At 37.2% G+C, this 576,716-nt stretch overlaps 1 protein-coding gene and 1 non-coding gene across 3 annotated transcripts; one reads left to right on the top strand and one right to left on the bottom strand.

Moving 5' to 3' along the window:
- Positions 1–146,251: 146,251 nt before the first annotated feature.
- On the bottom strand, positions 146,252–571,504 carry PLXDC2 (plexin domain containing 2). 2 transcript variants are annotated; one of them, XM_058532526.1, is made up of 15 exons: positions 571,381–571,504; positions 570,262–571,036; positions 404,474–404,685; positions 368,968–369,114; positions 352,284–352,353; positions 289,641–289,763; positions 279,662–279,780; positions 265,514–265,613; positions 251,615–251,710; positions 251,320–251,401; positions 223,803–223,863; positions 216,254–216,404; positions 214,551–214,589; positions 184,633–184,793; positions 146,252–156,324 (listed from the first exon to the last, which is right to left on the bottom strand). In XM_058532526.1, the coding sequence occupies exons 2-15, from the start codon at positions 570,371–570,373 to the stop codon at positions 156,208–156,210; spliced, it is 1,590 nt and encodes a 529-aa protein (XP_058388509.1). In that variant the 5' UTR covers positions 570,374–571,036; positions 571,381–571,504; the 3' UTR covers positions 146,252–156,207. The 2 variants fall into 2 exon arrangements, with proteins under 2 accessions (XP_058388509.1, XP_058388507.1); XM_058532524.1 differs by lacking the exon at positions 571,381–571,504 and having other exon boundaries at positions 570,262–571,178.
- Positions 440,604–440,710, top strand: LOC131398965 (U6 spliceosomal RNA). The gene has a single exon (XR_009217041.1). It is a non-coding gene; the product is annotated as a U6 spliceosomal RNA (small nuclear RNA).
- Positions 571,505–576,716: the final 5,212 nt, after the last annotated feature.

The following is a 576,716-nucleotide window of genomic DNA, read 5'->3' as shown; positions in this document are numbered from 1 at the left end:
GGTGGGCACCCAGAACTGTTGAGGTCAGTTGTAGTCTTCTGGCTAGTAATTTAGGGTATCCATCAAGAAGCACTGCAGCTCGAAGATAGAAAGACAGTATAATGTATTATCAGTGGGCAGGGAGTAAACTATGTCTCTGGAGATTTTAAAGTAAAGAGCGAATAGCTATTTTCAGCCATCTTTTGAACCATCTGTCTGGGAGAGATAATATAGGAAGATTCTTTGAAGTTTTCTTTCAACTTTATAATTATATGCCACACACCTTCAATGTGAATGAATGTTGAAAAACTCTCTCTGACAGTGACTGATGGTTTTTTCCTCAGAGACTTCCTGGAAGGAAAATCTGGAACCTTTCTCAGAACTCCTTGTGCTTTAGCACCCCTCCAGAAGATCTTCGTTTGTTTCATCAGCAATCTTTCTGTCTTTAGGTCAGTTTTATCCTTTACACCTTACAGTAGTAATCAGCAGTCTTTCATTGTCTTTCTCTTTGAAATCCTTTATATTTTGTAGTCAATTATTATTTATTCCTTAGCCTTCTCTTTTCTAGGCTAAACTATAAAATTCCTTTATTTTCTCCTATCATTTTCCTTGGTAAGGTGAGGAGTCCCTTGGTCAGGCCTTTGGACTCCATTTTCTCTTAAGGAGTCATGGCTTAGGCTGGGCACAATATTAGATTTACTAATTGAAGATATTTCTCATGTATTTAGTTCATTGAAGGTACTCAATACCTGCAATTCACTCTTGAACGAATGAATGCTAAGACCTTATCTGTCTCAAGGAAAACATTGTATGATTACATCCTGCAATTTACATCTTAACAGAATTTTGACTTCCTTTTCCAATGGCTGCAGTGCTGGCTCATAGTTAACTCATGGTTAAATCAGGCCACAGAAAGCTTTCCTTATTAATTTTGCACCTTGCAACCAGCAAGTCTTCTTCCTTCCTGAATTGAAAGCTTGCCACTTTCGAGAAGAACATATACTTACTCTGACATCATCACCATAATTAGTAAATTATGTTTCAATACACTGGGTGTAATAAAACCTATGTTGTAAGTTGAATAGACTCAATTTACATCCTAGCTTTTATTTGTTCCTTCTACAAATGACTCATTTGTTGAATGAATAAGTGGATGAAAGAAATATCTAACAACATTTGAAGTAGCTCCATGGAGAGATATGATAAATGGGATGCAGAACCAAATAAAAACACCTTTCTCCAGATTCCACATCCTTTTGGAGGAAGGGTGGCCATACTCTGTAGCTTTCTCACTTCAGAAGGGTAGAGAAGAGGAGAAGGCGAAGGGAGAATGAATTAGAGCTACCATATTTTTTCATGCTTGTTGTTTACGTAAGTCTCTGAATTCTCATAGTGCCTCCATGAGCTAAGTATTATTACCCTCATTTTACAGGTGAGAAAACAGAGGCTCCAGAGTTAATTAGTCCCTCAAGTAGGCAGTACTCTGTATGAAGTTTATGTTCTCTAACTGTGCTTTCCAGGCCCCATAAATTGGGAAAGTCCAAAGTTGTTATAAAACAGAAGCACTTTGCTTTACGACTTGGACGGCAATTTGAACTACGGACAAAAGCTCCTGGGACCTGTAATGGACTGACGCAACAAAGACTTAAAGGATGCATTGGACGTGGTTAAGGAAGGAAGGGCATGAATCAAAGCAGAAATATAGTTTTTTGTTTTGACACATAGACATTTCCCAAGTTGAAACTGACGTTTCTCAACATGAAATCCAAACAATATGTCATCATGATGCATAAATAATATGGATTTAGTTTAGAATTTTTTGATATTATAATTGAATACAGATTTCTTTTCTGGTGTAACAGGAATTGTCAATACCCCAAATAGGATAATGAAGGCAGCTTATAAACGAGTAACTTAGAAAAGGTTCCCAAACAATTCCATTTACCAAAGTCTTTTTCCTAAGTCCGGTGTGTACCGGAGAATGCATCAATCTGAGTAGGTAGAGACAACCCTGAGTCTAAATTCATATATTTTCATCTACATTTGTTAATTGTATCCTCCCTGACTTGGGGTCAAGGTGGAAAAATTTTAGATGACTTCCTGCCGAATAGCAAAAAGTGTGGGGAAGTAAAATTAAACAAAACAGAAATTACTGGATAAACAGATGATGATCATTATGTCAGTAGAACTTGGAAAAGAAGCTCTGATGTGAGTAATTTATTCATTCATCAAATGCAGTGTGTTCTGAGTTAAGAAAAACAGTACAAGACAAAAATCCTTTCAGGATATGGTCATTGTCCTCCAGGAACTTAAAAGAAAAAATATTAAACGGCAGTTTAAACCAGCCCATAAATAAGTGCTACAGAGGGGAAGGAATGAAAGTGCAAGAGGATGAATCCAGAAGTGAGTGAGCTAATGTGGAGATGGAATCGCTCCTGACACTCACCACCACCACCCAGGAGGGACACTCGGGGCTGCACTTGACTGATTTGCAAAGATCAGAGCTACTTATTAGAAGCCAGAAGCTCAATCTAGCCTGCAGGTATGTTTTCTTTGGCTCATCCAATTTTAAACAGTTTTGAACAGTTGTAAATATTTAAACATTGGGGAAATTTTACACCAAATTCCAAAGTTCTGGCTTCTTTTGAAAAATTGTAAGTTTCATCTGGATCTGCATTTCCTCATGGCCTGGAGCTGTGGCATTTGAATTTGTCACCTTGGCGTGGAAACAAGGAAGCAGGCAGAATGATAGGCAGAAAGGCAATTAGCCAGGGGCCTTCACACTAATCTGACTAAGACAGAGGGTTTCCAGGGAGAAAACTTTGAAAAGACAAGTTGGAACCAAACTGAAGGTCAGGATAAGCAATTTAGATTTTATCTAAGTTCTTCACACCACACTCCCACGGAATGTTTTTATTTTGTGACTTGTACTGAAGTGTTCTGAGGTTAAAATCAAATAATGTCAGATTTTTTCAATTTGTTAAAAACCTAATTAATGAGTAGGGATGTTTTCCCCCAATTTTGTGCAATCTTGCTATCCAAAATATTTTCTTTGAACATTTGGCACGCACTGTTACTGCTCATCTGCTAGCGAATGTTTGTCGATGTCAGTTGAAAAGATAGCAAAGGATTATTTACCCCAAAATGTAGAATTAGCTAATTGGTTTCAGTGTGATAGCTTTTTCTTTCTTGAGCACTTGTTGTTGTGGTTTATATTTTGTATTACATAGTCACATAGTCTGCTACAAATATTGCTCTAGTTTGAATGATTATTTCATGGTTTTCTGTAAACAGCGTGGTATTTGACTAAAAGAGAGAAAGAGAGAGTTAAGATTTTTGAGCCCCTACCAAGTGCCAGGCACTGTGCTAAATACGTCTGTCACACGTAATCTCTCATTTTTTCCTCTCAATGAATGCTGTGGATCAGGGGACAAAGGCTCAGAGAGGACACACCTTCTGCCCAAGGATGGACAGCTACTAAGTGGAGCCTCACAATTTAACCCCAGGTCTACCTGGGGCTAAAGTCCTTATTTTTTTTCATTTATGACATTCCTAGAGCAGCGTGAATCCCAGTTACTCCCCAACTTAAATAAATTTGAGACTCATGACTGTGGGCAATTGGGAACCATTGACTGTTTGTTCTTTTTTATGATTTTTTTAATAAAACAATGTCCTCTTTTTGATAAGGGTGGATTTGGTCTTACAGTGTAGGATTGAGAACAGAGGAGAGCAATTGAAGCAAGTATGATGACACTGGAAAGACAAATGGTGCCCAAAAGCAGTGCAGTACATTTGAGCCCTCGCACCCCACCCTGTGTTATTTGCCTAGAAATGAATAAATACATAAGCAAAACTTGGGAACACTTTCATACATTCTATGCACGACAAATATAAAGTTAGCAACTCAGTACAAAAGTGAAATAAAAGCATTCTCTCTGACACCTTTGACATTTTCTCTGGCATCTTTTGACACCTCCATAAATTGGTGCCTAGCGGATATGCATACTTCTCGATACCTCCTTTGCCTCACCTCTGAGTAGATAGGCCAGTTAGAGGGTAATCACAATGTATTAGAAATAGAAGATAACTGGCTTAGGATGCTAGGTGTAATTTAAAAGAATAAATAAAAGGATGAGAGTGTGGTAGGCTGAATAATGGCCCCCCAAATATGTCCATGTCCCTAATCTTTGGACCCTGTGAATGCTCCTTTACACGGCAAAAGGGACTTTACAGATGTGGATAAATTAAGGATCTTGAGATGAGGGAGGGTATCCTGGCTTGTCCAGGTGGGCCAGATATAATCACAGTGGTTCTTGCAAGAGGGACACATGAGGAGTCAGAAGAGAAGGTGATGTGATGATGGAAGCAGAGATTGGAATGATGTGCTCTGAAGATGGAGGAAGGGACCGCAAACCAAGGAGGACAGGTGATCACCAGAAGCTAAAAAAGGCAAGGAAATGGCTTCTTCCCTCAGAGTGTCCAGAAAGAACCAGCCCTGCTGACACCTTACCTTAAGGACAGTGAAACTGATTTCAGATTTCTGAATTGCCAGAATTGTTAGAGAATAAATGTGTGTTGTTTTAGGCTCCTAAGTTAGTTACAGAGCTAACAGGAAACCAATACAGGGAGTGAGATTTCTCAGTGAAGAAAAATGAGATTTGTGAGTGATAATCTTTGAGTGGTGAGGGGAGGCTCAAGGAGAATTTCAACATGTCGGGTCTGAGAGGCATGCCCTACAACCCAGCAATTGTACTCCAGTGTAGAGGTGCAGTCAGACACGTGCATGCGGGGATGGGGGAGCCAAGTTACTGGTATTGTTCTTTGTCTTAAGCTGGGTGGCAGGTATGTGAGTATTGATTTTACTATTTTTTATTCTTTATATATTTACATATATAAACAACTAGGTAGATAGATAGATATAAACAATTTTAAAAAACCAACTGTGGGTGATTGAAAGAATGAATTGAAAGAACGATGTTATCAGTAATAGAAGCATGGAACTTTCTCTGGGGGGAAATCGGGAGACATCTAAATTGCTTAAGGCACATCTTATTTAACAGATATGTAATACTTAGTAAACTCATTTATAGTGGAGACCTGATCATTTCCAGGAGTTTTGTGTAGATGACAGTTGGAGGTAACAGTTTTAAGTACTCACTACGTGAGTGTATTGACAGCAGACCCAACATAGTCATCAGAAGCCAGGGCCCACGAGCAGCCTACTTGGGTTCAAAGCTTTGCTCTACTGCATATTAGCACTGAGACTGCAGACAAATTGCCTAATCTCTCTGGTTCTCTGTTTCCTCATCTGAGAAATCAGAAAGGTAATAATAATAGCTCTACTATTATAGTAACTACCAGTTACTATAATCACTCTACTTTGTAGAGTTGTTATAAGTCATAAATGAATTAACTCATGCCAAGCCCTTTGAAGAGTATCAAACATGTTGTAAAAATCAATTAATGGTAACTATTACTATTAACAGTTGGAAAATCTGAGACTTAGACAGTTAACTTAACGAAAGCAAGGCAGCTAGTAAATCGTAGAGCTGGAATTCCAACTCAGGCAAGCTGTGTGAGCACCAGTGTATGCAGCTAATTCAATTAATAAACCATACAATTAGCGGGAACAGATCAGCAAAACCAGAATTTTTTTTAACCTCCTTTGGACTGAAATTATTCTCCTGGTTTGTTGACATTAAAAATCTTTCTTTGGGGCTGCCCTTGTGGCTTAGTGGTTAGGTTCCTGTGCTCCGCTTCAGAGGCCCCAGTTTGGTTCTGGGAGCAGACCTATACCACGCGTCAGCTGTGCTGTGGTGGCATCCCACATACAAAATAGAGGAAGATTGGCACAGATGTTAGCTCAGGGCTAATCTTCCTCAGCAGAAAAAAAAGAAAACAAACCCCCCCACTTTTTTTTTTGTGAGGAAGATTAGCCCTGAGCTAACATCTGTTGCCAATCCTCCTCTTTTTGTTGAGGAAGATCGGCCCTGGGCTAACATCCGTGCCCATCTTCCTCTACTTTATATGGGGTGCCACCACAGCATGGCTTGAGAAGTAGTGGGTCTGTCCATGCCCGGGATCCGAACCTGTGAACCCTGGGCTGCCGACATGGAGTGCACACATTTAACTGCTATGCCACTGGGCTGGTCCCACAAAAACTTTTTTTTTCCCCCTAAATAGTTGTGTTTGATCAGCTGGACAGAGTATTATTCTCTTTATTCCTTTGGAAGAACAGAATAATGGTGATTCATAATTTGCTAAAAAAGTACAGGTAGAGCACTCTATTATTGCTAAATTATTTTCATTATATTCCTCAACTATTGAATGAAAAATTTGACGAATTCTTAAATACTTCTCTAAGGGGCAGAAAAAATGACTTGGTGCTATTTTGGCCTCTCCTTTAGCAGCCAATAACAGTTAAAATTAAGGTTGGAACCAATTTGTTAGTTTTATTAAAAATAATACCAACTCCTGAGTTCTGTCTGCTTTTTTCATATAGCATGAGGAATTAGCCAAGACCAGGATTAGCAGGCCACAAAATATAAGCAAAAAGAATTTTTCAATCTTAGTAATTCTCCAATAATTAAGACTGACATTGGAGACAGTTAATTTGTGTCATTTTTTAAAAATTTCAAATCACTATGTGAATTTTAATTGAACCAGATATGTTTGAGTAAAACTATCTTTTCTAGATGAAAAAAAGCATGACTAGAGTTTCAAATCACAGGACTCATTATTATTATCTACTTTTCAGTTTGTAAAAATTTTCAATTTTATGAAGGAATCCAGATATCATTTTAAACTTACTTCAAATAGCACAAATTAAATTACGTTTTTTTTTTTAAATGAATCAAAAGAGCTTTCTATATTTCCCTCCCTACAGATCCCAACATACACACAAACGTGCATATGAAACCAAGCGTCTAACTAGCTGTTGGCTGTTGCAGAGACTTGAAAAATAATATAAAGCCAAGTAGGTTGAAATGAAAAATCATAGCTCTAAGGGTACTTATTCCAACTGTGTCTTCAATCAACTATAATTTGACCTTTTTCTTGTTATAGTAGTTTTCAAGGCAATATAGTATCAGCTCCTTTTCATTCTTCAAAGCTCTCCAGATGATTTTTGCCAAGTTTAGTTCATGATTGACAGCTTTAAGAACATCCAAGGATTTACCACTCGAAGGAGTCAAGCTCTCACCTTCTTTCCTCTAGGACCATAATGTGAAATTGATTCAGTAGCCTCTGCTCATATGCTTGTTCACCTCATTTCCACCAAGTCTGATGCTGTTACAACTTCAGGAACACGCTGCCCCGAAGAAGGAGAAGACCAAAAGAATGGCTCTTCATTTACAGCTTGGAGGATTTTTGGATTCCTTTATATGTGAGAAACACTTAGAGGAGTCTTGTGCTGTTAAGAAGAGAATCATCAGACATCATCAAGAACTAAAATAGACCAGCAGGAGGGTGGAGGGCAGAGGGAGGACAAATGTGGTTTAACTTGGGAGTTTCATTTTGGTGCCAGTGTTGGGAACTTACTGAGGATGCTTATCTGTTTCTGCTCACCCAGTTGTCTCTCATGGGGGAGGGTACTGTAAGTACTCTTCATTAAGAGAAGCTGCAGTAAAGAGGTTTTTATTGCTAAGGGAATGCTTCTTAGACGATAAGCACTGAATATTCAACTGCTGATTACTGAGAGCTACGATAAGTTGAAGACTTTGTTTTTATTTACTACTGTAGTAATGGAACCAGTGCTGTGGAAAATATCTCCAATAACCTCTCTCTTTTCCTTGAACTTTCCCTGAAAAAAAAACTCCAAAGAACTTTGCTAACAAGTATAAAACACACTACTATTTCAGATGAAGGGAGACACATTACTAATGTGACTTATTTTGTGCTAAGCAGAATAGTTGCTAATAAAGTCACTAAGATGACAATCTAAAAAGATGTCCTATATTACACCTTATTTCCATTCTTTTCCCTACTTCATCTATATTTTCCTTTCATGTTTTTATATCCACCTGTTTTGGGGGGCAATTCACCATAGTGTTTACATATCTGTGATAGCGTTTGTTCTGGACTGTCTTTTGAAGGATGTTTGTATAGCAAACGGCCTTGGAAACTACACATAGCATCTCTCTCTGGGTCAGAGGGCAGATTTGTTTCATGACTAGTATAATAAAGATAATGTCTCCCTCTGGGCAAAGGTTGGGCAGGTTTGCTTGTAGACCCTCTTTATGAGATCGGGGGTTTCCTAATCTTGAGGATCCTTACTTGGGACATAGACCTCCTATATGCACAGCATATACCTGAGCCTGTCTCGCTGCCCCTGCAAAACTTGGGGAACAAGGGGAATCAATGTGAACACAAAGCTCATGCTGCCTCTATTCTGTGAATCGCAACAACCTTTATCTCTGACCTAGGAATCTCATGCCTCCTGAGATGCTAATCTATGCAACTGTGGAAGTGCAACTTGTGCACTTGAAAATAGGGTAAAATTTCAGACTCTTTCCTAGATTATTTTCTTTGCTATCAATATATGTTATCCCTCCTCCTCTGATTTTAGAACAGAGGTGTCTAACACTTCTCAGAATCCATCTGACCCAGGGTATGTTGACAACCCCTTGCTTGTGTTAACTAACTCAACAGGGGGAATCATTTTACAAAGTATACATATGTTAAATTATTACATTTTCACTTTAAATATCTTACACTTTTATTTGTCAATTATATCTCAATAAAGCTGAAAAAAATAAAGGAACCAAGATTCACAGGTCACTTAGAATGAAGGGTGACACCTAGAGGAGAGTTGTGGGATAAACCGAAAGCCCCAAACCTGACTATTAGAACGAAATGGAACGAGCTAGAGATCTCTCAACAAGCCAGGGAGGTGGGAGAGCCCACCTTTCCTGTTGCAAAATATATGATTATCTCTTATACAAGGACCATTGAAATGCTGTAATATACTAAATAGAATTTAATTTAAATAAAGAAATAATCTCTTGTTATAGGAGCAAAAACATAATATTTGTTCCTCACTTAGGTGGTGGGCTGGGAATGGGGAAGAAGCTAGCATTCTTTAGCCATGCTACGCACTTTATTCCTTTATCATAGGCATCACCTAGAAGATTGTTAGAAATACAGAATCTCAGCCCCAAACTATAGTTACTGAATCCCAATCTGCAGGTTAACCGGATTACCAGGTGATTTACATGAAAATTATAGTTCGAGAGGCTCTGCTCTAGAGGAGTTGGTCTGGCTGTAGTTAGGTTAATCCAACATTCATTCCCAGCCCTCTTTTGCCCTGCACATGGTGAAGCCTTGGCTTAGTAAATGGGGGTTTACTGAACCTTGAGACTCCAGGGTACAAAGACAGCAATCAGACCAAGGGAACAGAACACATGCTTCCCAGAAAACAGAGCAGAAGCAGCAGAAAAACTGTCTGATGGTAAACTTGTGACCTTGTGTGGTCTGTGACTCAGCTGTCAGCTTATCTTCTAGACTCGACTAATCTGGAAGCTCAGCTGAAGGTTGAAGCCTGGTTTGGACTCTGAGGCAATTTTTGGTTTTTAAAACCTTACACCAGCTCCTTTCTCCAAAACCCCCTTCCACAGGCCTCTCTGTTAGATCGTGTTTTTTCCTGCCTTGCCTGGCAGGAAACTCTGCCAACTCTTCACTATGTCTCAAAGTCTCAATTGTTCCTCCATCACCCACTTATGCTCTAAAGAGTAGAATAGCTAAAACACCACTTTTCCAGCCTCGTTTGTATCTTTAGGATTACCACATTACACAGTTCTGACCCATGAGACACAAGTATAGTTTGCTGGTGCAGCCCTCTTCACTTCATGTTTCTTCTGGACCAGAATGCAAACTCTATGGCTGGAGCATGAGCAACCATCTTGTGACCAGGAGGTGATGCTCATAAAATAAATATGGAGAGATTTGAAGAAGCATCTCAAAAAATAACCTACCTCTGGTCTTTTTGTTATGAGGAAAAGAAAATTCTGTGCAACCAAATCAGCTAAATGAAATCTATTAGTTGTAGCTAAATGCAATTCTAACGGATAGAGCTGGCATGTCCTGGAGTAAGAAAATAATTGCATTTCAACTCCTGATTTCAGCACTTACCAGCTGTACGATTCAGCCTCAAATTCCTCACCTATAAAATTGACATAATAGTGGTATTTGTCTCATAGGGTTGCTGTAAATTTAAATAAGATAAGATACTTAAACCTCTTATTCTTAAGACTGGCACAGAAAAAATACCCCGAAATGTAATCAGTATTGTAATTATTACACTTGCTACTAAGAACACTTGTTGTGTGCTTACTACGTATTTGCTAGGCACCATTATACCCATTTAAGACCCCTAATCCAGGTCACAGGGGGTATATGGTTATCCATTTTAAAGGAGTGAGTTAGGGCATTTCCATTCTAAGGTGTGCTAGGCTAGGCATGCACAGGCTGGTTTCCCACCACAGGACCTCATAAACTCGGGGCCTGGAATTAGGGAGCTTGCCCAAGCCTTCAACTATTGCCAGCACAGCCTGCACTCCCACAAGTTTGGTTTACGTGGGTTCCCATTTAGTGAAGTGGAACTTTTTCAGAAATCTAGGGCTGACGTGTATGACCAGCCTGGGACCAGGCTGAACTCCCCCAGATCAGACTGGCTTAACAGAGGGGTTATTTGTCTTCAGAGAGAAAAAGATAGTCCTAAATTACTTCTGAAACTTCACTGGACAGAGAGATTCTTCTAGATGAAATCTTTTATTCTCTAATTTCCTCTTGTTTTGTGAGGGAGATGAAAGCTAGATGGTCACCATCCTTTGTCTATGACTCGTATGTATAAGACTTTAATCACCACTGCGGGTTTCCCCTGGGTTGAATCCAAAGTCTCCTCTTTCTTCTCTAGCTCAGGGCCCATCATTGGGCATTTGCTCTTCCCCACGCCTGGGATTCTCTTCTCCATGCTTTGCTCGTTCTCATCCTTCATCGGTTAGCTTAAACCACACTACCCAGAAAGGCCTTCCCTGCCTCCTCTCTAACAGACCCCTAGTCGTTGAGGACCCCGCAGGCTCCACCGCAATGGCTTCCCAAGGAGGGCACCATGCCCGTCTAATTGCTCACGTCGTGTCCTTCAGAATCAAAGACATGGGTGGCAGAGCCTAGGTCCCCTGCCTGCACCCTGTCAGGAAGGGAATCTGGGAGAATCCACTAGTTTCTACTGTAAGGAGCGGAATTCATAATGTGAGCTGCTTTCAATCAGAGAAAGGGTGTCCAAAATGCTAAGGAACTACACACATGATAATTTTCCTCTCTAGATAGGTATGAGTTCTAGAAGAAAAGAAGGAGGATAGCAGTTTTAAACAGAGGAACTAGCATGAATAAAGTTTCAAATGACATACTGCCCAGTGGCTTGTGTAGAGAACTCACTAAGTACACGTAGATGAAGATAAAGTCATAAAGGTAAATCTGGACCAGATGACAACAAATCTTGAATGATAACGTTAAAAGAATGCATGACTTCAAACTTTATTTCTGAGATTTTTGGAGACCTTGCTGATAGGAGCTGGAAAAACAGTCACAAAAAACCTACATGAAGTTTTCTCCATGGATGGAGTTGAGAATTCAGTCTACCTGTGGGGCAGACAGACTCTTCCTTTAGTCTGGAGAGACAAATCGGCTACACCAGGATAATGAGTTTGAGTTTAATCCTGTAGGTGATAGTGAAATTTTGAAAGTATCTGAACAGAAAAATGGCATCACTCACAACCGCTCACCAGGATTAAGCCAGGGAGATTAAGGTTGGAATAGAGCGAGAAATAGAATCAAGGAGTGAAGCAGCATGATACTCGAAATTTATGATTTCCTCTGAACTATACATGTTTATGAGAAAAATATCAACATACAAATTCAGGGAATCATATCCTGGCTATTCCATCAGTTGGGAATGTTAATGCTAATGGAGTATTTTCATTTATGTAAAAATGAAAATCACATGATTAATTTAGTGTAAGGAAACCTCATCATGGTAGGAATTAAATATATATTGAGTCTGACCCAAGAGCTAGGGTTAGTATTTTAGGAAATACAGCACACAAGGACAGCTAGTGAAAGTTAGAAGTTAGTTTTTTCTTCTGGTCTAAACTTTTCTGGTTTAGTCCTTCAGGTCATGTTCTGTGAGGATTGATGATGTTTTCTCCAGACTGTGTCAATATCTCAGGGTTGCCTTCTGGTTTGTCTTGGCTCCCTTCCTGTCTCTATCCTTTCCATGGAGGAATGAAAAAGGCGGTGAAGGGATCAACAGAACACAGTGATTAGGTGCCTGTATCTGTCTCCAATGGTGTCTCTGAGCTCAGGACCAAACACACAGAGGCATTCAAAACTGTCACCATTATTTTGTTATGGGGCAAAGAGTGGAAGGAAAGTTCCATCCCAATTGCCTCTTTCTGTTTTCCTACCTCAACGTTTATCTGTGAAAATATGATTATCTTATATTATGGCTGTCAAGTGCCATATCATATCAATTGCCAGGAAGGACAGGGATTTTATTAATGTCTATTATATTTTTTACTTCCTCTTTGAAACTGTTTTATAAATGACATATTGTACATCTCTCCACAGGTCACCCCAAAGGAGGTGAGACTCTAATAAGACAAGGGAGCATGTCAGCTCTTAACCTCTCTTGTAGGACTCGTTCAGTCATAGTGTCTCTCTGAGCAAGGAAGGCAAGCTTTCTGGATGGGAAAGGAGAGAAACTGTGTTCTCTCTTTCATTCTATCTTAGGTTTATATAGGAAGGGCAAATGATCTCTAGCCACAAAATATACTCCTGTCTGTCTACCCTACTCTACTGGGCTTCAAATGTTTTAATAGTAAAATTCTAGGCTGCTGCCCGTGGAGAGGATGTTAAAATGCATGTGGTATCTGCTCAATATTGGAAACTTCATGGTGAATTCTAAAAAATCTTGAGGACTTGTAGATTTAGGGATGGATAATTCTCAATTGTTAGTGCAACAAGAGGTACATTCCCAAGGTACAAATGCAACTCTAGCTCATAATTCACTCCATTAAATGGAATGAAGGATACTGAATGTCACTGCTTTTGAAACGAAGCATCAAGAACAACAAAACTTCAAGAAAATGTAGTTACTGAGCAGTTGGCTAAGTTCACTCACTAGTTAGAAGAAGAAGTGGGTGCCTTCTTCAAATTCATGCCTCAGAAATATTTCAATTTTATATATGTATTGACTTTTGAGATCATATAAATGGTCTATACTGCTGATGTCAAGGAGATAATATAATGATGGCCTTTATATAAGAGTAGGACAAATTGCTAAATGCAACAGAAGAGAAGTAGCCAAACAAGCTTGGACAAACCAAAAGAGGATATGGAAAAAATAAATCTCCTCAACCATATCTAGACAAAAATTTTTCCCAATTTACTAGTGAAAAATAGTTGAATATGATTGACAAAAATCTCTCTCTCCCTCCCTCTGTGTATATACATTTGTGCACACACGCACTACATATATGTGTGTATGTATGAAGATATATCAATATATATACACACATCTAAGCTTAAATTGACTGCCAGTTAAAAGATATGTTGCCCTCATTTCACAGAATATATTTAAGTGATCTCAGGTTATTATCTCTGTAAAAACTGAAATAAAGGGACTCCACTAGGTCTTATTAGTATTATTCAAGTCCAGTCCTCAGTTGATAATTAGAGCAAAATTTCTGGTTACTAGAGGCGTTTAGCAGGTAAACAACACCTCTTCATAAGACTGTTCCTGTTTGAGACTCTGGATGCCTGGTTTCCCTGTGAGCACATGCTGTCTGTACAAGTCTGTCCACATTGGAGAGGAGCTACGGGATTATGAGGTTGGTTATGTCAAATTCACGTTTCTCTATTCACGACACCTTTCACGGGAATATAGTGGGTATAATTCATGACTTGAGCAACGATTGCTAATGGTTAGTCAAGAAGTTCCAATTTGAAATGACAAGAGGGAGCAGTTCTTTTATATAAGACACTGAAAGTTTTAAGCAGTAATAGTTTTCAGTCATTGCCAACATTATCCAATTCACAATAGTAGCCAAATCATGATTGGTTTTAGTCTCTAACAATAAATGAGTTCTCAGAGAGCAACCTTCCTAAAGAAAAGACTGCCATGTTGAACTTTGGTCTGGGTGGCCTTAGAGAGAAAGGGATACCTATTGAGGGAAAACCACGGGGAGGGGGGTAGTGGAGATATTTTCACAAAGACTGTATGACCTGTGATGAATAGGACCTCAGTAGAAGGTTTTGGTGGTGATGATTGTGCAGCATTTGGCATCAAATCTTTGGGGGAAGGTCCTGAGCTCTAGGATCCCTCCATTTTCATCCAGATTCAACTGGCATTTTGATTTTCTGCCCAGGTGGTTGTGAAGGATCTGGTGGAACCCTTATGTATCAGGGGACCAGGGAACTAGGCTTTTTTTCTTTTTTTTAATTGCTCATTTGTGATGATAACTTCTGTCTAATTAGAGCTGGAAAGAGATAACCAATCCTGGTTAACACAAATTAACACACAAAAACGCAGTTTTTAGTCATTGCCAGACAATCAGATTAAGACGGGTGGCTACATCAAAATGACATTTCATCCTCCCCAGGGCAATATATCCCAAAATGTGTTTTGTGGAACACTAGTCCAGAAAAATAGTGTATGAAAGTAAATGTAGGAATTCTGCATGCTAACCAACAGCTTCCCCAACCCCAGTGTTAGAGGTCTAAGACTCACATGAGCACATTAAGAATCTCAGGTGTCCTCTGGTAATGAAACCTGCTTAACTTTGTTTAAATAAGCATTTCCCACAATTATTTGACAATAGAATCCTTTTGTAAGTAAAGCCTATTAATATCCTTCAGTGCTAGAGTTCTAGGGTCTGTATTTTGGGAAAGATTGCTCTAGTCAAAAACAGCCAGCAGCAACATAATTAGAAAAAAAAAAAAAAAAACTCTACTAACCAAAAGCCTAACCGTATTTCCCTCAGATTTTCCTAAGTTGCATATTTTATGATGTTGCATATTCTGAGTTCTTTTAATTTTGTTCTAATAATGGTTTTTTAGATTGAGTTTCCAAAAGAGTGAAGTTTGTCCTATTTGAATACCTGTTATTTTTTATTTTTATTTTTTGGCACATTTAGCTTTTAGAAGAATTCAGGATAGTAGAGTTATAGGAAGATATTTAAAAGTCATATTATTCAACTCTCAAATGAGTTATTGAACAAAGTGGCCTTGTAGGCTACTTTCTTTTTTCTTTTTTTTTTTTGCTGAGGAAGATTTGCCCTGAGCTAACGTGTATGCCAATCTTCCTCTATTTTATATGTGGGTCACTGCCACAGTATGGCTGCTGACGAGTGGCGAAGGTCCTTGCCTGGGAACCAAACTTGGGCCGCTGAAGTAGAGTGCACCAAACTTAACCACTAGGCCATGGGAATGGCCCCTATTATACTTTATTATAAGAGGCTAGTACATTTTTCTATCTGATACATGCTGGTTCTTCTTTTTGTAAAAATTGTCTTTACTAAATATTGAATAGATATAAATGCATATTTCTAAAATATGTGAAATGTCTAAAGATTAAGAATAAAACACATACCCACATGTTTCTCCTCCAGCTTAAGAGATAGAACAATAGGAATCACCCAGAAGCCCCCCTGTGCTCCTCTGTAGCACCCCTGCCATCCCATCCCATCCCCTACCACCCCCAAATGTAACACTCTTCTGAAATTTGCAGCTACCATTCCTTTCTTTTCTTTATAGTTTTCTGGTACATGCATCCCTCAATCCATGGACATTGTGGATTTTCCAAAAGAAATAGAAACATCTGTTGTAAATTAACCATCATTTTTTAACTTCACTATCAAAAAGCAAAGCTGATGGATTTTGCAAGCATCTTATAGAAGCCTCATGAAAAATTTATTATTAATCTGCATCTAAAATGAAACCTGATTAGAGAAGTTAGCATGAAACTATCAAGAATTAAAATTAAAAGAATATTATAATTACAAGAGAAAAGTTAAAGAAGTTTCAAGGAAAAAAACTAAATAGACATACACACATATATATTTGCCATATGTAGAATTTGTAATGAAAATGTGACAAGCTTAATAATTTTTTCTTCTTCCACGGTACTGGAACTATGTGAAAACTTTTGAAAATAAAAGAGCCTAACTATGAAGCAATTATGAAGGTTTTTGCATAAATGTTCTTAAGTTATTAAGGCAGCTAAATGAAGCACAAATAATGAAATAAAACATCAGCAATTAATGTTCTAAAAGAAGTGTGATCTGCTGTAAATGAGGGGCAAGAAAAGCATTAAAATTCTTTTAATAAGAAAGCATGTTTCTTAGAAATGAAATTTAAAAAGCAGTTCTCTCTCAAAATAATTTAAAGTATTTGCCCAGAATTGAAACCACCTTGGCTCTGGTCTGCAAAAATCGCTAAGTGAACAGAACTACTCTTCTTAACTTGAAATCTGATTCTCAACAAGAGACATTGTGATTATTATGGAAATGAAATGCTGTCAATTTTTCTAAAAGTGAGTGTATATTTATATCATATTCATTTCCCTTTGATAACATTGCTGTTTTTTGACAACATGAAATTTTAAGCATTCGAATGTAATAATTTGAATGCAATTGGAAGTTTCATTATGCAGCTGGCGAATGCTAGGCGTTTATGCCAGTGATCAGAAAGGGAGGAATGTAATCATTTTACGAGCCTCTTGTCGATTATGTGTTCATATAAGCAGCTGATCAGAAGGCATAGACCTGTATTTGGAATAGCTAATACAAGATAGTGACTCAGGAATTATCGATTTATTTCATAGTTTACATCAATTGATATTAATTGTTTAACCTGTTTGATATTAATACCCTTATTCAACATTTGACCTGTCAGAGTAAAGTAGATATAATTTTAATTACTACTTTAGCATTTGCCCATTAATTTCAAGTCAAAAAGCATTTTATTTATTATCTAAATTTAGTTAGAATATGTTGATGGGTCTAAGGAAAACAAGGTTGAGAGTTTTAAGCAGATGTGGGAGTAAATTCTCAGCTCAAATGATGACCCACCCACGGGCTTTGCATGTTTCTCTCCAGCAGAACTACCCGTGAAGCCATTGGTCCTTGTCCAGGACTCCCAGCAACCATTGCTGCTCATGCCATCAGCGTCTCTTCACTCGAGTCCACCTTTCTTTTATTTCTAAAGGCACAAATCCCCAAAGGAGTCAGATCATGTCACTTCTTTGCTGAAAATTCTCTGATTCCCTGTTACCTACAGGGGAAAGCCAAGATTCTTCCCAGTCTACAACCAACACCACACAAGCCTCTTCTCCACCCGGCCAGAGTACTGCTGAACCTCCCAACTAAACAGAATGGCTCGCCTCCCCTGACTGTCTCATGCACTTTAAGGCTCCATGCTATTTTCCCTTTATGGCATATGCCCTCTGAATTGTGGCCCCCCCAAAATATTTCTACCCAGAATCTCAGAATGCCACCTTCTTTGGAATAAGGGTCTTTGGAGATGGAATTAAACTAAAGATCTTGGGCTCTTCCTGGGTTAGGGTGGGACCTAAATCCACAGGTGGGTGTCCTACAAGAGACAGAAAACACAGAGATCAAACAGAAGGAGAAGGCCATCTGGAGATGGAGGCAGAGATTGACATAATCCACCTACAAGCCAAGGATGGCTGAGGGTTGCCCATAGCCATCAGAAGCCAGAAGAGAGACAAGTCTTTCAGAGCCTCCAGAAGGAACCAACTCTGCCAACACCTTGATTTTAGATTTCTAGGCTCCAGAACTGTGAAAGAATGAATTTCCACTGTTTTAAGCCACCAAGTTTGTGGTAATGTGTTATGTACAGCAGTGCTAGGAAACTAGTACATCCTCCCTCTCCTCGGGGTGCCTTCTCTTTTTTCATGAGGCAAATGCCTTCCTCAAGACCCAGCTCAAATGTCTTAATTCATGGCTGAGCAGTAAGAGGTAATGGTTAAAAGCCATGTCTATCTGGACTCCAATCTTACCTCTTCCACTGAAAGATTAAAACTTCTTTGGTCTTCAGCTTTCTATGTGTAATAATGAGGATAATGATAGACTTTTTAGTAAATATGCTGGAACATGTAAAGCACTTGGAATAGTTCTTGACATATAAAAATCCCTCAAAATTATTATTTTTATGTGGCAAAGTCCCATATTTCTTCAGGAAAATGTTTATCACCCACTCTTTAATGGGAATAATAATATAACAATAAGATAATAAATGAGCTAGTGCACAGGAAGGGCTTAAAGGAGGGTCTGGTGTGTGTAAGAGGGCAGTAAATGTTCACTACTACACTTATGTGTAACCGTCTCTGAATTCTTCCAGATGAAATCATTGTAATTGGTGTGTGTCTCTGTCCCCACCGGAATGAGAGCTCTGGGCCCATAGGATCTAGCACAGAGCATGAAGCTGAGTAAGTAGGCAATCAATCTTGAATCAATGACTGCATGAAAGAGCATGCCCATGGATAGGTTGGTACTGCTGTCTCATAGCCCGTTGAATATGATTCTAGTAATACTAAATCCATTTATTTTAATGTGCAATGATTGATTACTTGCCTGTCTCACTACAGTCCAGGAAGATCCTGGAGGATGGAGACTCTTGAAATTTCCCAGGTTCCCAGCATCATGCTTTCCATGTAGCAGACTCTCCGTGAGGGCTTCTTGCTGTGCTGGTGGACGTCTGTGTGACAGGCAAACACCTATTTGGTTCTGGTTACTTTTCACACTTGGACTGATTGCTTCTCTCACGTCTTTGATTTCTCCTGTAGTGACTGACTCAGAGAGGCCTAATTGCATACAGAGATTTATAGTTTAATTGACAGTTTATAGGTTTTCATCAACTGAACAAATGATTTGAGAAGGTTGGTATGTTTCCTTGATAAAAGCAGTGTTTCTTCCCAAATGCCAGTGTAGGGATGGCATTTCCCAACCACCTCCTAGTCCCAACTCTTGTGCCAGGGGAATATAGATTTTCTAGTGGCTGGGACAGACCTTCAGTGATCCTTTTCAGTTCAAATAGAATGTCCAACTAATCTTTATTGAGCACCTACTGTGTACCTGGCACTATCTGATATATTTCCCAGTCTCCCACAGGCTATCCCTGAGGTTAGCTAGAGAACAATAGGAAAAGAAAGAGATGGGGAATTTACACAAATCGTGTGCTACTTATGTGCCAGAAATAACTTTGAGATGCTTTTATAAGATCAATGTTCAAAGTACTTCTGCATTTGAACTCTGTCAGTTGGGGTTCTTTAACTGTAAGCATCAGAAACTTAAGTTCTTTATCTTCAAAAGAACAAAACAAAAAGAAAGAGAAAAGAAATGTATTGAAAAAGTAAAAGGAAAAGCTCAACAACCAGTTGGACTTAGGAAAGGAAACCAGGGCAATTCCAGGGATTTAGGGATCATTTATTTATTGATTCGTTGAATAAATATATTTTTTATTATCTACTATGTGCATAGCAAACACTCTCCTCAATAAATAAGACAGAAGGTACCTGCCCTCTCCCATATGAGAGAGAGAGAAAGAGAACAAGTAAACCGATAAACATACACAGAAATGCCATGTATTGAAAATAGCAATGAATAAAAATACAGAAAAGGGATAGAGAATGACAGACAGGGACATGGAGCTATTTTAAATGGCATTGTCAGGAAGTTTCTCTCTGAGGAGGTGAATTCTGAGCAAACACTGGAATAAAATGGGAGAGGAGACCACAGAGTCTCTTGGGGGAGAACATTCTGGTTGGAGAGACAGACAATGGCAAAGGCACTGAGGCAGGGCTGAACTTGAGAAGCCTCAGAAGGCCAGTGTTGCTGGACTGCCGTGGGAATAGATAGTAAGACCAGTTGTTTTCAAATTTTGTGTCTCTTGGCTCAGATGAACATCCCTGGGAGGGGCAGTGTGATTGACCTCTCCTGGGTGATTTGCCCATGCCTTGAACTGGAGAGACAAGGGCATTTGGAATGACTGTCCTATCAAGACTGCGTGCAATGGGAGCAGGCCAGTTTGCTGTAGAAAACGTAGGCATTCTTACTAGAAAAAGAATGACTGGATGAGAAGAGGTCACAATACTAACCCCTCTGGGAGAAACAAATGCTTTTTGTTTCTCCTCTCCGATTTAATACCATATTAAGTACCTGCTTTGTACAAAGCACTGGGTCTGTGTTGTGGGAGATTTAAAGGTGAAGACTCAGAGCTTGAATGGTCAGAGAATAAAGAAGGATCTCGTAGGACTGGGACATTTTTTACAGGGATGCAAAGAATGTAGTGGGAGATGATGTTTGACAAGGAGGCTGGCCTAGCACATGGAGGCCCTTTTGGAGGTTTTCAAGTGGGAGGGTGTTGAATATTCCATATGCAGTGCCTTGCTTGTAAGTTCTTAATAAGCACTGTAGTAAAACTCCCACCCATTTTATTTTTAAAATGATGCAGGGGACTTGCCTGGTGGCGTAATTGTTGAGTGTGTGTGCTCTGCTATGGTGGCCCGGGGTTCACCGGTTCGGATCCTGGGCACAGGCCTACACACTACTCACTAAGCCATGCTCTGGCGGCATCCCACATACAAAATAGAGTAAGATTGGCACAGATGTTAGCTCAGGGCCAATCTTCCTCACCAACAAAAAAAAAAAGAAAAGATGCAGAAATTCTTGCAGTGCCAGACTATAAAATATAATAGTTAGCAAATACTCCCTAAAAGCAAATTAGAAAACATACAAATTCAGTAAAATTTCAGCATTCTGTCTTTCACTGGGGAGTAAGAGAAGTCAAATTGCAGGAAGACTCACGCTGAAGAAAATCATCAAATGATCCAGAAGTATTTGTGTTGTATTTAAATATCAATAATAATAATGCTATATGTTGGAAATAATTGAATAAGATAGTGGTTTGAATTTTCTTCACTCCAGACAGCTTGTAGGTCCTGCCTAAGAGGTATATTTACCAGCTCCCTAAACATTATATTTTGGGCTTTCAAGATAATAAACTTGTTTATGAATCTTTTTCTTTGGGACTCCTATAGGAGAATCCTAGAACTTCAACTCAAATTGTAAATACTCATTTAGAGTTTTCATAGTAACCACTGTCTTATCTGTGAGGCCAATTTCACAAGAGAATTTCTCCAAGATGAGTTTAAAATAAGGAAACACAGTAGTGAATGCATTAACAACAAAAAACTAGTATAGAGACTGGGAAGAAAGATGGTGCAGGTGGTTTAGAAATAGATTCCAACAGGATAAATGCAGGATTTAATTACAAGTGATAAAGCCCAGGAATTGAATACCATAAAAGTTTATTGGAAGTAGCTTTCTTAGAAGCACTAAGACATGTACAATAAATTAAAGTGGGGATGATAAAGACAGATGATTTATCCTAAATAAAGGCAGATGACACATTAACGCAAACATTCCAACAAATGTATCCTCTTAATTTCATTAGCTAATGAACATTATATGTTTGTCACTAAACGTTCGTCATTAATACTCCATTTTGACAATGCTTACTCCATAAAATTCAAGAGTATATTAAAGTCCACTGAATTCAATTAGCAATCATCCCGAAATGTATCTCACATTCAATGAATTGATCTAATACCAAGCATCTTTACTCAGATATAATCTTTGACAAATTTCCAAGTTGGAGTTCAGCATTTCTTTTCTAATAAGGGCAATTCCTTTAAGGAGGCCTCAATTTTCTTCAGTCTCACTGACTCTTTCTTTAGCCATGTCCAGTCTATTGATGAGCCCATTCTTCAGTTCTGCTACAGTGTTTTTTGATTTCTAGCATTTCTTCTTAATTCTTTCTTAGAATTTTCATCTCTCTGCTTACATTACCCATATGTTCTTGCATGTTTTCCACTTTTTCCATTTGAGCCCTTAGCATGTTAATCAAAGTTGTTTCAAATTCCTGGTCTGATAATTCCAATATCTCTGCCATAACTGAGTCTGGTTCTGAGGCTTGTACTCTCTTTTCAAACTGGTTTTGTTTTGAGTATATCTCGTAATTTTTTGTTGAAATCTGGACATTTTGTATTGGTAAAAGGAACTGAGGCCAATAGGTCTTTAGTGTGATATTTTATATTTATCTGGCCAGGAGTTATGCTCTGTTTCCTGTTTGCTGAAGTTGTAAGTGTCAGAGGCTAAAATTTCCTCTAGTGGCCTTGTTTTTGTCTCCCCTGTTGTCTTTGGGTTTCCCTAGAGACTTCTTCTTAAATAAAGTCTGAGCCATGCAGCCCCCTAGTACTGGTTCCAGCAGCAGTTTCTGCTCCTGGACTTCTGCTTCATTAAGTTGTGATTCTCTGTATCTGCCTGTCTGTCTCTCCAATTTTGGGAGCAGTGGTTTGCCCTCTGCCTTAAATTCCCTGAGAGATCTAAGAAGAGTTGTTGATTTTCTGTTTGTTCAGCTTTTTTCTTGCCGTGAGGACAGGACTTATGACGTCCAAGCTCCTTGCATGCTGGACTGGAAACTGAAAGTCTAGGAAGCCTCTTTTTTGATTTGGAAGAGTCTAAGGAACAAATTGAAAAGTAATTATATAATTTGTACACTGTGTGCTCAACATCATGATCAGCTCACCTGTCTGGGCCAGTCTTAAGTCTCAGATCCTGAGGAAGGGGATCTTGACATACCTTAAAATGGAATGAGACTTGAAGTCTCATTTCTATAGACTGAGGAAAGTCAAGAACAGAGATGGTCTTATGAATTCAATTTTCTTCCCTCTATTTTTTGAATATGAACATGTCAGAACCCAGGATGATTTGATTTTCTGAGTTTGTTCTGTGCTAGAGTAGCATCGATTACTCATGCTTAGCCCTGGGGAGTTGCAGATTATGCCTTTCTCGGGAAGGGAGGTTCCCTTGCAATAGCTTCACCCTTTAATGTTGAGGTGGTGAAAGTTCTTAGAAAATGACTATTTATAATTTACCAGCTTAATTTGTGCCTAGCCATTTGCTGGGATGCTTTACATGTAACATGTCATTTATTCTTCATAATTTCACCCTAGGAGGTGGGGATTATCAATCTTTGTTTATAGATGATAAAAGTGAGGGTCAGAGAGGTGAACTGGCTTTCCCAAGGTCCCATTGCAAGTCAATGACTCGGCCAGGATTCAAACTCAGGTCAGTCTCCAAAAATGGTCCTCTCAACCAGTAGGCTATAATTCTCCCTCCAAGAGGAAGCATTTGGGGGGCAGAATGTTTTTAACATTTATCCACCAATTCTTACTTTATTCAGCAACTGTTTATTAATCATCTATATGTGCTGACCTCTATTCTAGGTACTAGAAATCCTTGTCTCATGGAACTCACATTCTAGGGAGGGGGGACAGACAATTAAACAATAATGTAGTTAGTACTGTAGTAAATTAACAGATCATATGTACTATGGAGGAAAATAAAGCAGGGAAGGGAGAGAGGGACTCAAAATTTAAATAGAGGTCAGAGAAGTCCTTACTGAAAAGGTGACATTTGAACAAAGACTGGAACGAGCTAAGGAGTGAGTCCCGAGTCTGGTTAAGGGACGAGCAGCAGGACGAAGACTGACAAGGCAAAGGTCCAGGGAGGTTGCTCATTGGAGGGTTTGAGGAACAGCGAGGAGACCGCAGGCCTTGTGTGACTGGATCTGCAGAATGGTAGGGTATCTTGCATTAGGGTGTTTGTGTATTTCAATATTTGATTCACAAAGAGGATTGAGAACATTGGATGGAATGTTTCTCGGGAAGATCCTAGTGCTCTTAGAGAGGCAGACCTCAGTAGAGAGGTGCTGGAACTTTTGACTAACGTTTTTAAAAAGCATAGAGATTGCTGTTTTCCCCTTAGCTAATCTAATATCGGAAGTGGGTGAAGAGACAAGAGGGTAGGATTCGGTGGTGTGGAGGGGAGGCATAGCGGTATACTGGGAAGATTGCTAGGATAAGAGTCACAGTACCCCAGTTCTTCCCCTGGTTCGGTCACTAACTGGTTGCATGACCAAGGGTAAATAACTCTCTCAATGACAGTTACTTTACGTGTAAAATAGCCTTTTGGATCAAATTATTATTTTTTTCTCTGCAACTATCATGCTTCCTTTTCTCTCTACTGTGTCTTCTTTCTTACCCTCCATGTATCAGCTCCATAGCAATAGAGTCATAGCTAATATTTATGGAGTACTTATTATGCCTGGAGTACTGTTCTAAGAACGTTATGTGTATTAAATCACTTAATACTCAAGAACACACTAGGAAGTATATACCGTTATAATCATCTCTATTTTACAGATGAGGAGACTGACACCTGAAGATTGTGGACTCGCCCTGACCATCCAGCTGTCAAGAGAGAGCAAGATCCCAGAGAGTGAGGAGACAGAGTCTGCACACAGGACTTCCTGGTCCTGGGTCAGGATCTGCTCATGTGAGCTGCTTCCACAGCCTCCCTGCTCTGGTTCTAAAGCAGCTGTCTGGTAGAAATATCGTGTAGGCCACATATGTAAGATTAAATTTTCTAGTAGCTATGTTAAAAAAAATAACAAGTGAATTTAATTTTAGTTGTTTATTTCACATAATATATCCAAGATGTTTTCGTTGAAGCATGTAATCAACATAAAAGATTATCAATGAGATACTTCACATTCTTTGTTTGTACTAAGTTTTGGAAAGCCCATGTGTAGTTTACACTAACAGCTCATCTCAGGCCAGAGTAGCCACATTTCAGAATGCTCAATAGCCACAGGGGGCTAAGGGCTGCCATTTTGGACAGCAGAGATCTAAAGGGTGTGCAATATATGGGATAAGCAAGAGTATCTGCAACAAAATGCCTTTTGTGTTTAGATATGTTTACGTAGTAATAAGAAAAGCTAACACACACAAACAATTTACTACGTACCAGGCAGTGTTCTAAGTGCTTTATTTGTCTTAACTCATGAAGACTCATGGCAATCCCATGAGCAAGCTACTTTGACTATCCTCGTATTGATGACAAGTAAACTGAAGCATCAAGAAGTTGTATAAATCGTCATGGTCACGTGACCAGTGACTCAACACAGAGACTCAAACAGACAGTTTGGCTACAGGGGCTACGTTTCAAGCACTTTGCTGTTCTCCTTGTGTGATAATAGTTGGGCTTCACATTTTTGACTGTGTCGTTTTTAAGCTACTAGCAGAGTATGTGTACAACTGGCTGGAGTGAAGGAGGATAAATTCATTTTCATTTGAAGTTGAAATTGCCAACTGTGTTTCTATGTGGATTTCTTTGAATCTCCCATTGAGCCCTGCATTTAAATCTGGGGATAGAATTTTGGATCAGCGGGGCACACTTATGAACGCCAGAGTAAGGCCGGGCATATATTTCAGCCACACCAACAAGAAGCCAAAATGCCCTTTGGGGGTAATTAGCGCCCTCAACTCTTTGTGTGTTCTCAATAAGTCTGGTTATCCCAGGGCTCAAACTACTTCCAGGAGATAATTAGGGGCTGCTGAAAGCTGCCTTAACTCTGCCAGGCCACAGGGGCATTGTAAATTACTACTTCTCAAAGAGACTCATCAGCTTTCAGCAACTTGAAACACCTCAACCCTAATGCCCAGAGGGGTTGAACATGGATTGCTTGGATTATTACATTCTTATTTGGAGGTTTTGAATCTCTTTTTACAGAGACTGATATCATTTCCATGTCTTAAAGGTAACTTTGAGGATGTGAAGGGTTAATGCTACACATCTGGAGAAGCCTGATTGAAAAATGAGGACAGGGGCCAGCCCGGTGGCGCAAGCAGTTAAGTGCGTGCGCTCTGCTGTGGTGGCCCAGGGTTCGCAGGTTTGGATCCCAGGCGCGCACCACGCACTGCTTGTCAGACCATGCTGTGGCAGCGTCCCAAATAGAGGAAGATGGGCACAGATGTTAACTCTAGGCCAGTCTTCCTCAGAAAAAAAAGGAGGATCAGGGTCGGATGTTAGCTCAGGGCTGATCTTCCTCACACACACACACACACACACACACACACACACACACACATAAAAAGAGGACATAGTTTAAGGCCTGGGAAAGAGCACTCATCAAGACTTTTTTGATTCATGACTGTATTAATTTTACAGCCAACTTTCCTCTCTGTCTATCTTTCTCAAATTGTCAAATACTCTTTGTTGGGGCTGAATAGCTGTTGCTTATAAAATCCCTATTAAGTGCTACACATTTTTCATGTATGGTTTCTAATTCTACAATAACTGTATTATAATAATCATAGTAGCAAACACATAGTGAAGGCTAAGAATGTACTAGGCATGATTGTGAGCACATTATGTGTATTAAGTTATGGACTACTTCAACAACCTATGAGGTAGGTACTGTCATAATCCTCTTCCTATAGACTGGGGAAAGCCAAGAACAGAGATGGTGAGTGATGTCACAGTGTCACCCAGCTGGCAAGTTGTCAGCAACACTTCAAATCCAAGAGTCTGCTCAGGGGTTTGCACTCTTAACCACTACCTTTTATGGCTTTTATCTGAATTATAATGATAACTGGTCTTATATTTTAGAGCAAAAATTAAAGTGCAAAGTGATGAGGTAACTTGTCCCAGGTTATCCAGTTAGTGAGTTCTGGCGGTAGAGTTTGAAGCAACTCCTATCTTACTCCCAAACCCACACACTTTCTGCAAAACCACAAGTGAAAGAATAATCCTTCTCATTAGAGGAGGAGCTTAGAAAATACTGATCCTAGCGATATTAGGCTGTGAGAACTTTGTTTTTTCCATTTAAGGAAAATATGTATTGCTCATAAGTGGTGCTCTTAAAGGTGGTGACTTCCAGACTGTTGTGTTTCTCCTACTTATTGGATGAGTGGGGGGGAAACACCTTGATATGAAGAAAAATCCCCTATTAAACACAGTTACTACACTTCCCCTGAATCGTGCAATAGCTCATGAGAAAATAAATGTTTTACTTCATCACAGCCTTTCCTCATTTTCCACTTAATTAACAAGTGTGACATCATGGCGAAAGTTTCATGCCTTTTGAAATTTGTGTAAGACGCAAGTGCTTCTCTAACAAGGTCAGTTTTAGAGATATATGAATATAAACAATAGAATGAAAACAGAATGAAAAATCTCTGGTGCCCAGAATGTTCCTAAAGTTCTATTCTTCAGGGCACGGTTTTACAAATTTGTTTAAATCACTTGTGCTATGCTGAGAGAAAGAAAAACCTTTATGTTTGATGTCTCCTCACGACTTTCTAGACTACTCTTATCTAACGTCAATTAAAATATTCTTTTTCTCTTTCTGGGACTATCTTGATTTCGAGAAATAAAAAATACACAGAAGCTCAAAGAATAATTAATGAGTGCTTGTATAACCACTGCCCAGAATGACAAGTATTAATGTTTTATATATGTTTAAACACCTTTTTATATTACTTTTGATATACCAGATAAACTCAAATTCCCATTTGCCCCCATGGCCAGAGGTATTTCCTTTTATCTCCAGAGGCAATTCTATATAATATAGAAAAAACATATCATAAGTTTATGTCAATTTTTACATATGTTGTATTTGCATGTATTTGAAATTCACATAACTAGTTTCATGCTTTACGTATCATTCTTCACCTTTTTTCACTTACCATGGTTTTTGAGATCTATCCATATTAATACATAAAGATCAAACTCATTCTGTTTAACGTTCTTACAGGTTTTCATCATATCAATATGCCACACTTTATTTACTCTTTGTCCTACAGATAGCTGAGTTTGTTTCTAATAGTTCACTATAACTAATAATGTGACTATGTGTATCTTTGTAAGTATCTATATTAGTTTGCTAAGGCTATTAAAACAAAATACCATGGGCCTGCCCGGTGGTGCAAGCGGTTAAGTGCACGTGCTCTGCTGCAGTGGCCCGGGGTTCGCCGGTTTGGATCCCGGGTGCGCACCGACGCACCGCTCAGCAAGCCATGCTGTGGCGGCGTCCCAGATAAAGTAGAGGAAGATGGGCACGGATGTTAGACCAGGGCCAGTCTTCCTCAGCAAAAAGAGGAGGATTGGCAGATGTTAGGACAGAGCTGAGCTTCCTCACAAAAACAAAACAAAATACCATAGCTAGATGTCTTAAATAACAGAAATTTATTTTCTTACAGTTCTAGAGCCTGGAAGTCCAAGATCAGAGTGTTAGCAGATTTGGCTTCTCCTGAGGTCTCTCTCCTTGCCTTGCAAATGGCAGCCTTCTTGCTGTGTCCTCATGTGGCCTTTCCTCTGTGTACATGCATCCTTGGTGTCTCTCCTTTTTCTTATAAAGACACCAGTCATATTGGATTAGGGCCCCACCCATATGAATCATTTAACCTTAATGATCTCTTTAAAGACCTTATCTCCAAATACAGTCACATTGTGAGATGTACTGGTCAGGACTTCAACATACGAATTTCTGAGGGGGAAACAATTCAGTACCAATAACTATACCATTGGAGGTGGTCTAGGTAGGGATTCAGAGCAAGGGCTCTGGGGTAAACCTGCCTGGGTTAGATCCATACTCTCCACATGCCAGCTGTGTGATTTTAGCAAGCTACTCAACCTTGCAGCAACTCATCTACGATAAAATCCATCTGTCTTGCGGGTTGTTTGTGACTGTTAAAAGAGCTACGTGTGAAGCACCACAGCTGTGCCTCACTCCACATTGGCTGTATTGTTTGTCTACTTGTGTATATTAAGAATAGTTTATCTAGAAACATACCTGGTCTTGGAATTTCCAAGGCACAAGGGACACATTTTCAATTTTTCTTGGTGATGCCAAATTGCTCTCCGTGGTGAATACACCAATGAACACTCCCACCAGCCAAATACAAGAGTCCCTTTTTCCTCGTTTCTTGGGCAGGAATTGATTTTCCCATATTCTAACGTTTCTATCCATCTGAGGTTTGAGGAAAAGTATGTCACGTCACTGTTTAGTACATTCTTTGATATACATCTGTTTCAGGGGATCTACAGACCATAAGGGAAAAAGTCTACAGGTGGTTCCCCATGCTTCCCATAGCCGCTCTCCTAGCAGAGCCCAAAGCACAGAAATACACAATACAAACAAAACTACCTTTGTCTGGAGATGGATGAAAACAGGACGTCAGTCAGGTTCTCTGGTCATTATCCTCTGATCTCCAGTTCTCTTTCTGTGCTTTTAGAAATTTTTATTTCTACTTCAGGAAGTACAGAGAATCTTTCAACTGGATATTCTCCGAAGTTTGAGAAAGTGAAGTACCCTTTACTAGTGATGATTTTCCTTTGGCTGAAGCATTGGTTCTCAAATTTCATTTTGCCCAAGAGCCATCTGAAGAGGTTGTTAATAATGCTGATTCCTGGGCTGCAGAGTCAGAGATTTTAATTTGACCCTAGTGTGAGGACAAGGATCTGAATTTTTAACAGCAACTCTTGTGATCAATTTCAGGCAGTATGTGGCCTCCACTTTGAGGAACACAGCTTTAAAAATAAAATATTCTCTGGTTATCTTCCTAAGTCTTATGCTATTATTTAAACTCTTTAGTTGTATCTTAACCTAAATAAGCATCTAGTCTGCAAATAAACATTTTCATGGTCTTTGGAAATGTGTCTTCCTTAGCCTTGTGTTCCTGCTGTTCAAGGCAATGCGAAAGCCATTGACTAGCGAATTTCTAAGGTCTTTCCAGTTCTCATGTCCTGTGTTCTGGTTCTGTTATGTGTCTGTGCCATTTACTGCCGGGCCTTCAGTACTCCATGTAACAACACATCATTCATGTTCTATAGATCATTTAGTGACAATAGTGAATTTCTCTCAGAAACTCGAAACTCAGGGAAATAAGGCTACCAGCTGAAAGTTAAATATCTAACTTTATAATTTGATATAATAAGTAAGATCATTACATTTGTAAATGTCCTCTTAGAAGGTAGAAAATCTCCCAGATAAAAAAACTGGAAGCACAAGATCTAAATATAATTGATGTGTAGCTTATTATGACATAAAGCTATAGCTATCAGTGTAATAACATATCTGGAGGAAATAATGTGGGAACCGAGAAGGTATCAGAAAATATCAAATATCAAAGAAAGAGAGTCTAAAGACCAGCATGCCTCTAGCCCCTATCTAGAGGGGAGATTGCCCCCAAATTTCAGCTCTAGTTTATCCCCATAGCAAAGATGATGCATCCCAATGATGGGATGTCACTTTAACACTAACTTTATTTTGTTTATAATACCATTTTTAGTCCACTGATTTGACAAGAAAAGAGATGATATCCAGGCTTGAGGATTTATTCACCATCATACACTGCTAACAGGACTGTAAATTGACATAATCTTTCTGAGACGCAATGGGCCCATATTATCAAAAGCCTCAAAAATGCAAATTCCACTGGATTTATTAATTTCAAATTTAAGAATGTAATTAAAGAAATAACTAACCTGTGCAAAGATTTTTTTCTATAAGGATGTTTATTACAGTGTTTCTGTCACTGTAAATATATAATAAAAGGGAATCAATTATATATGTTTTGGTATACTCAAAATAAAATCCTATTTATCCTTGAATAATTATGAGAACTATAAATGTTATTTTCACGTAGAAAGCCAGAAAAAAATACATTTTCAGGTAAAATAATCACTTTATAGTGCAGCAACACACTATAATACATTTTTTTATTTTTAAATATATATATCCATACACATAAAAAAAGTTAATGCAATATATATATATTAAAAAAATTCATAGTGGTTATATCTGCATAATGAGATTATTGGATTTTTTTAAATCTTCTTTTCATTTATCTCTATTTCCTAATGTTCCATAATGAATATATTCTTTTTTTGTAATATGGTAAAGTAAAAGTATTATTAATTTTTAACATTAGAATTTTAGTTTCTGTAATTAGCCTCTTTTGAGTTTAGTTAAGGTCAGTCAGTCAATCAGCAAACATTATTTGAGTATGTACCATGTGCCTTGGAATACTTCAGTGAAAAGATAGACAGAGATCCCTACCCTTGTGAAGTTTACCTTCCAGCTTACATTCCAGCCAGTTCCTCTGAGCAAGAACCACAGTATACAATGACCTAGGCTGGTGTTCAGGGAGTGAGGCTTACCACCACCTCCCCAAACCTGCAGCCCACTCCAAGCACCTGAGCCACTGAGAGGGCCCTGGAGCCCCGCCTTGTTTAGGGCCCTGAAACCGTCACTGTGGTGGTTGTGCCGTCCGATGTGGGTACAGGCCACTCTCTCTCCCGCTGTGCCCAAATCCGAGCTCCAGGCTCCCTCCCCAGCTTGTGGCCCAGGCCTTGCACTTTCTGATGTAATCTGGGATATTGTGAAATAACAAATATATATTTGGTCTTTGTCCAGGGTTCTTGGCATAGAGCTCCTAAAACTCTTGAAATTTCTGAATGATAGGGGTAAAAAGAATGTCTTTTCTTATTCATAATGAGCCTCTTTCAAACGTACCTGAGTTTATGCTAATGAGGTGACTCTTGGAGGGCCTCTAGATAGCTTCAGGGTGGAGGCTGGTTACCAGGAAGACCCAAGAGGGTTGGAACTCTCAGCCTGGTCCTGGACCTACAGGGAGGAGAGAGGGACTGGAGACCGAGCTATCGTCAATGCCAATGATTTAATCAATAATGCCTATGCGATGGAACCTCCATAAAAATCCTAAATGACGGGGTTCAGAGAACAGCTGGGTTGGTGAACACATCTGGGTGCTGAGAGGGTGGTGCACCCAGAGAAGGCATGGACGCTCCACGCCCCTCCCCAGTACCTTGCGCTATGCGTCTCTTCTATTTGGCTGTTCTTGAGTTATGTCCTTTATAAGAAACCATTAATGACAGGTGAATTATTTTCCTGTGTTCTGTGAGCATTTTAGTAAGTTATCAAATCTGAGGAGAGGGTCGTGGGAATCGCCAACCTCATAGCTAGTCAGCCAGCAGCACTTGGGGTAGGCGTCTGAAGTGGGGGGCAGTCCTGGGGACTGAGCTCTTTAACCTGAGGGCTCTTATGCTAACGCTGGAGGGTAGTTAGTGCCAGAATTGAATAGAATTGTTAGCTACTCGGTTGGTGAGTGGAGAGTTGGAGAATTGATTGTTGGTGTGGAAAAAACACACACATTTGGGGTCAGAAGTGTTCTGAGAGTAGAAACAGATAACTGTAGTAGAACCATAGCTGGAGTCTGAGCTAACCCGGGTCTGAGGGCCGTGTGAGCCCACAGGAGCACATGTGCGTGCAGATCTGTGCCTGGCGCTGGGTGAACAGTGCTCCTCCGAAAAAGAAAAAAGTTTCATCCTGAACCTACCCTACAAAACCAACAGCTCTACCAAGACAATGTTACTGGGTTGTCCCTGTCCCCTCGGATGGCATGGCTACTCTCTGTTCTTTTCCTTTCTCCCTTTCTCTTCCACTCACATTCTCTCTCCTCAGTAAGCCTAACGATATGTCCCAACGAAATTTTGTGACTATTTCTACAATATAACCAAAAACTTTTTTTTATTTGCCTCTGTTAGGTACAAAGACAAAGAAGAAAGGTAAAACATTCAATTAAAACTTATTTTGATGCTTCTCCATGCTTGATTATTAGTTGGAATTGTGTTCTTCATAAAAAGTTGATATTTTATCAAATGGCAATGTATCAGGTTTAAAAGTGATAGGTCTCTAATCTTTTCACCATTATCCACACTGGTCAGATTAAATAATCACTGTAATAGTTCTGCTGACAGATGGTGTCATGTGATTTTGGTAGTGGTGGAAAGAATAAGGAAATTGGAATAAATCTTGTATCTTAGTAACAGGTAAGAGTCATCAAAAACCACAGAAACTAAAGTAGGTGGAAAAAAAATCGCACAGAACATCGCACAAATAAACAACTGAAAAAGCGAGCCCTTTCTCTGGGATCAGAAGTATATTTTTAGTCAAATATTTATATTTATGAATATTTAAGAATTAAATTTTTTTCCCACAAAAGGTAAGAGAACTTTATTTTAATAAAAATGTTCACTTTTTAACCTGGCCCCTTCCCCACCACTAGAAAGCAGCTTTATCACTAAAAAGCAATCCATTTAATTAGACACAAGTAGTCTTCTTAGGCAACTTGAACTTTTTCCACATACTGCATTTGGACGATGCAGACTGCATTAACTGGGCTTATCACTGTGTCTTGGGGTTCTAGGTCATTTTAATTTTATTCTTTGCCCATAGTTGCATTTTCCAAAATTTTCCCAAAGGATCTATATGCTTTTATAAGAAAAACAAAAAGATAAATGTTATTAAGTAAAAGGGGATATGTATTTTCAACATTCTGTAACCACAGGCCCATTTAGAACCAGTTCAAACGGACCCTATCTCTTATCAACAAAGTGATTCAGAATTGTCTTTCAGAAAGTTTACAAAGGCACATAGCCAGAGTTTGCACAGAAGAAGAAATCTTGACCTGAAATGACCACGAAACCAAAGAATCTCTTCCTCACGGAACCAAAGGACCAAGACCCAACTGGAACTTAAAAGTTGGACTTATCAGAAGTGAGGGATCTGTCATTCAGGAAGATGGGTGTTAAAATTCCTTCCCCACGTTACCATAAATGTTTAGAACTTCATCTAAATGTTTAGAACCTCATCATAAATGTTTAGAATCTTATCGTAAATATTTAGAACCTCACCATAAATGCTTGAAGCTCACCAATCAAAACCTGTCTGGCCACCATTTCCACGTGACAGTCTATTCTCCCTAACCTCTTAAATTTTGCCCCAAATCCTGAATTGGGGAGACAGATCTGAGGGCACACGCCCCCTGTCTCCCTGCAGATTGATCTTGTAGAATAAAGCTGATTTCTCTCTCAAAAGCAGATGCGATAATTAATTGGCTTGTCTATGCACATTGGGTAGGAGAACCCCATTTTTGTGCAGTAACAATTCCACATGCTTTAAGACCTGGCGAGCCTTGCTGAGTTCAAACTTCTCTAATCACAATTTTATTTATAATAGTGTCAGGACTGCTTTGCTGCTCCAAGTCGGAAAAGAAATAGACCATTAATCCCTTACATAGCATTTTGTTTACTGATGAAATTCTCAAGTGCTTCTAATTTTGTGGCTCGCTTTGCTCAGTGCTGAACAGTGATTCACAGTGATGACTCAGCTTAGGTCTCCCATGCAATCACACTGGCAAAAAATCCTTTCCTGCTTAGTGAAAATTACCCCAGGCAAACCCCTAACAGGCTGGGAAGTTGTATTCACTTCTAGACTGTGGAGTTGTAAGTGCTTTGTCAGTATTTATAAAGAAAGCCCCATTGCTTGAGAACACGTTCATTTCCACAGCTTGCTTTCAGCTTTTCTTCTCTTTGCTCCACAGTCTGGAGATTAGCTAACGCAATATTTTAATTAGCAGTTGAAACAATGGTGAATTCAGGGGAGAATGTGCCTGTGTACACTTCTAGTCTAAAAAGCCCTCATTAGGAATAAAAGTCTGGAATTCCATTTCTATTTCTTAATTCTTCCTGGGAATGTCCTCTGTCTTCACTGTCCCGTTATTTTCTAGTTATAAGTCTCACACTTGGTCTTGTCTCCAGCTCTTTCACTCGTGTTTGACATATTTCAGCAGGTTGTCAAAGTGGTCAGACCTCAGGAATAATTAAGCTACCAATATTAAATTGGATTTTAAAAATTCTGATTGATACTGACTGCTCACCTAAGACATTTGCACTCTCCTCTCATGTATAGATCCCTATTTCTCCTAGATTGGAGGAACATGAGCATCTCCCTAGACTGAGTTTATAGGAAAACAAGCCCAAATTCGAGACTCATTAGGAGGAAGTCTTACGGGCCGACTGCTTTTTTTTTTTGTGAGGAAGATCGGCCCTGAGCTAACATCTGCCAATCCTCCTCTTTTTCCTGAGGAAGACTGGCCCTGGGCTAACATCCGTGCCCATCTTTCTCTACTTTATATGGGACGCCGCCACAGCATGGCTTGACAAGCAGTGGGTCGGTGCACGCCCGGGATCCGAACTGGCGAACCCCCGGGCACTGCAGCGGAGCTCACCCACTTAACCGCTTGTGCCACCTGGCCCGCCCCGGGCTGACTCCTTTTTAGCTCGTGTTAACTTCTATCAGACTTCTCTAACCATCTGCATTTTCTAACTAATAAAATATCTGTTGTAAAATATTTAATATGTAGATTTTAAACAGCAGATTTACGAAAAAGGGGAAGTTTCTAATACTTTGAACTGCTTGGTTTTAATCCCAGAATGGGGGGATAATATGGATGGGAGGTACAGTGAGGTATTACGGGTGTGACTTTTCTAGAAAACTCCAGAATGTGCTACCCAGTCTCAGAGTTGTTAGGGTCCCCCTGAGAAGACCCTCAGTTTTCCTCCCCTTGCCCTAGAATGTGTCTCAAGCTATGGTGTGGGCAGGAAAGATTTATTGTGTCTCATGCACATGTTGAGGAGTCCCAAGGCCACTCTGATATCAAAGGGTTGACAAGGATCACAAGGACTTAAAATAATGGACAGTTCCATTAGAACAAACTGAATTGCTGAGGGTGCCTGGAGATGCTGCGAGTGCTCTGAACAATAAAACTATACATTTCAGAGATGGAAATAACAATACCTAGTGTTTTCTTTAAGAATTTAATGTTCTAAGTACTTTATGTGATTAACGACTCTGTAAGCCTGGTGGCAGCGAGTTCAGACCTTTGATTTTAAGCACGAGGATAACGAAGTAACGAAGTTATAAAACTTGGCTGAAGTCACTCAAGGACTTAGGAGCAGAGGCTAAACTATGCACCAGGTTTCCTAACTTTTACCCCGGTACTTTTTCTCTACACCATCCATGCAGTGATCACATTTTGAGTCCCCTGTAACAGGAAGACATTTTGCAATAAGTCCAGACCCATTTTTTAGGTCCTTATTTTATTTAAGTGCTTATATTGGATTATGACACTTCTCAGAGGCAAGATGTACCCAAACCTAATAAAAACAGAGGAAAAAATATAATTCAGTGGACTAGGTTGACCACTGCAGGTTAATGCTTTTGAGTCTGTTTCTCCTATCACATAAACATTCCTCAGCTTAGCTAGGCTAACTACATTTCTTTGTTTCCTAGGCATGTTGGCTTCTTAATCAGATCATCCAAAGATTTTGACTGAACTATGTATTGCCTTTTAAAAAAAATCTCAGCTGTATAGATTTTACAACACAGCGATTTTTATATCTGTTCTCATTTATCTCAAAAAACTTCTTGAAACTCTTCAGACTATAAACTGTACTTTGTAATAGATGTCTGAGAAAGTGGCACATCCCAGCATATTTATTTTAGGTACCCTGTCGTTGTTCTGCATAACGTATTGCTAGAAAGGAAGTAACAAGCTGTTTGATACTAGTAGCAAGCAGAACTCTGAGAAAGCATCATGCATTAAATGTTTTATCATGATTTGGGACTTATGCTGTGATTTTAAATCTCACAAACCGATGTCTAGCAATCATGTAACTTTTTCATTTTTGCCAAAATAATGAGGCCTTTCTGCAGAAAATATCCAGACTATACTTATCAAATATATATTTTACAACTGCCTTTCGTAGTAGAGAGAGCTGACTCAGGCTGGCTTATAACTAAAATGACTCATGTGGATTGAAATTGGTTTTATAATTACATGACTAGATGCTGGAGCTTTTATTCAGTGTATTTGGGGAAAAATGCTTGGAAAATGAGGTAGCATCAAAAATTAAAATTACGATTCATAAATCTGAAAATGACGTAAGAAATATAAGTACCCTTGATAATTTTGTCAAAAGAACTCACCTCCAGCTAGTTAATACAGAGCTACAAAGAATAAACTAATGTGATAGTAATACAAAAACAGCAGACAAAATTTAGTATTCTATAATGTAGACATCACAAATCAGTGAGAGAGTTAAGGATTATGAGGCAAAACTACCTGGGCAGTTAGTTAAATGTTTAGGTCCACTTTTCAGAGCATGCACTAAAATAAACTTTTACATCATGAAAAAGTGAAATATATTAATAAGAATCAGTATATAAAAATTAAGCCTAATTTTTCATGAGGGTCTTATGTCTCAATGGGTACTAGATAGAGACAACTTAAAGTCAATCAATAAACCCACAAAGAAAATAGTAAAAATAACTTTATTTTACCATACAAAACATATAAACCTTCCACATGACAATAATAATGAGCTAATAATTACTGAGCACTTACTAAATATCAGGTATTGTTCTGAATATATTATATAAATTAATTTTTTTAATCCTCAGAACAACCCAATGAAAGAGATATCATTATTATCTCATTTACAGATCAGCAAATTGAGGTACAGAGAAGTTAAATCACAGCTCAAAGTAACATGATTAGGTCTTGTTGAACAGAACATCTTAATCATAATGTATTTAAATTCATCATTCTTTTTTCATGAGTGTTTTATATCTAGCTGACAATTTTTGAGACTTGTTTGAAAAATCTGTGCTTTCCCCAAAGTCAGCAAGATATTTGCCAATAAAACTAAAGTTCCAAAGTTTTATATTTGTCACTTAAATCCAAATCCATTTGGAATTGATTTTTTTGTTTGGGAAGATATAGGATCCTAACTTTATTTTTTAAATATATGTAATTATTTATCTAGCTCCATTTATTTAAAAGTTCTCCTTTTCCCACTGATCTGCCCTGTATCCTTACCATGAATCAAATTTCTACATATTAATGGATCTCTTTCTAGGCTGCCTGTTACATTGGTCAATTTGTCTAGGTCTGCACTATTCCCACATTGTCTTAATTACTTGAGCTTCAAAGCAAGTGCTGATATCAAATAAAGAGGGATTCCCCTTTTTTCTCTTTTTTCTTCTAAAATATTTAGGCACTTCTTCACTCTTTACTCTTCCACACACATTTGAGAATATGTGTCTCAAGTGCCGTGAAAAACCCTGTTGGAACATCTATTGAATTGCTTTGAAGCCATAGAGCAATTTTCAGAGATGAGTTATCTTTTGGATAGATATTCTTTTCACTCATTAGATTAGCAAATCTTTTTAAAAATGAGATGACCTGATGTAGGTGATGGAAAGTGAAGTGTTTATTTTCATACCCAGCTTGAAAGAGTTTAAATTGCAGGTGTAATGTTTCTGAAAAGCAGTTTGAAAAAATGTATGAAGAGCTTTAAAAGCATAACTTTAATCCAATAGTTAAAATTTTGTGAATCTATATATCATAAAGAAATAACTGAGAATCTGTCATGGTTTTATATCTAAAGATTATTAATAATTGAGAAAATTATAAATAGTCTAAATGTCTAATACTAAGAATGTGATTAATGAATTATGATGCATCTATTTTTGGGATAACATGTAGTCTTTTTGAAGGTTTTTTTAGTGAAAAGGGAAAACACATCATACAATATTATGTGCAAGAAAGCATGATACAAAATTGTATATGCTGTATAATCTTAATCTTTTAAAAATTCATGGGAAAAAGATTGATATCTTTTGGACAATAGAATTATGAGTATATGATTTTTCTATTTCTTCTACTTTCCTATACTTACAAAAGTTACCTTTGAAAAGGTATCACAGATGATTTTTCATTCAAGAAAAGCAAGGGAAAATGTTTGTCAGTGGCCGCTTTTATTTGTGACACTAGAAAATTCTAAATGGAATGATGAAAACTTTGTGTTTCTAGCAGTACAGTTAATATCTGGTATCAGCCACTCTAAAAGAGTAATGGTTCAAAGTTAACGGTGTCCATGATAGGTGCCTGGCCTTTCCTTTTGATGTGCCTCTGGAATAGCTCAGAAGGAAACTCATTTCCATGAAGGCGCCTTTGTGTGATTCATCAGTATTCCACTGCCCCATTTCTCCCAAGATTAAATTCCTCAGGGTAAAAATGTCCAAGGCTCTGAATGGCACCAGAGTGTCAGAAAACGTTTCATTAAGAAATCAGACTAGTGGATCTCAGGCTGCAGGAGCTTAGATACATGATGAATTTTTAAGCTAGTGAAGAACCCAAGAGAGCAGGTTGCCTGTATCTTTGAAGTTTCTATGCCCAAGTGTCATTATGTGGATAATCAATAACACATGCTTAAAAAGTTCAGCTCACCTAATCTTGCTGTTGCTATGCAGACATTCATATTTGTTATCCAGTGAAGTGATTGCTACACCCTGTCTTACAATGAAGCCACCAAGTTGAGCTGAGTTGGTCACAGAGTGAAAACAGGATAGCTAAAAATCCTGATGAAACTGCTTTAAAAACAACAGAAGCAATACCATTTCCATGCATCAGGCACGTAAAACCATTGCAGGGACCTCGAAGTACAAAATGATGCATTGCGATATCCATGTGGGTGGGGTCTACTAGTGCTGGATGAGCATGCTAACTGAGAAGAAAGGCCATAGAAATTGAAAACCCTGAAAGATTCCATCTATATATTGCTGGAGGAATGGTGTGAAAGCAATGATTGCACTGATTTAACCTCATTTTAAAAATATTTCCTTATTTAATGAATAAAGAGTGGAATCACCTTTGTTTATCATCAATAATAATGTGCTCTATTGGCTTTAGCACTGCTAATGACAGTGAGGCTGGAACTCTGTGCTGAACAGTGGTGTTTGTAATGTCAGTAAGTAGATGCAAGTAATGCGGTCATGACAGAGGTTTATTGCATCTGACACACACGTAATTTACCAGCCCCTATTTTACATACCAAACAGTACAGGAGGCACAAAGTGAAACTGAAAGCAAAGGACCCTGCAATACACAACAGCCCTCCTTCCTTTGAAGGAATACTACTTAAAATAATACTTTCATTGGCAAAGGGATGTGGAGCTACCAGGTTGTCTCAATATCCCCAGGATCCCTCCTTGAGCAGGTGTGGAAGCTCAAAGCTAGGATAGTTGTTGCTCTCTTCCCTTTGGACCTCTGGTGTTTCCTTAAGAGGAACAATTATAACCCAGGTTGGAGTCACAAGCGTTTTGTTTCTGTGACTTCTGGGCTCTCTGATCAAATCTGGGCCAAATATATCTCCAGAGCGATCATGCAACCATCCATAATTTGAGCGTGCATTGGCTGTGTGACCCAGCAGGTTATGGTAGGTGAACATTTCTTGTGTTGAGCTAGTGTGGAACTTTCTTTTTATTCTTGACAGAGCCCCTCACTGGAGATGCTGTGTGTGGTTGGAAGAACAGCAAATGTAAGGGCTGAACAGCTTCCAAGCCAGAACCTTATTTCTTCTCAGAACTATATAATTAATCACACGCCCACTCTTTCTAGGACGCAAATATAAAAATCTAAGAAGAAAGTCAAAAGAAAAATAACCACAGTGAGAAACTGAGGATTATCCCAACAATGCTTCCTGGCACACAGCAGAGGATAATTTTACCGTTTATTTATGCCTTGCCTTATTCTAGAAAGAATTTATGCGGAAGAGCTTGCTTCCGCCTTTCTACTCTGCCATATCAAGTTTCATTCTGAGTTGAACAATTCCACTGTCTTCCATCTCTCTAGTCTTACTACAGCCAAAATCAGAGGTTCTGTCCATGTGAAGCAATAATTTTTGGTTGGCCCCATATATCTACTGCAGGCAGCCATCACACAAACACATATGGCAGATCCTAAGCACGACCACATATGAGGGAATGACTATGTCAGCACATTCCACTGGCAAAACCCCTCCAAGATGATTTCATCTGGTGTAGATGATAGATCACTGACGCTTTTTTCATCGGTACAAAAACAGGGAACTTGCAGAGTTTCCTTTGAGTATTTTTGGGATAGGAAATGAAGATTAATCACTTAGGCAAATCACTGAATTTCACTGTGGCAGACAATATTGCAAGACTTCTGACATAACTTATTAATAAATATGAGTGCCAAGTCCCAACATACCTGCATAGACCTTAACGCTTCTAAACATGGCAGTTCATCATTGTATTTTATTCTTTGTTATGGTTTAGATAAGGAACCCTAAGTTGACAAAAAAGAAATGAGAAATCGTGTACATAAAGTTAAACTAGTGAAGAAAACATTGTCATTATCATCATCACCATCATCATAATTACTGACATTGGTACTTACTATATGCCCGGCACTCTTTTAATAGATATGCATGTATTAACTCACTTAATCCATGCAACAACCTTATGAGATGGGTGCTATCATTATCTATATTTTATAAATGAGGAATCTGAGGTACAGAGTGGATAAGTCATTGGTCCAAGCTTGCATAGCTAGAAATGGTGGATCCAGAATTTAAGCCAATTCTCCTCACCACTTTACTATACTGCCACCAGAGAACCAAGTATGTCTGCTACAGCTAGAGGTGATTTCCAAGATCCCAGATTCCAGTCAAGCCTTAAAAAAAGAAACGCTTTCATGAGGTATAATCAACGTAAAAGAAACTGCATATCTTTGCATGTTTTGCATGTGTATAAACCATCACTAAGACGACAGCGAACATACACATCACCCCCAAAGTATCCTCTTGCCAGACTGTAATCTCTCTTTCCTTTGTCTCCCACTGCCCCCAGTCCCAAGGCTGACACTGATCAGCTTTCTGTGACTACAGATTCCCCAGAATTTTATACAAATGGAATAATATCGTATGTACTCTGTTTTTTCTTTTTCTGACTTCTTTTCTTTCCATAATTATTTAGAAATTCATCCACATTGTTGTGTATATCAATAGTTCATTCCATTCTATTGCTGAATAGTATTCTATTGTTTGGATATACTACTATTTTCTTATCCTTTCATCTGTTGATGGACATTTTGGTTTTAGACAGTTTTTGACCATTAAAAACAGAGGTGCTATAGTTATTTGTGTACAAGTCTTTGTATGGACATACGCCTCCGTTTCTCCTAAGCAAATATCTGAAAATGGAATGGCTGGATCATTAGGTAGGTTGGTGTGTATTTAACTTCTTTTTTTTTTTTTTTGTGAGGGAGATCAGCCCTGAGCTAACATCCATGCTAATCCTCCTCTTTTTGCTGAGGAAGACCCGCTCTGAGCTAACATCTATTGCCAATCCTCCTCCTTTTTTTCTCCTCAAAGCCCCAGTAGATAGTTGTGTGTCATAGCTGCACATCCTTCTAGTTGCTGTATGTGGGACGTGGCCTCAGCATGGCCGGAGAAGCAGTGCGTTGGTGCTCGCCCGGTATCCGAACCAGGGCCGCCAGTAGCGGAGCGCGGGCACTTAACCGCTCAGCCATGGGGCGGGCCCCATGTATTTAACTTCTTAAGAAATTACCAAACTGTTTTCCAAGATAGTTGTGCCATTTTACATCCTTCCCAGTAGTGTATGAGAGTTTTGGTTTCTCCATGCCCTAACCAACATCTAATATGATCAGTTTTCTTAATTTTAGCTATTCTAACAGATATGTTAGTGATATCTTGTGGTTTTAATTTACTTTTCTTTAATGACTAATGATGTTGAGCATTGTTACATGTGCTTATTTTATATAGATATATCTCCTGTGGTGAAGTACTTGTTCAAATATTTTGCCCATAGTTTATTATTGTTGAGTTTTGAGTTATTAAAATATTCTGGAAATAATTCCTTATCAGATAAATTATTATGCACAGTTGTGGAGAAAATAACTTTAATAGTGATTTTCAAAGAGTCTTTTAAAGAACATAAATTTTAAATTCAAATGAAGTCCAATTTATCATTTTTTTTCTTTTATGGATCATGTTTTTGGTGTCGTATCCAGGAAATCTTTGTCTAACTTGAGGTCATAAAGATTTTCTCTTATGTTTTCTTCCAGAAGATTGATATTTTTAGGTTTACATTTAGGTCTACAATCTATTTGAACTAATTTTTGTATGTCGTATGAGGTATGGATTAAAGTTATTATTTTGCATATGAATATCCACTGTTTTCTTCCACTAGTTGTTAAAAATGGTATTGTGTTTGCATCTTTGTAAAAAAAATCAATTGACCATGTATGTGTAGACCTATTTCTGGATTCTCTATTCTTTTCTATGGATTTGTTTATCTTGACACCAAATACTACAGTCTCGATTATTGTAGCTTTAAAATAAATCTTGATGTCCAGTAGTTTAATCCCCCAACTTTGTTCCTCTTCTTCAAAGACTTTTTGGCTACTCTAGGTCCTTTGAGTTCCATATGAATTTTAGAATTTCTACAAAAAACCCTGCTGGGATTTTGGTTGGATTGCTTTGGATCTATACATCAATTTAGGGAGGATTATATCTTAACAATAGTGAGTCTTCTAATCAATGAACACACCATATCACTGTTTTTTAAGATATTTTAAAAACTTTTTTATTAGCAATCTTTTATAATTTTAAGTGCATAGGTCTTGCGTACTTTTTGTGAGATTCATCACTAAGTATTTAACGTATTTTGATGCTATTGTAAATTATATCATTTAAAAATTTCTGATTGTTCATTGTAGTATATAAAAATACAACTAATTTTTGCATAACTGATAGTATTCCAAACCTTTCAACTCACTTATTAGCTCTAGTAGCTTTTTTATTTTTTGTAAATTCCAAAGGATTTCCTACATAGATGATAATGTCACCTGTCTGATGAAATTTGCTTCTTCTTTTCTCATCTGAATGCTTTTGATTTTTTTTATTCTTGCCTTATTACACTGGTCAGAATCCCTAGGGCAATGCTGAAAGGGAGTGGTGACAGCAGACGTCCTTGTCTTCTTTCTGATTTTGAGGAGATGCATTTCATATTTCACCATTAAGTATTGTGTTAGCTATAGTTTTTTCATAGATGCCCTTTATCAGGGTAAGGAAGTTTCCTTCTGTTCATAGTTGGCTGAGAGTTCCTCTCAGAATGCATGTTGGACTTTGTCAAATACTTATTCTACATCTATTGAAATGATCATGTGAAGAAGTGTGGGATGTAATCATACAGAAATCAGTGTGGGATATGACTTCTGAAAGAGACTTCAGCCTCTAATTGTCACCTAACTTTAAGGACATGGTTGGAGGGATATTTTTTGGGTTTATGAAAATGATTAACTATTTGTCTTATGTTAATGCTTTCAAATTCCTAGATTCTGGGATGTTGGATTTCTAGACTGATAGGACAGCTAACTGCCTTTTCATGGAACTATACAAATATGTTTAAGTCCAGAAATGCAGTAAGCCACCATTACTAAAAAGAGAAGATTCACAAAAAGTAATATCATGGATTATTTAGAAGCCATAGGATAAGGAAGTTTACGAATGCATTTTAAAATGCATGATACAAGAAGATAAGTGCATGGTGAGCTGAAAGAAAGTAACAGATAGGAAGGCATTGGTGTTCTTCAAATTCTTTCTCCTTTTCTAAAGCAATGAGATTTTACATGTCAGGGTGTATTTTGTTTTGACAAGTATCACACTTAGAACTATATCACCCTCTGAGAAATACCGCATACATGGAGTCAAGCAAAGAGAAGTATTTTTCTCCTAAGATGAGTGAAACTACTTTCTGGAGACATGTTGTTTGTGATCTGACAGTTATATTCCACAGAACACATTTCCTCTTTCAGACAGTGCAGTGGGATTCTTCTGGTGCTATGTCATTTGGGAAATCTCATCCGAATGAGACATTTCTCACATCAGTCCCCAGCCTGGTTTCGGGCTGTTTCCTGGCTGGCCTTTGTGGGGATCTCAGTGATAGGTCTTTGCTTGAATGCTGCACCACACAGAACAACAGGAGGAAGAATTTCAAGAAGTCACAGAAACATAGTAAGACGTTAGTAAGAATGCATTGCCCTAGAATGAACAATCAAAACAAAACAAACAAAAAATCTTGAACATTCTGGATCTAGAGGACGTTCCAAGACTTAAAAAAAACTATATTTGTCTGTGTAAAGAAAGATAATAGTAAATATCATCATGAAACTTCAGATGACTAGTGGGAGAATGGTTACGTTTAATAATCATTTTCTTCCTTTAGTCTAATATTTATATCGTGTTGTTCAGCGAAGAATGATAAGAATAAAGTTCATGATACTTATGTAGTAATTTTTCTTTTAATAATTCTTTAGTGTGATAAATTCCAGTGAGATAGGACTAAAATGTTGTACAAATGATGTACTCAATCACCTAATATTTACTTTACAAGATTTTTGCTTAAGTCATATTTATAGAAAGAAGTCTTCAAAAATTTGCATCACATCACTTTTTAAAACAATAGTATAGACAATTATTCTTTCAGTTTTGTATATTTGTGGGGTATTGATAAATTAGCTGCCTTTGAGGATGTTTTTTGGGTCAGTTTATTATCTTATTCTATAAATTCTTCCCCACCCATCAAGCTGGAAATGAACTGGCGTATTTCATTCAGATTTCCCTATAATGAGACCACTCTTTTTCAGGAAAAGAGGAAGGAAGTGTATAAAAATATTTGCTAAAATAGCAATGATTCTTGTGTCCTTTTTCTGCAAGTTTCTTAGTTACTACTTTTAAAGGTACAGTATTCCAGGCACAAATCTGGAGAGTCTGCCTTTTGCACAGTTATGATCCAAGTTCTAATAGGTGTATTAGTGGCACAAACAGTGTGAGGCTATAAAGGCAGTGAGATCATAATTACTGAGATACAGATTACAAATTACCCACTCTATGACGGAATTAAGTAGAAAGCAGGCTTATCTTGGATCTTAGCCATATGATTTTCTAGATGAAATTGTCAAATGGTCCTCAATATTGCAATCTCCTATAGTATAGTGCTGCATCAGTGTAACTAAACGTACTTGGACAGCTGTGTTACAATGCTCAGTTGCCCTGCTCCCACTCCGGTTTTTCAAAATGGTAACACTCTATGTCTCTGCTTCTCTCATTTGGTGTTGTCACAAGGAGGATATTAATGAAACACATTTTTGTTTTTGGTGAGGAAGATTGGCCCTGAGCTAACATCTGTGCCAATCTTCCTCTATTTTGTATGTGGGTCACCGCCACAGCATGGCTTGAGAAACAGCGTGTAGGTCTGCGTCCCAGATCCGAACCTGGGAACTCCGGGCCGCCAAAGTGGAGCACGGGAGCTTAACCACCATGCCACCAGGCTGGCCCCTGACCTCACATCTTTACATTACTCTAGTAATAATTTTCTATTTTGAAGTATTGAAATAAACTATCACATGGAAAATATTAGTGAAATGACAATTCCCCTCTATTGGATCTTGTCATCAAAATCAATGAATTAATCATATTTAATGTTTTATCATTGCCCATGAGCAGCTGTGTCCTGACATTGATCGCAATATATGGACCATTCCTTTATTAGTCTGCATTTTGTTTCGAAATTCCTGGATGTTTAGTTTCTTCTCGGTTTTACATAATGACTTTATATCCATTGGGATGACACTGCATCTTACTCCAGTGGATGAGATTGAATAAGGATGTAAATGTCTTAGCATTTTATCATCACATACTGTTGGCATTGCCAAAAACTCTATTTTCCTCTCCGGGGTAAAAGAAGGAAGTTTTATAGGCTGCTGCTCACGATATGAAGATGCAAAGATTTGTAAACCAGGATCACAAGCACAGCAGTCTTGGATAAGCGTCCATGTCTTTATAATTTCTCATCCTTAATTATTCAGCTACAATTAACAGTGGTTGCTATTAAAGGAACTAGTAGCTTCTGCTTCTGCTTCCGAGTTCTGAAACTCAGAGGAGTTTCATTTTAAGTCCTGGCTTGCTCCTGTTTAAATTCGAGTTATTCTGAGCATCCACAGTAGTCCACTGCTAGAGAGAACGTATTTGGTGTATTCCATTATTGTACTTTGATTCCGCAAGCTTTGAGAGCCATTGATTGTACTCAATCAATGTAAACGTTGCTGCATCTTGCAACAAAACAAAAAAGAAAGAACAAAAAAAGAAGTCTTTCTGTGTGAGGCCAGTACATCTTAAGCAAATTATCCCTGATATCCGTTTTTCAGAATTCTTTTCCCTGCAAGTGTTAGTCTCACTACCATGACCTTAGCAACGGGCAACTTGAATGTTCCAGACAGCAACTTGACAATGAGCTTCCATTGGCATTTTGATCCTTTTGTGCACTGGGTTTCTTTTTCTATTATTTGGTGAAATCACGGGAATGCAGAGAGAAACATGGAGCCTTGCTTCTCATTGGTGGGTTACAAATGAAGCTTACTGACCTCTCACACTTGGTCCTGAGGATCTCACAGCAGGCATTTTGGTAGCACATGTATTGAAGGGGAGGGAGAGGGAACAGATAGTGGATAATATGTGGAAAATTTCATCCAGACTTAGTGCTATTTACAGTGGCTTCCAGATATGTTCATTTGCTTTGAAGGTTTTTCCAGACTTGAGTGGGTATTTGGATGGGGAGGTGAGAGGATGGGAGGGTGGACAGGAAACAGGAAAAGTGCTTCCAACTTGATCTTTTGCTTCCAACTTGGAAGTGGCATCCAGATGGAACACATCTCACTAGATAATGCCCAAATGCCGTGATAGGGCTGATGCTTTCCATGTGGAGCTTATGCCCTTCAGCAAGATTGCAGGCTGCTAGGAATCAAAGTAGGGGCTTATTTTTTTATCAACTGTTCTGATTTTGAGTCAATTATAGCAGTTTTGTGGGTCTTGAGCATCAAAATTTGGACTTTATTTTTAGCACCTTGCAATGATTAATGAAGCGTGTTTAATGGGGAACTGTATTTTGTTTCCATTTCCATGCACCTTTGAACTGAAAAATGATAGATTTCTAAAAATTTTAGTACATTTATTATCCTATGTCAACATGTTGGAGTAAAACCTAAGAACAATGGTATAATAAAACAAGCCTGTTAGTGTGTTTATTATTAAGAATATAAACGTTTTCAACAATGACATCCAAATCCACAAAGGATTTTCAGATACAGGCCTGTGAATAAGTTACAGACATATCATAAACTCGATAAAAGATACTGTAACACGATTTTAAAATCTCTGTAAAACTACAAATAACACCATCTGGAAAAGAAGATGTTTCTCCAGAAACTCAGTGTGAGGCTTTTTATGAAAGCAGATAGTGGAATTTAGTCATTTAAGTAGTAGGTTCAGGACTGATGAACTCGGCCTGCACACTGAGTCTATGACCTTGGGTAGTGCATCTGCAGGCACTTGGTTTCATTTCTCTGACTGCACGTAACTTCCAATATGAACTGTTTTTCCTCCTGTTTCACTAAGGCTTACGTGAGCCTTATCAGTTCTCTTCCTATCAGTCACCTAGAGGCATATGTCACATATTTTTACACATTGTCCTTGCAGCCATAATTGTGCCTGTGGGTGAATGGCCAGGTGCCTTTTAAGCAAGAGGAAAGCAGTTCTGCTATAAAGGTCCCCGTATTGAGCAGGAGACAGTGCCATGCACATTTCATCATCTCCTTTCAGTTACTCCTCCTTATGATCCTTCAAGTGGATATTGCTTTTCTCATTTCACTTCCCAAGTCCAGAAAAGTTAGGAGGGAACCAAAAGTCCTTTCTTCCCAGCCTCTTAACAGTAAATCTCATGTCAGTGAACACCTGGAAAAGAACAACGTGAGACTATTCTAAAAGTTAAGTCTGTTTGAAATTGACTGAAATAACTCTATGTCTTTTGGGAAAAAATGTGTCTGATTTGGATTAAATCTAATCGATCGACTTATTTGGCTATTAATTGTATGTCTACTGTAGCATAAGCTCAGTGAATTTTCTTTCCTTGAAGGTAATCGCCCATTTACAATGATTAAATATATATTATTACAGGGACAAATTGTTCAGAAGAAATTCTTTCTGTGGTCTTCATATGTTGGATCAAATAAAAAGATTCACTCTGTGTAAACCCTATAAGGCAAAGTTCTTGGCCAGTATAAAAACTTAGTAAATATACGAGGCTGGCCTGGTGGCATAGCGGTTAAGTGGGTGAGCTCTGCTTTGGCAGCCTGTGGTTCACAGGTTTGGATCGTGGGTGCGCACCGATGCACCGCTTGTCAAGCCATGCTGTGGCGGCCTCCCATAAAAAGTAGAGGAAGATGGGCACGGATGTTAGCCCAGGGCCAGTCTTCCTCAGCAAAAAGAGGAAGATTGGCATCGGATGTTAGCTCAAAACTTAGTAAATATCAATTGACTGACTGAATAAATGAATAAAACTGTATCTGCTCAGACTATATACAGTTTAACACTGTGCTATTATCTAGATAATTTGGTCAGTGTTGGATGTTGTACAGAATAATTTAGGGCTAATCTCCCTTTCTTTGTTTTAATAATTATCTGAAGTTACCTGGAAAATTACCGTAACTTTGTAATTCTCTTGGCTACCATAGACAACCTTGAAATAAAATGATCGTGACAGTTTCCATGATGGCCCAAAGTCTTTGCCATCAAATCATTGTTATCAGTTACACATAGTTGGTGGCTGTAGGCACTGTATTTATGGCCAATTTCAACTTTTATTGTCTAGACTTGCTATTGCCATATTTGGATTGAATGCATTTTTGCTTTGTGAGGTAGGTGGGGATGAGCCTGGAAAAGTAGATATGCTTTTTTTTAACGAAGCAGGTAACCAGGGAATTTGGGAGAAACACATATTCTAGTCCACACCCAGTCAATACAGATCAAGAAAAACAGAACCTGTTTGTTTTTTCCTTATCACAGTTTCCTTTATTATCATTTTATGGGAATAATTATCATCCCGGCCAACAACTTCGCTTGATTACTTCTTTGAATCTGTTTTTCATTTTCCTTAAAGGAAGGCTTTTTTATTAGAAGCAGCCAAATGCTTCAATACTCCTCAACAGGTTACTCTTTGTTCAATTATTTTTAAGGCAGAATCCAAACATCTCAGTTTTTAAAGTGTTTTAAGAATTCATGCATCAAAGGTTTTTATTTTCAAAAGCAAACATAAATAGCACCAAAATAGCTTGCCATTATTTCTCGTGATATCTCTGAAAGAGCTATAACAGGGTCCCTCAATTTTAAGATAGAAAGTATGGAACCTATACTTAAAAGGCATAACATTTTTTGACATAGGTCGTTACAAAATTTTTTTTAAGACGTTTTGAACTCAATATATACTTACTATTAACAGATCATTACATCTTCTATAAATCCTTTCTTCAATTTCTTTCAGCCTTTCAAATTCTAAACGTTCTCTGCAGAAAAAATGGATTGTGGTGGTGGTTGCACAACTCTAAATTTACTAAAAATATTTGAATTGTAGACTTAGAGTGAATTCTATTATATGTAAATTGTACCTCAATAAAGCTGTTCAAAAATATGATAACATTATCAATGTGCGAGCGTTCTTTGTGTGCTGGCATTTTTTGCATGTTGGAATTGATAATTAATGCTATTTTGGATTTTAAGTGGTGAGTTTGATGTGAAGGTGTCTAAAGCACTATTTCCGACATTACAGGGATTAAAACAAAGGTTCAGCTCCACCCTCCCTCCCCCGCCCACATTCTGGTGTTCTGTTAATCATCCATTAATAGAACTTTTAGTAAAGGGACCAATGCAGGTGAATTGAGCACTGTGATGCATTCTGTTTCACAACGTTGACATGTGGCTTCTTAATACTGTCATTTGAGCATCTTGTGAGTCTCGAATGCCCTAATGAGATGACCTTGAACTTCTTCACTTTCTTCTCCTAGCTTTGTAAGCTTTCTCCTTGCTAATGAGGACCATTGCCCTTGGGTAGATACAAAGAAAATCAGATTTGGTTTATCTTAGTAGGCTTTCAGAGAAAGTTAAAAAGACTGAATAGGACTGAACAGGTTTTTCCTGTTATGTTTCTTGTTTGTTTGTGAATTCCACCAGGAATAAAAATCTAAAACATTTCCTGCAGTGTCTAAAAAAAAAAACAAACAACTGTGTTGCACAGTATGTCAAAGATTTTCATTTAATGATGGTTGTTTTAAAAAAGAAGAAAACAACTTGACTTGTTCTGAAGGAAAAATAAGTTTGGAAAGCAACCTCTCAAGGTGAACATTCCAACATCACTCTCACCTCAATGAATTGTTTCCAAGAAAACTCAGTGAAATATTTTCCAGCTGAAGATTACATGCTCCTCTATACACATGCCCTGTTAAAATAGAGACTTTGTATGCAAAATTTTATACGCGAGGCCCTTTGGTTACATACCTAGTCCAGACCTTTCTAGTGATCATGGTCTTGACATCTTGCTGGTGGCCTTCCCTGTTGGTAACTTCACCATACTTTTTAACAGCTTTTTGAGGCATTATTTACATCTCATAAAATTCATTCATTTTATGTGTATAATTCAATGATTTTTAGTCAATTTATAAACTTACACTACCACCACAATCTAAGTTAGAACATCTTCATCACACCAAAAAGAAACCCTGTACAAATTAGCAATCACTCCCCGTTTGTCCCCATTTCCCCCCACCCCCACTCCCTAGGAAACGACTAATCTATTTTCTGTCTCTATGCATTCACCTATTCTGGATATTTCCTATAAATGGGTTCATGCAATATGTGGTCTTTTGTGGCTGGCTTCTTGCAAGTAGTATGTTGTGTTCAAGGTTCACCCATGTTGCAGCATGTATCAATAAATACTATTCCTTTTTATTGATGAATAGTATTCCATTGTAAAGATACACAATGTTACATTTATTCATTCACCAGTTGATGGAAATTTAGTTTGTTTCCTCTTTTGAGCTATTATGAATAATGCTGCTATGAACATTCATGTACAAGTTTTTGTGTGGACATATGTTTTCACTTCTCTTGGGGACATAGCTAGGAGTGGCATTGCTGGGTCATATGGTAAATCTATGTTTAGCATTTTAAGAAACTGTCAGACTCTTTTCCAAAAATGACTGCATCATTTACAGCCCCACCTGCAATGTATGAATGTTCCAGTTCTCTACATCCTTGCCAAATTTTCTGTCTTTTGAATTACAGTCATGTGTTGCTTAATGACAGGGATACGTTCTCAGAAATGTGTCATTAGGTAATTTCGTGGTTATGTGAATATCATAGAATGCACTTACACACACCTAGATGGTATAGCTTACTAGGCTATATAGTACTAATCTTATGGGACCACTGTCTTATAGTTGGTCTGTGGTTGACCTAAACGTCGTTATGCAGCGCATGACTGTATATCCATTCCAGCAGGTGTGAAGTGATACTTTATTGTCATTTTAATTTGTGTTTCCCTATTCATGACTTCAGCATATTTTAAATATTCACATATATGAATATATATATTATGAATTTAAATATATAATGACTCCAAAAGAATCCAAAAATACTTTTAAAATCAAGAGAAAAGTATATACCCCACAGCCCTTCATGACTAAGCTAGTCCAGTTTCTCCTACAGCGTGTTCAGTCCATCAAAGCTGTAATCAAAATAAGGAGGTCTATTTAAATAATGGTATTTTTCCACTATCGGGGAGGTCAATCCAGGAATAAAACTTATATCAGCTGTCACCTAGGCAAAGTCATCTTTAAAATATATTGAGATACATTTCAACTGCTGAAATTTAGTGTAGCAAAAGCCATAAACAATTGCAGGGTAATAAACTTCAGGATTTGAGTGCAATATTTCTTCTTTCTCATTGAGAAGTCAAATAAAACGTTGGAAAATATTAATAAACTTTGCCCTTACTTTCTACAGGCAAAGCTTATCCCTAATAGATAAATAAGAGAAGCAATTGTGCTGTGTTCTCATCGGTCCAAGTCTCTTCTGCTACTCATGTACTTCCCGAGGCTTCATCCTAAGCATTTTGCTTTTTCATCTAGGCAAACTTAGGCTCTAGCTATTACTGTCTAGAATGCAATCAATTAACCAGGTATCAAAGATGATGGGGAAACTATAGGAATTGGGAATTATGACCATGACTTTCTTAATACAAGTATTGCATAACCTCTAAATATGTGACTTTCTGTATATTTTCTACATCAGGGATTCCTGAAACACTGTTGACTGTTGTTGATCTGAGCTAGACTGTGAAGTTAATTAGTATTTCCAGTCCATTTGAAAAACAGCCACTTAGAAGGCAGCAGGTCAGGACAGATTGTAGCTATAGTGGGTATCCTTTCAGATTTTTTCATACATAAATAAATACTTGTATGGGTGTGTGTGTGTGTACATAAAACGTGCATATGTGTGTGCTTGTGTGTATGTTATATATTTAATTAATGGGTCAATACAATACATTACACTGAACAACCAGCTTTGTTTCCATTTAATCTATTTTAGATAACTTTTCATGTCAACACATCCTTTTTAAAATAGCTGTATAATATCCATTATTTGAATGTTGTACGTTTTTAAAATTAGTCACCTATTGTTACACATTTAGAACATGTATGTACACACATACATACCACACTTATAGGATAAAATTATAGAAATGCAGAGTCAAAAGGTAAGTGAATTTTTAATTTTAATGCATAATGCCAAATCTTCCTCCTCAAAGCATACATTCCTACCTTCTGTGTATGGAAGAGCACATTTCTCCATACTCTTATTAATGTGAGCTTCTGCGAACTTATTCTGTGCTGATTTGGTGGCATTCCGTGTCTTTACATTTTACAGGACTCATTTTGCCAATCTATCAAGACCACTAGTGTCGACCAGAAATGAGAGGAAAAAGAAAATAATTATTAGTGTTTCATCTCTCTTAGATCAGCCACTCTTCTGCCTACGAGGGAGGTACCAGATTTCTTGTTTTATAACTCAGGGAGTATAGACTTAGGGTGGGTAAGTTACTCATCCAAAGTCCCAGAGCTCTCAAGAGTTGGTCAAGGACGGAGGTCACCTTGGCCGGGATAATGTGATTGTGATTCTGCACCATAATCCAACATCTCTTCAGTAGGGAGAAGTGCTTCCTCTTCTGCTTCGTGCCAGTCTGCAGAGCTGGGGGCAGTCGCTAAGTGGGCCATTTTTAGTCTTCCTCATGGGTACAGATTCTCTGCCTTGCTGGACTGAGGCAGGCATGGCACTTGTTTTAATCTCCTTGGAGGCAGGGCTGTCTTTTCATTGGTACTATGACTGGAAATATTGGTGGTGCGCTCAGCTTTCTTACCATCAGCTCAACTACCCACAAGGGAGTGACGGACTCTGTGAGATTAAACATGGACACAGGAAGATCAGAGCTTCTTGAACATACCACAGAGAGGAGACGAACGTGACATGATCCTCTTCTCTAAGAACGCTCAGCCTAATGACAGCCAAGCTTGTGTTTACATTGGACAGTATTCTAATCAGTCACTCCCCAAGTTTATTTTGTCAAAGTTGGCCTTGTCTTGTTTTCTTCCTTGCGCCATTCTCTGAGGAAATGTGAGCTCACACAACAAGTGGATCTCACTCCTTTGGGGATTAACCCTGAGCTCAACTCCGTGGGTTCAGATACACTCGAATCTTGGATGTGTGGCTCACTGGCTATGTGACCTTGGGCAAGTCACTCCAGCTCCCTGAGCCTCAGAATTCTATCTGATCAAGTAGACGTGACAACATCTCCTTCTCAGAGTACTGTGTGTACTAACATGTGCAGTGCACTTGGCCCAGACCGTGTGAAACACACGATAACAACTTCCCAATTCTCTGCTCTCTCCTCTTCCTGCCTATTGTGGAGGGAGCCCCAGATTCAGAGAAAGAAGACAAAAGCCACTTATGTGGCTCAAGGGCATTGGCAGAGATTTCTAGACTTTGGTTTTAAGAACTATTTGGCAGTAATGGTGGTTTGGTTGGTGAAAGTGGAAGTGGAGTGTGTGTGTGTGTGTAGGTGACAAATTGCAGATAAAAAGGCAATATAGGTTTTAATAGGATCTTTGAGAACAGAGAGAGAAATTTTATTTTTTAGTTTGTTTTAGGCAATAGAGGCTTTCAGCTTCCAGAAAACATAAACCCAGAATTGATCCTCCCTGTGAGAGAAAGCATAGCAGATATCCAATATCTTAAAGATGATAATGAAATATGATTTCCAGTTTCTGGAAATAGAGCATGGCCTTAAATTCAGGGCAGGTGTGGGTCAGCCAGCAATGGAGTAGAGTTAGAGAAGCTCTTCTAGTTCCCTCTAACCATCAACCTGAAACAGCATCCCAAGGGCAATCAGTTTGGACTAGGGGGATCAGGCTCACCAATCAAACTCAGATGTGCCATCATCCCCAGACTGTGTGCTAGCAGGCCAGGGCAGGTCAGGATGACACCAAGTGGACCAGTGGACTAATCCAATGAGCTCAGACATCAGAGGTGCAGCCAGGAAAGGCCAGGATGTCAGAAAATCCAAGAATAAGGAGCAAACATGCTTGAAACTAAGCAGAGATTTTGAGTTATAAGACAGCAGCGTCTAGGTAGACGCACTTTAATAGGCCCAGTGCACTGACAGCAAGAATGCAGTGTGATAACACACCAGAGGCTTATCCAGGGCCAGAGCTAGTCACAGCGATTCAAAGAGTGTGTGTGGAGGGTGGGGTGGTGAGTGAGGAGGGGAGATGAAACAATATAAAAACTGGGGAAGGAGAATATAAAAGAAGTAAGACAATGTGCTATTTGAGCTTCAGAAGATTAAAATCTAGTAGAGACCAGATCTATATTGCGATTCTTTCTACCTATCATCTATCTATCTATCTATCTATCTATCTATCTATCTATCTATCTATCCATCCATCCATCTATCTATCTAAGGATCTTTCTCCAAAAACAGAGAGAACAGAGTAGGAGTAATGAAAAGCATCATGGGATAAGTCAGAGAACTTTCTGGAAGGATTTGACTCTTGAAATGTGTGTCCTAAGGGAAATAGTGAATGTGAAAGTGAATGGGACAGGGAGGCATAGAAATTCGTTTTTTGGAGGAGATGAGCCACAGTCACCTGGTGCAGAAGGGAATGAGAGGTGTTGTGGGGACAAGTGTTAGGATGTGAGGCAGTGGGACTTTACTCAGAATAGATCCCACAGATTGGGGAGGCCTGGCCCATGGGCTGATGAGAGAGGTACGTCCGTAAAGCTGCACATGTTCCAATGGGACTTGTGGTTCTGACCAAACACACTCTGATCTTCTATCTGAAAGAGCTCAGCCCAGAGAGTCATTCCTGCTTGTTTAAGTCAACAATGTTCAACCTTCCAACAACGTTTTACTTACCTGGGCACTTACTCCAGGACACATTTGAGGGCCTACAGATAAGGGGTAGGTGCATGTGGAGTCCTCTGACACCCCTGAAACTTTTTCAATTCATCCTCCAGGGCTCTGCCCCTTCTACCAGTGCTAGGACCCTGGTTGCTGGGAATTTGTCATGTATAGGTCAAGAGTTGTTCAGAACAGTCACATCTTCACAGTATCCTTTCCCTGAGGAATTTTCTGTGGAAGTATTTTTGTCTGATGAGGTCTGCTGTCAATGGCACCATCAGTAGTGCCAAAGGCTGCAGTTCTGAAATGTCTAGGACTTTGCTTCTTTATCCATAAAATGATGACATGTGACCTGATGATCAAAAGGGAGCTTTCAATTCTTACATTCTTTGCTTTGAGACAGTGGAAAACACAGAGGCTGGAAAAGTGGCTCTTGGGAATGTCAAAATTGAGTGCGGTCTCACTGCTGGGGAAAGGAAGGAAGAATCAGCAGCAAGACGCTTGTCAATGGCCAGGGATGCTTGTCTAGGAGGAGGGGTAGAAGTATGTTGGAAGGGTTGCTTTTGAAACCTTCAATTCTTTAGAGAAGACATTCATTTTCTGAGGCTTTTTGAAAAAGAACCAACTAACAAGAATCTTAAGAAACCTTCAATAATAAGAGATGGACTATTTCATTAACCCACTGCTCTGTAAGTTGAATGTGTCCCCAGAACCTAGGCCGAAAGAGTCTCTGCTGGTTGAGTAAATGCATTATTTGCTTGCCATCAACGTATATTGAGTTTCTTGGCCATCAGGATGTATATATGCATGCTACGCTGAAACCACCATACATTTGCCCCTGTTTTGTTATTAAATCAACCAGCATCATCTACTTAATAGAAGCATTCTCATTAACAGCCTGTGAGCTATATGTTTTGTGCTAGCAAAACCACACTGAGTTCTTTCCTAAAAATTACGGTAGCAGATTTCTCAAAAGTTCTAAGCCCAGATATTTGAAAACAAAAAATACAGAATATAGGTGAGAGAGAGTATGTGGGGTTTGTGTGTGTGTGTGTGTGATAAAAGGTTGCAAAATTTTTCGTATACAGAGTGGTCTTATTATCTAAGTGTTTATTATCTAAGTTCTTGCCAACTTGAAGTTATGTAGAGAAACAAAAGACATCAACATATTATTAACTAATGAGCTAAACGATTATAAAATTAGCACTCACTCAAATTTCCCTCCTTGCCCAACTCTTAAACATCCAATTATTCAACGCATATAGCTTGCAAAATGAAATTGAAAATCTTATTAAAAAATAAAGGATTTATGAATTTGATGAAAAGGAAGGTTGGTGAGCTGTTTCAACTACATGCCAAATCATTGACAAATGAGAATCTGGCACAACTCACCAATTAAATTAAGGAAGAGAAAATAAAATACACAGAGATGACCACAGAATAGTTATTTCAAAAGGGAATAATTTGATTATGTAAAGATTAAGCAAAACTCCTGGGAAAATTGAAGAAGCCTTTAAATATTTTGCAAACACAACCTAGTCTATAATTATGCAGCAGAAATCAAACATGAAGTAAAGAATCTTTTCAAGTAATCATAAAAATTTTTCTGAGAAATAAAGAAAAACCAAAATTACCCCTACTTTCTTTTTCTAGAATCTATACTCACTAAGAACATAGTTCTAACAACATAGTCACATTTGAAACAAAAATTTAGTAATAAGAATATATAAGATGAAAGAAACTTATTTTATAATTCATGTCCTACTATTTAGGATAAGGACTAACACAAGCTGGATTTTTAAAAAAACTGTTTACTATGAAATTTTGGTCCCCATCCAGATATCAACAACTTTCGTATAGTAAAAACCTCCTGTAATATATAATTTTTGTAGAAAAGTTATAACGAACAAAACAGAAAGAGAATGACCAGCCAGAGAACCCACTATTAACATTTTTGCTTATAAACTCTCATTTTTTTCTTCCATGCAAATATGTACGTGTAATTATATAAGCATTATTCCATCATCAGAGCTTTTAATCTTTCTTGTTCATATAAGGTATTTTGTTTCCCTAAATATTTTCACTGTGGAATGTTTTCTTAGTTCTTCATATTTAGCAATAACTTTATTTGTGTTAATTTTCTGATCTTCTCCAGAGAAAGCAACAGATCCTGGGGCTATAAAATTTACTTATTCTAACACTGATTATGCTCCCATTTATGAAACTTGAGCAGAAAAGCTTGCTTTCCACCTTTCAGGGCAACGCTTCTCATTTTTTTTTTTCATTATTTCCCCCGTAAATGAGACTTCTTAGATATTTTTTCCTTAATTTTCCACCAATGACTTTTAATACTACAGTTACACTACGTATCTGTTTATATACTATGGCCCTGGGGAGGGTGTATTGGTTTTCCATTATTGCTGTAACAAATTACCACAAAAAATTTAGCAGCTGAAACATACAGATTTGTTACCATACAGTTCTGTAGGAATAGAAGTCTGACTCAGGTCTCACTGTGTTCAAATGATGGGGTTGGAAGGGCTGCATTCTTCTATTGAAATCTAGGGGAGAATCTGTTCTAGCTTTTAGAGGCCACCCCACTCCCTTGCCCATGGTCCCCTTCCTCCACCTGCAAAGCAAATGTTGCATTTCTTCCATAGTCACACCTTCCTCTTCCACTTTTAAGGACCCTTGTGATTGCGTTGGGCCCACCCAGATAAGCCAGGTTAATCTCTCCATTTTGAGGTCAGCTAATTTTCATTATTGCCCCCCGAAATGAGACTTTTTAGATATTTTTTCCTTAATTCCATCTACAACTTTAACTCCCCTTCGTCATGTAACATAACGTGTTCACAGGTTCCAAGGATTAGACCATGGACTTCTCCGAAGGGATGGAGCCAGGAGTGGGGACAGTATTATTCTGCATACCACAGAAAGTCACAAGTCATTGTAGTATCTAAAACTTTCTTGCCCCCAAGAACCAATTTTCACCCCCTTGGGGGCAGTATCACCCCTGCTGAGAATGCATGCTCTAGAGATCAGCTGTTCCATCATCACCTTCTCTTTTCATCTTTGGGCTTCCAGGCCAGTGTTCAATGTGCCTCCAGACAAGAAATTCTTAGTAAATTATAAAAATTTTTCCAGATACACATGCGCGTCTTAATGCACATTTTCCAAATAAAATTAACACCACCCATATTTTTTTTGATATAGAAAAACTCATCATTGACCTAATACACCATTGCCCACATTAAGAGCCTTTTATTTATCCAGTAAGACTAAGAGGCACATAAAAGTGTCAAATAAAGATTTCTCTATGTCATCATTAGAAATACTAGAAGCCAAAATTTAGATTGGGAAAAAAGTGATACATACTGAAAAATTTTTTCTAGATTGTTCAGTGTTTCTGTCTCTCAAACCCACTTTTGCTATAAATAAGCTAACTCTGGGACTTCTGAAATACGAAATATAGAAATCACAGTTAAAAATATGCGATCTCCGGGGAAATGATCAACCACATTGTTTCTTTCTTTTACTTCGGGTATTGCTGTGGAAGCAGCAAGAAGGCTGACACTTCAGGCCCGGAGGCTTTTCGCACTGAAGTCTTTTTCTTTTAAAAAAGGGCCTTGAGCCAAATCATCAGGTTTCTGTTCTCTCTGTTCCATCAATTAATGGTACCTGGAAATCCAATTCAATTTAATTTTCTTGAAATGGAAACCTAGAGAAAACCCTTTCTCTTTTTCAAAGGAAAACTACCTGAAAAACTGTCCCCACTATCAAAGATGCTTGTGCTCTGGGCTTCAGGAGAGCAGAAACAGACTCACAGTAATGTTGTCTGGAACATGAGACAATTTTAAAGCACATTTATATCTATTTAAATAATCACTTGGGAAGGAAGTCATGGATTCTGTGTATTAAAAATAAAATCACTTTCGATAGTCAGAGAATTCCGTCAATAACGAAGCTTCTCCATTTTTGTCTCTGCCATTTTAAAGTCAAAGGATTTGGTGATTCCTCCCTCTGCTATTTTTTTTTTTATCTGCAAAATTGAATTTATTGGAGGAAGTGTAATTTATATCCACGATACAGATTCAGAATTAATCTAATATAAACAAGTAATGGAAAGTTAACTCTTCCATTTTATTCTTTCTTTTTCTTTTTCTTTTTTTTTATTGAGGTAACATTTGTTTATAACATTATATAAATTTCAGGTGTACATCATTATATTTCAGTTTCTGTGCAGGCTACATCATGTTCGCCACCAAAAGACTAATTACCATCCATCACCACACACATGTTCCCTGTCACACATTTGACCCCCTCCCTCCCCCCTTCTCCTCTGGTAACAACCAATCTAATCTCTGTCTCTATGTGTTTGTTTGTTGTTGTTGTTTTTATCTTCTATTTATAAGTGAGATCATATGGTATTTGACTTTCTCTGACTGACATTTCACCTTGCATAACACCCTCAAGGTCCATCCGTGTTGTCGCAAATGGCAAGATTTCATCGTTTTTTATAGCTGAGTAGTATTCCATTGTGTATATATACCACATATTCTTTATCCATTCGTTCCTGGACTGGAACTTAGGTTGTTTCCAAGCCTTGGCTGTTGTGAGTAATGTTGCAGTGAACATAGGGGTGCATATATCTTTACACATTTGTGTTTTCGTGTTCTTTTGATAAATACCCAGCAGTAGAATAAGATAATATTATGGAAAAGCCATGACTTCATCAAGAAGCTAGTTCTAAATTAAATTGTGTAATAGATTAAGTAGGTTTTCAATAAGCTTGGTTTGTCAACCCCCTTAAGCCCAATCTCATATCCATTTAATATGGAGCCCTACCTAGGCTTTACTGATGCCAAGAGTACCAGGAAATTCCTTCTTCTAGCCTAATTATGCCCTCAGACTACCCAAAAAGTAAACAACCCTTTGCTTGTCTACTAAAGAATAATCTATCTTTTGAACAAAGTAGCCAAAATGACCCTTTAAAATTAGCTTTCACTCGTTCAAATAGGAACAGTCCCCACGTCCAAAATAACAGATCACTTACCACCTCCATTGCCAGCCCTACTCCTAATGAGCACCGCCGCTCCTCTGGACTTTTCCCAGGGAATCCCAGCTCCAATCCCAGCTTCCACCTCTCCTGTCCTTCGCCGTTTCCATGGCAACCAAAGGCATCCTTTTGAAGTAAAATAACGTTGTTCTTTCTAATGGCTTCTCATCTCATTCGGAATAAAATCCAAAATTCTCACCTTGCCTACCACGTCCCCCTAAGCTGCCAACCAGCCTCTCTCCCGACATCATCTCCCATCACTCTTGGCTCCTTCGTGGTGCTCCAGCCACACCGGTACCCTCACGTTCCCTCAAGCACACCAAACGTGTTCCTGCCTTAGGGACTTTGCACTTTCTGTTTCCTCTGCTTGGTATGCTCTTCCCCCAGATACCTGAATGGCTCATTCCTCCACTTCTCTCAGACCTCTGCTTAATGCCATCATTTTAGAGAAGCTTTCTCTGACCATCTTATTTACAATAGCACTTCTCTCTCTCTCGCTTTGCCCAGCTTCATTTTACTTCCAGTCTTTTATCACCCTCTAATACATAATTATTTGTTCATAAGCTTCACATTTACCCTCACTATAATGTAAATTCCATGAGTTTAGGGTTTGGCTTTGCTCATTGCTGTATGTCAAGAACCTAGACCTGTGCCAAGTGCATGCGGCTCAGTATATATTATTTACTGGAAAAACATTTAATAAGCATCTCCCATATGCTCAACACAAGGATGGCTCAGATACGAGGAAGCCACTATACAAGTAATAATACCACAAAAGAATGAGTGGGTAGGGTGTGCAGATAATGGGAGAATGCTGACTGAACCAGAAATCATAACCTGGGTTCAAGTCCATCTTGCAACTTAATAGCTTTGGAACTTTCTGTAATGATTTCACTCTCAGCCTCAGTAGGCTCATCTGTAAAAATGAAATGAATAATGTTTTCCACACCAAATCATTGCAAATATTAGATGAGGTAATGTATAGGAAAGTGCTTAGCATGGTGACTAGCAAATAGAGGGAGATCAAAATATGTTTGCCTAGCAAAGCAACAAATAAACTAACCAGCATGGAGATACCAGTTGGAATATTGGCTTTGCTATAGGCCACTTATAATGTCCCTTTGTTGTAGGGCCATAGTCAGACTATTCTTGTAGGGTGGGGTATGGGATACACTTGAGGCTGAATTACATTTTCTTTTCCTCAATTTGGTTTTTCATCTCAATCATTTTACAGACTCTGGCTGAATTCTTCATTTGGAATTCCACTGTAGTACATTTAGAAATGGAAAAAAAAATTCTGTAAATGAGTAACTGAATTAGTCCTTGTTAAAAGAGGGGAAATGACTTAAAAATATCTAAAATGTTCACAGCAGGCTCTACTTCTCCTTGGAAATGGTTGAATAATGCAATAAAGATTTGGTCAGGTTTAAGGGAATCTGAATTCTTCATACTTACAAGTATATAATTCTCCCTTCTAGGTGTTGAGCATGTTGATTGCCCAAAAGAGAGTGGGGGCTAGAATGAAAAGTTACCATGTGTTTGGAAGAATCAATGCTGTTGATGCAGAATGTTAACTGGGTAGAAATGTCAGTTTCCAGCATGCTGGTGAAGAGGAGATGACTAAGTGAGAAAAAAAATGACAGCTGAATCCCAGAAATAAAGGAGAAAAAAGTTAAAACACAAGTATTTCAAATTTCCAAACAGTATTAGCATGTGGGAACTTGGGTTGAATTTTGCTAAAACAAATTGAGCATTTACCAAAGGACTTTGTATAATTTTTGAGGGTGCGGGCATAGAGAGAACTGAGGATTGAGTAGGGTAGGGAGTGAGGCAGGGAAGGAGTAAAAGTGTCAAGAATGATGGAAAATAGAAGCAAGAGGATACAAATAGAACGTGTGTCACATCAAAGAATCAAGTTTAGCACCAAAATCACAAGGATTTGAGAATTGAGTAATGTATAAGTCAATTAGGGCTGCTATAAGAAGATACCACAGACGAGATGGCTTAAACAACAGACGTTTATTTCTCTCTTCTGGAGGCTGGAAATCCAAGATTAGGATGTGGACATGGTCGGGTTCTTGGTGAGGGCCCTCTTCCGAGTTTATAGATGGTAAACTTATTGCTGTGTCTTCACATGGCAGAGAGAAAGACCATCTCTCTGTGTTTCTTCCTGGAAGGGCACTAATCCCACTCAGGGGGCTCCACTCTCATGAATTATGAGGGGCCTCCACCTCTGAAGGCCATTGCACTGGAGATTAGGGCCTCAATATGTGAATTCTGGGGGGACACAAGCATTCAGTCCATAGCAAGTAACCATTAAGACGAGGAATCTTTCCTCCCTTCTCAGACTCGGTGACTTCCCGAGTCGGTAGCCACAGTATATTAAGTGTGTAGTGTGCTTGACCATTTAAAACAGACTTGGGCAGGGCCGGCCCCGTGGCTCAGCGGTTAAGAGCGTGCACTCCGCTACTGGCCGCCCGGGTTCGGATCCCGGGCGTGCACCAACGCACCGCTTCTCCAGCCATGCTGTGTCTGTGTCCCACATACAGCAACTAGAAGGATGTGCAACTATGACATACAACTATCTACTGGGGCTTTGGGGAAAAAAAAGGAGGAGGATTGGCAATAGATGTTAGCTCAGAGCCGGTCTTCCTCAGCAAAAAGAGGAGGATTAGCATGGATGTTAGCTCAGGGCTGATCTTCCTCACAAAAAAATAAAATAAAATAAAAAAATAAAACAGACTTGGGCAACAACCTTACTAGAAAAACCTCAAGCTAATGAGAAGTGACATCATCTAGACTTGAACCCATGGTCTCTGACTTTAAATCCAGTGCTGTTATGACCCCTACAGGTGCTTAGGAGAATCAGACGACTAAGTCTGTTGATAAATGGTTGAGTCCAAAGCACATTTATACTCATAGTGGTGATCTCTGTTGTGGAAGCAGCTGGTTTCTCATCCTTTGAAAGTAGTTGCTGGTTTTGAACAGCAAATCTTTTCTCATTAATAGAAAAACAGATGTAAACTACTAATAGCATTTCATTCCCAGCATTGGCCTAGCTAATGTGCCACTACCATCGCTGCCTGCCATAACATTTTATTTCAGCCATTATTATTGGTTAAGTACAAGGTACATTCCAATGTATTTCTAATCTCAACTGTTTCATGTCATCAGCATGAAGCCTACTTTCCAAATCCTTTACTATCACCTCCTTTTGCTACTTTTTGCATCTCAGAACATAATGGTTCATGCCTTTTGACTTGAACATAACAATTAACATCTTGAGGTACTGTCACATATTCTCTTTTTTATTAGTAACTTCTTTTAGAAGACACAAATTCCCATGTCATTTTAAAAGATTTAGTTGTTTGATCATGACTGAAATGGAGGGTCCAGTGTAAACTGGACATTTTTTTTTATTGGAAATAATTTGAACATAGCCTTAGATAGCCCTTTATGTAAACTGAATGAAGCGTCTTATTAGAAAGACACACGTTTATTTTCTATCTTTGTTAACACAGCTGATCTATAGTTTCCTAGCAGTAGTGTGTGTGTGTGTTAACAATTCATGCTAAGAATATATTTCTTACTTTATTATTTCCTGACATTGGCAATCAGATAAGACTTATAGAACTTGCACTGTATAAGTAATATATATTATTTATCTTGATGAAAACTTCATTTCTGATTTTATTACATTCATACGGAAGAGTTTTATGCACTTAGGGTTTTAAAGTTACTTTACTTCTTGAAATGTTCTCTGATTTTTGTGCTCGATTATAGTAACAAATAATAGCTACATCTACATTAAACATGTATCAATTAAACTATTATGCTACAAATGGATTTTTCTGAGTAGAACAATATAATATACATGGTACTAATTTTCATATGGGATGTTAAAACTATTCAAACTCGTTAATGTTAACAAATGGCTACTTTCTTTTTTTCTAAACAAAACAGTAGGAAAAATCAAGAATATCAATTACATTTAATGGTATCATAAAAGCATAAACTTTGTTTTGAGCTGTAATATCAACAAAAAAAAGAAAAATAATAACTCTCCAGACAAACAGCCCTTATTTATAATTTATTACTTTGATTAATCCTTTTCATTATATAGGCATCAAATAATGAATTGTTCCATTCAACAGTCATGAAAAGAGTGGTCGTGTAAAATTATTCTAGAAAATTTCAAAGCACAGCTCAATTTCCTTAGTTTGGAATGATACACGACTCTAAGTTAATAAATTGCACTCATTTTACATTTATGTCTTTGTGGTTACAAGAGATCATAAGGACTCAAATTTTTTCTTTCTCGCTTTTCTCTTTTATAAAAGTCCAGCCATTTAAGAATTATGGTACTTTCATAAAGCATATAAAACTCTTACCAGTTGGTAGTAAACGCATATGCTTTGAGCAGTATTCTAATCTCAATTGTCTGTGTCTGGCTTCCCACGGAGTTTTGGCTGAAAGAAATACTAAAAAAAATACTAAAGAAATACTAAGTACTAAAATACTAAATAAATACTAAAAAACCCCTTTATTGTCAGATGGTACTAACAGTCTCTGCGGTGCCTCCTCAGGTCAACATGTACGTAATATTATATCCCTATTTTCTTTGAAATGTGCTCTGAATGGCTCTGTCTGAGGACACTTGTCCTTTGGGAACTATAAAGCACATTCACAATGATAAAGGGAAAAAAAAATCTAGTGAAATGCTGAAGGTTTTGAATTTGTTCCAAGACTGTATCAACTTAAGTTTTATCATTTTTTGATGCCCTTTATTGCCCTCTAGTTCATTTTAAAACTATACTTTTACCTTGGTAATGCCCTCTAGGCAGTTCCAAAGAAGAATTAGGATAATCTGCAGTAATGCAACTGAGGGAATTCTCCTCCCAACCCATCATGTACTCTCTCATCCATTGTAATTTTTTCAATTAGATGTCACAGTGGAAAATTCTGGAATTCAGATTAGTCTGGCTGAAGCTGCAATTTTATTGGTTACAAATTGCTTTGAAACTCTAAAGAATAATATAATAGAAAGATTTCGTGTGTCAATTTACTGCCACAATTCCACACAACATTTTGGGGTCCCAGGGATCTTGATACCGGTTTCTGGAATCATTAGCCTGAATCTTTTGATCTCACTGCTCCAGCTGTGTTTGAGTTTGTGTTATTCTGGCTTTAGAAGTGCTGTTAAGAGGAAGTTAAAATCTATTACTTGAAATTATCAGTTATGATGTTTCTCCCATATAATGATGTGAAACCAATAAGTAGGCAAAAGAAAAACATATAAAGAAAAGACTAAAAGGAAATGTAGGAAAATAGTCACAGTTTTTCACTTACAGAAGGTAATGATTTTTCCGTCTTCTACTATTCTGTCTTTTCTCAGTTTTCTATAAAAAGAAGTAATCAATTTTATAATAGGAAAAAAAACAGATTTAAAAAATCATACTGTATTTATGTAAGGGAATGTCTGTACCCTTTAGAGATACAGTTGAGATATTTATGCATGACCTCTTAGAATTATTTAGAAAAAATATAAAAATTTAAAACTGGTGAATTATTCTAGATTAAAGTAGAGGAGTATACGACAGCTAAATTCAACATGTAATCCTTTATCAAAGACTTGATTAAAAAATGTTATAAAGGAAAATTTTGGAAATTTGAATATAGACTGAACGTTAGAATATAGAATTATATCAATGTTAAATTTCTGGAGTGGGATTATTGAATTATGGTTACATAGGAAAATATCTTTGTTCTTAGGTGATAAAGGCTGAAGTATTTAGAGGTGAAATGTGAAGATATCAACTGACTTTTAAATAGGTCACAAAAATAAAAAGGAGAGAGAAGTAAATCCGATGGGGCAAAATGTTAATAATTGATGAATCTGGGTGAGTGACATATGGATGGTCATTGTTTTATTCTTACAACTTTTCCATGGGGTTAGAATTTTTCAAAATACAAAATTGGGGGGGGGGAACACCAATGATGTGTTTTTATTTTAAAATATCTTTGCTACTAAGACAAAAAGAAATAGCTGGTTTTGCTTAAATTTGTAAGATTGGCTTTCCATGTTAATCTATATTAATCCAGGTGGAGTTAGTTCATTACCATTACTTATTAGCTTTATTACTTTCAATTTCATTCCATGACAGAATAGTCAAATAGAGCTATTAGTTCAAGTCACTGAATTTGAATATTTATGAAGGGTTGCTCTTTGAGCACTTTCAATTAAACAAAATACTTTTGGGAGTGCAAGATCTGATGTTTTCTAATGGACAGGTAATTTCGGGTACGTTAGATTCAAATTACATGCCCCCTATAATGTAGTTTAAATGTATATCTTCTGAAGTTGTCTTTTACTTTTTAACTACCTAGAGGAAGATTGAGAAATAAGAAATGAAAATGGGGAAATATTGTTTTCAAAGACTCCATTTAAAATAATGTGCTTGTTTTTTCTTTCAGCTCAAATTTCAGATTCTGATGCAATATCCCAGAAATACCTGAGCTATATATTACAGCTCAAAGAACAGGCACAGCAATTCCAAAGCTCAGTAGGACCATCTTCCTGCTCATAAACTAGACTGGTTGGGATTTTTCACATTATAAATCTCATAGTACACGAAATAAGAAGTGCATAAAATTGGTAAGTAGGTTTTAAAAAGTGCTGATGAGAAAGTAAGATTTCGGAACTTTGAAAACTTTTGCAATGCTCGAAACAAGTGAGAGCAGAATGACTTATAGCCTGCAGTCTCCAGGCTGCTGCAGAGGGGCGTGGGGACTCCAATGAAAGGAAAACTGCCTTTGTCTCCTTATCAATCTCTGGGCTTCCAAGTCAGTCAATAACTTCCCTTACCTTGGCAAGAATATCTGGGTGGTTCACCAAAATTTTCCTATTACTGGTGCCAAACTTCATTATACCCTTGGCATGGCTGAGGTAGCCCCGCCTTGGTTTTCATTGCAACATCCATTCTAATGCTCATACTGGGGGCTGTGGGTGGCTTGGACCCAGTGGTTACTCTCATTTTATCATCACTCACAGGCTGCTGTGTGTTCACCATCATTTGTCTCTGGTGACATTTCTTCTTCCTTAGCTGTTCATGTTGATGGAGTTGGGCCCCCACCCTCAGTGTTATAAACTATTTTTTGCGTTTCACAACATGGTAGCCTTACTATACTAGTTTTTTTTTTTTTTTAATGTTGCTGTAGTTTTTATCTTTTTATCATCTCTTCAGGCTATGACTTTCGTTTATTTTACTCTCCAGGTTGAGAAAATTCATGCCAAATCATATGACCAGGGTCATAGGATAGTTAAGTGGCAAGACTCAGCATGATCCCTCAAAGCACTTCCTCCCCACTAATTATCAATCTACAGTCTAGGAAGGGCTCTAACGTTTAGCTCTCTCTAAATGAATAACTTTCCTACCCCATACTTTCAAAAGTTTTATTCTTGGGCCTGAATAATTATTTCCCTTTTTCTCTTATTTCCCTGAGGAGACTTATCAGGAACTCCACGAACAAAGAACTCCAGGAAATCTGCTAGTTGTATTTATGAAATGGATAACCTTTCCACAAGTCTCAAGAGCAGCCTAGTAAAACTGCTGCGATAATTGTTCTTTGGAAAGGACAGAACTCTCAGGTATATATAAAATAATGGACTTAACAAGGTGAGTGTTTTTAAGAGATACGAAAATTTTCTTTGTTGGGAATGCTGTCTGCAATGAGTTAGAAGTTAAACTTGGTTGGTTAGCTTCTGTTTTGTGCCTTTAGGAAAATATATAAATGTGTATACTTCCATGATTTTTTTCTTCCTTTCACCTATTAATTTTTGGATAGATGTCATACTGATCATGAAGATTCTGTCATACGGAAGCACAATTTTCCTTAAGAGGAATGAATTGGCTATCAGAATCAAAATTACCTTGGATAACTAGAATTTTAAGAACATAGATAACCATTAAAATATAATAAAATTAAACACGAAACTTCAATGGTAATGTGACCAGTCTGTTTAACCTCTAAATAACAAATAAAATCATGACTGTGGAAAAATTAAGATGTGTAGCCATTTTTATTTCATCGTTTCCTCTTTTCTAAGCAAAATCAGTGGAGATCCCAAAACACGCAAAATTAGCTTTGCCATGCAAAATAAAATCTGCCTGGCTCCAAAGCCTATATTTTTCCACCACCCTATTTTTATTTCTTTTGGATGACAAGGACCCCCTGTCCCCCAGCAGTGTCTTAGTCTGGTCTCAGACAAAACACTTTAAATGTACTATGTCAACGAACACAAACAGAGTAAAAGAAAACTGAATGTACACACTTTTGTGTTCATGTCTTTTTTCCATTGGACTGTTTGTCTTTTTATTTTTTTTTATATAATTTTATTTATTTATTTTCCCCCCAAAGCCCCAGCAGATAGCTGTATGTCATAGCTGCACATCCTTCTAGTTGCTGTATGTGGGACGCGGCCTCAGCATGGCCGGAGAAGCGGTGTGTTGGTGTGCGCCCCGGATCCGAACCCAGGCCTCCAGCAGCAGAGCGCGCGCACTTAACCGCTAAGCCACCGGGCCGGCCCTGTCTTTTTCTTATTGATTTATAAACGTTTGTGTATTCTAGATCTGTGCTGTCCACTATAGTAGTCACATGGCTATTGAGCGCTTGAAATGTGGCTTGGCTGAACTGAGGTGTGTTGTAACTGTAACATAAAAATTGCATTTTGAAGACAGTATGAAAAAATGTAAACTATCTCATTACTGATTTTCATATTGATTACCTGTTGAAATGATAATATTTTTGATATATTGGGATATATAAAACATATCATTCAAGTTATTTTTATCTATTTCTTTTCATCTTTTATATGTGGTTTGCATTATATTTCTATTGGGCACCACTGTTAGAGCCTTATACCAGTGTTTGGTTGTAGCAAATCTGTGTGTGTGTGTGGTTTGCTTTTCACACTCCTCATGTTATGTTTTGATGAGAAGAGATGGCCCCAGTTGCAGAGTAGAGACTGTAGGGAGCCAAGGATAGAAGAGAATGAATCCCAGAAAATCTTTGGAAAAACCGCTGATGGATAGGACGTGAGCAATGACTTAGAAGTGTCAAGGATGACTTCGTGAGTTTCTAGGTGGATCATGGTGCCATTTACTGTGATGAGGAGACTGAGGGAGGACTAGGTTTAGAGGAGAAAACAAAGAGTTAATTTTTGACCTGTTAAGTTTGATGTATCCTAGTGAAGTTAGAACTGGGTAAATGAATCTGGAGCGCTCATATTCTCAATTCCCCATGAGCAAGAGAATGAGTCTTGTCTCCATTAGCTCTTGAGATGGCAATAACAACCATAAAAATCTCCATGGCCTATAACCATAAGTATTTATTTCACATGCATTTGTGGAACAGTTGGGGTTCAGTTGAACTGAACCTTCTCAGTGGTCTTCAGTGCAAGTTGGGCTCTGGTCTGTTCCACATGTGTTTGTTGTAGGGTACAGGCTGAAGATAGAAGCAAATACAAATGACCCTCTTCATAGAGCAATGGATAGATAGGGAATTTTTTTTTACAATTTATGTCCAAGAAATTCTGAATAAAGTAGATGCTCAATGATTTCCTATATGTTAGCTATTATGCTTGCCATTTTAAAGGTAATGGACCTGAAGTTTGACAAGATGAAGATATTGCCTATGACAGAAACCGGCAAAGTAAAATGTAAGCCCAGATCTTTCATCCATCAAAGACCATGTGCTGTATTAAGGTGTTCTTGCATTTAAGGCAGAATGTTAAAAGATGTGGACAGCTGCGGCCATTCCTAGATTTCAGTGGACTGTGATAAATGCATTTTTCTCAAGAAGGTCCCTACTTTGCTCAAAATTCTCACTCCGTATCATTCACTATCAGTAACCTTCTGGAATCTCAGGAAAGGTTGGTACATATGAACTGATTTGCAGTGATGTATGACAGATCCCACAAACTATGGGACACAGATCAGAGTGACATCAAAGGAGATTCTAAAATTTATATGGAAATACAAAGGACCTTGAATAGTCAAAATAATTTTGTAAAACAAAAAATAAAGTACAAGAATTACACCACCTGATTTAAAAACTTACCATAAAGCTAGAGTATCAAGACAGTGTGATATTGGTGTAAGGACAGAAATATGGATCAATGGAACCAACTAGAGAGCCCAGAAATAAACCCCTACATATATGTTCAATTGATTTTTGAATGAAGGTGACGAAGTAATTCAATAGGGAAAAGATAGTGTTTTCAACAAATGGTGCTGGGACAACTGGTTATCCATATGTAAAAAGATGAACCTTATATCACAACCTTATACCACACCATATACAAAACTTAACCTAATGTGGATCATAAATCTAAATGTACGAGTTAATGCTATAACACGTTTAGAAGAAAACATAAGAGAAGATATCTATAACCTTGAAGTAGGCAAAAATTTCAAAGATATGGCACAAAATATGATACATCAAAGAAAAAAATGGTAAATGAGACTTTATAAAAAGAATCTGCCTTTCAATAAGCATTCATAGACCGGGAGAAAAATATTTGTAAACACATTCAAAATGTGTAAAGGGCTCTTACACTCAATAATAAAAAGACATACTTTTTATCAATAAGAAAATGGGCAAAGATACAAAATAAGTACATGAAAGATGCTCAACATCATTAGTCCTTAGGGAAATGAGACACCATTACACACCCATTAGGATGGCTAAAATAAAAAGACTGACAATACCAAGTGTTGACAATGATGTGGAGAAATTGCAACTCTCATACATTGCTGTTGGGAAATGTAAAATGGTACAGTCACTTTGGAAAGCAGTTTGGCAGTTTATTTAAAAGTTAAATTATCACTTACCATATGACCCAGCAATATTCTTAGATATCTACCTGTATTAGATTTTTAGGGCTGCCATAACAAATTATCATAAACTTAATGGCTTAAAATAACAGAATTTTATTCTCTTACAGATTTGGAATCCAGAAGTCCAAAACCAAGGTGTTGGTAGGACAACACTCTGGTTGAAGGGTCTAGGGTAGAATCCTTCCTTGCCTCTGCTAGCTTCTGGTGCCTCCAAGCATTTCTTGGCTTGGAGCAGCCTAACTGCAATCTCTGCCTCTGCCTTCACATGGCCTTCTCTTTTTTGTCTGTGCCTTCTCCTCCTCTGTCTCCTATAAGGACACAGTTACCAGATTTAGGACCCACCCTGGTAATCCAGGATGATCTCACCTCAAAATCTTTAGCTTAATTATATCTGCAAAGACCCTTTTTCCCAGTAAGGTCACATTCACAGGTTCTGAGTAGATATATCTTTTGGGGATATATCTGAGTAGATATATCTTCAACCTACTACACTACCCAACAGAAATGAAAACATATGTCTCCACAAAGACTTATATGCAGCATTATTCATAATATCCAAAAATGGAAACTCATGTGTTCATTCATAGGTGAATGGATAAACAACATTGTACATCAGTACAATGAACTCGTTAAGAAGGAATAAACTACTGATACACACAAAGCTATGGATGAGTCTCAAAACTTTATGCTAAATGACAGAAGACAGATGGTAATTCTGCATATTATGTGATTCCATTTATATGAAATTTCTAGAAAACCCAAAACTCTAGAGACAGAAACATATCAATGGTTTTCCTGGGGCTAGGGGCGAAAGCAGAGATTGATTACAAAAAGGCACTAAAGTACTTTTTGGGGGGATGGAAGTATAAAATTGTATTGTGGTGATAACCACACAACTCATAAATTTACTAAAACTCATTGAACTTTTCACCTATAAAGGGTGAATTTTATCACTCGTGACTTATAAATCTGTTAAAATAAACTGAAAAGAGGTTGTGGGCTAACATACCAGTACCTAGTACCCATTCTCTTTCATAGCCGTGGCTCCTTGTCCTGCATAACATAAAACAAGACAGAGATTTGGCTGAGTCTTAGGAATGTTAGTTGTGCACATGCTGTACATGACCCCATGAGAGTCAGTAGCACATGGTTTCATGTACTGAACCATGATGTCCACCACCCATTATTAATCCTGTCAATATTTGGTTGTGTTCGCCTCCTGTCTTTGTTCCTCGTATTTATATGCAAAATCATTACACACGTAATATATTACTTACATCATTTTTCTTAAGCTATAACATATTGTAGCCAAGTAAAGCCCTTCTTGACTTCAAACCTGGTCCTGTTCCCCTACCCCATTCCTTTGTTATCGTGAGCCTAGTGTTATACTTTATATTCATATAATATATTTATATATACATATTGATTTATGTTGTTTTATTACATTAAATACAATAATAAATATAAATATATAAATTATATATTTATATATAAACAAAAATAATACATTTTATATATTATATATAAGTAATATATAATATATAATTTATGTATAGTATAAATATATGAAATCTATCTTATATTTTTGCTTTCACATTTAATAAGCTGTAAATATTGTCTTTCTTTTGTGTGTGTTTGTGTTTTTAATAAATAGTATCATAGTTGACTACCCTTTTTTGCAACATGCTATTTTTTCCTACAAAAGCTTAGGGTTTGGAGCTCTATTCAGGATAGCACATAATTATTTCAAAGTGCAATATATGTAGCTCACCTCTTTGACTATTGTCTGCTATTCCATCATGTGAAAATATTACATTTTGTTTATTCATCATATTATTTTATTTTATTTTTTTGTGAAGAAGACCAGCCCTGAGCTAACATCCTTGCCAATCCTCCACTTTTTGCTGAGGAAGATTGGCCCTGGGCTAACATCTGTGCCCATTTTCCTCTACTTTATATGGGACGCCACCACAGCATGGCACAACACAGTGTGCGTTGGTCCGCGCCCCGAATCCGAACCTGGGAATCCCAGACCGCCCAAGCGGAGCGCGCAAACTTAACCACTATACTACACCATCAGGCCGGCCCCTATTCATCCCATTACTGACCAACATTTAGGTGGTTCTAATCTTTTGCTGCTACAGACAGTGCAGCAATGGGCAACCTTGTGCACATGGTACAAATGTTTCTCCAGGTAACGTATCAAGAAGTGAAATTGCTGGATGGTAGAGTATATCTGCTTTAAATTTTTCTAGATGTGGTTAAATTATTCTTCAAAGTATCTGTTAGTTTGGTAGGCTAAGCTGATTAGACCCAAAGACAACGGTCCCTTACAATTGTTGCTGTCTGTGGTTCACTATTCTCCATGCAGTAAATCAGAAATCTAGATTCTTGACAACGTGTGGTTCTGCTACCCACTGCATCCAGCTAGTGGAAGGGGAAGGTGAGTGTGCAGGAGGCACTTGTCTTGGAAGTGGTACTCTTTGACTCCAACTGGTGAGAAGTATTTTCAAGGCCACACCCAGCTGCAAGAAAGGCTGGAAATGCAGTCACTAGTTTGCCAACCACTTCCCAGATAAAATCGTGTATTCTGGGATACAGAGAAGGAGTTTTATCAACAGCTAGCCATATTTATCACAGTTTTATACCAACTTTTAATCCCATCAACATCCTCACCAACACTGATCATTGGCAGAATATAATTTTTGCCCATCCTGCAGGTAAAATATAGTATCTCATTGTATTTCTTTTGGATTTCACTGATTTTTACTGAGTTGAGAAAGAGATATTTTTTTCTCAAAAACTAGAAGAGAACAGGTAACGATGATGTCAAGGACTGAATGTCTTAGTACCCCCAAAATTCATACATTAAAATCTAATCTCCAGTGTGATAGTATTTGGAGGTGGGGCCTTTGGGAGGTAATTCGGTTATGAGGGTGAAGTCCTCATGATGGGGTTATCGCCCTTACAAAAGAGGCCAGAGAGCTATCTGGCTCTCTTTCTGCCACATGATGAGCAGATGAAAATGTCTACATCAAATGCACTGATTGCTCAGTGAAACTATGACAGAATGTCTGTGTCCTATAGACTCAGGAACATGTTGACATTTTATTTTGTCTTTGTCATGGTAGAAAGAAAGCTTCTCAGGTATGTGAAACCCAGGAAGTAAAATGGTTGACATCACATGTTTGAGTTTGCTGCCCCTGCTGTCTTTTGAAGCATGAAGTATTCTGGTCCCAAAGATGGAGGGCAAATCTGACACTACAGTTTTACTTGAGACTCATTTTGCACCACCCACAGTTTAACTTGAAATAAAATCTGTCTTATGAGACAGAAAAGACCTCATCATAAATAATAATCAAGTAACAATCAGGCCTTTGAAAAGAGAGTTTTTAATTGCCAAAAACTAATACCACTCTAAATCATAGCATTAAATGCCCAAGGAACCCTCCAAAAACAAAACATTAACTACAGTACTTCTTGGCACTCAGGGCCAACCCAATTTTCCTCTATGGTGTTACACTCATACACAGAGTCTGTATTTAGCTGTTTAAATACCATGCCACTTGCCAATATCTTTAAATAGCTATTTATTATGGAGTCTTCAGATCATTATGTGCAATCCTACATCATTTCCCCTTTTCGTTTCCCAACATGCCATGTAGCAGGAAAATAATATTTCTTCAAATTTCACAAAGATGTCAGAAATCATTACAACATGGAATTGTGACTCTGTTATTTTACTTTTGTAGCATATAACACATTAAATATTAATTCATGATGATTTCCTGAGAAACTTTAATGAAATTAGGTTGGCCCATCTCCTGGACTGTTAATTACTATACTAGCAACTAGAGTTGAATATGAGTACTGCATACGCCAAGATAGACCAATGAATTTTTGGAATATAGAGTATAACCATGTAATTTTGAGGTCCTGATGGGATTTGGCAATGAAAGCAACGTGAGACTGAGCCGCCTGAACTTTTAATCTTAGGTTTGCTGTTTCTGTTTCTACATTTAAAAATCATAGCCCTATTGAAAAACATTTAAGTTCTATTGACAATTTTACTTCACTTTTTAAGTTTCTTGTCCTATAATTTCTTCTAAACGGTAGGCTTTTGCTTCTATTGTTCTTTTCACTTTTTTGCATTTTTATGTGATTCTTGTTTTAGGAATAGTTTTGCTCTCTCTCCTTTTTATAAAAAAGCTAATACACTTTATTTTTTAGAGCAGTTTTAGATGTACAGAAAAATTAAGTAGAAATTACAGAAAATTCCCATATACATCCCCTCCCTCCTGCCAGGTTATCTTCCAAAGTGGCTGTACCATTTTGCATTCCCACCATCAGTGAATGAGAGTTCCTGTTGCTCAATGTTCTTACCAGCATTTGATGTTTTCAGTGTTTTGGATTTTGACCGTTCTAACGGGTATGTGGTAGTATCCAATGTTGTTTTAATTTGCAATTCCCTAATGACATATGATGTGGAGCATCTTTTCATATGCTTATTTGCCATTTGTATGTCTTCTCTGGTAAGGTGTCTGTTCAGATATTTAGCCTACTTTGAATTGTTTTCTTGTTTTGTTTTGTTTTCTGATAGTTGACTTTCTTTGTATATTTTGGAGACAAGTCCTTTACTGGACCTGTGTTTTGCAAATATTTTCTCCGGCTTTCTGGCTTGTCTTCTCATTCTCTTAATAGTGTCTTTCACAGGGTAGAAATATTTAATTCTAGTGAAGTCCTACTTATTAATTTTTTCTTTCATGAATCTTGCTTTTAGTGTTGTATCTAAATAGTCATCACTAAACCCAAGGTCACCTAGATTTCCTCATATGTTTTCATGAAGGAGTTTTATAGTTTTGCATTTTACATTTATGTTTATGATCCATTTTGAGTTAATTTTTGTGATGTGCGTAAGGTCTGTGTCTAGGCCATTTTTTTGCATGTGGATGTTCGGTTGTTCTGGCACCACTTGTTGAAAGACTGTCCTTTCTCCTTGAATTGCCTTTGCTCCTTTGTCAAAGCTTAGTTGACTATATTTATGTGAGTCTATTTCTGGGCTCTCTATCTGTTTCATTGATCTAATTGTCTATTCTTTTGTCAATACCACACTGTCTTGATTGTTCTAGCTTTATAGTAGATCTTGAAACTGGGTAGTGTCAGTCCTCTGATTTTGTTCTTCTTCTTAACTATTGCGTTGGCTATTCTAGGTCGTTTGCCTTCCATATAAACTGTAGAGTCAGTTTGTTGCTATCCACAAAATAACTTTCTGGAATTTTAGTTGGGTACTCTCTTTTTATTTTCTAGTCCTTGCAATTCAAATTTCTTCTTCTTCTTTTACTCCTACTGTCACAGTTCTCAACTTTTTTCTTTCTTTTGTTGCTCCACTGAAATAAGCAATTAGTACACATACCCTTTTCTAAGATATTTACAACTCATTTTGAAGAGGCTTGAGTTTTTCCTAGTTCTACAAATGATTTTTGAAAGATCCTCCTTACCTTGTTCAAGCAGACCATGAACTCTTTTCAGGCTTACTCTTCATTATCCATCAATGATATATTTCTTCCAACAGCTAAGGAATCTGTAAACCTGACAGGAGTCAAAAGTAGCTGCTTATCAATGTGAGAAAATATCGACAAATTCCCTTTGTAATATTATCTCATCAAGACATTTCTGTTGAAAACTCTCACACACAAATTTCTCTTTGCCTATATTGTGTCTATGCCCCTAGATGGAGCATGATCATGGGCCTCTTAAACATAGCTAAATGCAAAGGTTTGGGGTCCCCCCAGGCACAGTTGACAGTGCAGGACACCTTTATTCGAAGAGTGTCCTGCTTGCCTGCATAATCAGATGCACGTAGAGTGGTAGTCAGTCAAATATTCACCAGGAAAGTATTTAAATTGGAAATACAGGGTTTATATTGGGCCTGATGTCAAACACACATTCAGGGGCTGGCCCTGTGGCTTAGCTGTTAAGTGCGTGCGCTCCGCTACTGGCGGCCGGGGTTCAGACCCCGGGCACACACTGACGCACTGCTTCTCTGGCCATGCTGAGGCTGCGTCCCACATACAGCAACTGGAGGGATGTGCATCTATGACATACAACTATCTACTGGGGCTTTGGGGAAAAAAAGGAGGAGAACTGGCAATAGATGTTAGTTCAGAACCGGTCTTCCTCAGCAAAAAGAGGAGAATTGGCAGGGATGTTAGCTTAGGGCTGATCTTCCTTACCAAAAAAAAAAAAAAACCACACACATTCACAACATGGCATGAAGCAGCATTCACAAGTCTTATCGGCTGTGTGTGTGATGGCAAAATCAAACACGTTCTTTAAAAACAAAACTCTTGTTAAGTCAGTACAACCTGTACACACTCTGTGCGTGTGTGCGTGTGTGTGTGCATGCTCATAGGCATGCAGGTACATGTGGGCAATTTTTGTTCAGCTCCCAGCTCATAAGGGCAGAGACCTTATCTCTCCTGTTCATCATTTATGAACGAATGAATGAAAATGAACAGCTCGTATATAAATGAACAATTGCATGAATGAAGAGTTCTACACTTTTCTATTGTAACACTAGTCGTCGGGTGCTCATTGGGAAAATATTGATTTTTCTCTAGTATTCTGTGAGTCTCTTGAGGGCAAGGACCTTGTCATCCCAATCTCTATGCCTGCAGCTCCTGGTACAGTGCCGGGAACATAGCAATCAATAAATCCTTTTAAAACTAATAAATAAATAAACTAGAGGGTGGCCTCAAAGGGAAATTCATTTATCTCTGACTATTTAAAACTAATTAGCAGCTAAAAGTTGAAAGCCTAAAGGAGAACAGGAACAACACTATGTTCTTAAAGAGACAGCGGCATGTCTTTGTGTCTATGCCTGTTTTGTTTCACCTACCCTCCATATAGATGAGATATTGGGAAAGCTTTTTGTTAAATTTTATATTTTAGGATCCTGAAATAAGAGAAGCAGAGGCAGAAAGATATTTGGGCCACAAGAAAGGCCAATGGAGGAATAAAGAGAGGATGTAAGATAGAAAAGAGAATGGAATCAACAAGAGGATGCCTTTCTTAAATTAAGATATGAATATTAAAATTGAGCCACAGTAAAGTCATTTTTAGGGTGTTTTCTTTAAAACAAATGTAATCCCGGAAAAGGGACCACATAATAGTGAGCCCAGAGGAGTCGAGTCATCGCCCAGTTAACGCAAACAAACCTAAGCAGGTTATGTGTGCTTCCCCTGGTCAGTGGCCAGGAAGGAGAGAGTAGCAATAGCTGATAATACCACTTGGTTCATCACAGCATTATTCACAATAGCCAAGACATGGAAGCAACCCAAGTGCCCATCAACAGATGAATGGATAAGGAAGATGTGGTTGGTACATATATACAATGAATTTCTACTCAACCATGAAAAAACGACAAAATCAGGGCTGGCCTCATGGCCTAGTGGTTAAGTTCAGTGCACTCCACTTCAGCGGCCTGGGTTCGGTTCCCAGCTGTGGACCTACACCACTTGTCGGTGGCCATGCTGTGGCAGCAACCCACATACAAAATAGAGGAAGGTTGACACAGAAGTTAGCTCAGGGCAAATCTTTCTCAAGCAAAAAGAGAAAGATTGGCAATAGCTGTTAGCTCAGGGCAAATCTTCCACAGCAAAAGAAAAAAAACACAAGACAGGGCCAGCCTGGTGGCGTAATGGTTAAGGTCGCATGCTCTGCTTAGGTGGCACAGGGTTTGTGGGTTTGGATCCCAGGCACAGACCTACACACCACTCATCAAGCCATGCTGTGGCAACGTCCCACATACAAGATAGAGGAAAATTGGCACAGATGTTAGGTCAAGGTCAATCTTCCTCACCGAAAAAAGAGAAAGAGAAAGGATAAAATCATGCCATTTGTGACAACATGAATGGACCTTGAGGATATTATACTCATATGTAGATGTGATTTCACTCATATGTGGAAAAGATTTAAAGATTCTTTCAAGGTGATTATTTAATGGAGAGTCCTCTGCAAATATTTCCAGTGTTTCATTGAATTTCATAGTAGAGCTTTGAAAACTCTTTTTAACTTCAGTAAAATCATTGTTAGTTAAACAAATCCTCTTCCTCCCAATAGCCATAGCAATAAAAGTAATCTTCAATTTGCACTAAATGGAATCTTGGCATAACAAAGGCAATCCTCTCCTGAGTTAAACCATCAGCCAAGGCCAAAACAAACAAAAATAAGGTCTGTGAACATTTGGAGAAATATATCTTCAAGTATAAAGCACAACATTGCCAATAAACTGTTATATAATATGACTACCATTTCAATTTTTACAGTGGAAGAGACTCTTTTAAAGATACGTTGTGTTAAGTGCATTTCTTTTGTATGTTCATAGCCAAATCTAATTAGAAATGAGTATTTCCTGGGGATATGAGCCACAAGGCATTGTGTGTGTGTATGTAACTAGTTAGTACTCTCTTTGGGATTATGCCTATTACCAGCTTTAATCTTTTCTTTCTAGTATTGTCCAAATTATAATTTTTCTCCTAACAGTCTTCTACCTATTATACTATTAGCAGTATCATTACGTTGAGATAGCAATTTCTCTAACTACAGAGATCTTTGATTTTAACTTTAAAACCCAGTTCTTAAGTAGTTGAAGAGAATGTTGGTATATTTTTCCATTACTTTAAAATTTCTTCTACTGAATATTATTTGTCACTGTCACTCATTGAATCCATGCACCTATATTATTCAATATGAATAGAACAAATACATAATGTTATTTCCTTCCAAATTAATAAACCAATTTAGTAAAGTAAAACTAATGATATGATAAAATCATACAGATTAATGTTTTTCTACTTATAGAAGCATTTAATCCTAAATAAAATCAGATAGTTCAGTATTCAAAATTAATACATTTGTTTCCAATTTTGAATAGATTCTGTGAAATCAGTATAATATGTATTTAACTGCTTCAACTTTTTCAGCTTTGCCTATCTGTCAATTTTTATCTTTCTGTAGTCTATTCACTAAGCATAGAATTTTGGAATTTTAAAATAAAAAGTTACATCCAGAGAATTTTGGGATTTGAATATGAGAGCAGATATGAGATTTTGATATTTAATCTACTTGAATCTTTGAGTGTTATGCCTGCTGGTGATCACCTACGTGTCTTCAATCCTCCCTTAACTATTCCCTATTTCCTACATTTTCTACTTAAAATTTGTAGCTTGATCAGAATTTCAACTAACATGTATCTTTTGAGAAATCTATAATTAACTTTAGTATAGCAACTTGTTTAATTTATTATCTATATTTTCAATTTACTTTGTTAATACATTCTCTTATGTATTATGTCCTGTAATATTTTTGCTTCTTACACTTTTGTCTGAACTCTTCTATAAACTGTGGCAACATCCCTAACCAGTTAGCCAGCATTTCACAATCTTTTCCAGCTAGAAACTTACCTGGGAAAAACTGCAATGCTTGAGATAAATCTTTGCAACAGTGGATATTTCATTTCAAAGTCCAAGCAGCTCAACTCTCCACAGAAACAGTGATGAAACCCTTCAGCTGTAGAAACTCAAGGCAAATCTCTTGACCTTTTAAAAGTGTAGTCACTGTCATTCCTTTTGATAAGAAGTTCTTGAAAGTAGAAAACAACTTTCACTCTTTATATGCAAAGCTTACTGAAAGAAAAAATGATTTTCGTTTACTCAAAGATATTTCTCTGTATTTGGGTGATCTTATTTGGTTTATATGTGGTCCTTCAAAGGTGTGGTCTGATTTTGTGAATTTAAGATAGAGACAGCATGCTGAATGATCCAGGCAGAGTTAGAAGTAGTTCTTGAGTGGAAATATGGAAATTTCCAGAACATCAAACTGTAGAATTTCAATGGCACTCTCAGAATATCTTTAGAATACATACAAGTGTTATGATCGATAAGTTAGATAATAGCTGCTTAACTCTGCTATGCAAAGTTTGGTTGTCAGACCACCAGCATCAGTATGTCCCGGGAGCTTGTCAGAAATGCAGAATCTCAAGGTCCACACCAGACCTACTAATCAGAATTTACTTCTTACCGAGATCTTCTGGTTTTTCATATGCACATAAATTTCGAGGAGCAGTGGCCTAATCAACTTCTTGACTCAAAGGATGAAAATTCAGGCAAATCATATGGTGGATCTTGTTTAGGGATAAAAATAGGCAGTTTAAAAATTGATAAAAGCCACAATTTGTTAGTGAAATCAGACCAGTTTACCTAGTTAAACTCTTTTATAGGGAAAAATAGGAAAGTTGGATCTTACATAAGCCTTCTCAGAAGCAAGTACAGTTTAAGACACATATTGGTCTGCCCAGTGCCAGGACGTTCAGATGAAAAAGGAAAGAATTTCACAAGTCATGCAGAGGAGCTCCATTCTAGACATCTGGTCTACTTCAAGAGCATCCTGGTGATTTGATTTTAAAATAATAAATTTCATCACAATTTTTGGCCTCCTATTGATGTAGCCTAAAATAGGTTATACAGAACTCTCCAGATGACATAGCATTTACATATCAACTGCTGTATGTGCATAGCGGGGAAAATGGGGCTGTTTTCCTGTGTCACTGTAGGTTTCCTGATGCTTTGGCATTTAGCCTGTGAGCAGACAGTGCTCCTGTGTGATCCAAGTGTTAAGCTATTGAATAATGGATCTGGTGCTGTCTGATACAACACTTCAACTGGAGTGTATTTAGCATTTTTCACTCATGCATTATTTCCAGAAGAAGTACTTGAAAGTTGCACCTAGAGAAGAGAGACAATGATTTTACTTTTAAATTTTCTTACTGGAAGGAAGAATGAATTCTGATCCTAGTTACATAATTGGAAGCACCTAGTGCATCTGTTCCTAAGCAGATAAAAGGGCAATAGTTTCTGAATCGAATTAAGCCAACCATTATTTTATCACTAAGTTACTGGAGTCGTCTGTTTATCATTCTAGCTCCAGCTGGAACATTTTAGAATTAGAGGTGACTGACTTTCTGATAAAGTAAAGAATTATCTTCATTTCACTGATCTAATTTGTTTATTGTCCTGATAAAATTCTGGCTTATTTCCCCTGTTTTAGATATAGTTATTGGAACTTTCATGAAACCAGGTGAATCTTGATCCAAATTATGTATGAACTGATATCTGTTTTTGCCAAGGACGAAGATCACTACAAATTAGCCTATATTTACTGAGACCATATTTCTTTAACTTGGATTTAGCTTGAATTTTGAAAAAAGCACTTAGAAATAGTGAGATCTACAGTCCAACTCATTTGACATGCAAGAAAAATTATGAAAAAAATTTATAAATTTATGATTATAACAATGATACTTTAATAATAAATAGAAATTATGAGATTCATTAATTGCTTTCTTTCCAAAGAAAAGATACCCTTGAAAGAATTACTTTCTTTTCTAACAACTGTAAGAGTGCGATGAGGTCACATACACATATTTTCAGAATCTGTATGGTTTCAAAATCTTCTCCCCATTTTTTCTCTAAAATGCATAGATTTCTTCACCTGTTTTCTTGGAATTCATGAATAAAGAAAATGTAGTTTAGCAGGATTGTGTGTAGTTAGTTACTCAAAATCTTTTGTCAGGCATGGTGCTAGACTCTGGAGAAGAAAGCAGTCTCTGCCCTTTTTTTAATTTATTTATTTTTGCTGAGGAAGATCCACCCTGTGCTAACATCTGTGGCCAATCTTCCTTTATCTTGTATGTGGGCTGCCACCGCAGCATGGCCAATAAGTGGTATAGGTCCACACCCAGGATCCAAACCTGCGAACCCGGGCTGCTGAAGCGGAGCATGCCAAACTTAACCATTATGACCCGGGCTGGACCCAATCCTGCCCTTTTAGACTATACATTCTGTTTATTTTCTCGTTAGGCTGTACCCAGGTCTCCCCTCTGGAGCTCCCTGTAAACGTAAGAGCATATAACTCACAGGAGTGGGTTGGGCTTATTGCCCATATTCAGCCCAGCATTCTAAGACATGGGCCCCAAGAGATGTTTTTCTGGAAGATGGGTGTGTTTGACTACACGGGCATCTCCTATAAAGGTAAGGAACCTCCTACAATCTATTAATTGTCCTCTTACATTACAAACTTGTGAATTTTTGAGTCTACTTCAATTGTTTTAGTTTCCTCTTCATGTTTAGACTCCATAATGCTAGTTCACATTGCACAATGAAGACTTATATCCCTAATATTAATCAACTTTCCTTACTTAAGACTGAAGAATTTCGTCCTTGTTCTACCATAGCATCAAAAATAGCCTCACTCAGAGTTGGCCCAGTAGCATAGTGGTTGGATTTGCGTGCTCTGCTTCAGCGGCCTGGGGTTCATGTGTTTGGATCCTGGGCACAGACCTATGCACCGCTTATCAAGCCGTGCTGTGGCGGTGTCCCACATGTAAAGTGGAGGAGGATGGGCATGGATGTTGGCTCAGGGCCAGTCTTCCTCAGCCAAAAAAAAAAAAAAAAGCCTCACTCAGTCTTTACTTTTCCAACTACAGTTCCAAACTTTTTCATTTGTATTCATCGACATCCACAACGTCACCACCACTCTGATCATTTTACTTGTCTTCTCTGGACCTTTTCCAGGAAAACTGTATTTTATCCATTACAAATGGATCTATTAAATTTTTGTTAGTGGACAGAAAAAAGATGGAGAGCTTGGTGTGTAATAAGGCCCATGGTTAATTTAGGTCAATGATTATTATGTACTTTATGGTAACTAAAAATTTGGCATTTTTTGAGTATTCTGATACGTTTTAAATCCTCTTTTAGTTTAATGATGTTTTCATATTATTTTTTACTGCTATTTCTGCAATTAGGTACCTCAGACTTTACTACCTGCTTATAAGTTGTAAGTTGTTGACATTGAAAATAACATTTGCTAACAGCTAAATAATTGTTTCTAATCATTTTGTTAATTTTATTGTTTTTCTGATTTTTCACATGAAATTTTTTAAACATACTTTAACCAAAATGTTTTAATAGTTTATACCACAGTATTGTTCATGTCTTGCATAAAATGGTAATCTAGGGGTTGTTTTTCTTTAAAAAAATCTGTTCTGATGCTTTTTGTAGTGAGATTTTCATTGTCTTATATAGTTGATGTTTTCAATGCAATGGACCTTGTGAGACTGCAGGATTATATATATCCTATAATTGCATAATTTTGAACATCTAATTCCAGGACTAGATATGACTGTTCCAAGATTATGATTAGGTTAGGAGATATTTTCTGGCCTATGTTCCTAAATAGTCTTCCTATTATTGTCTTATACCATTGTTTATTTTTAAAATCTTAAGTGTCCAATATAATAATTTTGGTGTGGGGAAAACATTAGTCACTTATCCTGGGTCATAGTTGATGGAGCATAATTGATAAATTAAGATCTATTCTTTAGAATGGATTTGTATTGCACTATGAGTTCATTAGTTTTCTTTGATGCTCAGTTGGCATGTATCATTCATTTTTGTAGTTGTTCATTCACAAAGCATGAATTCATCCATGGTTTTCCTTCCTGGAAGAATTTATTGGCATATAAAAACTTAGGGATTTCCTCATATACATTCTCCAACACTTTACTTGAAGTATATATAAAAATAGAAATGATCTTAGATCTGTTTCTCCAGGGAATTCCATTATTTACATTTTTTTCTCTTGTAAAAGTGTGACCCTTTATGCCCTATACATTTTATTTTATTCTTTGTGCTTCCTTTCCTGTTGGGTTGTCAATTTGGGGGAATATGTCTTACTTTGTATTTTCCATAGTTCTTAACTAAGCATGTAATAAATATGCATTGAATTAAATATCAATTTTCTGTAACGATAACACAGTTTGCTCTATTTCCAATTCTATAGTAGTTTAATTAAAACATAATAGCCTTGGTATAAAACTTTCTCCAAGACATTTTGAAACTTTAAACAACCATATTCTCAGTGTCTGTTGTTCCACATAAATATGTATCACCTCAAAGAAGTCTGTTCAATTAGTCAGGCATGATTTATGCTTGGGAGAGCCACATTACCTTTTTCCAAATAGATTATGTTAGGGAAAGTGTTCAGCGATTCTGCCCTTTATTTTATACGTATACAATTCATCCCAACCAATCTTTACTGATGCTGGACCCTGGCAGGTCCATCAGGGGATGCCTGTCCTTAGAACATTTGCAATTGCAAGGTATTCATAATGTACGTGCTGCTGATTGCAAAGTGCATCTGGACCCACATTCTCCCCTTTGAAATGTCGTTCTACTCACAAAAATCAATTGAACGCAATAGCCAAAAGGTGTAAAAAACCCAAATGTCCATCACCAGATAAATGGATTAACAAACATGAATGTGTGTGTGTATATATATATATATACACTGTGTGTGTGTATATATATGTATATATATATATATATACACACACACATATACTATTTGGCCATGAAAAGGAGCGAAGTTCTGACAAATAGATGAACCTGGAAAACATTATGCTAAGTGAAATAAGCTACACACAAAAGGGCAAATACTGTGTAATTTCACTTATATGAAATATCTAGAATAGGCAAATTCATAGACATAGAGAGTAGATTAGAGTGTATCAGGAGTTTGTGAGAGGGAGGAATGGGGAGTTTTTGCTTAATGGTTACAGTGTTCCTGTTCAGGGTGTTGAAAACATTTTGGAAATTGACAGTGGTGACGGTTGCACAACATTGTGAATGTAATTAATGGCACTGAATAGTACGTTTAAAAGTAGTCAAAATGGAAAATTATGTTATATATATCTTACCACAATTTAAAGAAATTAATAATGTAATATACCAAAAACCATGATTGTACACTTTAAATGGGTGAATTGTATGGTATACGAGTTATATCTCAATAAAACTGTTTTAAAAAAAGTGAATTAAATATTGGGAAGCAGGGTGGAAGGAGATAACCCTTTAGTGTCTGGTTATCCTTTCCTTAAAAGAAAATATGGAAATAATAATAATCATAAAATGAAAAGAAAGATTTCTAGCTTTACCATTGAAAACCCATGGAGTCTGGGCTGATTCTGGGAAATGTGTGGAAATCAATATACGGATGGCATTCTATAACGCCCAGTCATCATTTATGCATTTTAAAACATTCAAAATAAGGTTTCCGTTGGAAAGAGTTGTTAAATACCTTCTGTTTCACTCTCTATCTTCACAGAGCTGGTCATATTTCGAGAACGCCTTTAGGTGACTGAGATAGATCATTTCTCTTTTTTTTTCCTTTCATCTAGGAACTTTGCAAACTGAGAGAATTGCTTTGTAGTCTGAAGGGCCCCTGAGTCCGTGAGCCGTACGGCTTTGCCAAGATTGCCAGCCTGCCAAATCCTCAGCTGCCAAAAGACTAGCCAGGGCTTCCTCATATAATGAAAGTACAAAAAGGCCATGTGCTTGGCAGACTTGCCCAATTCCCTCTGCTTCGTAAAGAAAATAAATCTCTGAAGAAGTCCAAGAGAGAGCTACCATCTGGTCAGACTCCTGGCTTTCTCAATATGGCTCCCAACACCTATCGCCAAGTGTCAGGAGGGCTTCCTGTGTTGGACAAAGGCAGGCTGCAGAGTTTCAGGGCCAATATGCTGAAATCAGATGAGAGCCTAATGAGGTGGGACTTGGCAGATGGGTTTTGACCTGCAATCTCATCATTGCTTCTGGCACATTCACAGAGGGTCAACATTTCAGCAATAAAAATTGGAGCAATTTAATATCTGGCCCTGTAATTGCTGACTATCTGTTAATTTCTTGAAGAATCCACAATACATCCAAGTAAAAACCTACCCAACAACCACAGCCTCCGAATCCCAGACGACTCGAAGGCAACACCGTTGGAGAAGCTGCAGAACTGTTTTTACAGTGTTGACACTTTTCAGCTTTTGGCCCAATTTCTGCACACTTAAGAGATCTTCAGTTCTAAAAGCCGAAGCCAATTTTTCTTTTATACAAGGTAGTTCATGCTACAAAAGTTCACATCTTATAAGAAACCCTTCTTTTACGGTAAATGATAGTATGAAACTCACACACTCATTGTGTCATTACACTGGTCTTGGTGATCTGCTTGGTGTAAACATTAACCATATTTATGCATTGAATTTTTGCCTTTAACATCTGAAGTTAGTAGTAACTAATAAGGTAAAAAATATTAACCTATATTCATATTTCAGATTTTTTATGAAGGTTAGAAATCTCTGATGGGGTATGCAAATTTTGAACCAGAAAGATCAGTATCACTTTTTGAAACTCCATAAGAGAACTGAATATTTCTATTGTTGTCTTTTACAAGCAAAGCCAGTACATTGATATTTTTCTTCTCCAACTAAAGACTCTCTTCTGAAAGTTCGCCAGGCTAGCAAAACATCTGTATGCAATTGTCTCCTGAACCAAACACTTCAGCACAAACTGAGCCTCAAGACCACGTTGTAGGCAAGATGTTTCTCCTAACTAGGCTGTGCTGTTGTCACTGCACACTCAACATACTCGACCTGCCTCGATTCTCTTTCATTCTCTTTAACATATGCCTGCTATTCACAGCCCTTCAAAATCTGGGAGTCCTCTAAGACACTTCCCTCTCCTTCGCCTTCTCTATTTAGTCAGGCTTCACGTCCTGTTGGCCTTGTCTCTGTCCCTTCCTTCCCACTGAGGGGGTTCAGAACAAGCCAACCGAAAATATGCCACTTTGGCATATTGATTATTTTGAGCACAAGTCACTTGAGAAACCACAGATGCAGGAAGGACTCTCTCTGCCCTCCCACTTTCTACCTAAAAGCAAGTTGTAACATTTCCCATGAGAAAGATGCCATCCCTGCACCAGGAAGAGAAAAACATTCTTATCACAGGAGACTGGGAGTCAACACCAAAATGGACCTAAAACTACCCTTATCTTCCACTAATTTCCCCCATATATTTCCTAGTCATTGTCCCACAATTTACTGCCCTAGCTCAAGCCTCTTTGTCTTATCATTTCACGAATTTATTGCTTCTTTGTTTAAAAAGTATAGGGGGCTTGCTCCATGGCCTAGTGGTTAAGTTTGGCATGCTCTGCTTCGGTGGCCCAGGTTCACAAGTTCAGATCCCAGGTGCAGACCTACACCACTCATCCACAGCCATGCTGTGGCGGCAACCCGAATACAAAACAGAGGAAGATTGGCACAGATGTTAGCTCAGGGCTAATCTTCCTCAGCAAAATAAATAAATAAATAAATATATATATATATATATATATATATATATATATATATATATATATAGGCTCTTGGTTCTACCTGCTTCTTCAGATCTTCATTTTCCTTATGAAGACTCATGTGTGTGTGTAAAAATATTAAATAAAACCTGTACACTTTTCCCCTGTCAATCTGTTTTATGGCAGTTTAATTCTTAGGCCCAGCCATAGAATCTAAGATAGAAAAAAGTTTTTCCTCCTCTGCACACTGTTACTGTTACTCTCATTATGTCACATGGATGACTACAAAAACGGACTCTTTCCCTTCACATTCTTTACCTTTCCCTGTTGTCATGTTAAATATTCCCAAAGGTTGGTTTTACTTCATTTGGTTAAAAAGAAAGAGAGAGAGAGAAAATCCCCCATTGCCCTCGGTATCCTCTGAAATAAAAAAAAAATGTGCAGACGTGTCCCTAGACTCTGTTATGTGGAGACTCCTCTTTGACTCACACCATCTCTCCTGTTAAGAAGACTCCCTCTCCACTTAGCTGACACAGCTTCCCCACTCCTCTGACTGTCACTTTTTTTTGACAAAACCTTGCTTGGCCACCCCAAGCCACAGTCCTCACTCCCCTAAGTCCTTACAGACTTCACTGAAAATACAGCTTTTAAAAAATTTATTTTATGCATTTGATTCTTCTTTATTTTATTTTAATATTGTTCGTATTTATATTTATATGTCTTGCATGCCCAACTGGACAATGAGCTCTCTGAGATGGCTTCTAGAGCTTGGCATCCTCAGTGGCTAGTGCACTGCCTTGCATTCATTCATATTTACCAAAATGTTTATTGGATCTGTGCTGTGCTGGCTACTGTGCTAGGCCTGAGGATGCGGCTAGTGACTGAGGCATTCTTACTCTCCTAGAAGTTATAGTTTATTGAGGAAGAAAGAAATAGGTCATTAAAGCTGCAGGATGTGGATTAAGAGAAGTTTACAGTGCTGTGCACATGTATATTACCAGGTATATTACCAAATCTGGTCAGAGTAGTCCAAGAAAGTTTTATGGGAAAGTGATATTTAAGCTGAGACCTGAAGGGTGAGCAGTAAGGGCTTAATAACCAATAATTCTCTAATACCTAAACCGTAGAAGCTACTTTACTCTAAAAAGCAGACAAAAGGTCATAGGGGGATTTAGAAATTCAACCAATTCAGTTATGGAAACTTCAATATAGGTGAAGGACAATTAGTACAAGAAGTGGCATTTTGATTTCCATCTTGTCTAAAATCTTCCTCAAGAAGGATAATTGTATGTTAGTTTTTTGGTTTAGATTTTTTTTTTTAATTATTCTCTACATTACAACGAGCAGTTTCAATTCAGGTTAGAATTGGAAACAGGATTGGAATCCTGAGTCAAGGAGACAGAGAAACTAGAATTGAAGTAACAGGGTGAGGAAATTGAAGCAGAAGGCCAAGGCAAGACCAGGAAGGAGAAATCAGAGTCAACAGACATATGGTAGGAGGGTCCCACGGCTCAGCTCACAGCTGGGGCTGTGGGACCAGGCTGGCCTGTGATGCAGATAACCAACCAATTGATGGTTAACAGACACAACCGATGATTCTTGGAGTCATCTGCTTTAAAAACCAGTTCTTTTCACAATTTAAAGATTTCAGTTGCTTTAGTAGTATTTATTTTCATACCAAAGCTTTTGTGAATATTACATGAATTAGTCAACATAAAAGCTCTTTGAGAATTCAAAGTGTCCAAAGAGAAAATGTACTTTTACTCATCACCTTCCTTTGTGTAATACAATAGAGGGGGTTTTCTCTTTACAGAGAATATTAAAGAGCAATGATTAAACGTGTCCTCAAATATCATCAATGTATATAAATAACTACTAAATTATATGAAGGCTCATAAAGGTTTCGATAAGAGGAAGAAAAGACATTTGCAGAATCTTTCCCTATAGCTCTGTGAGACGCTCACGACCATTGGAGGCAATGTTGTTCTCGTGGTGCTTATCAAAAGTGCAAAAGGAACGAGGGAGAGCCTGTGGGCAGACACTAATTCAAGATGAAATGCTGTGATCTCTTCAATAACCAGTTTACCTCTTACAAAATTTCTGCAATTAATTATTTGACTCTAGAGAGACACAAAAGTTAGTGACTGTAGACAGATCACTGAGTACTCTCAAAGTATGTGTGTGTGTGTGTATATATATATACCTTAACAAGTACAGCTAGAGTTAAAAATGGAAGATTGTGGGTAGCTGTATACAGATAGATCTAGAAAGTGAGCCTTCCAAGTACTCAATGAAAAGCACATCTGGGAATGCTCTCATCACTTCCTATTTTCTGAGCTGGTTATAAGGCAGTGCTTTTCAAAAGGAATTTGAAAATGAGAGAACCCCATTTTCAAATGGGATAGTATATGGAACTCTCCTATAAACACAGATAAAATTAAAGGTGCTCCGATTGAAGCTGACAATTAAATCCAACGACTGGCTCTCTCCTTGGCCAATCTCTGTGATGATGTCACTACACCTAGAGTTCCCTCCCTGCAAACATGGACTGGAATGGCTAAACCCAGGTTGGTCTATATCTTCCTGGAAGCCAGAGTATGCTGCAAGATCTGGAGTTGCATGCTCATGGTCTACAGTGGATAATCAAAGAAAGTACAAAAAGAATTAGACTGGCCGGGTGGCACAGTGGTTAAGTTCGTGCGCTCCGCTTCGGTGTCCTGAGGTTCACGGGTTTGGATCCTGGACGTGGACCTACACACTGCTCATTAAGCCATGCTGTGGTGGTGTCCTGTATACAAAATAGAGGAAGATTGGCACAGATGTTACCTCAGGGACAATCTTCCTCACCAAAAAAAAAAACCCACCAAAAAGAAACATTGTCTCCAGAGGGCAAAATTGGAATGGTGATCCTACTACAACTGTGAATCCAAAGTGGTCAAAACAGACAACAGGCCTGAGTTTAGTGGCGAGCGGACAGTGCAAGGTGGGGCTTGGTATACACGTCAGCTCAGATCAGTGAGCATGGTGTGTGAACCTGGAGCAAACCCGAATTAAAATTTACTGAGGTTTTACCAGGACATTTGGATTTCCATGTTTTCTTGTTAGATGTCTGAAATAGCTTCATTTTATACTTCAGTTTTTCGTTCACGTCACAATATTCTCAGACTTAGGATATGTATTCGGAGTTTAGTAAAAAGACAAAAATGTATCAGGATTCAAAATTAGCCATTGCAGCAATGTTTAGCCAATGACTATTAAGAACTCAACATGGAAAAAGAGACGATAAAACTTTCATGTGTTCGGAATTTATTTTTAATGAACAGCATTTTCTGACTACTTAAATGAAGTAGGGTAAATCAGTCGATCATAAATTATGAACGCTGATATTGGAAACATGCAAGAGTAAACTTAGGCTGCTAGAGTAGTTGCTATCCTTTCATTATGCAAAACAAAACATAATCACAGCAGGGTATTTCAATGTGGAAAAAAATCACCAACATTCATTTTTTCTCTGTCATTCTAATCAGTTTGAAAGTAAGGTTCCAAGTTGACAATATTTTGTTCATTAATTTTTTTCTGTCTGCTATACATGGCTCAGATGCTCATGACTTCCTCCATGTAAATTAGAATTTTAGGGCATAAAAGGAGAGTGTAGTCCTTTATTCTCACTGTTTTGGCAGTTGTCGTAGGTCCGGGGTCAGCTCTGGGTTTGGTGTAACCATATGTGTAATACCTTATTCCCAAACCTATCTGTTATCTAGCCATATGCTATGTAGCCATTCAAGTCCATAGTCCAAAAGTGTGTTTCAGCCTGAGGATGGTGGGAGGAGCAATCTATTGGCCAGAGATGTTGCGTTCCCCCTCTGTCTCCCCAGTCCCACCCAACAGAAGGTTGGTATGGTGTAGGCACTGTTACAGATATTTTTATCTTGAATGGTTTATGACCTCTCAAAACCCTGCTGAAGGAACCCAAGCCTCTGGGGAATCCTTGCAGACACAGCCTGGCAACATTTGAAACATTCAAACATGGGTTAACTGCTCTCTAAAGGACCTTTCAATCTTGGGGATTAGCTGCCCCTTCAGCCCTCACTCCAGAGTAAACGTACATGGTGTAGACATGATCCTAACCCTTCGAGACTGACTTGGTACCAAAATTGGCCAAGCCACAGCCTGAAGACGGCTGCCCGGCTGAGCTCAGCCTGGATCAACAGAACCACAGCCAACCTGCAGACTTAGGAGTTTGGGAATAAAAGTGTGTTGCTATAAGCCACTTTGTTTTGGAGTGGATGATTTCCAGCGTTATTGTGGCAATCACAGATCAACATGGAACTTTAACCCATCCTGCTCCATTTCTTTCTTCAAAGCACACCTGGAAGAGAGAGTCTTCAATCAAAAAGGACTTGGGTTCAAACATGTAGAAAAATAGCTTACAGCTCCATCACTGAAGAGTGTTTCCATCATCCTAATGGTTGCTAAAAGGAGTCCATCATGGGCATCTAACAGGGCTTTTGTTGCTCATAAAATACAGGTTCAAGGTTTTCACAGAAAATCCATAGATGAAGTAACTCATGAAATCTGTGCTTAGGATAAGATGCAACTCTAACTCCTGATGGTGATCAGAGTTTGCACATTTTGCCCCTTTGTGGAGAGAGATTAATCCCATGTCCTGGCAGGATTATTAACATCCTGGCTATGTTCTGCACTGCTCATTATTCTTCCTGTTCGGTAGGTAGAAAATACGTAGCTTTCACTGCCACACAAAGACATTTCACTGATGAAATGAGAAATTGCAGACAGTGTGTTATGGATTAAAAGGAAAAAAAAAAGAAAGGCAGTCATCCTAGGTTCGTGCCTCATCTCCACTGTTTTCTAGGTCTGTGGCCTTAGGCAAGGCTCTCCACCTCTCTGATCTTTGTGCTCTTATGTATAGGATAGAAGTGATATCTTCTCCACCTACATCACAGTGCTGGTGTGAAAATCCATGTGACAATGCTATGAAGCTGCAAAGAGCTAGACATATGTTACTATGTGAAACAGATGGTAGGAAGCAATGTATCATAACACCGATAGGCACTGGCTTTGAAGTCACACAGACCTGGGTTTGGATTCTAACTCTGCCATTTCCTAGATGTGTGATCTTGAGCAAGTTACTTTATAGCCCTGGGCCTCAGGTTCCCCTGGAAAAGTTGGGTAGCAGCACCCACTGTAGAGTTGTGAGTACTAAACGAGATAAGGAATTAAAGCATTTAACACTATGCTTGGCATTGAGTAAGGGCTCAAAAACATGGCAGATGGCTTTATTAGCATGTGTTGTTTTCCCAGCACTTGTTGATGCCCTGGAAGTGGGTACAGGCATGGAACCTCTGCTGTCATTCCGTCCTTGGCATCAGGGAGAACGTCCAGAAATCTGCCAATCTCCTTGGCATTTCGTTGCAGAGTTGCTGACGACTCGTCCGCTTTTCCCTCCCTTCTGCTAATGCTGATGGATGCTGCTTTCTGGACTAGAGTTTTTACCAGCTACCCTCCTCCCATGTCTCTGCCACCAGTTCAAATCTCCAGTGGCTCACTCTACATGGTAACTTCTGGGTTAGACTGAGTCCAGGAAGATCAGCCTGGCCTCTCCTCTGACAACTGCTCCAGATCTAACCCTCCACAATTCATTACCTCCCAATTTGGTATCTTTACATGTGGCAGCCAGAATGTGTCAGGACATAGCCACAGTTGATTCATATTAAGGAAAACAGATCACTAACTCTGGACCCTGTTTTCATCTTGAAAGATAAAAAAAAAATCATAGTTGATTGGTATATGAAAATAGAGAAATCTCTTCTTCCACAAGTATTGGAGATCAGAAGGTCATTGCTTTTCCTATTCTTATCAATAAATAAACATTTCAAGGGAGACTAGAGAATTCAAAAATTCACTTAGAAATTCTAGCCACTTATTAAGCTAATATATTCATTTTATAAAGGAGCTGGCATCCTGTGAGATGTGAGGCAATATTTAATTAGAATATTTTAAAATATTTAATTTCATCTCAGCTAAACACCATTCCACTCCCGTTGTAGAAAACTTAGAAAAAGGAAGAGAAGTTAAAAGAAGAATCGTAAGTCACACCTAGCCCTCCCACCTCCAAATGACGACTGCTTACATTTTGATGTATTTTGTTCCAGTCATTTTTGTGGGGGGCAGTTTTAACCAGATCATTTCCAAGTGAAATATTTTTATACTCTTCTGAGAAAAGGCTGGATTTCAGTGCATATGCCAATGTCACAAAGTGAGGCCTCTTTCAGAGTCACACTGGGTGTGTTGCATCTTTGGCATTGGGCTTTTCCAAGCCCAAAAAAATCTGGGCTAGCCTCCCAAGGCATCTAGAAAGATTGCTTAAAGCATGATGCCGACAAACACTTGCTGTCCTAAAAATTTGTGTCCAAACCTCAACTGTTTAGCTAAAAAATTAAGAGACAAGTTTCAGCAAATTGAATTGTGTAGTGTTATTCTCAGTCTTGCGAAAAGGAAAATAATAAATTGCAATTGACAATGACAGAGGCACTTTATTTGGATTTGGTTTTCTGAGTGTCTTCCATACGGGATTTACAAAATCTACACAAGCTCTGAAAAAGCTGCAATTTCCTGTCTATTAAGCCCAAAATGGAAAAATAACAAATACAATGAAAAACAGCAACCTAGCTGACAGGCTGATATATATTAATCCTATCGCCATGGTTGAGAGATGGAAAATTATTATTGAATAAGACTCTTTCATCAAACCAAATATTTCCTAATACTCCAAAGTACATATCTGGCATTGCTTCTGCTTTACACATCTGCTCCTCTCTTTGAACTCTGATATTAATCTGAAGGTTGCCTGCAGCTGCACAGTTCTAAGATAATTAGTTCTTTCCATTATATATTACGATTGATAGGGCAGACCTCAAAAACATTCAGAACTTGGATTTGCATAAACTCTGGGCAGTTAGAAGACTTTTCCAAAATTCAAATCAATCTTCTGGAAAAACTTGTACGGCTTCCCAGTGCCTTCCTGGAATCTTTAACATTTCACCTCTCTCTGAATATTTTCCTTTTAGCCCGCTTCTCTGCATTTTCATACTTAACTGCTGGCAGGACTTTATGATCCTCCTTGGAATACTTCAGAGACAACCAACCTGAAGGAGGTGAAACCTTCCCTGATAGGTATGCCAACAAAGCATTGGGTTGGCTTTTTGTATTAAACATGGAGGGTTTTGATGGCATTTCCTCCAGAGCTTCGGGAATTTGGAAATACCTACATAAAAGTAGTTTTATAATTACTTCCCCACAACAGATGAAACCCACACCCCCAAGGATGCTGACGAAGCTGTGCATGTCCTGTATTATAATTTCCTTCCATGGGGAGGGCAATCATCCATTAGAGAAGGTTCCAGGGCCTCTCAAAGAACAAAGACTCTAGATGTTCTTGTTTTATGTCCAATGCGTTGTGCCCATTGAGGAAGAGAGGAGGCCAGGAAAGAGGTGAGGTGCAATCCTGACATCCTGAGTGGGGAGGAGCTGGACTCAGGGTAAACAGGCATAGGAGGATGGAAGAATATTTTAAGCAAATTGCAATGTTCCCTTCCAACAAATGCAAGCCAGCTTGTACTTGTCTGGGAATACCACCCAGGCGACCATCATTTACAAAACTCAGTTTCACGAACACAGTCTGAAAAGGAAATTTCTACTTGTCAACAGCATTCTTAACTTGATTTATACTCAGTGAAAAGATATATCATATCTTGGTTATAAATTTTCCCAGAAGACTGTTCTTCTCTTTAAAATCAAGTGGACGAAATGGCAACATGTCTAACTCTTGTGTACAAGGGCAGTTTGCGGGCATGCTGCTGGTTTAACGCTCCTTTTCCTCTTTCCTGCATATTGTTCCTATTAGGAATGTATTCTGCTCAGCCTGTAAGTGTCATGGTTGTCGAGTTTAGTGGATTTTTAAAATTTTTTCCCTAGAAATTCACATTATTTAAATATTTTCTTACTTTTACAGAAACAAATTTCATAGTCTGGCCAAAACCCTGCTGGTAATTTCAACCCAGTAGGAAAGTATGCTGTTTTTATTTGTTCTAGAGGGGGCTGGCAGGAAGCCTGATGGGGAAGAGCACATATGTCATATGACCACTCTTTCTTTCTTAACTTGTTCTCTTCTTTGACTTCCGTTAACACCACGCTGGCCTGGTGTTCCTCCTGCCTTTTTGAACACTCTACTTCTGTCTACGTTGCCAGCTGCTCCGCTACCTGAATTGGAATTTCTCAAGCATTAGTGTTGAATCTTCTTCTCTTCTTACTCTATACTCTCTTCGGGGGTAATAGTATCTATTTTCGTAGCTCCCAGATTTATCCCCCAAGCACAGAGCTCCCTTTGGGATCCAGAGTCATAGCCAAATGCCTACTAGAAATATTAACTTGTCTCTCTCAATCTCACTATGCTGAATTGAACTTTCATCTTCAAACCTGCTCCTTCTTCATCCTTACCCATCTGTGGTAGATTAAATATACCTCCAATTTATTTGACACTACTCCCATCAAGAAGTGGTGCCTATGTGTCCTCCTCTTGAATCTGGGCAACCTTGATCAGAGTGATGTTGTAAAGTTTCTGAGTCCAGACTTTAAGATGCTGACAGTTCTCATAATCTACCTCTTAGAGTACTTGCAATATATCTGGAACAGAATTTGTTACCTGGAAGTGGAATGTTACCATAATCAAATACCAAAACATGTAGTATCAGCTTTGGGACCAGGTGGCAGGTGGAAGCTGGAAGTGCCTCAGGAGGCAATTGTGGAGGACTTGAAGGACAGTGAGGAAAATGCTGGAGAAAAGATGACATGTATTATGTAATGGTGAAAAATATAGCAAAACTGTCACCTGCAGAATGTGGAAAATAGAGCATGTATCTAATTTCACAGTCTGACCAAAATCCTGCTGGTAATTTTAACCCAGTAGGAAAGTATGCTGTTTTTATTTGTTATTTGTGGATCTGGATAAGGAGATTTCCAGGTAGAATGTCAAAAAGGCCAACCAGTTTCAAAAGTATCATCCACATATGATAAAATATGAGAAGAGAGAAATGAGCTTAAAAAAAAATCCTGTTAAATTCCAACCTGAGTTTAGAGGAACTATAAAGGAGCCAGGACTTTCTGAATTCAAAAATAAACTGTTTCTTATCCCCATTTTCATCCAGGAAAAAATTCTCACAGTAAGAGACGGCTTTAGGGCAAAGACCAAATCCAGGTCTCTACCTGGAAAACACGGTCTCAGGGCAAATGTCTCAAGAGTGTGGCTTTAAGATCCTTTGTTAAGACTTCAGAAGGATTTAAGGGTGTGCCTAGTAGAACTTCTGAGAATCAAATGACCTGTGCTTAAGAATTATAGACACTTTAGGTTAAATAACAGGGATTTTAGATATTAAGTGTGATGTTCCACAGCAGCCTCACCAACCACCCAAGGCACTGAAGGGTCTTGGAAGGAAAGGTGAGTGTGACTTTTGTGTAATGGAATTGATTATAAATTGATAAGAAACCCACAATTTTTTTAAAGAAATGTATCAGCTAGGTATTTGGACTCCTTTCAACCTTCCATAGGAAGGAAGCAGACTGAAAAATGTACTCAACTGCACTATGGGCTATTTCTTGTGGAAGAAGAAGGAGGACTCAGAAGGTAGAACTAATTGGCTAGAGAACAGAGTCAATAGCTCTGCAAGGTGATTCCTCAGAAGTAGGAGTTGCCCTAATTCAGAAATTGGCAATGTGTGCTGGCATGAACTGTAAACCTGCAAAGGACTAGTGACTGCTATGTGACTGTGTTCTGCCTCTTTGGGATGGGACTATTGCAGTTATCCCATGCCTATCCCACTGTTGTATGTTGGTCTTGTAGGGTCACATGTCTTTAGACTGAGAGGAACCACACCCAACTAGCCTCATCCACATCTGAACCTGATTCCAATGATGACGAGATCCTGGACTTTGAGTTGACACCATAATGAGATTAGACTTTTGGGGGCCTTGGGAAGAGATGAGTGCGTTTTTCATACGGGAGGAGTGTAAATCATTTGTAGCCAGAGGAGAGATTTGATGGATAAATGATATCCACAAATTCTTTGACTATCTTCCCATTGCATCTGAGTAGGCTTGACGAATAGAATATGGCAGAAGTAATCCTTGGCCAAGTTCTAGGCCCAGATTTTAAGAGACTGAATCTTCCACTTCCTGTTCCTTGGAATACTAAGTTTTGCAACCTAGCTGCCATTTTGTAAGGAAGCCCAGGCCACATGGAGAGGCCTACATGTAAAGAAACTGAGGTCCTTGACCAACAAACCTGGCTTGCTCTGGCTAACAGCCAGACCAACTTGCCAGCCATGTAAGGGAGCCATCTTGAAGGTAGATTGAGCTGAGCCAGCTGATGCACATGGGACAGAAATGAGCCATCTCTTTTAAGCCTTCAAGCACAAATTGCAAATTTGTGAGCAAAATGAATGACTGTTGTTGTCTTAAGCCACTAAATGTGGGGGTGTTTTGCAATGGAGCAACAGATTACCAAAACAACATCACAATAATTGGCACCACAGTCAATCCTGTTACTCAAGACTGTGGATGTTTCCTTTGAGTCCCTAACAGGCACTTCCTCCAGGGTCTGCATGACTGTGGACAATAAACCAGAAAATTTAAAGGCTATGTTTTATAATAGAAGCAGTCAGATTCAACCATGTAGTAGACATGTAACTTTGGGCAAATACTTAACATCGCTAAACTTTAGTTTCCTCATCTATAAAATGGAATAAATAATATTGCACCAGCAGCAATGCGGTAGACACTAAATGAGGTAATGTATTAAAATGTTTAATATACTGACTGGAATATGGAGTCCTAATCAACTCATATCCAGGAGCTTAGTAAGAAAGATGCCAGCCCAAGCCCAGCAGGAGGAGATCAATCTGCTGTAAAAAGCAGCTGCTCCCCACATCTGCAAACTTCATCCTTGTCTGAGTCGCAAGTCATCTTCCAGAACCCAGTGCTCTTGTGTCCCATGCTAAGCTCAGCTCACACACCCTCTTGTCTCCAGCACACCACTGTTTTTCCTGGTCTGCCCTTGGCCTTCGCACTCCTGCCTTTCCATTGCTTTCCATTGCTTGGTTAACTGTCTGATGTTTGGCCTGTCTCCTGAGCTGCACTCACTAGGAGACCAAGTGCATATAGCCCAATCCTTCCAGAACCTGCCCAACTCCCTGCACTTGACTCTGATGTGTTTAGTGCTGGATCAAAGTCACGTGACTCTAAAATGGAGATGTGTTTGTGGATTTTCCAAAGAGATGGAAGAGTTCTTTTTATGATAAGTATCTTGGCTACTTGGAATAGCTCATCAGAATTCGAGATATCTCAGTGATAGTATTCTAACTTCACAACATCTTCTAACAAATTTGAGTGCCAGCTGAATCCAGGAAATCAAAAATTAATTTAATAAAGTGAAGGTAGTTGCTTCTTACCAAAATGAAGACATCTGTGAGTTATTTCATTAATAGGCCATGGTGATATACATAAATGGATCAAGATAACCTATGGGGGAATAAGAACAACCTTGCTTGAGACCCTATGTTCCTCTTCCAACCTCCCCATTTCTCTGCTCCCCTTTTCAGTGAAACTCTGGGACAGAATTGTCTATACACACTCTATCTACTGCCTCTCTTCTCACCCTTTTATGAACCCCCTCCAACAGGCTCACACGTCATAATTTTATCAAAAATCCTCTTGTCAAGGTCTCCAATGACCTCTCTGTTGCCAAATCCAAGGGCTAATTCCTGGTCTTCATCTTCTTTATCTTTCACTCCCTCCTTTCTTGAAAACACCTGCTTCACTTGGCATTGTCATGGCCATTCTCTCTTGACTCTCCACTAACTTCACTGGCCACTAGCCAACAGCTTCCTTTCCTGGTTTCAGAGTTCCCCAGAGCTCTGTCCTGCTCCTCTTCTTTTTTCTCTTTGTAATCCCTCTCTGGGTGATCTCATCCTGTCTCATGTCTTTAAGTGACATCCACAGGCTGATAATTCCCAACTTTTTATCTCCATCCCCAAACTCTTTCCTGAACTCCAGAATGATTTATCTTACTGCCTACTTGACACCTCGACCTGGATGTCTAATGGACGTCAGAAAACTGAAAAGACCTTCAACATCACTAATCAGTAGGGAAATGCAAATCAAAACTACAATGAGATATCACCTCACGCCCGTCAGAATGGCTATAATTAACAAGACAAGAAATAACAAGTGTTGGAGAGGATGTGGAGAGAAGGGAACTCGCCTACACTGCTGGTGGGAGTGCAAACTGGTGTAGCCACTATGGAAAACAGTATGGGATTTCTCAAAAAATTAAAAATAGAAATACCATATGATCCAGCTATTGCACTACTGGGTATTTATCCAAAGAACATGAAATCAACAATTCAAAAAGATATATGCACACCTATGTTCATCACAGCATTATTCGCAAAAGCCAAGATGTGGAAGCAACCCAAGTGCCCATCAACGGATGATTGGATAAAGAAGATGTGGTATATACATACAATGGAATACTACTCAGCCATAAAAAAGACAAAATCGTGCCATTTGCGACAACATGGATGGACCTTGAGTGTATTACACTGAGCGAAATAAGCCAGAGAAAGACAAATACCATATGATTTCACTCATATGTGGAAGATAAAAACCACATGGATAAGGAGAACAGATTAGTGGTTATCAGAGGGGAAGGGGGTGGGGAGAAGGTGAAAGGGGTAAAGGGGCACATATGTACGGTGATGGATAAAAACTAGACTATTGGTGGTGAACATGATGCAGTCTATACAGAAACTGAAATATAATAAGGTACGCCTGAAATTACACAATGTTATAAGCCAATATGACCTCAATAAAATAATTTAAAAAAGAAAGCTTAGCATGTCTAAAATCAAACTCCTGAATTTCCCCTACTCCATCTTTCAAACCTAGTTTTGTTAATATTCCCCATCTCAGTAAATGGCAGCTTCATTATGTCAGCTGCTCAAGTCAGCATTCTTGGAGGAATCTTTGATGGCCTTTTTTTCCTCTCTCATCTCACCTCCAATCCATCAGCTAATTCTATTGGATTTTCTTCAAAATAAATCTGGAATCTGACCACGTCTCAGCTCTGGTGTATCATCACAGTCTAAGCCACCAATAGCTCTTGCCTGGTTTAATGCGAATAGCTTCCAAACTGATCTGTCTGCTTCTGTCCTTGTCTTACCATAGTCTTATGTCCTTCCATGGTAGCCCTCGGCTTCCTCTCTGATTTCATTTGCTTCTACTTTTTCCTTCACTCTCACCACTCCACTTACACTGACCTCTTTGCTGTTCCTCAATGAAACCAAGCATATTTCTGCCTCAGGGCCTTTGCACTTACTTTTCTGTTTTCCTGGAATGTTCCTTTTTCAGATTATTAACACGTCTCCTTCCCTCAGTTTACTCAGGTTTCTGTTTAAATATCATCATGTCAATAAGACCTTCACTCACCATGCAAAATAAAATAGCAAGCCTCCTGCTCTGAACTCTCAAAGTCCCTTTTCCTGTATTATTTTACTCAATAACACTATTACCTTCCATAATATTTATTCATTTTTCACCTATTCATTGTTTAGAATGGAAACTCTAAGAGAACAAGGACTTGGGCTTTATTCCATGTTGTATCCCCACTTCCAAGAACAGTATCTGGCTTATGGTAGTTGTTTAATAGATCAAAATGAATGAAGAAATGAATGAATGAAGATAGACTCGGGGAACAGTTGGGAGATTCATTTGGTCGAGAGTTGTCAGGAGCCATTCTGAGATAGTTGATGTAGGAAGAGGAGAGAGTGTTTGTTTTAAGAGAGCATCCTAGGAGATTAACCCTAAAATGGAACATGTTATAGGAAATTGTATGCGAAACAAAAAACCTTACAACAAATAAGTAATATTGACCCATATTTCTCTTCCTGATTTGAAATGGGGAGGAAAGTAGATGAGGAGGAGGCTGTTCATATCCTGAGGAACGACAGCAGACAGCAAGGGAGGGTTCAGCAGTCTTCGCCATTTATCATCTTCAGTCACCATCATCAACAACAAATCACTTCCTGCCACCCTTTGTGTCTGACCAGGAAATGGAAAACTTACAAGATATGGCCTCTGACCTTAAGGAACTCCTTATCTAATGGTGGAACCACGGTTTAATGATAACAATGTTTCAGAAACATTACTTTAACCATTTATCCTCTTGCTGGTTTGGTATCCCGGTGCCCTGGCAATAACTTAATAAATTGCTGCACTAGTACTCAGTGCTCTCTGTAATTTTTCTTAGAACAGTTAGCTTACTTGGATGGCTTTAAAAATTTAATAGCGATCTTTGCTTTGAGCCCCATCTTCATTTTTAGCGGTGTTATCACAGGTGGCATTTTAGAGTTACCAGCTTCATAATTGGATTAACAGTTCCTTTATTGGATTAAGAGTTTTATAACTGGATTCTTGATTCCTTAAATCAAGGAGACTCCCTTGTTTCCGTAATGACCTAATATGCAACCTATGTGCCAGCCAGATTCTTCTTCTTCGTCTTTTTTATTTTTCTTTTTTACTATTCCTTAGAACCAAATTAATCCTTATTTTCATTGCTATGCTTTCCTCCTTCCTTTTTCTCTCAGGTTATTCTATGCTGACCCATCTTTAAGCTGCTTCGTGTTGACAAAGCCTCTGAGACCCTTTCAGGTCGACATAGAATTTTCTTTCTCACGGCACATTTTGATATTGCAGTCACTTTCACACAGTGTAACACTGACTTGTCCCCTGTTTCATGGGACTTAACTTTTGTAAGGTCCTTGAGGGTGGCGCCAAATCTTATGCATCTTTCTATGACCTACAGAGCTGGGTACACTGACGAGAACACATTAGATGCTGAATAACTTTGTTCAATAAAGTATGACCGAAACAGGGTGGCCAGACATGCAAACTTTTATACCTGGCAACACTGAAGAATAAATTGGAAATGAAATAGTTTCTTTAAATCTTAGAGATTCCATTTTAGGACTTGAATGCCAGTAGTGGGCATGTGTGCAAAACAGAACGTGTGCTTCATTTTGAATGGTAGGTGGTATCAATAGAAAATATTTTCAAGAATAAAGAGTGGGACTGACAGGAGCAAGAAGATGTGAGCAGAGACTGGGCAGTAATGACTGCACTTCACAGGCAGCTAAAGTTAATTCAGCCTTTATCCTCCTCAGGGCCCAGAGCAGCACTGGGAGCACACAGCTCAGGCTGCATTAAGTGCTTCCCAGATCAATCGGTATTCGGGCCATGTAGCTTTCCTTGTTAATCTCCTGGGCCACCAACTACACCCTAGACAACGAGCCTGTCATCCCTGAGGAGATTTAGGAGCAGAACCCAAAGACAACATAAATGACAACCATCAGATATTTGTGCACGAAGCCCCGTTTCTCCACTTGTCTTTGGAAATCTGGCTCCCATGTGGCTTGTCTAGCATGACAGTTAAACCTCAGCCTTGCAATCTCTATAGCTTTCAAGGGTGGTTATAGTTTTGTCACAGACTTGAGTCATTGAAGAAAAAAAAAAAGACTTAGAAGAGACAACCCTGAAAAACAAAATACTCCAGGATGACATTAATTCAATTAGCAACTTTTTGAAAATGCCTGGAAATGAATGGAATATGGCCAGCAGAACAAAAAAAGAGAGAGTGCTACTCAGTCGCTGATCTAAGTGATCACGCTTTCCCACACCATCATGTTGGCAAGAGCAGTAAGTAATAGTATTTTTAAGTATCCTTGAAGTGAATATATCTTAAGGAAAAGAATTGAAAACACATTATCTTCAGAGGATGTAAATGGGCTTGAGTGGTTTCTGCTCAAATCATCTGCAAGTTAACGACTTGCCTCAGGGACACACGTACACACACACACACACACACACACCTATATTACTTCATGTCCCTCAGGCATCAAAGATCAGACACACATTAGGTTACCTCAGATGACAAGGATTTAATGAAGGCTACAAAAGTTTAAAAAGGGAACAAGATATCAAAAATTAAACTTAGTTTAACTTAAGATCCCTCTGTACAAAAACAAGCTCCCTCAAAGACCAAGGTTAGAAGTCGTTGACTCCTATTTATCCTTAACCGTCATTTCTAATCACACATTCCCATCAAATTTCCTCATATTGTAATGATTTCTTAAGCAATTTCCCTGGCCCCAGTCTTTCTACATTCTGATCTATCATGTGTGAATCTTCTAGATTAATATTTCTAAAGTACTACCTTGATTATTAATGCAAAAAATTTCTGAATGCCTATTATGTGTGGTCCTTAAACTTGACACTGAAGAGACAATAAGAGTGGGACATACATTCTGTATTTAAGGAGCTCCCTGTGTAGTGGGTAAGAGAAATGTGCCAGCAGTAATTACGATAAAATACTATAAATAGGGGCAATGATAGGTACTATGAAATGTTTGAATCTATGCCAAGAGACTTAAGCATATTATTTTATTTAAACTTTTCAATAAGCCTATGCAGCAAATATTATTACTAGACTAAAAACATTATTTTAATAGTAAATATGTTATTACACAGACTAGAAAACTAAGTCTCAAAGGGCTTTCGTAACAGCAAGTATGTGGCAAAACTCGAATGTGAACCTGAGTCACTTTGCAGCTATAATTATGATGCTTTCCAGCTTCTCACTCATCAAGTGCTCCTCTGCCTTCATGGAAGGCTCCTGAGATAATAACCATTAGAAGGCTAAGGATGAGAGCCAGGATTCCAGGCTCCTCCTTCAGATCACATGCCCCTGGGATATTGTTTCTGTCACTGATTTTGGCATTCTGGAGCATTTCCCAGATATTCCTTAGCTTTGGTGGTGCAGGCACCATTTTCTGTCCTCGGATCCCCTGCATCTGTGCCCATGAATTGATGAGGACAGGAAATCTTTCAAGCTAATGCACTAGGACTTGAGCATCTATCTTTGTAAACCCGGATTCGAAGCCACTCATCCATTTAAATTAATTGTGGAGTTGCTAAGAAAGTAGATCTTAAAAGTTCTTATCACAAGAAAAAAAAATTGTTACTAAGTGAGTTGACGGATGTTAACTAAACTTATTGCGGTAATCATGCCACAATACATGCAGATATCGAATCATTATATTGTACACATTAAACTAATACAATGTTATATGTCAATTAGATCACAATAAAACTGGAAACAAAAAGTATAAGAGAATATCACCAAAAACAGGCCTGCTGTGGAAAATCACGACACACAGAATGTTTTGGAGGAGGGACCGCAAAGATTATGAAGGTTATATTTTACAGTCAAAGAAAATGCACCAAAGAGAAGTTGCATGACTTGCCCAAGACAACAAAGCTAATACATGATGGAACCACAATTTGAACTCATTGTATCTGGCAAATCTGGTACTAGTTGGAAATAAAGCTAAAATTGGCCAAAAAAGAAAAAAAATTATGGCATTCAGGACAGAATTTAAAAGAAAGAGGACTTGACTTTTATTTCTATTTACATCACATACACCAGAAATGTGAAAACTTCAAAACCCTACAATTCATGCATTAAAGAAAGAACCTTTAGCACTGATCCTTAGAAGGGAAGGAAAGAATTTTACAACCACCAGATTGGCAAAGTTTAAAAATCTGTAATACCAAGGGAGAATCAGATTGTGAGGGATTGGGAATTCTTAGACGGTACTGGAAAGAATGTCAACATTATTAAACCACTGTCAAGAGCAAATTAGAAAGACAGTAAAACTGAAGGTGCTGGTGGCCCTGGAACCCAGGCATTCCATTTTTGGACTATGCCACAGAGAAGCCCTCAATGGATATTTGTAATAGAGAAAAATTAGAAATAAGCTAGATCACCAAAGATAGGAATATGGATACATATATTGTTATCTATCATATAAAGAAATACTGTATCGAAGGTAAATGAATGAATTAAATCTACACATATCAGTTTAGATAAATCTCAAAAACTTAATATTTAGCCAGATCAAAGCATGTTGAAATATTATATCATTTATATGAAAAAAATTGCATATCTTGTTACTGGTTACCTGCATACGTATTAAAAGTGTAAAAATATTTACTGCAATGATAAATACAAATCCAGGAGAGCAGTTACCTCTAGGGAGGGAAGGTGGAGAATGGGATTATAGTGGGATATACAGAGGACTTTAAAATACCTCTTAATATTTTATTGCTTAAAATAATCTGAGATAAATATGATAAAATATCAAGAATTTATAAAATAAAGTGTCTTATGTAAGAGCCTTTGTTAAATTATCCTCTATGTTACTTGCCTGTGTGTCTGAAATATTTAAAAAAATTTTTTTTTAAATTACAAAAGAAATCAACTGTGATCTTATTTTGTAGCTACGAGTTACAAATATCTGGATACTGAGTTACTAGAAAATATAATTTGGAAATATTATGAAAATTAGATAGTTTATCTGATTTTCTTTTTAAATTAGTGAAAAACCTTAGTGCAAACAATTTAGCTCTCATATTTGAGCTCTTCTCTGATCAAGGTGAGGTGATCACTTATAAAAGCTTTAGGAAAAAAAGTCTGCATTAAACAATTTAAAGCTTTTAAACTAATCCGGATTACTGGGTGACAAGGTGGGTAATTATGCTTTATTAATCTTAACAGTATCCTACCCCATCCAATCCTACTTAAGATGCAGAAATTATTTTTCTTTGGATAATTCAACAGCTTCTTTTGATGAGTATTTTTTATATAGAAGACAAGGATACCATGAGCCTTTCTAAAAAAATACATGAGCAGGAAAATGGAAAATGTTAATTGTTGCGTGCGTCCCCACACAACTCCCACATCCCGAGTGAAATCCAAGAGATTTAGATAGTTTTCTCTTCACTGAAGTGAGAAAAGCTGGTCACCATTTCCTATATAATATTAGCAATTTAAAAAATCCTACATAGATAGCAAATAACAGTTCTCCCCAAAGTCTTTACTTTACCCTCCTAGTTATTATTTTTGATATTTTCATTATCCCTATGACTTCAACCAATGGACAGCGAATATATTATGCTATATATGATAGCTACAAATTATAGCCAGCATTTTTTCAAGCAACATTCAACAATCAATCTGATGTGTTTGTGTTCTTTTCCTCCAGCAATATCTCTACAGGAAATATCACATGTCTCCTTCAGGGTCTATAATAGCCTTCCCACTATCTCTTGTTGGCTAAGATATGCAAATAAATTACTCTTACATCCTTCTAGAATTAAATGTTATTTTTATTATTGCATTTGTCTGAAGATCTCATTAGAACACATCTACATAAAGCCCAATCAGGTAGGATTGTAATCTTTGTTCTTCCTGATTGGCTACAAAAACAACTACAGCCAACATTTATTGAGTATCTACAATGTTGTATTATCACATTATATATCTCTTATAACAAAAACTCTTTAAGGGATTTATTATTCCAATTTACCAAATGAACACACTGGGGCTTAGAAAGGTTAAACTTCCATTTCCAGCACTGATGGATAGCCAAATTACTTGGAAAGCTTTTAAAAGACACCAATTCCTGAAATGGAGATTTGCAAGCAGGAGAATTTTTTAGGCAATGCATCTGGGAACAACCCCATCAGCAGATGGGGGAAGCAGGATCGGATGAGGGGAGAACAAGAACAGTGACTCCATCGCAAAAGGGGTCTCTGCCGATCCCAAAGAGTCCTCCAATTGGAAGACTCTTCAAAGTTACTCCCAGTGGAGGCATGGGGCAGGAGCTTTGTCCTCTTACATGGGCCCGTCTTTGGAAGCAGGCTGCTCTGGGGAAGGCAGTCTCCTCCTGATGCACTCCCTCTCCTGAGTCCCTCTGGTAGAGGGACTCAGCTTTGAGCTGCCAGCAGCCAACACTCACAGCAGCTGGGGGAGTGTGTGCCTGGGTTCTGAAGGCGCAATCTGGGTGGCACCCCATACAGTGGTATTTCTTTTCACTTCCGTGGATGCTTGCAAAATAGTTGAACCTCTATATCCTGGCTTGCCTATCGGGCATTGCTATCCACCAGGGACCAGAGAACAGTGTCTACTTGTGCATTCATGGGTAAGAGAACTGGAGTGAAATACTGACCCCACAGCAGAATCACCTTACCTTTCTGTAGTACATCACAGTTTCCAAAAAACTGTTTCATTTTCATTATTTCATTTGAGATCAAAACAACCCTCTGATGGGCTCCAGTTTTATTGGAGAGGACATTGAGACTTAAAGACTATAAGTGCCCAGGTCACACATGTAGAAGGTTTTGGGCCTGATTCCTCAGCCCATTCTCAGTTCATCGGGACCCAGTTGCCTTGTGTGTTTCATTCTTGTGTCCAAAATGCCAGGATGTTAATAAAACCTCAACTTCCCTTCATCTCTAATTTGTGAGAAACTTTTAAAACTTCTCTGAAAAGTACAAGCCCAGCACATCTAATGACTTTAAATGTCGAAGAAAACACAGAGATGGTGCATCACTGCATAAACGTCTGATTTATAAGTCACCATTAATAAGGGAGCCTATTAAATTATGCATTTTAGCACAAAATAAACCGATTAGTCTTGACAACCACTACATCTTACTTACCCACATGCTGTATTGGAAACAGATGAAATGTCATAGATATGAATGAACATATCTAACGCAAGTTTTTATGCTCAGCATCTCAAGATAAAGTGTAATAGGCCACTTTAAAGCAATGCAATATGTCAATGCAGAAAAAATAGGAAAAAAAAAACTCTGGCCATTTGCATTTTCTTCTACCCATGCACATTTTTCTTAAAATCTGAAGAGTATGCATTGAGTTGGCACTGGGAATGTTCAGGAAATGATGTGGTTGTTGTTGGGAGAACCACAACAAGCATGATGTTTAAGAGATTGTGTAGATAGACACAGTGTGTATTGGGCCTTCATTCTGTAAAGACAAAAAAATAACTGTATCTGAATTCTTTATAACACTGTGGCTATTTCTTTACTTTAGTAGCAGGAACACTAGTCAAGCAATAATTTTATAGGGAAATACTGAAATGCAGCTCTGTTTTCTGAGTTAGGTCACCAGGTGTGGCTACTCTATGGCAGTGTTTTTACTTGGCAGAAGTCAAGAAAGGTAGATTAATTCTAGCAGTTCTGTGCTCCACAATGAAAAGTCCTTGCTTTGGAAATTGGCGGAGGGGGGATTCAGATATAAAATGTATGGTCTTTTATTGGAAGAGGCCACTTGATTCTGTGAGAAAGGCCATGATGGGTGAGACTAGTCTGTGAGGAGGGGCCACGGGAGGTACTCTCTGGATCAGGACACAGGTCCTTACACAGGGAACGTAGTCTGGAGGGTTTCCAGCTGCCAGCATCTGCAGCCCTGATTTCACTTGGAGGCTAAAAAGAGGGGTTTTCGGTCTTGACTAGGGCTGGGAGGAAGGGACTATTGTGAACCAAAGGTCAGAAAAAGAGAGGGAGAGCTGAGGGCTCATGGACACCCCATTGACCTCTTCAGAAACAATAGACCAGGAACCCCCACTGTAAGAGCCAGCAAGCTCATTGGCTGTATCTGCTTCCCAGTAAAAATTAGAAAGAAAATCTTAAAACTAGAGCCCAGAGGAAGGAAGGGAGGGTGTGCAGAGACTGGGTCTACTCCTCAGTAGGCTACAGAGCGGGAATGGAAAGTATGATGGGGAAAGGAAAGCAGTGTATATGAAAGAAAAGGTGCTTCTCTGCAGAAGCACAGGATGAATAGAGGCTGAGTCCTTGTCGATTACTCATAGAAGAAAGGAAGGCTGAGTATTAGTCTGGGTCTGAGAAGAGTTCCTGGCACTGAGCAGTAGAAAATCCCATGTGCAGATCAATAACACCCAAACCTCTCTCCACCTTGTCTGCCTCCCTCCTCATTCCCTCCCACCTCCAGGTTTGTCTCCCACGTGTCTGCTAGACCTGTTCCCCTGTATGACTCACCAGGATCTCCATCTCAGTGAACATTAGACAGACCATCCCCTCCTGCCTTAAATAGTCCTGATAATGGCGTCACCATTTTCCTTTCTCTTCCCTAGTTCACCATTCTCATTGGCGCCTCTTCATTTCCTTTCACTCGGGTTATTGAAACAACCTGTACTAGTACTTTTTCACTGCACCCTTCTGTATAATTTCCCTCCTCATAAAACTTTGAGTGACTCTCTATTGTCAACGTAACAATTCATACATGCTTGGATGGTGACCTCAAATCCTTACCAGCCGGGTCTTTACTGCCACAGACTGTTCCAGCCAAGCTAGACCATACCCCTTCCTTAAAGGACAGCCCATCTAGTCTTGCTCAGTGACTTTTCTTGTATTGTTTCCTCTTTTCTGGAAAATCATTCCATCTCTGCCTGTCCAAATGGAACCTTTCTCCAAAGCATCTCAAATATTTCATTCGCTAGAGAATCTCTCCTGAACCCCTTCCTTTTAACCCCCATGGAACTTTAAAAAGCTAAACTGACAGTTTATTAGTAGTCAAATCACAACCCCTACTTCATAGTTACGAGTATGTGCAGATCCGTAGTGAAGGCCATTGCTTTTCCAAGACTGTGGTACTGAGGAAGCTGAATTGGAAATCATGATGCTGTTTGCGCAGGCAGGTGTGTGGTGCTGATGGCTATTTCTCCCAGGCTGGAGTGAGGCCTAATTAAATATCGCTCCCTTGCATAAAAGAATTTTTCTTATGACCAGATGTCTTTTTCTCCCAACAGTGTCTTTCTGCTCTACACAGAAGCACAAATCTAGTCCAAAGAACTGCAAGGGGCAAAAATTATACTTTGACTGTCACTTTTCCATTTCACACCAACTTTTCTTTCTCCTCCCAGTTTCTTAACAAAAGCACTTTGAAGTGAAAATAAATGGAAACAGATAAAGAGTCCTGATGTGGGGAGGTGAGATGGGGAGTGTGTACTCATAGTATTTTAGTTTAAATACTATTTAAACTAAATAGTTTCGGCTATTTATTTAAATAGGCTCAGCTATTTAAAACAAGCAAATACACAACACTAAGTTATAATGTTAATAGAATCAGTTATTTCTCTCTTTTCCATTTACAGTGGCTATATTACCTTAATAAAAAGCACATAAAAACCTTAATAAAGAGTTCCCGAACTAGATCTTCGCTTTAGGTACTGCGGTCCAGCAGCGTTTAGCAAGCTGCAAAGAGCATGAATTCCGCAAAGAGCATGAATAAACGTTTCTGAAGGTATTTCCCTCTGGTGTTGTGACAGGTGGCCTGGCATCTTGATGAGATCATTGACTAGGCCCACTCTAGAAATAGAACCTACGGCTAATAGTTGTAATTAGCAGTGAATCCGCATGAAGAAACATACTGTATGCAAGACTTTATAAGAGTAGGCTTTGCTCTAGTATTTGGAAGGTTTATGCATTTTTTGGTGATTTATTGAGTATTCATATGGCTGAATGTTCTCCTATTCAGATGCATAAAAATAGCAAGAATACCTGGCAATATTTGATAAAAGAATTACCATAGGAACCTTCGATCTTAATGTCTACAACAGAATAGCAGTAATATTTCCACCAAGGGCAGAGGGAGACATTAGAAGTAGCCTGTGTGTTGTCGCTTACACTACTGACCTAAACACTAAAGCAGCATTTTTTGAACATGAGCATTTGTCAGAATAACCTGGGGAACTCTTTTAAAACGAATACTCTTAGACCACATTCCCAGTGAGCTTAATGTCGCTGATCTGTGGGGGACCATTCATTAGCATCCCAGGTTATTCTGCGGCAAGTGGCATTCAGACTTCTCTTGGAGCAAACAGCTCTCAAGAGCTATGTGAAGCAGTGGTATCAATTGTAATTTTTCAAGAAAATAATCAATTACTCCATAAAATAATTACACATAAAATAACAGCACAATTAACCCAAAGTCAGGTGGTAAGGAGAGAAACACTATTTATCTAGAACCTTTTATTATCTGGTAGTGATATTAAACGTGAATATATTCTGAATGTACCTTGTAAAGAACTGTACAACTGAATGTTATTTTTATACATAAATTGGCTTTTGCTATTTACTGGAAACTTGTAATATAAAGAACTGGATTATTTTCAAGGGTGTTGATATGAAGGAAGAATTTCATATTGTGAAATCCTATAAAATATTCAAATTTCATATTATGTATTTTAAGAAATGCCACTTTCCACAAGTTTTGTTGATACAAAATTTTATATCTTTTTGTTTTTCAAAAAGAAGATGAAAAGGACAAACATGTTTTGGGTGACTTTTACTGGCTAAGCTTTCATAGTTTACTGAATTCTTAGTGAAGCAATATGAGATGATTATTAATTAACGTTTCATTTTTTATACCCCACTTCCTTTCAAATACTATTTAAAGCAAGATAAAAGTGAATACACTTAGATAGAAGAGATAGATCAATGTGAATTCTCTCTAATATTCTAACTTCAGAGATGAGATAAAATGAAGTTCAGAAATATTTAGATATTTATTTAGTTCATACAATATAAAGTGGCAAAAACTGAACTCACGCTGAGGCTGGCTCTATAATCCATGCTCCTCCCCTGTTTTATGCAGGACTAGAACTAGTTTTGTAAGGGGAAAATATTTTGTGTGTACGTGGGTTTCTGTTAGTAATGTTTCAAATAATAGGACTATAAAATAAACAGAAGAGATTATGGGTGAGCCTTACCTTCATCACATTTCTGTGCATTTCACTTACAGAAATATTAGCATTTACATTTTCAGTTGATATTTTCCTGCTTTTTCTCAGCTTAAAGGTGATTTTTTTTCTGGAACATATGATTGAGAGCAATGCATGAATGAAAAATAGTTTTTTTCCATTTTAACCACAGTTTTTGGCTATTTTTGTGTTCGGGTAATTGGAAGGGCCAACTTTAAGAGCTGACATGTTCCATGTGTTCAGTTTAACTTAGGAAGAGACTGTTGCATGTGCACAATGGAAACGCTAAATACCATGGTTGACAAACAATTGAAAAAAAATGATCTTTGAATGTGAACAACACGCAATGTTGTGTTGCAGAATCATTGACTTGTATGTAGCTGTGGTTTCTCTCTGACATTTCTTTGTAGAATTGGATGCTTCCTTGCAGGATAATTAAATTTCCCTTATTTGGTTTCTCCTTGATTATGTTTACAGTTTTATTAAAAATATATTAAATTACTTTCAATAGTTGATTTGTGATTTTAAACATTCAGCCAAGGAGAGTTGTTATTCTCCTCTTGCCTTTGTAATTACTGTGTTCTTCTCTCTTCAAGTATCCCACTTCATACTAAGTTTTTTAAAACTATAAAATGCCTTTTGTGAAAAGATTTGGTTGAAGTGTTAATTACATACTGAAAAATTGAAAACAATCTAAATATCCACATGTAGGAGATAGGTTTAATCAACACCGGATGAAATACTAAGAAAAACTTAAGTGATGTGTTAAGATTACTTACTGTTATAGAAAAAAAGATACAATATATTATTAAATGAAAATTCCGGGAAACAAAATTATCTCAGTTTTATTCTGAAATATAGCAAGTATATTCTGTATAGAAAGCAACATATTAAATATATTGAACAATTCTATCAGATCTAAACTTAACATTCTATTTTTGTAAGATTTTTAAACACAAAAACAAGATTTCAAATATGATTGAGGCTCTCAGTACAGTGTTCTTGAATTTATGCTCTTCTCTCAATACTCAGAGTTAATCATCAATAAGAACTCTGTGTTGGGGCCTTCCCCGTGGCTTAGCAGTTAAGTGCTCGTGCTCTGCTCCTGGCGGCCCGGGTTCAGATCCCTGGCCTGCACTGAGGCACCGGTTGTCAAGCCATGCTGAGGCGGTGTCCCCCATACAGCAACTAGCAGGATGTGCAACTACAACATACAACTATCTACTGGGGCTTTGGGCAGAAAAAGGGAAAAAAAAGGAGGAAGATTAGCAATAGATGTTAGTTCAGGGCTGATCCTCCTCACAAAAAAAAAATAATAAAATAAATAAAATTAAAAAATAAAAGAACTCTGTGTTTATTATTTTCATCCATGGTTTCATAATTACAACACATTTTATATATGTAATCATTGCACAGTAATTTGGTGCAGCATTTTAAACTTTATGTAAATTTGATAAACGTGTATATTCTGCAACTTGATTTTACCCCCACCTAACTTTATATATTTTAGATTTACCCATGCCAATACTTATATATTTGATTTATTCAAAATAAAAAATGTGATTAATACAAGTATGATGAATTAAGCTGCTATACACATTTGCATACAGATCTTTTGTGGGTGCATGTTTTTATTTCTCTTGAGTAAATACCTGGGAACATGACTGGTGGGTTGTATAATAAGTGTATGTTAAACTTATAAGAAGCTGTCAAACTTTTTTCAAAATGATTGTGCCATTTTGCATTCCCACCAGCAAGGCATGGGAGTTACGTTTGTTCTTCATCATGCCAACTCTTGGAATTGCCTATTTTTTTTTTTTTAAGTTTTAGCCATTGAAAAAGTGCAGCGATATATCATTATGTTTTTAATCTGTATTTCCCTAATAACTAATGATATTAAGCATCTTTTCACATGCTTATTTCCCATTTGTATATCTTTTTCACTTAAGTGTTTGTTCAAATTTTCTTATTTTTTAATTGAGTTGTCTTCTTATTAAATTATAAATAGTTCTTGATTTATTCTGGATGCAAGTTCTCTATAAGATACACGATTTGCAAATATTTTAGTTTTTTTCAATTATTAATGAGTGCTGAATTTTATTAAATGCTTTCTCTTTATCTTTTGAGATCACCCGATGACTTTCTCCTTAATCAGTTACTATGGCAGATTATATAAAAATATTTCCTAAGTTTTGAACTATCCTTAAATTTCTAGCATAAATGTTAATTAGTCATGGTATTTTTAATATTTTGTTGAATTTATTCACTAATATGTTCTCTCAAATTTTTGCAACTCTATTCATAGACGATACTAATCTATGAGTATGTTTTTTCCTTGTCCTCATGCATTCTTTACATCAATGTTATTCTAGCCAGATATATGAGTTGGTTAATTTCTCTTCATAGTAATTTTCTGAAATAGATTGTATACGAGTAGCTACCTACCTCTCACACAAACACATCATGTTATAAGTCAATTCTCTTTATTATTATTATTATTATTACTATTTTAGTCCTGCAGGCATATCTCTGAGTGCTAATTCTTCTTTTGCGAGTCTGGATTGGGTGCACCCTTAGCCTTCTGCATGCTTTTTCTTCAGCATTATCATGAGAATTCTTTTCCTTCTTTTCTGCTTCTCTCTCTCCCCCATTCTTTACTTCCTCATTTCGGCGAACATATCTTCCAAAAACCCAAAAAAGGGTCCACAGGGAATACATTTTTTTGAGAACTGGCATGCCTGAAAATATCTAGTCTATACTTGCACTTGATTTATTATTTGACAGGAGATAGAATTCTGGGTTGTAAATCATTTCCTATTCATTTTGATGGTAATTTTCCATTCTCTTCTACGCTCTAGGGTAATTGTTGAGAAACTTGATGCCATTCTGATCCCTTTGGAATGTGACCCATCCTTGACCCTCCCCCCCCTTCTTATTTTTGCAAATCCCTGAAATGTCACAGTGATGATTTTAATATATCTGTCAACTTGTTAGACAAAACGTGGTATCTCATTATTCATTGAAATCTTGGGTAAATTTCAACTGAGAGGGCAGGAGTCACCTTCTGGATTCTTTTCTACATACCGAGGCAAGAAAACCTGCAAACACTAATGTTCTTACCAAGCGGAGACATCCACCAGATGCAGGACACTAGTTAAATTAGACCCATTTGTCAAGTATATTGAATTCTGTTCACATTTACTCCATTTATCAAATGAGACGACTCCTCTCACTTAGGTGATATTTTGCTCCCCACTTTCATTACTTCATGCCATAGAGAAACGTAGATGGCTTGGGGTGAAGGCCAGGAAAAGAAAGGGTTTAGGGCAGATTCCTATTGTGTTACACCGAAATATAAAACTTATTTAAGCCAAATAATGGAATGGAAAATTAGAAACTATTGCTGGCAAAATTGATATAACTCTAAAGAAATATATATTAGTTTTGAGTTTTCTCATAAATTAAAAACACGTTCTTCAAGTAAACTTAAAAATTATATTGAAGTGAAATTCATGATAGTGTACATGATTTGGTTCAGCAATTCATCTTAAATGGGATAAAGATGTCAAAACATGAAAAAAATTGGTCCAATAAAGATGTTAAGCAGAGATCATTACAAATCCAAATACCCAAACAAGCTAGAGAAGCAAACTACAGAATTATCAACCCAGAAATACCAATGCTTTTTCCCCCACCCACACCTCACATCCACCCTCCCCACTTCTCACCCTGGGCCGTGTGCCCAGGATGGCTGGGCTGTTTGGAGTTCAGCCTTCCTTGCTCTCCAGGTTATGGTTGGTTACTTCTAAGAAGAAGCACCCGCAGGAGATCAGATGGCAGGACATGAGAGAAGGGGTGACTTCTTTACGCCTCACCTCCTTGTCCCTCTACTGCTCGCTCCCAGCCTGGATGTGGTGACATTCCTCTACACACAGGTCCCAGCTCCTCTTACACAGCTGCCACTGCCCTGGCTCCAGTCACATCGTTCCTTTCCCTTGTTCCTTCGGCCAGCAGGGGTGTTAATGGCTTCCTGCCCTTGTTAGACCTCAGTGCAGCACCATTCATTTTGCACTTTTGTAGTCCCCTGTTAGATTCTACTCACTTAAAGTCCTTTGAGTATGCTCAACTCTTCCTCCTGGGATGCTAACTGCTACAGCCTACTCTCTCGCCTCCTCTCCCATCACGTTGTACTCGTTGTTCTACCTAAAGATACCTCAAAGCTCCCAAGCTTTAAGATGCTATTTCTTCTCATTTCTCTTTAGATCCATCTTATATTTGTCGTTTAAAACTCCCCTCCCCTTTCCTGGAGACTCATCTGACTCTTGAATGTGACTTAGAAGTCTAGAGGTGTCTGTACATTTTTTCACACTGTTAATACCTTTTAGAATTGTTTAGAAAACTTTTAATTTACTGTTATAGCCCTCTCCGCCCCCTCCCCGCATGGGGCTGAAGTCATCTTCAGAGCAGATGACATGTCTGGGTCTTCCTTGATTCTCCAGCATTTAGAAAGAGTCTATTGGCTCAGACCAATTAATGGAGAGAGACTATAAGCACTGAAGCTGTTTGGGAGATTATTGCAGTAGGTTGAACACAGAACAAAAAAAAGATCTTGGTGAACACAAATCAAGAAGAGGGAGGGCCTAGCCTGGTGGCGTAACGGTTAAGTTCATGAGCACTGCAGGAGCAGCCCAGGATTCACAGGTTTGGATCCCAGGCAAGGACTTACACCCTGTTTATTAAGCCATGCTGTAGCAGGTGTGCCACATATAAAGTAGAAGAAGATGGGCACGGATGTTAGCCCAGGGCCAATTTTCCTCAGCAAAAAGAGGAAGATTGGCAACAGATGTGAGCTCAGGGCCAATCTTCCTCACCAAAAAAAAATAAAAAATAAAAAATAAGAAGAGGGAGAAGGCAAGAATCATAAGAGGTTGACAAGAATAATATGTGAATTTGGGTGCCACTGCCAGTTAGGATGTGCAGAGAGGAAAATGGCTTAGGAGGAAGTGGAAGTTAAAGACATCTTCCAGGTATGCAGGTGCAGGGGTGGGGGGTGCGGGTGGGACTGAAGCCTGAGAGAGAGTGATCTTGGATACAAAGTTGGGCATCTTTTTCTTTTAGGGGTTGAAGCCAATACACTGGCTGAGATTTCAGAGGGAAATAATCTGGTTGTGTGAGAGCAAGGGATGTTGGAAAGGAGCCAGTGAAGCAGAACGAGTGGAGGAAAGAGAGCCGAGTGGAAAGAGAGCACCGTGGCTCAGCGCCATGAGAAACGGATGGACCGTCTCCTGGAAGAGGATTTTCTGGACAAAAGCATCAAGTCAGGGTAAAGAAAAAGCCAGCAGGGCTAGTGTTATGAACTCACTGGGTATCTTGGAGGCAGAAATCAGACTCTGTGGGTTGAGGAAGGAACGAGGGAGGATATGGCAGGGAAAGGACATGCAGAAGAATTCTGAAGGATGATCACGTGAGCAGGAAGTAACCTTTAGAAATGGGTAGGAAAGAAGATGAGGAAAGTCTACCTAGATTTCTTTGAAATTGTTTCCCAAAGCATGCAGGAAATGTCATTTTCAATCTCTGTGCTCTGCCTTACAGTATTTGTCCTTACCGTCCTTTGGTGGACACATCATGAGGTGATTGTTGGCAGCCGCATATGCGTTCCAGAGCACATATCTGTGTGACATTTTACTATTTTCATCATTAGCCCCAGCATATTTAAACTTTGCCTTATCGCGTTGTCTTCACCATTCTGCAGATGGCACCCTTAAGGTTTTGGTGCATCCATTTTTTGAGCTCTGATCTCTTCAGTGGGTGACCTGTCTACTCCCTCCAGGTATTTTTGCATCTCTGTGCAGTTCGTAGTTACCTCTTTTGTGTGTGTGTGTGTGTGTGTGTGTGTGAGGAAGATTAGCCCTGAGCTAGTACCTGTTGCCAATCCTCTTTTTGCTGAGGAAGATTGGCCCTGGGCTAACATCCATGCCCAACTTCCTCTACTTTATATGTGGGACGCCTGCCACAGCATGGCTTCATGAGCAGTGAGTAGGTCTGTGCCAGGGATCCAAACCAGTGAACCCCGGGCCACCAAAGTGGAGCGAGTGAACTGACCTGCTACGCCACCCACCACCGTCCCCGGACTTAAGTTTTTACAGAAGAAGTTTTAGCAAAACACCTAAGGCAAGTCTTAGCATTCACTGGTCCATTCAAATTTTAAGGTTTGGCCATTACTTTTTCCTCTTAGAAAACAGAAAACACCCACCAAGGAAAACATTACTAACCAGAAGAGAAACAGTCCTATTTTCTAGCTTCAAAAAAGAGAGAGGGAAATGCTTATGTCTCCTAAGACAGCTTTTTGCCAATTTAAGAACACTAGGATTTGATCACAATAGTCATAAGCTCCCAAGATTACCTTATAGGACTGAACAATCATCTCTTAATTCCCTTCAGGAAAAGTTAGAAAAAATGGACATAGATACCGATGTGGTGCTTCCTCAGAAAACAAAGTGAAGAGCAAGTTGATGAGACACAGGATAAAATAAACCCTGTGACTAGACACACGAGACAGACACAGCCCCAAAGGCTGAAAATGGGGTGCGAGTGTTATTTTGCTTAGGGAGAGGAAAGAAAACGGGATTCTAAAATACAAAAAAAAAAAAAAAAAAAAAAAGGTAGGAGATCATAATAACTGCTGAATTTGAAGAGTTTGACACCTTGCAAATGGTGTGTGGAAAGAACAGAGCCAGCAGGGAATATAAGAAAAGATCTGGAGGTGTGTGGGTTTTTTCTTTTTTCTCGTCTTCACATTTGAAGACCCATTCTTAGTTGGGAGCGCAGAATCATTGGTCTTCTTGCTGGGGAGGTAACAATCTATACTGCACCTCGGGGTGTGCCATCCAAAGGTCACAAACCACAGAAATTCTGTTATCATAGTCCCTGACTTGGTGATAGAGATGAAGTGAAGAGCACAACATGTATTGTTAACAGAGTGAGTAGACTCCTAAATCTTGGTAGACATCATATTATATTTTTGAGCTCAGAGATGCAAGTTTTAAAGTAAGATATTTTGATATTTGGATGTAGGTATATAAATGATTATGGCTACTTTCTATTCTTCAAAATCTTAAGAGGGGTGGAAAAGCTTGAAGTGGTAGATTCTCCATAGAGTTTGCAAAACAGGAAGTTGGATTTTTACTCCCTAGCAATGCTGGAACTAACAGAGAATGAGAAAGCAAACCGGAGTACTGTGAAAAAGGATTTTCCAACATATCTTTATTTGATTTCTTCTTTACTTCTAAAAAGCATTTCCACTTGGCATTCTGTACTCTAGTTTTCTGATTCTGAATATTTGAGTTTTGCATGCATTCGCTCCTAAACAGCGAAGAGATTTGACTCATAGAAGAGGAAAGATTTTTCTGCCAGAACTTACACTATATTTCTTCTCAGAGGCTGGATCTCTGAGACATCTTCTCCTCTTGAAGAGAAAAAATCATGCTCCTTGCTGCTAGGAAGTTTATAACTGTTTAACATTAAGCAGGGTTCATTGAAATGAGGATATAAGCTCGCTGATTAAATAAATTCACCAGGACTTTCAGAAATGATGGAAATTAATACTGGGCCAGATTTGTCCACCAGAAAATACACACATTGATGTATAATGCCATTTTCTTTCCACATAAAACTTAACCACAAGACTTTGGCAGAAGCCTCTAATGTAAACCTTTACAACTAAGGCAGCATCTGAGATAAAGAGTGGATTTGCTGTTGGTGGTGGGAGTGCACAGAGATGATCTGCAGAGTCAACGTGTCCAGCGTCTCCCTTGAATTACACATCTCTGGGAGGCTATGAAAAAGGAGCTCAACTATTCCATGTGCCTATCAGGACGGTAGATTGTGCCCCTTCCTTTCATTTCAGGAAATGTGGCTCAGGTATTCTTGATACCAACCAACTGTGGTAGAGATTGTTGTTTTTGTTGCTAGCATCCATTTCTACTCCCGTTTTCCTTTGGGGAACCATCCTACCATCAATCTCAGTCCGTGTGATTTGGGAATTATTGATATCAGCCTTAGCTACAGAGATGTACATGTGGCTCATGCCTGGCTAATCAGAATACTCCATTCTCCCAGCCACGGTGATTAGTTCAGGGATGGGTAAGGGTCCCCAGCAGAACCAACGTGATGGAATCTTTGGACAATTGCAGAGCCTGTTGAGAGAAAGATGTATCTTTTTCTATGTGCCTCGTACGTGTGGGAATGCAAGCCTAGAGCTATTGGTAGCCACTTTGTCACCATGAGGGGCAACTGACTGAGCATGGCGTCAACACATGGGAATCCAGTAGCCTAATAAGTGCTCATGGAGAACTGGAACAATTTTCAGAATAAAGTAGTAATGCTAGTGTGCTTCCACAGATCTGCTAATCTGGTTCTTGGGTTTTCATTGTCTCTGCATCTGCTGCCACTATTGAGAGCTTACTCTCTTTTCCCATGCCTTGTGGCTTCTCCTTACTCCTGGACTTCATTACTGCTCTCTCTCTACCTGTGTCTTGGCTTCTGTGCTACTCTGCTGTCCAGGTCCTGTTATGTGTTTATCATAGTCAACATAATCAAGTAAGAAGGTCTCATTGCGTAGTGATTCACTATCCAGTACAAAGTGCACCTGCTAGGCAAATATAAACTTGTAATATTATTTAATGTAATATATACATATATAGGTACTGTAGGGGAGGGAAAACTTCTACTCTCTGAGGTTCTGTGGCTGGGCCTGAGAATTAAACTAACATAAGATAAATTAACAGGAGAAAAGCACTTAAGTTTTATTTAATATTTTTATATGCACACAGGAGTCTTCATAAGGAAAGGCCATAAGGCCAAAAGCTTATATATCTTTTTAAACAAACAAGAATAAATTGTGGGGATGTGACAAGACAAAGGGGCTTGGGCTAGGGGCAATAAATTGTGGGACAGTGACTAGGAAATATATGAGGGAAACTAATGGAAGATAAGGATTATTTTAGTTATTTTGTTTGTACAGATCCTTTTTGGTGTCAACTCCCAGTTTCCAGTGAAAACAATATTCTCTTCCGGGTGCAGGGAGGGCACATTTCCCATGGGAAATCTCATGACCTGCTGTTAGGTAGAAAGAGGAAGGGCAGAGAGAGCTCTTGCTGCATCTATGGTTTCTCAAGTGCCTTCCACTCAAAATAATCAATATGCCAAAGTGACAATATTTTGAGGTGGCATGTTCTGAACCCCTTCAATACTTTTCTAGAAACTATTTATTTTCTGTAATACTTTTTTATAACACATACTTTTTATAATATATACTTTTAAAATTATTTATTGAGCACCTACTATGTGCTAGGCATTGTTCTATGCACGTTAATCCATATTCACTCATTTTATTCTTGTAAAAACCCACCAGGTAAGAACTATTATTATCTTCATTTTATGGATGAGGAAACTGTAAAATTTTAATAATTCGCCTGAGGTCACATAGCTAGTAAGCAGAGGAGCAGTGTTCGGATCTCTAGACTGCACACTATTAGCCTTTTCTCTATAATGATCCTGGCTTACTCAGCCACATCCTGTCATAGGCTGCTGGCTTCCTTCATGCTCCAACTATGTACAAGGCTTCCTTTGCATCAGGGCCAAACTCCAGGCAGATCCCCTCTGCCCAGTGTGGCATGGTGGTCAACAGGTAGGAAAGGACTTCTGTCCTCTTGGGGTTCTTCCCCGGCATTCATGAGAAAAATATGTAACCAAGTAATTTGTTTTCTCTTTCAACAGGAATCCTTGGTTAAACAATTACTTCCTCACATAGGACTGGGGGCACATGGCAAGCTGCAACCGTTCCCCTTTCCCCACCCCCAGGGCAGCCAGCCTACTCATATACCTCTTTCCATTTTTATCAAGTCCATTTTCTTCATAGTACTTATCACAGTGCTTACTTATATCTATTTACCTCTGTGCTTCTCTCTCTAATGTTTATCTCCTCCACTTCCATAAGCGCAGGAAATGTAATCTATTTCATCACTGCTGGATCATCAGCAAGTTTTCGTAGTGAAACCTGGGGCCAACTTGCTTTAACTATACTCAGTTAGTTATCTGTTTGCTAAAGTAGTTAAGTAATGCATTGCTAAAGCCCACCCTATAGATAACATCTCTGATGCTTGGGTCCCCATGGTAATGGGTACCATGCTTTAGTTTTTCAGGAACTGAGAGTCGACCCCTTGTCCAGTTCAGGCCTGTTGAGACCACCAACTCATCAACTGGGCCTGCATGGATGACCGATAAGTGACCCTTTGACATCAAGGAGCTGAAAACTCCACCCGCAGATCATAGTAATGCCACCATTTTGTGATCATGCGTCCTATGAAAAGCCATGAAGCTTGACAACACTTGTGAAGATCACCAATTACCTCGCTTCCCCCTACCTCCAATCATCTATTCCCATTTCAGACCACCCAGCCCCCTTATCCCATAAATATTCCTAATCTCCATTTTTCGGGGAGGCAGATTTGAGATTGGTTCTCTCACCACCTTACTTGGCTGCTTTGTGATTAAAATCCTTTCTCTTTTCTAATTCGTTGTCTCAGTGATTGGCATAACTGTGTGGCAGGCAAAATGAATCTGGTTCAGCAACAGTAGGCCATTCATAAATGTTTTTCACATGAATAAATGAGCAAAGAAATGAATGACTGAATCCCTTACCTGGATTTCTCCTTTAGGGAAGGGAAAGTCTAAAATAGGGGTGAAAGGGGCAATGCTCAAGAACCAAAACAAGTGATTTAGGAAGACAAAGAAAAGGGCCATTTAGAGTGATGCATAAGCCGTGGCAGCCAAAGTAAGCTGGATATTATCTTTGGTTAATATTGCATGAGATAGATGCACTATAGACAAGGTGACCATATGTCCCAGCTTGCTTGGGACAGTCCTGGTTTGCCCCTGTTGACTGGACATCCTGTCTGGTTTAGCATTTGTCTGGGTTAATATGATTAAATCTAAGAGACAATCATTGATGACCTATCTCCCTTTCTCTGACTCCTTCCAGACGTAGGTCACTTATACCTCCCTTTCAAGGATAACACGCCTGTCGCTTGCTGATAACACTAGGTGTGCTCAGCCTCAGTCCCCGGTCCCCTGACTCTCAGTCTCAGGTGATCGTGGGAGAAGCACTCCATGTTGCCACCCCTGATGACCACTTGGTGTGACAGCCAAATGTGCCATAGACTCTGCCATTTGCTTCAACATGTACAAAGTTGCAACTGCAATTGGGGAATCAGAGGGAAATAGGGAAAATTATAGGTGAGGCGGGTGTGAAATATCTGTGAGAAATAGTGCCTCTTTTCATGCTCAAAAGTATAAACTGAGTGGACACCTTATCTAGAAACCCCATTCTTTTCTATTTTTAAGCTCATTTTCCTCTTATGTTTTTTGTAAATTCATAAGTAATTTCATAAGTAAATTCACAAGTAATTCATTGTAAATTTTGTAAATTCATGAATTTTTTGTCTATAAATGGCCTGTCAAACATCCGGATTCTAGGACTCCCTCATAGATATTGAGCTTCTAGTAGGCCTGAGGTGGGACCCAGGAATCTGCATTTTTAGCAAGATTGCTCTGGGATTCTGACACAAGTGGTCTACAGAACACCCTTGGAGAAAAGCATTTGTTTCCACAGAGGACAGTACATTCCCCATGACTAGGTGCAGAGGTAGCAAGAATCCTGGGCCTGAGTGAGGATTGAGGGAGGGGAAAGGAAGGAGCCAGAACCAGCTGCTCAGACTCCTGCTAATTCCTGCCTCGGGTTTGCAGGGCCTCTGAGCAGGACACTGACGCCATGAATCTGATCTGTGGCACATCTTATCACCAAGTGTCTCTAAATATCAACGACGTGCCCAATAGCAAGCACACCCAGTGACATTTCTTCCTGATGTTAGGCCACGATGGTTTGAGGCCCTGATGTCTAGTCTGCTTCTACCCATGTTCCTGACCATTGGTGGACAACGGTGCTTTCTTCAAGCTGGTGCAGATCTCGCTAAACGTTTAATAGTAGAAGAGTGTTGTGTATGTATGACTTGTGTGTGTGGTGTCTACATGTAGGCACGTATGTGTTGGAAGTTGAAAAGAATAATACTGCCAAGGAAACCCAAGAATAATACTGACAAAGATTCTTTGCTTGACTAAACATTAGTCAGGCTCTAGAACCTTCTCCTATGTCCATCTGTGCATTTTCTTGTAAATTTTAGCAAGAACCCTAATTCAGTTTAGTAAGAGTCTTCCATCCTCTATTTCTCATCAGCCTTGGTATCTAATTGAGTTCATCCTCCTCCACCATCCCCCAGGCCTGTCTTCAGCAAAGATCCTGTAAGCTGAGATTAACCAGGATATCCCCTAACCCTCATATCTCCTCTTAATAATTCTCCATCCACTGCCCCCCACCCTGCTCCTTAGCTATAAATCCCTACTTGCCCGGGCTATATTCGGAGTTGAGTCTAGTTCTAAACTGAGGTCTCTTTTCTCCTATTGCAATAGTCCTGAATAAAATCTTCTTTCATTGCTTTAACTTCTGTCCAGTTCTGTTTTCTCTGGGACAATACTGATATTTACACCAAGATAATATGGACAAGATGCAAATGCTTAATCTCAACAGGTGGGAAACAAAAAACTTGATCATGTATTTAAATATGCAAATATGTATTACAGATTTTCATTTAAAAGGTACATTTTTCTCTGAGATCTGAGAACATCCTGTTTTTTTAAAAAATCAATCCATCTGCTGTATTTGCCACGCACAAAAGAAAATGTTCCTAGCTGGATTGATTTTCACTAGTTTAAAGGCATTGTGCTGAATTGGTTTTCAACAATAACAGCTACAAAAGTCTACTTTGTTCCTTTCCCAAAAGCCCTGTTGAGTATAGTCTTTGCACGTTGTGGTGCCCAGATGGTGCAAGAGTGAAGCAGGCCACACAGTCCTGGAGCTGGGTGTCACATCTCTCCACGTGCTCGGGCCCTTGCCGTCGGCATGGCGGGCCACATGGAAACAAGACGGGCACACACCGCCAATGTTTGAGAACTCTGCAACATATTTCTGCATTAGTAGCTTCTGCAAAACTAACCGACCAGTGGTATTTGTTAAATGTCAGTGTTTGAAAAGAACAACAAAGACAGATGTCAGTGAAATTCACAAAGTTCTGGAAGCAGTAGTTAGATGCAGCGGAAAGAGCTGTTTACTGGATCAGAGAACATTGAGATTCGGGTCCTCTCTCTGCCATTTCCTGGGTGTGTGAAAATGTCAGATTTGGGAGGGGAAAACATGAAGAGTAAAATTATGTATTCTGCTTAATTGTCTAATGTTTCAGAGTTTTTTCTATAATTGAGGATGACAATAGCTATTGTATATCGTTGTCCCAGAGGGACAAGTTAACCCCCATGATGGACCGTGTACAAAAGCAACTAATCCTAGCACAAAACTTTGGGTATGGGAGTCCCTGAGTCCCCTAGGTGGAAGGGGGTGGAGTGAGGGGAGACGAAATTTTCATGTTGAACATGCCCAAGAACCTCCTGGGTGTGGATCTTGGGGTCTGAATTCTTGGGTGTGTATTCCTGGCTCGACTGGTTTCAAGCTGGGTAACCCTAGGCAAGAAATTGAGAAACTTTGACTCTAAATCTCAGTATCTATAAAATGGGGTGAATCATAATATTTACTTCTCGAGATTGTTGTTAGGGTTTAGAAATAGCATCTAAACAAGCTAGGCGAGCGTCTGGTATACATTAGTACTCAGCACATGCTAAATGTTATTATCATGATTCCTCTCCGGGAGACAGAAGAAGAAATCAACAACATGATATGCACTTCATTAACTACGAACTCTTCGCTTGGCATATTCTGGAATTTTCTCTTGAATTCTGAGACTTTTAGAATTATGATCTAAATGCACACTGGTGACTCTTTGTAAACCTTCTCTTTTTAGTCCTTTGTTAAGAGTGGATTCAATGAACTTCTCTCTACAGCATATTTTCTGAAGAACATTTTGAGTTGTAGTTTTCCAAGAGAAAGTTATTATGGGAGAAAAAAAGAAGAGTGGGGTGGAGTTAGGTGGGGCAGGGGTTTCCATGGTCAAAGAAAGTTTGGGAAACTCTAGATTAATTAACTAAATTAATTAATTAAACATTTTTAACATTAAAATTTATAATCTAAATTAATTAAAAATTTTTTTTCTAAAGAATCTTTCAGAGATCTTAGTTATTTAATAAATATTTATTTAGCCCTTCTTATGTGTCATGCACTGTTCTAAGTGCTTTATAAATATTAACATACTAATCCTTTGAGGTAGAAATATCCTCATTTTAGCAATAAGAAAACAGAGAGGTTAAGTACATGGCCCCAGATCTCACAGCTAAGAAAGGGAAAGCTGATACTCCAGTCTCTGGACTCTGCTTTGAACCCCTTGCACATGCTAATAGGCAGTTTGAAACTCCAAGAGGGAGCCTGGCTGTCTGACTCTGTAATTCCCTATAGTTTTTTGACCGCAGAACCCACTTTTTTTGCAGAACATCTATGAGACTAGTTACGTCCATAATTCACGAATCCATTGACCTCAATAAGATAAGGAAATTTACATTTATTGAACAGCTGCTATATGCCAGGTATAGTGCTGGGGTTTCCTCCTCACAGTGATAGGTAGGCAGTACACTAGCAAAGCTTTCACCTAAATATGATGGACTGTCTCTGGATTTGATTAATAAAGCCTACATGGTATGCTATAGACAGGTAGCTCATCCTAGCTGCTGGATCTTCCGGTCTCCCAGACACTACTATTTATGCTATCAGCGAGAAGGAAATAAACTAGGTGTTGGAATCGTAAACAACAATCTCAAATTAGATCACAAATCATTTCCAGAAGAGCCAAGCTCACCACTGAGCTGAAGGTATTTGCATTAATATACAGCCCAGGGTTCCGACGTTCTCCGGAGAGAATTCATCTTCCTGCTCTGGCCCTGCTCAATCACCTCAGGCCTTTTTCCTCTGAAACCCTCCCACGACTTGACAAAGCAATGCTGATTGTTCTAGAAGCCACCTCCGTCTTTGTAAAGAGACTTTGTCATCTGTTAGTTGGGAATTTTAATCCGAGGCATAAAACAGGGTAAAGGCAAAAGACAGAGATAAACATACCATAGTTACCAAATTCTTTAGAAAGTTAAAGAAAAAGGGACATATAGTTTAAATTTAATGGAATATTCTTTTATAGCCACCTTGGCAGCTGTAAAATATGAAGGCATCTCTGAATTGCAGTGTTTGCTTGATTTAAGATAACTTAGGCTGAACATAGAGGCAGAAAAATGGAAAAATGATCAGGACCTCTAGCCTTTCTTATGCCTCCAAACCTAAATGACAACAAAGCCATCATCATTCTCTAAGCAAGTAAGTTATTTTTATCACTAATTTGTGTTTTGTATCTTCCAATTCATTCAAATGTGGTTGCTAAGGCTGATGAACAAATATGTCTCCAACTATTCCTAAATACATGGGCTAAATACATGTTTTGCTATGTATCATTTGTCTCCCTCTTCAAAACTAAAAATAACTCAGAGAGAATTTTGTTTGTACTGTTTTTACATAAAAGGAAGGAGGGTGTACTTATTTTAAATGTGATTGGATTGAACTATAATTTTTATCCAACACAAGCTGGTGCTATCATATTGGTTTTTAGGGTATCCCTAAGAGAATGGGAAAAAACAAACAAACAGATCAACAATAGCAACAACGAGTCCTGAGGATTTAAAAACAAAACAAAACAGAAAGCTACAGTGTCCTAGAATGTTCACTTTCCTGGAAAATTTTTCCCTTTAAGAAATAGTTTGCAATGCTAACATGTCAAGAATGAGTAGAGGCAAATTTTCCATAAAGCTGTATAACTCCGGAAAAATGTTTTTATAAGGAAAAAATTAGTTGTACAAAACCATAAGGCTTTGATATTTGATACCAAACTTGGTGATCACACACATTTAGTTAAAGGAGGCTCATTCCTTCCTTTCTTTAGAAATACAAGGCCATGAACCAAGTAATTTTTTTCTGCCTATACCTTATTAGAAGAGAGGTGAACATCTGACCAAGCGATAATGTATGTATATTTTATGAATTTATCTATGTTTTTTCTTCTCACTCTATGGCCTCTTTGCTTTCCCTCCATTCACCAAGGGTTCTGCTCTATACTCATTGCCTCGTGTCAGGGAGGTGGAGAGCAGAAAATGAAAGTTAAGAAGGAAAATACTTCCCTCTCCAACTTGTTTCTTGCAGAAATCTACGTACTTAGGGATATTTAGATGATTTTCACAGTGAGGTAAAAAGGACAGAATTGCTGATTGCAGATAACCCAAGAATCTTGGCCAGAAATACTGGGAAAGCTCTTCAGCAATCTAGAAAGAAATTTCCCTTGGCCCGGTAATGGATAAGAATGGGAGATTCAGAACTTGCCAGAGTCAGGAAGAGCGGGGTAAATGGCTGCGTGTTACACCCATGAAAAAGCCGACCATCCCCGAGCATACCAGTGTGGGGACCATCAGCAGCCTGGAGAAATCTAACTAGACTCAAGTAGGTCAAGGGAAAAGACCATCATGAGGGACACTGGGGAGTGTCCAGGGCTATGAGGTCGTGGTCCACAGAACTGTCCCCTCACCTGACGCTAGCCTTCCCTTGAGCAGTCCTACCCATGGCCTCTGCCCAGAGGGCATGCCAGATGTCCTTCCTGTCAGAGCCAGTGATGACATCTCAACACCAGACAGCAGGTTGCTCAGTGACAGCCAAGCAATACATTCATTCATTCATCCATTTTAATTAATTCATCAAATATGTATTGAACACTCTTGTAGGCACTGGGCAGAGAGAAAAATGAGTCCCTCCCCTCATGGCTCTTACATTCCCTTGAGGAGACCAACAATAAACAAATAAATAATATAAAACACATCAGAGAGCCTAAGTGCTATGAAGAAAAATAAAGGTTGGGGGATTAGAGAGGGAAAAGGGAGTTCTAAATGTGGGCTAGTCAGGGAAGGCAGCTATGAGGAGAGGACACTGGAGCAGAGACTTGACTGCAGGGAGAGATTGTGCCAGCAGGGAAGCCTGGGGAGGAGGAAGAGCCTTCCTGGCAGACGGGACAGCAAGTGCTGTGTCAACACCCTGAGCCACAGCACAGTGGCCTGTGGGAGGAACGGTGAGACGGCCAGGGCGCTGGGGGAAGAGGGCTGGCATGTGGCTAGACCGTGAAGAGAAGCCACTGGAGGGAGGAGAGCATAGAGATGACATTTAATAGGCCACTGGACTGTGAATCTCCAGGACAAGAATGTCACAGGCAGTGTTCACAACATGCTTAAGTGACCAGGCAAGAGGCATGGAGTTAATCTCGAGTCCCTCAGAGCTCAGGCTGAGGCCTGCTGAGCTGGGCATGCTGCTTGAAGGCTCTCAGTGTACACTCTGTGCCTGTGTGTTTCAAAATGAGATATTTTAAAGGTTAACTCTACGGTACAGATTATTGGGAAGACTATGTGGTAAAGCGTCCAAAAAAACTTCTGCTACTGATATTTTTAAAGTCTTTAAATTGGGAGACCCCAAAATTTAGGATTAAGGACTTCTAGTCTGATTTTTCACCTTGGAATAAATATTCCAGCCCCGTGGACATGGTTACTCCTTTCTTTATTGACTTCCTCTGTTGCTTGAATCACATAGTGGAATCGATAATCTCCTTCTGTTTCAAGGCCATTGAGCAATGGTTAATTTCTGACACACAAAATGTGGTATCAGTGTGTGCACACCTAATGTTGAGAGTCACTGATAGAATTCTTGGGGTATCAGGTGCTCACTTCCTTTCTGGTGTCTAGATTAGAGTGTAATCCCATTAAATGCTGGTTTAGAACATTGTACTCTTCCTTCATAGTTCTTATCAGTGCTGATAGCTCTTATCATACTTTTGTTCATGTATTTATGTGTATGATGATTTACACACATAAATAATTTGTTTAATAGCTTCCCCCTGCATCTAGCCTATAAGCTCCTCTAGTGCAGGGCTGGTTCTGTTTTGGTTATCATTTTATCCCCAGCATGTAGCTCAGTAATAGGCATATAGTATGTACTCAGCAAATTGATGACAATCTGTTATTAATGATTGGATGTATAAGTGCATTATGGGGAGGAGGTGATGGGAATTTAAAAACAGAGGGGAGAAGCCACAATGGCTCCCACATTATCCTTTTCAGTGTGGTGATGCCATTGCTGACACAGAAATATCTCCTTCATCCAGTCTAAAGAGCAGAGTGTGGGGACCCACAGGGAAGTGTCACTACATCTACTTAAGTGACATCATTTTATAAGGCAAAAATACTTGTCTTGTCAAACAATCTAAACAAATTAGCAGTAGTGTTGTCCAGAGAAGTGAAATGGCCCTATCAGCTTATGGCTAGAAAAGGGTTCATATTTAGTTTAGCTGTGGAGGTGGGTCCAGGTCAGTGTACCCAGGAACTCTGATGACAAATACTCTTGAAATCATATCTGATTAATGGCAAATGTGGGAAGTAGGCCAATTCTCACATTTGAGCCTTTTAAAGTTAAATTTAGGACTCGCACATCAAAGTGAATTTCCTCTGCTCTAGTTCAAAGTAGGTATGTGTCCAGGTTTCTGATTGTGCTTTATAAATAAACAATTCTGTGAGGAGTGAAAATTTGTACCAACATCTACTCCCACCAGCAGTGAATCAATGTGTCCATTTTCTCACATCATCCCCTAAACTGGGCATCATTATTTAGTTATTATTAGTATTAGTATTATTATTTACCAAATTGATAGGCATGACCCCTGCGAGGTTTCTGTTTGTGTGTTTCACGTGGAAGGTGTGCATTCTCTCATACACCTTGTTTTTTTGGACATTGTTGTAGTCAGCTTTACCGTCCCCTGCCTGCGCTCGGTGCTGTCATCCTCTGATCAACTGACAAAGCTCCCACCGCCAAACCACCACTACCCACACACTGAAGACTTTGAGTCTCCCTTCCTCCTCAACACTACTCTGGCCTGGTGATTTCAGGCCCGGGTGACCCAGTCAATGCCCTAGGCTCTCTGCTCTTGACTTTCCGACCTTCAGTGACCCACTCATCCACCTACTCCCCCCCGCCCCACTTTGTTTTTTTTGCTGAGGAAGATTGGTCATGAGCTAACATCTGTGCCCATCTTCCTCCACTTTATATGGGACACCGCCACAGTATGGTTCTACAAGTAGTGCGTCGGTGCGCGCCTGGGATTCGAACTGGCGAACCCTGGGCCGCCACAGTGGAGTGCGCGTGCTTAACCACTTGTGCCACTGGGCCGGCCCCCCTACTTCACCCCCTTGCACGACTCTACCCTGGATCCTATTGTGACCTAGCACTCGTTCACCTCGGAAAGTTAAATTCATACATTCTCCACACTATCCTTCTAGCTCTTCATCCAGTTACTCTCTTTGCATTTGTTCTTGATCTTGGGGAATATTCAGCTCCTTGCTACTCTTCTGCTTTCTTGTTATCAGTCGCCTCCTGTCTTAACTTTTATTTTTTTTTCATTTTAGTTCAGCTTACATGGTTCATCACTTCAGCCAGTCTTGACTCCCTTTTCCTCTGTTCCACCCACCTGGAAAAAAAAACGCAACTCTGGAACAATTCACTTCCTACCTCCTCAGTGTCAGTATCTTGGCTCCTCATTTCTGGGGAGAAAAGCGCACAGCCGTGAATAGCGGTGCCTCTCTACCACGTGGAATCCAGTGTCAACTGAACTTCCAATGATGCCTGATAGTCCTTCCATGATTCCCTACTCTACAGTCTCTCCTGTTTCCACCACAGCTATGTCAAACCTGCCCTCAATCCCCCAACTGAACCACTTCCCCTCTTAGTCTTAACATATGCTTCCACTCTCAACTTTTCCAAGGATGTAGAAGCCATCCAACGGAAACCCCATGAGGCTCCTGCCACCAAACCAATAAACATCTCTATATTTGTCCATATTTTCTTTAATGCCTTCTCTATCACATTTCCTTCTGCCGTCTCAGGCTCAATGATCTCATCTTTCCTGAGGTTTCAAACTTTCACTCTTTCCTCACTCCATATTAATCAGTATTTAAATATGCTTATACTACCCTCATCCAAAAAAATAAATAAATAAAAAAGAAACAATAAAAATCCTTTCCTAGACTCCACATCTTCCTCCAGATACTGTGCTATTTTGCACTTCCCTGAAATCACCAAACTGTTTACCATCGGGTCTGCACTTGCTCATTGCATTTCCTCATTTCTGGCTCACTGTTCACTGTTCACTACTAAAAACTGACTTCTGCCTTTGGCAAAACCATTAAGGCTGTTACTAAATCCAAAGGTTACTTCCTAATCTTCGTTTTTCTCAACTCATCAGCAGTTTACACTCTCCACATTTATTTTCTGCCTTGCTCATGACTTTTTCTCAGTTCCCTTTGTGCACTCTCTTCCTCTATCCAATCTTAATAATTGATGTTCATAAAAGTTTTGCCCTGAATCCTCTTTTCTTCTCTCTCAATGGGCTTATCCACTGCAAGATTCTATTATTGTTTATTTATAACTAATTACTGCTTAATCAGTGTCACCAATACAGGTCTTTACCTTGAACTTCAGATCTTGTAACAGATTGCAAAAATGTCCACTGTTCTTTACTTCTCCTCATATCCTTATTTTTTGCAATGAGACTTCGTTGTTCCTTCCATCAAGTAGTAGAATCTATTTTTCCTTCCCTTGAACCTGGGCTGGCTTTATGATTTGCTTTGTTGCACAGAATGTGGCAGAGGTGATGGTGTGTAATTTTCAAGCCAGATTAAAGATGGCTTGTGGGCCTAAAGTTTATCTCTTGGAAGAGTGTCACTGCCATGAGAACAAGCCTTGGCTAGCGAGCTGGAAGTTGAGAGATCCTGTGGAACAGCTTACTAGGTAGCTGTCCTCAGACATGCAAACAAACCAAGCCTAGTCCAGACCAGAGAAACCACCCAGCTGAGCCCAGACTAAACTGTTGACCTGCAGAATCATTAGCAAAACAAATAATTGTTTTAAACTGTGAAGTTTTGGGGTGGTTTGTTATGCAACAACAGCTAACTGCTACAGGTCTATCAGTATTTATAAAAATAGCTAGTATTTACTGGGCACATTCTCTGTGCCTGTTTGTCTTAGTCTGTTTGGGCTGCTATAACAAAATACCACAAACCTGATGGCTTATAAACAACAGAAATTTGTTTCTCACAGTTGTGGAGGCTGGCAAGTCCAAGATCATGACACTGGCAGGTTGGGTGTCTGGTGAGGACCCATTTTCTGGTTCACAGATTGTGCCATCTAGCTGTATCCTCACATGGCAGAAGGGGTGAGGGAGCTCTCTGGGGCCTCTTTTGTAACAGCACTAATCCCATTCCTGAGGGCTCTACCCTCGTGACCTAACCACCTCCCATGGGCCCGCCTGCTAATACCATCACCTTGGGGGTTGGGATTTCAACATACGAATTTTGGATGGACACAACCATTTAGTCCATAGCACTGTTCTAAGTACTTTAAATCTATTTTAGATTTAATCCTTACACCAATATTATGAGCTAAGCACTACCATCATCAGCCGTCATTTTCTAAATGAGGAAACTGAGGCACAAAGATATTAAGCATCTTGCCCAAAGTCATGCAGTCAGCAGGACTTGGACCCAGACGGTCCGTGCTCCTGACCCTAAGTTACCTGCTGTGTACCTGTACTGTGCTACCTGCTGTATACTAGTGTCACAGGCACTCAGATAAAATGGGACTTTGCTGATATTTCCCCATATAAAAGCTTTCAGTAGTTCCCTGATTGTCAGGCTAAAAAGAGTCTAATCATCTTGAATCATCTTACCTCACCCAGTTGTTTTAGCCCTGTTTTGCATGGCTCCACTCCAGCCACACTGAACTACTTGTTATCTCCTGCCTACTCTGTGGCCCTCATGATGCCGCTTTGTTTTCTATTCTGTGGTTCTCTGCTTGGGAGGCTTTCTCCGTCTGATAACCCTCAGGACACAGTCAATGCTATTTTCTCTATGAAGTTATCCCTCCTCATCTCCGCTTCAAACATTGCTCCATCGTTCTTGTTCCACACTTCTTCATTTATGGCCCTTATCATAGTTGTATTTCATAGATGTGTGCTATGCTTGCTTTCTCCTCTAGACGGTAAGCTTATCTGGAAAGGGAGCTGTGACTTAGGTTTTTATTTGTTCTTCCCAAGTGTCTCCTCCAACCATACCAGGAACCAGCAGAGTGCCTGGCACGTCCTAGATGTGCCATCGCTTGCATTAATGAATACATTAGAATGTCAAGGAACCAATTTTCATCACAAAGGAATGAAGCTCTCAAAGAATCTGTTTCAAAAATATAGGTTACAGAGTAAGGGATGGAAAGTTTGTATTAGTAAATTAACCCTGGTCTTCTTCAAAATAAATTTTCCAAAAATGTTTAACTCCTTCACCCTTTTACTTTATGACTAATCACCTTAGCTGCCAAAGGAGTAAGAAAGTATCTGGTAGTTCCAGGTATTTCTAAAGTCATCCTTATCTTTATAGATGAATAGTTACAACTATGAAATGACGAGAGAATGAATTCTATATAAATGAGGGAACCAGTGCTTACTTCTTTATTTTGTTGTCATTCTTAGAATCTTCCTTTGGGAAAAACTCACAAACTAAAAGTTTATATTCCATAGTAGGTAGCTGAAGCTTCTTAAATGAGGGTAGAAACTTGTAGGACAGATAATCAGTATGCACGCACACTCACACACCATCTGCAGTTTCCAAATCAGTTAATATCTTCAAATAAAATACGGTCAAGTCAATTGACTTTTTGAGCCTCTGCTTTCTCATGATGCCTACTTTATAGAATTAGAAACAATGTATATAAATTATTAGCACAGGGCCTTGCACATAGTAGGTATTCAGTGATTGGTCATTATTAGTTTTGTTATTACTATGAGAAAGGACATTATGTTTTCCTCAATTAATGCAGTATCATGAGGGCTTTCTCATGTCACTACATATACTTTTGAATCATCATTTTCCTGGGCTACAATATCCACTTTGTATTGAGCTCATAATGTTTTAAATAATTTTCCTTGTTCAAAATGCAATTTTTCTCCAGTTGTTCACTAACATAAATAACCCTTCAGGGAACATCTGTGTAAATAAAACTTTGTCTAAGGTTCTGTTTCTTTCTTTAGGGTGCATTCCTAGAAGACGAAATGCTGACTGTAAGTATATAGACTTTGTATAGAAATTTCCTTTCTAGAATGTTAAATTGCTTTCCAGAACATTCAATCCAGTCATTTTCTCAATTGTGGTGTAAATTGGTACAATCACTTCACTGTACTCTTGACAAGTGAAGGGTCTGTTTTCAAACTACTTCCTAATTTAATAGTCAAAATAGCATCCTATTGTCAATTTAATATGCATATTTGTTTGCCAGCAATTTCGAGCATTTCTATATCCTTGAAACACTTTGTTCACTGAGATCCCTAGATAATCCACTCCTTTTCCTTCTGCTCCGCTGTTTGTTTCTTCTCAATCTTCTTTGCTGTTTGTTCTTCCTCAGCTCCTCGACTTCTTCATGTTGGAAGGTCCCAAGAGTCAGTCATTAAGTCACATTTTTTTCTTAATCTACATTCACTTCTTGGATGATCTCATTGGTCCCATGGCCTTAAATACCATATTTATGTCAAACGCTCCCAAATTTTTATCTCCAGGCCAGGCATCTCTCTTGAACTTCAGACTCACGAATCCATTTTCTGTTTGACATCTTCAGTTAGATGTTTTAGAAAAATAAAATAAAAGACATTTCAAACACAAGATGTTCTATACTGAGCTGTAACGTTTCCTTACAAACTCATTCATTTCTCAGTCTTGCTCATCTTTGGTAATGGCCATTCCGTTCTTCCTGACTCAGGCCCCAAACCGTGGACTTCTCTTTCTCTCACATCCCATATCTAACCCATTAGCAAGCTCTATTGGCTCTTCCTTCAAATATAGCCATGATCTGACCAATTCTCCACATCTTCATTGTTTCCTTGTAATACACCTTTTTCTTTCTTTTTTTTTTAATCCTGTCTTGACCAGTTTTGAGGCCCTGGCTAGAGGCTGGTCTGTTTCCTTTCTCAAGGAGAGGATTAAGTCCACACCTCAACCACTTCCCTTACTGGGATCTCACACTCAGTGACCACTATACATTTGCCCTCATTGCCCCAGGGGGCCAGGTACCAGACAATTAGGAATAGCCCCAATGCTCCAGAGCCAGCAAAATTATTCAAATCAGCCAATGCACGGGGACTCCATGGAAACCTAACCCCACCCTGCGTGGCATACTTAAACTTCCTCCTCCAGCTCCAGCTTGCTGTTACCTTGTTCCCTGTTGCAACCCTCTGTGTAACCCTGCCTGGTGGCTGTAATTAAACAGAGTTCACCTTTCATTGTAACATCACTGTGTTATGTCCCACCATCACAAAACCTTCAAATCTTATAGAACATCCATTCCAGGCTCAGCCATGTTACCGCTCACCTGGATGGTTGCATCTGCCTCCTGACTGCTCTCTGTGCTTCCACCCCTGTCCCACCCAGAAGCCAGAGTAATCCTTTCCAGTTGGAAGTCATCTTGTCACTCGATTGCTCAGGGCTCTTCATTGGTTTTCATCTCACTCGGGATCACACTTGGCCTTGTTTGCTCTCTGACCTCCACCTGTAACTCTCCCTCTAATCACGCTTCACCAGCCACTCTGACATTCTTGCTGTTTCTTGAACATGCCAGGAATGTTCCCTCTGTGTGGCCTTTGTACTTGCCGTTCTCTTTGAAATAATCTCAGGTCATGACTCAACAGTCACCTTTTCTGATGACCTCTTTAAAATCAGAAATCCACTTCTCTAACATTCCTGATCTCTCTTCTCTGTTTTATTTTTCTACTTAGCATTTGTTTTCTAACTTGTTATATATAGGTATTCGTTAGATAACCCTTATATTGTCTGTCTTGCCCCATTAGAATATAAACACCTGAGGACAAGGGATTTCTGTTGTTTTCTTCCACATTTTATCTGAAAGGCAGCCCAGAGTAATGTATCTAGTCTCTGCCTCTTACCTGCTGGGTGTCTGTGGATCAGTTGCTCAATCACTAAGTTCTTCTACTTCCTCTTCTGTCACGTGGTATCTTAGTCCGTTCAGACTGCTATAACAAAATACCATAGACTGGATGGCCTATAAACAACAAACATTTATTTCTCACAGTCTGGAGGCTGGGAACTCCACGATTAAGGCGCCAGCAGATTCAGTGTCTGGTGAGAGCCCCTTCTTGGTTCATACATGGCCATCTTCTCACTGTGTCCACCTATGGCAGAAGGGGCAAGGGAGCTCTCTGGGGTGTCTTTTTTAAGGGCACAAATCCCATTCATGAGAGCTCCACCCTCATGACCTAATCATCTCCCAAAGGCCCAATCTACAAATACCATCACACTGGGAATTAGGTTTCAATCTATGAATTTTAGAGGGACACAAATATTCAATCTACGGCACATGAGGATAGTTAAGAGCATCTGCCTAAGCAGGATAATAAGAGAATCCAATATTTTAATTAATATCTATAATGTGCTTAGATCAGTGCCTGGCACAATAAAAACAGTATGTAAGCAACCGTGAAGTAAATATATCGTTAAATTTCCAGCACACAAAATAGTACTTGGCCCTTGGGGCTCAGCAAACATTCATTGAATGAATCTTCAAGATTAAATACATAGCAAATGAAAATCCAGCCCTTGAGTTAGAGGGTCTGCTCATGACTGTGTTTTGTTTGCTACACCCACATGAGCCTACTGTCACATAACAAAGAGACATCTGCTTTGTGTTGCTTCCTGAGCAGTGCGAGTCTTTGTGCAGGTGCATCCGTATTGTTGCAAGCAGGAGGCACATGTCACAGAGTGGGGAGGGGAAGACTGGTAAAAGCTTCTGACTCTCCAGGGCTGGGGGACACTAAAAGAAATATGTATTTGGTCTTTGTCCCTGGTTCCTGAGAGAGCTCCTAAATCCTTTGGAATTTCTTGAGTGATAAGAGTGATAGGAGTGTCTTTTATTCTAATGAAGAGACTCTTGGTGGGCCCCTAGATAGCTTCAGGATGGGGACTGTCACCAGAAAGACCAAGGCATGATTAGAGGATTGGAACTTTCAACCTTACTCCTGATCTCCAAGGGGAGGAGAGATGCTGATTGCCAATGGCCGATGATTTGATCAATCATTCCTCTGTAATGGAATCTCCTTTAAAACTCTTAAATGATGGGGTTCAGGGAGCTTCCAGGTTGGTGAACACATCGAGGTGCTGGGAAGGTGGCACATCCTGAGAGGGCACGGAAGCTCCACGCCCCTCCCCCATACCTTGCCCAATGCATCTCTTCCATTGACTGCTCCTGAGTTGCATCCTTCATAATAAACTGGTAATTGTAATTAGACTGTTTCTCTGAGTTCTGTGAGCATTCTAGCAAATTATCAAACCCAAGGAAGGTTTCATAGGAACCGCTGATTTATAGCCAGTTGGTCAGAAGGATGGGTGGTCCAAGACTTGTGATTGGTATGTGAAGTGGGAGCAGTCTTGTAGGACTGAGCCCTTAACCTGTGGGGTCTGTGCAAACTCCAAGTAGTTAGTGTCAAAATTGAATTGAATAGTAGGACATTCAGTTGGTGTCCAGATAGTTGAAGAATTGGTTGGTGTGGGGAAAAAGCCCACACATTTGGTGTCAGAAGTGTTCAGTGGATAGAAACAGTTCAGAGGCTGGAATCTGTGACTTAGGCTATCAGAATAAAGCATGTTTGCACAAACCTAAAACATTTTACAGCTTATGAATTATATTTCAAACTACTTTGAGATATGTTGGAAATATTTTCCTCATTTTGCAAACCAGACATATAAAAATAGTTTTTAAATAACACGTGCCTGACTTTTCTGTAAAACCATAAAAAATTGAATAAATTAAAAAAAAAGGCAGATATGTCTTTTTCTATAAAAAAATTCTGTAACCAAATATTCTTAATATAGCCTTGTGTTTTGGTATTTAATTTTTTATTTTTCATCACTTAGGTTTAAAGTTTCTTCATTTTCACTCTGATAAATCTCTTAGAACAAGGAAAGGCTAAGACCGACATAGACGGTGGAGAGAAATGAGATTTATAGGGAGAATGAGTAAGAAGAATATAAGGGGAGTAGCTTTTCTCCCAAGCAATTGCTAGTTTGAACTGCTTATTTCCCAAACTGTTCTTCCAGTTAATTGTTCCTCTCTACTTTTTTTGCCTTAAATTTATCTTCTTAAGGACTAAGACAGCATTTTTGCTCCCAAAATCAACGCATCTTTCATAGGCAACAATAATGATAGCATAACTAACTTTTATCGAGTATTATGGTATAACACAAAGCTAAATATTTCAGGTCATCTATTTGTCACACCAATTCTAAGAAGTAGGTACTAGTTTTTTTTTTTTTCACTGAAGCAGATATGCCTTGAGCTAACATCTGTGCCAATCTTCCTCTATTTTGTATGGGGATCACAGCCACAGCATGGCTGACGAGTGGTGTAGGTCCATGCCTGGGATCTGAACCCACAAACCAGGGCCACCAAAGAGGAGTGTGCCTGACCCAACCAATATGCCATGAGGCTGGCCCCAGAAGTAGGCACTATTTTAATCTTCATTTTGAGGATGAAGAATCCGGGCTTTGAGAGGTCAGCTGTGCAATGTCACAGAGCTTATCCCCTTAATTGCTACATGGGTAGGTGTCAGATGGCCTGAAATCTCATATTATTGGCAGAGAGAGAGAGACCTTGTCTCAGGAAACGGACATATGTAAACTTGAGAGTAGATGCTCCTCAGGAAGCTCTTGATATGGGGATCCTGGTTTGACATTTATCAGAAGAGCAAGAAGCAACCACGGTTGGACCTTCCTTCCCGTGTTGGTGGTAACTGGATGTCTTCATGTCTCTGAGCCGTGACTGCCGGGTCAGTTATCAGTTGTGATTTTATGTCAAGGAAATCAAACTGACTGCAATAAATGAACTCTCACCCCAGTGCCTCAATAAAGCTTCATATCAGAGCATAAAGTAAAAGCATAGAAGATCCATGTGGTTCCCCTCCCCCTCCACGCACACTTCCTCTGCCACAGTTGATTGTCTTCTGTGCGACTGGGGTGTCTCCTACGGTATGGAAGCCTCATTTTCATTTTTCTCTCTAATGGCACTGCTCCTTTCTTATTTTCTCTACTACTATTTAACCCATTGAGACCTAGTCTTGTTCAAATAACACATTTCCTCAAAAAAATGACATCTAATTAAATTCCAAACGACACCATTTTACAAAAGGGATACTTCGTTTTTTGCAAGTCACTGTTTCTGTTTCTTGTGCTGTGCTCTTGCTTGTTCAGTACCTCACTTCAGATTTAAAACATTCTAGACAGAAATAAGATGCAAGGTTCCGTGGCATTTAGAATAACTTATGCATCTCATCCTCTTAGGCTCGCAGCCAAACTGCGGTGAGAGAAATTTGCTTCACATTCTATCAAGGCTTGCGCCACGATGAATCCTTTCGGAAGGAAATCTAAATTGCAATGGTAGAAAGAAATCTGGGAAGAAAAATAGCCCAGTGTTACTCTGCAACCCCAAAACATTTGTAAAGTTCACCGTCAAAACTGTCAGGAGAATATCTGGTAGAAGTTCTAAGGCTCTAAGTAAAGTTTGCTGCAAGTGCTAAGAGTAATGCTCATTAAAAAGGGGTCAGGTGCCAGCCGGCGGCATAGTGGTTAAGTTTGCCGGCTCTGCTTCAAGGGCCGAGGGTTTGCGGGTTCGGATCCCAGGCACGGACCTACGCACTGCTTATCAAGCCATGCTGTGGCTGGCGTCCCACATACAAAGTAGAGGAAAATAGGCATGGATGTTAGCCCAGGGCCAATCTTCCTCAGCAAAAAGAGGAGGATTAGCAACAGATGTTAGCTCAGGGCTAATCTTCCTCACACAAAAAAAGGGAGGGTCAATTAACATTTATCAAGAGATGTGGGCATCTGTGAAGTGTATTTTCTCTGGGAGGCCAAGTACATTTCTCTATGTTTTCAAAGTGATAGCAACTCAGAGGACATACTAAGCTCATCACTAGGTGGAGATTGGGGTTCCTACATGGCCTAGTGTTGCCAACATCATGGGACTCTCATTGGTCTTTGCTCTTTGACACATTTTTGAAACTTCCAAAAACTATAATTGCCCTACATTTAGATCAGAGAAACATATGTGTTGATGACATTTCTTAACATGCCCAGTGCCTGGATCAGGAAAATCAGCATCAGCTAAGGCAGTAGTTTCCTGTCAGTAATTCTATCTTTTCTCTATTTCTGCACGCTCGTCTGCCCTGCCTATATGCACGCTACACTCCAGGTCATGGGGTGCAGGTACGAAGTCTGGCCACCTGTAAATGGGAGGCATCAAGGAGGGTTACTAAACTGTTGGTTTCTGTTCTACCAGCTCCTTACATCTCCAAGGCACAAGCCACACTCCCGTGTAATGAGAACGCACTGGAACTGCAAGGCCGTGATCTTTAAAAGCAGAGTCGGATTCATGGGAGCCAACTGGCCACATGACTGACATCTTCACAGTTTCCCTGATGACTAAATCAGGTGTTGATCTGCTTCCTTGGAGAGCTCTGAAATACTTCAATATACTCGCAAATTATCCAGAGGCAGTTTGCATTGAAATCTTCTCACTGTGGACTGCTTCAGATCTCGGAGGCTTTGCCTGTAGTTTCTGGCAATCTTGACCTTCCTCCCCACCGGATCTGAGATCTAGTTCTGCCCTTTACTGACACTTGACTGTGCCCACGGTGAAGGCTTCATCATGCCTCTGGTCCCCAGCTGAACGTGAAACCATCTGATCTTTCGGATTCCTTTCTTTAACTCAGATTTGCTGAGCTTGTAATAACCATATACTCTGAGCACTTACGAATTCATTAATTCTGAGGACAACCCGACGGGTTAAGTATTAACATTAAACAAACAAACAAAAAATCATTGGATCATTTACTTCAGGGACAACACCTTAAATTCAAAGCTCAAATAATTTAATTAATAATTAAGTCTATAATGACCCGAAGGAAAGTCGTGATATGTGTCATTTTCCTGTTTTATCCTCTTCATGGAGGAGGCTTAACCTCTACCTCAGGCAGTCTTGATTGTCTGGGTTACCCTGGGATTTTTAGAAGATAAGAAAGAGAGTTCTTGCTGTATATAAAGATGTGTAAACCTGGGCAGGTCCAGCTGATTTCACATGAAAATCTGTCAAATTGTGTTGTGCTGTTACTCTGGGGGGAAGGGAATGTATAATTTGCCAGAAGGGGTGGTTGCAGGAGAGTGGGGCATTTCATACACGCTGATGCGCTTGGGTTTTATTAGTGGAGGACTGAATATGTGGGAGGTTAAGATCTGAGAACTAAGAAGGAATAGAAGTCATGGAGCAGTAGCCAGACTTGAGCAGTTGTCTCCAGAATGGTTTCCCAGCTTTCTCCCCTGCAATTCATCCATTACTTTGCCTACTGAGTGATCTTTCTAAAGCAGTTTGGATTATATGGTCCCTCTGCTTCAAAACTTTCCAGTGCATCTACCACTTTGAAGATACCTTCTGGAGTCCTATGGATGTCCTCAAGGGCTTTAACTCTCTGGCCTCAGCGACTCTCCAGTCATCCTCTACTCACTCCCTCTGCCCCAGCCAGTGCACTTGCTCACAGCCACCCTGTGCCTGGAATGTTGTCCTCTAGTGAAGGCCGACTCACCTGTCAAGACCGAGTTCCAGAATCGCTCACTCTGTGAAAGCTCTCCTGACCCCTTCCATACAGAATTAACGTTTCCCTCCTCTGTGACTTCACAGTACCATGTAAATATTTCTATCCTGGGACCTATCATCCTCAATCTGCCACATTGTTTAAATGTTTGTCTCCCCCACTATACTGTAGGCTAATGGAAAGCAAGGACCTAGTCCTTTTTGGTTTTGTAGCCCTGGAGTCACGCACACTGCATAGCGCAGGTTAGACATTTACTAAATGTTTGTCAAAATAAACTGAGGGGGAAAAATTCCCAACTGCGTGTCAGAAGGCTCTGATTTTGAAAACAGTAGTTTGGAATAGGGGACCTGTGAGGAGGAGATCTGGTCTCCAGATTTATAAGAGGTATATTTACATCTAGTTTAAAAGTTGTATAATTGTCATAAGTATTTTCTTTCTTTAACATTTCCATTGCATTATTTAAAGACATGGCACACATTAAATGGTTTTTAAAAGCGCTGGCCTTAGTGTCTTTCTCTTGTTAGGGAAAGTTGCAAGACTTGCATTAATAATTTTTCCCTGTTGGCATCTTAAAGACAATTCACACCATTTAAAATTGTAGTTCTGAACTTACTCCACGATATCAAAGTTTAATAAGTATAGTCCAAAAGATCTATCCACAGGTAAGATTTTAAAAAGTGTTATTAAGCTGCACATGCTACTGACTGGAATTCCTGGCACCTTCGGGCACTTGCTTCTGGGCCCTGGATTCAGGCCTGTGTGTACTTGGTGTTGTTAAAAGGATAGTCCAAGAGTGGTGGATGAGGGAACGGGGAGAGAATATTTGGAATTCAAAACATCTCACTTCAGACATGCTACATAAATCAGCTGAGGCACACATTCCACAGGCCCTGAGAAATAGCTACAATCATTTCCAGTTTGGGAAAAGTGATGGAATAATAGAGAACCTTCAGTAACTCATTTGGAAAGTCATTGGAGTTCATAAACCAAGACTAGTGACAGAGGCAAGAGCTGAACTGAACACCTCGGCTTATTCCTGGACTAGGATTTAAACTGGCAGGTAAAGTCTCACCTGTCTGATCTGGAAGGACTCTGCATTGGGCTCTGTGGGTTGTCGGCAGGGACCACATCTCCAGCCACTTACACGCTATGACATTCTAGGTCTTTCATTTTCTACAGTTCACTCTAGTTGGCATCAGTCCCCACAGCAGGGCAGGTTTAGAAGCAAAAGGATTTTCTATCCTGTCATTAGCCTATGGCTCTGAACACTGCACACAGATTTTCTTTCACAACAGCTAAAACATTTTGAAAACTAACGGTGAAAAGGAAACAAAAATATGCTGAAAGACAAGGGTAAAAGTATTTAAGAAATTAAAACAAAATGATCATTTATTGTTTTTAATATGTAGTCAAATATGACAGCAGTATTACACAAATTGCTCCCTTCTCCCCTTTGTAAAATCCCAAATTTGTTGACTCCAACTGAAAGTGAAAAAACGTGATTTAATTCCAAAAAGAGCAATCAACAGAGAGAACACAGGCAACATTTGGTCACCACCAGCTTCCAGACCTTTCAAGATAAATTGTGTCACCAGAGCAGTCGATACACTGGCTTTCTTACAAAATTATTACGAGGAAAAAAAAAAGATTTCCCACATACTGTAAGGAGAACCAGAAGAATTGCAGAAAAACTTGGTTTAAGAAGCTGTGTGAAGAAAACTTTAATGAATTATTGCAATCATCATGATTCCCAGGTAAAAGATAGATGGCAAATTAATGGACTGTAAGGAAATACATTCAAACTTAGATAATTAATCTTACAGTGAAAATAATCAAGAAGCTTACAGAAGTACGTAGCATCTGAATGACTGAATTTCAACAGCGGATTTCAGTAAAGGTCACGCCTCTTCTGCTATCAGACACCGTTAGTGCAAATTCACATACAATCATTTTTACATTTGCAGGTTCAGGTACATCAAGCATGAGGTCATCATGAAGTATGTGTATGTTATTCTAACATGAAAGAATATAGCCTCGGAATGTCTCATTGACATGGCAGAGGAAACAGGAATGATGCCTGGAGGACTGGAGTAAATTCAAAACGATCTGTTTACCAAGCCCAGTGTTAAATGAAGTTTTGGAAAACCTCTGCGAAATTAACCTTCACCTGAAAGACCTGTCCTTGATGTGACGTGCAGGGCTTGGGAAAACTGAGAAAAGAACTGGCAATGTGCTGTGCTCACCCACAGTCTTTCCTTTTGCTTGGGGGTGACTGGGTTTAGAGGATCAGACTCTCCCCAGTGTTCTCGTTCAGCAGCACCACAGTGAGCTTTGTGATTTGGACAAAGGGTACAATTATACCAACTTCAAAATGCATTTACAAATATTCTGTGTGCTGGTGCAACTGGTATAAAACACAGACAGCCCCCCGGGTGCCCAACTTCTCTTTTCACACTTGAACATTTCAAATGACTACAAGCAGAATTACCAGAAACAGTAGTAAATTCCTGGCATTGGAAGTTCCCATGATCCCAGCTGGCATGCAAAAAAGGCTGTTTCTTTTTTTCTCCTGAAAATAATGTACTTCCCAGGCACTGTCCAAATGCCGCAAATGCGGCAAATGAGAGATTTGTTTTGACCAACCCATGAAGAGACCTTCACCTTCTCAGCTAGGGCCCCAAGATCTGCTTATAATATACACAGAATGTCTGTGTCTAACCAGATTTAATTCATGTCCCTAAAATGATTTTAACATTTCTTAGCAAGGAAAGCTCTGATTTCACTTAATGGTATTTTCAGAGTAGCCTGGTGGAGGACACTTAATTTGAGTTTTTATTTCCCTGCTAAAAATATGGCAATCTGAGTATATTTTTGTTCAGACCACCTTTAAAATGGTTGCTTAGACTTGACTGCAACGTCTAGACAATAGTACTTGAACTCGAGTCCCGAGATGGTCAAACTTCACAGAGATCCAGCTGTGGGTCTACAGTCGAAAGAGCCCTCTCTTATCCTTTGGTCAGGAAAATTATTTTTATTTTTATTGTATTTTATTGCCTGTATGTGATTGGCTGTCTCATGGTCTCTGGTATAAGGGAACCAGAGAAAGTGCCTTGTAAATCAGAGGGAGATAAATGGAAAGTCTCTTTTTGGGTCATTACTTGACCATAGGTAACTCAATTCCCTAGAGCAAGGGTCTTGATGATTTTGGGATTGGTGCCATAGGAGAGGTACAGGGGGATGATGGCTGAGTTTTAGATTAATTGGGGACATCCTTGACTTTCTCTATGTCACTTATTTCCTAGCACCACTTGCAGGATCTGTGCCCCAGTGTCTGAATGTCTGAATGACCTACATTCCCGCTGATCCTCACTGAATATTTATTTGCACACTGCTCTGAAGAAGTTGAAAACTCTGCTTGAGAGCGTATTTTGATCTTTATTTTTTCCATGAATCATCCCCATCCACTCACTATGTTTATTCCCCTTCCCACATAGCAAACTTCTAAAATTAGTTTCATGCTAGGTATCTATTCAATAGGCACAAAAGATTTATAGCTGCATGATCAGTAAGTGATAATGTCAGTCATGAATGTATACTTTTTGTAACGCTAGGGAAAAGAGCGACTGTTTTTAAAAATCAACACTCCAGTGGGAATGAGAGAAATCACTGAGTTTTTTCAACTGAAATCAAAATGAATATATCACTGTCTGCCAAGTTAAAATTTTTTGCTTTATTCCATTAGGAGAGGATTTTTTTTTTTTACTCATTCTCAAATGTTAATTAATGTTAGAAATTAGAAAAATATGAGTACCAGCGTATGATTTGCATTAATTTTTTTCCAGCCTTTTATTCTGGATTTAAAGTAATAGAATCTTTCAGTGTCAACTGTGATCTGGAAATTCATTTACAACAAGTTTTGAGCATTTTATTTCTCTAGACATAATTTGGTCATTCATAATAAATGTATTATTGAGAAGCCAATGATGATGCATTCTATAAACTTTTTATGGAGAATTGATTCAAGAAATTATATGATCTTACTGGAATGATTATCATCTTACTTCTTTGCAATAACCATTGTGAGAGCAGTGGGCACTGGATGGTTTAAAAGTTATGTCAGGCAATAATTAGGCAGATATGTTACAATTTAAGTTGAAATTAGAAGATCTACTTAATCAAAATATTAAGTAACATCATACTGTCTGATATGAGAGTGGAAGAGTAGAAGATTATATATACACTTGAGGGTCTCCTAGGTTGGAGTGTTCTGAGTTCCATGAGTGTCTTATGAGAGCTCAGAGTGTGCTTGTCAATATTCCATAGCCTTAGACTTCACAATCAAGGTTTTCAACTGTGTATCCATAGTAGCCACTTGTAGTAAATAATTACGAATGCTTTCAAATCTGGGTTGGTCTTCTAGGAAAAGGAATAAAGGGAGGCTTGATATTTTCAGTTGGGGGGTTGTTGTCATTTCTACAAATATTCTTTTTTTTTTTTTAAGATTTTATTTATTTATTTTTTCCCCCCACAGCCCCAGTAGATAGTTGTGTGTCATAGCTGCACATCCTTCTAGTTGCTGTATGTGGGACTCGGGCTCAGCACGGCCGGAGAAGCGGTGCCTCAGTGCGCGCCCGGGATCCGAACCCGGGCCGCCAGCAGCTGAGCGCACGCACTTAACCACCAAGCCATGGGGCCAGCCCTCTACAAATATTCTTAAGGGCTTGTCTTTGTATAATTTCACCAAGTTTTCCAATTGGTGCAGAATAGACACAAGTACAAACTGATCGGATTCAGTGTTAATCATAGGAAATCACCGACCCTACAGAAAACTGACATAAGGCACATCAAATTAGTAGGAACTCGGCTTGACAGACTTAAATATTCCAACTCTGAAATTTCCAATTTTCAATTACTTGGGACAGTCAAATTTTTTTTTCCCAAAGAGTGATAATAAAAAATCAGTATCAGAAATCGCAAGTTCATCCAGATATGCTTAAAATTAGAAGTACCAATCTCAACTTCTCTGCACATTTTGAAGGTAAAGACGAAGGAATAAGATTTGCAGATGTATGAAATGACCAAAAGAAAACTCCTCAAAGCAAAGTCTGAGATACTGAAGCTGGGTGACCCCAAGTCCCCATCCTGAAGCGAAAACCACTGCAGTGGCTATGACAGCAGCAAAGCATAATTACCGAGCAGCCTTATCTCTGGCTATGAAAAAGTCAATTCCCAAGTTTCCAGAGATAACCAATCTTCCGATCTTCCCTCAATAAATTTGTAAAACCAAGAGATGGAGAAATAGATAAGGATGATGTTGGGTGGTGGTCGAACTAGTGACTTTCACAGTCTCTTCTCATTCAAAGAGTTTGATTCCAAGTCTTATTGTAAATAGAAATGTGTCTATAATGAAGATTAAGTGACAAGAGAAAAAGAAACGTGTGTTTTTTTCTCCTGATACATTTTGCTCACTAGCTAATCCAGTAGTTTTCCCAATCCCACCCCAGGGGACATTTGGCAATGTCTGAAGACATCTTTCGTTGTCACAACTGGGGAATGTGTGTATGTGAGTTACTGGCATATACTCAATAGAAGCCTGGAAGTTGCCCAACATTCTACAACGCATGGGACCACTCCCTCCACCCCAACAAAGAATTATGGGGCCCAAAATGTCAATAGTGCCGAGGCTGAGAAAACTAGAGACGGTCTAATAAATGACAAACAACCACATACACGTAAAGTGCAAAGGTCCCTTTGATATACTAGGACTTCTGGAATACTTTATGATCTTGTTAATTCAAAAAGCCACAACAGAAATATTGGTGCAAGAAAGTGAACTATTACATCTGGTCAGAAAGAATTCAAGTGACCTGGAAAGTCCTCCTGGGTCTGCGACAACTTTGGATGAGTAACTTTTCTTCTCATAAATAAAATTAACAGATCATTTGAAACAGAGCAAACAACACAGATGTATCATATTTCAGAAACATTCTTCAGGCAGATACTTGATATTTTCCTGTCTAAGTAGAAAAGAAAATCGGAATTGGAAATTTGAATAGAGTAATATCGATCCTACCTCCTTGCAAAGTTGTGTTTGAGGATTTCACCATATTACAGTTATCAGTGGACATGCCTGATCTCTCACTATTTGTAATTATCACTATAAACCACCAGAACTCACACAGGAACTTGGTTCCAGTAGGTGCTTAACAAATATCTAAGTGAACTGAGTGGTTGAATGAACTAACAAACAAAGGGATGCCTCAAAGTGCTCTGTAAAACGTAAAGTGCTTCACAAACGCGACGTAATATGAGTATATAATAGATGACGCCACAGACCTCATAATATTTGCTCAAAAAATCTTTTTTAGGGCAAAAATGTTCACATAGTTTAAAAAGCAAATAAAAATTGTGATTATATATGTTGTAAGAAAATACGCTATGAAGATGATTGCTTTTCAGGTACATTTGGGAAGAAATGAAACAAAAGGAGAACAACTTTCAATGGCATTGCTAATTTAGATGGCCACAGGGGGAAGGGACGTGCAAAACCAAAGAAGAACTCTGGAATAGCTAGAACTTGAAATCACTGGTTGTTATAAAAATGGCACCGTTCTTACGACAGCAAAATGATAGAGGAAGCGTGGTCCAACGTTCTATATTATAGGACAGAGCAGACAGTCAAGGCAGCAAATAAAGTTTGCCTTTAGATGGAGTGTGGCTTCTAAGCTGCTGGTTGGCCTTTAGTGCTGATGAAGGGGTCTAGGCAAGGAGAACCGGAACAAATATAACAAGTCAGGAGTTTTAAGTACAAGACCTAGTTCTGATACTGGGACAATTACCGTCTCTCTCTGGCCTCAGTTTTCTGATCTGTGAAATGAGAAGGTTGGATTAGATGCCTCCCATGATTCTGGCGCGTGGATGCTGACGTCCGTGGGGCGTGGTGGGGTGCAGCAGGAAAGAAAAAGCGCGAGCAATCTTTTGGAATTAGTAGGGCAAGTCATAATAAAACATCTGAAAAATGCCTGAAGAAATACAAAGCAAAATAACATTTCACAGGAGGGAGAACCCTCATATCCCATAAGCACAGGATCTATTTTTAAGAATTCAAATATTAATTTCTTATCATGGAATAGAAACGTCTTGAACCAAGGCATGGATTCTAACAAAAATTTTTCCCAAATGGACAATAGACACCAGGGGCGTTACCAAATTTATAGTCCTTTCAGAATGAGGAAACAAGAATTTTTTGCCAAAAACTAATAAATTATACTAACCTGAGAATATATATTATCTGCATATTAGCATAATTGAAATTAATTTCTTTTTCTATAGTCTGCATTTGCAAATTTTTACATTTAAAATTGTTTCACATATTTACAGTTTAATGTGACAGCCCCTTATATTCATGTTACCGGGGATAAAATAAATATTTGAAATTATTTGTGCTTGAGGTATTTCCTTCTAAAGAGAAGACTGCTGGTCAGCGCCTGGGCTTCCCTTTGCTGTGAAGAGTAAACTGGGAAATTAGAAGACGCCAGAGAGGCTAAATGACTCCACCGGAAAGAACTGAGCCAGCTGAAGCATGCACACAGGGCACGCTGGAGTGGGAGAGGAGAGACAGCTCAGAGAGATGTCGTATAGGGGAAATATTAAGAGAAAATATTAGGATGGAAAAAAGGAACTTAATCAATTTTCTATGTATTTTGAATGTATTCTCCTCTGACATTGTCTCAAAAAATGTATCGATTTGAGTGTCTTTGAATGCTTTCTGGATTGATGGACTTTTCTCCCTCTGAATGCAAATTTATGCTGGTACTGGACCAACAGATGTGCTTTATATGGGTTACACGGACATAAAGTTTTAAAAGTCTGTCCATCTGTACATTTAGTCAGTCTCCATAATAATAATCTTGCAAGGAAGACAGGACAAAAATATTTTTATTTCCCCAAATTGCAAATTGAGACTCCTGGAGGTTAAAGTGATTTTCCCAAAATAAAATAGTGAAGCCTCAATGCTGGGTCAGCTGGTATTCTTTCATTACTCCATGCTGCCTCTCTGAGATCAAAAATGCTTAGAATATGCCCAAGAACTACCAAATCTTCTCTTTTTCCTCCTCCTCCTTTTTCTTCAAGGAGAAGGAATTAGAAGGAAAGACTGCTTCTACAGCACTGTGTAACGGAATTCTCTGTGATGATGGGAATGTTGTGTGTTGTCCAATATGGTAGCCATACGCCACATGTGGCTATTGAGCACTTGAAATGTGGCCAGTGTGACTGAAGAACTGAATTTTTATTTAATTTTAATTAACTAAATTTAAATAACCACATTTGGCTAGTGGATATAATATTGGACAGCATAGTTCCAGAAGCTTCATGTGAGAGATTAGCCAATGCCCTAGGTATCTCCAACTACAATAATAATTGGGGGTAAATTGTATGTTATCATTTATCTTTAGTTTTCTATTTGTTAGTATATCTTGAAGTCCAAACCCTTCATAAAAAACCCCAACATTTTGGTCAGTGCTATCTGATTGGCTTAAGATATTTTTCTTGACTTTTAATACCTTTATCTAATCACTGAATATTATTTTTACAAATAATTAAGATGAAATAACTAACTTCCTCTGGAGCACCACTTACCTGATTTCTCCAGAAGTTTGTATGTGTTCCTTTGCTGTTCTTAATTTTTAAAATTTTTGTTATTCTGTCTCTACTATGTTCATAGTATATTAATTAACGTACAGATGCTTCCTTTCTAATACACACCACATGTAAAATCCAAAGCATCAGCGTCCATTCGGAACTTCCAGAAACTGTGTGTTTGCTCTTCTTTTGTAGTAAATGGGCACCAAAAACAAACCAGAAGTATAAAATAGAATGAAAGTTTCTTTAAAAAAGGGATTCAGCCACCCTTTCCCCTTACCACTAAAAGACTCATACAACAGAAACTTCTCACCACTTTTAACTCCTAGTTCTGTGAGGAGGTTTTCCCACACGCCAGCAACATTTTTACTTCCCAAAAGTTTTCCCTCTTCCATGGTGCTTTCGTTCACTGAAGAATTCAGAGAGTTTTATGTTTTTCTACAGAGTTGTCAATATTTTTGAATCAAAAATGGAAAACGGAAGGGTATAAAGATAACATTACTACTTCAAAGAATTGTGTAAGGAGTTGGATATATATGCAGGATTTATACAACTGTCAAGCAACTGCTATTGGAAGCCACACCTGCCACAAAAGCTAGTGAAAGAAGCATCATCTTATCCTAAAAGGAATCGTCTGTGTGCTCCTTATGTCTTTGTAGAATACCAGTTGCACCAGTTACATTGGCAAGTCATTTGCTTATTGCTATCTGATCAAACCTACTCCATGAGAAATAAGTTGGGATATTTCATATAAACTGAAGGTAACTACAGCAGAGAGATTGTCATCACATTCTTCAATCACCTTGCTTGTCAATTTTTTTTGCAATTATTAACTAAGTAGGTTAAATTGCCACCCTCATCGGGTACTAAAAAATGTAAAGCAAAATACATATGATGGAAAATGGCATTAGTTTACATCAGACAATTGTGATGATAAATATGATACTCGGTTAGTGGACTGATGTCATTCAATGTAGACACCGTGTACAAATGCTAAGCTGTTAGTAAAGTGCTGCGTAAGAGATGTCTCTGCTTCTTTATACCCGAATCTGCAAATGTTGGACACTGTATCCTACAAGAACCAACAGCTTCTTGGCACAGGATGTAAGTTTCATGGGTCAAGTTGTTGATGAAATTGTACTCACAGTACCCGCATTTAAACTTGGGGAGCTCAGTATATAAATTAACCACTTTCCTCTTCAAGGGATGCTTTTCTTTTCTTCATTCAGGGGGAAATTTGGAAATTTGGATTGTGATTATAGGGCAAATGACAGATCCATCTAAGGAGTTTTTGCATCTGCTTTATTTAGCCAGGGAGGGAAGGGGTTGATAGGAATGAAACAGTGGCTCAAATTGGCAGGAAAATGATCGGCACTGCAATTAATTGAACCACTTTTGCTAAGTGACATAAAAATATTCTAATATTAAGGATTATTTTACAACTCTATGGAAGTATGCAGTAATGCATCTTGCATTCTTGTCTTGATGACAAAATGCACTCTTAGAGTCACAAGAGCCTGCCTTGTGTTAGTTATAAACAAAAATATATTTATATATATATTTATGTAACTACTATGTGCTTTAAAGAAAATTACTGTATGATTCAGCAGGGTTCTTTCAATCTTTTTCTCGCCAGGGATATGCTGACTTGAATGGCTTCTTAGGAATCGACAATAAAATGGGCCTCTAGTACTGAAATGGCAAAAAGTAAAAAAAAAAACAAAAACCCTATGTTTAGAATCCCTTAACATTTTTGCTTCAAAAACCATCAAGGAACTCTTTGTATTGTTTCCTTTTGTTTCCTTCAGCCAAGAGCAACTGTGGCTTCATAGGACTTCACAGTTGGGAAATGGAGGCAACTCTTCGTAAAACAAATCAGATGTTTCATTCTTAGGCAGGAGAACGGAAAACCTCATCTGCCATTGCCTCTTTCCTAATCTTTAGCTAAAAGTTTGGAAATTCTGTCACAGCTCAGAGAAAGGGCATTGATTAATAAGGAAGAGGGAAGCACAGTCTGTGAGCCTCCTGTACAGATAAAAGATTCGTCCTATAAAGTAATGAACTTGTTGGAACAGGTGGAGCTGGACCAGAAAAACAAAATCCTTTTGCCGCACATCTGTTGAAAAGATAGAAAATCTCTTATTCTGTGTTTGCTTTTGCTCCTGCATGAGCTATTTTTCTCAGCCATCTTGAAACATTCATCATTGCTCTTTTGATTGAAAGCATTCAGGCTTTGGAACACAGTTATCTTTGAGACATCAGAGAAGCAAATTTGAACCAAAGTGTAGATCCCTCGTGAACTAAAGCTTTCTTATTTTTTTTCTCGATCCCTTCGCAACCCTGCACCTTAACCAATAGCATTGTAATCTTGTCACACTTCTGATAAGTCCACAGGAGATGTTCTGAGTGAACTAGTGATGTCATTCCACTAGGGAATTCTATGTTCAGTGGTCAATGGTATCTTGTATAAGTTTTAGTTTTTCTTATACCCTTCCTGGGCTGGGCTTGTCCAGAAATCTTGTCTCCTTCAGGCTACAGCAGCTTAGGGCTCCTTTGCGTGTGTGTGTGTGTGTGTGTGTGTGTGTGTGTGTGTGTTTGTTTGTCTTAAAGGTATAGGCAAAATTTTAGTCTTAACACCTGTAAGCCAGCACTGGTGCTGTTCTGTCCTAGAAATTTTAGCACTGCTCTGATACAATAAAACCTTCTTTCTCTCCCACTGGTTCAACTTCAGCATAGGCAGGATGGCCAGAACCTCTTCGAAACTTCATCGCAGGCCATCTGCTTGGGCGTCTCTAAAAGAGAAAATGAAAAAATAATGATCACCAGGGTGATGATCACATAACAAGAAAAATATATTTGCCAAATATTTTAGATTAACTTCTGATTTAAATTTAGTAACACATGAAATTATCTCATTACTGCCATGGTTGAAATTATATACCCACAAAGTCCAGTGTTTCCATCTCCATTATGGTACGATCAGCACCTCTCAGGTGACAGTCCATACCTGTCCCATAAGATTGAGAGCTTCTTAAAGGCAAGGTTTATGACTTATGCATATTTATGTCTAAAAGATTCTATAAGTGCCCAAATATAACTAGGCAAAAATGAGCCTATATCTTCTTTTTTTTTTTTTTGTGAGGAAGATCGGCCCTGAGCTAACATCTGCTAATCATCCTCTTTTTGCTGAGGAAGACTGGCCCTGGGCTAACATCCATGCCCATCTTTCTCCACTTTATATGGGACGCCGCCACAGCATGGCTTGACAAGCAGTGCGTTGGTGCGTGCCCGGGATCCGAACCGGTGAACCCTGGGCCGCCGCAGCGAAGCGCACCCACCTAACCACTTGCGCCACCAGGCTGGCCCCAAAGTCTTCTTAATATATAGCCACTGATACTTTCTCTTCTCTAGAAGTCAATAATGATATCACTTCATTTTATTTATTAATTCACTCAAAAACATAAGCCCATAAAATTATGTACAGTTCTTAGAAGTGTATTTCAAATTAGGTGCTAGACTTCCTAGCAAATAAACTAAAAGAAAAATCACTTAATATCTTAAGAAATTATTTCTTAAATCTAAGATTTCCCATATGTGACTTTTTGGGCTTAAAAATTAACAGATATGCTCTGAAAACTGAATACAACATCACAGGGCGTGGACAGTCTTGAGCTTATGAACTCAATAACTGCACACGTAGACACCTTTTTTTTTTGCACACGTCCTAAAATACAGGTTATTTGTATTCACAAAAGGAGCACATTTCTCCCCAGCACTCCGTCCATCAAACAAACCTGTGATTTACAAATAGAAGTGCTGAAACGAATAATTAAGTTACAGTAGCAGAAGACAGTAAAATGCATTTCATGGCCAGCCACAATGATACTAGAAACTATTACTCCAGTTATCAGACTGCCTGCAATTTTGGAGTAAATAAGACAAGAAATATTAAAGGAAGTTTATTTCTATCCAAAGAATTTTATTGAGAAAAATGTTAAATACCAGTGTAGATATACCAGCTCTTGGCAGCTTTCTAGATCTGCCAATTACATTTCCCTATCAATGATTAATGGCTGTAGAAGAGTTTTTACAACAGATAGGAATGAGTATTAGCTCTACTTTCTGGAAAAATACCAATCAAGGTAATTGCATTCTGCCTATTAATAATATCATGTGCTGTCTATATAACATTATGTGGTCAGAATGCTTTATATTTATTAGCTGATTAAGTCCCATGAGGTAAGTGTAATGGAATCATCCTTATTTTCCAAAAGAAGAAGTTAAAACTAAGAGAGGGTTAAATAGCAAAATAGTGTGCCTTTGTTGGAAGTAAAAATCATCATCAATGAAATATAGTAAGCATCTCTAGGGAGATGGACACTGTAACTCATGGTCACTCCTGTTTGTGGGAAAACGCCAATATACCACTGTGCTCATTATTTATAACCTCCACTCTGGTTTCAGTGATTTCACACCTGGGCTTCTGAAGCCACAACTGCCCTAGTCCTTCTCTGAGTCAAGCAGAACCACTAAGTCTTTGCTCCGAATCTCCACCTTTCCAAGGCCCACGTGGCCTATGGGTCTGGCTGGCAAGTACAGCCCTGGGAACTGGCACTAATTTACAACTCAGCATGTAAAGATATTGTGCTATAAGTGACTCTTCACTAAAAAGTAATGCAGATCATGAGAATGTTGATGATGATGCTTGTGAAAGTTATATTTTATTAAGCTCTTAATTGTATTTCATACTTTGTACTAAGTGATTTACGTACATGATCTCATTTAATACACACAACTCAATCATTTACATTTTGCACAGACATGTAAAGCTACAAACTGGCAGAGCCAAGATTTAAAATGAGGTCTATCTACCTCCAAAGTTAACTCTCCCTAATATAGAAATTAGTTCTTAAAAATCAATGGTTTGTGTATAACTCATCCGAAATTTGTGAACATGGTTTTATTTTTATTTCAGTCTTAAAAATGTAACATTACCAGCAAATTCAGTATTCTGTTAAGAAAGCAGAAATACTAAGTTAATAATTCTCTTAGGTGAAAAGATTGCAGGATTATTGATAATGTTTATCATGTACTTTGCAAGCTTATCACAGAGGTTCTCAAAATCGAGAGTACATAAATGTTGGACAGTGAAGCTTCCTCTGTTAACACAATACTAACTTATTTTCTGAATTACACAGCCTTAAAGAAAATTTCTCTTGATATTTTTACTACTCGTTGTAGGAAAAAAATATAGAAGCACCCCAACAACATTTAAAATTACTAGAGATCTCATCACTCACACATAATTTGGTTCAATTATCAGTGTACATCACTTACATGCATTTCTAGGAGCATTAAATCATTGCACATACTGTTTTATGAACTCCTTTTGTTCCACTTAAGTATAAACTGAAAAAAATTCGTGAACTATCCCTCTACAAAGTTATTTTAAATGTCTGTAGAGTATACTACTTATAACTAAATCATGACTTATATAGTCAATTTGTTTTTGAGGTTTTTTCCAATGTTTTTGACAATATAAATAGTGTCATGATGAGTATCTTTCCTGCTAACCTGATGGGAATATCTCTGATTAGTTCCTTTTATAAATTCTCAGAAGTGGAATTATTGGGTCAAAAAGAATGCACAAATTATTCACTAAACACCTAAAATGTCTAGAACAGTGGTAGATGCTGTGTTGAACGACATATGACCAAAGAAAGGTATACAACATGGTTTCTGGTTCATATGGGAGATAAAAACCACTTCAGAAGAAAGGGATTTTCAGTGTAGGTTGGAAAGGTGAGGAAAATACATCGAGGTAAGATTTGACATAGGTTTCAAATAAACATTCTAAACATGAACAAAATAGAATAGGTATAATCCAACTATAAAATTATTCAAGAAAACTATTTTATTTGTGCAAAACAAAAAAATTTATACTTACTCCTATAGTTTTTGACTACGTTAAAAGAAAAAACATTTTCCATAATAATACCTGAATATTTATAATGAAATCTAACAAATATCATGCAACTGGGGTTTTAAAAATTTCATCCAATTTTACATTCTTTTACAATTCGTTGATGTCTCAATCTTACCCCTAAAAACGTTGAACAAAGAGTAATAACTTTATCAATATTCTGCTTTCTTTCTAGAATACTTTCTCATATCGTGAATCAATTATGTGATCTTAAATACATCACCTGGTTTCTCTGGGCCTTTGTTTCCTCATTTGTAAAATGATAGCTAAGGGTTTGTCCTCTAAAACTGTAGAATCCTTGTACTTGCTTGCCTGAAATAACTGACATTGACATTGGGGAAAAAATAATGATTTAAAAAACTCCTCCGTATTGTGGTTCTTCTGATCATTGTCCCTCCTGACTTTCTCCACTAACTTTTAGGATTCCTAAGTTTAAGGGAAATCTATACAAATTAGTCCTAAATGAAATTGCTTTTCTATGCAGTTGCTCAAAGATTTCCTTATAAATGAAAATAATAGGGCAGTTCTATGACTGTAACAGAATAATTGAATACTTAGTTCTCATAGGAAAATCTTTAATGTTGGTGCTCTAATATGAGGCATCTATCCAGAGGACAAAGGGGTCTAGAAACCTGGTCATCATGTCTGGCTCTGCCATGAAGTGTGATGGGTCACAGCCCAGTATTTACACTTCTTCCTCGAGGCTCAGATATTTTCAAATCTGTGTTGTTTTTAGAATGACTAATTCAAATTGTTACAGAAACTGATAGGGGCCACAGGGTCACTTGCTAACAGAGCAGAATGGATGCTGAAAATTGAAAAATTCAAACCAGACAGTAGTGTTAATCCACTGCAGAGATTCAGGCAGAGATGCCTTAAAATATTACTGAGCGTGATGCGTGGGTGATCTTTAATTTCATTTCTGGGAATTATTTATGTGATTAATCACATTCAGAAGTAAACGTTCACACGGATATGTCGGCACTGGGGGCGCCTTGCAAGCAGGTATTCTCCCTAATTACTCCTTCAGTACTATTAATTGAACAGTCATCCAGATCTGTCTCAATGGTCTGTGGCAAGATAATTAGCTGAAATATCCAGAAACAAACCTGCAGGGCACCCTCAGTTAGCAGTGTACACACACTGCAGCTGGAGACCTCTCTTCAAGCTCAGAGAGCAGAGCAGATAGTGCTTTTTGCGGATTAGATGAACCCTTGAAGGAAGGTACGAGGCATGAGTACGAGAGAAAAGCGGCTGATTTTGAAACTCAAGGCCTAGCTAGAAGACACCGGTGGTGCTTGATGGCACTTGACAAGCGGTTGTTCCGAAATTTCTGGTGTTTGGTGCTGCTTTCTTCAGTGCACAGTGGGGAAGTGGAAAGAGTCTGGGATCACGAGGCTTGGACAGCATCGCGGTCCCGTCACTTCCCAGCACAGGACTCAGGCAAAGTCACATGTTTTCTTTGTTACTCACTTTCCCCCTTTGGGAAATGAAATGAACTGGATTATTGTTTTTCAAGCTTCTTTTCTTTTCTTTTCTAATTAAAAAAAATTTTAAGCCACAAACACTTTGTTCCAATGAGATGTTACCTGGAAGCTGGAACAGGATCACAAAGAGTAGGTTTTTCCTCATTGTGATGGAGGGACCCATGTGTACCCACTCTGAGCCCTGAGGGAGCCTATGGATCCTATATCTTCTCAGCGCATGTGTTTGGCAACTATAGAACTAAATCTGCGTTTCTCAAACTTGACTGTGCATACAAATCACACAGGATCTCGTTAAGATACAGAGTCTGAATCAGTAGGTCGGGGAGGCCTGGGACTCTGCATTTCTAACAAGGGCCTGGGTGATGTTGAGGCTGCTGGTCCACACAACACACTTTGAATAGCGAAGGTGATGATTCTCTAAGGTCTCTTCAAACAGGAGCATTCTTTAAAAGTGAGAGGAAGAAAAAACACTCAACTTTGACCTTCCATGTGTCTCCAGCAGACCTTCGTGGGAACTTAACACATGTCCAGCAGAGTCAACCTTTCCAAATTTAGCTTTGATAAAGGTTGACTGTTCAGTGGAATAGAGTTTTTCTCTTTTTCATACTTCTAAATACAAATTATTCTCTATTCTCCTTATTTTGTGTTGAATTTTTTTTTTAATTTTATATTTATTTATTTTTTCCCCCAAAGCCCCAGTGGATAGTTGTATGTCATAGCTGCACATCCTTCTAGTTGCTGTATGTGGGACGTGGCCTCAGCATGGCTGGAGAAGCGGTGCGTCGATGTGCGCCCGGGATCCGAACCCGGGCCACCAGCAGCGGAGCGCGCGCACTTAACCGCTAAGCCACGGGGCCGGCCCTGTGTTGAATATTATTTCAGTCTTAACAGTTATAAGTCTGGGTTGCCAGATTTAGCAAATAAAATACACAGGTCACTAGTTAAACTTGAATTTCAGGTAAATGACGAATAATTTTTTAAAACTCTACTTCATGGGCCATACTTATACTAAAAAATTACTCATTTTTTATTTGAAATTCAAATTTACCTGAGTGTCCTATATTTTATTTGGCAACCCTACCTATAGGGGAACACTACGGCTTTGGGCCCTGGCCAGACAAACTTGCAATCTAATTACAGTAAACTACTCCTGTTTGTGGCTGTGCCTCTTTGCTTCATGAATTGTAGGGCACTTTTTACTTAAAAAGAGTAACTCAAATTGATTTGTCTGTCTTCTGGGCTGGCCAAGAAATTCAGGCAATAACTCTTGTATGAAGCAAAGCCTGGGTGTTCTTTCACGCATTCTCTGCTCATCCGATTTTGGTTGTTCTTCCTCCTGTGTTAGTTGTCCCACTCTCCTGCAGTTGCCTCTTCTCCAATCTATACTTACTACTTGCCATTGGTATGTTACCTTCCTTCTAGAACTGTCGTATGGGTGATCCCCAAGAGTTAGTTAATATAACATAGTTGGTATGCGTCCAAGATGAAAATTGTCCCAAAGCATGTAGAGAACAGCTATGTACTGAGATTAACAAAACCATCATATTATTCATATGATTTTCTGAAAACTAAAGTATTCTTAAAATAAAACTGAAGTGATTCTCCACTGGCTGCTAAATGAGTACAAACTCTTTAATATGGGAAGAAATATCTTTTACATTTCATTTCAATACATTTCAAACACTTAATGTCCATTATTTTCTTTCACAGCCCAGTGGTTCTCAGACCTGACTAGAAATAAAATCACCTGAGGAGATTTAAAAAAAAAGTACTGATGTTGAGGCCTCCCTCAGTCCACTGACCAGAATCTCTGGCTGGGGTCCAGGTGAGTGTATTTTTTAAAAGTTTTTCAGGTCAGTCAGATGTCCAGTGAGGGCTGAGAACCACTGCCAAACCATACTTCTCTCAGTTCTATCTCCATCCCATAGCTTCCCACTCTGTTAGCTTTTGCCTGTCATATTCCCCTAACCTGGGAGGCCACTTACTTCATCGTATTGACTTATACAAATACTATCCATTTCACATTATTTCTAAGAAAGCTTTCCGGATTCCCACCTATAGATTAGAAGTCACTTTTCACTTTCCTGTGCTGTCTCAGACATTCCTTTATATTTATCTATATTTCTCAGTGCATTTTATTTATTTATTTATTTTCTTTTTGTGAGGAAGATCCGCCCTAAGCTAACATCCATGCCAATCCTCCTCTTTTTTGCTGAGGAAGACCAGCCCTGAGGTAACATCCATTGCCAATCCTCCTCCTTTTTTCCCTTTTTGTCCCCAAAGCCCCAGTAGATAGTTGTATGTCATAGTTGCACATCCTGCTAGTTGCTGTATGTGGGACGCCACCTCAGCATGGCTGGACAAGCGGTGTGTCGGTGTGCGCCAGCAGCGGAGCACGCGCACTTAACCGCTAAGCCACAGGGCTGGCCCCATCTCGGTGCATTTTAGCACACAGCGTGGTTGCTTATGTGGTTGCATACATATAGTGTACGTATATGTCCCACTCTATGTATTTGTCCTTGGGGTCAAGCGGCATATCCTGTTCAACTCTGAAACAGCCACAGCAGTGGTGTACCGAAGATATCTGACATCTGGAGTAGATCCTTTTTGTAACATCTGCCTCCTCTATAAGACAACATTATTTTCAGTAATAATCATGAAAGGAAATGAATAATGATAACGGCCAGAAAAGAAATGCAGACAGTGAAAATCTTCCTGCTTTAAACTTCATAGATGTAACCACGCCAGTAAGAAACATTGCAAATAAAAAATAAATATTCCTGTACAAAAAGGGAAAATAGAATGAATTAATGTAATTTTGAAAAAAGGGGAAAAAAATACATGAAGGAATATTGCCAAATAAGTGAACACCACAAGGTTCAGAGAATGATTTGCACTTGGCAATAACAGAATTAAAGTAATTCAAGTTCTGTTTCTTTGTCTTTACACCCACAATGCTACCATTCTTTGTTTTGAATGTACTGTTTTAACATAGATATATGTAGTATTATCTGGTGACCCGCTGAGCCTGCACAAGTGCAAAGCACTCCAGACTCTTATGAACTTAGTCTCTAAAAGAATGCACGCAGCTGAGTCTGCTGTCAGGGGCCAAGTGTGTAACTGGGAGCTCTTTGAATTAACCTCCAGGTAGAAGGCAATGTTTACAAAAGGATAAGTAATAAAACTGTGCAAAGCTGAAGTTTACATATATATTATGTTAGTAAAACTCAACAGAAACTGAATCCACTCTTTAGAACTTAGATCAGCAAAAGTTTTTAACACAATTTAGAATTTCTGGTACATAGTGATAATGAAAAGTTAAACTTAATCTAGTCAGTGTTATTACACTTTTACCATTTTCTACAAATAACATGTGCCCTTATTACCTGCACCTGGGCAGACTGCTCCCAATGCCCTGCCCTTGGTCCCCCACTGATCTACCGTGTCTAGCAAAGTGCTATGCACAAGGAAACTCAAAGGGTTTGTGTTGACCTCATAGATCTTATTCTATAGTGTACGCCCCACGAGGGGCACAGCATACAGATTCTTGAGTGACAAGCTGTCTTCTTGTCTTTCTTTTTTCCTCTTTTGACTTCAGCCCATTATTGGCTACTTTGTTTCCCACAATGAGAATGATTGGAGATACTAACTATCAATGCATTCGTGTGGGGATAACTGCATTCAGTCAGCCGATAAAGTTACTATTTAAGAACCTATATGTAAAACACAGTACTGAACTTAAGGCGTTTATAGTGTGTTTAGGGAAAATAAGATATTTGCATGCAGACACCTGATCAGGAGCTAACCAATAATACAAGCTAAAAATGCACAGACACTCTTGTCTTGTCTTGTGATTGCTCAGTATAAAATCAAGTATCCACTAACAGTTTTTGACAATAAATGCTATGAGTTTCGAGGAAAGAGACTTCCATTTGGGTGTGAGTCATGAGAGATGATTTCATAGACAGACTGAATATAAAGACAAAGGACAGAATGAAACTCCCCATCATTCCTCCTCACAGGAGTTATTCCAGGTCTTTAGAAAACATCAGCCACTGGTTTTGTGTGCTTTATTGTTTTCCCTCCTCTACTTTATCCCCTCCAGCAACTTGAATGACTTCAACATGCTCTGCTTCAAGATTCTTGCTGGATCATTTTGAAGATATGTACTTCCATCTATTCTATATTGCTCATTCTACCTCATCTCAAAACAGCCATCTCCATGGCCTGGCCACGTGATGGCACTGCACAGCCTCTAAATCCTTTAGATTCTGGAGCATTGCCTCTCATTAATCTTTACAGTTCATCTAGACTTCACTTAACTTCCGACCAGTCTGAATTCCATGGTGGGCCACTTCAATCAACTTACTCTCTGTTTCCTTGTCTATCTGACAATAAATCCTGGATAAGTTTTCCCATCCTCATCATCAATCCTCATCTTCTATATTTCCTATTCCAGACCCTAAGCAGTCCCAATCACTGCAGAAACAGTCACATATTCAGGTTAACCCAGCACCAAAGAATCACTCTTTCAGTTGGGAAGTCAGTGATGCATTCACTTCACTGCATATAACTTCTTGTTCAATCCTTAGGATACACCCAAATTCATCCAGTCCCATGCTGCCTTCCCTCAATCTTGAATTTCATCACCCATTCTTACTGAGAAGATTAAGCCATTAAGATGCTAACCCTTTCCCCTCTCTCTTCATTGATGCCTTTATATCTACTCATCCTTTCTTCTTATCTGAAATAAAAAGATATTCTTCTTCTGTTGCATAGTTAATTGCTTCTCCTACTCAATCCTGTCTCTGCTATGAAGTTACTTCATTCCTCCCTCCTTCCCAAGCACCTTAAAACACTCCTTTCATTCTTTACCTTATGCCTGCACTCAACATCAAAAAAAACCTTTATTTGACGTTTCTTTGTATCTTCAGTACTAAATCTCTCTTGAACATCTGACCGAATCTGTTGCCTTCACATTACAAAACCATTTTTTACCCCCTTCAATCCGGTGCCTGCTCCCTCCCTTGGACCTGCATTCCCCCAGGTTACAAATGATCTCACTGTCAAGTTAGGACCTTTTTTCTCTTATTCTGGGACGTCTCTAGAGCACTCTACACTGCTGCCTATCCTTCACCCTTGACCATCTCCCTCTTGCTGGCTTCCTATGATGGCATATTCTCTTGCATCTTTGTTTTTTTCCATCTTAAACTTGTCTCTGTTCCTGGTTTATAAACACTAAATGTTAACATGTTCTAAGGTTTAGTCACAAGTGCTGTAATCTCTCTCTTCCTCATAGTGTTCTTTATTCTCTCGGGTTTCAATCTCCACTATTGGAACTTCCATTATTTTCTAACCCGACTGCTTTCCCTTAATCCACTCCCTTTCTTCAGTTGCTTTTTTTGGAGAGGTCCAATTGAGATTCGACCATCAGCTCAAACCCCTTGCAGGACACTTGGTTCTGTCCAAAATGCCTGTAAGACATTTGGTCCACATCAAAAGGTCCTTGATATTTGGTCCTGTCCAAAACGACGATCAGACATTTGGTCCATAAGACATTTGGTCTACACCAAAATGTCCTTGACATTTGGTCTTGCCCAAAACATCCATCAGACATTTGGTCCATAAGACATCTGGTCTACACCACAAGGTCCTTGACATTTGGTCCTGTCCAAAACATCCATCAGACATTTGGTTTACACCAAAAGATCCTTGATATCTGGTCATATTTGGTCTTATGCAAAATGTCTGTGGAGACATTGGGTCCATGCCAAAATGTCTTTGATATTTAGTCCTGTCCAAAATCATTTGGCATGGATGAAATGTGTTCATGGACATTTTGGAAGGACCAAATGTCAAGGATCTTTTAGCGTGGACCAAATGTCTTATGAACCAAATGTCTTATGGATATTTTGGACAAGACCAAATATAGAGGACCTTTTGACGTGGACCAAATGTTTTAAGGCTGTTTTGAACAGGACCAAATGTCCACTAACTGCTCAAACAAAACCTACTTAAAATCCATACCCTCATTTTTCTTCTTAAACTAACTTTGCTTTCTGATGTGGTTAATTCTGTCACTATGAAAATTGATTTCCAAGTTGCTCAGACTTTGTACTTCGGAGTTATCTTTGCTTCTTTCTTCTTCATCCACATATGCAATGCAAAGAATCAGGACACCCTCCCCACTTTTACCACTAATTAGCTGTAGGAGTTTTGGAAATTGTTTAGTTTCTTGGAATCTCAGTTATCTGTAAAACAGTGATAAAATAATGCCTACATTTACGGACCTCCACGGGGAGCAGTGAGAATCAAAGATAATTAATTGAAAGCACTTTGAGACACAAAGCTTTAAGCAAACAAAAACTGCTAAGTTCTATCTTCTTCCTTCATGTGGCTCGTGAACTAGCCCCATTCCATTCTTTCTATCAATATCCTAATTCAGCTCTCAGCTATCACGTCACACGTGGACTACTGATACAGCCTTCTAACTCTCCTCTGAGGGTTCTTTCACTCTTCTTCCAGCTTTCTCCAGCCTCCTTCCCCACCACCACTGTCAACTTCTACTTTTTTATTACATCATTGATTCTCACTGCCTATAGAATTAAGCCCAGATTTCATAGTTAGTTCTTCAAAGCCCATCACATTTAACCTCAGCTACATTAAAGCCATTCCCAGTATTTGTCCATAGATATCAATATATAGTTGAATAAGTTGATTCATCTTGCCCTTTCTTGATTTAATGCTTTTGTAAAATTATAATATACCTCTTTTCCATGTAAAATGTCATCTCCTCTCTCTCTTTGCTTAGGCACAGCATAGCACTCTTTCAAGACTCTGCTCAAACACTACCTCTTTCATGAAATTCCCCAATTAATCTCTCTCTCTTTCCTAAGAATTTTACAGTACCTGACTACACCATTTATTCAGCATTGATAATATCTTTGATGCTCATTTTATTACTATTGAATTCATACGTGGCTATTTGGCCTTTAAAGTTTTTATGTTCTATATCTCCACATATATAACAAGCTGGCAAATATGATTATACAGAGAGTGACCACATGACATTGTTCCAATGAGGACACTTTTGAGAGTGAATGAGAGAACTATTAACCCTTATATCAGACAACAGACACAAACTGGGACAGTCCTAGGCAAACTGGGATGGATGTTTACCCTAGTTATACCCCTCTGTGATATTAAGAGCATCTACCAGATTGCACCACACAAATAGGAGCTTTAGTTTTGATTGATTTTCCATTATACAAGCTGAGAAGATTCTAGTCTTCTTTAGCGTTAGCCTTAGTTCATAATATTATGATGATACTGCATTTGGCAGTATCTCTCGATTTTTTTGAACTACATTGCCACAACTGGTTGTTTTCTACTAAAATAGAGTAATAATTTGCTATTAGACAGGCAATTTACTCTGAGGAAAAGTAATTTGCAGTGAGGGTGAAAACAGGCCAGATCACTGTTGCACAGTGACTTGGTTAAAAGACAAGATAATGCTGGTCTTGTAATAAATGTTCTAATAAAAGTCGAATGTGAGTTAGTGCTGCTCTGTACAACAGTGAGACTGGCTGTGTTCCTCAAGCGGTTGTTCTCAAAAAGTTACTTGTACCTGAAGCATCAATGTGTTTCTAAGTGGGGTCAAAGAAAAGTTGGCAAGTTAAGCTCTAATTAGCCGTGACCTTCGAAATGGTAAATAGTGAGCTATTTTCTGCCCTGAAGGGGTTGTGTGCTTGAATCCACATTTAATCACAAGACTAGGAAACAACCCAATAGAATGATTTATGCCACCAAATCCAAGAGTGGACACTTTTTTTTTTTTTTTTTTTTTTTGTGAGGAGATCAGCCCTGAGCTAACATCCACCAATCCTCCTCCTTTTTTGCTGAGGAAGACGGCCCTAGGCCAACATCGGTGCCCATCCTCCTCCACTTTACATGGGACGCCGCCACAGCATGGCCTACCAAGCAGCGCGTCGGTGCACGCCCGGGATCCGAACCAGCGAACCCCGGGCCGCCGCAGCGGAGCGCGCGCACTCAACCGCTTGCGCCACCGGGCCGGCCCAAGAGTGGACACTTTTCATTCAATGATTTCAAATAATGCTTATCAATCAGACCAGGGCAAGAATAGACCTGTAATATTCGACTAGTATTTCATGATATATTAATTTTTGCATGTTTAAATTAAAAGTTTCAGAAAGAATTTAAAAGGCAGATAGCAAACTTTTTACCTATTTAAGGCACTACATTGAGAAAGGGATTTCCATAATGGTGCATCTTTTTTAAATTCGAGAAACTTGATCTATTTCTTTTGGAATTTTGGATACATACTATCTCTTGTCAAATCAACTCAGAAATTGAAATAAAAAAATAATTATGATCCTGAGAAGGGGAACAATATAGCATTAGTATAGCAGGAAAATAAAAGTTAAAGAGTATGTGCTATAGAAAATCAATTGTAGAGGTATTACAGATGCATTTATAATTATGTTTTCATACAGTGTTATAATTGACTACATCAGTGTTTAATCTGTCTTACTTAGGGCCTCTAGTGATGTTCATTAATGTCCTTTACAAAGATCCATGCAATTTCCACAAAAGCTTAGCTGAGAGTGCCAGACATTCATCCTGTGATAAAGAAGTTCTGATAACCATTCTAATGATATTATGTGATCCAGGTTATAGTCCTGGAAATAACTCCAATGTTTATAGCATTTTACAAATGAAAAAAGAAATAAAAAAGCAAGATATCCGAGATAGACCAATTAGAACCTATAATAACGACTTTTTATTGCACAATCGATGGTATTATATCCAGGGCTGGATAACATGGTTTGTGAATTATTTAGATCACTTCTTTTTCCCTTCCTCTTATCATTTGGATAATTCACCAACATCGGCTTAAGAAAAGAGGGTAGGGATGGGGGATAAATGAACCCCCGCAATAAATATAAGAAGGTAGGGATGGAAAATAAATGAATACCTCCAATAAATCTTGGTGTTTATACAATGCTTGGCTGAAATTAATAAATATTTTTAAAATCAGTACTTTTAACACTATGCAGATGCAGGCTGCTTGGGAGTCAGCATATTTGGTTTCAGTTCCTGGTTGGGTTACATAGAGGGGTTGAGAAATTGATCAAAAGCCACAAAGTTAGTAAGTTAAAAACTAGAATTTATACAAGGTCTGCATTCTTTGCATTGCACTCTTTCTGCTGCATTTTACTGGTTCCTGGCTCTGTTACTGTCAAATACTAAGGTCTTAAGCAAATCACTTCCTATCTCTTGTTATCCACGTTTGCATGTATAAAATGAGAAAGTGGACAAACACTGGTTCTTTACCTAGTATGAGCCTATAACCTCCAGTCAGCCTTAATAACTGATAAGTATATACCAATAATTTTTTTAAAGGGCAATATTTTTTTTATCAATGCCATTATTTTAATTTTATGCATTTAAAACGTACTGTGAATGACTCAACTATAATAGTCCAACAAAATTTACATTAAAAATGTCTCAATGCATCAAATCTTATAACATAAATGTTGCAATTTAAAGAGTTGCTTATATTTTCAAGCATGGCAATGTTTTTTCAGGAAAATGGGGTTTTATTTCTCTTTAGGTGAGACAGACGATGCAAAAAGTTGTGAACCACTGCATTTGATTTTTTCCTTAAGTTTCCTGCTACCTTCACCTTTCTATCTTTCCTGATTCTGTTTATTGAAGTTCCACTTGGATTATTTCAGATGAGACTATTTATTCAGCAATATTTACTAAGCATTGTGTGTGTCCTTGGGGATAAAAACAATGAATGAGACAGGTGTGCTGTCCCCTGGAGCTCCCACATTGTTATTAAAGTTCACCAAGAAGTCACAACGAGGAAAGTCTTTCTGATTTTGTTTTAAAGTCAGTCCCTTGAAAGAACTGATCAGTCGAATCCACCTATTAACCAGAGTTAATGGAAAAGAATTTCAAATCTCATAGTCTGTGGCTACTTATTTGTCCCACTGAAATACCATACATCATTTCATCTTAAAAATAGATAGACACTGGGGCTGGCCTGGTGGCGTAGTGGTTAAGTTTACATGCTCCACTTTGGTAGTCTGGTGTTCATGGGTTCGGATCCTGGGCGTGGACCTACACACCACTCATCAAGCCATGCTGTGGTGGCATCCTACATACAAATATAGAGGAAGATTGGCACAGATGTTAACTCAGGGCCAATCTTCCTCTCCAAAAAAAAAAAAAATACACTAAATTTTCAATTATCCTAAATATATTCTGCTAAATAGATTTTAGAGTTGGTAAATAAAAATTTAAAACCAAAAATATGATTGTTTAGTTTTTTAAAAATATTTTTTATTTTGCCTTCTCCTTCTTGTACTCCTATAATTTTTTATAAACAATATTTTTCTTGTATAACTTTCTGTCATTACAAGTTGTTTTTTTCCCCAACAATCTCATTACTTTTACATTTGGATTAGTCACTATAAATATATTTATAACCTCAGCTTTCCTTTGATTTGGCTTTGCTTAACATCCTCAATGGTTCTCAGTCCATCTGGTTCCTTTTCTTCATACCTCTCTTTCTAAACAAATTCTAATGCAATTATATTGTTTGCCAAAACACTCCCAGTCCAACGATTTTTCCCTCATTTTTCATTATTCTAATGGGTTTCTTATGTAGCTTTATATCCACTAGATGATAACTATTTTCTTTATTAAGAAGCCTTCTTTGTAAATTTTCTCAATAGATTATTAAGTTGACATGTATTTCTTGCTCACATTATAGTCCAAGACAAGTGTTCTTACAGGCAGGCAACTTCCTTCCACGCCTGGAACAGGCTTCCTCCATTTTGGTCTCTCCACTCCCTCAGGACTGTGTGCATCCAGTAGGTGGAACAGGGGGGAAGGTGTGTAAAAGGCACATCCAATTCTTAAACGCCTTCACTTAAAAGTGGCACCTATCACTTTCTATTGGTGATTAGCAGTCATATGGGCACATTCAGACGCAACAGAGCATGAGAAACATAATCTTAAATTGTGCAATTCTTTACCAGTCACAAGCCTCTACTCTGGAATTGGGAACACAAATTACAGTGAATAGTCAGCTGTCTGTTCTACAATACTCATCTCTCTCTCTCTCTTTTTTTTTTTTTTAGTGAAGAAGACTTGCCCGGGGCTAACATCTGTGCCCACCTTCCTCTATTTTTTTTTTTTAAAGGACTTTATTTATTTATTTATTTATTTATTTATTGAGGAAGATTGGCCCTGCACTAACGTCTGTTGCCAATCTTTCTCTTTTTCTTTTTTTTTCCTCTCCAGAGCCCCAGTACATAGTTGTGTATCATAGTTGTAGAGTTGTAACTCTTCTATGTGGGACCCCACCTGATCACGGCTTGATGAGCAGTGAGTAGGTCCATGCCCAGGATCTGAACCGGCAAATAGCTAACCTCAGGCCACTGAAGCAGAATGAGAGAACTTAACTGCTATGCCACCGGGCCGGCCCTCATCTGTCTCTTTATCACTTGGAGGTCAATGAGAGATAATGTTATATTTCCTTAAGTGGAGATTCGTGGAGGAAAGCTAAATAGTTGCAACACTCCTCTTAGCTCTTCCTGAAGCTTGGGGATCTACACTCTGTAAGTCAGGGAAGCAAGTTTGCACCTGGCTGGGATGTGACTAAACTGCATCACTTCTCAGCACATGGGAGCTTCACCTTGAATGAAGTCTGCTATAGCTATGAGAATGAGTGAGAAGAAAAAAAGCACTTTGTCCACCAGCAGTAATTATAATATAAAGATACTAAATGATTGCAGATTAGAATAAAATAGGAACGGAGAAAATGCCAACTTAAATTTCTGAAAAAATTTTGAAATGTGAATATTTAAAAATTCCCTAAGGCTGCTTGGCAGAGTGTTAAGAGGGAAGGCAACAGAACAGCAGAAGTGATTTTGAGTGGCCAGAGCTTACAAGTCAAAAGCCAAAAGCTCTTGGAATCGTCTAAGTCTTAAGAGAAAGGAAGAAAAAGATGGAGATAGGAAGAAAAACACAAAAGAGTTTATTTCTAAGTGGAAAATGCCACCTATGCTTTGCCTCTCCTACCTATTTAAAGAAAGCGTACATATTTAACTGTCGACTTCTCCTCCTGGTAAAATATAAGAAATTCATTTGCGTAGAGGACTATGGGAGAAAGTGAAAAATAGCACTTTGTATCTCTGGCTCTATGTTACTTTCTTCTGTTTCAAGTAACCCTTTATTGGGACAGTTTTGTTTAAGGCACTTTACATCAGTTGTTACTTTCCTGATAAAATCTTTTGTTTTCATGCTGACTTTTTACTAAAAACACCTGGAGCCTTGTTTGCCCTGCAGTGATATGAACATGAAATCTAAGGCATTGCCCAATATACCAACTTCCTTAAACAAGGAAAAGTTGGTGGGTCATGTCCTACCCCCCACCCCCCCCCGACCCCAGATTATTACCGCACACATAATGATATTCTCTGGAGAAAAGAACTGTATAGTCTTCCTTGTTGTGGGGGTATGTATTTTACTTGTTCACTTTGGGTTTCTCAAAAAATAAGAGGTTTTCAAAAACTGTAGCATGCACAATCATACCTTCTAGTTTACTTTGCTGTTTTTGTATCTTTCTGAAACATATACAAGTTTGGGGGGCACCAGAATATCCTAGACTTACAGGGACAGAACGAACCTTAAACTCATTCTAGCTCAATCACTTATATAATGCTTAAATACGCTCCAAGAAGTTCTTGCTAAGAGGACTTCTTGAATGCTTAAGTAACTCTGGTGATGAAGAGCTCATCACTTGAGCCTCGGAGTACCATCTCTGAGTACCTCTGATTATTAGAAAGTCTTTATATTGAGCCCATATTCGTATCTTTATAGCTTCTCCCCAGAGATCCGCATGTCCATCCCTGAGATCCATCCAGAACCTCATTCATAGGATAGCCCATTAACACTTGTGGGGAGCTATCCTGCTCCTTCTTCTATACTTTCTCTGCTAGAGCTTCTTCCCTTCATCCATTCTCAGCATGAGTCAGAAGTCTTTAATATTCTTAATCACTCTCCTCTAAACACATTTTAGGTTGATCATGTATTCTGCACCTTGTACTTGTAGAGGAACATGATCAAGGTGCAGAATGAACCATACTGCTTTTGGTGAGATGCCTTCCTGCTCCTTATGAAACATATGATACATTTTGAAATTGACAGCCGCATACTACAAATCATAAATTTTGAGATTATTTTTCACTAAAATTCGATGTTCTTTACCAATCCTCACGATACATCAAATTTTCTTCATACTAAACTTGTACATATTCAAAATTCAAGTCCAATTACAAGCTACTGATACAAATATTTCATCATACAAATACAAATATTTCAAGGTCAACAGCAAGAGAAATTTGAAAAACTAGGAAAAAAATGATACGTTACACAAATTCAGATATAAAACAAAAAAAATTATGATATAAAATTAAGAAAAGATAGTCCTTACTAGGACCCTAGAACTTTACGTTGCACTGAGATTTTGAATAATTAACACAAATTTATTTTCTTTTTAGAGATGAAAAAGTTTTCTCCTTTTAACAAACAAGTATCATTTCTCCCTCAAAGTCTTTGCCAAGGATGACACTTGGCACAGTCAGTGTTCACAAAAAAATCTTTTTTGAACAGATGAATGGATTTTTCATTAAAATATAAATATTGTAGTTAGCTGAAAGTAGAGAAGGTAGAAATAGAACTAATAATTCTGACTCTATATTCCCTTACTACGTGATGTAAGAAAAATTGTTTTAATTTTGAATTGCAAATTATTTTGTTTATATTAAGAAAGTTTTTATAGAGGCATCACTTCAAGAAAATAGAGCAAAATAATCTTAATCTATTTGCAAATTAAAAGTACCTTTGGCTAATCACTTCAAATAGAATTACAAAGAGCATGATTACTTTTATCATTTAAAATACATTTTTTTACATTTCTATTCCCTAGATTCTAAATTTTTTTAACCTCCTAAACTCAAACTTAAAATTTTAATATTCTTACAATCACAAATCATTGTAGCATTATTTATAAACCAAGGCATGTCATAATAATCAACTTATTTAGTTTAGCTGTTTTGTATTTCTGCCGGAAAAAAATTACTCTGTGTGTTATTATGGGAAAAATAATCTTAAAATTGAAAACATTCATTACTATTGCGAAGTAATAATTATTGCTAAAATTAAAGTTTCTATTCTTTGTCTCCAGAACTAAAAAAACTCAAGTGTTTATTTTAACAAAGAACAGTTACTAAAGTCACAAGGAAGAAATTACTCAATAGTTGGTACTGTAAGAGGAATAATCTTCTTTTAAAGAGCTCACAGAAGGAACGGATCAGAATACCTAAAACATCTATCACGTACTTAAAATGACAGTTCAAGTTTACAGATGCCCAAGTGAATTGGAGCTCTGCAGGTTTTTATTTATTTATTCGTTTGATTCTTTCATCCATTAAAAGCTTCCCTGTACATATTTTATATATAAAATATATACATATATAAGTATATATACATATCTAATTTATTTCATGGCCTTATGTACTCTTAAAAATAATAAGTTAGGGAATGGTAATTAAGAAGGAATTAGGGCACTCAGTGACGTATTAAATATTTTATTCAATATTTTTAATAATTCTTCCCAATGAAGGCAAGAAAATATTTCATTAAATTAGAAACACTATTTTAGTTTTAGGAACTTAAATTAAAATGTTATCCAGAAGAGTAAATTAAAGATGACATGTATAAAAGAAATTTTATTTTGGTGATTACATATATAAGAGAATTGCCATGAACTTGAACTGATGTCTCAAATACATTCAGTGATGCACATGAATAAAATTCCAGCATCTTAGAACAGAAAGTGAGGAAAGAAAACCACAGACCTACAAACAGTGTCTTTTTTTGTTTAAAAGCAAACCAGCTTCATCTATTTTTCCCTACATTTTGCTATATTTCTGGAAAGCTTCCATCTCATAAAACAGCTTCTTTAACGAGGGTATCAGACCATTTCAGTTAGGGTTCCCCTAATCTTTCCTTCCTTGTAGCAGTTCATCAAAAGTGAATGCCATCTTTTGCCTCCTCTAAGAAATAAAAATAAAAAATATTTTGTTTCTATAAATCAAATTTTTTCCTTGCATTTTCTTTAAGACTGAAATAAGACTAAGAAATGCCTTAAGGGCAAAACTCAGTTATGAAAAACATGTGACTTCAAGATAAAAAATGCTTCGTGGGTCTACGAAACGATTTCTCTATTTACTATACAGGTTAGTCAATGGATCGTGTCTTCCTGACTCCCAAGTGCTATTCATTTAGCAGCTGCAAAGCAAGATGCCAAACTTTTAGTAAAACACTTTTTTTCTCCCAGCAGCAGCCTTTCAATCCCTGCCTGGCTCCTTTTCTCTGGCTTCTCTCCTGGCAGCAGTATTGATTGCCAGGAAAAGTTGAGGGCCACAGCTGCCTGTCTTTCTTTAATCATATTCCCCATGGGTCCTTGTTATCCATAAATATTTCTTGGGAGGGGGAGCCCCTTGAGTGGCAAACCACTCAAAAGACTGTTGGGGTGCTGCTGCCATAGCACACGACCTACAGGGCCAGGATGAGGAGTCCTGAGTTCAAGTCTCGACTCTGAAAAGAGGTGTCACGTGACCCAAGCAAACTGTTTCACCATCCTGGGTTTCTATTTCTACACTGGACTTGACTCCAACAAAGGTACGGAAAGGACACTTCACACATAGGTTCCGGGAACAGAGCGCTCTCCTGGTTTGGATTTATCTGGATTTTTATCTAGAGCTATGCAATTGGGGTGCCAGGGATACACAAAGTACCAGAAGAAATAAGAATCGTCTTTTGGAATGTTAACTTTGGTTGAAGGTTGGGTGGAATCATTTTTTACATCAAACAAATGCGTCTATATTATAGAGCACAGTCACGCACTGCTTGATGACCGAGATACATTCTGAGAAATGCGTCCTTACGTGATTTTGTCATTGTGCAAACATCATAGAGTATACTTACACAAACCTAGATGGTATGGCTTATCACACACCTAAGCTATACGGTACTAATCTTATGGGACCACTGTTGTATATGCAGTCTCTCATTGACTAAAATGTCGTCATGCGGTGCATGACTGTATAATACAAAATTCATACAAGTTTTTAAGATAAAACGTAAAACCCCAAGGAAATGTATTTGAGGTAGATACTTGGGGAATTCATATACTTTATTCTGGATAAAGGATAGAATCCCTGGGTCGCACACTTGCTGAGGTCTCCTTTTGCTTGGACATCCTACGATATTTTTTTCTTGTGAGGAAGATTAGCCCTGAGCTAACATCTGTTGCCAATCCTCCTCTTTTTGCTGAGAAGACTGGCCCTGGGCTAACATCCATGCCCATCCTCCTCTACTTTATGTATGGGACGCCTGCCACAGCATGGCTTGATAAGCGGTGCGTAGGTCCGCGCCCAGGATCCAAACCTGCAAACCCCGGGCCACTGAAGCAGAGTGTGCAAACTCAACCACTACATCACTGGGCTGGCCCCCAAGACATCCTATGATCTTGATGATAGAAAATATTGGGCATTGCCACTAAAGGTAGATATTTTTCTCCCCTGGAAATAGTAAGAATTTTAAAGCATGATATGACCAATGACCGGTATTTAGACATTTATGTCCAGGTTTTATTATAAAAACCATTGTATAACACCTAAGTCAAATTGTATGCACAATTTAAGAATGGTGAGACTGTTTATTCTTCGGGAAAGTTAACTATTTTGGAGAGCAGTCTTATTTATTTATTTTAAGTTTTTTTACATTATATATCCACAGCTCTATAAAAAGTCTTAAATGACAAAATGATGATGGTGATTTTTTTTATCATCATCATCATCATCATCCTCATCCTCATCCTCATCTCACTTATTACCAAATTGCAAGTTCAGGCACAAAGATCATCACAAACTCTTAAATTCTTGGTTATTTGACTAATAATATCTTACTGCTCAAGAAAGGTGACATTTTCCTCAAGCATTTTATAGAGACTGCCTCTTTTGCAAAATGAAATGTTCAATTTGAAATTCATGCCTGACTTAAAACATGTTTATCATCTGTCTCCACCCCCTAGAATATAAGCTCCACGAGGGCAAAGATTGTCTCTTGTCTACCTTATTTACTTCTGTATCTTGGGTACCTGGCACATCACTGGAGCTCAACAAATTTGAATAAATGAGTGAATGAATGGTCAACATATCAGACAGCTTTGTCAGCCATCTCCCTCTCAAGCTTCTAAACGCCTCCTCCTCCCTCTGCTGAAAATCACTTGGTTTCCTACTTGCAAAAAATATGGAGAGAAATAGATTTTCTTTCTAATCCCCTCTTCTCTGCAAGATTTTCTCTATAAACCAGTATCATTCAATAGAAATAGTGCAAGCCACAGTCATAATTTTAGAAGTATCTAGTAGCCACATTAAAAAAAATTTTTATAATACATTTTATTTAACCCAATATACTTAAGATATTTTCATTTCAATATGTAATTAATATAAAATTTATTAATGAGCTATTATACAATCTTCTTTTGTACTCAAACTTCAAAAACTGGTGTGTATTTGACATGTACCTCATTCCAGACTAGCCATGTTTCAAGTGCTCAAAAGCTACCCAGGGCTAGTGGCTACCATGTTGATAGCACAGCTCTCTACCCTGTCTTTTCTCCAATCCTCAGAGTAAGAATTATAACCTATTTAAGGGTTATACTTCAAATTCTATTGCCATTGCACTATCTTAAAGTCCTCCTCAAACATGAGGTATTGTGCCTACAGTTTTTGCCATCTTCTCTATCGCCTTTAAATGAGCACTTTGTACCGATTTTTTTCTCTCTGAGGATGTTTTCAATAAAACTTTACAGCATCAGCAGTAGAATGAGGTATTCTTAGTTTTTACTTTTTTATTATTAAAAAAAAACCCCTAATATTTTACTCATAGAATCTATTCTCCAAGGTATTGATCATTTTTATCATTAGGATCATATTTATCCATTTATCTTCATTTTTATTAACATAGAATAATCAAATCTGCACATAAATGTCTAAATACCAGCCAGTTGTTTAAAATACTAAGAAGAATCAAGGGCAGTGTTCATCATGAACTTCTTTATTAAGATTGCTAGTCTAAATTACTTTATTTGTAGTCCACATAGAATCCTTTTATGGGAATGTGTTTTTCATGTGACTACCACTTCATAATATTATTTTCTTGACCCTCAATTAGATTACATTTTATGTATCTTACTTGAGAAACTTAACTAGTGATATGTGATAGTATTCAATACTGCAAACTTTCATCTCTGTAACCTGCATTCATGAAACAATGAAATTTATTATAAGTCACAAAATCTATGCCTAGAAATGTTCAACAAATATTAAATTTAATGTAGAACCTAAGGCATATTTAATTCTTCCAAAGAGATAATAGTTTTACCAAAATCTATTAAAAATTAAAGAACATGTGCTTATTTGAATAATTGTTCTCTGCTATTTGGTTTCAAGATAATGAACCTAATTTTTAAAAAGATTTTAAAACATGTTAGTCATGTTTGTATAATATGATGGATTTGGGATAAAATCAGGAATCTTTTTGAAAATTACTGAGAAAAGCTAGACGGGTAAACACAAAATGAAAGCCATCTAGTAAAAAGTCAAAGAAAATGCTTGGTATAAGATCTGAAGAGGATGACGGAGGAATACAGAAGACAAGTTCATGAAAATAGACTATTCTGCCCAATTGCGTAAAGACTGAATGCCTTAGGAGAATGGAACTCTTGTACCTGATCCTGTATATGAAGACACAGGGTGTAAACAGTCAATTCAATTATTGTTTAATTACACAATGTATGGAGTGATTTGCTTTATCATCAAGGCCTCCAGAATCTTATCTACTTTTTTCTTGATTTTAGTCATTTTATTGCCTTACTCCATATAAGGATGTATTTCTAGATTTTAATTCCCATTTTACCCTATTTTCTTCCTGCAAACAAGAAGTTTAAAAGCTAACATCTATGGAAATACTTTGTATGAGAAAGAGTGCTTGTGTCCACAAAATGTATAATAACTGGCGTATATTTTCTGCAAGAACAAAACACACAGATAATAACCACTCTCATTATCTTCACTCAAAACAAGCAATAGCAACAACAGCTACATAAATTGGTGTATGTCTTTGGGCAATGATTTTGGCAGTATTTCTTAAGAGCCTTTAAATTGCTTCTTTCTTTCCTTTGATTCTACTTTTGAGAATCTATTGTAAGGACATAATGTACGTCCTTTGATATACATCTTCCTATATGTCTACGTACAGTGCATAAAGAAAACCTCTTTACACAAAGAGAGGCAGCATGGCCTAGTGGTTAAGGCTATGGCCTCTGGAGGGCCTGGGCTCAAATTCTGACTCCACCACTGACTAAATGCATGATGTTGAGCAAGTAACTTATATTCTGTGCCTCACCTTCCTCATCTATGACATGGAGATAATCTCAGTACCTCATAGGGTCTTTATGAGGATTAAATGAGGCAATAAGCGTAAATCATTTCCTCTAATGAATATAATAAATGTTTGGTGTAACCCTTATTATGTCCATAATGGCATTAATTATAATAGAAAAAAATGGGAAGAACCCCTATGCTCCACAATACAAGATTGGTTCATGAACTCTGGTCTATCCACTCGAGGACAAAGTCATTAAATTTCATCACAATGTACACAGTGTCTAGCACAAGAACTAATTCCTACAAGTGTTTAATGCAGTCTGGATTTCATTGTGAAATACACATTGGGTCATATTTTAACATCACGGATATCGGGATGTGTTTTATGGTCAAGGGCATGTCACAGTGTAATGGGTAGTGTGTGATGCATCTTACATTTGATGCAGTCTGTGGCAGGCAGAATAATCCCTCCCAAAGATGTCTATGTCCTAATCACCAAAACCTGTCAACACCACCTTATATGGCAAAACAGATTTGGAGATGTGGTTAAATTAAGGACCTTGAGATGGGGATATTATCCTGGATTATCCATGTGCACCCAAAGTAATCACAAGAGGCCTTACAAGGAGGAGGTAGGGGGTCCAGAATTAGTGGTAGAAGATGTGATAACAGAGCAGATGTTGGGATGATGAGAAGGCACCAGGAGCCAAGAAATGCAAGTAGCCTCTAGCAGCTGAAAATGGCAAGGAAACGTTTCTCCCCTGAAGCCTCCAGACGGAACCAGCTCTGCTGACACCTTGACTTTAGCCCAGTGAGACTAATTTTAGACTTCTGACCTCCAAAGCTATAAGATAATAAGTGTGTGTTGTTTTAAGCTCCTAGGTTTATAATAATTTGTTACAGCAGCAATAGGAAACTAACACACAGTCAAATTGGGTGGAATAAGGTTCTTTTTTACTTCTAGGCAATGTTAGACCCTCAGTGATTTCTGAATACCACTTGACAGCATAAGAGGCAATCGATATAAAGCTACTGAATGAATGTTCAATAGAATAATATATAGCCATCAAAATGATGTTTACAAAGAGTTCGTAATAAAATAGAAAAATGTTACTTGATTAAAAAAATCAATTTGCATTTCAGTGAAATCACTGCTACACTAAATGGGCAAATATCAAATTACGCATATGAAAATTCCAGAAGAAAATAAACTCCAGAAGAAAAAAATAGTAATAGTGATTGTTTCTGCACTATATGTTTCTGCATGTTGGGACTATAAATGACTTTGCTTTTTCTTCCTTTTACATTTCTGCAAATTTTCTATAATGACCAGGCAGTGCTTTCATAATGGAAAAAAGCACATCGATTTCATTTTTTAATTTTTCATTAAAAAATAATATGGAACATAAAAAGCAATTTATACAGTACTGATAAACTCAATCTTTTTATGCACCAATCACACTAATTTAATTAGTAATTCACAACTTTCACATTCATAGAGCTGGCATGTCACTAACTGTGCAGTCATTTTGGATCTGTGTTTTGAATTTGCAAACATGAGTCAGCTTTAATAATAGTAAAGTTATGATTATCATCTTCAAAAATCATCCACCAAGCAGCCATTGGGAGCTGCATGAGGACAGCAGGGTGTCAGAGAGGTAGTGATTGAAGCAGAAACTGATAACTGACTCAACGGGAAGGAAAAAGGCAGAGGAAAAAAGCTGAGGAAACTGCAGAATGATTCTGCTTCACTTGCGTGTGGAAAGACGAGAGAGTTCTTGCTAGAATATGGCTCTTTGATCTTGGAGAAGTCATTCCACCACTCTGAGCCTCAGTCTCTTCCTTTATGTTATGAGGGTATAAACATGTGTGTATATACACAAACACCCACCTCCACATTCCCCCCAACACACACAACACACACATACACACACACGCACATATAGACTCTGATTATGAAACAATGAGACCGATTCAAAGAGGCAAATGTCAAAAGAAAAACCTTTCATTATTCTAGTCTCACTCTGTATTCCTACAGGGGTTGCTGTGAACTGGTGTGAACTAGCTTCTTTGCACTGTGCGATCTACCACTAATACCATCACCATCAGATATTTCACAGTCTCTTCTTGTTCACAATGTCAGAAAATAAACCATAGAGCGTATTAAAAGGTTTAAACACATGAGGGGTTTCAGCAGCGGCCTGTTGCCTGGTGAGCTGCTGAAGCTTTACAGCTTGTCACTTGTTAGCTCTTTGAGGAAGGCATTCATGACCTCGGGAAAGTTGTCTACTTTCTTCCATGAAAATCAAGCACATTATCAAAGCTCAACAGCACCTTGCCAACTAAATGCAGTGCCTTGGAATTTCTCAGTTATTATGATTTTAAATGAGGATGTAATTTCTGAAATACGTCATACGTGAAATTTTAGTGGAAGTCTGAAATGTCCTAGGATATTTATTATCTTTTTTAAAGAAAATATTGATAGACTATCTCTTATTTGAAAGAAGCTTAAGTTATTTAATCCAAATCTTAAGGAACTTATAAGTCTGCAGGTGGAATAAATCACGTACATATTTAACTCTAATGCAAAAGAGAAAAGAAAATGCCAGAGAAAGGTATGGATGTATTACTATGGATAGAATTTCAGTGGAGAAAGAAAGATTATGACCAGCTGTTCAAACAGAGAGATGGTCCAGGGAAGCTTACGGGGCACACGGCATCAAAGGATCCTAAATTTAAGAATGGAGGTGGAAGTGGAGGGCTTTCTTGGTGGAGGAAACAGAATGAGCAATGTCTTGGTGGCATGGAGAATTTGGGGTGTGTATGGAGAAGAGTAAAGAGTGAAATTTGATGGTAGTGCCAACTCCAGGTTAGGGAGCAATGAGATAAAGCTTGAAATCATAGACAAGATCCAGATTGCCAAGGGCTTGAATGAAGACCCAAGGAGACTACTTTATTCTACAGACTGTAGAGAGCCAGGACTGTGAGCAATTACTTAATTGGTTTGCATTCACCTCTTTCTATTACAAGGGACAGAGGTGATTTTAACTTTGTAGTTTAAATGGCATTATAATTTCTCACTCAACAAGTGAAAAAATTCTAAGCAATCTTTCGATACATCACCCAATCAATGAATTGGAAAAGATTTAAACTTCACACTTGAAACTTTGAGGGGGAATATTTCTTTTATTGCTCTAGTATTTTTCTGGTGTTGGAAGAGCAGTGGCCCCACTCAGATGTTGGAGTGAAAGCTGCATATACAGGAGGCCCAGGAAACCCAATCATCTGGGGGATAGAATGTGACTTGGTCACATCGAGTTTATCCTGTGGCCCACAGATTCCCAGTTTCAGGCTTTCTGGACACAAGAGCTTGGCTATGGCCCTTTATACACAGCCCCTGGCCCTCCACCTGATTGCTCCTGGGCACTGGCACTTAAATCCACATTCTGTACATGAAAACATAACACCAAAGCAGCACGGTGCTCTCTGTGTGTTTGCATGAGTGCGTGTGTGTGTGCATTTACATATAAACATTATATAAATATACACACATTACACAAAATGGTGATGGCACATACCACTACCTTATTGTTGTAATTTGTAGTGAAAGCTGTATTTTTCCTAAATAGTTTGTGAGCATTTTGAGAGCAAGCCCACCATATTGTATCATGCATCCAGTCAATATTCAATTAGTATTTATTGATTAATTGATTTAAGCTAAGTCCTTTAGCTTCCAGTATATACTGCATTTCCTTCTAGGATCAGGAGAACAGCTGGTCAACATACTTAGTATAATAGGAAAAAAAGTATGGTTTCTATTTTCCTGTGGGTGTATAAAAGGAAACATAGCTTATTTCCTTAAAAGCTCCTGAGATAAGGTAACTAAACTTACCATATGAAAACAATCTATCAATACGTGTGGGCATGTGTGCGTGTGTGTGCGTGCGTCAACTCAGCCGGCTCGCAACTGCAAAATAGAGAAATCATGTGCTAAATATTAAACACAGGTGGTGTTAGCAAATGGATACAGTTCATCAGAGAGCATAGTTTTTACGTGTTACACTTGACACTTACCTCAATAAAGAAGATGCTGGCTGCTGATGTTGGATGGTGATACATATAGACTGTCACAAGAATGGCTGCTGCTATAATGAGGACCAGGATGAGAATTCCAACAATGAGACCAGCATGAAGGGTTCCCCCTTTCTTCTCGGCTGCACTGTCATCTGTAGAAGCTGAAAGAACAGCACAGCTGTCAAGACATTCATGTGTGCACACTTAAGTTTGCATTTTCATTAGATGGGATATTTATATTTTTAATAAAGTACTGTTGGATCTTCTTTACGTCCTGTGCAACTTTTCTTTTCCATAGCACCAATTTTAGAAGTTAGGTGCTCTTTATTTGGGCAATAAAAAATCCATAGTATTAATGATTAAAAATACACTTATAATTGTGTTTTAATTTATAGTTCAATAAACAAAATTAAGAGCCTTTATTTTAAAAGTACTGTGGAAAATCTAAAACTCTAATTAACTATACAATAAATTTAACTTTGATTTTTCTCATTAAACCACTGGCACTGTTACCTACGGAAAAATTGATTACTTTTTGAAAGCTCCTCTTTCACTTTCTTTTGGAAATTTTAAATTGAAGAGTATCAGACATCTTTTGGTGGGCTACACAGGCATTTTAGAAAGTCTGTGCAGGAGTTCAAAGAATAATTTTGAAAATCTGTTTTAAACTGAAATGCTCTTTAAAAGTTTAACAGATGGATGCTAAATGACCTTCAAATAGTTTTATCACTGTCTAAAGGGAACACACATCATATGAAAATATTCCAGTATGCCACAGACCAATATCATTTTCTCTAACTTTTACTGAGATGTTTTCCATTGTAATACCCATTTTCATTGATGTAGGAAATGGAGGAATTAAATTACTAAAGTAATACCTATTTCAACCCAAAGTCAATCAACCAAATAAAACTAATCTCTAAAATCTTCTCTTGTTCTAAAATTCTGTAATCTTTGATGACTACTTGGGCATTTAGAGGAGATCTTAAATTATGTGCAGCAGGTAACTGTATCTTAGTGCATAATACGATTAGTATTTTTGAATCATTAGAAAATTCTTCAACTCATAGCAATTCTAGAACTGTGATTCCTAATCCTTTCATTACCAATTAACGTCTTTGTTATTTTCACCTATTGCCTCTATGATTTAAACATTTTTTTGTCTATTAAACCTCATTTAATAAGTACTGATTTATTTCTTCTATTTTAAATTTTTTTTATAAAAAACAAACATTACTGCCTATCAGAATGTGTGGTCAATACTAATAACAGAATTCCAGATAAAGCAAAGAAACATGACCTCCTAATTCTTCCCACCCACCCTTTAAATGTTGTTGCTATTGTTTGTTTACTCTTTGTTTGAGACCCATAGCTGGTATTCAGTAATCCTGCTCCAAATCTAATAAAGCACAAAATCCTAAAGCTTTCCGTTACATAAGAGAAATTCATTAGTGAAAGACTATAAAATTTAAAAACAGTAATTCATTATATAAAAAATCATTTACAGAGAGGATTCCGGGACGATGGCAGAGAAGGAAGTATCAGGAATCTGTCTCCCCATCTAGACAACAATTGCACTGGCAGAATCTTTCTAATGTAACTAGTTTGGAACTCTGGAGTTTATTGAAGGCTTGCTACTTCCAGGAGAAGGCTTGGTCTGCAAATTGTGGATAATTTCAATTAATTTCAGCTCTTAACACAGTAGCTACCCATCCTACACCCCTCAATCCTATGTCAGGCAGCTATGCACATGTTTCTGAAGCAGTTTGCAGGAGCCATGGTAGGTAAAAAGCACCGGGTTCTCCAAATATTGGGGATCTATGTTCCGATCACTGATTGGTGCTTCTCATCACAGAGCTGCAGAGAAAGAGGCAGGCAGCCATTGCTGTTTCACCTCCCCTTATTTTTGCAAGCCCCTCTCCCTTTGGCTCAAGTGACTTCCAAGGGATTTAAAGGTCCAGAACTCTTCTTATCCCTCCCTTCTTCATTTTTCTCTTTTTCCCCTTTTAGGAGCCAGATATCAAAGAGTAGGATATTCAAAAATGACAGCATATAGGAGGAAAATTAGAAAGTGACAGCGCATGCCCAGGGAAAGGCTCAGAAAAGACTTAAGAAGACCTTAAATTGAAAGTTCAGGCTGAACCTCAGTACAGAGACAGCCTGCAACAATCAAAAACACAAAAACAATAAGCAAAAACAGTAAGCCCTGGCATAGCAGAAGATTCTGACTTCTAGAGTTACTACGTTATCAGATTCAAATGTCCACTTTTGAAGAAAAATTCAGAAGGCAGAATGGTATGGACCATTCAAAGGAAAAAAAAAAACAACAGAAACTACCCCTGAAAAAGACCTGACAGCATATATCCCAGACAAAGACTTTAAAACAGCTCTCTTAAAGATGCTTAAAGAACTAAAGGAAGATGTGGAGAAAGTCAAGAAAACAATGTGTGACAAAATGAAAATATAAATAAAGAGATACAAAACCTAAAAAGAAACAAGAAAGAAATTCTGGAGAACGAAGTCAAGATGGCGGCGTAGGCAGACTCTGAACTCACCTCCTCCCGCGGACACAGCCAATTTACAACTCCTCGTGGAAAAATTACCCCTGAGACAGAACTGAAAACTGGATAAGAGGAACTCCTGCAACGGACAATCCTAACTGGGGTGGAAGAGGCAGAGACTCCCTTCTGGAGAGGAAAAACGCCGCCTTCACAAGCCGCCAGCGTCACGGCCGCCGGGAGCAGCTCACAGGTGCGCAGCCTCCCTGGAGGCGCGGGGCCCTGAGCCGGGAGCGCCCCCGCTGTGGGCATTTTGTGGACCCAGCACAATCAAGACGAGCAGCATAATATCTGGCTTTGTCTGCTACTAATACATTGGGGAGCACCCCCAGAAAACCTGGTTCACAAAGAAATTAAAACCGGTTCTTAAAGGGCCCATGCGCAAACTCACCCATTTCAGAAAGCAACCTAAAATCACCAGAAAGAAAGGTGCACAGTGCTGTGGTGAAAAGAGACTCACCTAATAGGCCCTGAGTGCATCTGGGTGAGGGGTGAGACCTCTCCAGGGACTGGGACATTGGCAGCGGCCATTGTTGTGGCCTGGTGTGGGCGTGCTGACACAGACTCCATTGGAGTTCTCCCTGAGGCCTGCTAGCCCAGGGTCTGCCCCACCCACTAGAGCACCGATTTAATCCAGCTCAGCCAGGGCAGCCAGCCCACCCTAGAGACTAGCCCCACCCAACAACAAGCCCTCAGGCAACTTGTGGGACTGCATAGATTGGTGACTGGATTCTCTGCAGCCTGCCAACTGAGCCGACTTCAGTGGGGCAGGGCGTGCACAAGGAGCGGGTGGAGAGTGTGGGGCAGTGGTGGAGTGTGTGGGGCTCCCGCCATGGAGAGACTGGGTCTGCTTCGGGAGGTCGGGGCGTGCGCACGGGGCAGGACTGTGTTGACTGTGTGTGTGGACCTGTGGGTGGCAGGGCTTGTCAGCTGCAGAAGACTTGTGCTTCTCAAAGACCCACGTAGGGGGTTTGCCCCATCTTCCAAAGCCTGAAGCAATTGGAAGCTCCCGTGCCTGAGGCCAGCCCCACCCAGCTGCAATCCTCAGAGAGCTGACAAGAGACCTAAAGGCTGGAGGCTTATAGCAATTGTAAGGCCCTGAACCTAACAACCTGCCTCGCTGGGGGCCTACTCACTTAAAAGAAATACTGCAACACAAATGTGGTATTAGAACTTGCAGCCAACTGTGCTGGGGCTCCCCACAACTGATAAAGAGACTGAAGGGCCCACAACAACTACAAGCAGCTGAGCATTACAATAGCTGGCTAGGAGCATAACGGGGCCAACCTGGGCGCCTACAGGGAGAGCAAATAGGCTACAAGGACACATGTAGCCCACATAGGGGTCACCCCTGGAACATTGAGAACTGAGGGAAGCACACGGCAGGCCTCCTAAGCCATCGCTTACATAAGGTCACCTATCCAAGAGCAGGAGATGTAGCTGACCTACCTAATACACAGACACAAGCACAGGGAAAGAGGCAAAATGAGGAGGCAAAGGAATACATTCCAAGTAAGGGAACAGGACAAAACCCCAGAAAAGGAACTAAGTGAAACAGAAATGAGCAACCTAACCAACAGAGATTTCAAACTAAGAGTGTTAAGGATGCTCACTGATCTGGGGAGAAGAATAGATGAACTCAGTGAGAATGTCAACAAAGAAATGGAAGATATAAAAAAGAACCAATCAGAAATGAAGAATACAATACTGGAAATGAAAAATTCACTAGAGGGACTCAAAAGCAGAGTAGAGGATACAGAAGAACGGATCTGTGAGCTGGACGAAAGACTAGAAGAAATTACCTAAGCTGAACAGGTAAAAGAGAAAAGAATTAAAAAGAGTGAGGACAGTCTAAGGGACCTCTGGGACAACATCAAGCACACTAACATCCGTGTTATAGGTGTCTTGGAAGGAGAAGAGTGAGACAAAGGGGCAGAGAATCTATTTCAAGAAATAATAGATGAAAACTTCTCTAACCGAAGGAAGGAAACAGACATCCAGGTACAGGAAGCACAGAGAGCCCCAAACAAGATAAACCCAAAGAGGCCCACACCAAGACACATCATAATCAAAATGTCCAGAATTAAAGATAAAGAGAGAATCCTAAAAGCCGCAAGAGAAAGTCAAGTTACATACAAAGGAAACCCCATAAGGCTATCAGCTGACTTCTCAGCAGAAACCTTACAGGCTAGAAGAGAATGGCATGATATATTTAAAGTGCTAAAAGGGAAAAACTTACAGCCAAGAATACTCTACCTAGCAAGGTTATCATTCAAAATGGAAGGAGAGATCAAAAATTTCCCAGACAAGCAAAAATGAAAGGCATTTGTCACCAAGAAACCAGTGCTACAAGAAATGTTAAAGGGACTGATTAAGGGGAAAAGAGAAGACCACAAATAGGAAAAATTATCTATTTCCATGGTAAGAGGGTGATGGATACAAATGCACAAAAAAGAGGTTAGATATGATATCAAAAACATAAAAGGAGGGAGGAGGGGAGTTAAAGAGTAGAGCTTTCAGACAGAGGTCAAACTAAAGAGACCATCAATTCTGTATAGAAGAAGAAAGGAACAGAGAAGGACTACTAAAACACTGAGAAAAACAAAAGTTAAAAATGGCAGTAAGTACATACTTATCAATAGCTACTTTAAATGTCAATGGACTAAATGCTCCAATTAAAAGGCATAGTGTGGCTGATTGGATAAAAAAAACAAGACCCATACATATGCTGCATACAAGAGACACATTTCAGACCTAAAGACACTCACAAACTGAAAGTGAAGGGATGGAAAAAGATACTCCATGCAAATGGCAATGAAAAGAAAGCTGGGGTAGCAGTACTCATATCAGACAAAATAGACTTTCAAACAAAAACTGTGAAAAGAGACAAAGAAGGTCATTACATAATGATCAAGGGAACAATCCAACAAGAGGATATAACACTTGTAAATATCTACGCACCCAATATAGGTGCACCTAAATATATAAAGCAATTATTAACAGACATAAAAACAGAAATAGACAGTAACACAATAATAGTAGGGGACTTTAACACTCCACTTACACCAACGGATAGATCATCCAAACAGAAGATCAATAAAGAAACATTGGCCTTAAATGATACACTAGAACAGATGGACCTAGTAGATATATACAGAGCATTCCATCCAAAAACTGAAGAATACACGTTCTTTTCAAATGCGTGTGGAACATTCTCCAGGACTGATCACATATTAGGCCACAAAACAAGTCTCCATAAATTTAAGAAGATTGAAATAATACCAAGCATCTTTTCTGACCACAACGGTATGAAACTAGAAATCAACTACAGGAAGAACATCTGAAAAGCAACAAATACATGGAGATTAAACAAAATGCTACTGAACAATGACTGGGTCAATGAAGAAATCAAAGAAGAAATCAAAAAATACCTGAAGACAAATGAAAATGAAAATACGACATGCCAGAATTTATGGGACACAGCAAAAGCAGTTCTAAGAGGGAAGTTTATAGCAATTCAGGCCTATCTCAACAAACAAGAAAAATCTCAAATAAACAGTCTAACAATGCACCTAAAGGAATTGAAAAAAGAAGAACAAACCAAGCCCAAAATCAGTAGAAGAAGGGAAATAATAAAAATCAGAGCAGAAATAAATGAAATAGAGACCAAAAAAAAACGATAGAAAAAATTAATAAAACCAAGAGCTGGTTCTTTGGAAAGATAAACAAAATTGACAAACCTTTAGCTAGACTCACCAAGAAAAAAAGAGAGAAGGCACAAATAAGTCAAATCAGAAATGAAAGAGGAGAAATTACAACAGACACCTCAGAAATACAAAAGATTATAAGAGAATACTATGAAAAGCTATATGCCAACCAATTCGACAATCTGGAAGAAATGGATAAATTCTTAGAATCATACAACCTTCCTAAACTGGATCAAGAAGAAGTAGACAATTTGAATAGACCAATCACCAGTAAGGAGATCGAAACACTAATCACAAACCTCTCCAAAAATAAAAGTCCAGGACCAGACGGCTTCCCTGGTGAATTCTACCAAACATTCAAAGAAGACCTAATACCTATCCTTCTCAAACTCTTCCAAAAAATTGAGGAGGGAGGGAAGCTCCCTAACTCATTCTATGAAGCCGACATTACCCTGATACCAAAACCAGACGAAGACAACACAAAAAAAAAGAAAATTACAGGCCAATATCACTGATGAACATCGATGCAAAAATCCTCAACAAAATACTAGCAAATCACATACAACAATACGTTAAAAAGATTATACACCATGATCAAGTGGGATTTATTCCAGGTACGCAGGGATGGTTTAACATTCGCAAATCAATCAACATGATACACCACATTAATAAAATGAGGAATAAAAATCACATGATCATCTCAATAGATGCAGAGAAAGCATTTGACAAGATACAGCATCCATTTATGATAAAAACTCTGAATAAAATGGGTATAGAAGGAAAGTACCTCAACATAATAAAGACCATATATGAGAAACCCACAGCTAATATCATCCTCAATGGCGAAAAACTGAAAGCCATCCCTCTAAGAACAGGAACCAGACAAGGATGCCCACTGTCACCACTCCTATTTAACATAGTACTGGAAGTCCTAGCCAGAGGAATCAGGCAAGTGAAAGAAATAAAAGGGATCCAAATTGGAAAGGAAGAAGTGAAACTGTCACTATGACAACATGATTTTATATATAGAAAACCCTAAAGAATCCACCAAAAAACTTTTAGAAGTAATAAACCAATACGGTAAAGTTGCAGGATACAAAATCAACATACAAAAATCAGTTGCATTTCTATACGCTAACAACGAAGTAGCAGAATGAGAAATTAAGAATACCATCCCATTTACAATTGCAAGAAAAAGAATAAAATACCTAGGAATAAACTTAACCAAAGAGGTGAAAGAACTGTGCACTGAAAACTATAAAACATCGCTGACAGAAATTGAAGACACAAAGAAATGGAAAGATATTCCGTGCTCTTGGATTGGAAGAATTAACATAGTTAACATAGTTAAGATGTCCATACTTCCTAAAGCAATCTATCAATTCAATGCAATCCCTATCAAAGTTCCAACAACATTCTTCATAGAAATAGAAAATAGAATCCTAAAATTTATATGGAACAACAAAACACCCTGAATTGCTAAAAGAATCCTGAGAAAAAAGAACAAAGCTAGAGGTATCACACTCCCTGATTTCAGGTTATACTACAAAGCTATAATAACCAAAACAGCATGGTACTGGCACAAAAACAGACACACAGATCAATGGAATAGAATTGAAAGCCCAGAAATAAACCCACACATCTATGGACAGCTAATCTTTGACAAAGGAGGCAAGAGATTGGATTGGTGGTTACCAGAGGGGAAGAAGGGAGGGAAGAGGGGGAAAGGGATGATTGGGGACATGTGTGTGGTGATGGACTGTAATCAGTATTTGGGTGGTGAACATGAGAACATGATGTAATCCATGGAGAAATAGAAGTATAGTGATGTACACCTGAAATTTATACAATGTTATAAACCAATGTTACCACAATAAACAAAAAATTAAAAAAAAAAGACATACATTAGCAGAACAGATGAAAACACATGATCTAACTATATGCTGTCTACAAGACACTCACTTCAGATCCAAAGACACAAATAGAGTGAAAGTGAAAGTATGGAAAAAGATGTTCCTTGTAAATAGCAACTAAAAGAGAGCAGGGGCAGCTATACCAATATCAGACAAAATAGACATTAAACCAAAAAAGCTTACAAGAGACAAAAAAAAAAAAGGATATTATATATTAATAAGAGATTCAAGACAATAAGAAGATATAAAAATTATAAACATTTATGTACCTAATGACAAAACATCAAAATACATGCAACAAAAACTGACAGAATTGAAGGGAGAAATGGTTTTATAATAATAGTTAGAGATTTTAATATCCCACTTTCAATATTGCATAGAACAACCAGAAAGATGATAAATAAGGAAACAGAGAACTTAACACAATAAGCCAAATGTATCTAACAGACATATGAAACACTCTACTGAACAACAATAGCATACACGTTCTTTTCAAGTGCACGCAGAAGGTTTTCTATGATAGACCATATGATAGGCCACAAATCAAGTCTTTATGGATTTAAAAAAACAAATATCATTAAAAGTATCTTCTCCAACCACAATGAGATGAGTTAGAAATCAATAATAGAAAACTGGAAATTCACAAATTTATGAAAATTAACACACTTTTAAACAACCAATGGATCAAAGAAGAAATCAAAAGGAAAATTGTAAAATACTTAGAGATGAATGAAAACAAAAACACAACATACCAAACTTATGGAATGCAGCAAAAGCAGTGTTAAGAGGAAATTTATAGCCATAAATATTTACATTGAAAAAACAATAATGATCTCAATCAACAACCTTACTTTACAACTTAAGGAACTAGAAAAAGAAGAACAAACTAAACCCAAAGTTAGCAGAAGGAAGAAAATAAAAACTGTTAAAGCAGAGATAAACAAAATAGGGAAGAAAAAAACAATAGAGAAAATTAATGAAACCACAAATTGCTTCTTTGAAAAGATCAAAAAAATTGACAAACTTTTAGCTAGATGAGCTAAGAAACAAAGAGAAAAGACTCCAATTGCTAAAATCAGAAATGAAAATGGGACATTACTATCAATTCTATAAAAATAAAAAGGATTGTAAGAGAGTACTATGAACAGTTGTATGCCAACAAAGTAAATAATCTAGATGAAATGGACGAATTCCTAGAAACACAAAACTTATGAAGAGTAAAGAAGAAATAGAAAATCAGAATACACATAGCCAGTAACCAAAAATCTCCTGACAAAGAAAAGCCCTGGAACTGATGGCTTCATGGGTAAATTCTTCCAAACATTTAAAGAAGAATTAATACCAATCCTTCTCAAACTTTTCCAAAAAATCGAGAAGGGACCACTTCCTAAGTTCTATGAGACTTGCATTATCCCATCCCAAAGCCAGACAAAGTTACTAAAAGAAAAGAAAACTACAAATCATTATCCCTTATGAAAACTGATGCAAAAATCTTCAACAAAATACAAGCAAACTGAAATCTGCTGATATTAAAAGTATTATATACCATGTCCAAGTGGGATTTATTCCTGGAATGTAAGGATATTTCAACACATGAAAATCAATCAAAGTAATATACTACATTAACAGAATGAAGGGAGAAAACCACATGATCATCTCAATTGACATAGAAAACAAATTTGACAAAATTCAACACCTTTTCATGATAAAAAGAAAAAAAAAACTCAAGAAACAAGGAAAATACCTCAACAAAATAAAAACCAAATATGAAGAACCCACAGTGAACATCATATTCAATGGTGAAAGACTGAAAGCTTTTCCTTTAAGATTAGGAACAAAGATGCCCACTGTTGTCACTTCTATTCTACATAGTACTGGAAGTTCTAGCTATAGCAATGAAGCAAGAAAAATGAATAAAAGGCATCCAAATTAGAAAAGAAGAAGTAAATTGATCTTGGTTTGCAGATGATATGATCTTATTTGTAGAAAACCCTAAAGATTCTACACACACACAAAAACTGTTAGAACTAATAAATGAATTCAGCACAATACCAGGATATAAAGTCAACACACAAAAACCAATTGCATTTCTGTACAGTAATATTGAGCAATCTGAAAAGGAAATTACAAAAACATTTTTGTTTACAATAGCATCGAAAAGAATAAAATACTTAGGAATTAACTTAACCAAGAAGGTGAAAAACTTACACAATGAAAACTACAAAAGATGTGAAAGAAATTAAAGAAGACATACATAAATGGAAACACATCTCATGTTCATGAACAGGAAGACTTAGTATTGTTAAGATATCCACACTACCCAAAGTGATCCACAGATTCAATGCAATCCCTATAAAAATCCCAATGATGTTTTTTGCAGAAATAGAAATACCCACCTCAAAATTCATATGGAATATCAAGGGACTCCAAATAGCCAAAACAGTCTTGGAAAAGAAAAACAAAGCCGAGGAACTCATACTTCCTTATTTTAAAACTTACTGCAAAGCTGTAGTAATCAAAAGAGTGTGTACTGGCATAAAGACAGACTTATAGAACAATGGAATAGAATAGAGAGCCCAGAAATAAACCCTCACTTATACGGTCAAATGATTTTTGACAAGGATGCCAAGATGACTCATTGGTGAAAGGATAGTCTTTTCAATAAATGATGCTGGGAAAACTGGATATCCAGATGCAAAAGAATAAAGTTGGACTCTTACCTAATACCATAAACAAAAATTAACTCAAAGTGGATCAAAGACATAAACGTAAGACCTAAAACGATAAAACTCTTAGAAGAAAACATAGGGCAAAAGCTTCACAACAGTAGATTTGGCAATGATTTCTTGGATATGACACCAAAGGCACAGGCAAGAAAAGAAAAACAGACATATTAAACTTCATGAAAATTAAAATATTTTGTGCATCGAAACACAATATCACCAGGGTAAAAAGGTAACCCACAGAATGGGAGAAAATATTTGCAAATCATATATCTGATAAGGGATTAATATCCAGAACACATAGAGAACACCTAAAACTCAATAACCAAAAGAAAATCTGATTCAAAAATCAGGGCAAAGGACTTGAATAGACATTTCTCCAAAGACATACAAATATCCAATAAGCACATGAAATGATATTCAACATCACTGATCAATAGGGAAATACAAATCAAAACCACAATGAGATACCTCCTCAAAGCCATTAGGATGGCTACTATCAAAAAAATAGAAAATAACTAGAGTTGGCAAGGATGTGGAGAAATTGGAACCCTTGTGCAGTGTTGTTGGTAACATAAAATGATATGGCTGCTATGGAAAACAGCATGGTGTTCCTCAAAAAATTAAAAATAAAATTATCATATGATCCAGCAATTCCACTTCTGGACATATTCTTTAAATAACTGAAAGCAGGGTCTTGAAGAGATACTTGTACACCCATGGTCATAGCAGCATTATTCACAATAGCTAAAACGTGGAAGCAACCCAATGCCCATCAACAGATGAATCGATAAGCAAAACGTATAAACATACAATTGAATATTATTTAGCCTTAAAAAGATAGGAAATTCTGACATATGTTACAACGTGGATGAAACTTGAACACATTGTGCTAAGTGAAATAAGCCTGTTACTATAAGAGAAATACTGTATGATTCCACTTATGTGAGACACTTTGAGTAGTCAAAATCATAGAGACAGAAAGTAGAATGGTGGCTGCTAGGGACTGGGTGGAGGAGGGAATGAGGAATTATTGTTTAGTGGGTGTAGAGTTGCAGTTTTGCAAGATGAAAGGAGCTATGGAGATGGATGGTGGCGATGGTTGCACAACATTAAGAATGTATATAATACTGCTGAACTGTACACTTAAAAACGGTTAAGATGGTAAACTTTATGTTTATTTCACCACAATAAAAAAAATTCATTTACAATGTGCCAGGCATATTTCTACTGCTTTACAAGTATCAAATCAATGAACATAAGACGTAGGCATTATTATTATTCTCACTTTATAGATATAGGGAATACTATAGGGAAGTTACAGGCACATACCAAGACATAGGGAAACTAAGAAATGGGCTAAGACTGTAAAACTATTAAGATGGAACTGGGGCTCAAACAAGCAGTTTGGCCTGAGAGTCTGCACTCTGAATCTGTGATCAATACCCTCTCAATTAACACTGAGTACTGCTATTTCCTCTTATTTCATGTTGTGAGTTTCTCTGGCAAGGAATTCTGAAAAGAATCCGGTAATTTCAAATAAAGGGAAATTAACTTAAATACGGTTAAAGAACTAACATTGTGCCTCTAGATGGGCAGAGGCTGTATCTGTCTTGTCACTTCTCTGGGACTAGGGCTTAGGTTAGTGTCTGCCATCATATGTACTTAAATCCATATTTGGTGGAAAAGATGGAGGGAGAGAGAGGAAGGAGGAAAAAAGAAAAATTAAAGCTGTTGAAAATGTGTTGCAGATATTGGAATGACCACTTCTCCAATAAAAGTCAAAAGAGGTTATAATAAATTACTTAATCTCTCTGGTCATGGGTTACTTTATCTCTCCAATGTGGTCAATAGCAGTAACTACCCCAGAAGAGTGCTGTGAGAATTAAACATTGAACACATATTAAGTGCTTAAGAGAGTATCCAGCACATAATAAGCACTTAATTAATATAGCTTTTATATTATTACATTTTTTATATGAGGTAGATTGAGGCAAATTATATTGTCATATTCATGACACCATATAAACTCTGTTTTTGCCCTTGACATTTGTTACTTTTAAAAATTTGGCTTCATTCTTAAGTATGCTTGTATTATTGTGTTTTGTGCACTTGGCTTTTTTTCTTATTTTTAAAAGAGTATGACACATCACTTTCATAGGAAAATGGGACTAATTTTAAACGTTGCTTTGGAGAAAATGTGGCAAAAATATGTACTTGAGACAAGTAGGGAAGTCTTGAATGTTTCTTCAAATCCCATGTGTAATTCCATCCATCCATCCATCCATCCATCCATCCATCCATTCACCCATCCATCATTTCCTCCCTTCCTCCCTCCCTCCCTTTCTCCCTTTATCCTTTCCTCCATCTATCCAAGCAAAAGCAACCAGTTCTACTTCTGGGATTAGTAGTTTTTTATAAGCAGGATGCCAAGGTTCAGCCTCACTTTTTGTGTCTGTGCCATAGGGAAGGGAAGGACAAGGCTGTGAGTTGACCTCAGCTGCCACTTTCCAAGTGGACCAGAGAACCAAAACCTGTTGAGGAGGCAGCAGGCAAAAGACAGCCCTTCCCAGGAAGGAAGAAGAGAGCCAAGGACTTGTTTTATTCAATAAGAGCCCTTGGAAATAAAATTATCTTTGACTTGTAGGTCATAAGTTGTCAATCTTGACAATATAAAATCATAACATGATTTACACCCTGAAACCTCACTCACTCCCTTTATTTAGGCATACATGTTTATTTCCACAATATTACTTACATATTTCAACAATGATTTAGTTATATTATGTCCTTTTTAAAACTTTCCTTTCCAGTGCTGTTGTAGACGTTGACACCATTTCATGTTTAACAAAATTTGTACCGTCTAGTTTGTTACTAGCCAAATAAACATTTTATAACATTCTTGGATGAAGATGATTTTAATAAAATAAACAACATTCATGGATTCTCAAAATATTACTAACCAGTAGGTTAAATAAATAAATATTTAGAGATCTATGACTGCACGTATGACTTTATGATGTGTTGTAATTAGACACTATTTAAGGAGAAATATAGCAAATTCAATTCCAAAATATTACAGAGGTATCCTTGTGTCCCAAGACGGTGCTATTTCCAAATGCTTTGGAATGATCATCTGAATGGAGTGGCCAAAACGACACACATGTTTCTGGAGAACATATTTTTTAATTTTCATATTATTTAAGCAAGTTCTCTGCATCTCTATCCTAGCTGCTTTCTCTTATTTTGTATTATGACGGATATTAAAGATTGCTGAATCTGGAGGCAAAGGGATCACTCCATTGATGTGCTCCAATTTTCAATTCTTTCTCTATTTGGTTTCCAGTTTAATATCACTGCTCAATTAAATGATACACAATTACAGCTACCTGCAAACTGAATTCAGGAGATCTTCTGTGTTGAAAATGATGAGCACGTCAAATGCAAAATTGAAATTTAAAAAGTTGTAAGCAAGCGCTAGTAATTTCCGTAATTGAAATTTAGTTCATTCACCTCAAGGGCAGGTTGCTCAAATAAATTGATTTCAATCCTTCAGAAAAGGCAATAAACAAAGATGTCAACTTTGGAAATAATCATTCGTTCCTGTGGCTTGACTGATTGTTCTCGGAAATTGGCATATAGAAGTGGGTCAAAGAAAATTCTGAACGTGTTTCAGGTACAAGCTTCTTAAGCTCATCAGAGTCTATTAGGAGTTGGGGAAATATTCAAAAAGGAGGAATCTAGTCTGAAGGCCCAAACTCTTATTCTATTCTTAAGAATACCTTATACTTTTTCATTCATGTCCCTAAACAAACAAAAGCCAAACAACTATCCTTCTCACACACATACAGTATCACACACAGGACAACTAAAATCTTTAGCTTTTTAAGCTTTACATTATGTATTCAAATAAGAGTAATTAATGATAAAGGACAATAAGGCATCATAAAACAGAGCATCAAAGCCAAAAAAGGAAGCATATAGATATATTTGAAAAGCCTACCAAATCAAGGCCTTTTTTGTACTCTGTTGAAGACAGTTTTCAAAACATAAATGAAGCACAGAAAATCAATAGTATCAAAGATAGTATACTCTCATCTGATCCACTGAGTGACCTATGAGCTCCTAGCTTTTAGTACTTTATAAAATACAGATCAATATTTAGACACAGAGAGGACTGCGAGAATTGTCAAACCTATTGAACTAACAGGCTATTTTGGGGTAAGTTTTAGCTACCATGATAGCAAAGACAAGAGATTTTCAAAAGGCGTTAAGTACATATTAGAAAATATTCAAGATCTCATGTAAATGTGTTCAATTTGCTGCATTCCAAAAAAAGTTTACAACATTGATAAGAGGAAGGATGAAAGAAAGAAGAAAGTAGAAAGAACATAGAAGGAAAGAAGGAAGCAAATTTGATAAATTGTTCCTCAAAGTGTAGCATGTAATTTGAAACCTCTATGTCTCCTTGCTCTTCCTATGACCAATATTTTTTCAGAATTTACAGGCATGTAGTATTGATATTCTGTATTTAGTGGTACGATTCTTCAATATCTTAAAAAGATTTTAATACACTGCTTAAATGATCTGTACCCACTATTAAATCTTGCCAATAAACTCCAAGAATGAAGTAAAATTAAAATAGAAATACTCCTTGTCTGAAATTTTATTCACTTTAGAACTAACTCTTCTCTTGGCTTTAAAATGAAACACTACAGCCCATAAATTCCACAGCGTCTTAATGTCCTTTGGGGGACCCAGAGACCCACGGGTTGGACCAAGTCTTGCACAAATTTGTCAAAATTCATAAATCTTATTTAAAAGTTGTCAAAATATTCTTTTTAAAGCTTCAGAATCAAGTTAAACTACGAATGCTTAAAATGTTAATGTTCCACTTTTGGATTAAAAACACGCAAACACATGACTTTCCCTGCGGAATACTATCTAACCCATTTATAAGCTAAAGCATGTAACGGAAGAAAATCAAGTGATAAAATTTTTAACCGAACTGACTTTTCCTTTGGAAGTTTCCCTTGTAACTGATCTCATTTTGTAGCTCATATAGTTTTCCTCTTAGCTCTTGTAACTTCCTACAGTCGTGATCCTAACCTTGACTTCATTCAGAGTTTCTCCTGGTGCTTTATGTATTTTCTTATTTTTCACAATTCTCTTAGTTCTTTCCTTTTCTTAATCATGGTGCTACTATTTTGGACGCTTACCCATCTGTCAATATGATTCAGGTATTAGGAAACCTTGAAACTATTATGCATGCTATGCCCAATCCATAATTTGGATCACTGTGACAATACATTCATAATTCATACTGTGACCTCTCCATAGGAGGGATTTGGGTAAGTACTGTGAAAAGATATTAAAATGGGTGCACAAAACACAGCTGAGTGCATTATGTATGGTGAGAACAAAATATCTGGCAGGGGCAGCTGGCTCAGCCTCTCTTTTGTAGCCTGTTAGCCTACCACAGGGCAGCTGTGAAATTTCATTCAGGGAAACATATAAAACATTCTGGGCTAAAAGAGCTTAGGGTATGACAATCCTTTTCTAACAATAATCCATTACCTTTTATCTTAGAAAAATGAAGCTAAATAAAATTTCCATGAAATCATATTAAAAGAAATGCTTGATTCCATCAAAATGAGGGATTTGGGATAGCAGTCACCACCCGCCTGCTGCTAGCCTCATTATGGGACTGCTGCTTTTGTGCATGCGTATGTGTGAGCATCTAAAAGAGAGGATTTGCAGTATTTATAGCTACCATAAGACCAAAAATAAATCTTTGGAATAATCCATTATCATTTTGCATTTCTTATGTGTATGTACTGCTTTTTAAAAATAATCTACCTATGCCCATAATAGTTTTAACAAGCAAGATTTTTATAAGACTTGACTTTTAAACTTTTTCTCACATCAGCCTTCTGTACCAAGTTGTCTTGTTTCTCCATTTAAAGATTATTTTTGAAAAATAATATGTCTCTACTTCTACAAAATAATCCACAGAAAAGAAACCTTAGTACCTAAATTCCCCAGCTAAATATTAAACTAAAAGGTTTCATGGAAAAGGTTTCTCTATTACTTCCATGCCAAGCCCTTGCAATGGTTAAGAAATTAAGGTTTGAAATTACAGAAAAAGTTTAAAGAGTTTTCCTAATGAGACTATTCACAGTGACTACGGAATACCAAAAAAATGTTGATAAAGTACTTTCAAGATCTGGGGGTACAGAACGGAGTGACTCTTCAAGCCATTTAATCCCATCAATTCCAGAATGAAGTCACTTATGTGAAAACAGGCCATTTATACATAAACTTCTGATTATCACAATGAATTTTTACTTCCCTATCAAATCCCTCAGGTTTTCTGAACATGGAGGAAGAATCCTCTTCAGCCTGCTCCCATCCACGTGGAAAGACAGATGTGTGTCCAAACCACTTAGCTAATATGGAACCTTAGTACCTCCATTCCTCTTAATCATGGCTGCAGCACCATATCAGTATGAGGCCTTTCTGAAAGTATGCACGGAAATGGGATCTATTCTTTCCCTGAAGTTTAAGTGCGTGCTGGATGAAAGCAAGGACATTTAGTGAATAGTTTTCCCGGTAGAAAGCCCAAGAACAATCTCACATGCACCTATGTACCCACCCCTAGGAAAGCAGGCCACCGAGGTCCTTATGGATTTAACTGTCTGTCCCCAGACCCCAGCAATAGCTGGGATGTGGGATATGCGAAATAGAACCTGCAGCCACTCTTTGCAAAATAACAGCCCAGCTGCTGAGGTTCAGTAAGCTGTCTAAACAAAACCAACCTTTCAGTGATTATCCATAAGCAGCTTCTTTTGAAAACTGCTGAATATTAAGCCAATCTCCAGTTCTTTGGCACCTAAGTTTATGCTCAAAATTAATGAAAACCTTTGGGCTTCCTAGGAAAGCATAGATTAATTTAGCTGCTGGAGATATCAATTTGGCCTGCGTGTGTGTGCCTCAGGATTGAAATCATAGTCCTTGATGCTCCTAACAACCACACAATCCTTTTGTTATTGTTGTGGTTTGATGTGTACAATCCCCCAGGAGGGCAGGGCTACACGTATGTGCTATGAATCTCAAGGAGACAGAATCAGAAACTGGAAAAAAAAATTGGATAGAGCCTGGAATTTCATTTTAATTGGTGTCATCAGAACTAATAAAATGTGCACGTATATCAAGAGGGGAAAGAAAAAATTGAAATCACTGAGAACCAGTTTTGCAGGGTATTTATATTTCACTGCTCAGCATCAATACTGGCAAAACATGGCTCAGATAATGCCCCTAACAGAGATGGAATCAGCTAGCCTGCTTGGGAAGAAAGCTACCATAAAACTGTGTTTACCACACACATCTGCCCTGTAGGTCCTGGAATATCAAGTTTCCTGAAATATAAAGTTACATACTTTGAATGTGGGATAGAACATGGCTAGTCTAGGAGGTGAGAACTAGTCTCGGCTTAACCTGACAGCAGAAAAAATGGCGGACAAATGGCTACATAGTCGACGATGTGACATCTGGACCAATCCTCCCTGCAGGAGAGGACGGCTTTGGGGAGCACAGCACAGGCTCTGACGCCAGAGCATTTAGTGCTCTAGCCCAGCTACATCCTTCACAAACAATGTGACCCCAGACAAAATCATTGTGCTTCTGATGCTTCCTGTGTAAAATGGGATTATAATAGTACTTTGTTCATATGGTGCCATGAGGATTAAATGAGATAAGCATGCAAAGCCCTCAGAAGAGTGCCTGGCATATAGTGACAGCCCAATAATTGCTAGATAATTTTATCATCATTGGCAACTAAATGGGAAAGTTCTAAGAATAATTTGAAGGAAAACATGAATCAAATAATCAGAAGAATTACATTTTATGCCTACTAATTAGAGAAGCTGGTTTACTAAGGGTAAGTCTTTTCCCTTTCTTTAGTTGAGAATTTCAAGAAGATTGGAAGAATTTATTCAGGAGACTTTAAAAAAAATTATATCTAGGTTATGAGAAGCACATCAAAATTTCTCTTCTTTCTTTTTTTTTACTGAGGTAAAATTTGCATCCTTGAAAGGCACAGATCCCAAGTGTACAACCCAATAAATTTTGATAATTGTATTTAACAAAGTAACCATCAGTGAAATCAAGATACAGAACATTTCCATGCCCCCGGAAAGTTCCCTTTTTGCCCTTCCAGTCAATCCTTACCACTCCCCACCCCGCCCAACCACGGACAACCACTGTGCTGATTTCTATTATTCCAGATTAGTTTCACCTATACTGAATTTTACATAAATTGAATCATACCATACATACTTGGCAGTGCCTGGCTTCTCTTGCCTAACATAATGTTTTTAAAAGGTATTTGTGTCATTGCATGTATCAGTAGTTAGTTCTTTTTTCCTGCTAAATAGTAGCCCAATGTATGTATATACTCAATTTTTTTACTCATCTATTGTTGAACATTTGCATTGTTTTCAGTTATTGGCAATTATGAACACTGCTGCCATGAATATTTTTGTACAACATTTTTGTGGATATGTTTTCTCTTGAATAAATACATAGAAGTGGAATTTCTGGCTCAAAAGGAAGATAAATGTTTAACTTTATAAAACTGCCAAACAGTTTTCCAAAGTGGTTGTATTATACCACTCTCTGATCAGCGATGCAGAGGAGTTCCAGTGCACCATGTCCTCAACAGCATTCGTGTTATGTCTTTTTAGTTCTAGTCATTAGGATGGGTATGAAATGGTATCTCATTGAGGTTGGTTGTTTGTCTTTTTATTACTAATTTGTAGGAGTTCTTGACACTTTCCGGATACTAGTCCTTCGTAACATATGTATATTATAAATATTTTCTCCTATATATGACCTGCCTTTTCATTTTCTTAACAGAGCTTTTGATGAACAAAAGTTTTCAATTTTGATTAAGTCTAATTTACCAAATTTCTGATCAGTCTTCTTAGGGGCTATTAAATTTATTAAATTTTTCCAAGAACTAATTTTTGACTGTGTTAATATTCTCTATTGTTTATCTATTTTCTATTTTATTTTTTCTACTCTTATTTTCTTCTTTCTAAGTATTTTTGGCTTATTTTATTCATTTTTTTAAACTTCTTAAATTGAAGGCTTGGCTCATTAATTTTAAACCTTCTTTCTTTCTCATATCAGCATTTAGAACTATAAATTTCCTCCTTAGTACTTTTAAGCAGCATCCCACAAATTTTGGTATGTTGTATCCGTTATCATTCAGTTGAAATATTTTCTAATTTTCCTCATGATTTCATCTTAGATCCCTACATTATTTAGAAGTGGGTTTACTTTTCACAAATTTGGGGATTTTCTAGATATATTCTTACTGATCCTCATTTGATTCTTTTGCAGTCAGAGAACATAGTCCAAAAGACTTCAATCTTTTGAAATTTAGGACTTTTTTATGGTTCAACATAAGGTCTATCTTGATGACCATTTCATATTTACTTGGAAAAAATCTATATACTATAGTTGGGAACAGGGTTCTATAAATATCAACCAGATCAGGGTGGTTGATAGTGTGGTTTAAATCTATATCCTTCCTATTTTTTTGTCTAAGTTTTAAAAATTGTAATGTCTTCCTGATGAACTGACCCTCTTATCATTTTGATATTTTCCTCTTTACCTCTGTTAATACTCTTTGTCTTTAGGTCCACTTAGTCTGATATTTATATAGCCACTCCAGCTTTCCTACGATTGTGTTTGCAGGGTGTATATTTTTCTATCATTTTACCTTAAATCATTTTATATCAGTATGTCTTCATGTTTCACATACATCTCTTATACACATACTTACTTGGATCTTGCTTTTTAAAAAGACAGTCTGATAATCTATGCTTTTAATTGGAGTGTTTATTCTCTTTACATTTAATGTAATTATTGGTATGGCTGGATTTGGTCTGCTGTTCTGCTATTTGTTTTCTTTGTGTCCATCCATTATGTGGTCCATTTTTCTTCCTCTCTTGTCTTCTTTAGGATAAGCAAATATTTCTTAGAATTCTAATTAATTAAATTTAGCTCTACATTTTCTGTATTTTTTCTTTAGCAGTTGCTGAGCATAATGTTAACACATGCTAAAATCACTTATGGTTGAAATTTTATCCAACAAGTTGTTAATTCATTGCTGTAACTGAAATAATAACATTTGGTCACAGTAGCTTACAGTACTGTTATGAATTAGTGTTAAATAATTAACTTATTACCTTACTACCCAAGATACATTTTAAATCTTGCCTGGTATTGTTTGAGCACTGCAGAAGAAAACTAAAGCAAAAATTAGTCTTAATGGAACAGTAAGCCATCGAAAACCTAGCTATTGAAAAAGATTAAACTAAAGTTACCATCTAATGGATTAAACTACTCTCTTTAAAGCTTTACGCCTTTTTAGAAATAGCATAGCTTTTCTCTCCAACAAAATTTCCTCTCTTTCTTTTTTTTTTTTTTGTTTAAACTGGATCACCATATTACATGAGCAATAAGCATTGGTGATTCAAGCACATATGAAAAAATTTAGCAGGCTCCAAATACACTTTGGCATGCGTGCCCTTTATACAGTAATAGGAGGCTCTCTTTTCCATTCCCCTTGGAAATATTTTACAGGTTCTCTCAACAACTAGACACCATACCCTGACCTCTCCCACTCATTCTTACCATATTAATTTGTCTCCTACTATACTGAGAAAGAGGCAAGCTCAGATGAAACTCCCTCAACTTCTGCCCCCACTTGAGTCCTCTCGTCCATGCTGACTGACCCACCCATGCTTGCGGATACATCACTTCACTCTCAGTCACCTTCTCACTGCTTTTCTTCTTTATGTCTTCTTTCTCCCCAACACCTATAACACGTAAATATGCTCCTAAAATAAAACAACGTTGTCAACAACAGAAATCTCTACTTCTCTTTTCACTAAGCCTCTTGAAAAAGTAGCCTGTCCTTGTTAACTTCAATTTTCTTATTGCCCATAGACTTCTCAAATTCTGTCTGGGGATTGTTCAACTGTAGAACTGTCCAGTCAAGGTCAACAAATGTCAACGTATTACTGGATCTAATGGTCACTTTTCTGGTTTTTTTTTTTTTTTTTACATGACTGATCTGTGGCATTGACATTGTTTACTACTTCCTCCTTGATATTTCCTTTTTCTTTGGTTTCTGTGATACCAAACACGTCTGGTTTTCTTGCTGGCTCTTTGACTCTCTTTTCAGTTTTCTTCACAAAACCTCAAAAGTTGTGTTCCCCTTTTAGTCCTCTGCTTTTCATTTTTATACTATCCTTTGTAATCTCATTCACCCTCATAACTTCAACTATTATTTACATACTGATGATGCCTAAATTTAGATCTTTTGTTTATATTGCTTAAGTGAATTTCAGAGTTGCATAGAAAAACGTCTACTCGACATCTTCATTTGGATGTCCCACAGACGCTTAAAAGTTGATATGCTCAAAATAAATCCATTGTCTTCCTCAAAAACCTGTTCTTCTTCCTGCATCCACTATTAAACAGCACCATCATCCACACAGATGACAAAATCCAGTCATCTCAGTCACTTTCCTATCACATAAGTCACACATCAAATCAGATATTAGTTATGTAACTTCTACTTCATTAAATACATTTCTCATGTCCATTCTCTCTTCTTTATTTCCACTGTCAACCACTACTTTAGTTTAGCTCCTCCCCATTTCTCCTGTGGATTACTAGTACAGTTTCTTAACTAGTTTTCCTGGTCTCAGTCTCACTCTCTCTCCATCTGTTCCCCATAATTCCTTAAGAATGACCTACTAAATAATTAAAACTTTTCAGGGCACTCCCTGTCTAAATGATGTCCGTGGCTCCCAGTGTCTTCAGGATAAAGTTTAAACTCCCTGGCATAAAAGGCTAACTGAAGCCCCTACTTATCTTTCAACCTCACCGTCCATCACTACCTGTGTACACCTCTACCTCAGCTAAATAAACTGTAGCAACTCTTTAGAGTTACTCAATGGATCTTGATGTTTCATGCTATCGAACCTCTGTTTTTGCTGATTCCTCTGGCGAAATGTCATTCTTCTGTCTCTTTTCTCTACAAATCCCACCTATACTTCAAAACTTGTATCAAGCATCATCTGTTCTGGGACACTTTCCCATAATTCCAGTTTATTTAGATGCCATTTCTCTGTTCTCATAGTTTTTCCTGAGTCTATCTTTGCACTTTTCACTCATAGTTAATTATTGATTTACTTCCCTATTTCATCCCACTAGGCCTCTTGCTTTTTCAAAGGCACAGCCTTTGTATCTCCATCACCTACCAATGGGCTTGGCACATAGTAGTTTAAGAAATATTTCTTGAATAAATCAAATAAATCACCATTAAAGTTAATCTAATTTTTTATAATAATAACTTCACACATTTTACAGCCCCAGGAAGGGTTACAAGAAATACTGGGTAATACAAAAATTGCTCCTGGGGCCCCTCATAAATCTCAAGTTCCAAAATCCAATGGTATGTGGAAGTTCCTTTTCTCCAACAGGAGGTTCCCAAGCCCAGGTTTCTGACAAGAAAAGTGAAGATAGAAAATTTTGTAGGAGACGAGCACAGAAAGGAAGGTAGGTGCAGATCAGGGAGAAGGATGCAGTAAAACATTTTGCTGATGGCAAATGGCAAGTGTGTTTAGAGCTCCTTCTTGGAAGCCATGTGTGTATTTCCTGAGAGGTTCTGCTGTATCATTTTATCTGTGTTCTATCAGCAGCATAAATTCCATGAATCTTATCTACAAATCAACATAAAAGGGAAAAAGTATATTCCAACGTGATCTTTCTTTTTCTTTTCCTATGCTGGATAATAATTTTTTAAATGATTAGGTTGAACAATGAAATTTCAGTTTTTGTAGATCAAAAAGGGTAAAAAAAAAATCAGCGATTTCATAGGTTCAACAAAATATGTAACTGTCTTTACTAAAATAAATAAATTTGCAACAGCTAAAATGGACTAATTTTCATACACTATATTAAAATGAGTTATGAGATATAACACATATAATGCTTTTGGGGCCCCCGCCTCTGCTGAGTAAGACACAATCTCTACATGTAGACAGAGGTAATTTCTTGTTGCCACCAGTTAAAATGCTGTTTTAGGAGAGTCATGTGGTATACATGAGGACCAATGGGCAAATTCAGAGTAAGATGTGTCATTCTGATTTTGGGGACTCTGGCAGAAAGAAAGCAAGAATTCACCAACTCTTTTATACTCAAAGTGTAGTCTCTGAGCTGGTGGTGCCTGCATTATTTGAGAGCTTGTTTGAAATGCACTGCAAAGGTGAGGGCTCCACCCTAGAACTACTACAGCAGAAAATACATTTTAACAAGACTCTCTCTTTCCCCGTTGATTCTGACGCTCCTTAATATTTCTGAAACATTGCATCAGACCACTCATCTCAACTTAACTTTACATGGGAATCATCTGGGGATTTAAAAAATATTGGTGCCTGGGTCCCAGCTCAGAGGTTCTAACTTAATTGGTATGAACAATCTGAGCACTGGGGTTTTTTGAACTAGAATAATAAAATTAGATGAGAATAACCAGATGATTCCGATGTATAGAAAAGGTTGAAAACCACCACTCTAGACAAAATTTAGGAGAGAAATTCTTAATCCCAGGGAATATTCAAAATAACATTCTGAAGTATAAGAAATTTTCACTATTACAGCGCACATATACTTAGAGTTAGTGCTATCATGAAAAGTAGCCAAAGCAATAGATAAATCCAAATGCCAAGATACCTTCCAGTTTTAGAAACAGAAAGTGATAGATATTCAATAGCCTGTCAAGAGGAAATAACAGTTTCCCTTAGCTTACAAGACTGTGATCTATGCGAAAGAAGTAGTTGAAAAAAATAGCCAGGGAAGGTAGATACAAAAAAGGGAAGGATATGTTACTTTGATGATTTATGTATTAAAGACAAAACATAATTCGACTGAATGATAAATGAAACACTAGACACTTGATCTGTCACTACACTAGGTAATAAAAATATAACCTTAGAAGTATTCCAGTGAAAAAGTCAGAATAATGTTCTAATATTTTATCTTTGGATGAAAAGTCTTATGTTCAGAAATAGAAAACTAAACACAACAGAATCAGAATTTAGACCAGCCATTCTGTAGTAGTTCAAAGTATTTTTGTATTAGCTCTTTGAAATCAATCATTTGCAGATTTGTACCTCAGAATCAACTTAATTATGCTCTGCAAACTGCTTAATATAGCTATTTCAGCATCTTTTTGGTGGAGACACCACCTTCTGACTCAAGAACGCAGCCTTTCAGAGTCCCGGTTTTGTAAAATTCATAGCAATAAGAAGAAATTAAAACAGTACCATCTGCATAATACATCAATGCTGTCTGGAGTGCTGATACTTTAAATATTAGTAGCAATTAAGCACTTATATTCAGATATTTTTTTAAAAAGAAACAACTTCATCAAAGGGAGGAACCTTCTGAAGAACCAAGAGAGAATACAGTTTTTGGTACTCTGATAAATTTCAATCAACACATTTTAAATAATCAAATCACATCACAGGATTTTGGAGCTTGAAATAATTTTAACATCAGCAGTGTGGCAGAATGGCACAATTTAATTTGCTAAATTGAGTTGAATCTGGTTGAAGACCTTATTTCTCAATGAAAAGACCTTGCCGTTGATTCAACTTGCAAACTTCTTTTCAGCTCTGGATATAATTTTATGCAGTTTGCATCTTGAAGACATTTACATGTCTCCTTAGGTGGTGAGTACCATTTGGAAGCAACCTAATTAAATGCCAAAGAAGAAATTTAATAGTCATACCTGCTAAAAATATATAGCTAGGTCATTCCTTAAAAATATAACTCTTCTAATAAGCTTTTGCCAGGATTTCAAAATCCAAAGAAGATGTGGCCTTAAGTGCATATAACCATTATCCACAGAAATATATATATATTTAAAGAACACATGCTAGCTACTCCTTAATGGTGAATTAAACCTGAATTTCTAGAGAAATCAAGAAGGCTGAAAGACATTTAAATTAAATGTTGAACAAAAACACGGAGTAGCCCTGTAGTTGGGAGACTACATGCCAGTGATTCAGACACTCAATCACACTGGAGAATCAATGCATTGTGATTTTCATACAAAGCGGAAAATGGAAACTAATGTGTAATTACATGGGAAAAGGAAATTTCATTTTCAAACACTAAAAGGTATAATCAGTTGTTATAGAAAAGGAAAAAGAATATAATAGGTGTAAGTAAAATATCTTGTAGTGGCATTTCCCAAACGAAGTTTGGTCGTAAGAGACCCGTATGGTATGGGAGCAGCAATATTGTGAGGGTGGCAAGGACTGGGAATCTGCATCAAGGCTAAATAGATTCACATCCCAGCTAGTAACCTAACCTTTCTGTACCTTAGCTTCCTCATTTATAAAACAGAAATAATAATAGGACCAACTCACAGGAGAGTTGTGTGAATAAAATGAGTCAAAATATGTAGAGTATATAGAACGATGCCTGGAAAATAGTAAACACTCAATAAATGTTTCTTTTTCCTTTTCTTCTTCTCCAACTCCTGCTCCTCCTCCTCCTCCCCTTACCCCGCCTTTTCTGGTTTTCACATAAATAAGGGACAGGTATGCTATTTGTTTAGACTTACGTATTACCCTAAACTTAATACTATAAACATGCAACCAGTAATATTTCAGTTGGAGATAAAAAGCTATCTTTATATTGGCTTCTCTGAGTTTTGGTAGTCAGTCAATTACAATGGTTAATCAATGCTGTATCTTACTAAGGGGCCTGCACTCATTAGATGGCATTCTCTTTGTTTAGATTTTTTCATGTTCTTTTCTCCAAATTATTTAGAGAGCGTAGAATTTCCACTCAACCCTGAAGGCTAATAAAACTTCTCCAAACAACTAGCCGGCTGGAAACTTCCAGAAGCTCTCCCTAGCTGGACCTAATGTAAATATAGCAGCAAACTCAAGGTACAATCGAAGATTCATCAAGAGTGATTTAGCAGACTGTAACTCAGTTTGGCTCCTGTGAACGAGAAGCCCTGTTGTGTGCCTTTGGTGTCCAGCTGCTCAGAGGTATTCTATGCTCGCATATCAAAGATGAAGGAAAATCTCCTGGAAAGTGAATGTATAATCATGTCAGCTGTGGATTTCACTAAGAAAATCAAGTACTTCAACCCAAAGAAATGTTCCAGAAAGGCTCAGAGCCACAGTAATCCAATATCTAAAGGACATGATGTATGTAAAGGCAGAGCTGGTTTCCAGCTATATATTGACTACTTTGAAAAATGTCACCCTCTTTTCCAGAAAAGGACAGATCTTTAAATTAAAATGCTTTTAAGAACAGCCAATCAAATCAAGAAACAAAATGTGTGGCATTTCTTTGTAACAATACATAGCAATTTATAAAAATTTATTAGCTTGCATTTAAAAAAAAATTTATTCTCAGTAAATATGAGAAAACATTTAAATTAGGCATCCTTTTTCATTATTACCTCAATTTTGCAAAAGTGTTAAGCTGGAGGGGGAGAAGGAGGGCAATTCTGGATTCTATTTTCAACATGCTTAATTAACTAATGAAGTTAGATTTAAATAGGATATCCTTGTTGCATCTCCATATTTCACAAAACAAAAAGCAATGATAGCATGCAATCTTAATGAAGGTACTATAAAACGTAATGTGTGATTTCCCCTAAGTACTGTTTTGAAGTAACATTTATCTTAATACCAGTATTATCTTAATACCAGTCTGTTCTAACCGCACTTGAATGTTTTTAGGAAAAGCACTTTATAAACAACCCTAGACATGAAAAGAGTTCTAGATTATAGATATATTTGAAGTCTTATTGTGATATTTTGGAATTCTGATGGATACTTGCTGCATATCAATGACCTAAATATTGTCTGAAAATCCAGCAGTCAACTTTTCTAGTACAAGAAAAAAGAAAAAAGAAGTCTCCCACTTAAATCTTGGAATTTACTTAACTTGATTTCTCAGCATCATAAGGTAGTTCTAAGGCATTGCGTTAAGAAGATCTTCAAAGTTTTGTGATTCCTTGCTGCATTAAACAAAACTAAGGATTTTTCTTGGGATGATTGGTAATATTTGATAAAACTATTTCCCAAAGTGTACTCCACAAAGCATTAAGTTCATGAAATGCTACTTGTAAAAAGATTGCATGACCAAATAGTGGAGAAATGCCAGATACTAAATCTTCATTACCATCTCGAAGTTTCTTTAGAATACATGCTCTCTGAAAGCAGGGACTTTGTCTAAGCCTTGTTCACCAGCATAGCCTCAAACGTGCAACAATGCCTTGCAATTAGCAGGGATTCAGCAGGAAGAAATGAAGGAATGAACAAATGAACATTAAAAGCTTTGAACAGTTATCCAGCAAAGAAACTTCTTTCACCCAGAATATTTCATACCAATTTGATCACAGGAATCTTTTGTTTTTTCTGTTAGCATTGTAGAATATTTTAGGCATATTGTTTTTTAAAAGAAAAGACAGTATAGATAATAATATTACGAACACACATGTAACCACTACTAATAGTAAGAATTAAATGTAACAGACACAACAGAAGTCTCTTGGGGACCCTTCCTCCATTTCATTCATCTCATACTACAAACCCTCCCTCAAAATGAGGTAACCCAACATTAGGACTTATGTTTGCTGACTAAGATTCTGCTCTGAGAAATTCTGAACTAAGGGATTACTGAAGTCCCTTCAAGTGCTAAGATTTTAATTTATTTATAGCTAGTATATATGTTGCAAATTGTCAACTATAAAACTATCCACTTATTGGATTAATACAATAATGAGTAAGAAATGAATGAAATAAAACACAACGTTACAGAAATAAGACGATGGACAATTGATGTAAAATGATATCTATGAAGAGGTTAGGCAGCTTCTTTTTCAAATGGACTGATGTAAAATTTAAAGATACATATCTATACATAGATATCAATATGTATATATCTATATCTATATCTATATATAAAGTGACATAAGAAAACATAGAAGTATTTACTCGACCTGGACCGAGTAATTTAGGAACTGTTTTCTACAATTACAGAGAAAAACATCCCTAACAATATATATAATTAGTTATGACTTACAAAACTATCTGGGACTGCAAAAGCAAACTTGTGTCTAGATCAATATCCAAGTGTGCCCAAATTTACCTAATAGATGCTGCTAAGAAGAGGAGACCCCCTTCCTGAGCTGAATAAATAATTACTAATAAAAAACATCTCTTTTATCAAGATCCAGCAATCTATGATAGAGAAACACATATGAGTTAATATAGTTTAATAGGAAAAGAAATATTTTAAAAAATTTAGTCAATATCTTTCACAGCCTAGTTTTGCTATAACCTTTCTTCCAAAAATTTTCAAATACCATTATAGATATTTCTAAATTGTCTTAGAAAAACTTTAAGTATGATGCTAACTAAATGTTTTTTGCATGTTTAACTTTTGTCCCTTGCTTCATATAAAAGATAAAAAGGCCTAGTAAAGTATATTTCCATGTTGCTCTATTTCTTAATTTTAATTATGAAGGATGTTGAATAGTCAACTTATTGAAAAAGTAGTTGAACTGAATAACTGTGCTGTGTAGATAATCTCATATGCAATTAAACCAAGGACTAGATCAACAAAGAATAACAAGATGTGTGGATAAACTGTCACTTTATAATTAGCCATTGGTGTCATGTAGTTTTATAAGCAAATATAAAGATTAGAATTCGATTCCACTATTGAAACAATTTCATTTTTCAAGCCACTTCATTGAATTCTCCCCATGCTACATACCAAAAGGGAGTGAAAAATAACCTCACTGTATATTTAGAGGCCCACAAGTCCTTTCTCATAGTTAAATAAATGAAATAGATTAGTAACTAAAAATATTTATAAAAGAAAAGTATCAATTCTTACCTCCATTATCTTTTAGATGTAATGCTATCTTGGTATCATCTGGAAGAGAAATTCAAAGTTATTATAATAGAAAAAAATTTAAAGGTGCATAAATCTCATGACTAGCAATTGTCTACTAATGACTTAACGGTAACATGAATAGATTTGAGATTTTACTAATTTCTAGTGCAATGGGATCAAGTCCTAGCCTTACACAATGTAGTACTAAAATTTCTTACTGAGGTTGTAAGATCAAAACTTTAGTAAAGTATTATGTGATTCTTAAGATCCGTGAGAAAACTACGCAGTTATAATTTAACTTAAAACGTATTTATTTTTAATTTGCTAAAATGACATTGTAATAAGACTCCATAGTTATGGCTTTCTTTACTTATTTTAAAAATCAAGATGAAGAAAATTCGAAAATAATTGGAATAGTAAAGATTTGTCAATATGTAAAAATTTAATTTCAAAAGTTATATGCTTATTCATTGCTAACAAATATGACCAAAATCATATATGAAAAGATCTTGTCCTTAATGAACAAAATGTAGGACACATTTTTTTCATTTCAGCGTTATATTTCATTTTAAAGAGTAGAGTTCAAATTGCAGAAATATCTTAGGCTATATAACAATCCAAAATAACATGGATTTTTTTTTTTTTGAGGAAGATTTGCCCTGAGCTAACATCTGTTGCCAATATTCCTCTTTTTTTGCTTGAAGAAGATTTTCCCTGAGCTAACATCTGTGCCAGTCTTCCTCTATTTCGTATGCAGGTTGCTGCTACAGCATGGCTGCCAACAAGTGGTGTAGGTCCATGCCCAGGAACTGAACCCAGGCTACCGAAGTGGAGCATGCCGAACCTAACCATTAGGCCATGGGGCCAGCCCCGATAACATTGGTTTTAAAAGCAGTAAAATGTATTTAGCAGCTGTCTTCCACCTAATTTTATCACTTTATTCCAGTTAACTTTTAATATCCAATTAAATTTCAATTAAAAGCAAAATTTCAAGTTTAATTTATTTCTTATTCAAATGAAAGCAAGGTTTATGACAATAAAAAAGACCATTTTTTTCCCCTTAGAGCTTACACTTGGCCAACTAGTGTCATGTTTCTCCCTAGAGAATAAAAAATTCAGTATTATTCGGAATAGAAGATTAACAAATTTTAGTCATATACCTCCTTCCCCTAATGAGTTGTACCCATGCGTTAATGTTCTCTAATATTTTTGCCTTCCCTAGCAGAGGAAATCTTTTTCAAGAACAATTTCTCTGACATGGACATCTAGACATGTGTATGTATACAGGTTATAGGCCAACATATTTTATTGATTGTATTCAGACAAATAGTTAAATTGCTTATGAGTAGAATTATCTATTGTTCAGAATCCAAAATCAATGGACATTTAATATGCATTGTGCCTTTCTATCCTGTGACTAAAATGTTGAGTTCAGTTACTACAAAGTCTAGCAATATGAAAGGAAGTCTATATTTCTTTTCTAGGGAGGACAAGGGCCAGGATCACTATTAAAAGGTCTTAATAAAAGGCACAGTACATTAAAAGAATCCCAGCACATATTTTTATTCCATAATAATTTTGCCTTTTCCTCTTTAGAAATGCAATTTGCCAAAGAATAACTTTCCCTCCAGAGAGCTACTCTAACATGTCAACTCGTGACTTTCCCCTCCTTCAGGAAAAAAGCAAGAATATCTCCAGGGCACCTTCTGTGGGTAGGCTGGTGGGCAGCTGAGATGTCGCTGCTCTTCTGGTGGTCGTTAAGACCCTGAATTGTGTCGTTGTTGTTTGTATGGTTGTGGTTGTTTGAGAAGAACTTTCCACTGGCTCCGTGTTCTCACACATTTTCTCCTTCGACTGATGAGAGAAACAAAAGGGAAAATAATTTAAGAGTGATCACACATATACTTTTTAAAATTACCTCGAAGAAGCTGTAATTTTAAAGCTGTAAAACACAAAAGGGCTTAAAAAGATGTAAACCCCAGATCAAGATGAGGAATACATTATTTTTGTACAGGAATATACGTATAGATTTTACTAATTTACAAAGTATATAAAATAGACCAGAGGAAAAAAATTGGGTGTAATAAAGCATTTCCATCTTTAGATATTTGGATGTCATCACTTTCTGCTGTTAGCCTTTCATATTTCTATCATGTTTATATCTTGCCCTAAATTTTCTATCAATATATTTATAAAAGACATGATGTCAAAAGGGAGAAGTTCATGCTACAGGAAAAACATGTGCATAAAGATAAGGTTTAAAGCATGTAAAGAAAGAATGCATTCCCTTCATATCAAGTTGATAATGCTAAATTCTAAAAATTTGCTAACTGGTTCATACGACTTTATTGTTTCAAAAATAATCTACCAGAGGTTGAAGGGATATCTAAAATTTTGTTTTTCTTTATGAAATATTCAAAACCACCCAAGCAGAGGATTGAACAGCACTCACGAAATCACGTAGCCTGTCTTCTCCCTCGCAGAGCTATACTGAGGACACCAGGAAAAGGTGCGTGTCATACTTTTTTATTTATAGCCCACAAATGTAAATCCTATGACCTTCACCAGTAACAATCTCCAACATCCAAACTCTTCTGGTTTCGAAGCTTCTCTCCGCCTCTTCCTGCTTCAGTGGTCTCTATCCCTCTGGTAGGCCTTGAATAGACGGTACTAATCCCATTTTTAAAAATTGATATTAAATAAATACCTTCCTTAACCTTCTCTTGTCGTTAGTGAAGTATAATGTGCCTCATTACTGGTTCAGGAAGAGTTCCTGAGACAGCTTCCTTTTTACTAATTGGATATGATACAGGTTTCTTCTCCACTTCAAGTCCCAGCATCCTAGGGGTCCATTCCATTCCCCAAACGTCAGTTCCTGCATCTTCCCAGCCCCAGTGATCTCACGATCTCCTCCTTGATTCCACTTGAGTTATCATCCCCACAGCCTGGACCTTATCTGCAGTTGGAAATGCTTTAGTTCTGAAATCATAAACTCATTACCCTATTTTCTGTCTTTCCATGAACCTGTTCGCTCAAATTCTTTTTATCCTTTGACTACGTAGGAAGCCCAAGCACAATGATTTCTTCCTTTAGTCTCCTTTTTTCATCACTTCAATCTCTCTTTTCAATACCCTCAAGCATCTTGCCTTGTTTTGGTATTTTTCCACAGCACCTTTTCAGAAAATCTCCAATACTGAATGTAGTAAAAATATCTGCCTTTTCCCTGCCCGCAACAAAGCCAGGCACGACTGGAGAACAATCACACAGCCCCGACCAGGAGGTCTACAAACTTGCCTCTGCATCCTCAGCGGGGGGCCTTCCATACTGCTTGGCAAGACTGCCTTGCTTTGCTAATCTCTCCCATTATCTTCAGTATCAATTTCAAATCCTCTCCACTCTACTTAAAATTACAATCCCATAGAGACTCTCTTAATTTTACCCCATGGGCTCACCTTTAATTTCCTTGTAAAAGAGTCATCAGCAAGAATTCTTTGAATTTCTTTACAAATAAGCATTCTTGCTTGAATCTGTACTGACCCATCCTTCCTTCCTTCTGTCATAATGGGTAGGGTGATTTATAGCTATTCTCTCAGTCTCTACTCTGGCCCAACTCAGCCCACCTTCTCAGGTACTGTCAACTTGCTCATTTGATCCTATCCTTTCTCTTCAATGTTTTCAATTTCTCATTTTCCACTTCCTTGTTGCCATCAGCAAGTAAACATACTCAAGCATGTCCAATCTTACTTTAAAAACTCAGTCATCTGTCTTCTCCACAATGCATCCTGACATTATCCTACTCCCCTTCCGTTCAGTCATACCCCCAGAGAGGGTGGTCTGCCTTGGTCTTCTCAGACTCCCACATCCTCGCTTATGGCAATCTTGTTTTTACCCAATCCATCTTATTTGAAATTTCTCATATCAGTGTTTCTAAATATCTCCTTATTTACTAATCTTCCATGGTAAGCTCTTGGTATCTCATCAACATTTGGCACAGTGGTCCACTTTCTAATCTTGGGTTCTGGGACACACTCTCATCAATTTTCTAATACCTCTCTAACAACTCCTTCTTTATTTCCTTGTATATCTGGCTATCCTTTAAGTGCTGGTAGGTCTTATGGATCTTTCTTGACCCATCTTTTTGCTGTATGTGTTCTCATTAGCAGTTTTCACCACACTCATGATTTCAATTAACATTGTTATGTTGGATTATTCATAAATCTGTATCTCCAGTCTTCATTTCTTTCTTGAATTTTAGGCCCAAATATTCATCTATTTGAATTTTTCATATGGATATCACAGACATCTCAAATTCAATAAGTCTAAAATGAAACTTGCCACATATTATTCTCCTCCCATGTTTCTATTCTCAAAAAATAGTAGCATCAAACACTCTAACGTTTAAGGGGAAAATCCTGGACTTGTTTTGCTTATGGTAGTAAAAGCACACTGAAGACTGTAAATGGTCCTCCTGCTACAATACAAGTAGATTCTGGATAAAACACAAATTTGAAAGCATTACTAGGATTTTCAGGATGTAAAGAAAATCTCCAAAGATGCCTTTCTTTTGTCTCCTCTACAAAACAAAACAAAGCAAAAGCTGTGTGCTATGAAGAGAGTAGGAGCAGTACACATTAAGCAAAGTAAAAAAATCAGAGTTTGTTCTAAGGGGAAAAATGTCAAAAATCAACATTGTTCTGAGGAGATCAAGCCTTGTGCCAGCAGTAGATGGAGGAGATAAATCTAAACTTCCACTCCTCATATTAAGGCAGGGTTTTAGGGGATACCATATCAAACGCTCTTGGGTGGAAAGCATCACCTATTAAGGTCCTAGGGATTCCCACGGAATAAGATCAGAGAAATATGCACTTCTAATTAAAGGGTACAGAAAGAAACACAGAAAGAAAGAGCACTCTGACGAAGTGAGCAAAAACAATGAACAACATCTTTAGACTACCAGAAACTTCAGATATTGGGATCACCCAATATGGGATATACAGAAATTATGTATGAAATATTTAAAGACATGAAAAGTAAAATTTAAAAATGAAACTAGTAGCATAGACTATAGAAACGACTTGGCAGATTAAATTTAATTTAATCAATTAACAGATTTAATTAATTTAATTTAATTTTAATTTTGTGTCAAATTTAAATTTTAGACATGAAAAATATATTTGTTGAAATTACTACCTCGATGGATAGGTTAAATAGCAGATTAAACAAGATGAAGGAAGAATTAACAAACTGGCAAATAGATTTAAAGAAATACCCCAGGATGTAGCACAAAGAAAAAGAAGATAGATAATATAAAAGAGAGGTTAAAAGACACAAAGAAGTGATGAGAAGGTCAAACCTATCTGCAAACGGCTCAGAAGGTGAAAATAAAGAGAATGGAGAAAGTTTGATTGAATAGTACATTTATCAAACTTGACACCAAATCAATTAGAAAACACACTTTCTTCTTGAGCACATGCAGATCATTTGTGCAAACTGTTCATGTACCATTCCATAAAAAAGTTTCAACCAGTTTTAAAGAATCAGTATCATATAGAATATGTTCTCTGACAACAATTCAATTATGTTAGAAGTCAATAACAAAAAGATAAATTTTAAGAAGTTCCATAATTTGGAAATGCAAAATAATTCACAATTTAACCTAATTCCAATAAAAATATTAACAAGATTGATTGATTGATTACAGATCTGATTTAGTCAAGTCTAAAATTTATATGAAGAATAAAAGCACCCAAATAGTCAAAACACTTTTCAAGAAGAAAAAGTAAGGAAACTTGTCCTATAGATAGCAAGATTTCTTCTAAACTATATTAATTAAGCCAATGTGACATTGGTTAAGCTATTGACAAACTGAACATTAGAAGAGGAGAGCCCAGAAACCAACTCCCTGTCTATATGGAAACTACATAAGAGAGAGCTGACATTGCAGGAAATTGCCAAAAGGAAGGATTATTCAATAAACGGTGAAATTATCCATAAGGAGGAAAACTCCCCCAAACTGGATTACTATTTTTTATCACACATAGAAACCAACTGCAAATGGGATAAAGACCTTAATATGAAAGACAAAGCTTTAAAACATTTAGAAGAGGACAATCTAGAAGAAATCGATAAATTGCTAGAAACATAACCTTCTAAGACTGAATTATGAAGAAATACAAAATTTGAATAGATCCATTACTAGTAAGGAGATTGAATCAGTAGTTAAAAACTTCCCAACAAACAAAAATCCAGAACCAGACAACTTCACTGGTGAATTCTACCAAACATTCAAAGAATTAATGCCAATCCTTCTCAAACTGTTCCAAAAAATAGAACAGGAGGAAACATCCAAACTCATTTCACGAGGCCAGCATTAACTTGATATCAAAACCAGACAAGAACACCACAAAAAAGAAAATTATAGTCTAATATCTCTGATGAACATAGATGCAAAAATCCTCAACAAAATATTGCAAATCAAATTTCACAATACTTGAAAAGGATCACACACCATGGGATTTTTTCCAGGGATGCAAAGATGGTTCAACATTCGCAAATCAATCAATGTGATACACCACATTACAGAATGAAAGATAAAAATCATATGATCATCTCAATAGATGACGAAAAAGCATTTGACAAAATTCAACATCCATTTATGATAAAACCTCTCAACAAAGTAAATATAGAAGGAAAGATATTCTGTGCTCACGGTTGGAAGAATTAGTTGATTAGTTTAAGGTGTATGACATAATGATTCCATATTTGTATATATTGCAAAATGATCACCAAAAAAAGTGTAGTTAACATCCATCACTACACACAGTTACAAAAATTTTTTTTCTTGTAATGAGAACTTTTAGGATCTACTCTCTTAGCAACTTTCAAATATGCAATACAGTATTATTAACTATAGTCTTCATGCTGTACATATCCTCTGACATTTATTTTATAAATGAAAGTTTGTACCTTTTTACCATCTTCACTCATTTTGCCCCCTGACCCCTGCCTCTGGCAACCAACCATCTGTTCTCTGAATCTATGAACTCATAGTTTTTGGTGTTTTTTTTTTTAGATTTCCACATGTGAGATCACACAGTATTTGTCTATCTCTGTCTGACTTATTTCACTTAGCATAATGCCCTCAAGGTCCACCCATGTTGTCACAAATGGAAAGATTTCCTTCTTTTTTATGGCTGAATAATATTCTATTGTATATATGGACCACATTTTCTGTATCCACTCATCCATCTATGGACACGTAGGTTGTTTCCATACCATAGCTGTTGTGAATAATGCTGCAATGAACATGGGAGTGCATATATCTTTTTCAGTTAGTGTTTTCATTTTCTTTGGATAAATACCCAGAAGTGGAATTGCTGGATCATATGGTGGTTCTATTTTTAATTTTTTGAGGAATCTCCATATTTCTCTTGCCCAAACTCCTTCAATTTGTCACATTTAGGGCCCTGTTTACCTCACCAATCTCATCTCTCACCACTCCTCTTCTTAGCCTCAGTCGCCCTTCCAGCATCATCTTAAATATCACCTCCTCAAGCAAACCTTCCCTTATCCTACTTAACAAGACCACATACTTGTAGTTACTGTCTTTGTCCCTTTCATTCTCTAAGTGCAGTCCTTTGTTCAGTGGTCTATCTATCCTGCTGGACACACTTCTTACACTTTTACATGATCAGTGCTTAGAACAGTACATGGAAAATGCTCATATTAGGAATGCACTTATTGAATGAATTCATCTCACAGGATCAGAAAGAAAATTTAACTCTAGTTTTAGGCACAGAAAATGGACCAGAATTGGTGACCTTGTTTACTTACCTGTAAAAGAAGGATAAAATTGCTCACCATAAGGCTAGAAATGTTGATAATTTAATTACAGAAGAAAGAGGAAACATTGAATATTAAAGAATGTACTAGACTCTGAGCGCCTTGGGAACAAGGGGTGATTTTTTTTTATCTTTGTAATTTTAGCACTGAGCACAGGCCACAGAACATGGTAAATTCTCCACCAATATATTTAGGAGGGCTTAAAATATGATGGATTCTTCTCTGTCTCCTAGGGTTCATGGTAAGCACACACTGAAGCAAGAAAATTAAATGTCTGAAGTACACCCTTGATCTTTACATACATATAGATATTCAATTTCATCATTTTTTTTTTTACTGAGGTAACTGTGATTACACGAAAAAAACATCAACCTGAAAACACAACTATGGCTTCATCACTATATTTTCTTTTTAAATTATGTTGTTAAGGAAGTGAAATGAAATAGATGGATTAGTATATATCACTGTAATTCCCCAAATGAATGTCAAAAAGTTGATTAAAGCTGCATTGGCAATACTGTACTTAAAGTTCAAGAATATTCTCAAAGATGTATTTCTCAAGAAATTTATGAGACATCATAAATAAAAATTTAATTTAAAAAAAAGGCTCTAGCAACCATTGATCTCCTAATAGTTTTCAAAACAGCACTTTGGCACAATTTGCTTTACTGAATGAGATAACTTGCATAATTGTGCATGGCTTTTATTCAAAATTCATACCCTAAAACTTAACAAAGGGAGAAGAAACAAATACTTTTCTTTGTGAACCTAATAGGATATCTTTATGTGACCTCGAAATGACAGTATAAATGCAACTCACTAGAAAATTTGAAACAGGTTAAAATTGCTTCTGCAATTGTATACACTCGGGTGAATCACTTCATTGCATCATTGTCTCTATAACGTTTGCCTGGGAGTTACTGTTTCCGTGTTAAACCATTTTTAACTTCTTATATCATGCCAGTTTGCAGTAATCAATCTTTTCCTCCATACCATTGGTTTTGTTCTTTGAGCGAAAAAGATGAACAATGGCTTCTAGATCTTAGAAAAGCAGCAAGTGTTTAAGAGAATTGCCCTTTGCTCATAGAAATTCAAATCCTAGTTCTACTACTATTCACTAGTCACATACCTAACTCCGGATACCCTCACTGCACCCCCCTCCCCACAATCTCCCCTCTCCCTTCCCTCTTCTCTTGATAATATGGAGGCAACAACAGCTCCCACCTCATCGGATGGGTATGAGAACAAACTGAGATAGTATTTGTAGAGTTAAACCCAATGTCCGGCACATTTTAAGGGCTCAGTAACTGATGGCTATTCTTGCTAAATTAAATACCATTTTCATTAAGTTGTAGCAACTATACATGACAGCTTGGTCCCAGGAATCTTGTCATAAAATCACATACGTACCTCTTCAGGGCATCCACTGTCCACCCAGTCCTGCCGATGGCGATCAAATCCACTGGAACATCTTCAGAGAAGACCACATTGCAGTTCAGAAAAGAAAGTATGGGGTGGAGAGTGGAGGGCAGAAATTAAAAGAAAAAGATCAGTAAGTAGTTAATTCTCGTATTTTCAGTTTAGCACAACACAAACTTTCCTCTGTAGAACTGTTCATTGGAGCAGCAGTGAAGCATTGACTGTGTTCTGAGTAACGACCCACTCCTTAGGTACTCATGCTATTAGAATCACACCTGGCAACACATCAGTCCACTGAGGCCCACTACCCTGTGCAGAACACCTGAATCCTCATGCAAAGGTAAGTCCAATCGCTATTCTATGAAGTTGGTTTCCTTTCTCCTCATCAAAACAAATGGATACAAACAAATTTTCTGCAGGTATCATTTTTCAGGATTTTAGATCTTTTTATTTGTTTTTCTTATTATTCTTTTTTTAATTGAAGACTCGTAGTCACACTTTACTTTATTGTGCAGTAAAGTGTTAACTCAGCAGGTTTGGGGTGTTCCCCAAATTCCAAAGAAAGAACTGGCCCTTGTCCGGTTCCTGGGAGATGACCTCTAAGCCGTTGGAATATCCTGCCTGATAAGGGTGTCTTTCTATATCTTTGGTCTTGGGCTATGCAAGATAGTTTACGCTAACAGTATGATTTATGGTGAATGTCTGTTTTTATTCACCTGGAGCCCTGGGCCATGCTGTATCAGTTTGACCTCTTGCAGGGGCTGGAGTCTAGAGGTAAGGTTAGTCACGGGGCATTTCAAACCCATATGACCGACCCTCAATAAAAACCCTGGACAGCAAGGCTTGGGTGAGCTTTCTTGGTTGGCAACATTTGGCGTGTGTTTTCACAAATTGTTGCTGGGAAACTTAAGTTCTGTGTGTACAACTCCGCTGGGAAAAGACAACTGGAAGCTCGTGTCTGGTCTCTCCTGGACTCTGCCCTATGTGCCTTTCACCTTTGCTGATTTTAATCTGTATTCTTTTGCTGTAATAAATGGCAACCTTGATTATGACAGCTTTTCTGAGTTCTGTGAGTTCTTCTAGCGAATCAGTGAACCTGAGTGTGTTCTTGCACAACCTACCAACACTATGATTAGGTCATATCTGAAAGGTTTAATTCAGCAAGCCCTGGGTTAGTAAGATTTTGTTCACTCCCACTCTGTTCCTTGACTGGAATAATTTTCTGCCCTCTCTATCTATTAAGCTACAGTCCACTCATTTTTCAAGATCCCAAAATTACTATGCAGAAGAGCCCATTCTGACAAAGCTTTGTGGTTGCTGTGATCACATCTTACTTTACTGTTTAATTTTTTTTATACATATAAACTTTCACGTGCTTATGTCTTATTTACCAAACTTGATTGTGAACATTTTGACGTTAGGGCCAGTGTCACATATGATCATACCTAGTATATCTGACACATAATTTCTTTTTCATATTTGAAATTTAAAATATTTTTGATAGTCTATTAAAATTAAGGATTTACATTGCCCCTGAATTTTAATATTTAGGTATATATTTATATATAATATATATGAATCCATATCAATAAATATTAACACAGATATTTACACATATTTCAAAATAAATGAAAGTCACACAACTTTTGTCTTATATTTTCTTATAGTGCTACTTTGCAACTTTTCTTCACTTAGTCCACATGATGACTTTTTCTAAGAATCCTTGCCAGAGATTATGTACCATGGCATGAATGAACATAATTTAATTCAAGTGGAATGTGAAAACAACTCTACTGTCAACATAAAAGACCATATCTATCATTCTGCCTGGACATGATCCATTACAGCTCAGCTATTTTATGCCTCCAATCTATGTTGAATAAGCTTAAGTGTGGAATAAACATCAGTGTGTGATCTTGTATCTAAGTTTGAGAATCCCCAATTGGTCAAGGCCATCTCTGGTTACCCAAAGAGATTCCAATGTTTGGAGTCTGTTTAATTCCAGATGAATTAGGTGGTTGTTCCCTCTTTTCCTTTTTTCTTTTCAAGGTTGTTTAAATACTGAAAAATATACTGACATTCTTTTTTGTAATGGGGATATATCGATTTTCTACAGAAAATATATTTTGGTAGCCACCTAACCACAAGTAAATAAATGGAACAAACAATTTTTAAAATGCAGTTTGTCTTTACTTACTCAATTCCAGATGTATTTAAAGCCAGGGGGAAATAATAACTTTTACCATATATTATAATAAGATAGTACCATATCTTAAATTTATGGGTCAACTGAAATTTATCTTAAGTAATTAGTCCTTTAAATTGTTAAATTAATCCCAGGGAAAAGTACAGAAACACTGCATTTTGCTTGATTTATTAAGTAATCCCCCAGTTATATTGTGTGAAATTAGGTTTTACTGAAAATATGTGATTCAATTAGATATTTCGTTCATTTATTCACAATTGATTTTCTATTAATTGATCTGCAGTTTACTAATTGTTGGGGTGGGAAGGATTGAAAGTGACAAAATACAAATAAGATTTGGTTTGAAAAGCTCGTGCATTTTTGTAACTTACAGTGCCTTAAAAAATCAACACAACTGGATGCTGCCTTTTTAGTATTTTTGTATAACCTAGTAATCTAAATAGTATCTAAAGCAATTATAAACAAAAGAGTGTGTGTGTGTGTTATAAATCATTAACAAAAACACATTTATATTATTTCTGAATTCTAAATAAACTAAATATCACCTTTTTTTGTGTGTGTGAGGAAGATTAGCCCTGAGCTAACATCTGATGCCAATCCTCCTCTTTTTTTTTGCTGAGGAAGATGGCCCTGGGCTAACATCTGTGCCCATCTTCCTCTACTTTTTATGGGACACCACCACAGCACGGCTTGACAAGCGGTACATTGGTGCGCACCCAGGATCCAAACCTGTGAACCCCAGCTGGCAAAGAGGAGCATGCGCACTTAACCGCTGCACCACTGGGCTGGCCCAGGCCCCCAAATATCACTCTTGAGAACACTTTCCTCTTTGCACTGAGCTCCTGTGTTGTTTTTTCTAAAACACAATGACGTTAACCATGTAATACTCCAGCATATTGATTTCCAGACATTTTTAACAATGCTTGCAAACAGGCTCCCCACTGGAATCACCTAGTATTCCTGTTGAAATGCAAATTCCTGAGTCTAGGTGAATAAGATTCTCTGCCAATTTGGGTCCAGCACTTTTCATTGTAAACAAGCACCCCGGGTGATTCTTACCACATTGAAATCTCAAAACTACTAACTTCCTGTGTGATATATCAACATGGCAGGCCCCTTCCCATTCCTCCCACACATCGTCTAAACCTGTTCTCATGCCTGTTGGTGCCCCTCCTTGAAAGTGCTGTGCTGTTTCATGTCTCTGCCTTTGAACATGCTATTACTTATGTCTGGAATACCTTCCTTGTCTCTAATTAGCAAACTCAATTCAACTCAAGGCATAATCTCCTCCAAGAAGCATCTCCTCTTCCTCCCACCCAGAAGAGGTAGCAACCCTTTCTCGGTGCCCCCCAATATTAAGTGCTAGAGTTTATTATTATACCACAATTGGTTGCTTTTGAGCTTATTTTACTCACAAGACTTTGGGGAGAGCATGGTTCAAAGGGAGGTTCCCAAGTCAAACCGCTTGAGTTAGAATTTTGGCTTGGGCACAAAAACAGATAAGTGACCTTAGGCAAGTTATTTTTTCTCTCTAAGTTTGTTTCCTCATCTGTAAAATGAAGTAAGGGAGGTTATGTAAGAATTAAAAGTAGAGTGTTTGGTACATAGTCAACAGTTAGAAAATATCAGCTGTTTTTAAAACCTAAGTAATATCTTTGTAGTATGCATGTAGCAAGGTTTACAATTGTTGAAAATGAATAAGTGAGATTTTCATTTTATTGACAACATTTTGGAAAATGTTTAGGAATTAATTCTGTGTACCATATTAATGTGAAATGTGTTTTATACCTAAAGTCCTTTATCATCATATTTGGGAATTAGCATTATAGAATCTTATGAGAGAAAATCTAAGTTGTTCTCAAACATGACCCAAATCTTAATTCAATATTTATAAACAGACAGAGATTATGTGGTTTTGTAAATATTCCTCAAAAGTTGATTTCGATAAAGTCTGAGCTCCTAACTGCAGTAGGTTTCTAATGTTTTTATTTTCAAGTTATTCCATTCTTCTCACTATTACCTAATTCCAAAACAAATTGATGGAGAGTTATACTTCAAATTAATTGTACTATTCTCCACTCAATTTCAATGGGGTGTTGATTTCAAAGCCCCCAGGAACCATGTTAAGTGAACCCCATTAAATAAAGCAGCCTAGAAAACAAACAATATTCTCCTGGCTTGCAGCATCTATTCAATTAAGAGATTAAAGTGTAGATCTCATCAAATTTCTATCTTATCTCAGTTTTGTAGAAAGGGTTTCAGAAATACGACTTATTTTGCAAGCGTAGTATATTCAGGTGAAGGAAATAGAGTAAATGTTAAAATATATACATAAGCAGTACATAATGATTAACAGTGAAATGCATGTCTTACTGCACAATTGAACACGTGTCATTTTACCAGCGAGATGAAACATCTACAAGAGAGAACTTAGAAAGAAACTTCACAGAATCTGAAGAATAGTTAGGAATTTTCTAGATCAGTTTCACAGAGTCTTAAGACCTAGTTAGGAATTTTCTAGATCAGTTTCTAGATCAAGAGTCAGCACGTGTTTTCTGTAAAGGATCAGATAGTAAATATTTTAGGCTTTGCAGGCTAGACAGTTTCTCTCCTAACTACTCACCTCTGCCATTGTAGCTCAAAAGCAGACAAATGCATAAAGAAATGGCTGTGGCTGTGTTCCAATAAAGCTTTATTTACAAAAACAGGAAGTGGGTCAAATTTGGCCCACTTGCTGTAGTTTGCTGACCTCTGCTCTAGATTATTATCTGAAAATTAAGATCTGTAAAATTCTGAAGACTTTAGGATAAATACCTTATCAAGGTGTCTAATGATTTAAATGGTTCTTATAGCCTTAGGTATATTTATCAGAGTGGGCTATATTAATGGAAAAATCAATTGTACATTTAGGAAATCTTCTTGCTATAGTCTGCAAAAGTGTGAAAAATGATCCTCCAGCACCAAAGAAATGGAAAGATGATTTAAAAAGAAGCAGAAGTATTTTAGATGAGAAACAAGTATAATGATAAACAGCTGTGATTATAACTAATAACATATTTTATCACAAGATAGATTGGTAATATGTAGTATGGAGCTGTAAGATATGGAAAAATAATTTTGTTTTGAAATACTGAAAAATTTTAATTGGAAAGGTAGGTCATAAAATTTACATGTTGATTATAACCATCATTATTGTCAATAAAAAAATTAGTAAAAAATCATATCTCATTTCCCATATGGGGCATGCTTGCTGTTCCTAATTGGCTTCAGGCATAAAATGGATGATTTCACTTCTAAAAACATTTCTCCTAAAATCAAGAAACTTGAGCTTAAAGTTTTTCAGAATTTTCATGCTTGAACCATTCATTACATAGAGCTCTGAGAATGATGGGTGAATCTAAGTACACAGTAACCTATTACAGAGACAATACTGTAGGATTAATTATGAAATTTTACATCATTATAATACGCAAGGCTATGGAGTATGTTTTCTTTTAGTAAAAGCTGTTGATGTTAGTTGAACTACAGAATCATAATCCAATGTCAACAAGAATAGTTATGTGCAAAATTCAGGAACATTGCTTTGGAGATGAATGTCAGATGGAAAACTGGGGTCAAGTCATCTGATATCTGATAGTCAGAACCTTGTCATTTACACATGTGGCATCTTGCAGAGTGGCAGGTTTTATAAAATAAAGGCTTAATCTTTCTTTAGATTTCTAGAATCTAGAGTAGCACTAATATGTGTTTAAAAGCATGACAACTTCAGGGACTTTTATCCTTCCAATTCTTTCATCTCATTAAAAAAATTAACATCTTATTCCTCTTTCCTCCTAAATTATTGGTATAAAAGATATTTCTATTACTTTTTGGTTTTGATTCCCCCTATCTTTCACTAAAAAATATTTCCAAAAAGGAAAACAATTTTTGTAATTGGCTTTTCATGTTGGAGCTCTTTCTTCCTATGAGTGTCATCTCCTGATGACTAGTCTGTTTTCAGTTTTGGGGTATGTACAGTAGGAAAGATTTGATTCTGGGACTGAAACTACAACATTTAGGCTTATCTGGAAACAAGCTAATCTTTTCAGAAATCATTCTGATTAAAAGCCACTGCTGATGTTGGCAAAATATCCTCATTTGTGCATTGTCAATGCTTTAAGGGAATGAGGGACATATAAAAGTAGACTGAAATAGTCATCGAAATTGTAATGCATAAAAATAAAGTCAATTATACAGTGGACTATCCAGGAAACCCATATTAGGGCAAAGTACTTAGTAATATCCCAGAACTTTCAGCATGTTTTGATCAGGGAGATGCCAACTCTACCCAGATTATAAGATACTTGAGTACTTAATTTTATATGTATATATAAAAAATTCCTTAAAATACTACTTAGAAGGGGTAAGAGAATGAAAGATTCATCTTTATGGAAATCATTAAAAGCTATTTTACTCAAAAGACTTGGACTGACTTGCTTATAATACTAATCTCACAGTAAAATTCAATTTTTATCTTTGCTCCCCATCTAACTTTTAAGCGCTGCTAGTGCATATTAAAATATGCTGGCTAAGGGAATTTTAAATGATGCAAGTTTGGCTTCATGAAAGCCAAACTTGTATTGACTTAAATAATCCTTCATTACACAGCATTATATATTCTATATTTTCACAAGTGTAAGCCCTTTGGACATTAGCTTATTAATGTTTTTTTAAACCAGCAATGGCTGAAATAGTTAAATCTGAATTCCTCAATGACTTCCAACTTTGTGCTGTTTCACCTGTATGAAGTGGATGTGAATGCATTAGCAATGTAAACTATGCAATTTCAGAAATCTTCAATTCTATCAAAAAACAGATTACTCCAACATAGTCTTTCAAACTTTTTGAAATAAACCATAGTAAGAAATACAGTTAATATCAAGTGTTTAGACATTTATATATCTGGATATGTGTGTGTGTATGTGTATAATAAAACTAAATATTTGTTGTGATGTTCTTTTTTTCTTTTTTGTTTTTCGAAACATCCACATAAAGCCTAGAGATATTTTGTATTCCATTCTACTTTATTTACAAAGCGCTGGATGCAACCCACTGGGTAATTGATAGCATGACTCTCCTGAATTGAAACCCTCAATTTGAATAATACGACCCCAATACACAGTTTAAAATTTTAATCATATTTATGCTTTAAATAGTATTGTCTGGTTTATAAAATAATCATTTTAATAGAAAATTACAGAAAAGTATAAAAACAGAAATTAAAGAAGGTGTTATCCCAATGCTAGGATATTGTTAGTTGTAAGTTCCCACCCAGTCTTTATTTAATGCATATTTATACCTATGTATTAATCAAACTGGAATCATAACGTGATAACTTGCTTTTCCACAGTTAATATTATAGTCTGGCCATTTTTCCATGTCCATACATATCCCTCAAGAGTTAATTTTTAATGACAGCAGATACTCCATTATATGGCTTTATAAAAAATTTATCCAACCTATATATGAGAATACCCATGCATTTTAACCCTTATAAAAATACACACTATCTGGAACCAGCCTGGTAGCACAGTGGTTAAGTTTGCACACTCTGCTTCGGCAGCCCAGGGTTCGCATGTTCGGATCCTGGGCACAGACTTACACACCGCTCATGAAGCCATGCTGTGGCAGGCATTCCACATATAAAGTAGAGGGAGATGGGCATGGATGTTGGCCCAGGGCCAATCTTCCTCAGCAAAAAGAGGAGGATTGGCAACAGATGTTAGCTCAGGGTTAACCTTCCTCACCAAAAAAAAATATACACTACCATCCTTTTTGAAATTGGATGGATTAAAAATGATGTATCATGTTTTAATTAGCATTTCTATTCTATTCTATTTCTATTACAGGTGAGGTTAAACTTTTAAAATGTTTGTTGACTATTGGTATTTCCACATATTTGAATCGTATACTCATTTATTTTCCCAATTTTATTCCATTGAGCTATTCTTTTTTATAGGCTTTTTATGAATTAAGAGTACTACATCTCTGTTAAATATATAATTTGTCTGTAACTTCAATTCTAATATGAATTTTTTTTTGCCATATGGTGGTTTGTATTTTTCCATTGTGAAGTTTTTCAACCTTGTCTTTCAAGATTTCTTTCTTTGCTTTTTTGCTCAGAAAGGCCTCTACTACTTGGGCATTAAGTATTTCCAAGACTCCCTTCTAGTTAGCTCATTACTTCATTCCTCACTTTCAATTCTCTAATCTAGTCTAAATTTATTTTGGTATATGATGTAAAGTAAGAACCAAATCTAAACAAACAAATATTACTCCAATAGATGGTTAAGAGTCCTAGGATCATTTGTCCAATAATAGATCTTCATCTATCCTTTGGGATTGCGTGTTTCATCACACAATAAACTCATAGGCTAAGGTCTATGTTTGAAATGGTAAATTTTCCCATTGATTTCTTTGTTCCTTCTTGTACAATTTCTATAATGATTTCATTACTATAGTTTTATATCATGATTTAACACCTAGTAGTTGAAGTTTTCCATCATTGATCTTATTTTTAAATGTTTCTTGAGTAGTCTCATTCTTTTATTCTTCTCTGTAATTTTTATAATAAAGACATTCTGATGTTCCAAATAATAATGCTATTGCAAACTTGATAGAATTGATGTGGAAATAATTGTCATCTTAATACATTCTAGCTTTCCATCCATTAAAATGTTTATTCAGGTGTTCTTTCAAGTGCCTCATCAAATTTTCATTGTTTTCCTTATATGGAGCCTACATATTATTAAGTTTGTTAGTAACTATTTTATCTACTTTTCTATTGTTAAGGAGCTTAATCATTGCATTTTCTAAATGGTTATTTCTGACATGGAAAGCTATTGATTTCTGTGTAGTTATTTTGGAACTGGTTCCTTTATTTACAAATAATAACTTTCCTTCTCCTTTCCAATAGTCATGTCTCTTATTTATGTTTCTTTTCTCTGTGTATTAACCAGAATTACAGAATTCTGTTACATTATGGTAGTAAGCACATCCTTGCCTCTTCCTTATGTTAATGGGAATGTTTCTGGGGCTTCAATGTTCAGTATATTTTTTTCGTTGTTGTGAAATAATGTTTATTATTGTGTTAATATGTATCATTCTATCTCATTCTGCTAACATTTTACTTAGGAAAAAATGTTGGATTTTATCTAATATTTTTTCCATCTACCAAGATAACCAAATGATCTTCATTATTAGTGCCATTAATTGCATTAAAAGATTTCTTTAAACTAAACCATGATTGTATTCATGAAATAAATTTATTATTTGGCCATTTTTTAATTATTTTAACTCTGTTGGATTGGATTCTTAACTATTAGAGTTTTAAAATTCTACACTCATAAATAATACAAGATATCTATGAATAATCTACAGCTAACACCATATATAACGATGAAAGAGTGAATGCTTTCCTCCTAAGATCAGAAACAAGACAAAACGGCTACTTTCCCCACTTCTAATCAACATTGTCCCATACAGCTTGAAAAGGAAGGAGAAGTTAGAACCCAAGAAAGTGAAGCTTTAGGAGAACAATCAAATCATTAATTGCTTCCTGCCTTGTGTCCTTCTTGTATGAGTGCAAAGTAAAATGGGAAGTCAAATTATAGTTTGATTAAGTGGCAAAAACAAGGCAGCCATAGCAGATTATAGAAGAATTATTGAACAGCTGAAACTCATAACAACCTTCATTAGAGATACAAAGTAATATTTGTTATGATGTTGAAAAGTTGAAAAGCTAATGATTTCACTACTACAACGACAAAGTCAGCTATAACCCAAAGGACATCTTAGGGTTAAATGTCCAGAGTAAATGGGTAAACTTTTTGAGTAGAGTGGAGATTGGAGGCTACTAAAGAGACAAGAGTTGCATGTATTCCTCTTTTTAAAACACCAGGATTAGTATATGTTACCAAAGGAAGCCAGACACCTATTGTCATTGAGCAATCTGTCAGTACAGACAGTTTAAGAAATGATCAGCTCTAGGATTTCCAGAGGAGGGCGGCCATTGGGGCTTAGATGAGACTGAAACACAAACGACAACAAAGACTTAAGATTTTCATTGATATCCTCCCTTTGCTTTCCACAAACACGTTTTCAAATCATTTCCCTCTAACTTCCAACTTACTTAGTTTGCTTGCCTTCTGTTTTATTGAAGTCCCTTTTACCGTCCCATCTGACTCATATCTTCAAAGAGACTTAACCCAAGCTGCACTCCCAGCGAAGTGTCCCCTTGATAGGTGATTATTCTTCTCCCAAGTGCAACCTCCCATCAAGGTTATAGCCCCCAGCTTAAGGACAGGACATTTATTATCTCATGAAATTTATACAGTTAGAGATGAATACAAAGTCTTCTGTTTACCAAAGGCTATTAACATTTAAAATCAAACTTGTTATCCCAACATTATGAAGAAAATATTTTTTCACTGATTGGTCTTAAATATGGCTTTGGTAACTAGCCAGAGTCAGGCTGAAAACATGTTTTAACAATTTATTGTTAAGAATTTATTGCTCCTTATTTATGAAAGATTTTCAGCTCCTTTAGAAATGTCGTAACTCTTCAAAGAAGATAAATGATAACCTGAGGCTGAGGTATGGTAACTGAAGGAAGACTATGATTACAATGAAATAGATAGTTTTATTTTGTTTCTTCGAATTGTATACACAAAAATAAAATGTTGCATATTTTTTATTTTAGAAAGGGAAGATTATATTTATTGGTGATTATTTCTAAGAGTGAAATTAATCATTTTTGTAGCTTTTAGAATATATGTTTGTAAAGTTAGTAATCCATTTAAAAAATAATGCTATTTTTCCACCTAACTAAATGTGTGCCTTTTGGAGTCCTTTATCTAGGCAGCATACTAGCACATCCTGAAGGTTTTGGGAGCACTGTTCATTGCATCACAGTAGAAAAGAGAACTCCACCTTGCCACACTTGACTCCCTCTCCAAATTCAGGCACTAAGAGCAATGGAGTCTCTATCCCTGAATTAATAATTAATAACTTGATTAATAATTTTCAACATGATACTAGGGCACTGCCAGGAAAAACAACAAAACAAAAGAAAACATTGTCTCATTTAATATGGGTATAATGGGAAAAAGAAAGGGAAGGAAGTGGAGGTTACTGATAGTGTTTGAGCATGTAATAGTTGACATGTGTTCAATAACTGTCAATTATATAATTCTTACCCCAATCTGCAATATTCCTCACAGTTATTCCCTTTTGACCATTGCAAAAATCTGAGGTTGTATTAAGTTAGTAGAAAGAGTATGAGCTTTAGAACTGCATACATAAAACTGGGTTCAGGCTTTGACTCTGCCATTGATTATGACCCACGGCAGGCTATTATCAGAGATTATTGGGTGGGATCTATGGCAAGTCACTATTGGAAATTCAGTTTCTGTAAAATGGAGGATTGTAAAATCTACCTTTGCTGGGTTTTGGTGAGGATAAAATGAGATAATATAGATGAAGCATTCTTTTGGTGTTGACATAATAGATACTCAATAAATGTAAGTTATTTTATACTTTTTTACCCTCCGTAGCACCTAACACAGGTCAAAAAGTGCTTATTAAAACAAAACATTTTAACCTGATCTGTAACTAAAAATCTATATAATATCCTCCAAGTCCTGATCCAGCTTCCTTAGCCACAAAAGTTGGGGTTATAAAACCAAGAGGAGAAATCTTCTCTTTTTGATGAATGGATTCTTCAGAATCTAAAAATTCCTTGCCAAGCATTCAACTTTGCTATCTTGGTAGAACAGAAGTGAGAGTTGAGTCTTCAGGGAAAGAAAAAAAAAGAAAAAGATTCCCCCTCATGGCTGTGAGCCATTGAAGCAAACACTCAATCACAAATAAACCTACCGGACATTTCAGGATTCCAATTTCTGACTACCTTTCTGAAAATTTCTTGACTTCAAACCAAATGTTATACCTAAATATAGCACTTTCAAATGTGTAAAATTATACAGAAGGAGCAGTGACTTTTACTTTGCTGTTGGCTCAGAAAAAGGAACATAAAGTCTTCGGGGTTTAGGTGTGCTGTGCCTCTGAAATTCTATCCTTTTGCTAATAAATTTTTATTCCATGGTGCTCAGATTAATGGCTCCTGGTCTTTCAAAGTTGTCTGTCTTCCTCAGGAACATCAACGATGCATGAATCAACTCACCTCTGTTCTGCCAAGAGAGCAAAGTTGGACTCTGGCGAGGAACAAGAAATCCCTTTGATGCAACAATTGTCTCATCAAAGAAAGGTCTTTATCCTAATTAATTTTTTTACCATAAAAAGTTTCAAAATTTTACTTGGAATGTTGAGATTTACAGAGACAGATGAAGATGCCATTTCTAGTTTCTCAGAGAACCATAGCATGAACTATTCTTACTCCTGTTTTGAACCATAAATATTTAGGAAAGGACTATAAAGGAATACAAGACGCCATTACATTTGTCCCCATCTCTTCAGGAAGAGTAATTGATAAAACATCCCAAACAAATGAATGTCTCTCTCTCTCTCTCTCTCCTCTCTATTTCTCTCTCCCTCTCACATTGCTTAAGAGACAAAGTGCTTCTAATCACAGTGGATTTGAGTCTTCGCAAATGATCTGCAGAAAGAATGGGTGGATTAGGAAGGTTAGCATTTTTAACTACGAAAGCCTGCATTAATCACAGATTTTCAAGGTCTGTCCCGAGTTCAGGGTTTAGTTTTGCAAAGGCCCTCCACAACTGCTATAGTGGGTGAGGAGGAGATGGGAGAGTCTGGCTCTGAACCCTCCACCATAGACTGTACCCAAGGAGATCTAATTTTATCTGTTTTGTATCTGCAGTTTCAATTTTCAAAAATGTTTCTCCTGCTTAGGAAGAAAAAGTTTGAAAACCATTTCATTAAATCATTTGTAAACCTCACTCCATTAATTTATCTAGGCTTGTTATCATTATATTTTACAATGTAATTAAATCTTTCAGACAAGTACTATGAGCTCATTTAAAATACGATAATATAACTTTGACATGGCACTCTAAGAGGAGAAGCAACTTTTTCTCTCTGATGTCCTTAGAAAATGCAATTTAATGCATTATAATGCCAGATAATAGTACCTGAGTGAATCTTATAATAACCAGCAGAACACCGTCTCTTAAAAGACATTTGTTTAATGATTTTTTGATAATGTACTTCTATATCCTTCAAGAGATATCTTATTTGTGAGATAAATTTTCTAAGATCCAGGTTAAATTAGAATATCTTTTTATACATATCTGGTGGTCGATATTCGCTTACATTAATCAAACTTGAAAATAGTCATTGTTCCATTTAATCAATTTATTGTGATCAAAGAACACTATGTTTCTTCATTCATCTCTTCAGCTCATGGTAAACACAGCTTCATCTTCTAAATTTTCAAGAGTGATTATTCCAAGTAGAAGCAAATTGATTCTGGTGGAAATATGTCCAAGACTTCTAGAGCTTGCTAAAATGTTATACAAGATGACTTCCTTATTATTTAAAAAATGCACATTTGAGAATTTGAAAAATGCATATTTGAATATGTATATATAACTATATACATATATATTTCAGTTCAATTTGCCTCTTGAAGTCTAAGTTGTAATATCAATGCTTATAAAAATAATGTATAATGTTAGTAGTGGCTTTTAACATACATAAAGCTTTGTTTTCTTTTTTTTTTTTTTCAAGCAATATACTATTTAATTTCTTTCTTTCCCTTCTGAATGCTAGGTAGGTGAATAATTACAAACAGGCAAATGTATAAAGGATAAACAATCATATTACTGTATTAATTTAGAAAATATAAAACTAGGCCTGGAGGCAATGACATCAGGAGAGAATATAATCCAGTCATATGTCGCTTAATGACGGTACATTTTTGTTATTCTCTCTACATTACGAATCTGTGAGCTCACCTGAAAGGATCTGTTTTTAAGATCGCATCAGGCGCAGGTCCTTATGGAGAGTATCAACAATGTATTAGTAAATTCATTCCACTTTAAGAAATGATTCCAGCCATAAACACCGTTCTGCTTCCTTATTCCTTGCTTTATTCTACATCAGATTTGTCAGGCATATAAAATATCAAATTACTAAATGCTAATTCTATTAGAGTTTTATGCAGCTCATGTGTACAAATGTTCTATGTCTTATTAAAGGAAGGAAAAAAAAGAAGGATTTTAAGAATTTGGGTGTGAAGCAATTTTCTGCTTCATAAAATATAGTCAGTGTCACCTTATGTTAACAGAAGCATTCTTGGATATGCAGTTTTTTCTTCAGATTTGCTTTAATGAAATTGACTTAGTATTTCAGAGCACACCCCTTTAACCCAGAGAGAAAAATATTTATAGCGAAAGCTATGTAAGCATATGTAGAACGGATATCTAGACCTGAATCTTCATGTTATTCTCTCCTTCAGCTCACAAGACCCATCAGTTCAACACCCTCAAAACTTTTATCATTCATTTTTCAAATACTATTATATTAGTTTGACCTGGTCTTTCATTTACTGTCTGTTTTCCTGGGTGACACCCAGAATTGTCTCATTTATCCCAGTGTCACTGTTCACTTCATTAAACCCCTCGTAAACAAATAGTCAATGTCTTCTTCCAAAATAATTTACTGCGAATACATCTTTTATTTTTTTTCATTAATCAACATATTTGTTATACATCCTCCATTTATCTGGCAAACTTTCTCGGTAAAGGATCAGACAGTATATACTTCGGGCTTATGGGCCATGTGGTGTCTGTCACAGGAATTCCATTATGGGGAATAAGCGAACTAACCTAGAAACTCGAGCTCTGTCATAGGTTCTGAATACAGAAATGCAGTTAAAACTTAGACAGTAGCAGGGATTCCCAGGATAGTGTTAGGTAGTGTGACCACAAAAATGATGGGACAAACCACTACACTTTGAGAGAGAAATGAATGGGATACTGGGACAACAGGCCTAAAGCAGGCCTGTCCTGAGAAAATCGGGCATGTGGCATTGAAGGGAGGGATCTGATTCTCACACTTCACACTCATTTCGATTTACAAATTCTGTGCTCAACTTCAGTAAGTCTTTTTAGTCAAGTTCTCTTGTATATTTATCTCCTACCATAGATGTATTCTTGTTCACTTTGTTATTTTAGACAATCTAGGTTTATGCTTGCATACTAAAATTTAAGCATCTGAAGTATTTTATGCTCATTCCTCTGAAATATGGCATCAAGGATTATTCTCTCTTTTCATAGACTGAGTGCACAGGTCTGAGAGTGACACAGAGGTCCCTTTATGCTCCATGTTCTGATATATGAGTAGAAACCTTGACACAGAAAAAAGCAATGCAGGACTAACTCTCCTATACGAAATAAGAAATTCTTCATATATCATTTTTTAAATTAATTAATTAATTAATTTTTGTGAGAAAGATCAGCCTTGTGCTCACATCTCCCAATCCTCCTCCTTTTTTTTTTTTTTTTGCTGAGGAAGACTGGCCCTGGGCTAATATCCATGCCCATCTTCCTCCACTTTATATGGGACGCTGCCACAGCACAGCTTGCCAAGCAGTGCGTTGGTGTGCGCCCGGGATCCGAACCAGCGAACCCTGGGCACCGCAGCAGAGTGCATGTGCTTAACCGCTTGCACCACCGGGCTGGCCCCATTCATGTACCATTTTTGCTGCATGATGTTTTAATAGATTATTCACAAATCTTTTTTTTTTCCATGAGAGCTCTACCTACGTGCTATTTTTATTACTTTCTCCAATTCATGGTTTTAATTCTTTTCATGAGAACTCTATCTTGCCAATCATGTACTTTGCAGGAATAGGACCCGAATTATTGTTAAAGGAAACTTTATATGTATCTTTTACAACAAACCATTCAAATAAGTTTTGAATGGAGGTTAGTGTAAATAAGCTAATGAAATCTTTTATTAGGCAAGGGAGGGGCCTCCTCCCCTTTTCTGAGGGACATCTATTGCTTTGAATTCCTTGTCCAGCATATACACACACTTGGTAAAGCTACCTGTGCTAAGACTAGGTATAGAAGCCTAATTGAGAAATTTCAACCTTAGCATTTATTTTTTCACTTTCCTCTCCAACCACCATCCTTCAAAATATTTTTATTTTAAATCCTCACTCCAGTTACTAGTTTCATGACCTTGGCTAAGCTTCTCAACCTTCTTAAGTCTCATTTACTTAATCTATGAAAGAGGGATTCTAACACTTACCTCTCAATGGATTGCAAGGATTGAATGAGATAATAGAATTAAAAGACTTTAGTGGAAGTGAAGGCTTTCCTGTGACACCTGGCACATAGTAAATAGAGGATAAAAGGTAGCTACTATAATTATTTTAAGTATTTCCATATGTAAGATATTCTTACACTTAAAACAGCCCCCCTGTCCTTTCTTTCAAAGCTCATGCAATTTAGCAGCAGCAGCAAGAATCTGGGCAAGGATCAAATAAATGTGTTAGAAGAGTGCAGAGGAGGGATAGATTAATCCTGATCAGGGCATAGGTCAATACAGAGGTCTTCTCTGGTGGTTGAAAGACGTTATTTTAAGAATATAAAATCGATGTATTTTTAGGAGAGCCTATCATTAGAAACCATTGCAGCCAAAGTCATGTTTCATAGAGAGAATAGTTCCCCCTTGACTATGAATTGTCATTGAAGGGAAAATTCTAGGGCTGAGGTAAAAAAGGAAAAAGTGTCTCTATAGGAAGGAGAAAAAAAATGAGTCTCACTAATCCAGAACCAGCCAATCCCTTTCAATAATATTCCAAAAAGAGGAAAATTTGAATGCTGATCTTTGTTCAACCAATAAATCTTATTTTTATCCTGAAGTACCTTTTGCTTTGTCTTCTCTGATAACATATACCAGCTTGGTCAGATTGCCCTGAAGTTATATAAAGAGATACATCTTCAGAATAGTACTATCTAGATGTTCTTAGAGCTAAAGAAATAACAAGATGGTTACATGCGTTGCTGAATTACCGATTTCCGTCACTTTTCCACAAATGACAGAATTCCTATCATAAAATTTCCCTCAAAACTCTGGGCAGGGTAAGATTGTACCTCTGACTCAGAACTTGACAGAAAATAAACTCTCTAGTATTTACAGAATTTCATAAAAATCTTAAGTAGCATGTTCATATCAAGAAATATGAAATAGTCATATTTCAACTTGTCTTGGAGATAGGTTTTAGCAGAAAGCAAAAAATCAGAAATTATCCCAATGACGTTTTTATCATTTTCTTATATAGGGATTGAAAGAACTGGCTTGAGTATGAACATATTGTATTTTGAATGTCTTTCTATATTTTGACATTAGATTTCCAGCAAATCAAAGAATTAAAGCATGAACTACTTTTATTAAATGTTCTCTTTTATCATAATGTCAGTCTTTTCAATATAAAACTATTAATCTAAGGTCTTCCCAATACTCATGCCAAATTTTTTCTTTTACAGAAGCCAACTATGAACTTTGTTTTTCGCTTTTAAGTTTTTATTTCCCTGCCCTTTAGGGATCATATTTTTTTCCATAATAATTTAGCACCTACTGTTTTTAAATTGAACAAATTCAATTTCATTCTTGGACAATTAACTTTTAATTATTTCAAGGGGAACTCATTATTGTATTAGTGCAAGCAAGCGAAGGGAATAAAATATTTAATGTATCACTAAAATGCTCCATTTTTAGATACTCGTTACGTGTTTGCTAGACTGCATTTGTTGAAATTTAGTTTTCTAGATTATAACCATATAAAATGCAGATGCCACAGCTGGTTAACACAGAAGCAAAACTTAAAAATCACTTGAGTAATCTTGAAAAAGCAGCTATAAACAGATGTGATGTTAAATAATTCCACAGATTTCATCTCTAGTTTGCCAAATGGTGCTCAGGTGGAATATAAACACAGTGTTCACTGACGGGAAATTCAAAGACCACTCAAACAAATGCCTTGATATTTTAGGTGGGACTCGGCGGTCAGGAGACTGGGCTCCAGCACCTGCTGCCTAGAGTTTGGAAAAAAGAAAGTTGGTTTCTATTCTGAATTCATCACTATCCTTAGCGACTGGCAGATGCCAGCGACCAAAAGAAGATAGAGACCAAAACGCAAAATAGATGATAGATGGAGAGATACATAAATAGACGATAGATGGACAGAGACAAAAATATACAGTTCAACATTATCTGTTTTTGAAAAAAGAAAATTACATGCATTTTATATCCAAAAGGCTAGTAAATCCAATGCCATATTTCTAGAGGAAAGAAATGTAGACTATACATTCAGTATTGATTAAATTTCTACTCCTGAAAGATTCTTTAACATTAGAATTTTCTGAAAGAGTATCCAAATTTTCCTAATATACTTTAACATATATATTTTCTTCCTTTCTTTTAAAAATATTTATTTGCTTGTTTATTAATTAGTTCAGTGTGGGCAACGTGCATGTGGTAAAAATTCAAACTCTACTAAAGGGAATATGATGAAATGGTAACGTTCTCTGTTTATGCCAAATTCCAATTCACTGCAGTTTCCCTAAAGGTGAACCCTGTTCTAGTATCTTACGTAACTTTAAAAAAATATTCTCTATATCAGAGTATACTTCAAAATGCTTTCAGGCAACGAGTAAAGTAACATCATACCTCATTATACTGTTATACTTAATTCACACAAAAAGAATTAGTACATTTTGGTTAAAGCTAGGCTTGGAATGTTCAAAAGGAAGAAAAAAATATACTTTAATTTTGTATTCTTAAAAGACTATTTTGTTTATGATATATTTTAGGACAAGGTAATTAATAGAAATGCTAAGATTATTTAAATTTGAAAGGATTATAAAGGGTCTCGCACTAAAAATGTTCAAAATACAATCCACCTCTTACAAGCATTACACATCAGAAATAATTGTCTTGGCTGTATAGTATTTCTAGAAGCTCCTTAGTTCCTTTAGAACAATGAATTTCTACTTTGGTAGCAGTAATTTAATAAAAATTCAGAAATCAAAGATATTCTAATGATTTTAAGTGGCTAACAACTTTCTAAAATCTTCTGACTTATTTATTAAATACATAAAAACTTCTTGCTTTCTTTTATCAGGACCTATTTCATTAAGTCCTAAGAGATTTTAAACAAACATCTTTATCTTCAGAACTTTTTTTCTACCATATTTCTCGATTTCAAATTAAGAATAAGTCTTTCCACACAACTTTGTCATAACCACGGCAGGCTTATGGGACCCTTGGCCCATATGTGCAAGGTGGGCATTTCCACTGTGCTCTTCTCAGATCACAGGCTCCCCTGAAGAGGTTTATTAAAAACTTAAATCCTTGGGCTCCACTACAGACCTACTGAATATGAATCCCTTGGTGAGCTACAGAGAAATCTGCATTTTAACAAGCTCCTGTGGCAACTCTTAACTGTACTAACGTTTGAGAACCACTGAACTTGGGGCTACTCAGATTTAAAGAATCAAATATATCTAGATGACATATGTATTTCACATTTCAAGATATAAGGTCAAAGAGCTTTATTGATTTGCCCGGGATTAGTAAGTTAATTGTTGGCTGTGCCAGTAGGTATTCAGACACCCAGTCTAATCCACCTCAGACAGCAAACCATGGCGTCCCCTCTAGTATCAGTTTTGGGAATTTTGATTCCTTTTTAATAACTGAGGAATGCTTCCTCAGTTCTGGGCTCCTCCTGAACTTTGGCTGGCTAATACTCCCTGACACTGAAAGCCCAATAAACTTAATAAGAATACACTGAAGAGAAAGAATCTCATTTAGTCTAGACTTGGCCTAGTGTGGTCACCAATTTCAGACTCATGGGCAATTTATCCGTTGTTGCTGAGTGTATATAGTTAAAGCTTAATGTTTCTCTGATGCTTTCAATCACAAATGCCAGCAATTCTCTTCTTCCTGTCTATCATGGCTAGGCAGTGTGACAACACTGCATTTCAATTAGTTTTTCTTCAATTAAAATAATTTTGTTGGATCTGATATTTCAGCAAGGACATACTGTCTACCAAAGACACAAAAATCGATTTTGTTAGAGTTATAAATACCTTCATATTCTGCATTTAAACCTGACATTCAATTTATATACTGAAAATGGTAACATTTTCATCTATCAAAATCCTACTAATCAGTAATTCTAATAAGCAGATATCTGGAGGTGGTTGCAACTTGAAAGAAAGTCAGCATACTGGAACATAGATCAATAAAAGTTTATTTAAAATTCTTACAGCTTAGTGAGTTCTAAATATCCACCTGAATTTAGATGCATTTCTAAAGCGGAACTTTACCTTACCCCAATCCATTGAAATAAGCCTGAGGCTATAATTAATTCTGGATCGGGGCTCCTGGATTTCATAAATGGCTTCTATTCCATTATTAGGTCTGGACTTTACGTCTTATCACCAAAGCCAATGGGTTTCCTTATGTGAAAGGATCATGTAAATGTGTAATCTACAAGTGGCCTCAAATATGAACTTAGATCATAATGTCAAAAGGGTTATAGGCTGTGGGTTTGCCCAGGATACAAAGGTACATTTAAACAAGAGCAATTATACTAACTCTAACAACTGATTTATCTTAATTTTACAAATTTCAGACTTGGCCATGTATTCTAAGAGTATATGGCTTGTCATTCAAAAATTGTGGGTTTCAGATCCTCTCCTTTCTTTTTTTTATTATTATTTTGATGAGGTCATATTGACTTATAACATTGTGCAATTTTCAGGAGTACATTATTACATATCAGTTTCTGTATAGACTGCATTGTGTTCACCACCAATAGTCTTGTTATCTGTTACCATACATATGTGCTCCTTTACTCCTTTTGGATCCTCTTCTTTCAATCTTGAAATCTTGGACTAAATTAAGCCTTACAGTTAAACCAGACGACAGAATGCTTTATATGGCCCTCTAAGGATCACAGTGGAGTTGCACCTTACTTGAGGGCTACCTACTGAGGTGAGTAAGTAGGCAAAAATCATACTGTGTCAAAATATGCTTGGAATTCCCTTAGCACAGCCCCCTCAGGAGCCTGAAACTCTGTCTTTTAATAAAATCAGTTCTTCCTCCAATGTCAGAATGGACTGTGAGGTTTTTGGCTGACCTTAGATGAAGCTCTTGCTTGTTTTTAGGACCACGTGGTACAAAAACTACCCACTGTTTCTTTAGACACTAGAGTCACACTCAATGCTGCAAACGTGCCTGTGTTAAGAGGTCCATAGGAACAAGACTAAAGCAGAAGGGTATATTCAAGTTTCCTTGGTGCTCTCATTGAGAAGCATAAGACTACTGATTTGGGAAAGGTTGGATTGGCTGCACCATTTAAATTTGTTCTTTCTCTCTCTCTCCCCTCCTCAACTTAAGTAGTTTCATTTCTGTAAGCTAAATGAACATATGATAATATAAATACATTCTATTTTTAAAAATTAGCTGTGTCTATATAAAAAGAGTTTTTTATCCTTAATTAAATTTAGGTTGATAATACATGTCAAATCATTAATGAATTATTAGCCAGTATTTATGACTTTATACATTTAAAAATTTTTTTGAAACATATTACATGTGATAATTTCTTTCTATTTCTCTTTTTGTTACTACAAAGAAATCCAATTCATTTAGTTGAAAATAACAGCCAGTGACCCAGGGAAATGAAATAGAAATAACAGGTTGAAAAAAATATAGAGTAGTCCTTCAGAAATATCTCTCCCTCATCTCATCTCGTATTTCTCCTTAAGTAAATATGTTATATTACTATTCTGCATATACAAGTCTTTACCATTAGTAGGTATTTGCCTATTCTATTTATTCTTTTGATGGGTGTAATCATGGAATGTATTTATTCCCACATTTTTACCAGTACCAGTCTTACGACTTTGATTGGAGCTAGGTAAATACAAAGTGGAAAATTCTTTAAAAGTGAGGCACCACGAGACTAACTTCCTAGTGTTCAACATGCTTCATTATAAATGTTGACATTTTATACCTAGTGTCAGATTAGTTCTTTCTATAACCATTTGGTTGACACTGAAAAAGCCAATGGATGGTAACGGCCAAAGGGAACAATTAGAATTCTCAGGAAAGTGGAGATTTCTGGCCTCAATTATCTGTGTAATTCAGTCTAACCGTATATGTTGGATTCCCATATTAAGCCAGGCCCTGTGCTCAGTGCTGTGGAAGACACTGAAATGAGTAAGACTGGGTTTTTACCCTTTAAAGAATTTATATTCTCCTAATTCTCTTTTATTGAGTCCTCCTTTTCTCTTCAACCTCATGTGGCAAAAATTCAAATCATACAAAAGAGTACATAATGAAAAGTAATACTCATTTTCATATACCTGTCCCTGCTCACTATAGTTTCCTCAGAGACAAATATTGTTATCAGTCTTTTATGTATCTTTTCAGAGATATTCTCCGTCTATACAAACGTACATGTATACAAATACACTTTAAAATAATTTTATGCAATGGAAAATTAGCATCATCCTCATTATGCCATGCCATAGGCTAGTTCCTGGAATCTCTTCTATTTTCAATTTACACTCTCCCCATATCTGATCTCATTGAGTCCCATGAATTTAAAACATTATCTATATGATAATGACTCTCTAATCTGAACCGCTAGCCAAAACCTCTTCCTGGAATTTCTGGCATCTTTATCGCCATCTACTCAACATTTCTACTTGAAGTCTGATAGGATTCTCAACTGAATTTGTCCCTAACTAAACTCTTTCTTTCTCCCTACTCTAGTCTCTATTTCTTGCGCCATCTTACTTAGTTCAAAAAATGAGTGCCATCATCTACCAAATTGCTCAAACAAAAACCTAGGAAGTGTCTTTGATTCATATCTTTCCCTCTTCCTTAACTTCTACTCCATTAGTAGGTAAGGTGTCTCTTTCCAAAATATACTTCACGTTCATTCATCTCTCTCCATCACCATAATTATCATCCTTGTCCAAGCTACTGTCATCCCTCTTTAGGCTATATTGCACATACTTTCTACTATTCTCTTCCTTTTCATTCTTGCCCCTCTCAAACAAACAAACAAACAAACAAACAAAAGCACACAAAAAACAACTATTCTCTTTGAAGCAGCCAGAGTTGGATTTTTTAAATATAGTGGAATCACATCACTCCTCTGCTTAAGTTCTTCTAAAATCTAAAGGTTTCCCGTCACCCTGAGAATAAAACCCTTGCTGGCTCACAAAGCCCCCTGTGTCTTGGTACTTTGCTACCTTTCTGACCTCCTCTGATACCATTCGCCCTTCATGGTCAACCCTCAATGCTCCCAACTCATTGCACTTCTTTCTTTTACTCATCACATCAAGCTTGAGCTCCCTGTAGGGCCAGTGCACTAGCCAGTCCCTTTGAAACACTCTTTGCCTTCACCTTGGTGTAGCTGGTTCCCTGCCATGCAGATCTAACTTTAATTGTGACTTCCTCCAAGAAGACTTTCCTGGCTACCCAGTCCAGGGCAACTATTAGTTCTCTCAAACTTAACAGATCACTCATCATCAACTGACTATTTTGTTTACTTATTAATTAATTTATTTTCCAGCTTAATAAGCTAAACTCTAAGCTCCAGGAGAGTTTTGGCTTTGATTAATATTTGATTATTGTTCTAACTACCTCAGTGTTTAGACTAGTGCTTGCTGTTTAGACTAGAGTAGAAAGCATTCAATAAATTTTCAAGTAAATGAATGAATGAAAGAATATTTTAAGAGCCAAAATATATTTTCAGTTAAAAAAAAAGTTTGCTTGATGATGGCTGATGAAACCAAGGTTTCTTCAAAAAGGCAAGATTGCTTAGCATGATACCAACAAGTAAACTCCTGTTATTCCTACCAATTTTGCTATATTTTCCTTTACATTGCATTGTTTCTAGTTCCTGCATTTCTATTTGCTTAAAATCTATCTCCCCATACTAAAAATGTAAGCTCTGTGAGGGAAGTGATATTTTTCTTGTTTGTTCACCACTGAATCCACAATCTAGGATAGTAACTTGAACACAGAGACACTCAAAAATTTTTATTGAATGAGTGAAGGAAAAGGTATAGTTGAAAGTGGTTGACTCAGATCCTCTCAATTTTCAGTGAAGAAACAAAAGCACTCTTACCTGCAAGCAATGGGCCACCTATTCTAAGTAAACACTTTTGATCATGGGTCTTATTATACGTTCCTATGACTCAAATTCCTTTAGACCTTGGGTAAGCCATTACAAACACTCTGCCTTAGTTTTTTCTCCCTAAAAAATGAGAATTAAAGAAAGTAAACAAACCAATCAAAGTTTTCTCATCTTCTTAGAGCAAGCCCAACTTGAGAGTTTAATAATCACAACCAATTGATTATCATTCCCAGGCATAAATGAGCACAAAAGAGCAAGTAAGAAGAATGGAAGAAAAAAAATCTGAGAGGCAATTTTTGTGCTCCTTAGAATACGACTTTTCTTATTTTTATTGAATTTGTTAATAAAAGCTCTGAAGTCTGGGGAAATGCTTCTGGGCAGCAAAAGCAAAGTTTTGAAGCTCACAGGTCTTAGGAGAAATTAATAAAATGCAGTGGGGAAATTAAATTGAACAAAAGTGCAACGAGCCATAGTTAAACCAATTAATTAAGCAGGTTTTGATATGTATATAACAGGGTTGCTGAAGAATTAAAAATAAATTCAAGACTTTGAACCAATGTTTGGCATTCAACAAAACACCAAACAGTAACATGCAGAAAACTTGTAGATTTTTAGTAGTGTTCCTTGATGAATTCCTTCCTCATTCATATGCATCACTACCTTCTTTTTTCCATTAAACTTAAAAAACACTATGTTTTCAATAATACACAAAAGTCTTAGGCTTTGCCTGATTCTCTTCTGCATTCTTTTTATGTCAATTTCAAAACCCTATCACTTTCTTGCAACAACAATTATAAAAATATTTATTTTTCAGTGGTATATTTACTATTTCTCAAGCAGCAATGAAAATTAACTTGCTTAGTGCACCTGCAGCTTGGCAGGTGTGGGGCAGAACAGGTGAGGCATCAAGACTACAGGCTGGGGAGTCACACAGATCAAGGTTCAATTCACAACTCATCATTTAAGAGCTACGAGACCCTGCACAAATAACTTAATTTCTGTAAGCCTCAACTTCCTCCACTGGAAAAATGTTGTGCGAGTTAAAAACATTTGAAAATTCCTTGGCACAATGTCTGGCAGAGAAATATCTCAATAAAATGGAAGTATTAATGGTAGAAAGCAGTTTCCAACTTGTGGGTGTCTTTTGATTGCCAATATTGCTTGTTTGGAACTTTAAACATGTATTTCCACCAATTTTTTTTTTTAAAAACCATAATAAAATGGTTAGCAGAAGGTAGGTTTCTAGACTAGTGTCCCAAGTCTTCATTTACCATAACGTTATTTCAGTTGAGAATTGTCTAATAGTATTCTGGCGAGGATGGTTAACTCGTTCTTGTTTTCCCTCAACTGAAAGTCCCTCATTTGGGAAAACCCTTTGGTCCCAGACAAGTGTAACCATGATTCTTTCATTTGGAACCTAAGCATCATTCATTCATTCATTCATCCATTTTTCTGTTGCACCAGGTACATTCTTAGGTGTTGAAGATATGAGGACAAATCATCCTTAATAACCCCAGAGCCAGCAAAGGAGACAGACCAAATGAACAAGGGTCCACAAACCCTACGCTAAATGCTAATGATGGAGGTTTGCCCAAGATGCCAGGGAAACACAGGAGTTGTGTAGCTCATACAGACTTGTGGTGTAGGGAGACTTCTCAGAGGAGGTGACCACTGAACTGGAACTTGAATTAGGTATGCAGCCCAAACCAGTGCCTTCTACTGAATTCTCCTGGGCATTTTTCACGTCTCAACTCAGTATGACTTAAATATACATATTAAAATCCCATCTACTTCGGTTGTTATCTAAACAGATTTTGAATAACTTCTGATATGCATGTCATTTTTATGGAATGTCAGCAAAATATGAATATAACTAACCACAAACTCTTGATTTTATAGTAGGTCTTTCCACTCTGGAGATACAGCTAAGTTAAAATCTACTGTTAAGAATGCTAATCGCCTGCTTGCTTTGTCATTATTTGAAATTCATTGCACAAAGGAAATTATTGGGACAACATGTTAAATTGAAAAGAAAACAGAGGCTATAACAAATACTATTGTTCTATCCACAGTAATGTAGTGGTTGCCCCAAAGTTAGCAATTTAGACACGTTTCCTAAAGCTTGTTATCAAAGAATTGCCATTCTGTTCTTTATACTTCAATAACTTTTAAAGCCTTCCTGAACGTGTCTCTATCACCATATGCTGCAGCAAGATGATAAGACACAGTCTGCTTATACAACAGAAAGCTCCAGTGCACTTTCACTGACTAATAGCCTGAAGACTTGGTTCTCCACTTGGAGGAAGAAGCCAATTTTTTATAGATTCTAAAGGTGAGAGGGGACATATTCCCAGACAGACTGTCAGCTTCGTGGGGGGTAGGGACCACATCTGTACTATTCACTGCTGCTTTCCCAGCACTTGGGACATAATTGATGTACAAAACGGTTGAGTAAATAACAAAACACATTTAAAAGTCTTCACTCTAAATTTCCAACAAATGGTCATTCAGTCTCCGAAAAATTCTAGGAACTGAAAAACCCTCTTCGACATTCATAAAAATCAGTAAACCTCTTTGACAACAGCAAGTGATACAGCTTAAGTTTCAAGGTCCATTAGTGACAACACATGCCAAACCCACACGTTCTATTTATGTAGAGGCCAGTTAGTGTCACTTTATTCCTTCGTCTCAGACTACGTCGATAATCTTGACTAGTAAGAACGTACATGTGAACGTACATGTGCATAAACCATCCTTGTTATAGTAAAGATATCTCATACCGTGCCTTCTGAAGAATATGGACCAAAAGCATCAATTTATAGACTCATCAATCACAATCATTATCTATCTTAAGCCTTATAGAGTTTATAAATGTATGTCAGATAATAGCCTTATTGACTATGATGGTTCTTGGTAATTTTGAGCAATCAGACAAAGGAAAATACTAGAATTCCCACTTGTGAGCATTTTTTGTCTTTTGGTCCCGGTATTTTTTTACACACATACATTTGTCAATGTATATCTAATTGACACACCTGACACATTTAAAATTCAATGGATGAGTAGAAACAATAAATCTTTCTAAATTTTAAGTTTTTCGTATCAGTTTTTACCTTTGAAGTTTACTACACCAACTGCAGTTGAAGCCAATCTGAGAGGATACACAGGAGCCACAATCATTAAACTGGAGACATGCTAGGAAACAGGAGAGAATAGAGTCATCAAGACTAACTGATAGCCCGGAGAAAAAGAAAACAACATGACTCAGCCAAATAAAAAATCACCCACTCATCCTCATAGGCGAGCAGGGTGAAGATACCCACGCATGCCAAGCACAATATTATAATTATTGGTAAACAGCCTTGCAAATCATTTTTTCCACCTGGCTATGTTCACACATTAACTTACTAGGTAATGGGGTCATTTCCACAGCTGAAATGTTGGTAATTTTTGACATTTGTAGCTCTACTCGGTGGTATTCATAAATTGTTCTTCTTCGAACATCTGTATAAAAAAAAAACAACTTTCAACATTTCTTCGCCTATAAAACACAGCGTTTTAATAAAGAATGTAGAATTTTATACTTTGCACCTGATGCAGTTTTAAAGTAAAGATTTAAATCTCTTCACAGAGATTGATTATTAAAAAAACCTGAAAATCATGTGCTCATGGACCAAAAAGTCTTTTTGTCAATGAAGTTGAAAATGTTGATTTAGGGTCTCAGATACCCCCCTCAGCTAGCAGGGCTCCAACCCACGGTCACCCAGAGGATACCTAAGACGTTTTCTTGATAGATTTATATATTTTGAAAAATTTTGACATATAAAATCAAGAAAGTAAGATGACACCCATTTCTCTGAAACTTAAGCTAAAGTGAGTCCTTTAGGGATGGGTAGCAATTAAAAATTTCTCACAGCCTAAATAAAGTTAGTTTTTGCAAGAATAAGAGGCTGATTGCTTTAGAGGTTTAGAATAAATTTCTCTAATAAAAGTAAAAACAAAACTTAAATTATTAAAAATAAATCAGTATTTTTTAATTAAATATATAGTATCATATCTAAGCAAGGTTAGTAATTAGCACTTAGACTGCATGCAGGAATTTATAATAACTCCTCAGCAAATCCAGCAGTGTTCCTGAGGAATAGGCTAGATGGAGAATTTGATTAGAACTTTAATAATTGAAAATCAGATAAATATAAGCAAATTTATTTTATAACAAAACAAGATGTTGATGAAATATATTTAAAATCCCTTTTAAAAAAAGACCTGAGCCTTATAAATGAGCTTGCCTGAGTTTAGTAAACGTCAAGGGAGGAGTAATGTTATTAGTATTTTATTTAGGTGTTGGAATGCTTGTAATGACAGGAGTGCATTTCCTGAATACTATCATATCCATCAGGAATCACTTGGGAAGCTATAAGTTATTTTAAAAATATCATAGTATCCAGTCTTGGGAAATCACATGTCATAGTGGTTAATCAACCACACTCTTCAACAGTTGGTCTAGCTCAAATCCCAGTGTAGCTACTCAGTATCTGTGTGACCTTGGGCCTTTGTTAGCCTCAGGTTCCCCATCTATAAAATAGAGATAATAGTACCTACATCACTGAGTTGTTTTGAGAATTAAAATAAGACAATAAGTAAAAATTGCTCAGAACAATCCCTTTCACATTGCAAGTGCTGAATAAATGTCAGATTTGATTTTTGTCTAGCTTCAGTATGGCAACCATAGATAATACTGGTTATATGCTGCATATAATGATCTCATTTCTATAGATCTAAACTCATTGAAATCACTGTAAGGCTGTGAAATCAGGCTTCTAGGAATTTGTCTCCCATCTTAGAGAAAGTTAAATTTTGACTCAAGTCAATAGAGCCAACGATGATCTCCTCTAGGACATAAAACAGGAGAGTGGTGCCCAGAAGGCAGTGAGCTGGCTTTCAGTAAAAGTGCTCAGGACTGAAGATCCCTACACATCCAGGAGAGAAGTCAAACATCTACTTACAACCTACACATATCTTTACTTTTCTCCACTCATATCCTTTCACCCGTTTCTGATTATTCATCATGAAATCCTACTCTAGAGATAGAAGGGGGAGGGAGTGGCCCAAAATGAACTCTTTGGGGGCTAGGAGTGGTTCCAGAGTCATTCACTGAATTCAGCCATGTGCCACATAAAGATGTTTCAGTCAATGACAGACCGCATATAAGATGGTGGTGCCATAAGATTAGTACCACATACCCTAGGTGTGTAGTAGGCTGTACAATCTAGATTTGTGTAAGTACACTCTACGATGTTCGCACAACGAGGAAATCGCCTAACGATGAATTTCCCAGAACGTATCCCCGTTGTTAAGCAACACATGACTATTTATCTTCAGGTTTATCAGATTGGAAAACACTGTTTAAAATCCTAACCCAATTAATTTCTTTTTGGTGTAAGTGAAAGATGCATATATACTTTTCAAGTGTAAAATTTATCAAACATTAGAGAAAATGCTGATTTCATGTTTCTTAAGGCACACGAATCGTCTTCTTTTTTTTTTAAACTTAAAGCATATAAAAAGATTCCTCAACTTCTGCCTTTGCCTAAAAGTAGAATGCATTCTTATATACTGCTTTCCCATGTATTTTGCTCAACAAATTAGTTCCCAGAAATAAATAAATAATATGGCTCTGCCATGAGATCACTGGGATGGCGGTTTTTTGAGTCTTCTTCATACTAAAGTTCCCACGGTATCTATCATATTAGTAGGTGCTTAAAATACTAGTTTTTTTCATTTCATGTTGTACTTTGAAAAGCTCAAACCACTCACATAATGACCGTGAAGCCCCCGGGAGTTAATTATTGATGATGCATATGGGGTAAAGGGAAGGAGTGACCTTTTTTGCTATGCTGTTCTATCATCTGCTCAAACACTTCTGACTGTTGGGAGATGATTTTAACAAAATCAAAATTAATGAGAATGACTTTTGTTTGATGACCTGCCAATTAATGACAGCTTCCAAGTGGTCATTTCTGTTGTATTTCAGAGATACTCCTGTCACAAACAAGGAATTAGGAATGCCTTTACTGGCAGCTCTTGCCAATACTAGAAGCTTTCATTTGATTCCAGAAATGTATTTAGCTCATGTGTCTTCTTTAGAAAGTCAGCCAAAATAATGTTTTACCAAACATTCAGTCTTAGTAGTGGTGATACAGCTTCAACTGTTTTATTACAACTTTACAAAACCAAGATCAATCATAATACACATTAGGGGTTTTTAAAAATTAGAAAAAAAAAAGAAATCAAATCTCTGAGCAGACTCACACAGAGAGAATAAAGTTCAGTAATCAAAATCTTAAGGCGATGATTCAAAGCGTAACTATTGAATTGCATTTTTCAGAAATCCTGAGCAATATCAGCAGGAGGGACAGAGTGATCATATGGAAACACCAGGAATCCTTTCCAATCAACATCCACTCTAGCTGAAGTCAACACAGTTATAATGAGTACCCCATGGCATGATTAACCATGATCTAGTTTATTTGCCTCTCTTGAAAGCTAACACTCACATAGAGAATGTATGAGTAATTTCCCAAATTGGCTGATTCTTACATTTATGTAAATACCTTAATATTTTGTCTGAATAGTCAAGTAAATGATTTGCTAACATTTCCCTATTTATGTGTTGCAAATGCTTAATCACTGGCCCCAAATGATTCTTTCTTACTTTCTTTTCTAGTGCTAGTTGAGCTCACCATATAGCATCATTTATCAAGTACTCTTTAATGTAAATAGCATGTATGGCACAACTACAAGTTCGTTCCCAGCATGAAGACTCAGGAAAAAAAGAGACTCTTGAGAGAAAAAGTTCACTATCACAGCAATTATAAGCATCCCACACAAAAATGCAATGCATTTGCAGAATTAGCTAGTCGCAGTTGTTAAACAAAGCATCTACAAATAGAATACGCTTTAGCTTCAAATATTTTTTTATTCCTTCTGTAGTTCTATTTCTATTAAATAAAGTAATTCAGCATTGGATAAGGCAACATAAGATTTAGGTGTCCATGAAGCGCCATTCTGAACCTCTTAGGTTTTCCTCTCATCATTCCTTCACTGCTTGCGAAGTTCAGGACACAGCTAAATCCTAAATGGCCAGACTTTATAAGTTACCTGAACAGGCAGAAAGGAAGTCAGAAACTTGATCTAAAAACACTCTTCACCTTTCTCCTCCTTTCACGTTTATTTTACTAATGGCTTAAACCAGCTGCATTCTTGACATCCATCAGTAATTACTTCGCCCAAGAAGAGAACCAGAGCCACTGTCGAGACAGTAAATGGTCAACATAGTGTCACAGTGGGCTGATGTGCTATGTGGACTGCAGAGCTGACCAACATCATGATTCCCATTGGTCCAGGGACTGTTCCTCTGAACATGGCACGTGCTCCTGAGACCTATGGGGAGATTTTGTAATGTACATTTGCAATGCCATTACATCTTTTTTTTTTCCTGAGAGAAAAGGAGATTGGTATTTTATTAAATGAAATTGGGCAAAATGCTGTAAGATTTCTTTATTTTAAAATCAAGTTTCTGAAAAGAAGTTTTTAGTGCTAAATCACTCAGATGTTTGGCACTCATGTGAGGGAAAAAACTATATTTTCAAGATATTAAACTTCCCATGGCAAAATTCAATTGGAAAATTTAACGCGGGCATGTTTATAAATGTAGGCAACCAGTATTAGTTAAAAGGAGAAATATTCTCTGTGTAGTAGGAAAGTGTAAGTTAAAATAGAAATATTCATTATGTAATTGGGAAAAAGTAAGAAATAATTAAGGCAAAGGAAGCTATAAATTTTAAGGCAAATATGAAAGAAAAAAGTAGAAAATCTAATCTCTGAGGTCATAATTTAAAACAAAAAAAGGCAGATAGAACTTGATAGAAAAATTCAGTTCAGATTATTTTTGAGAACTCTTTTTGCTATTTTCTTCTGCATTCCACAGTAAGGCAAACAAAGAGCAGAGTTTTGCAAAGATGAGCTTTTGATTCACTATTGTGAAAAACATAAAAGTACATTAAGTTGGGTTTCTCTTCTTTGGACCAATAAATCCCAGGCTAATAGGTACCCAATAGATATGCTGAATAAATGAATGTTTAAATGTCTTGAATTTTTAATGATATATTAAAGTCCTTTCTGTGACTTTTGGGATTTTATATCAGAAATAAAAGAATCCAAACGTTATTAAATAAATTGAGAGACATGCCTCTAAATTGGTAAAAATTTATTTTACCTGAGATTGTTGTATAGATAAACAATCATGAGTGAATGAATGAAAGAATAAATAAATAGGAAAAAAAGAAACAACTTAACCACAAGTCCTTGAAGAATTCTTTTTTATTCATAAAAATTCTAAAAAAAAAAATTACAAATATGTTAAAATTAACTAATCATCAATTTCTAATATGCAGAATATTCTTAGATTTTTGCTTCTTTTTAAAAATCGTCAGAGTCAATCAAATAGAGTAGGTTATAAATGTATGTATTAAAATAATAAAATCTCATTTTGTATAATTGTTTTATCATGGAAGAGTTTTATGAGAGGATATTTTATGGGGAAAAATGTCATGATATCTATTTCTTTTTCCTTTTGTTGAGCCTTGAGTGAGCTAGTACATACTTGAGAATCTAAGCACTTAATGAAACTATGTTGCAAAGAGAAGCAATTTTGTCTTCTGCAAAATGAATAATTTTGAAGTGTTTTCCATTTTGAGGAGAGAGAAGGTAAAATGACACAATTTACTGAAGGATTTATAGATCGATCTGTCCTTAAATGAATGAAAAGACTCTGATAAATTTGAACATAACAAGTGAGGCTCCGTACTCCTGAAAGAGCTTTAATTGGGTTATATAAAAGAGTATGAAAGAAAAAATATCTTCAAGTTTTTCCAAGATTATTTATTTCTTCCATAGTTTGATAACACGTCTTTTATTATAGTTGCTAAGTAATTATAATGGACGTGTCCTGTTACCAAATCAAAATTACAAATTGTTTTCTATGGGGAAAATCAGTTATAACGGAATGCTTATATTTGAAGATTTACCATTTCAACCCATCTAAAATTCTAAGGCCTTTTAAAAGGCAAAGAAGAAGTAAAAAGTATGTTTATGTAAATATCATACTTGAAATTTAATATTTTATTTAAATATGTGTATATAGTCTATTGTTGCCCTGTCCAATATGGTAGCCACTAGTCACATGCAGCTCGTTAAATTAAAATTAATTAATTAAATCTGATTAAAAATTCAATTCCCCATTCTCAGTAGCCACATTTAAAGTGCATAGGAGCCACTTGTAGCTACTGAGACCAGACTGGTTAGTTCAGATTTAGAACATTTCACCCATGCAGAAAGTTCTACTGGACAGTACTGGTCTATGCTATTATTTTTTGAGAATTAAAGCTTAAAACACTTTGCACAGTAAAAAGCAAATCTCTGTTTGTGTTTTTTAAGATTTTTTTTTTCAGTCTGTTAACATAATTTTGGGGACGTTTTTGAAAAAATGCTGCCTTATCTGTAAGCTTATAAAGAGACCACGTATGGCCAACTACACACAGTGTTCCTCAAAGAGTTCCGGAACCTCCAAGTATTTTAAAAACATATTTGTTCTCCAAATTAGTTGTCAGTTTTACTTTTGAAAATGCTAATGTTTCTTACTGAGCTGTAAATAATAATAACCAACAAAGTAAGGGCACATTGTAGCATGAACAATGTCAATAAATTTAAAACAGCAGATGCTGATCAGAAAGGAACTGATGTTAAGAAAGAAGCAGATGATGGGAGGGAAGTCAAGATGGCGGCGTAGGCAGACTCTGAACTCACCTCCTCCCGCGGACACAGCCAATTTACAACTACTCGTGGAAAAATTACCCCTGAGACAGAACTGAAAACTGGATAAGAGGAACTCCTGCAACAAAGGACAATCCTAATTGAGGTAGAAGAGGCAGAAACTCCCTTCTGGAGAGGAAAAACACCGCCTTCACAAGCCGCCAGCTTTACAGCCGCCCGGAAGCAGCCCACAGGTCTGCAGCCTCCATGGAGCCGCGGGGCCCTGAGCCGGGAGCATCCCCGCTGTGGGCATTTTGTGGACCCAGCATAATAGAGAGGAGTGGTATAATATCTGACTTTGCCTGCTACTAAAACATTGGGGAGCACCCCGAGAGAAGCTGGCTCACAAAGAAATTAAAACCAGTTCTTAAAGGGCCCACACGCAAACTCACCCGTTTCAGAAAGCAACCTAAAATCGCCAGAAAGAAAGGTGCACAGTTCTTTGGTGAAAAGAGACTCACCTGATAGGCTCTGAGTGCATCTTGGTGAGAGGTGAGACCTCTCCAGGGACTGGGACATTGGCGGCGGCCATTGTTGTGGCCTGGTGTGGGCGTGCTGATACAGACACCGTTGGAGTTCTCCCTGGGGCCTGCTAGCCCAGGGTCTGCGCCACCCACTAGAGCACCAATTTAATCCAGCTCAGCCAGGGCAGGCAGCCCACCCTAGGGACTGGCCCCACCCGACAACAAGCCCTCAGGCAACTTGTGGGCCCACATAGATTGGTGACTGGATTCTCTGCAGCCTGGCAGCTAAGCCCACTTCAGTGGGGCAGGGTGTGCACAAGGAGCAGGTGGAGAGTGTAGGGTGGTGGTGGAGTGTGTGGAGCTCCCCCTGTGGAGAGAATGGGTCCACTTCAGGAGGTCGGGGCGTGCACACGGGGCAGGACTGTGTTGACTATGTGTGTGGACCTGTGGGTGGCAGGGCTTGTCAGCTGCAGAAGACTTGTGCTTCTCAAAGACCCACATAGGGGGTTTGCCCCACCTTCCAAAGCCTGAAACAGTTGGGCGCTCCCGTGCCTGAGGCCAGCCCCACCCAACTGCAATCCTCAGAGAGCTGACAAGAGACCTAATAGGCTAGAGGCTAACAACAATTGTAAGCCCCTGAGCCTAACAACCTGCCATGCTGGGGGCCTACTCACTTAAAAGAAATAGTGCAACACAAATGTGGTATTAGAACTTGCAGCCAACTGTGCTGGGGCTCCCCACACCTGATAAAGAGACTGAAGGGCCCACAACAACTACAAGCAGCTGAGCATTACAACAGCTGGCTAGGAGCATAGCTCAGCCTCCCTGGGTGCCTACAGGGAAAGCAAACACGCCACAGCAGAAGGACACATGTAGCCCACATAGGGGTCACTCCTGGAACATTGAGAACTGAGGGCCTCCTAGGGCATCACTTATATAAGGTCACCTATCCAAGAGCAGGAGACGCAGCTGATCTACCTAATACACAGACACAAGCATAGGGAAAGAGGCAAAATGAGAAGGCAAAGGAACACATTCCAAGTAAAGTAACAGGACAAAACCCCAGAAAAGGAACTAAGTGAAACAGAAATGAGCAACCTACCTGACAGAGAGTTCAAACAAAGAGTGTTAAGGATGCTCACTGATCTGGGGAGAAGAATAGATGAACTCAGTGAGAATGTCAACAAAGAAATGGAAGATATAAAAAAGAACCAATCAGAAATGAAGAATACAATACTGAAAATGAAAAATTCACTAAAGGGACTCAAAAGCAGAGTAGAGGATACAGAAGAATGGATTTGCGAGCTGGATGAAAGACTAGAAGAAATTACCCAAGCTGAACAGGTAAAAGAGAAAAGAATTAAAAAGAATGAGGACAGTCTAAGGAACCTCTGGGACAACATCAAACACACTAACGTCTGTGTTATAGGTGTCCCAGAAGGAGAAGAGCGAGACAAAGGGGCAGAGAATCTATTTGATGAAATAATAGATGAAAACTTCCCTGACCTAAGGAAGGAAACAGACATCCAGGTACAGGAAGCACAGAGAGCCCCAAACAAGATAAACCCAAAGAGGCCCACACCAAGACACATCATAATCAAAATGTCCAGAATTAAAGATAAAGAGAAAATCCTAAAAGCCACAAGAGAAAGACAAGTTACATACAAAGGAAACCCCATAAGGCTATCAGTTGACTTCTCAGCAGAAACCTTACAGGCTAGATGAGATAAAGACTTGAATGTAAGACCTGAAACTATGAAAGTTGTAGAAGAAAACATAGGCAGTATGCTCTTCGACATCGGTCTTAGTAACATATTTTCAAGCACCATGTCTGACCGGGCAAGAGAAACAATAGAAAAAATAAACAAATGGGACTACATCAAACTAAAAAGCTTCTGCACAGCAAAGGAAACCATCAACAAAATGAAAAGACAACCTAACAATTGGGAGAAGATATTTGCAAACCATATATCTGATAAGGTGTTAATCTCCAAAATATATAAAGAACTGATGCATCTCAGCAACAAAAAAACTAACAACCCAATTAAAAAATGGGCAGAGGATCTGAACAGACATTTGTCCAAAGAAGATATACAGATGGCCAACAGGCACATGAAAAGATGTTCAACATCGTTAACTATCAGGGAAATGCAAATCAAAACTACAATGAGATATCACCTCATGCCCGTCAGAATGGCTATAATTAACAAGACAGGAAACAACACGTGTTGGAGAGGATGTGGAGAGAAGGGAACTCTCATACACTGCTGGTGGGAGTGCATACTGGTGCAGCCACTATGGAAAACAGTATGGAGATTCCTCAAAAAATTAAGGATAGAACTACCATATGATCCAGCTATTCCACTGCTAGGTATTTATCCAAAGAACTCGAAAACACCAATGCGTAAAGATACATGCACCCCTGTGTTCATTGCAGTGTTATTCACAATAGCCAAGACTTGGAAGCAACCTAAGTGCCCATCAAGGGACGAATGGATAAAGAAGATGTGGTATATATACACAATGGAATACTACTCAGCCATAAGAAACGATGAAATCCAGCCATTTGTGACAACATGGATGGACATTGAGGGTATTATGCAAAGTGAAATACGTCAGAGGGAGAAGGTCAATACCATATGATTTCCTTCATTAAGTAGCAGATAATAACAACAACAAACAAACACATAGAGACAGAGATTGGATTGGTGGTTACCAGAGGGGAAAGGGGGAGGGAGGAGGGTGAAAGGGATAATTTGGGTGGTGACCATGATGTAATCTATGCAGAAATAGAAGTATAATGATGTACACCTGAAATTTATACAATGTTATAAACCAATGTTACTGCAATAAACAAAAAATTAAAAAAAAAAAAAGAACCAGATGATGTACTGCTGGCGAGAAGACTAAAGCAGAGTATTCTAAGGGAATCAGAAATAGTCATTATTATAACTTGTGGTAGAACCATTTCAAGGTAGGTCAGTGGCTTTCCAGATTAATGTCTAGTGCAAGAATTCTGCATGTATGTGTTAAAATAACTTTCACATTACTAAAATGACGTAGCCTTAAGTTTCCAAATAAAAACCACAGAGGAGGCATGAGTGGACTTTTCTGGGCTTCTTGCTGGATATGATATGTTCATTAAGCTCAGAAGGTAGAGAAAAGGTGAAGCAAGATGGGACAGGTTAGCATCCTACAGATTAAGACTGAAATTCAAAACGTTAAATTGGAGGAGAGAGAAACAAACAAGTATGAATGGTCCTAGTGAGAACCGTGCATTTCCAGGAAGTCCTGTGCACACTGTGTAAAAGGATTTGGAGGGACATAAGCCAAGGCTGAGAAAGAACGATTTAACAGTCATTTAACAAGAAATTATGGAAATTACACACGACCTATGAATATATGACGATGTTAAAACTTTCTGGTAATCAAAAGACAATTAGAGCTAAAATGAAATATCATGTTCTGCTTATCAAATTTGCAAAGTTTAAAAAATGAAAATAGTGTCTGAGAGCATTCGGGGAAATGGGAATATCTAATATCTAATATTACACTGGTGGGGGAGTAAACTGGTCCAAATTTTATAGAAAGTAATTTGTCAAAGTATAAAAACCCATTAACATTCAACGGCTACATACTCATTTTTAAGAATCAGAGATGTGTAAAATGTAAAACCAAGGATGTTCAGCACCATTTTACTGATAATTAATATGAAAAGCAACCTAAACAAGAAATCAGTGCTGAGCCAGGTTATATAAATTATGAAACAAAGGAAGTTTTTGTGGTCATTAATGACTACATTTTAGACAGATATTTAGCAGTGTAGAAAAAATGTGTTGTATATATTGTGAGAAAAACAGGTGGCGAAAATATTTATAGCATAATGCTAATTTTCTTAATGTGTGTGTTTGTGTGTATATACTATAAACAAAAGATTGGATGAAAGGTGCATGGAAACATTTACTGTTATCTTGCCATAGTAGATTTACAGGCAATTTAAATTTTCTTCTTTGCATTTTCTGCTACTTGACAAATTCCTCGGAATTAATATGCACTATGCTTATAATCACAAGTATGTTTTTCCACTCATTTCTGTAATGAATACCAAAGCCATTGTATGTAGACCTGTTTTTCACATCTGTAGCTGTGGAATGAATCAGCTGGTCTCTGTGGTTTCTTCTGTTTCTAAAGTTCTGCAAAATATTTTATGAAAAACAGAAACTGATGCAGAGACATACATACACACAGACACAACAAGACATTAAAAAACAACGTCATAATCAGAAAGAAAGTTTCAGAGAGAGGGTGTCGAGGTGTATTTTAGTGAAAATCCCCTGTGGCCTCACTCTCATGAGCACTTGGCCTGGGTGTGGACATCTTAGCATCACTGTCTTTTCAAGGGGAGAAATCGTCATATAAATAAACTAAACTTGCCTTACAGCTTTTTCAAGGCTTTACCAAACCTTCACCAAATCTGATAAAAATGGTATAGCTACTGTGTTCCCACAGAGAAAAATTATTCTCAAGCTTGTAGCTCGCATTCCCATGTTGCCACGGCTAGATTAAGCCAAGGATCTAGGTTCTATAACCCATGTAACCAAAACGAATAAAAGAATAGAAAATTGATCTTATGAGAACAGGGTCCCATGTATTGTACCTTGGAAGAAAGAAGAAATGAAACCACCTGTTACTTAGAATAATGATCAGTTTTTCCCTAAATTCACTCAGGAGAAGAAAAAGGGGTAACAGAGATGAATGATTTAAATTCCGTAAGGATGACTCATAATAATGAGGGTTGTTAAGGGAACATAATTTTGAAAAGGACTTAAATGTTTATCTAAATTCTGATTGCACAAATAACATACAGATCTCTAGGAATCATTTTACTTCTCAGAAAAAGATAATACTTGTTTAACTTGTACCACGCTAATCTCGTATTAGCCTAATCTCTGAAGTGAATAAGTATGGTTTTTTTTGTTTTAACTGAGAATACAATGATACAGAAGCTCATATAACAAGACACTTACATTTTATAAATGTGGGAACAGATTTTTAAGGAGATTTAACTTTTAGTGTCCACAAAAAAGATTTTTAAGTAGAACACATCAACGCCAATTTTCTTGCTGAAATGTAGTCTCCTCTAACAGCAAGAATGAGTGGTTAGAAATTCAGAACTTCCACTGCTTTTTGGCTAATTTTCTCAGGATGGAACAGTGAGGTCAACAGGAAATGTGAGAGTCATTCCAGCACACAGTTTGCCTGGGAGAAGCTTTTCCCTGAACCCGAAGCTTGAGTAATGTTTTTAGATGAATGCTGAGTTCTGAACTTTAAACATAATCTGTCTCCAAAATTCATATGAGTTTTGCAACTTATTCAGTGAAATTTATATTCAGGAAGGATATTTTTCCTCCTAAACATAACGATTATCTTATTACAATATAACAAGGGATGGAAAATTGCACTTTGGGACTCTGAAGTCTAAGTACAATTTTTCTATGTCAAAGTTCTGAAACAATACTTGAATGTTAACATAGCTTTGAAAAAAATTTTTTCTTTTGTACTTTGGTGGGTCCTTTTTCTCTAAACAATAATATATCAGAACATTGTGGACCAGGATACTTTCTGAGGAAGCTGCAAATAAAATTCTGGGACGAAAAGAACCCACAAATAAACTAGTATTTCCTTTTACTTGTGCAATAATTGAGTCAAGTCAAGGTTGATTTAACACCTCTGAAAGAAAGAATGAGAGAACACTCCTTCTCAAACAGGAGTCAACTTTGGCTCTCCCAAGACCTAGCCTCTCATTTAAGAGTTCTGACAGGCTGTCTTTACCTTGCCTATACATACTAATATATCCTTGTCTTGTTCACAGCATAATTTCATTTCGGGAAAATCTGCCTTGATTTAACTGTTCCCTTGAATACTACCTCCCACAACCTCTCCGCTAACAAAGAGAAACCACTGTGGAGGATTCACGTTCTTCACCAAACAGAACTACCACACTGAATGTCATTCTAAACCATAGTTGTAAGATAACCTCTATAATGTTCCCAGCCAATCCTTTGCTCTGAAAGGCTAAATAATTTCCACTCCATTTACTTTCTATATTTGAGAGATGACATAATTAAACAGAATTAGCTCAAGTCAAGAACAAAAAGCATATGCATGTGATAAATTGTCTACCAGTATAATGAAATAAAAGAACTTTGAATAAAAGCGAAAGAAATGATCTCATGTTGAGGTGTATTTTACTGTCACTTTTTGTACGTCTAGGACATAAACACCTTCAGTACTAACACACCCAAGCATCCCTGAGGACTATTCTGGAAGTAGAGGAGGTTTAAAACACAGAAGCTTTCAAACAATGGCAATATTTACATGATCAGAACTACCACTAATATCAGTTACATTTTGAATTTCTAATATGATGAAGAGCTGCCCAAAGGAAAACATATGTTTTTATTCTACAGATGTAAACTAGACTAGACAGGCAAGAATGATTTAAGCGAAGAAAATACATATCTTCTCTGGGAGGTATAGTTCCACCAAATATTTTTTACCTTAATTTATACTTTTTCTTTCATCTTCTTTTAGACTCAGTTTTATACAAACATGTTGAACATAAAATGGCACAAAGCTTCTCTTCAGCCAAATAAGCTGTCACTTTTTAATGTTCTTCTTCTATAATAAAAGAAATATATCTGGACAACCAAGTTAACTATCCCAAAGAATATAAAATTACACACTCTTGGCTTGGCAATTTAATTTCACTTTACCTAAAATATTAATTACAGATTATCAGAGAGATTGCCAATGCCAATAAGAGTTATAAACCAAACAATGTAATTATCAAGCAGCAATTAGCTAAGTGATTCTATTGCTCAAAGAATTACATCTGCCTGAGTTCAATCTCCTTTGAGTTTACCCCCACAGCAGGCTCAGACTTTGCGATTACCCTTCTTCTACATACTGGGAATTTGTTGGATCCTGTGGACAACGACAAATGCATCAGACAGCCCCACTTTCACTGGGTGATTGGTCGAACTTATCTGTGTGACCAAGACCGGAATCTGGAAAAGAAAAAGCAGATTGCTATGTGTTAGGTTTGAATTTCATTCGGGGGGGTGGCGAGGAGTGTGATAATCTTGTTGAATGGGTAAAATCAGGGGATGGAGATGAAGGATCAGAGAGAGAGAGCAGGAAATATTAGAAAAGACATACAATACCTAAACATAACATCTGTTTAGTGCTATTTGATGGGTTACAGCGACAAGAGAGTTCCTGGTCCTACAGACAGCCACTGGATGATGAAAGCAATAGATTCTCAGAGAATCTAACTGATGCTGGATGCTGAAAACTTATCACACACTTAAGGCACACCATGAATGCATTTAGTGCTGGATACCATTTCAGGAATAGAGATTCTTCTTGCATTATTTGCTTTCTGAAACGACTTTATTTTATATTTATTTTCATAGTTTTTAAAAATCCTTGTTTACAAGTCGTCTTATAAAACCTAAAGAAAGTGCACTGCTAAATATATATTTATCAAGGGAATTGTTGATTAATACATAGTTAATTTGGTAATTGGTAATGGATGTCGAACTTCACCATTCTGGTTGAAACCCACATGGAAAACTTATAAATTACTTTGGGTCATCTCAAGGTCACATTTCCTAAATTTGAACCTCAATGGAACCAAAATCTGAATATGACAGACATATCTAATATTTATAGTTAAAAAAAATTAGGATACATTGAGAATATATGAAACATGATACAATAGTTACAAATGAGACAAACTCTTGGAGTCAATTTTTCTAGATTTAGAAAAGAGTCATTGGAGATAGGATTACTATCTTTAATCTCAGTTTTATAGAAATAAAAATGGGAATGAAACCATCCTCAATAAATAAAGGGACAAGAAACAAAAAGGGAATGATAAATGCACCAAAAATCTTTAGGTAGAATAAGCAGACTGTGGACCATGTGTGGATAATTCATTAAAGAACATATTAGATCAGACATTTGTTATATAAACCATAATGAACAAGAGAGCAATAAGAATAAAGGAGAATAACCTGGAGAGAAGATAAACTAAGGGCTGTACTGCTTATTTTTGCCCATGACATCATGAAATTATAAAAGGGCTATTTTGTTGAAATTGGCCAATTAAGAGGAAATTTTAATGTTTCTAAAATTTGTGGAATTATCTCAAAACAAGTAAATGGAAGATGGTATTTGTCTTCTATGTACCAAATCAGTTCTCTCTTAAACAATGTTAAGGTATTGCCAATTTGATATCAGTATGTCCAGTTTGTAACCAGCATTAAGCAGTATTCTGATATTTGGACAACAGAAACAAACAAAACAAAACCAAGATTTCTGTCCCTAAAAGTTCATTTACTAAATGAAACTCTGACATACTTTATTTAGTGATTACTAAACCATATTCAGTATCAACATATGTAATCCCTTTTCTTAGTGGGCATTATACCACTATCCAGTTTTATACTCCACGTTGAGGAGTGCTAATATCAATGTAATTTATTTTTAAGACAGACTTACAGTTAAAGAAGAAAAGACAAAAGGACAGAAAAGGCGTAGATAAAATTTCCAATTCAAGTTATATTTTGTATATCCTAACAAGAAAAGTCATAATTTTTAAAGAACACTATTAATAGACGCCATCTTGTGAGTAAGTACGAAAGCTTTGCTCCTTGCATTTGTCACTTGCTTTCATTTTCCAACATCTATGATTGCAGTTGTCCTCTACAAGGTGTGAAATATTTTACCAGATAATTCTGTGGTAATTGATTGTATTTCTTCTTTTCCCACACTCAAAGCAGAACTTGAGTTTATATTGCCATCAAGTAGAAAATCCTACTATATTGTTATAAATAAGAGCTTGTTTTCCAGCTCACAGGTCTTGGTTCTTGCAGAACTCCTAGAATAGTAGCTTTCCCTTCTCTCCAGATTATCCATTCCACCTCTTCTATCTTTCTTCCTTATCTCTTCTCTTACCTAGCCATCTTTCATTTTGGTTTTGTTTTCTCCATCTCTTTCTTTCCTTTTACTTCCCTTGTATTTTGTCTCTAAGTGGAAGCCTCTCCTCCTGTGCTTTTGATCTGTGGCAGATTGATTGCACTAAGGGCCTCAATCAATGGCCTCCTTGTATCCATACACTTTGCCTTTTCACTCTGTGGTCCTCTCCCACTCTGACTCTGGCTCAGTAATAAGGCAAAAGAAGACACTAGCAAACTTGAAGCAAAAGAGAGGCTTGAGAAAGTGCTTGTAATTTCCACCTTCTTTCCTGGACCCCTGTCACTGCCATAAGAATGAACCCTGCTGGTCTGCTGAAGATACATGAAAGACATGTGGAGGAATGTTTTCTTCCCAGCAGAGGTCATCCTTGACCAGCTAGTCCCTAGCCAATCCACCAGCTAACAGCTGATACTGAGTGAGCCCAGTAGAGATCAGCAGAGTCCAACCCAGATTAGTAGAACCATCAAGCTGATCCATAGATATCCTATGAGAAATAAGAAATAGAGTTGTTTTAAGCAACTATATTTTGGGGTGATTTGTTACACAGCAATACTAACTAATACATTCTCTATTAAAGATCTAATAGCCAACACAAACTTCTCTGGGTGTTCCTACATAAAATGAAGTAGTATTCTTCCACCTAGATTTCTGGAATCAGATAAATCTCTCTTCACTTCTAGGTACAATTAAACTTGAAAGATTGGAATGTTTCAGTACAAAAATTTCATTTTCTGCATCTTGTTTTCATTTTTCTATATCTCTTTATTTTCTAGTTTATTCTTTTTCCTCTGGATTCCAAAAACGAAGAGCAACGTGTGTAAGTTACCTAGATCCAGATTCATTTAATCTAAGGAAAATCCATCCACAATCAAAATGGGTAGCCTAACAATGTAGAGAGTTTTCTGTCACTGAAAATAATCTCATCATAAATTGGTCAACCCTCTAGGAAGAATAGTTGTAGATGACCTGTAAGTACCCTTTCAAGCCTCAAATTCAATGATTTCATTATATTGAATAACCTTGACTTTTCCAAGCTTTAACGAGCAAATTGTTAACAACAATTCAAACAAAAATTATAAGGATGAAATGCTCTACCTATGTAAAGACAGAGCAGAGGTAAGCAGAAATCATCATTTGCTTCTAAGGGTAGCATGTATTTTTTTTAATATATGCTGCCATTTTTTTAGATTTACTTATTCATGGGATAGTGACTTTGAGGACTGTGCGTGACAAACCACTACTACCATAAATATCTCTATGATGAGTTCTTAATATACTGTGGGAATATAAAGCAGAAAATAAATTTCTGAGAATAATGTCTACTACATGTAAGTTATTTTCCCAAAAGGTATATACACTCTCCATGCTATTTGATAAGATAGGAATAATTCATTCACTCATTTATCAGATACTAACTGAACATTTTCTCTGTATTATTGTAGACACTGGAACTACAGAAGAGAACAAAACACCTTGCTCTCAGAGAGCTTGCATTCCAGAGGCTGGAGAGTGACATTCTAACAAGTGAACATAAAAAATACAGTATGTTAGGAGGGGTAAGTGCTATGAAGGAAATTAAAACATGGTAAAGAGCTAGAAAGGGATGGGGACCTCTTTAAGAGAAGGAGTCACAGAAGGTTTCTATGACAAGGTGACTTTTCCATAGGAAGAGAGCCTGCCATGTGGATATTTGGGGAACAGCTCTGAGTAGAGGGACTAGTATATGCAAAGGCCTTGACTGAATTGTTTCTGGTGTCTTTTAGGAATTAAAAGGTTATCACTGGAGCAGGAGTAAATAAGAGTGTCGAAATGGGAAGTGGTGGGGACAGATCATAGGAGGATGAATTCCCTGCAAGCCATGGCAATGACTTTGGATTTTATTCCAAGCCATATGGAAAGGTTTAGAGGGTTTGGAACAGAGAGAGGACATTCCCTGACATGTGAAAAAGATCACACAGGCTGCTGTGTGATCAAGACTGTAGGGTACAAAGGGGAGACAGACAAACTGCTTAGAAGAATAGCAGAGTCATCCAGTCAGGAGATGGGTGGCTTGGATTACACTACAGTGGTAAGTGTAGGAGGCAGAAGTGACAGGAAGATGGATTCTGGATGAATTGTGAAGGTACTGCTATCAAGACACACTATGGATTTCAGGAGAGCAAGAGAAAGAGGAGAGGCATTGATGCTACCAAGGATTTTGGTCTTAGTAGCAGGAAAAATGGAGTCGAATTTTTCATCAGGGCTGCCATATTGTACACCTTCAGTTCCTTCCCATTGCAGACTATAAGAATGCTGTCCTCTGGGTGAGCAGAGAACCTGTGCAGCCCTAAAGAGGGGTTCTGAAATTTCCAGAGATGGAGAAAACTAGGAGAGGAAGAGTTGGAAAAGGATGATAAGTTTATGGCAATATCACTGGCCTCAAATTCTTTTCTTTAAAATTTCATAGAGTTCATGAATAACCACATAGGTTTTCTAAAACTGTGGCATTTTATCCTGATTAAATATTAAAATGAAAATGTACAAGAAGTTTTTGATCCCCTACATTTTCTTAGAAGCCACCCAGCCTTTTATGAAGTGATTACATATCAGGTTTTGAAAAAAACACTTTCATTAATTGAATTAACTGCTTAATATTGCAAAAGATTAATGAGGAAAAGACAATTCCAGGCTTTCTTATAGATCTCTTTCAGATACATGTCTGCCTTTTTCCACCTGATATTGGTCATATCTTTTTTACTCTGCCTTCTTGGACTGTAATCTTTTTACTTCAAAACCTCAAAGATGTGGGGTTGTTCTGTGAAAGGATCCTTCACCCACTCACTGCAGCCAAGTAATGGGGCTGTGTAAGCTCTCTGTGTGCAAGTCAGACCGGTCTGCAGGTTTCCATGTCAATATAAAATTAGAGACCATTAAGACGAATCAGGAGTACTGTTAAAAGCCACATTTAAAATGAACTATTTTTCATTAATATCAACACAGCAACTGCATGAGTGTGTGTATAAATAAACTATCTAGAGTTACAGCTGATAGTGAGTAAAATTAGCTCAAGAAAGTGTCTGTCATATTGTCACAGTCACCTGTTCTACAGAAGACTCTGTACGTATAAGGATGTGAAGTACCCACGTTGGAGAAGTCACGGCCAAGGATGACATCCAAGTACAAAAGCTCTAAACTTTGCTTATGGGAAGCTATTTTGTATCCTTTCTACAAATTTATATTCAGTCTCTCAAAATGTCTCCTAAGTTAGTTCCTGGGGGTGTCAGGAAGTCGATTTGAAATAGTACAAACTCTAAACTACAGAAGGTTTTTTAAAAAAGAAATGTAGCTTCATTATTTTCAAGTGCCTATAATAGTTGTCTTTTTATGATTAAAGCAAAGCTAAATTTTCTCTCGGCCTCTGTATGATTTGTATTGAATCATAAATTTCCGAGAATGAGTTTTACAGTTATAATCATTTCACAGGATAGATATAGGAAAAGAGCATTAACACCGGTTAAAATATGCTTCCATTCCAGCTTACACAAGCATTTAGAAATTCTTTTTTTTTTTTTAGGTATTTTATTTTTTATTCCATTTTAAAAGACACAGATAGTGAAGCAAATGAAGTATAGATACAGAAAAGAGTTGCAATAGCTAAACAAAACTAAGGCAGGAGATTATATTAGGAGTAAGCAAATGTAGGCCTTTGCAGGAAAATTTGAAGACAATTGCACGCTGTGGTATCATTCTTCAGGACATAAGGGGCCAACACAATGCCTAAAACGTAAACCTTTACATCTGTCTCTAAAATTGTTAGGGAGATAACAGCATGTTGCTTGAGTCAGAGGTAATGGAATTTTACTTTCCTCTCTGTTCTGCCCTGCAAATCTCACCAAAACATTCATTTGTTTCCATCATGGACACAGTGATCTATCTAATAGGCAGCACGGCATTCAGCAAGGGCTTGATTGTATAGTATGTGTTCCAAAGTATGAATTACACGCCTATCAGAATGTAACTGGAAAAGAATTACTCCTAACTCATTTTTTTTCACTTGTTAATCAGTAATATGGTGTCTAGTAGCTTTATATACATATACATATGTGTGTGTATGTATATAAATAAATATAGAAGTATATACATATATAATTATTTTTAAACTCAAAACTTACTATTTTACCCATTCTCACCTGCATTCAACCCTTAACTTCCTACCTCGTCTTCCTTAAATGTCTGATCTGGCTTCTGCATTAATCAGTAGGGCATCCAATTTTAAAAAGTCATGCTCTCTTTTATTAGCATCAAAACAACACATAAAGTCCAGAGTATTAGTGCTTAGTTGTCTGAAAACTACATTTGAATAGAAAAGTTTTCGGTCAAAGTTGACAATGTAAAAATCCATTTGCTTTCCTGGATATTGTTAACATTTTGCACAATTATTTCAATCTCTTTTTAGCTTACAGTTACTGAACTCTTTTCACATGCCAGGTATTAAGCAATGGACTTGATGGCGTGAAAGCAAAGGAGAGCCATAAGCTAAAGATATTTTCTTAACATCCCTCCTGCTCTCATCTTCACAATCACACCCTATCTAAAATCTGGAAGGCGACAAATAACAGCATAACATTGATAAGTACAGACAGCCCCTATATTGAAAGAGAAGTTTCAAACTTAATCTCTACATAAGCTAGTGCTGGCCTGGGGTAAGAAAGAAGAAATTGGTGAGGAAGAAATTGGAGGGAGCACATCCTGAGTAAAGTTTCCAGCCAACTGTTGCTATGTGGAAATGCAGGACCAGTGTTTTCAAGCCTTCTGATTTCTCAGAAGATGCAAATCTATATTTTTATTTGAAATCTTCTGATATTTAAATGTTGGCAACATATCCATTTTATAAACACACACACACACACACACACACATAAATCAACGTGACCTCTGACTTAAAGATTGCCCACTACTGAATTGACCCCTAGAGTTGGAGTTTCATATAAAAGAAGACAGTGAGGCAGGTGCCCGCCTGAAGAAGCCTGAGCAACTTGGCTCAAGAGAGTCAAAACTGTGGTGGAGACTTTATCTGGGACGATAGCTGGATAAGGGAACTTGCCTGAATATGGCCTGGGAATAAAACACTAAGGGAAAAGAAATGGGATAGGACACACAGCACCCTGGGTTTGGGGAGACATGTGGAATGTCTGAGGCCTTTCACCTCAGGGACAAAGGAACTCTTTGGTCTTGGAACATCAGAGCAGAGATACAGCCAGAGCACCTGGTGAGATAACCCTCTCAATGACACCTCAGGATAAAAGGGAAGTGGGGCTCAGAAGGAGAAGGGCACCATGAAAGATGAGTACATGCCTGATCACAGGCATGCCCCAAGGACAACATAACCAGCCACAGGCAGGGCCAGCATTAGAACAAGTTTTCTACTTCTAAAGTGATTTGTTCTAGGTTATTGATCCTTCCACCTGGCTGCTTTATTTATTTATTTATTTATTTATTTATTTATTTATTTATTTATTTCTACTCACAGCGTTTGTTATTGGAACATTATAAAGGGAGAACCATTCAATTTCTCATTCTCTTATACTATGGAAAGTAAAAAGAAATGAAAACACCAGGAGTTTTTAGAGCTGAGATAACTAAAGAATAAAATACATCCACAAATGCAAATGAATTAAATCCTAAATAAAGCCATGTAGATATCATTTTATACTTTATGTATTTAAAATATAGGGGAGGGCTGGCCCCGTGGTGTAGCAGTTGAGTGCGTGCACTCTGCTGCTGGCGGCCCGGGTTCGGATCCCAGGCGCGCACCGATGTACCACTTGTCAGGCAATGCTGTGGCGGCGTCCCACATAAAGTGTAGGAAGATCAGCACAGATGTTAGCTCAGGGCCAGTCTTCCTCAGCAAAAAGAGGAGAATTGGCATGGATGTTAGCTCAGAGCTGACCTTCCTTACAAAATAAAATAAAATAAAATAAAATAAAATAAAATAAAATAAAATAAAATAAAAAATAAAATACAGGGGAGTGCTAGGATATAAAATCGTCTGTGTCTACATTTTCTTTAGCATTATTTCCTGAGAATTTATAATCAGCATTTTATGTCTTCTGGGTTTTATCAACGTTGTATTATAAATTTATTAAATAAATTTTATTTAAATAAAAAATATATAAATATATATATATTTCTAGAAGCTCCCACAACTATGAAGTTTCTTGGATTAATAGATATTATATTAACACATGTCAAACATTCTCATACATACAGCAATAGCCATCAAGGCAAATTACTTCATATCTAAATGGCAATTGTTGCACTATTCAGTTCTTTCTGGCTTTCTCTTACTCTCTTGAATTCTTTTTCTCCATAAATTCTACAAGCTCAGCAAGTGTTCATCTTTTAATACTTTCAGGATGATTACCATGAATGAAGGGTCATTACAGTTTAAATAAGAGAAATAGTCTTCAAAGAAATTCAAAAAATGCATTAAGAGCGCCATTTAAACCTACAACCAATTGGCAATGGTGATTTATTAACTATGCATTCTTCCACAGTAAGAGTAAATGTTACACTAAGGAACATTAGGTTTAAATACTTAAACGGTAGAATAGATTAAAAAGTGATTTTACTTAATAAAGTTCCTCTATAGTGACCTCCTCTGAAATTTGCTGCTGAAAGAGATAGTAAGGTACTCAACCAAGAAAATGGATAGAATGGGCTGACTCTCAGGTGGAGTATGCATCCTCTGTAGTTTCCCCTGTCACCATGAAAGATGAGTACATGACTTATTTTCAATTGCACTGTCCAAAACTGATGGCCACCCTGTCCCTATCATTAGCTGGTGAAAAAATATAACCAAATTTGCAATAGACACAATAAGAATCACATAGTTCCCTAGTTTGTATCTAAAGTAACAAGAAATTCAAACTATAATCGGAGAAGAAAGATGAAAAAAGTCAGAGGAAATGCAACTTCTAAAATATGATGGTGTACTAGGATAGACAGCATCAAGGACTGTAAGAAATCTGACTTCAAATCTCTAATATTTTTAGAATGAAATAATTTTTGTGAATAGGTAGTTTCCTGGTTACATTATCAATACACCAAAAATTTCAGGTCTCTATCTATTATAATCAATCATCACTATTCAATGGCAACAAAATAATATAAAGAATCTGGGTTCTATGGTCAGAGCTAGTTATTAACAGAATAGAAAATGGGAATTTGATTTTCCAAATTCCATTTATCTAAGAAATGATGCATATTTTTATTATTTTTAATCTATGTACAACTTTTCATTTTTTTAAAAATTTAATTAAATAAGATAAATGCTGCAGAAAAACAAACCATTCTTAACTGTGCTCTTGGGTGGCTGAGTTACAGTATAATAATGACTAACCAGGAAAGATTGTCAATGATTTTGAAGTGAGTGAAGCAGTTCAGTCACTTCTTGAAAAGAAAGTTTATAGGGAGGCAGTATGGTACAGTGGCTAGGCCTATAGGCTCTGGAATCATATTCCCTTGGATGAACCCTTGTTTCATAATCCTGGGAAAGTTACTTAACCTCTCTGGGTGTTTCAGGTTCCTTCTCTCCAAATGATAAAAGTAACTACCTCTTGGTTTTTGTGAAAATTATATGAGATACATTTTAAGCACTTAGGCCAGTGCCTGGCATATATGAAGAGCTCAATAAATGCCAGATTTTATCAAATTTGGAGGTTGTTATTAAAAGCTAATGAGACTTCTGGTTATGGCAGACAAACTTGTATAAGACCATTTCTATTACTGAGATCAAGCAGGAAGGATGAATAAAATATGGAAAGCATCTGTTGAAGGCATCAGGTGGCTATCAAAGAATGAGGACTTGGAAAGCCAAGATTCCAGAGAAAGGAAATCTCAGAAGTGAGCCCAACATCATTTTCCCATCAAGGCATCTCACAATTTGTAAACAAGGTTTAGAGACTAAAAAGCTGAACAGAACTTTAGGCAGTCTCACAGAGTTCAGGAAAACACTGGAGTTCAGGGCCACTAAGGCCAAAGGTCCGTAGTAAATACCCAAGTCTTAGGTGGAGATCCCTGAAGGACTACACTCTAAGACTGAGGGCTAACCAGAAATACACAGCCTTTACAAAGACTGATGCTCAACTTTGAATGAGTGTGGCCCTGCACAGAATTAAAGTAATTTGTCCCATCTTAACTGCCAAAAAAAAAAAGCAAACCCTCTCTGGAAGAAGAAAACATCATCCACAACTTCAAAGTTTCTCTTTAGTATTTTGTAAACAATACCCCACACTTGATAAAAAATTATCTAGCATGAAAGGACACAGGACCCATGAGTGAAAACCTAGAGAAAAAAACAAACAGATGATAGAACTAGACCCATAGGAAATCTAGATATTGGAGTTATTAGTCATAAACTTTAAAAAAAGTTATTAATATATTCAAGGATATAGACGACAAGAAGGTTTCAAAATGTAATTAAATGCAAAAGAAACAAATGGATACCCCAAAATTGAAAAATGAGTTAAAGCGAACAGTTGATAATTTGAGATGAAATTTTTGAAAAGATGATTTTTTGTGTGTGTGCGCTTTGACTTCATCCTAAGTAAACTATATCTTTGAAGGTAACTAAAATAAACAGCTGTTGTAACAATAAGGGCCTAGAACTGAAAACAGAATTTCAAATTTTTGGTTGAATAATACAGAGCTATAACCTCAAGAGAGATAACTTAATTATTTAAAGGAATCTGTGCCTCCACTATTTCTCTCACCAGTATGGTCAGGAGAACACTGGGACTTTGGTGAAGGACCATTAATGTTATGAACAAATCTGTATTCACTCTTATTTTAAACAGTAGTAAAGTACCTCCCTATCTCAATCCCATTACCAGCAGTATTGTTATGAGAAGTGCAAATGTGTTTTATAGTTTACTGATCATTCTTTATCTAGTTTGCATTGGAGAAATGACTATATATGGAATATGACAGAATTGGAGGTCATTTGAGTGGTTAGAATTGGCAATTGGTACATTAAGAGTTACTAAGAGAAACATAATTAACTACTGGAATAAATCATTTGAGGGTAATAAAAATGAAATTTGTGTCAATAGATTTATTCAATGCATTACTAATTTTACTCTACAACTTAATCAAGCCCTTTACTGGTAATATCTGCATAAATCAGAATTTTTCTTCTCACTTAAAATAAAATAAAACAAAGCTGGCATTAGTCAGTTAGAAGCAACTTATTACAGAAAGAATTGCGTTTACCTCCCTATCTATAATTTTGCTTCTGTAAATTTAATCTGGACAGGAACACAAAATTATACTCCTTACATTCTTACGTTCTTATGATTTCGTTAGCTCTATAACTTAACTAGAAATACTTCTGACTTTGTGGGATTGTAATTGTGTAATATATTGGAGTCAGATAAAAAGATTACTAAATACCAAACATTAACAAATGTTTATTGAAAAAACAAAAAAGAAATAGATTTGTGAATTGTTAAACATAATCTCCTTGGGAAAGAAAAAAATGTTGCGGTATTTTGGGATTACCAAATTAAAGTTTTTAGTCCTGGATTTGTCCTTAACTAGCTCTGTGACCTCAAGCATGTAATTTAACCTTTCTGACTCAGTTTGCTTACCTATAAAATAAAGATAATTGTGTATGATCTAATTCCATAATTAAACCACACACATTTATTAAACACTTTCTATGTGGGAATGCTTTTGTGAAAGGCTAAGAATATTAAAATATAAGATATTGTGGAAGAATTTAAAAGTATAACGTATGTGAAAGCATTTTGTCAGGGATAATACATTACGCAAACAACCATTGTATGCTATCATGATTATAAATATTTTTCTAGAAGTGCCAGGAGCATCTAGTTCTCACCCCAAATGCAAGGGGACCTCTATTGTGGCAAATTTTGCAAATAGAAATTTGCCTCAGTAAAATAAAATGCATGACAAGTATCAGAAAAAAAATAAAAGTAGAATAGAAAATAAAAAAATTTGCTTTCTAACCAGGACAGAGAAGGACTGTAAGGCAAATAATAAAGTAATGACTTCTTTAGAACTCTGAGTTCAGAAAGACTGATGTTCAACAGGACAATAGTCTGGGGATATCAAGAAAGTGTTAAAATTGCCTGTCAGCTTAATATTCCTCATGACAAAGCAGGAAAAACATAATGGAAGTTTTTTTCTTTGATTAAAACAAAAAAAGGAAAAAAACATTTAAAAAATACCAAACCCACTACACAAAGAGAGAACAGGAAAAATAAACTGTTACTCTGCAATGTGAGATACCCATTGAGAACAGTGTAAATGAAAATGACAGTTTTGATAACAAAGACCAGAGAGAGAGACCACAATAAGAACACAAACCTCTGTTTTGACAAAGCCTACAGTTAGTGAGATTTAAGACTCTAGACTCACTGACCCTGCATCTTTCCAGAAACTTTACCACTGTTGATTAAAACCCTTGAAAACTAACATTCCATAACGTCACTCTGCAGTCCCAGCAATACACTAGATTATAATGAATACTGGAAATGAGTGAGTCACTCTGAGCAACATTCTCTCAGCTTTCACGGAGTGTTCTCTAAGAATATGGTGGGCAATGGTATCAAAACATAGCTCTGGATAAACAAGCACCAAGAAGAACAGATCCTATATTCTATTCTATTTATATTATTGCCCCAAGTAAGTGATTAATTCTACAGAAGAATTCTTCAAAAGAGTGGGAACATTTCACATGGTTATGAGATTTCCAAAAGTTAGCCTATGTAAGCGAAGTATAACTATCCCTCAAATAACAATAAACACATAGAGACAGAGATTGGATTGGTGGTTACCAGAGGGGATGGGGGGAGGGGGGAGGGCAAAAGGGATAATTCAGCACATGTGTGTGGTGATGGGTTGTAATTAGTATTTGGGTGGTGAACATGAGGTAATCTATCCAGAAATAGAAGTATAATGATGTACACCTGAAATTTATACAATGTTATAAACCAACATTACTGCAATAAATAAAAAATTAAAAAAATAAATTAAAAAAATAAAACTATTTCCGTTTAAAAAAAAAAAAAGATAGATTTCAGGAGACTTTACCAAAGTGAATCTTTTTAAAATTGTCCACATCCTTTTAATAGCTGAAGATTCATTTCCAAAGGGAATAATAACCCTTCAATTGAAAATAAAATATTGAGTCTGCATTATTATAAATACCCATTAATCCATGGGTTAATAATGCCCATTATCAATTCACATTCTCAGAATTTCTCTCATGCCTGTGACTGCCTAAAACATCACATCTGCTGTTCCTGGAACTTGATTCTTCTATTCTTTGTTTTCTTCCCCAAAAGTTTAGGCTGTCTAATAGACCTTAATTACATTGTCAATAGACTCTTCAACCAAACATGCTGTTATTCTAATTTAGACATTCTGTAAATTTAAGGCTACAACTTAGTCAATTTCCATTCCTTTATGTCAATTTGGTGAAATGAAACAAACCATAAGTTTAAATTCTCTTATTCTTTCTGTCCCTTAGATCTCTGATTAATCTTCCCTATCAGGTTGCAATAAACATTGGCCAAAGGGATTGCGGACTTAGCTGTCCTGGAACACTTTCAGTACTGGGTCACTGAGCCACACAAGTTTTCATGTCTACTAATTCTTCTAGAATTAGAACCAAAAAATGTCACAGAAATCGACAAGGCAAAAACAAACAAAAAAAATATAAACAATCAGATTTAGATGAGAAGAAATTCTTCCAAATTGGAAATATTTTTTTTCTTAGAGATATTTCATTATAATACCACTAGAATATAATTAATCAATAATTTTATGAAATTCATGGATTTTAATGCCAATGATATCAGAATACAGAACAAAACCTAAAGATTTCACAATCAGTGCTACTCAGTAGATTTAAAAAAATGTATTTTTTTATGAAGCAAAAGAAACCAAGAGGTGAGAAAATGATTTGAGGTTCACGGCTGTAAAATGTCCCTTTCTTGACACTTGGAGGGAAAGCGAGATAGAGGTCAAGGTCAAGGGGGAAGGAAGTCATCAGTACATTGCTTACTTCTTTGTATCCGAAGATGATGCGTCCATCTATGAGGAGGGTTGCCTGGAATGTGAAGCTTCCCAGGTTGTAATTATCCTGGAGATGTACGTGGTCCCACTGGACAACAAGTGCTGTGCCTATAAACACCATTGGAACAGAAAAATTGCAGTGAGAAAAATATATCAATCAAGTCCCGTGGGAGTCTTCACAAAAGCATGGATCTAGCCTTCAAATGTAGTAGTTGTGCTATTTGAATTTTACATGGTTAATTGGAATTCTGTTATTGAAATAGCAATTGGGATATTTTTAAAGATTTGAGTATTCTCTAAATATTAGTAAAATCTAACTTCATACTGAGGTTAATAGGTTAATATTGAGCTCAGTATCGGGGAATTTTGCCTTAGGAAGTCCATTAATGTTAATGGTGACTGCCTGCTTAAATTTCCATGAGCCACTTTCAAAATGCAGCCCAAATGGACTGAATGAACTTCAAAAACATTTGACAAATGCAGAGAGAGAAAGGAACACATCCAGCAAAGCTATAATCACTTATAAAAGATCTAAAAATATCTCTTCCATACACAAAATTATACTCTTCCAAGCTGAAGAAATTCCTTTAACATTAATGGGAATTTTCTTCTTTGATTCACAATGCCTGCATTTCTGTCTTTGTTGTATTGCTTCAAGGAAGCTGTAAGGCGGCTTAAAGGGCCCCAGGCTAAAATTTCTGAAGCTCCCTTGAAGTACACTGAGATGAATCCTCAGTGCTATATATCATATTCTGATGAGTCAATCTGCCAGTGTTTACTATAAAACTATTAACATGAAATATACATTGAAACACAGTTTAATAGCCACCAATGAGAATTCATATTTTTGTTTTAACTGACATTGTTTATTCTCTATTTTTTTTCAGAAAGAAAACAAACGAGTAGCTTTTGCTTAGCTTAAAAATCATGTTGCCAGAAAATGTTGTACAGAAAATGAAACTTACAGAACCAAAAGAGCAAAACTTATCTCCCAGGTCAGTAAATATCTGATTACAAAAGAGAAAAACCAAGATTGCATGATGGAGAGCTTCTGGGTTGATGAAGACTTGGAGGTGCTGGGAGAGTAGTGTGCCCAGAGAGGGCGTGGAAAGTCCACACCCCTTCCCACATATCTGTCTTATGCATTTCTTCCATTTGACTGTTCTTGAAGTAACTCTTGTACCAGATGATTGATGTAGAACAGAACATGTCTTTACTGTGTCTTTGAGTAAAACTTAATACTGAGAGCTTTTGACTAAGATGGGGGCATAGGAGGCTCCTGAATTTGCTTCCTCCCATGGACACACCTAATGTACGGCTACACTCAAAGAAATTTCCTTTGAGATAAATCCATAAACTAGCTGAGCGACTGCTATACATCAGGTGACTGAGAAAATATCCACGATGAAACTGCATGCATCTAGGTGCTGACTCTGATCCTCTCTGGAGCCAAAAAGAGCCAATGGGTACTTCTCCCACCTTCTTCCTTTGGCTCACTCCAGTAAAAAACCCAGGTTACCAGCATCTCTTTGGAGGGAGCTTGCACACATGTCTGGCATCCAGCTTTTATGGTTGCCACCTGAGGGATAGGCCCCCAGATCACCTAGCTCTGAAAGACAATGGGATTTGCATTCACAAGTCCCACAGGACTGTAATACACAAAGAAGCAATTGTTAACAGGCATGCCCATGAGCATTTGCCATGGCTGTCTCCACAAGGCTCAGCAGAGAGGGAGCAGATACAAATGCCCATCTCCCACTCTTTCCCTGGAAGGGGTGTGACTGCATACTTTATGAGCCACTGCATGAGGGTCCACCAGAGGAAATCAACCAGTCACAAAGGAAGAGAGGAAGAAAGAAACAAAGAAACTACCAAACAGCCAGAAAACAACTACCAAAATGGCAATAGTAAGTCCATATCTATCAGTAGTCACTTTAAATGTAGATCGACTAATTTTTCCAATCCAAAGACAAAGAGTGGCTGAAGAGATGGAAAAAAAAAAATTCAACTATATGCTACCTATGAGAGACTCATTTCAGTTTTAATGACACACATAGTGAAAGTGAAGGTATGGAAAAAGATATTCCATGCAAATGGAAACCAACAGACAGCAGGGGTAGGTATACTTATATCAGACAAAATAGACTTTAAGCCAAAATCTGTAACTTTTGGCAAAGAAGGTCATTATATAATAATAAAGGGGTCGATTCATCAAGAGCATATAACAATTGTAAATATTTATGCACTCACATCAGAGTAACTAAACATATAAAGCAAATATTAACAGATCTGAAGGCAGAAATGGACAGCAATACAATAATAGCAGGGAACTTCATATCCCACTTTCAGTAATGGATAGATCATCCAGACAGAAAATTAGTTAGGAAACATTGGACTTAAACTACTTGTAAGACCAGATGGACCTAACAGAAACATACAGAACATTTCATCCCAAAGTGGCAGAATACACATTTTACTCAATTGCACATGGAACATTCTCCAGAATAGATCATATGTTAGGCCACAATGCAAGTCTTAACAAATTTAAGAAGAAATCATATCAAACATCTTTTCTGAACAAAATGGTATGAAACTAGAAATTAATAGCAGAAGGAAACAGGAAAATTGACAAATATGTGGAGATTGAAAAATGTCCTACTGAACGACCAATGGGTCAAAGAAGAAATCAAAGTAAAATCTAAAAATATCTTGAGACAAATGAAAATGGAGACAGAACATATCAAAACTTATGGGATGCAGCAAAAGCAGCTCTAAGAGGGAAGTTTACAGTGATAAATGCCTACATTAAGAAAAAAGAAAGACCTCGAAAAAAAAAATCTAACTTTATATCTCAAGGAATTAGAAAAAGAAGAACAAACCAAGCCCAAAGTCAGTAGAAGGAAGGAAATAACAAAGATCAGAGTGGAAAGAAATAAAACAGAGACTAAAAAGACCATAGAAAAAGTCAATGAAACTAAAAGCTGGTTTTTTTAAAAGATAAAAATATTGACAAAACTTTAGCTAGACTAACTAAGAAAGAAAGAGAAAAGACTCAAATAAATAAAACCAGAAATGACAGAGGAGACACTACAACTGATGGCACAGAAATACTAAGGATAAGAAACTACTATGAACAATTATATGCCAACAAATTGGACAACCTAGAAGAAATGGGTAAATTCCTAGAAGCCTACCACCAATTAACAATGAATTATGAACAAATGGAAAATCTGAACAGACCAGTTACCTTAAGGAAATTGAATCAGTAATTAGAAACCTCTTGAAGAAGAAAAGTCCAGGACCAAATGGCTTCACTAGGGAATTCTACCAAACATTGAAAGAAGAATTAATACCAGTCCTTATCAAACTCTTTCAAAAAACAGAAGAGAGAACACTTCCAAACTCATTTTACAAGGCCAGCATGACCCTGATACCAAAGCCAGATTAAGACTCCACAAGAAAAAAAACTTACAGACCAATATCACTGATGAACATAGATGCAAAAATCCTCAACAAAATATTAACAAACCAAATTTAACAGTACATTAAAAGGATCATGCACCACGATCAAGGTAGATTTATTCCTGGGATGCAAGGATGGTTGAATATACACAAATCAATCAATGTGATACACCACATTAATAAAATGAAGGATGAAAATCATACAATCATCTAAATAGATGCAAAAAAAGCACTTGAGAAAATTCAACACCTTTTCGTGATAAAAACTCTAAACAATTCAGTATAGATAGAATGTAGCTCAACATAATAAAGTCCATATATGAAAGCCCAGAACTAACATCATACTTAAGGGTGAAAAGCAGAAAGCTTTTCTTCTAAGATCAGGAAAAAGACAAGGATGCTCACTCTCACTGTTTGTATTTGATATAGTACTGGAAGTCCTAGCCAAAGCAATTAGGCAAGACAAAGAAATTAAAGGTATCCATATTGGAAAAGAAGTAAAATTATCTCTGTTTGCAGATGACATGATATTATATAGAGAGAACCTTAAAGACACCACCAAAAAGCTGTTAGAACTAATAAAAAAATTTAGTAAAGTTGCAGGATACAAAATCAATATACAAATATCAGTTGTTTTTCTATCTTTTCTGTCTTTCTAGACTAGCAACAAACTATTTGGAAGAGAAATTAAGAAAACAATCCCATTTGCAATAGCATCAAAAACAATAAAATACTTAGGAATAAATTGAAACAAAGAGTTGAAAGATTGGTATTCTGAAAATTAGAAAATATTGATGATAGAAATTGAGGGAGACACAAATAATGGAAAGATATTCCATGTTCATAGACTGGAAGAATTAATATTGTTAAAATGTCATACCACCCAAGGCAATCTACAGATTCAATGCAACAGCTATAAAAATTCCAATGGCATTTTTCACAGAAATAAAAAGAAAAGCAATGCTGAAATTTGTATGGAACCACAAAAGACCCCAAATAACCAAGAAATCTTGAGAAAGAAGAACAAAGCTGGAAGCATCATACTTTCTGATTTTGAAGTATATTGCAAAGCTAAAGTAATCAAAACAGTATGGATTTGGCATAAAAACAGATATATTGATCAATGGAACGGAATAGAGAGTCTAGAAACAAACCCATTCATATATGGTCAATTAATTTTCAATAAAGAAGCCAAGAATATACAATGGGGAAAGGATAGTTTCTTCAACAAATCATGGTGGAAAACTGGATAGCCACATGCAAGAGAATGAAACTGGACCTCTATGGCACACCATAAAAATCACACATAAAAATCACCACATAAAAATCAACTCAAAATGGACTAAAGACTTGAACGTAAGACCTGCTATAAGACCTTGGTAATGATTTATTGAATTTGACATCAAAACCAAAGGCAACAAATGCAAAAATAAACGGGTGAGACTACATCAAACCAAAAAAATTCTGCACAGCAAAGGAAACCATCAACAAAATGAAAAGGCAGTCTACGGAATGGAAGAAAATATTTGCAAACCACATATCCAATAAGACGTTAATATACAAAATATAGAAGGAATAGCTCCCATACAACCCAATAGCAAAAAACTAAATAACCCAATTAAAAAATGGACAAAGGACCTAAATAGTCATTTTTCCAAAGACATAGAAATGACCAACAGGTACATGAAAAGTTGCTCAACAACACTAATCATCCGGGAAATGCAGATCAAAAGCACAATGAGATATCATCTCACACCTGTTAGGATGTCTATTATCAAAAAGACAAGAGATAGCAAATGCTGGTGAGGATGTGAGGAAAAGGGAACGCCTGCAGGCTGCTGGTGGAAATGTAAACTGGTGCAGCCACTATGGAAAACAGTGCGGAGGTTCCTCAAGAGATTAAAAATACAACTACCATATGATCCAGCAATTCCATTTCTGGGTATGTATCTGAAGGACACAAAAACACTATCTCAAAGAGACATCTGCACTCCCATGTTCATTGCAGCATTATTCACAATAGCTCAAGTATAGAAACAACTTAAATGTTTGTTTACAGATGAATGGATAAACAAGATGTGGTGTATATACACAATGGCATATTATTCAGTCTTAAAATAGAATAAAACCCTGCCTTTGCGACAACATGGATGAATCCAGAAGGCATTATGCTAAGTGAAATAAGCCAGGCAGAGAAAGAGAACAACTGCATGGTATCACTTATATGGGGACTCTAAAAACAAAACAAAACAAAACAAAAACAGTCAAATTCATAGAAACAAATTTTAAAATGATGGTTGCCAGGGGCTGGGGGTGGGGAAAATAGGGAGAGGCTGGTAAAAAGGTACAGACTTTCATTTATACAATGAATGAGGTCTGAGGATATAATGTATAACATGATGACTAATTTCTAATACTGTATTGTGTAATTGAAATTTGCTGAGAGTAAAAAAGTGTTCTCATCAAAAAAAGGAAAAAAATACATGAGGTGATCGATATGTTAATTAACTCAATAGTGGGAATCTTTTTGCCATGTATACATATATCAAATTATCATGTTGTATACTTTAAATATAGAAGTGCGTTTATTTGTTAAGATAAAATTAGAAGTAAAAACACTTGTTTTTGAATTTTACCTTGGTGCTTTTAATCATAGGAAACACCCAACATATACTCCTGCTATAAGGGAAAACCGAAGTCTTCTCCTTTTATGCCCATCTTTGTTTCTATACTACCATTTTTTTTAAGATTGGATAAGGCAAGAGGATAATAATAGTGAAAAATTTCCCATAATTGTAGAAGTAACGGGGTTTTCTGATCATGAAATGCTTCTTAGCAACAGCTTCTTTTTCCTTCACACGTGTCCAAAACTCTCAAGCTCTAGTCTCCTCCTTATTTGCTAATTTCTATTAGACACTTTGGTAGTGCAGAGAAAACATCGATGTAGAGGGAAGAAGACCTAGACTTGTGTCCTGTCTCTAACTTTCTGCATGGCCTTGGACACTGTTAACCTGCATGAACCTGTTTCTTCTACAGCATGAGAGGAATAATTCTTGCCTTCTAGAGATTTCTGTGTGAAATACAAGAAAATATATACTCAAATTCTTTGTGCAAAAGAGAAGTCTACATAAATTGAGTAATTAAAGGTTTTTAATGCAAATTCTGATGAAGACATTCTTAATATATTGTTAGTAGCAGGCTTTTAAATATAACACTGTTTTGCAAATAAGTTTTATATTCTGTAGGAGTATAGATCCCCCAACATTTTTCATTTAAATGGTTCTATATAGTACTAACTGAAAAATTAAAAATGGCTGAAATCTAAAACTTTATGGTATGCAGGTTAGTTGAAGTGGCTTTTAGAGATAAAATCTCCCTCTCTAAGCAACCCCTTACTCATATATGACTCGCTAGGTAGTGTCTAATACGGGAGTAGTTAGGTAAATAGACCAGGAAGGCACTTTTCCTGGACAACTATAACGTAGGAGAACACACTGCCAAGAGAAAACCGTGAGCTGAGTTCTCTAAAGAAAATCTCTAAAGAGCTGAGTTCGTGTGGTCCATCTGCTGGCTCATGACTGACAATCCCACATTGTTTCTTTCACGATGGGCACAAAATCTAACTGCAATGTTCCTCCTGTCAGAGCTGAAGTTGTTATTTAAGCTCCTATATCAGACCACATGAGTCGTTCCACCATGCTATGTGCTTATTGGAATTGAGCAGTTGGAACTGAACATCCCTAGGGTGTTTATTTAACCATAATCAAATGATCTGATCAGTAATGGATGCCAATTTTTCATCTCCAAAATAAAAACAGGCAAGTAGGATGAGCTAGTGCCATTTCAGGTCAACTATTAACTCCCAATTTTCTGATTCTACGCCAAATCAGGCTTCTGGTCATTAGGAAGCATTACACTTTATAATTTGCTATTTATGAGCCATCAAATGATTTTTCTAGTAAAAGGTTTATTTTTATAACTTTTCTAGTTTTTGTGCATTAATATTCTATGACTCACTTAGACTTCAGTAATCACCTAGGCTATCTGTAACATTTGCAAGCATAATTTTATTTTTAAAATCTAGTGCTTTAAGACTTACAGAAATATTATCTTAAAAGAAATTTTCTAAGCTGCTGTTGTCTCCTTTAGAGAAGTTTTGCTTTCCTAAAGTGTTGAGTTTTTTATCCTTAAACATTTCTTTCAGTGATCCTAACCAAAGTTGGAAACATTTCAGTAAGTTGCTATCATATACAACGACCTTGTGAAGAGCCTTATAATATTCAAAAGTGCTTCATTCATTTAATAAAAGACAAGCAATTACTCAGCTTTCATTATCATGTGGTAAGAACTCAATATTCCCATTGTTCATTACACAGAAGATATTTCAATAAAGTAAAATACATTAATTCTTGAGTATTAATACTTTCATACTTCTCAGAATTAAAAACTCATCTTACATATTTTTTTTTTTATTTATTCATTCACTGAATAATTATGGAGGACCTACTGTGTATTGAGCTCCTGTGCCAGGTACCGAAGATAAAATTATTTCTTATCGTCACAGTCCTTATTTGCAAAGAATTTAGCATCCAGTTGGAGTGGCATACACTAATTTTTAAAAATCATTCAAATGAAAGTAAAATTTAAAAATTAAGAGCTACCTGGGAATACAGTGTATGACAGAGTATATGGAGGCAGAGACTTATTTAATATGATTTATGATTCTGATGCTAATAATATAAAAACTTGGTATCAGAATCCTGTGCTCATGAGTGGATGGCCCCAACATCATCCAGTAAGTGACAGAACTTGGAAAATAATCAACTTTCATCAAATCATTTCCTATTTACTAAGGTGATTTTGTCCGGGAGGTCATGGCATAAGCTTCAGATAAGTTTCCTGCTGTAGCCTCAAGTACACTTACAATCAACTTGCACACCTTTGGGCTTTAGCACCTCATTAATTTTTTTAAAAGAGAAAGGATAGAGTAGAATAATTCTTAAAATAATAGAGGGAAGTAATTATTATTGCTAACGTTCAGAGTTGCTTAATATTGGAACACACTTTGGTATTATTCAATTGTTTGAAATACATTTCTCAGAGTCTATATGAAAACATGTTTCGTTTCCTTCTTCCTTTGCTATTTTGACCTGTAAAATGGCTTCATCATACTGTTCAGAAAATTGTTTTTAGCAAAATGATCACATTTCCCCAAAGCTACTGCCACCATTAAGTCTATACTACCCACTAGTAAATTTCTTCCTTGATCATTATGACGAAAGTAGAAATAACTTTATTCATGCCAAATGCTTCCATTATTTTATAAGATGAAACTGTCATTTGAGCAAATAAATATTATTTTTGTATTAGAAAGAGTACAGAAATTTCTTTCTTTAATTAAGTTTTCCAAAGCAAACTCTTCTTTTCCTATAATTTGTGTCACTACCAGTGTTACAGGCTTCAATAAGAGGTAGACATGAAAAATCAATTGGCAACTTCAAGACCCTAAATTTCTTACTTAGATTTTATAAATTTCTTACTTAGATTTTAATAGCATTTAGAGGCATATTCTAAGTTTTCTCTGACTATTTTAATGTCCTCCAAAGAAATAGTAGAGATAGATTTTTGTCAGTATATACTTGATAAACCTTAACAGGCTCTATTTCATATTTCTATTTATTTATTTATTTTTTTGTGAGGAAGATCAGCCCTGAGCTAACATCCATGCTAATCCTCCTCTTTTTGCTGAGGAAGACCGGCTCTGAGCTAACATCTATTGCCAATCCTCCTCCTTTTATTTCCCCAAAGCCCCAGTAGATAGCTGTATGTCATAGTTGCACATCCTTCTAATTGCTGTATGTGGGACGCAGCCTCATCATGGCTGGAGAAGCGATGTGTCGGTGCGCGCCCGGGATCCGAACTCTGGCCACCAGTAGCGGAGTGTGCGCACTTAACTGCTAAGCCACGGGGCCGGCCCTATTTCATATTTTAAAGTCAGGAAAACTTAATTTTCTTGTGTATGTTAACTACCCACTATCCTATACTTTTAAAAGTTGTGTTCTTATGGTACATGTAGTTCCTAAGTTTTGGAAATTTAATATCAATATATTATGCCATTTGCATCTATTTGAAGATCAGAATAAAAAATTATCCTTATTTAGTTTGTTTACTAGGAAGGACTTATTGCAAATAGTATCAAATAAATGTGTTTGCTTTGTTCAGGTGTTGTTTGTAACAACTCATTTATTATAGTACCTAATAGATGTTAATAAACACTTGTGGAACAAATGAATGAATGAGTGAATAAATGAGTGACATCTGACCATATACTTTACTCCACATATTAACAAAGTATAATATTTGTCATCTCAGAGCATTTGCGTCACGCAGTTTACAAGTCCAGTCTACCAAAAAAAATACCCCAGGTTACAAAAATATTAATATGAATCTGTTGTTAGGTCTTAAAAAGTATACATTCAGTGAAAAACAGGCTAACCAATACATACCATTATCAAAATATCTGACCGTTGAATTTCTGGATACACTGGGATCAAAATTTGCCATTAGAGGTGCTATGTACTGGGTGGCTGTTAGCATTCGATGTACAACTTCTCCAGTGTATATGAAACCTACAATTAGAAAAATAGGAAATATGTTAAGAAAAAGCCCAGGTAAAATTTTAATTAAAATACCTTCAACTCAATTGCAGTCATATTTTGAAAATAAAGTATGATAGTAACCGGAAAAAAAAGGGAACATAATACCTTAATGTCTGATCAACAATGGTATGGTAACAAATTCTCGTGTGATTTGGTAACTGGTAAACCAGAAATCTATAACGGACCATTTTGATTGTGGGAAAAGTGACTATTATCTGGAAGAGATTATTAGGCTGAAAAGGCTAATATAGTACTATAAGTAATTCAAACATTTAATTTGCCATTATTAATCCCTTGTTATTTCCACACTAGCAAAACCTGCAAGTCCTTTCTACAAATGAATGCATTTTCTTGATGTTTAATCGCATTTTCATAAGCTGCAATCTCAGTTTAGGATGGTTTAGAAACCACACATGCCTATCTTTAATACTAAAATGCAGAAAATGTTTTGAGTCTTTTTTTCAGAGTTGAAAGAAGTCTAAACACCCATGGAAAAACTTGCACATTTCTCAGATTGCTCAAATCTTTATAATCCTAGCACCCTACCAAGAGGATAATGATTATATGTTTGCAGATAAGATGGTAAAACACTGATAATGCACAGAGGCCTCTCTATTTCGAGAGTTGTCAGTGCCAGCCTATTCTAGCAGTTGGACAAGCGGGAATTTACTACAGAGAACTTTGTCTTGAATTAACTTTCAATAGCTCCTGTGTAACAACCCTACCCACTTTCAATTATTCACACTGGGTTTATTTACTTTGTGGATTATCCATGATAAATTGTTAATCCTATACTGGCTTCTTGCCTCCAAGGTCTTTAGCCGCCTGAAAGGAGAGTCAGCTCAGGGAATGCTAACTGATTTTAATGTTAGTCTAAGAAACGCACAATTAAGAAGGCATATGAAAATGAGGCCACGCTCGTGCACGCACACACACAATATTACAAAATAAAATCCAAATCAAAGTATTTGCGACAATGCAATTGTAACGTTTAGCCAATCATAAGTTAACTAGATATCTGGGGCTATTATAGATCATTTTTCTTCTTTTTTTTTTTTTTATGTGAGGAAGATCAGACCTGAGCTAACATCCGATGCCAACCCCCTCGTTTTTTGCTGAGGAAGATGGGCCCTGGGCTGACATCCGTGCCCGTCTTCCTCTACTTTATATGGGACGCCGCCACAGCATGGCTTGACAAGCGGTGCGACGGTGCGGGCGCGGGATCCAAACCTGCAACCCCCGGCACGCAGAAGCGGAGTGCACACACTTAACCACTATGCCACGGGGCTGCCCCTAGATCATTTTTCTATTTTTATAAGAATTAATAAAATAAAACAAGCAAGATTTAAAAAAGAAAATTGTGTAGAATTTAAATCTCTCCAAGTGTTCAAAGTTTTGTTGTTTCACTTCATGTCTGAATAGAGCTCTCATTGGCGTATTGTGCTCTTTATTGTTTCAAATTCTCAACTGTAATTTCTAGGTAAATTACTGGAGAATTAAATCTGTAGTTATTTACTTTGAAATTAACTTCTGTCTTTCTAGCAATGTCTTCTTTCCTTTGACTTCCTTTTCATTTTTCATCAAAGGCATAATAGAATTCTAGCTATTCACCTTAAAAATGTATTTTTAACTAGTAGAATCTTTAGCAGGTATTTTAATCATGAATTACTTCTTGTTTCTCATTTGCTGAGCAATATCTTTCAAAATAAATGTCCTACGTCTTGAGCAGAACTTTGTACATTTGCAATTCCACATAGCTCAAGTGTACTAAAAAATATTATGATAGAGCGACGGTCATTGCTTTTATGTGATTTCCCTGTAGATTTTCAGAGTCACGTTCTTAGCGTTCAAAGCCCAACATCACATTGTAAAATTATAAAGATGAAGAGTAATTATTTTTCGGGGTCTATGGTTTATTTTTTTCTCCTACCCTCACCAGCATGCCTTTATAATTTCAGCATTAAAACAGATACAAAAATTCTACAAATGTGATCTTTTAAGGAAAAGATTGAATTATACTCAAAATGTTCTTTAAGGGGACAGTAGCTTTGTGTAGTTATTTCTCTAATTCTATTTTCTCTATGTACTAATAGAAGACACTGCTTATTTGAAGAATAAAGAGGGCAGTAATTCAAGGCAGTAAGAGAATTTAAAATCAATACAAAATTCATTCTCTAAAGCAACTCTGTAAGAAAAGCTGCAGCAAATCCTAGAAAAACAGAGTAACAAAATGTACAATCACAAATGATTTCAGATACTTAATTCTTACTGTTAGCATTTATTTATTTATTTATTTATTTATTTATTGTGAGGAAGATTGTCCCTGAGCTAACACTCGTGCCAATCTTCCTCCACTTTGTTTATGGGACACCATCACAGCATGATTTGAAAAGGGGTGTGCAGGACCATGCCCAGGATCTGAAACCGAGAACTCGGGGCTGCCGATGTGGAGTGCGTGAACTTAACCACTATGCCACTGGGCTGGCCTCATATTGTTAGTATCTAAAATAAATAATATATATATATATATTAGTCCTTGAATGTTCCTACATAGATTTGGCAAAAAAAAAATAAATAAATAAAGTTATTCTCTACTCTCTATACCAGTTTTCAGATCATGGGGATCATTAAAATGGCTGCTTCCTTTTATCAGGAAAAAGTTTTCCAGAATTACAATTTCCCAGATTTCAACAGTGAAACTTCAAATTGTTCCCAAAGAAGTAAATAAAAATTTGGAAGAATTTGTTAATATGTAAAAGCTGTAATTACAATTCTTGATTCTTCTATTTTTGTAACATTAAAATAAATTACAGTTACTGTTACTATGAGCACTACAGTTGCTGCAACTACTATTAACAAGAAACAGCTACTAACACGTCTGCCACTACTATTAACCTACCACCACTATTACTACCACCACCACCACCAATGTGAAAAACGATCCAAGGATGCAAAGACCCCACTACTCTGCAAAATGAGTTGAATTTTGCTAATTCAGAGAAGACTTGTTTCCCTTAGCCATATTGAAAGCAGAGTCCTATCAATATCTCAGGTTAGTTCTTAGTAACCAAGAAGTAAGTTGCGGACTGTCGCGATGGGTTCTACTTAGTTCTCCTTACATTCCTAGATTTTAAAAATATCATTTCAGCAGTGGTTAATAACTGAGTGGAGAGAAACCTTGCAGGCCTGCTGAGACCAGGGACGTGTAATTAGGTGTTGAATTGCAACCAGCTATGCAAATTAGAGTCTTTTATGCAACAAAACTTCTGCAAATTGCACAGGCACTCATAGGTACCAATATCCCACTTAGACATTTCCTTTTTTTCTTTAGCTGTCTTGAGCACGTCCAGTTGTAAAGGAAAAAATATTTCATTTTTCTGGTCTCTCACATTTTGAGGTAATTTAAGCAATATATTTCTATTGTTTTTTTCAGACTTGTTTGTAGTCATTTGAAGGGCTAATCAAAAAATGTCCCCTTTGCAGGCTGGCTCTGGTGGCCTAGTGGTTAAGTTCAGTGTGTTTCGCTTTGGAGGCCTGGGTTCGGTTCCCGGGTGTGGACCCACACTGCTTGTCTGTCAGTGGCCATGGTGTGGTGGCGGCTCACATACAAAAAGAGGATGATTGGCAGCAGATATTGGCTCAGAGAGAATCTTCCTCAGCAAAAATAAAATAAAATAAAATGTCCTCTTTGATCATTACATGCTTCTAGTTTAAATAGCACTTACCTGTCTAGTCATATCTGTAGAAAAGTGTTTTTTATCGAGATAATTTAGTACTCAGAAAGAGACCTCCATTTAAAATATCCAAGTAACGGAATCAAATACGTTTTGCTTTTTCAATTTCAAATAATAGCTAACACACTGCGCTTCTCATCTACCTTAACCCAGAGTTAAGTTCTGAGCTCAGCTGTAATCAACGGCTTTGTTCTTGTACCTGGAAGGATCTCCTTGGGCTGCTTTCTGTAGGCGGTCTCCAGTCACTTGAAAAATCTAGTGTTAAATCTGTAAACCTCATCAAGTCATTTAGAGATTCTATCATTGTAAGTTTTGGCATGAATAAACCCCACTGAGTCATTATATATTTATTAACCACAAGTATGTATTTACCAACCACAAACATTACTGTGATAATTACTGAAATTAACCAATATCTATACAGGCCTTTACCAATCACATTCTTTTCAAGTATTCTCTTCATTGTATCATTACAATAACTTTGAAAAGAATGATGGTATTATTTTTATTATTTCCATTTATTAAATGAAGGATATAATAAGGCTGGGTAAACTGCCCAAAGCCATATGGCTAGAATCAGTGTTCTGATTCCAAATTTTATAATGTCTTCACAATACATTTTAGAATTCATTATGTGCACAGAACAAAATACTCTCTCTCAGAGGATTTCATACTTAAGGCGTTTGAGGAAGAAAAGAACTGTTTTCTCTGTGAAAATTCCAACATCTATACCTTAGAGCAAAGTTGTAGTCATCTCAAATCCTGTACTTTTATTGTATTGCTTTAGCTTCTGTTGTTTTAATTAGTAAATTCTATAAATAAGTTTAAATTAGATTCCTCTATTGCAGCCCACCAAATGAGACTTAAAATAGTAGAGAATTTATTTAATGGTAGAATTAAATTATTTCCTAGCCGTGTGACTAAGTTACTTCACCTTGCTGCACCTCAGTTCCCTAATCTGTTAAATGGGGCAGTAATGGTATCAATATCATTGGGTTGTTGTAGTGGTTGAATAAATTGATACATGAAGAGGACTTCAAAATAGTGTTTAAAATAAAATTTGCGGAAAACAACCAATTGATTAAATTCCCTCTATTTTTTATTTCTTAAGTTTTTTTCTGTCTAATGTATACAAATTGATTAGACATACACCAGAATGTTTATACGACTTCAAAATTGTGTTTCAGACTCAAGTGGTAAGACAGGTGTTTCTTTGCATTATTCCAGTTTGCGTTGTTACACCACTGACCCTAACTACAAGACAGTAGATACTAAAAAGTCTTAATGTCCAAAGTTCTACATTTGATATATCTTTCCTTACATTCTGATGGAATAAGCGCCCTGTAAAAATATTAATCTCCTATTGGTTGCAAATGGTTGTTTCATTTAATTGGAAGTGTCATAGTAATAAAGAAAGCACGAAGAGGCTATAATTGCCTGTGAAACATTCTGTGAAACTTTAATGTGTAAAGGGCTACATAAAATATTCTACTTCATCATCTTTTGCTTGATATTTGTGACCCCGGAGGTAAGGTTGGAGCGCATGGGTATGCCTATAAGGCCTTGAGTATTTATAGTTCAATGCTATCTTTAGAATACAAATGACAATGGTGTATGCCACCGCTGTCACCTTTATGTTGTGTGTACTATGATCCCTACACACAAATCAAATCTGAAATTTATGGTCTTTTATCCATGAGGATTTAGAGAACAGATTCCTCATACTGACCCCTCATTAACCTTATATCCGATCTGTTCCGTTTCTATTCACAAAGACCTGAGTTATTTAACTGGGAGTTGGTGGTGGTTAGTGTTTTGTCGGTTGCTCAATGTTTGTGGTGGACAACTTGCTTGAAACAAAGAAATGAAGTCTGAGCATGATTCAACTTACATTTTGCACAAATGCCATTTTCTGAATCATAATACACTCTCACATGCTAAAAACCACCCCTTTTCAGACAAATACTTGTTTGTAATTCAGTCAGCCTTTAAAACAAAACCATATGTGACAGCAATTGCTAATTTGAAAATTAAAAATTGTGGTAAGTTATCTTGTACTATAGCTGTCTGCCAGCTGCAACTGTACAATGACAGGTTGCATGTAACAAGCTTCCTCTGGACAAAATTGTTGCTAGTAGACCTCACAGTTCACTGTGTGGATATTGGTTTGTACATGTGTCCTAGATGGTTCAAGAGAGAAAAAAAAAGAAGCATTTCTCAAGTTCATGTGAGCTTACTAACCACTGGCTCCTGGAAAGCAACCTATAATATTGTCAATCACCAAATATTTTCTTTTTACAATTCCAACCAGCTGTCAAGGTAAAACGTATCAGCTATACTCTATATAGTAAAAGTTTTAAAATATATATGTTAAAATTTATCACATCTCATAGATTCCTTTATTCCATTGGCTTAAAGCACCTCTGGGGACTACAAATGACAACAAAGCAATCCTTTGGGGAAGACAGCAACAGGTGATGACTTGGTTAGTGGATGCAAATTATGTTCACGAAATTACCAATACAAAAATTTATGTTGACTATATAAAGAGCCTCTCTCCAACTTCAGAAAAAAGAGCAAGAGCCAGGATTGCGTAGTTGAGGAGAGGAAGAGAGACAAAGACCTGTAACTTGTTTCACTTTCATTTTGAACTAATATCAGAACTGCAACCTACCGTTCTTGCCTTCTGCGTCTTGTTTCTCAAATAAATCAATGTAAGTTGTTCTTAACTCATGTTAATTCCTAGTGGTGACTGTCAACAGCGCCCCTTTCTTTCCCCTCAAATGCTTCTGATTATCTAGTATTCCAGAGATGGGTCCATTCACACCACAGACAGTTAATGGCGCCCCCTGGAGTTGTGTCGTGCACGAACTAAATCGCTTTTCATGGAGGCACAGAATTGCTCTCGTTTGCTTGAATTTCAAGTTCTTCCCTCTATTCAGACCAATCCAGGTATTATTTCAAAATCCTTACTCCTACATGGGGAAGCAAGGGAAGGTTGCTTTGAATTATTTATGTTCCCATGAGGATTCAGGGATCTTCTTGTCAAATGTTGGACTCATATGTGGCAGCCAAATTACAGCTAGGAGTTAGTCTCCAGTACCTCAGGTCCACTTGGTTTTTGGGTTTGCTGACCCAGGTTTGCAAAGCATCTATCTTGAATCCCACCTAGTATCTTGGACCCTGCTCTCTGTGGGCAGTCTGACCTATGAATATCAGCTTCCCTTAGAATTTCTGCCCATTTACCGGGACCTAAATAATCCCTTTGGGAAACTCCTAGGACTAAGTTATCAGCTGGGCCTCCATCCAGGCTCTGTCCTGCTCTAGAGATGGGGCTCATGCCTTGTTCTAGCTTTCACTCCATCCCCAGGGGCCCCCAGCTACCATGAGGAACAATGATAACTATGCCTTCCTTTTCTAAGGACTTAAAAACAGTTAGCGAGGGGCCAGCCCCGTGGCTTAGCAGTTAAGTGCTGTGCTCCGCTACTGGTGGCCCAGGTTCACATGCCAGGCGCGCACCGTTGCACTGCTTGTCCAGCCATGCTGAGGCGGCGTCCCACATACAGCAACTAGAAGGACGTGCAACTATGACATACAACTATCTACTGGGGCTTTGGGGAGAAAAAGGGAAAAAAAGGAGGAGGATTGGCAATAGATGTTAGCTCAGGGCTGGTCTTCCTCTCTCTCTTTCTCACACACACACACACACACACACACACACACACACACACACACACACACAAACTGTTAGTGAAATCCACTTTTAAAATGTCCAGAAACAGCCCTGGAAGGAAGATGACCAAATGTAAAGAAAGGCCACCTTCAGATAGGGGCCTTTTTTTCTACATCATCAGACTTTACTGTACTTACTGAATAACCTGTAGTACTGCATGTCTTACTTTAAAAATCAGGTAAATTTAAAGTAAAAATATCACGTAGCAGGCGAATACCTCATTTGGATTCTTACCCAGAATTGTAGCCTATCCAGCCTCTAGTTTACAAAACAAATTTTATTCTTTGTTTTTGAAATTATGACTATACTTACCCACCTCCATTCCTCCAGAAATGTTTTTGTTTTCCCTCATTGTTTAGACATTCCTAGGAGAGACAGGATTCTCATCCCTGAGTTTTACCAGAATCCATCTAAGTTGGTTCATGAAATGTTTGGAATGTACTGACAATCTCTTAATTGTCCCTTCCTTTTCAGTGCAAGAGAAGTACCATTCATCTAGACAGGAAAGAAGCTAAGAGAGTAGAAGAGCTTTGCTTTCTCAGAGACAGCCCTCTGCATTGCACCACCAGTCCCAAATCAAGGCCTGTTCCTTACTTTTTTCTCTAGCATGACTAAAATATCCCAATTGTTGCCTCAGACGGTTTGGATTTTAATGCCTTAGCATTTAGCTTATAGATCCAATCTGGTGTCATATATATACTGTTTCAGATAGATGGATAGATAGATAATACGTACACTGTATGTAAGTGTAGTGTGTGTACATATGCATACACACATATATATGACACATTATATATATATATAGATATATATATACATATACATATATGCATTTCTCTCCATGAGGAGTCAAAGTGCAGTGGAAAGGCCTCTGAGTTCTTCATCCTTTACAAGCTGTGTGATCTCACCTCATCACTTACTCTCACTGAGTCGCAATTTCTTCTGTAAAATCAGGCCAAAATAACTCCTTTACACAACATTGTGTGCATTAATCAGTGAAAAAAGACGATACCAATGTGGCTGCAGTTCCACATTCAGCACATATATATGGAGCATCTGTGTTGCTCTGACATCCTTTTAAAATTCGAGCTCTGGAGAGGCTCCCTCTGCAGCTGCATTGATTCCTCTCCTCCTCTGCTCTCGATCTTTGCGGTCCTGCGGTAGGGCTCAAATTCCTCTGATATTTCCAACCTCCGTGAGACATGTGCCCTTTTACAATCTTAGAATTGTGACGGTAACATTTTCTCGGATGTTTTAGTAGCTCGGTCCCTTAAGGTGACACATGGTCAGTGAGAGGGACAAAATAACCATAACAAAAGAGCATTGATCCAATTGTATATTCATGTTACACTGTGCACTTTGTACTTTCAATATGCCCTACAATTTTAATACTCAAAACATTAGATGCTGAAAGAAAAACTCACTCTATCTGAGAAAAGAAAGGAATTTATATATTTGGTTTTGTTTTTATAAACATATGTGTGTATACATATATACATATATGTATATATACACATACACACATGTATACACATACATATTATATATACATATATTGTACATACACACATGTGTGTATACATACGTGTATATATATAGAGAGAGAGAGAGAACATCTTAGAGTACACAGATTTTGTCAATCAATATAAAATGCATATTAAGTATCTTAAAATCTGAATCACAATAAAATCCAATCAGCTTACTTCCTCTGAAAGCATTTTAGACATGGTTTCACCCATTTTGCTGGCCCAATGCACAGATTCATCAATATCTTGGTTAATGCCACCTAGATTGAGCTTTTCAAAAATGCGTTTATTTTCACAGATGTAACATATTCTTACATAAAATTTATCAACTCCATCTTAGCAAACACCGTAATCACTGAGAGTAGTGAGAGACAAAGAAGCTCTAAGACCTTCTTTCCAGATGCAAGCCTTATATTTCTCTCTCAACTCTCTCCCTCACACTAAAAGAAAAAATAAACGACAATCAAAAAATCAAGTTTATTCAGGGTCATCTCTTCCTCGTGTTGACTCAGCGAAGGGTTTATTAGAATATTCTTCCCGTACAGTTACTATATAGAATTACTTGTATTCATTTGGGATGTGGTCATTGAGGCCAAAAAGAGTAGAATTTGGTTACAATTACCATCTATCCCACAAATGAGATCCCAATTCAAATGTAAGAGATTCTGCTTCCTATAATCCTACCTTGAAAAAATTTGATTAGATATATTTATTTTGATCAAAATACTGACAAAGCATTTTCCTTTGACCTTGAGAGTCCTTGCAAGTACTATTTAGATTCTAAAATTCTTAAATACATATTCAAACATTCATACACATTCAAATATGGATATTTTGTGATTTTCAACCAATTTCTATTTGTTTATATATGTGACTGTGTATTTTAATGGTTTTAACAGTAAATCTTAAAAATATAAACTTCATAATACATGCATAGAATATGTGCTTATGCATATATGAATAAGTAATGAGCACTCTTGTATCAGTTTATCTACCATCCAGACTGGAAAATATACAATAAAGTACAAATAAAATCTTGAAAACGCACTGTGTTTCCCTTCTGAGAGCTAACCACTATCATGAATTTTTTTCCTTGCTTTTCTTTATAGTTTTTACACTATGTTTTCATTGCTAAAGATGATTAGCTTTGCATATGTTTAGACTTTAAAAGAATTGAATTGTATTGTAAGTATTCTCTTGAAAGTTTTTATTTTTGTTTAAATCTACATTCCTGGAAGAATCATCCCTGTTGTGTATGTGGCCATGTTCCATTCATTTTTCACTGCTGTATCATATTCCACTATACGAATATATACTATGATTAGTTTACCCATTAGACTCTTGAGGACATTCATGAGTCTCATTTTTTTGCTATTACAAATGGTGCTACCATTAAAAAATTCTACATATGCCCTGTACTGTTATATGCTTATATGTACAAGATTTTCTAATGTATAAACCTAGAAGCTGTATGGCTAAATCATAGGACATGCATATGTGCAACTTCACTAGATAATGAATTGTTTTTCTAAGTAGTGACACCAATTGACACATCTACCATTACTATACACATATTCGTATTGCTTCATATCCCCATCAAAATTTGATATTGTCACACTTTTAATTTTTTCCAATCTGGTAATTGTGAAACTACATTGCATTGTGGCACTTATTACATTACTCAATTAAAATTACTCAATTACAGGGGCTGGCCTGGTGGTGTAGTGGTTAAGATTGTGCACTCTGCTTCGGCGGCCCGGGGTTCGCAGGTTCAGATCCTGGGCGGGGACCTACACACTGCTCATCAAGCCATACTGTGGCAGTATCCCACATACGAAATAGAGGAAGATTGGCACAGATGTTAGCTCAGGGCCAATCTTCCTCAGCAAAAAAATAAATTAATTAAAAATTAAATAAAATAAAATTACTCAGTTACATTGAAATTCATATGAACTCCATATTTCAAATACATATGAAATTCAATATTTTTTTCAGAAGCTCATTTGCCATTGAAGTTTCCTTTTCTGTGAAGTGCCTGAAAAATTATTTGCCTTTTTCTTATTGATTTCTAGGACTTGTTTTTTTAGCTTTTCAAAAAAAATAAATTGTCAATACTACATATGGTTTGTCCTTTTTGTGCATTCTTAAAATGCTTCCTTACTCTGAAGTTATAAAGATATTCTTCCCTACTCTGATATTATGCATATATTCTTCTATATTGTTCTCCAAATATTTTATAAATTTACCTATCACATTTTTTTCTTCCACCTAATATTATTTTTGAAAGGAATAAAATATGGGTCAATTGGTGCTTTTTTTCTATAGGGATAGCCCACTATCATTTTTTAGAAATTTGATCCTATCCTCACTGACCTGTAATATCAATTTAATCATAAGTCTAATTTTCATAAATCTATGTGACTCCTCCTGGAGTCTCTACTCTGATGGTCAGTATGTTTATTCCTCTGCAGAGCCACTATGTTTTATTACTATGTGTTCGTACCTGGTATATCAAGAACCCATCAACCATTAACTATCTGTCTTTTCCTTTAAGAATGGATGACTATCACTGGTCCTTTGTTCTTCTATATTTACTTTGGGATTAGTTTGTCAAGATATACATACATACACGTGTACAAAAATAAAATAATCATGTTAGATTTGGACTAAAATTGCATTGAATTATAAGTCAGGTTGGGAGGAATTCATTCCTTTTGATTTTGAGTCTCCTCACCCATGAACATAGTATATATCTTTATTTATTTAGGAATTCTTAGATATATTTCACTATTTTTTAAATTAATTTTCTCAAAAATGTCCTGAACACCATTTTTAGATTTACTCCAATCTACTTAGCTTTTTTGAAGCTATTATTACTGAAAACTTTATTTTCCAGTAGTTTGTGATGGCATTCAGAAACACAGTTGACTTTGTACGTTGATTTTATATTCAGCAATCTTGTTCAACTTTCAAACTAATTCTAATAATTTGTCTGTACATTTTTGGGGGTTCTTGTATGTTGACAATCACATCATTTGAAAATGAGAATATTTTTTCTTTCCAATCATTATATCTTTTATTTCTTTTTCACTGGTTAGATATTGTTTATGGTTCTAATGCAGAACAATAAACTCTTATTTTAAAACAGATATCTACTAAATGATAAACTGAAATCTGTTGAACATGAAGGAAATACAATTCAGAATCTAAGTAAAACAATCACCACAAAGGTATTTTATAAGACTGAAAAAATATTTTGTAAAACATTTAGGTAGAATGTCACTGCTAAGGAATAATAATTTTGTTTACTTCTTTCTATTTCTTCTTACTTCTAGGAAATTCATACACACCTTAGAGAGAAATAGGTAACTTTCTCTCAAGCCATCAATCTGTAGATATCTGAAGACTTTACTTCTCTTGCTACTTCATTAGAGATGTTATTTTTCCATTTCCTTTGCAACATTTTTACTTCAATTAAACCTTCACATCTTATTATCCAACCAAAGTAAAGCAGTAGGAAATGTTATTCGCAAAAGTGGCTCATTTACTTCTCAACTGACTGTGCCTTTGACCAGAACAATACTTACTGGGAACAGGAGGAAAGGGCTATGGAGCAAATGAAAGTCAAGCAATAGAACCACAATGTTGGGACCAGCCCAGAGAGTGAATGCGTAATGCTCACCCCTCTTAGGTTAACTGGTACAACCAGTCGACAGTGCACTTCCAAGGGCAGCTGCAACATTGCACTGCCTCCCAGGGAAAATAAGAGATCCTTAGATTTTTTTTTTTAACACCTTTACATTTATATGTGCCAAAAAGGCTCGGGGGCAAAGCTATCATCTTCTTTGGTGGAAAAGAGGCACTTCTCCAAGGGGCCTGCAGGAAGGCGTGGAAGCTATACTGTGATTGATAACCTGGTTTTCTAACACATTAGCTTTTGTGGAAGAAACAGAGCAGCAAGAGCCAGTATCTCAAAGGTACTTTTGTGTAACTCGTTCAGACTAATCAGAACTGAAGAGAAGATTCTTTTTTATTTCACTTTGTGTCTGCTAAGGCAGAGAATGAAAAGGTTCACCGTGCTGGAAGGAATTCTTTCCCTGGACATTCATCTGCAGTCCCCGTTCAACGCGCGAGTGGAGCAGTCAGGTGGCTGCAGGTAGAATTTGGCTTCGATGACATAACCTGGCCATAAGAGTGCACCTCGTATGATTGCCCTGAGCTCCATGAAACCAGGGCAAGCCTATACTCAATCAGACACCAGCGCTGAAGTAATGCCCCTTTAAATCTTTCTAAATAAAAATTAAGAATGTCTTAACTTTTCCACAAATTTGGGATACAGGAGGCATGGGGAGACATAGATAAAATTTATTAGCGTTCATTATTCAGGCTTCGACGTTTACTTTTTCATACATTGTCACTGTCAGAAATCCTACTCAAGTACTTAATGGCCATTAGCTCCCTCTTTCCTATTTACACCTTCTCTCAAGAAAAATTTAACGGGTTATTATGTACTACGGTATGAGTGGGATATAATCTTTCCGGAGTTATCCCCTGCAAGTTTTCCGATTAATGTTATTGAGGACGATGACCCTCTTTAAGCTAAAGAAATGGTTCTCTGTGGTTGTTACCAACAATGGGCTGAATTCACCCAGTGAGCATCTACTCACTGCTGATCTTGGGTAGAGGGTCAGCACAGGTACCCCACTAAGCCCGGACCATCCTGCAAACCTTGGAGGGTGAAATCATGTGAACATGGGTCACCACAGCCCCTCAGGTGGCCTACATCTTCTGTAGGCTCTGCAATGCTGAAGGTTTTTGAAGACTTGACACTCAACACAATCACACCACAAGTATGGTTTATGGGTGTTGGAGTGACATGCTGACCCCTCTGGCTTACATATGGCCAAGTGGCTACTGCCCAATGACTTTACAATAAATTATACAAAATCCAATTTCATTAGATCTAGCCATTCCAGAGACACTTACATTTGAGGAGAAAGTGTTAAAAAAAATTGCATTGTGGATTTCTTTCATCTCCTTATTAAATAAGGTTTTAAGGATAGGTGGGTCAATTTATTAATCTTCACATATGCTGCTTGTCTTAGCATAGTGTCCAGTATATAAGTAATAAATTGGGTTTCAGGAATGAGAATTGTTGCTTTTCCAAATGCCACAGCTTGACGTATAAAACCCTTCCTGGTCTGATCAGCCTGGCTCTTCAACTTGATCTCCCACCTCTCCCCCACATGTACCCTGTGCTTCAGCTACTCACAGCTCTCCACAGGTGCTGCAGGTTTCATGTATTTTCACATGCTGCTTTTTCTGCCTGAAATACGCTTTCCTCATTCCGTGCCCTGAAAAATCCTATTCATCTTTCAAGCTTCAATTTAAACGTCTCCTCTTCTGTGAAGGCTTCTTTTATCCTCTCCAAACCCAGAAGATCTGATTACACCCTTCGGTGTTCCATCTCTGTACTCATTCACACTGCTATTATAGGTCTGATCACGCTGAGTTACAATTGTTTATTTTCACATCCATCCCCTGGCCGGTTCCCCTCTCTTATCACCTGTTACAGACCCTCGAGGACGGGCACCATAACTTTTTCATGTTTGTGTCTCAACACAGTATCTGATAGTCCTTCACGTACTCATCCAACTTATTGAAAGCTTAGTATGTTTGAGGGATCCAAGCAATTATGGAGGGCTTAGTACATTTGAGGGATTGCAACAGCCATCGAGGTGAGAGTGGGGAGAAGGACATTCTCCGGACTTCACAGAGAATGGTGTGTGAGGAGGCTGGAGAGCCACAGTCAGAGGTCAGACCGTGGGAGGCCTTGCTGGCCACAGCAAAGGTTCGGGGATTTTTTTCCAAAGGCAATGGGAACACACTGAATGGCTGAAGCAGAGACTTAACATGACCAGATTTGCTTCATTGGAACAGCATTCTGGTAAACATCACATTCAGGAGAGTGTTTATTTCCAGAGAAGGAAAGTGAAGAATACGCAGAGAAGAGTACATAGCAAAATCCAACTCTGTCTGTTTTTTTCCCCCTTCAATCTGAATATTGGGTACACAAGGGTTTTCTATATTATCTCTATATATTTTTTGTACAGCTGCAATATTTCAAAAACACTTTTAAAGTTTATTCAGGCAGAGGATGGGCAACGAGTAAGGAAGACTCATACTTGAAATAAGGTGAACAATTCACTGTCTAGTTCAATAATGATGGAAAAATGGAACAGGCTTAAACTGGGACGTGGACAGAAGTAGACACATCAGAGCATTTTTCAGAAGTAGAATCAATGTCCAGATGGTTTATGAGATGCAGGGTGAGACTGCTGAAGAAGGAGTCAAATGGAAGATGAGGGTGCCATTTACTAAGATGAGGATCTCGTGCAGCAAAAGCTACATCTAGGCTTCTAGGCTAGTTTCAGAATAAAAGTGTGCCAGCAATCTAATTTGACTTCTGCCACTCATGCAGCCTCAGGTATCACAACAAAGGGGGTCGTACGGTGGTTTTCCAGCTCTGAAGTTTCTCTGTTGAGTCAGTCATCTTTGCATTAAGCCCTTGTGCACTGAGGCAGGAACCTTGGGGATCTGGCGTAATCGGATTCCTTCGGTGGATAACCACCTATTCAAGGCCTACAAACAGGAAGAATTACCTGCTAATTTACCATGAAACTGGATTTGTATCTCTGCCCCAGATAAGGTGAGCATGCATGGACACGCATAGATAAATTACTCTTCAAGGAACTAAAAATATCACCTCAAGGGTCACTTATTCCATTTTGACTTGTCATTCTCTGTGATCTATAGAAAACCTTAAGTAGAGCCTAGCATAAATGACAAATGCATTTATTTTCCTGCTGACAATGTATTTGTCTGCAATTCACAAGTACTATTTCACAAGTACTATATGAAGAGATATAGCAAATACATTCCATGATAAAGATTTTCTTTCCCACTTTGGTGCAGACTTTTGTTTGGAATAAACGAAGGCAGCATAAATAGTGACATAATGTGAAATAAGTCCAAAGCAATAAAATCAGCATATTTAAAAATCTATAACCCAGAACTGTATAAATGTTATAAATATAGTCCGACAGAAGTCTTGTTCAGAGGGTTCCCAACCTAACACAGATGAACAAACACGAGAGCCTAAAAAAGTAAAAAAGTCACTAGAGATCCCCACTGGATATTCTCCCACTGAAGCAGGGGTAATGCAGAGAAAAACATGGAGTCGAAGCACAGGGGAAGATTTCTTTTTCAGGAAGAGAGTAACAAAGAGTAGTCATAAAGCACACGACGAGGAGCATTGTGAAATCCAAAGTGAGGCTAGGGGTAGAGTGAATACTGAGAGGGAATTAGTAGCTTTTTTAAGTTTATATCTTCACATTGTTCAGTAACTGAAAGCCTCAGTGAGAGACTGTCAAATAAAATTCAAGTGATAATGAAAATGTTGCAAAGGAGTGTTAGAAAATCTTTGAAGGTGAACATTAGGATCTGCGAACTTTCTGGATAGCAAGCGCTTCTCAGAACATTTGTCCTCTGGGAAAATTAATTTTCCTATGAGAAAGGGTAACCGTGAGATTGGCAGTCTGGGATCGCATGCAAAGTTTGCAAAAAATATTTGGTCATTCTTTCCTTTTTTAAAAAAGAATTGTGATAAGAACACTTAACATGAGGTCTACCCTCTTAACAAATTTTAAGTGCACAACACAGTATTTGTTGTAGGGATTATGTTGTACAGCAGATCTCCAGAACTTATTCATCTTGCATAACTGAAACTTTGTACTCATTGAACAGCAACTCCACATCTCTCCCTCCCTCTGGACCCTGGCCACCCCCATTCTACTGTTTGCTTCTATGAGTTTGACTATAAAGATCCTCAGGGTTCATCTTTGTTGTTGCATATGCAGGATTTCCTTCCTTTTTATGGCTAATATTCCATTGTATGTATATACCATATTTTCTTTACCCACTCATCTGTTGGTGGACACTGAGGTTGTTTTCACATCTTGGCTATTGTGAATATGCTGCAATGAACATGATGGTTTAAATATCTCTTCGAGGTTCTAATTTCAGTTCTTTTGGACAAATACCCAGAAGTAGGATTGCTGGATCATATTTTTAATTATTTTAGGAACTTCCTTCCTGTTTTCCATAGCAGCTGCACCATTTTACATTCCCATGCGCAGTGCACAAGAGTTCTAATTTCTCTACATTCTAGCCAACACTTATCTTTTATTTTTTTATAAAAGCCATCCTAACAGGTGACACCTCATCATGGTTTTGATCGCATTTCCCTGATGATTAGTGCTGTTGAGCATCTTTTCATTTACCTTTGGCCATTTGTATATCTTCTTCAGAGAAATGTCTGTTGAAGCCCTTTGCACATCTTTTTTTAATCAAGTCATTTGTTATTTCACTATTGAGTTGTAGGAATTTCTTATATATTTTGGATATTAACCCCTTACCAGATATATGGTTTGCAAATATTTTCTCCCATTCCGTAGGTTTTCTTTTCACTCTATTGATTGTGTCCTTGGCTGTGCAGAAGCTTTTTAGATTGATGTAGTTCCACTTGTCTATTTTTGCTTTTGTTATATGTTTTTTTGGTGTCATACCCAAGAAATCATTACCGAGCACAATGTCATGAAGCTTTTTCCCCTATGTTTTCTTCTAGGGGTTTGACAGTTTCAGTTCTTACATTCAAGTTTTTAATCTATTTTTAGTTGATTTTTATGTATGGCATAAAATAAAGCTCTGATTTCATTCTTTTGCACATGGATATCCATATTCCCAACACCATTTGTGGAAGAGACTATCATTGCTCATTATGTATTCTTGGCATCCTTGAAGATTAGTTGACCATATATGCGTGGATTTATTTCTGGGCTCTCCAGTCTATTCCTTTGGTCTACAGTCTATCTTTCTGCCAGTACCATACTGTTTTAATTACTATAGCTTTGTAATATATTTTGAAGCCAGGAAGTGTGATACCTCTGTCTTTGTTTTTCTTTCTCAAGATTGTTTTGACTATTCAAGGTCCTTTGTGGTTCCCAAAGGACCTTGTTTTTTCTATTTCTGTAAAAAATGCAATTCCAGTTTTGATAGAGATTTCATTGAATTTGCAGATCGCTTTGGGTAGTATGGACATTTTAATAATATTAAGTCTTCAAATCCATGAGTGTGGAATGTCTTTCCATTTATTTGAGTCTTCTTCAATTTCTTTCATCTATGTTGTGGTTTTCTGTGTAGAAGTCTTTCAGCTCCCTGGGTAAATTTATTCCTAAGTATTTTTTATTTTTGATGCTATTGTACATGGGATTGTTTTCCTAATTTGCTTTTCAGATAGTTTGTTGTTAGTGTATGGAAACACAATTGGTTTTGTATGCTGATTTTGTATTTTACAACTTGTGAATTATTTATTAGTTGTAACAGTTTTTTTGTGGCGTTCTTAAGCTATTCTACATATAAGATCATATCATCTGCAAACAAATCATTTTACTTTCCCATTTGGATGCTTTTTTATTTCTTTTTCTTGCCTAATTGCTCTCACTAGGAAATGTGGTGTATCACATTAACTGACTTTTATATGTTGAACCATCTTTTCATACCAGGGATAAACGCCACTTAGAAATGGTTTATGATCCTTTCAATGTGTTGTTGAATTCAGTTTGCTAGTACTTTGTTGACAATTTTTGCATCTGTGTTTATCATGATTAGCCTGCATTTTCTTTTCTTGTAGTATCCTTATTGGACTTGGGTATCAGGGTAATTCTGGCCTCATAAAACGAGTTTGGAACTATTCTCTCCCCTTCAGTTTTTTGGAAGAGATTAAGAAGGACTAGAATTAATTATTCTTTAAATCTTTGGTAGAATTCACCAGTGAAGCAATCTGGTCTTGGGCTTTTCTTTGTTGGGGTTTTTTGGTTACTGATTCAATTTTCTTACTAACTATAGATATGTTCACATTTTCTATTTCTTCATGGTTCAGTCCTGATAGGTTTTATGTTTCTAGGAATTTACCCCTTTCTTATAGATTTTCCATTTTGTCAGCATATAATTGTTCACACTAGTCTCTTGTGATCCTTTTTATTTCTGTGACATCAGTGGCAATGTCTCCTCTTTCATTTCTGATTTTATTCATTTGAGTCATTTTTCTTTCTTATTTAGTCTAGCTAAGGGTTGTGTCATTTTTGCCAATCTTTTCAAAAACCAATTCTTGGTTTTGTTGATTTTTCTATTGTTTTTCTGGTCTTATTTCATTTATTTCTGCTCTAATCTTTATTATTTCCTTCCTTCTGCTAACTTGGAGCTTAGTTTGCTCTTTTACTAGTTCCTTGAGATGTAACGTTAGGTTGTTTATTTCATATCTTTCTTCTTTTTAATGTAGGTATTTGTTGCTATAAATTTCTCTCATAGTACTGCTTTTGCTAAATTTCATATGTTTTGGTATATTGTGTTACAATTTTCATTTATCTCAATATATTGTCTAATGTCCTTCTGATTTCTTCTTGATGATCAGAGGTATGTTGTTTAATTTCCACATATTTGTGAATTTTCCAATTTTTCTTCTGCTATTAATTCCTAGTTTCATACCATTGTGGTCAGAAAAGATGCTTGATATAATTTCATTCTTCTTAAATTTGGAGAATGTTCCATGTGCACTTGAGAAGAATGTGTATTGTGCTGCTTTTGGATGGAATATTCTGTATACGTATGTTAAGTTCATTTCATCTATATTGTTATTCAAGCCCACTGCTTCCTTATCGATTTTCTGTGTCTATGTTTTATTCATTCTTGAGAATGGAATACTGAAGTCTCCTGCTATTACCGTATTCCTGTCTGTTTCTCCCTTCAGTTCGTCTTTGTTTGTTTTACATATTTAGGTGCTCTGATGTTGGGTAAATATATATGTATAATTGTTATATTTTCCTGATGAATTGACTCTTTTATCATTCTATAATATTCTTTGTCTCTTTTGACAGTTTTTCACCTAAAGTCTATTTTGTCTGAAATAAGTATAGTCACCTTTGTTCTCCTTTGGTGAGCATTTGTAGGGGCTATCTTTTTCCATCTCTTCACTTTGAGCCTATGTGTGTCCTTAAATCCAAAGTGAGTTTCTTTTTCTTTTCTTTTTTTTTTTTTAGGAAGATTGGCCCTGAGCTAACATCTGTTGCCAAACTTCCTCTTTTTCTTTTTTCTCTCTAAAGCCCCGGTACATAGTTGTATACCCTAGTTGTGGGTCCTTCTAGTTCTTCTCTGTGGGACACCGCCTCATCATGGCTTGATGAGTGGTGAGTAGATCCGTGTCCAGGATCCAACCCAGCGAATCCCAGGCCGCCAAAGTGGAATGCTCAAACTTAACTGCTACGCCACCGGGCCAGCGCCTAAAGTGAGTTTCTTAATGACAACAGATAGTTGGATCTTATTTTTTCATCCATTCATCATTAAGTCATTTCATTAGCGAGTTTAATCCATTTACATTTAAAATAATTATTGATAGGGAAGGACCTACTACTGTCATTTGTTGTTTTCTGTCCATCTTGTAGCTCTTTTGTCCTTCTTTTCCTCTCTTAGTATCTTCCTTTGAATTTCCCTGATGTCTTGTAGTGATGTGCTTTGATTCCTTTCTCTTTTTCTTTTATGTATCTTCTACACATATTTTCTTTGTGGTTACCATGGGCTTACATAAAACATCTTGTAGTTTTAACAGTCTATTTTAATCTGGTAACGCCAACATTTGGTCTTTCTTAACCAGTTGTAAAATGAAGTAAACATGTCTTTCCTGCAACGATTATGGTATGATTCTTTACAATATTTATTGACAAAATAAACATTTCACTTTGTCATTTTTGGTTTGGCTTTTGAACTAAACCAAACCCAATTTTCGTTTACAAATGTATATATTTTACTTGGAGAACACCTATGGTCCGAGTGAAATATATTTTCTCTGAATCCCAAGACAACTGTTTTTAAAAATCTAACACTGAATTTAAAAATGTACTTATCTTTCAAATTATAAAACATCATAACATTAGTAGCTGGTAAAAGAAATAATTCAGTTTTTTAAATAGAGTAATGAATTTATTTTAAAAAGGCATGAGGAATTTGCCATCAATGTTAAAATAAATAAGCTTAAATAAGCTTATGTGAAAGTACCAGAAAATGATAGAAGGCATTTTATTATTTATTCCATTGTGAGGAACTAGGTTTATAAGTCTGTCCCCCACACTAAACTGCATGTTCCTCTACAGCAGGGAATGCATTTGTCATTGTAAACCCCTCTGCCTACTGCTCTGTGTAGCACACAGCAGGTTCTCTACAAATGTTGGCTAATTTCTATTGTGTAACTAAGCAGGAGAGTGAGTAATGAAAATACGTTTCAGTTTAGTGTGGTAGAATTATACTACCTGATAAGGGCGTGACAGTAGACAAGGAGCCCGGTGAGGAGCCAGAGGTGACTGGAATAATCCAGGTGTGAGGTGACATGGAACCTAACTGTTGGCAGTGAGACTGAAAAGGAAGGAATGGGTCAAACAGAGTTTATGGGGAAAAAAAGAGCAAAGTTGATCAAAAAGGAAAAAAAGGAGACAATTTTAAAATGTAGATCCTGCCAAAGGGAAGAAAAATGGAAAGACTGGTGAAAAAGGGAGCCAGCTTTAGGAGGGGAAATGATGATGACTCAATCCTGAAGTTCTCAGAGGCCAGCCACCTGCAGGAGCAGTGTGGAGACAAGACAAGAGGCTGGGTTTCACAGTGGTTGGTGTGCAGAGGCAGGCCAGAAGACAGGGAGGCTGAAGCCAGCCTTCATGATGGATGTGAGTGAGCAGGAGCATGGAAGGAGCCAGAGGAGGCCAGAGAAGGAGGGAATAAACCAGGAAAGATGGTGTCGCAGAAATCCAAAGACTTAATGATTTCAAAAGAGGAGGGGTCTACAGTATAAATGCTTCCACTGAGGTAAATGAGTAGAAACAAAATTTCTGAATGGGCCATTCCCTATTATTGCTTATGATAAAGATCACAGGAGAAAGAACTAATTTTTGGTGAAACGTGATAATGAAACAGGTCTAAGTGGCGTGGTCTGTTATTTACCGCCCCCCTTGACCCAGCACTAATTTATCTCTCCAGTCTTCTCTCCAGGGCAGGCAAGGGCAAGTCTTCTACTCTTCATGGTTTTTTAGCTCCTTTCTACATGCTCTCATCTTTATTTCCCCTTCCTGGAGAGCCCTCCTCCTGCATAATCACGCCTTCTCCTGTCAAAATCACACCTTCTTCTCCAGCCTTATCTTAAACACTTCTACCTGAGCAATCTCCATCCCTGCCAGGAAGATGTCTTGCATTCCTTTGAACTCTGATGTCCTTTTTCAACCTTCTCATGGCACTGAGAATATTTTGGTGCATATAGATTTGTGTTTTTTGTTTCCTTTGCTAGACATATTAATCTCCCTCGAAAAGAGGAAGGATCAGACTCAGCGTTTACTACATCTCTATGAATGCTTGGAAAAGAAGACTGTACTCTACATAGTTCATTCATTCCTCCACTTACCTATAGGAGGGCTGACTCAGGCCAGATGTTGTTTTGGAGGCTGGACACAGCAGTGAAAAGATGGACAGGGTCCTGTCCTCTGAGAGAGTACTTTCCATGTGTTGGCATTACACTGACTATTTAAGGGTCTTTCCAATTCTAAAGATTTATTACTCTAGGGATCATTTCCTAATTATAGTAGTATTTTAAAAATACATTTAAATATTCTCCACTGAGATGATCTTATAATTATTTTCCATCTGAAAGAAGATATCAGAAAGACTATTTTCAAGAAGGAAATTACTGAATACAAGCATCATTAAAAAGAAAAAGCTATAGACAAGAAGATATTTTCTCAGACAAAATAATCAAACTGATTTAATTCTTTAGAGCTAAGTTTACAAACACTGAGGAAGAGCGTCCTAGAAGAAGAAACACTCAAGTATAATGAGTTTTTAATTTTTTCAGTGTATCACTGGAAATATAATTTAATATATCAACCTAGAGAGAAGCTGCTTTTTCACTCAAGGAGTAACAATATCTAATATGCTCCAGTTGTTAATGTGTATGGGAACATTTAAAATAACTACGTGCAATCATTCCCATTGAAGGCAGCAATGTGTTACTTCATAAAAATAATGCATTATAAAAAATGATGACATATCTTATGGAGACAATGCCCAAAACTCAATAACTATTGCTAAATACATCCTGGAAACAAGAGGATGAAAACACATCATAATATTAAGGTTAACCGGTATAAGCAGATATTTGGGAAAATGTGATATTCTATTTCACAAAGTCAAAGAAATGTAAATATGGTAACCTCCCTGAGTTAGGCGTTAGCATTTCAAATCATAATGGATGGGATTCTTTCTCATTTTTTTTTTTTTTTTACCAAGAATGTACTGTCCTACAAGTAGGAATGGTTTAAGTTTTTCTTTTTTCTCCTTCAGAAAAATGATCAAGACATTTGTTGATCTCAGTTCTGATCTGAGTTTTCCATCTCTTTTTTTACACAAACATTTCTTGTTTGTGTTTTTATAAACAAACATAAGAAATCTTCAGTCCATATATAACTTTCTCTTGATTGCATTACTGACTCTTTAAAAACCCTCAGTGTTTATTTTTTTAATCCACCTGTGGTCTGAACTTTGCCTCTATCACAAACTTGACATCCACTGAAATAATTCTAAAAAAAAAAAATATAGGTTCTGGAGATCTATTGCACAACATAGGGCCTTATAGTTAAAAATACTGTATACTTAAAATTTTGTCAGCAGAGTAGATCTTATGTTAAGTACTCTTACCACAAAAGAAAAATCAATATAAAATTAAATAAATATAAATAAATAAGGCAGGAGGAAACTTTAGGAGGCAATGGATTTATTTATAGCCTTGACTGTGGTGATGGTTTTACGGGTGAATATTTATCTCCAAACTCATCAAATTGTATACATTAAATATCTACAGCTTTTTGTATGTCAATAATACAATAAAGTGATTTATAAATAATAAAATAAAATAAGAAATAAAAAAAATTTAGGATAAGTCATATACTTGGAAGGTTCTAAAGGCAAAAATATTAGAAGACCAGAGATGAATGGTAATTTGGAAAGACATCAAATAACATAACCTCTATTAGAAAAAGGCGATGATGAGATTTCCTCCAATTTTAATATTGATAATAGCCTATAACCACTCTCTTCACATACTGATGAACTGGTATGAGTCTTTTTCTGGCATTATATGATTTTACCTGACCTACATGCACAAATTTTGTTCTTATTTGCTACTAACATCCTTCCTCTCTTCCTCGCATAATATCTACTCAACATCTACTGTGCACAGGGCATTAGAGAGAGACATAGGACTGCTATTATATGTGTTCTGTGCCTTGATTTTTATTCCTAATGCTTTATTAGTTCAGTTTAGGACAACATTTCCTAAAAATTGTAGGGTGCCTTAGAGTTTTAATCCAATTTAAATTTCCAAGAGGGAAATTTGGTATGTGGTAATCCCTAAATTTACTTGAGCAAGGATCCTATATTTTTCAAGTTGCTGACTGTCTCTAAGACCTACAGAGACAACGTGAGAAACACCATGGCAGAGTGAAAGCACAGGGGAGAAGGATCCAGGAATATTCCCTGCTAATGCTGCTCTGCTGTACTGACCAACTTTCCATTCAGTGGTTATTGGTAACAAGACATCATCTGTCCATTTTGAGAAAGATCCACCAGAGCATCTTGTTTAACAATCAGCTTTTGTCCTAAAGAGATTTGGCTATTCCCTGAATTATGCCTTCCTCTTTGATTATGACACAAGATTCTGAATTAAATTCTTTGAGCAAATAGATGAAGCAAATGGAAGATGAAGTTTTTCTTCAGTGAATTTCTAAGGATGTAGTGAAGATTTATTTCAAATATTTCAAAGTCTGAGGAAGATACACCAGCAGATAATAGGAATCTAAGAAGTCTGATAGGGAGAAATGCAAAGTATATAACTTGTATCTGGAACCATTTATAAAATCAGTACAAAGGTTAATCTAAAAGAATTATTAAAGATAACTTCCTTGGGAGTACTCTTCTAGATTAATTTGTTGAATTTTCTTCTTTTGTTCATATTCCCTTGCGAAATTATTTCTTTTAGATAAATATATACATCCTTACTTCTAAGACATAAATATCTTGAAATAATTTTCATTCTGAGGATACAAATCCAAACAGTAAAAGCCAAAATACTCAAAACCGAATAAACTCTAATATGCAAAATATCCTAAACCGAATAAACCCTTTTCTGCATTGGTGTCTATTCATTAGGAAGACTGCTGAAAGTCACCTTTGCATGATAACTCTCCCGGGGCCATTTCAGAACCTTAACTGTGACAGTGAAGGAAGGCCACCGCAAACCACTATTCTTAGGACAATGTCTCATAAAGGTAGATTTAATCTTATAATGCATGAAAACGAAAAACAAAACAGAAGTTTCGATGTCACTTGTTAGATGCTTATTTCTGCCTTTATATTTTTGCCCAAGCTATTCCCTTCCCCAATTTTCCTTCAATCTATACATCTTCCCTTCAGAAATGTCAAAATTAATCCCTTCTAGAAGATCATCTTTCGTTGAGAAATATTTATGGAGGTGCTAGGTATATAATGGGGAACAACACAGACACGGTTTCTAACCTGGTAAATCTTTTTATTGGGGAAAAAAGATATTTAAACAAATAATCAGAAGCATTAATATATACTAAGGAATAGTGATAAATTCTATGCTATGAAGGAAATATACAATATGCAGTATATAGTGTACAGAATATAGTATAGTATATAGCTTACAGTACATATATAGTATATAATGTATAGTGTATGTAGCATATAGTAAATAGCATATTGCATATAGAACATAGCATATAGTCTACAGTATTTAGCACAGGGAAGCTAGGTGAGTGCCCTGAAAGGCCAAGAGTTGAAGGATGTTTATGAATTAAGGATGAGTTGACAGGGAGAGTTCCAGACAGAGGAAACAGGTTATGAACAGCCCTGAGATGCTAAGGAGCATAGTTCCTTTGAGAAATGAAAGGAGATCAACATTGCTGGGGCATAGCAAATATGAAAGGGATGGGTAACTCCAAATAAATCTTCCAAGTTATCTCTCCACCTCCATATACCACAACCTACTCCTTCTCCCATGCACAATCCACCTCCACGTTGCCAGCAAGGGGCTTGGTGAAGGTGGGCAGAGAGGAACAATTTGTCTCTAACGACCATCTTGAAGGACATCAAAGTGCAAATTCCAGCACTGTAGCCATAGGTAGGGAGGCCCTTGTAATGCCAATGTGTCTGGCAGAGTTATCTTTCAAACATCAATCCAGTTATGAGAGACTCCACTGCACTACTAGGCTCCCTTCAAGGCCTCCCACGGCTCTCATGATAAAGTCCAAAACCCTAACAATGGTTCAGCTCCTGACATAGGTCATTCATGCTGTCATCTAATAAGGTCTCACTCTGACTTCTGCCTCACACTGGAAGAAAATCAACAAGGTTCATGGCAGCAATTACCCTGCCTACTGGAACACCTTCTCTTTTCTTCTAATTCAACCTATGAGTCATATGATCAATGTGGCCAAATATCAAGCTTGTGTGTAAAAGGAGTCTTTAACTGACAAATGAGATTTGCAAAAAATAAAACTGAAGGAAGTTCCTGCTACCACAGAGGTGAATCAGGTCAACAAAGCCACCAGTTATCCAATTTCTGAACAAAACTTTATGACTCCTTAAAGGCAGAAATTATGCTTTACTTATGTCTGAGTCCCTCATGTTGAGTATAGTGTCTGACACAAAATAAGCACTCAGTAAATGTTTGTGGAATTAATGAATATTTTAAACTATTCAAGGCCAGTACTGTATTTTAAATACTGATATTTTTCAAGGGTTCAGTTTATCGATTGTGTAATTTAATATCCTAATGTTGAAATGAGTGAATCAATCTGCGGAGATTAAGTCAATGATGCTGTGGGTCACATTACTAAAGAGCAGGTTGAGGATTTGAACCAAATCTGTCTCTGAATGCCATGATCTCACAGGGCACTAGGCTCTTCCTCAGAAGGTTCTTAATGATAATTAGTGAGATCCCAGCAATGGTAATAGCCGAGCAAACTGAACAGATAAAGGATGAGCTGTCGGGAGATCTGGTTGTTCGACTTTACCAGTGACTATAGACAGCCATGTTCCTCAGTTCCCTGACTTGCTCAAGGGTGCCAGAAAGAGAAGGGGGGTGAGGTGGGGAGACTGCAGTCATGTCTGTAGTCATGGCAATCCACTTCGTGAATTATCACAGATTGGCTTTCCTGCCACTCAGTATCATTCTAGGTCCCCTCACACCTCCCTGCTGGTTGCTTGGGGAACTCATGAACCGAATTGCACAAAGCATTCTCAAGCTAAATAAGAGCAAATATTTGATTTTTAATATTTAATTTTAATTTTTTTTTTTTTTTTTTTTTTTTTTTGTGTGTGAGGAGATCAGCCCTGAGCTAACATCCGCCAATCCTCCTCTTTTTTTGCTGAGGAAGACGGCCCTGGGCTAACATCCGTGCCCATCTTCCTCCACTTCACATGGGACGCCGCCACAGCATGGCTTACCAAGCAGTGCGTCGGTGCGCGCCCGGGATCCGAACCAGCGAACCCCGGGCCGCCGCAGCGGAGCGCGCGCACCTAACCGCTTGCGCCACCGGGCCGGCCCCTAATTTTAATTTTTAATTGCTTCCTGCCATTAATGTGGATAATCATGTTTATCTTAATATTCATTGAGGTTGACAATGTTAAGACTACTTGCGAATCATTTTACCTGAGATGCAGAAAAAATTTTCCTATGGAAATGACATTATACATTATGGTTATGTCTGCAGGCCAATCCAGAAACAGGGTATCGATTTCTGTGGCACAAATATTTGTTGCGTGTGTAACATTTCTGGAACAGAGTGATGTGCAATAGTAGAGAAACAAATATTATTTCCCCATATCCTAATCCAAGGCTGGTGGCGGCTGAAGTGGGACATAAGGATCATCTTATTCCCAAAGGTCAGGCAGTTGGAGTGATAATGGTGCCACCCAGAGCCCAGAATCAACTGGACCTGTGGAGGCTCATGACAGTGAGAAGGTTGGCAAGATGGCAGAAAGAGAGGCGACTGCTGAAAATGCACTCTTCTCCTTCCTTTCTCCATTTTTTTTTATTGTCGCCTGTGTGACCCTGATTTATTTACCTCCACGAGCCTCAGTTTCCTTCTATGCTTGCTGGAGATAGAATAACTACATTTCTGGTTCACAGCAAGGATTGGAGATCATACACCTAAAGCTCCTGATACAATGCACCTAGTAGGCATTCTGTGAATGGCGTCTATCACCACTGTTACCACTGCTACCACTACTACAATAATTACTGTTACTCTCACCATCACTATTATTTTCACTATTCTCTAGTTGAATAAAAGGCCTGACTCTAGAGGATACAGCTTTATTTTTTTCCCACCACAGTCTTCAAACCCTCTATTGGATCTCTTTTCTTACCCTTGATGGCATCTCAGGAACATGCCATGTCATTTCAGGTATTAATGAGTACTGTCATTTTTTAGGTATCTGAGTGCAGAATTAAGAAATGGAGATTTCTACCTCACCTGGTTTAAAGCCAGTTTAAAGTTAATCCCACTCCTATGGGCTTAGATGGGACCTAGGGCTGAAGGTCCTTGACTGGTGGGGGTCTCTCCTTTTATTCCCACCCCCTTTCTGGCTCCTTAGCTCCTTTATGATCAGCAGAAGGAAAACAATTTTTAGAAGAAGGAGATTGAGGGCTTTAAAAATTAGCAAGTGTTCCTTAGATCTCTCTCTTACGTGTTACACAAGCATGAGGTCATAGAAGATGCAAAATCCATGAGGTGAATTTATGGATTCTTCAGACACTGCCACCCCTTCCTCTGGGGCTCTCTACCACTGTCATTATGACTTGAGTGACCCACTCCCAGGTCAATGCCCTCCTGCCACTTACCCACCTCCCCATGTCCTGCTCTCAGTGGTAAGCCCCCAGATTGTTTTCTGCTGGATTCACCTTGTTCCAGTGAGTGAGGGTGTTGATGAGCTAACTCAAGCCAAGATACCTTTCTTGGCGTCGATTGAACAATGGGAACAATGTATGTTGTTCCCCATATCACCTCTGCCCTTTGTCCTTGCTCCTGGTGCAAGATGCTTTACAGCCCTCCCCCTCAGACTTCTCTATAGGGAAGAAGGAGAAACATCACATGGGTTTTTACTCTCATCAATTCCCTCTGAAGACCCTTCTTTCTAATGAAGCATCGTCTTTCTTATACAAGGACTTCCATTGTTTGGTCTCCTCTGGAGTTGTCTCGACTCTCTCTTCATCTAGAACAACTTATCATCCATTGTCTTCAGCACTGAGAATTGATTTTTGACACAGAAGAATAAGTCCTATGTCTTTCCTATTACCCATGCATTTCTAGAACACATTAGGAGTACTGTGGGGGAGGAGGTGAGGAAGGAGAGTGAGAATATGAGAGTGGCAGAGTTCTCTCTCACCTCCTCCTTGTTCACCCTCCTCACGTTCTGCTCTGCAAGTATAGAGCTCATAGCCTCAACAGAAACCAAGATGCCTTTGGAAGAAGGGGGTTGAAGGGCTGTGTTTGATTAAGGACAGGTTGGGAATTACATGAGCTGCAAGGAGAAAGCAGACTGTGCCACAGTAAAAGAGAAGGCAAGACACAACCCACGTGTCAACAAAGAAGATTGATACCTAAGACATTTGTGTACACTGATGCATTAAAACCAAGAAATACCTACGTGGGACCTAGTTGCTGGCAGGAAAGAGTTGGTAATTTCATTAGGAAAACAATATTCTCATACAGAAGGCAGTTAAAATAACATAATATAGATGACAGGATACCATCACACACTGGAGATTAAGTCTTAGGGGAATTTTCATAAGAAGCTAGAGTTGGTCCAGGAAAAATTCCTGTGGAAAATAGGAACCAAGGCAAGATATAAAGGATAGGAAGCCTGTTGGGCATTTTATATTATTTTTTAACAGCCTTTTAAAGTGACAAAAGTAGTTCAATGTAAACACTTTGAAAACAAAAATTATAAACAGGAAAATAAAAATCAAATTTGATTCTACTACCCAGAGATAACTGCTGCTGTTAACGTTTTCAATTTTCTTACATTCTCTCTCCTTCAGCAATCCTATTACATTTCCCTAGATAATCCATTCTCTGAATATAAAAGTGACTATTGTATGGTTTGTCCTCTCCTCAAACCTCCCACACACTCTCAGACCTCCCCACTCTCAGCTGACGACTTGACTTTTTATTTCACTGTGAAAGCAGAAGCAATCAGGAAGAACTTATTCCCATCTAAGGCCAGCTCCTCCCACTGGGGACCAGATCCCACGCCCTTCTACCCTGAAGGACTCTGCTCCTTCAATTATATCTTGTAAAAGATATGTCTTCCCAGTTTTCCCAAATGTACATGTGCGCGCACACACACACACACACACACACACACACACACACACACCCCTCCTCTGGCTCCACATTACACAGAATAAAACAAAAACTTCCTTTGGCTCCACACCTCTTCCAGCTATGATCCTATTTCTCTGCACCCCTGTGCAAAATTCTTTTAAAGCTTTGTTAAAAATGCTGTGTCCTGTCTCCACAGTCCATTTCTTCTCCAACTTTCCTAAACCTACACCTATCAGGTTTCTGTTTCCAGGGCTCCTTCAAAGCTGTTCTTATCAAGGTTAGCAGTGACACCCACACTGCCTATCAACATTCAGCAGGGCCACATTAAGATCTTTGAGGGTCCTTTCTTTCATAAAAAATATTTAAAATTATATTTTATGACTGCATTGTTATAAAAATAAATGTAGTCCAGGTTGGAATCATTATTATATATTCATTGTTATTACATTTTTTCCTTCTGATTTAAAAAGAAATGAAATTTAAACATTTCATGGGCCCCTACAAGTAGCGTGGGTCCTAGGCATTGTGCCTCCTGTACTCAATGGGTAGGCCAGCCCTGATGCTAAGTTTTCAGTCCTCATCTTACTCAGACTCTCAGAAGCATTCCACATACTTGATTATTCTCTTCTTGAAACCTGTTTTCAAATGGCTTCGATGACACTACACTCTTGGTTTTCTTCCCACCTCGTTGGTTGCTGTTTCTCAGTCTCTTTCAAAGCATGTTCCTTCCTTCTCACCTTGTAGTTATTGGTGCACACCAGGGCTGAGTCAGGGGCCCCTTCTCTGTCTACTTACATTCAACTCCTAGGGACTCTCAACCTGTCCCGTGGCTTTAAAAACTGATCACTCCTAAATTTATATCTCCAACCTTCACTTTTCCTCTGAACTTTGGACTCACAAATCTTCTTATTTGATCTCTCCATTTGAATGTTTCATAGGAATCTCAAACTTAAAATGCTTACAATGGAATCCCCCCAATCCTGTTCTTCCCCAGTGTTAAACACAACAGGTAACACTGCCATTCACTCAGTTGCATAAGCCAAAATCCTTAAAATCACCCTTGACTTTTCTCCTTTTCTCATGCCTCTTACCCAATTCATCAGCAAATACTCTCAGCGATGCCTTCAAAATATATCCAGAAAACTTCCATCGATGTCAATGGAACAGGACAGATGTATAGCTTATTTAATACAAATAAAAGTGATTAGATTTATGGATTAAAGAACAGTAGGAGTAAATAATGACTCTATCTTGGGATAAGGGCTGTGCTACAAAGAGAAATAGGAAAGTTGAGGAGAGCGTTCAGTCACTCTCAGAGAGGTGATGATAATTATCCAAATGTACCGCATTTTAGGAAACATTGAGTTATCCCAATCAAAATAATAAATAGATGTAGGATGATACTTAAATAACAATATGGAATGTAGACTGTGGATTTGGGTATATGGAGGACCGAAAACTTCTGAAATATAAAAATAAAAGATGAGAAGCTCCGTCACATCTTGGGGCATGGTTATGTACATGGAATATGGCAGAAAGAACAGTCACTAAATAAGACAGAGAAAGATCTCTTAGAAAGGTTGGTAAATGGCCAAGATATTGTTATTTAATAGAATCCAAAGGAAGAGAATGTTTCACGAGGAGGAGATTATCAGCAGAGCCTAATGCTATGAAAAGGTCAAGGAGAATGAAGGTCGGTCAATGGCTATAGATTTGTCAAGGCGTTGGGCACCACTTTAGCAGTTCAATTTTGGTAATGATAGGCCTAGAAAGCAGAGTAAGAACATTAAGGACTTTTCAGCAAAGGCATCAATCAAAGACATTATTTAGTAGAACAAGAGGAGCAATAGCATAGTAACAAAAGAAGGAAATTGAGTGAAACAAAACTTTTCACAATTTGCAGGATACGAAGCATATGAAAGCTGAAGAGAAGGGAAGTGGGAAGCGCCAAGATTCTGAGAAAGAAAGGGTTGATCTTGAGACTGAATTCCTCAAGAGTCTAAATCTAAAGAACAAAATGATCAACGACGGTTGGCAGGAGTTTGTTTTATTTAGGCTTATAATTCATTTTTTCCTTTCTTGACTCAGAATTAACACAAACTTTCTGAGAGTGTCTTCATTGAAGTGAAATGAGAGCTACTCACACACTTTGGAAGAGCATGGAAGAATAGATCAACACGATCCCATCCTCTCAAACCTTTAAACATGCTATATTATCCCCACATACCATTTTTAAAAGTCACTGTGCTCCCAAACCAGATGCCATTAATACTCTATCTATTTCACAATTTTTCCTTGTGACATTTTCATCATTCTACAGAGAAAATTTTTAAGAAATAGATGAATCGCAGCTGCTGGCCAATGAATGCCTTAAAATCTTAATGATAAATTCAAATTGAATTACTAAAGTAGCAAATGAGGAAAACATGCAAGATAGTATGGTGATTGCCATGTAATTGCCAAGACAACTCACAACCTGTTGTTTAGATTTTTTTTTCTTTTAGCTCATGTGGATATAATTTGGGCTGCTAATACTTAGCATGTAATTTTTATCTCAATTTAGATAAGTGCCCAGTGAAAACCATTCTGGTGAGGAATATCTTTGAGATCAACAGATTGAATCACAAATCAAAATGCAAAATAAACAAATTATTGGCAAAGTTATGTGACTAATCAAAAGAGTCCCCTCTGCTTCCTTTCTGTCACCTGTGTTGCTAAGCTGTTCTAAATTACTCTGCAGGCCAAGGAAATTTCACCTTAAATTACATACTAGGAAGAGGAGGGAAAAGTAAGAGGAATGACTTATTCTAAGCAACTGAGTTACAGTCAATTCTGAATTAAATTAAGTGTCTTCTGAGCTACACAAAATGTCTGCACTTAGCTGATAACCAGACAATGTTTATTGCTTTTCCACCCTTTAGCTTGGAGGAAGACGTTGTTTATATCACATCACCTCCATGTTACGGATTTTCTGTTATATTACTACGGAAACCTACTATTTCCTTTCACTATCACACCTCTTCCCATATCTATATGGAATTACAGATGGAAACACAAATGGAATGCCACATTTATAAAAACCTCTTTACAAACTCCTACATGCAGACTAAGCACTTGGTAACTTGGTCTCAGTGAGCAAGAATGGTATCAGATTTTCTCTATGTGAATCATTGGTTTAACTGGAAACCCTTCAACACTTTTCCCCACTGCTACTTATGGTTTTCCACAATTGGGAATATTTCTCTGGATAGTCAGCGTTTGCTGGAATGAGATTCCTTTACTCACAGCGCCTTTATTGTGTTCTTATTCCTAGTGACAAGAAAGAGACAAACGTTCGTTTTCTTAAAGCTACTAGCTCAGATTTCTCCTAACAATTTTGTGACAAAGAATAAGTTGTTAGACTCATATTTTCAATTAATTCACTTTCTGAATAGGACATAGGAGGAATGTTTTATTTTGCTTCTGCATCAATATTACATATTGATTTGATATTTTAAGTTTAATTATATCACAACTATGCTGTGTCACCTTTTACATAAGAGCTATTTGGATTAAAAGAAATATTATACCTGAGAATGGATAACTAAAACAAAATAGTAACAAATAGTAAACAAATGTAAACAACAGTAAACAAATGATAATATTCCTATTAAACAAAATTAAGAGAATCTTATTAGCAACATAATCACTTCCTAACTAGATTTTATCCTCCCAGAACTTTCCTATCCGATCTCTTCAAGTGAGAGACGGAATACTGTGAAAACAACAACAAAATTTTCTTCTGGCTCAGAGGCTCTCACTAAACAACTTAGCACTCCATTTCTTTGTTTTGCTATTCATGGACTGTCATTTTACCTTTTATTGTTAAACAAAGAAACACTAAACGGTAACAATTTTTAAATAAATTTTCAGTAAAGATTATTTATTTATAGTTTATCAAAGTGATGGAGCACCATGCAGATATTAGTTTTGCAAATTAATATTTAATAACATGAGAAAATGGTCGTAACATAATTAAAGCAAAAGGAGCAGTTTCTGAAACAGTATATACTGCAAGATCCCTTTGCATGGCTAGAAGCATATACCGCAAAATGTTAAGAGTGATAATTTCTGGGTGACGGTATTAATAGTAAGTTTCTTCTTTTTAGTGCTTTTTAGTGTTTTCCAGAGATTTTAGAATGTATCAGTGAGGACTGTTTTTGGCTGCAGTAACTGAAAATCTGACCAACAGTGGCTTAATTAAATATTGCTTTATTTTATTTTATTTATTTATTTTTTTACATTTTTACCTATCAAGAAGTCTGGAATGGGCACTTGTTGGCATTGTTTCAGCTGCTTAATAAGGACCTTCTTTCAATCTTCCCATCATCGCTTTGCCACTTCTTTCCCTTTATAGGCTTTTTTGCCTCATGATCACAAATCGTTGCCTCAGTGACAAGGAGTCACGTCTGATTTCAAGGTGGAAAATGGGGCCAGAGGTAGTGTTAGTCATGCTGTTCCATTTTGTGTCTTTACTGAAGCCCCTTTCTAAAGACTAACTCCCAAACCGATTTTTTTCTTACATCTCCTTTGCCAAGACTGGATTGCAAGGCCATCCTTGGCTGCACGGCATGTAGAGACGGACTGCCATAATTGGTTTAGATCCAACATAAGTCATTTTCTACGTCTTATGGGAACAACGCCATCTTGAACAAAACCAGGATTCTGCTAGCAGGGAAGAAAGTGGGAATGTGTGTTGAATAGTGTCTTAGGCTGAAAAATGCTCTTGCCTCAAAGATATCCTGGTTCTAATTTCTGGAACATTTGAATGTTATCTTATATATTGAATGTTACTATATATGCATCTATTGTTTATATGGCAAAAGAGTCTTTGCAGATCCTGTGGTGTTAAGGATCTTGAGGTGGGGAGATCATCCTGAATTATCTGCGTGGGCTCTAAATACAATCACATGTACCCTTATCATGAGGAGGTACTGGGAGATTAGACACACACACACACACACACACACACACAAGAAAATGATGTGAAGATAAAGCTGAGAGAGATTTGAAGACACTGGCCTCAAAGGCTGGAGTAATGTGGTCACAAGCCAAGGAATTCCAACTGGACTAGGCAAAGAACACATTCTCCTCCACAGCCTACAGAGAGAGCGTGGCCCTGCCAACACTGATTTCAGTGGAGTGATACTGATTTCCAACTTCTGGCCTCCAGACTGTGAGGGAATAAATTTCTGTTGTTTGAAGCCACCCAGTTTGTGGTAATTTGTTACAGCAGCCCCAGAAAACTAATATAGATAGGAAACTGACATTTTACATCTGCCACATAGACTATATATATATAGACTAAGTAATAGAATATTACCTTTAAAGTAATACATTTATTACTTATAGAAGAATATTATTTTAAAATGAAATAATTTGTAAAGAATTAACTCTTCCCATATTTCCATTTCAAGGAAAGAATATATTTTCAGGAAGGTACTGCCTCAAATTTGAACAAATCTTTACAGGATCCATAGGCATCTACAACCAGTTTTCATCGACTTCTGTAGAAATTGCCTGGGCATTTTCAAAAGTGTATTTGGCTACACAGCATAAATTACTGATACTCTGCCGGCTTTAGATTCAGCATTTTTTTCCTATTCAATTACAACCTTAAGTTTGGAAAAAGAAATTTATGAGTAAAAACAAATAGATTCATGCTAAACCCAAAAGGTGTAATTGGGACAAGTTTTTAAGGAATAAATTAAGGAAATGGGAAAAAAAGCACTGCTTTCAATTTTCCTACAGAAACAAGGTTAATATAGTAATAGTATCTTTAATCTGCCGTGGAAAATAAGTGAGGGATGACAGAATATTGGTATTCACTTCAAAGCCAGTTATTAAATTTTTCCTTTTTTCCCTCCAGAACTCAACATGACACGGGCTATTTTCAGACTATGATCTCTCTTTCTTCAAAGTCAGTGCTGGCTGTGAAGACCACCTGCTTCCCGTAATTACCTTAAGCACACTCTCAGGGTCTCCTGATTCAAATGACCTACTTCTTGGAGAAATAAGACATCTCTTAACTTTGGCTGTGTGTAATATGCTCTCAACTCTAAATTACTTATTCACGGGAGACAAATGCTCCTGGATTAATTCAAAGCACTGATCTCTCTCAGTGGGCCCATCAGAATGCTATTCCTAAGGCCCAACAAGAAAGCAATCTGCAGATCACCAGATAGGGATGACTAGATAGGTCTGAAAAGCAGCCAAATGGAAAACTTGCAAAAGTGTTCTAAAATAAATCTAAGAAGGGAATTAATTTTGCTTTTTTTCACGTATGAAACAGATATTCAGATCCTATCTTTTGGAGAGCACGTTGTTTGGCCAATACTTGCGATGATTTTATATTTATCAATTAACGCTATTTTCCTAACTCTCTTCCCCAACACATACACCTATAAATTTGCATGAACATTCAAGTTTCGAGATTTAAAAAAAAAATCTCAGTAATTAAATATACAAAACAATTACTTAGCCTCATAGACTAATAATTCTTGTAGAATATGAGTTTAGAGTCCTCAGGGCATTAAGATTTGTCCTGCTTGACTCTTTTCTACATTTGGCTCTCCCTTTGTCTTGAAACTATCTCCTCCTTTAAAATCTGGGTACCGCTCCTCCTTCTCCTTCCTCTGACCCCTGACTCTTAGTTTTCTTTATTTTCTCTCTTCTTCTGCCAGCTACTTAAATACTGGTGATGCTCTGCTTTTTCCTCTCTTTTTATCTCTTTCTCTCCCTTCTTGTCCCCTCCTCCTTCTTCCTCCTACATCCTCTCCCTTCCCTCCTCTCCCCTCTCCTCACCCTCCTGGACCCCGCCCCCCTCCCCTCCTCTCTCTTCTCTTCCCATCTTCCCCTCTCTTCCCCTGTCTTTTCTTTTTATCTCAGTTTTTCCCTATAATATTAATTCCTTCCATGGTGAGATTGTTATCTCTAAAGTAATAATTTCACAATTGATTTCTTTAGCCCTGATCAAAAAAAAAAAAAATAAGGAGGGGAGGGATGCAAAAATCATTTAATCAAATTGAAATGTACATGAAGGGATTTGTTACCTTCAAGTAACATCTTAATTAGGACAAGAAACAGAGTGGAAAAAGCTTTGAAATGTCACACAGTGCCCTCCTTTTATTCCAGCTAAGATGTTTCCTAAACCAGCATTTCCAAGTATTCCAGAGAATATTGGTTCTGCAAGATGGTCCTTGAAAAAGAGAGCACAATGGCCAAATTAATTTGGGAAAACATATATACCATATCTCCCTTGTGAATTTCAATGGACATTAGCACTATAAAGATTGAAAAATCTTAAAGGAGATAAATTTATTTGCGTTTAACCCAATGTTATACAAACTTATTTGACTATGCAACCTTTTTAAAGTCAACTAATCTTTGTGAACATCCCTTTGCCAACTGCAAGAGCCTCTTAACTATTCTCTGCTTTAAGCATCACCCTGCTCCAAACCACTCTACACTTCCATCAGAATTATCCACCTAAGACGTGAATCACATTTCAGAACTCCTCTGCCTAAAACAATCCAGTGGCACTAGATTGTGGGCCAAATAATGTCCATACGCCTAAGTAGTACACAGAGAGATTTTTAGTAATTCTACCTTTAACCTACTTTTTACTCACATCTTTCCCACTGCCTCTTCTTCACCCCACTCGCCCCCAGTGCATCTAATACTCGAGTAATCACAAAATTACTTGACCCACTTATGCCTGATCCTTCCCCTTCCTATTCCTGGTACGCTCTTGCACCTTTTTTGGATAGCCCATAGATCTGCAACTTTAGCAAAGATTTGCTTGATCACTTTCCCCTTTATGCAAGTGAGTTATTTGTTCCCAACTTTGTGTTTCCGTATCACTTGGTATATACCTCCAGAAACATATGAATCCTACTGAACCCATTGCACCTAGTAATTTTTGAGCTTCTACATCTGTGATGTTCAATATGGCAGGATGAGCCACAACATGACTTTTGAGCAAATGAAATGTGGCCAGTTTGTATTGAGATATGCTTTATGCACAAAATACACATTGGATTTTGAAGACTGAGGGAAAAAAATAAAAGAAATGTATATTACTGATAACTTCAAATATTAATCATATGTTGAAATGCTAATATTTGGACAAATTTGGTTAAATAAAGTATGTTCTTAAATTAATTTTGCCTCTTTATTGCACTTCTTATATGACTACTAGGAAATTTCAAATTACATATATGCTCAGATTTGTGAACAACACTGTTCTACTGAATAGCATTGTTCTACAGGTCTGGCACCCTCTCTTATCATAGCACCTGGCTGTTACTTATAATCGACCCTTAGCAAATGTTTCTTGCATAAATGTGATTCATTAGCAAGGTAAAAACAAAGTTAGAGAAAGGTCTTGAAATCCCAAAGTTGTAGACTTTTCTTGTGCATAATATATGTGAATATTCCATAAACATTGTACATGTTGCACATTGAATAAAATACGGCTTTGATATAACCATCATTACTTAGCTATTTTTTGAAAGCAGTGGAAAATAACTCCCCTACAAAACATATCCTAAAAGGTAAAGGTTCACCATGTGTTATATTAGTTGAAAAAGCATACTTTTAAAAAATATTGTGAGTATCATGAACATGGTATCCCATTTGTACAGTTTCTAATATTAAGGATTTTTTCCTAGAATATCCAATCAAATGTCTAATGAATAAAACTTCAGACATGGAATCCCAAAGCAATAGGTAACAACACTGGTTTCTTAGATGGAAAGAAAAGAGAAGAGAAGGAAAAGCTCAAGACCATGTTAACCCCTATAAATAACATCACAGCCTCCACAACTTCCTATGGAATCCATGCTAGTGGACTTGGATGAGGGCAGATAAAAAATGTCAGTTGTAAGGCTGCCCAAGCCCTCTATCACTTCCAGTTATAGAATTTCTTACAGGAATCATGCTGAGGGCACAATCTTTGACAGAAATGCAATAGAGACTCTGGTCTAAGACTGCGCAGAAAATCAAACCCATGTAAGTTTTTGTCTTAGCTGAACCTCTCTGTGTAACCTTGGGCGGATTGCTTACTGTCTGTGTCTTAGGATATGCCAGAGTTAAAGAAATAACTATAAGAATTTCTGTATATAGTAATCAGAACAATCTAATGCTGAGGATGACCTCGGATATTTTAAATCATATCAAAATTGTTTTCATCAATGCACATAATATTATGTTCCTTTTCTTCGGCTAAAAATCCACATGGTTACTTAATTGACAGATGAAGATTTCATTTACAGAAAATTTAATAGATAGAAAAATATTTTGTAAATTATTTGCTCTGTTCCTCGTTTTTCTCTATGTATTTTAAATTTCTGTGAAAGCCATTTATCTCGTTTCCAATTAACATGGAAAGAAAGGAGAGTAAGCCACTATTGCACCTGAATTTAAAAGTGAAGTTTTTTGTTTGTTTTTAGCTATCTTCCCTTACGTGTCTTAAAGATGTTGTTTTATAATAACTAATTATGAGATAAATGTTTTTTAAAAACTTAATACTGGTTATTTCCCAAACAGAACAATAAATATTCCTGCACTTGGGAGATCATATGTGGGTAGCCAAAGATTTTACCATCACGACTATAAGCATCAGTGGATGAGGTGAGGGGACCAAAGCTCATATACAGCTTAGCAAGGGTGATGAATCCTCAATGAAAGTCAAGTTTGCCTAGGCAAATTTATTAGAAATAAGATACATATTCAAAAGATCAGTATAGAATCACATCCTATAACTTATTGATAGCCTCATACTCATACATAAATTATAGTCTAATATAAAAAAGAGGGAGGAAAGAGAAAACTAGAATAAATATGGCAATTTTCTAGAAGCATTAAGTTGTTCTATAGAGGGCAGCTGGAGCCAATGAACTACCTGTTTTAATCCTTAGATTTATTTGTTTCAGTAATGTAGTTATGATCCCAAGTTTATACATTATAACAATAGAAGAAATTATCACATGGACATTGTATTAGTTTCCTAAAGCTGCTGTAACAAATTTCCACAAACTTGGTGGCTTAAAACAACAGAAATCCATTCTTTCACAGCCCTAGAGGCCAAAAGTCTGAAATCAGTATCGCTGGGCCTATTAAGGTGCCGGCATGGACGTGCTCCTTCTGGAGGCTCTAGAGGAGAATTTTCTCTTTGCCTCCTCCAGCTTCTGGTGGATCCAACTTTCCTTGACTGGTGACCACGTCACTCCAATCTCTGCCTCTGTGGTCACATTGCTGGCCTCTTCTGCCTGTGAAATTTCCCTCTACCTTTCTCTTATAAGACACTTGTGATTGCATAATCCAGGATAACCTCCCCATTAAGATCCTTAACTTAACCACATCTGCAAAGTCTTTTTCCTTGTAAATTAACATTTGCAGGTTCCAAGGAATTAGAAATTGGTATTTGGGTTGTCATCATTCAGACTACAGACATTAAAGAGGTTTCTTCACAAAAGCTGAGACACTTACCTCCCAACCTCCTTGTCAGCAATCAACCTCTGTGAGATTGTATCCAAAACTGATTTCTAGAATTTGAATACCTTATAAGCATTTTTAATATCTTTTACAATATCTAATGCTTTTTAGTCATGGCTATTCAAAATACTTACTGAGCCTTTCATATGTGTCAAGCACTGTTAATGCTACAGAATTTATAAAAAATATTTATTCAAGTAAATTGGAATCTTTGTTTTAAAATAGGCAACAGAATAAAATTCATAACATTAATTGACCTGCCGGTACTATAGATTATGAATGGACTTTTGGATAAAGCTTAAAGTAAACATGTTTTAACTTTTTTTTAATCACAGGATCAGTTTGAGCCTGAATTTTAAAGTTAAAAGCACTGCCCCCTCAATTACATGTATTGCATTCCATAGGTATATTATGGAACTACATACAATCTGAAAAGACATCTATTCACAGAAAAGCATCTGTTATCCATGTGTTAAATTCTCTAGGATAGAACAGACATTAAAAGGAAATTTTGCTTGGTCAATATTTGTCTAAGATTGTGGTTGGAGCTTGAAAATTCATTCATGTATTCATCCAGCAAATATTTATTGACTGCCTTTACTATGACATGTACTGTCCTAGGTGTTGAGCTGACAGCCCTCCAGAGGCTTGGAGGTGAGTGGAGGAGACAGAAGCCACGGGATTGCTATACAGAGCAATAGACAAACTACAACAAAGATTTGAGGGAAGGTACTGGAGGGCATAATGGACGAAAACCCGCCTCAGTCTTGGGAGCCAGGATGTCCTCTATGAAGAAGTGCGCCAAGCTGAGACCCAAAGGACCAGCCGGGTAATGCAGGTGAGGAATCTGAGAAGGAGGAGCACATAAAAAGGCCTGAGAAAAGGGAATCATGTTTTTGGAAACTGGAGTTATTTAAGAATGGTCGAGATTCATGCAGGAGGCTGTTCAGATGAGAGATAAAGTTGGAAAAATGAACAGCCACCATTACATGGGATTCCTGCGGAAGCAGAAAGGATATGTACGCTCCAATTTAAAATGATTATTTTGTCATATGGAGATAAGTTTAGAGGGGCAAGATTAGAAGATACAATAATTTAGGAGACTACAAGATTTATCCAGGAGGGAGGGTAAAGATGAAGACACACAGACAGAAAGTATGTAGAAAAGTTATTGTAATAGAGAAAGATCAAAAAGTACAATTGTTCAAGACTTGGTAATTATTAGGTGTGATGCAAGTTGGTGAGAAGAAGGAAGTCAAGAACGAGAGCCAAGATTTCAGGTCTGAACAAAGTAGTGTGTGGGATTCAGTACACAGAGGCAGGGAACACAGCAGGAGGGGTACACAGGTGGTAAGGAGTGGAAAGTGGGGTGATGAATTCAGTATGCCTTTGAGGTTCGTGTGGGGCCTCAACACAGAGTTGCTCAAAATGTTTGGGATGTACACATCTGAATCTCCAGAAAGTTCTGGACTAGATATATCTGCATATTGATGTTTTAAATCACGAAGGAGCTGGCAATGATCAAGTTCACAAGGACATATTCATCCTGTGTGCAACTCAGGTAGCAAAATGATTTATTACCTATTACCTCAGGATACCATGTCTAAAGTTTTTATTCATTAGACATTTGATTGGATATTGTAGGAAAAAGTCCTTAATATTAGAAATTGAACAAATGAGATACCATACTCATGATACTCTTAATATTGTTTCCCTTTTCAACTCTATTAACATGTGGTGAACCTTTACCTTTTAGGATATATTTTGTGGGGGAATTATTTTCTGGGGCTTTCAGTAAAATAGTTAAATAGTAGTAGTTTACACCAAAGCTATTTTGTTTTCAACGTGCAACATGCATACAATGTTTATGGAATATTCACATATATTATGCACAAAAAAATTTACAACTTCAGAATTTCAAGATCTTTCTCTAACCTTGTTTTTATCTTGCTAATGAATCAGTCTATATAAGGTATTAATTGTAGCTTAAATGTTACATTTACATAGCACAAAATAAGAGAAGGTGAATCAGCAGGAAGGATGTACATAAATAGCAAAGCAAGATTAAATATACGCACTTTATTGTCTCCAGGGCACCGAAGTAGAAGAACCACACAATCCATCTCCCTTCATATTTTCCCTCCCATCTAATTCATTCATCCTGCTCATCAGCAGGGGCCACTTCCTGCTTAGATTTTATGGCTTCCTAACCCTCTGTTGTCATTTCAGATTTGGTTAGTGAACCTAAGAATGATGTCAGTTTTGTATTTTCCTTTATTTTCTGTGGAAAATAGTTCCTGTGACATGATTTTGGTGGGAATCATGCTTGAACTTTAAAAAGTTACCGGTATCCCAGAATACACATGGGCATTTTTTCCTATTTACTATTTAAATCTCCTGTCATGTTCCAAAAAAGTGGCATAGGATTGGGATATGAACCACCATTTACATCTGTGGGCACTGTGCACCCAGCACTTAGGTCGGCTGGCTTACCCAGTGGTGAAGGCTCAGCTTCATTTGTGGTGAGCCAACATCCCTGACACCCAGCTGTGCCCAAGACAACGCTACCACACAAGCCCCATGGTTTACCAGGGTGTGCAAGTCAAGAGAACTGCGAGATTTTCCTTCTTATTTACTCAACTGCAAAAAGGTCTTGGGGGAAAAAAACACAACAGATATAGAACCCAATGCCCATTTTCATCTTTACCAAGTCAAAATGGAGCCCATGTGAAAATAAACGTGAGACTATCACTCAATGCATCAGAGTGCTATTTATCTTGTGTTTCTTATATCGGTTAACTGTTACTCTCTTGTGGGCTCTCTATCACTCTCAATTAACTACCACGTGTAAGAGTTCTGTCAGTGAAACATCACCTCTCTCAATCCCCTCCTTTCCAGTCTTCTATCTTGGCCCAGTTTTGGTCCCATTGCTTTTTAACCAGACAATGGAAATGATGACCAAGATCCAGCCTTCCATCCTTTTGCAATGTAAACAAAGAAACAACCACAGTAATTTCTTCCACAAAACCTTCAATGACCCCACCTTACTGGTTATTAAGTTCAAACTTCTCCTAATACCAAGGACTCTTACACAATGTCTCTAACCTATCTCCTTGACCTTATTTCTTAGGAAATATCTCCATGCATCTCATGTACCAGTCACTGGGCCACGTGCCACTCTCAGCATGTGCTGTAAACTGCTGCCCTGTACTTCTGCTTCCTCTGCCCACAATTCCCTTCTCCAACTTCTTGGCCTACCAAACTCCTACTCTGGCTTCAAGATTCAAATCAAATGCTACTTCCTCCGTAAATCCTTTCATGCAGGCATACATTAATTGCATAGGTTGGAATTAATTTTTTTTTAAATCTGAGCATCCAAAGCCTTTGGTAATATCTCTACAGTGTATGACATGTATATATGTGTCTGTATCTGCATGTGTGTCTGTGTGTGCATGTAAAATTAACAGCAGATCTCTGAATTGAACTAATTTAACATTTCCTATATTGACTTTTTGTGAGTGGTTCCCAAGGTCTACGACATATATTAGTTATGGTTTTGCCATGGCCCTGATTGAATCACCCACTGTGGGGAGGACATGCTGGAATGAGTCTCACAACTAGCTGTGAGCCCAGTGTGTGCCCCAGCGTCCCAGCAGCTATGTGCCCTAGACAAGGTCAAATACAATTTGGGGAAAATTATACACTGTATTAATATTCCTAAGTTGTGGAAGAGATATCCCTTAGCAAATATAAAAAGTAGCTGCCTTTTATTGAGGGTTTAGCATTTGCCACGACTGCTCTATGCCCTTTATATATAATATTTAATTCTCACAACAATTTGTATGGTAGGTGCTACTGACATACCCAATGATTTACAGGTAAGAAAACTAAGAAAAAGAAGTCATAAAACTTAATTGCAGAGGCCGGGTTTGAACTGAGGCCATATTACGCTATAGGTTGCATCTTTAACCAACACACTCTGCTGTCTACCAGGTGGTAAACATGAATGGTCTACTAGAGGTATCCCATAGTACATCTCTACAGGTATATTGTACATCTCTACCTCTCTCGGGGACAGAGATCATGCCTTTTGGTTTGTTGCGTCAATAGTGCCCCATATTGTTCCTTATAAATAGTAGACTCTAGTACTAACAAAATGTTCACTAACATGTTGAAACTTGACACTTTTCAACCCAGAAAAATATCTCATTCGCTCATAATTCTGTTTTCTCTTTAAATGCAGGGCTACAAATTCTCATTTGCCTTGGGATTTTTCACTAAAAATTAATTTAATACATATTGGAAACATTTAGCTCCTTCATTGCAGCTATGTAAAGTAAGCATTGGCACGGAAAGTGCAGCATTAGGAGAATTCCTTAATCTATACTTTGGGACCACTTGTCAGAAACAGAGCTAAAGTAGATTTGAGACACCTCCAGGCCGGATAGGTCCCCAGTGCTATAAGGTATTCAAATTTTCACTCTTTGACCCGTTGCTGCTTAGATAATTTTGATTTTACGAAAAAAAAAGGAATAATGATTTACAGAGCCTATACTATGGGAATTTATATATTCCATTTCTTTCATTCTGTACAGGCTAAAATGTACTTCATTAGCATTCGAGTTAAAGCACAGGGAGGGTGGCGTGACCAAAAGCCGTAACCAACATATCCTTGATTAAAACACTGGGAAGGTTCAAGGAAATGTCAGAAGTAGGAGGGAAATCATTAATAAAGAGATTCTAATGAAATAAACACAGGATATGGAAACCACAGCCCACTAAACAGAAATGCTGCTTCTAAGTGTAGCATACTTAGTTTTCTTTTAAAACCAACTGCAAATATATTGCCCCTGGTTTTAAATTATCTACTTCATTAGGTTAAGAAATTACTTTTTCATTGCTACCAAGTGGCTCTTCATCAGGAAGAGTGTGTCCAACTGCCAAAATCTCAAGGTCTAAATACTTAAACTACATTGGAAGAAGAAAAATCAGTTAAGTTTAGAAGGTCCCAGGGGCTGTACGATCATTGAGGGTTTTACATGTGTAGCTCAACAAACAAATATCTCTCTGGACAACATCAATATATATTGGCTTGAAGCTACTCTCTACGTAAGGCAAATGGAACGAAAATGATGGATTGTGCTGTACTACGTGGAAATGGACAACTTGGCAATTTTTAAAAATTATTCAGCAAGCCAAACATTTTCATGCTAAATGTTTAGTGTTAATAAATTATCTTAAATATTCTCTGAGCTACGGGAAGATTCTCAAGATCTTCAAGTTGAACAGCACACATGAAGATCTCCTCTTCGAGCCAAAGCATGAGGGTTGGGAGTGGAATCTACAAACCTAATATGTGGTTCCCAGATAAAATGCTGGGGTCTGTGCTGGCCTGTGTGGGCCAAGAGGAAGCAAGTTTGACTCCCAGGAAAGGATGGGCCATGTGCATTTGAACTAAGAACCCAAAATAGATTGATAGTCATAAAATCAAGACTACCAAGATAATGTTTTTGACATTTTTGTTCTGAATTCTGCCTTTCCCAAATTGGGGATTCATGGAAGCTCCTTCTTAGTTATGAATTTATTCTTTATGCTTTAAAATTTGGAAGAAGCAGGGTTTTTTTTTTTTTTTTTTTTTTTGGTGAGAAAGATAGGCCCTGAGCTAACATCTGTTGCCAATCTTCCTCTTTTTGCTGAGGAAGTTTGGCTCTGAGCTAACATCTGTGCCCATCTTCCTCTATTTTGCATGTGGGATGCCGCCACAGCATGGCTCGATAAGTGGTGTGTCAATCTGCTCCCGGGATTTGAACCTGTGAACCCCAGGACACCAAGCCGAGCACAAGAACTTAACCAGTATGCCACCGGGCTGGACCCAAGAAATGTTTTTTTAATACATCCTTTTGGCTTACATTTAGGATACAAAAGGCTCTCATATAGAAGACATCAATCTTAGAAAAGACATTCCTTTTCATTTAAGCCAAATGTAAGTGGCACCACAGTTATTCAGACTGGTGTTTACATCACTTCTCTGAAGTTAACTGCTCTGGTGTGCTGCAGGCTTGATTTTTCAAGGAGCTAGCACAAATGTTGTTCACTTGGAGAAGGGGTTATTTGAATGAGGTGGTTGTAACAGATACTGTCTCCCTGAATCACTGAAGGGAAAAAATAAAAAGTCTTCTCTCTTATCTCCCTTTTGAGATCTTATCCACGTGATATATGACTATAATGATAATTTGAAGAGGCCACCCAACATCTTGCATTTGGACCAAGCAGAGAGGAGACTGTCAACCTTTGCTTTGCATTGGAAAAATGCTGATAAGAATATGCAGAACTCCCTTATTTCCTAAAGAAAACAATGTAACAAAAAAGAACAGGGTAGGAGGGGATAAACCAGATAATAGTTTAGAACACAGATTTGGGGAAAAGTTAATGAACAACATCATGCATGAACTATTTTTAAATACTGCCAGACCACAAAAAATTGAAAACAACAAGTACACGTCCCCAGTGAAAAACTCTGGAAGACAGACACAAAGTAGAGGTGACATTGAGCCTTGTAAGAACAACCCTGTGCTCGATAGTCTAAATCTTGACCTGTCAAGCAAACTTACAAGAAAGTAATTAGATCCGCTATCTAGGGATGAGTAGTGACTTTTTTTGCTTTTATGGTTTGTAGGCAGCTGCAGTTGAATTTATGCCTAAAACCTCTAATTGCTTTCTCTATGGTGTAAGTAGAAAGATTTTTATAAGTTTGTTTTTACTACAGATTCTCCACTGACCAGATGTTACATAAAGGCTCTGTGTTTCTTAAAATGTGTTTTGTCCCCTTAGCAAACCTAATAAACATAAGAATCACCTGGAGAATTTGTGAAAATCAGATTCCTGGGTCCTGCTGCCAGAAAGTCTAATTGAGTAGGGAGTGGTGGTACCTAGGGCTGGCTGGGGATGGGGCTCTCAGTCTCCACTCTCCTCATCAGCTTTCCCATGTCTCCCCAAATAAAATAGTAGTACTTGAAAGTACAAATCTTATAGGCATTTTGAAATATGAAATGTTGGAAAATGTTGCTACTTTTATTAAAATGAAACAGAATCTATGCAAAAACAGTGTGCATGCGATGCAAACACAGCTTAAAGACCATTTACTAGGTTCCTCCCTTGCCTTTAGCTTCTAACCAGGTCACTGGGCCCTTGCCCCTTCTACAGAGAAATTCTAGATCCATCACTGTAAGCAGGTCTGGTGCAAACCCAGATACAACATTTTTAAGAAGCACTCCAGGTAATTCAGAAGTAGCCTGTTACTCATGCTAACATTTTATCAGTTCAGTGGCAGCCGCCTGCTAAGCCTGAAGTGTTGAAAAACATAGTTATAGTTTAGTCTATGAAAATAAGGTTTCTTAAACAGAATTGAATAGAGTTTCCCTCCGCCAACCCCCAATATGTGAGAGCCTGGCACTAATGGTGCCAAGCCGCAGGAGAAATGCTATAGGAGCAACCACTGTACAAACAACTCATTGCCTCTAGAGGAAAAAGAAATGCATGCTTTTCTCCTTGACCTGAGAGGTGTGCCATCTATATGTGCATAGAAAAGGCAAGTAATTTATAAATTCTGTATGTCTATAGAATGGACAAGTTATTTATTGCACAACGAATACAGTGAAATAAAAATGCGACTTGGACAATGTTAAAAAGACACAGATTTCTCAAAGAGATATTTGTACAGAAACAGAGCTAATGCAATTCCTTACCTTTACCACTGTCTTCCTGAACACCTTTAGTAGCTGGTCCTGAAAGCTTTCCTTCTACACATTCTTGACCAAGTACTAGATTGAGGTATTTGTGGACTGTTCCATCAAGCCAATCTTTCCTTCTGTCCAACAGTATATCTACTGAAGGCAGCCAACAGCTGTCGCTTGCCCTATATAACTGCCCTTTTTGAGGAACCCTGTGGTCTGGAATTTCTATCCCCTCTGGCTTGCACTAGTGCCTGCCCCTATGCCTTCCTGAGAAGCAGGTGTCTACCCACCTTCCACAGAATGTCTCAGTTATTCAGAATGACGCTCTGCTTTGGCTTCATGAAAGTATCACTGTCCCTTGTCATTCTGCCACCCTGCTGTAGCCAGCCCTGAAACCCAGCCAGGCTTCTGCTTCTCAGAGGCTGGCCCCTGCTCATTACAGCTTGGCTAAAAGACAGGGTACTCAGAATCGGGACATTGCCAAGAACTTAAGTATCACCTTGGTCCAGAAAATCTCTGTTTCTGGAGTTTGACTTCTGCCCAGTTTAAAGCCCAAAGTCACTAGCCCTTTGGATATCTGTAGTAGTCAGCTCAGGTTGCCATAACAGAATACCTAGAGGTGGCTGAAACAACAGAAATTCATTTTCTTACAGTTCTGGAGGCTGGAAAGTCCAAGATCAATGTTCTGGCAGGGTTTGGTTTCTGTTGAAAGCTCCCTTCCTGGCTTGCAGACGGCTGTCTTCCCCCTAAGTTCTTACGTGGCCTTTCCTCTGAGCGTGTGCTCAGGGAGACAGCGAGGTTTGTGGTGTCTCTTCCTCCAAAGAGACGGGGCCCTCCCCTGCGACCTCATTTAACTGTAATTACTTCCTTAGAAGTGCCATCTCCACATACACACACACTGGGGTCAGGGCTTCAACATGTGAATCTGGGGGGACACAGACATTCAGTCCACAACATCCTAATTTAAAAATGTCTAGCACCACAGCAAGAGGCGCTCCACCAGTTCTAACTTCACTCATTTCTAATTCACTGCCCCTTCCCCATCAGTCCCCTCTCGAAGCCCTGGTACTTCTTGTTGCCAAATCTGCAAGACTTATGGTAACAGGCACAAACGACTTAACATGTTCCTATTTCTCTTTAGAAAATACCCAGGAATTTGTTTTCAGTTTCTAATTATTATGTTGTTAACTAACTAAATAGTTGCTAATAACAAAAATGTATTGATTAATTATATGGGGATATCTTCTAATTTTTTTTTTTTTTTTTTGGTGAGGAAGATTAGCCCTGAGCTAACATCTGTCACCAATCCTCCTCTTTTTGCTGAGGAAGATTGGCCCTGGGTTAACATCCATGCCCACCTTCCTCCATTTTATATGGGACGCCGCCACAGCATGGCCTGACAAGCAGTGCATCAGTGTGTGCGTGGGAGCCGAAGTCCGGGCCTCTGCAGTGGAGAGAGCACTTAACCACTACGCCACCGGGCCGGCTCCCCAGTCGTCTATTCTTACTATAATTGTTACATTTAAACCAAGAATCGCCCATATCCTTTTTCTGCCCTTCTTTCACTGCCATGTTCAGCAATTTGATATTAATTCAGGTTTATCCTCAGGAACCTTAGATATATTAAACTAGAGTTTTAGTTTCTAGGTTTTAGGATGGCATAGATAAATCCTTCCGTGAGCAATGTAAACACATACTCTTAATAAAAATGGCAATTTCATGAACAATTTTCACTACCTCAAACTCCAAGATATAAGAAATTTTGAAATAAAAATAATTATGAAAAAAGCTTTATATCTTATACTCTTCAAAATTTTATTTTGTTTGATAAATATCTATTACAAGATTATATTAAATAAAAACAAATACATGCACTTGGAGGAATTTATCCCCTATCAATTCTTACCAACAAGAATTTTAAATATTATTGGTGTTTGAAAGGGTAATACACGCACATGGTAATAATTTGAAATTCACAAATGATTGTGAAATTTACATCTCCTTCTTATTCTTGATCTCCAGTGATCCCCCAATTCTCTTTAAGGGTAACCACTGTTAATAGCTTCCTGTATATTTTTCCAGAGATTTTTCTATGCACTTGAAAGCATATATATGTTTCTCCCAAATGATTTCAGAGGCAGTTTATGCGTCTATAAACACATCTGTCTGCAAACGTATACATGCATACATACACATATATGTATGTAACATTGTTCTGCACCTTGCTTTTTTCACTAAGCACACATAGAGCTATCTCATTCTGTTTAAAGGTTACATGGTATTCCATCCTGTGGGTGCACAATAATTTATTTCACCTGTCTGCAACCTGAACATCCTTATTGATGGATATATATATTAGTTCATACATGCGTGAGTACACCTAGAGGATACATTTTTAAAGTAGAAATGCCAGTGTCACTTGTACATTTTATATTTTATTTTATTTATTTTTTTGGTGAGGAAGATTGGCCCTGAGCTAACAACTGTTGCCAATCTTCCTCTATTTTGTATGTGCAATGCTGCCACAGCATGGCTTGGTGAGCGGTGTGTAGGTCTGCACATGGGATCCAAACCCAGGAACCTGGGGCCGCCGAAGTGGATTGTGTGAACTTAACCACTACACCACTGGGCCGGCCCCTATTTTATGTTTTAGTAAACAATAATTAACATCAGCGATGCTTGAGAGTACCTTTCGCTCCACACCCTAAAAAAATTATTGATTTACAAAACTTATTTTTTAAGAATCTTTTCAAATCACATGAGTGGAAATAATATTTCAATGTAGTTTTAATTTGTATTTCTCTAAATAGGAGTGAGATTACATATTGTTCCATATGTTTAACAGTCAGTTATATTTTCTTTTTTTTCAAATAAACTTTCTAAAATTTTAGAATAGGTTTAGATTTAGAGAAAACTTGCAAAATAGTATAGTCTTTCCATATACCCCACACCTGGTTTCCCATACTATTAACACCTTGCAGTAGTATGGTATCTTTGTCAAAACTAATAAAACAGCATTCAGACATAATTATTATCTAAATTATCAAGTAAATTTATTTAGATTTCCCTAGTTTTTACATAATGTCCTTTTTGTGTTCAGGATATCACACTACATTTAGTTGTCATGTTTCCTTAGGCTCCTCTTGGCTGTGACAGTCTCTCAGATTTTGCTTGTTTTTTGATGACCTTGAGAGTGTTGAGGAGTACTGGTTGCATATTCTGTAGTAAGATGTGGTTTTCTCTGGGTTCTTTTAAGATTTTCTCTGTATCTTTGTTTTTTTGTAGTTTGAAGCGATATGCCTAGGTCTGGTTTTGTTGTTGTTGTTATTTTCCTCATTGGTGTTCTCTGAGCTTCCCAGTTTGGTGTCTGTCATTAATTTTGGAAAGTTCTCAGCCATTATTGTTTTAGATATTTCTTATGCTCTGTTCCCTTTTTCTTCTTCTCTAATATTCCAATTATGTGTATGTGACATCTTATATTATTGTCCCATAGTTCTTGGGTGTTCTATTTTTTTTCCATTCTTTTTTCTCTTTGCTTTTCAACTTTAGAAGTTTCTCAGTCTTTAGTGGGCCTATGTCTTTGGACTGTAGCCTTCACAAGAGTTTCTCTAGTGAAATAGTTTTTCTTCTGCCTCCTACTGCTCTCCCTGGCTGTAGCATTCCCAGTCTATTTCCTGAAAATTCTGACTCTGGTTGACTGTGTATTTTTATTCTCCCCTTATGTGAGGCAGGAAGGTTTGAGGGGCTCTAGTGGGAAAAAATAAGCTTCACCCAGGTGGGATAAAGCCTAGAAAAATCCTTCCCCTTAAGAACAGGCCTTTGTTTAGGAGAAAACTCTAGGTGTGTTTAGGAGAAGGCTCTGGGTGTGTGTCACAATGACTACTCTTCCCTTCTCCCAGCACAGCCATGAGGAGACCTTTTTCAGATCTTCACTGTGAGAACCTGACGGGATTCCTAGAGGTCAAGCCTATAAAATTTAAAAGTCCCCTTAAGACTGGAGACTCCAGAAGTATTTTACTCTTAGGTTAATCCATACTCAAACTCTGTCTTCCTTGAAATTTAAATTGCCATTTAAATGTTATTAATTTGTGATTCCAGTGGCTTCTGATCCAGGTAATCAGATCACCGCCGGGTCTCTTTGGGTGCACTGTCTCTAGATTTTGGGGATAGCAATCTGCCCTGTAATCTTAGCTCTCTGATGGGTCCAATAAGAATTGTTGATTTTCAGTTTGCCCAGCTTTTTCTTGCTGTTATATTGGGAGTGACAACTTCCAAGATCTTTATAATGGGGAGCTGAAATCAGAAATTCCTGAAAGTCCTTTTTAATAAACAGCTTTTGTCATTTTCTTATTGTTTAGCTGCCACGTTTGTCTTTTGCTTACACTAGCTCCTTACATATTGAGGAAAAGAGCACTTTGTCACATGTATTGCAAATATTTTCCAGGTTTTTATTTCCTTTTTCTTAATTGATGATGTTTAAATGCCAAGAATTTTTTATTTATTTATTTATTTTTTTTTTTGTGAGGAGATCAGCCCTGTGCTAACATCCGCCAATCCTCCTCTCTTTTTGCTGAGGAAGACGGCCCTAGGCTAACATCTGTGCCCATCTTCCTCCACTTTATATGGGACGCCGCCACAGCATGGCTTGCCAAGCAGTGCGTCGGTGCGCGCCTGGGATCCGAACCAGCGAACCCCGGGCCGCCGCAGCGGAGCGCGCGCACTTAACCGCTTGCGCCACCGGGCCGGCCCCTAAATGCCAAGAATTTTTAATATACGCAATCTTATCAATATTTTCTTTTATGGTTTTGTATCATTCTTAGAAAAATGTTCCCCATTGCAGGATTACAAAGTAATTATAGTTTTCTTATAGTGTATTTTATAGTTTCCTTCTGTATTTATGATAAAAGAAATCAGGTTAATCTAAATAATATGTCTCAAGTCCTATGGAAAACAAGAGAATTTAGCAAATAAGTAGCATTGTATATCAGGGGGAGAAGTATAAAACTTAATAAATAGTGTTAAAATAAACTGATAGCAATCTCTATTGAAAAGAAGTCAAAGTCCTGTTCACTTTTCATAATAATAAATATGGGAGGATTGAAATATAAACAACAATTTTCAACTTAACATTTGGAAACTAGGGAATAGAAAAATGACCACTCATAATGCCACCATTCCAAAACAATCAGCATTTGTCTTTCCTTCCATTCTATTACCTGTGTATTTTAAAATAATTACCATCATAATGTAATTATAATCTTGTATGTTGACTATCATAAGCATTCTTTCCATGTTAATATGTGATCTTATAACACTTTTTATTTATATAATATTCTATAAATCTTATTTTTTAAACTGTAGAGAAGTTAGGAGTACTCAATAATTTCCAAATTGTATAACCAGTTCTATTAAATTTTATCTAATGTAAAAAAAAATAGCTTTAAAAATTTCTCCAAGATAATCTTTAATCGTTGAGAACTTGAAAGGCAAAAAGAGAGAAAACAATAAATTCTGCTTACAAGTGTGCACCCGTGTAAGTTTGGGGAAACAGTTGTGTTTTGAAGGCATTTTGGAGGAAACTGATAAGTTACTTAAAGAAATTACCACTTGAAAAAAGAAGAACCAGGAGAAAAAAAATTATTAAAACTGAGCTCAATGACTAAAATTTCATAAATAGTAAATTCCTAAATGGTAAATCTTATGCTATGTATATATTTATCACAATTTTAAAAAATTTGAAAAGGAGTTTTCAGTCTTTATCACTTATACAGTATTTTTTTTTTTTGCAAAATCTAATTGTGCCAAATTCTCTTACTTTTCTACTTCTGCAGCAATCTAAAAGTGCTGTGGATTTTCTCTACAAGCTATTAACTGAAAGATGCTTTTTTTAAAAGTAGCTGTGGAAATTGATGATAAACCCAATTAAAAGATATTTTTTCCCCATCTTCTTTGCCTTCAGCAGAAACCTCTCATTTGAACAATAACTCCAGCAGATTAAATAAAAATCTCTCTGTAGTCCTCAGGCTAGTCAGATCAACGAGGTAATCTAAATCCACCATAACTCCATTAGAAATAGCCAACAAAATATTTAGACCTATTATTTTTTAATACTATGCCTCAGCTCTAGAGTTGTATCAGTTGAAGTAAGAACACGATTATGAGCTATTTTCGTATTATACCTACTTGTTTTCTGTGATGTATTAAAAAAATAGGTAAAGAATCTGAAAATAAAGATTCGCATTGAAATAACAAGTACTCATAAAGAAATCTGTCTCCTAATTCAAAGGCAAAACATCACACACAAATTTAACTAAACAAATATTTAACTTTGCATTTGGGGTTGGGTGTCCAATACATTTTCAAGTTGGATTATTAGTAATTAGGTGAATCTCAAGTCTATGAAAGGCAACCTGGATGTCACTGGGGGAATGTCCATCCCTCATTCCCATCATTTACCCATAACTAACTTGACACCTTGATGACTTGTCCTTAAAATTCTTGTTGTACAAAAGGTAGAATAAGAAGCATAATGATATGTATGTGCTGCTGATTATAATAATGCCTGCTAGTTATGACCTATGATATCACAATGAGAGAAACATTTCAAGATTTTTCTGCCATGCATTACAAAATTGCTAAATTTTGTCAGACTTTCCGACAGTCAGAGAATCACAGAATCTCAGCACTGGGAGGCCTTTCGAGGAGATTCTGCACTGCAGTTATAGATGACAGATATACCCACGCTGATAAAATGGACATCCCATGTCATCCACATGCTGTTATACCTCCCAGTCATGAATGGATGAGCCAGCCTTTAAAAGGAGCAGTTAGAGATGATGATGAGCCAGTCTCTAAACGCCCCCTGAGCTGTGGATAATGACATCAAAGAAAACAACAGACAAACTACTTTAAGAAGCAAGCACAGCTTTACAGAGAAAGTATTTTGAAAAAGAATAAAAGAGAAAATTTACATACAAAAAATATAATAATAATATATGCTATTTATGTAGCATTTTCTATAAAATAGGTATTATTAACATATACTAGTTAATTTAATCTTGACAAAAATCTCTATGAGTTAGGCACTTTTATTGTGCTATTTCACAGATTGGGAAACTGAGGCAAGAGAGATTAAGTAACATGCTGAAGATCAGACAGCTATGACTGGCTTGACTTATGAACTCACACATTCTGATCCAACAGTCTATTTTAACCTAGATGCTAGACTGCTTCTCCAAAAAAGTGAATTTCAATTGCTGGCTCCAGTAGGAATTGAGCGAGCTCTTTTGAACTCATTCCTGAAATGGCCAGGATCTAATGTCAGCTCCGTACTGCTTAGTATTTTTTTCATTTCTTTTCCAGGATTGGACAATGTTAGAGCATCTGTAGTACATTGTTACTCTATTAATTAAACAGAGTCACTTAGACTCCCTTTGTTTCCAACTGGATGATGTATTTGAGCATCTGTGTAATATTGTTATTTATCTGAATTATTGATGCAGTCACTAGGAAAGAATGCAAGCAAAATATTTGTTGCCAATGTTTCAAATAAAGCCTCATTCCACAGGCGGATAAATGGTGCTTTCCGGAGGCAAATGTGCCCAAGTGAATGTCCAAGCACTAGGGCTAGGTAGACTCCTCTGTGTCTGTTATGACAATGGAATGGGATGAGCCTGGAGAATCTGCTTTTTACCCAGACACTCATCCTGGTTGATCAACCTTCCTCCATCCCTGTCCCCAGTCACAACTTATCTACCACGTACCAAGAGTCCTCTTTTTTTGTTTTTCTATAATTGTCCTCCTTCGTTCTACCCATGTTTCTGCCTCTGGTATTTTTCTTGCTTATTCGTATTGACTCAAGTCTAGCTCCTAGGTGGCTCCTTTCTGGGTCTCCTATTGCTCTAATCTCCAACTCCACTTCACCCCCAGCCCCAAGGAGCCAGTGCTAATGGAATATGACATGTCAATACATAGATACAAAAGGGCTTGTGAATATGCAATTCATAAAGCCACCAGGAAAAGAAATGTAGTAATGTGGGTGAATCTACTGCTGGACACTAGACAGTCTGAGGAAGAGTAAATTATCAAGGAGGGCTGCTAAGACAAACTCTCAGGTTTTCAGAGGTATATCCCAGAGAATCATTTAGATACAGCAAAGCAGACATCACATAATTTATCTTTCTATCCGGGAATCCTTGAGACCTGAGTTTGTTACTTTAAATTAGTGAGCCAAATTGGAATGGATTTATTTTTGTCCAGCATCTATCCCTTCAATACCTTCCCTTCATGCATCAGGTCTCCAGATACCATAATCTCTGCTCTATGTTAATACTAATAATAAAGACAAAATAACTCCGTTTACTTTTCCCCTAGATTCAGAAAGTTAATGGATGCATAGAGTTCTGTTACATGAGGTTATATACTTGAAAGATGATTGGGCTGGTATTTATAAATCAATCATGATGAGTAATAACTAACTCTTTTCCACTCTTAAAAAGCCTTTTATAACTGTTATTAATCAAGTCCCTCTAAAAAGCATGAAATATTATTTGGGACTACAATTAAAATATTACTATTTGAAAGTGAGGACAAATAAGAAGTTGAAAGATTTGGTAATATACTTCCTGAAAAATCAGTCAAGATAATACACACTACTTTTTTTTTTAACGTCTCTTATTGGGGATTTAAAGAGGCAAAAAAACAAATGATTATTGACCATATATAGGAAATTAGTCTAAATTTGAATTTAATATATACCAGTGTAAAGAGTAACAGCTCTTTTTTCTTGGGAAGGGAACGGGTGGACTCGGAGGCAGGAGAAGAAGGGAGATTTACATTTTAATTTTGCCTGTTTGACTATTTTTAATGTCATGTATTAACTTTTGAGATATTAAACATTAATTACATAATGGACATTTTAGATTTTATTACTTACCATGTGGCAAACGAAATAAAATAGATCTAAAATTCAACACTTTAAACTTATACAGTGCTGTATGTCAATTATATCAATAAAACTGGAAAAAGAAAAAAGAGATGTGTATGAAGTAGGTTTCCCAATAAAACTGTTCTCATACCCTGAAAAAAAAACCTAAACAGTTTTCTTATTAAATCTCTAACTGGAAACTCATGTAGAAAGGAAGGGAAGGCAAATCCTTTCTATGATCAAGGTAAGTAACACATGTTCATGATTATCTTTTTAATTCATGTCATCTTCGAGTCCTAGTCTTATGTACAACTGCCTGCAAATCCACACATTATTTTAATCATGAATCAGCATCTGTCAACATACTTAAATTTTGGGGCCAGAATTATCTGCATAACCTCTTCTCTTCTCCATTATATGAAGCAGCACTTATCCCACCTCCTTCTCTTTTCATAGTTATGTGTACCCATGACAGACTCATGAAAAAATATCACTACTAGTGATGGCTGCATAAATTAAAAATCAAATCTTCAAACTTAAATCTACTTTTTGAAATGTTAAAAAAAATCACCTTGGCAGCCTAATAATAAAAAAGAACCAACTAAAGACTTCATATATAGAGAAAATAAATGCCAGTGTGATACTCAAACAACACAACTTAGTGGTACCATTAGTGGAAATATTTTTATGAAATGCACAGAAGACTAGTTTTTTAATGCCTGAAATATTTGTATTTTGAAGTATTTTTTAAATAGAAAGATAAATGAATGCTTTCAGATTCTGCTACCTGTGAACCAGAAAATATGATGGTATTTCCAATTCATTTTGTGCATGATTTGTATGGATGATTGAAGCTTTTGAAAATTAAAATGCTTAATAAGTGAAGATTCATTTTTGTAGTTTATAAATAAATGACTAGACATTTAGTTTTGATTTTCATTTTTAACTAGAAACTCAAGTTTATTCATAATGAAACATATATACAAATACACACACACAAGGATGGGTCACAGGAAATTATGTATACATCTGCATTTTTAAACTACTTTCTGTTTTGAAATGGTGTTGATTCTAGCAGTAACACAAGACATTATCTTTAAGTTCATTTCAGTCCTAAATAAATTTGTGTGTCTGTGAAGAGAGAGGGAGAGAGAGAGGGATTTTAAAGATGCATAGGAAACAGGAAAAGTGAGGTAGGAATGAAGGGGATTGTGGTTTAAAATATCCACTTTAACATTTCACTTTGTTTTGCCAAATCCTGTGCAGAAATAAGTTCAAGAAGAATTGGTAGACATAGTCAAAGAGGATTGACAGTTAACAGAATATCTCTATTCATTTCAGTTTCATAGAAACTTATGTGTTCCTACTTAAAATCCCAGTCCCTGATCTATTTGGAATGGCCTGTAGTCAACTTTATTTAACCTGACTTGTGGTTTCTACTTTTCTTCCAAGCCTTTCACGGTTAATAACTTTCTAAAGATTTGTAAGGTGATGAGCATTTGTCAAGTAGGTCCATCTGCTTATAATACCTAGTTAATCACAGAAATCATCAACAGTCTGTGGTTCAGAAGTCCTCTTTTAAGCCATTCTTCGCTTTATTCACTGCATCCAATGGATCCTTTTGGCTGGAAGCCTTTGCAACCGCAATGATTAAACAACTCAAATATTGTGTCTTGCACTGGTTCCTTCTCTCCTTCTCGACTGCCCCCTTCCTAGTTCAGGCACTATAATTCATGCAGAAGTAATGAAAAACCTGCTGCTAATTGCCTTCTTTGCCTTCACCCCCTCACCTTACCCTGCCCTCCACTGCCAGATCAGGCTGGATCTATCCTTTACTCAGAGAAACCCAGTGCTTGCTGGACATCACCCAAATGTCTAATGTTCAAAGTATTTCACATTGCTTTTCCCACCTCCCCTTCACTAGACTCTAACTCTCCACTCAAGATAAACAGATTTACTTGACAACCCTCCAAATATGCTCAATGTGGGCTCAGCTCTGTCCCTTAGCTCAGCATCCTGTTGTCAGGAATGTCTCCTCTCTCTCCACCTCTTTTCAACCTGCCTCTTTGCCTACTAAAATTTCACCTTCCTTTTAGGCCAATGTCAAATGTTAGCTCTTTGACAAACCTGTTCTTGATTGGCCCAAGAAGAATGACCTCCTCTTGGAGCAACCTTCTGCTCCTCCAGCACTTACAGTCAGCCTTCTCTTATTGCTTAGTCATAGACTCCTTCCTCTTCTTAGATTCTAAGCTCCTGAACAGGAACCATAGCTTCTTCTTCTCTGTATACACCAAAGTATCATGTACTGTGCCTTGCACATAGTAGGGGCTCAATCAATATTGATTGAATACATAAACAATGAAGGTGCAAATAAACTATTTATTTAGTTGAAAACTTTTACAGGAGATTCTGGTTTAATTTTGAAGAAACTCAGGTGAATGTTTAAATTATCTTGGCTGTGACTCTCTAAACAGTGTATGGATTTATATATGCAAGTTCCATACTAGCATATTTTAAGTAGAGAAAAAGAAAGTTTCTTTACACTTGTGTTTTCTTCAAAGAAGACAGAGATCATTCAAGACACCAGATTTTTCACTTATTTTGAGGATCTTTTCAAAGGAAAATGGTACTTTAAAGCAGTAAAGATGATACAGCCACCTGTTTGGGTTTTTTCCTACCAACTCAACTAAAGGAAATCTTACTTCATATTAGCTGAATCATTAACATGGCTTTTAAAGATAAAACAATTTGAGAAACTGAAAATGCAAAGCTGCCCATATTTCTACCATAAATGTGATTAATAATTCACTTTTTAAAATTCAGTGGAACACTGGTAACAAAAATGTCAGAAAACACACCTAATGTCCATATTACAAGATAACCGTGTTTATATCATACTTTAATGATGTGAGTGGACATGACGTAATTCATGGCATATAGAGGCAATCCTTCAATTTTACCTTTCTCTTTTTTGTTCAATCCTTCAACACATTAATTAAATGCCTTGCACTATACTAGCACAGAAATACATGGTGAGCTCAAAAAGACAGTCCTTGTGTGAATTTTGCTTATAGATAGTTCTTTTTTTTACACAAAATTGAATAGTTTAGAACTGAAGCCATTGGTTTTCCCTGAAACCAGCTCATCTGCTTGAGTTTGTAATTTCAGCTAATAGCATCATTTCTCTCCCTTGGTTTGAAGCCACAGAATTACCAAGGACCTCACCATTTGTCACACAAACTACTGCAATATTCGTCTAATTATATATACTAACTCCTGTCTTTTTATACTTTAGGGTATTACACAAATGTGTAGATTCAGCTTCTTAAAGTTTATTGCTTACCTAACTAAAGACTAATGACTCAAATTGACTCTTGAGGCAGTATATTAAATTGTCCCAATCTACTCTTCTCATCTTAATACGCCATATTTTCTTGTAAACCTACCCCCAGCTTCACTCAAACTCAATTATTTACTATCCTAAATATATGCCACTATTTCCTCTTCTGTATATTTACTCAAGATATTCTTTCCTGTGACCTACTCTTCCTTCCCTATACAACCATAGAAATTGTGATACCCTTCAAAAACACACCTTAAACACGAATTTCTCTATAAAGTCTTAAAAGATTCTCACAGATGTTTGAGCCTTATCCTCCCTGGAAACTCCTAGTTCATCAATGGTATTTTCTAAGGAACTTCCTACATTCTGCTTCACCTCATCTAGTAGTCCACTAGGCTGTACATTCCTAAGGCAGAGGTAGCTTCATTTACCATTGCTCAGGGGAGGTGCTCAAAAAATTTTAATTTGTTTCTTGATATCTCTGATGAAAAATCTTTTTCTGAATCCTACATATCTTATAAATCTCACATTAAAATATGGCAAGAGTGATCAACATGGTTTCCATACCATTCAGAAGACCAAAAACAAGACCCAGTGAAGGAAAGCGACTCTGGTCTATGGTGCTTTGGGCACGGCTGCTCTGCAGCCTATTCATAACATTTATGGATTTCTTTTAACTTGCTTCTTTACTTACTCTTCTATTTTTAGTTCTTCTGTCATTCTTCTACTTTCTCTACTCCTCCGGGTTAAGCCTACAGGGGTATTGTCTGGCATTTTTCTTCTCTCTGCCAATAGCACTCAAGAATTAAAATATTTCTGACTTGTGGGATATACTATAAAAATAATTCCTTTTAGAGTATTGCTAACTTCTAAACTAACCTCCAAAGTTTGTGGAGAAAAATAAAAGTGAAAGAATTCAAACTGAATTTCAACGTTTATTTTTAAAAATTTCAAATGAGTTTCCAATCAACATAGGTGGCGTTAAAGGTACAAACAAATCATTAAAGCTAATATACATATGATTGTGTATGTGTGTGTATATGTGTTTGTACCTATCAACTATATACATTAAAAATACTTCAACAGCTTGCTCAAGCACATCTTCTTTCTGGCTTTATTCCCATTCATGCAGTCTTACCATACTACCAAAAAGGCATTAAAACTTAAAAGGGAAGCAGAGGTGAATCTAAGCTAAAAATTATTATAACCACACTTTTTTCTGCAGAAAGTTTTTCCAATAACTATATTTTTTCCTAGGTTTTATTTATACTCATGACTTCACGATAGAATACAATGGTTTTCCCAACAAATGTCCCTCTTGAAATATGGAGTAAATTAAAACTAATAACTGTAGTGAAACTGTAGATTATTTAGGGTGAATGGGTAGAAAACCACTTACCCCCAGTTGCCACAGTGATTTCACGTAGGTAATGGCCATAAAATGGAAAATCGAAGGACAGATTCACTCTCTGCAAGGAACCACAACCAGAAAAGAAAATCAATAATGTGCATAACAGTAAATGTAAAATGAAGAGCCCTCCACTTAAAAAAAAATGATGCTTCTACTTTGCACCACTATTATTGTAATTGACTTTTAAAACCTGATCCTAGATGGTAATAAAGGATATTTTTTCTGGTAATTAAATGTTTGAAGTATGTGAAAAGAGTAAAGTTGGGCTTTTATAGTCTCTTGGTCTGTTCTTTGCTTCCAAAGGGAATTTGGAAGTTTCAACTCTGAATCAGGATATTTTCTCTAACATCACCATTATCTCTTAGTCATCTACAGCAAATCAGTTCTGTCATCATGATGGCAATTTATTTGTGGGTTCTTTTTAGTTTGATTAGCCTTTTCCAGAACAGTAGAGCATGTTACCTGTCAAGTTTCACTAAATAAAAAAATCAAAAGATTTTATTCTACTCAATTATATATTCAATTTGTCTTCTGTAAATTCCGTACTGAAATGCGGTTTCATGGAACAAGATATCTTGCACTTACAGATCTAGACTTACAGATATTTTTATTTTTTAGATGCAATGAGCTCTCCAGATTCAAAATATTATGTCCACTTTTAAAAGCACAGAGTCGAGGGCTGGCCCAGGGGCATAGGAGCTAAGTTCACACGTTCCACTTCGGCAGCCCAGGGTTCTCTGGTTTGGATCCTGGGCACGGACATACACACTGCTCATCAAGCCATGCTGAGGCAGCGTCCCATACAGAAGGGCTACAACTCTACAACTATGATACAGAACTATGTACTGGGGCTTTGGGGAGAAAAAAGAAAAAGAAGAAGATTGGCAACAGATGTTAGCACAGGGCCAATTTTCCTCAAAAACAATTGCAATCTCCTGAGTTGCTTAAAAAAGAAAAAAAAAGCACAGAGTCAAAGAAAAAAAAATGCTGGTTCCTTTGTACAGAGGAAAATTGGAGACTTAGGAAGAAAGTTCATAAATTTGGCCTCTCTTTTTTTCTAAAAAGAGTCCTGAAGCTTTGGGTTTATATATAAATAAGTAAATACATACACACATAGATATATTTAGTTACTTACTAGTATATATTACGTAGTATTATATATACTATCAATATAAAATAGTAAAATAACAAAAACAAAACACAATTCAACAAAGCAAAACAAGGAAACAAAAAAACTCTAGATTTTTTTGTATGTTTGAAATGATATGAACCATTTATATTATTATTAGTCAAGAAAGAAGAAAAACAGTGAGTTATAACAAAGATGATCAACTGAAATAAAAGGATCCAGAGGGAAACTAATTAACTGGTTTGCAGCCCAACAGCACGTACAGACTACCTATAGTAAAAGGCTATTCTGTTAAAATTCAGTGAATTTATATTACATATCTCCCAATACAAATTAAAAAAAATAGAGAAGTATATTTAGATTGAACATAGCTCTTTCCAATTTTGCAAGCGATTGCTTTCTTATATCCATCAGAGATTTCTAATGACTTATTTGGCATGAAATTAATCTTTCAAAATTTACAGTGACTTTCAATTAGGTTTTCTTTCCTTTTTAATGAAAGCTGCTTCTTCAGAAAGGGTTTATCATCATTTTTATTTCATGTTGACTAATGAGAAAAACAGAACCCATTTTCACTGCACTAACTGAAATGAGTGGCTACTAATAACCCTAAAATAAAAGCTTCAATGGCACAATCATATATTTCAAGGACGCCAGAAACAATTTTATAAAGGCACTTGCTGTAGTATATCGTTCCCCATCATTCTAATTCATTTCCATGCTCATGAGAAAATTGGTAAGATTTACAGCCCTTTGGCATTCTCACTTCCAGAATAGGAGTTGAGTTTAAACATGTATCACTAACAAACTCTAACAATTACTACCAAAGATGAACCAGAGGAATATGACATCGGTTTCTCAGCCACCACAAATATTTAAATATTTTTAGAATAAGATTGAGATACACAAATACATAAATTAAAGACTTTTTTTGAGAAGTAAAGTTCTCAAGGAAAACTTGCTAATATATCATCTTGAAGAGCAACATCAACATTTGAAATGCTTCCCTGTTTAAATGACCAGTTTACCTTAGTTATCACCATGACCTGCTTCACACTGATAAGGAGTAGCAGCGCCAATTTAGAAAGTGCTATCTTCTCAACAGCTGTAAAATCCACCCATTTCTCTCCAGGTACTACTGACACCCTTCCCCAAGTGTAGGTCACTATTATCTCAGTAACTTCCTCATAGGCGTCTTGGCTCTATTTCCACTAGAATTCATTCTCCATAATACCTAGCGTATCACTCTCCCACTTCAAATCATTCAATCCAGAATCCGATTGTCCCTGGAATAACGCCAAAATGGTGAAAATGAGTTCTAAGGCCCACCACTATCTGGCCCCTGCTACCTCACAATTTTCCCTTCACATTCTCTGCTCCAGCCAGTCTTCTAGAACATATTTTAGATCCTTGAATCTGCTAGCCTTAACCCTTGGCTTTGATACTTCTACATGATGTCTCTTCTGACTGTAATAGTCTCTCAACCTTGGTCGGTCAGGCCTTCCACATTCTCTAAGCTTCAGCTTAGTTTGTTTGGTACCCCAAACACCAATGCTGACAGAAGGACTTAGGAGCAGTTAGTCTGTTTGGAAGGTGATCTTAGGAAGCATTTGCTAAAGGAAGTGGGAACAGTAGACAAAGAAAAGAGAAAAATCAGTAAGAGGGCATTATTAGGTGTGTCACCACCATAGCCAGGTCACCTCTTGGACGTTCCCCGAGAAACAGTACGGAAAACGTGCCTCAGAATCATTTCATTGGAAGTCAGGAGGTTAGGACATTTGTCCATCAACTCCTATCTCCTGTTGATCAAAGGATGCTCCTGGGGTCAGTTAACTCCCCTTCTCCCCTGGATTACCCTTGCTTGCACCCTCAGGCAGAAAGAAGAGACACAGCACTTGAGCTGGGAGTTGCTAGCATGTTAGAAACTGTCTCCCACAGGTTCAAGTGAACTCAGGGAGGCAGAAGCGATATGGGGCAAAGCATTAATAGGGACAGCTACATGTCATATCCTCAGAGTCCTTCCTTGACTTCTTAGCTCAAGTTATGTCTCTCTAGTGTATCTTACCTAGCATTCGCTATACATTCATGTGCCACATAAAGACATTTTGGTCAATGACGGACCACATATACAACAGTGCTTAGTACATATAGCCTAGGTGTGTAGTAGGCTATACCACCTAGGTTTGTGTAAGGACACTCTACTATGTTTGCACAACGATGAAATCACCTAATGATGCATTTCTCAGAACTCATCCCTGTCATTAAGTGACGCATGACTGTATATACAAACACACATAAAACAACTGCATATGGTTCATATTACAACTGCTTCAAAGTGAGACTAACTCAGCAGCAGAGTGGTTGAGAATGGCCCAAGTGGGAAACTAGAATTTGAACCCAGGTTTGATAGACAACAAAGTCGATGCTCTTAATTACTGAGATATTAAAAACAAAGTGAAGTCACATTTAACGGCAAATTTTTGCAAATTATTATCCCTTCTTAAAACACATATACACACATGTGCACACACACACAAAGCCAAAAATTACTAAAACATAAACAATAACGATTAAGCACTAGGATTTCATGAAGTGCTTTGAAGCTAAATGATTATATATTCAATATAACTACCCCTGGGTAATTGGATCATTATTTTGTCTCCGTATGGTATAGAAAAAAGGTATTGGAGGGAGCTGAAGGAAAGTTTCATGTGTTCATTCATCCATCCAGGCTACAAGCATTTATTCAAGACCTTATATATGCCAGGCACTAAATCAGGGGCTGAGGATAAAACAGTGAATAAATCTCACCCCGTTCCTTTCTTCAAGGAGTCCACAAGGTGGTGAGGAAGAGCATCACAGAAGGACAAACAATAGGACCAGGGAGGGGCAGAGTAAGGACCCACAGAGGACACCTAACTCAGAGGAGATGGTGCTGAAACTGACTCTATAAAAGAACTACCAGAGGTTAGCCAGATGACGCCTGAGGGCATGGGAGTGGAAGAGATGGGTGAAATATATCTAGAAAATAAAATTGGAAGGATCATGATTAACTGGACATAAAAGTTGGGAGTGAGGGAGGGCAGTCTAGAATAAAGGATAGGTTTCCAGCTGGGTGACTGGTAGACCACAGTGCCACCAATTGAGATGACGATTACAGGAATAAGAGCTATTTTGGTTAGGTGTGAGAAGACTTGCTGTGTCACTAATTAAGTATGCATCCCTTAATTACACAATAAAAATTTTTTTTAAAAACCCCAGATTGTATATGTAATGAAGGACTCTTCTGCAACCAGAAAGGCTAACAGAACCCTGGACGTTGTCACAAAAAGCCATTGTAAACAAAAAGAAACATAGTATTGAAACTGGTGTAATTACAAGACCTTGAACAGTATCCTATCTCGGATCTCATCCCTTAAGAAATACCTAATGCAAAAGGAAAAAAGGTTCAGGAAAATTGTCATGTGAAGACACAACGAATTAATTAAGAGTCTGGGCAAAATACAAAATAAAGCTGAGAAGTGAAATTCTAAAGATCATGAGTGGTATAAATAAAATTAACTGAATTTGCTACTTCTTTACACTCTGAAAAGGAGTTACCTATTTGAAAGGAGGGGTATGGTAATTTTGAGACAAGCAAAGGAAGAATTACTTCTTCATACGGTGGAGGATAAATTTTTGAAACATTCTTTGAAGAGTTTGTAGAAGTGTATAAATAGATCCCGAGGGGTTTGGTACAAAATGATGGCAGGTATAGCTATATATATATATATATATGTAAATATATGACTGTGGCCTTTAAAACCACATCATGCCTTCCCACAAGCTGCCCCAAGAAATCACTGTTGGGAGCAGGCTCAATTAGGATCACACTCCTAGATTCCTAAGTGCATCCATACCTCTTATTGCCTCTTTTGCATATTTTTCTTATGCCTGTTGCTGTTTTCTGACTAATTATTATGATCTCTGTTAATTCTTTTTTAATAATATAGGAATTATAATCCTAACTACACACGATTTCAGTGTAACTTGTTTGCCTATTTCTCAGCGGCATTAAAAGATAAATTAATTAGTCAATGGCTGTAAAACCTGAAGATGCAAACCTCTTAACAAGAGTTAAGAATCCGGAGTGGGCACATTTATAATCCTCAGAACCATTTTTAAAAACGTCATTAATAAAAACTATTTCTTGTTTTAAGACAGCTTCTTATTTATAGTAAAAAGCTACAAGTTTCTGGTTCCCCCAAGTCTTTATTTCATCTTTAGAAGACATAATCCTGTTGAAAGCAGCTTGTGCGAAGAAAATTGATAGGAACTAAACTTTTAATAATTGCTGCTGTCACCAATTAATGACAGCAAAGGATCTAAAGAATATAGGGAGCATCCATTTATTCAAGAATGAACTCATAGATTAATCATTAATTTCTACACACATATTTTAACATTCTATTTTTAATTATCCAAATAATTTTATGTTTAAGGGGCACATATTTGTCTCTTGAAACTGTCAAATAGGTGGGATATTTATTATTATTATTATTGGTAAGGTGAGATTTTTGTTATTTTTTCCAAAAACAATTTCAAAAAGTAGATTAAATAAGTCTTAAGTCACATCATTTTCAGTTTACTTATGCCAAGTATTAACTTTGAGAGGAACTACAAAATTTAAATATATATATATTTTGCTTTATTTACATAGATACCTCCAGTGATACTGGTTTCTATCTCGAATACCTGAATAAATAATCTTATTTCCAATAAGATTTATATCTCTAATAAATAAAAATTGAATAATCATTCTTATTAGGTAACTGTTTTATAGATAACTCTGAATAAATTTAATTTCTTAATTGGGATGTGATACATTCTTTCAGAATGCACATAACAATTGACTAACCTTCTTAAAACTGAATAAGGTCCAAATAAAACTCATTCACCTATAAATGCTTAGAACAGATTATTGCAGTCTTACTCATTTACGAACCATAAGACCCATTTTACAATCTTTTAATGGAACTAGATGAAGCATTATTGTAAAATTTTCAACATTTCTTTCCTAATTTTTGAACGATCTAGCATGGTTTTGGAGTTAGAGAGACTTGAAATTATATCCCAGCCTTGGTACTTAGTAGCTGCGTGATTTCATAAATCATTTAACCTCTTTACGCCACAGTTTGCTCATCTGTAAAGTCGAAACACTTCTTTAAAGGGTTATTATAAGGATCAAATGACCAAATAACACCTGGACCCTCACAGGCACTGAGTCAATGATGGTTAATATTATATGATATACATGAAGGTGTCTAGAATAGCGATAGTTCCTTACAACTAGTTTCCTAAACAAAAATAGTTCCCTATTTGATTCCTAATAAATAGCTGGAAATGATTTGATATATGTTTTCTCTAATATCAATGCAGGCAAAGTGCTTTTCCAATAGAATCATATCATAATTAGATATTATGTTTCTGAGCAATGTTATGATGCCCTCATTTTTGTTACATTGAAATAATCATAACTACTGTATTTACTGGTGCTGAGAGAACGGAATTAACATGTAATATATCACACATTATGCTAAGTATTTTGCCTATATTTAGCAAGTGTGAATGCTAAAATTAGAAGGTGAAAGTACAATGAGAAATCGGGTATTTGTACAGTTGCAAAGTATCTTGCAAAAAAGTGCTTGATAATTACAAAAGGAAAAATAGTAACTTTACAGTGCAGAAACAAAATGTGGCAGACATCACCTTACACAGGTGATCAAAGCTAACGTCACGAGTAACAAGACATACTGACATCATGTACCTCCTGATATGATGCACAGTGAAGGACAATACTGCTCTTGTGGTATTCTTGCCAAAAACTGAGACCTGTATTTAATCATGAAGAAACTGGACAAACCCAAAATCAGGGACATTGTACAAAATAACTGGTCAATACTCTACAAAAGTGTCAAGTTCGTGAAACAAAACAAAAGACTGAGGAAATATCATAGATTGGAGGAGACTAGGAGATTGGACAAATAAATGCAATGTGGGTTCTAGGTTGGATTCTGGATAAGAAAAAAGGATGGTATGGAGACAATTAACAAAATATCAATAAGTCCTACAGATTAGTTAAGAGTATAGTGCCAATGTTAATTTCTTGGTATTGATAATTGTACCATGAGTATGTAAGGTGTTCACGTTTGGAAAAACTAGGTGAAAACTATATGAGAGCTCTTTCAATAATTCTTGCAAGTTTTTTTAATAAGCTTGAAATTATTTCAAAAAAAACCTTACAAAAAAAGGACAAGTAATAAGTTCAAACCACTAGAAGTAAAGGAGCCAGGATTTCAATCCACATATATTTGACTCTAAGACTCAGAGTCTTGAACACTACATCATGCTATCTCTCTTCTTTTGTACTAGGTGATTCTTTTCCTACCTGTTCCCAGACCTTCCATAACTGTGTTTTCTACCTGGAACCCTTAATATTGTCAGTCATTCATGTTTTTGTTCATAGTAGACATGACTTTTTTTTTAAATGTAGTAATAATGAAACATAGCTAGAAAGCTCCCAGAAGCATGAAGCCAAAGCCACAAAAGAGAAAATCAGAAAAGGTACAGAGCAGTCTTCTCAGATGAAGTGCAGGGAATCCCAGGGACTGGACCAACAGCATCATGCTGGGCGGAGCTGCAGTGAGCTATGCACCACTGAGGCCCGATGGTAACACAGCAGGTCCCTCCTTACCAGATGATGGGCACAGCCTGAGTTCTTTTTTTTTTTTGCACACTCGGGAGTTCAGAGGCTTCCATTTCTTACCCTCCAATGATAGACCAGGGTCCTATTTTCTACACTTACAGAACATTTATTTTCTTTTCTGTAATTCTAAATGGTAATTGGCTTTCACTGGCTTATTCACCTATTTAACTGAAATCAATTCACTTGTAAAAGTAATATAAACTGAAAGATAGTAAAGGGATATAAAATTGAGTATATGCACATATATGTATGTAGATACAAATATAGATAGAAAATTTAAATTGACAGGTTTCCACAATGAGTAACTATTAAAGAGAGAAAATGGACTTAGGAGAGGCACATACATGTGGAGAACTGCAATGCAAACTTCTTTTGATTTACCCTAAAGTAAGATCCTGCTTCTAGGCCAGAAATGAGCTGAGTGTATTCTAGAAATAAAATAGCTGCAGTGGGCAGGATAATTCATAACGCTTTTACCACGTAGGATTTTTTTATAAGATGGAATTTTATCCAACTCTCACACCTTGGGAGGAGTGGACAGGACATGGGTCATTAATCTAGCGACTGAAAACACCGGAAACCTAATTACAAGATCAAAATGTTCATGGAACGGGGCTAATCAATATGCAAATAGACAGACAAGGAACTGGCTACTCCTTTCAGAAATAAAGCCCATCAATTGAATTGATTTCCTGAGTTGGAAATTCTAACTGCTTCAGCACTTTTTTTCATAACAGAACGGAGAACTTAATTAACCCTGCATATTGAAATACACTCTGCCTGGGACTAGTTGTAAATTAGAAAACAAAATGTAAACATTTTTGAGTAACCTGATTCTCGCTCACATGAACTTGAGGTTAAGCGAACTATTACCATATCGTTTGACCTCTCATATTGCGTGGTTCCCAGCAAACACGTGGTTTACAGTGGCTTGCCCATACTTGCATATTTGGAGAATTATCCAAATTGGTTATGTGAATATTTACCATTCAGGCAGAGTGCAGACACTCAGGATGTTATAAAGAAGTCCTTAGAGGTAGGTGGGGGTGGGGTGGGGTGGTGAGAACCAGAAGAAGCCACTTCTGGATTTTTCACACTGCTCTAGAGGCGATGCAGTGGATTCCGCCAGGCTTCTCAAACCAGAGTGTGCCCAGGAGTCACTTCGGTTTCTTGTTAAAACACAAATTCTGATTCAGTAGCTCTAGGGGTGAAGGGGCTGCAATTCTACATTTCTAACAAGCCTCCCAGTGCTGCTGATACTGCTCTGGGGACCCCACTGTGAGTGGCAAGGCTTTATGTCATATAAACGGTCTTTGCAACTCTAAAATATTGCTGTAAGGAAACTTTGGCAAGCGTGAAATGGGTTAAAAGGATAAATCAACTTGATTCTGGATAACATCATCTCACTTCGCCTGGTGGCACGTACAGGGCCTGAAATTTTCCTTTTAAGGAATTGAAGCATAGAGGTACCTGCTGGCCAAGTACCTTTAAAGCAATGATTTGCAAAACCTCTTTGCAGCCCCAGTCCACCTGAGGCAATGACACTCTTGTTACTTCCTTCACCAGTGATGCTCAAACAGGGCAGGGCAGGAAAGTATTCCTATGAGTTTATCCTTTGTAGTTTGAAAAGGCCCTCCTCTGACTCAGTTGATTACAATCTGTCCTCCCTTCTGTCTTGTTGAAGGAAAATGACTGTTTTAAAGTTAAATGTGTCCGTGATGATTGTTAGTATCAATATAACAGACATCTATAACACCGTGGTACCACTGTTCTAAGTACGGTACAAATGTTAAATCATTTAATTCTAATGATAACCTTAGAAAGTAGGTACTGTTATCATTTCCATTTTACAGACGTGGAAAGTGATTAACAGACAGTAACTAATGTGCTGAAAGTCACCCAGCTAGTAGTTGCCAAAGTGGGGACTCAACTCTAGGCAGCCTGTTTCTAAGCTCGTACGTTTAAACACTATATCAAGCTTCCCCTCAACTGACATGTTAAGATTTGGAATTAATGCAGGCAAAGTTCATCAGAAGACTGACTAAATAATTCAAAACTTGAAGACAGGTTGAAACAGAAATTTAGGCCAAGTTCAGTTTTAATTCTTCATCCTCCTCTGCTAACTTCTCTTTTTTTTAACGGTTTATTTGGAAATAATTTCAAATTAAAGAAAAGTTACAAAAATAACGCAAAGAGCCCCCTATATCATTTATGCAGATTCACCAATTTTGAACATTTTGCCATATTTGCCAACTTTTGGATTTTTCAAAAGCTAAGTAAATTGATGCTTCCCAACAAAGCTTCCAAGACCTGCTCCTTTATGACTCTCTACCCACATCTATAGTTTACCCTGCAAGGGATCAGGACCCAGGTGCCTAACCTTGGCCTATTTATCAGAAGTGAAACTTATTCGGCATTTCTTATCAGATAGCTGCTGCATGATAAGAAATTCCTGGCAATTTATCATTAATTGAGAGTGGCTAAAGGCATTTCACTTCTAGTCCCTTTGGCATTTTAACGGGGCACCTTCAGGAAAGAAAGAAAGAGACATCCACTTTCTGGGGCTGGAACTCCAGGCACAGCAGAAGTTCTGATGAGAAGCCAATTTACAACAAGTCACGTGAGGCCTTGACTATTTTGTCTAGGGTAATCACCCACCATTTAAGCGACAGGCTATAATTTGGTAAGAAAAAAAAACAGACAAAAATAAACATATTGAAAACAAGTATAAACAATATTTTTAAAAGATACTAAAATACTAACTTGTCCCAAAACTCTCAAACCCAAAATGTCTTAAGTCTTTTATCACTTATAATATAAGATTTTTCACAACAATTAAGCCCACTTGCTTTTAGTAGTATTTACTCTTAAGGAACATTATATTCCATTTATATTTTGCTAACTTTTCTGTGTTACAAAACATTTTCCTTCCAAAAAGTCATGTGAAAGCTTTATCATTTAATAACTTCAGGATGAGAATATGTTTTGCACTCATGTTGTCTAAAATTTAACCCTTGTTAAATCTTCATGGACTCATGAAGAGAGCTCAGAAAAGATGACCAAAAATAGGTCGGACAAGAGGATCTAGGATGAAAGATAGAAGTAAATGGACTTATTCATTCCACCTGAGACACGGCTGTGGGTCCCTTTTTAGCAGCATTTATGATTATAAAAGATTAATGTGAAACCTTCTAAGAGAGTTTCACAGAAACCTCAAGTGTTCACCTACCTCACTTGTGACTTTGAAAAGCTGAGAAGATATTTTTCTATCTAGAATTATTTTACAGCCATCACTGGTAACAGAGAATGTATAAGATTACCTCCTATGACTGTAATTTTACATAAAGAATGATGCCCATCCTCCACTAAAGACACAATATGGAGAAATAAGATTAAATGGAACTGAAATATGATGAACTCAAGTATGATTTTTCTTTTCAAAGTAGGTATGTTCTTGCTTTGGAAAACTAAGGTTTGTTACATGCATAAAAATTGAACACTGTGCACTTCAAAAGGCCTCTGTCTTCAAGAATTTCCAAGGTCCTTTCCCTGTCTAAAATATTAGATGGGCCTAAGGAATGTTTATTCTATGTCATTAATGCCATCAGTGAAAGAGGGACTAGATCTTTCCACGTATTTACTGCCTTTGCAGCAGGAGGACCAGCTCATTCGCCTGGCAGACAGAGGGACTCAGTTACTCTGATCTCATGTTAGTTTTGTGGAATGGGACAAAGGCAGGCCTTGCTTTTCCACAAAAGGCCCTCAAATAACACTTTCTTCAGGAAAGAGAGAATTATTCTCAAAATTGATAAGTGACAAATAATAATGGTAAAATGAATGAATTAAACAAAAACTAAGCTAGAGAGACATAGGCAGACACAACTCATCCAGTCTGTTATTCATCTAGAGGAAAATCCTATCAACAAAGGCGAGCAAAACCAGGTTTGATGAACTGCGTATGTCTTACTTGAAATGAGGCAACTCAAAAGACAGAATGCAGCAAGTTTATTCAACCAGCCAAAAATAAAAATAAATAAAAGCAACTTATTGTTAGACACTGTGAACAGAACTCAGGCAAAAATGTGTGGTCTAGATAATAGCCCAACAGAGATAGCAAATAAAATTGAGTTCATTTAGAAAAGCTGTTGAGTTAATCATTTAGAAAAATAAGTACTTATCAACAGATTTTCTGATGCACAGAACAAATGAAATGGTACAGTATGTGAAAACAACTGGCTAAAGTCATCATGGGCATCCAAATTTAGCTCTCCCAACATCAATATTGGGCAAATGTAAGACCCACGGAAATCCTAGTTGAAATGATGTTATTTTCCTGGACAAAAAAAATACCTCCAGAAAACTCAATTTTTGTTTAATGAAAGTTTCTGTACATATTCAAGCAGTCTGAGCATCCCCACCAAGAACAATCTAGTTTTTAAAATTTAGAACAATGCACCACATCAAAAACCATATAAGTTTCATCAAAAACCTCACTTGCATTATGATGGAGAGATAGAGAAGAGCACTTCATTTCATTTTGCTGGTGTTTCTTATGTAAAGAATCAATCTTCCTACCAACATATAGAAAAATACATTTTTTTTAAGCCAGAGTGTATTTATGTCTGGCAAAGAGCACATTGGCAATTTCTTGGCAAAAAATTATATAGAGATATAAATATATAGATACATATCTATCTACCTATAGAGAGAGACTGAGAGAGCACTTAGGAATTAACTTATTTGAGGTTACTATTTTTTTGTTGTAAAGAATTAGGACTTTCAAATAACAATGTCTTACAATCTCATTGTTATTTGATGTTTTCAGTGTCCTTTCATATCTATTTCATTTTTATTCTTGAAATTGCACTGGAGGGTAGTCAAGGCAGACATTTTTTCCCCTTTCTTCTAGGTTATAAAATTGAGGTACAGAGAGGCCAGACTCAAGGAAATGAGTTTTGGAGCCAAGGTCTTGTAACTTCTATAGCCCAGGGCTCCTTCCACCAAGACGGTGGTACTTCTCTGGAAGTTGTGAATCAGAATTTCATAAACCATGATTTCAAAAGGCAAAATAATTCTAATTGTCTGGCTGTTGAATCAAACTTTGTGCCCAGAGATAAAATAAATAATATGGATATAAAAGTATAGAAGTAAATCTTGAAATTGTGGAATTTGAAAGTCCACACAGAGGGAAAGAAATAAGTCAGGACTGGTTCCTAGGTTTCTAGTCAGAAATTTCTAGTTCTGCAACTTGACAACTGTGCAACTTTGAATAAAAGACAAAAAACTCAAATAAGTACCAGTATTTGAATATAAAGTGCCTAGCACATTGCTTGCCATATGGTAGGGACTTACAGAAATTTTTCACTTTCCTTAACCTAGGAAGACATGCTCCTTCCTTAATTTCTCCAATTGTAAAACTAGGTTTTAACATCTGCTTTTTTTGCAATAACAATTTAGGAAGTGTTATTTAAACCAAAAAGGACAATGGGGGAGATTTAAACAAAAGACAATGGGGAGATTTGAAGGAACATGCAATCAAATTGCAGTACTCATATATGCAATATAAATACTAATGAGTATGCTTTACATTATAAAAGGAAAGAAAGATCAGTGTGTTTTGGCATGTGAAACATGTGAATTAAATGATTTCTAAGTTTTATTCTGCTTTGAAACTATATGATATTATCGTGGATGGGACAAAAGGGAAAACTCTTACTCTACTTCCACATTCCTCCTCTTTCTAGAATATTAATCTAAGATTCCAAACTACTGTTTGAATCACATTTATAAATGATGGTGGTGGAAGGGAAAATATTTCTTTAAAAAATTATCTTTCCAGGTCAGACACTCCCATTATCTTCCTCTGACCCATTCTGAGGAAGCTGGGAAGGGGGAAGGAAGCTGCATCTTCAATAATCCAACTTTCTAGCTATCTCAATCCATCTCCTGTTTACCCAGGGCTGGATTAGTTACCCAACTGCCCCCGAGTCTGCCCCAGCTAGATTTTTCTTTTCTTTTTTTTGTTCTAATTTGTTGACAGAATGCATGCCCTTGGGCATGCAAATTACACCAACTGGTGAAAAGATACTCCTCTTCCCCTTAGCATTTAAATTTAAATCCTGTTTCCAGCCAAATTACCAGAGATCTTTGCATCAAGGATTACGATAATTATGACATCAGCAAACCTAATTAATAACGGTGATTGGTGTTTCTCATTTCCCATTTTCCCTTGTGCCAAAGCCTTTCAGCAACATCACAGGGGAGAGCAGCTGTGGCTTGGACCCCGTGTTGTGTGTGTGTATGTGGAGACAGGTGGAGGGAAGAGGGTGTATATGTCATTATTGAGCCCCTGGCTCAACATTACAATTTTATCATCATCTTTAAAACCCAATTCTACTCCCAGGAAGGTGTAATAGAAATGGAGCGAAGAAAATCAGGCAGGATTGGAAAGGTGGGGAGGTCAACTGAGGAAATATTAAAACATGGATCACTCTCCACAATGTGGAAATCTTAGACTAATATTCAACAATCGCAATTATGAAAGAATGTTTGTAGAAAATTTTTTAAAAATATTCTGGTAAGTAAATTTTTAAGTTCCACGATATAAAACTTATTTAAAGGAAGGAGTCCAAGTGACAAATTTTTCCAAAAGAAAAAGGAAAATAAGTAATATTATCAATTCTGTTGTTGTAAATGGAAGTGTGTACCTGGATACGTGTGTTTGTGTATGTGTGTGTTCTGTTATTTGTGATAGGGAAAGTAGGTACAGATCCAATTTCTAACTCTAAGAAATGTTTGATAATGGCTTAAATGATCATGAAAAACCAAGAAACCAAGCTATGACAATGACAGAGTAGCTAAAACAAAGGTTTCTACCAATGATATATATTTAAAAATCAATGCATGGAGCACCAGATAAGTTGCAAGCTGAAGCTCACATCTTTCCATTTGTGTTTAGGCCAAACTTTGGTGCTGAAAGCCACAAACAATGTCACTCTCACACTAACAATGAGAAACAATGGATCATTCACATCATCATAATTTTTCTTGAGACTATCAGAGAACTGAGGTTACAAGGCAACCAAGCAAATCCTATTCCAAAGAGAAGCAAATCTTCAAGGAAAGACAGGGCACATGAACTGCCTCACCCTTGGGAGGGCACAGGAGAAAATGTGTAAGAAAAGGTCAGCTAACATTTTAACTGATGGCCAAGGGATATCACCCATAGTGGCACACCAGAACTGGGCCACTTGAGGGAACCTCCATGTGGCTACGCCAACATTCAAACTGTTACAAAGTACATTTTACACTACTAGACACTGTAATATAGTGAGAAGACTGTCAGATGCAATCAATTCCTGATAGAGATGGTCCTAATCTAATCATTCTCATTTTTTCTTCTTTTGAAGATCTGTTCTAAACCAGACAGTGAATCGTTTCTGAATCTGTCATCTTGCCTGGCGACGCTTGAATATGGAAAAGAAAAAGGATGATGGAATTCAGCAAGGCGAGGTGGCTACTTTGTGTGCTTCTCAGTCTCAGAAAACAGGAAGTCTACACTGAAAATTCAATGAATCACCATGATGAATTATAATTAACTTCCATTTTAACTGTTAGAAGCTGATCTCCTGAAATAGGAAAGTCTACATACAGACAATGAAGGCTGCTGGCCAAAAATTTTGGTATTTTACATTTATCAAATCAGTGCCTCTTTAAATCCCTCCATCATTGACTCTATTTGTTCTATCTTTATATCAATAATGGCAATAACACTTCAAAGGTTAAAGTTTTGTTTTCATGCTAAACTGAACAAGATATGGCTCCAAGATCACTGCTATTATCCATGACAGCAAAACTAAATAACTTTTAAAATGTTAAATCAGGCATGTATCAGAAAACGATTATCAAAAACTTCTGAGAACCAAGTGTGATCAATTTTGCACACACATTTTGAGTGTGGGCTTGACTGTAGGTTAACATCCCAGTTTCACCACTTACTAGCTGGAGCCCCTTAGGTGTGTTACTTGACTTTTCCAAGACACAGTTCTCTCATCTGCAATACCTGGATGGTAATAATATTTAAATCACAGGATTGTTGTGAAGGCTGAAAATCTCATCTATGTAAGCACTCAGCCTGATAGGTAGAATAGGAAATCAATGATCATGTAAGGTGAGTGAAATCTGTATTAATATCTCCTGGCATCTCCACTATACAGATGTGAAGACTGTGCATCAGAACAGTTAAATTATTTGTTTAAAGAACCACAGCTGGTAAATGATGAACTCAGGCTTAAAATATGTTTGGAGACTTCTAGATTTAAATCTTTTTCTTTATATCAAACTTTTTCACTTAGATCCATAATTTGGTCGATGCGTTATCTCAATCATAAATAATAATATTTTTGGTTAAATTTTTTTTCAGACTAAGAGTAATAAACCCATGTAAAATGGAAGATACCAAATTAATGCAGCTTTTAAAAAATTCTCTAAATTCATGTATTACAAGAAAATTGAAGATCATCCAAGATCGATCTCAACTTTGAATGTGCAACTGATCATCTTACTAGGGAAATTAATGGTCAATTTATTTAATTAAATTAATAGTTAAATTAATGGTGGCTTCTCAAAGTAATTCTTTTCATTTTCTATAATTTCTTACCTGCAATTATTAATCTAAATTGCAATTGCAGAACTAAATATACTTGAAAAGTGATCACAGCAAACAATGTTCATACATCAATTAGAGCAAAAAGTTTTTACAGCAGCAAAAAAGAAGCTCAAAATGTCAAAGCACTTACTGCAGCTTGCCGATGAGTATTGGACAATATTCCATGAATCTTCACTTTGTCCTTTTCCATTTGGTCTATGTTCACCCACAAATCCCGGCTGGCAGAATCAGATGGACCATATATCCGAGATATATAGTAATTGTGGTCTGTGTCCTCCTGTAATTATAAAGAATATTGCACATCAAGAACAGAGACAGCATGGATGGACCTTGAGGGCATTATGCTAAGTGAAATAAGTCAGACAGAGAAAGACAAATACTGTATATTCTCACTTAATATGTGGATTCTAAGAAAGCTGAACTCGTAGAAACAGAGAGTACAATTGTGGTTACCAGGGCCTGAGGAGTGGGAAAATGGAAAGATGTTGGCCAAAGAGTACAAACTTCTAATTATAAAATGAATAAGTTTTAGGGATCTAAGGTACAATATAGTTAATAATACTGATTATATACTTGAAAGTTGCAAAGAGAGTAGATCTTAAATGTTCTCATCACAAAAAAGAAATGGTAATTATGCGTTGTGATGGAGGTGTTAGCTAATAATATGGTGGTAATCATTTTGCAATGTATAAATGTATCAAATCAACATGCTGTACACCTTAAAATTACACAATGTTATATGTCAATTAAATCTCAATAAAGCTAGGAAAAAAAAGAAGCATTTAAATCACTACATACCCAACTTACATAATTTACAGAGCTATAGACAGAGTTCCATTAAAAAGGAAAAAAAAAAGTCAGTTTTCAAAAGAAAAGAAAAGAACAGAAACGTTGCCCCTAAAATTCTTAAAATAACAAACAAAAAGCCATACTATAAAGTTAGAAATGTTAACACTGTTCTAAATAGCCAAATAGGTTAAATAACCTTTAAGGGAAGTGAATTAGATTTTAAAAAATATAAAATTAATAAGCCTCTTTAGAAGAAATTGTTACATAAACAAAACAGAGGAAAACTTACACTCTGTGTACAATCATCTTTCTTACCACAATAATGCCAGGGATCTCTCTAATTGCTGTTGAAACAAAAGTGTCACTTTTGGAATTATTTACTGAAAAACTGAACTATAATTACTATTGAGTGACAACAAATTCAAACTTCTCTTCTTTAAAACTAGGGTTATATTAGAGCCTGCTTTCAGTTAATAGTCTTACAAATGGAGATTATACATTTTTTCCCTATACTTTGGCTTATTAAATTCTACTTTCATTTGAATTCTCATTATCATCACCATGGTGCCTGTCACAAAATCTTTATTTTTCATGTTTCTCACACAGTGTAGAGATTTAGATGTTTTAAAAGGCAATTTTGCTGAGGAACACCCAGAAAAATCATATGATTCTTGATCATATGATCCTGACATATAATTCAGATTGCAATAAAATTTTTTTACCATAAAATGTAATTGTGCTTCTCAATTTCAGGAATCTGCTAGATAGAATATATTTAAAAACATTCAAGTATGTGTAAGAATAATGTTTAGTGAACAGAGGGTCTATGATTTGAATAATCAAGTTTAGGATGGGAATTTTGTCTAATGCATTTATTATTTAAGTGCTAATTAAATAAAACACAATTAGTCTTGAAATCCAATCAAAACAGGAATCCCATGTACCTTTTCACAAATCATCAGGCTAGATATATATAAAACTGACTACATAAAGGAAAGGAATATTCTAAGTAGTATTCTAAATAGATTTTGCCTCATGACTAAAAGAAAGAATATGACCTTAAATGTAAATCTTGAGAAGAGTGATTAAATGCTAACAGTAAGATTTTTTAAAAATAGTGATAATAAAGATCCTAAGTAAACCTCTAATTAAACTCTAGAAATCACATACAAATTATGTATACACCCATGATGAAAGATAAGAAAGTTCTGCAGAAAAAGAAGAAAAAAAAGAGATACAAAGAGAGAAGCAAGAATAAGATTCCATGCAGCCCGAGAGAGATTTGATATCCTGGTGGTTTTCTAGCACTCCTTTCTAGAACATTAGGACACTGATTGCCTGGGTTCTAGGTGTAACAAGCATTGTGGTTGTGTCTCCAACATGTATTCAACTCCTCTCGGTTGTCTGGTGCTTCACCACTGGAAGCTTCTGAGGTGGGTACTCTCCTTCACATTGGGCACAAGCCATTCTGCACAGGTCATTCCACTGTCCACAATGGCTGGTGGGTATCAAGAGCATATAACCTAAGAAAGACCAGTGAGACATCTAGAAGTTTAGGTAGGGAGAAGATAATTTCCCTTATTCTGACTGCTGAGATGTGTAGGTGTGAGACTTGAAACTACTGCCACCATCTTGCTACAATGAGGAAACCCTGCATGAGCATAAAGCAAACATAGATAAGGATAGAACCATGGTCACTGCAAAGAAAAAGCCAGATCCCTGATCAAATACCTCTAAGTGGGAACTACTCCTGGGCTTGCTCACTTAGATGAACCATTAAATCTCTTTTATTGCTAAAACACCTTGAGTTGGGTTATTGTCAACCAAAAGAATTCTAGCTGACAAACAAATTTCCCTAACTTGCGACCAAAGCAGACTTAAGCAACATTGAATAGGGCAACCTTGTCTACAGATTTATAGATCTGGATAAAAAACATCTCCCAGTCAGTTCTGTTATTCTAGCTAATCACACAGCAGAAATGGAAACTTGTAGCTAACCTGTCAGAAATTGTCAAGTCTGAATAACGAATGATATGGTTCATTTAACTTTTCAATGAATGGGGTATAAAAGGGTGGTTTTGAAGGAAATACTCAATGAGTTTAAATAAAAAATTTAATTTTTTCTCCCTCTTGCTAGTATTATCATAAAGAGTTCAGCAATAGTAAGGTCAGAGATGTAATCTTTAGTTGAATTATGTAACAGATTCTAGGATGCTGCCAAAGTCCCATACAATTACCAAATAGATATTTTCTTTAAAATTACAAACTTATAGAGTTCAGTATAATTGTTGCAATCAACATATCTAACATGACTTTAGTATTTCCCTTAACCCCTAAATCTCTGTAATTAATTAAAAAAATAGCTTTAAAGTTAACATAAAGAATAAGAATATCATTATGCTTAAATAACAGATTATCTGTAAAAATATATGATTTTGTCTGATTACAATCGCTTATCTGGCTTTGTGAAAATACACCTTCAATTTTACTTAAAACAGAGCTGCTCAAAACAATATCATATCTTTGAAAATATTGAAAAGCCAAAGACTTGGGCTTGGTGTTTGACTTCCTTAGCTCAAGTTTTCCAAGTTGTCATGGTAACTTTTAATCAAAGAGGAAGTCAATTTATTGTTTACCTTGGAATTTAGAGACACAATTTGTTAAATTCCAGGGAGAGGTGTTTGGCTCAGTCATTTAGGAAAGCCATAAAATAGATGTCTTAAAAATGTGACATTTTAGCACTGCTAAATTATTCAAACCACATCTTGTCCTTTATAGAAGTAATGGTACTTAAAGAATTGTCAAAAGCCACTTCAAGCACAAAGATTTTCCTTTTCTGCTTGAAAGCAAACTATTTCTGACACCATAGAAAATAAAACAAAACACTGCTGTGATACGCCTAGTCGCCAATTCATTTAGGAAACCAATTGTTACTGAAAGTGGATGGCACAGTAGGTAACTATAAATCCTATAAATCCATGCTTCTCAAACATGCCTAGAAATGTGCAGCTGTAAACAAACAGAGGACAGACACCAAAAATACAGAGAAAGTCATCATAACTGTAGCCTAACCATTCTGCAACAATCAATTTAAACAATTCCTAACCCAAATGTTGTCTTCTCTTCTATCATGGCTGTTAAGTTGATTTTATGATGGATAATTTTTATGGGTGCCTCACATTGCCTTACGAAGTAATAGCATTTGAACTCTAAATTCATTTCATTGAGAACTAAAAAAAAAAATCAAGAATATATTGTGTGAACATCACTGTGCTAGTCATTTGAACTGTATGGATACATAAAACATAATCAAAGTTCTTAGGTAAAGTTATTTAACACTGAATCAATTGGTTACCTCTCAAAGACAGTTCATAATAAATAAAAGAATATTATAATTTGAATGGTTCAAATTACTATAATTGGTTCAAATATATATAAATGGTTCAAATATTATAACTGAAGGGTTCTTTCCAGGTGTTAATATATAAATATATTTCATTCTTATATAAATGATTTCACAAGGACTACATAGTACATTTAAAGGTAAAGTTATTTTAAAATATTACTTGTGTATATTATATTAAACTCCTCAAAAACAAAGAGTTAAAAAGTAGTTCTCATGATATAAAAAAATCATGTTGATAGAAGAAACCAAAGGATATGGTAAAATAACAGAAGGAGAAAAGGAGTGAGCTGGTAGCACTCAGAAAAATATTACAGAAATGAACTCATTAGTAGTAACAATAGCAGAATAAATATGACTAAATTACTAGTCAGGACACAGAAACGTACATAAGATGAAATGGAAAAGAAGAATGAAATAAATATCTAAGATAGATAATCATATAAATTATATAAAAAAGGAGATCATACATATATGTGGTTGGCATAGAAAAGTTTTCTAAAAATATATTAGAAGAACAATTTTTCTGAGATGAAGAAAGACTTGACTCTATATACCATGTCCCAAGAAAATTTGCAATAGAATTTTGAATGCTAAGAAATTTCTGGTGATATTTCTCATAGATTAAAAAAAAAGAAGCAGAAGTCTTATACGTATCTAGAAAGACAAATCAATTTATTTATAAGGAGGGAAAAAACCTTACTTAGTCTGATACTTCTCCACAATATCCAGTGGAAACAATTTCTACACAATCTGAGAGAAGGAAATTGTGATTCAAGTAATTTTTGCCCAACCAAGTTGTAATTTAAGTATAAAGGCAACAAACATATTTCTAATATATACAAATACAGAGGAAATATACCATAAATGAGACTTTCTTAGAAATGTAATACCGGGGCCAGTCCATGGCTTAGCGGTTAAGTGTGCGCAATCCGCTACTGGCGGCCCAGGTTCGGATCCCGGATCCCGAGCGTGCACCGACGCACCACTTCTCCAGCCATGCTGAGGCCACATCCCACATACAGTAACTAGAAGGATGTGCAACTATGACATACAACTATCTACCGGGGCTTTGGGGAAAAAAAAAAAGGAGGAAGATTGGCAGTAGACCGGCTAAAAGAGGAGGATTAGCATGGATGTTAGCTCAGGGCTGATCTTCCTCACACACACACAAAAAGAAATGTAATACCTAATTATACAACTAATCAACCAAGGAGTGAATCAAACATGGTCACAGGAATGGAGAAGCTGTAGTAAACATTCTGATGGTGAGCACAGACTCCATGGAAGTTAACGTTAAGACAAACAGAACAATTTAGTTATTATAGTTATAAATCAGAACGTAAATGATATCAACAATGAAAATATAAAAATAATAGTCTAAGTCAATTATCATGTTTCCTAGCAGGTAATAGATATATAAATCTGAAGTATAGAAATATAGTTTTAAAAAATAATAAACCCAAATTTTTAATTTTAGAAGGACCTTTTGAGGCAAAAGTCTGAAACTAATAGCCTACAGATGACATACATGCTGTCAAAGGCCAGCAGATACAAAGTTTAATTCATTATTTTCCTCAAATATAGTACTTATAGTGCAATCCCAATTTTATAAAATTACATCTATCTAAATATAAATGTATATCTCTACTCTCCTATCTATCTCCATATATTTTCTTATTATATATATATACAGAGAGATATTTACCATATACTGATTGGTTATTTCTAGATGCAATGGGATTTGGAGAGTTTTTTTCCCCCTTAATCTGTATTATTTGATTTTTGTGTGTGTGAGGAAGATCAGCCCTGAGTTAACATCCATGCCAATCCTCCTCTTTTTTGCTGAGGAAGATTGGCCCTGGGCTAACATCCATGCCCATCTTCCTCTACTTTATATGGGACACTGCCACAGCATGGCTTGAGAAGCCATGCGTCGGTGTGCAGCCGGATCCGAACCTGTGAACCCCGGGCCGCCGCAGTGGAGTGCGCGCACTTAACGACTATGCCACCGGGCCAGCCCCTGTATTATTTGATTTTTTAAAAATAATCATTATACATAACCACTTTCTTTTCTTTTTCTTCACATAAAGCACTCAAAAATATGTGAAGATGCTTAAAAGTATCAATTGTTGATTCTTGGAGTCAAACTACCAACAACTATCAAAAGACACAAGGCCACAAGGTTATATACAGTTAATATAAAATTTCTATAATAGGTACTTTGAAAAGTGTTTGGAGAAGACTCTTTTAGCATACTGTAAATCAGACACTCATACTCAACGTAGAGCTTCAAGGTCAATAACTTAAAATTGCTCAATGAAATATATAAATTTCCATTAAACCTTTTCTTTAAAATACTAGCTTTGCTAACCTAATTGATTTAGAGTGCAATCTTTTCCACTACTTACTGTGAATGAAACCAGCCTTAATAGAAATGAAAATATTCATTTCTACTAAATTTTGAGCCAGAGATTACTTAGAATTTGAATCTTTATAAAATGATTTTATGTTGTTAGCATTTTACAGAAGCATCACCAAATCATCCCTCTTCTTTGTTCACTCATATATGCAGAAATTATTTGTTTCATGTGTATAAGGTACAATATATCTTCAGTGAGAAACATTTTGATAGAATGTAGGAGGACATGCTGAAGAATTATTCTATAGCACTGCTAGATCTTGGCTGTCTATAATTCTACAAAAAGCTTTTTATGTTGTCGCTCATGTTTTCCTTTTAGTTATTATCCTAGTATAATCTGCTGGCTTATTTCTAGGACATATTTTCAAGGATCTCAAAGAGGCAGTAGGCTGGAGACATAGCTACATTCTGACAAAGTTGTGGGTAGAGAAAGGAAGGCGGAAAAGGGCTGAGGGGAAGGGAAATGTAGTGTGGTTTAAGACATTAAATGTGCACGCAGTGACCTGATCTCTAGTTCTCAGGGGCTTGGTCACTAATAAGTTCTGTCACTTCAGTGAAGTCAGTTATGCATTCAGTTCACTTCAGTGGACTGAAAGTGTGAACTTCCCTGTGCACATAATTCCTCTTTCCCAGAGGTAAAATGATACAGAGGAAGGCAGGAGACCTAGGCCTGCAGAAGCTGTGAGCAGCATGAGTGGCGGTTCCCAGCCGTGCTGGCAGCACTGAGAACATCATGAGACATGGAGTAGACCACAGGAAAGAGGTGGGAGATAAAAATCCCACCTTTCCCAACTACATTAGAAGAAGGGTGACCTAAAGGGAAGTGGTGTGGGCAGATACTTAGGTCATATGAGTGTCTCTATTAATAAAAAGCGAAGACAGTACTGAGCTGTCTTTCACCGGGTTAGCCCAATGTTTTTAAACACAATTGAATATAACAGAATATAAAGGATTATTAAATTAGCCTGACACAATTTCAGCACCATAGGAACAGCACATATTGCCTTCAAATATCCTTCAGTATACATCGGCAAATACTACAGCAATACCCTCTCCAGATACTAAGAACAATTACATGGAATACAATTCAATTTACCAATATAGCGTCAGAAGAATTAAAATCAATTCCCCTATCTCCTGTTTATTATATCAGATTATTGCACCAGTTCTCATTATGCACATCTTTTACATATTGTTTTTGGATTCTTACACATACTTTCTCCATTTTTCTAAGGATTTTTACCTACTTGATCTATTTGCAGCGTAGTCTAGCACTCTAGCAATATCTTGTCTATGACTCCTGGTAGGCATGACTTATTTTATCAATTCTTCACAAGAGTTTAGTCAAGTGACCCACAAGAACGTAAGATTAGATGTGTGTGTGTGTGTGTGTGTGTGTGAATCTATTGTGAGGTCAGATTATTGTGCAACACATAAAATATGGGATTCTAGCAATATATCCATTATAAAACAGTTGCCATTTTCCCAGTAACAATCTCTCTCACAGATGAGATAGTCTCTTATGCTATGCAGAGAGAGGTAAACTATACAGCCAAGGAAACACAACTCACTCATTTATGATCTTTCAAAATAACAAAATCAAGACTCTACAATTCAATTAAGTGATTATCTAGATCTCCAGGCATTTTGGAATGTGTTGGTTTGTGCTTATGTTGATTCATTTATTAAACGAAACAGATAGCATTTTCCACCTGGATATAGTATATATACCTTTATCTGCCACTGGTAGAAACCTTTAACCTTTGTAAGAATGAGGCCAGGAGAATATTCCCAGGCTTAGAGTGTGACAAAGAACAGGCCAGAAAGAGAGTTTGGGGCAGTTTTGAGTGACCTGTTAACATCTCAGTTTATCTTCTCTACACATAAGCAATTGATCCCCAATCAAAGAGTGGCCACTAAAGAAGTGCACTGGTAACTTACAAGGGATCTTCAAAGGCTCCAAAAACCTAGCAAAAAATGTGATTGAAAAAAGTTTTAAAATATGTGTGAGATTTCTATTAAAACACAAAAATTAGCATTAAAATAATGTAACTCGAAGAAGATTTGGGTTGAAGTACAGTTTCTGCCTCTAAATAGCCACTGTAAGTTCTGGACTCTACTCTGCATAAGAAGGAGTTGAATTAAGTGTCTCTTAAAGTGCCTTTCAGCTAAGGTTCTGAGATCCTAAAGCTGCCAGGCAAACAGGAAGCAATTGCTGGGTGTGGGTCAGAAGACTCTTTGCCTTATTTAAGTGAAATTCACCAGAAGAAATAAGAGTATGCAGTTCGAAGAGCCAGTTTGGGTAGCTAGTTATAGCACCTATATAGGATAGCACCATTTCAATAGGTACTTAATCTTCCTTGTTGATAAATTGTAGATTGGCCCCAAGATTGGAGGCAAATTCACAGACTTGTTGCAGGGTGTGTAAGAATCCCTGGGGACACTACGTGTCATCCGTGCAAACTGAATAAATCACAGGTCTTCCATATGTGTGCACTATTTTTCAAACGCACAATACATTGTGATGTGTGATCATTTTACAATGTCACTAAATTTCTCTAGAATACTTCGTATGATGTATTTTTCTAATCGATTGGAAAGAAACAGCAACGATGATGCAGAAGTCCTCAAAATGTTCTGATAATCAAAAAAGACCAGCATAATTTAAAAAGATAAAAATATCTGTTCTAGATTTAGCATCCATAACGTGGCCAGAACTCAGGTACTATACACATATTGCCTTATTCTGCTCAGGCAGCCATAACGAAATACTGTAGACACCGTGGCTTAACTCACAAAAATTTATTTTTCACAGTTCTAGAGGCTGGGAAGCCTGAGATCAAGGTTCTGGTCTATTTGGTTTTTGGTGAGAGCTCTCTTCCTGGCTTGTAGATGGCTGCCTTCTCGCTGTGTCCTTACATGGAGGAGAAAATTCTCTAGTGTCTCTCCCTCCTCTTACAAGGACACCAATCCCATTGAATTAGGGCCCCACCCTTATGACCTCATTTAACCTTAATTACTTCCTAAAGGCCCTATCTCCAAATACAGTTACATGGGGGGTTAGGGCTTCAACATGTGAACCTGGAGAGGACATAATTCAGTCCATAAGTGCATAAGCTTTGGATAATTTCTTTATTAAGTTTGGATTTGAAAAAAAGCCCTAGATTTTATTACTTTTGAAAATTCACGTCATTCTTTAGTACTAATCAAAATTGCCATTCAAGTTTTCTAATATAGGAGGGCTTTTTGAAAATCCACACAGTTCTGTCCTGGCCTATTTCTTAGAAAAAAATTGAGAAATGACTACTATTTATAATTTCAAAAGAATTATGGAAAAATTTACTCAGGAGCAACTTCTAAAAATTATAACTCAGTTGAAACTTTTCAGATAACCAACATTTGTGGAAAAGCTGGATGGTTTCCTCCTACCAACTGGTAACCACTTAGCCAATATTCTCATTTCTAAGGTAACTGTTACTATCCCAAAACTATTCTGGTCCAGTTTTTCAAGTGACATCTATTAATATACATTTCATTCGTGAGATTTTTTTTTCATATTGTTACTCCTTTCATGTCAAAGAATGCAACTTTTCTTCAGTCTTTTTTCTTTTTTTCTAACTTCTCATGTCTTCAAAATTTTAGCCCCCTAGAGTCAGACAGTGATTAATAAGCATTAGATCAGCTATGAATGGAATTCTGCCAGAGAAGGTTTGACATCACTTGTCATACTTAGAATCAGCATCTAATACTAATTTACCTTTCTGGACATCATTTTGCAAATAAAGTTAATTTTCTGAGCCTCTATTTTCAAGACTATGAAATGGAAGTTAGAATAAAAATAGTCATGTCACAGCATTGGGGTTTAGTACTTTTGAGATAAATACATAAAAATATGTTGGAAACTATAAAGTGCTATTAGACACTATTTTTGTTTTGTTGACACAAGTATCCCAGATAGCTAAAAAAAAAACCTTCAGACATTCTACATTTTTATGCTACAAACATTTATTGAAGCATGAATTCTCCTCAAATGTCAGAGACCATCTTGCAGTCCATAAGTAACTGAGCAATGTTCTGTAGCCTCTAATATTGGAGAACAATTTTCACAAATAAGTGACATCCTGGGAAAAAAAACAACCTCCTTTTTACTGAATTTTATATAACTGCCTTGCCTCTAAGCATACTACTTTTATCAAAATATGTCTCCAACAGAACAAGCATAGAAAGAATAGCAATCAAGGAAGTTAATTTCACCAATAATAGCATGTATGTATCATATTATGCTAATAAAGAGAATCACCAAGATATTTAACCTAATAAATTTTATGAGAATACTACTTCTTGTAATAGTAAATCTAGAATCCAATTCTATTAGTTATCTAGCTACAGAGATTGACAACTACCTCTAAAATGAAATTTACACACACATATATATATATGTCATTGGAATTCTGGAATTGCATTTATAAACCTAACATTAGGGAGGACAGGTAAAAAGAACTTATTTTGGGTAATTATTTTCAAACTTAGAAATAGTGAAATAAATTACAGATAATTCTTGATAGTGTCTCTGTTTTTTTTTTTTTAAAAAAAACCTCGTCATCAAAATTTTACCACTTTCACAATAAAACCTTTTCTTTAAACAATATAATAATATGGCTCATATTATTTTAGTTTTTCTCACTTCCAAAGTTTATAGCATTGGTTTTAACGGAAAATTAATATGTGGGAAAAAGAACAGGAATTAGGAGAAAACATAGCTTGAAAGCAAATTGATTTTTTAAAAAAATACAAATATATGTATATTTGACCTGTGACAAACATATTTCACAAAATTGTAAAACCCAATAAAACATGAAAGGGGGCTAGGTTACTTAGTAAACTAGAAATAAATGGCTATATCCTCATACTTGGATTGCCAAAAAGAAGAAAAAAACAGTCATGTTCTTTCTGTGTTTCAGCTGCCCCTTATGAAGGGGTATTTTGAGCACACTTCAAGTATCTAATATTGTCATACATTCTCTCCATATTGAATTCATTTGCTCTATTCTTGCCATCTTTCATTGGATTTTTGGTGGTTGGTCTTTGCTTTGGATCCTTTACTTTAAAACTAAGTAAATAGTTAATCACATATTTATGACAACTGGTTAATTAGTGTAGCTAACACTTATGAGTGTGTATGACATTGAAAGTTCTCAGCTTGGCACATAATACACATTATGTATGTAATCCTTACAACAACTCGATGAATTATAAAGAAACTAAAGCTCAGAAACACGGAGTAGGTTGCCTGGCATCACATAAATCCCAGAGATATAGAAACAGTTCTGTAAAACTCCAATGTCTACATTCTTTCCAATTCCAGAATACCCTTTAGATATTACATGTTTTAGGATTTCAAAAAAAAAATTACATTTGGTCAAAATGTCTCTGTGAGGCGATTTATCGGGCCTTCTGTAAGAGCTCTCTCACTGGTATCTCTGCTTCTCCTCTTGGTTCCCTTCATTTTATTCTCTAGAGAGTAGAGTAATCCTTTTAAAAGTGATCTTTTTAAAGCAGAAATCTGATCCCATGACTTTCCTGCTCTAATGAGGCTTCCCATCACACTTAGAATAAAATCCAAAGTCCTTATTAACCCTGTGATTGACACAGCCATCTCTTTAAGTTCATCCTCCCATCACACACTCTGCGCCCACCCTACTGGCTCTCTTGATGTCCCATGAATATGCCAATGTGCCCCAACATCACACCGTGCAGCTGCTGTTTTATGCATCTGGAATAATCTTTCCCTACTCTGTCATGCTTTATTTCTTAGTCTGCTTTAATTTCCTTTTTAACATTTTTTATCATCAGAATTTTTTTTTCAATTATCACCGCCCCCATTTAAAATCTCTTTCCCTCTCTGTCTATTGGGTTCACTGCTCTGTTCTAGGGATTAGACATTGTCTGGTACATGATAGGCATTCAATACAAATTTGTTGATGTTAGAGCTTCTTTATATTTTTCAAGGCTAGTTTCTTTGGCTTTATTATCTCCCAGAAAAGATGTCACAGTGGTGGATTCTCCTTAACAGCAAGGAAGCAGTAGAAGATCACACACAAACCAATTCAATTTATTTATAAATACATTTTATTCACTACTCAGTTTATCATTCTTGAAATTTCCACGCTCTATTACAAAAACTCCCAAGCTTCTCTATCCGTAGCCTATTGCTGGGTAACAAAGAACCTCAAAACTTGGTGGCTTGAAACAACCATCCATTTGTTCAGGATTCTGTTGAAGTGGCCTGGGCTCAGGTGGGCGTTACTTCTGTGGCACACGGTGTCAGCTGGTTCACTGCTGGTTTGCGGCCAGCTCCCATGTTGGCTGGGGCCTAGCTGGTTCCGCATGGCCTTGGTCACATGTTTAGGGCCTTTATCTCCATGTCCCATCTCATTCCCAATGAAGCGAGATTAGGCTGATTCACAAGGTGATAGAATCTAAGAGAGTAAGAGTGGAAGCTGCAGGCCTCTGGAGGCATTGCTTAGAAGTTGTACAACATCACTTCTGTCCCATTCATTTGATCAGAACAAGTCACAAGCTATGGCCTGGATTCAAGGGGTGGGAAGACAGATCCTACCTCTTTATGGGAGGAACTGTAGGAATTTTTGGCCATTTTTAACCCTCATCCAAACAGAGCTGTTTTGCTAAGTGTAAACACAGAGCTACTTTGCCCCCAGGAGATACTGTACCATTTCCACTTCACTGAGAGACCATTTGACAATACCCTTGGGTAGCTTCAATTAAAAAAAAAAAAGTAATCCATAAAAGTGCTTTCATTTGACACAGAGGTACTTTGAACAATGTAAATCTTCCTACTGTTTTCCGAATAAGAATTTAAAAGCCCATTTCAAATGATAAATTCTTCTAGGATTACATCTCAAAAGAAGGTAAATCTTGTTGCCAACTCACTTAACTTTAGGCACCTGATGTAGAGGTCAAACAAGGGCAGAGCAAAGGGAGAGAGGTTGCATAGTTTCATGAGTCATAAAAAATAAAGAAGCAAAAAGAAACGCACAGTCTTTTGAGTAGTTTTGTTTTAAAATTACCCATGATACATTCAAACAACTATTTTCATGATATGGTTTTGCTGACTTTGCAGAAAGATTCCCTTTCAGATCTATAAAGCTGACAGTTATATCTTGCAATAAAATTACAAGATAGCTAGAAGAGATTTTATTTCAGTGCAGTCTGAGAAGCATGTTTCCTTTTTTCACTTCTTACAAAACCACACAGGGGAAAATCAGTGTTATTAGCTTCTTGCTTTTCTAAAAACTAGCTGGAAAGACCCCAAGAAAAATACATGGATGTCAAATATTCATGAGAACATAGTCTAATGCAGGAAGATGCTATAAAGTGGCCTATTTATTTACAAGCATTTCTTTTAGTTGTCACTCATTCAAGCTAACAAGTATTTATGATGCACTGATTATGTCTGTGGGAGGCCTTGAGCTCGGTGCTGTGAAGGGCAAAAGATGTTTATGTTATAGTCCTTGCTCTCTAGAAACCTGCAACAGAGTGAGATAATGCAGGGACTCAAATCTCTCTCTTTCAAACTGGTACAGGGTAAGGGTGGTATTAACAACAGAGGCAGTTCTATAAGCCATCTAAGAAGGAAAAAATCTCATTCAGCTTTAGTGATTAAAAAAAAAAAGTTCATAGGAGTCATGGTATTTAATCTAGGCCTTGAAAAATGATTTGGAACTTGAGTGGGCCATTCTAGTCAGACGCACTGGTCTGAGCACAGGGGAACAAGCAGAAAGAAACTGGGAAGATTATAGAAACTAACAGACCAACAGGCACATACAGGGGAGTAATGTGAAGTGAGTACAGTTAGATATGTAGAATTTAGATTGAACAAACCCTTGAATGTCAATCTAGAAAAATCTGAACCTGATTCAATAACAAACGAGAGCCTTGGAAGTAACAGATTAAGTGTGGACTTTGTAGGAACAATCTAGAAAATAGGATGGACTGGAGAAGGGAGAGATTAGAATCAGACATTGGTTTGGAAGCCACTGCAACAGTCAAGAATAAAATCAGCTTCAACTAGGTTGCTAAGATGAAGAATAAAAGGGAAAGAAGCTGGGGTGAGAAAGACTGAAGAATCCAAAAGACTTGCCAGTATTTAAGAGGGAAAAGAGCACTCAAAAATGACCCAGAAGCATTTTGTCAGGATAACTGGGACAACCTAGACAGTTCAGAGGAACTGACGCCAGTCAACATTTTAAAGCAGAACTTGGCATATCTACATGTCATTTTAAATGCTAAAAAACAAACATGGGAAAATAAATATCATTGGTTTCCAAGTACAGTGCACACCAATGGTCACAGCACAAGGTCTTAGGAGTAACCAGATATAATTGAGAAGGCCTCTCATATTCAAATAACACCTGCATTTCTATCTTCCTCTCACTGAGTACTTGAATAAATGGTCAAAGTAGGACGATGCCATGAGCTAACGGATGCCTTTGAACTATAGCAGTGGTTCCCAAACTTGTCCTCACATTAGAATCACCTGGACATCTTTTAAAAATTCCAAAGCTTGGACCATACTTCAGACCAATTAAATCAGAATCTAGACTGGGGTGCAGAGTGTGATCCTAATGCGCAGACAAGTCTGGGAACCACCGAACAAGAGCAAATATCGGCAATTAGCCGAAACTTCCAATTTGCAACTGAACATGTTCTATTTCTACATGATCACGCCAAAATCAAGATTTTTAGAAATATACAAAAATTCCACTTCTCCTTAGAGAGATTATCAAAATTTAAGAATTTCACTTCTTTAAATACTGAGATTACTACTTTCCAAACCCCATACAGCAAGGTTTATATTCCAGAGAACTGTAGGAATAATAAATTGTGCTTCATCTATTTGTGAAATGGCAACCTTATAGTTCTAGCCGTGCTGAAATCAATTTCAGTAAAGAAGACTGGGCCCAGATTTCTCTTCCTTAATGAATATCAGATCTGGAGAGTTTCTGAAATGTTTTCTGAATGTTTCATAGACTGCATCTGTACACGTCCCAAATAGTATAAGTTTGGAATCCTCATATCACGACTTCTGCTGCATTAATTTCATGTAAAATTTTATGTGTTTTTTCCCCCCACGTATACTAGCTTTGAAACAAGTGTCAAGATAAAGCCACTTCAAAAGTGCAATGGATATGCTGCAACATTTTGAGGTATCAACACAATTTTAAAGATCATTAGTCAGTCTGCAGGCATAATCATCAGGTTTTGCATACCCATGGAGTGCAAAGAATTAAAGAGCGGTAAATTGAATGTGACTATACCAAATACAATACTAATTATAAGTAGCACTTCGTAGAAAGAGGTTAGATTTAACTTTGGGAAGTTTAACTTTGTGCATTTGTAATCATTATCCTTGATCAACAAAAAAACACAAATTGAACTATTTTCCTGAAATGGTACGATTTCACTTCTTTCTTTCTTTCTTTTCAGAAGATGAGTCATGTCCCTGAATTCACAAGTTCACTCTTGTTTTTGGCATTTGCAGCCCGGGGCGGACGCTCACGGGGGAGAATCAGCCGTCTTCTGTTTCCAGGTGTTTGCGGTTCAAGTATCAACCAGCTGCCTTTTTAGAGTAAATATCTTTCCCTTTGATATTAGGACATAAAAACACTTATTCAAGAGAATTTCATTTGAAAAAGTATATAGTAAACAAAAAGACCCAGTTCTTGCATTTAGGCTGTGTACAGTCTAGTGGGAGACATAGCCATCAAGCGATGGTATTGATAACATACCCGAAGGCCATTTGATTTACTTGTATATCTCAAATGAAAAAGAAAACAGGACAAGGGACACTTAACCAAATGTTCTTACATTAGAATTATGTGTATAGGCAGAGAACTTCCATTGGCTCATGGATTTCCTCTGCCTGGGTTTGGGTATCTAAGTAATTCTCTTCACTAATCTACAATGTGAATAAAAGTGGCTTAGAATAGTCACCAGTTAATAAAATGAATTCAGCTAATTTGTAGACACAATTCAGAATATTGTTTAATGGTGAAAACGTTAAAAACAACCTGGGGAAAAAGATGAGGAAAGCTTATGTCAATGTTATCTTTCGGTTGTGCTCTGGAAAGAACATTATTACCCCAGAGAGCAAGGATGGAGACAATGGAGAAAAGGATGAGGAAAAAATGTCGTATGTTCACTCAGAGAGTGAAGAATGTAATAACTGGTCTTTGGAATCAGATGAGTGAGAACAGGCATGGACGAACAGCACATTAGCGTTCTGTTAAAACTGGTGAAAATTCAAAAGTTCAGTCCAGGTCTTTGCACGAGGCTATTTTGACTTGACGATTTATAAGTAATCAGTCCAATATGTAGGACATAGTTTCTCAAACCCAACACAGATTTGGTCCCTTGATGTGGCAGAGATTTTATGTAACTCATGACGGCCTAGAGGTTTTTATTGTAAAAGTAATGCCAACAATGGTTTGCACATCATATAGAGGAATAACACGCATAATTTTTAAAGCCAAGGAGGCCAAACAAACAGATTTCCTTGAAAACTAAAAGCAATCATTTCCCTCAAAATATCTTATTAAGCAATAAAATCATTCACAGGTTAATCTTTTAAATAAAAGAACTTTGGAAAGTGGCAACCTAAAAATAACTTGCTTACATACTGATCAAGGCATTTATAAAGTAGAGAAATATTTTAGATCCACAGTAAAGAATTCATAACATAGAGGTTCCCAAAGAGTAAAATGTGAAACAAATAAGGATAATTTGGTGATTTTTAAACATAGATACATTTTGTTATTCACCTATCATTTATTCTAGTATCATGTTCTATTTATCTTAAATGTTTTCTTTCTGAAATGATAGGGATTGTAGATAATATATAGTTTTAAATGCCATTACTTTTCAAAGAAAACATTGTCTTTTTTTTTTTTTGGTGAGGAAGACTAGCCCTGAGCAAACCTCTGTTGCCAATCTTCCTCTTTTTGCTGAGGAAGATTGGCCCTGGGCTAACACTTGTGTCCATCTTCCTCTACTTTATATGTGGGACACCTGCCACAGCATGGCTTGATAAGCGGTTGGTAGGTCCGTGCCCAGGATCTGAACCTGTAGACCCCGGGCCGCCAAAGTGGAACGTACGCCACCAGGCTGGACCCAACATTGTCTTTATTTTATTTTATTTTGGTTTTATGATGATACCCAAACTCCAGAGGTCACTGCCACAGATTTTTTTCCTTCCTCTTCAGACATACATTACAACAACTTTAAAGAATCAAAAGTGTTGGTCATAAAATTGCTGAGCTGAAGTCTAGAGAATTTCTCACACTCTGACAAAGTATCTTTTATTCACAAGGACTCTAGGAAAGTTGCAAGGTTTCCATCTTCAAAGTCAAAAATCTTCTTCCCTCTGAAAATGATAATAATGAGCCTAGCAAATGAGTACTTACATGTGCTTCACATTTCTTCTTAGGCCAGAGCTCTCAAGAACTCCTAAGGTCATTCTTGTTGCCTGTAAGTGGCTGACGAGCTATTGTGCAGGCATTGAGAGCCACAGTGAACTTTTCAAAGCTGGGGTGGTGTGGTGGAGTTTGTTCACTTGTTTCTGATCTTCTAATGCTTATTCCAGAAAGCAGCCTCTGAGGGTCCTCTGGGGACCGAGCTGTCCATAGTAAAAATAATGCCCATGGAGTACATTAGGCCCCCCAAATGGAAACTCCCTTACATGGCTTCAAAGAGCTCTGGGCTTGGACTTCAGCCTCACATTCCAGTTTCTTCTGTGCCACTCTCTCCCCACTCACCTTGGCAGTTCCTGGAACACATGTACCTCCTCCCTGCTCACCAACTTCTCAAAATGCTGCTTTCTCTACCTGGAACACTCCATCATCCCTAGGATGCTCCACCATTAATGTCTCAACATAAATTTCACCTCTTTGGAGATGGCTTCTCCAACTATTTTATCTTAGAAGGCCCTCTGAGCTAATAACCCTTATCTCTGTACCCACTTTGTTCCTTCCTATTTATGATTCTAGATTTATTTACTTACTTTATTTCTAACCACCCCTACTAGATTGAGAGCTCCAAAAAAGCATGGTTTGTATCTGCTTTATTTACTAAAAAAATACTAGCAACTAACACTGATTAAACATTTGTTGAATGAATAAATGAATAAATGGATGGACGAAACCTAGGAACCTTATTGTTTTTTCTTGTAAGAAAATATATTCTGAATTCCTTAATGTCAGTTAATAAATAAATTCACAGAGTATAAATAAATGTATACTATTTACCCAATACTAAGTTGAGAGACAGTTGCTAGTCTACTACTTGGTACATAACAGTTCCATGATGAATTCTTGCTGAGTACAGTTGTGAGTTCAGCATTTTAATAATAAATCAGATAAAAAAAATATGACTAGAGGATAAAGATCTAAATGGTTGAGGTCTGCAGGTCAAGTCATGTGAGAAACGAAGGAGGAAAAGACCGCAGATTAACAGAGAAGAACTGACCTTCCAGTGCACAGAGGTCAGAATGAGGATTCGTGGGTGAATGTTCTAGGGATGAAATATTTGACTAAGGATGAGAAAACACTCTAACAAATTAAGAGGTCAAAAACAGAATTTTCTGTCTTAAGACAGGGTGCAATTCCCACTAGAAGAATTTGAGCAAAGGCTGATGGGGATGTTATGGATAAGATTCCTGTATTTGGATAAGAAATGCATTTGATAATAACTCAGATTATTTGAGCTATCTGTAACTACATTTAAACTATATTTAGTTTATCCATACTTAAAAATACTTTCTAAAGTAACTGGTGAATAAATAAACAGTTTGCTATTTAGACAGAAAATAACCTGAGATCAGTCTGAATTCTCCCATAAAAAGTTCTAGATTATTTTTTCATCTTCTCTGTCATCTTTCTTTTTCATGTTCTATCTCTGGCTTGCACTCATTTATTTGGGTCAGAGCTCTTAGGACACTATTTACGTTATGTGATGTCTCATTCTAAATAGGGTTATCTCGGGTACAGGAAGAAAATCATTGTTAACTGATGTTTAATTTTCTTACCAGGCATTAATGTTTATTGAAGGATGTATGCAATTATAAGTCGTTCTGTTCATACATGCAAAATGTGGTAGATATATGAAGGATTTAGCCATACAATTCAGCTTTCAAAACACTATAGCCTAAAACTTTCAGACCATTAAGGAAATATTGTTTAGAAATAACAGATCACAAACAGAGAGATACATACCAAAATGAAGTTAAGGAATCTCTCCAGCACCACAAACAAGGAATCCATATGAATGAAGAAAGAGAAAGTGCACAGTCTGGTAAGCTGAAGTGGCTACTTTTCTTCAAGAGAGGAACTATAATGAGTTCACTGGGAAATGTGCCATGAGGAAATGGGTGGAAAGAAGATACAATATGAGACTTGTATTGTCAAGATCCATCCAGCCAGTCACATGATTGAAGAGGCGTAGGATACTTCTTAATAAAAGAGTAATCTATGCTTGTGGCTAAATTCAGATTGGAAGGTTAGGTGTCCAAGGGTTGGAGACTTCATAAGGACCCCTTTCAGAAAATGTTATGCAATATGATGTCTCTCTACACATACTAGGTATCATAGTCCACACAGGCTGCCATAACAAAATACCATAGACTGAGTGGCTTAAACAACAGATATTTCTTTTTTTTTTAATTTTTATTTATTTATTTTCCCCAAAGCCCCACTAGATAGTTGTATGTCATAGTTGTACAGCCTTCTAGTTGCTGTATGTGGGACACGGCCTCAGCATGGCCGGAGAAGCGGTGCGTCGGTGCGTGCCTGGGATCCGAACCTGGGCCGCCAGCAGCGGAGCGCGCGCACTTAACCGCTAAGCCACGGGGCCGGCCCCAGATATTTATTTTCTCACAGTTCTGGAGGCTGGAAGTCTGAGTCAGGGCTCCAGCATGGTCAGATTCTGGTGAGAACCCTCTTCCTGGCTTGCAAATAGCCGACTGCTCACTGTGTCCTCACATGACCTTTCCTCAGTGTGAGCACATGGAGAGAGAGCTCCAATCCTATCAGATTGGGACTCTACCCCTATGACCTCATTTAACCTTAATTATCTCCAAAAAGCTCTATCTCCAAATACAGTCAGATGGGGATTAGGGTTCCAGCATATGAATTTGGGGGGAAGAAGGGGCATAGTTCAGTCCACAGTACTAGGTATCAGTTACCAGGAATCAAGAGAAGGAACTGTAGGTGGTGTGCATGAGAAAGGGCTGTCTGGGAGCAGGAGCCAGACACTGAATGTGGGTGCTGATCCTGGCTCTGCCAATAACTTGTCAATCTAAACTGAACCCACTTACTTCATCATACCTCTAAAGCAAGTGTTTTCTGTAAGGTACCACTTATACATGTACAAACTGCTATAAAACTGAAAAGAAATGCAAAAATCTCACACAAAAAGTTTACTCCCAAAACAGTCAGTTATTTTGTCGAGTTTCATTCCCTTTTTCCTCCAAATCGATGTGCAAATTAGAAATGTTTATGGCTATTTTATATATACTCAATACTATTGAATACATGGCGATCATATGATCATACAGTTTAATCCATTTGTTATTTGTTTTTTTAGCAAGCTGGTTATAGACACAGAGCAGACCACACTTCTGTCTTATTAAAAGTTGAACCTTTTGCCAATGTTTCAAATCACTTTGACTTTCTAAATTTGTCTTGCTGGTAAGTCTGAGATGTTTCAGTCTTCCCAGAAAAAAAAAAAAGATTACTTGAGAAAATATCATTGTTAAAGTTACAATATTTATATGTAATTAATAACATATGTGGAAGTTTTTCTCATTATGTCTAAATACTTTTGAAAACTTGGGAACATTGAATCGATCATAGCCAAGCAGTAGATGTCTCATGACTACAATTTCATACACTGTAATATTTCAGAGGAACAAAAAATAATCTTGTAAACTTCCTTCAAAATAACCAGTGGAGGTCAGATCTCTAATACCATCTTCAATTTCTTTTCAATAATTTATTTTCAATGGAAACAATAGGAAGTAGTCTACCTGGGCTGTACTTACATAAAATAAGTATAGATGAAAAGTAGGCCAGAAGAAGTCTGCAATGTATATCCAAGAATCATATTATACTTGATGAATTCAGCACAACACGTAGTATGCTGCCTATGGGGTAAACATGAAGGCCACAGTGAGGTGCCTCCCAGAACTTGGAAATAAGATGCCTTCTGGCCAATGAACTAATAAGTTACTATCAATTAAGAATGTGATTAGTCATCCATTTGGTATACACCAGCAATGACATCTGGTGGTCCACTGGATAGATGGGCCTGTGGATATATTTTATTTTACCATCAGTGTGCTGGTCCACATGTGATCGAGAAAAAAAAAAATGAATGAATAGCCAACATTTAAGTGTTTGGATTGTTCCTGAGAAACTAGAATATCTGGCATCCTGTGCTGACATTCTCACATGGCCCCACATAGTAGCAGCTAACTCATTAGGCTGGGACTTCTTGTTCTGGTCTGCCACAGTCCCCATGATCCATCATTTTCCTACATCCAGGAAGAAATTCCCTTGCAATAAATCATGCCACATGTGCTGCTGTCTTTTTCTTTTTAAACACCTCAACTATTACCAGCATGACCTCAAGGACACTTGATTTTGACAAAGAAATGTAAATCCAGTGATTGCCTCTAAATATGGGACTGAAGAGTTTGAGAATACTCAGAGCTCTAACCAAGGCAATTTTAGTGAAACCTCAGGAAAACAAATTTGGAATGTGCTAGTAATTCAGGAAGTGGAAACCTAATCTACTACATGGAATTCTGTTTGGAGGAAGTCTATGTGAAGAGAAAGGGAGTAATCAATCCAAAACAGTGAACACAGCCATTTTTAAAAATGGAGTTCTATTACTTCATGTTAGAAGCAGGCAGATACACAATCCATCAAGAAAATGGAAAGAGAAATTCCAGATTGATCACCTCACAGGGGAACTTAAACTTGGAAATAAGTCTCTCCTGATACCCTACCGGAGGTTAAGACATGGATTACTCTATTAAAGGAAGCCGGGGGCCATGATGATTGATCAAGGAGGAAGTGGGTACACAACCCTGCAAGGGTCCAGTGTTTTCATGAGCCTTATCCTCTTTTTTTCTACCTAGATGCCCAATGGCTCCTGCCTATCTTAGAAGCACTATGATGCCTGCTGCCACCTGAGAAAGCCCAATTAGCACTCGGGCAGGTAGTTTAAGATTCACAGCAGTGGCTTCAGGTTTTCTGTCATCACTGGCATGAAGGGAAATCAGTAAGGTGCTGCTCTGTTCTCTGTCTCTGTCTCTCTTTTTCTTTAGGCATGTGTGCCTTGCAGCATTTCAATTTGTAGTTGCCTGAGAGGGGAAGAGGAGAGAAAGGCAGCAAAGTGGATCAAAACAGCCACAGTAGAAGCAAAATGACCAAAGTAAGAGCAGAAGCTGCAGCAAGCTTGCTAAAGCCAAAGGATATTTTTCTTGCAAGTACAACCTTGCCTTTGCAAACTGCTGGTAGCTTCACTTTGCTCTTGTATCCAGAATGATACAAGGAGTGATGCTATTAATATCAGCGCTGCTGCTGCTTCTGATTATTTTGTATGCAGACAGCCTCAAATATGTAATTCTTCAAAATACAGCTTGGTGGGGTGGAGGGAGAAAATTTGTGCATATAGCATGAGCTCCAGTCAGCACAAGTAGATGGAGGACTCCAGGGGAAACAAGCATGTTTTCCAGAAAGGCATGGAGGATGTATCATTGTTCCTGTGCCCTAGGGAAAGGGCTTCTGCACCATGGCCATGAGATAAACACTTCTCTGTGCCTCTGTAATCACCTTACTTTCTGTCATCCTTCACTTCTTCTTTCACAGAAGAAAATGGTACTCAGATAATTTGAGTGAAAAACAAATTTACCACTGCACAAAGAATCCCAGTGGACAAACTATAATCACAACCCCACTTCACTACTCATTTTAATTTGGAAATGGCCAACAAAAATATCAGGCTTTTGTTGGTAATCTGGTTCTAGTTCTTGTCACATTCTATTTTACTTATGGTCCAAACCATAATTGAGTCCTGGTTTTCATGGTCAAAAAGGAAGGGAAGTCTCTCTATCCTTTCTGGGTTTTATGTCTAAACCTCTTAAATACTGCTCTCCCTGCATCCAATAACGTTTGCTTCAAATTAATGAATGCCTTATAAACATCTACAAAGTACCCAGCATTGTTTCGCTCCTCACAGAGGCTGTAATCTGAGTTAGAGTTCCCTAGATCTGGTATTTTGAAATAGTCCAGTCATTTCATGGCTATGTGGTTTGGAGTGATACCCATAGAGTTTCATTTGTCAAACCCTGCTTTAAACAGAGAGGCACTTTCTCTCACTCTAGAAGAGAATCTCCTTCATATTTCTCCCATGGCTTTGCAGTAATGGAGACATGAAAGAATGGTTTCAGACGACACTAGTATGTGAACTGCTTGTCAGGAGAAATACTTGGTTGAGAAGGCAAATTTACCACTAAGGAAGAACAGGGACCACAATGATTGAGGCAGACCCAGGTGAATAATAATGCACACAGGGGTTTGTGTGCGTGAGCTGGAAGGGGTGAAATGAAGGAGAGAGAACTGGAGAACCTCATTTGAACTGTCCCAGCGCCTTGAGTCTACCATTTTACCTCCTTTCCAGTTTTGTTAATTTCTGTTCCCCATTATTTAAAAAAATCCATTATGCTTTAATTCCTTTCACTGTCTCCTCCTTATCGTCCAGAGCCACAATCTAAAGAGTATCTTTAAAGCTTAAGGCATTCACTGAAGCAAAAGGGAGTTTTGGCCAGTCCTCCACGTAGCTGTTTAATTTGTATTGTTGTCCCCATGAGAAAAACATGCTGGTTGTGTTGTTAGGGAAATAAGACATCTAATTCAAGTGTAAACTAATCGTAAGATAGAAAGGGCCACCCAAGGCACCATTTATTTTCCCCCACAGAGGTAATTTTTATTTACAATTATTAGGAGTGATGTACACACAAAGCACACACACACAAACATACATAGATACACACACAGACATACACCTACAAATTACCAAAATTTCTATTTATAGTCTTTGAAAAGAAATCTCTAGTATATAGGAACCTTGTCTACACGAAAAGATTTTTAAAACCACTACCTACAATGCCACGTTCTTCGGTTTTAATTTTGCAACTGCAGCCCAAAGGAAGACAATGACACATTGGTATGGTGGCTGTTGAGCAGAGAGAAGCTCACTGGTAGAAAGCATTGCTAGAATAAAAAGGAGCGAAGTGAGAAAATTAATGTTTGTCCCAGATTCTGTTTCTGTGCTGTGAACTCACTCGTTGCTTTGTTTCAGGGTCTGTTTCAAAGTTGGAAATCATTTCCTCTTCCTAGATCCTTTATTACCAACATTTGAAAAGTCAACAGAATATCAGGGAGAACAGTCCCACAGTCATTTACCAGTTACTGTAATTTGCATTCACAAGCAATCACCAACTAAAAGAAAAAATAGCTCCCTTTGAAGATGTTTAAACATTTTTCTTAAGATACAAATGTGAAGTTTTTTTCCTTTGTACTTCTATGCAAATAACTTTGATTATATGCAGAATATATCAATTTTCTTTTTAATAACAAGATAAGAAATACACCTTTACAAAGCAAAATTTTAAAAAAATCCTTGAAGTGGCAGCTATGATTGTTTAGCAATGAAACTACCTGAACAAAGCATGTCAAATACATTCGAAATCTGCTCATACCGTAGCGAATCCATTCAATGAGGCAAAATAACATTTTGACCATCATGGCAAAAGTGATTTGATTTCCAGTTAAGCTCTTTGTGGACCAGTAAGTCTTCTGCCATAAACAGAGTCATGTTGGATGGGCTGTTGGCAAAAGGGAAGAAGGGGGGCTTTTGAATGTACTGATTATTTTATTTCCTTAGGTTTATGGATGGAAAACATTACTCTCAACAGAGTTTTTGAGAAACAATAATATACAAAGATTTGTCAAAAAGTTTGTTTACCTTTAGAATATAATTTTACTATCGCCAATTAGTAACGTGAAAAAAAATTTCAGTGAATACTTATTATTTTGGTCTGTCTCATTTCTATATTTATTCATAAAGTTGTTTTCTTACTCTTTGAATTGCTTTTTCTTCATTTGAATATGACACTCTTCTATTATGGTAAAGATTAACCCCATTCACTTGTAAAAATAATAAAGCGATATCTGATTACTCCATAGAAAGAGAAAGATCACAAGTCATTCTTTGCTCAACTGGTATTTAAGAAAGAGAAAATGATTGTTTATGCCTGGCTTTCAAGATAACAGATCATTTCTACAATACTATTTACAATGGACAGATTAAATGAACTATTTTAAGTTCTTTGGGAAGGTTTGTTAGTGTTGCCTGTAAATATTTTCAGATCTTTTATTCCAAATTAGTTTTAAATGACAGAACAGGTAAAGATTTGTGTTCACATACGAACACTGAGCAAAGCACTATAACCTAAGAAAACTGGAGAATATTACAATGTAAAATTTTCTTAGAAAAAACCAATCTGAGAATCACAAATCATTGAATTCATCTTTGAAAACTACAAAATTTTCCAGACTAGAATTATGAAACTCTAAAAGGTTAGGCAGCATTACTTTTAATTAGAAAATCCTATCATTAGATGAAATATTTTTAGTTTTGGAAGTACCTAAAAAACTTCCTTAATAAAAGGTACTGTGACTAAGTGAAAATTTTAAACTAAACAGATAGAAATTCACTTTGCAAGATTCCTTTCAAATTCCTTCTGCCACAAGTAGGATCAGCACTGTGAATACATTATAATATAGACAGATGATTGATAGAGAAATTGTCCAAAAGGTGAATGTTAGTGTTTTCCGTAGTTTTGCTCTTTAAGCTAGAGGTTGAGTAAATACATGAAGTTTACAAAAGAGCTAGAAATTACTTGTAAAAGAGAAATAGTTTCAGCAGCGTTTAATCCATTCATTCAATTCAGAGCCATGGATTCCAAACTATTATTTCAATTTAATAGCTCGGGCTTGAAAGATCGTCTAGAAAACAGCTCAAAACAACTGTTCCCAAGGGTTGCAAAGGGTAAGTTCTTCTCTGGTTTCTGGACAGATTTGGACATCTATGCACTGCTAGGGCATGAACAGAAAGGTTTTCTTTCAGGGGTACATAAAAAGAAAATTAAAGCTGTCTCTTTTCATTCTGAATGTTACCACCCTTTCTTAAAAGGACCTTCGGATATTTCATGCCTTCCTTAGTAGAGTAGACAGTGGCACATTAGCAACTTTCTTTATGACAAATGCAAAGCAATGAATGTGAATATACATGTACTTGCTTTGTTATAAAGAGACCCTTATCTACCTTAAAGCTGCTTCAGAAATGCAAAGAGAAGTACAAGTCTTCTGAACACTTAGCAAAGTATATTATACATTATTGCTTAAAAATAGAAATACAATTTTTCATACCTTAAGTTTAAATAATCAGAAAGTTTTAAATGTCTCCTATTTTTGTAATGGCCCACTTATGTGTAGACTTATGTGTAGGGTTTCCATCTAACTCACACTATTTGGCAGATACATGAGACATCTTCGACAAACATCTATGGAAACTTTTCGGTGCTACATAAAATTACAGAACATCATTGTTTATCAGAGGCCTATATTCTTTGTTTTTTCAATGAATTGGTGCTAAATTGTAGAGTGCTCATTAACTTGTTAGATGAAATGAATGGCAAAGACTTGGTATGATTTGGTATTGGTATTGGTACTAGTGTTTCTAAAAACTAAGTTCATATCATAGGGTCTGGCAGATTCATTAGATTATAAATCTTCACGGAAATAAGTAGTGGCTCCAATACTCTCCCAGAAGCAGTAATACAAATCATGCTATTGGCATTCCTGTGCCAACTCGGACCTATTTAGTCTTTGAGCTGCAATCACTTTATTATTCTGTTTTTGATTCTGAAAAAAAATCACAGTCAAAACTAGTTCTTAAGGCATAATCCGTTAGTATAGAATGGGAGTGTCTAGTGAACGACCCCAGAATCTCTCTCTTTTTTGCCCAGAAACCAGATAGCTGAGGAGATAGGTTGTGATCCCTGCAAGGAGATGGGCTGAGCCTGAACTCAACATTCCATGGGACCTGGTAACCCCAACTCAGGTGCTGGGAGATGATGCTTTCTAGTACTTCATAAACTGCTGGCAGGTAAGCCTGGACTGCTTGGTGCTTGACCCTCAAATTCTTATTTGTCCTGTGCAATCTCCCCTCGTGCTTGCCCAATAAAGAGGGAAAGCAAACAGGACATATCCCTCCCGGGAGCACTGTCTCACTGTGGGACACTTCTCCCCCGGTTGCAGAATGGGCAACTCGAGCATCTGCTGGCTTTTCTGCTCCTGAGTTCCAGCCTGTACTTCGTGGCTACTGGCTCCTTCACCCTGAGCACTTTGCTTAACATATAAAGACTGAACACATTCTGGACTTCCAAAACAATTAATCTGCTTTCTCAGCATGATTTTTAAAAATCAATTAGCTAAAGAACTAGACCTATAACATTGAGCTGTACTATAATTTTTGATATTGAAAATGACAATTTGTATAAAAGTGTATTTTAAATGTCCTGTTGGAAGTTAGTCTGGGCAAAGAAGAAAATAAGATTGCAAGATGATAGAATAGAAATTCAAGTGGTTAAGAGTTACCTGGTGTTCCCTATCTTAGAAGTTCCCTATCACCACCACTAGTTAATGCAAAGAGAAGCAGAGGCTGTAACAAGGTCCTCATCAACAGCTAGGAGACTGAGGTAGGAAAAACTCAGTGCAATATTCTTAGAATTTATCTCAGAGTCCTGGTGGGGGGGAAGTTAAATATAATATTTCTTGTTGTACATGGAGAATGCAACAATTTTATTCACTCTGAAACATTCTTGTTCCACAAATAAATTACATGACTAACACACTTAATAATTTTACAACCTGTATGCATCACTCTGAAGACTATTTCCATGCCGTTACTGTAAGTAAACTCAATCAGCTGACAGTGATGCACCATAGAGCGAATTCAGTTATTCTTTACGGAACTCTTTGAAGGACAGTTATGGATCTTTTTCCATTTTTGTTTCAATAAAGAACTGACATGTCAAGCTAAGAATAATCTATAATTGACCAAGATGTATGACACTCTATTTTAATCCTCATCTTTTTAGAGGATGAGCAATAATTATAGATAAGTTCTGCCTGATTTACAATTTTCAGTGCATTTTCTTCTTTGAAAACTAGAAATCCTCATCAATATTCTAAAAGAAAGTGAATGGGATCAAATCAGAAGTTTAAAACTATGTGCTCTCTGACAATCTTTGACAAAACAGAAGAAATTGAGACAGATTTGTTGTCAGTGAACATACTACCTTTGGTGATACAGAGTTGAAGAAATGAGGCCAATTCCCAACCCACATGAGATGGGTGCTTTCAAGGTTGTAGCAGGCCTCTATCTTGGGGAAGGCAATGACAAGGATCTGCAATGAACCCTCAGAGTCAAGCAAGAACCCGAAGTTTGGGCAAATCTTTGGTCATAGCAGTTAATGTAAGTTAACAATTAGAAATCTAAATATTCCTGAAATTCATATGCTTATCCATAGCCTTTCCCCTAACCACTATCTCATGGCACTCCACAACAATTCTCACCTAAATTTAATTCATCTTTCCATTCCTAGATTTGGGCTGTCTGTTCCAATCCCCACTCAGTACCCTATAGCAATATTTTAGGAGCATCAATACCATCTTGTCTTTGCCTATTTAAAATGTTCCAGTGGCTTCCACATACCTTCCTGATAAATCCCAAACACTTTAGAACTGAATGTTTATATCCCTCCAAATTCATATGTTGAAATCCTAAAGGCCAACGTGATGGTATCAGGAAGTAGGGCCTCTGGGAAGTGATTAGGTCATGAGGGTGGAGGCCCCATAAAAGGGATTAGTGCTCTTATGAAAGAGACCCCAGAGAGCTTTCTAGCCCCTTCAGTACATGAGGACACAGCAGAAGGATAGCTGTCTATGAACCAGGAAGTGTGCTCTCATCAGACACCAAATCTGACAGCTCCTTGATCTTGGACTTCCCAGCCTGGAGAACTGTGAAAAATAAACGTTTGTTGTTTAAGCCACCCAGTCTACGGTATTTTTGTTATAGCAGCCCGAACAGTCTAAGACCCATAGTATAAAAGGAAGTTTAAAGTCTTGCCCCTGCTTATCTGTGCGAAACTGTCTAGAAATACCTTGATGCTTGGCTATCTTCTAACTCTCTCCATGACTTGGTTTAGTGACACCTTGTCACTACATTAATCCTGGCTCTCTACGGAATAAGGGTCTCCCTCTGGCTACTGATTAACCTACACAGTATTATTGCTCCTTTTCAATCGCATATCCTCACAATGCTTTCTTTCTCTTCTTTTGTGGAAGCCAATCTGACACCTACATGCATTTGGAAAACTTCAGTTCACTCTTGAGTCAAATAAGTGTATTTCCTCAGGATTAATCTTAGTATTCTCTTTGCACAGCTTTCGGATTCAGTAACGACATACTGATGCTTCTACAAGTTTAAGATCCCCTAAAGTGGAAATGCTTCATTAAAAAAATCTACACCAGCTTTTCACATTTATAATAAATATAGTAACAGAGATGCTCATTATTATAAGGTGGTACTTTCATTTCTTTTGAAAAATGTCACAAATCTGCATTATCACATTCTTCTCATATATAAATAGTCTGTCCTATGAGTTCACTGAGCAGAATAGCAGCCTGAGGAAAGAATTAGCACAGCAATATTCTGCAAATTTTCATTACTCTATTTCTGTGACATGGGATGATGCGTATTATCACTACCCTATATTTGTATTCATTATTGTTATTGTCAGATCTTGAAATGGAGAAAGCTTCTTTAGGCTTGAGACACATAAGCAGCACAATTTTCATTATCTAAGACTATTCTGATGTATTCCCCATACTGAAAACATACCATGGACACTCTGCCCACATGGAACATTATGGAATTTGCCTTTTTCTTTGTAAAATAATCAACAAAGCAACCACACTGTTTTTAGATTAAGCAGTTGTCAGTGACTTCTTTCCTTTCAAATAGATTACCTAGTTATGGACTGCAATAAAATATTAGAACACACACAACAACCTTATTGCAGCAATTAGCAATTGCTAACTTTTTAAAGAAACATATTGTACAATTTGTAGAAATAAGATGCAGACACAATTGCCAATGTATGCCACAGCAGAAGATCAAACAGAGTTTTTACATATGCATTTAGGAGAAAAACGGTTGATCTCTAGTTTTTAGCTGCATTTATTACACACATTTGTTAACAATTCTCGATTGCACCTTCCTCAGATAAAAGCTTTAATGTGAACCTAGGTGATGCAACAATTGCTGGATATCACCTGCAATTTATAATTTGGTACCAGAATGAGAAATCCACAAGACATGCTGTTGGTAGACAACTAAATTTAATTTAAGATGTTTCACAACATTTATATCCTCAAAACCAATAGCCAAATCTGCTTTGTGGTCTAACTCCTTGCAATTCAAAGTGTGGCTTGTGGTCTTGCCACGTCTGCATCACCTGAGAGGCACAGATCGAGCTCACAGTTTCTGGATCAGTTTGGATCATGAAGCTACACCTACATGACCCACAAGTCCTGTTTTTAAATCTTCGCTTCTTCAAGTCATCCAGATACTTTTGAATCAAGGCAAAAAAAATCACACTTGATAATCCTTTTCAGAAACACTTTCATTGTCCCAAGAGAGCTAATATGATGTTCCCAATACCGCATGTGAATAAGTGGTAAAAACCACGTATTTGGTTCAGTGTTTTAGAAAGGAATTTGAAACTGATTTCTGTAAAGTGAAGAACTGCGAGGTACCGATATCATCCACAGGACTAGGCTGGTAAAATGGAGCTTTGTGAAAATCAGTAATTCTCATGAAACACTGTTCAGCCCCTCTCCATTCTATAAGGCACCACTAATGCTGCTAGAACTCTGTGCCAGGAAATGGGAGGGCAGCCAGCAGTGAGGTGAAGATACACACGCTGCTCGTCCAGGTATGTGTCCCTGGGGCCCAGGATTCACTGAAGGCTGCTCACACAAGCCTGAATCATGAACGGACTTCAACTCACCTGAAAGTCCTGGAAGCCCTTATATTCCCCAAACAGTTACAAAAAGTAGCATACTAATGACTGTTTTATGACACCTCAATTTAAATACCTACGAATCAGAAGAAAGCACTTTTCTTCTTGCTTGGCTAAGTGGTTACGTGTCCACAGGAATAAAGCAAATACAAGAAGAAAGGTCTCATATAAATCAACATTCAGATCAACAGTGGCATTTGCTAACTGTTACGTCCCTGCTTATTCAACAGGAAATACAACTGGTTTCGAAACATCTTTATATCTTAATGGGAAGAATACTTAAAAAGAAAAGGACAACAACAAAAAACTTCTATTGCAAGAATTCTTTAACTGGGATACTAAGCTTTACAATCCCTCCATTATCTGTTCTTGTGCAGAGCCAGAAAAAATACTGCCACCAGTTTAGAAGAGTAACAGTCTTTGTTTCATAATGAATTTGTGCCAAAATAGTAAATATGCTATTGCCTTTTGTTTTTGGCTTTGTTTAGTGAAAGTGGGACATAAAGTCTAGACGATGGCAGAAGTGAAGGGAACACGCACAGGAATGCCATTCTGGGTAGTTTTAGTCTCAATGGGATACAAATTATTTTAACAGCTACTACAGCCAGGGCTCTCGGGCAAAATAATTCCGATTCCTGACACCGACTTTGGAAGCATCTAAAGGAAAAAGCACACATAGTCTTTCATGATCATTGCTTGTATTAAGCATTATAAATCAAAATGCTTATTCCTAAAAGATAAGAAAGATCTTGTCACAATGCCCAGCACAGAGTAGTCACTCTATATCCATTTGGTTCCTTTCTTTCTTATTCCCGTTTAACTCAATCAGACAAAAGTATTTTCCCCAAAAGAGATGCAACAGTGTGCAAAATTACTATTTCAAGGGCCAGGATAAATAAACTTTGCAGAGAAGTTTCAGATGTGGGCTTTTGTTTCCCAAACTGGTGGTGGTGCCAAGAAGCGACTTATGGGAACTTAGATCCCCAATAATCTCCATCAATCCCCAGAACCCTATCAAAATAAATAAACTTTCAAAAAAAAAAAAAAGCAGTCTGCTTGTTATGCAAATCTAGCTTCAAGACAAGACCCCTTCCAGCCAAACTGAAACCCAAATTTACTCTCACTTCAATGTTCAGGTGTTGCCACTGTCCAAAATCATTACATAATCAAAATGCCATTGACCTGTCCTTATGTTAGAGGAAGCAAAGTCAAGTAGAAACGACAAACCTTGGGAGCTGGGCAGGCCTGGCTTTGAATACCAGCCTGTTTACTCATTAATGGGAGATCTTAGGAAAAAACACTAACCCTATATCTGAAATTGCCCTTATGTAAAAGTCACTGAGATTACTCAGTAAACCCAGGGATGCAAACCTCACTAGGCTGATGGAAGGACTAAGCAAGATGATATCCATACAGTACCTGGTAGATCTCAGCACCGAGTGAGTACCCAGCAAATAGCTCCCTGACCCATCCTTCCTCCTTCGTTTTACTGATTAAAAACCACTGACATTATGTGGTCTCCCTCTGTTATGGTAGAGAAGAAAGCAATTGGCTGAATAACAAAATCACAGCTATCATAATGACTGGGACTGTATTTTAAGGAGTGTCCATACATCCCTGGGTCCCTGAGCAATAGAATTTTCTATTTTACAAGTGATCAGGAAAGTTCAGCATCCTGCATCTAGATCACACAGTTCTAGGAATCTGTGTTCTCCCCTTTTAATCTCAGCAGGGTACTAGTTCTGGGCAGAGAGTAAACACCTCTGCTTCTGTTCCGATCTCCTTTCTTTATGCTGCACCCTAGCTAAAGAGCTGCTCAGGGAAAAATTACGTTGCCTACTCCGAGTTGCTATAACAACATTGTTGCCAAAATAGCAGGCACTCTGCAGGAGTCAGAATAGCCTCTTATAGATATTATATGACTTCTGCTCCTGGCACATCCCCTGCTGCCTGTTCAGGGGCCTGGCTGGGGCAGCTGGGGACTGCCAGAGTCACTAACTAGCTAAGGAGATGTGGAGGGGTTTTGAAAATTGCTGAGCTTCTCACATACACAGAATCCCAATGGCCTATGCCTCAGATCTTCTGAAGATTCCTCTCACTGTGATGGAACAAAATGATGCCTTGATACTCTTTGTGAACTATATAGTATCTGTTTCATGCAGTTGAGCTCTTTTTCCAAATAATGACTATTTCAGGGCAGTACAAAGAATGCTGCCTGCTTCTAAAAAATTATAAGCCTGTCTCCTGGGAAAAAGTAGAAACTACAACTACAGATTGAAAGAGAATATACAAATGGACAACTGCCAAGCCATAGATGACAACAGAACTGCAACACCAACCTCTACAGTAACCAGTCCAGGAAGCCAAAACACAATATCAGTACTAATCAGCCCGGAATGGAAGCACTTGGTTAATAACTGACAGTTTCTCTATTTTTTGTTCCTGTATTCAACTTAGGACCAATCATAGAAAGCCAAACATGCCCCCTAAACCAATTATGTGAGATGCTCTGCTTCTAACTAGGCCACCTCCAGCTTCTCCATGCTAACAACCTCCCCTCAGAGCTTACCTGAGCCTTCTCTTTTTGTAACAGAAAACCTTCCCCCCTCCCCTGCCTGCATTTGAGTCTCTGCCAAAGGCAAGTGATGGTGGCTGACTCCCTTGCTAAAGCAAACTGAATAAATTGCCTGTTTATTCTCATTCAGGTGGTTTTCACTTATTTCCATAAGCTTTACCTGTTATTTTCTATTATACCTAGTGTACTACCAAGATCATATTCTATGATTTGTAATGCTAAGGACAATGGAAACTTAAGCAATGTAAAACCACCCTTGAGGCCTCTGGGAAACCCTAAAATCAGCCTGAACTGTGCCCTCAGCAAACTTCCATACTCACCAAACCAATCTCCAACCATCCTTCTCCTTCTACTTCATGGCTCCAACCATAACAAACAATTACTAACAGTGAAAGAGTGACCAACCATCCCAGTTTGCCCAGAACTGCCCCACTTTTATCACTGAAAATCCCACACCCCAGGAAACCCCTCAGTCTCGGGCAAACTGAGACAGTTGGTCACCCCACGAGACTCCACAGCATGCCATGCCATTCTAAGACGCAGCGATGGCAGATGCAATTCGCTCTGCCAGGAATCTTCTCTCTTACCACCGACAGGTTATCAAGGGGGTGAACTCCTCTCAATCTGCCAAGTCACTGCCTAAATGCCCGCTCCTCAGCCAAGCCTCTCTGACAAACACCCCCCAAACCCAAGCGGGATTGATCACTCCCTCCTCCATGCCACGCTACAGCCTGTATAGTTTTTTGTACATATCACACAGCATAGAGATGATTTGTTATGGCGTTTAGACCCCCTTGCACAATGAATTCCTTGCAGGCAGATGCTGTATTGTATTCGTCTTTGTGTCCCCTCACTGTCATCACCACACCAAGCCCATGTTTGTCTGTTTCCTGAGTACATGAATTTGTGATTCAATGGCTTAGCTATTATTTATTTAATAGAATTATAATTATTTTTTATTGAATCACTGAATCATTAACAAATTAATCATGTGTTAATGAATGATTAATATAATGAATTAAATTGATCCTTACAAAAAAGTCCAAAAGCTCTGGCTTGAGCTGGAGGGATAGCTTATATATATGTGGAAGTTGGGTGCCTTACAAGAAATATATTCATTACTCCATTTCTATTACCCAGATTATTTAGCTACCTCAATCTGGGTGGCATTGTCCTGCCCATCGTCCAGTAGCAGGTCCGTGAAGCCTCTGGGCTCTGGGGAGTCTTGGTCCAGGCTTGCTCGGTTCGAGTCTACCGCCTTGAGAGAATCCAAGTTCCTTTTCCACCGATGGCTGAATGCATGTGAGTCCACATCCACCTCCTCTTCTGTTTGCGGGAAGGCCTGCGCAACTTGATACTGCCAATCTGTTTGAAAAAGAAATAATGAGTTACCACTTGTTATGCATCACACATATGCCACCTACTAGAGCAGAAAATGAATTCTGCGAGTCACGAAAATAGGAAACTCACTCATAACAGTGAAATCTGTTTAATTGTAATATTTTGAGTTGGTATGAACATCTCTGAGTAGAATGCAATTTCAGGACACACCATAAGTCATGACAGTGGTTAATGTGCAGATCCAGCAGAGTCCCTAATACAGATGTGCAGCCCTGAAGCAATGCATCTTTATTCTCTCCCCTCCCCGCCCACCATGCACACACTTCATAAACATTCCCTCGTCGTCTGAGGAAACAAGCTACAATCCAAACAAAGGAATGAAAGCAAGTGATTTCCAACACATTTGAAAATAGACGTCAGACATTATTAACTTGTGAGGTTATATTTGTTTCATTTGAGTTACGCTGGGCAGCAAAGAGACAACGATGTATTTGAACGGGTTAAATACCATATGGAATGATCTTCACGTAAATGTGCTAACCTACCTTGTAGCTCACAAGTCAGACTTGCTCCATTGCCTAACTCATTTAATAAACAACACCCTCAGGAGGCATCACACACGCTCGTGTTCATTTGTGCTGTTCTCACCTTGGAATCTTGTCAGCGTGGTAAAAGATGACAGTGATGGGCGCTTAGAGAAATGGATGGGAAGGAAGGAGATCAAATCACAAAGGTATTTTAAAGCCATCTGCAGGGACTGGCCTTGCTGACCCAGCTCATCCTGCTACTACAGGAGGGAAAATTAGATTCCATCATTACTCCTAGACTTTTATTTCAGTAGGGCAGCAGGGGAAGTACCACAAGCATGGAAAATTCAGTTTCTGACCAAGAAGAACAGCCCTCTTCTACACAACTATTACCCAAAGATAAGAATTGACAGCCTTTCTAACTGGCAGGATATGGGTTCATAAAGGGCTGAGAGAACAGTGATTTAATTACAGCTGTGATGTTCCCCTCAATACCAGAAGATTCCAAGAAGCCAAAATGTCTTTAATGTAGCTTATAATATCAGGGAATTAGCTACTTAGCACTCTAATAACTTAGTTAAGGCTACCACTCCTAGTCACATGCAAATGGTCTAAAATGTCTCCCCTTCAACTCAGAAAGGTGCTAAAAATTCTTCTAGATGGAGAGGATAGTCTTCAGTTTCACCAGGAACTTAAAAAATCTCCCACTTCTAATGCCTTAGTGGATACAGCTCAGAGAGAAACACACCATAGTGTTAGCAATCTAAACCTTTCCATGAACTCGGAGAACATTAGAGCTTAAAAGAACCATGGAGACAGAAATGGCCAAGAACTCCACAGAGAGGAACCCAAGAGCCAGAGAAATGTAGCACTGTGCCAATTCATAGAATTGTTGTAAGGCTGAAAAAAACTCACATACAAAATGGGTTAATCATGGTCCCCACCCACGCTCCACATATTACACGTTCAGTAAGTTTGCCTAATGAGTATTGTCGTCATCACTGCAGAAAATATTTCTTTTTTTTAACACTGTGTTCCTACTGGCCATTGAACAGTGCTCAATAAGTGTTTGTTGACTGACTGAATCAATGGATGAATGAATCAATTGTTGACAGTCTTTTTGGAGCAAGAATGATAAGACCAGGCAGCATTAAGTAACGGAAGAAATACTGTACAAGGATTCAGGAGACCTGGGCTAAAATTCTTTCTGACAGGTTTGCTGGATGTGGGATATACATAATTTACAAAAGTCTCTGTGCTTTAGTTACCCTATATTTAAATGGGAATGAAAATAGCTTAGCTGCAAAAGCAGACAGCTTTTCCTGAGGATGTGCCAGACTCTAAGACCTATGATTCTAGGCAAAGCTACACAAAGCAATTTTATTTGCTTTATTTATATATCCCGCCTCATTACCAAAAATATATGAGGCAGCTTACAACAAAAATAAGCAATAAAGTTTTATAACAACCAGATAAGACCTCCTAGCACAAAACTTAGGTCAACTTGAGAGAGGTGCATTTGCCTTGTACTAGGGAACGTGGCTATCTGACCACAAATAATCATGTAGGAACAATTGAAAATCTATTCAGGATCCTTCTTAGAATGTCAATCTAGATAAGAAATGTAGCAAATATAATGCAATTAATAGATTAAACAGTCCTAAATATAAAAACTTTTTAAAAAAGTCACACAAAGGGAACGGCTCCAACCAGAGATTTTTCAGTCCTCTATAATGTAAATCAGAAAAAATAGATCTAAAACTTCAAAGAATTAGTCTTTATTAAAATCTTCTAAACAGAATTTCAAAGCAACTCTTGGTTTCTTTAAAATGGGTGTTATTGATTGATATTAATTGCCTGATATTAATTTTATCATTTTCTTCTTAGATATTTATAACACAAGACAAAATACGGTACTTTCTATGATCCCCTAGGCCAGTAAGGTCACACTAGCCCCTGTGGTCCTGGCACAGGCAGGGAGCAGACAAAATAACCAACATTCAGGAACTATCTGCATAGGAAGTCTGTTTCTCAACTTCCTGGAGGACTTTTTTTCATCTTCTCTCTGCCTTCTTACTCTCGAGAACAAATGAAAAGGAGCTTCAAAATGTAAGGACAATAAAGTCCTTACTCCTCACTGTTAAGTTAATTAAACGAGGAGGCCATTAGACTGAGATCGTGGCTCTAATACCTTAGCAGCCTGCTAAGCAAACCAAAACCTTAGCCTGGAAGTGCCTCAAGGTTAGGAAATCAAAACCTAAGGACAACCAATCACAAAGAGCCAACAAGACTTTTCCAAATAAGGCAAACGTGTAAGTTATAGCCAATCAAATAGTTTCCATGCTTTGCTTCCACCTTTCTCCACAAAAGTCTCTCCCCTGACTCCTGTCTGGTGGAGCACAAGCACTTCCGGTTTGGTGCCTCCTGATTCTAATAGATTTTTGCTCAGATAAACTCTTAAAATTTTTAATATGCCTCCGTTTCTCTTTTAACACCACTTTAGTTGAAATTTTGGTAGTTTGCTTAATGTGTCCAACTTTCATTTTTGTAGTGAACATTCAAACTCATCCTTGAACAGGATTATTGGAGAAAGTAAATTCAACAGACAGGTAGGCCTCCTGTGCAAAACAAGCCAAAATGCATACTCTAGCCCTTTCAAGGGTAAGTCCCCAGATAGCAGTGGGGTTTTGGTGGTTTTTGTTTTTTTAAAAAAGTTTTTAGCAGTGTTTCGCTTTACTGTCACATTAATGGCTATTACAGCTGTTGATTGGTTTGCCTCCATCATGGACATGCTTGTCCTTCCTAGAATTTGCTCCCTTCAACTTTGTAAACCAATCACTCCATCATTTGCTAGCTCTAATTGTGTTTACATAGAGTAAACAGGATCTAAGGAAGAACCCGCGGGTCCTTCTACTGAGGACTTGAGTGAGCTTTAGGCCCTCGCCACCGTGAATTTCCTTTTGGTTGCCTTTTAAACCTAATTCTTTTTCTCTGGTTATGTTATGAATAAGTAAGACTACCCAACCATGCAAAGAGGAAACATTCTTCTATGCTCATAATTCAGAAGTACATGGTTCATCAAGACTGAAGTATGAAATTGGCTTAGATTTTGATCCCATTTCAGAATGATTTTTAGAGAAGATAAAACAAGTCAAAAAACAAACAAACAAAAAAAAACCGGATATTTTACAGAAATAAAGCTTGCGAGAAACTGGCAAAACCACAGCCTGGTTATCTACATTGTAAATCATTCCTATGCATCTTATGAGCTTTCTAACGCGTAAAAATATTTTAAATTATTCTTTAAATCACCACCAAAATGAATCATTCAGAGGCAAGATGAAGGGATATATGTGATATAATTTTCCCTTCCGAGCTGTAGTGAAAACGAAAGCAACAGGAGGGAGCTTTGTTGAGTCTGGTTGAACAGATTGTTTGCTTTCTGTCCGCTGTATGTTAATTAAACCACTGATGGAAAACCTTCAAAGATCATTTTCTCCAACATATTTTGCTATAGTTGTTAATCACATAGCTCATGGAAACATTAAATATATCTAATGACTCCCATTTGGATATAAGGAGAGAAAGCGTAATGACATATTTCTGTATATATAATATATACATTGATCTTACATTCTTGAGATATTTTGTTCAATTAAAATAGTACATAAATTATGATTGAAGAAGGTACTTCATTACATTTCAAATAAAACATCATTATGAAACTCAATGATGTCTAGTTAATCTCAGAGTAAAACAAGAAACTCACGCATATCCTCATATTATTCTTTGCAAACCTAGCAAGACTCTTTTGCGCCATCATATACCATAAAATAAAATAATTTAAAATAAAAACAAAAGGGAAGAGAGAGAGCTGTGCTGGGCTGCACATGTTTATATTTGTGTCTTATCCTAATGATTTTCTTTCAATACCTGGCATTTAACTAATAGTTATATGTTGAAAACATCTTTAGGGTCGGCCCTGAGGCTTAGTGGTTAAGTGCGCGTGCTCCGCTACTGGCGGCCCGGGTTCGGATCCCGGGCGCGCACCGACGCACCGCTTCTCCGGCCATGCTGAGGCCGCGTCCCACATACAGCAACTAGAAGGATGTGCAACTATGACATACAACTATCTACTGGGGCTTTGGGGAAAAAAAAAGGAGGAGGATTGGCAATAGATGTTAGCTCAGAGCCGGTCTTCCTCAGCAAAAAGAGGAGGATTAGCATGGATGTTAGCTCAGGGCTGATCTTCCTCACAAAAAAAAAAAAAAAAAGAAAACATCTTTAACTCCATTTCTTGAGTCTTGCAAACAAATCATACACACAATATATGTTGAACCACTAAGAGGTAACTAAATAAATTGATGTGCATCTTGTGTAATTAGGATCCATCACAACAAGCTCTTTGATCTGCACTTGACAAGTGACCCAAATCACCCCTGTGAATCCTCTGCAGAAACATTAAGATTGTTCACCACAAACAGATTTACTGGCTAGATTCATCTGGGAATACACGAAATTATTTGGCTAACTAGACTGCCACACGGCTTTGCATCTCAATTTATTGCAGAAGTGAAGAGGAAATTCTAAATAAATGGTTATATCCTTGGTTATGTCCAATAGTGAACTGACTACACAGTGGACTTGGAGGTTTTGACTGACAGCAATACAGAGTAAGATAGCTAAGGAAGAGAAAGCATATGGAATGTTTTGTTGAGAGATATTAAAGGGTTTGAATGGGACATAGATATAATATTCTTTTTAAGCTACCCACGTGATAATTTGTGCCCCCTTGGTTGAGGATCACTGCTCCATACTCTAGTCCCACCACAGGTGTCTTAGGTCGCATCATCATCTCTTGCCTCCTAACTGGTTTTACTGTCTTCAAAGTCTTCCTTCTCCAATCTTTCCTCCATCTGCTACCAGAGATACGTTTCAGATTTATTCACTTCCCTCTTGTGATTAAAACCTCTAATGGCTCCTTACCACACACAAAAGTAGAAAACGCTTCATGCTCTTGTTCAAACCGCTCTCCCCTGCCTCTGCCTCCTCCACCATGCCCTGTGCTCCCACCATGCAGAATTTCTCAATAATCTCTTTACTGGCAGTAAATATACGAAGTTACCTTTACGAAGCCCTTCCTAACCCCAGACTTTGGAAAATCTCACAACTCCTTGAAGATTGAGCTCAAATGTTGTCTTGTTAAATGAAGCTTCCCTTGACTCCCCAAGGCAGAGCTAACTGAGTTTTCTTCTATAATCCAATAACTCTCTTACCTGACTCTTTAAATACTCTTCTGCCCATCCCCACTTGAATGTGAGATTGTGCACAAAAAACTTAACATAGCAGGTCTGAGACTGCTGTCCTTAGAAAATCCTGTTTGCAAGATTGGCCCTTGGCTGGTGTCTGGCAACTTAGATTTATGTAGGGTTCCCGCCATTCCCTAACTGGTAAGAATGGCTCACCGTGGCTGAACTCTTTCGACAAACAAAATGGTTTATGCTGAACACCTGCCTTCCTTCTGGGAGTCTGGAATTTAGGTACATGCTAGACAGAAGGTGGTTATGTGAACAGCTCCTAATGAAACCCATGAACACTGAGTTTCTAATGCACTTCCCTGGTTAACAATATTTCACATGTGTTGTCACAGCTTGTTGCTGGAGGAATTAAACACATCCTGGGTGCTCCCGCTGGAGAGGGCTCTTGGAAACTTGCCCTGGTTTCCCCAGACATTGCCCCAAGTGCCTTTTCCCTCTGCAGATTTTGCTTTGTAACCTTTTGCTGTAATAAGTCACAGCCATGAGTACAACTATATGCTCAGCCTTGTGAGTCCTCCTATCCTATCACCAAACCTGGGGTGGCCTTGGAGACTCTTGACACAGAGATGGTTCAGAACAGGGACTCTATCTTATTTATATTTTTTGTCCCATCAGTATAAGCATGGATACTGACATATAAGAATATCCAAAGTATCGTTTTGAATAACGAATGAATGAGTAAATGAATGATTGACCAGGTTGCTGCTCATCTGAGACAGTGTCTTAAAAGATTGTGTGTGCAATCTCTTGTCTAACTTCTTAAGATTTTAACCATTTTTCTGAGTAGTTGGATAAAAGAGAAGAAGAAGGAGAAAACTATGGGAAAGCAAATCTATAACAGCTTCTATTTATCTGATATGAGTTTGACACAAAAATAGTTCACAGGCCAGTTGGGTGATGTTTAGCAACACTTATGATTACAGTTCACCATTTCAATTTTTTTCCGTTAATGAACTCAGTAAGAAATACAACACATGTCTTTGAAGAATGTGGACAGGGCCTAGTGAGATTGAAAAGCTAAAAGGTAGATGAAACAAGGATGATTTTAACTTAAAAGTGGAAAATAAGTGGAGAATTACTCTAGAAGTATGAGGCATAAGAGTTCAGTCTCTGAGGTAACACAGCTTTAGAACCATAAAGGCCTAGGGCCAAGATGTAAGTGCCCTGTACACTCCCTTATTCTCTGCCCTCAGCCTTCTCTGACTCCTGAGTCATTGTAGGGTTCTTGGTCACTGTAGGGTATTTTTCTGGTGAAGAACATCAGGCAGTTAAAAATATATATACAGAAAATGAAACAGAATGGAAAATTTAATCAAACATTCAATCCAAAATATGCACAGAATCAATTCACACTTAAAATTTAATAGTCTTCTAATTAACTATTAAATTAAGTAGTTGGCAGACATTTCAATTTTATACGTAAAAATAGTAAATTATCCTGTGGAAAACATGTTCAGCCTTATGAGCAATCATTAATAAAATTTAAATTTAATACTAAAGTATTAAAAATAAATAGAAAGAATAAAACAAAACTGTGTTAATGTTATAAAACGGGGGTTTTATGCATTGCTTCTAATAATGGGTTACTAATAATAATATGAACAATAATAACTAACCTTCACGTAAGGTTAGTTACATGGTCAACACTGTTCTAAACACTTGCATACATTAGTGTATTTGGCATGTACTATTATTACCCCATTTTACATATGAGGAAATGGATGCATATGAGAGGGTGAGTGATAGACTGCCAAAGTAACCAGAGCTGGATCCAGAGGCTGGGTCTTAATTACTATCTAATCTGCCTTTGATTAATCTTTCAGTGGGTCAATTTAGTAGTATGTCACAAAGCATAGTGACATGACACAAAGAAACAATCTAAAGGAAAAAAATAATAAATTAGACAAAATGTGCTATTTAAAATAACCAAAATATGTAAACAATGCAGCATGTGAAAGCAAATAAGGAACACAATATCCCATCAAGTTGACTCTGCTAATGTGAGGAAATGACACAACATTAATGTGAAAACAGGGCAGAAAGTAATAGTACATTAGTATTGATTACAGTTTTTATTATATCTTGAAAGGCTGGGAAGTACTTTAAAATAAATAATCTTCTTGTTAACTAAGGATTTTCTATTAACTGTCTAGTAGAAATTTAGAAGAAAAATTGGATTCGTTCAAGTAGATTTCGGCATTTGTTTTACTGTGATAATAACCTCCCATTTTATAATAAAAGGGACGACTGTCAAAGAACTCAGGCCATCCAATGATTTTTCAGATAAATCTGTCAGATTTGAGGAATAAGCTTATTTCCACATGAATCCTAAACTACAAATAATCTATAAACAGAGAAAATGGCATTTAATTAAATCTGAGAATCTATCTTTTAATAAGGTTCTTGTGATTTGCTGTAGAAAACATCACATAACAAACCCAGAAACCACATGGAATTTTTACTTATGTGACCTCATGCTATCTATAAAACGAGAGGAAGCAGCTTTATAGCCTTTATGGTCCCTCCCAGCTATAAAAGTCTATCATTCTACTGGCTAGCTAAGTATCTTCTTAACATATTGTAGGCTATTTGGGATCATATATTAAATATTCTACATTTTTTTTCAGGTTTACTATTTAATTTGTGAAAATTCATGTGTTATGAGAGGTTAGAGTCTCCATAGCACAATAAAAAACTACAACTACTTGGTAAAATACCTTAATGCTTCTATTCATCATTAGCCATTCTAAACTACCCTTGTTTCCTACATGAGGAATGGCTGATTTTAAAATACAGGCTCTGCACTAAAGGCTAAGTCCCAATGCATGAAAAATGTGACTCTGCCAGGGAGGGGAGATGCAAAATTCTGTAAACAAGGACCAGTTACGGCCAATAGCCCCTCTAAGGAAAATGTGAGCCTTCTGAGCCAGAACAGGCCAGATGGAATCAACTGTTATAATGGTGGCCAGTGTCAAAGATGATGTCCAAATGCCATGGGCGCAAATCACTGAAGGCCTTCTATTAAATTTTGGCTGCCAGCTGTCTGATAGACTCAATCTCATTGCATATTGTCATCAGACTATATTCAGTTTGCAGGGTCAGAATCCATAATGGCCCAATGCTGAGCCCAGGCTCACTTAGCCAATGCTCACAGATGACAGCCAAAGCTTATATTTCTATCAGATTATGAAAATTTTATCTGATTTAAATCAGGTAAATCATACCATTATCAAAATAGCCCCAAATTTCTATAAGCTAAATGCCCTCTAGAGATTTGTGTGGATTTGGACAAGTGGGCAATAACACCTGCAATTTCCTCATCACAAAATTATATCTATTGTTTATTTTTTAAAAAGTTGTGTTCCTAAGGTTATAACTGTAACCTCAGGCAAGGCACTCAACCACTCTGAGCCCACATTTCTTTATTAAAAGATGATTTAGTAAGTGAAAGACATACCATATTCTTAAAATCAAAGCCAGCAGTATGTTTTGTGAAATTTGACTGATTCTAAAGTTCGACCTGAACAAATTAACAAATTAACAGATTAACTGCACATCTCTCCTCTTCCCCCCCGGAAAAGATGAGCAATGTCCTCCCCATAATCCAACAACTAAGGGAGAAACACCTGGTTTGACAAGCCCTCTAGATCTGGGCTCAGCCCTGTGGCCTGGTCTGTGCCCATTATGGCTGACCAGATATGATTAGTTGTTAAACTTTGAGTATGATTCCTGGATAAAGGTAAAAAAATACCACTACAAAATCTATATCAATGGGTTTCCTGCCATGTGCTAGGATTAAAAACACAGGGTAAACAAAATATTGTCTTAAGATGCTCAAGTTGGAGATTCAGTCATTACACAAAACACACGAATACAATAGAAAGCCATTAAAGAATGTTTAGAATAAAAATAAAATGGTCCACTTTGAGTTTTATATACATTTAAAAGGCCAGCAGGAAAAACATCAATAGCATTTATCATGATTAATACTATGTATATTCAATTTTCTGACCCACAAAATGGCAATCACCTATGGTTTATCTTAACATACAAATATATATACCAATAAATTTACAAAAAGATTAGTCCTATATTTTTAAAAATAGCATATGTCATACGTAGATAATTCACAGCAAAGAAAATATAAACACTAATAAATATACAAAAATGTTTAACATTATAAAAAGTCAAAGAAATGCAATAAAATAATTTTTTTCCCTCTACATTCAGAGACTTATTGTAAAATTGTACTTGTCAGTATTTGATAGGGTGATTTTTTGAAACAAGTATTATATTCTCTAATATTGGTGGTGGGATCCTAATTTTCATCAAAATTTCATATGGGCAATTTTTCAATCCGTAGTAAAAGTCTTCAAAGATTTGATACTGTGGAAATATTCTTAGATGTTCAAAAAGATTTATGAATAAGTATAGAAAACTGCATATAGTATGATTTGAATTGGGTAAAAAGAAAAAATATATACGAGCAAGCCCCGACAGCCTAGTGGTTAAGTTTGGCGCACTCTGCTTCAGCGGCCCAAGTTCAGTTCTGGGGCCCAGAACTACACCACTTGTCTGCCAGTGGCCATGCTGTGGCGGCAGCTCACATACAAAAAAAGGAAGATTGGCAGCAGATGTTAGCTTAGGATGAATCTTCATCAGAAAAAAAAGAAGAAGAAGAAAAAACATACGAATATGCACAAACACAAAAGAAAATAAAAGACAGAAAGAAATACATTATAGTATTACCAGTACTTTTCTCTGCGTCATGCAAGATAGCAGCAGCTAGTTTCTGTTTTGTTCTTTTGGCATATCTTTATTTTATACATTTTCTACACTGTGTTACTTCTATAGTGAGGGAAAAAAGCCCTAAGTCTTTATTTTTGAAAGTCAAGTTAAAATATTCTGACTTGGTGAATCCGTTCATCACCACCATCATATAATTTGCCTAGGTGAAGTTATTTTAATATGACCTCATAGAACTTTACCCAAATCTATTACTGTGTTCTTCTCATTATTTGTAATTATTGATTAAATGTCACTCTTCCACGAACTACTGTGAGCTTATCCAGGGAAGGTGTCATTTAATCATCTTAGCGCTCTTTTTTGTTATTATAATAAATGCCCACTAAAACTGCCCAGGCTGTTCAGTCTGTCTGTTTCCCTGAGCGATCTCATGACATAGTTGGGGTGATGACCTGATTTTCCATCACGGCAGCTCTTCCTTAAGACAATCTTACCTCTCTGCTTAAAATTCTTAGTCTTGAATACTTAGATATGTGAGGTTACATCTTGAGAAAATTAGAAGCAGCTCTGCCAATTTCTGTGCAATTTCCTATAGCTTTCTCACCTCTTTTTCTATATATGACTTTCATCAAATAAAAGATCAGTGTTACAATACTATAACTTCAAAGTCCTTCAAAATGTTCAGATAGATTAATACAGCAAGAGAAAGTAACTTTTCTCAAGTTATTCTACTTCTCACCATCTGATTCATATATTTAATGAAATATATCTCCACACAACATTTGAACCACAAAGCAAAGGTCAAAACTACTTAAGCTTTGATATCGCCAAATAACTTTACAAAAAAAGTTCTATGAAAAAAAATCACAGGAAGGATTTATGCTTCTGAATATCAAAGGCATTCTGAAGCAAAGATTCATAAACAATATGTTAGTTACAGCAGAAAGCATATAATTCTTTTTTTTTTTTTTTTTGGTGAGGAAGATCAGCCCTGTGCTAACATCTGCCAATCCTCCTCTTTTTCGCTGAGGAAGATGAGCCCTGAGCTAACGTCCGTGCCCATCTTCCTCTACTTTATATGGGATGCCACTATAGCATGGCTTGACAAGCAGTGCATTGGTGCGCGCCTGGGATCTGAACCTGTGAACCCTGGGCTGCTGAAGCGGAGTGCATGTACTTAACGGCTTGTGCCGCTGGGCCGGCCCTGAGACAGCATATAATTCTTTAAAAGAAACTGACGCTTTGTTAATTATACTTAAATATGGATTACTTTATACACAAAGACGTATTTGCTTCATTAAGTACTTTTTGAGTGTTTACTAGCCGATAACTTGCATAATTCATCCACTTACTCAGTTCCTCTTAAGATTAACTCAAGCTAGTACTAGAGGTGAAATGTCTTGACATAGAAAAAAATATTTCTCTATGCAAACCTATGTTTTAGAGTTACAAAAAACAAATCATATTCTAAATAGCCTCTCTCACAAGAATGGGAAACTTCAAGCCAAAAATTGAGAAAATGATGAGATATAGAAAGTTGAACATCAGTGTAAATTTAATTAAGAAATTTTGGTCTTTCACAAACTGTATCATAGTTTTAATACTATATTTTTCTCCAGTGAATTTAATAAGATTTTTTCACTTTTTTTGGAAAAGAGAAATACTTAAATTTGAATATCAGCTACCATTCATTCAAATAGCAGTTTTAAAATAAAGTTCCCAAGAAATTCGAGAGTGTCATAAGTGTTTGAATTTTGTCATTACTTTCCTAAATAACATTCCTTAATTAAATTGCATGGTTGCATATATTTATGCTGATTACACAATTTAACTAACATTGTAAATAAACCACAATCAACAAAATTACATTAAAAAAAGAAATCAAGGCAGTAAAAACTGTACTAAAATTACATTTCAAAATCTGTGATATTCCTAAAAAACACAAACTACCAGTTAAGGATTAAGCCATCAAAATGAGATGGAAATCCAAAGTAACCTCCAACCACTTAGATTAGTAGGACTCTGAAACTTTTAGAATCCAATTGTCTCATTCTCCCTTTATTTTTGAATTGCCTTTTTTAAATGTTTTTTTACTCATACAAACAAATTCCAGATAAACTAGAAAAGTCTTTCCTTTAAGTACTTAGTGCTATATATCTATCAAAAACCTCCCTTTTATGGATGTGCCTACTTTAGTACATGACCAAGAAAAATATCTGAATTTCATAAAATAATTAAAAACCTATGCTTTTCATTACTGGGCAACTACTGCTTGCCAAGGTATTGCCAAAAATTATATTTTATATATTCACTAATGCTCAGGACAATACTAAGAAATGAATTCTTTCCTTTATTTACAAATAAGCAATATCTGAGGAACATGGATTTAAGAAAACTTGCTCCAGTTCAAAAAATCCATAAATGATGGAATTTGCACAGTTTCCCTATAGCATCTCCCCATTTTACCCCCCTAAAATCATTATTCATATAAAAGAGTAAATAACCTGAGGGCTTTAAAAATATTATTAAGTTAAAATACTATTTTTCTTCTAATATGAAAAATTTGAATACAAAGTCATTAAAAAGAAAATACTTTTATTTTCAGAGAAAACTGAAAATACTTATTATTCTGTCCCAGATACAGAGGCAGAGTTATAACCTTAGTGAATATCCTTCCTGGATATTTCTCTGCATGTCTGCACATGCCTACCTACAAAAATGTGTGTGTTTGTGTATGCCTATATGTATACAACTTATTTCAGCACTACATAATAAATATCTTTCCATGTTATTGACTATATACTATATTTAATGAACAATAGTGCTTACCATAAACTATCTAACTAACGCTCAGTTGTTGAACTTTTAAGTTGATACTAGAGGCTGAATGTTTGGGAGCAGCCTCAATTCCTTTTCAAGAACAATTTCTAAAAGGTGGATCTGTACTTTGTTGCACTCAGACTGTATCAGTTTATACACTCACCAGCAGGACATGAAGATGGGTATCCCGTGTTTTCATCAATCACCTAATGGTGACTTTCAAAAATTTTTTTTGTCTATTTGTTGGTTGAAAAATAGAATCTCAACATTTTAATTAACATTTTTGATCGCTAATGAGTCAATACTTTTTACATTATTCCCATTTTGTGTTTCTTTTTTAGATTATCCTATTCAAATCCTTTCTGTGGGAAAGGAAACTTTTTTTTAATTTAAAGAACTGTTTGGCTTAGTAAAACAATTTATGAACAATTTTCAGGAAACCATTTATTATATAAATCTGTTGGAAACAATCATTGAAATTGAGAAAATTTTCCCTAATGTATTAGAGTATTATGTTGTTCAGTACCTTTTGCACAGTTCTGACTTAAGGAAAGATGGAAGGATTATGTTTGTAGGTAAAACTCAACCAACATGGTTTTCTACATTTTTATTTTCAGCATATATCATTGGGAAACATACTCCACGAAAGTATGGAAAATGCCTTTGCCCCTTCACAAGATCCCTGTTAAAACCATCTCTGATGGTCTCTCCTGCTGTGAAGAAACATCCACCTCTGATTGTGCCACTTATACTGTAATAGCCTTTTGGATCTTCTGGAGAAATTGCATTATCTACAGAGAGAAGTATACCCATTTATCTGTCGCTGACTTTTGGATTATTGTTTAACAGGCAAAGTCCTTATTAAAGTACAAATCAAATATTTCCTTTGATCTATATTATCATCTATATTAGCCTATGGGATAAAATAATAGGATACCACCTTTTGTATGGTAAGTTTCAAAACAAACTCAACAAACATTTTTTTTTTTTTTTTAATTCTACACTCTGTTAAGCATCTCTTAGGCATTTGGTGGTGGTATTGTTTAGTCATTCTCACAGTAAACTACAGTGAACTAGTTTTACATTGCCAGAAGTCTAAATATGGCATTAATAAGTTAAACTAATTTGAAAATTTGCCAATATAAACATTTTAGTCCTTAGCAAAAGGGCTAAAAATATTGGCTCAGAAAATAACAGTACTGAAAGCAATATAACATTTGACTTTAGAACTGACAGTGAGAATAGTGACATATTTTGTCCTTGCCAAATTATACAATTTGGAGATGATATCATAAACTAAATATTTCCTTTTCAATATCTATTTGGTATGGGTTAAAGTATGCTAGACCTAAAATCCACTGTGAAGTAAATATTTCTTTTTGATACTTCAGACATAACTCCAAATATTACCTTCAGTCAATTCTCAAGTAGGTGACAGTAGTATGAGGATTATTTGATTTTGAGAGGAAAGTTTAGATATGATTTCTATAAGTTACTCACAAATAGTTAAGAAAAAAAAAGTGTGGGTGATAGCACAAATGATAAAGCAAACTGAACAAAATGTTAACATTTCAAGTCTGGTTAAAAGATATGAAAGAGTTATTTGTATTATCCTTACATCTTTTCTTAAATTCAAATTTATTTCTAATAAAAAGAAACCCCCCACTCAAACAGATACTTGCACACCAACATTCATAGCAATATTCTTCACATTACCCAAAGGGCAGAAACAATCCAAGTGTCTATTAACAGATGAATGGATAAACAAAATGTGGTATATAAATAATAGAATATTATTCAGCCATAAAAAGGAATGTAAACCTGATATATACTACAATATAATGAACTTTGAAGACATTATGCTAAGTGAAATAAGCCAGATACAAAAGGACACATACCATATAATTCCACTGATGTGAGGTATCTAGAGTAATCAAATTCATAGAGACAGAACGTAGAGTAGAGGTTACCAGAGAGTAGAAGGAGAGAATAATGAGGAATTACTGTTAATGAGCACAGAGTTTCAATTTGGGATGATGAAAATGTTCTGGTGATAGAAAGTAGTGATGGTTGCAAAACATTGTGAATGTACTTAATACCACTGAACTCTATAATTAAAAACAATTAAAATGGTAAATTTTAACTTGTGTATATTTTACCACATAAAAAAGTGACCCTCAAAATAGGCCCATTGCTTAGACTTGCTTCTTTTTCTGTATTCTTATATAATTATATTTGCCCCTCAAAAGACTATATTTTATATATCTTTATACTTTAACTCCATAGAATGGGATCTGGTACATAGTAAACATTTATTTAATATTTGATGAATGAATGAGTAGAATTCATGAAAAAATAGTAGGAGGGTACTGATTAATCCAGGGGAGGGTCCAAATTCTTATAAACTATTGGAATGTCCTCATCTTTCCTGGAAGCTATACCTATAGGTATATGTATAGGTATTTTCCAATTCTGTATTTCCCGGTATCAGACTTTCAAAGGCTTTCAAAAACATTGAGTCTTCAAAATTCCAACAAATGGAGAGGAGGCTGACGTGACAGACAACCCCAACAATAATAGATTTATAAATGGCGAATCTGGCTCCAAACCAAGGACAAAAGCACTAAACTTATTCAACATTAATAAAGGCCACAAGGAGAAAAAGTGTAACTAGTTGGTTCTAGGAGTCTAAATTTTAAACAAGATAGAGGAAGGAAGACAAAATAGGATATAAAATGGAAGTTACAATTCTGAACTCCGCCCTCTTATTTTCTGTTAATAAAAAAATTAAAATAAATAAAAATAAAAAACAAGATCAAAACTCAGCGAATAAACCTAGATAAAGAACGACGGCAAGTGTACCTTCATATTTAAATTTCAATCAGTTGAAATCTAAATATGTATTCATGACACCCCAGACACCAAAATGAAGAAAGCAAGGTACTAAGGGAATTAAGTTGTCGGCAAAAATATGTTATGGGGAGGTGGGATATACATTACACTGAAAAACCAGACAAGCCTTTTGACAAACTAGGAAAAGGAAAAGAGAAAGCAAAGAGGTTTTAATTATGGGTGTTTAGAAGAATGGTGGCAAAATGCATAAAAATAATTTTGGGAATTCGTTCAAGTGGAGAGACCCTTGGGAGACAAGCAGCTGAGTGACATGTGGTTATTCTATGAAGGTGTGACCTGCTGTGGTTTGCCCGGTGTCCAAGTCTGAGGCCATCTTTCTATGGTCTCTTGCCAAATGGTATTAACCTTAGTTGTCCTTTCATTCCATATTGAAACTTGGATAATGACTTTACTCCATTTATACTTCAATTAATATAAACTTAAAAAGGTAGTATTTGAAAAGAGAAAATTGAGAAATTCAATGAACAATATATATACACACTTTTCATCCTCAACCACTTCCCACTTCAAAAATCGGTGATCATTAGCCATGAGGACTTCCCACCTTCATGCCCAGAAATCACTATTTGACTTCCACTCTAAGTCCCACTCAAATGTAACACTCCTGCGTCTCTTCTAGAATAAATTGACACATATTAACATGTTTTTATTCTACACAGATAATTTTCTTTCACATTTCCCCAGAGGAAAAGTAAAATGCTCTGAGACAAACGTTCAAGTAGATTGCTTATAAAGAATGGCATGTGAATAAAGAGAAAATGGCACATAGCTTGTTCTCGAGTTAACTTTACACAACATCTCACATCTCACGACACACTGCTCCAGAGTGAAGTGTTTTAACCTGTCTTTTGTTACGAATTACTTAGCTGGGGAAGAGACAGGCAGCCTGAGATCATTTTTTTTTTTAAAGCCATCAATATCCTTCAATGCTATTTAGAAAGACGAGAAAATGCTTTCTTCCTTTTGTACTTATTTAAATACGTCATAAAGTTTAATTAAAATTAAGTTGAAAATATTCTGTGTGTTTGTATAAACCTTGAATTTGTTAACCTGTTTTGGATTTTCAAAAATACCTCTTTAGAAAACTGGTTTAATTTTCTATTTATATGTAAATTTCCTTTTCTAAGCTTAGATTCAGGTCTGCTCTGAGAATGCTAATCTTAACTCAACTTTCCCGTATTTAAAATCATTTCGGGTACAATTAGAAAGACCTCGCACCAGTCCATAATACATTTACCAATATCAGACACTGAAAACATTTCAAAGCACTCTGCAAAAGGGCTATCTAGGTTCCTGTTTAAGAAAAAAAAGTGCTTTCTCCTCAACTCGTAAATTCATTCATTCATTCATTCATTCATTCATTCATTCATGCATAAGTCAGATCATGTTACTTGCCAGGTTCAAAGTTTCTAAAGGTTTCCCAGTGGTATGTGGAAGAAGCAGCTGAAACAGAGGCACAGGCAAGAATGAGCATTCTACTGGAGAACTGGAAGGAAGTTCACAAAATCCTGGAGTGGGGAGAGCCTGCATGGCTGCGACAAGGCTGAGGAAGTAAGTAGGAACAAGAGTAGGTCCTTGCAGAGTGTAAGAAAGTTGCATTTCCCTCTGAGAGAGTCGGAAAGCCATTAGAAAGGTTTAACCAGGAAAGGGCATGATCTGACACATGTTTTCAAAAGATCATCTCCACTAGTCTCTTCAGAATGGTTTGTGGGAGTATAAGATAGGTTCTCATTGCCTTAGGCTCAGCTGATAACAGTAAAAAAGCGAATGCTTTTATTCTGAAGATGTTCAGCTATCACATAGACACACTAACATGTTCACTCAGTAACAGGTTGACCAATTCCCCTAAGTTGTTAGTTAGCATAAGGAGGGGCCCGTGAGAAGAAAAATAAGTAATTCGGTTGACAGATAACTAACAATTTAAATATCTAGCATCACTAATTCTCAATTTCGTGTATTTAATAAGACACATGAAACATTTGACTGTGAATTTTCTACATGTAACATCACCAGCAGCTTCTCTAAGTGAGAACAGGAAAATGACCAATTTCCACTATAATCCACTACAACCATCTCCACTCTAGTAGAATATCCATTTAAATTCCATGCATCGAGGTGTGGCGAGGAGGAGCAAAAGAATGTTATTTGTTCCATCCCCATCTTTCTTCATTTAATATTCCAATAGATAGAGAGGCAAGCAATTTTAGCTTAAATTAAAATCAAAGAAAAGAGAAGAAAAGGAAATATCTCAAACTTTTAGGATGCTGTATAGTCCATAACCAGAGACTGTGTCCCAAGTCCACATTTCTACCAGAAGTCTAACCAAAGATCACTTTCAATGAACTTATGGCCCTAATAACTTAGGAATGCAAACAGTAATGAAGTTGTTTTCCTGGACGGATATTAAACCTTCACAGTTCTAGCAAATGCTCAATAAATCTTTGCGGAACAAATGAGTAAACAACATAATCTCAGAAAAGAGTAAGAGGCAGATGTACACTTTCCTTTTGCAAGAGTAAATATGAAAGAGTAAATGAAGGGTAGCTTTTATAAAACGAAAAGGCCTACAAGTTGCACTTTAATAAAATGTCTGCATTTTTCCTAAAATTAACAACAAAAACCCACTTAAACTAGCTTCTCAAACTTTAGAATGCAGCAGAATCACACAGTGTTCCTGAAGATTCTTCAAACCCTCTCCCTTCACAAAGACCCCAGGGGATTCTGAGGCAGGTAGATCAGAGGACTATACTTGAAGAAACACTGCTGTCAATAAAATCCTGAAGAATTATATTTCTTCTGTGTCTCTGGACTTAAAGGTCATATATTTATAATTTGGGGGTACCTTCCAAAGCTATGCATGGAATATGAAGGAAAATATAATGTAGTCTGTGGATATCCATTCTGATTTTATTATGAAATGGAAAAGACTTGTTCAAATATTTAGAACCTTATCTTAACTCTTTATCTGCATACACCACTTTGAAAAGTGCTTTCTAAACTGTTATCTACTTTCTTTTTCACAATAGTCTTCGAGTTATGTAAGGCAGTATCATTGCTCCAATTTTATAAGCGAAGAAATTCAACTGCATGTGGGTAAAGTGACTTGTTCGAGGTCTCCTCACCAGTCATTGTTTGGCTGATACCTGAGCCTGGGTCTTCAGAAATCAGGTTCAGTTTTTCCTCCCATACTAAAGCTAAATGGGCTGTTCAGGGTCGTTATCTTTTTCATTGCCATCCCAATATTCATTTCTGTAACTACAGCCCCCACCTCAACACCAGACCTTTTATTGTGGCATCCAACAACCAGCAATGGGAGCCTTGGGATAGAGGACACAGTGGAAATTAGGAATGACGGGGACCTGAATTCCTTTTGGAAGTTGAATTATACCCACACAGGAGATGCACACGTGAATATCAAAGTGGTATCTTCTGTTCCTTCTTGCCTGACCCTTTGACAATCCATAGGACTATGTCGTCTTACCGCAAATTGCTGGACCCCACCAAAGGGACAATTTGTACTGATTTATTACCCTGTAGTTGAGGACTGCCTTTTACATTGTAAATATTGGGATTAATTGTTGGACCGATGGACAAATAAGGTACTCGGGAAAACCTAGGACTCTGTTACTCAAACAGGCAGAGGATTCACCCATGGGGAGCTGGAGGGACTTATTAAAATGCAGATCTTGACTCAGTATGTCCAAGATGGGGCCTAAGATTCTGTTGCTGCTCCATGGACCATACTTTGAGCAATGAGGCTCCAGGGGAGCTAGGTTAAACCTGGGACTCCAGAAAATAATCAGAATGAAAGGAGAACCTGTATAGGGGTGGGAGGCAAAAAGAAAGAAAGATGCATAAATATTCTAATCTCATTGGGTGCTAGTTGTCCTGAGGGTGGCCTAAAATGATTGAGTGAGGGTAGCTATTACACCAGAAGGACTTAAGGTCTTGGCCCCCTCTGCAGCATATTGTTCAAATCCAGGGGCCAATTCTTCCACCCGGCTTTGACCTCCAAAAGAGTCAAGTAGTCATTTGTCCTCCAAAAACATACCAAACATCAATAAAGAACATTAGGAAGCTCACATATCAACGTAGGGACACTTAGGGAATTGAAGAAAACTGTTTCTTCTCTCTCTTTTTGTTTTTCACAAGAAAAATAGTATGTCTTCTTTCCCAGTTTTGCAAGATTAATTTAGAAAAAAGAATGGTATTCAGCAATTACCCACTGCAGGCCTGATTGTTCTCAAATCTACTACTGATATCAAGTGGTTCTCTGTTTGAAGAGTAAAGATTTAGAATTTTCTCATTATTGATTAAATGGGGGTTACCTTAAGAGATACACTGCTTAGAAGAGGATTTATGTCATTAAATGGGATATAAATAATTTTAGATTTTAAAAAAGTATACTAAAGCACATACAAATGGAATAAAAAAGCATGTGCTGATATAAACATTTTATAATAACATATTTAAATTTTAGCAGACTCACTGTTCATAGAGATAAATCGACTTTGCAGATATGCTGTTCTTTGTTCAACAATACTGACAATAATATTACTGATAATATTGTATAATGATTCCATGTCTCCTTGGTAATACGAATGGCATAAGTGTAGAAAGAAGGTTACATAGTTTATTTTCTTACAATCTTCTGTTTTGCACCCACTAACACTAACAAAGAAGCCTGTGATTTTTATGGCAGGGTTTTTTTAATGGAAAAACCTGCCTAATAGATGAATAGGCATCTCAAACAACAGTAACAACAACAACAAAAACCAAAAAGTCCTTCAGTAGGTGAATGGATACATAAATTGTGGTGCATCTAGACAATGGAATATTAGTGAGCAGTAAAAGAAATGAGCTAACAAGCCCAGAATAGACATGGAGAAATTTTAAATGCATATTAGTGTGTGAAAGAAGCCAATCTGAAAAAGGTTACATACTGTATGATTCTAACTATTTGATGTTCTGGAAAAGGCAAAACTATGGAGATAACAAAAGGATCAGTGGTTGACAGGGGTTAGAGGATGGTAAGGGGTGAATAGGGGGAGCACAGGAGATTTTGAGGGCAGTGAAACTACTCTGTTTGATACTGTAATTATGGATACATGTCATTATATATTTATCCAAAGCCATAGAATATACAACACCAAGAGTGAACCCTAATGCCAGCTATGGAGTTTGGATGATAATGATGTGTCAATATAGGTTCATGGATTGTAACAAATGCACCACTCTCGTGGGGGAAGTTGATTGTGGGGTAGGCTGTGCATGCATGCCAGCAGGGGGTATTTGGGAAATCTCTGTACCCTCTGCTCAATTTTGCTGTGATCCTAAAAATGCTCTAAAAAATAAAGTCTATTAAAAAAACGTCTTACTGTTGTCGATAAAAATAATTCAGCTAGTGATCATGATTTCCATGTTTAAATGATTTAAGAAGTGGATTATCAATCCTGTATAAAAACGTACAGATTAAGTTTGCTCTCCTAACATGGGATTGAAGAAATAAAATCAGACAGGTGTTACTGTTGCTTGTATTAATGGATTGTATTGCAAAAAGCAGCCTGTCTCATAGCTGAAACAAGCCCAGGAGTCTACAACATTCAAGAAGAAAAGTGATTGTGAAGGTGATAATTGAGCCTGGATACTGCAATATTAGACTTGTAAAAGACTAGAAGAATGGAAGGATGGTTCTGAATGTATCTATCACAAATCAGCCACAAATAACCATTCAGAGACTCCAGGATTACAGACAGTCTTGTGAAGTGTTGTCATTTCTTCCTCAAGGAAAAAGATTCTGAAATCCTACCTTAGATGACTCCCTGATTTAAAGAAGATTTTACGAAAATTCAGTTTTAGAAAAATGAATGCATTTACTCCGTTGGGGAAAAGAAAAGTCCTTGTCATTTGTACCAAGAAGTCAAATTGCAGCACACTTTGCAGAGGCAGGAGTCGAGAATACCAGGTATTTTGTACTAATGATCACAGCACTGAGATTTCTGTTTTGCTCTTTATCAAAGGGCTGCAGGTGCTTTCACATGCATTATCTCACCCACGTGACCCAGCTCAAAGAGAGGGAGGGTCAGGGGTTTATAGATGGTTAAATATCACAGGGGCCACCCCGTGGCTTAGCGGTTAAGTGCTCACGCTCCGCTACTGGTGGCCTGGGTTCAGATCCCGGGCGCGCACCAGTGCACCACTTCTCCAGCCATGCTGAGGTGGCGTCCCACATACAGCAGCTAGAAGGATGTGCAACTATGACATACAACTATCTACTGGGGCTTTGCGGGAAAAAAAGGAGGAGGATTGGCAATAGATGGCAGCTCAGGGCCGGTCTTCTTCAGCAAAAAGAGGAGGATTAGCACGGATGTTAGCTCAGGGCTGATCTTCCTCACACACACAAAAAAAATATCACAGGAAGACTTTACAAGGAATCAAGGCTTGGATTTCATCTCCAGAAAGGCCTGAAGAGCAACTTTGCTCTCATTCTGCAGTGAGTCCTTACGATCAATGTCATGCTAATTTGAAACAATCCATTACTTTTTGATTACATGATTTCAAATTTTTGTCTTTAGATGGATAGATACCAGGTACAATGAGTTGGCTGTAAACTATCAAAGACCTATGCTGAATTAGCCGTCATTGAGAGATAAAACTAACACCCACCACTTGACTTTTGGTTATTTTGTGAAACCCCACCTTGACCTATTAAGTTGTGCAAAGACGCTTCCAGGCTCTGGGTAAGAATACCAAGAGAAGAGAGCCCCAGATCTCTCCTTCTGTTGGAACTCTCCACTATATCAGGTTTAGAATAATTTCACCTATTAAATCATCTCCTACTGAATGAGGTTCAAGTTTCAATTGTACCTCAAATTACATAAATTAACAAAAGGAAAAAGCATGTAACACAGACTAAGGTACCAAGACTTTTATCTCTTCCCTCTGGGCCTTCTCATCTGTAAAAATCTATGCCAACTACATCATCTTTAAGGCTTATGATGTGAGATAAAGATCGGAAAAGGCAAACACTAAATTGTTCAAAATACGTTGCCTCTTCAATAAACTAAAAAAGTCTAAAATTAAATTTAAAACACAAAAACAAACATGTAGCATTATTGAAAATCTTTGAAGGTCAATCACATTATATTTCAGGAATGGAGTCAAACACAGCTGAGAATCAAAGACTGCACAGTTTTCTTTGTCACACTTCATATAACGTTCATTGCCACCAAAACCATTTATTGATCATCGTCCCTATTAAATTCAAGAACATAAAACTAATTTAGTATTTTCCTTGAAAACTTGATAATTTAAGCCTTAATAAATTAATCAAAACCAACTCAAAATGATAAATGTAACAAATTTTATAAAACCAGATGTTATGAACTGAATGTTAGTGTCCCTCCAAAATTCATATGTTGAAGCCCTAACCCCCAATGTGGCTATATTTGGAGAAGGAGCCTCTAAGGAAGTAATTTAGGTTAAATGAGGTCATAAGGGTGGGCCCTGATCTGATAAGGTTAATGTCCTTTTAAGAAGACAGATCAGAGGAAAGACCAGGTGAGCTTACAGCAAGAAGGTGGCAGTCTGCAAGCCAGGAAGAGTGTTCTCACCAGAAACTGAATATTCCAGCACCTTGCTCATGGTTTTCTAGCCTTCAGAACTGTGAGAAAATAAATTTCTGTTAAGCCAGTCTGTGGTATTTTGCTATAGCAGCCTGAGCAGACTAAGATACTAGACTTATCAGCAAATGTAACTGATCCTTTATTGTGTGTTTAGCTTTTAGTTAGTTTCTGTGAGGGACCCACAAGAGTATAAGGCTCCTTCTCAAGTATAACTTTTTAAAATATGTCAATACCTACAACTTTCAACTAGATACATGCACTACAAAGATCCATTCATTTAAGCATAAAACAGATATAAAAGAAAACACAATCATTTTGTTATTAAAAATGCAAAGACATGCCATCAAATTGACATTCCGTTTCATCTCTTGTATGTCTTGTATGTCCACAGTTTAGCAAAATATAATTGAAATAACAAGCCGGAAGCACTACAAAAAATCATCAAAGAGAATTTGAATAACACTTAAGACACTTTGATATTACTTCAAATACACCCAGCGTATATGACACTTACTAAGAAAAGGAAACATTTTTTTTTAAGAGAGATTTTCAATGAGAAAGATTCGATTGAAAATTGAACCAACTGCCAACCTCCTAGATCAATCTAGACTTTCTGGGTTTAGCCATTGCTCCACTGTGAATGAATATGCCAGGGGCAAGTTTATTTCAAGAGATGTAAGAGGCAGTTCACATTGTCTCATGTTTAGAAACTTAACTAACCCCTGGTTGTAAGGCGAATTGAGTAAGTGGTACCTTCAGAGCATCTAAAGCAGGGAGGAAAATAAAACCCCAGAGCAACTCAGAGGATAATTTGAAGATCTTGCTTAAATGTATTGATGAACGGAAGAAGTATAGTTTATCCAAGTTGGCTCGGATTATTTTGGAAACTATTTATTGAGTATGTGCTAAGTATCGAACTAGACTCAGGAGACACAAAATTGGCATTGTACAGAGGTATCATGAAATTGGTTTTACTACCCACCTTACTCATTTCAATGGGAGTATTTCTTAAAGTGTTAAGTAAAAAAAAAAAAAAAGTCCCATAGCAAATGAAGTTCAGGAAGGTTGCTTAAACCAACTTAAATGTACTTTAAGGCTGAAGGACCACTCATATTCATTACCATGTTAAAGTGTACTGAGAATCTCCAACCTGGAGGACTGACAACCTGGAGTGCTTTTGTCAAGAGGCATTTCATGTGGCTTCTGTTCCATCGGGCATACATACATTCATAATTACACACAGATATACGAGAAAATGCTTGTAAGTAATGATAGTCCATGTTCTTGGTCAGTCATTTCCATAGACGTAAGAAACACTAATTATGAGAACTTATCTTGTAATCAATACTTTGCAGAATGCTCAAAACCTGATATTGTGATAATTCACCTGCCTCCCAAGCCTCCAATTTACAACAGTATTCACCAAATAGCAGGTCCAATTGTAACCAAAATTTTTCAAGTGCTAAGTTCTATGTGGAATTATGATTAATTGATAACACTTTATTTAAAATCTTGTTCAAATGCCAACTAATTAATGAGGGGTGAAACTAGAATATAACACACATGCTGTTGCTGTGGTTCTGAAACTCTGACATCCTTAAGGAACACTGAATTCTGCTGGTGCTAATTTACTTGGACCTCAGAACGAGGTTGCAATTAAACTTGCACACTAAAATATCCTTCTATAGATATGAAGATTCTTTCTTTCAAAAAAATATAGAGAGAGGAAGATTTTTAACATAAACCCTTTCTAACAAGCATTTTTTGTTGCTCATCTGAAGCACCTGTAAATGAAAGAGCTCGGATTTTTTAAACAGTAGGGTAAAGACAAATTATAAAAAGCAAGTAAATGACCAAACAAATAAAAAGATATATTTAGTCTACAAAAGTAATAGAGAAATTGAGACACAAAATTTGAGAGTCAGAGGAACTTTAAAGATGAATTAGTCTACTTCTGGTTAAAGATGGTGAATTGCATCTACATATTTGCTGCTCTTTAAAACCCACTAAAATCAGAGTGTGGGGATCTTTAAAAATCAAAAGGCATAAAACAAATAAAATGGAAGAGAAAGGAAGAACTACAAAATTTTAGCTGTCAGAAAAATGGAAGGCTAATTTGCTCAGAAATTGGGTCTACCAGCTACATCAGGAAGTGGGGATAGAAGTGGGCAGAAAATTGAGGAGGATTAATAAGAAGCTAGACCACCAGATGATCTACTCACTTTAGCAAAAAGCTAGAGGCTTATCTGGGAAGGGTAAAACAGAGGGGACACCAGATAGCATGGACTGAATGTTTGTGTCCCCCCTGCCACCAAGATTCATGTGTTGAAGCCCTAATCCCCACAGTGTTGGTATTTGGAGGTAGGGCCTTTGGGATTAGGGTTAAATTAGGTCATGTGGTTGGGCCCTAATAAACAAGATTAATGTTCTTACAAAAAGAGAAAGAGACATGAGATCTCTCTCTGCCATGGGAGAATACAGCAAGAAGGTGGCTATCTGCAAACCAAGAAGAGAGATCTCATCAGACACTGAATCTGTTGGCACCTTGATCTTGGACTTCCCACCCTCCGGAACTGTGAGAAAGAAACGTTTGCTGTTTAAGTCACCCAGTCTGTGGCATTTCGTTATGGCAGCCTGAACTGACTAAGACAGCAGGCAATGGTGAAAGCAGAGACACTGTCCTGTAATCAGGAGATTACTTAAAAGGTTATCATCTGAATGTGGAAACAGCTGCCCTCTGCCCCACCCACCCCTGGCCTCCTAGAATGCTGATGTCCAGGCTTAGGTACTCCAACTAGATGAAGGGAAGATTGTTCTCCAGGAGATTTTGATAAAGAGTAGATTCTGAATAGTAGCTTTGGGGTGGGGGCCAGAGGTTTTACATCTTACAAGCTTCCAGCTGATTGGGATGCTGTTGGTCATGGCCTACATTTTAGTAGGAAGTTCTAGAATCTGACCAACATAAAAGATTGATAGAGACTGATATTGGGGATTTCTCAACGCAAGGCCCAAGTGGATCAATGCAGAGGAAACACCAGTTAGCTTTATAGCACTTGACTCTACAATATAAGCTAACAGCCAAGGACTTTGAGACATCTGAGGAATGTCTCTGACACAAAAGAGTGAGATCAAACAGATTAAGGCAATTTGAAGGGGAAAGATATTCTGCAATGAGATGGACACTATAATTAATATCCTCAGAAAGATCAGAGACTACCTTTCATCCATGAAATAAGAACAGGAGTTTATTTAAAAAAAAAAAAAAACAGGGAAAAAGAGCTTAGAAACTAAAACTTCAATATTAGGAATAAAAGGAGGCTTAGAAGAGAACATTGAGGGAAGAAAATGAGCAAAATAAAAAACAGATGGGCAGAAGCAAAATGGAAAAAAGAGAGAGAGAGAAAAAATATTATTCTACAAGGCCCCAAATCTCAATAATGGCAACTCCAGAAAGAAAAAACAGAGAAAATGGAGAAGAGAAAAACTTTAATCAGCCAAGGAAATTTCCCAGAATTGATGAGCTTCCAGACTGATAGAATCCATTGGGTGCCCTGCAATGGAAGTGAATATACCCACATCTAGATATATTATCAGGAAAATTTTGAACACTGTAGATATGACAACCAAAAACAGTTGAAAGAGAAAAACAGATCACAGATAAAAAGGTGAAAATAACTTAGGACTTCTCAACAATATCACAGAAAACTACAAGACAAAAAGAACAATGCCTTTAAAATTGTAAGGGAAAATGTATTCCAACTTAAGAACTCTTAAGATATGCAAAGTCTCAAAAATCTACCTCCCAAGCATTCTTTTTCAGGAAACTACTGGAGGATATGCTGGACCAAAATCAGACAGTAAATCAAGGCAAAGTAAGACAAAGAATTTAGAAAACAAGAGATCCAACTCAAAATAGAGATGAGGGAATCGTAATATATGACATAGCTCTGGAAAGTGCTTTCATTGTCCTAATAATGTTAATATTGGGAGCTGGAGGGATGGTGTGTGTAGGGGGCTGGAGTTAATTTAAAGAGCTAAAATCTCATCTTCTATTGTGTTTTAAGAGATAATTATTAAAACTAAAAAACCAGAGCTAACACTATAAGCATATTATTTAGATATGTGTAGATAAATATCAAGAGAAACAGTTAAAAAGAAGAGTGAAAACAGCTGCCTCTGGAAAGTGGGAAATGACAAGGCTGTGAAAGTAGGCTGATGATAGTTTTGCAACTCTTGAAACCATGTGTCCACACTACTTTTTATGAAAATAAAAAGAATAACAATGAATTAGTCTAACATACTCATTTTAATCGTGAAGAACGTAAGAGGCTCAGAATTATGAATTTTTTCCCAGGTCCCTCAACAGCTGCCTCGAAGAATCAGGACAAGAGCATTTCATTGTTTCATTATTTCAACTGGCACAATTATGTTATTAAACATAATCACACTCATAAACATTTAGATAATTGTTCACTCATTCATTTAACAAAAATCTATTGAGTGCCAACTAGGTTCTCCAGGGTATAATAATGAGCAAAACCAGACCCAGTCCCTGTCCCATGGAATTTACAAGTTGCTAAGAGACGTTAATATGACATTTACAGCTACCTAGAAGATCATAAGATTTGGAAATTAAGTCCTCTAATTGTATACTCATCTGTTTCGTTCCTACATTCCTTGTGAAAGTTTTTCTCCCCACATACAGGCTAACTCTCGACTTCACTTACTGACACTGTAAATAACAAGAAAATTTATTTTTCCTTTCTTCCTCAGTGCTAAGAAGAGTCCAGCTGCCATCAGTATGTGAAGTATGGCCTTTAAGTGACTTCATGTTTCCATGTTAATGTTGCTTGGTTGCCAACATTTCAGCCCACAGACTGGCTGACAGCCCTCCCAGAGCCACAGAAACCACCAGCTGGTTGGGGAACTAACAATTTACATCTCGCGGTGCAATGAAGATCCAGTAATAAGTTGATTTTGTTGAGGATTGTGGAACTAAATGAGAAATTGGCCACTTACCTATTTCCTGATGGAAATGTGGCATAAGAAATTATACTTAAAGGGACAGTTCCATAATCTGGACATTTTGAACTATTCCCTAACCTTTCAAAAATAACTTCACTACTGATGCCGTCTATCAATCTTGCTTTCCTCCTTTTTAGGCTCTCAAAAATTAAAATGTTTTTAAAATATTATATAAAAAGATTAAATATTTTAATATTTAAAATATTATACAGAAAAAGTCATATGTCTTACTTTCTACAAGCTAATCAATGTAACCATAATGATTCTTTAGTTTCACCTATATGACTCCCTTGAAAAATGAAATGTCTAATTTTAGTTATTTATTCTTTATTCCAAATGAAGACTTCTTGAGTCTGTTTTTGGCAGTTTTTTATACTCTTTCATTCATTCTCTTACTGACTATTCTGCATGTCAGACAGAGGCAGAATGGCGCTCTCCCAGGGAACTCAGCCCCCATAATGATAGGTATTCAAGCAAAGAGTGCTTATTAATGGTTGTTCTTGGGGCTTTCTGGCTGATGGGCCACCATTCTCTAGCCACTTCCTCTGAGACTGGTAATTCATCATCCGAGGGAAAATTCCATTATTATAACTTCATTCTGTAACAACAGAGAAACATTCTGCTGTTTCTCTAAAGGTAAACCTGAAACTATGCCCTTTGACTCCAAAGGATCCACCAAAGCAATTTTTCACATATTTCCACTTACTAATTTTAGGTTCTGAGTAGAAATTAGAAATTTCTAATTAGAAATCAAATGCCAAAAAATCCTTGAGCAATATCCTTCTTTGTCTACTAAATCCCTTTACATTAAGGTAATTATTGCATTGGCAATGTAATAATAATGGCCTCAGTTCCCTCTAGAGAGAAGGATCATGTGTGTTCTCAAATCCTGAAGGATGTTAGACAAGGGAAATATCTGCATCAACTGCAAATGACAAAATTTCCACAAAATGTAGACATTAGCCATAGGCAGAGCTTATTAAGAATAAAATAGATAAAATTCAAAATTAATGACTCTAAGTTTGACCTAAATTTTTACTTATAAATTGATAAGACTTCCTGCATTGCCTTCATCATAGAAAAGTTAATGAAATCTTACACATTTTTCCTTTAGCAAAAATACTAGGAGCTGGCCTGGTGGCATAGCAGTTAAGTTCGCGTGGTCCACTTTGGCGGCCCGGGGTTCGCTGGTTCGGATCCTGGGAGCAGACCTACTCACCCACTCATCAAGCCATGGTGAGGCAGCATCCCACAAAGAAGAGCTACAACTCTACAACTATGACACACAACTATGTACTGGGGCTTTGGGGAGAAAAAAGAAGAAGGAGGAAGATTGGCAACAGATGTTAGCACAGGGCCAATCTTCCTCAACAACAACGACAAAAAGAAATCTCTTCCTTATTAGAAAAAAAATACTAACTTCTCTCACAGTTTCAAAATTTTTCTTAATTCTGACTATCCATTCCAGGTAGGTAGAGTGTAGGGATGTTTTAAATGCATTTGTTTCATCAGTGCGAAAAAAGCATCTAGAGGACATTAATTAGCTCAGGTTGCTCCAACTGATCAATTAAGTTCTGCTTCCTTTTTATTTAGCGCCATAGTTCAAGCTTCTGTTATGTCTTTTCTATATCCTAATAGCTTCACTGTGCCCCTGTATCCATTCTCTTCTCATTCCAGACTCCCTTGCTCACTGTTGCCAGATATATCTTGATAGAATCAGAGGACCTGTTAAAAAATTTCCACTGGCTCTAAATTGTCCACAAGATAAAGGCTGGACCTATTGGTCTGATACTCAAGGCCATTCCAAATCATGTCCCAACTCACCCTGCAAGCCTTATAGCTAAAATAAACTGCTTCCACGCTCCCTGAGTGATCCTTGGACCTTCTGACCTCTAAGTCTAGCTCATGTCAATCCCTGTTCTTGGAATGTCTCCTTCCATTTGCATTGTTCTTCAAGCCCCAGATCATGATGCCCCGCTTGATTACACCTTCACCAGACCTTCCTCCACTTTTTCACAGCTATTAACATATGCTGACTTACATCACAGGTAATCCCCTGTTTTCTCCCTATGATCCCAGCATCAGACACATAGCTGCATTAAAAAGAGTTTAATAAATGTTTGCTGAGAGATGAATAAATGAAAAAAACACTAAGCAGAAGTTTCGGACAACACACAGTTACCCTATAAACCATTAAATGTAGAAAAGTCCAAATGTATTTCTTCTGCCCAGGGTCTGTTCATTTTCCTTCATCCTAGAATTCTGAGCACACCCATCCCTACTTTCACATTCAGCCCGTTTGCAGGTTGCCAGCTCGCTAGGGTATGCAACTTGCCTCTCGTCTCAGAGAATACAGCCCCCTCATCTCAGCCCTTTTATTTATTCCATACCTCTGATTTAGGGCATAGCAACCTTGATTGTCCAAGTTGAAATGTTAACTAACTTATAGTAGTTTTCCACTTATTTATGATAACAAGGATCTGAGATTGTGTGATAGACCCAAATATCCAGGTAATTGTAAAACTTGGTTTTATCCATTGATTTTCACCTCTTAAAGCAACTTGTTCATCATGTAATGATTAGTATATTAAAATATTGGATAATTCACTCCTCTCATTCTCTAATAGCTTCTTGAAAAATAGAAATAATTAAAAGGTAAGCAGCGCGATGCAAAAAGGAACGATGAATCTGCATAATTTAACAACTTTAAAATCTAAAAAATAATCACAAATTGGCTACACTATAAATTAACGATATATTTTTTAAAAATCATATGTAAACTCAAAAATCTTACTAAGACAGAGAGAAAGGAGAAGTGCAGAGCTTGAAGATACTGGAAACAGCTGCATGGTTTAATCCTGTCATATCCAAGGGATTTTATACTTCTGCCAACTTCTGACAAATCCTTCTGTGATGTTGGAATGAAGCTCAGAGCAAGACTTTCATGGTAGAGCATGTTTAGTCTAGATTCTTTGGGACTCCTTCAGGATGACTCAGGGGCACCAGTGGGATACCAGGCTGGTCCTCTATCACTTTTTCACTGCGCTAGTTCTTGGAGGTGCCAGCATGTTGCATCCTATTCCCCAGAAGTCCCTTCCTGAACTGTGATGGCATCCCTGGAGGCCACAACAATATCAGAGAATTTGAGAATCTCATAGTCAAGACGGTCTAAAATATGTCATTATGTTTGCACAATGTCACCAATGGAAAAATGCCATAACTGTCTTCTAAAGAAAAAGAATAAGCCAAGGTAATGTCTTCATTAGATGTAGAGGATGTTACTACATGTGCTTCACAGCAACGGCTATGAAATCTGGATTATGTGAGGTCATCCAACAGAACTTTCATTATAAACAGAAGGCTTAAGTTCACATTGCAGTTACACACAACACAAAGGCATTCACTGTCTATTTCTTGGTTCTATTTTCCTCATATGAACTCTCTTGGAAATGTCAATGTAATCTGCCAAGCGGCTTACTGTTTCTCAATTTTAACAAGAACCAGGTTTCTGATTAGGTAGATAGTCGATGCATAAAAGGTATGAGGACCATCATGAGCAGAAAGTCGTTCCCAAGGGCTTGACCAAAGTCAATAATGCAAAATGCTTTCTTCATTTTAGGTAACTGATCAACGCCTACTAAGAAACAATACAACAGGTGAAGATAAAATTTCTCCTGGGGTGCAGAAGAGTATGGGGGACAGAGGGAGGCTAATGTACAACTATAGGAATAAGATTTGAATTCTACCAACTCTATCTACTTCTTCTTCATTTAGATTAACAATCTAGCCACTTTATGTAGCAGACTTCTGCCTTAATAGTTTGCCATATTACTGTGGAGAAAACAGAAAAAGTCTAGGTAAATAGACCTGTGGATCATAGGCAGTACGTTGTCCCTTGACTTCACATAGTATTTATTTTTCAAAAACAGAGTATTTAAAATCATGCTGCTGTTTTCCCTTATATTTATTTGTAACCTGTTTTGAGGCCAGTCTCAATTGTTATAAGTACAGTAACTTACTGTTTCAACAAAGCAAATTCTTTTCTGACAAATTATCCAGAAGAAAATTATCTTACCACATTAACTGGAATATTGGCTGATGGTATACAAGAATCTACAGAAATGTTCCTATGACATGCTTAAAGGACTCCAAGATATTCATTTCTCTCCAAACTAAATAGTCTGGCCTTTCCACTAAATTCTCACTCTCCACCACATTTTCCAAAGAAGCTTTGAAGTACAAAACCCAAGGCTTGGAAAGTACCAATTTTAGACAATGTTAGAGATTTAAGTTTTTATCCGTCCCTTATCTAAAATTCACCTATGAATAGACTTTAATTCACTTCCATATACATTGGGGAGGGGCAAGAGGGCAGTGGAATATAATGTCAGAAAGGCAAGCAACATACTTTAAAAAGGAGCGTTTTCAGTGCAAACTGCGGTTTGGTTTTTGTGGGATTTAATTTCCACTGAACAGAAATCAAGTACAGATGTATTTGATTTCTCCTTAAGGGTTGGTTATGGATGAATGGAAGAACCAGAGAAAATGTCATAGAGAAATGCTGGAGTGGTGTAGACAGATAAGTGCATCTTGCCTTCCATCATGTGTTTATGATCCTTTTGTGCTACAGAAATAAAACATCTGGTATATTGCAACTTAGGCTAACAAAGTAGAAGAGAACCAAACAATTGTCAAAGGTGATCAGTTACATGTATATAGGACATTACAATTCTAATTAAGTAAAGCTGTGAGGTCCTTCAGCTATGCAAAATGTCATCAGCAATGAAGCTAATTTGTGTCTGACCACGGCCTTTACAGTAACTGATGACTTACAGATGCCAACTGCCCCAGGGAACTTTTGCCACCTGTTTTCAATTTTTGGACTGGCAGCCTCACCCTGACAAAGCCTACTGGTTTAACACTGGGTTGTGCCATCTGTTGCAATGATGTTGGTACTTAATCAATAGTTTTTACAGGATACCATCTACATTACCGAAAGACATTTTATTTTAGCTTTTCTCCTATCTTCTGCCACTATTTGTAATATATGAAAATAAAATGCCCCGAAAGGAACAACATCTTCAAATGTTCCAGTCCTACATAGCTGTTGAACAAGTCCTAGGTGACTCTCTCCCCCAAACCAAACATAGAATTTTAGAAACAAAGGAGATGTGAGGTCATCTACTTAATCTCTCATGTAATACAGGAATTCCTTTGACCATAAACCTGAATGATTGACTTCATCTTCCATTTGAACAAGCTTACTATCTCACAAAGCAGTCCATTTCTACTTTAAATAGCTGGCAATCTTACAAAACACCTTCCTTACACTGAGTGAAGACCTGTTTACTTGTAACTTCAACTTGCTGATTGTTCTTCTGCCCACTGGAGTGACATAAATGAAGTCTAAAACATCAACTATATGATAGCCTTTCAAATATCTGAAATAGCCATCTTTCTCCTCAAGTCTGTTCTTTTCTAGGCTAAATACTCCAAGTTCTTTCAGCTAATTCACATTATATCTGTTACCTTTTCTTCATCATTTTAGTTGTTATAAATCAAATCTGTTCCATCGACGCCCATGTAAAATCTTTCTCTGAAAATGAACACAATACCCAATAATTGTCTTAACTGGGATGCAGTCTTTGATTTTTCTGGAAACTAAATTCTCAAAATAGCCTAATAGGACATTCACTTTTGATTCATTATGCTCCATTTTTGACTATTGTGTGTTTATTTTTTTTTTCCCTTTAAAACAAAAAAGAATGCAAGGTCTTCCTTCTCTTTAAGTTGTACCATCTAACTGCTTAAAATTAGTTCAAGATGCCAGGTACACATGAGTGACATTTGAGTGCACTGAAAACAATTGCAGGTAACACCTCCCTCGTGTGTGGCATCTTGAACTAATTTTAAGCAGTTAGGTATGCTTCTAACATATTTTTCACATATTTTATTTCTTCTTAATATGTTTATTATTGTCATTATAGTTTTTTCCTCCTAACATGCTTATTCTACCTTTTCTAGTTTGAGCACAGTATTTCTTAACAGTAAGGAATGAAGCAAGAAATCAATTAAGTGGTTTTCCTGGATCTAAGCCCAAATAATTAAGTAATATAGTGTTTTGAGCCCATTTTGTTCATTTACTTATTTACTTGCCTTTTCAAACTCATATTTTTCTGAGTTCATCCAGATATAACTCAGTTAATATCCTTCCTTTTCACTTGTCTTTGATACTATTGCCAGCCTTCCATCTTCTGGACATGGCTTTTCAAAATTTAGCCCAATATGGGAATCATGATGAACTCATATTGGTTCGCTAAGTTGCTGACTAATTTTTGCTCAACAACCCCATTTGTGATTTTGTTACCTCAACAAAATTTAGGAAGAAGCAGTTAATAGAAAAAGGTGATGTTCTTACATTGTATTAAACCATGTATGTAAAAAACCAGTTTTTGCTTTTTAGAGGTAAGGAATGTGATGGTGTCATTACAGTCACATTTTACACAACGTTGGCTGCTCCAACGCCATACAAAATCTGCACCATAAAACCAGTCTCGCCATGAGGTTGCCATCTGTTAGCATTCATGAAGACAGGCTGCGATTTATGTCCAGACAGGCCATTCAGAGCTCCAGAATACAGCTGTGGATAGAGCTACCCCCGTACCAGCTGCCACAGTCACATTGCTAGGTCCTCAGAGCCATTTCACCTATATTTACCCTGGCTTCCACATTCCAGGCCAGCCTATGTGAGGGAAGCACAGAAGATGTTGGAAAAAATGTTGATACTGATTGTTCTCTTCTCTGGGAGGCCTGGTCACTCATTATGGGCCTCAGCACAGCGGGGAAAATCTAAGGTCCAGTGTGACTAGACTTGAGTGCTGAAGGTTTGCTTTTTGCTCAGTCATATTAAAAAATACAAAGGGAATGGAAGGGGAGGAGAAGTTGACCAGTAATAAAATGCAAAACTAGTGTTCACTTCGGCAGCACACATACTAAAACTGGATCAATACAGAGAAGATTAGCATGACACTTGTGCAAGGATGACATGCAAATTCATGAAGCATTTCATTAAGAAAAAAGCAAAACTGTATGCTAAATTCGTGAGACAATAGAATGTAATAAAACAAGTTCATATTTCTCCTATTTGCATGCAAATGTCATACATAAACATAAAACGGAACAAACCTGATGTTTTCTTCTGTTCTTCTAATCAAACAGGTAAAAATATGTGTGCTGAATAATTACTAACATTTCACTTGCTGATTTACAGTGGCACCATTTAAAAATGTAACCCACTTGTGATATTTATCTATTTCAAGATCAATGTCATATACCTTTATAGACCTATCTATATCTATCAACATGTGTATAGAGAGACAGCTATATAACTTAGCTCTGGTTTAATGTGTGTGTTGTTTTTTAGTACCTGCAATTCTATAGCTATATATTTCTCTGACTTGTAATCATACCGTGATTATAATAGTCCATCCTAGTTTTCCCTAATTCAGGAAAATTGTCGAACGTTTACTTGTCCCATTTAACTGATATCTAAAAGAAGCATCTTCTAGAATTGAGAATGGGATCTTATTAGTAAGAAGAGCATTATAAATCCACTTGAGGACTACTGGGACACAGTTAAGTAGGAACTTCATTCTAAAACTAGGGCACACAAGCCCAGTGTTAATAACAGCTGTTCTGAGGCATGCTGAAGAATCTGAAATTAATCATCCCGAATTCTGAGATTCACACATTTAGATGCTTTCACTTAATCATGTAACAAAAAACAACCCAAAAAACATGTTTTGCAGAGAAATCTACTGTGCTTTCGAGGATCTGTGAAGTCAAAGCACACGCTATGATAGACTTCCACACTGCCTCTGCGTCGGCTAAGCCAGGAGATCTGCTAGTACCATAGACATGGCTTTATTCTTGCAGATGCAGATGTCATGTTCTCTTGGCCACGTGATACACAGGACATGCGGGAATTGCTTGTACTAAAGAATCCCCGGTGATGTGCTAAGGAATTAAGGTGATAAAGAGGTAAGTTCATTATGCCCGACTACTCGAGACCAAAGACACATATCTACATTTTCAATGAAAGTACAAAAAAAAAGATGCCAGTAGTCCATACTACTTGTACAGAATTGTGTGGGAGACTTGATGACTGTGGTAGAATTGCTTCTCAAAAGAACTTGTAGTCTATCTCAAAACTCTGCTGCGCTAATCACAGCCAAGTCAGGTCATTTTAATGCAGAGTGGTAGAGAAATTTTTAGGAAGTTAAAAAATCTAATGGATCATCTAGTTTAATAGCATCCTCAAGCAAAAGGATGCTCATTGTTTCTGAATAAATGCAAATTATTTAATGTTGCTCTGAAGTGCACTATTGCAGAAAAGTGGCCAAATTTCCAAATTTTTCATTATACGATATTCAAAATCTCACATATTAAATCTTGTCTCTGAACTGGAGATCTGCATGCAGGGAGTTTGTTGTAGTACGCTCTCAGGAGCGAAGCTTGTTAAGGAGTGAGGGGAGCAGGATGGAGCAGAGGGAAAAATTCAATTGTAATGCAGTTACAATAGAGGCCTAGGTTGATTGCAGGGGGAGCTCTGGAGCTAGGATGGCCCTTCAGAGTTGTCCTCCATGGATGCACAGAACCCACTACAAGTGCCTATTGTTAACCAAGCGCTATGCTAAGGTTTGGAGATAATGAAAAAAAATGTTGCTGGCCCTCAAGGAGCTTAGGGTCAGAGAGACATGCCAACAAATAATCACACAATGCAGGGTGACAAGTGCTGTCATAATTGTGTGTGGCACTGTGCGAAAGGAAGTGCCTAACACACAATGCACAGCTCAGAGCTATTACCACAAAGATATTACTGGATGTTGTGCGTTTATTTTCCCTTCAGTGATGAGTTTTAACTGCTTTGAGTGTGTTGCTCCTTTTGAGTTTCTGAGTTATTTCTACAGTGATGAAAGATGGAGAGCTATTTAATATATTCTGTGGAAATGGGAAGCTAGTGGTTTGGAACAGGTCCAGCCCTGAAACTTCTTTTTGCTCACATAAAGGACTGATATTGAAAACTTGAGGATCTTCTTCCTTCTTATTGCTATGCTCACTCACCTGACGACAAACAAACAAACAATAAAGCTGTAAGCCTCTCCTGGTGTGCTGAAGCCAGCTCCCAGGAACCAACTGTATGCATCTCTTGCCAGCTTCATTTTTGGTGATGTCTAGTTGGTGGCTTAAAATTGGTCATGATGGGAGTACTTGCATCAAAGAAACTGGCAAATGCTACAAATCAGGGCTATTTTCTTTCCTCAGAGAGCTGGTTGCTAAATGTTTACAGGCATACCATTGCTTTTAACTGATGATATTACTTTGGCAGTCAAGTTTTACTAGTTGCCGAATTCTCCGTATTTCACTCAGTAATGAATTAACAATTCGTGCACTTATACATTTCTACCTTTAGAACCACTGTACGTAGAAGATGAAAAACTACTGCTACCTTCCCAAAGAACCAGAGATCAAATGCGTTTTCTGACTTCAGACATGACCTAAAACCTAAAGAAACAGAAGCTGGGCTCTAATCAGAGAAAAATCTTAAGGGCTCTTCAAACATTTCCCATCACGTCCCCTGAAACCTGTATCCTTGGTTCAAGTACATCAAATGATGAGAGTAATAGTAATGAAATTGAAAAGTGTGGTAATGCTCTGAGCTTGAGGGGTGCAACGGGGTGTGTTACTTCTGATATCAGGGCAAAAGCTAAGGAATTCCTTCCCTCTAAAGTTTATTTCTGAAATATTATAAACCTGCTGTGTAATGTGAGTTACCAACACAGAGTATAGAAGAATCAGGACAGAGGAGTCTCCCAGAGGAAGGACAGGGGAAGGCTCCAAACCATAATCTATTATACAATCAGGAGAGAGAAAAATTTAAAAAAACTTCACAGGTAAAGGTGGCTACAGACAGCTCAGTGAAAATGACCAGAAAAAGTCAAAATTGGTCCCCTAAAATATGAATAAATCATATAACCAAATGACTTATTAACAGTACATCAGCATCGAGTATAAATTAGATGCTCTGCTTCTCAAAGTTTGAATCTGTACTTCTTAACCTATAGCTTGCACTCTGGTTCACCAAAAAATATTTTTGAATGTCTTATCAAAAACTGCCCAATTTGGTTAGTTATTTGAATGTAAGATATATTATTAAAAAAAGAATTAAAAATTTAGAAGTGTTTTGTTTTCATTTCACAGTGACATTGGGCACACACACAAAAACACACTTTTCCAAGTATACTGGAACAGCAACTTTTCTGCAACAGCATTTATTCAGTGACTTATGTGAACTGTTAAGAGTCACACTTGTCACCATTCACATTTAAGCAGTTTTTGATCTTTATTTAGAGCATTTAGGGTTCTTGAAGTGTGGTCCCAGACTAGGAGCATCACCTGGACACCTATTAGAAACACAAATTCTTGGGACTCACTTTAGATCTTCGGAATCAGACTTCAGTTGATCACACTGTATTATATAATCAAAATTTGCTAAGAGAGTAGAACTTAAATGTGCTCATCAAAAAAAAAAAAAGAGAGAGAAATATGTGAGGTGATGGATGTTTTAATTAACTCAGTGTGAAGAATCCCTTCACAATGTATATATAAGCAAATCATCACATTGTAAACTTGAAATATCTTACAATTTTATTTGTTAATTATACCTCAATAAAGCTGGAAAAATAAATAAATTGAAAAAAAAAAAAAAAGAAAGAAACTAGGGGTGGAGTCCAGCGTTCTATGGTTTAAAAAGCCCTGCAAGTGATTCTGATCTCGATAAAATTCAAGAACCACTGGTTAAGATGTTAAAGATAAACTGGGGTAAATTCTAATTTACACAGAGATGGACTGTCACACGGCACATGTGAGGGTGCAGATTATGTCTATCCTGGTATGATTATATCATTCGTATCTTCCACAGTGTCTGGTTCACAGTCAGGGTCAGTAAATACTTCCTGAATGAGCAGCCTTCCTTTTCTGTCTTTATCAGTTAAAAAAACAGTGCTAACCAAGCACATCAAAAATCCTCAGGCTTTGTTGCCTTGAATGAAATTCAGTTTGGGGTCCTGCCTCAAAATTCATTTTGATCACACTTTATCACATGACTATTGTAGATGGAATCCTATTTCAAACAAATGATCAGAATCTATATCTCGTCACTGTAGACCCTCCAGGAAACATGGTCAGGCGTGAAAACACCCACGTGCTGTAAATCCAATACGATGTCGATGTCCCCTGCGATGCCCATCCCTTTATTTCTTGAAACAAGTATTTCCAATACAAAAATGTTTACTAAATCTCAGCTTTATGGCAGGAAGAATCCCTGATTTCTTTCTTTCCACATCTAGACATACAAATAGATATCTAGTCACAAAAAGGCACCTCATTTTCACAAGAAAAAGGACAATGCAATCAGTATCAATTGTTTTGATAAAAGGTATAGGAGAGGTGATCATTAGAGCGAGTTCTCTGTTCAAGTGTACAGCCATCACCACAATGGAAAACGGATCCTTTAAACCTGCAGGCAACTGCTTCTTAGCAAGTGCATGACACAAAAGACAATAAATCGTCATTTTGAGGGGATTTCTAGCATGGTAAAGACATCAGTGCAAAGCAATCCAGCTTCGATTCAGAAACCAGGACAGACGCTGATCAGGCCAATCAAATCGACTTCTTTCAGTGATCACTGAAATGCTTCCCAGAGCAAATATTCCTCCAAGTCCTCTCTCTGTTTAATGTGCCATCCAAACATCTCTATGCACTGACCCTGTGCACCAATGCCATTTGACTCATTTAGATGACACCTATATTAAGAGTTGGCTTTCATATCTTCCATAAGTTGATGAAAGTTAATCTGGCTCAACTCATGAATTCCAGAACTGATCACGTCATGTGACAAGGATTCTCACTGATCCTTCTTTTGTGCTTCTGGTCTTAGTGCAATTTTTGTCACTTCTAGTGTATAAGATTTTGCTAATATTTCTTCTCTCACAAGGTTTCTTTAATGTTGCACATGCATCACAAACTTAACAGAAGGCTAAGAACAAGAAGTTTTTTTTTTTTTTTTTTAAGCTCTTTTCTTTTTTTTGTGAGGAAGATCAGCCCTGAGCTAACATCCGTGCTAATCCTCCTCTTTTTGCTGAGGAAGACCAGCTTTGAGCGAACGTCTATTGCCAATCCTCCTCCTTTTTTTTCCCCAAAGCCCCAGTAGATAGTTGTATGTCATAGTTGCACATCCTTCTAGTTGCTGTATGTGGGACGCAGCCTCAGCATGGCCGGACAAACGGTGCGTCGGTGAGTGCCCGGGATCTGCACCCCGGGCCGCCAGTAGCAGAGCAGGCGCTCTTAACCACTAAGCGACGGGGCCGACCCCAAGAAGTTACACATGTTGAAATGTGCTTAGAGCTCCATAACAGTCCCACTGTGTCCTAACATTGAACAACAATGCATCACTATCCTATTTGGTTAGAATGCTATGATCCTTGTTGATACATTCAGTGAGAATCAATGGTTTGTATTTAGATCTTGAAAATGAGTTTTGCACAGTATATGCTGCTGTTATTGAGATATATATCTGCCTCAATGACTCCAACAAAGTAATTATTCCATTTGAGTTTCTTCACCAGTGTGCAAGAAAATGCAGAGATACTATTCAGAAACACTGCAGAACTTTGTTGCAAAAACAAACAGGGAACATCCTGCTGACAACAGCTAAAGTGAATTCGAACACAATGCCATGCTGTACAGTTATAACCAGCACCTTCCAGAACTGCCTGGCAATACAGAAGTGCAATTTAAGATGAGATATCACAGCTCAGAGCAAGTAACTTACTGCTGCTCTGCTTTCTAAGCCACTAAAATAACTGGTACATGTAAGCCTTCATGGATTCGATATATTCTTTAGTCTCTAGGGTCAGTGATCTAGGTACATTGATGATTTGTATGCCGACTGATTATGCAAAATGGCAGTTGAAGAGTATTAAGTTGTTCAAGGCCTGGCTGTCAAAGTTTAATATGAAATTTTTACTGTAAAGTGGTAGGAAAAAAATGTGTATTCTGGCACCACAATTCCTTGGTCAAGTGGCATAAGGGAACTTTCTTTGCTTGAAAAAATATCTTAAGTGTTTGAGTAGATGGTATGAGTACAAATTCTTAGGAGTTGGATACCATTCAACTTCAGAGAATTCAAAGAGAAGTGTTCTACCTTCAAGGAGAAGAGAAGGATAAAAAAGACTACAGGAGGAACAGGAGAGGACCTAGCAACAACATGAGGCTCCACCCTCACAAATCCTAAGGAGTTGGAGTGCCCAAAAGACCCTGCAACAACAGAGATAACCTCTGTTCCATTTGCCAGTTTTTGTTGCTGCTGTATAAATCTCTTCTCCAAATTCTCTTCCATAACAAGTAGTAGTAAAATCATTATGTTTTGTGTAAGCGATCTTTGGGGAGACTCAAAGATGGTGCTGATCTTCATATCTATGCCACATAGCACAGCACAGAGAAAACATACAGAAAGTAGAACCCTAAAAGCTGGAGACACAGAAAATGTCTCAGAAATTTTCAGAAATCCTGGAAATAGCTCTATATTTCTATAAGTCGTAGAATTGGGGGTAAAGGTGTTGAACGAACTCTTCCTAGATCTTCAAGATATGTAGGCCCCTAAGGTTCTATTTGGTTTACTGGATATTTTACCTTCTAAAGAAATTTGGCACCTCTCAGGAGAGGATTTTATAAGAGTTACATAGGTCCCAGGTTTAGAATGACTAATTTAAATAAATGCTTTTGTGATTCACTCTACACTGTGGTATATTTCAGATATGAATATTTCTAAATTTAAGTAGGTAGCAAGGATACAAGCTTTTTCAAGATTTATATATTAAGATATAAACTCTCAACTCACAGTGACCATAAATTTAATGAAAACCTAGACAAGGTCCTTGTTTGAAAGGAACCAAAGAAACTCATGGCTATAAAGATATCTGGCTATAAAGATATCACTCAAATGGTAGTTGTTTTCCTTTCAGTGATCATTTTTTAGTAGCTTTTTCACAAAAGGTAAAGTTGGATAAGACTTTCATTCAATTATTTCTAGTAATAAGGTCTTTGATTTCATTTTCCTTTTTTATTAGCAATGTTTCTCAGAAACTCTAAGATCATCATTCCTTTGTTATTCCTTTATTATTCCTTCCTTAAAAAAATCACTCACTAATTTTGTAAGATAAAAAGTGTTCACTGGATGGATAGTTGAATAATTTTTATCGAAGAGACGATGATCCTCAGTAAATTCCTCGACATCTCAAAATTAATTTCTTCATTTGTAAAATGAGCTTTCAATGGAATGACAGCTAAGGTCCAAATTTAGGTTCATTCCTTCCCTCTTTTCAGGTATCAGGAGAATAACTACTTTGCTTTCTATTTCCACTTCCATCACAAGCCTGTCTGTAACAGGTTACAAAAACTGGTTCAGTAGTCTGCACAGCAGCTGCTCAGGACTCAAAATTTCCTCTGCTGACCACAAGATGATATGCCTTGACAATTTGGCAAACTGTTCCACTCACTTCCTTGGGAACAAGGTCTAGGCCAGTTTGGAAGCTTAATTTGAAAAACAACAAAAACTCACATGATGCTTATGTAGTCTAGAGTTAAACACAATTTTTTGAGATGATCTAGTCTCTCTTTACACCTAATTTAAAAAAAAGAAAAAAACTCCCCTCCCCAGACTAATTCTGAACAACAACAACAAAAAGGCAGCTGTGGAACAAACTTAAAGTATTAGGCTATATCAAAGCCTTAGAGAAGATGTACTAAATCCCAAATGCCCTGGCCAATAATATTTCATATACAATTCCAATTAAATTCAGAAAGAGAGGAGATCTGGTTACAGAGATACTTGACTTTATCAGACACTTTACTGAATAGCCAAAGAAGATATGCCAGGTTCCCAGTTCTGGTTTATGCGTTTAAACGTCAAAGGACAAGATAGCTAATAGGTTACGATGACTCATTTTAGGTCTGTAAGTTTTATTACTTATTGAACCAAGCACATAGTGAGTGATCCAGAACTTTATCTTGGTTGAGGGAGAGGTCAAATATTCAGTCTCCACAATAGCATGGGCTAAGTATGAGCAAAGCCATGAAATCAGTCATTAGTGTCTGTGTTAGATAGTAATTGCGTTAACAGGAGACTTATCACTGTAAAATCAAGCTTGATTACACCCTGAGATGATAAATAAATAGATGATCAACTTCATCTGCTCTTCTCTTTACAAAATAGCCGTGATGTACATAGAAACAATAATTTTCATTTAAGAACATGTGTTAATCCAAGAAGATATTAGATTTAATGAAAAACAAGTTAGATCTCTAGTTAGATCTAACGAAAAACAAGTTAGACCTCTAGGTAAGAACTGAGCTTACAAGAATATGCTGATCTAAGTCAGACAAGTTTATTGTGATCACCAGGAGATTACAAGCAGAAAAGAATGTGTATGTTTGCTAGCCTCTCTGTTATCACCTAATATACGGAACAGGTACCAAGATTGCATATAACTGAAACTCCAAAAAATAAATCATATTGTCTCAATAATTTTCATTGCAAAAATTAGGTTTGTATTGCTAGGGAACATAAACACAGAACATAAATTGTTCCAATTTTTCTGAAGACAGTGTGGCAACATGTATTAATATTTGCATGCCTTTGTTTCACCAAGGCAATATGTAGAATTTTTACTAAAGAGCCAATCAGATCAGTGCACAAAGATGAGTGCACAAGTTAACTTCATCTCGGTGTCATTTACAGCAAAACTGGGAAACAATCTACATATCCATCATTAGGGGCCTGGTTATATATACGATGATGCAATAACTTCATACAACACTATGCTGTCACAAAAGTGATAATTCCATGTGTTGACATGGAATAAAGATATTTCCAGCATATTATCGAATCAAAAACTTACACAATTGATGCAATTTTTTGTAAAACTATATACATATAATCTAAATGTATGTAGGAATAAAAAGCTGTCTGGAAATTCGTGTATGAAAATATTAAAAATGGCTACCTCTGAGTATCAAATACACAAGCCTTTTTATTTGTATGTATTAAGCCTTCCATATTTCACATGTTCTTACAACGAGCATTTACCATGTCTATAGTCAACAAAAAAACCATAAGGAGATCAATATCCCTCTTCAAATGTGACACACATCAGTAGTGTACTCTAGCTGCTCTAAAACTAATTTCCACACAGCCCTAGTTCAAAGACTAGAATTAGAGATAAAACTAGGTGGGTGCTATTTTGCTTACAAATTCCTTAAGCCCCAGTTTTCAAATAAGGCATATATTTTTCATGATTTGTAAAATCTACAAATTGTTGAATTTCATAAATTGGGTGTCCCTACAAGAAAAGAGAGACATTAGTGCTGACATTTTACAAATTACACAAGAGTCCAAAGAGTAGGTATCTAAGATTGCTCTTTAATTAAAGAGGATTTTTCCCAGTAGCACCTCTTAATTACTAATCTTTCTTGTTTTCACTATCTGTACTATAAAAGAGGGGTAATCATGTAAGCTTATGACAAAAACATGAGGACTAATGAAATCATATGTCACTCTAGATATCCTCAAAGTGTGCTACATGAGATAGAATCTTGCCATTACTATGAAGCGTCACCACTTGTAGCATACACACCCTTTAAGAGCTGTTTTCATTAGATATCCTATTTTAACTCTTTTCATCATATTTATGACTGAAGAGTCCCTGGACTTTCAGCATTTTTTGAATGCACACTTTCTCATGGTGTTTACTGTGAGTTATACTATTAAAATATTTTCAGAATAAAATTCTGGGTTTGAAAGACAAACCAGGAGACCTACGTACTCCATTTATCTGCTGAACAAGTGCAATGGAGAGAAGTGAAGATGTGATCTTTTCCCCTTTCACAGCAATGTGATGTGGTCTCGTTAGAGAGGGGACATTTCCACAGCAGAAAAGAGTTCCTTACTGATGAGAGAAGACAGAAAAGTCAAGAACAAAACTGCTTATTAAGAAAACTTAAATAATACATTCAAACTAGGAAGGCTTAAGGGTGTATAACATGGGAAACTAGAAGGAGCTTTGCGGAATATATTTTTGTTTTTATTTGTTTTGTATCTGAGAATTTATGGAGGATATATCAAGTCCTTTAAGAGAGAAGGGACCTAGGAACTGCTGATTACCTAATTTAACTTAATCATCTGAAAACACAGTTTAACAAACTGTCAATCAATTTTAAGCGCAATGCAAGCAATGAATCCTATTAGGAATAGCCAGAAAGTCATCTTTCTGCATTTGGGACAACGCATCCCACCCAGCAAGACTTTCCCAATTCCCTTCATCAGAATCCACTGTTTCCCCACTGCACTCAGTCCTCTATCACATACTCATGTTATATTGTACCTAGTTTTTATGCCATTTCTCAAAGGAGTCACACACTGCAGCCAGCTGGAAGCATTAGAATTACAGGTACATTTTGTTTGTTCAGGACAGTTTTTAATGACATGAGTTTCAATGCTCTGTGTGGGGCACTCATTGTTTGTTTTAACTCTCCATTGTCTTATTCTAGGACACCACACACAATCCACTAACTCTTTGGAAACTGAAGGTCCTTGAACTAACCATACACTTGAAAGCAGGAACTCTGTCTTACTCATATTTGTATTTTCACTATTTAGCACAGTAACTGACTCACACTAGAAATTTAATTAATTTTGTGAATGGATAAACAAATAAGAAATGGTAAATAGATTGTAAAAATATAGTGGGTGCTGTAGATTCAGAAAACAATGATGCTCCCTCTGCCTGGAATGCTCATTCTCTGAATAGCCGCAGGTCAAGATTCTGCACTTTCCTTCAGATTAAGCTTAAACGCCAACCTTTCAATAAGGCTAGGCCCAAGTACTTTATATAATACTGCCAACTGGCTTCTCCCCCACTGTGGCCCTCTCCAGGCCCCACGCCCTGCTATTCTTTGTTTTCCAAAGCACATATTTCTTTCTTTATTTACAATTTATAAATACACTTATTTGTTGTATTCGTTATTTGTTGCCGGTGTCCCCAAATCTCCAGCATCTACACTAGGAATGTAAACTCTAAGAAGGCAGGAATTTTTGTCTCTCATATTCCAGACACCAAGAACAAAGCTTGGCAGGCAATGGATGCTCAATAAATATTTGTTGTGTTCATTACTGGAGGTGCAAATAAAACATGTTGTTGGTAGCAGAGTTTCTTCCTTTGACTTGAATCTTTTCCTGGAGTTACTCACTCTAAGGTTGCACAGAGGAAAGATGAGAGAAGTGTATCATTGTCTTTCCCCAATCCAAAGAAAATCACATCTAGACACACGATAGTTAAATAGTTGAATACCAAATAGTAAAAGCAAAGCTTCAAAGCAACCAGAAAAAACAAAAGATGCATTACTCGCATGGAAACAATGATAAGAATGATATCTGATGTCATCAGACAAAATAAAAATCAGAAGATAATGAAGCAACATCTTTGATGAAAAGGGGGAAAAATCAACCAAAATGCTCAATCAGAATACCATATGCAAAGCAAAAGATTTTTTAAAAAATGAAGGCCAAATAAAGACATTTTCAGATAAATGAAAGCTGAGAGAAATTGATACAAGCAGATCTGCAAAATGACACCAGATAGAGACTCAGATCTATAGGAAGGAAAGCAGAGTAAGAAGAACGAATGAAATGATAAAAATGTGGGTCAATATTTTAAAAACCTATTTTTTTCTCTTTGCTTAATTTCTTTAAAAGACAGTTTATACTTAAAGTAAAATAATAATAGTAGTGTATTATGGATTTTACAACATACTAAGAAATAAAATATGACTACAATAACACAAAGAATGGAAGGGGAGGTAAATGGAAATATGCTACTGTAAGTTATTTATACATAAAGTGATATAATTTTCATTCAAATAATTCTACATAGGCTTTGATAAGTTATGAGTGTATTGTATCTATTTTGTACATATTTTCTGCATACACACTTTTGTACACAATAATTTGTACACAATTATGAGTATACTGTAATCTATAGATCACTAAAAGAATAAATAAAAAGGAATAGCTAAAAAGCCAACAGAGCATAAAAAATAGAATATTAAAAAAACACTCAGTTAATACAAAAGAAGGCAAAATGGGAGATCTATGAGAACGTCAAGCAGATGGGACAAACAGAAAACTAGCAAGAAGGTAGACTTAAGGCAACCATATCAATAATTACATTAAATTTAAATGTATTAAGCTTCCAAGTTAAAAGGCAGATCATCAGATGGGGCTAAAAAAGCTAGAGTCCATTACCTGATGTCCACAGGAGACATACTTTATATGGAAAGACAGAGATAGTTGAAAAGTAAAAGGATGGCTAAAGATAAACTCAGCAAACACTAATTTGTGCAGCTGTTTCATTGTCAGACAAAATTGATTTCAGGACTAGGAGTATAATCAGGAATAAAAAGGGACACTGCTTGATAATAATATGGCTAAGTCATCAAGAAGACATAATAATCCTCAATATATATGCCCCAAATATATAAGCTAAAAAATATATGAAGTAAAAAATGACAGAACTAGAAAGAGGAAAAAAATCTAGAATAATACATGGAGATTTTAACATTCCTCTTTCAGTATGTTTAAGAACTAGACAAAATCAATGTTATTGAAGATTTTAATAACTTTACTAAACCAAGTTAATTTAATGGACATTTAAAGAACCCTACGACTAGCAGCTGCATAATACATATCCTTTTCAAGTACACATGAGCTACTCAACAAGATATACTATCTGCTGGCTATAATACAAATCTTAAAATTTTCAGAAATTAAATCAAACAGTATATATTCTTTGACCACAACGGAATTAATTTGGAAATCAAATATCCTATGGGGAATTTGGATTGTTTTTAATTGCATGATGATGAAAAGAGAATACCAAAATACATGTGATGCAGTTAACAGAGTCTTTAGAGGGAAATGTGCTGCTTTAAAATATTTATTTGGAAAAAAAAGTTAAAAATTAGTGATGCAAGTTTCCATCTTAGGAAGCTAGGAAAAAAGAAACAAATTAAAATTAAAAAGTAAAGGGAAGAAGATAAAAGAACTCTGACCCAGGAAAACCTTTCTATTTCAAGAATTATATTTGAGAACTTGCCAATTTGCAGTTATAAGCTTTGTAAAATAGTCAAATGGATCTTTCTAGAGTTAGATAACATTTAGGGCTATTCAAAAATGTGAATGGAAATAGTATAATAAATAAACATATCCCATTAGAAAATAATTGCAGTCTTTTTCTACCTTCTAAATATATCAAAAAAGAGTAAAGTACTGAGACTCTACATATATTTGAATGACAAAGATTCAGCCTGCCCATAAATGCTAAGCTTTTAAATGAAGGACTATCAAGATAGAGTGAGGAGTAGTGTGGTTATTAAACGGGGAGTTCTAATCGCCAAATAGATTCATTAAAATGAGAAAGGAGAGCTTATTCTAGGCTTTTTCCATCAGTGTACATCACAAACTCATGTGAATATATCCTTTGAAAGAATAAAAAATAAATCTAATATTTGTGAGAGTAAAGCCATTGAAAAGGGACCTTAAAATGTAAATAAATGTTCCATTAGCAAAATCTTTCAATCACATGCTTAATGCATACCAATAAAAAGTTAGTGAAAAGAACATTTTCGACATTTTCTAATGAGGTTACTCTATTTTAAAAAATCTCTTGCACTGGGAAAAAAAAAATGAAAACAATATGGACGTAAGGCAAGCCTTGAGTCACAGACATTACAGAATTAAGGTAGTTCTAGGACTAAACCAATCAAAAGTTTTAGGTAATTCTAGTATGTAGGACATGCATATAAAGACTCTTAATTGACAGAGAATGTGCTACATGAGGGGGATACATAAGTGTGTTAGACAGAAACAGTCTGTGCCTCATTGACCTTTTATTCTATCTTTTTGTCTTTCTGTCTCTATTTACCTATACTGTAAATCTAGGTAATACACTAACTAATGTCTATCATCAAACAGCAATTAGTAAATTCTCAAGTCAGTGGGTTTGTTTGACAGCTGATGTCTCCATTGAGCAGCATTAACACTGAGATTCCAGAACAGAAATATAGAAATGAAATAATAGAAATAAAATGAGTCATATACGCAACTGTAAATTTTCTAAAAGGTACATTTCAAGGCAAAAGAAATGAGGTAAATTAATTTTAATAATATATCTTATTAGACCCAATATATCCAAAATGTTATCATTTTAACATGTAATCAACATAAAAATGATTAATGAGATATTTTGTATTCTTTTTAGAAACATTCTTCAATTGCTTAGGTGGCAGCTGTCATTCATTCACTTGTCCTTCCAAGCAATAAATACTTATTTTCATGTAAAAGGGATTTTTTTTTTTTGGTGATGTGGAGATTACAGAAACAACACATTTATAGTTTCAAGGAATTTACAGCCTAGTAGAGATGACATATCCAATAATTACTCTAATTGAAAATTGTAAAAATATGAAAAAAATTAAATGAATGCTATGGCAGTTCAAACGAGGTGAGATTATTTCCAGTGGGGCCAGAGAAAACAGTTGGGGACAATATTTTTTTTCCTTTTTTCTGAGGAAGAGTCACCCTGAGCTAACATCCATTGCCAATCTTCCTCTTTTTGCTTGAGAAAGATTCACCCTGAGCTAACATCTGTGGCAATCTCCCTCTATTTTGTATGTGGGTCACCACCACAGCATGGCCACCAACTAGTGGTGTAGGTTCACAGCTGGAACTGAATCTAAGCCACCAAAGCAGAGCACACCATACTTAACCCCTAGGCCATGGGCCAGCCCCACAATTTTTTAAAAAGAAAAAGGGAAATGATTTTATGAATATGCACCCACTGTGTACCAGGCATTGTGTACGTGTTTTATATATTTTATCTCATTTAGTCCCCCAAAATAATCATGTAAGTGCTGTATTACGTTTTACAAGTGAAGAAACTAAGGCAAAATAAATTAATGTTTCACCCAACCTGAAGGCAGCCCTTAGACCGGCGTCAGATAGAAATCCCGTTTTCTCTCCCTAACCTGGATAGCAGTGGTGGGAGAAGCAAAGTGTGTACTGTAAAATGAATAGGAACTATGAATTTCTTGGTGATGGGGTAGGCGCTATTTTTCAGGGTCTGTAGCTCAAATGCAGTTTGATATGAAATCAAGGAGGGGCAGAATGAGAAGCAATTATACAGAAGATTAGCGCAGAGCCCCATCTGGGTGTAAGCTGGCAACGGAGAGTTAGCGATTTTTGAGCACTAACATAATCACATGTTCGCTTTAGGAAAAGCATCCTGAAGGAGGTGTATAGCACAGGGATGGGCAGGCAGGAGAGCCGGTTAAGCCATCTCTTAAGTGACCTATCCCTTCAGTAGACCAAAATAAGTAGACCTGAGAATCTTCTGACTGCTTAAATTGTGACAGAAACATATTTTTCAAACTTATATCTAATTTAATCCAAACTGTTTGAAACAACTTCATAATGTCTATTTGTTCTCTATGAGAGCAATCTGTATTAAACGGCATGTTTAAATTAGAGAAATCAGGAAATCAAACAGAATCCTCAGGTCATAGTTTTCCAGTAATTTCAAACTAATTTCTTTAAATTAAATTTAAAATAAAGTAAAGAAAGTTATACTTTGAAAATTGAATTAAAGTTCATACTATGTTTTTCTTCTCTCTAATGAAGTCTTGTACAGACAATATAGAATACACACAGATCATCAAAAATCAAATGTCAGATATAAATAATAAATTATTCCATCCTACAAAATGCAAATCATATGAAACAATTCAATAGATATAGTATGCTAGATGATGCTCCTGAGTTTTCCCCTCAAATAGTATTTACGATTACTTTAGCTGCCTATTGCTAAAGATTGACTTAAAGAAAAATTTCGTTCAAAATGTTAGTAAGAATAATAAAGGATAAATATGTACCAAATTTTGTCCTCAGGAAATAGTGTTAAATGGGCTGATACAGAAAATCGGTCAATATGCAAGGCTCGGTATACTTTTTATTAACTACCTTCAAAGAAATTGGTTTAAAAGATAAGAACATATGTTTTGTTTTGCTGAGTCAATTGCGCTTTTTGTACAATATTATTCTCATAATCTCTGCCTGTTGCAGTGTCTACCTATCCTGTCCATTTTTCACCAGATTCAGCTATGATTCACTAAGCTCCTAAAGACTCAAGTCAAGCTTTTAACATGATTTAAATGCACGCTTCCTTCACCCTTGCCAGGCTTCCTAAAGTTACCAGTTGCCACTTTCTTTTCTGGACTCTTCGAAATTAGAAGACGATCACCTAGCTTTGGAAAAACCTAATTTCATCAACAAGACGACACATTTGCTGTCATATTTAAAAGAAAGAAAATAGGCTGCTTTATTTTCATTCTATACTCACATTGATTTATACTAAAAAATTTTTAATCATTCCTAGAGATCATTTGGACCATGATGATTGTAAACTCATTTAAGAAAAAGAATTTTAGCATTCAAGAAAGACACAAGATTGACAGCTCTGAAATTGAAATTTGAAATATCTTTCTCCTTCCAATCTTTCCATTTTAAACCAAATCCAGAAGAATTCATTTTAATGCTGACACTTTTAGACCTGCTATAAGTTTGAACTTTTATTCCAATTGTAAACAAGATTAGTATTTTTTGATAGACCTGTTCTTCTGTTTCATTGTTCAAATCAAAAAATAGAAGTTATCCTTGATTTCTCCTGCTGCCTCATCCTCCATTTTTCTGCACACCCTTCCCCCTTAACAATCCAAGGTACACGTACTTTCACACTCACAAGTACACACTTCGAATATTTCTGCAACTTCTGTTGGTTCTACCCTCAATATATATCTCAAACGCTTCCATGTCTCTCCCTCTCCACTCCACAGCCTTTGTCCAAATCACCACCACCCCTGGCCTGAGCTTCCACAATAATCTCAATGGTCACTCTCTTCTCACTGCTTTCTTGCTAAAATTCATTTTCTACACAGTGGTCTAAACATTTACAAATGTCAATCTGTTCTTGTCTCACTTCCACTCACCCTTGACACTTTTTAGTGGCTTCCCATTGGCCTCCAAGGTCCTGAACAAGCTGGTCCCCGACCCTTTGGCATCAACTAAGACCACTCTCATCCTCCTTCTATAAGCTGCAGTGATGTTTCTGTTCAGGTCGCAGAAGCCTCCTCCTGCCTTAGACTCATGCAGTTGCTTCAGGTCTGAGATCTTCTCTGGGCTCTAGCTGGATCTTTCATGTTGATCTTTCGTTTCCTTCAGCCCACTCCCATCAAGTCAGCTAAACTGTTTACAATTCACCCCTATGTCTCAGTCTTGTTCCCCTCGTGGAAAATCTGAAGCAAGCGACAACCAGCCCCTTGCTCTACAGAATTTACTTACAGCTCAATGTATTTTCAAGCTAGCTGCTTTTCTAATAGGTCACACCCAAGCAGGTCCTTTCAATGCAACCAATCATAACAGAAAGTCATATATTCAACATTTCCCTTCATATTCTCTGAACCAAAGATGGAGGCAATGCTCTGATTAAGTCTGGAATCCTCTGGAGTTTTGACTGCTAAATGGAATTTACTGCATTTCAACTTCTATTAGTTTCATACAGTCAAAAATTGTTTAATTTTAGCTAAACAATTTTTGGTTTGGTTTTGAGATCGTGTGGGAGAATCCATACTGTATTTATTCAATTAAAGTTATATGAATTTAGGGAATTGATTATCATTACTTATGTGAGGGTCATAAGAAATTAGTGTCACTTCCTGGAAAATTAGCAGCCTGTCAGCTGGCGGAAAGGCTGACTTAATAAATAACTCACTTTATGGTCCAAACAACAGCTGCTGTTAAGTACTCAAGCAGGCCAAGAGAGATCTGGACACTCAAGTTTTTAGATATGTCCATTTGTGACTCAGAAACTCTTCTATTTGAATCAGAATCTGATATTAAACAGAATGTCAAACAAATTAGGCTACAATCCCTCACAGAGATTTGACTATGAGGCAGGGGTTACTTAAAGCCAACAGAGAAACCTAGACTATGATTGTTGTCAAACTCAGAAAAGAAATATATATATTTTTTTAATATCAAACTATCATATATTATTGACTAGAATTTAAAATCATGTATTAAATGTATTAAAATCATGTATTAATGTATTAAAAACGTATTTTAAAATAAGATGTAATAAAAAAGATATGTTTTTCAAAGAAAACTCTATTAGTCAGAACTTGTATTATACTCAGATTTCTTAAGTGTATCATCAGCCCAACTTCCTCAGTTGTGGCATTCGATCTCCTCTTTCATTAGCAGGATTTCAGTGGACACAAAACCTCAGGAAATAAAATTTCAGAGGTATTTTCAGTACTGACTCCAAAGTTCTCTGAATTGGATAAACCATTAAGAAATTGTTTTTATTTCTTTCTCACTTCAGATTAACAGTAGTAGAGAGTAGAAGGAACATAAATTACCACTCATCTCTCACGCTAACTAAAATTAGCCAAAATTGGTAACTCCTAAATTTGCAGAAAACAAATATTAAATAAATATTAAGTTGTGGCCTCTGAAGCACTGGGTGCCGGGTAAAGTTGAATCCTTACCTACAGTAGCCTGCGTCAGCAAATTCAGCAGACTAATATCCTAAATCCAAACTACAAGAGGGGATCATTGTAAGTTGCATAAGTTTCTGAGAAATCATGAGAGTGCTTGTTTTAAAGGGCAGTGATGTGCAGGTAAAGATTCTTATTCTGCTGTAAAGTTTGGAGGTCTTGTTAAAAAATCATTCATTGAACAAATATTTATGGAGCATTTAATATTTTTCAAAGGAACTGGTTACAGAGTTATGTGTTTCGTTCTTAATGAATCCTGTGAATGTGCATCCAAGTCATCGAATTAGTCTATAATCCAAAACCCTGAAGCAAAAGCCAAGGCTGTTTAGCCAAAACTAAAGTGAGGTTCAAGCTCATATATTCAGTATATTTCACATATGTTCAGTATGCATTAACGTATATTCAGTATTGAAGCAATCCTTTGATAGTGTGGCTATAGTAAAATCTTTTAAAACCCACTAGTGTGTGGCATTCCAATAGAGACTATACTGTGTATATGCCACAGCAACACTGTCTTATGTTCGCCTGGTGTTTTCAATTACTTTAAAAAGTATTTATTTGTTAACTTTAGGAGAGATTCCGTTAGGTTTTCCAGATTCATAGTGGAAATGTCAGAATTGTATTACACTCCATTTTCCAGTTTAGGGATATCTAAATAAGTGAAGATTGAATACACAGAATTGCATTCCGTAAATTCAGATCAAGGTTGTTCACAGAGAGGCATAGGGTCATAGAAATATCTGGGCATAAAAGGTTACGCTCAAGATATCACTAATATCCAGACAAAAGGCTTTAGGAATCTGCCTTTTGCCTTCTAACACATTTTTTAGTACAACTCTGTTTTTGTCTTATCTTTGAGCTGAAATTCGAAAATATGGTGGTAAATCTCCTAACTAACTGGTTTCTCTGCTTTACCCTTTGTCTCTCATTAATCTATTCTCAATACACTACCAAAATGATCCATGCAAACAAAAACAAAAACAGTCATTTATCTCACTCCTCTGCTCAAAATCCTCCAAAGGCTCCAGGCTCACTCAGTGAAAGCCTTACTATACAAGTCACGGCTCTGGGGCCCAGACCGACATCAGCCTCCGCATTGATATCACGGCTGCTGTGACCCTCATTCGCTCTGCTCCAGCCACACTAGCTTCCTGCAGTTCCTTGAACAGGCTGGGCCCATTCATTGCAGGAGCTTTTGTACTTGCCATTTCCTCTTTCTGGAATGAATTTCCCCACCCAATCTGAGATTTTTCCTGTCTTTGAAAGTCATTTTCCCTAGCCACCTTATCTAAAATTTCCACCCTCTACCCAAGGGCATATTTCTCTTCCCTGCTTTCCTTGTTCCTGACCTCACCCTTAGGACATACCACTCTCTAACATATTATTTATTTTCTTATTTGTCTTGTTTATGATCTGTCTCTTATTTGTCTAATTTATTACTTTACAAGGTAAACTGCATGAAGGCAAGAATTTTTGCCTCTTTTGATCACTGTTCTTCCCTAGTGCCTGGCGTATAGGAGGTGTTCAACAAATATTTGTTAGAAAGGAAGGAGGGAGGGAGGGAAGGCAGTAAGGAAAGAAGGAAGGGAGGGAGGTTCCAGAAAGGAAAGGAGGGAGGGAGAGAGAAAATGCCACTTTAAAGAGAGTTTCTCCTTCAATAATTCACTTTGGTCCCCAAAAGTTAGGCTATAATAATGTCTCTGCCTATTGAACATGGTTAAAATTATCAATGCATCTTCTACGACTCAGTTAATGTTCTTTAAATAATATTATTAGGTTTCTGCCAACAGGATACAGGCACACATACACACACATATATGCTAACTACCCGTTCACTTAACAAGTGTTACATAACTGCAGAAAGTAAAATGTATCTATTATCAAGTTTCTATTTAGGAATCCAATGTATAGGTAGACCCACTTACAGAAAAGTCTCCAATATCAAATTGAATTGTCATTTTCTATTAGATAGTCACACAGAAAATCAGTATATATTAAGAAATTAATATTCTCTTTACATCCTAATGTAAGCACCATTCCTGTTATTTTATCCCCCTAGTAGGACTCTGAAATGTTAATCTCATTTACCACATTTCAATTGAGGTGAAAGGTGCATCTCTGATTTACCTCCTACTGTTCCTATTAATTGTTTTAGTTTTTCTCTGCATCTAACCTCATGTACTCCCAGAAGATATTCAGATACCTCTGCTCTGACAAGCACTGGAAAAATGATCACGTCAGAAGAGCTGTTAATTCTTTCATTTCTGCATATCAGAATTTTTTCCCACTTGATTATTAAGGTCAAATTTTCAACTAGCCTTCAAACACCCAAAGAATTAATATTTGACATGTAGAATGCTCCTGCACAAATTCAAATTCTTCAATAACGAATATAGGAGTGTATATTCTACACATTACGAACAGCTTTATAATGTAAATATAAAATATATGTATATTGTAATTTATTAAATAATAACGCAATGCTTTATTCTTTTAAAGATACAAAAGGTATAGGCAGTAGAGTTTCTGAAATAATAATAACCATCATTCTTTAAGGTAAATTCTTTTATAATTAACATCTTTATATAAGAAAAGAGAAGCTTGGAGAAGTTAAGCATGGCTCACAGCCACAAAGTTCTAAGTGACAAAGCTGGAATCCACATTCAGGTCCGTCTTTCTCTGGAACTCAAAGCATTAATTTAACTACCTCACAATGACCCAGAATTTTTCTGATCCCAACCAGTTTTCCATTGAAACTATCAAGCATAATTTATAGAGAAAACTACCAGCCATAAATGGGGAAGTGGAGCTAACGACCGTTGGTCACAAAGTTTGAAGTAGAACAGAATATCAAAATTATTCTCAATTGAGGGCAATGCAGTCCTTCTACTACTCCTGAGACAGAGAAAATCATGCAGGAATGCCATCCTCTACTTGCTTGCTTTTAAGACCCTTGTTTATTTTCTCCATTTTCTCTTCATTGGAACTTGAGAAATGGCATCAGTAGACGGCTGGGGCGATAAGAAAGAGAAGACATCTCTGGTTAATTTTTACCCTTACTCGAGGCCCTGATAATAATGTGCTGAGTATTTGAACCCTTCACTATGTAACACATGCAAAGGATAGCTTTGGGTGTTAATTTTATGAAGAAATGTATTACAAATTGCCAGTTGGGAACTTAAAATTCATTTCACAGGAAGTCTTTGAATAAACTTATTTAACCATTTCCTCCTTTAACATTTTTAAGTGCTAGTTACTGGGGACAGGATCTCATTTAGTTATCAAAATGGGTAATATAGCCTTCAACATAAAGTACCTTATTGAACCCTTAATTTCACAAGTCTCGTGTCAATAGTTAAGTTCAATGATTCCACAAAGATTTAGGGACATCTACAAGAAGCAATTGCACTTTTCTAGACCCTGAGAAATCTAAGCAAATATATGCACAAGTATGAGCAAAACTTATTCATCCTTTCAAGGTGTTTTTAATAATAATAGTGATAATAAAGTAAATATAACTAACTATAGCAAAAGTTATAACTTGATATAAAGCAAAACACTAGAGTTGCACCAAAAAAAGAGATGAAAATTACCCTGAGAGAACTGCAGAAAGTTTTGGGGGAAGCGGCAACATTAGTGCAGGATAGGATAGGTAAAATTTTTCCAAGAAGAATTATGGTCATAACATTAGTAAAGCATGGTAGCACCAAATTACAAGATGTTTTTGGAGAAAGCAGATATCTAGTTATCTGAAGCATCAGTGGCTAGGGGAAGAAAGCCAAGTCATAGAAAACTTCAAGAAACTTGCCCAGGATACAGAGCTAGTGTCAGGGTCAGGAGTCAAGCCTGGTAACCTGGGCTGAGTCTGTTTTCATAACTACTGCACTACACAACATTGCATTAGTTTCCTTTTGCTGCTGTAACAAATTACCACAAATTTAGCAGCTAAAACAAATTTATTATCATACCGTTTTGGAGGTCAGAAGTTCAAAATGCATCTCACTGGGCTAAAATCAAGGTTTCTGCAGGGCTGCATTCCTTTTGGAGGCTCTAGGGGATAATTCCTTTCTGTGCCCTTTCCAGCTTCTAGAGGTCACTTGCATTCCTTGGCTGGTGACCCCCTTCTTCATCTTCAAAGCCAGCAGTCTAGCTAGCGTCTTCAAAACTCTCTTGACTCTCTCTCTCCTGCCTCCCTCTTTCACTTAGCAGGACCCTTGAGATTGCACTGAGCACATCCCATTAATCCCTGATAATCTTGCCATCAAGGCTGTTGATTAGCAGACTTAATTCCTTCTACAAACTTACTTCTCCCTAACCATGCGACATAACACAGGGAATCGAATGTGGACATCTTGGGGTGGGGGTGGGACGGCATTATTCTGCCTACCACAAAGAGGACAGAAAATTGGCTGGAGAAAAGGGATAGAGTGGAAGCTGAAACTGGAGAGGAAGGTTATGGAGAGCACTGAACACTAATGAAATTCAATTTTTCAATGTAAGCAAGGAGAAGTCCCTCCCCCCATTATTAGACCTGCATTTTAGAAGATTACTCACTCAGGCAGTGGTGTATAGAATTAATTGAAGGGAGAGATGATTAGAGGTAAGGATCTAGTTAGGAATCAGCAGATTCAGCTGAGCTGCCTTGAGAAAATTCTCTAATATGCCACGGCCAATTCTTGATGATGTTGACAGTCTTTTCAAAATTGGAAGCATTCTGCCTGATCCATTCTTATCCTTAATCAACGGGCGGAGTGGATTTTAGTGGCACACAGTATTAGGTCCAATTTGAGTGATTGTTCTCTTACATGGTCTTGTCCAAAATTATAACAAGGGATTTGGAAGCTGGTGTGAAAATACATTTCCGGCCCTCTGGAAACCTTTTTCATTTCAACAGGGTACAGTATAATATAAATCTTTCATATCTGATTGGAGTGAATTGGAGGCTTTGTCACATTGACTTAAAGTAGTTTGTTGGGGTTAGATACGGGCTTTTCTCACTCCACAAGACTAAGTTAATTCACCGATATCAAGAGGCAATTGAATTTACTCTAAGCATATGAGTGTACTTCTGAAGCACAGGCAAGATGACAAGGAAACACTGTGGGGTCCTTTGCAGGTCAGATGAACCTGAAGACAATTCAGGTCACATAACAAACTGCTCATAGCCAAGGATTTCACTAGTATCACAAGGGAAAAGCCATCCTCCAGTTCCATCAGGGCTGCACAGGGAAGAATAAAAGACCAAGGCCAAGAGAACTGAATCCAGGCCAGCAAGGCCTTGGCAGGGCTAATGGTCGGTGATTGCTGCCAACATGGCATCCACTTCCAAGCAAATTGAAGGTTTTACAGAATGGGGATAATGCCTAATCACCAGTGTGACTGCATGACTTCAGTCTGCTACAAGCACAGCAAGATTTTTTAAATAGTTTCACCAGATTCTCTTGTTAGCCACACGGGACACTGACAGAAAGACAGGCTCCTCAATAATGAGCCTCACCGTACAGTTAGTTGGTCAGCAGAGGAAGCCCTAAAAAGGCAAATAAGACCACCAGTATTCATGTATCTGAATAGCAATATTAATATAAAGTTCACTACAACATGCAACAACCTGAATATAATTATCTTTTTTTAATGAAAAGTTACCAACCACAGAAGTTAACAAGAAATACATATTTCAAATATATAATAGTTGGCATATCCACATGAATTAATATGTATTCTGAAGTTTTTCATGTTAGAAGTTGGAGGAAAAAACAGATTTTTAATCTAGACCTTATTTCCACCTCTTTAAAATACATAAGCTAGGTGCCAGCCCAGTGGCGCAAGCGGTTGAGTGCGTGCGCTCTGCTGTGGTGGCCCGGAGTTCACCGGTTTGGATCCCGGGCGCGCACAGACGTGCCGCTTGTCAGGCCATGCTGTGGCGGCGTCCCATATAAAGTAGAGGAAGACGGGCATGGATGTTAGCCCAGGGCCAGTCTTCCTCAGCAAAAAGAGGAGGATTGGCAGATGTTAGCTCAGGGCCGATCTTCCTCACACACACACAAAAAATACATAAGCCAATGGGATGTGATGGCTCCTCAGTGGAATTATGCCATCATTTCTTTATTTCTCTAGAGAATATTTATTACTACCAGGTTACAAGAAAATCCCTCTAAAGAAATTCTAACTGGGAAAAAAAAAAGAAATTCTACTATTGTTGGAAAGCATGTCAAACTGGTTTCAGGTTTATGACAACGTTATAGATATTTACCTTATAATTATAACCTAAAATCCTTCAAATCAATATCAAATTTACTATGTAGCTATGTTTGCATAACAGCTACCAGAAAGTTGAAAACAGCTCACAAGTTTTTAGAGGAAAGTTGTAAGAGTTAATATCCAGCCATTTTAATGGTACAAAGGCGGCATTCTATCATATATGGCAAATGACCATTCCAATGAACAAAGCACAGCAAAAGTCTATCTCCTCCAGAAAGAAACACAAATCAGCTTTATTACTACCTGCTCTTCCAAGTAAACAAGTCACTGAAATTACTCGTTTTCTTAGGATGGGTTGTTTGGATTTAATAGCTCTAAAAGGACAAGATAATACTTTTCCTACTATAAGAATTTCTTCAGATGGCTAGTACTGTACAAGGGAGAGAGTAAATATTCAGCAAAGAATAGGAAGAAAGCCCAGTGACACAGAGAGCTTTGTTTGGTCCAATATTTTACAAAGCACAGCGATTTTGTGCTTTAATAGATCTTGACCAGTAAACTAAAGCTTTGCCAATAGCGTATGGCAACGCTTATGCACTCAACTACTCTATGGAATAGATCTTGGATAATGGCTCCTCCATTAAAGAACTCTCCCCTGGCAGAGGGGAGAAGTGAGCTCTCTGTCCTCCTTAGCATGAGAAGCTTAGAATATTTGTCTAAGACCTAAAGCAGATTGTACAGAACATTAGAGAAATGCTTAAATTCAGCAGTCATTAGTGTAAAGATACATGCTCACACTGAAAAAGACCCTATTGTTACAAAACACCTATAAGCAAGAAAAATGGCCTATTAAGTAAGAAAGCAGCAAAGCAGGGCCAAGTCTGGATTATTTAGTGGTTAAATATATAATTGTGGAGTGACTGGTGACTGTGTACTTTGGCTGCAGTTTCTTCCTTTTTCTGAAAGTTTTCAAGCTATATCCTGATTTTTAGCCATTCTATTGTCAAATAGTAGAATTTGGATGGAAAGAAAGCCAAACTCAAAATCATTATAGCATCCGTAAGTAATAGCATGAAAAAGAGGCTTTTTTAATGCAGAGAGATTATAATTAATGGCTAAAATACTGATTTTTAATTAATTGGAGATGTAATTGTTCATCATATGTGTCTCCTTATTACTACAAATAAGAACTGGTTGCTTGACTTTTCCCCTGTAAATATTTAAATTAATACTTAGTCAACTGAGGGTGAAACTATGTACTATACATTGAAATGGCCCTGAAAAAGAAGAAGATTAGACTTTTTTTCTATAGTATTTTTAGAGAACCCAATTAGGTTAATGAGAAATAATTTGAGTCATATAAAACGGTATCTAAAAACTACAGAATTTGCCTATCTCAAGGGAAATTTATGGAATCATTTAATGCAACCTCCATAAGATAGTACTCAGAATTATTAGGGGAAATAACTGCAAAATACCAAATAGGAGAATATCCTGCTTTTTAAGGCACAGCGGAAGATGTTGTCCAATGCTACTCAGCACACCACATGATAGTCAACAGCTTTTACCATCTGGACAATCTTTTCTTCTCAACGGCATTTCTTTTCAACAGCATTTGTGATATTTCAGTTTAAGTCCATTTATTCCTTCTCTGGCCTTTGGAAAAGACAGAAAATGGCTGGAAAATTAATACCATCTTTACAAAATAGGAATTGTGGATAGTTATTAAATCTTCCCCTGAGTTCAGGATAAATAACACCAGGGCCTTCTTTTTGTGCCCAGCTCTGCAATCACTCTGGAAACTACTCTAAAACTAAAGTTCTTATTTTTCTAAATTTCAAAGGCTGGAGTCACAATACAAAAAAGGTTTGATTAGAGAATCGGTGTACCTCATGTTATAAAAGACAAAAATATATATTCCGTTGAAATGAAATAAGAAGATCTATGTGGAACACAATGCATTACACGTAATGGAAACTCAATAAATATTAGTGGAATCTAAAAGTATGGAGTGGAGCAGGGGGGAGAAAGATAAAAGAGAATCTAAGGAAGATGGATCCTGGGTTGCCATGTGTGTTTCTGTGAGTGAAATATAAAGCTCTTTGTAATTTTCAAAGTCACAAATGCATTCTTCTTTCTTTATAAAGATGTTTAAAAGGATAAACATGGGTTAGGTATCATTTAGTTTCAAGTAAGACTCTTTATTTGTGCTGGCTTAAGAGAAGACTTTTTAAAAAAGGAATTTCTAATAAAGATTCAGTAGTGCGTTACAATGTAACCCAGGTTCTCTGGAATGAGTAGAACCCAGAATTGGGAAGTCTCCAGGAAAATGCTCTGCCCATCATTTTCTTGCTGTCCACACAGCAGCTTCCTCTGCTCCAAGAGCTACACAATGCCACCAATGGCTCCTGCACTCACTGGGACAGTCCAATAAAATGATATAACTCTTTGTCACAATTCCCAGTTCCGGGAGGAGTGGCTCTGTTTGGTCCACCTCTCTTCAGGGGCCCCCTCATGGTCTGTGCAGTCGTGAGGGCAGGCCCAGCCTGTACAAACTGGCCCACCGGTGCCCACTGCTGCAATTCAGAGGCAGACACTGGGGTTGACCATCACAGCACAGAGGAGCAGCCTGATAAGAACACCTTATCTCTACAGAGTGAAAATGCAGAGCAAGACATGTGCAGGGCTGCCTTTATAAATCCTGTTACTTTGAAACTTACATTCTCTGGAAAGTGTCTTTGAAAGTCCTCATATCTAGGGATCAAGAGCACTTATTCTTGAAATAAAATAAAGCAGGGACATGGGGAATTCTACTAGAGATCAAGAGCCCTGTTCTACTACTGCATAGCTTTGTAAATTTGATCAAATCCTGTTTGATTTCTGCTTTTATTAGTTTATATACTTATAAAATTAAAGAATTGATCTCTTCTTACTCTGAAATTCTATAGGTCTACAAGTAATGATTCTAGCACTCCATTTCATAGATGCTGGCTCTTGAATCTACAAGATATTTTTTTTTTTTTTGGTGAGGAAGATTGGCCCTGAGCTAACATCCACTGCCAGTCGTCCTCTTTTTGCTGAGGGAGACTAGCCCTGAGCTAACATCTGTGCCCATCTTCCTCTATTTTGTATACGGGATGCCACCACAGCATGGCTTAATGAGTTGTGCACAGTTCCACGCCTGGGATCTGAACCCATGAACCCTGGACCACCAAAGCGGAGTGCACAAACTTAACAACTACACCACTGGGCTGGCCCTACAAGATAATTTTTTAAGTGTTAAACACACTCAGCATCCCAGACGTATCTCAGGTTAGAAACATTCAACATTTTCAATTTGAGAATTTCAAGAACTATTAACAACTACTCTTTCACAGAATTCCTTCCTATAAAGTATTTAATTCTATTGCCTCTCTGTCTCATAAATTCTTGTTAAATCTCAAAAGTACCAAAATGTCTCAAATTCTTTTACTAAGCTTTAAGAGTAATAGGTGGTTGGCATGTATATTTTATTTCTTATGATTCAAGAAGGCAATCATGATTTATTTTTTTCCATATTTCAAACAAAAAACTCAAGGTACTTCACAAATCTTGGTTATAGATATTATTATCCTATCTCTGCAGATGATGAAACATACTAAAGTTAATCACAGAATGAAAAAAAGCCAGTTAATCCTGAGAACCAATTTAATTTCTCAACTCTTAAGAGGGCAATGACTGGGGAGAGAGACAGAGGATGGAGGAGGAGACCCAACCAACAGAGGCGCTCTTGTTCTTTCCTTCTTCCGTACATGTTTAAATACTAGTAAGACCTAAAAGAAAATTCAACTTTATAGGCTGGAGAAAATTAATGACCTATAAAAATGCAATTATTTTCAGAAAGCTATTTTAGAAATTGTTGAGCATTCAAAAAACACTGGGTTTTTTTTTCACAATTAAATAAGCTTTTATAAGTAAGAAATGTATTTGTACCTACCCAATTAAAGAATACAAAGAGAGAATTACCTGTCTTAGAAAAGTCGAATAGGAAAAACATACTTATTCCATTACTATCCAACTAATTGAGGCTAAAATTCAGATTTATTTTAAAGGGATAAATCAAGGAAATGATTTCTTTAATTCTATATATCATTTTGAATATTAGTGTGTATTTAAAACTCATGACCTTGTAGTATTTTTTATTAGAATATATATTTCCAAATTCTAGGCATCTTAGTACAAATCATCTTATAATGTTCAAAGTTCCTCACTTTATTTTAAATGAAGTAATCCTCCCAGATGCAGTATTAGTATGATGTTAAATCATGCTGTTTTCCAACCTTCCATTTCTAGGATAGGAATTAGTTTAATGATAAAAACATCTGCTCTGGGGATTCTTTTACATGACTGTATTAAATCACCTAAATTCTTTTCAATTACTGAAAATTATTAAAATTTGAATTTATTAAAGCAACCAACTTGACTACATATGTATAAATATACATATTATATAAAATGTCAAAAACACCAATATAATTCTCTCCCTGCCTTGACACTCCAAGTCCAAATGAGCATCTTAGAGATTTTAGAAGTTATAGTTGAAAAACTAGAATTCTTTTCTTATAGCTCAAAAACATCCACATTTTCTGCCATTTATGCCACATTTGTCACAACTTGCCCAACAGAATGTTTTAGTAGAACCCTGTAAATATTAAGTCTTTTTCAGCTACTGTATTGCTTTCTCTTTCCCACATATCATCATGTGACATTTTTCCAAAGGAAAAAAAAAGAGAGGAGAAAATTTCAGCCACTTTATACCTAACTTTTCATGAGCTTTTGTGGTTATAAAATCCCACATGTAAGTAAGAAATGGAAGTTTTAAAATGTCGCTACATAAATCTTGGAGCTGCAATACATTTTTTTGTCATCTTGGAAGAACTGTGTCCCCAAATGCTAATTTGATGAAATTTAACTATCTTTGAGAAAACTCTGACCTGGGGTTGCCTTCTATTGACAGATATAACTCCCTGGAATTCTATCTTTTAAAATAATATTTTCTCTAGATGGCTTTTCATTTCTGGAGAGAGGTTATCTATCCCTCTAACCCTAACCTGTATCCCAGGTCATTGCCAATGTCACTTTACACTGTTCAAATCCTACTGCATCTCAGTGGAGAAATGGGTGTTTCATCTCACTAATTTATAAAGTTCCCAACACAGATATCCCAGAGGGGACATTCCAATGTGTTATTGGTTAAATGGTATTACTCAACAAATTTGCACCTTTTTATCGTGTATTTATTTTTAGTTCATTTGAACCTTCTCAGCCACTAGAGCATGAAATCTTGAAATATTTTTTGATTCCATTCTTTGATTCCAAGAGTATTTCTCCTTCGCCACTTATACACAACTGGCTCCGAAGTTCAGAAAAGTCTATCTCAGTTATGTTTTTCATATTCCTTCTCTCCTTGTTTCTCATTTGTGATGGTTAATTATATGTGTCAACTTGATTAGGCTAACAGATGCCCAGATAGTAAGTAAAACATTATTTCTGGGTGTGTCTGTGAGGGTGTTTCTGGAAGAGATTAGCATTTGAATCACTACACTGAGTAAAGAAGATCCACCTTCACTGATGTGGGTGAGCATCATCCAATCCATTGAGGGTCCACATAGAACAAAAAGGTAGAAGAAGGGCAAACACCCTCTCTCTCTTCTTGAGCTGTACATCCATCTTCTCCAGCCCTCGGACAACGGAGCTCCTGGTTCTTGGGCCTTCAGACTTGGACTGAATTACACCACTGGCTTTCCCGGTTCTCTAGCTTACAGAGGGCAGGTCATGGGACTTCTGGGCCTCTACAACCATGTGAGCCAATTCCTATAATAAATTTCTTCTTATATATGTGTGTATGTGTATATACACTAATACACTGTTCTCACTGCCACTCCCCTGGTTAGAAACATCATTACTTCCTATTAGGACTATTGCAACAGACTTCTCACAGGATGTCTGGATTCTGTTTCTTCCTACTCCAATTTATTCTGTACACAACTGCCAGTTTAAGCTTCCCATGACCCAACTCTGTTACAACACTCCCCTGGATAATCAACCTTCAGCTACTTCTGATTGCGTACCCAGCAGAGGCTCATCTCTGATGTTTTATTTCAAAGCCATCCACAACTTGGTCTCACTATCTTTCCAACTTTATCATCCTGTAGTACCAGGTAACTGAACCTCTTGCTTGTGAGAGATCAGACTCCTGCTCTAGGAGTCATTTAATTCTTTTGCCTGAGTTAGGGCCTCAAGCTTCCCCACTGTGCTGCTGGCATACGGCAATATAAGATAAGCAGCATCTGATATACATAGTGTATTGCAATGTTGTAAGTATGGGGATGGGATTTGCAATTCAGGCAGGCTAGCGATGCCACCATGCAAATACGGATTTTGAGTTTTTATAACCACAAGAAATCAAATGTAAAAGACATCCAGGGCTGAAGAAAAATGTGTTAGCTACCACTTACGCTGTGCCTAAAGCCACAATTACGATTGGTATCCCACAAAGCCAACACCATACCACATAAGTGGGTTAAAAGTTCTCCCAAAGGTGTTCTGGAGATGGAACGGCTACCCAAGGACTGGTCATTGCCTCTTTCTCATATGTCAATTTGACCAGGAGCCCTTCCTCATCCAGAAAGAAATTTTATTTAGATGACCCTGCCCAGAGATGGCAGGTCCTCCTATGGGATTGTGGCAATAAAACCACGTTATTATCTTCTTTGTGTTTCCCTGTTTTTCTGACTTACATTCCAGCAATCTATTGGTATCCCAGCAGAGTTTTGGTGGGACGATATTAGCGATATTAGGATGAAAAATGCAGCCTCTGTCCTCATGGAACTCACAACTTGATAGGAGAGACAGATACATAAACAACGGATTATAATGTAATGTGTGTTATAACAAACATTAAGCTCAAGTAACTGTGGGGACATAGACAATTCATTCTGCAGTGGGTGAGGCTGCAGCAGGGATTAGAAAAGTGTGGAAAGTGAGGAGGTATCATGTAAACTGGCCCTTACAAATTAAGTAGAGTTGACCCAGGCAGAAGCATGAGCATGACTAAAGGCTCTGGCATATTCCGATGTAGGGCAGAGCAGGCAGTAGGTCTGCAGACGACAATGAAGATGTGGGATTAGGACCATACACGACTTGCTAAAGGGGAGGATGTTTAATTTCTGGGCATTGGGAACCATTAACTTGCCCCACAAGCAGATAAATGTCACACTTTGGAAAAGATAATCCTGATGAGAGTTGTGGAGGATGAACTGAAGGTGCAGAGGACAGGACGATGTTAGGCCCATTCTAGGTATGAAAAGTTGTGAGTCAGGTATAAGTCTCAATGTAATTGGAGAGCAGGGAGCAAATGCTGGAGACATTTTCTAAGTCATTAAGAACATCAAAGATCTAAAATTAAAAGGTAAAAAGTGCTAATAAGAGCTCCCAATATCTGCTAATATCTGGAATTTTCTACAATATGATCATTGTATTGGAATGGAATACTTATGTAACAGCCACCCTGCTAAGCACATTATATACATTATGTCTGGATGTTTACATGTCACCATTATAGATGAAGAAACACAGGCAAGGAGACATCATGTGAATTGCCCTGAGACCCAGTTCTGTCACATTCCAAAGCAAATGGGGGGGGGGGGAGCATGATTTGTAGCATTCGCCAATTTCCATGGTGCAAATACTCCACCATGAATAATTTCCAGCTACCAAAGAAGTCACTGAAGGCAGAGTTGGGGAGAGATGTGCACAATCAGTCCTCAGGAGCCGGTATGAGCCAGCCCCAGTTGCACTGCTTGATGGATCTCACAAACATATTGTCAGGCATTAGATAAAGCAGAAGTTAGCAAACTGCAGCCACGGGCCAAATCCAGCCAGCATCTGTTTTTGTAAATAAAGCTTTATTGGAACACAGCCATGCACATACGGTTGTGTATTGTCTGTGGCTACTTTCGCACTGCGATGGCAGAGTTGAATAGTTGCAACAGAGACTCTAAAGCCTAAAGTATTTACTGTCTGGCCTTTACAGAAAATATTTGCAAACCTCTGATACAAAGTGTAAAACAGGCAAAACCCATCTATGCTTCTAGAAGTCAGGGTAGTGGAGTCCCTAAGAGAGGTGAGATGGGGAAGGGTGACCAGAGAAGAACATATAAGAACATATGGGAATTCTGGGGTACCAGGAATGTCCTGTTTCTTTATCAGGATCCTGGTTACCCAGTGAAAATATATCATGCTTACAATTAGGAATTGTGCATTTTTCTATATGCAAATTATACTTCAATACATAAACATTTTGTGAAAAAAAAGATCAAGACATGCTGAGGGCCAATTTAAAAATTCTGTTTATCGGTAATTTAAACTTTTTCTTTTCTTTTCTTTTCTTTTTTGTGAGGAAGATCAGCCCTGAGCTAACGTCTGCCAATCCTCCTCTTTTTGCTGAGGGAGACTGGCCCTGGGCTAACATCTGTGCCCATCTTCCTCCACTTTATATGGGACGCCGCCACAGCATGGCTTGACAAGTGGTGCGTCAGTCTGCGCCCGGGATCCGAACCGCCCAACCCCGGGCCGCCGCAGGGGAGTGCGCGCACCTAACCGCCTGCGTCATCAGGCTGGCCCCTAAACTTTTTCTTTTTTTATATCACAATAGAACTAAGACATATTCATCTGTTTGATTTACAACAAATGTGGATGAATTCTATAGATATGTATCAGTAATAGCAGTAGAAGGATCTACCTATTGGGTGTGATGCTTGCCAAAACTTTCCTTCTGATGATTTGTACTAGTCTTTTCCCACCTTTACCGTCCTGCTAGTTTTCATGGTTATAACTCCACTGTTCTAAATGTGCTTTCAGAATACTAATTCCTTCGAATGTCATTTATGACCAAGCTGTTTACGGGCTCACTGCACATCTTTGGGGAGGTGGCTCTTCACCCCTGTGATTATCATGAACAGGACTCAAAAAAATGAGAGGCAGGTCAGTCATACCAGTTTTAACCTTCTGTTAGGTGACTGGGCTGAGACAGAGATGCTTGGCTGCTGCTAACCATCACTGGCAACTGCCCAGATGTGTGCACTTTAGCCAAAGACGAGGCAGCCATCGCCAAAGCTGAGCTCCCAGGTGTGATTCCTGACCACGTGCCCCTCCTGCGACCAACTCTCAGAGCCTACATTTCTCTCTAGGAATAAACGAGAGGAGCTGGAGCGCACATTGCCTTGGGCTCCTCCATGTGCCAGGCTCCAGCTTGGCAACTTTCCACATTGGAGAGGATATTCCTCCAGCTCCAGGCCTACACCACCTGTCAGCTGTCAGGACAGCGTGCGGCTCTGGCTTGAGCAGCTGGTCAGCCTGTTACCAAATGGCAAGGCACAGGAGCACCGGGATGCTGGTGAAGTGTGTGAGTAGGCCATCAGTCTTGTCAAAGGGCATTAGTCTCCCACTGTCAGCGTTACCACCCATGAGCAGGTCCAGACCACACAGCGCATGTAGAAGATGAGAAGAGGCTAAAAGCCCTCACATACGAACAGTCAACGATTTGTTGAGCAGAATCATGAATTTTTTATTTTTCTTCTAAATCTTCAATGAGAGTGTATTTCCTCTTTCTGGAAAAGGGGCAGCCCTAGGGCATTAGTGAGGCCAGCACTGATGCTGAACTACTTTGGCTCTAAGAGTCAACGGACCTCCTCAGATACATGAGAGATATTTTCTTCAGATTTTTTAAAATAAAGAAGCTATTGAAAGGGCCTGTTTCACTTTAGAGAGTGAATCACAAAAGGAGCAGAGTATCATTTAGGTCTGGATGAAGACCTCAAAATCATAGCTGGTTAGATGGCTCTTATATAAACTCTGGGAGCCCCTGAAGAAACAGTCTAGAATGCAAACTAGTTCTATACTGCTTTGGATAGAAAATCCTGCTAAACCAGTACACTGCATTTTTCTTTTGTACCAACTGTACTCCAACACGGAAAGAGAAGCGGAAATTGTGCTGATCATCTTTCTTTTGCCACCAAAACACCTTAGCAAATTGTAAGTGAATCTGATTGGGGGATTGAAGCAGAGTCAGGTCATGACTCTGACTAAGGTACCTCTTTGTTTTCCATCAAGGTGACCAACGCCATTATCATAACAAGAAATCTCATACTGTGAGCAGTTACTTTGGGCTGGAAACTATGCTATCAACCATAGGCATATCAACCATATGCAGAAGGTACCAAGTCCCTTTTGCTGAAGTGGAACTTGGCCTTGACAGGGGTTAAGTCATTTGGCTAAGATCCTACAAATATCAAATGGCCAACCCAGACCAAGCCAACTACAGAGCATGCTCGTGACCATTCTTGTTTGGTTTACACTGATTTGCTTCCTCTAATCTGCTGTCAAAATATTATCTAGCCCCACTTTGTCAAAGGGAAGTGATATATATGGCAGCAAGGGTGTCCTACATAAAAGGAACAAATGTGAAATGTAATTGAACGTGCCAAACCCCTCTCAGGCCTCTCCAAATTTCTTTCTACTTGATCCAAAGTCATGGACTTGATTCTGCATATCTCAAATGTGATAGATTACCTAAGTGGAGCACAATGAGCTCAGAAGAATATTTGGTTTGGAAAGGCAGGTATTCAAACATGCTCAGATAGAATGTCTTTTATTCTCATAACGTTCTGACTTTGGGCTTTGCAACTAAAAATGAAGGTAATTTATCAAAAGATTATAATTTAGTTAAAAGTCATTTCATGTGGAAAGCTATCATTTGCTCTCTTTCTATTGACAGCACATGTGGTTGGTGTCTCACTGTGCAGAATAAAACATAATCCTAAAGCAGAAAATCAAAAATAAAAGGAAATCATAAAAGGTCATATAGTGTGCTAAACAAATAAAAAACAAAGAAGGAAGTTGAAAACAAGTCTTTCAAAGTGCATGTTTATTTTAATATTTGTTGAAAGAGATTTGGAACCTTGTCAGAGGAGCCACTCTGATAACTACAGTTGGCTGATTGCATGGTCTTTGTATGGAAAGGAAGGCTAGAAGGTAAGATAAGTTCAAGATCAGGAAAGATGCATATGTACCAAGAGAAAAGAAAATGGAGGGAATGGGAAGAAGGACACAGCAGAGAGAAAATAGGTGAAAAAAATAGACCTTTTGGAAAAATCTAGAAGAGAAGTAAATCAGTAGTAAGAATAACACCAGCAATTGAGCTGGTACCTGTTACTCTGTCAAATTTTTTATCAAAATAGCAAAAACTATGTTGCCATGATGCAATGAAGCAGTGAGGGATGTGGACCGGAGACCCACTAGGACTGATGTGTTATTTGAACAGCGTCTGATGCGCAGTATCAAAAATCTGTTTGCACGGCTATGCAAGGTCTTTAGGCAGGAAGTTTTTTTTTTTAGATTTCATTATTTCATTTAAATACACACATGTAGGAAAATTTCCCAAACTATAAGGTATTTCCTGTTTTGAAATTAAGCACATTAAGTATATTTCCTGAATTTGTTATCTTGAAGCTCCAGTATTTTTATTTATGTGAGTGTGTGGGCTTTTATCAAGATTCATTCACAGAAATGGGGAACTTGCAGGAAAGCCTGAAAGGGCCCTCATGCGAAAAAAGAGACTCAGGAATTATAGACAATCTGTCTTTCCTCCTGCTACACAGTGTGACCCTCCTGTGAAGCGGGCGGCACAAAATTGATAAGCAAGCTGGTGACGTTCAATTTGGACTTCTGCAGAGGGTAACAGCCTGAAAATATAGCTTAGCCCACTTTAAGCCTGTCAAATATATACCAGGCCAAACTTAGGGGTGCTGATAGTTACTGACATCATAAAGAAATTCTTCCCCTTTCAAAAAACATTTGCTGTAGGGCTCCTTTAAGGAGCTAGCCCACTGGAGCATTTAAAATACATTTTAAAATGATTTACAAGCATCTTTTAAATTACATATTAACTGTGAATTGTCAAACAATGCGCACCTGTAAAACAGCTGTTTGGCTGAATCGTAAGGACAGTCATTAAAAGCAGCTTGGCTCACAGCCTGGGCCCTAGGCAATTCCAGGGCACAGATTCGGAGATGAGAGTGGAAAGGAAGAACGCAGTGGTGGACGCTGAAGGAGAGGAATGTGCCAAGCTGGCTCATCCTCAAGGCTTCTGAAGAGCCCAGATTCAGCTCACAGAGGGAGTGGGATCACTGAGACCCCTTTTCCTTCACTGCATCTGCACTCTTAGTCAATGCAGACAAGGTCATCTTAACCAACCAGACAAGCTTTCCTTCCCACAGGAGTTTTCCACACTTGGAAAAGACAACATTGCTGCTACATAATCCCATCATTCAGCAAACACATGGACCATCTCTTCTTTGTCTTTCTAAACCACCTCTGTTTTTGCTTGTTGAGCAATCTTCCCAAATGTAGCTGATACGTTTTACAAAGTCGGTGTATAACTCTGCTTATCATGGCGCAACTATTTTTTTCCAGATTTAGTGTGGATTTGGAACTGGTCCAGTGTGCTTGAAATAAAAAAAAGAAATCTCAGTACAAATATCAGCTTCATTGCATTTCATTGATAAGAGTCAACATATCCTTTAAGTCCGCAAATATTCCTCTTGACAACCACGAATTACACTAAGATCACAGAGCTAAAGACCTTATTAGTGTTTTGCAAAGAGCTCAAGTGGAAAAAAAAAATCCTAGCTGTTTTTTTTAAAAAAGAAAGGTTCTGTCCTTCTGTAAATCAGTAAATGTTTGCTCCTGAAGTTCTGTTTCCAACTGAAACATATCATCCCCATTTTGAAAACTGATTTCAGTCAGCTTTCTAATGAACTAATCTCCCAAAATGGAATATTAGAATTTGGGCATAAAAAGAGTATAATACCTCATATTTAAAAGGCATTAAAGGAATTGGGGGAACTTAAAATTCAGTGAAAAACAAAGAAAAAAGAAAAAAATGTGCTGGGAAATGATTTCTCCAGGATACTGGTGAAATTTTCCTTCTGGATTCTGTAAGTAGACCAGCCACCCAAGGAAACTTCGTGCCATAGTGATCTCAGAAGAACAGTTGCTAAAACAGTTCTAGTTCTAAAGTGATTTTCAGCAAATAGATATGAATAGCCCAGAGAATGAAATGAGTCTGGGGGACACTAACACAAAATTACAATGGAAATTATTCTCTCTTCCCTTTTCTCAGGATGTGTAACCCACTGGGAGTTTCTGGTATCAGTAGTTATATTTCAAGTGCCTGGATGGAAAAGCAGATTTCTCTTTTTTTTTTTTTTCTTCCTGACCCATAGCTTTGCACTAACCATTGCTTACACTCTGATTCTGCCCAAGAGAAGAAAAGCTGATCTCCATTCCATATTTGTGTACAAATAGTTTCAGAGTCAGAAGGAAATAGATTTAGGGGAACTTCAGAACACGGTTTTTAAAAGACTACTGTTAAAAAAATTTGTCAGTCAGTTGTTAAAAGGTGAGAATGAATTTCCACAAAGAAATATAGATTCCTTAGACAGTCTACTTAACCTCTCACGTTGCTGAAACAGAACCTAATTGTTCCATGTATAGAAGGCATTTCTAGAAACACTTCAGGCTTAGGCTAACTTTCCAAGATAGAAATCTGAGAGTTGGGTATAAATCAAGGGCTCTAGCCCCCACTCAGTTTTCTGGTAGAAACCATTACCCTCTAGAGAGTGGGTCCTTGATTAGAGGATAAAAAGTCTTTATCTCCCCTCTGACCACCAAAGATGGTTCTCTCTAGGATGGAAGAGAGGACAAGGGTCCTTTCTACAATAAACCCCACCCAACCCAGACTGCTCTCCTCTCTCCCTATCTCAGCAAGGTCAGCTAAATCAAGTCTCACCCAAGGGTGCCCTGGAGCTCTGACACACTTCACCACAGGGCGGTCTCCCAAGGGCCCCCAGACTGCTAATGGGATGTGAGTGCTCTTTATTTTCTTATGCTTATTTATCTGTTTCTCTAAGTATTGTAATAAACATACATTGCATTATAAAAAGCTTTTCTTTAAAAGACTTAATTACATTATGGTACTTATTCATACTCTGATACCTAAAGCTAAAAACATATAAAATGGTATACAGTGCCCATCATAAGCTTGTCCCTACTTCCTCCCCTAGACTTCAAGTCCTTCACTACCTACCATGACCCCAAACTCATTATTCTAGGAAGATATTACACATTTTCATGATTCCCTGCTATCGTAAGTTTGTCTCTTTACCTGAATTGCCCTTTATTCTTCCTTCATCAGAAAAATGTTATCTCATTCTTCAAAAGCCAAGTCAAATATCAGCTTCCTCTGGGAAGCCTTCTGGGCTCTTCCAAGTATCGTCACCCCACCCCGCTCCCACTGTGCTCCCAGGGCGTGTGGTTCATAACCACTCATGCATTACTGCAATTTGATGCCTTGTGTATTAGTATAGAAAGGTAAACTTTTCTTTGATCTTTTTTATTCTCAGAATTCTAGCAGAGCTCCTGGAATATATTAAGTACTCAAAACAAATCAAATGACTACCAAAGGAATGAATGAATGAGAGTGAGTGAATTTTTTCTGGAACATCTGCTTTACAATAAATTGGAGAGTAGCTGGATAAGGGCAGAGAGAGGAAAGGCTGATGTACCTGAGGCAGTAGAAATGAGCGGTAGAAATGAGGATGAGGAAAGAGGTGCAAAGAGTTGGGAGAACAATCGTTATCCAAACTGCAGGAAACTCTTTCGGTCAGGAGCTACCTGTAAACTTCTCAAGTCTGTCTTAACTGATGACGCAGCGATCACAACGTCAGGGGCTCTCATTGGTGTTGATGGATATTCAAATAATCATCCTGTCTCATTGATATGCCACATGACACGTCTCATTTCAACAATGCTGAACAACTCCGCACACCATATGCTTTCTCATGGCACGTGAAGTTCTCTCACAAGGTCACATTTCTCAAACACAGTGTTGGGAATGGGGAAGGACATATTTTAAGCAAGACTAACATTCAGATTCCACTGTCACCACTAATGTCTGCCCCACGATATGACAACAGGAATACATGGAAAGAAATTCTGCATTTGTCCATTTTTCCCCAACTTCAGATTCTCAAGAAAGCGATTCAATCAGCCCTTGCCTGTAATTGCCTAGTACATTTCCCAGCCAAGATGAACCCAGAGCAGCAGGCACGTAGATTTCTGCCTGCCAATGTCTCTCTTAAGCAGACAATCCCTTCTCCTCTGCTCCTTCAGGTGGTTCTCTGACAATAGAATACTGCAGACAATTAAATCCTGTGTGTGGGCTGTGGACTTTTTTCAAAGTAAATATACAATTCAATAAGCAATTATATCCATTAATTATTGTTTCATTTGCTGCCACCTACTCGGTACAGAACTGCAACTTGCACAAAACTAAGCTGGAATGGGGACACTGTCCATTCAAATGGGGGTGTAATCTCACCTGGATCCTTGGCTAAGCGTGAACAAAAATCATTATTTTTCTTGCTTTTGTGCTACCATGGGATTGGTCTAGAGTCACAGAGTCATAATCTGTGGAGAGCATTGTGTAACTGGTAATTTTGCTCCTCTAAATTCACTTCTGGTATAAACCTGCCAGGCAGAATTGTATTTTGTGTCACCTCCTTTACTCTCCAAAATTTCCACATTTGTCCTATACAGAAAAATAAGGGAAAATACCAACTTTACTTCCCTGATGTTGCGGATCACTTGTTATGCCTAATGAACCCATGTGGGCGCGTTAAATGTCGGTACGTGGGAGCTCTCTAATCTCAGTGGATAGGTGTAATGAGCGTACTGTTTAGCTGATAAACTCTCGCCCACAACAGTCACTGGAAAACTCCACAGGCTGCACACTTTCTTGTTGCACTGTGTGGAAAGCAGCAGGCAACCCCAACTCAGTGAATGTTATTCCTCACCTAAGTACCATCCTGCAGAGGCTGATGGAAGCCTATTTTGGAATGGGCAATCCTGAACAGAGAAGTCCACTCATCAGTCTGTGACTTCAACTACCCCACTCATTGCAGTCTCTCACTCTAGGTGTGGATAAGTCCATGCAAAGTGCACGTTCGTTAAGTAAAATATAATTTTGCATAAAATTCCATGATTAAGTACTCAAATATTGTCCTTATTTCCAAAGATGCTGATGCAAATGCTTAAAAACAACAACAACAACAACAACAGACCAAAGCCACTACAGGCCCTTCTGTCACTGAATACATTGAAATGAATAATCACTCACAGCAACTTCCTTACTATTTTTCAAGTCTGTCATTATGTCTATCAGACTGTCCACACGAGGCCCATTCCAAACAGAATTGTTTGTGTGCTGCGATGAACCACCAGCTTATAAATTCACTGGTGGGCAGAGGCGAGTTCAGCACTCCACGCCTTCAGCTTCCTCATGGCTCCAGCTGAGCAGAAATAAGTTTGACAGACTTTCCTGCAGGACCTGAGTGACCTTCTCTGGCGCTTTGATGTTAAATACAGCTCACTTGTGTCACTGCTGGAAGTTAAGTGAGTTAACTGTGCTGTCTGGAGAAGGCCCACACATTTATATTCTGTACAGTAGCAGTTTGCAGACCTTTAACTTCGCCCTGATTTTGAATCCATTGTCAATCTCCCCAAAAGCATGGAGAGGTAATAGATAAGAAATACAACTTCATTGTCATACAGAACAAGCCATTATGGTGTCTCTATGGATGGTAATACAATGGGCACTAGGAAACCACATCTGCCATCTGGGAAGTGCAGCCCATTTTACTAGCCCTAATTCTTCACGTATTGTCAAGGAACCCACAGGCACCAATATCTGTGCTATAAATGGAGAATTGAACCATCGGGCAGTTGAATGTCTTTACCAAAATCTGGTCCTTGATAGAGAAAAAGAAATGTGGACACGAGTTTTCTGTCATGTTTTCAGGTCTCTTCCAAATGATTTACACAGGCTGCCTGAAGGTTCAATATAGGTCTGGGAATTAAAAGCCATTTTTCAAAAAAGTTCTAGTCAGAACTACACTAATCACTTTGCTATTCTGAGACATCATTTTCCATTTCTGTTTCAATGTTTTCACCTATAAATAGATGAGGACATTATTGGCCAATATTACGTAATCTTGCTAAGGAATCAGGGGCCTCCACTTATCAGGAAATATCAACATAGTTGCTAGCCTGTATATGAAATTTGAGGGAAATGGATAAATTATGCATCGAAAACAAACAATGGGGGGGTCAGTTGAAGATTATCAATTTTATTTTACACAAAAATAGAGCAGCACTCACATCTCAGTTTTTGCTAGGAAAAAAATTTCAATCAATCATGTCAAGTGGAAGCAAAGATAAGTTCTGTTTAGTTCTTTACCCTCTGACACATCTTCTATGGACTGTCATAAATTTTTTAAAAGTTATCTTTACTTGCTTCAGTGTAACACTTGGGTAAAACATTTTTTCTGGCTACATCAAATGAAAATTATTCAGTTTAATAAATATGGACAATAATGCCAATCCCTCAGAATAACAGTATATTAACATAAAGAAAGATTATATTAATCCTTTAATTGAATTTTACTCTTATGGAACTCTTCTATAAACTCTTCTCTTCTATTGTGTTGAATATAAATGTATTTATGTTTTGCTAAAATAATTTGGATAGACATTGTCCCCAATTAGGCAAGACTTTCCGACAGTATATCTAAGAGAAATTTCAACTGTTGTGTGATATTTGGGATTGTCAGTGAAATAAATCTCTGCACAAATTCATGAACTCTCATTCTTTCAAAATAAAGCTAGTATGAAATAAGATATTTTTTGCTTAATGCTGGCAACTTGCAAGTTCCTGGTCCAAAGAAATAAAGCACCAAACAGCTTATAAAAATGACTAAACGATTTCTCAAATATAGTACTCTGGGCCAAATAGCATTTGGACGAATTAAGAATAAACAACCAAAACATGTATGTACATATATTGATCAGATTTCCTCTGAAATCCCTAAAGTCTCAAAATTAAGAAGTTAAGAGACCTTTGTATGAGAGAGGCTCAAAGAGTTTGAACATCAGTTATTTTTTCAGCTCTCAAAAATGTTTGGTACCATGTCTGTTAATAAGGAAATAGTTCGATGAGTCAGTGTCTGAGCTTTCCGTGCCTTGAAGGCAGTCCAAAATGGGAATTTCTGGCATTTAGACCAACTTCATAAGCTTTAAAAACATGTTTTAGCATCACTGAGCTATATTTTGCCATCAAATCTCTAAGCTAAGTCTCTCGAAGTGTCAATTATTTATTCCCTCTTTGTAAGTCCAATTCCACACAATTAAGCCATAAAGCAGATGCAGTAGGACCTATTCAAAGTGAATACTCTTAAGTCAACCTGAATACTGACTAGTAGAGGGAAGCCTCACCGCCAGCAACAGCTCTTTCCTCTTCATCCCCAGGACCAGGGCTTGAAAAAACATCAAGTCAACTGTTACCACTGAGTGTGTCTAATTACCTTTCCACTCCAACACACACACATAACCCCACCTTCAAGGAACAGCCCCATAAAGGGCAAGTTATGATAAGATTTTAACCACACTGGCAAACTGCCCCTCAATTCACAGTGGGTAGGCAGAGGCACCAGTCTAGCCCCAGGGCCTCTGCTAGCCTGGAGAGCACCTTCATGTAAATTAGAATCAGGTGTCCTCTGGGTGGGGCACTCAGACACAGTTGTTCTGACTGGCCCGAGGACTGGGCTTGGTGTGGGCTTGGCATTAGGAACACGGAACACAGGCTGTGTTTCAGGCCCTCGCCTCCCTTGGCCAGTGCCTCTGTGCAGAGCATAGACCACAGGACTGTTATACAGCAGTCCTGTCTAGCCCCATTGACCCCACTAAGCTAGCGTCACCAACCTAAAGAAGCGAGGAAAATAATAAGTACAATGGAGACTTCAGTGGGAAAAATGGAGCTAAAATTAACACGCCATGCTTTCTTTTTGTCTGGTTACATATGATGCATGGCCTAAATCAATTCACATCTCAGAATATACGCTCTATGAAAGCAAGAAACATGTCTTCTTGGAATACTCTCCAAATCCCTAGGTAAGTGTCATAGCTATCCAGAACGAGGAAGGTTCTCAGGTTTTAGTTACGAGGTGAAGGGTCAACAGAGACAAAACTGCCCTCTGAAACATCTACAGAATTGTAGATACTCTAAACTTGGCCCATTGTCCCTCATTGTGTAGCATGAACCTATTTTCTCAATTTTAGCTCATAAAAATTAAGATGATTTTGTAAAAGGCTATATCCCAAATTATGCTTTTTAAATTATGAAACCAAAATGTTTTGTTTTTTAAAAATCATACAAATTGAAGTTAATCTAGTAAAATGCTCACTTAAACAAGAATAAAAATGAGTAGAATATCGCCAGTCATTTTAAGCCATTAAGCCTCATAACGCTGGGTACCAGAAGAGACCTCAGAGGTCAGGAGACAAAACTCGAATGCCTATAGGGACTTAACAAGTACCATTAATGAGTGTAGCATGCCATGAGTAATGAAACCAAGATGTAGGCATGATGACAAACCAGCACCAATGCTGGGCCTCAGTGCTAGGCATCAGCAAGCAGGGGAGGGAACAGGAGATACCCGTCCTATCTGACATGGACTGAATGTTTGTGTCCCCCAAAATTCGTATGTTGAAATCCCAATCCCAATGTGAATTTGCAAGTGGGCCTTTGAGAGGTAACTGAGTCGTGAGGGTGGAGCCCTCATAAATAAGATTAGTGCCCTTATGAGAAGAGGCCAGAGAGCTAGCTGGCTCTCTTTCCATCACAGCGAGATGGCCATCTGTGAACCAGGGAGCGGGCCCTCCCCAGACACTGAATCTGCCAGCACCTTGATCTTGGATTCTCCAGCCTCCAGACTGGTGAGAAATGAATGTTGTTTAAGCCATCAGTTTACGGTATTTTTGTCATACAGTCCAAACAGACAAAGACAGCATCCAAAAGTGGTCAAGTGGTAGCAGCTATCAGCTCCAGTCACTTAGTGCCTTGTGGGAATGTCGTTTCTATAAAATTATTTGTGTGTGTGTTTGGGAGGTGGGCAAAAGTGGCAATTTATTTTCTCCTTTTAATCCTAAAAACTGGTCCTAAATCAGCTTTCTGGAACTATGCAATACAATACATCTCTGACTTTTAAAACACAGCCTTTCAGGGGCCAGCCCTGTGGCTTAGTGGTTGAGTACACGCACTCCGCTACTGGTGGCCCGGGGTTTGGATCCCAGGCGCGCACCGACGCACCGCTTCTCCAGCCATGCTGAGGCCACGTCCCACATACAGCAACTAGAAGGATGTGCAGCTATGACATACAACTATCTACTGGGGCTTTGGGGGAAAAAGGAGGAGGATTGGCAATAGATGTTAGCTCAGAGCCAGTCTTCCTCAGCAAAAAGAGGAGGATTAGCATGAATGTTAGCTCAGGGCTGATCTTCCTCACAAAAAAACAAACAAACAAAAAAACATAGCCTTTCAAATACTGGAAGGTAGTTAGCATGTCTTTGCCTAATCTTTTCTTCTGCAGACTAAACATTGCTACTTTTTACAATCTCCTCGCCTCCCCGGCATCGTCATGGACCTCACCACCCTAGTCGCCCATCTACAGTTTGTTAATGTCGGTATTAAAATGTAGTGTCTAGAATGGAATACAAGATGGAGTTTGAACAACAATAACCAAAGTGCAAGTTTTAGCAATAAAAAGTAGAAGAGAAAGGTAAAATAAACCAGGTCTTATGGGCCAAAATCACCACTAACATTGCAGATATATTTCTAAAAGAAAATGTGTAAAACCAACCATCTCCATAAGAAACAACCAGTTACAATATACCTTGCTCCTTTTTTCTGAATTCTTTTGCTTCTCGTTTTTTAATTGGGTAGATTAAGTATCAGCTCAATTTGTTAATTGCTTTCTTTAAAACAATTAACTATTAATTATAGTCACCGTTATTAGCCTTCTCCAATTCTTCCAAGCTGCAGATGTTTCTACAGCAGGCTCCCAATGAGATTGACAGTTTAGAATATTCTCTGCCAGCAAACTGCATTCCTCTTAGCAAGTGCCTACATGCAAGATAATGTCTTTTTTTAAATAAGGTTTTTGTGCAAATGAAAATGAGCAGGACACTGTAAATTCACAGGCAATAGCAATTAAAGCTGAAATGTCTATAAGATGGATTTTTATTTTCACTTTTTGGATAAGATTCCTACATATTGCATTGATTAAAAAGCCGTTTTCAAATAACACATTATTAGGAATAATCTGAAGCCAGTTACAGAGAGCAACTGTTCTGTGTACATTTCTCCATAATTTATAGCCACGATGCAATACAGTAAATACCCTATATTTGCAAATGTACTAAGTTTAAGTTTACATGATTGACACTGCACTTCACACAGTGTGTACCAGCACATCCAATGTGTTCAATAACTGTCTGGATTGTTTCCTGTGAGAAATACTCAAAGGGCTCGCAGATACAGTAATGCACATTTATACTTGAATAAATGATGCTTATATGTCCCCCAAGTCCACTGGCACCCCATACATGATGTAATAACTTCCTAACGATTTAGAAATGCTTAGCAATCTGTCCCTGCTACTGAAACGGAAGTCATCCTTATATATGCCCTTTAAGGAAGCTGTATTTGCTGTTTGGGGTAAGAAAAGCTTATAATGATCAATTTACTCTGTGCTTAAAATATCCTCCAGGAGTGTCAATATTAGAATATGGAAAATCAATGCCTGTCTTAATTTACCAATTTTCTTTACTATGCTCTTTCCCGCAAATCTCAACTCGCCCAACCTCCGCTCAGGCCAAGGCAAGCCTCTATTTTTTGCTGTTTTTAAATGTGTAATATTTCAAAATTTTCTTTAATTAAAAAATAACATCAATTTGCAGTTACATCAATTTCCTCAGCTTGTGTTTAATATACTTGATGTTAGAAAATATTAGTCTACTCACAGTCCTCCAGGCCCATCTATGTTTCTCCTCATTTTTGCAGCCTTCTTTTCACAAATTTTCTTACTACAGAGAATGAGGGACCTTGAACTCTACCTACCCATGTTCTGCTCGTCACTTAGGCTTATTGGAAGCTCCACCTCCTCTGCAAAGCTATTTTTCACCTACTGCAACCCAGGTTAATTACATTCTATTCCAAGAGACCAGGGTGGGACTTCCTGGCTGTGCGACGAACCAGCTCTTTTGATGTCTTATAGACTAATCTCTTCGCTTGTAAAATGAAGGACTAGATGAAAGTGGCATTGCCTAGGGTATGATATCTAACCCCAGGATTTGACGGCTTAACGTTTCTGGCAAGAAGAGAGTGCCTGTATAGCTACCACACACAAATTAACCAATAGCTGAAATGGAGTGTGAGAGTCTAGACTGAAATCCAAAAGGGCTGACTCTAGCAATGGGGCACCTGCAGAGAAAGGAGGAAAATATTTCACTAGTTCATTTAAATCCAAAGAGAAATATGGGGTGCTCAACTTCGCATCATTCACCAGGAGAGGGTGTGCTGTGAACTTCACAAATAGGGTTCACTGCTTTACTCTGAGGGAAAAACTGATCAGGAATGTGTGCTGCCTCGTCATCTAGTTCTCCAGTTCATGAGCTGTTGAGAGGAAGTTGAAGCAGAATATAGGCATTTAATTTATTTTATTGTAATGCATTCAGATGAGTAGGTTTTAAATACCCCTTAAAAAGTTTACTCAGCTGTTGACACAGATCAGGGATTTGGGAGAATTACAGGTCTCTAAGAGACCCAAATTGTCTGAATCCCTTTCTTACTGACGTGAGAAAACACAAACAGCCTGAACTTAAAAGGCCAGTTATTGAAATTCAGACTGAACTTGTGCATTTAACAAACAGAAACTGCATTCGCTTCTCATTGCTAAAAGGATGGGGGCTTAACTGAATCAGACATTTTAAAGAACTGCAAAACCATTTGGGAAGATTTATGCCCCAAATTCAAAAGAGATTCATAGAATTTGATGAGTATGAAGCATGATTTAAGTTTCTGTAATATTTTTGATGATCAACCTCAAGGTGGATCTGAAATATCATATAAATACACTTTAGTTTATAAGAAGGCCTGGAAGAGCTCAGAGCGAACTGCAGCCCAGCAGGAACATAAAATATCCTTAATTTTGTCAAGCAGTATGTGAACCCCAGTTCCATGCTGCTTCTGTGGCCAGATTCAGAGCAATGCTCAGGTCAGCTGGCTCCGTGACAACGCTCTTTCTCACATGGCACTGCTGGAACCGAAGCCCTGTGCTATTCAGTAACACAAAGCAGGAGTCAGAATTAAGTCAAGCCCGGACTGAACAAACTCCACAATTTTTTGAGAAGAGCTGAGACACTTTAAATACCAGCCTTCTAACTTAAATGATGAAAGTCAGTCAACAGCCACTCCTGCACGCGAGCCTTTTATAAAGAAGAAAGAAAGGTCTTCAGACTCTTTTGGCAATACTTTTATTATTGCTAAGTATTCCTGTTTTTGAATGACTGGAAGGCTATATTTGACCATTGTTGCTAGAAAAATTTCTTGTGTTCTGCAAACACATGGAATTTTGCTCCTGACCTTCACTGCTGGAAAATCAGAAATATAGACCAAATGATTGTTTAAAAAAATAATAATTATGACTATAACTCCCATTTTTGAGCATCAAATGTATGCCAGGTACTTCACATATTTATTTCTAACCCACTGATCTTTGTGGGAAAGTTTGAGTTCATTGCAGCTCTACCACTGTGTAGTTCTATGAGATTTGTCTCTGAGCCTCAATTTCCAAGTCTGTTAAATGGAAACAACAATAATAGTCACTTCATAGAGCACTGTAAGGTTTAAAATAATAAAGAGCTTAGCATCGTGCCTATAAAAATTGTTAGCTGTCACTGTTGTAATATTTACTTGAGTATTTTCCCAACTTCAATTTCTCATCCATCCATAAATACTTTGCAAAGAAAAGAAAGGAAAAAGGTCCTCCACATAATTTCCCCCTCAACACTTTATCTGCTTCAATACAGCTCACACTCTTACCCACAGAGCATTTGCAAGTCTGATGCACTTTGTACTTTTCAAGTACTTTTCAATATATGTAAAGAAGACAAGTAAAACAACTAACAAAATATCAATAATTTCATTAAGTGTAAGTGTTCTAAATATGCCAATTAAACGACAGAGATTGGCAGAGTGGATAAAAAAATGACCCAACCAAATGGTTGTCCACAAGAAACTCATTTCTGATACAATGATATAGGTAGGATGTACCATGAAAATACCAATCAAAAGAAAGGTGTAATATCACATAAAGTAGACTTTAGACCAAAGAAAATTACCAGAGACAGAAAGGAACGTTATATAATGATAAAAGAAGTGTCAATGCACCAAGAAGACATAAAAGAGTGTGTGGTTTCAAGTCATAAAGACATGAGGATAGACTTTGACTATTGCACTTAATACTGGTGACTTTGGGGGCCTGGCCTGGAGGCGTAGCGGTTAAGTTCACGTGCTCCATTTCAGTGGCCCGGGGTTCGCAGGTTTGGATCTTAGGCGCGTACCTACACATCACTTATCAAGCCTTCCTCCTTCCTTCCTTTCTTCCTTCCTTCCTATTTTTCTTCCAACTTTCTGTGTGTATTTTGTATCTTCCTTTTTGGTGGAGAATGGAAGATCTTATCTTTTCCTTTTGAGCATAATCTTCATCACTGTGTGTGTGTGTGTGTGTGTGTGTGTGTGTGTGTTTAATCATTGTAACTCATGTGATTTGGGTAGAATTAAAATAAAAAGCTTTAGTTGAAATTAACTTTTCTATTTTCAGACTAAATGGTCTAAACTAAAATTTAATATTCCAAAAGACTCTAGAAAATTTTTTAAAAGAAGGAAAAGAAAAAAAATTAACATACTCCCAAAGGTACACTATGCCTGCAGTTAACAGATGACAGCATAGCATCCCAAATAGTAGGTACTATTATTTTCATCCATCATAACCGATCAAAACAACAGAGTGAAGCAAAGGGATTTACAAATCTACACTAATTAAATTTAAACTTCATTTTAGGAAATAACTTAGTTACCAAATGAGTTACTAAATGATAATTGAAAATAAATGAATCAAAACATAAAATTTCAAATAACCTAATATTAAGTTTGAAGTTGTAAATTTATTAATAGGAAAAAACTGACATTCATAAGTTTTTTATGGGAATTCAATTCACCATGTGTCGCTGTATTCAAAAACATTCAGATACTTGGCAAACTTATGAGACTTCAGATATCAAAACTTTATATTAATGGTCGTGCTCTCCCAGGTCAAAGCTTAAGAAAACAGTCTTTAGCTTCATTTTAATTATTATTATTTTTTTAAGTTTTGCGACTTTCTTCCCTTTTTTTTTTTTGTGAGGAAGATTGGCCCTGAGCTAACATCTGTTGCCAATCTTCCTCCTTTGTTCCCTTTTTCTCCCCAAAGCCCCAGTAGATAGTTGAATGTCATAGTTGTATATCCTTCTAGTTGCTCTATGCAGGATGCTGCCTCAGCATGGCCTGATGAGCAGTGAGTAGGTCCGCACCCAAGATCCGAACAGCTGAACCCTTGGCCGCCAAAGCAGAGTGCGTGAACTTAACCTCTACGCCACCATGATGGCCCTCTTTAGCTGCATTTTAGATAATCAAACTGCCTTAGGGAACAGTCCTAGATGAACATAGCTCCATTTTCTGGTTTTCTGTACTATATAGTTAAAAAAGCTAGTAACTTAGAAAATGTAATTAGAGCATCAAATGTTTATCAGAAGGAAAACCCATTGTCTAGCTAGAGAAAGAGCTAACTAGTTCACAAATCTATTTTTCATATTTAACTGCTATCACATCTCTATTTTTATATTCTTAGACTTTACCACCAACTTCTAAAAAAGTTTGTGGAATTTTTCAAAATTAATCATGCTGAAAATGATTGTTCTAATAATAAGAATATAGACCTTTAAGCGGAGCAAAGAAAATAGATGTTACCAATAGCCGTTATCAACAGATGTTACTAATATCATTACTCTCATTGGCCACGGCCAGTGAATTTGACTCTGAAAAAACGTTATATCAAAGTCATATGTATCATAAGGCGATTAAAGCAATGATTAGCTCTTTGCTCACATACATCAGAGATGTATTATAAATAATTTTTATGTTCACCTCCCAAAGTCCCATTCTCTTCACGTTATAGCAAAATTCCAGTTGTGATAAGGTTAGACAATTTACCAGAATTTTCAAAAGGGGAAAATCCAAACTGACTTCTGCCATTTGATTAACCTGATTTTAAAATGATCTTGTAAAAGTCTACACTTATGGACAAAGAATAAAACAAATTTTTGTTTTTGTTTATTTTTAATTCTCGACTGGTTTATGGAAGGACAGGCAAAACTAAGACAAAGCATTCTGCACATCAGCTCTACTGGCTCTGTACACTCAGGCTGATACCCTTGTAGAATGCCAAACAAGGGAAATGCTTCAGGGCCATTCATCCAAAGTCCTGAGATGCTGTGATTGAAAGTAACATGTGGAATCAGTTTGAGAAAAATAAACTAAGTTGGGGGAAAATGACACAAGTAATAAACTAAGATAGAGTGGAGACTATTTAAAAAAAGGAAATAGCTTCGGGGAAATATTTTGAGATGTAGCAGACAAAAATTTCAAAGCCAGAGAAACAAAATTTGCTTACATAGAACATACATTCTGGAATATTATGTATCTATCTATTCACAATCTATATTTGCATGAAATTACTTTAAATACTGATATGTAAACTAAAATATATTGTAATATATCTCATTGATAAAACACTTCTGTTCTTTAATGAACTAAAAATAGAAAAGATTGCATTTCTTTGTGTATTAGGAAAAGCTCTCAACTAAAGACAAGAGAACTGGGTTCTACCCGGCTCCACCACCTACTGCCCTGGCTTCAAGGGGAGCTTCATTTTGCTTCTCTGGGTCTCCGAGTTTCTAACTATCAGGTGAAACTATATGACTTCAGGGCAGGCCCGTGGCTTAGCGGTTAAGTGCGTGTGCTCCGATACTGGCGGCCCAGGTTCGGATCCCGGGCACACACTGACGCACCGCTTCTCTGGCCATGCTGAGGCCGTGTCCCATGTACGGCAGCTAGAAGGATGTGCAACTATGACATACAACTATCTACTGGGGCTTTGGCAAGGGGCAGGAAAGGAGGAGGATTGGCAATAGATGTTAGCTCAGAGCAGGTCTTCCTCAGCAAAAAGAGGAAGATTAGCATGGATGTTAGCTCAGGGCTGATCTTCCTCAAAAAAAGAAAAAAGAAACTAGATGACTTCAATATTCCCCCAGGTTCTAACTGTCTATGAATCCATAAGTGTAACACCTCCCAATGCTTTGGATGTTTAACAAAGGCTTTACTGAGGCTGATATAGTTTGTCACTGTCATAAGCAAAGTGACTCAAATATAGGGTAAGATGTGGGAAATTTTGTAGGGCAAAACAATAATCTTAGAGAGTTTTGAATGACAAAGTTAAAAAGGTCACATTTGAGTGAATGGATAAAGATGTGGTATATATACACAATGGAATACTACTTGGCCGTAAAAAAGATGAAATCTTGCCATTTGTGACAACATGGATACACCTCAAGAGTATTATGCTAAGAGAAATAAGTCAGATGGAGAAAGCCAAACTCTGTATGATTTCACTCACATGTGGAAGATAAAACAACAACAACAACAACAAACAAACACGTAGATACAGAGAACAGATTGGTGGTCACCAGAAGGGAAGGGGGTGGGGGAGGGCGAAAGGGGTAAAGGGGCACATGGTATAGTGATGGATGGCAACTAGACTTTTGGTGGTGAACACAACGTAGGCTATACCGAAGTCAAAATATAATGATGTACACCTGAAATTTATATAATGTTATAAACCAACAGTACCTCAATAAAAGTGGAACAAAGTAAAATAAAATTATGCCAGAGCAAATTAAAAAATGTTTAGAGTTAAAAGAGGTATCGAGTATTTAAAGTTAAATTGAATGGTATGTATTGAGAATGTATATCTTAAAATGCGTAGAGGTGAAATATGTGTAGAAGGGTAAGCTTTAAATCTTTATTTCATTCAGCAGATACAATTTCAATTTTTACTACTATCTCAGAATGGTCAAAAAGCTTACTGATATCCTTTCATGTTTTTGGTTTTGTTTTTAAGCAAGATAGATAATCTGTGCTGAATTAAGTTCCTGAAACACTGGATATTAACACCAGGCCATACCTGCAGCCCACTTCCTGGAGAGAAGGCCATACCCCAGAAGAGGGCCAAGTTTTTGAGGGAAGATGAGGAGTGAAGTAGGATGTATGTGGTTCTTAGATGATTGGCAGTGGGTGAGGTTAGAAACTGGAATGTGCTGTCTACTGCCTTTGATTGCAGCTCCTCAACTCTCCTGCACCTCTCCCAACAACAAGCCCTCCTTCCAAAGAAAAACAAGTGGCAATTTAAAAAGTGATCATTCTTGGGGCCAGACCCGTGGCCTAGCGTTTAAGTTCAGCAAGCTCCACTTCGGCAGCCCGAGTTCAGTTCCCAGGCACAGATCTACACCACTCATCAGCAGCCATGCTGTGGGGGCGACCCACATATAAAGTAGAGGAAGATTGGCACAGCTGTTAGCTCAAGGTGAATCTTTCTCAGCAAAAAAATAAAAAGTGATCACTCTTAAAGTTTCAGGTGACAGAAAGGGAAAGGGTGGTTATCAGTGCTCTGCTGGGAAAACCTGGTCCTTTTTTATTTAACAAGGCATCAGATCCATAATCTCACATAGGCTCTCTGTGACTCACTTTCGTCTTCTGGATAGTGGCTATAATAATAGTATCTACTCCATTGCATTGTTGTGAAGATTAAATGAGATAACCCATTTAAAGGGCTTAGAAAAATGCAGGACACAGATAGTAGCAGTCATATAAATGTTGGTTTTGTTGTTCTCTTTCTTATCGTAATCATCATCATCATCATCACTCCCTGTAATTAATTTCCAAAGATGAAAGAAGTTTACAAGTACAAATCCATCAAATCTGCAGGAAAATATACACATAAATGTACAATTTACAAATGCTTTCGTGCCGTTGTCCCTGGGGTTCTCCACTGTCAAAGATGTTGCCATTCCACAACAGCGACTGCAAAGATTGTAACATCACTCTTTACCACTCTGGCGCTGTGAGTGTGTGGGGCTGATTAATGTAGACATAAACACTGATTTTAGGTTCTTCACTAAATATTTCCTTAAGAAGGTGGGATTAGAATTCCAGGGTCCTAACTACAAATGGCACCATAATATGACAACCTAATGAGTCCTCCAGAAATACACTGAACACAGACATTTTATAGCTTCCAGTGTTTGAGTTTTAGGGACCCTTAGAACAGTGCATGGCTTCTTGTAAGTCTTATAGAAGGATTTGTCATCTACACCCTCATTTTTGTAATGATCCACCCCTGACTGTTCTCTCTAGCCATTAGAGAGCAAGCTTCCCAAAGTAGGATCATGGTTTATTCTTCTTGATATCTCTAGTACATCGAATTCTGCTTGACCCCAGAAGTGTTTCGTGAATGAGGAACTGAATACATAAATGAATGAAAGAATGAATGAATAATCAAATAATTAATAGGGGGTAAATCACAGCAAATAAATTTGTTAGTCATATTCTATTCTCCTGTGGCCATCTGGTCTTTCTTCTAATCTCTTGCCAAGCCGTTGTCAAGTTTGATTTGTGACTTTGGTAAAATATATGCTGGTTTCTACAAGCTTTATTAATCTCTTTCTTCTGGTTAACTTGCATTTGGATACTACAACGCTGAGGTGGAAGGACTCTGGGATAAACTCTGTTTTTTCTATGAATCAGAAGTAAAGACTGGTTTGGGCTAGATAAAAATGAATCTAAACAAAGAAATGGGATTAGTATCATGATCTCACGTATGCACGTGTGTGTGTGCGTGTGTGTGTAAAATTCTGCCACACAATAGTTACCAACCTCCCTGAGATTTTGATTCAGGGAGTCTCATGTTTGTTGAGGTTAGTCACCTTACTCAAAGGTCCAGAGCTTCAGTTCTTAGCCATAAAAACTGGGTTACCGAGCAGGAACTCACCCTCTACAAATTCATGAGAGGTTGACATACAAACCAGAATGCCAATATTTTCATTACACACCCCATAGGAAAGAGTTGTAAAGATTGCTTTGCTATTGTATTCTTTCCTTGAAAGGAACTTTACATGATGGTAAAATTATAATGGAAAAGTTGCTTAGTGGGGGCCAGCTGGGTGACGTAGCAATTAAGTGTGTGTGCTCCGCTGCGGCAGCCTGGGGTGCGCAGATTCGGATCCCCGGGCACACACAGATGTGCCGCCTGTGAACCCATGCTGTGGCAGCGTCCCATATAAAGTAGAGGAAGATGGGCATGGATGTTAGCCCACGGCCAGTCTTCCTCACCAAAAAAAAAAAAGAGGAGGATTGGGATTGGATGTTAGCCCAGGGCTGATCTTCCTCACACACACACAAAAAAAGTTGCTTAGTGATCAAAACTAAAAAAAAATTAGATGATCTTTATATAACAATGCTCAGCAAAGAAGGGCAGGAATAGAGCTTTCAGTGTCCTCTTTTTAGAACACCCATTCCCTAGAAATGAGGCAAGCCCTATGGACAATATCCTGACTTAGTCTTAAAGACTGCTGTGAGGAATAAATGAGATGATAGATGTAAGATATATTGCCAGATAATTGGTAGTTACTCTATATCAATATTCTTCAGGGCCGGCCCCGTGGCTTAGTGGTTAAGTGTGTGCGCTCCGCTGCTGGCGGCCCGGGTTCGGATCCCAGGCGCGCACCGATGCACCGACCGCTTCTCCGGCCATGCTGTGGCCAGCGTCCCACATACAGCAACTAGAAGGATGTGCAACTATGACATACAACTATCTACTGGGGCTTTGAGGGGAAAATAAATAAATAAATAAAATCTTAAAAAAAAAAAAATTCTTCAAATTGGGTTATGTGTACCCCTGAGGGAACACGAATGCTTGCCATCTTGATCCTAAACTTCCATATTTATTCTATCTTATAACTGATCCTCTTTACTCATCAGAATCTCGCTATGGTACATTTCTCAGGAGTGTTAAATTTCCTAAGCACCAAGCAAAGGACGTTTCCAAATACCTGTGTTAGAAGAGCTACTTTAGTCAGAGCCCCTAACACCTCTTTTAGAGATGTATTTTCAACAGTATTTTGCTCTTTATGTTTAATAACTGTGTATCATAACATAGAATATACTTATGACATTTTGATCAATTAGGCAACTCTAACACTTACAATGATAATTCAATCCAGAGAAATAATTCAACATATTGAGGATTATGGTCACAGAAAACTTTTGAAAATGTTGTATTTCAATTTATATACATATTTTTATTGAAAAAATGATAATAAGTTAATCAGTAGAAGATACTCAAGCATAAAAAACATTATGTTGGGAAAAATTTTGTGGAGGAATTACAAGGGAAATGTGAATTTAAGGGGTAAAAACAAGCATGTAAAAATTCTGACTTTTATGATCTTATTCTTCTTTTTAATGAATAATGGTGAATTACAGATTGTTATGGTTTTCTTCTTTCCACAGTAGATTCACTTTAAAGAGTGATATCACATTTTTACAGCCAGAAATTACTTCTTTTGCAACAGCAGCAATTGAAACTTATGATGAAATATTTTAGATGTCAACTTTAAAATGACAGAGGATATAAGTAGGTTTCCAAATTCTTTTAAGGGATACACAAGAAAAAGCTTTGAAGAGCACTGGGGTAAATTGATCATCTATTTTCTATTGAAACATTTTCCATTAAAAATGTCAATGTCTCTGCCTAAGCCACACTTCAGGAAAGCTAATATAGTTAGGTGTGCTATTTGTAGTCTGCGATTGTTTTAACATTCTATGATCTCATTAATTATATTTACATGTTATTGCTTGGGTATGGTTATTTTGTTGTTATGTTCTGTTTTGCAAATCACTGACATCATCCATTTTCAGGTTGCCTTTTCACAATTTTATTCCCAGAACACTATCTCTCTCAATGGTCCTGTGTTATCCTGTTGACTGTCCAGTGTATTGTGGAGATGGGGAGATGGTGAGGGCTTCATAAAACAAGGATGGAACTGTCTTGAAGAAAACAATGCCATGGTCAAAGATGGCTTCTGGTAATAGGACACACATGAATAAAACTTCAACTTTTCTTTTTTTTAAGTATTCATTGGAACTAGAAAGAGCGATAGCCTTAAAGGAAATGATAATATAAAGTTACTACTACCATTTAAGACCAGAACTTCAGGCTCCCAGCTCCCATGAAAATCAAATTCTAGTTCTTGAAAAATCAAAGGAAAACTTAATAAACACATTTCCATGGAAAAATGGTTAATCTGCTACAATAAACCTTTTCTAGTGGTTATGTTGTTATCTCTTTGAAGTTGACCAATTTCAATTATTGATGAATTGGATGCATGCTTCCTTACAGGAGAAAAAAAAGAAAGAAAATATAAAAACCCTCTAACAGGTGACAGGCTACCATGTATGACTGTGCATTTTGTGCACTGCCAAATATACGTGGCCAAGAAGCTCAAGTGAGGGGCTGAAATCCAACTCTTGCACTTCCCATCAACCTATGATCTCCAGGGCTGCAATGTCCCAGAGGGAGTATGTTTTTCTTATTCCTACAAAGGTATGCATAGGCTAATAGCAGCCTGTTTCTCTCTGGCTCTGACTTCTCACATTTCATCTAATCTTCAGAAAATCATGTTGGCTCTATCTTCAAAACAGACCCATAATCCGATCAATTTTCACAACCTTCACTGGCACCAGTTGGGCCCAAGCCACCATATCTCATGCCTGGATTGTTGCAACAGCCTCTCAACTAAGCCCTCTGCAGCCACCTTTCCCCCACTGTAGTTTATTCTCTGCATAGTAGCCAAAATGATACTACTAAAATGTAAGCCAGATCATGTCACTCTGTTCAAAAATACTCTAGTGGTCCCATCTGACCCAGAGTAAATGCCAAAGTCCTTACAGCGCCCACCAGTCCTTACAGTGGCCTATGTGATCTCCCCCTTCACCCCAGATCTCTGACCTCATCTCTGACTTTTCTTCACTACTTCTGCTCCAGCCACACAGGTCTCTTATTGCTCCCTTAAAACACCAGGCATGACAACCAACGGATCACTGATGAAATTAAAGGAGAAACAAAAACTATCTGGAAACAAACCAAAATGAAAATATGCCATACCAAATCATAGGGGATGCAGCAAAAGTGGCCCTGAGAGGGAAACTCATAGCGATACAAGCCCACCTTAACAAACAAGAAAAAGCCCAAATAAGCAACCTTAAATTACATCTAACAGAACTAGAAAAAGAAGAACAAACAAAGCCCAAAGTCAGCAGAGGTAAATGAAATTGAAACCAAAATAACAGTAGAAAGGATTAATGAAACAAAGAGTTGATTCTTTGAGAAGATAAACAAAATTGACAAACCCTTAGCCAGACTTACTAAGAAAAAAAGAGAAAAGGCTCAAGTAAATAAAATTAGAAATGAAAGAGGAGAAATTACAATGGATACCACAGAAATACAAAGGATTATAAGAGAATACTATGAGATGGGCCGGCCCCGTGGCTTAGCGGTTGAGTGCGTGCGCTCCGCTGCTGGCGGCCCCGGTTCAGATCCCGGGCGCGCACCGACGCACCGCTTCTCTGGCCATGCTGAGGTCGAGTCCCACATGCAGCGACTGGAGGGATGTGCAGCTATGACATACAACTGTCTACTGGGGCTTTGGGGGAAAAATAAATAAATAAATCTTTAAAAAAAAAAAAGAGAATACTATGAGAAATTATATGCCAACAAGTTGGACAATCTAGAAGAAATGGATAAATTCTTAGACTCATACAACCTCCCAAAACTGAACCAAGAAGAAATGGAGAATCTGAATAGACCAATCACAAGTAAAGAGATTGAAATAGTAATCAAAAACCTCCCAAAAAATAAAAGTCCAGGACCAGATGGCTTCTCCGGTGAATTTTACCAAACATTCAAAGAAGATTTAATACCCATCCTTCTCAAACTATTCCAAAAAATAGAGGAAGATGGAACACTTCCTAACTCATTCTATGAGGCCAACATCACCCTGATACCAAAGCCAGACAAAGACAAGACAAAGAAGGAAAATTACAGGCCAATATCGCTGACGAACATAGATGCAAAAATCCTCAACAAAATATTGGCAAACCGAATACAGCAATACATTAAAAAGATCATACAGCACGATCAAGTGGGATTTATACCAGGGACGCAGGGATGGTTCAACATCCGCAAATCAATCAACGTGATACACCATATTAATAAAACGAGATATAAAAACCACATGGTCATCTCAATAGATGCAGAGAAGGCATTTCACAAGATACAACATCCATTTATGATAAAAACTCTCAACAAAATGGGTATAGAAGGAAAGTACCTCAACATAATAAAGGCTATTTATGACAAACCCACAGCCAACATCATACTCAACAGGGAAAGACTGAAAGCCATTCCTCTGAGAACAGGAACGAGGCAGGGCTGCCCACTCTCACCACTCGTATTCAACATAGTACTGGAGGTTTTGGCCAGAGCAATTAGGCAAGGAAAAGGAATAAAAGGAATCCAAATAGGCAATGAAGAAGTGAAACTCTCACTATTTGCAGATGACATGATTTTATATATAGAAAACCCTAAAGAATCCGTTGGGAAACTATTAGAAATATTCAACATCTACAGCAAAGTTGCAGGGTACAAAATCAATCTACAAAAATCAGTTGCATTTCTGTATGCTAATAAGGAACTAACAGAAAGAGAGCTCAAAAAGATAATACCATTTACAATTGCATCAAAAAGAATAAAATACCTAGGAATAAATCGTACCAAGGAGGTGAAAGACCTATACAATGAAAACTACAAGACATTATTGAAAGAAATCTATGATGACATAAAGAAATGGAAAGACATCCCATGCACATGGATTGGAAGAATAAACATAGTTAAAATGTCTATGTTACCTAAAGCAATCTACAGATTCAATGCAATCCCAATCAGAATCCCAATGACATTCTTCACAGAAATAGAAAAAGAATACTAAAATTCATATGGGGCAACAAAAGACCCCGAATAGCTAAAGCAATCCTAAGAAAAAAGAACAAAGCTGGAGGCATCACAATCCCTGACTTCAAAACATACTACAAAGCAATAGCAATCAAAACAGCCTGGTACTGGTACAAAAACAGACACACAAATCAATGGAACAGAACTGAAAGCCCAGAAATAAAACCACACATATACGGACAGCTAATTTTCGACAAAGGAGCTAAGAGCACACAATGGAGAAAGGAAAGTCTATTCAATAAATGATGCTGGGAAAACTGGACAGCCACGTGCAAAACAATGAAAGTGGACCATCTGCTATCGCCATTCACAAAAATCAACTCAAAATGGATCAAAGACCTGAAGCTGAGACCTGAAACTATAAAACTCATAGAAGAAAATATAGGCAACACACTATTTGACATTGGTCATAAAGGAATCTTTTCGGAGGACATGCCTACCCAGACTAGGGAAACTAAAGAAAAAATAAGCAAGTGGGACTTTATCAGATTAAAGAGCTTCTACGAGACAAATGAAACCAGAATCAAGATGAACAGACCACCCACCGGCTGGGAGAAAATATTTGCAAAACATATATCTGACAAGGGGTTAATCTCCATAATATATAAAGAACTCACACAACTGAACAACAAAAAAACAAACAACTCGATCAAAAAATGGGCAGAGGAAATGAACAGACACTTCTCCAAAGAAGATATACAGATGGCCAATAGGCACATGCAAAGATGTTCAACATCACTAATCATCAGGGAAATGCAAATCAAAACAACACTAAGATATCACCTCACGCCCATTAGAATGGCTATAATCACCAAGACAAAAAACAAAAAATGTTGGAGAGGATGTGGAGAAACAGGAACTCTCATATACAGCTGGTAGGAATGCAAACTGGTGCAGCCTCTATGGAAAATGGTATGGAGACTCCTCAAAGAATTAAAAATAGAAATACCCTATGATCCAGCTGTCCTACTACTGGGAATCTATCCAACGAACCTGAAATCAACATCCAAAGAGGCTTATGCACCCCTATGTTCATTGCAGCATTATTCACTATAGCCAAGAAGTGGAAGCAACCTAAGTGTCCCTCGACTGATGATTGGATCAAGAAGATGTGGTATATATATATACCATGGAATAAAAAAAGACAAAATCGTCCCGTTTGCAACAACATGGATGGGCCTGGAGGGTATTATGTTAAGTGAAATAAGCCAGAAAGAGAAAGACAAACACTGTATGATTTCACTCATATGTGGAATATAAACCAACACGTGGACAGAGAAAACTATACTGTGGTTACCAGGGGCAATGGGGTGGGAGTGGGCACAAGGGGTGAAGGGAGACATATATACGGTGATGGACAAACAAAAATGTACAACCCAAAATTTCACAATGTTATAAACTATTAAAACATCAATAAAAAATAAATAAAAATTAAAAAACGAAAAACACCAGGCATGCCCCTGCCTCAAGACATTTTCATTTACTGTTCTATCTGGCTGGATCCAGTCTAGACATCTACATGGCTCATTCTCTAGTCTCCTTCGAGTCTTGGCCCAAATGTCACTTTATGAGGGAAACCTTCTCTGACTACCCTATTTAAAAGAGCAGCAACACACACATACACTCTGCATTAAGCATGTCTTTTTATTTTCTGTATTTTTGATGCTTTGATATCTGAAGCTTTGCTGACACTGGAGGGACTGCCCTTCCCAAGGTTAGCCCATTCCTAGAGACAGTAAACCACCAGCTTGTGAGCATTCCTTTCATATGCAAACTAACCAATCCAGGGCTCACACCTCTACCACCTCCTCTATCTGGTTCCCACACTCAGGGCCACTAACCACCTGCCTTAATCACCCCAGGACCACATACCAACCAACCAGGGACAGCTCCTAGGCCCTATAGCTTGCTGAAAGTATTCAAACCAGCCAATCCTACCATATCAGGTTTGTGAGTATTTATTCTCATATAATATGTGCAGTCAAAAAATCCTGTGCTAGTTTTGTAGAGATGATGCTTTAATTAGGCAGCAGTTGGTACCTTAAAGGCCAGAATGTTTAACTACCAGAACATCACCAGCTCTAGCAGCAGATGGAGGGCAAGCAGGTTGTTTGATCTATATAAACTGTCTGGTTGGAAAGGAAATTGGACATTATGCTAACTTATTCTTATTCCTTAAGTATTTAATGTATCAATGAAGTGTGCAAATGTTCTACAAGCATAGTGCAAAATTATGAGAAATAACTTTAAGAGCAAACTTCAGAGAGATAACTGGCGTGAGAGGTCTCAGAGGAGACTGGGGTGATTCTCTGGGATGAAAAGGAAAAGCTAATAGCAAGAGGAGAGCAGAAGGAGACAGGAAGGGAAAAAGCTAAGTTCTCTTTCTCCTTGCAGAGCCTGACTGAATTCTGCGCGGGTCATCTTTTGAGTTTTCTTTCTGTCTTGTGGTCCAGATAAGGTGCTAAGAAAAGAGGGTAAACCTCCTGAGGGCAAGAACTTTGTATACAGAACCTAGAACCTAGCACAGTGGCTATACCATTGCAGGTGCTAAGTACATATTCGTTTATCTTAATCATTCATGCATTAATTTAACATCTATTTAATGAATACCTGCTATGTACAAGAAACTGTTCTAGGCCAAGTGTAGCTGAGGGCAAAGAGCAAATACTCTGGAGGTTGATAATTGCACTGATCTAACTGTGGACCAGTTCTCAGCCTGGACTGATAAGGAAACTTCCTTATCCTTTGCTGCCCCAGGCAAGAGCCAGGAACTTAGAGGCAAAGAGAAGGGATCTCAGTTTACAAGCTATATGTACTACTTGCTAAATTAAACTCAGTTTTTCTTGTTGGCTGTTAATTTTCTATCAGTTGTGCTTGCCAGACTAAACTAAAGTTGGTTTTGGTTGTTGCTGTTAATTAAAGTTAATTTTTGTTGTTGCTGTTAGTTTTCTACCAGTTGTGTTTGCAAGACATATATAAGTTAAGACCTGTTTTAATATTTCCAGATATGATACAGTAGTAAAATTCTTAAGTGAGCAAGAAAAGAAGTTACGTATGCATAACGAGAACTGTGGTTAGTAATTTTTATATGTAAACTTCTTGATGTCAAGTTGGAACTGTCTTCCCTGTTCTTTGTACTTATTGAGTGAATGATTCAAGGCTAAATTTCAAGTCGTCTGTCTATACAAAAATAATTTATTTTTATTTCTGAAAAGAATCATAAATAGAACTTCAGAATATGTAGTAGTCAAGATAAAAGAATTTATTTGATGAGTTGACGTTATGGGCGTGGAGGGTATTCTTCAGTTTCATTGATTACAGAAGAAGAGATACCAGGTAGATGATAGCAGAATTTTCAATTTTGCAAAAACAAAACTCTCAGGTAGTCCTACTTGAAAAACATATTATTATATTATATACTATTTAATAACAAGTTATATATGGCATATATATTAAAATTACCATATATAATATACATACTCAAATTAGGGCGACCCAACATCTATTTCTAGCTCTGCTACTAACTAGCTGTGTGACCTTGGCCAAATCATTTAATTTCTCAAGGCATCAATTTTTTCACTTACAAAACTAATGATGGGCTAGATGACCTCTAAAAAATCCCACTGTACATATATGTTTTTAGTGTTAAAAAATTTACATATAATAAGAAGCATATATTTATATTTTCTGTTCCCTAAAGTATTTTCCAAAGTCTCTTTTAATAATACTAAAGAAGAGAGTCATGGAAGAGACGTGACAAAAAGAAATAACAGAGTCATATCAGTCTGGAATACAGAGGATCTCTAAACAAGACAAGTCTTGTACTCATTCATGGAAAGAGATCTACCACTGTCCTTCTAAAGACAATCATGGCTCATGACATCCCCTAGCTGTTAAGAAAAGTAATCAAATTAAGAGGATCTACAAGGAGATATGGACAAACGAATGCCCCACCCATCGGCCCACTTTGCCCTCTAAGGAATATATGAATTGTAGAAACTGGAAAGTGGTTAATTCAAATGAATCTCTGATTCACAGGACTATCACACATAGGAGAATTTTACACTACGTTATGGAAAAGTTTGGGGAACAAATTAACTTCTCAGGATTGTGTTATAAAATGGAAAGTACCAGTCCTTTGGTGTTGTCAGGGATTCCTGGGAAGTTGGACACTTCAGGGACACCTCAGAAATTTCTTTTCTCATTAAGACATACCTTTCTCTTCCTCTAGAAGATTTCTCATAGTCCTAGCTCCTGCTGTATCTCCAACCCGTGGAGCTATACCCAGGCTAGTTTCTCTTTCTAGAGATTGGAATTTGACTCCCTCTGGAATCTCAGGACCAGGGTGCTTCTCTGACTTTATCCCCCTTTCAGGAATGGAACCCTACCAGGTCCAACCCCTAGGCACTGGGGTGGGTTAAAAAGAGTTGAGCTATTAGCATGGTTGACCCCAACCGAGCAAGTCATTTACTAAATCCTATTGGTGAATGTTCAAGTTTCTTCTTCAAAGTTCACTTTTGAGGCTTCAAGAAAGAAAACACTTCTGGGAAGGGCTGTGTAACTAGTTGATCAGACCCGAGCTGTCATCTGCTCTTCTGACATGCTGATGAGAAAGTGAAAATACCTTGGGGGATTATTTCACTAACTACAAATTTTCACTCACAGTGGGTTTTGTTTCTAAGATTATTTTCAACTGTATATTGTATACACTTCTAAAGCATTGCCCTTTATTTCAGAAGGATTGCGTCTTGCAAAGGAAGCCATTATTATGTTGGACATAGACACATCTTTTTGCACACAACTTCCACTTGATTTAAAACACAGCTTACAGTCATCAAGGGGAGTTTATGGTCATTCTTGAATAAAGAAACACTTCCCTCAATTTATTTATATTAGACGGCATTCTACAGGTATTTAGGACTTTGAGGATGAGTACTATAAAAATGCATGTATTGGCGTTCACTACAGATCACTTTATTATAAGCCATCAACCATTTCAACTGATGAAATGACTGGATATGGTACTTTGTTTTTTCTCCAAATGCCGTTTAATGCTTCCTACGACAAACATCAAGGATGTTAGATATTTCTTATGTATATTCAGCCTTGGAAGTATGCAGTGGGACTTAAGATTCAGCATAACAATATGTTTTTATATGGATACATATGCAATTTTCAATCACAAGCCCACTGGACTCCTAGGAAAATGTGTCCTCATCATAGCTGCAATCATTGTAGGTCTTGCATCAAATCAATGCCCCACACCTAGGAGTCCCCTGATAGCCTGCATAAGCTGATTAGGAAAATATGATTATGTATGTCAGCTCCTTGAAACAGGATTATTACCTTTCATTGATAAAGGTTGGAGCCAAGCCCTGAAGACGTAAGATAAAATAAACCTAGGTGCCTAAATATCCATAGAATTGACCTTCCTAGGATGAACCTACTCCTTGTGATGACAATGGCGAAGGGCATTTCAATGAAGCCAAGAGTAAGGAATAAAGTCTCCTCTTGCTGTCTGGCTTGGGTCTTAGCTTATTCTGTACACCAAGGGTTTTATTTAGGGATAAACAAATCCATATTGAGACTTACTGCTGTGTAAGCACACCAGAGAACATCAAAACTTATTGCTGCATGAAGTGAACATCAAATGTGGAAGCAGTTTGGGGGACAGAGTGGAAGGACTTTCAAAGTGCAAGAAGCCTGTCTTTATTTATAGTAGCTATCTTTCCTTTAAATCAAATTCTTACCATGGGATTGAGCTTTTAGGGCCAAAGATGAAGTAACAGGAGTAGCCTGCATTACAAAATCATAGCAATCAATATTCCCGAACACGACTAACTATGTACATAGCATCCAGCAATTTTGATTGGAGTCATAGTTGTAAGTTTATGTCTGGAATTTTCATGGGTAGAATTATTTCAACAAGCACCTTTTGCATGCGATGTCATGAGCAAGCCTTTTCTTTATCTGCACTGGGATGGCAGTGTACATAGTGGGGGTAAGAGAAGAACTCAGAAGGCAGATTGCCCAGGTTTGAATCCCGGCTCAACTTCTTACTGACTGAGTGGCTTTGGACAAGTTAAGCATGTAACCTCACCATACTCCAGATCCTCATCTGTAACTCAGAAACAATAGTAACACATACCTCTTTGCATGGTTGTGAATTAACTAACAGTCTTTAGACAATGGCTGACACATAGTAAAAGATATATTTAAGTAATAGCTTTCATTGTTATTTAATAAATATTTATCAAGTACTTACTAAGTACTAGGTGCATGTGACTGTTATATAGTAAATATTGTGAAAATTAATAAAGAGAAACCTCATTTAAAATGGAGACAGAAGGCCAGAATGGGGAGCTCCTATGCAGTACCACTCCAGGTCACTTACAGGAAGGATGGTCAATTACAGACCCCAAGAAGAAGAATTGTCAACAGGAAAGAATCGTCAATTACAGACCTCAACAGGAAAGATGTACATTGCATGTCCTGGAAGAAATCGACTACCCCAGCAACGAAGTCAATGAGAACCTGTCATCACCCTGAATTCTTGCTTTCCTCCAATGGACTTTTATTCAAAATAACCCTTCCCAATTTCCCCCTTTTCTCTATAACATAATGTTCCTCTCCTTTTCTTGGTGGACTTGCTTATGGCCTTTGCTATAGCTTGCTTGTCCCAAATTGTAATTTCTCTGCTGTTCTGGAATAAACCCATTTTTCTGATAAAATAATGGCTGTTTTATTTTTTAGGTTAACATTATTAATGTCACTTGAAATTTCTTTGTACTGTAAGTATTAACATTCTATATTTCTAAAATTCCTTGATCTCTTTAACAGAAAGAAATGTCTCTTTGTATGAGTCCTCTTTTTCCCTCATAAATAAGCAAATTCATTAAAAGAGTGCAATCTAACATGAGAATGAAGCTATGCTACTTTTTTCAATAAGGATCTCTTAACTTATTCTGTGAAGATGAAAATCCAATTTTTAAATCAAAGAAGCAATTTCACATGTAATATCCTTCAGCGTTTACTTTGTTCAGACCTTGAAAGTAAAACCAATTCTTTGCATTATTAGACTTGAGTTTTACTTCAAAAATAAGTTATAACAGCTAAATGGAATTAGTCTAGATGCAAAAGAGAGGCTTCCTTAATCATGCCTGGCTTTAAAATCACCACAGAGGTGACTAACCTCCCAAAGGCAGTGGCTCTAAAATTAGGCCTAATGTCTATGTAGGGAAGATGCAGGGAGCTTTTAAGCAGGAGGCAGACGTGGGGACCCCGTGGCTTTCATATTACAATGCTTGCAGTAGGCACTTGCAGAAAAGGGAGCACAGCTCAGAAAATAATATTTCCCACATTAGACTCTGTGGCTATGCCATTCAAAAGCCTATAAGGCAATTTAACAGATGTGAATGGTAATTACGGGAGACTGTGGAAGGAAAACAGGAGAAAAGAGAAAGAAGGAAAGAGAGGTGCAGGGGGAAGGAGGTAAAAAGCCAGATGTGAATATACTTTAAGTCAGGATGAGAAAAATTGAAAGCTGAGAAATAAAGTGCTTTTATCCACATACACTGGCACACAAATGACTATAATATTGCATTTTTGTATTACTACAAAGAGAACAGAAATACTAACTACCTAATACTTTTTAAAAGGAGAATAGGGCATATTGTGCTACATCCTAAATCCTTTAGCTGGGTAGTTACATTTTCTGGTGGCTGGAAGACAGAGAAAGATTTAAGAGAGAAACAATTGAGGATGTGTAGAGATGGCATAAGAAGGAGAATGCACAGCAGAATGGTGAGAAAGAAAGAGGGACAAAGGTTGGACTACATAGCAGCAAAAGAAAAAATTGTGGGAAAGTCAGAAAGAAGGGAATCCCAAAGTAAAGCAGAAAAGAGGGGGAAAAATGAATTGCCTGGAGCAAAATATTTCCAGGTGGCTATCTGTATTTTACACTTCCATAAGCAGGGCATACATATGTTGGAGATTATCAGCATAAATGAGAGAAATATTTATATTAGTTAGACACACATACACATACATCTAACTATATTTTACAAGTACAAGAATGTGAAACTGTATTAAATAAATGTGTGTTATATGCTAATACATGATTGAGTTTACAAAGTGGGGCTTAGCAATCCTTGATTGAAAACAGTCCTCCATCATGACTACAAAGTTGAGAGGAATTAGAGGAAGACCAGAGCTACCCCCAAATTTGAAATAATAGACTCCCTGCCCATAGAGTGGGCATTAATAATTAAAGGAGGAATGAATGAATGAACTAATGAATGAATGACAGAGGTCTCTGAAATGTGGAGATGGTATGGCCACTGGCTCTGTTAGGAACGCATCTCTACCACTTACTCTACCTGGGACTACTCTAAGCCTCAATTGCTTCATCTGTAAAATCTAGGCTAATATAAAAACCTACAACTCATAGTATTTTTGTGAGAATTCAATGAGAAAATGGAGATAAAGACTTAGGCCAGTGCCTACACATAGTCAGCACTGATTTGAATTATATGGATTACCTACTGACACCATTCAGAGCGCCGGGTACAAGATCTGTGTTGGTCTATGATTTTCCTACCTGTGGATGTCTAAAATTAAGTCTGAGAAATGTACTAGGTCTTGAAATCTCAAAACTGTGACATCGCAAATTTAGTGACATTAATATATATTTGTAGTTGGTGCCTCAGCAAGACATTTTGGGAAGGCCGCAGATAGAGAAAGGAAAAGAAAGCAACCAAGAAAAGTAACTCATTTCCCTTAATAACCCTGGCATAGTTGTGGTCACTTAATAAATTCCCTTTTCAAGTGTGCCTGAGTCATTAAATGAGGATACATTTCGAGGGCATTGGGACACCATTTAATTGCAGGCTCTAGCAAGTTATTAAATGAGACCCTAGTGATTTGAAAACAATTAATGAGTCATTTAATGAATCATGCATCGGTATATCTGGAGGAGCCCAAGTGGCTTGAATGAGTTAATGCATGGCTCTAAGTGCATGATTAATAGCAGGATTGTCATGGGCATTAACAGAAATAAAAATAACTGGCAATGGAAAGAATCAACAGAGCTTGTCATTATGTAAATTTAAAGAATATCCTAATAAAAGGGGGCATGTATCCCTTCCCCAAAAATATCAAATGGTCCTTAAGCATTTTATAAAAGTCTTTAAGTCATAAACTAAAAGAAAGATGAATACCAGCCCTCAACTATCTTTCCAATAAAGCAATGAGTCAAAATTCGGGCTCTATTATATTATCATAAAAATGTTTCCCAGAGGTAGATGGTATTTTTTTTTACTAACTTCTGCAGACTGTAAGATCAAACCATGGGATAAACTGGAAAAAACAAGATTTATATCAGATTGCTGCGAAGTATGTAATTAACATTCATAAGAGCTGAAATTCTTTTGGAGATAGACCCCAAAGAATGCTGGTTGGCACCGTCAAAACTATGACTCTTGTTCTACATACTCAGGTAATACAGCATCTTGCCTGATTTCCAGCAGGGTTCCGTCTTTAATGGCAGTTTTAGTAATTGAGCTTTCCATTGATTTTATTAGCCTTGCCCTACCCCTCCCCATCTCCCCCAGGTGTGGCCAATCCTACCCCAAACCCCATCATCTGACACATTTCTCAGATGCCTGTCACTGGATCTGTGCAAGTATGATTTGCTCCAACATCGTCTGTGCTGCTGTTCCACATCTGCCTAATATAATGTGTCCCTCACTTTGTACTGAACTTCCCCGATGGAGACGGTTCATGGCTGCCCTCTTGCCATGCTCTAGTTACAATATTGTCACCGGCCTGCTCTTCTCCCAGTCTCCCCAGGCTACCTCTCTCTCCCTTAAATACCAATCTAATAATAGGTCTAACTCACCCCAGTCCACTGCACCCTGCTAGAGGTAACCCACTCCTGCTCATTTTTTCAATCATTATTTTGAAGGCTGCCCAACAGTTTGCTGGAGATTAATAACCAGAAGAAAAAGGACTGAGCCTGAAAAATAAAATCTGTTATTCATTCCAAATCCCAGATACAGGTGAATTATTTCCCAATAATTTCAATATTCCCAGAATTCTCAGGGAATAAAATTCATGTCACTTTTGGTCAATTCAGTTCAATAAGTATTTACTAAATAATACTTTCTTATCATTCTTCTGGCAAAGCTGGTAACTTGGTCTGCTAGTTTATCTTAAAAATTTAAAGTAAAATAAAGGTATGAAAAGAAAGCTTCTCCAATGGTGAATGCTTAATTATAGCAAAGCCATTAACGTTTTCTCACAGGTGGACACCAAAGCATCTTCTACTGGCAGAAGCAGAGTGATGCGTATGCTCCTCCACGAGACAGCACCGCACAGTGCAATTAAACAATTACACATGACAGAATGTGGGCTGTGCAGAAGTAAATCAGAATCTTGTTTTTTTCCTTCTTTTGGCTGGCTCAGCGCTCATGTCATCTTTAAATGACTTACAACCTGTCCATGTAATTATAAAAAGCTATCCATCCTATTTCAAGCAGTAAGCTTTTTTCACTTTTACTTTTGCTTCAAATGACCTGAATAAGTTTTAACACTTTGACATCCATGTCAGAGGCAAATCCTGACTCTGATATCACTGCTATTTTTGAGTGGCCTGTATTACTTCATTCTCTACTGACTAACAGGGAACACATTTATATTTTACATGTATAGCATATACCTATGAGCACACACATGCACACACACACACACACACACACACACACACACACAAACACATTTTTTATTTAGCCTCCTCACTTTTGAGCCAAACTTTCACTCACATAAATTATTTTCCAAGTTTCAATCACTAGCTTCTCTGATGAGAAGAGTTTCACCGAATGCCAATGATCCGGACTATAATGAACATGTTATCTGTAACTACCAAACAGACATGGTTAAAAGATTTTAAAAATATACACCTAATATCAAAACTAGTACTTTTCCAAGTAACGTGTTCCAGGAACCCATAGGTGTTCCTGAGACCCTTTCAGGGAGCCATGAGTTCAAAATTATCTTCATAATAACACTGAGACATTACTTGTCTTTTTTACCTTCATTCTCTCACAAGTGTGTGGTGGAATTTTCCAGAGGTTATATGATGTGTGATAGTATAAGAGACTGACTGCAGAAGCAGACACATAAATCTAGTAGTCTTCTATTAAGCTGAATATTAAAGGGATTTGCAAAAACAGAAATATATACAGTATTGTCACTCTTTTCACTAAGTTTTTGTTTTCGGAAATATACTTTTTTTTACATAAAATGTCTTTTCTGTAAACATGTAGTGAGTTTACTATTGTTATTTTTAAAAAAATTATTAGGCAAATATTTTTTAATTCTCACTTTTAATTTCCAATGTAGTATATTTTGAGAGATATGAGTCACAATAAACAAATTATTAGGGCCCTCAATAATTTTTAAAAGTTTCAAGGGATCCTGAGACTAACATTTGAGCATCATTGATCTAAAGAAAGATGAGTTTCTGCAGCACTAACATGTTTGAGGTGGGGGAAGCTGGATGACTGAGAGGCATACAGAATTTAAGCCAAATGATTGAACTGAATTTTAATTTTCACTATCCTCTCTTGATACCTTTGATTGTTTTCAAGTCTGAAAATTAAAAAAAAAAGAAAGGAGCCAGCCCTGGTTGCATAGTGGTTAAGTTCGGCGTGCTCAGCTTCAGCGGCCCAGGTTTAGTTCCCAGGCGTTAGCAGCCATGCTGTGCTGGCGGCCCACATACTAAAAAATAGAGGAAGATTGGCATAGATATTAGCTTAGGGTGACTCTTCCTCAGGAAAAAAAAAAAATTAAACAAAAAAAGAAAGAAAGAAATTGCAAGAAAAGAGAAGCCAAAATATTGATCCTAGAGAGCACTATTTAAACTATTTCAATATTCCAGAAAAAAAAATAGGAGACGTAAGTGAGTTCTCAGCATTCTTTTATTCCGGCTTGCTGTGACTGACCAGTGCTTTGAGGTAAACCATTATACGCTCATGTAAAATGTAGAGTAAGTTACCCAGAAGTAAAAGAGGGAGAATATGATAATTTTCAGCTTTGAGTGTCAGGCTATGGATTTTAAACCTGAACATAAACGTCTATACATTGAAAAGAAGAGGGTCAGGTTCTAACGACACCTATCATACTCAACCAGGCTTTCTCACAGCCTACTAGACACCTTCCATTCTTTTCATCATTCCTTATAAGCCATGCATTCTTAACTTTCTATTACTTTTTCTCTTAATAAATTTTAGTTCCCTTGCAGTGTGAGATGAACAAAGAAACCAAGACTCAAGCACAGGCAATCAATATAAAATGGTGGGGCTCTCATCTTATTTGTTCTTAATTTTGTGCTTCTTTTAACACTGGTCAAGGCGTAATCTTGGCTGGCCTTGTCAGGGTGTTGACTAATATTGAACTTACATTAAACAAATCTTTTTGACATATGCCACTGTTTATTCACATCTTATCCATTCATTTTCAGTTGTTCCTTTCAATTCAAGCACAGAATTTCATATTTGTCCCCATAAACCTTTCACACTATTATATTTGATTCATTGATTTAGCTCTAACACGCTGCTTCGTGACATCTATTTATGGAAACAGGACAGCAGCGTTGAAAGAGAACTGCCTGACTTGGGAGTCAGACAGAACTGGGTTTAAGTCCTGGATCTGCTAGTTGACTATCCGATTTCTCCAAAGCCTGACTGACCTCTTCCTCCGTCTTTCCATTATTAGCCTAAAAGTTTTGTTGACCTGATACTGACTTTCTGGGCTTCTTGTTTTCCTTGCAATTTCCCTGACCCCTTAGTCTTCATTGCTATCTTCAGGTTAACATTCCTGCTGTAGAATAATGAATAGATATTTATTGTGTGAAGTTGTAGCAGAAATAAATGTAAATAAAATTTTTAAGATCTTGTGAGGAAAAACAAACAACTCTGAGTTTGTATTATCCCAAACCTTATTATAAACATTCAGATTGTTTCAGTATGAGCCAGAGTTCCATAATTCAGGAATCCATCAAGAGAAAGGTACACTAGTCACTTAACTAGGCACTTAGTAGGCACTCAATATTAACTTAAATTGAAACGTCAAATTTTAATACGTAAATTTGAGCTGGAACCAGCAGTCAAAACCTTTCCAAAAGAGATATCTAACAGCATAAGATGATTACATGAAGAAGCAACTGGAACATTAAGTTTGGCATTCTTTCAGTCCAACCAGAAGGATAACACTGAGAATTTATAGAATGTAAATATTGAAATATGAGCTCATTACAATAATATGATATATAAAATATATGAAACGTAATGACACAATAACTTAAAATTGCTAATAAATTGCAATGCTTTCTACAACATGAAACTGGAAAAGTTATCTGAACTTATTGGCAGTTTCAATAATTGAAAAATTTATAGATAATTTTATTTAGCACTGTAATCAACTATTGAACTTCTTTAACCTTTTTCATTAAATCAATAATGTAATAGATTTTTAACATTTTTGTTGTCACATCTGCCTTTTCAAGCAATTCAGAGCTGCCTTGTAAGACTTTATATGTGGGAAAACAAGTTGTCAAAAAGTAGAAAAATTCTGTTATCTGGCACCATATAGTTGACATCAATCAGCAAATTTAGTAGGTACTTCACTAAACTGTAAAGTTGCCTCACAGTTACTAATTCAGTCAAACTATTTTTGTAATTAGTTTCAGTCTTAATAGTTAAAAGACTCACAATATAAAGGAGACATTGGGAGAGAAAGTGAAAGACTCCATTCTTAAGTTGACATCTTATACGTGAAGTTCAGAGGCAGGAGAAATGGGAGGTATCTAGGATACTGGAAAAAACACACAATTCATTTGAAGACTTAGGCAGGCTCAAGGCTCATTTAAGCACAACTTCATTTTAAATTACTCTTGTGTAAATATAATGTTCTGGATCTCATAAGATCGTTGCGAGAATTAAAATGAGATAATTGATAGGAAAATGTTTTGAAAACTCCTAAGAACTATAAATATAGGAAGTTATTTTTAAAAGCATTTTCGCTGATTCTATAGTATTTTAAACAGTTCTTAAAGAAGCAGAAATTGAGAAAAAAGAACACCCCAGAGGTAACAACAGCATGAATAAGGTAGAAGCATCAAAGTACAAATTTAGTATGAGCCAACTGGAGCATGGTCTAGAAAAAGAATAATGAGAGTTGAGGTAGAAGAAGCTGAAAGAAGATAGATAGCTTTCAGCTCATGAAAGACCTGGATGCTTTATTTTGTAGAGAATTCCAAAATACTCCCTCTGCCTAACACATTGTATGAGACATTACTAACATTAATAACATGTTTTTACTTTTCTTTTTTTTTTTTGGTGAGGAAGATTGACCCCGAGCTAACATCTGTTGCCAATCTTCCTCTTTTTGCTTGAGGAAGATTGTCCCTGAGCTAACATCTGTGCCAATCTTCCTCTATTTTGTATGTGGGACACGGCCACAGCATGGCTCGATGAGTGGTGTGTAGGTCCACGCCTGGGATCCGAACCCATGAACCTGGGGCCACCAAAGCAGAGCATGCAAATTTAGCCACTATGCCACCGGGCCCCAACAATATGTTTTTAAGAATAAATATAATAAAGAATACTTTTCTCACAGATTCTAAATAGAAAAGAATTTTCAAAAAAATCACTATTCAAGTTGGCCATGCAACATAGAATATGAAAAAATTATGCATTAACCTTCTTCAAAAAGTGGTCACCCAAGCTTTAAATTATCACATTGTGTTTTCAATGTTTTGAAACCATGCCTACACATTTTACCCTTAAGCTATGGTCTAAACTGTTATCTCATGTTGTGGTTTCTTTATGCAGAATGGTTTTACTATTCCAGAATAACTTCAGTCCACATGAGTCAAAGCAACATAAAATTTGGTTCAAAACTCCCCATAAGAAGACTTTTACTTTTCAATAGCACAACAACAGAAGGGGGAAAAAAGCCCCTAGATTAGGGGCTTCTAAATATTCAGAATGGTAAGAGTACCAAATAAGTCATTGACCATGAAAATCAGAGCGAGGTCAGCCACCATCTTGCGTTATCTACTTGCGACCTGAATCACCCACAGTAAGTTCCAAATTGGTGTTTCACCTTTACTCCCTTCACATTTCACCCTATTCTATAAAACACAGCTAAATTCATCCTTCTAAAATGCACTTTTACTGCATGTTCCTAATCATGTGCCTTCAATGGATACCCACTGCCTACTGAGGTAAGAACAACCTCCTCAGCCTGAAATGCAAGGCCTTCCACCACATGGCCACGGAGTGGCTCATCTCCCCAGAGCCCTGCTATGTCTACACTATGTTCCAGTCATTCTGAACTAATTGCTGTTTGTCAAATACACCTCATAATTTCCCAGAACCATAAATACCTTTAATAACATTCTCCTTCCCCTCAAAATAGGCATCAACTCCATGTTTATTGTACTTAACAGAATTAGCACTTGTTTTACACTTCTACTGATCCCATGTACCATTTCTTCCTGGGAGGCAGATGTCCTTCCAGGGTGACCCTTCACATGCATCTCAACCATGAAGACACTGTAATTTCTCGAACCATATGTGCTGGCGTTGCATTTCGAGAGCACACTCCAGCTCCTAAAGCATTTGCTTGCTTCTTCTGTGTCGTATTCTATTTGTTTTATCCTTTATCCTCCTTCTTGCCTGCATCTACAGACCAATGCGACTGCTCTGCCCTAAATATCTTTTGGAAGGTAGATATGGTATATGTAATTCAATACACCCATAATTTGGTTATATTCTCTTTAAAGGAAAAGACCATGCTTTTCTCACAATTGGGTGAGTGTCCCTTAGTGCTTGTAAATAACATGGTATCTAAACTACCTTCATTGCAGCAGCAGTTTTTTGAATACATAACAGACTTACCATACACAATACTAAAACAGATGAGTGGAAAAAGAAAGTTTCAAATAATAACATGTTTCATATAAAAATCGCTAAACATCTATATTTGTTAGAATGCAAGTTCCTGGCAAAGTGTCTAGCACATAATGCGCATTTAAAATTTAATAAATAAACAACAGAATAATTTGAGATATATATGCACACAGAGAGATATAAAACTCACAAATTGCCTGAATTTATATAAAGTGGCATCTAAATATTCTAGATGGATAAGAAATTACCAACTGATCAGCAAACCTTAGCTGAGTACATTCTCTGAGCCCAGCATTATGATACCCACCTAGCATTTTATAGGTCATCAATGCTAACGTGAGCCTAAATATTTCAGGTGTAATCAGGCTTATACTTTGCAATTTATTCTTAACAGTATTCTGCAAAGTTGTAATTCTCAGAGTTCTAATTAGCTGTCCTCTCATTGCTTTAATCCACTAAATGAAAGGATCTTATTTTTTTCATTACAGGTGCCTAAGAAATTTGAATCCCCAGATTCTCCAATGATTCACTGACTAATACTATGGCAGAGATAAGAATAGCTCACTCACTTTAAAGAGCAGTCAGCAGGTGTAGGGCAGTGGCATCAATAAAAACTAAGGGAATTTAGAATTAGACAGTAAGATAAAAAAGAAACATCCTCGGCATTTGCAGGAGGGAAGCCCTCTGCTCCAGCTTCCCCGTGCTCTGACTCAACTTTGCTGTCAGTTCTGAGAGAAAATCAAAATGCCTAATGAGAGCCATTTCAAAATAGTATGACACCCAGAAAAAAGCCAGAGTGCATATTATACATCCTCTCTAATATGTGGGACATGGCAGGGTAATCTGAAGCTGAAAAATATTAGCAGAAAAAAACCACAAAATAATTTGCTTTGGCACTGAAAACAAATTGAGATGTGAAAACTATGCAGTGCAATTAATAAATCAGAAACACTTTAAACCATTTTAGCTTTAGTTAACTATTGAGGGTAAGGATTTCTCATTGACAAATTAAATTTTACAAATGCCAATGAGCACATTATATAGTAAAGAAGTTTGCCTACAACTGAGGACTATAGTTATCCAAAGATTTTCTTTGGGAATTCTGTCATTCTCAGAAAAAGTATTCTACTTAAACTTGACTCAAGCCAGCATTTATTGATGCAATGCACAATTCTCAAAGTTTTTTGGATGTTTATGCCCTTGCAAAGACAATATACTTTTTTAAATCTAAGAGGTGGGAAAGAGCATATATAAAGTTAAGTATTCTGTGTATTTTTAAAAATTCTTTAACTTAAGATGTGAATAAAATTCAAGAACGTTTTAAAGTAGGGAAATAACATAATTCCAGTCTTCTGTTTTGTTGTTGTTGTTGTTGTTGTTGTTGTTGAGGGAGATTAGCCCTGAGCTAACATCTGTTGCTAATCCTCCTCTTTTTGCTGAGGAAGACTGGCCCTGGGCTAACATCCATGTTCATCGTCCTCTACTTTACACGTAGGACGCCTCCACAGCATGGCTTGATAAGTGGTGCGTAGGTCTGCACCTGGGATCCAAACCTGCAAACCCCGAGCCACCGAAGCGGAACACGTGAACTTAACCACTATGCCACTGGGCTGGCCCCCCAGTCTTCTGTTTTGATTTGAGATACGGCCATAAATTTAAAAATTTCAAGAGTCTGATGAAAAGTGTATGCGACGTTCATATGATATTTTCCAAATATTTATGTCTACATATCTTACAGTCAATGTTTTGTAAAAAAGCTCAAAATTTATAACTTAAAAAGCAGTGATTCTAACTTATTTTTAACTATTTGACAAATTCTTTCTTGCTTGGCTCCACACTAAATGTCTTCACTACCTATAATCTCCAATGCACCTTCCCAAAAAGGCAAGGTTGATTTAGGTAGTAGTATCTGGTAGAGCAATGCTACCCAAAGCTGCTTTAAGATCCCCCAACCCTAAGATATCTGCTAGCATTATGTTAAGTAGGACACATTCTTTCATTGATGCTAACCCATGATGAAGACCAAAGAGGAAGGAAAACATATCAACACTTTATAGAATGTATTTTAACCATTGTAACAGAGGCAGGCAGCAGTCAAGGATGAGTGAGTGGTTTCACTCCATGAGGTCATGCAGTGACCCAGCTCCCTTTCACTTTGCTTGCTTCATTGCAAACATCATTTCTATAATTGGCAAAAAACTAGTCACATGGCCATACCTAGATGCTGGAGTGGGTGAGAAAAAATCATCACAAGCTAGGTCGCCATGTGGCCAACTAAAAACTGTATCACTCTGGAAGAAATAGAGAATGAATTTCTTGGGCAAATAGCAACCTATAGAATTGGATTTAAATACAATATAATACAAATAATGGTGACCCAGCAAAGCTTGGTCAAATCCCAGTTCTGTTACTGACTATATGGATGCATTGGAGAAGTCATTTAACCTCTCTCTCTCTGCCTTATTTTAGTCATCTGTAAATTAAAGAGTTTTAATCAGAATATCACTAATGTCATTTTATCTCTACAGAATTCAATGATAAATTTATATTTAGTGGGACTCAACTTTTGAGGTTATCTTCCCATTCTTGACTGAATCTGCTTTTTAAATAGGATCACCTGTTTTCTAGGTTTCCTTCAATTTGAGCAACCTATGGCTAATATTAATTTAATTATCAAAAGATAGATATGTTTTTGTATGAGTTTTTTTAAAGTTCCTGTAATGTAATATCACTGATGAAAAATCTGAGTTTAACAACTGTAACCTAGCCAAAAGATAATATTTAACCTGACAACAGTGAACAGCTGTCAGAGGCAGAAATGCTTCTATCTGCCAAGATATAATGTCATAATCAAGAATCTGAGAAACACAGTGAAATTAAATCTGATCTATGTGGTTGCTATAACTAGACACACTCAGGAATGATTCTGTCATAACTATTCAGATTTAGTGATGCTTTGCTTCCTCTTAAAAAATTGATTTTTAAAAATCTTTTCCTTTTATAGGGAAAAACATACCTACAGCACAATGTTGGTTGAGAAACCAGACATTATAGTTCTGTATACATTTCACTACAGTCAAGCTGGGGCCGCTATCTTGTTTCTACAAAGATTTTCAAATCTTCTTTTTTTTTTTTTTGAGGAAGATCAGCCCTGAGCTAACATCCATGCCAATCCTCCTCTTTTTGCTGAGGAAGACTGGCCCTGGGCTAACATCTGTGCCCATTTTCCTCCACTTTATATGGGACGCCGCCACAGCACGGCCTGACAAGTGGTGCGTCGGTGCGCGCCCGGGATCCGAACCCAGGTTGCCAGCAGCGGAGCGTGCACACTTAACCACTAAGCCACGGGGCCAGCCCCAGATTTTCAAATCTTAGTGCAAAACTTTTTCTTACTGGCTTCAAAATAATTTTCTAAAGTTAGCAAACTTCATTTTGTCATGAATGGAAAAGATCTCTCGCTCTGCAGTCCTAATCCCTCCCTCCTAACCTATGCTTTCTCCTTTTCCACTCTCCCAGAACCATAGTGCAAATCAGACTTGAAAATAAGAAATAGGGAAGGATAAATTATGGACCAGTGTTTGGACTTATAATCCCCACCATTGATTATCTTCTAATTTTGTGGAGTTCGTCTGAAGAAAATGCTCCAGGCAAATGCTGCTAAGATTTTTATTTTCAAGGCAAAAGGTTACAAAGAATTTCAGGAATCAATGTGCATTGAGTGCTTTTGCATATATCAAGAAAATCAACATGCTGAGCTTTTCTCTCCTAACTAAAATGTCCCATATTTTACATGACATTGAACTGGAGAGATGACAGAATCTCTCACCTCTCTGATTCTCAGACAAACCCGAATTTCATTTTATTTTGAAAGAAAGTTATACAGTTAAAGGAAATAAATTTTGCTGTTCATTTCTTAGAAAAGTTGAACTAATTGCATTAACTTATATTTCTATCTCCACTGTAAAACACAAATTCACAGCAAGAACTCTAAATCCTATTTGCACTCAGCTGAGCATTCTGGGAAGAAATCGAGTATTGATTAGCTTGTGCATGCACGTATGCACGCACACACGCCCCACATAGGACATTTATTTCTATCGCACTTATTCTTCATTTCCTTGACAAATTTTGGACATTTTACTACCCCTATGACTATTAATTTCCAATGTTGCTAGTTGGCTTAGACTTAACTTAGTTATTTAAATTTACTGCTTAAAAATATTTCTAAAAACTAACATTATCCCCTTTTATCTTTTTAGTCGCTTCGATTATTCTTTCTGAATAAAAAAATCATTATTCTTTTATCTTTATGTTGTTAAATACAACTTCCAGGTATTTACTTCTCATGACACAATGAGTAGAGCTTAGAAAGAGTCATTAACTACACTCAGCATTTCTTTTCTATTTATAAATTTTTTACCACTGCCACATTTTCTAAAGTTAATTGAAAAACTAAAATGGCATACAATTCTGCCTTTTGCATCACTTTCCATATGGAATCACAAAGAGGCATAACAAGGCTGAACATATAATACGGAGCACGTGGGGACTGATTTGGCTTTATGATTTAATTTTTGGACCTTCGGTCTGAATATTTCATTAGAATAATATGATTGGTTCAAAGGGTGACACTGCTAGAAGGTGTCAGGGAAGTCATTTAGATTAATCATCTACCCCCTGGGGAGGTTTCCTCCACAACATTTCTGACAGTTGCTCTCCCAGATTATATGCTCTCCCAGATTAAATTCCTTCTCCTGGCTCAAGAACCTCCAGGAGCAGGTGCCAATGAACACTCCCAGCCTAGCCTCTGACAAATCCCCTAACTTTCATCACACTACAGCCAGTCTTCCCCAAGGACTCTGCTTTCCTAGTCCCAGTCCCTTTACCCAGAATGCTTTCTGCCTCCAGCTCTGCCTGCTAACATCACATCCAACCCTCCATGCCCAATTCAAACGGTATTTCTTCCAAGGAGCCTTGTCTCGTCTTTCCCCAGCTCCCCAAAAGTGAACTCCTTTTTCTGCATCTGACTCTCTGAGCCCTTAGCAACGTGCGCCGGTTCTCTAGCACTTAGCACACTGCACCCTGTATCCTGAGTGTTCGTGTGTTTCGCTTATTCCTTTCTTAGATGTACAGTGCTCTGAGGGCAGGGAGTCTACGCCCACAATTTCTACGTGTTACAAAGTCTTTTATATGGAACATTTTCAAGAGTCCTGACTGTCTGAGGTTGAGGAAATAAGTAGGGCAGGAAAGAGACAGTGAGTGATTGATGTGTCCTTGCTGAATGCAGTAAGACTCGTTATGTTTCTGAAAAGTTGAGTCGCTTCCCTCGGTACTAAAAAGTAAGAAGAGATTTGATGGTTTAAAATTTCACTTGTTCCCTATCTGCCTAGTATGAATTATTTGTAAATAGAAGAAAAGCCTTTATCTTAAATGCTCCCCAGGCTTTCTACTTCTTGCCATTGTCCTGCACTATGCAGCACTCCTTCTTCAAACCCACTCCACCTTTTACTCCTTTCACTGGCAGGAGTAAGCAGAGTTCATCAACTGCCATCCTAAGTGTGCTGAATTCTGCTAGCCAGCTATTTATTGGGTTGAGCTGATCTTCAGTAAGAAAAGTTTTATACATTTGTCCTAGCACTTGCTGGAATGGCGCTCTCCTTCTCTGCCTTTTCCCTGGCCACCCACAGGCAGGTCTGAAATTTTAATAATGGAAACCTGGTTCCATGATTAAGGAAAAGCCTGATAGTTCTTTTCTGATGTGTCCTCACAGGAACTGCAAATTGGTTCCAAGAATTGACTCTCAAACCTTCTCTGCCTCCAGACCATTTTAGGCAGTACCAAATACTGTGTGGCCCCACACACCCACATAATCCCACTTTGCAGCAGAAATAGACCTTTGTGATACCTAAGAATTGAAATGGAATTTCTTATAATGTTTAATGAAGGAGTAAATTTTATACTGTTTATATTATAAAAATTGATTTTTTTATAAATGTTTTTGGTCAATTCCAGAACCACTGCAAGTGTACCATTGGTCATACTTTGAAAAACACTGGATTATAGACGGGATTCTCCCCTAGTGAGAAGCGGCGTTAGATCCACATCACCCCCAAGTCTAGAAAGATCTTCTACAAAACAAAAAACAAACAAACACACTACTCTGCCAGGTGTGCAGTACAATAAGCACAGAATCAGCAACATTCCACATAAGAGTCTTTTATTGTTCCCGACACTTCTCTAGGCTCACTGGATCCTAAATCACTGTAGCGAAGAACTCTGGGAACCCTTTGGACAAATATTAGCACTGAATTATGGTGCACTTTGGCACACATGATAAAAAACACTGCATGAACACCCTTGTTTTGAATCAGTACCCACCCTTTTGCTGTATTAGAAGGTTTTCTGTCAAAACAATTCTTTGGTGTCGTGTAAACAGCCAAAATGTTCTGTGAGTAGTTTGTGCAATCTTTTGAATCATGTGGAAAAGGGGAGTTAACAAAACAGTCCCAGACTCTTTCCTGTATACTGATGACCTTCAAGTAGACCCACAGAAACTTTAAGTGCATTTCTCGGGGTGCAACAAAATGAAGTACTCTACATTTGGGTTGACTTAGTTAGCCCAGAGAAAATCTATGTCCCATGACCACAGACCCTCATCGCTGCAGAGCACTCTGGAGGGGGATCACGAATATTTACCCAATCCCAGCCACCCCTACCTTGTTTCTAACTCTCTTCCCAACATCCCCTCACTCCACCCTGTTTCCCAACACAACAGCTGCCAACCCCCTCCCTCTGGAGCATTCCAAGGCTCCAAACCACATTTGTCTAGGTGTGGCTGAGACGCTTTTCTCCTTAGTTGAGCTAAGCCAATGTCGAAACTTTTCAGAGAACTTTATTAGGCATTTAAGGGCAAACCTACAAAAACACAGAATTAAGTACAGAATGTTCTTATGACAAAAGAACTGAAGACTGACACCAACTCTGCTGGGCTGATTCTCCTTATGAGGCCACAGATTCCCGGGCCTGATTTTCATTCCTGCCAGGTTTAGATGTTCCCCTGGCCTGTTACATCCTCTAGTAGGGCTGTCACCACTGTTGGGGTTAGGGATATTTTTGTGGCCTCCCAAACCTGCTTTCAGTGCTCTCTTGACATCTGGGCACTCGCCATTATAGGATTGAACTTCACCTCAGGGATGAAGCTGCACTGGCCGTATTCCCCAATTTTTCCCCTACTTGATCTGAGTTGTCTTCACAGATGCTTTCATTCATTTTCTGGACTATTTATGGGTAATGATCCCAGAAATTCATTTTCAAACTTATTGGATTTTCTGAGGAAAAATAACTCACCAGTTCCTTCTGAAGGAAAATAACCCACCCATTGTTCTAGATGAGCATTTTAGCTTAGTTATCCCTGAGAAGGTGTCGGTCATTCATTCAACAAACATTTAGTAAATGCCTAGTAGGTGCCAAGCATACATCCAGGCCCTGGAGATATAGGGGTGAATAAAACACACAGAAATTCCTGCCCTCATAGGCCTTACACTAAAGGAAGTTGACATATTATAGTATAATATGACAATACTATATATTGTGACATATAGTAAACAATACATATATCAGTTATATGGTATCCTAGAGGGCAAGTGCTGTGTGGCAAAAACAGAGCAGGAAATGGATATTGGAAGTGTAGCTTACACAGTTAAATGGGAAATGTAAAGATAGTCCTCACTGATAAGATTATATTTGAACAAGGACTTTTAGTTCAAAGAATCTAAGAAAGGGTAAATTGTAATTAAAAAAACTTGTCACTCTGGTAAATTTGATTTGCCACAATGCTATGATCTGTCTTCTACTTTTTGATTACCTTTTATTTGTCCTGTAATTATTGGAGGGGTTCAAGCTATGATATGTCCCCATGTCAACATAACGTGGTTAAAAGAATGACAATGTCTTCATGAATCCCTTTCCATTATATGTGAACTATTTTCCTCATAAGGTCTTACTTCTTTAGAAAGAAAAATGATGCTGTCGTTACCCCTGGCTTCGCTGTCTTTCCTTTCTTTAGGATACTAAAAACTATGATGTTCCAGCTTCCAAGAGGATCTCCACTTGCCTTCTATCCTACTTCTAATCCCTCACTGTCAGAAAGCATTAAATCAGTTCCTAATGGTGGTTAGCAGACAGGCTGCCTGGGTTCAAATCCCAGCTCTCAGCTTGGGACATTCAAATTAAATCTCAGTTTGTTCATCTGTACAAGGGGACAATAACAAAACTTACCTCATAGGGTTGCTGCATATATTACATGAGATGATGCATCAAAAGCATTTAACACAGAATCTAGTGCACAGTAGCAGGGAATAAATGATCTATGACAGATTTTCCCTCTTTATTTGAGCCTAACATCAAACCAGGTCGGCAGTCTAACATCACAGTAATAATAGAAGTAGGAGGAGAAGGAAGGAAGTGTCTGAAGCATTTTACGTACAAATATTTCAGTTAATTTTATCACCTTCAATCACATTTAGAGATAAGTAGCGGATGCCATGTTTTCCACTTTCAATTTTGCTGAAATAATCTAGTAGTTTCAACCTTTTCTTAATGAAGTGCATTTCTCCTCCTTCCTGTCTCTCTTTTCTTATTTTAGTCATATTCTACAGCATCTCATTAATTTAAATAATTTCATAATAGTCATTTGGAATAAGACTCCAGGTTTGTTTCTTCTTGCCTCATTTATGCAAAAAGTTGTCAAGCAAATCTTACTCTCTCTTAGTGAGCCTGTTGGTTTTTCTCTCACCATTCCTCTGGTGGTAATGTCTCACTAGGAAATTACCTTTACTCTAAAATCAGGCATATTTAAGTTACCTTTGATCTCTTGGTGTTTTGAGAGAGGTCCAAAACCACTAAGGGTGCTTTTACAAAACTTAACATCAAATGGAACGTTCATGATGGATTATTAAATGTTTTGATGACCACTGCATTATTGCATATTCCTCCACAATGAATTTTAAAATATATTTTCACTTGTTTTCTGAACAATTATATAGATATGTTTCTAGCATAATCAGGATGTTCAGAAATATAATACATTGCTATTACATTAAATAAAATAAAAAACATTATAGATAATCAAATACAAATAATTAAACACTACTCAATATAATATTAATGAAACTAATTAATTAAACATTTAAATTTAACATTAAACATTAAAAAGTATATAATAACTAACCATATTGTCTTTACTCTCGTTTAATCTTCTCAAGAATTCTACGATATGGTAACTAATATTTTACACAAATAAGAAGAAGGTAGGTTTAGAGAAATTAAACTAACTTGTTTACAGTTACTAAAGGTAGAAAGGGGCATAATCAAATCTTGAACTCTGGGTTCTCTGACTCAAACACTTATGTGAAACTATTCTAATCTATTTGTAATGATTTGTAGGATAGGGCAGAAGGTGCTAGCATATATTTAATTAAACATTATCAGAGGGTTGGCCCCATGGAGTAGTGACTGGGTTTGATGCACTCCGCTTTGGCGGCCCTGGGTTCCCGGGTTCGGATCCTGGGTACGGACCTACACCACTTGTTAGCCAGGCTGTGGCGGCATCCCACATACAAAATAGATGAAGACTGGCACAGATGTTAGCTCAGGGCTAATATTCCTCAAGCAAAAAAGGAGGAAGATTGGCAACAGTTGTTAGCCCAGGGTGAATCTTCCTAAACAACAACAACAAAAATTATCAAAGGGTATAATCAAACATCGACAGGAAAAAAAAATCAGAAGAAACAAAAATATCTTACATATTTTAAGATTTGCAGTTTCTCATTAAAACTTTTTAATTAACCACAAATATGCTTCATCCTGGTGGTTCCTATACAACCGCTATGTTTTGAAATAATATTTGAAGAAGAATAAAGTATCAAGGTAAAAAAGCATAGGCTGATAAAATAAAAGAAAAGCACTATAAAAATTATTTCAAGAATAACAAAAGTGTTTCATTAAGTAAAAGGGATGCTTTTTCATAAATCAACAGAATATGTATTAGCAGTAGCCTTCACCTACTAACTGGCAATTACTTAACTAAATATGGAAAAAATAATAATGGTTGTATATTTTCTTTTAATAGTGTAGCTTTAAACTCTCTTTTGAAGCAAACTTTATAGTCAGAAACTGGATAGACTACATTAAATTCGGATCAGGCACAGCGTTTATAAGACACTGGTTTTATTTTTGAGAAGCGTCAATAGTTTGTGAAAAGTTGTAAGGAAATCCTCAGTACCATACATCTCCATTATTTCTATGCACATGAAGATAATTTGAATAAAATTTTCAAATTTACATATAAAACCATAATTACACTTGAAAAGGATGATTATCTTCCTACCCAGTTTCACACAGGAAATTCCACCTCATTCCCTCTTATTTTAATCACCTAAAGAGCCCAGGAAACTACACAGCTCAGGAAGATGATTTTTACAGTGTGTTCATTCCAATGATTTCCTTTTTCACTGGCAATGAAGTATAAATGAGGATGAAGGTGTGAATTGGTGTTGCTGGCAGGAGAGTGTACGCATCCTTGGCATGGCTGAAATAACAATAACCAGCAGAGCAGTAACAGTTGCTGTATGCCTGTTAGGAAATCGAGGGAGGGCTTAAGGGCATCAGAGTGTGGGTGTTCATCATGTGTCCAGCAGCTGAAAGTGAAAACTGTGTATTTCCTGAGAGACAGCTTAAAGAAATTTGTTAAGCAACCGTGAAAGCCTTCTTTATGCTTACTACTGCCATAATGGTTTGCTCTTTCTAAATGTTCCATTTTTTTAAGTCTCAATTTTTTACAGAGCTTACTGAGGTGACCAAGGCTGAAACAGAAAGTAACAATCTTCAATTAGAACTTCCACAGGACTATTCAGGTACTTGGAGGTATTTTAGAGGTCTTTTTCCTCCCATTTTGTATTTTGGGATGATAAATGGCAGGGAAGTAGCAAAGTAAATGATAATGATGTTAGAAAGCCTTAAAAACACAAAACCAAAGGGGATATCTTTTGGTCCATTCATTCCAATAATGAGAAGGCAGGACTTTCAGAGCATATAAAAGCTTTTTCTAAATTTGCAAAGTGAAGCACAGCTCATTTCTACCTCTGGGAAGTAGAAAAATACATTTCACAAGAATAAAGAAGAGCTGAATTTTTCCGTCAGACTTCTGATTCTTATGCTCAAAGAGAAAGCAAAAGATTTTAAGCCAAAGGGTAACCAAGTTCCCTACAGCGCAGTGTGCCCGGGAGAGGACTCTTTGCACTGTGCAGGTTTACCTTGATCACAGGTGAAGAGCCCTGAGACTTCCAGAGATGTCCCAGCTTTCAGAGAATCCATGGCCTTACACAACTGGATCTATTTTCCTTCCCCTTTTTATCCTTTTTGCGTCTATGTGAAACACGTATTGAAAGATGATCTAAAAACTACTACTTTGCTGGTAAAATAGCTAAAGAAGAACTAGTCCTACCTCTCTATTCCCTCTTATAATCTCCTCCAGCTACACTGAACTGTGGTCTCTTTCCATATTCCATCATTCTGTGTCTTCTGGGCATTGATTAAGCTGACACTTGCTGCCAGAAATGCCTCTCCTCCTGGTTTCCCCAATTCTCACTTACCCTTTGGAACTCAGGAGTGGTGTCACCTCCTCCAGGAAGCCCCTCTTGACTCACCCTTCAAACCTATTTGAGGTATCTCTAATATGTAACTACAGCCCAATGTGAATTCGTTCCTGAGCGCTTTTCCTGCTCTCCTGAGAAGATCTGTTTACCTGTCTGTCCAATTCACTTATCTGTGCTCTCTTTGAAGTATCTGCATCTTATTCATCATTGCATATCCATTGTCTAGCACTACACATATAACAATTGATCAATGAATAATTGTTGCATGTATAATTAAATGAATTAGCTAATTCTCATGGAGAGTCCATTTTCCCCATTTTTCTAAAAATCAACATCTCATCAGCATGTTCACTGTAGTGTTTAGCATTAGCAGAAAGGCAATATTATTTTGATAAAAAGCTCTCCTTAAAATTGTTCTATTTTTTGATTTTCAAATTATACTTTAGATATTTTCATAAAGAATATGAGGCTTAAGATAAAATGGGACTTAGCATACATATTATAAGGATGTTGAAGCAAAAATATAACTTTCCCTTTTGGGAAAAATGCTATTAGCCTGGCCTACTGCCTCTACTCATAAGATAATTTTCTCCTACATATAGTGTAAGGCAAAGCATACGAGGATATCTCTTCTTGAGCAACAGCCACATCACTAGTCAAGATGATGTTAAACACAAGGCCATATGATGGAATTTACAATTATGAATTAAATTAAAAACAATATCACATCAAATCAATCAATCAAATATATAATACATCCATAATAGTAAAATCTTACGGTAAATTATAGCAACTGAAATATATGTGGTGATATTTAACTCAAATGTTCTTAAAGAAGATACATTTAAATCAGTAGACAAAATCAAATAAAATAAGGATACTAAGAAGACTTTGCAAGTGCTATTTTCAGATTTTCACCTAAGACCGTGCATCGGATAAGGTGCCTATTTTAGCCCAAGAAACAAAAATATGATTAATCAGCATGAAACCACTTTTTCTCATATTCAAATTTAAAAAATCTGCCCAGATTTTTCACAAATGGCATTTTGCTTCAATTCATCCCTTTGGGTCCCTTTCCTGAGAAAATAATGTGTTGTATTACTCATGGATAATTAGTTTGAATTGGTCAGGGATCCAACATATTTTCATGAATTATCATACTTAAATCACATATTTAACAAGCTCAGTATTCTTTCCCTCTGATACTCAAAAATATTTTGAAAAGTATATTTGGTCTACAGCTTCCATAAAAATCAGTTTTTGCATCCTCTCTCATCCAACATAGGGCCTATTACCTTGAACGAAAATAAAAAATGGTTATTAATTTTTAATACAAAGCCTATAGAAATCCCGGGACTCATCCTTTGCAGAGAAAATTAATAACAACAGGTAAACAAATGATATTGAATTAAACCAAAGGATATATTTCTTGCTCCCTTCAGGTACTGAATCATTAACTCACTCATACTTGGAAGAAAAGAACAGAAACAAAAATTCCATTCTTGGAGCTACCTGTTCAAAAAGTTTATAAACAAGAAACTGCTGCATGACACACGTGCCTCCCCTGGAGCTGTTTTAGGTGGGGCATCTGTAGCCCAGGATGGCCTGCCTGCTATGCTGCTCCTCACAACATTAAACATAATTTCCAATCAGTCCAGCTGTCACTTCATAAGTGGCAAATGCAAAATGTTACATGCAGTGTACCAGCCCTGTAAACACTTCTATAACGTAATGTCAGCTGGCAGCTGTCTCTGAACAATTCCCAGAACTGAATATTGTTTTGAACTGGGATCTGCACAGATGTCTTTGTCAATACAACTTTTGCACGAATATCTACCCAAGATCCAAGAGTCATCTAAACAAAACCTGGAGAGAAAAAAAGGGTCTCAAACATAATGGCGAAACATTCACATCCTCAGCATCTCACATGCCATGAAAAATGAAATACCACATGAAGACTCAAATACAAGCAAGGTGGGTTCATTTTTAGATATTAAAGGTCAAAATCATCCCCTCTTATCCTCTAAAAACAGAAGCGGAAGAGAAGGTTCCCATTTGTTACTTTGCTCATGTCACTTAAAAAGAAAACTAGAGGAGGGTTAATGTAAAACAGGCCCCAATTCAGTGGATTGATTATAGGAAGCTCTTCACAACCTATTTCTGCTATTCCTCAAAGCAGATTTAAATAGAGTTGGAACTCCATACAGCTCACATCTCTCACTTCTAGATTTAGAAGGAATAAGAGATCAGAGCCCCAGGGACTAACGGCAATTAAAAGAAAACGGATGCAAACCTACAATAAGTCTAAGAAGCTTGGCTAACTTTTGGCAGGATGCAAATAGATCCTATGCCGTTTGCTTCCATTTTCCCTGATTGGGAGGTTCAATGTTAAAAAGAAAAGAAAAATGAGTTGCTGTAGGGTAAGTGTTGTGTAGTGTAGGTATTATAAATGCCTTTAATAGCAACACAGAAAGCAAGTAAACTTTCTCATTCATGACTAATGAGCCGATTCAAATTCTTAAACTTGAAAAAGATGCAAATAAAGAAAAAAGAGTCCTCTTTGTTCCCCATGCCCATGATTCTATTGCTATCTTTATGGCAACTCTAGTTAACTACTGAATTTCCAATGCCTGGAAAACAGTAAACATTTAATAAATAATATGACTCAACAAATATTGGCGGCATAAAATCTTTGCTTCTAGACTGAATGAGATTACTTATGTAATCTCGTATTTTACACAATAGCACTACATCTGAGTTGGACACTATAAATACTATATATTACTACATTATATAATTATATCTAAATAAAAATATAAATATTTATTTATACATATTATATATTCATATATGTAATTACTATATATTAAATACCACATAAATACCACATAAATACTAGTTAAAAGAATATCTCACAAGCTTTGTAGAGAAGACAAATAATTAAAGCTATTTAATTAAAAGTAGTTGAATTATAATACTTTAGTTTAAATTTTCTTAGGTCAGGCTATGCTATGTATGAATTATTATAATCATTATTAACATACATTAAGTTCTACAAACTAATGTATATTTATTTAGAAGATTTTTAATATCAGTTCCCACATTTAGAGTTCAGTATCTTTAAATATCATCATTTAAAATATCTCCTATATTTAGAATTGAAGAAAATGGGCTAGCATTCCCCTAAGAGTTTTAAATAAATAGCACTTACTAATCAATGTAAGCAACCCACAAATAAAACCTTCTCTGTGTGAAAGACCAGACTCTAGAGGTAGCTTCTGGGTAAGTAAGGAAGAGGCTCTGCCATCAAGCTCATATTCAATGGTGATATTAGCATGAAGCCAATTACCTTAGAATTCAGAAGAGTTATAAAAGATGTGCTCCAACTCTAACCGAGGTGGAGCTGGGGGTCAGGAGAGCTGCAGGAAGGGTAAAAAACAGTGGACATTTGAACTGAGGCTTAAAAGATGAGTAAGAAATTAGAAAGCAGAAAAGAAGGGCAGAAAGGCACCACAGACAAAAAGAACAGGGAACGTATATGAGAGATGATAGTGAATTAACCAACCGCAGGTAATTTAGGGGAAGCTGACACTGAAGTGGCATGAAATGAGGCTGAAAAGGTTACTTGAACGCTGTGCCAATGAAGGGTGCAGACAATCTCATAGTTACTAATGAAGGGTGCAGACAATCTCATAGTGACTAGGGAGACATTAAAGTCTTAAGGAAGGAGGTGGCAAAGTGAGATTTCACTTTTGGAAGGATCAACCAGGCAGGAAGAGGAAAGAAGCAAGAAATCATCGACTGAAAGAAGCAGAGCTGTGGAGAGGCTACTGCAGAAAATAAACAGTCCAGGAAAGAAATGCAAAGATCCTACACTTAGGGAGTGTCTTGGGGGCCAGAAAGAACAGGACAAATTTAAGATATATTGAGAAGGAAAAATTATCAGACTTGGACAATCATGTGGTTGCAGGAGTAGAGTGAAGGAGATTAGACAAAAGTGACTCTCAGATTTATTGCGGCGTTAAGGAGTGTGTGCATATTGATGCCTTTGACCAATACTAAAAGGAAATGAGTTTAGTTTCAAGCACATTAATTTCTCAGTTGAGTCATATAGATGAAGGGATTTAGTAAACAGTGTGTTCGACAAATACGTATTGAGCATCTGGTTTGCCCCAGACACTGTGTTAGGCACTGAGCACAGTAGATATTAATGGTGAACAGAACAAGCATGCTTCCTACCCTCAGGGAAGTTTGTTTCTCACAATGAAAAAAGAGATCTTGACTAGAGAGAAAGGTGTCCTCAGGAAATGGTAAAGCATCACTTTTTTGTGTGTGTGTGTAAGGAAGATTAGCCTTGAGCTAACATCTGTTGCCAATCTTCCTCTTTTTGCTGAGGAAGATTGGCCCTGAGCTAACATCTGTGCCCATCTTCCTGTATTTTGTATATGGGACGCTGCCACACAGGGCTTGATGAGCTGTGCATAGGTCTGCGCCTGGGATTCACACCTGCAAACTATGGGCCATAGAAGCGGAGCGCGTGAACTTAACCACTACACACCTGGGACAGCCCTAAAACATCACTTTTGATCAGTTCTCCATTGGTTTATTTCCCAAACATAGGCAATTCCCAAACTATTTTCAAAAAGAGCCAGAACACCATACACTTAGATACCCTTTTCATCTCTAGTTCAGTGCACATTCATTCATTTTTCTCACTCATTCCACAACATTTATTTATTAAATGTCTTTTCTGTGCCAGGCATTGTGTCCAACACCATGCCAGGTGTTCTTCGTGCTAGAGAATCTTGGTGCCATGGCAAGCACACTGCACCGGTGACCAGACTTGGTCTGCTCCTGACTCATTTTGCCAAGTTTCTAAATGTCACAGGACTTCCTTCACAGGTAAACAAGCCTAAGTGTTTAGATCAATGACTGCAAACTGCACTGCAAAGCCCAAGCTCTGAGCAGAGGCCAGACCATCTTGGGGGAAAGAGAGAGAACAGGGAAGTGCTGAGTTGGTAGGGGGACCATCCCCAACTTTTATCTACATGACACATTTCACCTCAGAGTAAGAGTTCCTTTTTCAAAAGGGTTTCTGAATCCAAAATAAGTTTAAAATCCATTTAGTTGGAAGATTTTTAAGATTTCTCAAAATTCTAAAGTGCTTTGCTCTGTATTTTTCCCATAGAAAGACTTTGGCCCAATAGGTCAACCCGCTACAACTTATTGGATCCGTAATATGTCTGAAATATAACACAAACGGTACAGTCTGAAATATGAGTCTTGGGAATGAGAAAAATTTCAGCAGTGAAAGGAAGACAAAGATGTAAAGCATTTTATGAGAACTCCTAGGAACACCTGCAGTTTCTCATTGGCATCCTTCAGAATGCCCTTTACCCTTCTCTCTTCCCTCCTAATGGCTTCTATTGCCATTGGGATTCCTTTTGTTCCCTCCTCCCCCAGTGGACCACTCTACAACCCAAAATGTACCCTACCACCAAAAATACTCACTTTCCTTCTTTCCAAATTCTCCCCTGTACCCACCACTCTCAGTTTAAACTCATGTTTCTTAGATGCATCTAATTCCAATTAGATGTTGAGAAGAGGGAAATCTAAATTAAGTCATTCCCATTAACCTGAGAGCCCCTGATCTTACCAAAGATATTTATATTCTTACAAAGTAATGGTTGCTAATTCAAATGGATGTCTAATTTGGTGTAACGTAACTACAGTCTTAAAGTAAAAAAGACAGTGATTTCAAGAATTCTTTCCTTCATTTAGTCAACAAGTGTCTATTGAGAATCTACTTTGTGCTTAACACTGCATCAAGCTCTGGGCATCTCACTTGGAAGGGGAGCACATGATCCACCCTCAGGAGCCTACAGTTAAGTGGGAGACAGCAGATGATTTACATGTCACAGGCTCCCGGCAGATGAAGCACCATGGGCAGAGAGAGTGGCAAAGGAAGATAATTTGGAGGACCAGAGCCACTTGGGAGCTTTCTGCTCGACAATTTGCACTCAGAAATCCCAGCTCTAAGCTGTTCTTGCTATACTATCTTCTGTCCTTACTCTGTATCTGCATCTATTCCTCTAAGAGGCCAGATGGTTGGTTGATTGCCTTGTCTGCGTGTTACTCCCAAGGCAACAGTAATAAAGGCAAACAGAGGTGCAGTAATTTTTAATTTCAAGGCTATGTTTAAATAAGTCAAAGAACAAGTAAATCCAATGAAGAAATGCCCCCCAACAGCTGAGTATGACCCCCCCCCCGCCGCAACAAATATATTTTAAAAACACAAACTCTAAATTCTGGGGGGGAAAAAGGCTATTTTAAATATTCTAATAATGAATTCATTGGCCACGGATTCACTGATTCATTACAAATTGGGGGAATGCGACTTCTGTACATCTATTCCTGTGGGTACTGTTTGGCCTACATAATAATACTTTAGAACTTAAGCTTGCCCCCGCTGAAGGGAATGGAGAACAGGCATGTACTTAAAGAACAACAACTCTAATGTCTGTTGGTTTCTTGTGGGAAGGCTGAGTCCTGATGCAACATGTTTCCTCAAAGTCTTTAGCTAAGGATAAAAACTTTCCAAATTAGAAAAATAATGGTGTGAAAATGAACACTTCAGACAACTAGAGAAGATAATTCTCTATTAAACACTAAAGAAAAGGAGAACTGTACCATTTCCAGATACCTTCTAAAGTGTTGAGAAGAATATTTAAGTAAATGAATGATTCTTAGTCAAAAAAAGTACACAAACACAAGTAATTAATTCCTATCCTAAGTTCTAATTAGGAGCATGAATTATCTATCTCTTAAATTGTGTGCAGTTTACAATTGTAATATTAATATGGGCTTTAAGAAGTGGGTAGGTTATAGATCTAAAGGAGAGAGAGAAAGATTTAGTTCTAGTTAATTTTTTTTTCTCCTGTCATTGAAATACAAGAATTGTATAATTTATTTTTTTTGTGAGGAAGATCAGCCCTGAGCTAACATCCATGCCAATCCTTCCATTTTGCTGAGGAAGACTGGCCCTGACCTAACATCCGTGCCCATCTTCCTCCACTTTATGTGGGATGCCACCACAGCATGGCCTGACAAGCAGTGCGTCAGTGCGCGCCCAGGATCTGAACCCAGGCCACCAGCAGCGGAGCAGGCGCACTTAACCGCTACGCCACGGGGCCGGCCCCAAGAATTGTATAATTTTAATCACACTGTGGAAAACAGAAATAACAAATAAAATGACTTCCTATTCTACTAAGAATCTGCCTGGCTCTGTATCTTGCTAGGTGTAGGAGTTTGAGCAAGTAACTTAATTTTTGGATGCTTTAGTACCCTTAATTGTAAATTAAGTAATTTGTAGCTTATTGTGAGAGTTCAATGAACTAACCCATGTAGCACATGCCCGAATGACTGGCAAATAGTAAATGCTTAATAAATTACGACTATTATTGTTTGACTGTTGTAAAAACAGTGTTAGCCACAGCAGGAATTATTTGCACAGTCCTAGTTATTTTGTCTATTTTCTGTGATGATTTTCAAAGAGGAGAGGATTTCAGCAATTATTGCTCTCTTTATCCTCATCACCACGGAGTAATATATCTTGGAGGATGCAATTAAACAAGACATTTAAGAATAATAGTGAGATATGAGGTAAGGGAAAAGAAATAAAAATTTTTCAAAACTCTCAAAATTTCAGTACAAGTTGTTTTGATTTCCCCTTTTCATTTGTGCCTAGAAACAGTTTATTATTGGTATGAGGAAAGCAGATGAAGTGTATGAAATGCCAGAGTTAAGCTGTCAGGGCCAGAAGCAGTGAGGATGTAAAGAGATGAAATGAGCATTAAAACTCAGCACAAAGCTCTAGTGCTCACTGAACTTGCAGTGATTGACTAACAGTTCTCAAATTCCACATGAACTTTTTGGACGAAGTTGTAAATGACCAACTCTGCTTCCAAGTTCATCACAGATCATGAAATTGGCAGATAATGATGCTTGACAAACCACATTTAACAATAAAGAGATCTCGACACACTGTGTGTGTATGAAGCTTCAATTATCAGTTGTCTTTAATGAAAAATATATATACATATTTTTAGTATAATGTTCTCATGCTAAAGTCTAAAGAACCAAAAGTAAGTTCTCATTTAAAAGAGTTGAAAAAAGACAGGTTTCTACTGAAGAAAAAAATCAACAAAAGTATGTGAAACACTTGTGAAAAATAAAGAGTTCACAAAAAGAAGACTGTGCTACTAGTAGTAAACGGACAAAATTTCTTCTAATAATAAAATATGATATGCCCAATTTTTAAATAGCAGACAATATTAATAGTAGCTAACATTTTTGAGTACTTGGCTTGTTATAGCCACTAAACTAAGCCCATTATATTAACTCATCTAATACTGTGGGTTTTAGAAAAGAGGAAACTATGGCTTAGAAAGTTCATGTAAATTTCCTAAAGTTACACAGCTGTAAGAGGCAGAACCAGGACTCAGATCCAGGCCTGGTTGATTCCATAAGTATAAATGTCTAAGGAGAAAAAAGTAGAGAAGAACATCCATTTCCAGAATTTCAAAGGCCAACAGTTGATAATAATCTGAAATGACACCAGACTTTAATGGGCTTGGTGAGTCTGTTATATTAATTAACTTAGACAAAAAGGAAAAAAATGGTATTTGAGTTTTAATTACTTGTGTACTTGTATATTCCTCTCACAAATATTGTCATTTCTACTACTACACATAGAAAATTATATTCAACAAACGTTTACTATATGAACCAGGCACAATGCTAGGCTTGTTGGATACATCCATAAATAAAACAAAGACCACCGCCCTTATGTAGTTTACATTTTAGCTCCATTATAATTGAATCCATTCATAGTGGTAACAAATATGATTTTTAAAACTGGGAGATTTCTTCAAGTTGTGATATATAAAAATATTTTAAATGAATGCTAGATTGATTCTAACTAAGGCCCCAAGGCCTCAATTTATGCATCATGGGTAGTATTCCAATTGTACGTATGTTTGTAACATAACACATTTTCTTCTCCAGTGGAAAACTGTTATAAACGGTGGTTAGGCTCGCAGATGTATGTTTATGCCATAAACTATCAGAACTATGGAGACAAAGATTCTAGTCTGAATTCTTAGTCTTGAACACAGTGGTAATAAAAATGCACAACAGAGGAGGAGGAAGTAAAGATCAATGTTAACTTCTCTTCACTGTGCAGAGCTGGCTAAGGATTCGTTTTTAAATAGGTGAAGTTTGTCCTGGCACTCTCCAGCATACCCCCTGGAGCTCCTGGGCCCCTCTTCCCTGGGTACATATTGTACCCAAAGGCACTGGAGTTTTAGAAAGCCAGACGAGGCTAGAATTCTCAACCAGTGTCCAAGGGACAGGAATCAAGATTTTTACTTCAACTGCCTAACAAAATATTAAATTAACCCTATAATCAAAAACTAGGTCCTTTGTCTACATCAACATTTCTCAAGCAAGACATTTTGGGCTGGAAAATTCTTTGTTGTGGAGAGTGGTCCTGTTTATCCTAGGATGTTTAGCAGCATCCCTGGCCTCTACCCACTCGATGCCAGTAGCACCCCCCAAGTTATGACAACTCAAAATGTCTCTAGACATTGTCATAGGTCCCCTGGGAGGCACAATCGCCCTAGGTTGGTAGCCACCGATTTATATTAAAAACAACATATCGAAGCCTTTTGGCCACTGTATTTCAGGCTAGTTTGACTGTTGTGGAAAGACAAATGGGTATTTTCTTTTAAGATGCTATCATTTTAGTCAATTATGTAGAGACTGTACTGAACACAGTTTATGTGATGTCCCACTTGCCTCCCAGGCCTCAGCCACTTGCCCTGATTCAGGCCAGAGCAGTCCTCAGCAATTCCTGTGAGTCCAACTGTACAAAGCACCCAGCTGTTGCTGCAGTGGCCTTGTTTCCCATGGTCACAGAGAGACTCAGCCTCCCCAGGGGTCTAGGGCCTGGCTCCCACATGGATTCCACTGCACCCAGCGTGGCAGGAGTCACGACATCCCCAGGGCACAGGTCTGACCCAACCAGACCAAGGAGATGCTGGCTTCTGCGAGAGACTTCCCAGAGAGGCAAAGTGCAGAGAAGTCAAAGCCCTTTGGGGTAATTTTTGACCAAAGAGAGACAAAAGATGGGAGAAGCCTGAAAATAAATTGTTCCGGAGAAAAATCTGTTCCAGGATGCAATTTCATACAAACTCTCAAGAGACAACTTGTGGGACCAAGCATCCAGCTACGTTTTCTTGTGAAACTGCGGCCAGTTCAATAACACCATTTATTGGCCTTCCTGCCTTCATTCCTCACTTCCCCTTTGCCCTCACTCTTGCCCTCCACAGATTGCACATCCCCTAGAAAAGCAATAACAAAAAATTGCCTCAAGCTCACTATTCTACAGACCCTGAGCTAAGGCAGAAACTAAAAAGGAAAAGGGAAAAGAGAAGAGGAATAAGGAGAAGGAGAAACAGAAGGAGAGTGAAGTTGTTACAGGGAAGTAGTAAAATCTAATTACACAAAGTCCACACTCTTTGCATTTCCTGTTAAATAAGCAATAGAGGTAGAACCATTATTGCTTCTAATGAATTGTGACACAACCTAAGACCAGAGGCAAGGCACTACTTGCTCTAAGTTCTACAGGTTCACATAACAGATAGCTCTGCAATGGATTCCTTGTCCATTCCTTTCGCCTCTAAAACTGTAGTCTTTATTTTCTGTATTTTCTCTATCTGTAACTTTTATCTGAGCACATCTCAGAGTAGCTAAATGAATGGCTTTCCTGAACTGTGTCCAAGATTCAAATTAGTCTGATTAGTTCACATCTGTAAAATTGATAAAAAGTGTCTTTACTCTCAGCCTGGTGATGATTACATTGCTCATTTTGTTGTGCCAGCCTAAGAATACGATTGAGGTAGAAACTATCGCAACAATACAAAGAGATCAAAAAGTATTTGTAACAGTCAGATTCTTTTGCTTAATAACTGACTCTGGGTAATTTTCTTGCCACAGAAGGGCCTTTGCCATATGTACTATTCTACAGACTAAACAAAAGAACAAACTTCCTCATAAAAATATAGATTTTCATTGCCTGGAGGGTCCAAAATCCAAATATTGTCCATTTTACTGAATATGTGTTTTGATGTCTTGATTATCCATCACCTGCGTATTATATTTTCTATAGACAAAAAACTTTTGATGGACTGTGAAATATAACAGTATCACCACAGACAAAAAGCTTTTGTTTCTAGAATGCATTTGTACTTCTCCTTTTTCAATGATTTATCCGCTTTTTCACTGAATTTACACAAGTTCTTCTCAAAGTTTAACGTGCGAAGGAACCACAAGAGAATCTTTTTACAAAGCAGATTCTAGCTCAGTAGGTCTGGGGAGATCTCGCATTTCTAAAAAGTTCCCAGGTGGAGCTGATGCTGCTAGTTCGTGGACCATACTTTGAGTAACAAGACTCTGGATACCTTTATATAGCCTGATTCAATACTTTCCCTTTCACCTGAATTTAAATATTAGGACATTTTTTCACTAAATTCACAGCCATTGAATTGTTCCCATTGTCACCATCTGCTATTTCACCCATGTCTGACTAATTTGGCTTCTTCAGGAATAAGGGAACAGAGCAGAACGAAAACATGGGATATTCCAGCTCTTTCTCTTAGTCATACGCTCCATCAAAGACTGCTTCTCACAGTCATAAGTGGTCACTGAGGAAAGGGACAATTGGGGCGCCAAGACACGTTAGGAGGGGTGGGTGGCAGGAAGTGGAACCTTTGTCGACAAGTACCAGTTGTAATTGTGACCACTCCTAAATAAAACTAAAAAGTCCAAGAACTAGAAACGCTTTAATTCAGGTCAATTGAGCAATTACGTGTTGAGCTATTATTGCGGGATAGGCCCTCACTGTGATGTTACATTATCCTTATGGATGATGAAAAGGAAGCAAGAGAAAACCAGTCCTTTGTCTGGGATAGGACCACCCCTGGCAAGAATAATGGCCTCCCACTGATCTCCCAAAACATAGCACTGTGAAAATACTATCATTTATAACCCTTATTGGTGTCATAAAACATTTTGTTTATATGTCTATCTTTGTCCATTTGTTGTGAAATCCTTTATTTTTAAATACTTTCAAAAGCAAGAAATAGGTCTTATTAGTCTTTGACACTTCTAGGGTTATATATCTGAATGCTTGGCATATTGTGAGCACTCAATGAATGTTTGTTAAACCTAATTGAATGATATTGAGGGTCTGCTATCCCTGAAAACAAGGTTCCCCTCCTCCAGATCCAACAGCAAAGCACTGTGAGCTTCAAGGCAGAACCCACTTTTCATTTAGCTCTAGGGTCTAGCCTTGTCATTCGAGAATTCTGAGAAAGCCATGATTTGCTTTCTTATCAGCTACTTGAAAATGCATTAAAATTCATGTCTTTCCTAAAGTGCAGTGTACAAGATATTTTATTTAAAATGCACATTTTGGTGGCTCTTATAAAAAATTTAACAGATAGTAACTCAAAGGCAGATTATTTGCTTTAGAATCTCTCAGTATGGGGTAAGCAGTGGTCGTGCAGGAAGCGATTAGACAGGTCTCTCATGATTAAACATTCAGGAGATATTAATCTTTTAAGCAAATTTGCTTTGTATTTTGCCTTTTAATTATAATACCCCATAAAAGAGTAGAGATTCAAATGTTTTAGGACACAGAATCTATAAACAACTCAGCTGACTTCTCACTGAAAATTTTTAAAGTAGGGAGACTTTTACTAAAGGAAAAATTGATGTTATGTACTCAAGATTACCGTGGGGAAAATACATATTCAATCTTTCCTTATTCAAAGGGCATGTGTATGTCTAAAAAAATCTGTCAGCTGGGCAGATGCAGTTTTCTTCTAGGTAAGATAAGGGATATTTCTAATTTAACTACACAGTGCAAGAAAATTGACAAGGAAAGCGATGATTGTCAGTGAAGTTAGGCAGTGGGATTAGGGTTAAGCATATTCCTCCTCCTCTCTTTAGAGGCTGCAAAATTATACTGATGAAAGTTGCTGAGGTGGGGTGGCAATTACTGACAACTACCTTAGGTCTATCATATTACTCTAAAATAATTTAGGGAGTAAGTGAATGTAACTTAGAGAACTATGTCTGATACTCCTAAAGATTGCCCTATCTGGACTTTCCCCAATGCCCATACCACAGGCAAATGAGACCTCCCTTTAGGAAGAAATTTGGAAAACTTCTATTACAATTTATTTTCTCCTGTACTTTCTCCTACTATTAAGTGCATGTATCACTTTATATTTCTTTAACTTCACAATAACCTTTGCAACCCATTGGAATAGGATAACACATATAACATATAATATATTGTATCAGACTTCATTTTGTAGAATTAGGTTTTCATTGAAAAACTTGACAATTCTGTGTGTGTGAAAGAGAGAAGAGAGAATAGTTGTTCATATACATATAAGGTAATATAATATATAATATTATAATTTATATATAATATATTATATTTATATTACAAAATATAAATATTTAATATAAATATATAAAATATATTTATATTATAATATTATAATATATGTCAATAAGTTCACCATATGGGAAAGAAAAATGCATTTGGATTATTTTATTGTGTTTTTATTTTGTTTATTTCCCTTCTCTATGATAAATATGTTTCTTGTGTAATAAAAAATGCTACTTTTCATTTAAAATACTACACATATGCATGTGGGGCTTGAAAAACTATTTGTTAATTCCACAAATCACTATATTTAAATAAAGGCATGGGTATCTAAGGATCAGAAAGGAACAAAAAATTTCATAAATATATGTGACAAGAGGTATTAATAGGGCATTAGTAGGGATTCCTTCTTCATATGATAAAAATCTTAATTCCCACTTAAAGTTTAAAACTTTTGTACCACTGCTTAAGATTATAGCAATGAAGTGAAATTGTCTTTTCTGAAAGCTTCTTTTCATGGGATGAAGAGCGAGTTCATTAAAAAATTTGCAGTCCTCTCATTCAAAACCCTTTGAGGCAAACAGAATCATTTCAATAAATTCAAGTGCAGCTAAAAAGAACAGCCTCTGGGTGCAATAATAAAAGGAAGGACTACAGCAATCCTAGTGGGTACTTCATGGAAACATTGGAAACACTTCTTAGTCTGCATTGAAGATGTTCGGAAATTCAAGTTAAAACAACAACAGTTGTCTCTACTTTCGGTACTTTTACTAAGCACTTTTAATTTATTTTAGCAATTTCCCTCTAATGTTTCAGGTGCGCTCCTCCTTCATCCAACCTAAAATTTTATCCAAGGACTATGAAGAGATTTTATAAACATTCTTGCTATTCAACATGCCTTGTGGATGACTTTCATGTACAGAACCCTGCTGGGCAGCCGAGGGAAGTCACCCATTAAAGATATAGTTCCTCTCTTGGGAGAATTTGCAATTCATTTGGGGGGATTTTATGTAGGAGGCATGTAAACAGTGCAAAACTACCAATCTGCAGGAACAGAAGACAACAACAAAAACTGAGGGCAAATGCCTACAGAAATCATCCATTCTATAAGGAAAATCAGGGAATGCTTCCAGGAGTAGGTACGTCTTGAGTCTGATTTTAATAGCAGCCACAGAACTGGATTTAGGAAGAAAGAAAGCAATATTTTCTAGGTGGAGGGGCATGCATAGAGGAAGTTATCAGAGACTGATCAATTTCCAACTTATGAAAATGGGATCCCACTGGGTCTGGGACTATTTTATTGTAACTCAAGTATCCAACTGCCTTGCATTCAACAAATATATCAGATGCACAGTTCTGTGGTGAGGTGCACAGATTTAGGAGTTAAACAGTCTGGTTCCCAGCCCCTGCTATTTACTTATTATGTGAGCTTGGGAAAGTTTACCACTATAAGCATCCGTTACCCCATCTTTAAAATGAAGCTAATTAGGGGCCGCCCCGTGGCTTAGCGGATAAGTGCGCATGCTCCGCTGCTGGCGGCCGGGTTTGGATCCCAGGCGCGCACACCGACGCACCACTTCTCCGGCCATGCTGAGGCTGTGTCTCACATACAGCAACCAGAAGGATATGCAGCTATGACATACAACTATCTACTGGGGCTTTGGGGGAAAAAAAAATAATAAAATTAAAAATATAAAATAAAATAAAATGAAAAGTTTAAAAAATAAATAAAATGAAACTAATTATAGAATCTATGTTATACAGTTGTTCCAAGAACATGATAATATATGGAAAGTACTTGGCACAGTCTATGATACAATTTAAAGTGCAATGTATGTTAGCCATGCTAAACGTTGGGCTGAAATAAATTGAGTTTGGGACATTAGGAAATGAGAGCAGGGGGCGTGAAATGAAAGATCAGTTTAGGTGGTGATTCTCAAACTTCAGTGTGTATCAGAATCCCCTGGAGCGCTCATTACATCACAGCTTGCTGGGCCCCACCCCAGAGGTTCTGACTCCATAGATGTAGATATGGGGTGGAGCTGAGACTGGGCACTTCTAACAAGTTCCTGGCTGATGCTGATGCTCCTCACTTTGAGAACCATTGAGGTAAGACTTGCATTCTAGGCAGGCACTTTCCACCAGAGAAAATGACTTACATCAGTGATTCTCCAAATGGGTTCTACAAACCTGCACAGAGACCAAACTGGGTCTTCTTCTGAATTTCCAGGATTTGTGCTCTATATATTTACAATGGTACTCAGAATATTTTTTTGCCACACATGAAAATCTACTATTTGAAATAATCTGGACTTCTCTACCCTCAGGCCTAGAAAGCATGCACATTCAAGTATTTGGTGCTAAAAATCATAAAATGCTTTGTTATTTTCAGTAAGGATTTGAACTAGAATGGAACAAAATGATAAATTCTTTTTGTGGGGAGGCTTGTCACACTTCTCAAATGGACACCTGACACCAAGTCAATTATGTGCCTGGCGGTCTTGGCCTCTGAGACTTTTCCCTCCACTTCCCTCTTCCCCACATGGTGTATCTTGACATTGGCTCTCTGAAGACTTACTGACTTCAGACCCTCCAAAAAAGTTTGGGGAGATATAGGAAGACCGCCATTCAGGTCTTATTATGGACCCAACCAAAAACCTCAATTATATTTTCTTGGACAAAAATTGTTTACAGTAAGGTTTATTCCAATAAAGAGAACTATTATATATGCAGAAAAAATGAATAGAATGTATCATATCACTAACAGTGTCCTTTCAAAAGCCAGAAGACTCAAGAAGAAGCTGATTTACACCCATCATCAGTAAGACTTAACTTTCTTTTTGCCTTCTCTCTACATTCAATCACTTCATAAAGCCCTCATTTCCACTTTCCTCTCTCATCTTCTATGGTAAAAATATCGAGTCATAAGAAAATTAAAAAAGATAATTAATGCTCTTTTCCTTTCATTTTCTCCTCTTCCTCTAAAAATATTTTTCATGCCATTACCCAGATCCAAATTACTCACCTTTGGCACAAGCATCAGGTTTATATTTACTCATTAGCGTGGTTGCCATGACTACACTGGAGGTACCAAGTAACAAGTGAGAGGTCTGACTCGTAAAATGTAATGCAGATTTGTAAATTTTTGGCATGGTCAGGATATTTTGGAAATAAGAGAATTGATGAAGGAATTAAATAAATAGCCTCCGTAGATGGAGCCCTATTGATTTGGTCACCCTTGACATGGTGTTACTTACTGAGAAGAACTGTTTATTGCAGGCCTTTGCTCCAAGACTGACACCCAGGAAAAGAGTTCCCACAGTTTCCAACAAACACCTGTTCTTCTCTTGGCATGGGCTTAAAATTACACTTTACCTCCTGCTTACAATAAATTGCCCCTACTCTACACAGCTCAGTTTAACATTTCATCTGACAAGAAGTCACCATAATTGCCTCTCCAAAGGTACAGCAAAAAATAAATCCTACATATCTATTACAATTTGTCAGCACACCTGTGAGAGCTTTGTGCTATGGCAGACCTAGTGAGAAATTCAGAACTGGTGCAGAGAAATGGAGACAGAGAAAGCAAAGAACAGAGAAGTTAAGTGACTTGTCTCACAGGTTGAGAGTGGAACCATGTTCTCATGGTTCTCGCCATAACATCCACATCTAGGACCAATCATCTAGCTAAGAAAGAACTTGCATTATGTCCCAGCAAGTATCTATCACACATGAGAGACGAATAACCAAAATAAACCAAAGTGAGAAATTTTCTGGCACAGAATCTGAAAATATTGAAAGTAAACAAAACTGGGCTTATATTCCTAGTTACAATGTCCAGAACTCTGTGAATTTGGGATATAATAAATGACCTTGTATATGACATCAAAACAGCATTAGAAAATCCCGCATTCCAATAGCCTTTGGGAAGTAAAATCCTCGTCTATTTGTGAGTGTTGGTAGTTAGTGGTTAGTCATTTGACTGAGTTAGTCAAAGCCAGTCAAAAGCTATGATTCTAACCAGCTAGTTAGACTAGCTAGACTTCAGCTAGTACCCATGAAAATACAGTTTAATTCAGCTTTTTCGTTAGTAATTTCGACTGGAGTTCTCTATCCACAGGGGTAGAAAACATTGGTTCAAAAACAAATTTGCAAAATAAGGTATGATGTTAGTCCAGTTTCACCACGAAGAATCAGATTTATTCCTAAACAAATCGTGTTTGTGCTCTCCACAGTCATGTCAAAAGACTCTAGAAGAGAGAAACTGAGGCAGTGATGTTGGGACCACTGTCTTCTATGTATAAAAATTTATTGTCTTCTTGCCTTACCCGTTCTTTAATTACTTTTTTCCCCAAGTGTCCCACTTCTTCTGTTTTCTAACTTTTACCTTTCTCTCCCTGATATTCTTCTTCACTAGAAAATATCTTAATAAGAAGTTCCCAGGGGTACCCATGGCGGGAGTTCTTATGGAGACATGCTAAACACAACAGCAGTCGACTCTTTGGAAAGCCGGAAGAAATTTTGCAAATACAAAACATGAGAATAAAGTATTGAATAATTATCAAATTAATATGTTGGCTCTAAATTGTGAAACACAAAAAACATAAAACATAAAAAATCATTATTAGAATGCATTTGTTAACCTTTAAAATGCAGCAAAGAAAACCATGTTTACCACATGAACATGTTATTTTCAAACAATATTCATAAATAAGTTAGTTGTGCTAAATATAATTTAAAACAACATTGGTGGGAAATCAAAACCCTCAAACCATAGCAGAAATAATACACAATAACATAGCTATTAGGAGTTTGATAAATTTTACAGAAAAAAGTGATATAAGTAAAAACCACTACTAAGAAGAAGCATACATAATACTGAATAAAAATATTTTGTAATTGCAAGCTACTGGGGGAAATTCTCTCTGCTAATAAACACTCAATATACTTATACCTCAGCTCTGTGCTGCTTTTTAAAAATTCCTTCTATGAGATTTATTTATGTTATATCAGATAATATAAACATGATACCAGAGGGTGAAAAGACTATGCAGCAAGAAGAAAGGGCACTATTTATGGTCTATATGGTGAATAATGCACAACTGTGAGGAAGATATTCACTAACCTATATATGAGGAAAAGCCTATCCACAAATTTTGATCTATGGCCTTCTTTTAAATTTGCAACATATTTAGCCACCTTCAAAGTCACCTTGCCCAACCACAAGAAGAGCTTCTTCTTATAAATTGGGCTTTGCAGATAATCTCTAGGCTTAGGGTTTCAGTTCATCTGAGCTGAAGCCAGCATGAATGTTATTTATTAAAGATGTCTGTTATGCTGTGATGTATGCACGTGGAAAAATAAGGCAGTTAAATGGTCAGAGTTCAAGCGGGCAGAGCAGGGAGAAATCAGGAGAGAGCAAGGAATTCGGGGCTGCAATTGTCAGGAAACTTTTCATGAAGGGGCAGAGGTCGGAAGTGGATAAGTTTAGCTGAACCGTAAAAAATAATCTCAGCGTTTAAACCTGTCACTATACACCTGTGATTATTTTAGAAGCTTCAAACTAAAACATCATAAGATGCCCTTAAATCATATCTCCTTTCAGCGAAAAGACATAGCTAACACTTAGAGAGTACCAAGTTTTCAAAATGACTTTGGAGTCCTACCCCAAATCTGAAGCCTCAAAGTAAATATAGTTGTCAGGAGATGTCTGTAAATATTATCATTTATCATTCTTGCAAATTTTCAACTTCCCACGCCAAGTGGTCTCCAGTGTGGGGCATGGTGACTATCCATTGGGGTGCCTTGTTCCTTTTCATTTCTATTTTGTTTCTCTTTTATAATGTATACACTACTACAGTAGTACAAGCAAATAAGATATAAATAAGCAATGTGGAACATAAATCATTTGCATTTATTGAGAGTTTACTATGTGTCAGGCACTCTGCTAATCACTTTATATGAATGAACTCATTTAATCCTCAAAGTCACCCTATGAGGTAGGGGTCATTATTATTCTCATTTTATAAATGAGGAAAGTAAGGCACAGAAGTCTAACTGTCTGAGGTCACATTAATAAGGGGTTGACCCAGAATAGATGGAAGAAAGATGACAGAGAGCTAGAGATTTAAAATAACAAAACAAAATGGAAAGAAATACACCAAATTCTAATAATGGTCATTTCTGACCATTGGTCAATGATCAAGATTCTTCATGTGTATACTGCTTTGTCTTTTCTAAAATGTCTATAATTAACAGGAATTACTTTTATAATTTGAGAAAAATAAAGAAAAGCACAAAATATTAAAATTAAAACACTGTAATTTACTGGGAAATGGTAGAAAACCAAAAGAGACACTGAGTAACAAGGTAGAAACTTAACATTAGCTGAAAAATAAAGAATGAGCATAGACTTCTTTTCTGTCATAATGCTCACATTTCAGAGTATGACCATGGTCAAATAAATACAAACAAATCTCAGAGAAAAGCCTCCGTCTGTGAAAGTGAGCTTTGAAAAGTAATTAAATTACTTTGAAAAAGGTGTAAGATTTACAGAAGGATTCGAAAGCTGATGCTGTTACATGGTACATCTAATCAAAAATCTTTAAATGCACATTTTCTTTTAAATTGTGATGAGTAAGGGAAACAGATCACTGTCTATTCTATACAGCTGAGGAAAATTATTTGCTTCATAAGGATTCTAGGCAGGTTTCTAGAATTAAATTGGTGGCAGTAATCATGTTGTTATTAGTGTAATTGCTTTCTGACATCTGTTTCCCTGTCATAATCAGTTCTTTGATAATAGCAACGACATGAATAGTATATATCTAATCAATAATGTTCAATGCTTCACTAAAATAAAAATGAAATTATATACCAATTATATATACTCCTCAGCTAATTCTCTTCAACCATGTAATATTATATATATGATATATTGTACAGTAATAAGGATAGGCCAGTTCTTACCCTCCTCTCATACTAATTTATTTTCAATAATTTTTATGATGTCATATAAATGCGAAGGTCCTTTATGAAACAGCAAGGAATAAAATGTACACATTGTTGCTCAGGGCAAAATGAAGTGTAATTTAATAAATTTTGTTTCTATTTACATTCTTACTAACAAAGCTAACTATTCAGGTACTCTGTCTTGAAACTGTGAACTTGCTAAATTATAACGCTAGATTTAACTTAATAACCATATAACGGAAAGGGCATTCTAGGTCTGATCCTGCCACTACAGCTAGCATCGTAATCTCTGAAAGCCATATAAACTTCCTGGTTTTGTTTTCAATTATTCCTCTATATCAAGAATCATTTTTTAAAAAATCTCTACTACCTAACCTACTCAAACTCTATGAAATTTTAGATTTTGGGGCTATTTTTAAGGAGAATACCAGTTCAACCTTTGGTATCATAAGATGCTAATACATATTTAACCTTAACTTGTGACAGGAAAGTATGTCCAAAGTCTACATTCAGAGGAACTCACTAATACTTGAATATCTGCAATATCTATCATTAGTGAGCACTTTCTATGCCCTGACTGGCTTCTAAGGATTTTCCATATTTTGTATTTTAATCCTCATAAATATCTTGCGAGGTGAGCGTTATCATTGCGATTTTACAGATGACCAAAGAATTGAAAGTGAAGCAACTTTACCAAGATCACAGAAGCAGTAATTCATGGGACTGGGAATCAAATCCAGGCCAGATCTTTCAGGCCCCCGTGAGCCGAGTCTAGACCTTTCTACTGTGTCTCTAAGCTGAAGGGAGCAGAGCAGTGATCTGAAGCATTGGTTATGAGGAGGTGTAGTTTAAACTTACAACATCAAGAGTCATCAGAATCGTGATTATGATCTCCATAATCCAGTTTGCATTTCTCACCACTTTTCTAATCAACCAACAGATTATAGAAATCAACAATTATATCATATTTATTTACCCTCAGATCTCAATTATAAAATGACCATGAAAATAAATTCCACTTAAGTATAATTCAAATGCAGCTGTCTGAAGGGCTACAATCACCCTCGAATTCCAAAGCAGAACTGCAACAATGATAACAAAAGTGTCGAGTCACCAGTGTTAAACGCAACATATATAAAGCTGAATGACGTAGTTAATAGTTAAAATAGCTCCTAAAGTAATTGAAATTTTTATATTTTCTAGAGCCATCTGCTTTTTGCTATCCATGCTGGATGTGAAGAGTCACTGAAGGAAACTACTAAATTTACAAAGTAAAAACTGCACATAAAAAAATACTTTTTTACCAATTGATTTTTAATGAATACTAATACAAAGACAATCTGTAACCTTAACAAATCATAATCTCAATTGGTGTTATAAGTAAACCTCTTTATTGGAAAAGTCTCCTTTGGAACAAAAACTATTCATGCTCCTGATCAGAGATTTTTAAAGTAAATGGTACAAGCTATTGGTTTTATAATACTAATACAGCATAAATTAGATAAAGTTCACCTAACTGTGTATGAAATCAAAAAAATTAGATTTTCTTGACTATGATCAAGAACACACATTTATACAAATAATTGGAAAAGCTTAGATTAGAAAGAAAGTTCACTACATAATTGTCTGTGACATAGCAGAAAAAGGACGAAATTTGAATTTTGGAGTCATAGGTCCATTACCTGCTCTTACTATCTGTATCATCTTAGAGAAATCTCTTGATCTCCTAGAGCTTCTAGCCCCTTATTGACAAAAGTCAATGTTCATAGCAGGATTATTCATAGGCATATGTGGGATATACATAAAATGGAATATTATTCAGCCTTGAAAAGGAAGGAAATTGTGGCATATGCTACAACATGAATAAACCTTGAGGACATCATGCTAGGTGAAATAAGCCAGTCACAAAGAGACAAAGTCAAATGGTGTATGATTCCACTTATATGAGGTACTTAGAGAGTAGTCAAAATTATAGAGATAGAAAGTAGAATGGTGGTTGCCAGGGGCTGGGGGAATGAGAAATGGGGCGTTACCGTTTAATGGGTACAAAGTTTCAGTTTAACAAGATGAAAAGAGTTATGGAGATGGATGGTGGTGATGGTTGCACACTACAAATGTATTTAACACCACTGAGCTATACACTTAAAAATGGTTAAGGTGGTAAATTTTATGTTATGTGTTTTTTACTACAATAAAAAATTGGGGGAAAACATCAATGGATCAGCATGAAAATTAAATAAGATATTATGTGGTAAACGTTTTGTAGAGTTAAAGTGCCACGTAAGTGCACAGTGGCCCCTTAGTCTTGCCTACCCATCACCTCTTCTCCTAGAAATGGAGCTGCCCCTAATCCCAGCCTAGCTCCAACTACACACTTGCAAGAAGAGAGATCACTCCTGTAACAAATAGTGGTTGAGAAACTACCTTGTCTTTTTTATTGGGACTTAAATATACTGGATTACAAATTTCAAATGTATTTATTACTACATGCTGGAAAACACTATGGAGTTGAAGTTAACAAATAATATGTAAACTATCAAAAACGTGTGGTGTATTAATTTTTTTAAAAGCATTACATAACCTATTCTAGACATGGAAGTGAGTAATTAGAGCTTGGAAGTTTTACTAAGAAAAAGTTACATAAATTCACTGAATTATAACTATTTTTTTCTTCTTGTTCCACCAAAAGCAAGTGATAGAAAAACTAAATGGTTTTATGCTAGCGACTTTTTACTAACATCTTGTAGGTTAAACATTAAGCATCTTAAGTGAACAGGAAATAAACTAAACGAAAACAAAAAGGAGAGACCTGAGTTTCTGATTTACAGGAAGGCATATGACAAAGCAATTTACATAGACAATGATAAATGACCTAACAAGTTCAGTTGCAAGCTAACGGATCACTGTAGATGGATGCACATTTATATTTCACATTAGTATTTCTGCAAGTCTTATGCAACAAAATTTATTAATTTTGCATTTTGTTATTCTGGTCTTTGCAATGCATTACAAAGGTAAAATAGGACACAATTTAAGACAACACAAACTAACTACCTACCTTATGGTACATCCATAAATATTGTTAAATTATCAGAACCTGACCCAAGTCATGCTATTTTTCATCCTTTACTTTCTTCCCCACTCATTCATTTCCCCTGTACCTAACCCCCACCTCCAAACACACACACACACATACACACACACACACAAAATGAGGGCTTGGAGCAATGTTCCAACTACTAAAAGAAACAAACTTATAATCTATCCTGAAAGATACTCTACAGATAAGAAGGGTTTATTGGTTTTAACTTTTGTCCTCGTTTTTAATTTGAAACTTGCGTAAGGCTGATATTTTAATTTTTTTTTTAACCTCAAGCTGATCAGGAATGTCTTGCTGGGTAGCATGTTACAGACGGAAACAATCAGTTCTTTTAAACTCCTCTAACAATTTTATAAAACAACTGTTGATAAAAACTCTAACTCACCTTGAAGGCAATATTGGGAGAAAACAAATACCTCTTTTATAAGAGTTTACCATTTCTTAGTGAGAAGAGAATTCCTAAGTTTTTATGAAACAATATTTTAACCCGTACTTCCTTAATTTCTTAAATACAAATAAAGGTTAGAAAGTTCACAGTTCACAAGTATTTGTTGAGCACCTACTAAGTGCTGGGCACTGTTTTAATCACTATAAAAAAGTCATCTTCAAAACAGCCATAAATATTAATTGCAGTGAGGAAAACAACCCTCTTTCCTTGGTTTATTATTTTAATTCCTGGTGTCTCTATTGGTAAAAGAACAATGAAGCCATTACTCCCCTTGCCTTCATGGTGTGATGTTGGCTTAAAATAAAAAATGTCTGAAACTAAACAAATTATTTTAAATGCTCTTTTCTCTAATGTAGCTATTATTTCTTCAACACGTTACAACCATTTTGTAGCCCAAACTTACCTCATAAAATAAATGAAAGTTATTCATTTTTCCTGGTGCTACTTCTTAAGATGAAATTCTCTTTCCAACAAACTTTATTCAAGAGATTTCATGGATTTAACAACTTCGGGTTACTTAAATGTGATATCATCTAAGCCTTAATTAAATTTTTATTAGATGTCACAGTAACATTCTTACATGTGATATAATAAAGGGTTCCTCGAGTCAAGTTGCATTTTGAGAGAACTGTGAGCATCTTCTCAGAGATAACAATTCTAATGTAGTTTATCGTATTGACAGCATAGTTATATTCTATACCTGTCTATCTACCTCCTGGTGGCTTCCTCCACGCCTATGGGCAGGCTCAAATCTCCTACTCCAGCAAAAACCCTCTCTTGCCCCTGTGCTCCCCTCTGGCTACTTCCTCTCCATTATTTCTGTCCCAGCCATACTTTTTCAAAGATTATAGTTTCATCCAGGTCACTACCTCCTCCTCTCACCTTCATCACTTAACCCTACCAATATCTGTCAGCAGTCAGCCTCATTCCTCCACCCAAACCACTCCTACAGAATTCCCAGATGACTCCTCCTTGGTAGTTCTAATGATCTGCTTTTCCTCCTACCTATCTGCCTCCCTCTGCAGGTTGTTCCTCCTCATTCTCCCTCTTGGGATCCTTCTTGCACTCATGGTCCCAGACCACCTCTCTAAGACTCTAACCTTGACTCTCTGCTGGTCTCTATCTATTCATGCTTCTTGGCTGGTTTCCACCACCACTTATGCATTGATGATTCAATGTCTTGATCTCATCCAAGACCCCCAACCTGGTAGAGTTGATCTCTCCACTGGCATGCCCCATAAGCATTTCAATACTCAACAAGTCTAAAGCTGAACTCATTTTTCTATTCCCTAAAGCACTTGGGAACTCGGGAGTTATCTTAGATCTTCTCCCCTTATTGGAAGCATGCATCACTTTTCATCCTTATCAATCTGGTAGTTCCTAAATCTGCTCTGTCTCCAGGTCTGCCCCTTCCTATCTGCTCTCCATACCAATACTAAAGAGATCTTTCTAAGAGACTCTGTGAGTTTGTCATTCAGCTGACAAAAATCTGTCCCTGGTCAGCTTTCAGATTCAGGATAGTCCAACAGCTATCTATGGTAGATGAGACCTTTCTTAGCCTTGAGACTATCCTTCCCCCACAGACAACACAGTTCCCCAAAGAGCACATGGTTTCCTGCCTCCAGGCTGTTCTCCACCCTCCTAATGCTCACTCACACTTCAAAGTGAGACTGAAACACACTCCACTAGGAAGCCTTCCCTGACCCTCTAGTCTAAATCCTCTGTCTCCATAGCTCGATCTTTCTCACTCTCTCTCTCTCTCTTTCACACACACACACACACACACACACATACACACACTCCCCACATTCTCTTAGAATTATACGCTTATTTTCCTATTTTCAATATTGCACTGTAACCTTAACCTGGTAAGGTCTATATTTTTTAATCTCTTTACAGCACAATGCTTGGCACATAGAATACAACTAGCAAATGTTTGTAAAATGAATAAATAATTCTTCTGAGAATTAAACTTCACCATCAACACCAACTTAATGGCCTATTAATTTCAATTTAATTCAGTCATCTCTGTCATTTTGAAACAATGATATAGCAAGCCAGTTTCTTCCAGTTTGTAAGCTAATCCAATTATATATATACTTCTGATAATATGAGCAAACAATATATATCAGCAGACCTGTATTAAAATGGTACCCTAGGCACTACACACTATACGCAGACAGAGACAGACTGTATATTGGTCTGATCCTCAGAGCCCACTCACCTCTCTCTTTAGCAGTTCTCTCCCAGCCCCCTATTGGTATTCCTATTCCTCTGCCTCTGTAACACCTACATCTTCACACACACACACACACACACACACACACACACACATAGACATACACATGCCCGCACATGCTCTTGGTGACATCTTGCTGTTCTTGGTCTAACCAGGGACCCCGCCTTTCCTGGTCTGTTTGAGCCTGGACTCTCTCTCTCTTTACCACACCTGTTCTACACAGGTTTCAAAGAGAAAGGACATGGGCAACCATTGCTCGTCCTTTTGATATTGACTTTTTTAAAGATATTTGACCTAAACACAAACAATGACTCTGTAAGGTTAACAACCACTGACACATTAGTGTAGGAGACATTAGTGTAGAAATAGGAGCTGGTCCACTGCTCTCAAATAACATTGTGAGTGTGTCCACCTCTACTGCCCATATATGTATGGCTGGCCTCGAGTAAAACAACAAAGGCCTCCATATAGTTCTGGAAAAAATGCTAAATATAAAATGCTCAGGAAGTCTGATTTTTAAAGATTTGTATTCATTTTTTATTTTGACATTTTTTATTTTCCATTCATTAGTGAAAGCTTATAACAGCTATCTTGCTCTGACAGATATATTGCTTATCTCTTCAGATAAATTCACTAAGACATAGGTAGCATTTTGCTCTTTTTATATAAATAGAGCATCATCATCCAAAAAAGTTAACTCATCAACCAAGGGAGTTATGTAATCTCATAAGGCAATTTATCCCTAGAAGCAAGTATATTAACAAGGTCAAAGTATTCTTTTCTGGCTTCAAAGCAGATGACACAGCAGAATTTTCTTTCTTGTCCTCTGCCCCAGCTGAGAAAAGAAAACTGTTTCTGGGAGCTTCATCTCATTTTCCACAACATGAGTTTGCTCAAAGTAAATTCTTTGAGTGTTCATTTAATGCATGTTTTGTTGGAACAATGTTCTTCAAATCCTAATCTTGCCCTAGGCTATTGCTGCGTTAGGGGGTGGATTCTGAAAAGGAGCAATGCTTCGCATTCCACGACCTAGTCATGCACGTCGAAGCCTGTTGGAGGTGCAGTCTGTGGGCCATTTAATGGTCACGTGGTCGTCAAAAGCACTAACTGGCCTTAATTCTTCCTAAACCTGCAACAGTACCAGAGCACACGATTATTACTAAACCAAAGATGATAGACTTTTATCTCTGGCATTTTGAAACATGGATGTCTCAATTATTAATATTTGAAAATTGTTAATAAAAACCTCCTCAGGTTGCTCACCACTCCGAGGAGAACTCCTTGCCTTGGTCTGTCCAACTTTCTTACTCTTGTTTATATTCTTCCCTTAACTTCCTGCTACCACACTTCCTTATATATCTATGGCATCTCTACCAAATCTTCAGAACAGAAATTTTTTACCACGCTTATTATTATTGGGCAGATAAGTAATTTTATTCCTATATTACAGATGAAGAAATGGAGGTTCAAGGTGTTAACATTTTTGTACAAGGTCACCGGGCTAGTAAATGGCAGAGCCAAGGTTTGGACCCAGGACTGTCTGGCATCAGAAGCATCCTTTAACAACCATAAGGCAATTGAATGCTGTCTCCTCAACCCTGGCAGGCCCTCCCCTGCCTTTGCTGCTCCCCTAAGCATGGGTTTGTCCCTGCATTATACTCATGCTTGTTATAGTTCTTCCACTGGACTCATGCTATGTCCACACTCCTATTCCCCTCTAGATCACAATCCTTAAATATAGAAACCATGTCTTATTTTTATCTCAAACAGCAAATTATGAAATCAAATTGACTTAATAGAAACATCTTCCAACTGAAATTATCCCATTGGTGGAAAAGCTGAACTAACATGAAAATTAGGCGAAGTGAACTTTATAAACTGATTTCACATTACATCATGAAAATGTCATATATTTTAAGCACACATCACACATAAATGTGTAACATATGGCAGTCCCCAACATACGTATAAAGAACATGAGACAGAATGGCTAGGTTTCCAATTAACTTACATGAGCCTGTTCTAGTTTCAGTAAAAGTATCGACTTATTCCTCCATCCGTTTTAAAAAATTGATTACTTATTGAATAAATGAGTGGGTGGAGGAATGAGTTAATGCCTTTATTAGAAGTAAAATAGACCTTTGTGGGCCTTTATTCAATAAGTGCGTCAACAATGCTTAAAGTGAGAACAGACTGTGCTAGGTGCTAGGTCTGAAATGTAGTTTTACTATTTTTGTTTTATTTTTAAATTCTTAATGGTCTGGAAATCCTAATGAAAAGGACTAAATAAATAAAATTAATAAACATTGGCTATGGATCAGCTATTGTCTGCTTAATTTTTTTTTTTTTCATCTTACTTCTGGGTACAGACTAATGGACTGACAAAAGCTATGATGTGTCATCCATTAAAGAGTTAAAGTTCTATCATTTGTACTGCCTGGAAAGTTTATCTATACTCACAGGAAAAATAAAATGATAATAGGAACTGCAGGGCAAATGAAAGGAAGATACAAAGCTAAACATGAAGAAAGATTAGAAAAATAAGACCCATGAAAAGAATTTAATGTGTAAAATGAGAAGGGGACAAAAAATCACTTAAGAAAACCAACAGGGAAGAAACTATTACAGTCACAACTTTTGACTCATCTGATGAATGTCACCCGATGTCTGGGATTTGAATTATTTTAATGGTCACTGAGGTGACACTCTACCAAATAAACTTATGCAGAAACTCATTTAACAAATATTTATTGAGTGCCTTCTGTATACCAAGCACTGTGAAATGTGCCAAGGAAACAAAAAAAAGGAAAGTAAAACAAACTTGGTTCCTAGTCCTCACAGAACTTACAATTTAGTGGGGGAAATAGTTCTCAATTAAATAATTATACAAATAGCAATATAACTGAAAACTTGGATGTAGTCTCAAGACTCTTTTTAGTGGCAAGTAACAGATCTCAACTCAAAACTGGAATTTTCTGGTTTATACTATTGGGAAGGCTAAGACTGCCTATAGACGGCTTTAGACTCACATCTTCCCAATGCAGCAATCCCCAGGAGTACTAAAATGAAAGCAGACCCTCTCTCTTCTAGAATATGTATGTAACATTTAGGAGGGGTAATTGGCCTGAGGTCAAGATGAAGGGATATTATGAGCAGCCACCTTTGGGACACATGCTGAACTTTCTGGGTTAGGAGGACACTATGATAAAAGGCCCAGGAGAACAACGTAGAGGCAGAGAGAGGATGTTCCCAAATGATGGTAGGGTGCTGTTTCCAGAAGAGTGGACATTCCTAAAGGATGAGAACGTGCTATTACCAGAAGGGGGTAAGAGATACTGAGCAGATAAAAATATCAGATGTTCACACCATAAAATTAGTATGGAATATAGGAAGAACTTTGGAGAATGTTTCTAGAAAGACAAGGGTGGAAAGAATGTGCTCAGATACTAATAAATACAAGTTGCTGAGTACATGAGGAAGGGTGCTGATCAAAACTGATGTACGCTTCAGCACGTGGATCACATTGAAGACCCTGAAAAGAGTTAACTCACATCACCGAGTACAGTATTAAGACTCTTTCAGACTCTTTTGTTGAAAAAAAATTTTAAAGGCTGCCCAATGATTTGTATCCGGAAATCTTTTAAATATCTAATCTCAGGGACTATTTTCCAGTTTGCGTCTTTAGCTTTGAGATACCTGGAAAGCTGATTATTCAAATTTCATGGTTCCATCTCTAATTGCTATTTCATTCATTGTTTATCCATATATCCTTTTTAACTACAGAATTCTCTCCAGAGAAGCAAATTAACCAATTTTAATATTTTATCAGACAATTCAAGTTTCTACATTATAAATAACTAAAGTATCCCTTTCTCTGTTCTTCCTAGATTTGTAAATGATGTGATCATGCGTAAACCACCATTTGTAAATGAATTCTCAATTATTCACAAATGCATATGACAAATTCTCTTAACCTGAAGTCATTCAATCTCTTGTTTGTCAATACATTTTCATCATTGGTATTTAAATCCAAGACATCATGCTCAAGAAATTACAATTTAGAAATTTTGCCTAAATAAATATGTAGAAATAATGTATAAACAAAACTCTTTTCCTGAGTGATAAATCTGAACAAATATAGCATCCTCATACAAGTAGAACACCAACAAGATTCCTTCAGTCAACAAATTTTCAAAGAGCGCTTCCTATGCTTGGAGCTAGTGATGCAATGGTGACCAGTCACATTTGGCCTCTAATCTTGGGCCGCTGACAGTCAAGTGCAGGCACACTACTGATGATAAGGGATATGATGAGCATGCGTCGGGTGCACTTTGGTGAGGGGCTCATCCTCAGACTTGGAGCTGGCAGAGAAACACTAAGAAATGACCCAATATGCCGAAAATCAAGTTGAAGCTGAGACCTGAAGGACAAATAGACAAAAAGAGGAAGAAAGGCTTCTCCAAGGAGAGGAAATGGCATGTGTTGTCTCAGAGGGGAGAGAGCGTGTGGGAAACTAGGGAGAGGAGGAGGGAGGCAGTGATGAATTTGAACCTGGAGAGGTAAACTGGGACCAGATTATTGAAGGCCTTGAACTTCAGCGCAAGAGCAATAGGAAGGCAGAAAAGCATTTTCAACAGAGGAGTGACACAGCCAGATTTACATTTTAGAAAGATCTTTCAGGCTGTGGAATGAAGAATAGATTCCAGCAAGACAATTTTGGAGGCAAGTTGGGAAGCTATTGAAGTAAACTAGAAAGAATGGTGGCAGGCCAGAGCCAGGGCAAGAGAATTGGGGATGGAGAAGAGCATTCTGCAGTCAAACATCAGTGTCTGGATGTAGGAAAATCAGCTTCTCATTGTCTGTGCCTATTTTACAAACCTCTCTTCTAAAAACAGCTTGACAGAACTGAGATTGCGCAAATCTGGCTTCCTGCAGAAAGCTGTTTTGCAATGTCCAGACAATGAGACTATCATCTGAAGAATGACTTTGAATCATGCTTGTTTTTGAAAAGATCTGAAATGAACAACAGATGTTAAAAAGATAATGAAGGCTAAATAATAAAGAAATAAAACAAGCTGCTTGATTTGTCCATTTCCTCCTAATTTAAAAATGTCCAGATCAGTATGCACGAGTTCAGAGCAATGGCCAGTTGTAAACTGTGCTGAAGTGGAGGGGAAGTTTGGATTTTCAAATACAGCAAATTATAAACTTCTAATTTATAAATGTCTGTAGCCTAAATAAAATCATAAATCTATCATCTTTAAATGGTAGCAATTTGTAAAGTATACTCTCTTTCAACGTAAATCTCTCATGGGATTGATGTTAATTAGCTAAAGAGTAAACATTAAGGAGAATCCTAAATCCAGGGGATTTTACCATTCTCAACGGAGCTGTTTTTTAAGCATCAAATTTAAAGTTTTGCTTGCAACTACTATGCCGATCCAGAGATAATTTACTAAAAGGGGCACTGCAAAAATGTCATCATTTCCATGTATTATTTGCCTGGCACTCATCTCTCATTTGCCGTAGTTCCTAAGAAGTTAGGAATTAACATTCTTTCCCTTAGTTGAGTCGCTCCTTTTAATTAACCTATGGTTCCCCCTGTATTTCCTAAGAAAAAATTAGATGTATGGTTAGTTTCATGATGTGATCAAGAAAACAGCACTAAGCCTCAATCTAAGGACATTGTTTCAACTAAAAAGGTCACTGCCAAATAGCCACTATTAACAATGTGTTGTGAAGCGCTGTTGAACTTGTTCTGGCGTTTAGATGTTGTGGAAAAGAAATTACATTGCCTGCAAGTTATTTAGAAATTGACGTCTTTACCAAATGACCCTGAGATTTAATGAGACTTCAATGAAAAGTCCAACAGAGTTTTTAGTGAAACGTGAAAAGTTCACTCTAAAAAAGATATAGAAAAGCGAAGAGCCTTCTAGAATAGCCAGGACACTTCCGAAGCTCAAGAACAAGGAGGACAGGTTTGCCCCACCAGATGTAAAGACTCATTATAAAGCTAAAGTAATTAAGACTGCGTGACATCTGTGCAGGAATAATTATAATTATCCCTTTATCTTTGAAGATAATTACCCCTTTATCTCTGAAGTACTTTATCTTGGAAGATCTAGCAAGGCTTATTCCAGGAATTATCTTTTATAGTAGAACATTCACAAGCCCAACAAACCATGAATTCTACCTCCAAATAGAAGCTAACTCCTACATATGAACATGAAAAACATACGCAAGGATACACAAGGCACCAGTGTTCAAAATAGCACTGATTATTCATTGATGGAAGATTGGCTAAATCAATTGTGGGAAAATAATTGGAAGACTGGATAAATCAATTACGGGATAAATCAATTTTGGGAAAATTAGGACCAACACAAGCACATGTAATACATGTGTACAAAACAGCAAGTGATGTGAATTATCACACAATTCAGCCTCAACCAAAATTGTTTCACAACATATTTATCAGTAGTTTGCAAGTCTTGCCATATTAACAAATGTTACCACAATATTCTGAGACAGGAAATATATTTACAGATACTTCATGTCAAATGAAATGTTTTCATAAATTTTATTCAAGTTGAATAAAAGAAATAAACATTTAAAAAACTATGTAAAACTTTAAAATCCAAGTTATAAATCAAAACAGGTACAAATAAACATTATGCAAGATACATAATATCCCATGATGTTAAATCAGCTATGAAAATAAAATATCAAGCAATATCTTTGTAATACAGCAAGAATGTTTCAAACTAAAATGTGAAATGGCATTTTTTTAACCTACAAGGCAACTTTATTTTCACAGGGTATCCAGAGTTTTCAGATACGTGTTAAAGTATTCTTTAAACTTTTGTTGTGTGGGGGAGAAAAAAACCTCAAATGACTCTCTCTATTCTGACTTCAAACAAGAACCAAAGAATAAAAATACAAGAACACAGTGAAATGTGTTTGAGTTCAATTTTTGTTACCTGGAATATAGCAAATTGTAAAGAATCACAATTAAAATTTAAAAAATAGATCCAAAATGTCATGTAAATTAATAATTAGTGACAAAATTAATACCAAGTTGATTGTTTACTAAAATGGCTAAATTACAAAAATATCTTCAAAGGTATTCTTAGCACCTATATAAATACTAAATAGAATTAAAATAGCTAATACCAGATGATATAATTCTTGACAGAATTAGCACATGGAGTACATGTTAGCTAATTTTAGACGCAAAACTATTGAGTAACAAAATAATTAAGAAGTTGATTTTTTTTAAATCAAAAGTTCAGGACAGGATTCCTTTAAATAGGAAGAACCCATATGCACTGAGAATATGATTCAGTATACCAAAAATCATTTCACCTGCACTTTTTCATGAATATTTTGCAATGCAGATTACCTTGATGTAATTTGCGGACAGACCTTTCACAATGTATTGAAGGAAATGGATAGCAAAAGGAGAAGGAGAAGGGACAGCCAAAAGAAGTCGGATACACCATTGGACTTGCTTCCAGCTATACCTGCAGCAGGTCAGTAAGCTCTTTTGACCATACAAATGAACAAATATACCAATTAAACAATTAGGGTCATTGGGTCAATGACAGCTACTGCCTAAGTTTGTTTCTTGGAAAGAATTAAGCACATATGTATAAGAGACTCAGCACGAGCTATACCCCAAATGTACCTACAAGACTACTTTACATCTTGACAATCATTATTATTTGTGAATTTCATATTCTAAAATGATAAATTCTGCCTATCTTTGTTCCCTTTTAGGGTTTAGGGAAATAAATATCTTATTACATGTTCTGATTATGGTTTCAGAGAGAAAAAGTTGGGAGTGACTACTTACAAACAGATACACATAAACACAGAAGAATATTACTACTATCCAAAAAACATCATTGCATGTTGAATGTTCCATATTCCAACTGGACCAAAGAATACATTATTCCTAATCTACATAAACCAGGTGCACTCACCAAACACCAAGCTTAAAGAGAATATATCAGCTTTTTTTAGACTTCTCCTAACACTGAACACTCCAAGGAATATGTAGAAAATTGACTTATAAATATTCTGATTCTTACACAGTTTATCCACAGGGCAAATTCTTCATATTTTCTCTGTATTCTCAAAGCCTCAGTGAGCTAAGCATCTTACCTATAGGATGAGACCTTGAGAAATATGGATTGTAGGGAAAATTTTTAATTAATGAGTGAAAAATAAGAGGTGGGATGAGAGAGAAACTATGCAATAAGATTCCAGAAAAGTAAAATGGAAGTCATTCTGCATCCTTGCCTTTGTGACACTCTGTTGACAAAACCACAGGCCACTCTCTGCTGTAACACCTGAAGCAGAAATAGTGAGGACAGACAATTTTAATTTGGAGGGGAAAAGAGAGCTACTAGGGCTTAGATCTGTTTGAATGGGCTCTGGAGGAAGGAAGTAAAAGTCTGGATTTCAAGGAAGGTCACACAATTTCTGATCTCATGTTCAGATCTGTTAAACCTCATGTTTAACAGGCTATACTAATTCCAAACAGGCCCCTGACAAGACCTCTAATTCTATTTAATCAAATCTTTACCATCATTCCATATCGAACCACTTTTAAATTAAAGAGGTCAAAATAAAAGCAAACCAAAGAACAAACATGAAACGGGCTCAAAGTCTGGATACAACACAATGTGGAATATTTTACAGTCTATTCTTTCCTCAGACATTATTCTGTTAATTTGGCCAGGCAATACATGACAAATACATAGCGGTAGAGACTGTCTTAATAGAAGCATCACGCTTTGTCATTCTGCAGTAACTTCCTCAGTTGAACAGAATCACTGTCTGGGAGAGAGAGAGGGAAGACATCCTGTGTGAACCTCAGTGAAGAAGAAAGACTTCTCAGAGTGGAGTACTGTAAAGAGATAATTAAAGCTTTGAGGAAATGTGCTCAGAATAAAGGCAAAGGATTAGAATTAGATTAAAAGAAAGTTGAAAAGCAACATAGTAATATATAACTCTGTGTATTATGGTGATTACTTTTTATTTACATAATTCTCATCTCTAAAACAAATACAAGACAAGATTTTAAGTGAGAAAAGCTGGACAGAGATAAATGAAAGTAAGAAAGATAAGATGAGGACCCAGGTAAGCTAATACACAAAATATAGGCCAGAGGTTCATATCCTTGTTGGAGGTGGGCCACAAATTGTGCTCTGAGCTTTCAAGAAACCAAATTTTAAAAGGTAATGCATCTGGTCACTATTTGTACTCTCCGGAAGATACAAAACAAACCAGTTCAGAAGAAGAACAACTGTGGCTGTTATTAAGACACAAGATTTCTCTCTCTCTCTCTCTCTCTCGGCTACTCAGGGAGCAAACACTGTGCGATGTATTGCACAATACCCCCAACCATCCCCCATAACAGCCACCGTAACAAGTTTTATGAGACCACATTTTTAAAGCCTCCTTCAGTGTAGGTTAATGGCATGAGGCCTAAGCACTGTTCAGTTCAAAAGTAATTTCACAAAGAACCAAAATTATTTAATAGTGTCCATCTCCACTGAAAACAAAACACCACCATTATATATATGTTTGCATATATACACATACATTTTAATATATATATGTATATATATACACACATACATTTTCATATATATATATATACACACACATACATTTTCACATATATATATATATACACATACACATACATACACACTGTAATTTAAGGTATTAGATTAAGAACATGAGGGAAAATTCAGTCAGAATCCAGAGGTATTGAAGAATGGTGGAATGAACTTTTTGAAAGTTCTATCTATTAATAGAAGGTTTAAGGTAAATATCATCCAGCAGAAGCATTATGACAGCTTGGCAGACCTTGGATCCTATTCTCTCCTTTTAAACTATTATTCTGTGAAGCCTGTCTGTATATTCATTTCCATCTTATTGATGGAAAAACTCATAAATAAAGTAAGAAGTATAAAAAAGTCTCCCAAGGTGACATTCAAGTCAACAGTCCAGCTTGAACTATAATTCCATTCAGTTCAGTCAGTTCAACAAGGATTTATTGCAGGCCTATGTGGGAGATGCTGCAGGGGATTCAGAAATGAATGACAATAGAGTCTGATCTCAAGAATACGCGGTGTGGTCTAAGAGAACATATGAAAGAGATACAGAAATGCGAAGGGAAAAAAATCCTACAATATCAAGTGGAGTCAAACTAGTGCCTTAAAAAAGGCATAGAGTTTTCTGAGAGTTCTAAGACATCATATCCTTTTGTGAAGGGTGTCACTTGAGATAAGCCTGTAAGAAAAAGTAGAAAATGGATGGCTGGAGATGGATTAGGGAAGGAAGAGCAGGGGGAATGGCAAAGAAGTAGTGACATGTGGTACATACTCAGGGAACAGCAAAAAGCCTCATTTGGTTGTTAGAGTGTTAAAAAAACACGCAGAGGAGAGAAAGATAGGAAAATAGGTTTCGGCCTTATGGTAACGGTCTTGAAGGCCATGATGAAGAGACTGTATTTAAGGTGGTAAGGAAATGGCTCAAGACTTTATTTTAGATCTCGCGATCCCCGTTGTTGATCACTTCATTCATCCTTATAAACATACCATTTCTACAATAGGAGATGTCTTTTAGGAAGCAAAAAACTGAGACAAAACTAATTGAAAAGAATCCATATTATCCACATCTCTGTATGAAAGTATCTGATGCTTGCAGAGAAGAAACTTGTCTGGAGTAAATTTAGTATCTTCTATTACGAAGTTTTACCAAAGCACATTCTCCAAGATAAGAACCTGTTTCAAAAGATCAAACTTACAAAAGCACAGACTGTCCTAATTATAATAATTCCAAATCTCTATGCAGACATCCATGAACTAAAAACCTTATTTCTGACATAAATGTTCTAGATCATATCTATGCCTCAGTCCAGACTTACCCAACCTCAGGCTTCAATTTGTATCTATTCTCTAAAGGAAAAAGACTCTCACATTTCATATTTAAAAAAACCTTTGTATGCAGTCATGAGTCATTGGCTGATAAAAATTAACCTGTCATTTGTCCAATAATCCCACCCATGTCCATTTTATAGAGAATATTCACTTGAATTAACTCACTGTTATTTTTTTGTTGTTTGTTTTTGTTTTTTTTTGCGTGTGAGGAAGATCAGCCCTGAGCTAACATCTATTGCCAACCCTCCTCCTTTTTCTCCCTTTTTCTCCCCAAAGCCCCAGTAGATAGTTGTATGTCATAGTTGCACATCCTTCTAGTTGCTGTAGGGATCCTGCCTCAGCATGGCCAGACAAGCAGTGCGTCGGTGTGCGCCCGGGATCCGACCCGGGCCCCCAGTAGCGGAGCGCGCGCACCTAACCGCTAAGCCACGGGCCGGCCCCTAACCCACTGTTATAATCTTTTGCACTAGGTATATATGTAAACAGTTAGAAAATGTATACTAGTGACAGTACATCTCAACAGAGAGACTCTCATAACAAACTCAACAAATCAGTGATATTTCAAACTAAGTGTTTTTGTTAGTTTGATTTTTTAAAAAATTTGTCTTCCTTTCCATAGAGAAAGATTTTCTCTTTTTTTTTTGTTTCCAGTTTTATTGAGAAATAACTGACATACATCACTGTGTAAGTTTAAGGTGTACAGCATGATGATGGTTGATTTACATATATTGTGAAATGATTACCACAATAGGTTCAGCTAACATCCATCTTCTCATATAGATACAGTAAAAAGAAAAGAAAGAAGAAAAGAATAAAGGAAAAAATATTTTCTCCTTGTGATGAGAACAAACTAAGTTTTTTAACTCCAACGACAGCAGAAGAGAAAAATATCCAACTAGAGAAACAACTAAAACAAATGTAAATGATCTGCTAAAAATAAACTATTTGTCTCTAGGACACAGTAATATTAGACAGTTCAAAACGTGAAAATTCCCTGGGGTCCTAAGCCATTTTTGTTCTCTATATAGTGGTAATGAACTTCCTTGTTGCATTGTCACATTTAAGAGTAACAATTAGGCCAAAATCTAACTACATATTTTTAGGCCTTTTTTTCCTCTTTTTTTTTTTTTTTTTTTGGTGAGGAAAATCAGCCCTGAGCTAACATCCATGCTAATCCTCCTCTTTTTGCTGAGGAAGACCGGCTCTGAGCTAACATCTATTGCCAATCCTCCTCCTTTTTTTCCCCAAAGCCCCAGTAGATAGTTGTATGTCATAGTTGCACATCCTTCTAGTTGCTGTATGTGGGACACAGCCTCAGCATGGCCGGAGAAGCGGTGCCTCTGGCCGCGCCCAGCATCCGAACCCGGGCCGCCAGTATCGGAATGCTCGCACTTAACTGCTAAGCCAAGGGGCCAGCCCTTCTCATTTAAATTTCAGAATTCTTCAAGACATTAATACCTCTTTCTCCTGTGACATTGTTACTAAACTATATTTAAATCAGTTTGGGATATAAGGATGAATGTATAACAATACAGAGATGTTATGAGATTTATAAAATTTAGAATTATTCTAAGCTTATTTTTCTCCAAATATTGGTGTTGAGATATACCATTTAGTATAGGCAAATATTTTTCACATATGTGTAGAGTACACTCAACCCTAAAAATAAATTCATTATACGATTAAAAAACTTTTAATCATAAGAGATATTTTAAAGCTATATTCTTGGGAATTTCCCAATAATTTGTTAATAATCTCCAACAATTATGCAAAAGAAGGTGTTTGCTTTTTTCCACTGTACTTATTACACCACAAGAATGTATTCAAAGTATAAGTCTTTACATGTAGGAGGTGCTGTATAAATGTTGGATGAACGAATATTTAATTAATTCCAATGAAAATGGAAAATATAATAAACTCTCATTATTGTAAATTGCCACTTATTTACAAATGATAAGTTGAAATGTCAAAAAATATTGCACATAGAAAAACAATATATTGAGGATCACTAATCTGGGAAATTTGGGAATGGGTATAGAGGAAATGAGCAGTTTCTCTGCCCTCTGGTGGCAATAAAATCAACTGCAGCATTTCTAAAGTAATGCATAATAAAATGTCCCTGTTATGAAATCAGATTTTCCCTCTGTGCCAAAATGTCTGCAATAAAAATTGTGACTGCTACATGCCAAATTTCAAGACTGTTGGATATTTTTTTTATTTCCCATATTGAACTTCTAACTAGACTATTTTACAAAGGAAACTATATTTTTTCTTCCAGTTCATTGCTACATTTATATATTCAATAAACTAACCATTTACTTCCAAGATTATTTCATAAAACTATTTGTAGACTGATATTCAGGAAAGAAGCTACTTCAGTTTGTAATAAATCTCCAAAAAATTCCCTAAGACATTTAAAACTATTCTTTTTTTACTCAATCCCATAAATATATGGGTTTCTGGAGTAGTTTTCCACCAGAAATATTGGATTGGCTTATAATACCCATACATTTATGTTGAACAATTTAGGTATTTCATATTCCCCAAAGCAAAGGCTTTTAACTATCTGGCCAGTTTTAGAGTGGAATGAATTTAATCCTCAATTTGAGAACTTAGAACAGCAAATTTATTATATATTCAGTATAGTCTTTTCTCAGTAACATATTATTAATAAAAAAGTTCAGAATAAACAAACATTTGCTGACTTTTTTTTACTGTAAATGCCTTGTTTACTTCCAGTGCCAAGAAGTTTTCAAATAAACAACTTGGGATGCATTTTGGCATACACACCTCTCTAACCTCCTTTGGGATGAAGTACATTGCTTTCTTTAAGCATTTATTTATTATTCCACGAATATGCTCATGAAAATTACTGCTGCGCCTTTTAAAATAAATGTTTTGCTTCCCGGACGTGTAAAAGTCTTATTTTTTTTAACCAATGAAATGTATCAGAGAAATAAACAGAATGTGTGATCTACTGATATAAATAATACCTACTCCAGAACAACCTAAGTCCATTTATGCAGAACAATTATACGTGACAAAGACAAACCAACATCCAGGAAATTTGCGTTTTATTCACAGCTTTAAAAGTGTTGTCATCGTGTTGTCCCCGACACCCAAAACACACAGCCCTCCAATCATAAAGTGGAGCACAGAGTCCGACCCTGCGCCTTCTCTATAAGAATTTACACCAGGGGCAGACACAGCGTTGTGGCTGTCTTCTAGACCTCAGCTTGGTAAAATTTCATGCAAGGACTCCTTCAAGATTCCCCTCACCTGGAAGCCCCAGGTGCCCTCCCTAGCCTTCCATCTGCGACATTCCGGTTTGACAGCTGCGGATGCTTGTATACTTTCTGAAGAATCACTGACCATCCCCTCCCCCCATGAAAAAAACCAAAACGAAACCTTGATTATCCTAACCAGAAAGTTTTTGTTTCCTTTTTCTTTTCCCTCCAAATGTTTTTTGCTCATTTCACCTCCTCTTGAAGTCTACCCGAGGTCACAAATTTCTGCCAAGGTCTCTCTCTCTCTCTGCTTGTTTCTTCACTTGGTTCCTGAGCGGCAGAAATAGGGAGCAGGCACCCGATTCCCAGTGGGCAGGATCCCGGGAGGCAGCCGGATCTCTGGCTCAGCAGCGCCTCGCCCGGAGGAACCAGCCGGCCTCGAGCCGAGGGCGGCATCCTGGGCTCCGCGCTTGCCCCGGGGGCGCGGCTCCTGGCTGGACACGCACCTGGCTGGAGCAATCGCCAGAGCAAGAGGCGCTGCCCTTGGGAAGATGCGGAGGCCCGAGCTCCGCGCGGGGCAATGTCCCCGCACTCGGTGAAACCCCCAGCACGTTCAGGCCTGTCTGCGAAGCCGGCCGGCGAAGGACAATAGGGCCAGGAGTTGGTCTCCAGCGGCGCGCCCGCTCCACCTCCGCCACCTCCTCCCCTCCTCTGCGCCCAGCCGCACCTACCCTGCCCCACTTCCAGCGCCCGCTCAGCCCCAGATAGCGAGAGGGAGCAAGGTGGAGATCGCCTGGGAGAGGAAGGTGTGGCCACAGGGAATTTCCTCCAGCTGAGGGGAGCCCTGCAATCCCCCGCTGCCATCGCGTCCCCCACCCACGGCCCCCTTCACGCACTCGCTTAGCTTATTCCGGCAGCAGAGAAGGAGGAGGAGCCGGAGAGGAGACAGCCCAGGGATGTCAGCTCCTGGGCGAGGTATCCACAGAAGGAGGTTGGCTCTTACACAGAGCCCTCTCTGGGCGACTTGGGGGAAACAGTACCATGCCCTGCCGCTCAGGTGAAGCAAGCCTGAAATCCTCAAGAAAACCCCCAGTCCCCACCATCCTTTTCTAGCCAAACCTCTTCTCCCCATTTGGAAAGCCCAAGTTTACCCGAAAAGCAATTGCAATAACTTTCCCAAGGGCAGACAGATGAGGTGGGGGTGGGTGGAGAATGGGGGTGCCAGAAAGGTCTTCAGCTGCGCACAAAATCAACAAGCGCAAGTGCATCTTACCATTGATTTCGTTTCCAGGCTCTCCTTCAGCGAACTGAAACTGGTCCAATAAAAAGTGGCAAAGTAACACAACTCCTGCAGCGGCCAGGTCGGCCCTCGGGAACCTCGCCATGCCGCCGCCGCGACCTCCCTCGCCCTCCCCGCCAGTCCTTCCCTGGCGCCCTGTGTTCCGGGGCTCCGGGTGGGAATGGGGACAACGGGGCCAAACGCTGCGGACCGGTCTCGGCTGGACCAGGAGGCCTTTGTAAATTTCGCTGGGATTTCACACCCGGGAGCCAGAAAGAGCAAGACCGGAGTACGAGGGGGAGCGCAGTCTTTTCCGGACCTCCGGTTCTCTCTTCTCAACTTGCCACAACACTCGCAGCCCTCACCCCAGACACAGAACAACTGCGGGGAGGACAGGCCACTTGCAGCCGAGGCTCGCAAACTCTCGGTTCCGCACAGGCAGCGCCACCCGGGTGCCCGCAGACGGTGACTTCCGAGCTCCCGTGATGCGCTCCACTGGGTTCAAAACAGATCTAATTCCACAGTCAGCGCGGTTGCCTCCTCCAAATCCAAGAGGGCTGTCGGCTAGGAAGGAACTTTCCCCAGCCTTGGGATGGCCCTCGCGGGAGGTTTGGGTTTGCGAGAAGGGGGTTACTGTGGGCTGGCGAAACCCCTCCGACAAGTTTTTCTTCTTTTCTTCGCCCGACGCAGGGCGCGCGTCCTTTCTCGCAGCCGGAGGGATGAGCAGCCCCGAAGAGCTGAGCCTGGGGAAGGCTCGGGCTGCAGCAGTCTGAGGTCCGAGGCCAGGAAAAATATGTTTAAAAAAAAAAAAATAGGAAGAGGAAGAAGAAAGAAATGGGGAAGAAAAAGTCAGGCTGAAACCTATTGGGAGAGGGTTCCTCCTGGCTCAGGAGGAGGTGGCCCCAAGCCCCGCCAAGCCCCGGAGTTTGGTGGCGGAGGAGGCGCCGCCGCTGCCGCGCTCCCCCGCGCTCCTGCTCCACACTTTGGGGAGGGAAGGCAGCTCGCAATTTGCCAGATCTGCCGCTGCACCCTCCTCCCTCCTCCCTCCTCCCTCCCCCTCGCTCCTCCAGGCTTCTCCCACCTTCCTCCCCGAAACTGGCAGCTAGCACCGACCTGTCCAATGGCTGCACTTTCCTCGGGGCTGGCAGAGGAGTCGCCGAGAGATTAAACCAGGAGAGCAAAGCGAGGGGGAGAGAGAGGGCAACTCCAGCCCGGCCCGCCCCGGGCAGCCGGCGGCCGGGAGCGCCGGGAGAGGCGGCGAGAAAGACGAGCGAGGAGGGAAGCGCCGGGCGGCACCTCTGCACCGCCGGGGCGCCATCCCCGCACCCACGTGGCCCCCAGGCCGCCTTCGCGCCCGACTGCGGGGGATCGCGGCTTGGCCCCGGCCCCGGCCACGGTGGGCGCCCGCCGCCGGCGGGGTCTTCCTAGGCGCTAAAGGGTTAATTACAGTTCGCCGTTCCTGGGAGGGCGTGTGTGGCGATGGTTGGGGTGTGAAGAAAGCAAAGCAGAGCCAGTTCGGTTACTGACCCAGCCAAGCCCCTTCGGACCCCAGACCCGCGAGGCGGGTGGAGGAAGCTAGCGCGCGGCAGCGTGGTCCCGCCGCCGCTGCTGGCTTTGTAAAGTGTCAGCGGGAGCGAAAGCGAGAGTTTAAAGAAACAGGAGGCCCATTGAATTGCCCACGGGGGCTTTAATAGACAGCGGCTTGCTAGTTTGTTTTTGTTTTCTCAGCTCGCGGATGTGCATCAGCTTTAACCCTTTCCAGCCGTCTCATTAGTTTACATCTTATTTTGCACAGTTAACCTCATTTTAAAGGGATAAATGCAAAGAAAGGAAGCAAAGCATATTGGTTAAAAGTACAGATTCTAGAACCAGACTACCTGGGCTGGAATTCCACCTCCCCACTAAATAGCTGTATGACTTGGAGCAATTTACTTAATCTCCTAGTGCTTCAGTTCCCCATCCATCAAATGGGGAGAACGGTAGTAATTCCCTTATAAGGTCGTTGTATTGGATTAAATGAGTTAATAGTGTATACTTAAGAATTGAGAACAGTTCCTGGCGCAAAGTACATGACTTTATGTTTCTTAAGAGAGAGGGAAAGGAGAGTCCTAATGGAGAATTTGCTTCAGTCTTCTAAATTCAAAAGGTCCTCCTAGTCTATTCTTGTGCAGTCTAGGCCATGTTCTGAAGAGTTTATGGATGCCATCAATAAGCAACTTAATTTTGTCAAAAAAATTTAAAAAACCCACTGGAAGTAAATCCAGAGACTCAAACTACTCTGCTAATTTCACGCGGAAAGAATGGCTCTCTCATGGTTACTTAGCTGGTGAGAAAAAGGGAAACAGGAAGTGTAACGTTCTCCCTAACCCAATACTCAATTTGCTATTTATTTCAGGAATATATATATGAATAAACATGTCATGCATTCACACTTTATTTTGCCAAGATCCTTCCTCTCTCCTGAGCTTCCTCCTCACCATACTTAGGAAATCTGATTCTTTCATTTCTGCTCAACCAAGAGTTTTTAAGTTCTGTGTAACATTACATCCAAATTTGACTGCCTAGGATACTTATCTGTTTAACATTAAGTTGGAAAACTGAATCTTCTGATCAAAATTTGTTGTTTAATTGATGTTGATTTTTTAAAGATTTTTAAAGATTTTTATTTATTTATCTTCCCCCCAAAGCCACAGTAGATAGTTGTATGTCATAGCTGCACATCCTTCTAGTTGCTGTATGTGGGACGCGGCCTCAGCATTGCCAGAGAAGCGGTGCCTCCCTGCGAGCCCAGGATCCGAACCCCAGCCGCCAGTAGCAGAGCGCCCGCACTTAACCGCTAAGCCACGGGCCGGCCCTGATGTTGATTTTTTGTCTGCATCCCTAGTGAGGTCACTACTTCACGAATCCCTGTGGAAAGCTTCCTAAAACGTTCTGTACTACTCCAGTTCCCAAAATATGCAAAATTATGGGGAACCCAGCAGGAGCCATCTCAAGAAAGCATCTCTTCTTTCCGTCTGGGATATTCCCCTCTACTTTCATCACAGTAGGAAAAGGGGTGTTTCCTCTTTTTCTGAGAAGAAACAAGTCCCCACCTCTCCCTAGTATCATTTTCTTTCCTTTTTCCTTTTATCATTACATGTGCAAATTAGCAGTGTTTAGTTCTCTTGTTTGTTGTCAGCAATGCTTTGCCCTCCTAATTGAAGCTATACACCTTAAGTGGAAATTTGATGCCAAAAATTGAAAGGAAACCAAGCAGTAATTCAGAGTGAGTCTGGAAAGGCTTTTATGTTTTGTCTATCTCACTGGTACTGTTTGTTTCATTTTAGTCAATCCTATACTGAAGAGCCACCCACATAGAAACTACTTAGGTATGGGAGAAGATGCAGGTAAGCAAAAATCAATCATGCACGATGATTTAGCATCCAGAACTAAGCAAGAACATCACTGTAATAAACTTAGGCTTTGATGCTTTGCCTTAAATGCCAACCAATAATTATTTGTGAAGAAAAAAACATTATTTAACCTTTACATTATAGCAAACAACAAATAAATAAATAAAATATGTTATTTTCAGTATGTCCAGAGTAAAATGGAAAGAGTTGATTACTCATATAATGCTAGCTAACTAAAAGTAGTGTACTTTGTGGCCTAAATGATTTGAGTTTGCCATATACATTTCACCACAGTAGAATTATCTATTGTAATTTCATGGAGACAAATTAAGATGTCTTTGTGGAAAAAGTTTCATCTTCCATCTGACTTGAGAGAAGAGTTATAACAAGTGAGCTTTGTTTCTATGTACTATAGATATGAGAACTGAATTGCTGGGATTTTTCACCCACTAGCTTAATTTTAGCTAACATCTTAAGGAACAAATGAATCAGGAATCGCAAAGGAGTAACACTTGAGTTCTCTGTCCATGACCAAGATCTGAAATTCATGGAAGGCTCTCCTTTAAGACCTTAAGATCATATATCAGGATCCTTCTCAACAACATAGAGCTTTGGGCAGACATTAGCACCTGAGCTAATGTCTGTACAGAATGCAAACCTGTTTGCAACCCATTATCTACACCAACCCTCAGAGAGACTTTTACACGTTGCAAGTGCAATACTATCTGTATAAAGGTAATTACAGTTACTCATCTAATCCCACCTCCAACTCTAACATTGCTGTGTTTCTAAGGACCTGTCCTACATTGAAACTTGTCTAACAGGATACTCAAAAAATCATGATGCTTACTTGGAAAAGACTGAGATGCAATACAGGCTGTGGAGTACTTAGCATTTACTGTAATCTATTTTTTTATTATTATCTCAGGAAATAGTTTTTGTCCATTTTAAAAAGAGTTGTTAAAACTTTCTACAGTTGCTGCCAGATAAAGGGAAATTGCCATTAGTAGATGGCTTTTATTCAGTCCTAAACTAATATTATGACCTTTTCCTTTTGCTCTATGGCATTTCCTCTCCCACCTCATTTGATAGGGCTAATTTTTTGACCTCTGATACGAAATTACAAGACTCATTTGTTTATCTTGGTTGACTTCTGCTCTTACCATCAACCAAGATTTCATTATACTGTTGATGGATATTTCAGATGTTTGCTATTTTGCAGTTTTAAGTAAAAATTTTATGAACAGAGTGTTCAGAATCAAATAAGCATTTTTTGAAAAAAAAAATTCACCTAACAGCTAACATCATTCTTTTTTTTTACAGGAACATTTAACATGCAAGAATACTTGATGCCTTTTAGCCTCATTTCAATACTACATTTACTATTTAACAATTAACAATATGATTATATTTGGCTCATTCAAGTTAATATATTGCATTAAAATTTCAGTCACGTTTATACTGTCTTCTTCCTGAATCTTAATAAGTTCAAGTTTTCTTGACCAGTAAATAGCAAAGTACAAAAATGTGCAACTCGAAGTAGTAGAAATTATTACAATGGAATTATTAAAAATAATTATTAAAAAGGGTAGGAGCATTAACTTACATTTCCTTTTAAGTAGCAACAATGTGTAGTAGAAACATAGACCTTATTCCTCAATTGTACTCATCAACGATAAGTTAAATTCCTGTGTTTTGCAAAAAAGGAAAATGGGCAAGTGCTCAGCAAGCACTTAGTGAATTAATAAATGAAATGAACACGATAAAGAATGTGCTGCACAATGCCTAATAATGGAGCTGATGGAAAAGTTCTGAAAATGTGGTGGACATCATTGTCAGCCTTATATCCCATCCAGATTTTTCTGAACTGATAAAAATGTCTGAACCGTAGGAAATATGTCTCCCAAGTGTCAGCCCCAGCAGAAGTTGTGCTTCTGCAGAGGCCCTGGCGGAGGCTGTTACTCCTGGCGCAGATCACAGGACTGCTTCTGTTGGCTGCTGGAGTGCTCTGCACCACATGGCACCACCGCTGGTAATAGTCAGCCCTGATGGTTTGTACTGCACTTCCTTTCCTCACCTTGCATTCATCTGCTTTTCCTCTCCTCTGAATTTCCTCTTTTTATTTTCATCTTTACTACGTGAAGTTTTTATTGCTATATAATTCCCATAATTTAAAATACACCCTTTTAAAGTGTACAGTTCAGTGGTTTTTAGTATACTCACAAGATTGTGAAATCAAAACTAATTCCAGAACATTTACGTCACCCAAAAAGAAACTCATACCCATTAGCAGTCAATCCCTATTCCCCTTTCCCCCCAGCCTCTGACAATCACTAATCTACTTTCTATGTCTGTGGATTTTCCTATTCTAGACATTTCATATAAATGGATTCTACAATATGTGGCCTTTTGCATCTAACTTCTTGCACCTAGCGTAATGTTTTCAAGGTTCATCCATGCTGTAGCATATATCAATATTTTATTCCTTTTTATCGCCAAATAATATTCCATTGACTGGATCTACTACATTTTTCATAACCATCTGTTGATGGACATTTGAGTTGTTCCCACTTTTTAACTATTATGAATAATGATGCTATGAACATTCATGTACAATTTGATTTGTGTGGACATATGGATGATACGGTGACTCTATGTCTAACTTTGTGAGGAAATGCCAAACTGTTTTCCACAGTGGCTGCACCTTCTTACATTCTCAACAATGTGTAACAGTCCCAATTTCTCCTCACCCTCCCAGACATTTGTTATTTTCTATTAAAAAAAAATTATAGCCATCCTAGTTGGCCTGAAGTGGCATCTCATTGTGGTTTTGATTTACATTTACCTAGTGACTATTAATATTGAGCATCTTTTCACGTGTTTATTGGGCATTTATATATCTTCTTTAGAGAAATGTCTACCCAAACCCTTTGCCCCTCCTTTTAATTGGGTTGTTTGTTTATTTGTTGTTGAGTTGTACAAGTTCTTTATATATTCTGGATACTGGGCTCTTATGAGATATATGAATTGCAAACATTTTCTCTCATTCTGTATATT

This window comes from Diceros bicornis, chromosome 36 (assembly GCF_020826845.1).
Source record: "Diceros bicornis minor isolate mBicDic1 chromosome 36, mDicBic1.mat.cur, whole genome shotgun sequence".
Taxonomy (NCBI): Eukaryota; Metazoa; Chordata; class Mammalia; order Perissodactyla; family Rhinocerotidae; genus Diceros; species Diceros bicornis.
Note: the sequence above shows the minus strand (reverse complement) of the source record. Positions and strands in the feature narration are given on the sequence as shown.

Excerpts from the sequence above, each read along its gene's own strand:
- PLXDC2 (XM_058532526.1), bottom strand. The coding sequence starts at position 570,373 with ATGGCGAGGTTCCCGAGGGCCGACCTGGCCGCTGCAGGAGTTGTGTTA. Across the intron at positions 265,614-279,661 it reads TCATCTTCGGATACAAAGAA|ATTCCGGTCTTGGTCACACA; the intron begins GTAAGCAATGTA and ends TTTCTTTTCCAG. Across the intron at positions 156,325-184,632 it reads CCAGCATCTTCTTTATTGAG|AGACGCCCAAGCAGATGGCC; the intron begins GTAAGTGTCAAG and ends TTTCTCTTTTAG.